General features: G+C 39.6%; 15 protein-coding genes and 4 long non-coding RNA genes across 36 annotated transcripts in view; 7 read left to right on the forward strand and 12 right to left on the reverse strand.

Moving 5' to 3' along the window:
- LOC124880404 (sialoadhesin-like) overlaps nt 1–50445 on the forward strand; it is a 264206-nt gene extending 213761 nt beyond the window's left edge. The window contains exons 13-26 of the mRNA XM_047385499.1: nt 36066–36317; nt 37549–37821; nt 38282–38533; nt 39597–39869; nt 40759–41061; nt 42542–42808; nt 45034–45282; nt 45492–45602; nt 45751–45766; nt 45844–45923; nt 46678–46740; nt 46841–46900; nt 47818–47873; nt 49628–50445. Of these exons, the coding sequence (XP_047241455.1) occupies nt 36066–36317; nt 37549–37821; nt 38282–38533; nt 39597–39869; nt 40759–41061; nt 42542–42808; nt 45034–45282; nt 45492–45602; nt 45751–45766; nt 45844–45923; nt 46678–46740; nt 46841–46900; nt 47818–47840 (2222 nt within the window). The 3' untranslated portion in view covers nt 47841–47873; nt 49628–50445. The remainder of the gene's footprint in view (nt 1–36065; nt 36318–37548; nt 37822–38281; nt 38534–39596; nt 39870–40758; nt 41062–42541; nt 42809–45033; nt 45283–45491; nt 45603–45750; nt 45767–45843; nt 45924–46677; nt 46741–46840; nt 46901–47817; nt 47874–49627) is intronic.
- Nucleotides 8156–9235, reverse strand: LOC124880429. The gene is made up of 3 exons (XR_007041332.1): nt 9221–9235; nt 8909–9082; nt 8156–8586 (listed from the first exon to the last, which is right to left on the reverse strand). It is a non-coding gene; the product is annotated as an uncharacterized LOC124880429 (long non-coding RNA).
- A 3012-nt stretch (nt 50446–53457) lies between the features above and the next one.
- tmem185 (transmembrane protein 185) lies at nt 53458–72570 on the reverse strand. The gene is made up of 7 exons (XM_047385520.1): nt 72378–72570; nt 58851–59027; nt 58353–58560; nt 57921–58004; nt 56560–56736; nt 55843–55966; nt 53458–55661 (listed from the first exon to the last, which is right to left on the reverse strand). The coding sequence occupies exons 1-7, from the start codon at nt 72413–72415 to the stop codon at nt 55411–55413; spliced, it is 1059 nt and encodes a 352-aa protein (XP_047241476.1). The 5' UTR covers nt 72416–72570; the 3' UTR covers nt 53458–55410.
- On the forward strand, nt 72557–110962 carry LOC124880423 (low affinity immunoglobulin gamma Fc region receptor II-a-like). 4 transcript variants are annotated; one of them, XM_047385528.1, is made up of 6 exons: nt 72557–72663; nt 107858–107922; nt 109041–109286; nt 109453–109566; nt 110382–110450; nt 110825–110962. In XM_047385528.1, exons 1-6 carry the CDS (start codon nt 72557–72559, stop codon nt 110875–110877), a joined length of 654 nt encoding a protein of 217 aa, XP_047241484.1. In that variant the 3' UTR covers nt 110878–110962. The 4 variants fall into 4 exon arrangements, with proteins under 4 accessions (XP_047241484.1, XP_047241485.1, XP_047241482.1 ...); XM_047385529.1 differs by lacking the exon at nt 72557–72663 and adding an exon at nt 97066–97092 and having other exon boundaries at nt 107659–107922; XM_047385526.1 differs by lacking the exon at nt 72557–72663 and adding an exon at nt 104430–104523 and having other exon boundaries at nt 107659–107922.
- On the reverse strand, nt 76111–83093 carry LOC124880427 (myelin-oligodendrocyte glycoprotein-like). The gene is made up of 5 exons (XM_047385534.1): nt 82641–83093; nt 82293–82369; nt 79864–80241; nt 79506–79577; nt 76111–77323 (listed from the first exon to the last, which is right to left on the reverse strand). The coding sequence occupies exons 2-5, from the start codon at nt 82351–82353 to the stop codon at nt 77253–77255; spliced, it is 582 nt and encodes a 193-aa protein (XP_047241490.1). The 5' UTR covers nt 82354–82369; nt 82641–83093; the 3' UTR covers nt 76111–77252.
- A 997-nt stretch (nt 110963–111959) lies between the features above and the next one.
- On the reverse strand, nt 111960–112858 carry LOC124880430. Of its 2 annotated transcripts, none has more exons than XR_007041333.1 (3): nt 112796–112858; nt 112204–112324; nt 111960–112101 (listed from the first exon to the last, which is right to left on the reverse strand). It is a non-coding gene; the product is annotated as an uncharacterized LOC124880430 (long non-coding RNA). The 2 variants fall into 2 exon arrangements; XR_007041334.1 differs by having other exon boundaries at nt 112204–112321; nt 112796–112854.
- Nucleotides 112859–115902: 3044 nt separating this feature from the next.
- On the reverse strand, nt 115903–125830 carry LOC124880414 (butyrophilin subfamily 3 member A2-like). Its single transcript, XM_047385513.1, has 6 exons — nt 125634–125830; nt 124845–125183; nt 120855–121071; nt 120642–120706; nt 119373–119486; nt 115903–117648 (listed from the first exon to the last, which is right to left on the reverse strand). Exons 1-6 carry the CDS (start codon nt 125767–125769, stop codon nt 117014–117016), a joined length of 1506 nt encoding a protein of 501 aa, XP_047241469.1. The 5' UTR covers nt 125770–125830; the 3' UTR covers nt 115903–117013.
- Nucleotides 125831–129531: 3701 nt separating this feature from the next.
- LOC124880415 (butyrophilin subfamily 1 member A1-like) lies at nt 129532–143456 on the reverse strand. Its single transcript, XM_047385514.1, has 6 exons — nt 143228–143456; nt 141411–141755; nt 140948–141164; nt 134600–134664; nt 132117–132230; nt 129532–130988 (listed from the first exon to the last, which is right to left on the reverse strand). The coding sequence occupies exons 1-6, from the start codon at nt 143349–143351 to the stop codon at nt 130528–130530; spliced, it is 1326 nt and encodes a 441-aa protein (XP_047241470.1). The 5' UTR covers nt 143352–143456; the 3' UTR covers nt 129532–130527.
- A 982-nt stretch (nt 143457–144438) lies between these two features.
- si:dkey-22i16.9 lies at nt 144439–146335 on the forward strand. 2 transcript variants are annotated; one of them, XM_047385524.1, is made up of 2 exons: nt 144439–145346; nt 145426–146335. In XM_047385524.1, the coding sequence occupies exons 1-2, from the start codon at nt 144657–144659 to the stop codon at nt 145519–145521; spliced, it is 786 nt and encodes a 261-aa protein (XP_047241480.1). In that variant the 5' UTR covers nt 144439–144656; the 3' UTR covers nt 145522–146335. The 2 variants fall into 2 exon arrangements, with proteins under 2 accessions (XP_047241480.1, XP_047241481.1); XM_047385525.1 differs by having other exon boundaries at nt 144440–145346; nt 145429–146335.
- A 2299-nt stretch (nt 146336–148634) lies between these two features.
- On the forward strand, nt 148635–149892 carry LOC124880425. The gene is made up of 2 exons (XM_047385532.1): nt 148635–149328; nt 149418–149892. The coding sequence occupies exons 1-2, from the start codon at nt 148843–148845 to the stop codon at nt 149619–149621; spliced, it is 690 nt and encodes a 229-aa protein (XP_047241488.1). The 5' UTR covers nt 148635–148842; the 3' UTR covers nt 149622–149892.
- A 1392-nt stretch (nt 149893–151284) lies between these two features.
- ankrd46b (ankyrin repeat domain 46b) lies at nt 151285–170632 on the reverse strand. The gene is made up of 4 exons (XM_047385533.1): nt 170511–170632; nt 168111–168453; nt 162640–162798; nt 151285–152378 (listed from the first exon to the last, which is right to left on the reverse strand). Exons 2-4 carry the CDS (start codon nt 168419–168421, stop codon nt 152162–152164), a joined length of 687 nt encoding a protein of 228 aa, XP_047241489.1. The 5' UTR covers nt 168422–168453; nt 170511–170632; the 3' UTR covers nt 151285–152161.
- A 598-nt stretch (nt 170633–171230) lies between these two features.
- Nucleotides 171231–347458, reverse strand: col4a6 (collagen, type IV, alpha 6). Of its 4 annotated transcripts, XM_047385490.1 has the most exons (50): nt 347328–347458; nt 347076–347189; nt 346877–346922; nt 259487–259564; nt 230862–230996; nt 230574–230618; nt 227293–227412; nt 227131–227193; nt 225768–225803; nt 225512–225574; nt 224231–224266; nt 224033–224074; nt 219230–219319; nt 214561–214614; nt 214349–214411; nt 214173–214217; nt 213623–213676; nt 207162–207231; nt 206966–207070; nt 203620–203778; nt 203294–203341; nt 201862–201954; nt 199764–199921; nt 199474–199650; nt 199164–199347; nt 196462–196506; nt 194803–194874; nt 194520–194627; nt 193284–193502; nt 192827–192985; nt 191507–191515; nt 186871–187041; nt 186639–186782; nt 186378–186491; nt 184057–184238; nt 183913–183976; nt 183747–183821; nt 182802–182909; nt 182596–182703; nt 182448–182519; nt 180322–180441; nt 180101–180217; nt 179859–180020; nt 179649–179747; nt 179369–179515; nt 177670–177786; nt 175881–176072; nt 175434–175605; nt 175206–175320; nt 171231–173908 (listed from the first exon to the last, which is right to left on the reverse strand). In XM_047385490.1, exons 2-50 carry the CDS (start codon nt 347084–347086, stop codon nt 173648–173650), a joined length of 5127 nt encoding a protein of 1708 aa, XP_047241446.1. In that variant the 5' UTR covers nt 347087–347189; nt 347328–347458; the 3' UTR covers nt 171231–173647. The 4 variants fall into 4 exon arrangements, with proteins under 4 accessions (XP_047241446.1, XP_047241449.1, XP_047241448.1 ...); XM_047385493.1 differs by lacking the exon at nt 203294–203341; XM_047385492.1 differs by lacking the exon at nt 196462–196506.
- Nucleotides 347459–349108: 1650 nt separating this feature from the next.
- col4a5 (collagen, type IV, alpha 5 (Alport syndrome)) lies at nt 349109–428156 on the forward strand. Of its 4 annotated transcripts, XM_047385495.1 has the most exons (52): nt 349109–349402; nt 387242–387298; nt 389354–389443; nt 392446–392490; nt 392872–392916; nt 393935–393997; nt 394130–394183; nt 394489–394515; nt 395336–395416; nt 395756–395818; nt 395913–395948; nt 396104–396145; nt 396219–396314; nt 396774–396827; nt 396947–397003; nt 399569–399613; nt 399697–399750; nt 399857–399898; nt 401556–401649; nt 402131–402418; nt 402626–402715; nt 403234–403304; nt 404478–404669; nt 404754–404922; nt 405314–405406; nt 405479–405583; nt 405733–405830; nt 407540–407690; nt 407812–407925; nt 409833–409841; nt 410358–410525; nt 411151–411240; nt 411637–411786; nt 411896–411994; nt 412076–412165; nt 413140–413279; nt 413354–413480; nt 413555–413734; nt 413824–413874; nt 413965–414150; nt 417025–417033; nt 420065–420073; nt 421295–421428; nt 421554–421626; nt 421736–421807; nt 421910–422035; nt 423670–423768; nt 424008–424220; nt 424308–424485; nt 424568–424682; nt 426136–426308; nt 426472–428156. In XM_047385495.1, exons 1-52 carry the CDS (start codon nt 349313–349315, stop codon nt 426551–426553), a joined length of 5079 nt encoding a protein of 1692 aa, XP_047241451.1. In that variant the 5' UTR covers nt 349109–349312; the 3' UTR covers nt 426554–428156. The 4 variants fall into 4 exon arrangements, with proteins under 4 accessions (XP_047241451.1, XP_047241452.1, XP_047241453.1 ...); XM_047385496.1 differs by lacking the exon at nt 409833–409841; XM_047385497.1 differs by lacking the exons at nt 417025–417033; nt 420065–420073.
- On the reverse strand, nt 385767–387101 carry LOC124880437. The gene is made up of 3 exons (XR_007041342.1): nt 387034–387101; nt 386911–386955; nt 385767–386826 (listed from the first exon to the last, which is right to left on the reverse strand). It is a non-coding gene; the product is annotated as an uncharacterized LOC124880437 (long non-coding RNA).
- Nucleotides 428157–445030: 16874 nt separating the features above from the next.
- On the reverse strand, nt 445031–469903 carry LOC124880406 (insulin receptor substrate 2-A). The gene is made up of 2 exons (XM_047385502.1): nt 465410–469903; nt 445031–449894 (listed from the first exon to the last, which is right to left on the reverse strand). The coding sequence occupies exons 1-2, from the start codon at nt 469509–469511 to the stop codon at nt 449890–449892; spliced, it is 4107 nt and encodes a 1368-aa protein (XP_047241458.1). The 5' UTR covers nt 469512–469903; the 3' UTR covers nt 445031–449889.
- A 6956-nt stretch (nt 469904–476859) lies between these two features.
- gc2 (guanylyl cyclase 2) lies at nt 476860–500994 on the reverse strand. 3 transcript variants are annotated; one of them, XM_047385504.1, is made up of 25 exons: nt 500799–500994; nt 499037–499718; nt 498789–498917; nt 498493–498672; nt 498183–498300; nt 497110–497411; nt 496879–497010; nt 496673–496776; nt 495663–495781; nt 495378–495462; nt 494928–495024; nt 494654–494776; nt 493904–493984; nt 490874–491050; nt 490625–490781; nt 489636–489785; nt 488190–488338; nt 487916–488079; nt 487451–487643; nt 487190–487364; nt 486823–486921; nt 486316–486410; nt 486139–486224; nt 477816–477839; nt 476860–477678 (listed from the first exon to the last, which is right to left on the reverse strand). In XM_047385504.1, the coding sequence occupies exons 2-25, from the start codon at nt 499463–499465 to the stop codon at nt 477546–477548; spliced, it is 3501 nt and encodes a 1166-aa protein (XP_047241460.1). In that variant the 5' UTR covers nt 499466–499718; nt 500799–500994; the 3' UTR covers nt 476860–477545. The 3 variants fall into 3 exon arrangements, with proteins under 3 accessions (XP_047241460.1, XP_047241459.1, XP_047241461.1); XM_047385505.1 differs by lacking the exon at nt 500799–500994 and adding an exon at nt 480019–480119 and having other exon boundaries at nt 477564–477678; nt 499037–500432; XM_047385503.1 differs by lacking the exon at nt 500799–500994 and having other exon boundaries at nt 499037–500433.
- On the forward strand, nt 491059–491963 carry LOC124880435. Its single transcript, XR_007041340.1, has 2 exons — nt 491059–491667; nt 491773–491963. It is a non-coding gene; the product is annotated as an uncharacterized LOC124880435 (long non-coding RNA).
- Nucleotides 500995–519999: 19005 nt separating the features above from the next.
- Nucleotides 520000–533226, reverse strand: rasl11a (RAS-like, family 11, member A). The gene is made up of 8 exons (XM_047385530.1): nt 532709–533226; nt 528828–528884; nt 528605–528687; nt 526387–526427; nt 526176–526305; nt 524781–524856; nt 522659–522735; nt 520000–520558 (listed from the first exon to the last, which is right to left on the reverse strand). Exons 1-8 carry the CDS (start codon nt 532863–532865, stop codon nt 520412–520414), a joined length of 768 nt encoding a protein of 255 aa, XP_047241486.1. The 5' UTR covers nt 532866–533226; the 3' UTR covers nt 520000–520411.
- A 6381-nt stretch (nt 533227–539607) lies between these two features.
- Nucleotides 539608–568706, forward strand: usp12b (ubiquitin specific peptidase 12b). 5 transcript variants are annotated; one of them, XM_047385515.1, is made up of 11 exons: nt 539654–539792; nt 542639–542785; nt 544725–544805; nt 545065–545148; nt 548838–548967; nt 550362–550621; nt 550759–550835; nt 550942–551025; nt 554185–554382; nt 560149–560227; nt 564459–568706. In XM_047385515.1, exons 2-11 carry the CDS (start codon nt 542705–542707, stop codon nt 564558–564560), a joined length of 1176 nt encoding a protein of 391 aa, XP_047241471.1. In that variant the 5' UTR covers nt 539654–539792; nt 542639–542704; the 3' UTR covers nt 564561–568706. The 5 variants fall into 5 exon arrangements, 4 of the variants coding, with proteins under 4 accessions (XP_047241473.1, XP_047241471.1, XP_047241472.1 ...); XR_007041328.1 differs by lacking the exon at nt 539654–539792 and having other exon boundaries at nt 542660–542785; nt 564459–564622; nt 567888–568706; XM_047385517.1 differs by lacking the exon at nt 542639–542785 and having other exon boundaries at nt 539608–539792.
- The last annotated feature ends 2998 nt before the right edge of the window (nt 568707–571704 follow it).

Here is a 571704-nt window from a genome sequence, read left to right on the forward strand (position 1 = left end):
AGAACACTAACATTTTTTTGAGGCTAAGAACAGCATTGAATGTTTAGTTTCGTTTCCCATTTTTAAAATTTTATTTTGAACTTGGTTTCTGGGTTATTTCAAAAAAATTCTTTCCCTTTTTCCCTTTTTTTTTTTTGCATGTTTGCTTGATTAACCCCATTAAAGCATAGACTTGGGTAAGCCACAGTTTGAACGGTCAAACCTGGGTGCCCATTTTAAGCAAACCCATACACCTGGAAGATACAGGTATGAATCAGACAGCTAGCTGAATAGCTTAGCCTGTTGTGTGCAGCTAATTAAGTTTAGCAATCCTTAATCACTGAACAGCTTAGCCTGTTGTGTGCAGCTAATTAAGTTTAGCAATCCCTAATCACTGAACAGCTTAGCCTGTGGTGTGCAGCTAATTAAGTTTAGCAATCCCTAATCACTGAACAGCTTAGCCTGTTGTGTGCAGCTAATTAATTTAGTAATCGTTAATCACTGAATAGCTTAGCCTGTTTGTGTGCAGCTAATTAATTTAGCAATCGTTAATCACTGAATAGCTTAGCCTGTTGAATTGCTGCTAATTTCTTTAGTGGTGGTTCATAAATAAACAGTTTGTGTGTTTGCATTGTGCATTTTGGGCCAAAGATGGAGGGAACATCCCAGACTGCAGCTGGAGATGTGTGTATGGTGGAGGACCCCATAGGAATGCAGGCACAAGAGGTGATAGGGTCATTGATTCTGTTGTCCCCCGAGGAGCGTAAAGGCCTCAATGATTATGGCATTGAGCAATGTGAAGCCAGGATTCAGGAGTTGCTCCAAGTCATTAAAAACCCACCGAAGGACAGACGGGTCTCAGATGTGTTAGGACAGCTCACTCTGTTGTATCAGCGAAGGTTAATGTTGGAAGTTGACCAGCGCGTTAAACTGCAGTTCGAGCTGAATGATACGTTGCAGACGGTGGATGTCCTTCGAGGGGAAATAACAGAAGTGGGAAGTAGATTGGAAGCAATAGAGGGTAGCCATGCCACCCCGCCCCCCCTGGAAGAATGGGAGTGAACTCTCCGATGATGACTCAGATGGGCCGGGACCAATCCCTGAAAGTGGAATGCGCACCCGCCAGCTTGAGTCCCTTGCTAAAGACATAGATCGTTTCGACCCTAATAAGGCAGAATCAAACATTGATGATTACCTTAGGGAAGTGGAACGCTGTCTTCTAGATTTGTACTGCCCATCAGCACGGGAGAAACTGAAGCTCATCTGGAAGACAACGTCCAGGAGCGTCCATGTTTTCATGGAGAGCCTGACACCCGCAGTCCGAGACCGTTATTCAACCCTTTGCGAAGCTTTAAGGGAGGAATATTCTGTGTACACGGACCGGGCCTCAGCCACACTTGGTGCTTTCACGATCCAGCAAAAGAAAAGCGAAGCACCCAGGGAGTATTACCGGCGCTTGAGAGCCGTTTACTTCCAAGGACGCAATGCGCCAGGCATTGAGGAGGAACAAGCTTTTAAATCCCTGTTCCTCCACAACCTTCATGAAAGTGTGCGATACGAGGTTACTATGTATTGCAGGACCAAGGCCATGAGCATGCAAGAGATCCGCAAATATGCTCAGATGGCGTGGGAAACACGTGCTCGCCCGACCAAGGGATCGGAGAGCGAGGCTAGGGTTTTACAGGTCCAGACTGAAAGAACCAGCCATGCATTAGAAGGTCAGGAAAGGCCTTCAACCAGAACCTATGCGAAGAACAGGTTCAGGGAACAACATAGGTTTGGTCAGCTGGACTGGGGGGGTGGTACTGAATACCAACCACAGTCAAAGTTGCCGGACCACTTCCGGTCGAACAGACGACCTGACCATCACGTGAAGCCTAAAGGTAATGATGTAATGGACACACCCATGCTGCCCGAGATTTCATGCAAAATTGTGTTAAAGGAGATTGGTTCATCTGTAGACAGTCCCACCGAGGCACAGATACCCATTGACCTAGTTCTGCTGAACTTAGTAGAGAAATCCTAAGTCCACCACGACAGACACCTTGCAACATCCACAAACACACCTGGCTTATAGCCTAAATACTGCAATTCGTTTATTCTTTTCTCCCTTTCCACATCTAGATAGTTTAGAGACAGGAGTCCTATTAAAACCCATCATCATCCGGAAGAGCCAATGGTTTAAGCCTAAACCTGTTTTAACCATTCGTTTTAGATTACACACCGCATACCAGCAGGTTAAGCGTTTACAGGTCAGGATTGATTCCCTCACATTCATTCCCTCACGGTTCATAGCACCGCCTTTGCCAACGACACAGCCAGGGTCCAGTGCCTAATAGAAGTTGGATGAATAAGCTATGAACCATGATTTTGTTTGTTCCTTTTATTCTTATATATACATATATATGTACGATATCTGTTATTGTTTCATTTTGTCTCAGGATTACCAAAGCTGATGACCAAAGAATGTAATGATGATGTGAATGTATTGTCCTGTATTTGTCTCATTGAACAATGTAGAAAGGGATGAGTTTAGTCAGAGTTAGTCCTGCCCAGGCTAACCTCTATCCTGCCCAGTCGTAGGTTTTGAGTAACACAGAGACAATTTTGTTTTGTTCTGCTTCGCCACGGATCACTGATTGCTCAGCAAAGGACAGAATGGTCCCAGTAGCTTCAAAGACTGCGATTCATCTCACCCTTTGAACCTATGGGGGAATGTTGGACCACTTGTTTGCTGAGTATTGGATTATCTGCACGTTGTTGGACGTCACTGTGCCCCTCCAATGGCATCGGCCATTTTGTACCCAGGACAGCCCGCTCCTACATATCCCATCGAGCATTGCGACTGATATGACTGGGCGTCCCCAGTCTGACGTCACAGGATGCTATATAGGAGGCGCTCATGTTTGAAAAGTCGCCTTCTGCTGGAAACCAGATCTGGTGATTGAAGAGCGTCACTTTAAGAGAAGAACTCTGTGAAGAGTTTCATTCATTCTCTCTCGTTGGACAACGAACCATTCATAACTGAAGTCTCTGAACTAAGAAGGCCAGAGATTTCACTTTTGCCGATCGAAGACGTGAGTTAACACGTAACTGGAGACACGGAGTTTCGGAGAGATGAATCGCTACCGTGTTTCATTTTCAAGTCAACTTTGATGGTCAGATCATATTTTTCCTTTTTGTCAAGAAGACCGAAGGACAAAGACTGACCGTTCCCCTGAAGTTAATTGTGGACGCACATTAACTTAACCCCACGTTTCCTCGCTCGAATTCCCTCGCTCAGGAAGAAGACGACACAAGTAAAACCCATTTCTTTTTTTTTTATTTCTTTATTAGAAGGCCTGGGCAGGGTCAGAGGTTGTAGAAGCGATCAGAATCGCTGGTTAGGATCTCATGTGTTCTGAATAATATGTGCATGTAACCTTGCTTGTTGAAACTTTGATGTGTTATGTAATATCGGGATCCGCCGTGTCCCCCAGAGCTGTCTGTGTTTACTATCTGAACGCGGGTGCGTTGCAAAACTGGACTGTTAAAACGACCTCATGGTAAAATTCTCCATTTTACCTTTGTCTTCAATCTCACTGTGCTAGCTTGCCGCCAAAAGTTATCAATCCTTTGTGTTCAGGAGTAAAGGGGGAAGTTTTATGATCAGAAGATCATAAAAGACACTCTAAGCTGCGCTCCAACCCCCCACCAGTCATCACCACACCCCCCTTTCATATCCTCTCCTTTCCTCTGTTGTGCCATAAACTGCTGGTTGACTCAATACATACCCACTACCGTTTGTTGATTTTGCTTATTTAGATGTTGTTTACCCCTGTGTGTGTAGAATTTTGCATGTTGAGTAGGTGACAATTAATAAATATTCACATAGATAAAGAGAGAGCGTTTGGTGTTTCATTGTGTGCAAAAAGTGATGTGTCAGTCAAAATAAGGTTCAAGTTCCACACGTTTCGGCAGAAACGGTCGATTAAACAGTGACATCTCCGGCAATAGTTATTAACTATTACGGAGTATTTAACGGTTGTAATTGTCAGAGGCGTTGAGCCACAATTACAACACCAGAAACCTCTTTGGTCTCGATTCGTAAATGAGGATTTATGGTTAAGAAATTGATTTTGTCAGATTATGATTTGTAATTATAATTATTGATCAAGATTATTCAATCAATAATCATACTCCCAACAAGTCTGTTGTAGTGCCATCAAACTCATAACACACATAGATCACCTCATCTTGAATCTTTTGAATAAACATAACATTGCCTTTATTGATGCAGACTTGCTTATACTGATAATAACTCTGTATTACAACCAAATAATATAACACTTTTCCTTTACTGTTTGCAGTGTGTCACAACCTGAGATCGGACGCCATTAACATGAGAACACAAAAAAGTCTATTTTCTGTCTTGTTTCTTGCATTATGAGTTGACCAGTTCAAGGGGGCCGAGTACTTTCACAAGACACTGTATCTGTTACTGCTTGTTTGCTCCTCAAAATATAACAAATAACACTTTGTTAATTTATTTATTAATGTATTATGAATCTACTATACATAAAATCATAGTTTAATTGAAAATACTATCTAGAACTAAAATATGTCATTCCAGTTCAATTCTTCTTTTATCAGTGAGCAAGTTGGAGTGATGTGGAGCCTGCAGACAATTCCCACTGCAGTCTCCCTCATAATGCAAGAAACAAGACAGAAAATGGTATTCAGGTGAACAGGAGTTTGTGTGCAGCTGTAAGGGCTTCTTTAATATTGGGATTTTTATTATTCATTGTGATTTTATTTTATGTCATATTGCATGAACAAGCTGTAAGACATTTTTGTGTGCTCATGTAATGGTCTCTGATCTCAGGTTGTGACACACTGCAAACAGTAAAGGAAAAGTTTAATATTATTTGGTTGTAATACAGAGTTATTATCAGTATAAGCAAGTCTGCATCAATAAAGGCAATGTTATGTTTATTCAAAAGATTCAAGATGAGGTGCTATATGTGTGCTATGAGTTTGATGGCACTACAACATGCTATAGTGAAGTTATTGACCATTTTATACTTATTTTAATGGTAAAAAAATGACATAAAATCTATTTAAGTACATTTTCTTAAAGTAAGAGTTGTAGTATGATTAAGATAAAGTGTGCTATGAGGTTGTTGGCACAACAACAGACTATAGTGAAGTTATTGACCATTTTATACATATTTTACTGAATATTTGGCTATTTAGGCTATAGTCTTTGGGAAATTCCAATTTTTTTTTAGTATTAATTTCCAATCCAAGAAATGTAGTATGAAACACGTGAGATCACTTACACATACAATGATTTTAATGACAATACACCTCTCCTTGGCGACTTTATTGAATATTTCTCCATCATATTTTTCTGGTGTTGCAATTTGCAGACGGTCCCTGCGCATTAGAGGAGCAGCGATCTCTGCATAGAGGCCAATGCAAGTCTCCCAGCGCGGTGTTAGGCTCGTTTTGAGGAAAATATGATTGATGCTCACTGTCTGCCTTGCTGTGGTTGCAGAGAGGTGTTGGTTTTCTAGAGGCAATGTTCCGCTGATGAGTTATTGATCTGGAAAAGCCGAATCTGTGAATATCTTTCTAACTTTACCGAAGTAAGTTGGCGACCAACTTCCTCCAGACTGTCCAATATAGTGGAGTCAACCTCCACATCCATCTCAGCTTGGAGCTGATTGAAATCCTCCATGACCCGTGCAAAACGAAAATGGAGGTAGTCATTTTAATCAATATCATTTGCCAATGACCTTAAATCATTGCCAATGGCTGCAAGAGAACCCTCCATCGTGCCAACCAAAAGAACTTCGGTACCGCAGTCTATTAGCAGCAGGATCTGGATCATACACACAGTTCTAACCAATGGTGCTGAAGACAAATGTTAGAACCACCCACCTCATTAACATACGGAGACAGAAAAGCAGAAATAAATACAGAAATAAATGTAGGAAGAAATAAATAGAAGTAGAAATAAATGAATGTATGAATAAATAAATGTATAAATAATTTTTTTTTATAAATAAATGAATGAATAAATACATAAATGTATAAATACACAAAAAGGAGAAAATAAATGAATAAATAGATAAATAAATACATTTATATGTGTATTTTATTTATGTATTTATTTATTGATACATTTATATGTGTATTTATTTATTTACATATTTATTTTTCCTTTTTGTCATTTTTGGTCCCTCATAGAAATCACCAACACAATCATGTGGAAGACTGTCCACTGTCAAGCATTTTGATGGAAAGTTGAGTAGAAGGAAAAAAATCAGGTGAAATATATTCAAAAGAAACAGAAAAGATTATAGCCTTTATGAAAAGGTCACACTGATGGAGTAATTTATGTAATAAAAGCCCCAGTATTGAATGTGTACACTGTACAATACATAGTCATGCTACTTATGGAAGGCCAAAGTGTTTAAAATTAAATAAATAAATAAAACGTTATGAAATAAGTTTCTACATCAATAAATAGATAACATATAATGTGACAATGAAATTGTGAAATAATTGAATGCATGTTAAATTCTCAGCTCATTATTATGAAATATATTTCACTTTCCATTAAGAGTCAGTTTTGTAATATAAAAAAACTTCATATAAAATTTTTACCTAATAATTGAAATGTCATCTTAACGTTAAAGGTTCTGACCCACATGCAGAAAGACTCAGGAGCCCGTATGCATCTCCCATCGTCCTAGTAAAGAAGAAAGATGGGAGTATTTGTATGTGTGTTGATTATAGAGAGCTAAACAGTAAAATCCGAAAAGATTAATTTCCTCTTCCACGTATAGAGGAGTCATTGGATGTATTGTCTGGTGCCTGCTGGTTTTCGACGCTGGACTTGGCTAGCGGGTATAATCAGGTTCCAGTGGTAGAGGCAGATCTTCCAAAAACTGCTTTTTGAGCTCCATTCGGGCTGTTTGAGTGGAACCGGATGCCTTTGGGCTCTGCAATGGGCTTAGCACAATCCAGCGGTTAATGCAGCGGATATTTGGTGATCAACAGTGCCAGTCAGTTTTGCTATATCTTGATGACATTGTTGGGTTCTCTTCTAACGTGGAGCAACACTTGGAGCGCTTGAAGCTGGTGCTGGGTCGGCTCCAAGATCAGGGCCTTAAAGCAAAACTCAGCAAATGTTTCTTCTTTCAGAAAGAGGTACATTATGTAGGGCACGTGATCTCTGGTAACGGGGTTGCTACAGATCCGAGTAAAACCAAGGCTGTAGCTAACTGGCCAACCCCCACCAAGGTCTCAGAACTGTTGTCTTTTCTTGGCTTTGCCAGTTGCTCTTGTGGAGTCATGCTTTAAAACTGTGAGATCTCGGGGCCTCTTCAACGGCCGTTTAAAAGGGGCCGTCTCCAGAGGTGGATGGGGATTGTTGGGGACTGGGTTCGGGGCGTGGGGGCTGGAGCCGGGCCGGGGTCGCCCGGGTCTGGGCAGTACCGGCGCTGTCTGCCTGCCTCTGCCCCAGGAGGGAAGGGGACCACCTCCTGGGTCCAGTTGCCCCTAGGGGGTACCGGTGCCTGGACCTGGGAGTATAGAGTATGCATGGGGAGTGTGAGTGAGTGTATGACGTCCATTGTTGTTTATCCTTACGTTGGGTGTGAGTGATTTTATGTGTATGCATGAGGGTGGGAGTGGGTGATTGTGACTGTGTGCCAGTTTTTTGTTTTTGCAACAGGTTGGGTCTTGGACTACTCCCTCTCCTGGATCAGCTTCCTCCCCGCCACACCACCTGCCGGTTGTTGGAGTCTCTGCCCGCTGGTGTATTTGTGGTTCTCGGTGTCCGGGGCCGGGTGCTTTGGTGGCTGCTTGCCGGGGCCTGGCCCCCTGGGCTCTGTCTGCTTGGGGGGTGGTGTGTCCCGGGGTCTTGGGCCTCTGGGTCCATGGCTGGATCTGCTCGGGCGTGGACGGCTGAAGCAGCAAATAAACTTCTTTAATCAAGTAATCTCTTCAATCTGCTGGTGCTGTTTGGTATGTGCATCAACTACATACTGAGGTTGTTCTAAGGTTGGTCTGGTTGTGTCAGTAGAGTAGGTAGGGTGGTGTTCTGTAGCCTATATCCACAGCTGAGTGGGTTTCACTAGACAGGTTGGTGCTCAGCAGATGAATGTCAGTCAGTGGCAGAAGGTGGAAGATATTGTTTTAATATTTCTCTATTAGTAGGAAATTCACAAAATAAACAGGAGAATGCCTAAAAATGAGATCCAAACTGTGTTTTGCAAATCTTTATACAACAACTGTGTTTATATACAAAAAAATGCATAACATTGTTCTTATAGATAAAAGCAAAAACAATAACAATGTAGGTGAGAAAGCTCTAAGGTTGAAGAACTGTAAGGCACAACTCATATTTATCACTTCTCTCAACCCGGAGTGTCGGCCAAAACACCACTTAGGCCAGGATTCAGTTCAGGACGGGATTTAAACATGGGATGCAGCAGGCAGAATAATGAAGACACAACACAGGTTCCTTTTAAAAGCTCTGTATTCCAGACTTAATGGAGACAGCATAAAGATATCGGACTCAGCTGGGTAGGTATGAGGGTGTATGTGGTTTTCCTATAAATAAACAAAACACAGAAATTAAGCTCAAGGTGTCCCATTATGTTTCATGTGCATCTCACAACATCATTACACCTTATATAACACAAATAAAGAAATAAGTGCAACACGAAGAAACTCAACATGCGATCAATGATAATAACCAGAATTAAAACAGGTTAACTCCATAATTAACTAATGAATGAATATCCAGTGCAATGGTTTAAATACACACATGTAGCAGTTAGCTCTGACTTAGCAACAGGTGAAAATAACAGCAGATGAATTAATGTCTAACTGCCCATTGAACTTCAGTAAACACTCAAATCTAACAACTTACTTGTCACTGACGTACAAATCTAAAGAGAACAGACATATAATGCTGGTAAAGTCTCTCCCATGACTTAGAACCGTGGCCCTGTTAACCGAACTTGCCCACTAGATGTCAGCAACGCCACCGTGATGACGTCATCATCGCCTCACATGTGGTATCCCTTAAGGGACAAAAAGGGCGCTGAACAGAAACCCACACAATGGAAGCGTTAGCACTTAACACTAAATCTTGAACTGTCTCTGACTTATTCAATACTGAGAGTCTTTTACACAAACAATGCAATATGCATTCAAACTTTATTTCTTTTTGTGAGCCTACACAGAATGTTGGGCATAAACAGAGTAAAATATCTCTGAAGAAGACGAGATGTAAGCAATAATCAACTGCTGTCAGAGCTGCTGCTGTGGTGTGAAGTATCTGTAAAAGGGAAGGAAACACAGAGAGGGTACACTAAGATGTAGAAGCAGGAAACATGTTAGTTTCATATATGTTAGACTTAACTTCTCCTTTTATATTAATATAGTTAAATAAAGTTGAAGCCTTTCTGACAGGCTGTGCTGCAGGTCTGGATGTTAGGATGAGGAACGCTGTGCTCTACATGCTGGGCTTTTTCTGTAAGTAAATCACTGACTTTCTGTTCAGTATTTAAAGAAAACATTTCTTCATGATGACAGGTTACTGTATACCTCTGATGAGATCTGACAGCTTTGAAAACAGAACGCTCAAGTCTTTTTCCTCTTTTTTGTTATCAGCATTGCAAACAGCTGTTATGTGTGCTCGGTTTGAGATGAAGAAACGCTGTGTTAAGAAGCACTAAATTCTTCTTTAACCTGTTTACATTAGTTCCAGAGTGTGAGATTAATTGCAAACATGGTGTATTCATATACTGTTGATTATTTTGGTTACCATGTGGGTGTGTCTTCTGTGGCAGCCATTTGGAGTTCAGCTGAAGAGGAGGCCCGCCTCAAACCCAGCTCTTATACACGAAGTGAGCTGATGAGAGCAGGAGTTTGATTGGTTGAAATTGTGTAGAAAGTCAAAGTAATTTAAAAAAATTATTTGACTTGTGAAATATGTATCTGTACACATACCATGTTTGCTAAATGTTTTATTATTGATAAAAAATTGTTAATGTCTTCAATATCTATGTGAAAATTTACTTGTTTGTTTCTTTTCCCGCTGTGGAAGACGGAGATGATTGACTACAGGTCCTTCTCAAAATATTAGCATATTGTGATAAAGTTCATTATTTTCCATAATGTCATGATGAAAATTTAACATTCATATATTTTAGATTCATTGCACACTAACTGAAATATTTCAGGTATTTATTGTCTTAATACGGATGATTTTGGCATACAGCTCATGAAAACCCAAAATTCCTATCTCACAAAATTAGCATATCATTAAAAGGGTCTCTAAACGAGCTATGAACCTAATCATCTGAATCAACGAGTTAACTCTAAACACCTGCAAAAGATTCCTGAGGCCTTTAAAACTCCCAGCCTGGTTCATCACTCAAAACCCCAATCATGGGTAAGACTGCCGACCTCACTGCTGTCCAGAAGGCCACTATTGACACCCTCAAGCAAGAGGGTAAGACACAGAAAGACATTTCTGAACAAATAGGCTGTTCCCAGAGTGCTGTATCAAGGCACCTCAGTGGGAAGTCTGTGGGAAGGAAAAAGTGTGGCAGAAAACGCTGCACAACGAGAAGAGGTGACCGGACCCTGAGGAAGATTGTGGAGAAGGGCCGATTCCAGACCTTGGGGGACCTGTGGAAGCAGTGGACTGAGTCTGGAGTAGAAACATCCAGAGCCACTGTGCACAGGCGTGTGCAGGAAATGGGCTACAGGTGCCGCATTCCCGAGGTCAAGCCACTTTTGAACCAGAAACAGCGGCAGAAGCGCCTGACCTGGGCTACAGAGAAGCAGCACTGGACTGTTGCTCAGTGGTCCAAAGTACTTTTTTCGGATGAAAGCAAATTCTGCATGTCATTCGGAAATCAAGGTGCCAGAGTCTGGAGGAAGACTGGGAGAAGGAAATGCCAAAATGCCAGAAGTCCAGTGTCAAGTACCCACAGTCAGTGATGGTCTGGGGTGCCGTGTCAGCTGCTGGTGTTGGTCCACTGTGTTTTATCAAGGGCAGGGTCAATGCAGCTAGCTATCAGGAGATTTTGGAGCACTTCATGCTTCCATCTGCTGAAAAGCTTTATGGAGATGAAGATTTCATTTTTCTGCACGACCTGGCACCTGCTCACAGTGCCAAAACCACTGGTAAATGGTTTACTGGCCATGGTATCACTGTGCTCAATTGGCCTGCCAACTCTCCTGACCTGAACCCCATAGAGAATCTGTGGGATATTGTGAAGAGAACGTTGAGAGACCCAAGACCCAACACTCTGGATGAGCTAAAGGCCGCTATCGAAGCATCCTGGGCCTCCATAAGACCTCAGCAGTGCCACAGGCTGATTGCCTCCATGCCACGCCGCATTGAAGCGGTCATTTCTGAAAAAGGATTCCCGACCAAGTATTGAGTGCATAACTGTACATGATTATTTGAAGGTTGACGTTTTTTTGTATTAAAAACACTTTTATTTTATTGGTCGGATGAAATATGCTAATTTTGTGGGATAGGAATTTTGGGTTTTCATGAGCTGTATGCCAAAATCATCCGTATTAAGACAATAAAAGACCTGAAATATTTCAGTTAGTGTGCAATGAATCTAAAATATATGAATGTTAAATTTTCATCATTACATTATGGAAAATAATGAACTTTATCACAATATGCTAATATTTTGAGAAGGACCTGTATTTTGAATTAGGATGGGGTCTGGAGTGTATATAAGAGGTCTGCTGGGTGTAGTAGGGGGACTGACTGAAAGACTGCCATTTTGAGAAGCGTCGTGATGGCCTGAAAATAAAAATAAATTAGCTTTGTTTGCTGTACTGCAAAGCCAGAGTTATGTTTTCTTTTCCACACCAACACCTTTCAGTGTAACAGTGGTGTCAGAAGAGGGATTTCTTTACACCTGTGGAAGACAGAAGATAGCAGGCTAAATGAGAGGAGTAGGTCATGGAAAAGTCCGTGGGATAAAGAAAAGCCCCCTTGTTGACATTGAGGAAAGAGAAGTAGGAACATTTGTGCCAGATCCACCATCTGAAGGATCCATGGCTGGTGAAAATGACTTTGAACTGGTGGTACGGCCAAAGTCAAGTCAAGTTTATTTATATAGCGCTTTTCAGCAACAAGGCACTCAGGGCGCTGTACATAAGAAAAAACATTACAATGATACAGAAAATCAAATAACAGAGGTAATTTGAAAAAAATTAAATATAAAATAAAGAGAATAGAATGATGGATAAGAAAATGAAAGGAATATTGGACTGAAAACATAACTAATAATGTTTAGATAACACAGTCAAAGGCCACTCTAAACAAATAAGTTTTTAATCTTGATTTAAAGCAACTTAGGGTTTGGGCGCTTTTACAGTTTTCTGGGAGTTTATTCCAGATTAGTGGAGCATAAGAACTAAAAGCTGCTTCTCCATGTTAGGTTCTGGTTCTGGGTGTGCAGAGTAGATTTGAGCCAGAAGACTTGAGAGGTCTGGGTGGTTGATACACTGACAACAAATCTGTAATGTATTTTGGTGCTAAGCCATTCAGTGATTTATAGACTAACAGAAGTATTTTAAAGTCTATTCTCTGAGTTACAGGGAGCCAGTTTAAGGACTTTAGAACTGGGGTGATGTGCTCCACTTTCTTAGTTCTAGTGAAGACGCGGGCAGCAGCGTTCTGGATCAGCTGCAGCTGTCTGATCGACTTTTTAGGCAGACCTGTGAAGACACCGTTGCAGTAATCAATTCTACTAACGATGAACGCATGAATTAGTTTTTCAAGGTCCTGCTGAAACATTAGTCCTTTAATCCTGGAGATGTTCTTTATGTGATAGAGATAGATTATTTGTGAGTTTTACATTATTTAGATATCTATAAATTTTATAGCTATTTTTGATATTTGTCTTTCTGACCCATGCTTTAGCAGTGAGCTCTGTTGTTTTCTTTCTTGCGTTATAAAGTAAGTTACAATTAAATCAATGTTTTACATGTAAATTTCTGCATTTGCTGCTAACTTTGCAGTGACAGATCATGTAATATGTTCCTTTTTTTATAATTTAAACAGATGAATGAAAATATGAACATTTATGGTAATCTCTGCCTTAAAATGTAAACCGATCAAGTTTCATCAGTTCCAGGTGTGGCAGAATATTGAACCAATGTAGATACAGGTCCTTCTCAAAATATTAGCATATTGTGATAAAGTTCATTATTTTCCATAATGTCATGATGAAAATTTAACATTCATATATTTTAGATTCATTGCACACTAACTGAAATATTTCAGGTCTTTTATTGTCTTAATACGGATGATTTTGGCATACAGCTCATGAAAACCCAAAATTCCTATCTCACAAAATTAGCATATTTCATCCGACCAATAAAAGAAAAGTGTTTTTAATACAAAAAACGTCAACCTTCAAATAATCATGTACAGTTATGCACTCAATACTTGGTCGGGAATCATTTTGCAGAAATGACTGCTTCAATGCGGCGTGGCATGGAGGCAATCAGCCTGTGGCACTGCTGAGGTCTTATGGAGGCCCAGGATGCTTCGATGGCGGCCTTTAGCTCATCCAGAGTGTTGGGTCTTGAGTCTCTCAACGTTCTCTTCACAATATCCCACAGATTCTCTATGGGGTTCAGGTCAGGAGAGTTGGCAGGCCAATTGAGCACAGTGATACCATGGTCAGTAAACCATTTACCAGTGGTTTCGGCACTGTGAGCAGGTGCCAGGTCGTGCTGAAAAATGAAATCTTCATCTCCATAAAGCTTTTCAGCAGATGGAAGCATGAAGTGCTCCAAAATCTCCTGATAGCTAGCTGCATTGACCCTGCCCTTGATAAAACACAGTGGACCAACACCAGCAGCTAACACGGCACCCCCACACCATCACTGACTGTGGGTACTTGACACTGGACTTCTGGCATTTTGGCATTTCCTTCTCCCAGTCTTCCTCCAGACTCTGGCACCTTGATTTCCGAATGACATGCAGAATTTGCTTTCATCCGAAAAAAGTACTTTGGACCACTGAGCAACAGTCCAGTGCTGCTTCTCTGTAGCCCAGGTCAGGCGCTTCTGCCGCTGTTTCTGGTTCAAAAGTGGCTTGACCTGGGGAACGCGGCACCTGTAGCTCATTTCCTGCACACGCCTGTGCACTGTGGCTCTGGATGTTTCTACTCCAGACTCAGTCCACTGCTTCCGCAGGTCCCCCAAGGTCTGGAATCGGCCCTTCTCCACAATCTTCCTCAGGGTCCGGTCACCTCTTCTCGTTGTGCAGCGTTTTCTGCCACACTTTTTCCTTCCCACAGACTTCCCACTGAGGTGCCTTGATACAGCACTCTGGGAACAGCCTATTCGTTCAGAAATGTCTTTCTGTGTCTTACCCTCTTGCTTGAGGGTGTCAATAGTGGCCTTCTGGACAGCAGTCAGGTCGGCAGTCTTACCCATGATTGGGGTTTTGAGTGATGAACCAGGCTGGGAGTTTTAAAGGCCTCAGGAATCTTTTGCAGGTGTTTAGAGTTAACTCGTTGATTCAGATGATTAGGTTCATAGCTCGTTTAGAGACCCTTTTAATGATATGCTAATTTTGTGAGATAGGAATTTTGGTTTTTTTTGAGCTGTATGCCAAAATCATCCGTATTAAGACAATAAAAGACCTGAAATATTTCAGTTAGTGGGCAATGAATCTAAAATTTATGAATGTTAAATTTTCATCATGACATTATGGAAAATAATTAACTTTATCACAATATGCTAATATTTTGAGAAGGACCTGTATTTATTGTCCTGTTAGCTACAAACAGTCATGATTTGGGGGTTTTTGGTTTTGGGTTTTTCTTTTATTTTGTTCTCACAGTTGAGTTTTGGATCCTTCTTCTGTTCATTGTTTTCCAGGTGGTGCTTTAGTTGTTTGGTTTCTTGTGATTGTTGTGCTTTCTGGTTTATGTTCTGTTATAGCGACATTTGTTAGGTTTGATTATGTCCTTGTAATATTTAGTTCCAGCCATGTTTTGTCCTTGCCACAGTATGCCATAGCAATCAGCTTCATTCGGTCCACCTGCACCATGCAATCAGTCTTCCCGTTTCTCCTGCAGCATGCCCCATATATACTCTGCTGTTCTGTTTGTTCCTCGAGGAAACATTCATTTTAACTGGTCACAGTTCATCTGTCTATGCCAAGTCTGATTACAGCCTTTGCTCCTAGGCTTGTCCATGTCTGCATCTGCCACCTTCAGCCTGCTGTGAGGTTTCTTTTTGTTTTATTTAAAAACCTGGTTACTCACCACGCTGGGTCCACTCCAAGACCGCATCATGACACAAACTGTAGGTATTATTATAGGCGTTGGAACCGGGGGGAAAATATTGGGGGGGGGGGGTGTCCCCCAAAATATTGGAGACAGGCGCATTTGTTCCCCCCCAAAATGATACCAGGGAGTAGAAAAATACTTGATTTTTGAAAACTTTACCTCACGTTTTTATTTTGAAAGCGCAACGCAGCGTGGGGTCACTGACTCGCCCCCTCCCTTAGCTGCTCTGTTTGTGAAGCGGGCAGACGAGGGAGACTGTATGAGGGCCCATTAGGGACATTATTCTGAATTTACTCTTACACACACTACTGAAATACTCTCATACGCACTTCTGAAATGCTCTTATACACTGAAATGTTTTCTAATTATTTTAGTGGAAATGGAATGTGTTTCAGTAGAAATTGAAGGACGTTGCGTTCTAACCCTAAATAAATAATACATTTTATAGTTTTACATTGTAATAATGATATTAAAATCGTCGTCGTCGTCTTCCGCTTATCCGGGACCGGGTCGCGGGGGCAGCAGACTCAGCAGAGACGCCCAGACGTCCCGCTCTCCAGACACCTCCTCCAGCTCCTCCGGGGGGGAGCCCAAGGCGTTCCCAGGCCAGCCGACAGACATAGTCCCTCCAGCGTGTCCTGGACCGTCCCCTGGGCCTCCTCCCAGTGGGACGTGCCTGGAACACCTCCCGAGGAAGGCATCCAGGAGGCATCCGGTATAGATGCCCGAGCCACCTCAACTGGCTCCTCTCGATGTGGAGGAGCAGCGGCTCTACTCCGAGCCCCTCCCGGATGGCCGAGCTCCTCACCTATCTCTAAGGGAGTGCCCGGCCACCCTACGGAGGAAGCTCATTTCAGCCGCTTGTATCCGGGATCTCGTTCTTTCGGTCATGACCCAAAGTTCATGGCCATAGGTGAGGGTAAGAACGTAGACCGTCCGGTAAATTGAGAGCTTCGCTTTTCGGCTCAGCTCTCTCTTCACCACAACGGACCGGCACAGTGCCCCCATTACTGTGGCAGCTGCACCGATCCGTCTGTCGATCTCCCGCTCCATTCTTCCCTCACTCGTGAACAAGACCCCGAGATACTTAAACTCCTCCACTTGAGGCAGGAACTCCCCTTCAACCTGATATTAAAATCTATGTTTAATATAATTTAGCACACCTTTATAATTAAGGATGTAAATACTTAGCACAGAGCTGTGAAGCCGTAAAAACGGAGACCGAGGGTTAAACCCACTATCTCCACTGTAAATAACTGCACATAGTCTTTATTTACCCCTTTAACATATTCCTGATGGCTTATAAGCTTGTTTTCCTTAAAATGTTATTGTTTTATTATCTTTTTATTTTATTCTTGCTTTTAAATCAGCCATTTAAAATGTTCTAATTATTTTTTTTATGTTCATAGATATAAAAAAATATATAACACTGTAAATAAAGTATATTGATAATGACAGATACCATTAAATTTATTGGTAAAACTTTTAACAACTTAAACACTACAATTTTAACATTCTGAACAAGGTTTAAATACATTTATTTGTAGAGCATAATAATAATACATTAGTGGTTGTGTTTTTTGTCTCATTCTATTGTTAATACCTGTTTTTACACATTTACCTTTCTTATTTACCTTGCTTATTCTTCGAGTGAACCTCTTTCATAACTGTCTGCACCCTACCTGTGTGTTACTGCTGTAACAAGTTAATTTATCCATTTTGACATCAATGATGTCAATCTTATCTTAATAATAAATAATAATGATAATAATATATAAAAAGACCAAACATTAACCGTTAAACATCATCTGACTGAATTATATCTGTGTTTAACTTCCAGTTATTGGTGAATCCCAGCGGGAGTTTGAAAACGATGTGCCGGGAGTCAGGCGTTCTCCCCCGGCTGAGGGAGCCTCAGCCGCCCGGTCAGCTGACAGCTGGTGAGGCGAGCCGGCTGTTAGCGCAGCGGGTGCGAACATTTCCGAGCAAGTTGCGGCACCTTTGCAATTTTGCGATATCACGGTAAATGGAGCAGATATTTCAGGTTTACACAACTACATTGTAAAACATTGTAAAAGGTATTTATGTTCCACAGAAAGCGTATTATATCCAACTTTATTCACAGCTTTCTTTCTTGTCTGCCATTAGTTTTTCCGTTTCAACAATCTGCTTGATGAATCATGAGATAGGGTGGCCACAAAGAACACACTGGGCCCATCCTTCATATCTGAGGAAAAGAAGGACGAATATGTTGGTCATAGGGTTGCCAACTCCTTGATAAATAAATAAGGGACACCTCCTGGTAGGGCTATCCAACTCCACTGTCTGCACCTCTACCGGCCTGGTGATTTTTTTCACCCTTTTTCTTTGTGTGAAATGACTTTGACTCGAACCCAAGTTTAATTCGATGCATGTTTTGACTGATACAAATATCCATGGAAAAACAATTATACAGCAATTTATAAAATAATTTATTCTTTTTGCAAAATAAAATTACTAGACAAAAACATATATCCTTCTGAAATAAATAAACCACTATTGGAAAGACCTCGGTCCTGCTTAACTTAAAACAATAAAAAAAAGCATAACAGTATAATACAAAACATTTTTGTAATAGTGCATTTAGTGCAAACAAAAAGTCTGTAGAAAAGTTGAAAACATAAACACTTGTGCCTTAAAGGCCATGACTGTACAGGTGTAGTGAAAAAAATATTGAACTAGTGAACTAAAAACTGCAGTGCTGAATTATGTGGAAACAACCTATTTTTTCCATTTATATTTCATTTGAGCTCTTGCTGCTGCAAGGAGTTGTTTGTTTTTCAGGACTACCGAGTAAAACTCTGAGCAGGACATTTCATTATTTAGACTGACAATTAGCTCACTTCTCATTAATTCTGTAGAACATTTGTTCCTCACATCAGTCCACTTATTTTTCATGATGGAGAAAATATTTTCCACAAACCCACTAGATGAAGGGATGCTGAGGACAAAGGGTACAATAGCCTGGATGTCTTAATACAGATGATTTTGGCATACAGCTCATAAAAACCCAAAATTCCTATCTCACAAAATTAGCATATCATTAAAAGGGTCTCTAAACGAGCTATGAACCTAATCATCTGAATCAACGAGTTAACTCTAAACACCTGCAAAAGATTCCTGAGGCCTTTAAAACTCCCAGCCTGGTTCATCACTCAAAACCCCAATCATGGGTAAGACTGCCGACCTGACTGCTGTCCAGAAGGCCATTATTGACACCCTCAAGCAAGAGGGTAAGACACAGAAAGAAATTTCTGAATGAATAGGCTGTTCCCAGAGTGCTGTATCAAGGCACCTCAGTGGGAAGTCTGTGGGAAGGAAAAAGTGTGGCAGAAAACGCTGCACAACGAGAAGAGGTGACCGGACCCTGAGGAAGATTGTGGAGAAGGGCCGATTCCAGACCTTGGAGGACCTGCGGAAGCAGTGGACTGAGTCTGGAGTAGAAACATCCAGAGCCACCGTGCACAGGCGTGTGCAGGAAATGGGCTACAGGTGCCACATTCCCCAGGTCAAGCCACTTTTGAACCAGAAACAGCGGCAGAAGCGCTTGACCTGGGCTACAGAAAAGCAGCACTGGACTGTTGCTCAGTGGTCCAAAGTACTTTTTTCGGATGAAAGCAAAGTCTGCATGTCATTCGGAAATCAAGGTGCCAGAGTCTGGAGGAAGACTGGGGAGAAGGAAATGCCAAAATGCCAGACGTCCAGTGTCAAGTACCCACAGTCAGTGATGGTCTGGGGTGCCGTGTCAGCTGCTGGTGTTGGTCCACTGTGTTTTATCAAGGGCAGGGTCAATGCAGCTAGCTATCAGGAAATTTTGGAGCACTTCATGCTTCCATCTGCTGAAAAGCTTTATGGAGATGAAGATTTCATTTTTCAGCACGACCTGGTACCTGCTCACAGTGCCAAAACCACTGGTAAATGGTTTACTGACCATGGTATCACTGTGCTCAATTGGCCTGCCAACTCTCCTGACCTGAACCCCATAGAGAATCTGTGGGATATTGTGAAGAGAACGTTGAGAGACTCAAGACCCAACACTCTGGATGAGCTAAAGGCCGCTATCGAAGCATCCTGGGCCTCCATAAGACCTCAGCAGTGCCACAGGCTGATTGCCTCCATGCCACGCCGCATTGAAGCAGTCATTTCTGCAAAAGGATTCCCGACCAAGTATTGAGTGCATAACTGTACATGATTATTTGAAGGTTGACGTTTTTTGTATTAAAAACGCTTTTCTTTTATTGGTCGGATGAAATATGCTAATTTTGTGAGATAGGAATTTTGGGTTTTCATGAGCTGTATGCCAAAATCATCCGTATTAAGACAATAAAAGACCTGAAATATAAAATCACAAAATAAAACTTTCATCTGAACTTTCTCAGTCCATTTATCACTGACTTTAAAGGGTTTTATGGATTTTATCAATGAATTAATAGTATATAATTCTCATTTAAAGCAGAATAACCCTGGTAAAACCTGTTTTAACTTTAGGTTGGTTTTTTATGGGTGTAAGTGGCTCTGTCAGGATGATGTGATATGTAATGTTGAGATAATGGAGATATACTGAAATATTTATCTATTGCTGTACAAAAGCTGAATTTTAATATTTACAGCAATCTATGCAGTAGAAATGAACACAGATCTGAATGATTCAAATCATCACAGAACTCCTGTTGTTGCGTCACAGTGACCCAAGTTCTAGAAGATATTCTGAAACTGAACTTGCCTTCACTGCTGGTCAGAGCTCATTTTAACTGAACAATTGTTACAGTTTACAGGGTTAAAAAAAGCTTTCAGATAAATTAAAAAAGATATTTAAACTCTGTTTTTACTGCATGTTTTTCTAGATTTTCTGTTGTTAATATGCAAAACTGTAAACGCGAGCAGTGTTAGACTTTCAACAAAAACAGTTTTTTGTGGATTTCTGATAAACCTTTTGCATTTAAAGTTGCATGTTATTTTGTGACAAGCAAACTGCTTTATGTGCTCTAAACAGAAAGGTAATGGTAAACAAGTAGTGGCAGATCAGAAAATGGCCACCAACTCTCTGGAAAGGTAAGAGTCCGTCTTTAGGGTTGCATTTTCTGCTCTTAAAAACTGTTTTGACAGGCATTTAAATCTGAAAGAATATAATTTTTAGTATTTGTGTTTTCTGCAAATGCAAACGTTGTATTTTTAAAGAAAGCCCAAACTCTTGATCCAGATTTGATATTAGATGTAAAGGATGAGGTTTGGAAAGGTGATAGGATATAATCGGATGGGTCAGAACTAAAGAAATTGAGTATAAGACATCTGACTATGTTGTTAAAAGATTTTTGGCTAAAATGTATTTTTTTATTTCTTTCTCAGCAGAGTCCCAGAGAACCTTGCTGCCACCACAGCTCCAGTCTCAGTAACACCAATTGAGCCTGGAAAAAAATCAAAAACTAAAGAACACAAAAAATTGATGTTTTACTTTCTTCAAGGTACATTTAAACTAAAATGTAAATTCTCCTTTTAGTTTTCTGTACATTTCAGTCTAAACACTTATTTTATATTTAACTGTTTTTTTTTCTAACTCTGCAGAAAAAAATCTAAAAAGAAGCCAGCTACTTCTCATAATAGGTAAGACACTAGACCCTTTATTCTTTATAAGCCTTTTCATCCACTTCATGGTATTTATTTTCCTATAAAAATCCTCAACATTATCAAACTGTCTTTTAGCATAGTTTACCTCCAGCTGTACATTCAGAATAAAGAAATAACATGCTTCTTTCTTCACCAAAACCACTCCCAGTGATCCAACACCCGAGGTAGAGAACATACCAAGGGGGTGCTGGCCCTTTAAATTCTCGTACTCGTACTCGTACTCGTCGTCTTCCGCTTTATCCGGGACCGGGTCGCAGGGGCAGCAGACTCAGCAGAGACGCCCAGACGTCCCTCTCCCCAGACACCTCGTCCAGCTCCTCCGGGGGGGAGCCCAAGGAGTTCCCAGGCCAGCCGACAGACATAGTCCCTCCAGCGTGTCCTGGACCGTCCCCTGGGCCTCCTCCCAGTGGGACGTGCCTGGAACACCTCCCGAGGAAGGCATCCAGGAGACATCCGGTATAGATGCCCGAGCCACCTCAACTGGCTCCTCTCGATGTGGAGAAGCAGCGGCTCTACTCCGAGCCCCTCCCGGATGGCCGAGCTCCTCACCCTATCTCTAAGGGAGTGCCCGGCCACCCTACGGAGGAAGCTCATTTCAGCCGCTTGTATCCGGGATCTCGTTCTTTCGGTCATGACCCAAAGTTCATGGCCATAGGTGAGGATAGGAACGTAGACCGTCTGGTAAATCGAGAGCTTCGCTTTTCGGCTCAACTCTCTCTTCACCACAACGGACCGGCACAGCGCCCCCATTACTGTGGCAGCCGCACCGATCCGTCTGTCGATCTCCCGCTCCATTCTTCCCTCACTCGTGAACAAGACCCCAAGATACTTAAACTCCTCCACTTGAGGCAGGAACTCCCCTCCAACCTGAAGAGGACAAGCCACCCTTTTCCGGTCGAGAACCATGGCCTCGGACTTGGAGGAGCTGATCTTCATCCCAGCCGCTTCACACTCGGCTGTGAACCGCCCCAGTGCATGCTGTAGGTCTTGGCTAGATGGGGCCAGCAGGACCACGTCATCTGCAAAAAGAAGAGACGAAATCCTCTGGTCCCCAAACCAGACCCCCTCCGGGCCTTGGCTGCGCCTAGAAATCCTGTCCATAAAAGTTATGAACAGGACCTGTGACAAAGGGCAGCCCTGCCGGAGTCCAACATGCACGGGGAACAGGTCCAACTTAGTGCTAGCAATGCGAACCAAACTCCTACTCCGCTTGTACAGAGACCGGATGGCCCCTAGTAAAGAGCCACCGATTCCATACTCCTGGAGCACCCCCCACAGGGCATCACGAGGGACACAGTCGAATGCCTTCTCCAGGTCCACAAAACACATGTGGACCGGTTGGGCAAACTTCCATGAACCCTCGAGTACCCTGTAGAGGGTATAGAGCTGGTCCAGTGTCCCACGGCCGAGACGAAAACCACACTGCTCCTCCTGAAGCCGGGGTTCGACTATCGGCCAGACTCTCCTCTCCAATACCCTGGCGTAGGCCTTTCCAGGGAGGCTGAGGAGTGTGATCCCCCTGTAGTTGGAACACACCCTCCGGTCACCCTTCTTATGAAGGGGGACCACCACCCCAGTCTGCCAATCCAAAGGCACTGTCCCCGTCTGCCACGCAATGTTGTCAACCATGACAGCCCCACAACATCCAAAGACTTGAGGTACTCAGGGCGGATCTCATCCAACCCCGAAGCCTTGCCACCGCGGAGCTTTTTAACCACCTCGGTGACTTCAGCCTGGGTGATGAAAGAGTCCAACCCCGAGTCCCCAGCCTCTGTTTCCACCAGGGAATGCGTGATGGCAGGATTGAGGAGGTCCTCGAAGTACTCCTTCCACCGGTTGTGACAGTTCAGAGGTCATTCTGATTCACCCATCCTGTAAAATACTTTGAGTTTAATGATTTCCCATAAAAGACTGAACAGAGTGATATTTGCTAAACAAACACTGATTTTCTGGTAACAGGAGGTTTGGGGGTTTGTCAGAAAATGTATTAAACCTTTCATTAACAGGCTTTGTTCTCATTGACCCCATTGTTTCTTTCTTGGATCCCATAAAAAGTTAAAGTAGAAAACCTCAGACTCAGGCCACAGATTTACTAACAGCAACAATGGAGAGAGAAGCCTTAAGCTGACTTAAAAATATTAAATAAAGTGGAAACAAGAAGGTATTTGAATTTAACTCTCTGACATGAAGTTAGTCAGTGTTAGTCTTAGGATATTATTCATATGATACTTTTGCTGAAAATAAAATGACATCTTTCTTCATATCTCACAACCTGACACTACTAAATGAAATACACAGAATTAGTTTTTCACTCCATGTACATTTTTAGAGCTTCTCTTCAGAACTATTTAAACCTGATATATTTTCACTTCCTTCACAGTATCTGATCTCATATCTGCCTTTTCACACCTAAGGCCTCATTAATATGTGAGCTGAGATCATTGCTTTTAGACAGAAAGGGGAACTTAAAAATTGGCCTACCAGAGGGTTCCCAAGCACTACTAACCAAACAGTATAACAACAATTTAAAACTTTTCATGTTTTACTGTAATGCTGTAGATTTCATCTTGGTGAATTTCATTTTTAATGTTTCCATAAAAACAAAAACATCTCAAACATGAACACTTGAATTTCCTTTTTTTAACCCCTTGATGGAGCAAGATTTTTACTTATTTACAACAATAAACTAAACTTGTTGTTTTATGTGACTATTTACATGTATTGTAATGCACTTTATTAACTGGTCACCAGCACATGTGCCCATCACTATTAAATCAGGAGTTTTAGCAGTTTGCTGGTTTGGAGCATGGACAATGTGAAACATGTATTGTTCTCTGAAGAGTCCACCTTTACTGTTTTCCCCACATCCGGGAGAGTTACAGTGTGGAGAAGCCCCAAAAAAGCGTACCACCCAGACTGTTGCATGCCCAGAGTGAAGCATGGGGGTGGATCAGTGATGGTTTGGGCTGCCATATCATGGCATTCCCTTGGCCCAATACTTGTGCTAGATGGGCGTGTCACTGCCAAGGACTACTGAACCATTCTTGAGGACCATGTGCATCCAATGGTTCAAACATTGTATCCTGAAGGCGGTGCCGTGTATCAGGATGACAATGCACCAATACACACAGCAAGACTGGTGAAAGATTGGTTTGCTGAACATGAAAGTGAAGTTGAACATCTCCCATGGCCTGCACAGTCACCAGATCTAAATATTATTGAACGACTTTGGGGTGTTTTGGAGGAGCGAGTCAGGAAACGTTTTCCTCCACCAGTATCACGTCGTGACCTGGCCACTATCCTGCAAGAAGAATGGCTTAAAATCCCTCTGACCACTGTGCAGGACTTGTATATGTCATTCCCAAGACGAATTGACGCTGTATTGGCCGCAAAAGGAGGCCCTACACCATCCTAATAAATTATTGTGGTCTAAAACCAGGTGTTTAAGTTTCATTGTCCAACCCCTGTAGGTGTGTGTTAACACAATGATAAGTTAGAAAGACGTCAATGATGACCTGATTGTTTCCCTGCTATGCCACTTCTACAGGCTACTCTACCTGGTTACTCATATTCCCTTTTTGTTTGCTGCTTCTGTCATTTTGTATGTTTTTGTTTTTTAGACTTCCATTAAATCTTCATCTTCAGTATGCGACTGCTGCCATTCTCTGCATTTGGGTCCATTAGCACCACATACCATGACAGAAAGGTGATAAGTTCATTTCTATATAGTTTACAGTCCATCATCCTGGAAACAGGGAAGAATATTTACAACTGGAAAACATTTAGTCCCTATAATCCCAGGGGTACACATTACATTTCTCCAAAGGTCAGGCTGTTCAGTGCTTAAATAAGCTGCAACAAGTTAAAGAGCTCCATCTTAGACTCTACAGTTCTCAGCTTATTAAAGTTCAACCAGACAATGATCCCAAGCACCGCAAAAAAGTTAAAACAGAATGGATGGAGAAGAAAGAATCAAAGCATTGCAGTGGCTGCAATAACAAATGTGGACAAACCTAAAACATGTGAAGCAAGATTATAAAGAAGAGGAGAAAAAAGTCCTCAATATGAGACACTGATAAAGTCTAACTGAAGACACAGCTTAGTAATGTACGTGAGTCTGTATGTTGTTAGTATAACTTAGCATTTGCCTTCTTAAAAACATGGTAAAGATCAAAGGACTCGTTCATTTATTTACTTACTTGTTATTGACCTGTGATGACTAAACTATTAAAATAGAAATAGAGTGTATTGTGCTTATTTCACCACAGCTTCTCATTAGTAGACAGAAAACATCTCAACAGGAACCCAGTGCAGTGATGTCAGTGTTTATTAAAAGACATTCTGATCTCATTCTGAGATAAAACTTTGATCCTGTTTCAGACGGCTCCATTTTTCTACAGAAGCTGCATTTACAACTTGTCTTGTTATTAAAGGACAAATATTTGACCAAAGCAGAACAACACATCATTTTGCCTTAAAGTCAGGATGAGCAACATGTCACTCAGTGTCCTGGGCTTAGTGTGTAAGTAGATCACTTTCTCTGTATGAATGATAAGGAAGGAAAACATCTAAAATGAAAAGAACTGGATGTTTGACTTTTGTCCAAAATAAAACCTGCTTTATGTTTCCTGTCCTGTTGATCTTTGGACCAGTTAGTGGAATCGTTCTCATTATTCTCCTGGTCTTGTTGTGCTGCTACAGACGGTCCAAAGGTGAGACCTTTTCTGCTCACAATGGATCAGATTCAGTTAAATACTTCATTTGCTCAAATGGTTCAAATGTATTCTGTTTTTAACATGAATTAAAAGTCGGACAATTTTCTCTACAAATTCTTTCCTCACAGATCTAAGCGATATCAGGTCAGTGTGAAACATCTGTTCTCTGTTTCTAAACATTCATCAAAAATAATTACTTTCATCAATAATTTTATGTCTCTATTATTTTCAGATTGAATCAATCAGAGAGCAGAAATCAAACCTCAGCTACAAACCATGGAGTGACCCAGACTGACAATCCTGTTTACAGCTCTCTGCTTCATGGTTGGTCTCAGATTAATCATCCTTATGAATAATTGGATGTTTGATCACTTCTTAGATTTCTTTGTTTTTTCTGCTGAGTTAATTTCACAAACAAAGAAAACAAATAATTAAACATAAAACAACTTAATAAGTCACATTCCTACATTAATGCTGTTTGTATTTAATTTTTCTCTTTCTGACTAAACTGGTCCTCAGTTATCAATTTTCATCATTTATTTTTTTTCCACTCATTAGAAAGTTAACCTTAACCTTGCTTTATTGCCTCTAGGTGACACGTCCCTCTATGAGACAATCCAACCCTGCAGAACCTCTGGAAAAGGTAAAGTTGATGTTTTATAGCAGTTAGAGATGCTGGCTGATTTACAGAGACTGATTACAGACCCCTGATGTAAAATGCTGAAATAATTCAGATGCAGATGAATCCCAACATGTTAAATACTCAAACAAAGAACTTCAACACTTCAGAATGAAGAGTGAGTTACTCCAACATTTAGAATACAAGAAATAAAACACAAGTTTAAGAGTTTTTTCTTGGGTCATGACGGTGTCGCATGTTTGTAGACCTTATTCCTCGACTCAGGCCATCATGGGTTTGAGTCCTGGCCTGTTGACCTTTGCTACATGCCACGTCTTTCTCCCTCTCTCCTCCCCTTTCCTGTCAGCTCACTGTCAAAAAATAAAAGCCACTAGTGTGCAAAAACCTTTTTAAAAAATAGATTTTTCTCAACAATAATTTTCTCTTTTTGTGTAATTTCCATTTTATTCATGTGACAATCTTTGCAGAGAGGCCTCATCACCCAGCAGAAGGTTCTGATTACACTAATGTTAAACCAGGTAATTACAGCTCAACATGGAGTTCAGATGGTTAACATCTACATACTGACTCTAGTCATCAGCAGAAAGTGACGATTGTTAGATTCATAGAAAACAGCTGGAAAAACAAGACAGTCAGTGACATTATTTTGTCTTTTGTTTTAAGAAAATGATTCTGCCACATTTATAGGTTCCACTTAAAGTTTTTTTACTACAAAATATCAATGTCCCATCTTTCTTTACTCTGTAACAGCATAAACTGATCCTGACCACGATCACAAAGCTGTTATCTAACAACTGAGATCTGGTTTCTGTTGTAGACTCCAGCTTTTAAAACAGTTACCAACCAGAACAAAGCAGTTCTGTATTCATCTTAATACTTTATTATTCAATATATTTATATTACATTATTAAGGCTGTCATGGTTTTAATAGCTTCATATTTTACCAGTTTTAGTGAATCACTGAAATAGAATCAGATTTAGGATTTTATCTTCAAACATGTTCAACTCTCAAAGGCCTTAACTCATTTTTATTGCTGATAAATATCTGACACAAATCATCTCTCTATTGGCAGGAAAGTGGATTCCAGCAGCAACAGATGCAGCAGTGTAGCTGAATGCTGTGATGGTTTATTCTGCTGTATATTCAATGAGATAAAAGCTGTTACCTTGGATAATCCCACATCTTTATGTGCTTTTATTACAAGTCTGTTAATAAAATGGATTCCAGATATTAGACATCCCTCCTTAGTTTATATTTTAGCAGTGAGCTCTTTTACATGAACTGTTTGTTTGTCAGATTAATGAAATGTTATAAAAACAAACCATATTGATTTTTTGTTTTATTGAATGAAAGTATTGCAGCTTTAAAATGCTAATGATGATTTGATGTTAAATATTATTTACATTTAAATGTGTGGCACATTTTCAGCTTTTTTTACTTAAACCTCTTAGGTGATTATGTTAAAAACTCTAAAGTGATAATCTACAGGCGTTTAAATGAAAATAAGTTAAAATTGAAAAAACATTCTTGTCTAGAGAGTTTGTGTGTTAATGGTGTGTAAAAAGTTCAGAGTGAATAAGCAGGTGTAGAAACTGGCTGCATTTCAGCAGCAAAACCACTTAAATCTTCTGGAGTTGGTTTCAGTGAAGTTCTGCTAACCAGATATAAGCAGGAGACAACTGGATGTAAATATTGTAGTTTGTTGTTGATCAGACTGAGAGGCCCTGGTGTCAGAGCTCACAGTGTTTATTAGCCTGAAGACTAGAAGAATAAACAAATTAAAAAATCCTAAACTTGATTGTTTTGCCATCTCCAAAAATATTGAACTGCTGACTTTTTCATAACCTAACTTTACACTCACCGGCCACTTTATTAGGTAAACCTTGCTAGCATCGGGTTGGACCCCCTTTTGCCTTCAGAACTGCCTTAATCCTTCGTGGCATAGATTGAACAAGGTACTGGAAACATTCCTCAGAGAGTTTGGTCCATATTGACATGATAGCATCATACAGATGCTGCAGATTTGTTGGCTGAACATCCATGATGCAAATCTCCCATTCCACCACATCCCAAAGGTGCTCTATTGGATTGATATCTGGTGACTGTGGAGGCCATTTGAGTTCAGTGAACTCATTGTCATGTTCAAGAAACCAGTCTGAGATGATTCATACTTTATGACATGGCGCGTTATCCTGCTGGAAGTAACCATCAGAAGATGGGTAAACTGTGATCATAAAGGGATGGACATGGTCAGCAATAATTCTTAGATAGGCTGTGGCGTTGACACGATGCTCAATTGGTACTAAGGGGCCCAAAGTGTGCCACGAAAATATCCTCCACATCATTACACCACCACCACCAGCCTGAACCGTCGATACAAGGCAGGATGGATCCATGCTTTCATGTTGTTGACACCAAATTCTGACCCTACCATCCGAATGTCGCAGCAGAAATCGAGACTCATCAGACCAGGCAATGTTTTTCCAATCTTCTATTGTCCAATTTTGGTGAGCCTGTGCGAATTGTAGCCTCGGTTTCCTGTTCTTAGCTGACAGGAGTGGCACCCGGTGTGGTCTTCTGCTGCTGTAGCCCATCCGCCTCAAGGTTCGACGCGTTATGCGTTCAGAGATGCTCTTCTGCATGCCTTGGTTGTAACAAGTGGTTATTTGAGTTACTGTTGCCTTTCTATCAGCTCGAACCAGTCTGGCCATTCTCCTCTGACCTCTGACATCAACAAGGCATTTGTGCCCACAGAACTGCCGCTCACTGGATATTTTCTCTTGTTCAAACCATTCTCTGTAAACCCTAGAAATGGTAGAGCATGAAAATCCCAGTAGATCAGCAGTTTCTGAAATACTCAGACCAGCCCATCTGGTACCAACAACCATGCCACGTTCAAAGTCACTTAAATCACCTTTCTTCCTCATTCTGATGCTCGGTTTGAACTGCAGCAGATCGTCTTCACCATGTCTACATGCCTAAATGCATTGAGTTGCTGCCATGTGATTGGCTGATTAGAAATTTGCGTTTTTTATATATATATATATACCTTAAATTCAGTTTGTTTGTAATGGTCTCATGTTTGGCCATGTACTTTAGGGCTAATGCTAGTAAGTGTGAATTGCTTCTGAAGCACTGTGTTATGTCGTGATTAATCTGGCCAGAGTCACGTGCTCACTGCTTTGTTATTTTGATGCTTCATTCACTAGTTTATAAGGAAGTGAATCACTGGTGAGACTTGTGGTGTCTTGGTGCTGATCCTGTCACTTATATTGTGTTTACAAACGTTAAGGAGTCAAAAGTAGATCACATAATGGTCCCTGTTTAAACCAGGAAGGATTCATCATCAGTATTTCACATAATTTTTTCACTCCAACAACTACATGTTCAAAAAACAACAATAAAATCCTGATATCAGACAGAAGTGCCACATGATAATTAAACAGAAGCTGTTAACTGAACTCTGTAGATTAGACAGTTTTAATGAAGCGATTTATTTTAAGCTATAGATCTAAACTGCTGTTCATACTTTTGACCACAAGATGCCTTTAAAGAGGACTGTGTTGAAACGCTTTGAGTTATCAACTTTTTTAAAACCAGCTTCAGTGCTTCACAAAGCTTCATTTAGTCATCACTACTGGTTCCATCCTATGCCTCAGTTAGTCATTGTTACCAGTCTGGCAGATGTTCTACAAAAACCTCACTTTGCTCATTAAATAAAAAATAAATAAATTATAACCTTCTTTTACTAGTTGATGTCCACAATTGGTCTTGTTTAAGTTTGTGTTGAAGAAAGACTCTGGTCACTTCTTGTCCATGAAGAGTTCACCTCCAGCCTGCTCACTCTTCATTTGTCACTCAAAGCTGGAGATGTCTGGCTACCGGGGTGAAAGTGAACCGGTAAGGTCCGGTACTGCGTACCACTAAAAGATCCCATGCCGGTACGCAGTACCGGGAAGAGGGAGGAACGGCTGTCTGCTATGAAGCCGTCATCCAGAACCAGTTACGGCTGCAAAAATTCACGAGCAAACAAAGAACATCAGATCCGCTACCAAAAGCCAGTCTAAAACATAAATATAGCTTTTTTCCCCCTCATTCCAAATAGTTTCTGAACTGTTCTGCTATGATGGAGTCTCAGTGCTCTAGCTTTGCTTCTCTCCTCTCAGAGTTCGAGGTTTTAATGAACGGCCAGCTTTTAAAACGAGCACCGCTGCGTTTAATGTCTGTCTGCTCGCTGCTAAATACCCCAGTTAAAAGCAAAGGGAGAGAAACTAGTTGTTGTTCATGTTATTTTGATGAATTACAGCAACACAGTTCAGCTCGAAAACACCGCTTATGACCAGAGATTTCACATACACTACACGAGAGCGCATGCGTGCTTACCCCCAAAACAGAACGGTTGCCAAGGAGATTGGTGGGTTCGATTTAATGGACTGGGAGATTTTACACAGGTGGTGCACAGACATACAAAATCTCCCCTTGCATTAGGACAGGACGAACGATAAATCACTTACCATCTATAGACTTTTAAATAAAAACCGCAAAAACAACCGAACTTTCAAATTTTTAATTTAAATGAAATCAAAACTTGACCACAATGCAGAGAACAATAACTTCTTTGTTCAAAGAAAAGATGGAAACTGAAGAAAAGTTATGAATCAGAAAATGGTTTATCATTGTTTCATACATGGAAGTTCTTTAACAATTGAAAAAATAAAATAAAAAAGAATATATATATATATATATTTGAGGGGGGCACTGATGAGAGTGGGCTGTACGGTGGCGCAGTTGGTAGCACTGTTGCCTTGTAGCAAGAAGGTCCTGGGTTTGATTCCCATCTGGGGGTCTTTCTGCATGGAGTTTGCATGTTCTCCATGTGCATGCGTGGGTTCTCACCGGGTACTCCGGCTTCCTCCCACAGTCCAAAGACATGCCTGTTAGGTTAATTGGTCTCTAAATTGCCCTTAGGTGTATGAATGAGTGTGTGCATGGTTGTTTGTGTGTTGCCCTGCGATGGACTGGTGACCTGTCCAGGGTGTACCCCGCCTCTCGCCCATAGACTGCTGGAGATAGGCACCAGCTCCCCTGTGACCCACTATGGAATAAGCGGTAGAAAATGATTGACTGACTGACTGATGAGAGTAACAATTACCACACACACAAATTCAGTGGTGGATGCTGGTCTTTCAAGAAGGGGAAGCTCAATTTCAAGATCGCTAATTCGCTCATTTCGCTGTCATTCAAAAAGGGATTCAGCCTCAGACAAATCATCCAATCATCATGCAGAAGCTGAGCGTCCAGCCAATATAGATAGATAGATAGATGCCCCCCCCCCTACCTCCGCCCCTAAGTACCGGCAAGAATTTAAAACTACTTTCACCCCTGCTGGCTACTGAGGGAATATAACACCTATATGTGTTTTTGATGGAAGGGAAACAGAAAGATGGCTGCAGTTCTGCTGGAAAACCTTGATTAATGATTAATGAGAGCTTTCTAAGAAACTGAAGACCTTCTACAACTTCCTGTAAACCAGGAATTACCTTCAGCCATGAAAGCAGTGATAGAAGAAGGTAGTTTCAGAGCAGTAGACCCAAAATTCAGGATCAAAATTTTGTTTACCATCACAGTAAATTTTAGGCTATGAATGAACAACGTGTGGTTAAAGTATTTAAGCAAATTATTACTAAATCATGTCTACTCTGCAATCCCACATAAACTCAAATCATCTTAGAATAAATCAAATGCAACTTCTAAGGCAAACCTTACAGTTCCTCTTTTTATCTAAAGGGACATGATGATGTAAATGATCTCATCCATCACATTCAGATTAACTTCTAGCAGAACTAAACTGTTAGAAGCAGATACGTGTCACACTATGTGAAGGATGTGTAATTACACCAAGATCTGCACAAAAAACCTGAATACTTAGTGAGTGAAGCTCATTTATGTTTTTTTGTCATACAAAAGTGACAGATTGTGAGATATTCAAGGTTATGCATCATGTGATGTCTGTAGCACTGCAAGACGTATGAGCAGATACTTATTTTAGAAGAAACCAAACTACAAGTTCTATAATAATGAACTTTATGTTTCCACAAAAGAAAACCTAAAATTGAAACAAACTCAAGGGGGGAAACTAAACCTAGAGGTCATGGGGAGAACTAGACTCAGGGAAAAACCAACTGGGTAACAATAACAAAAGGGATCTAAGGTCAAAAGTGAAAAGGAACTAATAAACTAGAATAAATAAACCTAACTAACAATGAACAAGAACAGAAACACTAAACGAGAAACTAAACAAGAAAAACCAAAGATGGAAAAGAGAACTGTACTACTACTACTACTACTAATAATAATAATAATAATAATAATAACCAGAGGAGAAAACCATCCTAAGTAATAAATAAATGAGAAAGCAACCACCAAGGGAACTATGGGCGAGGGGAGAAAGATCTACTAAAACAAGGAGGCAGGAGAGAGAACAAAACTAACATCAGGATAACAGAAGGAATAAACAAACATAACTACTAAACCCAAAGAAATAAGAAACACCTAACTAAAAAAGTAAAGAACACAAAACCCAAAATGACAGATCATGACATCTGCAATATTTGTTAAAAGTTAGGATTTTTTTATATTCACATTATGAATGTTTCACATGAAACAGTTTCAAATGTTTCTGCAGTGGACAAGAAGTAAAACCCACCAACTGCTGCAGTTAAAGCTGCTGCTGTGGTGTGAAGTTTGTGTGAAAGGGAAGGAAACACACAGGCTTTACTTAGAAGTATAAACTATGCTAGTGGCATATATGTGGGGTAGATGTAACTCCTCCTTCATCTTTATAGTTAAAACAAAGTAGAAGCCTTTCTGATGAGCTGTGCAGCAGGTCTGGATGTCAGGATGGAGAACGCTCTGCTTTGCATGCTGGGATTTTTCTGTAAGTACCACAATGACTTTCTGTTCAATGATCAAAAACGATGTTTCTGTATGTTGGATTTATAATTTATCACTGTTTGATCTGTTTCTCTTCCTTAAGACAAGAGATGTGTGTTTTCTATGATTAAATCTTTAAACATGTTTCCTTGGTGTTATTATTATACAAATGCTTTTTGATGTTATTTCTTCTTGATTTTGCATACCTACCTTATTTTATTTTAAAAGAGTTTTACCTGAAAATTCTCTGTCTTGAAATGTATTGGTTATGATTTAGTTTCTGATCAGCTTTTATTTTTCATTGTAGTGCTCAGTAGTCTCATCTATGCACATGCTGATGGTGAGAATCTGTTTTTTTTTCTTTCATTTAATACATTTTATTGTTTTCTACTTACAGACCAACTCTTTATACTTTTTTAAATGTAATGTACCTTTTATATCAGGTTTGTGTTGAAAGAAAAACCCTTATGTACAAAATACAAATATTATATGAGTTTTCTTTTTCCATTTGATCATCTCAGCAGGTCAGAGTGAACCAGGAAATAGATCCACCAATGAGGGTAAAGATTTAATCTCACCAGTAACTGGTACATCCAGTAACAGCAGTTTGGTCTAATAATCAGTGTATTTATTAATGGCTGCCCAGGTTATTCTATTATCACCTGGAATTTCCATGTTTATAAAATGTCTAAAACTGAATGTTTAGATAAGTAGATACTTAAAGAGGAAGAACTTTTGTTCCTCTTTTCAAAGATTCAACTGTTTTATCTCTTCATCTCTGTCTGCTGTCTGTGATATGAAGACGTTAATTAATGTGTGACATTGGAGTAAATTATGCTCTAGAACAAGTCTGATTATTATTTCTTATATTTAAAATAATTATCATGGCATGGAGTAATGCCCTCAGACTGACAGTGTTACGTGAGTCAGACTGTCCTCCATTCATACTGAGAATTTTCTCAGTATTTTTCTGAATTTCTTTTTTTCAGAATTTTCTGTTAATGTGCAGCATGTTTTATATTTATATCTTTTCTCTCCAGCATGAAAAATATATATTTATTGGATCTTAACCTAATGTATGTTTTAAATTCAACTTAGTCTCCAAACAATCACAAGAATGTAATCAACAGAAAATTCTTACTGTAAAAATGTTAAATGTATCCTGATTCATTCTCTTAAACAGGCTGTGCAAACAGTGAAAATAATTCAGCCATAATTAGAATAAGGAACAATAATATGGATGTTTAATAACTGATTACTGAGATAGTTACATATTTAATCAGCAGCATGTTTAAAATCAAGGAAATAAAATGATCCAGATGATGCTAACAGACATCAGATAAACGACTGAATTATAATTCATGGATTTCTAACAGTATCAGGGCGTTGTACAGTGATCCTAGGTAAGCAGCAAGAGGATGACAGATGTGTGCAGAACATTATGACCTGTTTAGATGCTGACTGTGTTTATGTGATTTATGAAGAAGTCTTGTAGACTGAGGTTAAAATCTCTTCCTGATTCTCTCAGTCTGGGTCTGGATGATTCTGGACCTCCTGGCTGATAATTAAACAATCCTGTTTGTTTGGTTCATCATTAATCAGTGGTGAACATAAAGATCATTTTATATTAGAGTCAAGCGTAACATGTTTGACTCAGAGAACATCATGTTTGTATGATCTGTGATCTACAAGTTAGAAACAAGCTGGTTTGTTTCTGATTCTGCTAATTTGTTCTGATGCTGATGGAGTTTTAGCTTCTGAAATAATCTCATTGGACCTAAATTGTAATCATCAGAGCAGGTTTGTGATTTTATCTGGATTAGTGAAACATCCCGCTGGTTATTAGTAATTTTATTATTTATTAAGATATTATTTATTCCTTATTTATTATAAACATGTAGTCATTCTGACCTGTCAGTTTCTTTAAGCATTGAATTATTTCTGTTTGTTTCTAGTAATTGGAGATGTAGTTTATAGTAAACAAAGAAAAAAGCTTTCTTACGCAATATTCTGAAGATTTATTTGTTTATATATTTGCCTCAGCAGCAGATAAACCGAGAGCCTCACTGACAGCAAAGGAAACAATCATACCAGCAGGGGGCAGTGTAGCTCTGAGCTGCTCTGTGTTCAGATCTACTGACTGGAAGTTTGATTGGTTCAGACAGGAGTCAGAGTCTTCTACAGCTCAGCCAATAAGAACCAATGAACCAGGTGGAGTCCTCTTCATCTCAGAGGGAGGTGTTTACAGCTGCAGAGGAAGAAGAGGAGATCCAGTTTTCTACACTGAAACCAGCAATAAAATCTCCATTCAGAAAACTGGTGAGTTTAGTTTCTGTTTATCATAAAAGAAAAAGTGATCTTTGAAATTTTAATTTGATTAATGGTTGTGTAGAAAATGCTAAAATGTGTGTTATTTACAAGAAGTAGAATATTGTATTCGCTGATGATGGTGAACTACATTAGTGAATTAGATATTTACAGCTCATAAAATCCTGCTATAAAATACAATTAATCGGTTTAAGTGCTTTTTCTTATTTCTATTATTGTTTTTTTTAACTCTTACTGTTTACACTTTCATATCAACTCTGATGGATTCAGTTTAATTATTCATTTTTTCTTAAATCCGTTTGAGCATTTGGGCCCCACGAATGATAACTATCTGAAATAGGGGCCAAGTTTTACTTTTCACTATTTTTCTGTTACATTTCTAATCAGATGTTTCTTTATGTAAACAGTTCCCATTAAACCCACTGTGGTCCTGCAACTGTGTTTTAAAATAGTTTCTAACAGGGCATCAGTGACTCTACAACCCAGCTGGTCTCAGATATACAGAGGAGAGAGAGTCACTCTGAGATGTGAGATCCAGGGAGGTGGAGGAGCTCAGTGGACGTATGAATGGAGACCAACCAACAGAAACTCTCCATCATCCAGTAAATACAGGATCATCATAGCTGCCAGTGGCAGATACAGCTGCAGAGGAACAAGAAACTATCTGTTAACACAATGGAGTGATAATCTGTATTTAACTGTTTGTAAGTAGATCATCTATTATAGACATGAAGTGATTATTGACAATATTTCAACAAGTCTCATCTGAACAGTTTACTTTTCCTATCGACATTAAACTCTTTTATGGTATCTAGTCAAACATATTACTTTAAGTTTCCAATGAAAGAACCTAACATCAGATTTTCCTGGTGCCTAAAATTATTCATTGATCGGCTTCTAAGAAAAATAAAATCATTTTTACTACAATCAGCTACAGATGATCAGTTTTCTCACAAAAAACAACATATAAAGGTAATGCTTAAAATTTTAAACATATATTATCTGTAACTGATGATCTTACTGGCAACATATATTGAAATATCTTGAGCAAATTGTACATCTTAAATCAGCCAATGAAAACAACTGACAGACTAAGACCTTTCCTTTTAATGTTGTATTTTAACAAGAGTGTAGTTTCTCTCACTTTCAAATTAAACAGCTTGTCTTAAAGTACAGAAAACATTATAAATACATTTAAACAACTCTCTGTCAGTACACCTTCTCTGATTCTCTGACTAAATCACGATGAAGCTGATTTTCAGCCCAGTTTTCCTGACTGGTGCTGAACAGTTTAGGAGATATTTAAGGTTCAGTATTTCAGTTTAATTATCTTTAATTTGAATATTTTCTTTGTCATTAAACATCAACTAAGATGGATGGGTCTGTCTTATATCAGTGATATATAACACAATTTAACTGTGTTGCAGAATAAGGTGGACAGCAGATATTGTAATGATAAAAAAATCTAAATTCAGAAACTAAAACGAATTTTCATGGTTACAGTTGCCAAAATATGTAAATACTTAATACTTTATTTATTCTCTCACTTAAAATATGACAGCCTGCATATATTAAGTGAGAATAAAAAAATCAAAATATGTAAATACTTAATACTTTATTTATTCTCTCACTTAAAATATGACAGCCTGCATATATTAAGTGAGAATAAAAAAATCAAAATATGTAAATACTTAATACTTTATTTATTCTCTCAATTAAAATATGACTGCCTGCATATATTAAGTGAGAGAATAAAAAAATCAAAATATGTAAATAAACCAAGAACTGTCTTTCAAGTGATAGAAAAATAAAAACAAACATGGTCCATCATTCTAATGGCTCAGGGTAGAATTTCCCCTCCTAAAACAACTCATGTTGTGATTATTTACTGCTGTTTTACATGTTTTTTGTTCTTGTTTTTTTAACTAAACTTAGCAGAAAAACCGAGAGCCTCACTGACAGCAGAGGAAACAATCATACCAGCAGGGGGCAGTGTAGCTCTGAGCTGCTCTGTGTTCAGATCTACTGACTGGAAGTTTGATTGGTTCAGACAGGAGTCAGAGTCTTCTACAGCTCAGCCAATAAGAACCAATGAACCAGGTGGAGTACTCTTCATCTCAGAGGAAGGTGTTTACAGCTGCAGAGGAAGAAGAGGAGATCCAGTTTTCTACACTGAAACCAGCAATAAAATCTCCATTCAGAAAACTGGTGAGTTTAGTTTCTGTTTATCATAAAAGAAAAAGTGATCTTTGAAATTTTAATTTGATTAATGGTTGTGTAGAAAATGCTAAAATGTGTGTTATTTACAAGAAGTAGAATATTGTATTTGCTGATGATGGTGAACTACATTAGTGAATTAGATATTTACAGCTCATAAAATCCTGCTATAAAATACAATTAATCGGTTTAAGTGCTTTTTCTTATTTCTATTATTGTTTTTTTAACTCTTACTGTTTACACTTTCATATCAACTCTGATGGATTCAGTTTAATTATTCATTTTTTCTTAAATCCGTTTGAGCATTTGGGCCCCATGAATGATAACTATCTGAAATAGGGGCCAAGTTTTACTTTTCACTATTTTTCTGTTACATTTCTAATCAGATGTTTCTTTATGTAAACAGTTCCCATTAAACCCACTGTGGTCCTGCAACTGTGTTTTAAAATAGTTTCTAACAGGGCATCAGTGACTCTACAACCCAGCTGGTCTCAGATATACAGAGGAGAGAGAGTCACTCTGAGATGTGAGATCCAGGGAGGTGGAGGAGCTCAGTGGACGTATGAATGGAGACCAAACAACAGAAACTCTCCATCATCCAGTGAATACAGGATCATCATAGCTGCCAGTGGCAGATACAGCTGCAGAGGAACAAGAAACTATCTGTTAACACAATGGAGTGATGATTTCTCTTTAACTGTTTGTAAGTAGATCATCTATTATAGACATGAAGTGATTATTGACAATATTTCAACAAGTCTCATCTGAACAGTTTACTTTTCCTATCGACATTAAACTCTTTTATGGTATTTAGTCAAACATATTACTTTAAGTTTCCAATGAAAGAACCTAACATCAGATTTTCCTGGTGCCTAAAATTATTCATTGATCGGCTTTTAAGAAAAATAAAATCATTTTTACTACAATCAGCTACAGTTGATCAGTTTTCTCACAAAAAACAACATATAAAGGTAATGCTTAAAATTTTAAACATATATTATCTGTAACTGATGATCTTACTGGCAACATATATTTAAATATCTTGAGCAAATTGTACATCTTAAATCAGCCAATGAAAACAGCTGACAGACTAAGACCTTTCCTTTTAATGTTGTATTTTAACAAGAGTGTAGTTTCTCTCACTTTCAAATTAAACAGCTTGTCTTAAAGTACAGAAAACATTATAAATACATTTAAACAACTCTCTGTCAGTACACCTTCTCTGATTCTCTGACTAAATCACGATGAAGCTGATTTTCAGCCCAGTTTTTCTGACTGGTGCTGAACAGTTTAGGAGATATTTAAGGTTCAGTATTTCAGTTTAATTATCTTTAATTTGAATATTTTCTTTGTCATTAAACATCAACTAAGATGGATGGGTCTGTCTTATATCAGTGATATATAACACAATTTAACTGTGTTGCAGAATAAGGTGGACAGCAGATATTGTAATGATAAAAAAATCTAAATTCAGAAACTAAAACGAATTTTCATGGTTACAGTTGCCAAAATATGTAAATACTTAATACTTTATTTATTCTCTCACTTAATATATGCAGGCAGTCATATTTTAAGTGAGAGAATAAAAAAATCAAAATATGTAAATAAACCAAGAACTGTCTTTCAAGTGATAGAAAAATAAAAACAAACATGGTCCATCATTCTAATGGCTCAAGGTAGAATTTCCCCTCCTAAAACAACTCATGTTGTGATTATTTACTGCTGTTTTACATGTTTTTTGTTCTTGTTTTTTTAACTAAACTTAGCAGAAAAACCGAGAGCCTCACTGACAGCAGAGGAAACAATCATACCAGCAGGGGGCAGTGTAGCTCTGAGCTGCTCTGTGTTCAGATCTACTGACTGGAAGTTTGATTGGTTCAGACGGGAGTCAGAGTCTTCTACAGCTCAGCCAATAAGAAGCAATGAACCAGGTGGAGTCCTCTTCATCTCAGAGGGAGGTGTTTACAGCTGCAGAGGAGGAAGAGGAGATCCAGTTTTCTACACTGAAACCAGCAATAAAGTCTCCATTCAGAAAACTGGTGAGTTTAGTTTCTGTTCATCAATGAAAAAGTAACCTTTGAATTTAAACCTCTTCAGTACTTTTGTAGAAAATACAGATTTCTTTAATATTGACAAGAAGCAGAATATTTTATGAACAAATTATCTTAAAAGTAGTACATGAGGTCATTCTGGTATGATATATATTTAATCTGTTTACTGGTGAGTTTAGTTTCTGTTCATTAATAACACAAATAAGCTACTGAGTCATTAAAGTAAATCTAACAGAATAACATGAAGTTTTTATTTATGATGCCTTAAAATGAAACTCGTCTCCTGCTGCTGATAGATTTAAGATAAGTGTTTGATCCTTATTTTTATTTTATTACATCAATAAAGTTGTTCTCACTGAGTAACTCTCATCTCATTTTAATCAAATTCTTATGTTTGGTTTGGAGATTTTGTTTTTCACAGCTTTATTTTATTTAGGATTCATGTTTTCTAATTCTATCAGTCTGTATCTCATAGTGAGAATTTGAATCATAATAACTAAAAGAAAACAGGTTCTCTAGACAACAGAGGAAATAAAATCATATTTTTAGGTTTTGACCATTGAAACTGATTTTTCTTATTCTGCCACTTTAATCAGCTCTGAGGAAACTAAAGCAGAAAAAAGGCTGCATCAGTTACACCTGCTACAAAAAGTGACTACTAACATTTATTTTTTGATGTTTTTATGTATTTCATTTATTATTTATGTATTTTATTACTGATATTTATTTTATTTTGATTAAGCTTTGTAATCACTATACTGTTATCCTTTTGAGGGAATCTCCTGACCAACATTAACAAAGTATTTAATCAAACATTTAATCAAAGTAAAGTTCAGAGATAATAGTGTTGATGTTGCCTAATGCTTGATTTCAACAGAGAAACTTGTTCCTGTCCTCTCTGTGTCTCCATCATGGCTGAGTCCTGGAGCCTCAGTGACTCTGAGCTGTGAGGTTGAACCTCAGTCTGCAGGATGGAGGTTCTTCTGGTATAAAGCTGTTCCTGAATTATCAGTCAGATCTTACAGCTTTGAGCTGCTGCCTAACATCACCAACAGAACTGAACAGAACTCCTACATCGTTCATGAACAAACTCATACAGCAGGATATGTGTGCAGAGCAGGAAGAGGAGAACCAGTGGATTATACTGGTTACAGTGAACCAAAGTTTGTCTGGTCTGAAGGTCAGTTTATTTTTCTCTATGCTATAAATAAACAGAAGCCATGATTTGAGTTTCATTGAGTTATCTTTAATCTGTGACCAGTATCTTTAATCAAGCAAATGTTTGATATTGACTGTTCATGTTAATAATCCACCAAAGAAATGTGGAATAAGCATCAGATTCTTTATAGTTTTTACCAGATAATAAACATGAGTTACTTTAGATTCTTGCTGTGACTTTATTTAAACAGTACATTTTTAAAACAACTCAGACTGATCAATGTCCTTTGCAGTCAAGCTTAAAACAAAATAAATAAAACAATGTGTTTACAGTTAAATCCATTAAAATATATAATAAATATGCATGGAATAATAATAAAACAGACTAAAACCAATAAAAATAGGTATCAACTAAAGTCTCATCCTCTGTTGGAATAAAAAGTTCAGGGAAAATTTGTTTTTATCAGTTATTAAATTGTTTCTGTCGTCTGCAGTGTGTTCATGAATTAGTAAAATCTGAATTTTGCAGCTTTTCTGCAAAGGTGACTTTGTCATTGTAATAAGTAAGGGAAAACTCTGATCTAGCAACAGCATTTATTTCTCCATCCAGTTTGAGAAATCTATCAAGAGTTACACCCAGAACTTAACAACAGAAAACCTGGAAGAAGCCAAACATCCAAGATCTGCAGAACTCTTAAAGGGTTTCAAAGCAAAGGACTATAGACCAAACAGTGCTGGAACTGGAAAGACGTGTAGGCAAAGGAAAAATCACATCACAACAATGCACAGTGACTAATAGACCTTAGGACAAACCTCACTAATCTCCCTGAACAAAGTCCTGTTAACATCACAGTAGCAGACATCCAACATTGAGTCTCAGGTATGAGGAGCTGGACAGCACAAGGCCTGGACACGATCAACGCCTACTGGCTCAAGTAGTCGCTTTCTCTTCATAGCAGCAAACTGAACCAACCAGAGATCATGTGAGACTTCCAAGCTGACAAACCTGTAATGACCAACTAACTGGATGTAGTAATCATTGAAAAGCAGCAGAGGACAGCAATGATCGATGTGGCCGTCCCAAATGATGGAAACTACGGGAAAAAAGAACATAAAGTGGAGGAATACCAAAGGCTCAGGGAAGAGGTAGAGAGAACCTGGCAGATAAAGGCAAGATTAGTGCCCATCGTCATTGGAGCACTCAAGGCAGTGACCTCCACCTGGAGAAATGTGAGACCTCAGGCCAGAAGAGTGCAGTGAACATCAAAGATATTGTGAAGAACCATCAAGCTCCCAGGCCTCTAGTAGAGGACCTGGGTATGAAATGAATAAGATGAAATACTTGGATGATTATGAGGAGGAATCATTAGTTTGATCAACTTGTTGAAATGTTTCCACTGATCTTTATTGTTAAAGAAGCACTAAAAGCAAGGGATTGTTTGTAGTGAGAGATTTTTAAAAGATGTTTCTGTTCTCAGCTCAAATCCTGTGTTGTTTTCCAGATCCTCATCCAGCAGCTTCTCTCTCAGTGAGTCCTGACAGAGTTCAACACTTCAGCTCTGATTCAGTGTCTCTGAGCTGTGAGGGAAAATCTGCTGAATGGAGAGTCTGGAGGTTTACAGAAACAGATCCACTGTCAGTCTGCTCCATCTGGGGGAACATGAGTAGATCTACATGTACCATCAACCCAGACTGGGTTCATAGTGGAGTGTACTGGTGTGAATCTGGATCAGGAGAGTTCAGCAATGCTGTCAACATCACTGTACAGAGTAGGTTATGATTTATTATCTGTCTCTTCTCCTTAATTTTCAACATTTTATGTAAGTTTCAGAACACATCCTGTTGTTACACACATTGCAACCTCTTTTTTTAGTATTTGTCCCTTGATCCTGTTACATTGTGTGCTCTAAATATACTTTATACTAAACAATTTTAGTATAAAAACATTTAGATTTAAATCAATGCCAAATTTGTTGCTCTTATTCTTATTGATTTTTAGTGGTTCTTCTACTTGTAAATGCAGAACTTTAAGCACTGCTTGATTTGTTTCTATAATAACAAGAATTACTTCAGAATGCATGATCATATTAATGGATACCACATTTTCTTATGTGTATTTCCATCAGAGCTACTCTGAACCTCCTTCATTTCTCATTTCAGAGCTTCATATGTATTCATAAATGATTTAGTGTTGGTTTATCCTGGTGGTTTTATCTTCACAGGGAAATATTTATTTTATCTAACCTGAAATCTCAACTACTTGTTCTGTTCATCTTCCTGAGATTCTGCAGGTTTGGTATTGTTCTCTTTAGTGGACGTCAGTCTGAGACTTCTTCTTGCATAACCAGAGTTACTGTTTGTTTCATGTAAGATCCTAGAAATGCCACTAGGTGTTGCTTTTGTTAAGAAATGTGTACGTAAGGTAGGATCTTTACCTCAAGCAACGAGTCTTTGTGTTGCGTGGTCAGAACGACCACACAGCATTTTACCGGTTGTGCTGCGTGTAACGATGGATATATGTTTGGGATATGGACCTGTCAGTATTCAATAAGCAATAAAATATCTGGATATAAAATTTCCAGCTCTAACTGGGATTCAAATCCCAGGACCTTCGTCCTGTAAGACAACAGTGCAGCAAGTTTACATATTTCTGGAAATTTAACTGAGCCAGAAAATATTTTCCTAACGAATGTCCTCCTTAAATTGGACAATATTTGAATCAAAATGACTGGTCATCACAAAAACATTATAAGATTGACATTATCCACAGATTGGTTTTCAGGATGTGGGAATCATGAGGTGCTGATCCTTAAAGACAAACATAAAACTATCATGGACATTGAAAGAAAATATTAAAGTATCAACAACAAAGCAAATATCAGTTTAATATTTTAAGCGTTATGTTCTGCGATCAAACAGGTCTAGATATCCACCAAAGGAGGTAAATGATAAAACATTATTAAAAAGATTCAAGATTCTTTATTTTCATTATGTTACGATAATAAACGTTTGTTGAGACCCAGCTCAAAGATACACATGTAGGTTATAGACACTTAGAAAAAAACACATATGTGCATGAAATGTGGCGTGTTGTATTTGGTATTTACTTAAAGTGTAGCTTGTGTGGAAACAGTCTATAAGGTGGGCAGGTGGTTTGTTTGATTGTCAGCAGGGATGTTTAGTGTCTGACTGCAGGAGGACAATTGCCTTCACTGCTTCTGGGAAGAAACTATTTCTGAGCCTGTTTGTTTTTGCTGTGATGTTCCTGCATCGTGTTCCTGATTGAAGTGGGACAAACACTGCATTGCCCGGGTGGGTTTGGTCTCTAGCAATGTGTCTGGCTCTTTTCTGGACTCGTGCAGCAAAAATCAAGTCCAGATCTGGTAGACAACATCCTACAAGCCCCTGTGCTGTTTTCACCACCCGTGCATTCTCTCCTGTCCTTTGTCTCCTGTGCCGTGCAGCTCCCATACCACACCATCACACTAAGGCACAGGATGCTCTTAATTGTGGCCCTGTAAACGTTTGTGAGCAGTACAGTGGAGAATCCAGTCAGTTTCAGCTTCCTGAGAAAGAAGAGCCATTGTTGGACCTTCTTTACCAGGTGGGAGGTGTTCACAGTCCAGGAGAGGTCAGAGGAAATGTGAATGGCCAGGAACTTTATGTTGTCCAGATGCTCCACCACCTCCCCCTGAATGTAGAGAGGAGCGTGTTCAGTCCTTCTGGACCTCCTGTGATCCACCATGACTTCCTTGGTCTTGCTGGTGTTCAGGATGAGGTTGTTCCTGGAGCACCACTGAGTCAGATTGTGGACCTCCTGTCTGTAGTGGGTCTCATCATGGTTAGATATGAAACCCACCATGGTGGTGTCAAATAAAAAGGCATTTTGTTTTAATATTCTCTAATGTTACAACTGCTTGCATTATCTTGCATTATAAAACCTGTTTTACTGCTAACGTAACATTAAACTTAATATTCTGTCATTGTTTTATAGAACATATTAATGGTCCTATCCTGGTGAGCCCCGTCCATCCTGTGACTGAGGGAGATCCTGTTACTCTGAGCTGCAGAGATAAAGAACTAAAACTACTCTCCAACGTGTTTTTCTATCACAATAACAAACTCCTCCACAATGACAGCAGAGAGGAGCTGAAGATCTCTGCAGTGTCAAAGTCAGATGAAGGTTTCTACAAGTGTAAACATTCAGGAAAGGAGTCACTACAGAGCTGGATGTCAGTTAGAGGTGAGGAGGATGAAAACATTTGATGCTTTTTATTCAGTAAAACCATTTAGTTGTTAGAGAGGAACAAGGTGAACACTGAGGATGTTTATGTGCTGCAGATTTCTCTCTGAATTCAAGTTTGAAACCACATTTATCTGCAGCTCATGAATGATGTCATTAAATCTGCAGATAAATAATATTGATTCATTCTTGATGTCTCCTACCTCCAGTAACTGTGTCCAGTCCTGTCAGCTCTCTTGTGATGTTGATTGTTGGACCATTTATTGGAATAATTCTCATTATTCTCCTGGTCTTGTTGTGGCGCTACAGACGGTCCAAAGGTGAGACTTTTTTCTTCTCTACTGGATCAGATTGTTCATTTAAAAACTCTTTAATTATTCTATTATGGACAATAATTATCTTGATGTGACATAAACTGACAGCAGGATAATTTGATTAATAAAATATGACAAATATGACTTTTCACAGATCTGTTCTGCATCAGGTGAGTAAGTTATATCTTTATTTCTTTTTCCTTGTGTTTTTTTCCTGAACAATTTTCATATATTTCTTATGTTTCAGATCAAAGGCCTCAGAGAGCAACAGTCAGAGCTCCACCACAAACCAGACTGAAAATCGTGAATACAGCTCCTTTCTTCAGGGTCAGAGCTTTATTTATGTTTCTTTTCTTCCAAAATTAGATCATCTAACCTCAGTATTTCTACCATAGGTTGGTATTTGCCTGCTGGTGACCCAGAGTCCAGCCGCAGGGTTCATGCAATAGATGTGTTCAATACATGTTATGTGCAATGCTCATTGTAAGGTGATGTCATTTGAGATGTGAGGTAATCATTATTGTTTGTGTGCTGTCTGCTGTGATCCAAAACCATGAAGGAGTTCAGACCAGTTTCCCACAGAGACAATAAATATTGTTCTGTTCTTCTAAGTAACCAAAGGGAAACATGTTGGGCTGAGTCGTTTTATCTGATTTAAACAGGACATAATAAGATACAAACATCCAATTACTTTCACTTTGTCTATTAATGACTTGTAAGTCATCATCAATAGACAAAGTGAAAGTAATAGTAATTCTATGTAAAATAATTTGACTTCATACATTGATTGCAATTATGAATTTTTGTGGTGTTACTGTATGTCAATGTGCTGCTGCTGTTTAAATCAGAATGATGTCAAAGAGAAATCTCTGTCAGATTTTCAGGGATAAAGAAAATGTGTTTAAAATATTGTTTGTAGTTAAATTTATAACATTTGTGTCTTTTTATTCGCTGTAGGCGATGATCATCTCTATGAAACACATCCTCTGAAGCTGCTGAAGTTTCTTTTCAAGCTATTTTAGTTAAAACCATTGAGTCATTTACAGACAATTAAATAATGAAAACATCTGAAATCTTTCAGCAGCAGATGAACCTGGAGATGTTACATACGGTCTCATTGAAATGAAATCCTTTGGGAAACAGAGTGAGTCCCACATATCTATAATGAACAACATGAGAAAATAACTCATAATAGTTTCATCCTTCATGTCTTTGTGTTGGTGATTATTTGATGATCTTTACAGGGAGACATCCTGGACCAGAGGAGGGCGCTATTTACTCTGAAGTGAAACTAGGAGCTGCAGGTCAGTCGTTATAATGAAATGTGTCCTCCTGTTATTAGACTGCAGGTTATTACAAGTCAGCATGGAGTTCAGATCTTCATCTACCTTAGTTAACATCTAGATACTAACTGTAGACATCAGCAGAAACTGGTAGATCAGACACACAGCTGAGGACTTTAATGGGTCTCTGCTTGATGGGAGATAATTGATAAAGTTTAGTGCTCTGCAGCAGCAGGAGATCAGTGGTTCCCAACCTTCTCAGCCACAAAATAACACAATAAGAGACCTGTTAGCCCAATTATCTGTTAAATATAAGCATTACTAGTAAATTAATTACACAATTACACAAGAAGGTCCTGGGTTCAATTCCCGTCCGGGAGTCTTTCTGCATGGAGTTTGCATGTTCTCCCCGTGCATGTGTGGGTTCTCACCGGGTACTCCGGCTTCCTCCCACAGTCCAAAGACATGCCTGTTAGGTTAATTGGTCTCTCTAAATTGCCCTTAAGTGTATGAATGAGTGTGTGCATGGTTGTTTGTGTGTTGGCCTGCGATGGACTGGCGACCTGTCCAGGGTGTACCCTGCCTCTTGCCCATAGACTGCTGGAGATAGACACCAGCTCCCCCACGAACCACTATGGAATAAGCGGTAGAAAATGACTGACTGTTTATAAACTATTCTTAATCTGATGTAACATTCAGAGCAAAAATACACTTTTCAATTAACATTGTTATTCAAATTTCTGAGGAATATTAAAACTGTTGCTTTATTAACAACCGCTGGTATAAACTGTAATCTAGACTAGAATGATTCAGTTTCTGATGCAGTAGTGAAGGAAATAAAAACATCTCACATTCTGTCTGGATGTCCTGTAATCCATCAGCTGTATATGAAAGAATAAAACTGACAAATAAGTCCTGAGATCTGTTTTCTGTTTCAGGCTCCACTCCGATGTCTGCCTGAAGAGAAAGCCAACAAAAAGAGATAAGGGTAAAGGTCAGCATTTATCTGCAGTTCTTATTGTCCTTAACGTGTATATAGAATAATTTATGGCATTTAGTATGTTGCAGTACAGGTCCTTCTCAAAATATTAGCATATTGTGATAAAGTTAATTATTTTCCATAATGTCATGATGAAAATTTAACATTCATATATTTTAGATTCATTGCACACTAACTGAAATATTTCAGGTCTTTTATTGTCTTAATACAGATGATTTTGGCATACAGCTCATGAAAACCCAAAATTCCTATCTCACAAAATTAGCATATCATTAAAAGGGTCTCTAAACGAGCTATGAACCTAATCATCTGAATCAACGAGTTAACTCTAAACACCTGCAAAAGATTCCTGAGGCCTTTAAAACTCCCAGCCTGGTTCATCACTCAAAACCCCAATCATGGGTAAGACTGCCGACCTGACTGCTGTCCAGAAGGCCACTATTGACACCCTCAAGCAAGAGGGTAAGACACAGAAAGAAATTTCTGAACGAATAGGCTGTTCCCAGAGTGCTGTATCAAGGCACCTCAGTGGGAAGTCTGTGGGAAGGAAAAAGTGTGGCAGAAAACGCTGCACAACGAGAAGAGGTGACCGGACCCTGAGGAAGATTGTGGAGAAGGGCCGATTCCAGACCTTGGGGGACCTGCGGAAGCAGTGGACTGAGTCTGGAGTAGAAACATCCAGAGCCACAGTGCACAGGCGTGTGCAGGAAATGGGCTACAGGTGCCGCATTCCCCAGGTCAAGCCACTTTTGAACCAGAAACCGCGGCAGAAGCGCCTGACCTGGGCTACAGAGAAGCAGCACTGGACTGTTGCTCAGTGGTCCAAAGTACTTTTTTCGGATGAAAGCAAATTCTGCATGTCATTCGGAAATCAAGGTGCCAGAGTCTGGAGGAAGACTGGGGAGAAGGAAATGCCAAAATGCCAGAAGTCCAGTGTCAAGTACCCACAGTCAGTGATGGTCTGGGGTGCCGTGTCAGCTGCTGGTGTTGGTCCACTGTGTTTTATCAAGGGCAGGGTCAATGCAGCTAGCTATCAGGAGATTTTGGAGCACTTCATGCCTCCATCTGCTGAAAAGCTTTATGGAGTTGAAGATTTCATTTTTCAGCACGACCTGGCACCTGCTCACAGTGCCAAAACCACTGGTAAATGGTTTACTGACCATGGCATCACTGTGCTCAATTGGCCTGCCAGCTCTCCTGACCTGAACCCCATAGAGAATATGTGGGATATTGTGAAGAGAACGTTGAGAGACTCAAGACCCAACACTTTGGATGAGCTAAAGGCCGCTATCGAAGCATCCTGGGCCTCCATAAGACCTCAGCAGTGCCACAGGCTGATTGCCTCCATGCCACGCCGCATTGAAGCAGTCATTTCTGCAAAACGATTCCCGACCAAGTATTGAGTGCATAACTGTACATGATTATTTGAAGGTTGACATTTTTTGTATTAAAAACAATTTTCTTTTATTGGTCGGATGAAATATGCTAATTTTGTGATATAGGAATTTTGGGTTTTCATGAGCTGTATGCCAAAATCATCCGTATTAAGACAATAAAAGACCTAAAATATTTCAGTTAGTGTGCAATGAATCTAAAATATATGAATGTTAAATTTTCATCATGACATTATGGAAAATAATGAACTTTATCACAATATGCTAATATTTTGAGAAGGACCTGTATTTAAATGTATGCTTGCTTTAACTGTATTGATTTAACATTTTATACAAATATCTCTTCATTGACAGGAAAGCGGAGTCCTGCAGCAGCGGATGCAGCAGTTTATTCTGAAATCAGATCAGTACCAGCTCTGAGGGACAATGCTGCCATGTAGGCTGCAGGATCTGATGGTTTATTCTGCAATTTATTACATGAGTTACTCTCTTAAGTCCAAAACCCCAGTATTGGGGGGAAGAATTTAACTTTTTTTACTACTTTCATTTCTGTAAGTTCCCTTAGTTAAACATAAACATGTGTGGTATCCACAGAAATGTTAGAATCTTGGCTAAAAGCTGATATAAATTATTTCTACAAACACAGTTAAAACTACAAACAATTGAATCAGAAACTAAACAAATCCCACTAAATGGCTTCACCACAAAACTCAGTCTCAGCTGTTCACCACACGGCTTCTACACACACAACAAAACACGTTCTAAAAATATAAGTGTTACAATCCACCCTGAATTTACTCAAACAGCAGCAAAGGAAGACCAGAATTATCACTTGGGTTTGACAATAATAATTATTCACATGATGGTTATTTAAATGATTTAAATATAGTTGGATCTGAATTTATTGAATCAATTAATTGGACCTGTTCTGTTTATTGCCCTCTGACCTCTGATACTACAATTTCGTTGAATTTTATGCTGTGTGACAAAATGAAACACATACATGTGTAAAATATGTGATATTTTGTATCTGGTTGCTGTGCTCCTCTTGAAAATAGCCAAATATTTACTTATATTTTTAAAAGAACCATATATATATATATATATATATGCTTTGTGAGTTTTACATTTATATTTATTTAAATTTACTCGTCGTCGTCCTCTTCCGCTTATCCGGGACCGGGTTGCGGGGGCACCAGACTCAGCAGAGACGCCCAGACGTCCCTCTCCCCAGACACCTCCTCCAGCTCCTCCAGGGGGAGCCCAAGGCGTTCCCAGGCCAGCCGAGAGACATAATCCCTCCAGCGTGTCCTGGGTCGTCCCCTGGGCCTCCTCCCGGTGGGACGTGCCTGGAACACCTCCCGAGGAAGGCGTCCAGGAGGCATCCGGTATAGATGCCCGAGCCACCTCAACTGGCTCCTCTCTCCTCTCGATGTGGAGGAGCAGCGGCTCTACTGCGGTACAATTTAAATTTAGATATCTATAAATATTTTTTAATAGCTATTTTTGAAATGTTTTTTTTTGTGAGCTCGGCTGTTTTTTTAATTTTCTTGTCACAAAGTAATTTAAAATAAAATACATTTTTAACATGCAGAACTTTTTATGAATTTTTACATCTGCTGCTAACTTTGCAGTGACAGATTATGAAATATGTTCCATTTTTTATTATCTAAACAGAGATAAATGAAAACATGAACATTTATGATAATATTTGCCTAAACATGTAAACAGGTCAAGTTTCATCAGTTCCAGATGTGGCTGAATATTGAACCATTGTAGGTATTTATTGTCCTATAAGCTACTAGCTTTAGGTATTATCCATTATTATATTATTTAGTGTTTAGAGGATGTTGACACTGCGGTTGATCATTGCTTGTGCTTCCTTGTTCTTTCTCTGCAACTTTAGATTCCTCTTTGCATGTGTGATTTTTACAGAAATATTACCAATAAAATATGCTTAAAAAGCAGAAATTAAACATTTGTCTTTCTCATAGTTGCCACTTTATTTAGTTTTGATGCTTACTGATAAAGGCACTCAACTGATTTACTACTGTTAAAAAATAATTGTGGCAGCATTTCTCACAAATCTATAGTATAATAAAATTAGATTACATTATTTATACAAATGGACAAAGTCTTGCCCTAACAGATGTGAACTGGAAATTGATCAATTCCTGTAAGTAATTTGGAGCACAGCCACCCAAGTAATGCGTTCAATTTATTTCCAATTCATTATTTAAAGGTTTGTTATTGTGAATTATGTTTGAAAAATCTTTCCTTATGTGTTCACAGGTTTCCTGCTCATCTTCATATCTTACTGCAGCCACAACAGTTGCAATAAGATATGAAGATTTTCATAACTTATCAGTCACTTCATATTATTCACATATTCTGTCCTTTGATATTATAAAAGTACGTTTATTTAATGTTTAACTTATGTTAACTTAAGTTTTAGAAATTTAAAATGCGGCTCTTACAATGCAAAAATAGTTTAACTGTTTTGCTAGACTACTTAGTAAAAACAGAAGAAACCGTTCTTTATATGTCTTGGTTAATTGATTTGGCAGCTACAATACAGGCAGGGACCAAGTTTAATATGTCAATAATTCCTGCATGAATTTATATGCTTACAGGGCCCCTAGCAAGCAGGGGGCCCAAGTCAGCTGCATACTACCTGTATGGTCTTTGATCAAAGGTTACTCAGTGAGCGTCTATTAAAAAGTGTATGTTTGAAAAATATGATATGTCTTTGTAACATCTTCTTTATCATATTTACAAACAGAAGCCTCACCTTTCAGCTGTGCAGCATGTTGGGCCTCAAATTATTTCCTCCTCTCCAAATGAACATGAAATCTCAAAAAGTAAAATCCACCGCAGAAACGGTAAAACTGAAAAGTAGAGCAGCCTGTTCAATGCTTGATGTGTTCATGTCCTGAAGCATTATTAAGATGGCCACAGTTTTTAAGCTATTCTGCAGAAGACACTCATTAATAAAATAGAAAAGTTACATTCTTTCTGTCTATTTCCTGTCAGTAAATGTATAATAGCATTTTAATTATCATGAAACATCAAATCTTAATCATGATTAATGACATCCTACAGAAAGGCCTGTGCTGCAGTTTCCACCACCTGCCACTAGAGGACAATATTTCAATTCCAGTAAAGTTCGTTTCAGCGCAGGTTGCTAAGAGCTTGTTTAAATTTCTGATTAAGAACACTGAACAAATTTGATTATAATTAAAGAAAAATATCTGGACATATTTTATGTAAAATTGGACAGCACTGCATCAGATGATAATATAGTCCTGATTTTATCAAAATGATGTTCATCGAATAGCTCAAAATAACAGAAAATCATTTAAAAAAGTGTAAAAAAAAAAAAACAAAACTGCAAAAGTTAACTTTGAAATTACTTAAAAATTGCAAAAAAGTTTCATCTGCTAGCAAAACTTCTGTGCAACTAAACCAAAATATCTCAGTTTTCTTACTTCTGTGGACATCTGGAAAAACCTAGATAACAAGAGATTGATTCTTTTGCTGCTATGACATTAAAGCTTAATCTCAAAACAATGAATTCAACATAACAGTGAGACCTGTTGAATCCAACAAGTTTGGAACGGATATTTTTGTTTTATACAGGCAGAAATTAAACTGATTTAAACCACAACTGGATCAGTGGAAGACCAGAAATACAGACCAGGAGCTCCTACTTTATTTTCATAAAAAAGGAGTAAAATGATTTTAAGGGAGAATGATTATCTTCATTTAACTCAAAAATAAATTACAGAAAAGATAGTAAGCTTGTCTAGTGACTGGTCAGTTTTATAGTTACCAGATATAAATTCTTGTCTACTTATAAAATGTTGGCAGAAGGGAAAGATAAAAATGAAGGATGTTAAACACTTTGAAAATCAGGTTGTCTTACAAAAGGTGAGCATGAATAAATCTTTGTTTTCACAAGTAAATGGACAATGATACTTACAATTTGTAGAAATCTTCTCAGATTTTGATTTGAAACATTTAACTAGTTTAAGCAGACATGTCTATGGTGTAGAGAAGTGTGATTGTGAGTTTAACCTTCATGCAAAACGTTTCACTGGCCTATAACTGACGTTTGTGCTTATTATTTAATATGAAAAGTGACCGGACCATCAGCAGAGATGCTACGTTAGACTGATAAAAAATAGGATTATAGGACTGATTTTATTTCAATCTTCTGGTCCCAACCTTCAGGAGCTGTAGTATTTACAAAAACAGAGAAAAACAAAGTATACAAAACATAAGAAGTCCTACAGTGCTTCTCTTGGAACAGGTTAACAAAGTGCCATTTCTGATTTTCTCCTAATGAAAAAAAACAAAACATTTTAATCAGGTTCATTTTTAACAACAATGCTTGCAAACACATTAAAGAACAAGTCACTGTGATCAAACTTTTTCTTTTCTCATACATTGGCCTGTGATGATTAAACGAGAACAGAGAAATTAGCAGACCCTGACCAATGCAAGCTGGTCAGATGCCTAAAAGAACAAGCTTTTTCAGCGAAATAAAGCATCCTGAAGAACTGACAAGTTGTGTTAACAACACTCTTTAGTGTGGATGCTGTTACTGAGGGAGAAGGTTAGCTATTTTCAGCAGCAGCAGAAGCTCGGAGATGCAAGAAACTGAAAACAAACAGAATTTTCTACAATATGAGACTATGGGCTAGTTAGGCTGAGAGAGCAAAATGTTTAGCAGATAACAGGAAGGCTGAACATATTCCAACCTCGTTGTTCTGTTTTCTCATTTTGACCTTTTAACCTCTGTCTGTTCTGGAAAGTGCTGGATTTGGAAATGATATCCCAGAGCATAAGGTAAGGATCTCCCATCTCTGGGATTTACACACAAAGATGAGATTTTCAAGATGCTACCTAGGGAAATATAAGGTCCAGAAAAGAGTTTAAAATATCCACTCCATGATGATTTGGCTTTATTTTAAAATCTTTAAAAAAAAAAAAAGAATAATGCTTTGGCCTTTCCTATGTTATAGTTCTTAAAGAGAAATCTGGTTGGGCTAAAACTGGTTTTGACAGGTCAGAGGTTAAGCCAGAGATCAGAAATCGACCACAAAGTCTGATTGGTGCATCTCTAGTAAAGTTGTTTAGATTAAAATCAAATGGCAACGATATGGAAAGGCACTCTGTCACAATGGACCAAAGTGCTTTCAGAAATGTCAGCTGTAAGACAACTAATGTAGTCAAATCAACAGAATATTTTCAAATGGTGCCGTCCCTGCAGCAACAAACCATCTCTCTGTCATGCTTATTGTTAAACAGCTTTACTGAAAAGCTGTTTTTTAATAATACGAGGGAAAAGGACAGAAAAATCCAGAATGAAAGATGGTTAGTTTATAAAGAACATATTGTGGCTGTTGGAAATGAGTATTTAGTAATAAATTATTAATGGCTGGAAAGAATCTCTGGTGTGATTACAGTGACTTACTCTTGAGTGCACAGAGATGCAAGGATTGCATTTAAACAAACCTGAAAAAACTATTAAATCAAACCCCTTATTTCTTTTATTTAGTCACGCATGGCCAAATAAAAGAGATAGCAGAAACAAATGGGGTACACTGATCCCATAATGAAGCCAGTGTCTTTCCAATGGTCCCCATCACAAACTGATGCAAATGTCATTTTTGACACATGCCCTTTAACCCTGGAGTCAACGTTTCAGAGTCCGATCCACTCTGATCCAACTCTGCTGTACGACTCAGCTTCAAGCAAACTTAAATGTGTTAATTAAAGAGAATCTCAGACATCTATGTAATCAAATACCCCAAAATGTTCATCAGACTGGATATAACAAGGAATAAGCAACACAGTGCGACTTCACCAAGAGGTGAAAAACAGTCAGTTCAACTAATTTCATTTTAGACAGATTTGGGAAGAGTCTTCAAACAGCTGATGAAACCAGTGTGATGAATTTTGAGCCACCGCTACACTGGCTCTGAAGAGCTCCCCTTGCAGGGCGTGCTGTTGCACAGTTTAGGTAATCCTTCAGGTCAGCAGATAAATCTATACACAGTGTCCTCTGCTGTTTTGGCTTTCATAGTTTTAAAACATGAGTCCAGCAGCTGCAGGCACTCCGGCTCTGACGGTTAGTCGGGCATGTCGATGCAGAGTTTTGGTGGAGGGACAAAGTACTTCCCAGGAATCTGTGTGATCACCACTCCGGTTTTCTTGTGGAACATGGGGGCGATCTTTGGCGGCGGCTCAGGAATTGGCAGATCCTCGACCGCCTCTGGGTCCTCGCTGCGTTGGAGGTCATAGGACACGTTACCGTACTCCCTGAGGAAGGGCAGCAGCTCCAGCAGGAAGTGGCAGAAGTCCTTACGGATACCAAACCACCCTGATGAAAGAGCACCGGAGACATTAAAACGACAACAAATTGAAACAAAACAATAAGAGATGAAAATGTTTTGATTTTTTTTAATGCAAGAACAAATATATGTTCCTTAAAACCAATTATAAATGTTGACATAGGAAGGAAAACAGCAGCCGGCATCAGATGTCTGTCCTCTAATACTCACAGTGGTTCCCTCCTTTCTGTCCGAAGGTGGTGGCCATGAGTGTGAGCAGGGAGAGCCACAGGGGGACAAACACACACACGTAGCTCAGACTGTTGTGGCCATCCAGCTTGTGCACCAGAAGGATCTATACAGATAAAGATCAGGGTCAAAATGTATTCAGCTTTCTTTACTCTGATAGGAGATTATCTCCTATCTATGTATACACCAATAAGGCATGACATTATGACCTCTTCCAGGTTAAATTAGAGGGTGGGATCTATTAGGCAGCATCTCTAAACCTGTACCTCCTGTGGGGTGGGGTGTCCTGATATACAACACACCCTTTCATACCTGCCTTTACACTTTTATCAGTTTTGGTTGTTTTTATTATTTATTTAAAGTATGCAAAAGTCTTTCAAGATGTGGATTGGCTAGTAAAGGATCACAAATGTACTTTTTTTAAAGCTATAGATTCACTCACATTCTCTTGGAAAAAGCGATGAGGTTATGTTCATATTTATACCTCAAAGAACTTTTTAAAACTAGAAATGACTATTATATAAAAAAAGAACAACCGCCACAACATCAGCATGTTCGACACCTTACCACACAGGCTTCAACACAGAAAAAACAAACTCTACTGAGCACCACCAGGTCAACACTAGGAAGCTTTGTTATTATCCCGGCTTTCATTTTGTAACCAAATATAGAGAAAATGTTTTTAAAGCGATTCTTCACCTCAAAGGTGAGGAGAGGTACAACGATGGTCATCCAGCTGATTGCCATGGTGATGTGAGTGCGGCGTTGCTCTGCGATGATGTCTATGGAGCGGAGGAAGAGAACTGACCAGATGATGTAGTAGAGGACAACAAGGCACAAGAAGGACATCAGGATCCATAGAGGGACACACACCACCTACAAGACACAAAGGTTAAGATTTTAACCACAAAATCTTCTTTCTTATGATGTTACCTAATAGACAAACACAAGGTTGTACTAAGCAGAGTACATATCTGAATATCAGTAAAAAAAAATGATTCTATTGTGTGAAAGCCTCAGAGGTTTGTTGCAAAACATTAGCAAACTAACAGCATCATGAAAACCAAAAAATACAGCAGACAGGTCACAGATAAAGATGTAGAGAGTTATAAACCAACAGCACAAGCTCTGAAAGTCCACAGAGCATCATCAGAGAAGCAGCTAAGGTGGTTGTGGTGACTAGAAGAGCTACAAGGATCCACGGGTCAGTCAGGAGAATCAGTCAACGGGACAACTGATGGTCAAAGTCTCAATATGTCGCCTTAATGAAACAGTGGTGAAAGGAAAACCAATGCTGGAAAGAAAACGTAAAACAGTTCTGTTTGCAGGTGGCCTAAACCCATGTAGGATATAATAAACCTCGGGTCAGATGAGACCAATGCAACATTTAACTTCTCCTCTATGTAAAATGCTATGTGGCGAAAACCAACACTGCACATTACCCTGAACACACCATCTTTATGTAAAACATGGTGGTGGCAGCATCATGCAGTGGGGATGCTTTTCTTCAGCATGTAAAGGAAAGCTGTTCAGAGTTGATAGGAAGTCTGATGAAGCTAAAACAAAGGAGCAATCATGAAAGAAAACCTGTTGAAGGCTAAAAAAGACTTGAGACTGGGGCTGAGGTTCACCTTTCAGCAAAACATCGACCCTAAACGTACCACCAGACCTAAATCCATCTGAGAATTTATGGAAAGACCTAAAACTGTTTACCACAGCAGCCCATTCAACCTCACTGAGCTTAAGAGGATAAAACAACGGGAGAAAATCCCTCAAACAACGTGTGCCGAGCTTGAAGAGAGATGTTAAGCTATGGGTGTGAATAATTAGGTGTGTAGCGCCTTTTAATGTTGTTGATTTTTTATTTATTTATAAAATTACAAATATGTCACAAAACATGTTTTTACTTCATTATGGGGTATTTTGTGAAGATCGTTTTGTTGTTTCAGAATTAGTCTATAACATAAAGCAGCTGAAATAGTGAAGGAGTGTGAATACTTCCTGGTGGCTCTGGGTGTGTGTTGTGAAACAGGTGCAAACATGTGACTGGTGCTCCTCACCAGCCAAGGCCAGTTGATGATTTTGTCCAGCCTCAGAGCGATGAAGATGAACTGCAGAATATTTACAGAACAAAGCACCTCCAGCTGAGGAGAAACACAGGGAAGAGTCATCAGCAGGTTACGTCAGGTGTTCACCTTAAAGCACAACGCATGAATTTAAATCTGGCCAACCACACTTATTATTCACATTTATATTGTTACTTTGCTTTTTCATCTGGAGCAACATGAAAACATGGAATGTACCCTTTAAATTTAAACACTTGTCAAACTTGAAGTGCGAAGATTAAGTTTCCCAAAGAAACAAATCTATTTTCCTGATTTTGTGCCAAATAAATAGCTGAAACCTTCCAGCCAACCCCAGATAAAATGAGATTGTAGATTTGTGCTTATTTTTTTTGTTTTGCCTGAGCTGTGTGTATTGGAGCCCCTGACCTCAAGGGAGCGATCGTGTCTGAAACCCCAGACGCACGCTGCTACAGAAACGGGCGACACGAAGAAGAGAGGCATAAAGACGAGGAGCCAGAAGTATTTCCCCTTCTCCACGCGGTCGCACACCAACACCTCAAACATCAGCAGCAGGACGTGGAGCCCCACAGCTATCAGCATGGCTTTGAACTCCACACATGTCTCCCCTTCAGCCCTAATGGATGACACACAAAACAAGTTTTATTATGATTATTATTAATACAAGGCTGAATGAATTAATACCCATTGATACTGACACTCAGTAGGGAACATACGTGGAAAGCCAAAACTAGAGTCACAAGTCAACAAGTATTAATGTATTTATATACACTACCTGTACCAGTGATCATTATTTAACTGAATACAAACTTTAAGTTTGTTACAGCAGTAAATCTGTCTGATCAAACAGACGATGCAGATGTAAATAGAAGGTGGACCCGTGTGTGTGTGTGTGTGTGTATATACCTGTACTGAGGGTTGTGTGCCCACACTCCAGTGCCCACAGAGGCCCCGATGATCACCAACAGTTTCCACAGCCATACTGGGGTAAACACGGCCCAGTAGCTCCACTGAATGACCCCATCCAGCCTCAAGGACAGCAACACGGAGAACAGCAGCAGGCAGGAGTAGATCAGGAACTTACTGCAGTGACGACACAAGAAATATTACTGATGAGTGGCATCAGAGGGCAAAAACGACATTTAGATTACAAACAATGGGCTGAAGAAAAGAAAGCTTTCAGATTTATCAAGATCTTTCTGATATAAGCTTTCTGATAAAGAGATACTTAAAAGTTTAATGAACAGGCAGTAATCATTTTTTATCATGGATGCATGTAAAATAAAAAAAAATAAAAAATGTACTTGGGTAGGATTAAAAAACCCCAATGATAACGATAAAGTTTTCCCTCTCCACTGTCGCTACATGCATGATCAGTATGAGGGATTGCTGCAAAGTCAACGCCAGTGACTGTCCACTGTCTCTACATGCTCATCCAGGAGGAGTGAATGCTACAAGTCTCTGACTGGATGCAATCTGCTGGGTTTCCTTAGACAGAAAAACTTTTTTATCCAATTTGAATAAATAACTGAATCTGACTGCACTGTTCAATGGTTAGGATTAATTGGAATGTATGTACCTGACTTTTGTGAAGAGCCTTGAGACGACATGTGTTGTGAATTGGCGCTATATAAATAAAACTGAATTGAATTGATAAATTCAATTTCATGTACAATCAGCCTGCCTTATGATCTCCCAGCATTCATTACTGCAGAAATTATGGTTTGGTGAGGAGTGCTATACAGTACAAAACAACTCTGAGATCAGGACGATCATTTCAAAACGAAGATAAATTATTCTGAATTCTTCATGACAACTACAGAATCGAGGCACGTGACGTCGCCCGGTACGGCGGAGCCGGGGTCCCACCCTGGAGCCAGGCCTGGGGTCGAGACTCATCGGAGAGCGCCTGGTGGCCGGGCTGCTCCTCGCGGGACCCGGCCGGGCCAAGCCCGAACAAGAGACGCAAGACCATCCTCTAGTGGGCCTACCACCTACAGGGGGAACCGTGAGGGACCGGTGCAAAGAGGATTGGGCGGCGGACAAAGGTGGAGACCTCGGCGGCCCGATCCCCGGATGCTTAGGCTGGCTCTTGGGATGTGGAATGTCACCTCGCTGGGGGTCAAGGAGCCTGAGCTGGAGGTCGAGAGATATCGACTAGAAATAGTCGGGCTCGCCTCCACGCACAGCGTGGGCTCTGGAACCCATCTCCTTGAGAGGGGCTGGACTCTCTTCTACTCTGGAGTGGCCCACGGGGAGAGGCGGCGGGCTGGGGTGGGTTTGCCTGTTGCCCCCCAGCTCAGCCGTCTCGTGTTGGGGTTTACCCCAGTGGATGAGAGGGTCGCATCTCTGCGCCTTCGGGATGGGGAGAGGTCTCTGACTAGCATTTCGGCCTACGGGCCGAGTGGTAGTGCGGAGTACCCGGCCTTCTTGGTGCTGGATAGTGCCGCTCCTGGGGAGTCCATTATTCTGCTGGGGGACTTCAACGCCCACGTGGGAAACGACAGTGACACCTGGAGATGCGTGATCGGGAGGAATGGCCTCCCCGATCTGCATCCAAGCGGTGTTTTGTTATTGGACTTCTGTGCTAGTCACGGATTGTCCATAATGAACACCATGTTCAAACATAAGGGTGTCCATCAGTGGACTTGGCACCAGGACGCCCTAGGCAGGAGGTCAATGATCGACTTTGTTGTCGTATCGTCAGACCTTCAGCCGCATGTTTTGGACACTTGGGTGAAGAGAGGGGCTGAGCTGTCCACTGATCACCACCTGGTGGAGTTGGATCCGCTGGAGGAGGAGAAAGCCGGACAGACTTGGCAGGCCCAAGCGCATAGTGAGGGTCTGCTGGGAACGTCTGGCGGACACCTTGGCCAGGGATGTATTCAACTCTCACTTCCGGGAGAGCTTTGACCAGATTCCGAGGGATGTTGGAGACATAGAGTCCGAATGGACCATGTTCTCCACATCTATTGTCAATGCTGCTGCCTGTAGCTGCGGCCGTAAGGTCTGCGGTGCCTGTCGTGGCAGTAATCCCCGAACACGGTGGTGGACACCGGCAGTAAGGGACGCTGTCAAGCTGAAGAAGGAGTCCTATCGGCTGTGGTTGGCTTGTGGGACTCCTGAGGTGGCTGACGGGTACCTTGGGGCCAAGCGTGCCGCGTCCCGGGCGGTGGCAGAGGCAAAAACACGGACCTGGGAGGAGTTCGGTGAGGCCATGGAGAAGGACTACCGGTTGGCCCCAAAGCGATTCTGGCAAACCGTCCGGCGCCTGAGGAGGGGAAGCAGTGCTTCGCCAACACTGTTTATTGTGGGGGTGGGGAGCTGCTGACCTCGACTGGGGACATTATCGGCCGGTGGAAGGAGTACTTCGAGGACCTCCTCAATCCTGCCATCACGCATTCCCTGGTGGAAACAGAGGCTGGGGACTCGGGGTTGGGCTCTTTCATCACCCAGGCTGAAGTCACCGAGGTGGTTAAAAAGCTCCGGCTTCGGGGTTGGATGAGATCCGCCCTGAGTACCTCAAGTCTTTGGATGTTGTGGGGCTGTCATGGTTGACACGCCTCTTCAACATTGCGTGGCGGACGGGAAAAGTGCCTTTGAATTGGCAGACTGGGGTGGTGGTCCCCCTTCAGAAGAAGGGTGACCGGAGGGTTTGTTCCAACTACAGGGGGATCACACTCCTCAGCCTCCCTGATAAGGCCTACGCCAGGGTATTGGAGAAGAGAGTCCGGCCGATAGTCGAACCTCGGCTTCAGGAGGAGCAGTGTGGTTTTCGTCCTGGCCGTGGGACACTGGACCAGCTCTATACCCTCTACAGGGTACTCGAGGCTTCATGGGAGTTTGCCCAACCGGTCCACATGTGTTTTGTGGACCTGGAGAAAGCATTCGACTGTGTCCCTCGTGATGCCCTGTGGGGGGGGCTCCAGGAGTATGGAATCGGGGGCCCTTTATTAGGGGCCATCCGGTCTCTGTACAAGCGGAGCAGGAGTTTGGTCCGCATTGCCGGCACTAAGTCGGACCTGTTCCCGGTGCATGTTGGACTCCGGCAGGGCTGCCCTTTGTCACCGGTCCTGTTTATAACTTTTATGGACAGGATTTCTAGGCGCAGCCAAGGGCCGGAGGGGGTCTGGTTTGGGGACCAGAGGATTTCGTCTCTTCTTTTTGCAGATGACGTGGTCCTGCTGGCCCCATCTAGCCAAGACCTATAGCATGCACTGGGGCGGTTCACAGCTGAGTGTGAAGCGGCTGGGATGAAGATCAGCTCCTCCAAGTCCGAGGCCATGGTTCTCGACCGGAAAAGGGTGGCTTGTCCTCTTCAGGTTGTAGGGGAGTTCCTGCCTCAAGTGGAGGAGTTTAAGTATCTCGGGGTCTTGTTCACGCGTGAGGGAAGAATGGAGCGGGAGATCGACAGACGGATCGGTGCGGCTGCCACAGTAATGGGGGCGCTGTGCCGGTCCATTGTGGTGAAGAGAGAGCTGAGCCGAAAAGCGAAGCTCTCGATTTACCGGTCGGTCTACGTTCCTACCCTCACCTATGGCCATGAACTTTGGGTCATGACCGAAAGAACGAGATCCCGGATACAAGCGGCTGAAATGAGCTTCCTCCGTAGGGTGGCCGGGCACTCCCTTAGAGATAGGGTGAGGAGCTCGGCCATCCGGGAGGGGCTCGGAGTAGAGCCGCTGCTTCTCCACATCGAGAGGAGCCATTTGAGGTGGCCCGGGCATCTATACCGGATGCCTCCTGGATGCCTTCCTCGGAGGTGTTCCAGGCACGTCCCATCGGGAGGAGGCACAGGGGACGGCCCAGGACATGCTGGAGGGACTATGTCTCTCGGCTGGCCTGGGAACGCTTTGGGCTCCCCAACGGAGGAGTTGGAGGAGGTGTCTGGGGAGAGGGACGTCTGGGCGTCTCTGCTGAGTCTGCTGCCCCCGCGACCCGGTCCTGGATAAAGCGGAAGACGATGAGTACGAGTACGATAAATTATTCTGAGGAATAAACAAGTAAATAAACAAGGCCAAAAACTTGGAAAGTCCGTCCAACTGGTCAATTCTATTATTGGCTGAAATATTGCATCCTTTATTCTTGTGGTACAGCACAGGTTTATTGTTTAGCTCATTTGGAAAGTCTTGTCTTGGTGAAAAAGCCTAAAAAACATAACATGAAACTGTCCATGTTGAAAACAAAGTGCTTCTGGTGCTTTATAGCATTTTATTAAAAATTATTTTAACAAGCAAGAGAATTAGTCATGCCAAATTTAGACTTCACTAACAAATATCATTTTCATGTGAGTGACGGTTTCACTGTTTGTTTTTTTTTCTACGTAACTAGTGTTTTTATTCCAGATAACATCTTAAACCCGGTTCACATTTTACAGTTATTTGCCATCTCAGACAGAATCTTTCGTTGTGTAACAACATGAGCTTGAATCGGTGGTCTGTGGTCTTTCAGTATGACAGGCGCACCGACCGCAGGCCTGGCACCCTCCCGACCAAAGACACCCTGCAACAAATATCAAACGGTGGTGTGAGAGGTTCAAATCTGGTGCAATATTTTAAATCACTTGTGTGGGTGGGGGCTTTAGAACCAGACCCAGAACCCGCTGGAGCGACTATATCTCTCTTTCAGATCATCCCATCGTTCCCGTTGGGCTCAGATGAGTAAATAATGAAAATGTTTTGTAAGAATAATAACATTTAACCTAAGTGGCGTTTTTCAGTCAAGGCCAAATACAGGCTTGTAGGCGCCACTCTATTTTTATGATGGACACAGAACAAAATAATCAGAAGAAAAGAATTAATTCATCTCCTCTTTTTTTTTTTTTACTTTTTATTTATTATCCAATAGTCTTATATTAACATGTATACAGATTCATCCTTATCCCAGTTTACATTTTACATCTTATTTGCATCAAATTTATACAATTCTTCCTTTTGGACATTTAACTTACATTAATTATACATATTGTTTAGTTTTGACTCTGCCTCAAATCATCTGGGGACTATCTGCGAAGGGAAAGACTAACAAATACAACTCCTTCGGATAAACAATGGCCCCATTAATAAAGGTTAATATACTTTAACTAGTTATGAACATTTAAATCCACAATAATAACAATGAAAGTCCTAACCTTAGACATGAAAAAGGCTTCATAGTACATAGTAGTAATCGCACTCACTCTATTCCAAAGTACCTTATACTAATGTACAAGCATGTAAGTAACGGTGTCAGGATTCCAGTATGAATCTTTTTATTGGTTTCCATTTTGATTTAAACATCTTCACTTTAAATTGTAGTCTAGTTGTTGTTTTTTCCATAGTATAGATTTTTTAACTCCACTGCATAATGCTGGGAGGATGTGGACTCAGCCAGGCAGATGTAATACATTTCTTCGCAATCAGAAGCAGGACTCTAATTAAGTACCGATTACCTTTGCTTATCCTATCTGAGGAAATTACTCCCAGAATGTATACAGATGGTTCCAAGTCTAAATAAATGCCTAAAATGTTTTTCATATCTGTTTGTACATCTTCCCAGAATTTTACCACTTTTGAACAATCCCAAAATATGAGTAAAGTCTCCCACCCCACCACAATTTCTCCAGCAAAACCGAGAAACCCTACACATCTTAACTTTCCTGTCAAACTCCCTCCATGTCGGGCTATTAGTTAATTTATGTCCTGAGCTAAATGTTTCCTCCCATCCTTCATCTGTTATTGTCATATTGGGCTCCAACTCCCATTTCTCTTTAATCTCTGTATTTTTTTAATATTAGGTTCATATTGTTGGCTTTTGTATAGCTTTGAAATCAGGCCTTTTTTAAGTTTACCTTTTGCTATTGACAGTAAAGTTTCTTCGATCTTTGTCATGTCTATTGCAATTCTCTGCCATTCCTTATGAGTTTGAAGATAGTGCCTGAGTTGGAGCTTTCTATAGAAGTCCGTTTTCTGTATATTAAATTCCCTCTGAATCTATTCAAAAGATTTCATTGTTGGTCCTATAAAAAGCTGTGCTATAAATGTCAAGCCCCCGTTTGACGATCTCTCAAACCCTGCATCCATAGTAGCTGGGATAAAATCGGGATTCTTATCTATTCTTTACCAATTTTTGATATAGAATCAGGTCATTTAAATACCTTTTTCATCCATGACCATATATTAATTGTTTCCTTAATACAACAGTTTTGAATCTTTAGATTTTTTCTAACCGTCTTTGTCGTAAATGGTAGTGTATCTAGAGCTAGGTTTGGGCAGGCCCTTTGTTCCATATCTATCCATATTGTCTCTTTATCCTTCGCCATCTAGAGCTATGGCTCTTAGTTGAGCGTCCCAGACATATTTCCTCAAATCCAGCAGGTCCAACCCTCCATTATTCTTTGAGGATTGAAGTATTTTAAGTTTAATTCTCGCTTTTTTATTTCCCCACACAAACTTTGATATTATTTTATCTATTTCCTTAAAGAAGGAGCTTGGAGTGGCTATTGGAAGGGATTGAAATACAAACAGTAATCTTGGCAAGACATTCATTCTAACTGTTTATAGCTGTCAGCCGAGGGTCAATGGTAAAATCTCCCATCTCTCTAGGTCTTTTACAATTTCCTTCATCAGTTTTCCATAATTTGCTTCAAATAATTGCGAAATCTGAGGTGTGATGGTTACACCCAGATATCTAAACCCTTTATTAGTCCATTTGAACTCCACTTCTTCTTTTAGTCGTGTTGGACATTCACCTGATAACATCATTGCTACTGATTTGCTTTCGTTGGTCATATATCCAAAAATATTTCCGTATTCTCTAAGACTCTCTAGTAGCGCTGGTACTGACCCGTTTGGTTCCGTTAAGAGTACTAATAGATCATCGGCGAACAGTGATATTTTATGTTCCCTCCCTCATCTCTTATTTCGTGGATTTGTTTATTCTGTCTTAATGCTTCTGCCATCGGTTCAATACTGACTGCAAATAATAATGGGCTCAAACAATCACCCTGTCTAACTCTTCTCTTAAGATCAAAAAATTCTGAGCAATGCCCATTAACTCGAATTCGGGATTTTGGATTTTTGTAAATTACTTTCACCCATTCCACAAATTGTTGTAAAAACCCAAAGGCCAGCAATGTCTGATATAGAAAGCTCAATCTTACCCTATCAGAAGCTTTTTGGGCATTCAAACTAATCAGAAGAGAGGGTTGCGGGCTAAGTTTCATCTGTGACACCATATTTAATATCCTTCTAATATTATTTGCTCCCTGCCTGCCAGGTATAAATCCCGTTTGGTCTGGATTGATCAATTTGTTTATATATTTTTGCATTCTTTGCGCTTTTATACTCGTTAAGATTTGTAAGTCATTGCATAATGAGCTCACGGGTCTATATCCTTCACACATATTTGGGTCTTTAGCATCCTTATGTATTACTGATATAATGGCTTCAGACCACGTTTTAGGTGGGTCCCCCATCGTTAGTGCATAATTAAATACCTCTCCTGGCAGTCTGTCTGTCCCTGGAGATTTGTTATTTTTTAGATTTTTAATGACACTCAAAATTTCCTGTGAAGTTATTGGTCGAGTCATTTCCATTGTTTCTTCTTCTGACAGCGTTGGAAGATTAATTCCTTTGAGAAAAAAGGATATTTCTTTTTCTTGGGTTGTTGTGTCTATATCATCATATAATTTTCTATAATACTGTGCAAACGCTTCAGCCATTTCTCTGGGTTGTGTCCTATCCTGCAAACTTGACGGATGTTTTATTTTAGCAACATATCTATTTGTTTGGGCTTTTCTAAAAATGCCAGCAGACGACTCGCCCTATTTCCCATTTCATAATATCTTTGATTTGTAAAGCGTAGTGATCCCTCTGCTTTAACAGTTAATACCTCCTCTAATTTATTTTTGGCCTTTATTAGCTCGCCCATTATATTTTTATCCCCCAATTTATGTTTCATTTCTAGATCTTTGATTTTATTCTCCAATTCCCTTTGTTTTCATTCTAGCCCTTTTTAGTCTGGATGAAATTTCTATCATTTTCCCTCTTATCACCTCTTTCCCTCCTTCCCACAAAATTGTTGGTGAGACTATCATTTATTTTGAAATAATACCCAAGTGCTTCCTTTAATTCTTTTACAATATTTTCATAGGATATAATTGACACAATCATTCTCCAATATCTGAAACACTTTTCATTATGTGTATTTAATGTTAACACAATAGGTGCATGATCACTAATAGTTATACTTTCTATATTACATTTTATTACCTTATGTATTTGTTGCTGAGATATATACAAGTAATCTATTCGAGAGTAACTTTTGTGTGGATGTGAGTAGAATGTATAGTCTCTTTTCTTGAGGTTGATATTTCTCCATGCATCAATAAGACCAAGTTCCTTGGTAATATTATTCATCATTCTAGATCTCTTTGTCTGTGGTCCATAATCTGAAGGGTACCTATCTAATATATTGTTTTGAACCATATCAAAGTCACCCCCCCCATCAGAATTAGTCCTTCTGCATCATTAGTTATTATTTTGACTATTTGATCAAGGAAAGTATCTTTCTCATTTGGGAAATATAAATTTATTAATGAGATTATCATATGTCCTATATGTCCTACCACCATTACATACCTTCCTTCTTTATCCTTAACCTCTTTATTAACTTTAAACAACAACCCTTTTTTGATCAAGATCGCTACTCTCCTTTTTCCAAATGAAGCATAAAATGCCTGACCTACCCACTCCCTTTTCAGTTTTCTGTGTTCGATCTCCGTTAGGTGTGTCTCTTGTAATAAAGCTATCGAGCATTGTTCTTTAATTGAGTCAAAATCTTCTTCCGTTTAATGGGATGATTTAATCCGTGGATGTTATAAGATACAATATTTAGCTTGTTCGTGTTATTATCTCTAAAGTTGTGTTGGACCCGTCACCTTTTTGAAAAGAAAAATACGTTACACACACCATAACCTCAAAGAGAAAGAAAAAACAAAAACAGAGTATAAACACACTTATTAGAACAGGAACTTCCAAACACTGCCTGTAACATGAACATAGGTCTTCCAAGTGTCCCATCATCAGAAAGCTGTGGCCTGCCCTCTAATGGAAAACCACTTAGTGCATTAACAACCTCCTAATAGTTGTCTAAAGTCCTAAAGACTCAACCTCCTCAAAATTCCTCGATACTACTCCTTAAGGAACACATTTTTCTTCTAATCTAATGAATTATGTAACTATTAGCGTTTTTTTTCTTTTCTTTCTTCCCTCTTTTTCAATTCTTCTCTTCCTTCCTTCCCACTCCTTTCCTTACAATTTGTGACAATCAACCTCTCTATAGATACCCGCAATTATGCATACCTACATATAGATGATATTTAAAAGTACCCTTGCGGATGACGTCATCACTTCAGGGGGACCGTCAGGTCCGCCTCTGTCATTCCGGGCTGCCTCCGTTTTACCCTAAGTCCAGTTACCACTGTCGTCTGCGCCACCATCTGGTGAATTTTCTCCAATTTGTCCTCATTCACATTGATGCCCATCTTCTTCAGCATAGGCGCCGTTTCCTCCACTGTGGTGAATGTCTTTGGTTCCCGTGTCCAAAAACACTTGTAGTTTGGCTGGATAGGGAGACCTCGCCTTCACATTCCTCTCCCTCAGCTGCTTGATGATGTCTCTCATCTGCTTCCTTTTCTTTTGGACCTCCATTCTGTAGTCTTGGTTGAAATAGAAAGTTTGTCCCTCATAACAAATCTTCTGTTTCCAGGCTTGTTTTATCACGTGTTCTTTCACCTTATCCTCCAGGAATCGTACAATGATTGCTCTCGGGGGGGACCGAGCTGTCCTTTGGTTTGTTTATTAGTGAGCAAGGGGCGCTTTTGATGCACAAAACCATCCCCTCTGTGAATTGGATCTTGGATTTAATAAATTGCGTTATGAAGCTAATGGTGTCATTTTTTCCCACCCTTTCTGGGATGCCATGAATTCGTATATTTTTGCGCCTCATCCTCAACTCCAAGTCACTACATTACTCTGCAAGTTTGGTAGTCTCCCGGAGTAAAAATGTCGCAGCCTGTTCCATCCCGTCTTCAGTATTTCCCACTCTCTCCTCCATGTGAACTACTCTCTGCTCCAAGGACGATGTTCTGTCCATGAGCTCCTTCATGTTCATTTCTAGCCTCGCGAATGCTCTCGTTTTCTCCTACCGCATCAGCGTGTTCCTTCCGTAATCCCCGTAGCTCGTGAAGAATGGCCGAATCCCGGTCCCTGCTCCACCCCAGGGCTCTGTACCTTCGCTGCTCCGGTGTTCTTTTCCCTTGCGCCTTTCTCTTCCATACTTCTTCCAATCTTAACCATATTTTCCATGGGACCTCTATGTCAGTTTAGGGATAGATATTGCTTATTTTTTTATAACTTTGACTTATTTTAACGCCAATTTTAGTCGTGTTCTTCGGAGTAGTCTTTCTTCCTGCCATTTACAACATGGCGCCACCAGAAGAGTTCCCCATCATCTCTATTTGCACTAATCTAACTAAACTAATCTAGATTATTAAATCTTACGGGGTTTTTTATATATATACAGGTCCTTCTCAAAATATTAGCATATTGTGATAAAGTTCATTATTTTCCATAATGTCATGATGAAAATTTAACATTCATATATTTTAGATTAATTGCACACTAACTGAAATATTTCAGGTGTTTTATTGTCTTAATACGGATGATTTTGGCATACAGCTCATGAAAACCCAAAATTCCTATCTCACAAAATTAGCATATCATTAAAAGGGTCTCTAAACGAGCTATGAACCTAATCATCTGAATCAACGAGTTAACTCTAAACACCTGCAAAAAATTCCTGAGGCCTTTAAAACTCCCAGCCTGGTTCATCACTCAAAACCCCAATCATGGGTAAGACTGCCGACCTGACTGCTGTCCAGAAGGCCACTATTGACACCCTCAAGCAAGAGGGTAAGACACAGAAAGAAATTTCTGAACAAATAGGCTGTTCCCAGAGTGCTGTATCAAGGCACCTCAGTGGGAAGTCTGTGGGAAGGAAAAAGTGTGGCAGAAAACGCTGCACAACGAGAAGAGGTGACCGGACCCTGAGGAAGATTGTGGAGAAGGGCCGATTCCAGACCTTGGGGGACCTGCGGAAGCAGTGGACTGAGTCTGGAGTAGAAACATCCAGAGCCACCGTGCACAGGCGTGTGCAGGAAATGGGCTACAGGTGCCGCATTCCCCAGGTCAAGCCACTTTTGAACCAGAAACAGTGGCAGAAGCGCCTGACCTGGGCTACAGAGAAGCAGCACTGGACTGTTGCTCAGTGGTCCAAAGTACTTTTTTCGGATGAAAGCAAATTCTGCATGTCATTCGGAAATCAAGGTGCCAGAGTCTGGAGGAAGACTGGGGAGAAGGAAATGCCAAAATGCCAGAAGTTCAGTGTCAAGTACCCACAGTCAGTGATGGTCTGGGGTGCCGTGTCAGCTGCTGGTGTTGGTCCACTGTGTTTTATCAAGGGCAGGGTCAATGCAGCTAGCTATCAGGAGATTTTGGAGCACTTCATGCTTCCATCTGCTGAAAAGCTTTATGGAGATGAAGATTTCATTTTTCAGCACGACCTGGCACCTGCTCACAGTGCCAAAACCACTGGTAAATGGTTTACTGACCATGGTATCACTGTGCTCAATTGGCCTGCCAACTCTCCTGACCTGAACCCCATAGAGAATCTGTGGGATATTGTGAAGAGAACGTTGAGAGACTCAAGACCCAACACTCTGGATGAGCTAAAGGCCGCTATCGAAGCATCCTGGGCCTCCATAAGACCTCAGCAGTGCCACAGGCTGATTGCCTCCATGCTACGCCGCATTGAAGCAGTCATTTCTGCCAAAGGATTCCCGACCAAGTATTGAGTGCATAACTGTACATGATTATTTGAAGGTTGACGTTTTTTGTATTAAAAACACTTTTCTTTTATTGGTCGGATGAAATATGCTAATTTTGTGAGATAGGAATTTTGGGTTTTCATGAGCTGTATGCCAAAATCATCCATATTAAGACAATAAAAGACCTGAAATATTTCAGTTAGTGTGCAATGAATCTAAAATATATGAATGTTAAATTTTCATCATTACATTATAGAAAATAATGAACTTTATCACAATATGCTAATGTTTTGAGAAGGACCTGTATATTAGAGGCAGATACTCTTAAAAATACAACTCTTTTCCACTGCTTATTGTAACCTTGTCACTTTGATCAACAATTTATCTCTCCTTTAATTGTTATTTATCAGTTGATTGTCATGTTCAATCCTTTCTAGCTTTGTACAGGCATCTTACTGACAGCAGGTCTGAGGCTGATATTTGTGATTACGCTACAGGCTAAAATGTCTCCACTTACAGCTTTTTATTTGCTAACAATAGTTAGCTATTTTATCAAAAACACAAATACTATTTATCTTTTTTTCCATTTATGAAAATGACATAGCCTGGGCTAATTGTTTGAGTATTTGTTTGGAAATTAGTAGAATGTCAACCTAATAATCTGGAAGATTATGTGTCAATATTTCAAAAATCAACTGAGCACATGGTTAATTAGAATGTGCTCACATATCAAAGTCTGTTTTTCATCAAACAATGGAAATATATTATAAGTTAACTTCAGAACCATGATGTTTAAGCAGAATCTCTTTTTATTTCAATGCAGGATATTCTCTGTCGCTTATTTTTATTGTGAAAATATGTTTTGCAGTAACTTACAAGACCTTCTGGCTGAATTAAAGAACCATTACGAAGAAACTGACTGACAAAGCAAAACATATTTGTTATTTTGAGTCACAGCGTTTCATAGGCGACAATGTTCACACAGGGACATGAATTCCTCCAGAATTTCAGCTTTTAAAGCGGTGAAGAGGTCCAAATGTTTCCCTTAGAATCATGGTCTTGGTATCATTTAAAAGTATTTTAAAAAAAATAACATTCTACAAAGTAGGTATAGCTTCAGTAATGCTTGTTAAATGCATCACACTTGTTTTCTTATTCAGATTACGTTGACATCATAATAATGAAAGACAACAGACATAAAAATGTGCTTATGGAGCTGCCACTGTGGCACAAAAAGCCTCTTTTTCACTTACTGTGAAACTTCCGTCAGCAGGATGGTGCAGGTGTGACACAGAAACTATTTCCTAGATACATAAATAGTTCTTGTTCAACATGTTCTCCAAGCTACAATTACGTTTGACGTTGTTTACATTAGCATGCTAGCAGGGACGCTGTGATTTTGTTTGGACAACTTTATTCGGACTATTTTATGAGCTTACGCTGTCTGATTAAAGGACGCAGTACGTGTTTGAGCCCTAAAAACTCTGATACACGTTTTTAGTGTTTTCCAACGAAGCAGAGCCGAAGCTAAGAGGTAGCCGAAGCTAGCTCGGAGCAAACGTTACCTGGGATTGAAGTCCTGAAAAAGTCCTCTTAGATTCATGGTGACCAGGGCCGCTCGGCTAGCTAGCTACTGTCCGCTTCCTCAGCCCCGGAGGCAACTTCAGCGTCTAATCTGAATGCTACACATTGTAATTTGTGGGGCAGCTCCGATTTAGGGCTCCGGTTCATTACTCAGTGTGTTATGTTTTTTGGTTTTTTTTCCCTCAACTACCAGCTCACAGGATATGACGTTTCGTTTCTTGTTCATGGTGGTTCTGGAGGAAAAAGGAGCATTACTGTCACCATCTGGTAGGTTTTTTGTAAGTTAAGTGTATAAAAACCTCGCGTTTTCATTGATTACATAATATATAGCTCCTGTTTTTAAAACTGATATCAACTGATGTTGTAATACTGTAGGAATCCACCCCACTGTCTGCATTTCATTTTCATTCATATGTTTTGGTACCATATCAGAAGACGCTTGTATGTTAGCTGGATCTCTATGGGAATGTCTGGTCTGCTCTCTGAGTAACTGTGCTGTAAACTTATGAACGATTAACTTTATTTTAAACAACAGATTGATCTTAAAAGACAGGTCTATTCTTCTCGGGAAGCTATTTATGGTCAGAGTTCTACCTGTAAATATTTTTATGGCACATGACAGAGTAACAATATATGTAAAGAGAAAACAAATTTCAAGCAGTTTTCCTTATTGGTAATATAACAAATAAGTACATCTCATGGAGATAATCCTAAACCAAAAGCCCTCACCTCTTACTAGTATTAATCCTTTTTTCATATTCTTTCATGCCGTTAAAACATTTGTGTTTCACTTTTTCTTTCACAGTGACAGTTTAAATCCCACACTTACTCAAGGAAATTACCCTGTTTACTACACAGTGTTTTTTTTAGGGATTGTTTGGCAACTACCTAACATCCTTCACCACCTTTAATTTATACAGGTCCTTCTCAAAATATTAGCATATTGTGATAAAGTTAATTATTTTCCATAATGTCATGATGAAAATTTAACATTCATATATTTTAGATTTATTGCACACTAACTGAAATATTTCAGGTCTTTTATTGTCTTAATACGGATGATTGTGGCATACAGCTCATGAAAACCCAAAATTCCTATCTCACAAAATTAGCATATTTCATCCGATCAATAAAAGAAAAGTGTTTTTAATACAAAAAACGTCAACCTTCAAATGATCATGTACAGTTATGCACTCAATACTTGGTCGGGAATCATTTGGCAGAAATGACTGCTTCAATGCGGCGTGGCATGGAGGCAATCAGCCTTTGGCACTGCTGAGGTCTTATGGAGGCCCAGGATGCTTCGATAGTGGCCTTTAGCTCATCCAGAGTGTTGGGTATTGAGTCTCTCAACGTTCTCTTCACAATATCCCACAGATTCTCTATGGGGTTCAGGTTAGGAGAGTTGGCAGGCCAATTGAGCACAGTGATACCATGGTCAGTAAACCATTTACCAGTGGTTTTGGCACTGTGAGCAGGTGCCAGGTCGTGCTGAAAAATGAAATCTTCATCTCCATAAAGCTTTTCAGCAGATGGAAGCATGAAGTGCTCCAAAATCTCCTGATAGCTAGCTGCATTGACCCTGCCCTTGATAAAACACAGTGGACCAACACCAGCAGCTGACACGGCACCCCAGACCATCACTGACTGTGGGTACTTGACACTGGACTTCTGGCATTTTGGCATTTCCTTCTCCCCAGTGTTCCTCCAGACTCTGGCACCTTGATTTCCGAATGACATGCAGAATTTGCTTTCATCCGAAAAAAGTACTTTGGATCACTGAGCAACAGTCCAGTGCTGCTTCTCTGTAGCCCAGGTCAGGCGCTTCTGCCGCTGTTTCTGGTTCAAAAGTGGCTTGACCTGGGGAATGTGGCACCTGTAGCCCATTTCCTGCACACGCCTGTGCACGGTGGCTCTGGATGTTTCTACTCCAGACTCAGTCCACTGCTTCCGCAGGTCCCCCAAGGTCTGGAATCGGCCCTTCTCCACAATCTTCCTTGGTCACCTCTTCTCGTTGTGCAGTGTTTTCTGCCACACTTTTCCTTCCCACAGACTTCCCACTGAGGTGCCTTGATACAGCACTCTGGGAACAGCCCATTCGTCCAGAAATTTCTTTCTGTGTCTTACCCTCTTGCTTGAGGGTGTCAATAGTGGCCTTCTGGACAGCAGTCAGGTCGGCAGTCTTACCCATGATTTGGGTTTTGAGTGATGAACCAGGCTGGGAGTTTTAAAGGCCTCAGGAATCTTTTGCAGGTGTTTAGAGTTAACTCGTTGATTCAGATGATTAGGTTCATAGCTCGTTTAGAGACCCTTTTAATGATATGCTAATTTTGTGAGATAGGAATTTTGGGTTTTCATGAGCTGTATGCCAAAATCATCTGTATTAAGACAATAAAAGACCTGAAATATTTCAGTTAATGTGCAATGAATCTAAAATATATGAATGTTAAATTTTCATCATGACATTATGGAAAATAATGAACTTTATCACAATATGCTAATATTTTGAGAAGGACCTGTACATGGGCAATCACCCAAAAACATCAGAAATTTTTTCACAAAGTTGGGGAAGGAAAAGTAATAATGTGACACATCTAAAGGTTGCAGGACTCTGGCCCTCGAGGGCTGAAGTTCGAGGCCCTGTGCATTAAGGGAACTCTTTTGGGGGTCTCTTTTATGAAGACACTACCAACCCAGATCTTATTCATTTCCTGTTTATTGTAAACCTTTCAAACTTTCAATTTCTTCAACACTAAGTGCAATATGCTACCTCATGTGCAATACTGGAACAACTTGTAAATATTCTTGTATATTTTTTTTTCCACCTGCACAGTCCTTCTTTTATAGCTTTTTATAACTTTTAAACTTTTTAATATTTATTTTCTTTAATTTGCACTACTTGCCTGCACTGTTTTGTTTTGAAAATTTCGTTGCATCCTTGTGGAGCAATGACAAATAAAGAATTCTGATTCTGATTCTGAAACTGATCTGAGTTTTCTCAGAATATTTTTCTCAGAATCAGTTTTCTAAAATATGGCAATCCCTTCCACTTCACAATTATGGACTGCTTTTTGTTGGTCTGTTACATAAACGTTTGTGGCTGTAATGTGACAAAATGTGAAAAAGTTCGTCTTTAAATAGTGTACTGGTAGTGTACTAGTGTTGGATGTAGAATGTGGCAACTTTTATTAGTTTTCAGAAATATTGAATCAATGTGTTCTTAAATAGTTTAGAAAGTAGACAATTTTCGGGGGTAATTACAGGGGGAAAAAATATCAAAGATTGAAAAACAAGTCAAGTTTATTTATGTAGCGCTTTTCAGCAACAAGGCACTCTAAGTGCTGTACATGAGGAAAAACATTACAATGATACAGAAAATCAAACACAGAAACACAAATCAAATGACAATGATCATCCTTGGGAGTTTACTGGTAAGAGCTGGTTCTAAACCAATCTTTCTAACACAGCTAAATTATGAAAAATACTTATAGCCTAATTTTATCAAAAGGAATTAGAGGAAGGTTGATTAACTCAGCCATTTTTATTTTAAGAAAATAAAACATTCCCACACTTCTAAATTTTTATGTTGAAAAAAAGATGACAGAGGTTCTGTTGCGGAGAATAAGAGCTGCTTATTACGAAGCTATTTACACTGAAACCGCCTTTGTCTTGTGTTCTAAAGGTATGTTAGAAACACAAAAAAATCCTCTCAAGTCTGTATTTTCTCAACTTTTATTAGAAATATTTCATAAACTCAACATGCAGAAGTAGGTCAGTAACAATATTTTAGTACAGGGACTTTTCTAGCAGCACAACAAAGTTGGCCACTTGCTATTAAGGAGATGATATAAAAACAAAGGGTTACTTTAGTTTAAGATACTGAATCATGGCACATACCGTTCTCAGTCTTAATTAACACGTGATGCAAACACCCTGTGATCAAATGCAATCACATGCACAGATCGGCATCTCAAATGAGGAAATGTGGTAACATGCAGCACATTTAAAACAAAACAGAATCAAAGACATTAAATATAGACCTCTAAATGTCAGAAGTCATATGTTTAACCGTTGTGTGTCTGATCTGTTAAGTTCTATCAGAAAGTAGCTACGTAATGCTGGGAGCAGATCTCACCAGCAAAAAGAAAGGGCTTTATTTTCATTTTGCAAAAAAAAAGGCTCATTCAAAACATCTCAGATTCATCAGTTTCTTTGTGCAAACAAAATACTACAGCCTAAATAGTTAAATGGCACATTGTTTTTGTTATAAGGATACTGTTCACTGTTCCCTTGTACCAGTTAGTTCATTTGTACCAAAGAAAGGTTTGGATTTGAATCTATAATTTAGAGAAATGTATGAAAAAGATTGTGCCATTAATCAAGCTTGGAACATCATTCATGAGATGGACATTACAGAAAAATCGGTGACTGATCTTCCAATAAATTATTGTCTATATCGTTTTATCATTTTTAAAAGATAAAATGCCACTATCGCCACGGTCATGACCATGGTCTTGTAACCAGTGGGCTGCCAGTTCACGTCCCCGCTGTCTGTCTCAGTCATTGTGTCCTTGGGCAAGACACTTTACCCGCCTTGCCAACTGATGGTGGTCAGAGGGCTTGGTGGCACCTGTGTATGGCAGCCTCACATCTGTCAGTCTGCCCCAGGGCAGGTGTGGCAGCTCACCACGGTCAGTGGTGGGTGACTGAATGTAGTGTGGCGCTGGGGACTTGATAAAGCGCTATACAAGTACAAGCAATTTACCATTTTTATTGCTAAGAATAGAAAAATAATTTTCCCATTTGACAATTTTTATACTTTGACACCTTGACATAATGAGTTAGTATCCTCCAACTCAAGTGCTGTAGATTAGCAAGATCCAGACAACCATAAGTGGTGTCAAGCTGCTGCAACAGGACAAACCACCTGGCAGGAAAACAAAAAAAAGTGAGGCTATTTTCTGAAAGATAAACACAAACACAACATAAATGGAACTGAGTGACATGTTGGGCAAAAACAGCAGTTCTGACACAAAGTTCAGATCCAGATGATTAGTCGTCATGCATCCGCCACAGTTTAACCATTAGTGGTTAAGTGGTACACGTATTTTCATCAAACCACAGAAGCACAGATGTTACTTGCAGCTACACCCAGTCAGACAACAAATACATCACTTAAAGACAATCATGAAGTCAGATATAGAAGAAGCCTAGCATATGGTTGTTATCACCTTATGTTAAAAGCCACAACAGAAAATGTCTGTTGTTTCGGTTAATAAAGGACACAAATGCAGAGTTGAACTGAAGTCATGCCGAATACATTAAAAAGAAAATAAATAAAATGTACCCAAGTTTGTCCTGCATAAGGAGATCAGACAGGAAGCACAGTGACAGGACCAGGAATGTAATGGTTGTCAAATGGAGAGACGAAGAGTATGACAGAGAGCAGGAAACAAAAGTAACCAGCAAGGAGCAACAAATGAAGAAGCTTAAAAACTAGGGCAGGGGTGGAGAAATAAGCTAACCAGAAGAGCAGTGTGAGGAGATGTGGAGCAGCTGTGGCATAGGAAAGGTAGACCACCTGAAGGAGGAAGACTAATTAACACAGATGAGCTGAACAAAGACGAGAAAACGACAAATCAAGGGGAAAAGATGAACAGTGATCTAAGAGGAATATTACTAAATGTAAAAATAACAATACAATAAAACACAAAAGAATGAAGTAATAATGAAAATAAATACCAATATTGGGTGCAGAGAAATAAACTTAAGAAAGAAAACTAAAAGAACAAAATTAACAGCAAAGAAATGATCAAAATACACAAATAATGGAAAATGAAAACCCAAACACTTCAGGATCGTGACAGAAAATTAGTACATTATGCAACTATCTAAATAACTCTACACCAAACTGATGCAAAAATGATGCATGAAGGTAAAGACCAGCCAGCTTGTTTTTTTATTAGCAGTACATTGAGTTCAGGATTTTGGCAACAAGGTAGAAAAAAGCGAGCACATATGGCCACATAAAAATATACACCAAGCTGTTTATGTTTTTATTCTATATCCTTCATTTCAAGAATTGTTTTTGTTGCCTTTTCTTAAGTGCCAAAACAGAAAATATGCATATTATTTTACTATCTAAAGTTCTCCACACCAAAACAATGCACACATTGCTAATATTACTAACACACAGGAGGATGAAGACTAAACATGTCTTTTTTTTCTCAACTAGCAGAGCAAAGTGTTCATGTTCCTGATAAAATTAAATGTAGTGAGCAGGGGGTTATAAGGCAAGCCCAATGGTGATATAGTGTGCTTATAAGAAGCCATGTGTATTTTTATTCTAGATCATCAACATTGTTCCTACATCATTTAGAGCACCTCATAGAATTCATTAAATACCATTAAATACACTACTATTCCAAATAAGTGCCACCTAGTATTCAGATAGTGTCACACCAGGGTGAAAAAGTGTTTAATACTTTATGGGCTAATTATTTTGCATTTTCATAGTAAAAACGTTTTAATTTTTTTTCTTTTTTTTTTTTTGGCTATATTTCCTTAATAACAAACATACAATAATAGTCTTGAATATATTTTATGAAGGCTTAAACCTCGCTCTCCTCCTCTGTTTCCTTTAATTTGATTTGTGGATCTTGAGCATTTTAAGTACTGCTATATTTTATGGTTCTGGTTAAGATGTTTTTCTTTTCCAGTGGGTGTATATTTTCAAACACTGCAACACACATCTACCTACAGGTACAATAAAAATAACCTTCATGATTTTAGGTAAGTGGGTGGGTGGATGCTATGTTTGTTTGTTTGTTCTTTGTTTGGATTGACAGACATTTCTAACTTTAAAAGGTGTTATTTACACAGCCTACTATGTTAGAGTTCCTTCACCAACTACACTGGTTTGGCTTTCTGTCTCATTTTCTCTGAGGTTTATTTTCTGAAGTAAAAAAAAACCTAGCATTTAGCATTTTATTTTTCCTGTGGAGTGGTATTTGTAATGAAATGTGATTAACTGTTGATTGGGGTTAAAAATAGCTAATTCAGTAACGTTTAGAACTGAAGAGTAATTTCAGGCGGTGGCTTTTTCTCACCGTTAAGATCATTCTGCCTTGTTTGAAGATGGAGTGGTTTCTTTGTGGTAGTTGTTTTAGATGAGTTTTGATCTGAAAGGACAAATAAAATTAATCAATTTCACGCACATGTTATAAACAGTTTCCCATGAAAATGTTTATGAGCTGTGTTATAAACATTTAAATTGTGCATGTCACACAATTCAGCTAAAGTTAGTATCTCAGAAACTCCAGAAAATTGACGGTAGGTGTCACGATCCTGGTGTGTGGTCCTGTTTCTGTGTATGTTTGAGTACAGGAAGTTGTGATCAGAATCAGTCCTTCAGCAACACCATAAGGAATAAGGTGGGTAAAGAACAATCTAATTACTTTAACTCACCAATAATAAGGTGAACAGTAGAAGATTTGATCTGGCCATTTAACTTTGGGATGAAGCATCTGTATTGACCCTCGTCTGCAGCTGTCACGTTGGTGATCCTGAGTGATATGTTGCCTTGTCTTAGACCATCATCAAACAACGCAGTTCTCCCCTTGTAAGAGAAGATCTTCATGTCTGGAACTTCAAGATTGTCTCGGTAAAGATGCACATATCCCATTCCTTTGGGTTGATAGTTGGGGTCAGGCTTGAGGTCAGGTTTTGACCACTCCACCGTCAGGTCCACCACGTCAAACTCCGGCTCCACTTGGCACAGTAGGACGACATCCTCACCTGGAGCAGCTAGAATTGGCTGATGGGAGCCTGTCACCTTATAATGACCTAACAATGAATGACAGAAATGTTATAATGCCGACACAATTTAAAACATTTTCTAAATAATTATACCCTTTAAGGAGTTGCTTTTGGAAATTATTGAGTACTTTTGGGAAAAACCTCTCACTTTTACTTCACTTAATGCGTATCAATGTTCCCTCTACTTGTCCATCAATTTCTAACATCTTACATTAGCAAAAGAAACCCGAAACTATTACATTTCCAGCACTATGCTTTAGTATTGGTGTCATTTTCTTTTCTGTCTTTTTCTGTAAAAACCTGAATATTGTTTTTCTATATTACTCAGTTATTCCATCACACAAGAAACCACAAGACAATCTTTTACTTTCTTTGTTCACTGCAACTGAATTTTCCACCAAACAGCCTGGTTTTGCGCTGAATATGCTGGGAAACTAAGGTTTCACCTACTCTAATGAAAAAGAGAAGCGTTCATAGACATAAAAGTCTAACTGATGTACTCCCCTGGACACTTCAAAGACTTTTCATAAATTTAAGCTTATATCGTACCGCTGATGCTAATTTGATGGACTTGAAGATCAACAAATGTTTCAGAAAGAAAAACTAAAGCCAAACACAACTAATTGGGGCACTCTGAATAAGACATATAGAAAGTATTGTCATCATGCTAGGGTGAGATTTTTAAAATATTCATCACCTAATCGAAACCGTTAAATTTAGAGTAAATACCAACATTTCAAAAAAAAGACTCCGACCCTTGCACACCAAAACTGCACCACACATGTATACATTTCCGCACAAAATTTTAAATTTCCACCTAGGTACGATTGACCTGTGCTCAGAGACCTTTAAAAAGAAAGTACACATCAGCACAGATCTAGTCATCCACATGGGAAAGAAAACAAATGTGTTTTTGATGAGAAAACACCTTTATTTTCCCCTGTCAGTGCCAACATCAGTATTTTAGCGGTAGCTCAATTAACCCAACAGCTGAGCAAGCGTTACAGCAAACTGAGCCAGTAAGTACCTCTGTCAGTTAAACAGCCCATCTAGCAAATAAAAAGGTTTTTAACCTTGTTTTAAAGGGGCTCAGGGTGGCAGCAGTCCTGCTGTGTACAGGGAGCTCCAGATCTTTGGAGAATAAAAAATCTGAAGGCTGCTTCAGCATGTTTTGTTCTGTCTCTTGGAATGGAGAGTGGGTTTGATTCAGATGTTCTTAAAAGGTATTAACATGGGGTTCCATTAGTGCCGAAAATATGTTTATGTGTCTATGCACGTGTCCATGTGTCTATGTAAGCAGTATATGTACTGTGCTTATGTCTATTTGTTAGGTGCTTATGTTAGTCCCATATCTGTACTTCTGCAACCCCACACTGGCGGGGAGTTGGGACTAACATAAGTGCCTAACATACACTTAACAGAGACATAAGCACCCAACATGTACAGCTTACACAGACATAAGCACAGTACATATACAGCGTACATAGATGTGTTACATAGATACGTAAACATATTGTTGGCACTAATGGAACCTCAGAGGTTTTTGAGGGTAAAGATCAAAGATGTAGTTTGGGCTCTGACTAGTAAGTGCTTTGTAGATTTTAGAAGAATTTCAAGTTGAAGTATTTCTTTTCTTATTAAATATTTAAACAACCCTGTCTGTCTTGTACAAAAGTAACCTGGCTGTATGTGTGGCTTTGATTTTCAAAGACGTGATTATGTTTAGAAATCCAGCTAAAATCATCTATTCATTCTTGATTGTGCTACATTTTACAATAATATGAAAATGTAAGAGCTAAGAGGAAAAAAAGGATTGAACACAGTTATAAATTGGTTCTGTCAAATTATCTAAAAAATGAAGTGGACTTAGCATCAGAAGAACTGGGTAAATCTAAGTAGTCACTCTCAGGTAAACTGTTATTTACCCATTAAAGCAGAGTGCGCAAGCAAACTATATATTGCAGTTATGCAGGAAGGTATTTGGGATGTAATTTATACTAACCAGAGTCAAATGGAGAGTAGAAAAAATATTTAAAACGATTAATTAAATGGCTTCGCAACCATAGTTGTAAACTTACCTTTAACTGGAGTTTGGGCGGAAAACAGCGCAAACAAAAGAAAACGGAAGCGCAGCGTCATTTTGCTTCTTGTTCATCTGAAAGAAAACGGAAAGAATAGCTCAGGTTGTCTCTCAGGGATGTTCACTCGGGGATTTATATTTCAGAGGTTTTCCTTTCGGTTAACAGGCGGGGATTTGCAGCGGTAAACCAAGTCATCTGATATTTACCGACAGTTAGTCATAGGAAACTCCGCAATTTACGGTTTATTAGTTGTATTTAAAATAAATTGAATATAAAAGAGAGTGGAGAACCTGGAAACAACAGACCTTTGTCCAAACAAATGAAAGCGTGTCATGTAAGCCTTACCTTACTGTAGGGACAGAGAGGTTAACGAAGTTACGCTTTAACTATGGTTCTGTTTCATTCCTTCCTGACTGCCAGTGGCAGTAAACAAAGTGGTTATGTCTCCTCGCGCTCCGCGCAGGTCGAGATTAAATGTAAACAAAGTCACGCACGTGACAGGTAGCCCACCTGGGCATGCGTCTATAAGTAGCACGTGGAAGGCTACGTTCGGTCTCTGGGATCTTCTCGCAGGGGAAGTGACCAGTGTGACTGGCAGTCATCCAGGAATTCACAGAACCATAGTTACACCGCAACGTCCGTTCAGTTTCATTCCTTCCTGGCTGCCAGTGGCAGTAAACAAAGTGGATGACTTATGCCAGCAATGTCACGAGGAATGCAGTAGTCACCCACCTCTCAGTTAGTAGAAGGGGCCAGAGGCAGGATTGCTGAGGCCAGTGCGGACTCATGTGCCACATTGAGGCGGTAGAAGCGTGCAAACGTGCACGGTGTTACTAGACTGGATAGAGTAGTCACACTCTTCTATTCAATTGTAAGTCTTTTCTGTATTTTTAGGATTTGTTTTGGTCAAAAATTGTGATTTTTCTTCAATAGCTTCCAGATCATGTGACCCGCTGACACAAAATCTGTCTGAAATTGTTCTGCTACACTGGATAGATGAGGCACTCTTTTTTTTAATTCCATTTTAAGTCTTTTTAAATTTTTTAGGAATTTTTTGGTCAAAAATTGTGATTTTCCTCCAATAGCTTCCAGGTCATGTGACCAATTGACACAAAATCAATCATAAATTATTCTACTAAAATGTAACAAAGAGGCACGCTCATTTTTATTTGATTTAACGCATTTTCTATTTTTTATTAATTTCTTTCTTCACAAATCATGTTTTTTACCAATAGCTTTTAGGTCATGTGACCCAGTGGTACAGAACTAGTCAGTCAGTCATTTTCTATACTGTTTATTCCATAGTGGGTCACGGGGAAGCTGGTGCCTATCTCCAGCAGTCTATGGGCGAGAGGCAGAGTACATCCTGGACAGGTCGCCAGTCCATCGCAGGGCAGCACGCTAAAAACCAAGCACACACTCATTCATATACCTAAGGGCAATTTAGAGAGACCAATTAACCTAACAGGCATGTCTTTGGACTGTGGGAGGAAGCCGGAGTACCCAGTGAGAACCCACACATGCACAGGGAGAACATGCAAACTCCATGCAGAAAGACCCCGGGCTGGGATTCGAACCCAGAACCTTCTTGCTGCAAGGCTGGTACAGAACTACTGTTCTACAATTCTATTAGACTGAATAAATTAGACACATTTCTTTTTATCTGATTTAATTGCATTTTCTTTTTTTTTGTTAGTAGCTTTGAGGTACCATGCCTTTCACAAAACTAATGTTAAATCATTCTACTAAACATGACAGATGAGACACAGTCTTAAAGCAATCTAACAGATCTACAGTTTTATTTCCAACATATAATTTACATAATTTCTTTCTAACATTATTGGACAAACTTCACACTTTGCACCTTACTTGCATGATGGGCGTTTCCATCCTTTCTCTGCATTGTCATTATCTGTGTCATTTGTGTCGAGGCACTGGACATGGAGCCATCTATCAGTCATCACACTGGATCTTTTATTATCATTGTAGATACTGATGTCTGTGGGGTGTAAGGATCTCCTGTAGCGGTCTGTCTTACAGCACATCTGAAGAAGCCTCTGACTGAAGACAGTGTGTTGTTGTACGACAGTCTCATGAAGAGGATGCTCAGGGTTCTTCATAATGTTCTTTTTTATGAAGAATCTTTCTTTGCACAATGATCTCCAGAGGTTCCAGAGGAGTCCCCAGAACAGAGCCAGCCTACTTTATTAGCTTGTTGGGCTTTTTTAAGTCCCTGACTTTGATGCTGCTTCCCCAGTAGATGATGGCAGAAGAGATCACACAACAGAATAGAAGATATGTATCTTGCTTCAAACTCTGACGGTCCTAGGCATCCTCAACAAGTACAGTCTGCTCTGTCCCTTCTTGTAGATGGCTTCACAGTTGCATCTCCACTCTAGTCTGTTGTCCAGGTGAACACCGAGGTATTTATACTCCTCCACCACCTCCACTTCTTCTCCCATGATATAAATAGTTTTTGACTTATTCCTGTTTCTCTTAAAATCTACAATCATCTCCTTTGTTTTAGTCACGTTCAAAATGAGACGATTGTTTCCACATCATGCAACAAAGCGGTCCACCACCTTCCTGTACTCAGCTTGTCCATCTCTGATCCACCCCACGACTGCAGAATCATCCAAGTATTTCTGCAGATGACAGGAGTCTGTCTTGTACTGGAAGTCTGAGGTGTACAGAGTGAAAAGGAATGGTGAGAGTACAGTCCCCTGTGGTGCTCCTGTGCTGCTGACTACCTGGTTAGACTCACAACCCTTCAGTCTCACAAACTGTGGTCTGTTTGTCAGGTAGTCTTTGATCCAGGAGATTGTTGAGGCCTCCACTTGAGTCTTCTGGAGTTTCTGACAAAGCAGATCAGGTTGGATTGTATTAAATGCACTGGAGAAATCAAAGAACATGATCCTCACAGTGCTGCTAGCTTTGTCTAGATGACAGTGGGTTTGTTGAAGCAGGTGGAAGCATCCGTATGGACGACTTCCCTCCGCCACGGAAGGGGGCCGAGCGGGACACCCGCCATGATGTAGGACCCGCTCTGCCACTTGGACAGAGACTGTAGGCACCGAGGCACAACCCAAAGCAGTCGGAGCCGGTGAGTACGCCAGGAGGGGTCCAGGCCGACCCCGTTCAGCCACATCTGCAGGGGCCACAATGAAAGAAGCCCCAGAGGCACCACGCTGGACGCAGCAGTGAGCATGCCCACAAGACGCAGCCACTCCACAAACCGTGGAGCCCTGCCAAGACGGAAACTGGGGAGCATGGCCAGGATAGGACAAGCGGTCATGGAACCAGAATCTAGAACCATGCCTAAGAAAATAGTCACCTGGGAGGGGATCAGGCTGCTCTTCTCCAGGTTCAGCCTCAAACCCAGTTGACGTATGTGGGCGAGCACCGTCCGGGTGTCTCGAATCGCCTGATAGCGGGTCGCAGCACAAATGAGCCAGTCGTCCAAATAGGGCAGGATCCGCAGTCCCCGTGCCTGCAGGGGGGGAAAGGGCCGCTTCCACACACTGGGTGAACACCCGAGGAGAAAGGGAAAGACCAAAGGGAAGAACCCAGAACTGGAAGTGCCTCCCGTGAAAGGCAAAGCGGAGGAACTGCCAATGATCCGGAGCAATGGGGACATGAAAATAGGCGTCCTTCAGGTCGATAGCCGTTTCCCAGGGAGATCACTTGCAGGACCTCCCGGGTGGTCAACATATGGAAAGGCAGAACCTTGAGAAAAGTGTTCAGACCCTGGATGTCCAGAATTGGATGAAGACCGCCGGTCTTCTTGGGAACCAGAAAATAAACTGAATAAAAAACCCGCAGGGGGTCCACCGGAACAATCGCACCCTTGGCCAGCAAGGTGCAGCTCTCCCGGTACAGGGCCCGAGCCTTCATCGGGTCGCAGATGACCGCCATCTTGGCTCGGCTGGGGATAGGAGGCCAGTGGCGGTTCTGAAGACGATATCCTTGGGACAGAGTGGACAACACCCACGAGTCCAGGGCGTGAACAGTCCAATAATTGAGCTGGCCCGGGGAGAAAAACCCGACCGCCGGCTCCAGAACATCACCGGCAGGCCCCCTGGTCTGGGGAAACGCCGACCGGAATGAGCAGACCGAACTAGGCGCAAACCCTGGGCCCCACCACGGTCCCCTTGGGCCCTAGTCGGTCTTGGTCTAGGAGCCGTGCTTGTGGACCCCAAGAAAGCGACAGGAGGGGGGAGGGAACCCCGGAACGAGTCCCCGGCTGCCCCAGCAGCAACTGGTCGGCGGGGAGGTCTATGGAGACCCGCCAGCTGCTGCCGTGTTCTTGAGGCCTGGGCTGTACGCTCCAAGGCCTCCAGCACGGCGGAACCAAAGAGTTCATCCGGAACCACAGGGAGAGCCCTCAGCGTTCTCCTGCAAGGCTCGGTCAGGGGCGATTGTGCCAGCCACACCTGGCGCCGAGCATGGACCAATGTAGAGAGCGTGTGTCCAAGCTCACGCGTCATCAGGGCGAAGGCCTGCAGAGAGGCGTCCAACAAGCCCTGAGTTGACTGGTCCAAGGAAACCGACTCCAACGAAGAGGAGAGGCCCAACATCAGATGGGAGAGTGAGTTCCCTATGCGGCCCATCCGGGCACCTGAGTCATAGGCCCTACACAGCAAATCGTCCGTGACACAGCATTGCGGCCATGGAAAGTGGGCATTAGGCCTCAACGCCTCATCGGGAGGAACGATGAGGGAGGCAATGGCAGACTCGACAGGGGGCATGCAGCCCAACCCGAACTTGGGCGCCTCGTGTATGGCAGCCAGGGCCCTGCCACCCGCTGTCGGGCGGGAAAAGGCCCTTGTGTCCGTTCAGCAAGCATGCAGCTCCTGGACGCACTTTGCTGACGGAGGAACAACAAAGGCGGCCTCGGCATCACGGCGCATAAAGAGCCGTTTTAATAGCTGCAGACACCGGTTCCCCCGCACCTCCCAGGGAGGCACAGGAGCCCGAACCTGAGGTCCGGGAGCCCAATTCCGGAAAGGCCTCTCGAAAGAGGGTGCCTGAGGCCGCAACCAAAATAACATCATCCTCGCAATGCGAGGACCCTCCGGCCTGTTCAGGAGGGGAAGACTCACTGCGGCCACTACCCGTCCGGAGAGACTGAAGGAGGGCCTTCATCTGGGCCAGCTCCGTAGAAAGTTGGTCCAGTCTAGAGGACAGTCCCGGGAGCCCGCGCCGCTTGGCTCTCCTCCCAGATGCCAAGGGCACATCCTCAGCAGACCGTTTCGTAGAGGCCGTACCCTGTCTAAGCGTCAACGGATCCTGCTGGACAGAGACCGTCCAGTCAACAGGGTGCTCCACCGAGGACAGCCGGGCCAACCGCACCGCTTGGGGCAGAACGCTGCAATTAGAGCAGGCATGATCTGAAAGCACCTCCCTGAGATGGTCAGACCCCAAGGCAGGAAGGGCACATGTCATGACCGTCCTCTGGCTGTAGGGGAGCCGAACAGGACGCACAACAAAGATTGTCCATGACCCAGTGGACAGATGGGGTCGAACGGGCCGAAAAAATGCCGTCCAGACCCTGTTACAGCAACAAGCCGTAGGACTCAGCACGAGCAGAAATGCCACCGGCTGGTCGGACAAACAGGCAGAAACAAAAGCCAAAAGCGAGCAGTAAACCACTGCCGAAGAAAGTAAATAGACTCAACACGAGCAGAAAACGCCACCGGAGAGTCAGCGTATAAATGAATGAGCGGACTCAGCACGAGCAGGAAACGCTACCGGCGAGTCGGACAATCAGGAATAGCAACGTATAAATGAATGAACGGATTCAACACGAGCAGATAACGCTACCGGCGAGCCGAACAAACTTACCAGAAATCCTGGAAGAAAAGGCAGCTTGCGCAGCCTCTGGAGGGCAGAATCACCCGCAGCTCCGACCACAAACGATCACGAGGCTCCCAGCAGCAAGCAGCAAGAGGAACGAGGAACGAACAAACAAACACAAGTCAACACCTGCATTCATCAACTTGCGCGCGAGAAGAAAGAAGGGACTGGGCTCCCGGTGTCATGTGACTATATAGACTCACATGAGCCAACATGGTCACATGTGACCATGTTGTTATTAATGTCTTGACCTGCACATGTGCAAGAATGATCATTCAGTGCTTGAAGCACCGCCTCTGGCGGTCAGTAGGGATGAAATAGAACCTCAGTAGGTTTTTTTACCTGCGCCGAGTGTGGCGTGTTCTTCGATCTGCAAATAAATCCTCTGATCTCCTCGTATCAGACAGATTTCCAGCTTTCAAGCTCTTCCGGGAATGGCCTGGTGGAGCAAAAGTTTGCCTGCGAGCTTTGTTTCTCCAGATATGCGCCCCCTATACGCTGTCCAGTGACAGGTGGGAAATGGCCCCAAAACGTCATGTCCTCTGGGTTTTACACTCTTGGTGACGTCAGAGCTGCGACGTCTGTTGAGCTGCGCATGTCATAATGTGCGACCAAAATGGATGGTCCCAACACAGGGCAACAGGTCTATAGTCATTGAGGACTGATGGGGAGGTTTCATTGTTACCGGAACAAGACAGGAGGTCTTCCACAACACTGGAACCACTGGCCCAGAAGAAGGGCCGGGCTAAGGTTGAAGAGGTGTTGCAGAATCCCACAGAGCTGCTCTGCACAGCCCTTCAGGACTGTAGGGCTGACACCATCTGGACCTGCAGCCTTCTTATTCTCTCCAGTTGCATCTTCACCTGACTTCTTGAGACACACAAGTGGAAGGGGGAAGCAAAGGGAGCATCAGCATCTTCTGATTTGGTTGAAGGCAAACATGTAGAAGCCAAAGGGTTTAGGGCTGAGGTGAAAGATAAAGCATTTGAGGTGTGACAGGAAAGCTGTGGGTCAAAGGAGGGTGAGATGTCTGTTTGCCTGTGAGCAGGAGAGGAGGATGCTGAGCTTGTTTCTGAACTGAACCTATTGAAGAATGTGTTCAGGTCATTGGCTCTGTCCAGAAATCCATCGGTCTGATCATCCTTCTGCTTAACGCCTGTGATCTTCTTCATCCCTGACCACACATCTCTGATATTGTTCTTCTTCTTGTACACCTCCTTGCTGTGTCTTATCCTGACTTTAAGTTGCTTCTGTACAGGTCCTTCTCAAAAAATTAGCATATAAAGTTCATTATCTTCCATAATGTCATGATGAAAATTTAACATTCATATATTTTAGATTAATTGCACACTAACTGAAATATTTCAGGTCTTTTATTGTCTTAATACGGATGATTATGGCATACAGCTCATGAAAACCCAAAATTCCTATCTCACAAAATTAGCATATCATTAAAAGGGTCTCTAAACGACCTATGAACCTAATCATCTGAATCAACAAGTTAACTCTAAACACCTGCAAAAGATTCCTGGGGCCTTTAAAACTCCCAGCCTGGTTCATCACTCAAAACCCCAATCATGGGTAAGACTGCCGACCTGACTGCTGTCCAGAAGGCCACTATTGACACCCTCAAGCAAGAGGGTAAGACACAGAAAGAAATTTCTGAACAAATAGGCTGTTCCCAGAGTGCTGTATCAAGGCACCTCAGTGGGAAGTCTGTGGGAAGGAAAAAGTGTGGCAGAAAACGCTGCACAACGAGAAGAGGTGACCGGACCCTGAGGAAGATTGTGGAGAAGGGCCGATTCCAGACCTTGGGGGACCTGCGGAAGCAGTGGACTGAGTCTGGAGTTGAAACATCCAGAGCCACTGTGCACAGGCGTGTGCAGGAAATGGGCTACAGGTGCCGCATTCCCCAGGTCAAGCCACTTTTGAACCAGAAACAGCGGCAGAAGCGCCTGACCTGGGCTACAGAGAAGCAGAAGCGCCTGACCTGGGCTACAGAGAAGCAGCACTGGACTGTTGCTCAGTGATCCAAAGTACTTTTTTCGGATGAAAGCAAATTCTGCATGTCATTCGGAAATCAAGGTGCCAGAGTCTGGAGGAAGACTGGGGAGAAGGAAATGCCAAAATGCCAGAAGTCCAGTGTCAAGTACCCATAGTCAGTGATGGTCTGGGGTGCCGTGTCAGCTGCTGGTGTTGATCCACTGTGTTTTATTAAGGGCAGGGTCAATGCAGCTAGCTATCAGGAGATTTTGGAGCACTTCATGCTTCCATCTGCTGAAAAGCTTTATGGAGATGAAGATTTCATTTTTCAGCACGACCTGGCACCTGCTCACAGTGCCAAAACCACTGGTAAATGGTTTATTGACCATGGTATCACTGTGCTCAATTGGCCTGCCAACTCTCCTGACCTGAACCCCATAGAGAATCTGTGGGATATTGTGAAGAGAACGTTGAGAGACTCAAGACCCAACACTCTGGATGAGCTAAAGGCCGCTATCGAAGCATCCTGGGCCTCCATAAGACCTCAGCAGTGCCACAAGCTGATTGCCTCCATGCCACGCTGCATTGAAGCAGTCATTTCTGCCAAAGGATTCCCGACCAAGTATTGAGTGCATAACTGTACATGATTATTTGAAGGTTGACGTTTTTTGTATTAAAAACACTTTTCTTTTATTGGTCGGATGAAATATGCTAATTTTGTGAGATAGGAATTTTGGGTTTTCATGAGCTGTATGCCAAAATCATCCGTATTAAGACAATAAAAGACCTGAAATATTTCAGTTAGTGTGCAATGAATCTAAAATATATGAATGTTAAATTTTCATCATGACATTATGGAAAATAATGAACTTTATCACAATATGCAAATTTTTTGAGAAGGACCTGTATACTCCTCAATAATTCCGTGTCTTCCTCTCTGAAGGCTCTTTTTTTCTTGTTAAGTATGTCCTTCAGGTCATTGGTGATCCAGGGTTTATATCAAACCATATTAATGTTTTAGAAAGGACAAGTCTTTTTGTGGACAATCCATAAGATTTGTTTGAGCCATTATTACATCCTGAAACTGGAGGAAACATATTGACAAAACATTTGCAGCTGTAAAAAACCCAATGGTTCTATAAGTGTGGACTGGGTGGGAGCTAAACACACATGCAGGCCACACTTTTCAGGTTTTGCTTAGTTTAACAGCAGCAAACAAAGTGTTTTTATCATTGTACTTTGTTTTGGTCATCACATAAAACTCCACTAAAATGCATTGTAATTTGTGGTTTCACAGCATTAAAGCAGATAAACATGTAATAAGTATGAATAGTTTTTTTCACTCCAACGTGTGTTGCTTAATAAAGAGAAAATATATTGAAATATGTTGTTGTACATGTTGGGACCCACAGCCATGGATTACTACATGCGGTACAAACGTTTCTGGAACTTTCAAAATAAATCGCATTAACCTACTTCCAGCCAGCCAGGAAAGTGGGATAACAGCGGACTTCCCGTGATGTCACTGGCTGTATAAAAACACCCCCTTTCCAATTAATCGATCTCTTCCACGCCGGTCTCTAGAGGATTGGGACAGGAGACACAACGCGTAATGTCTCTTTGCAGGCAAACAGACATAACTCTTCAAACTGGATCCAAGAGTGTCATAAGATCACGAGGTCATACGCACTAAGTTAAGTACAAATGAATTGCAGTTTGTTTATCCGGTATTCATTCATGAAAAGGGGTAATTAAGGTGCAAGCGTTGCTTGACTTTCTCTCTGAGATCTACAGAAGAAAACTGTGTTCCAGAGAGTTCTCAGCAAGCCAAGTGAAGCAGTTTCCCAAAGGAAGGACAACGGGACGCATCACCGTGGTTACGGCAGTAACTGTGCAGTTTGGTTGGCGGACAGAGCGAGCCGCCCCACCCAACAGCTACGGAGATTAGCTGAAGCTAATCTTTTGTTCACAGAGCTTTCTTCAAACTTCGTCGTTGCCCGGACAACTTTTCTTTGGCGCGGTTCACATACGAGGCTAGGTTTGGGCACAGTAGTAGAAGTAGTTTAGAATGAAATAATGTAAACATTTTTCATTTTATGAAGTTTTGTTTTGTTTTTGTGAAATTCAGCTACTTAGTGCTAGCAGGCTATCTGCTTAGCACGTGCTCAGTTTTGTGTTCTGTGTTTGTGTGTTAAGTTAAGACAAACTTTATTTAAAGGGTGATTTAAACACAGAAGAATGATCATAATGCGCCGTCCGCGCTTATGCATTTTAACCCTTTTATTAATGGTATTTCAAAGGTATGTGTTTGATTCTGGTGCTAAGCTATCTGCTTCTGTTGTTAGCTTTAACTGCTAACAGTTAAGAACACGTGCTTGCCTACTAAGATCATTTACCCAAAAAGGTTGCTAGTTTTCAATCCAGTAAAATATTTTCCTAAACATTGTTTTGCTAAATTTGATAACTAAGTAAACACAATTAAGCCCCATTTCTCCAGAAAGATTTGGTTCTTTTTCAAAATATTTCCTTAAATATTTTACTATTTCCCAAATAACATTTCTTTAAATATTATTTTAATAAATAAAGGCAGCTAATGAGACACCGTTGAGAATTGTTCATCCAGAAGGTTGGTTTTATTCAGCAGATGATTGTTTAAAACATTATTTTATTAAAATAATATTTTATCTGATCTTGCATTGTGAATGGTTGTTTAAAGGTATACCAATTATTGCCTAATTGAGTGAGACTGACTTAACTTCATTTCCAGATTCTTCAAGATAATCCTTGGTTCTCAAACATAAACATTACATGGTAATGTTGCATCACTCTTTTGGTCATGGTTTTCAACCATCTTTGATCAACTTGTTTATATTGTACATAGCACATTAGTCTTTGTTATTCTTTAATTCTGCTTGGTAGTTTAGTTGGATTGTTTTAGCATAGTAAAGAGTTTGTTGATTGAAATATGTTTGACTTTGAGTTGACTTATTTTGTTAATAAATTCTTGTATTTTAAGAAATTGTGTGAATTCATTCCATGTGTGTGCAGAGTTTTGCTGTTCAATAATGTCAGAGCTTGGCTCATCCCTTTTGACTTTGTCCTAATACCATCGCCTTACTGGGCTGGTATTCACAGGACAACCCTTAACAGACCGAAATATTATTTGATAAAATATTAATATTAAATATTAAATAATATATTCATATTCATAATCACAACATACAGCATCACTTGTGGAACAACCTATGGGGTATGAAAACTTCTAGCAGTGCTTTAAGAATAACAACTAGACTAAAAAGTGTGGTGAAACATTCTTAAAATATGTTTTCACACCTCTTAGAGGTTTCCACATTTTAAAGATGTGTCTCTACAATTAGCAGCCTACATCATTAGTAAATGGGAGAAGTTTGAAACCACCAGGACTCTTCCTAGAACTGGACGGTTATCTAAACTATGAGATATGAGTCAGGGAGGTGACCAAGAACCCCATGGTCACTCTATCAGACGTCCAGCATTCCTCTGTGGAGAGAGGAGAACCTTCCAGAAGAACAACCATCTCTGCAGTAACTCACCAATCAGGTCTGAATGGTAGAGTTGCCAGATGAAAGCTACTCCTTAATAAAAGGCACATGGCAGCCTGTCTGGAGTTTGCCAAAAGGCACCTGAAGGACTCTCAGACCATGAGAAACAAAATTATCTGGTCTGATTAGTTTGGACAACACCAGGCACTGCTTATCACCAGGCCAATACCATCCCTACAGTAAAGCATGGTAGTGGCAGCATCATTCTATGGGGATGTTTTTCAAAACAGAAACTGGCAGACTAGTCAGGATAGAGGGAAAGATGAATGCAGCAATGTACAGAGACATCCTGGATGAAAACCCTCTCCAGAGCATTTTTAACCTCAGACCGGAGCGACGGTTCATTTTTCAGCAGGACAACGACCCGAAGCCCACAGCCAAGATCTCAAAGGAGTGGCTTCCGAACCACCCTGTGAATGTCCTGGAGTGGCCCAGCCAGAATCCAGACTTGAATCTGATGGAACATCCGGAGAGATCTGAAAATAGCTGTGCACAGACCTCTCTCATCCAACCTGATAGAGCTTGAGATGTTCTGCAAAGAAGAATGGGCCAAACTGGTGAGCTAAGCTTGTGGCATCATATTCAAAAGGCTGTAACTCCTGCCAAAGGTGGATCAACAAAGTGTTAAGCAAAGGCTGTGAATACTTATGTAAATGTGATTTCTTTTCTATTTTTAATAAGTTTGCAACAATCTCAAACAAGCTTCTTTCAGATTGTCATAATGGGGTGTTGTGTGTAGAATTGTGATGAAAGAGATTAAATTGATACCATTTAGAATAAGACTGTAACATAACTAAATGTGGAAAAAGTGCAGCGCTGTGAATACTTTATGGATGCACTGTATGTAAATTGTTTTAGTGACAAGTACACCTTCTAAAAGAGAGGTATTATTAAAACTCTTCACTAATGGATTACTGGTATATATGCAGATTTGTTGATTTACAGTTATGTTTAACTGAGTGGCTGATGTGTGAGAGTTCTACTTCTTACATTGGTACAATATCACAATAAACAAACATATATATTACCTTTTGTAAACTGTGAGGAGGGAGCTCTGTTCTGTCACCAAACAGAATCATTCCAGCTGTGGAGGGATTTAGGAGGTAATTGGCGTCCACCACTCCCGATGCATGGGCAGACACATTAAACAGCCTTGCAATATTCTGCATAAGCAACATAAGAATTTATAAATATTTAAAGTGGCTAAAACTGTCTTTCCCAGCAAATCTGAACATTTGTTGATATCAGTTTTAGAATGATGAAGTAAATGTTTACAAATATGAGAAACATGAACTTAAAAAATACAATCACACACTTGCCGCTCCTGTCAACTGCTGATGTGGACAAAAGGAGCATAGCTCTGAATGATGGATGAGCATGCTTGACCCCTTTATTTGTGAAGGGACAACGTCCGTGCCCCTCTATTTCCAAAGTAAGGTTAACTCGCAATCAGATATACCAAGAAAGTGGTTCATGCATTGAAGACTTATACAGTAAAGCTGGACCGTTTCAAAAAAGCAGGTGTGATCCGCTAAAATGAATGTTTTGCATTTGACTCTAGCTTGTAAGCTTTGAGAATTACCTTGCAACTGATCACAGTATGCAATATCATCATTTTCTACCGCTTATTCCATAGTGGGTCGCGGGGGAGCTGGTGCCTATCTCCAGCAGTCTATGGGCGAGAGGCAGGGTACACCCTGGACACGTCGCCAGTCCATCGCAGGGCAGTATGCAATATAATCCTGTTTAATCAAAACAATCAATTGTGATTACAAAAATTCTTTAAAAAAAAAGTGTGTCTCATCTATTCAGTCTGGTAGAATGATTTCACATTAGTTTTGTATAATTGGGTCATGTGACCTAAAAGCTACTGAAAAAATCATGATTTGTGATTAAAGAAATTTATAAAAAATAGAAAATGCATTAAAATCAGATATAAAAAGGGTGTGCATCATCTATCCAGTCTAGTAGAACAATTTCAGACAGATTTTGTGTCAATGAGTCACATGACCTGGAAGCTATTGAAGTAAACTGCTAATTGTTGACCAAAGAAAATCCTAAAAAGCATAAAAAGGCTTAAAATGGAATAAAAATGAGTGTGCCTCATTAATGTAATCTAGTAGCATGATTTACCATTGGTTTTGTTTCAGTTGGTCACAAGACAAGGAATTTATTTATTTTTATTTCCCAAGAGTGATTGGTTCGGAAATTTATTGACGGCCCCTAAGTGAACCACCGCGCGTCAGAAGAGGGAGCAACAGAGAGCAACTAGCCGAAATCTGAGTTCCTTAATCGGATCAACCGTGAGCTAGAATATTGAATATCCTACTTCAAATTAACATTACCGCGGCAAGTCAGACTGACTCTATTAATTCATTGCAAGCCAACTACAATGACGATAAAGTGCACAATATCTAACTGCGCAACCGCTATTGCAATTTTATTTATATTGATATTTCTACGTAACCAGTGTATTAGTGTATTGGGAAAAACAGCTCAAGTCGCCAAGCAGAGTGATTCCCAACCCGGGGTACTCGTACCCGTAGTGGTACGTGAGCACAGTGCAGGAGGTACATGGAAACATTTAATATTTTATTTCCAAGATGACGGGTAAATATTGTAGAGACAATTTTTGTTTGTGTGATGCTTTATTATGACCCGGGTGCAAAATACATCAAGTTTTTATCAACCAAAAGAACACAAATGCACAACAAAACTACAGGTGGGAAAGACTAGAGCAGGGGTTTCATTGCTGTTCATCTGCACGACGCTCCGCTACCAGAAGAGAGAAAAGTTAAAGCTGTTTCCACTCAGCCTCCAGATCTATCAAAGGAGTCCCAGAAGTCTCATTAAACTCAGTTATATAAACTGATATAGTGAGCTTGAAAATGATTTTTGTTAAGTGTTCTGCTGCTGACTTTTTTGATTTAAATGTCTGATCATTGGGGACTTTTTCAAAAGAGCTCCAGTTTTTGTTATAACAAAAACAGGTTCATTATTTCTGTTGATTTTGTATTTATTAAGATTACCTATTTACTTTCACAGCAACAGAGGTATTGTTATGTTTAATTTGAGCTGAAAAGTACGATGGCCCTGAACTGCAAACCACATCAACAAGTTACTAAACACAACTACAAATTATAAAACACAACTACATTTCAAAAAAACACATTTCAAAAAACACAACATTAACTAAGCACAACAACAAATTAAAAAACACAACTACAAATCAAAAAACACAACATTTCAAAATATGCCACAACATTTCAAAAAACCCAAACATATTTCGAAAAACTCAACAACATTTCAAAAATGCAACAACATTTCAAAAAAACTAAACATTTTCAAAAAACAACAACATTAACCTACCGGAAAAGGTAGGTACCAGTGGAAGACATATGTTGTGATTATGAATATAAATATATTATTTAATATTAATATTTTAATATTCTATTAAATAATATTTCGGTCTGTTAAGGGTTGTCCTGTGAATACCAGCCGAATAAGTAGTGGTATTAGGACAAAATTGAAAGGGATGAGCCAAGCTCCGACATTATAGAACAGCATAAACTCTGCACACACATGGAATGAATTCACGCAATATCTTAAAATACAAGAATTTATTTACAAGAATAAGTCAACTCAAAGTCAAACATATTTCAATCAACAAACTCTTTACTATGCTAAAACAATTCAACTAAACTACCAAGCAGAATGAAAGATAATGAAGACTAATAGGCTATGTACAATATAAACAAGTTGATTAAAGATGATTGAAAATCATGACCGAAAGAGTGATGCAACATTACCATGCAATGTTTATGTTTGAGAACCAAGGATTATCTTGAAGAATCTGGAAGTGAAGTTAAGTTAGTCTTGGAACCAACTTAGGCAATAATCAGCAAACCTTTAAACAACCATTCACAATACAAGATCAGATTAAATATTATTTTTAATAAAATAATATTTTAAGAATGATTTGCTGAATAAAACCAACCTTCTGGATGACTAATTCTCAATGGTGTTTAATTAGCTGCCTTTATTTATTAAAATAATATTTAAAAAAATAATATTTAGGAAATAGTAAAATGTTTAAGGAAATATTTTGAAAAAGGACCAAATCTTTCTGGAGAAATGGGGCTTAATAGTGTTTACTTAGTTATCAAGTTTAGTAAAATAATGTTTAGGGAAATATTATTTTACTGGATTGAAAACTCACAACCTTTTTGGGTAAATGATCTTTAGTAGGCAGGCATGTGTTCTTATCTGTTAGCGGTTGAAGCTAACAAAATAAGCTTATTATCATCAGAATCAAACACATACCTTTAAAATACCGTTAATAAAAGGGTTAAAATGCATAAACGTGGACGGCGCATTATAGCCAATCTTCTGTGTTTAAAATTGCCCTTTAAATAAAGTTTGTCTTAACTTTGTTTTAAAAACCACAAACACGAACACAGAACACAAACTGAGCACGTGTGCAGAGCAGATAATCTAATTTTTAATATTTAATTTCCCTTTGGGATTAATAAAGTATTTTTGAATTTGAATTGAATTGAATTGAATCTGCTAGCACTAAAATACCTGAGTTTCAACACAAACAAAACCAAACATCATAAAACGAATAAATGTTTAGATTATTTCAATCTAAATTACTTCTATCTCTCTGCCCAAACCTAACCTCTTATGTGCACCGTGCTGAGGAAAAGTTGTCCGGGGCGACAAAGTTTGAAGAAAGCTCTGTGAACAAAGGGTTAGCTGCAGCTAACCTCCGTAGCTATTGGATGGGGCGGCTCGCTCTGTCCACCGACCAAACTGCCCGTTACTTCCGTAACCACGGTGATGCGGTTCTTCTGTCCTTCCTTTAAACTGAGAAAACCTCTCCACTCGGCGTTGTAGAGACAAGGTCTCTGCTGGGAACTCTCTGAAACACAGTTCGCTTTTGTAGACCTCAGAGAGAAAAGTCAAGCCACGCTTGTACGTTAATTACCCCGTTCATGAATGAATACCGAATCCACAAACAGCAATTCATTTGTACTTAACTTAGTCTATATGACCGCGTGATCGTATGACACTCTTGGATCCAGTTTGAAGAGTTATGTCTGTTTGCCTGCAAAGAGACATTAGTGCGCTGTCTCTCATATCCAGATCCCCTCGAGATCGGTGTGGAAGAAGTCAATTTGTTGGAAAGGGGGGCTTTTTATACGTACAATGGTATCATGGGAAGTCCGCTGTCTGGCTGGAAGTAGGTTTATGTGATTTATTTTGAAAGTTCCAGAAAAGTTCGTACTGGACTTTCATGTTGTAATCCATGGCTGTGGGTCTCAACACATGAGACATCGCTGATTGGTCGACCGTGCTGTTGGACGGACCAAAGCACGTTTTGGCACAGTTCTTGTTCCGCCTATATCGAGGATGCATTGATGCATCCTTCTGCTTATTTGGGTAAGATAGGTTTCCCATAATGCACTCACCAGCAGTGGTCAATGGAGAAGGTGAGTGCAGAAATTTATCATTTTTATACCCCTATTGTTTTCTGACAAAAAGTAGTTTCAAGGCGAGAAAGTCGACCTCAAAACTTCATCCATGCAGTCAGTTTACCAAGAGTGAGCCTAGTTTGAAATGTGCTCTGGTATTTTCGGTGCAGCAGAGCTCCGCAGACAGGCCGCAGTGGCTGCAGGCTCAGCAGACGGCTGGAGGGGTTTTCCCCACTAACCGCAGACAGACCTCACCCAGTCACTCTGTGATTTTCTGCTACCTAACATAGGTTATCCTGTGCTCCACCCCACATGGGTTCAGTTCGATTGACACCACCAAATATTTATGGCTTATGAAAAACTTCAAAATCCAGGAAATCCTGTGGGGAAAGGAAGGCTGTGCGGGTCAACTTTAATCTGCAATCTGGCTTTCAAGCCCTGGCTTTAAGTACTTTGTGAAGGCGACTACTGGCTAAAAAGTAATTATCTTCCCATTTCTGAAGTCGGCAAAGCTAAGTATCAATCAAAATTGATCAAAGTTAAACCCTGAACAATTTTCTCCTTTTAAATTCAGAAACAAAATTATTGTTAATTGTTCTTGCCCTTTATTCAATTCACTTCAGTTTATTTATATAGCGCAAATTCAAAAGGCACTTCACAAAAGTCAGGTACATACATTCCAATTAATCCTAACCATTGAACAGTGCAGTCAGATTCAGTTATTTATTCAAATTGGATAAAAAGTTTTTTTATCTAAGGAAACCCAGCAGATTGCATCCAGTCAGTGACTTGCAGCATTCACTCCTCCCGGATGAGCATGTAGAGACAGTGGACAGTCACTGGCGTTGACCTTGCAGCAATCCCTCATACTGAGCATGCATGTAGCGAAAGTGGAGAGGAAAAACTTCATTTTAACAGGAAGAAACTTCCAGCAGAACCAGGCTCAGTGTGAGCGGCCAACTGCCACGACCGACGGGGGGTTTGAGAGAACAAAGCGGAGACACAAAGAGAACAAAGAAGCACTGATCCAGAAGTACTTTCTATGGGACGGAAAAGTAAATGTTAATGGATGTAGCTCCTTTAGTTATTTCACCTAGAAAGAAAGAACAGATAAACTCTGAGACAGTTTTCAAGGTTAGAGTCTGAAAGAGAGCACATAGAGTTAGTCACAGTAAAAGCTCAGTCAATTGCCATGTCTAGGAGAGAGAAAGGGTTAAACACTAAAAGACAGGCCTATGTGGATCATCGGTAGAGGGTGAGCATTCAGTTGTTGCAAGCAGAAGCTTGGACGATGCCCCTCTCCAGAAAGGTGTCACAGGTAGACACAGAGTCAGGCCAGGTGTAGCTTCTAGGAAGAGAAAAGAGAGAGAACATAAAGTCAGTCAGTCATTTTCTACCGCTTATTCCATAGTGGGTCACGGGGTAGCTGGTGCCTATCTCCAGCAGTCTATGGGCGAGAGGCAGGGTACACCCTAGACAGGTCGCCAGTCCATCGCAGGGCAACACACAAACAACCATGCACACACTCATTCATACACCTAAGGGCAATTTAGAGTGACCAATTAACCTAGAACATAAAGTTAAAAGCTAAAATAACAGCGAATAATGCAGAATTAGAGAGTAGTGTGAGAATGTAGCGAAGAGGGTGAAAGTGGTCATTATGTCCTCCAGCAGCCTAAGCCTATAGCAGCATAACTACAGAGATAGCTCAGGATAACCTAAGCCACTCTAACTATAAGCTTTATCAAAAAGGAATGTTTTTAGCCTAGCCTTAAAAGTAGACAGTTTGTCCATCTAGAGCCCACTGATGGCCATTGTTATATTAAAAACCACAACGATTGGGATACCTCTCTCTGTCAGATTGACCATAACCATTGGAAAAGAGAAGGGGTCATACAGGTAACAGAAATGGAGGGTGTGTTTGCACCTCAACCATAACTGAGCCGGTTTAGGCTAAACCTGACTCCCCCTTACTCCATCCAACAGGGAGGGAAGAAGATGGAGGTAAAACATAAGGAAGATAGCTCAGGATAACCTAAGCCACTCTAACTATAAGCTTTATCAAAAACGAAAGTTTTAAGCCTAGCCTTAAAAGTAGACAGGGTGTCTGCCTCACGGACTAAAACTGGGAGCTGCTTCCACAGGAAAGGAGCCTGATAACTAAAGGATCTGCCTCCCATTCTACTTCTAGAAACTCTAGGAACCACCAGTAAACCTGCAGTCTGAGAACGAAGTGCTCTGTTAGGAACATATGGAACAATCAGATCTCTGATGTATGATGGAGCTAGATCATTAAGGGCTTTACATGTGAGGAGGATAATGTTTAATTATATTCTGGATTTAACAGGGAGCCAATGAAGGGAAGCTAAAGTAGGAGAAATATGATCTCTCTTTTTAATTTTTATCAGAACTCTTGCTGCAGCATTTTGAATCAGCTGAAGGCTTTTAACTGCATTTTGTGGACATCCTAATAGTAAAGAATTACAATAGTCCAGCCTTGAAAAAACAAATGCATGGACTAGTTTTTCAGCGTCACTCCTGGATAGGATATTTCTAATTTTGGCAATGTTCCGGAGATGAAAGAAGGAAATCCTAGAAACCTGTTTAATATGGGATTTAAATAACATGTCCTGGTCAAAAATAACACCAAGGTTTTTTACTTTATTACTGGAGGTCAATTTAATGCCATCCAGGTTAAGTGATTGACTAAGCAGTTTCTTTTTTAACGACTCCGGTCCAAAGACGACAACTTCGGTCTTGTCTGAATTTAGAAGCAAAAAATTTAAAGTCATCCAAGATTTTATATCTTCAAGACATGCTTGTAGTCTATCTAACTGGTTGGGCTCATCAGGATTCATGAATAAGTAAAGCTGAGTATCATCAGCGTAACAGTGAAAATTTATCCCATGCTGCCTAATAATTTGACCTATTGGAAGCATATATATAGTAAAGAGAATTGGCCCAAGTACTGAACTCTGTGGTACTCCACATTTAACCCTGGAGGTTAAAGATGACTTATCATTTACATGAACATACAGAAATCTGTCAGACAGATAAGATTTAAACCAGCCTAGCGCTGTTCCCCTGATCCCTACAGCATATTCCAGCCTTTCTAAGAGAATTTTGTGATTGACTGTATCAATTGCAGCACTGAGATCTAACACGACAAGTACAGACACAAGTCCATTATCTGAGGCCATAAGAATATCATTAGTGACTTTCAGTAGAGCTGTTTCAGTGCTATGATGAGCTCTGAAGTCTGACTGAAACTTTTCAAACAGGTCATTGCTGTGTAAATGCCCACACATTTGATTAGCAACTATCTTCTCAAGAATTTTAGATAAGAATGGAAGATTGGATATAGGTCTGTAATTTTTCAAGTCATCTCGATCAAGCGAAGGTTTCTTAAGTAAAGGTTTAATTACAGCTAACTTAAAAGCCTGTGATACATATCCATTTACTAAGGATAGGTTAATCATACCTAAAATGGGGCTGGTAATCAGAGGGAACACTTCCTTAAATACAAGTTGAAGGTTTAGATGAAGCTAATATTTCTGATAACTCAGGAAGCTCCACAGGATCAAAACAGTCCAAACACAGATCAGGTTCTACAGTTATTTCCAATGTTGTCTCACTTGCTGAGGATGAAGTAATCATCTTCGGGAGTATGTCAAAGATTTTCCTTTTAATAGAATCAATTTTATTTTGGAAGAATCCCATAAAGTCATGACTGCTGAGAGCTAAGGGAATGGATGGCTCAACAGAGCTATGACTCTGTGTAAGTTTAGCAACTGTACTAAAGAGAAACCTAGGATTATTCTTGTTCTCTTCAATTAATGATGAGAAATAAGTTGTTCTAGCTTGGTAACGTGTCTTTTTATACAACAGTAGGCTATTTTTCCAGATTAAGTAGGAATCCTCTAGGTGGGTAGAGCGCCATTTTCTCTCAATTTTCTAACATTGTGCTTTAAAGTACGCAGCTCTGAATTAAACCAGGGAGTCAGCCTCCTTCTTTTTCAAGGGGGCTGCATTGTCTAATGCATCACGCAATGATGAAGTAACACTATGAACAAGAGAATCAATTTGTGAAGGGGCAGAAACTGAATTATTGCCTTCCACTGTGCTTTTCTGTGATAATGAGGAAATTAAAAGTGGAACAGATTCTTTAAAGGTTGTTACAGCATCGCCTGATAATGATCTACTATTATGAAATTTTCTTTCAGGTGTGGAGTACTCGGTTAAATTAAACTCAAAGGTTGTTAAGAAATGGTCAGACAAGACAGGGTTATGAGAAAATATTGTTATGTCTTTACACTCAATGCCATATGTCATCACAAGGTCCAGAGAATGAAGACAAAGGTGGGTAGGTTTGTTAATGTTTTGAGCAAAGCCAATTGAGTCTAAGATAGCATTAAAGGCTATATTTCAGCTATCACTTTCAGTGTCAACATGAATGTTAAAATCCCCCACTATAATAACCTTATCTGTATTTAACACTAAATCAGATAAAAGGTCTGAAAACTGATCTAAAAATTGCGAGTAAGGGCCTGGTGGACGGTACAAAACAACAAACAGAAGAGGTTTTAGTGCTTTGCAATTTGGATGAGGAAAACTAAGGATTAAATATTCGAAAGAGTTGCAGTTATTGATTGGTCTGGGACTAATCAATAAATTTGACTGAAAGATGGTTGCTACTCCTCCTCCTCGCCCAGTATTTCAAGGAATGTGAAAATTTAAATAATTAGTAGGAGTTGACTCATTTATAGTAACATAATCCTCTTGCTGCAGCCAGGTTTCTGTGAGGCAAAATAAATCAATCTGATTGTCACAAATCAGGTCACTAACTAGCAACGTCTTTGAAGAGAGAGATCTTATGTTCAGTAAGCCACATTTAATTATTTTATTTTTCTTTTAATCTGAGTTGTGTTTATTTTTATTAGATTTTCCTGATTTCCTCATTTGAGATTATTTTTTAGTCTATTAAATTTTGGCCGTGGGCGAGACACTGGGTAATGGTGGTAATGGTGGGTAGCAGTACAGAAGCTGCAGAGAGGAGCATTAAACTATGACCCTGCTTCCTGGTCTGAACCCAGAGTTCAGACCAGGACATTAAAGTATTGTGTGTACAAGTACACACTATTTTTGACCAGAAATCTTACCCAAAATAACCGCCCCCCAAACACAAACACACGCACATATAAAAGCAAAGACTTTCAGAAACAGTTCACATCCTGTACCGAAGGTGCAACGAGACCTTTAGAGTCTCGGGTTAGTCTGTTGTCAACCAACAGCGAGGAAGCATGGACTTCACATCACTTTGCACTGTTGTTGGTGAGTTCTAGATGTATTATTGACTTTATAGTATTTGCTTATTTTACAAGAGGTGAAGTTTTAGAAAATAGAACTGATGTAAGATTTCTGCTTTATGTTGCTTTATTTAATATTTATAATGTTATGAGTGAAAGCCATAACTAGTGATGATAATCAAACAATTGTTTCTGGCCCTTTAGTTTTTAAATCACCATTATTATTATTATTGACCAGCAGTTTAGGGTTATAACGTGTTATGTTTACAGCTTACATTAACACACTTTCTCACCTTTGCTCAGTCTTGCCTCACTCACCAGAAACTTGTCAACTATGCGAAATGTCAATCTAGGACTGATAGTGAAGCCAAAGCCACAAAGCAACTGAGACCAAAGGGGAGCCCTGCAAGAACGTCTCTTTCACACTCAAAAACTTTGGTCTCACTGAGACCTTGTCATTCTGAGCCACATTATTCAAAATTACTGCAGTTACAAATGTTTCAAATGACGTGATTTTTTAGGGACATTTCTCACATCAAGCCAAAGCAGGCTTCTCCTTTAAAAAAATTTGAAGCTATCACATCCGCTTTTTACATCAAACACCTACTTATTTATTGTAAGCCGCCGTCTACTTTTTACACCCAATACCAGACCCCTTAAACACAACACAGTGAAAACTAGATTTTTCTCATGTTGTGATGGAGGGAAATGCAGGCATGAAACAGGAGTTGAAACATGAAGAAGGTTGTGATATGGGAAGCTGGAAACAAGGCTAACCATCTGTGAGTATACAGTATACAGTACTGTACAAAAGTTTTAGGCAGGTGTGAAAAAATGCTGTAAACAAAGAATGCTTTCAGAAATATAAATGATGATTGCTTATTTTTATTAATTTACAAAATGCTAAGTGAGCGAACCCAAACACACAGCCAAAGTCATTAAGAACTATCTTTGGTGTAAAGAAGAACAAGACTTACTGTAAGTGATGGTATGGCCCCCACAGAGCCCTGATTTCAACATCATGGAGTGTGTCTGGGATTACATGAAGACGTTGAAGGATGCGAGAAAGCTTACATCCACAGAAGATCTGTGGTTAGTTCTAAAAGAAGTTTGGAACAACCTACCAACTGAGTTCCTTCAAAAACTGTGTGCAAGTGGACCTAGAAGAATTGTTGCTGTTTTGAAGGCAAAGGGTGGTCACACCAAATATTTAATTCAGATTTCTCTTTTGTTCATTCACTACATTATGTTGATTGATGAAAATAAATGATATAAAACACTTCCATTTTTGTAAGCATTCTTTCTTTACAGCATTTTTTACATTTGCCTAAAACTTTTGCACAGTACTGTATGTGTACATTTAAAACGATATTCTTTATTTCCACTATTATACAGGTCCTTCTAAAAAAATTAGCATATTGTGATAAAGTTCATTATTTTCTATAATGTAATGATGAAAATTTAACATTCATATATTTTAGATTCATTGCACACTAACTGAAATATTTCAGGTCTTTTATTGTCTTAATACGGATGATTGTGGCATACAGCTCATGAAAACCCAAAATTCCTATCTCACAAAATTTGCATATTTCATCCGACCAATAAAAGAAAAGTGTTTTTAATACAAACGTCAACCTTCAAATAATCATGTACAGTTATGCACTCAATACTTGGTCGGGAATCCTTTTGCAGAAATGACTGCTTCAATGCGGCGTGGCATGGAGGCAATCAACCTGTGGCACTGCTGAGGTCTTATGGAGGCCCAGGATGCTTCGATAGCGGCCTTTAGCTCATCCAGAGTGTTGGGTCTTGAGTCTCTCAACGTTCTCTTCACAATATCCCACAGATTCTCTATGGGGTTCAGGTCAGGAGAGTTGGCAGGCCAATTGAGCACAGTGATACCATGGTCAGTAAACCATTTACCAGTGGTTTTGGCACTGTGAGCAGGTGCCAGGTCGTGCTGAAAAACGAAATCTTCATCTCCATAAAGCTTTTCAGCAGATGGAAGCATGAAGTGCTCCAAAATCTCCTGATAGCTAGCTGCATTGACCCTGCCCTTGATAAAACACAGTGGACCAACACCAGCAGCTGACACGGCACCCCAGACCATCACTGACTGTGGGTACTTGACACTGGACTTCTGGCATTTTGGCATTTCCTTCTCCCCAGTCTTCCTCCAGACTCTGACACCTTGATTTCCGAATGACATGCAGAATTTGCTTTCATCCGAAAAAAGTACTTTGGACCACTGAGCAACAGTCCAGTGCTGCTTCTCTGTAGCCCAGGTCTGGGGAATGCAGCACCTGTAGCCCATTTCCTGCACACGCCTGTGCACGGTGGCTCTGGATGTTTCTACTCCAGACTCAGTCCACTGCTTCCGCAGGTCCCCCAAGGTCTGGAATCGGCCCTTCTCCACAATCTTCCTCAGGGTCCGGTCACCTCTTCTCGTTGTGCAGCGTTTTCTGCCACACTTTTTCCTTCCCACAGACTTCCCACTGAGGTGCCTTGATACAGCACTCTGGGAACAGCCTATTTGTTCAGAAATTTCTTTCTGTGTCTTACCCTCTTGCTTGAGGGTGTCAATAGTGGCCTTCTGGACAGCAGTCAGGTCTGCAGTCTTACCCATGATTGGGGTTTTGAGTGATGAACCAGGCTGGGAGTTTTAAAGGCCTCAGGAATCTTTTGCAGGTGTTTAGAGTTAACTCGTTGATTCAGATGATTAGGTTCATAGCTCGTTTAGAGACCCTTTTAATAATATGCTAATTTTGTGAGATAGGAATTTTGGGTTTTCATGAGCTGTATGCTAAAATCATCTGTATTAAGACAATAAAAGACTTGAAATATTTCAGTTAGTGTGCAATGAATCTAAAATATATGAATGTTAAATTTTCATCATGACATTATGGAAAATAATTAACTTTATCACAATATGCTAATCTTTTGAGAAGGACCTGTATATACCAAAGAAAAAAACTCCTCAATCACAGCAGAGTGTACCGGAGTCAAATTCCTTGTTTGTCTGTACAAACTTGGCAATAAAGCTGATTCTGATTCAATGAGTATAACAAGCCCTGCAGAACCTAGGACGTGGTAACTGAACAGAAGCAACTAAAAACATGGCAAAACTCAGAGACAATTTACTCTCTTTCTCTTTCAGCTGTTGTGAGAATCCTTTCCAACAAGTCACAGTTCTTTCTGCACGATTCAGTTAAGCTGAGCTGTGTGGACAATAAAAACTCTTCTGACTGGAGAATAATGAGAAACACGACGAACATCAAAAACAACGAGTGTTCATCAACCTGGGGAAAGAGAAATGGGTCAAACTGCCTAATCGATGCTGTTTACCTGTTTGACAGTGGACAGTACTGGTGTGAGTCCGGAACCGGAGCATGCAGCGAGGTTATAAATGTTACTGTAACAGGTGGGTGCAGCCAAACTACCACTGGGTATTTTTCTACCAATGAGCGGTTACTGTTTTTGCTCCAGTCACTTGATGGGTGGTTACTCTAGTGGCTGCACCGTCCCATCAAATACATCATTTTCTTTGACTTTGTGGCATGTACAGAAAAACACATTTTGTTAACACCAGCCTAATGGTTAATGTTTTTAACTGTTTATACAAAAAATTCATTGATTTGATACATGAGCTCATGCTTAACATACAAGGCTCAGATTCAATGAAAAAATGGAAGGAATTATTATCTTATTTTCAAGATTTAAGTGTAATGTTTCATTTAAAAAGCAATCCAAAGGAAATGTTTTGTTGTTTTAAGATATTCTCCATCTTGGTTTTTAAGACTGTAATGATCATATTTTACAGTACGCAATGTGACTCTTTGGCTGAATAAAAGGACAGGTCAATTATCCAGCTTTTATATGATTTTCTAAAAAACGACTGAAAAGACCAAACATTACTTCAAAAATTTTAAAATGTAAATATTGTTTTCTGGTTTTGAGTGATCTTTAGAGGTTTTAATGTACATTGAAGGATATATATTATCCCAGAACCTCAGCTTTTAAAATCAGACAGCTGTCTTATTTTTTTAACCTGCTTACATTATTGAATATTTTTTAATGGTCTTTAGATTAAATAAGTTATCTTGATGTACAGTACAATTACTATGAAATGTTCCTAACATTTCTGTTACCATTGACGTCTAAATGAGTATGGATTATGTGATTATTTGAATTAGCTGTATGAATGTATGTATATGCCCATGTCTCTATAACTTAAAACAGAAAAAAAAACGATTTTATTTTTAGAAAAATGTTAGCTATAACATGTTTTATTGGACTTTGGAGTGGTAAGAAAGGGACTTGCTGCTATTTCTACTGTTGCCTAGGCAGGGTGTGTAAATTGTGTGCGTAATTGACAACAATAAAATAAAAACACAGTAGAAACAAAACCACTGCTGTAGAGATGGATTTGTTGGGAAACATTGTTTAATCCAGAAATCGGTTAATCAGAGTGTCTTGCTGTGAGGGAGCCCTGATCAGCTGAAATTGTAAAGGGTTATATATTATTTTTCTGTTACTCAGATGGCCCTGTGATCCTAGAGAATCCTGCCCTTCCTGTAGCAGAGGGGGAAGCTGTGATTCTGCGCTGCATCCATAACAAGGCCTCCTCCTTCAATCTCACTCAGTTTTATAAAGATGGCCTCCTGATTGGGAGCAGCTCGACTGGAACCGTCACCATCCGTGATGTTTCTAGGTCTGATGAAGGCCTCTATAAGTGTAACATTACAGGAGCCGGTGAATCCCCAGAGAGCTGGCTGTCAGTCAGAGGTGAGATGAAACCCACACAAACATTGATGAAGACGGGGATGAATACCAGTAAATCGAAGAGATTGACATGTCTGCTGTGTGCATTTGTGGGTGTCATCCACCCATTCTGTGCTATTTGTAGCATCCAAATCAATCTGTTTTCCCCCTCTGCTTTATGTGTTTGAAGGTAGCAAGCCTGACTCTTTTCACTTTCATCCCACACACTTGTTACTTCCTGTTGTTGCCGTCTGTCTCTTGTTTGCCTCTGCGATGCTGCTATATCTCTGGAGGAATCTAAAAGGTCAGCTCCATTTCCTGTAAATTGATGCCACGGCAATGTTGTTTTTCATTTCTTATGCTTTCATCATGTAAAGAATTGTCTTGTTACTGAAATATGCTACAAATAAACTTGCCTTAATTCAAGTGGCTTTCTATGTAAATTACACTTAACAAAAATGAACGAGAGATAAGGAAAATATTTTTTTTGAATGTTTGCCGGCATGGACAGTAAACTATATTGCCTGCATAACACTAAGACAAAATGCTGTTAAGTAATTTAACTCAACGGTGTTCATTCTTTAAAGAAACAAAAATGCAACATTATGTGTAGATCAATTATGTCATACAAAATAAATTCATATTTATGTATTAAAAGCAATGTTTTTTTTTGGATGATGTTGATGATGAAGCATATACTAACAGCATTTCAGACAAACCACACCATATTCTTTAGAAGAAGGCGGAAAATGTCTTAGACTTCCTGTTGTCATGATTGTGAAACTTCTAAACCTCACTGTTATTAAGAAACTGCATGGGAGTGGAACAAAGCACCAACTGTGAAGGGGATCAAACAAACAAGAAACTCTGCCGGGCAATGCCATCCTTTCCTAATAATAATGAAATGTTTTAAAATCTAAAGAATACCAAAAAAGTCAAAATAAAACACATGACAATAATTGATTTCTTTGGCTTTTCACAGAGCTTTATAAAGCAAATACACAAGTGTGAAATAAATAGACTGCTCAAAAAGAGTGTACTTGTAAAGCCACCAACCATGAATCAAATTTCTGTATTGTACACCAGCTTCTGTTTAATGTAGAAATGTTTGCTCTGTAGCTAAAGTGGACGATGACGTGTCCTACACTGATGTTACCTTCCCACAGAAACTGCCAAAGACAAATGCAGGTAAATGCACTGATTCAAAATAAACAGCGAGTTATTTTTTTCCTTTTTGTTTGGTTGAGGGAACAATACATTACAAGTCTTTGTTTCATTTATATTTCAGTGTGTTTTAGAGAAAACAAAAAAACAAAATAAGTAAAGAGCTCTCAAAAAGTCGTGTGTTATGTGCAGCTGGAAAGACTACAAATTAAAGATGAATCAAACTGTGAAATAAGTGTGTTGTTGTATTCACATTTAAAAGAAATGACATTTTAACAGTATTCAATGATGTATCTGTTAGCTTAGGCAGTAGATTAAACTTTAACTGTAAGTTTCATCCAAACTTGTCTTTCAATTCATAAACTGAAGAATAACTGGAATGAATCTGTCATTTGCAGAGATACCTTCTGAACCAACACTATACTCAACAATCAAACCAGGAGCCTGCTGAAGGGATCCCACCTGCAATGATCACATTTAAACGTCTTGTTAGATTTTTACATATGTTGTCTGATTACTTTGATGTATTTTTCAAGAATTCTTGCTAATCCCATTTATGTAAGCATGTTCGAAAGTCCTTTACACATACAGTACCAATATCTAATTATTGTTTTTGTTTCAAAATCTGGAAAAGACAATATTTTGGCTTTTAAATATCACAAGACATGATGCCATGAGATCTCGCATTGGTTTCAATCTGCCAAACTGGATATCACATTGACATATGAAATTTAAATCACCCTGTGAACTACGTTTTGAGTCAACTTTTGCTCTGCTGCAAACCATTGCATTTTTTTTTTATTATTAAAACAATGCACTTTATGTAACTGAATTCTTTACCAAAATCATGTGGATTCCCTATATCATGTTAGTGTATTTAGAAGTAGGGTTATTATAAACATTATTGTTTCCTTTTGTGTTTAACGATGGATTTTTCTGGCAGAGCAAAAAAAAAAAAAAGCATTTTTTTAATATGCCAATAAGCCTTTGGCTGCGCCCTAGCTCTGGTATGAAGTTTGTTACTAAAATGTGACTGGTTTTATTTGTGCATGAGCTCATAGATGCAGATTATGCAACAAACAAACTAAAATTGACTGATAAACAAAAAAACAACTTGAAGTCACACGAGTCCATCAGACAACCGAAAGTCACATCCAGACAAGGTATAAGAAGAGAAAGGTATAAGACCCACAAATCACTAAGATTGTAAAAAAAAAAATACCACACTAAAATAAATTGCAATTGTTAACCAAATAACAGAGGGCTTTATCAATTTGTACCCCAAAATAAACAGCCCATAAGAATAACTTCCTGTGGCGCCACTTTAAATGACCATATTTTTACATTTTCAGTATTACAGTAGGCAGGCTAATGACAGCAGTGATTATTTGCTAGTGTTTCACAATTTAAGATGTTTATACATTCAAACATGGTGTCATATTGGATAAGGCCGACTTGATCCACATGCAGAAAACACGGAAGACAGAGAAGCGTTTCAGGAACCGCCGGAGCTTCAGATTGTCTTGGCAGGACGGAGGAGGGTGGACAGGGTTCGCTTGGAAGCTGCGGAGGAACCACCAGGGCCAGCGGCTGCAAGGAAGAAACGATCAGGATCCAAGTTATTGTCAGATGAGTTCTTCAGAGGTTCTTTTACTTGGAGCGGGACTTGGGCAACCTGAGACAAATACAAACTATTAATCAAGGTTATCAAAATTCTTCAAAGATACAAAGTTTCTTCAAGGTTCTTTCAAACTAGGAAATGGCCAGGTAATAGTACCACAAAGAGGCAAAACACTCAGGCGTCAAAGTGCTGGCTTGCCACCCTCTTGTAGTCCTCCAGCTGATGACAAGATGCGACACACCTGTCCACCCTGATCCTTCAGCTCCAGCGGTCCCTACTGGTGGAAAAGGGTTAGTAGCAGGCAGATTATGGGGTAAGAATGCTGTCAAAAACAATGTGTATGTAAAGAAGGAAATGTGTGCATATTAGTCAATAGTTGTGCATAAGTAAAATCATATTTTCTCTATAAGAATACAAAATAAAATGTTACAGCTTCAAGAAATTACAAACACAAAGTTCAAGTTTACAGTTGTGGTTTATTCTTTATGAATACAATATGCTATAACAGTTTGTGAATACGATTTATTTTCTTTGAGAATACGAATTTACATCAGCAACTTGGTGTCACGTGATTTCAGGCTCAGAATATAGTGGGTGGAGTTAAACAATGATGTACAGTAGGTGGCAGTATGCACCTCTGAATTTGTTGCGAACCGCCAGCAGAAGAAGAAGAAGCACTAGCGCCAAATAAACGGACCAAGAGCATATATTAACGACATTAAGACATATATAAACTTTTTAACATTACCTGGCTTTGTACCGTAGTTTATTGGTCCGTTTATTTGGCGCTAGTGCTGCTGCTTCTTCTTCTTCTGCTGGCGGTTCGCAACAAATTCAGAGGTGCATACTGCCACCTACTGTACATCATTGTTTAACTCCACCCACTATATTCTGAGCCTGAAATCACGTGACACCAAGTTGCTGATGTAAATTCGTATTCTCAAAGAAAATAAATCGTATTCACAAACTGTTATAGCATATTGTATTCATAAAGAATAAACCACAACTGTAAACTTGAACTTTGTGTTTGTAATTTCTTGAAGCTGTAACATTTTATTTTGTATTCTTATAGAGAAAATATACAATACCTCTTTTGGATTTTACTTATGCACAACTATTGACTAATATGCACACATTTCTGTCTTTACATACACATTGTTTTTGACAGCGTTCTTACCCCATAGCAGATGATAACCAGGATCTGACACATGGTAACAAAAAAGCTGAATGCAGACGAATAAAAAACAGAGGAATCAATAAATACATGTATTTCTAACTTAGGTACACAAATAATTTAGCTAATATAGTTAGAATTTGCCCATCACTGAACTTTTGCATATGTAATATATTATGCTTGATTAAAATGTAAGAAATTTCAATGGCTAGTAACAGGTAACAAAAATCTTTCCTTTTTCTTCTTTTTCTTTTTGAATAAATAACCTGATAACATCTGCCCTCTAGTGATTGAACTCGGCACAACTGCTGAGAGAAAAGCTTTCTTTGACTAAAAATAGTGAAGACTGTAAGGAAACACTTCAACACCTTATGTTCATTAGGTTTGAAAGTGCCAGTGTAATTTATCAGATGTTATTTTCAACACTATACATCTAAATGTTGTTTATTATTTACATTGGTATTATAAATGTCTATTTCTCCACTCTGCAAACACATGTGGTGCAGAAACCTAAACTTTGAGTCTAAGGCAGTAAGCAAACGTTCTCCATCATTGTTTACTCATTAGCTGTATCTATAATGTTTTAGATGATGCAAATGTTTTGCTTTAACAGCCATACTTACTAGAAGCTTACAGTGGTCTCATCCCTCATAGCTCCAGAGCTAATTTTTCACTGCAGCTTGCATGCAAAAGCAAATACACACCATGAGAGAATGGTCTGACTGTCGCTTTCCATTAATTTATATAATTAGAACTCTTCCTTAATGAGTGAAACCTCAGTTCTGTGTTTCCAGGAATGAAAATGTCTTCCACTGAACTGCAGTGAGTCTGGATTCATTTGTTGGTGTAGCCTACCTTACTCTTCATAACAGCTGGACACAGCTTCCTCTCTCTACCTCTTCTGGCTGGGGACTTAAACATATATTACACATACAGTACATACACCCTATAATGTACTGAATACATGGAAGAATCATAATGACTAGTTGGATAAACAGGGTTCTGAAAGTACAAGAATGACAAGTAGGATGAAAAGGTTTCCAAAATGATGGAGAATAATTAATTAGAGACTTTTTAGAATCATCCCGTTTACCATTCTCCTTCCTTTTAGAACCATTTTCATCCTACTTGTCCTTTCTAATTCCTTTTGAGAACCGGTTTCATCCTGTTTATCATTTTCCTTTCTTTTTGTTGCTTTAAAAAAATGCTCACCTTTTGAATTACCTACTTTCACCAGTTCACTTTTATCTTAACCTGAATTTATGTTTTTCATGTTTGTGACAAACTCCAAATTAATCAAGATTTTGTGGTTTTTGACCCAATTAATGTGTTAAAGTGCTAAAAGGTGCTGCATACAAAAAGAAGAAACATAACAAGAATTGTTACATGAGGAAATCAGACAGTAAGTGACCTTACACGGCTCACATAAGTGGAACAATGGATTCTTTGTTTCACATCCTTCTTTTTTTAATATTAAAAGTGAGTACAGTATATAAACATTTTTTGCATAATTATAAATCTGAAGCAAAAGCAGTTTCACACATTGTTCTTAACTTTTTCACTCCATATGTCCTCTCCAAATCAAGCCTAAACAAAAATGTTAAAAGGTTAGCTAAGATGATCAAGCCTATCAAATATTTATTTATATTTAGTCCTCAGTGGAACTTATTCGGACGGCTTTTAGCCTTTCACCTTTCAACAACATTTAGGCCTTGCTTAGATGGAATATGAAGTCAATTTTTCAAAGAGTACTTGATAGTTTTGTTTAACTTTCGTAATTCTCAAAGGGTCATTTTATAAGAAAAAGATCAAGACTGAGGCACATTTGTACCAATACAATTGTATGTTTTTCACCTTTATTACATCTATAATGCAATTGGATCCTCCAAAACCTCTTCTCTTCACGCTAATAATCTGATTCCATAAAAAGGGGCAAAAAATATCTGAACACATTTGCAATTTACAAAAAACCAAGAGATGGACAGAGATCTGTCGAACACAGAATGAAATGTGAGATTATAAAGTCTAAAGTCAATACCGTTTACAGAACAAGCTGTTTAAATAATATTCGGATTTATTTCAAAGCCTGAACATTCTAATAAGTTTTCCAAAACCACTGCTGGCACAAGCACAAAATGATCCAATTTGAGGAGTTGTTCACCAGTCTGGACCTCAGTAATGTGCTGTTTCTCAGCTATTTTCACAGAGTTGAGGCAAAAAAAAAATCTATTTTCCAATAATAACTCTTTAAAAGTCACAAAAAATTAACTGTGTCATCGCAGGCCAAAACGTCCATAATCCCAAAAACAAAAAAATTGTCAAATGAATATTTACATATGTAATATTTTGAATAAAACTAATAAATACATGTAATAAACAAAAAATATAGTAATATTTATAAATGTCTCAGTAGTTAATTAAGTATGCAAATGCCTGTTAAATGTGCTAATCAAATCAAACAGACCATAACATGTGATTGGTTACCAATCACAGTTGCTTAAAAGCAGACCAATGAAATCATTATATAAGTTTTTAGTTAATACTGAGTTAAAAGTTTAATTAGGGTTTGTCAAATTTATTAATGAATGAATGACTTATTTCATTATATTTTAATAAATATAGATACATGTATTTATTTAATGTGCATATTCCAGTTTCATTTAAATGATCACAACTGTAAATCATTTTTGACACATTTATTTATTTTATTGTCATTTTGGGCACTCAATAGAGTATAATGGTGCACTTAGACAAAAATCCAAAACGTTGAGCTCCTTGTAGACAGTGGGGTGCATCTATTGTTTTTCATGAAAGAGAAACGGTAAATATATACACTGAGAAAGAAAAGAAAGTAGTGAATAATAGTTAATACAAAGTATTACATTCATATAAATGTGTTTTAATTTGTTTGCTGCGTCAAACATTTCATTTTAGTGAACTTTTTCCATAAAACATTTACAATAAAAGATTTCAGAAAAACATATATGAAAATTGTTAAAAACCAGAATACTGAAACAATAAAGGGACCACAGAGATGTAACATTTAGACTCACCCATACTCTGAAACTCCCAGCACCAGCAGTATAAAAAAACTTCTTAAGTATACATTTCACAGGAAAAATATTTCCACAAAATCATAGTAGGTTATGAGATTTAGCACATTTTTTAAAAGCTGTTACTGCCACAGCAGAATAACGTTGGCACCACTTATTTACCACTACTGCAAGAAAATACTATTTGCTACTAAAACATTTCTGTACCAAAACTGGTTGTAGTTTGACAAAAACAGAGATGTTTTCCTACTTCAAGATGCCAGGAATTAGTTGTTGAGAACAACTGTAGACCACAAGCAAGAGAAAGGATTCCTGAGGAGGACACAGCTGTGGCTTTAGACTGAATAAAAGTTCTCCCTTGTTCTGATCACAGCTTAACGAGACACTGCGTTTTCAGATTTTCTTTTGAAGCAGTTCACAGTGTTACCAAGCTTGGCTCTTAAAGTTGTGCTAACAGCTATTCAGAGTGGGGCCGAGTACAAACCAGATTTATGTCGTATTATTCGTTATCGTCATTCAGAGTGAAGAAATCCAGTGAGTGATCTACTGCAGGTGAAGATACTGACTGCCTAAATTCTCACCAGACAACCCCACTTTTGAAATTGTCTGCCACATTTTTACATGGTGACCTGTTATGTATCCAATAACCATATGTTGTCGTGCTAAATCTGTGCCAAGCATTCTGTTATCGCAAACATTAAGTCATTTCTCAGAAATCTGTTTGCCTAAGTATTCCATTCTAATGTTTTTGGTTGATCTTCTCAGAGATCAGATACTCTGACTCTTCTTGCAGCTCTGCCAGTACACTGAAGGGGTTGTTAGACATGGTATGCCTCCGTGGAGACTTGACATTACCGGGACGATGACCAGAAAAACTTGAAGAGCGGAGAATATTCTTTTCCTTCGAAGTGGAAGCTGAAGAAGAACTGGAGGAGGCAACACCGTTGTTTGTAAAAGGAGCAGGGGTGCTTTTGTCCTTTTTCAGAGGAACAGGGGTCAGATGTTGTTTGGAAACAGCCGATTTCGAGCCTTTCGTCTTGGATAACTTGTCAGATTTTGGATTGTGGCTGGTCCCTGTGGCTGCTGGTGGTGTGCTACTGTAATCAAGGGGTTGGTTAACTTGTTGAGAGCCATTAAGTGAGGATCTGGGGTCAATAGTAGGTTGGTCCTGCTGTTGAGTACTACTGTATTTGGATTTATGTTCCTCTATTTCTGCCTTTAGCTTGGAGATCATCTCATCTTTTTCAGAAATGTGTAACCCCAGCATGTTGTTTTCTTGTTGTAGCTCAGTGTACCTGACATGTCCTGGCTGATTCCAGTGTACTGTACTGGGATTGACCTCCTGTTTTGGTCGAGGTGATTCCTTACATTGAACTGTAAATAGAAGAAAAAAGGGAAAATCGGTAATACATTCAAGTTACTTATTCAGGGCGACAGTGGCTCAGGTGCTAAGACTTAATCCTGTAACCAGCGGGTTGCCGGTTCAAACCCCTGTTCCATCTGTCTCAGTCACTGGGTCCCTAAGCTAGACTCTTTGCCCCAGAATGCTCCATGGGTGCCGTACAATGGCAGAGAAGGTTTCTGTGCCTCCATCTGCAGTTTCAGCTCAGACGCGAAAGGAGAAACACCTGGCAAAGCACTCTGTGCATGTGTTTAAAAGTGATGTCAGTAGGCTACTCTAAGACTTAGATCCTAGGAGTAGGGAGAACATCCAAACTCCATGCAGAAAGGCCCTGGTCAGGAATCGAACTCAGAACCTTCTTGCTCTAAGGCAGCTGTGCTAATGACTCTGCCACTGTGGAGAATTGCAAGATACACTATATTGCCAAAAAATATGGTGTCATACCACCATTTACACCATTCTGGTGTTCCAATCATTTCCATGGCTGCAGGTGTCTAAAGTTTGTAGTGGAGAAACTTTACTGACCTGCACAGAGTCGTGACCTCAACCTTCTTGAACACCTTTGGGATGAATTAGAGCGGAGGCTGCAGTTCTGTGTTTTCTCATCTAAATATGAACACACTCCTAAACCTGTTGCTGGCAATGGTGGTCCATCAACAAATTGGATCTTATAGATTAAGAATAAGATGTCATCAAAGTTCATGTACATGTAAAAGTAGACAGACAAATACTTTTGGCGATATAGTGTATCTTATGTCATACTCCTCACTGAACATGTTAGTTAGATAAACCTGGTCTTCATCTAGGCTTTCTTGTCACAGTTCTATTAGTTTTTCACTGTTTAATTATGTCTCTGACTGAAGGTATAGACAAGTTTACGTGTGAAGCTAATTCCTCTGAGTGGCATGTTCTTGTCTTGCCTTTATCACTTTCAGGATGTGCCTCCACTATATGTATACTTTATATTATACATATACAGTAGTATACTCATTATATGTATACTTTATATTATACATATACAGTAGTATACTCATTATATGTATACTCCAGGGAATCAGAAAGTCGTGAATTACTAATAGACGTTTCAAGACAATCTGATAAACACAAAATAAAGTATGAATTACATAAACTCCTCAGTAACATTTCTTTTATAGGACTAATTAGGGGTATCACTAATAATAATATTACCTACAGTAGGATAAATCTGCTGAAAGTAAAGGTTGAATGTTTATGCATGTTTTCAATGTGAGATCATGTCGCTGCAATAAAAAGGCGATTTTATTTTCTAGAGCACAGGGGTCAAACTCCAGCCCTCAATGGCCAGTGTCCTGCAACTTTTAGACGTGTCCCTGCTTCAACAGACCTGAATCAAATAATTAGGTCATTACAGGACTCTAAGGAGCTTGACTGCAAACTGAGGAGGCAATTCAATCCTTAAATTCAGGTGTGATGGACCAGGGACACATCTAAAAGTTGCTGGTCACCAGTCCTCTAGGGCTGAAATTTGACAGCCCTTTTCTTGGAGCGGGATTTTTAGGTATGATAGCTCAGACACAGCAAAGATATATTCAATTATAAAAAAGACGTCATTGCATATTGAGAAATTGTGATAAATAAGCATTGTGATGACTAATTCAACATATAAATTGGAGTTGCTGCAGAACGTTTTACAAGTAAAAACAAGCTGCTGACTTACAAGAACATCCATATTTCTTCCATAAGAATACCGCGAGCCAACATAATGCAGGAGCAACCATGGTCACCAGGACGCTGGATATGATGCTGTATTTGCAGGATGCCATACAGTTATCTGAAATGATAACAGAACAAAACAATTAAGACCCCTGATAAAAAATATCTTCAAACAAGATTTCCTGCTTCAGCAAAAATTAGGAAGACAAAAAAATCCTCTCACTAAAAACTGATGAGTTTGCTAATGAATGCTTCTTTGTTACAATATAAAAGAGAAGCATGATGAGGTCTAAGTTAAGATCAGGAAAATAAATCTCAAACTAGAGCAGACAGAAAAAAAAAACAACAATCTTGATTCTTATTTATGCAAAATCTCTGCTTTAATTAAATTGTGACCCTCATGTCCATATTTTTACTGGCCTTTAGTTTATGAGAAATCTAGAATCCAACACAGGTTTTATGGTCTTATTTTTTAGTACATGTAGGACTCAAAACACATTGGTTGTTCCTGCACTAAATAAGTGTTGTTCAGTTGAGAATTAATGAGCGATAGATTTGTGGTTCTGAACTATGCTGTGAAGAAAAGTCTAAAACAATATGTTGTGTCAAGATGTCAAATTGAACCCAGGGTCCTTTGGGAGTCAATCTCACATGTTCAATAAAGAAAATACACCAAAATACACTGTGGGGTTTATAGGAAAAAGTCAATGCCAAGCAATTCACTTAAAACATGTTGCTGACAAATGTAGCTTTATCACAGATAATTACGCCAGTACCCCTTTCATGTGTGAGATCTGACCATACTAAAACTAACCATCTCTCCATCTTTATGGAAAGGTCAATCTGCTCAGGTGCTGATCAGACCCGGCATCAATTTATGCCCTCGGTGATGCTAGTGGACAGTTATAAATACGAAAAACAAGTTCAGTTTAGTTTTTTTTTTATAACTTTTTTATATTTTGAATTAGATCTGTCAGATTTTATGTTTTCAGATTCATAACTGTTTTTTTCATGTTCATATCCGATTCATCTTTGTTGCCAAAATTGTTTTCTCTGCCCACAAACAGCTTTATTATTATTACACATTTAATGCCACTTTTATGAGTTTTGAAGATGAATAGTCATCATTTTTATCTTTTTTTAATTAAAAGACACATTTTTGACCCATTTTTTTGGACGTTTTGTTGGGATGGAGGGCCTGAAAATGTGTCATTTTTCAAAAGGGGGCGCTATAGAGAAGGTTTGAGAACTACTGTTCTGTACATTAGTTTACCTGGAATGTACATTTCTTTATTTCTTCTCTGATTCAGCAGCGGCTGGTGAACACTGCACGTCACTCTGCGATGAGAATATACAAATGTCAGTTTTGCATTTATTCAAACAGTTTAAAAGAGAAACATCAAGATGTGAGTATTACTACAAAAAGCTGGTTTCTCATGTGAAATGCAACCCTTTGGGTTGGCGTGACTAAAGTTAGAAGCTGCACCTGTTAGTGGCAGCCTGCAGTGATCCTCTCCTTGTAACAGTAAAGTATCCGGCTGAATCCTGAGAAATTCGCGGCTCTTCGTCTTCCATCTCATTTCCTTCCTCATCATGAAGCGTTATCTCAGGCGCTGGGTACCAGCCCTCGGCTCTGCACTCCAGAGTCACTCCTCCATTGGCGCTATGAGGAACAAATGTGAGCTCTGGCTCAGACACAGCACCTGAAAAAAAAGATGTATTTAAGATCAGGAGACCAGAAAGAAAGTTATTCATTTACACCATATTTGATATTAGTTAGCATGCTATAATGTGTGAGCTTTGTGAGAGATCTAAATGACTGACAAGGGCCTTTTGCTTCCTACAGTAAATGCTGCGTTCGTTTAAAGAGCGAGGTGTGACTCCCGCGGTTAATTTTACAACTGTGCGTTGTCAAGTCATGATTGTTGTACTGGGACTTCCCCCTGAAGCTGAAACCTGGTATCCTAATAATAGTACTGATTCAGGAAAGATTAACTTACTCCTCTCCAACATCAGAGTTGAATACTTCCTCTTTTTATGATTAAATCTAAATGAGACGGCAAATATATTAGAAATAGCTCTGCGTTATATTAGGAAACAATAAAATGTTAATATTATTGCTAAATATTAGTAAGACTATTTGGGTCATAATTTCCCTGACTGATTTTCTTTCTCACTGTCACAATGTTTCCCCCACTCTCCTTGAACTTGAGCACCTTGATCACTATCATCAAAATCGTGTCTTGTTCAACAAGTCTAAGATATTTTTAGCATGCAGAACTCACATGCCTGATATTTGAAACATTATAGCCTGCTAAATATTGCATCCAAGCTGTCATTTGCTTGATTCTGGGGATGACAACTGCAACTGAATACATTGCTTAGCTCGAGTATAAGTATCTAAAGCTTTATATTTTAGGTAAACCTTTTATACTCACGATAGAAGTGCCTGAACTGGCTTCATTATGCAAGATAAACATATCTTTGCAAAAGTTTTATACCCATTGAACTTTTTCCACATTTTCTCATGTTACAACCACAAATATCTCTGTATTTTATTATGATTTATTGTAAAAGACGAACTCCAAGTAGAGCATAATTGTAAAGTTTAAAGCATTCTACTTATATAAATTCCTGCGGTTTCACCTGTTAGTGTTTAGGGGAGGTCTGCACCAGCTGTGTACATCTAGAGCATACATTTCTCCCTTTCCTGTTTCAACAACAGCTCAAGGTCAGTCAATCTGGATGAAGAACAATAACCTGATGTCTTGCTTCTGACTCCCTATTGGTTATAAGCCTGGACTTTGGGTTATTCAAACATATGAATAATGCTTTGATCTAAACTAGAACACCCCAAATGGCGGACCGGTGTCCAAATTCAGGTCTAAATGAAGTTGACCCTGACTGGTTGTAAGATTCTGACTGAATATTTCTTTTTTTAATATGTATTTTTTTTCTATTTACAATAATCATTTTTTTTACTTCTGCAGTTTTTCACAGGGATTACATCAAGAGCCTGTGGATTTCCTGCCTGTGCAGCGTGAGATTGGGGAGCAGCGATGCGGAAAATCACAAATATGCAAATAAAATACCACAGATACACTGTATCGCCAAAAGAATTTGTCTGTCTACTTTTACATGTACATGAACTTTGATGATGTCCTATTCTTAATCTAAAAGGTCTAATTTGTTGATGGACCCACTGTTGCCAGCAATAGCAACTTTGACTATTCTGTAAACATCTTCCTCAAGGTTTAGGAGTGTGTTCATAGTTAGATGACAAAACCAGATTTGCAGCCTCTGCTCTAATTCATCCTAACGGTGTTCAAGAAGGTTTAAAGGTAGAGGTCAGGACTCTGTGCAGGTTCAGTCAGGTTACTCCACACCAAACTTGAAACACTTGCAGCCATGAAAGTGATTGGAACACCAATTTCATTGATGTGGTGGTGTGACCCCATATTTTTGGCAATAAATTGTAAGTGAAGAAATTTAAAGAGAAGATCTGAGAGTAAATATAAGGGTTTACACTCAGAACTGTCAGCCTCGTACATGTTCTTTCTTCCTATGCTCTCACCGTATAATAAGTGTTCTTGTCCAGCTGGTAGGTCAGTCTCCACCCTAGTCTCAAATATTTTGCAGCCCCTAATGCCCCTTTTCCACTGGCTTGATTTGGCCTTACTAGACTCCACTCGGCTCGCTTGGCAAGCGTTTTCTGTACCGGTACCTACTTTTTTGCTCCCTGCTCCTGAGCAGGTACGACCGGGGCTGAGTCGGGACTACATATGATGTGAACAGACTGCTGTTCACTGATGGACCGTGGGAGGAGGAGAATTGAGAAGGTTTTCATTGAGACAGTGCAGAGAAAAGTTAATAAAACTCCAGAGCAACTACAATAATATCAAGGACCACAGTGGCTGGAGCAGGTCATACATGTAATTTTACCATTTACAGATCACAAACCATGCCTGAAGGCTGACAGAGAAGTAAAAGGACAAATCAGCTTTCTGAATTACAGCAGGCAGAGAGCTTTATTTAATAATATCCTAAATCAGCTGATCACACGTAAAATCAGCTGTTTAGAGGCACAAACATTTCCCCCAAAACACACAAAACAAAACCAACATAAAACCACTAGTTTGGTTCGGACATTTATTGACGGTCCTTAAGCGAACCAGCGTCTGTAGGAGGCAGAGACCAGCTGCCTGTAATCAGACTGTCTGCATCGGACCAAACGGGAGGACGAGTCACTGAATCGGCGGAGCACGAACATGCAATATCCAACCTAATACTAACTTCGAAGGTCAAAAGTCCGCGGTTTTAAGTCCTTGTCCTCGTTATTGCCATGGATAAGACAAAAACTTCTTCATAAAGCCCAAAATTGTAACTTTATACAAACTTTAGAGCTTCACCATCCAGACAGCAGCGTATCTCCGCTCTGCTTCTCCTGCCACACCCCCTCACCTCAGAACCCCTGAGCCTTATTTTAAGTTCTGGCTGGGCTGTGGTCCAGATAATTATCCTAGTGGATCATTTTAGACATAAAAAGATAAACAAGACATTCTTGCATATGCATTAATACAAACGTTATTAGTATTTAGTTTATTTATGTATTTATTTTCTATTTATTTCTTATCATTTCATGCAGATTATTTTAATGTGACAATGTAACACAGTAACGTTAATAGCAGCACAGCGCTCTTCACTCATGGCTGGAGGCGGGGCTTCAGCCACCAGCTTCAGGTGTTGGCAGGTCAGTGGAGCAGAGCCACGTCGGCTACAACGAGCCAGTGGAAAAGACGCATAACAGGTTTTGTTCCAGGTTTGCCCTGTACTCCGTCCATTTTCCCCATCAACTCTGACCAACTGCCCCACAGCATGATGCTGCCGCCGCCGTGTTTCACAGTGGGGATGAATGTGCGCCAGAAAAGTTGACTTATTCTCATCTCACAAGTGCATCTCCTTCCACATGTTTACTGTGTCATCTACATGGGTTCTGGCATTGTTTAAAGCTAAACTTCTCATAACCAGGTCTGTTAAATGCACAACTAACATTCTCCCACCTGAGCTATGAATCTCTGCAGGGCCTCTTGGGTGCCTCTCTAATTTCTCTTCTCAATACTGCTTAGGTGGACAGCCATGTGTTGGTAAGTTTGAAGTTGCACACGTGCCATTTGAAGATGATAGACTGAACAGATGTTAAGAGTTGAAAATATCTGTTTAAACTGCTTTATATAAGAGAAAACATGTACAATGAATTTGCACTAAATAAATAAACCAGATTGCATAAAAAAGCTTCTTCCTGACTCCTCCGGTGTGTTTCACTTTTCCTTGCACCTTACAGTAACGCAATACTTTATGGTGATGTAAAAGTAAAAAATAAGTAGGCTGTAGCTTGAATAGGCAGACCAAGATTAGCTGTGAAACATGGCAGGATATAAAGAACCACCCAGCAGCCACAGAGTTTGCCAGCACCTACCCACCAAGAGGTCCAGCGTTGCTTCAACCTGCAGCTGCTTCCCCACCCTGGTCCTGCACTGGTACCGGCCCTCATCAGACCGCTGCAGCTTGAAAATGGTCTGAGAGATGTTGCCATCCTCCCCTCCATTCACTGTGAGCCTGGTCCGGTTGAGGAAGGCAGGATTCTTCTCCTCCACAGTCTCGGAGCCGTGGCGGTACAGGAGGGTGATGTTCGGAGTGATCCCCTCCTTGGACCACTCCACTGTGAGGAGCTCGCTTTTGCGGTTGGTTCGGCAGGGCAGGCTGATTGTTTGGTTCACATAAGCAACTATTCTCTTGGGTGCAACATCTCCTGAAACTGTTACAAAATGAGGAAACGAGCAAGTAAGTTAGGAAAGTGTTGCGCAACTTTCTATGACTTTCTTCAGTAGTTATTAATGCAGTTGGATTCGCATATTATTAAAGAAATCCCACATTTAGATTTATATATATCTTTTAAAGATAGTAAAATGAACATCGATAACTGCATGGCTATTCTGTAAGCGTAAATTAGGGTATAATTAGTAACAATGCAGATTTGTTTCTGGGCTTTGCGTGTAATTACACGTATTTAACAACTCGCTGAACTGGCCTTAATTTAGCAGCGATTACTGTAAAAAAAAAAGAGCGAAAGCAACAGTTCTGCGGCAACGTCTGACATAGAAAACAAACTCCGACTTTGCTTTATAATGAACTTCAACATATGTGACGAAAATAAAACGCAGTTTAGAAAACAGAACCTCGAACATAACTAACATGGAGGCCAGACCTGGAAAGCAGCACAAGACTGAGGCGACGAGACAGACGAAACCGACAGGAGATGTTCTGGTGTAGGTTCTGCTGGTCTGTGGGATGAAATTTACATCAACTGTAGTCTGTCTGTAAACACGGTGAAGTTTGGTCATTATTACTCGATCGAGCAGGAAAACCTAGAAGAAGCGGCTTCCTACAGTATGTCGCCCACAGTTTCGTTTTAAAATGGGGAGGGAAGTATGTGCACTTCCCGGTTGTAACAATAATATCAATGTTATTATTGTTACTATTATTATTACTGTTGTTATTATTATTATTATTGTGGGTTTTATATTTAAATCCGGCAAGTTCCTCTAAAAGATATTCTGAGCCAAGCTCGTATTTTGCCAAGTTTCCTTCAAATGAACTACTATAAGATCCTTTACAATCTCTAAAAAGTCACTAATTACATTCCTGTTGTGTTTTCGTGTAAATCCTGCTGAGTTGAGTCCTGAAGTCACACTGCAGCAGAGCATGACTGTAGAAAAATGTTCTTCAATGGTTTTAATAGATTGTAACCTACATCTCTTTCACAGCATTACTTCTCTTTTCCGTCCACCAGCAGCTCCGAGCAAATGCAAATACAACTTTTAGTCATAGTCTGCGGCTTTTGATTGCTTCTGGTTTGACTAAATTCGCTCTGTTAGAAACATGCAGCGCTGCTGTCTGCAGTGGCGGTTCATGCATGAATGGCGCCCAGGGCGAGTTTCTTCTTCTGACACCAAAAGTATGTTTTTTTTTTTTGTTTTTTTTTCTCACTGACTGTTACTAAATCTGACTAAACGTTCTAGGTCAGTTAGGAAGAGCATAACTATTTATATTTACTAAACAGAGAGACAGAATGGTTTCTAGAATTTATTTTATTACTTACTTTGAATTTAAATATTTACAAGATGAAAATGATGAAAATGAAGTTGTGACATTTAAGCTTTTTGAGGCCCAGCTTATTTCAAGGCACACCTCAGACACATCTTCCTGGATGACATCATGGAAAAGTCTGCAGAAATCACTTTTATTTTGCCATGGCGGTGCGCCACGATCAATTACATGTAGCGGAAACCCTGACCACTGTGCAGGGTTCACCTATTAAAAAAATCATTTGCAAGGGTAAACCATATGAGAAGACCATCATACCATTTAGAAAGAAGACCAGTTTGAAGTATGAACCTCAGAACAAAGTGAAGACCTTGTGAAAAAGCTGTCTGAAGCTGGTAGGAGTGTCATTATCCACAATGAAACACAACAGCTTTATTTTCTTACAGGGATCGCATGGGGCCCAACAACTTGTTCTGATTGTAGCTTTAATAACTTCATATAAAACCACTGATATAGAGTGCCTATATCATTCTGCCTCTGAGTGAACTATTACAGTTAATAACTTCACAGAACGACGCTTCAAAGAATCCAAACTTTAAATTATGTGGTAATAATCTAAAAGCAAACCAAATATTTTGTTACATTTTTTTGTACATTCTAAAAAGAAATTACTGCCAAATATCAAACCAATATGAAATGTCTGTTGTGCTCTATATGTAGGTTGCATGTTTCAAAAGGACCCCCCCCCCATCCTTTAATTTTTGAAAGCTATTAAGAGAAATGCAAACCAATAATACATATTTTTATTTCATAACAGGAAGTTGTTTGCCACACACTTTAAAAATACACAGACAACCATTTATACTTTAAATGGATCTCATCCAGTGTATCAAATCAAAGCTAAAAAGCAACAATGCATATTCTCATTTTTATGCCAACAAAATTCTATACACCATGAAAATGTATTTTTGTGATATAAACTCTAAAATGACATTAAGCTGATTTGAGCTTAATCCTTAACTAGATCATATTGCTACATCCTGAAGCCCCTGCTAGTTGTGTGTATACAGTGTTGGTATAACAGTTGGGGGACACACAGAAAATGAAACATGTTTCCGTTTTTATTTTCAAATGATGAACTAAACAGTCCCCTTTGATGTTCTTCTGCAGTTGTGTGCTATATATAGATTGTATTATCCATATAGTAAACTACCTTAAACCTATTTTTACCAATTAATAATTTTGGATATACAAATTTTGTTTTTTCTCATACTAATGTTCACATTAACCCCTCCAAAGTCTGTGCATTACTCGCTTATTGTTGCAGGGGGGAATGGTGCCTATTTTCAGCGGGAATCGGGCAAGAGGCGGGTACATCCTGCAAAGGTTGCTAGTCCATCTCAGGGCAACACAGAGACACTCTAGACAAACAACCATGCACACACTCATATCTAAGGTCAATTAAGAATGGTCAGTTAAACTAATAGTTATATTTCTGGACTGTGGAAGAGCAGTACCCAGAGAGAACCTACTCATGCTAGGGGAGAACATGCAAGCTCCATGCAGAAAGACACAGATTTCAACCCAGAACCTTCTTGCTGGAAAGCATCAGTGCTGCCAGCTGTAGCCCACAATAATGTTATTTATTGTCAAAATGCATACCTGGGGTTTAATCATCCAAAAGGTCTTTGGGCTCCCTCTAGAATGACTTCTGTACTTTGAGGAAGAAATAGTGGGGATCTTTTTGGCTGAATCAAGTATCACGTATGTTACTGTGTTCGCCACAGTTTGGCAAATGGGTCCATTCTGGTCCACAATGTTTCCTTCCACCAAGATTCCTGGGATGTTTGGTGGAGTATGCTCTGTCTGGACAGTCTGACAGTGAAAACGCTACGCCTTCGTCTCTGTGGGAATCATTGAGGAAGGTAGCGGGCCAGGAGGTCTTCCATATTCAGTAAAATCATCTTCAAGTTCTTTAGAAGATACGGATAGAGAATTTTTGTAAAATTCATTAGCTGTAAGCCATAATCATCACAATTATCAGAATTAAACAAAGGAACTTTTCAGCTATGTTCCAATTTATTTAGCTGCGCCTGTATAAATGAATTGTGCTTTGATAAGATAAACATTTGGAGAAGTGCCAGAAACATAGGTTTTAAAGGTACTTGGAAACAACACTCACTATCTTTACAAGCAGCCTGAATGTTTCATTGTGTTTTTCAGATTCATTTGCTTGCTTAGTAACAATAAAATTAAAAGCTCACTTTCAAATGGAACTAATGGTTATGATTTTTCCCCTACCCTCAGTACACAGTTTGTGAAAAACATAGACGGTATATGAATGATACTGCAAAAAGACAACATGATGACACATAGTCTGGGCTCGCTGAGAACACTGTTAATTAAAAAATATATATAGTCTGTCCACTGGGGTCAAAGAGAAGAAAAACATTGTTTAGTAAATCAAACCTTTCGACAATAAGTTTTTTTTTACATTTAAGGTTGTAGCATTGTTTTACTGTTGTCTTTTTTTTTTGGAACACATGTAACATTTTTGTTTGCAAATATATTTTTTCAATAAACTTTTTCACATTTTATTTAATTTGGGGGTTGCTGACATATGAGGCACTTTTTCCCAGGGTTAGATCTTTGGCCTCACTGGTAGCTGAATTTATGGCCTAACATATTGTTACTTAAATCCATCTGTAAAATATCAAAGAGAGAGTTCAATGACTTTTGATAGAAAAAGCTTTGTTTATTTTAGTCAGAATATTATAATCTAAAGCTGTTTTCTCACAAAAAAGAGAAATATTTTAAAAACCGGAATTATAAAAACTAGGATTTCTTAAACTTATATATTCTAGAACTGAAAAGTTTTTATTCCCTAAGACTTAAAAATAAATCCCTAAAGTGTTGGGTTTCCTCTTCAGAATGATAGTGTGTCTTAAAATATCAAAAACTACAATTCAGTTTATTCAATTCAATTCAGTTTATTTATATAGCGTCAATTCACAGCATGTCGTCTCAAGGCACTTCACAAAGTCAGGTTCATACATTCCAATTAATTGTAACCATTGAACAGTGCAGTCAGATTCAGAACTACATTTTATTAAATAATACTATGTGAGTGGGAACACTGACGAATAATCATGAGTGGAATAACATCTGTTTAACAAAAGAATGAGGACTAATGCTCTGCATAAAGACATCATAGAAATGTATACTTGGAAAGTAAGGCACTGTAGTCAAAATACAAATATATGTGTATATACACACACATATATATATAAATATACATATATACACGCACATCTGTGTGTATTTTGTAAATAAATACTATGAAAATCAGATTTCTTTTCATTTAAGTTATAAAACGTGATGTAACAGACAATATTTAAATAAGGATATGTACAAAGTATTTAAAAAATAATATAGTCTGCAGAAACAGATGCATACACACAGATCTGAATATTTTCATAATGTTCAGAGAAGTAAAACCCTAGTATTTAAACAGCCCTTTATATAAAACCCCTGAGAAATGTTTTTACTATGATAATGCACAAAAATATGAAAGTATGCATGTTTCTCATGTCCTTTACTTGCTGACTTGTACACATCCTTGCTAAAAAAATAACGTCAAATCGTGTCAACAATCATTAGGAATCTAATGAGTCACTTATTATCACCACGTTAGTTACGTAGGCCACATCCTAGTTTAAACAAAAGCTCTTACACAATTCTAAAATTCACGACAAAAAATAATTACCAATTATTGCACTAGGTTTACTAAACTACTATAGTTGAAAAATACATGATTTCACAGTGTGGTATACCTTCTTAATATAATATAATATAATATAATATAATATAATATTTGATTTTTTCCTCCTACTCACTGGAACTAGAACAATCTAGAGTGTTCTGAGAAGGTTGTGAACTTTGCAGACTGGAACCTGAGGATAAGAAAACTAAAAGAAAAGCACAAATCTTTAAACAGCTGGTTTTCAATAACCGTTTTGTATACTTATATCCCTTCCTTTCCACATCTTAGTTATTCACGGTTTCTCTAACAAGGACTCTGATTCCTCACTTGCATTTGATCGGTAACTTAAAGATCTGTGAAAACTAGGAGCCGCGAGCAGATTAGGTCCCTTGAATGTGGAAGAAGAAGTACTTTTAGGACTGTGTGGACCGAGGGCTTCGTCTTGTCTTGAAACAACCGGACCAGAATATTTCATCTTGGACGTGGCTGATCCGGTTGAGCTGTTGCAACTGGAGTTTTGGGTTGCTTGTTCTGTGCCACTTAGTGAGGTACTGGAGTCATGGACGTGCTGATCTTCCTGTAAGGTACCATTTTGTTTAGATTTGAGCTTTTCTTTGTCTACACTTGAGTTTTGGATTTTCTCATCTTCCTTAGAAATGACTGAACTCAGTTTTTCATCTTTTTTTTCTAAATCTGCTTCAAGATCATCTTCATCCAGATCTCCGCTTCTTGACAGACAGTTTTGTCTCCTCACTGTGAATACAGAAAAGAAAAACATCGGTTAACACTTGCTTTCTAGTACATCATTCCTGAATAAATGTTTTTATACGGGACTTTTTTTTAGTTAAAATCCAGCTCCTTTGCTGATCTTGTCATACCCTTTGGACTATTTTCTATTCTGTCGCTGTACAACAACAAACTTCAATGTGTTGTTTTTTTTGAATTTTATGTTGTAAACTAACATAAAGTAGTGCATTATGAAGTTCAAGGTAAATGATATATGGTTTTCAAACTTCTTACAAATAAAAACTGTGCATGCTTTTGAAAACAGCCCCAGGTTGGTCAACAACCTCCCATTGTATCCCTGACTGTATATTTAGGGTTGTTTTCTTGCTGGAAGATAAAGCTTCACTCCAGTCTCAACTCTTTCGCAGCCTCTAGCAGCTTTTCTTCCAGGATTGCCCTGGACCTGCCCATCAGCTGTGATCAGTTTACCTGTTCCTGATAAATAAAAGTAACCCCACAGCATGATCCTGCCGCCATAATGTATCACATGGTAATAAGTGTTTAAAGGGATCGTTTGTAACAAACATTCAGTTGTGAAAAAATGTTTTAGGGGTATCTGAGTGAAGGGGGATGAATACTAATGCTGATTTTTTTTATTTCTAGAGTAATTTAGATTAGTTCCTAGGAATAAAAGCAGGTTCTTTAAAGCTCAATTTATGACCTTTAAAGATCAGCTTCTTTTCTCTGTTTTCATAATTATGCTGATAGACAATGGGATAAATAGATTTCTCATTTATTAAATGCACATAAAACAGATGCAATGTCTGAGCTTTTTGAAAGCACTAAGTTCCATATTCAAATCTCCTAAACAGTGTGATGATAGTATTTGGGAAAAACAGGCCACAACTGAGTGCAAAAAGATAATCAGAGACATCTGAACATATAGGGACTTTTTCAGAGTTACAACTTTGCTTATAAAACAAACTCATAATGATGACGATTTTGTTAAGATTCATTTTGAGGCCACTATCTCCATGTAACTTCTGCCTTTAAGTAAGGATTTATGTGAAGCTACAGTAAACGACAGGCATTGATGACTAAATGTATCCATAACGCTACTTTACTTCTTCATCTGGCTTGAGTGTGTTTACTTACTGCAAGATTTCTTCTGTATAAAGAAACAGATTCCAAAGGAAACGAAACTTGTCAATAAGAAAATTATGACTCCAGTGATAGTTGCAGTGTGTGCGCAGGACCTCATCCAGTGATCTGAAATTGTTAGTAGAAAACAAATAGAAAATAAAATGTTTTACACAAGCCACCAGGATAGTTGTTACAGGAGAAATGCAAATGACTAAATAATTCAATGTTATTATTACAGGTCCTTCTCAAAATATTAGCATATTGTGATAAAGTTAATTATTTTCCATAATGTCATGATGAAAATTTAACATTCATATATTTTAGATTCATTGCACACTAACTGAAATATTTCAGGTCTTTTATTGTCTTAATACAGATGATTTTGGCATACAGCTCATGAAAACCCAAAATTCCTATCTCACAAAATTAGCATATTTCATCCAACCAATAAAAGAAAAGTGTTTTTAATACAAAAAACATCAACCTTCAAATAATCATGTACAGTTATGCACTCAATACTTGGTCGGGAATCCTTTGGCAGAAATGACTGCTTCAATGCGGCGTGGCATGGAGGCAATCAGCCTGTGGCACTGCTGAGGTCTTATGGAGGCCCAGGATGCTTCGATAGCGGCCTTTAGCTCATCCAGAGTGTTGGGTCTTGAGTCTCTCAACGTTCTCTTCACAATATCCCACAGATTCTCTATGGGGTTCAGGTCAGGAGAGTTGGCAGGCCAATTGAGCACAGTGATACCATGGTCAGTAAACCATTTACCAGTGGTTTCGGCACTGTGAGCAGGTGCCAGGTCGTGCTGAAAAATGATATCTTCATCTCCATAAAGCTTTTCAGCAGATGGAAGCATGAAGTGCTCCAAAATCTCCTGATAGCTAGCTGCATTGACCCTGCCCTTGATAAAACACATTGGACCAACACCAGCAGCTGACACGGCACCCCAGACCATCACTGACTGTGGGTACTTGACACTGGACTTCTGGCATTTTGGCATTTCCTTCTCCCCAGTCTTCCTCCAGACTCTGGCACCTTGATTTCTGAATGACATGCAGAATTTACTTTCATCTGAAAAAAGTACTTTGGACCACTGAGCAACAGTCCAGTGCTGCTTCTCTGTAGCCCAGGTCAGGCGCTTCTGCCGCGGTTTCTGGTTCAAAAGTGGCTTGACCTGGGGAATGCGGCACCTGTAGCCCATTTCCTGCACACGCCTGTGCACGGTGGCTCTGGATGTTTCTACTCCAGACTCAGTCCACTGCTTCCGCAGGTCCCCCAAGGTCTGGAATCGGCCCTTCTCCACAATCTTCCTCAGGGTCCGGTCACCTCTTCTCGTTGTACAGCGTTTTCTGCCAAACTTTTTCCTTCCCACAGACTTCCCACTGAGGTGCCTTGATACAGCACTCTGGGAACAGCCTATTCGTTCAGAAATTTCTTTCTGTGTCTTACCCTCTTGCTTGAGGGTGTCAATAATGGCCTTCTGGACAGCAGTCAGGTCGGCAGTCTTACCCATGATTGGGGTTTTGAGTGATGAACCAGGCTGGGAGTTTTAAAGGCCTCAGGAATCTTTTGCAGGTGTTTAGAGTTAACTCGTTGATTCAGATGATTAGGTTCATAGCTCGTTTAGAGACCCTTTTAATGATATGCTAATTTTGTGAGATAGGAATTTTGGGTTTTCATGAGCTGTATGCAAAAATCATCCGTATTAAGACAATAAAAGACCTGAAATATTTCAGTTAGTGTGCAATGAATCTAAAATATATGAATGTTAAATTTTCATCATGACATTATGGAAAATAATGAACTTTATCACAATATGCTAATATTTTGAGAAGGATATAAAAAAAAAATAAAGACTAAAGGCCAATAATACAAAAAAAATTGTTTTTTATATTATTTAGTTTATAATAGAGTTTTAGCAGTATGTGAACTGTGGAATTTGCTAAAATCACTTTTAATGCAACCAAATCAATTATAGCTTTTTGTAACCTTTAACAATGATTACATGCATGATTAGGCCCTTCAAGCAGGAATCCCATGCATACAAGACTTCTAGGACCATTCAAATGTTCCCAAATCTCCCAAAAATTTGAAAAAGACAATCATGATGCTACTGGGCTTATTGCTTGCCAAGTTAGACTTATTGGGCTGTTTTCCTATCCATCCAATCATAATGCTAACACTAATGCTCCCATTCCAAACAGCCCACAAAACAATACGAATTGCCAAGAATCACCAAATTTTGGGATTTTTAGCTGGATTGTAATACGTTCCTGAATTTGTAACTGATTTTTATTTTATTCTCAGTCGGTTTTCGCAATCCTTAAAGCCATCTGGAACTCATGAAAAACATTTTGAGCCGAACTCCTGAATTTAAAACATCTCAGTTAATTCTTAATAATTTCCCAGTAAATTTTTAGATATCGTAACAGATTCCAAATTGACAAAAAGGCGATAGACTGTTATTAGTTATGAGTGTAATCCAGTATACCTGGGATGTAAATCTCTGTTTTCCTGGTCTGATTCATGTCTGTCTCATGGACTCTGCAGATAACTCTGAAAGACACAGGTGAAGGTTTTACTCTCGTGTCAAAAGTAAAAAAAAAAAAAAAAAAAAGAGAGTAATCATAATATGAGCATATTGTTTTAATATTAATCCAAGACAAGTTTATTTATATAGCACATTTCAGTAGCAAGACAATTCGAAGTGCTGTAGAGGAAAAAAGGAAAAAGACACATTATAGGAAAAGTACATTGCAGTGGCATAAAGGTAATTAAATAATTAAAGAGAATAAAAATGAATAATAAGAAAGATAATTAAAAATACATTTAAAAAACATTTATGATAAAATGATTGATAAGAAAATGAAAGGAAAGTTGGACTGAAAACGTAACTAATAATGTTTAGATAGCACAGTCAAAGGCCACTCTAAACAGTTTTTAATATTGATTACAGTTTTCTGGGAGTTTATTCCAGGTTAGTGGAGCATAAGAACTAAAAGCTGCTTCTCCATGTTAGGTTCTGGTTCTGGGTATGCAAAGTAGATTTGAGCCAGAAGACCTGAGAGGTCTGGGTGGTTGATACACTGACAACAAATCTGTAATGTATTTTGGTGCTAAGCCATTCAATGATTTATAGACTAACAGAAGTATTTTAAACTCTATTCTCTGAGTTACAGGGAGCCAGTTTAAGGACTTTAGAACCGGGGTGATGTGCTCCACTTTCTTAGTTCTAGTGAGGACGCGGACAGCAGCGTTCTGGATCAGCTGCAGCTGTCTGATCGACTTTTTAGGCAGGCCTGTGAAGACACCGTTGCAGTAATCAATTCTACTAAAGATGAACGCATAATTTAGTTTTTCAAGGTCCTGCTGAGACATTAGTCCTTTAATCCTGGAGATGTTCTTTAGGTGATATCTAAGTCATTGGCTGATTCCCTTGTATTAATGTACACCAAGGTTTTAAAAGGTTACAGGAAACATGTTTTGCCAGAGTAACCAGAGTTTTCTTCCCCTGCAAAGAACATCAAGTAATTGTGTGTTGCTCCTCGGTCTCCTGTTGCTGCCCATCGCTAGTCAGCAGGCTGATGGAACGCTACTACAATTGTTTTACACTTACAGGAAAGAAACATTTGCTCTTTTCTAAATTCTGGTTTTGGAAAAAAAACAGCTTTGGAGCCTTATTAAGGTAAGGTTTCATAGTAATTGTTATGATTGACAAAGACACACCTGAGTCACTACAAAAAGCTGTTTTCAAATGGTGATTTCATTTATTAAAAAAGGTAAAAAGCTATGCAACCCAACTTGATCCTATTAGAAAATACAATTGCCCTCTAAACCAACCAAGAAAAAAACTGCTGTAAACTGCTTATTGCCTTTGCAATAACTGGCCCCAAATAAATTTCTGCTCAAGGCCCCATACAACCCTGTACCAGGCCTATTGTTTTACATTCTTGTTTGTAAAGATTGTTACTTCATTTGTTGAGACATGAAAAGGCACACATTTTTAGTGTCAAAAATAGAATCGCCTACAGTCACAAAATATTCATAGTATTCCTGTGGCTACTGGGAACACCCCCGGAAAAGCAAAACAACAGCACCTCCCTGCCCTTAAGCACTGAACGTATTAGTGGAGTTCCAGATAGCTCCTTTGCTATCGGATGTGCTAGCAGGTGGAAGCTCTTACAGGATACCCTTTAAAAAAAGACGGTCCAGAGAGAAGGAGATTGTGAATTTGGGCCATTAGAATCACTTCTCTAATGTGGTAGACCAAAGGGCAGCCATCAAAATTCAGTTAGATCAGATTAGGTTTGATTTGTTTTGGGGGTTTTTCATATTTAAATATTGAAGTGTTTTTGTTGGTACATTTTTATGTCATTAAACTGGTTTATGAGCTGTTATAATGAATGTTTATAGCTAAAGCTGCATCTCCACAGCAACCCAGGCTGTCAGCGGTGCTCATTTAAGCTGTGGTTTACTAAAAATGTACTGTTAGGACATGACATTTATGAGCTAGGATGAATATTTTCTTGTTCTTCACTTCTCACATGGTGGCATCATCCACCTATCCAGACTGAATCCACATGTAGTCATCCGTACCTTTAAGAACTTTCATCATGACAGCAATGTAAGGTGAGGGTTTCTCTACAAGATTCCTGTCACCAAAGAGGACCTCTGAGAAAGACGTCACCACAGCTGCTGTGGCAGAATATGCAGAATTTCTGGTTTTCCATGATATCCTCGTCTTTCTTTCTTGGATAGGTGATCAATGTAGTCTTGGCTTGGTACAGGTAGAAAAATAACATTTTACTACTGTCCACTAGAGGGTGACACAGGAGTGGATTTTCTCTCCTGTCCCATCCCGCTCCCACGGAAAAATGTCTTGTCCCATCCCAATCCCAGGCCAGCATAACGAAAAAAATCATGTCCCGTCCCACTCCTGGTAAATTGACTCCCGCTCCCATTTAGAACGACTCCCACTCCTGTGCCTCTCCCATTTTTGTTTTCTTCATTTAGCCTTTTGATAATTTCTTTCTTTGAAGGACCAGTTATGTCCCTGTTTTTAGTTGTAGTAAAGGCCAGTTAAAGTAAAAAGAATAATAATGAAGAAATAATAAAATATCAAACAAGGAAACAGACCATGTCTATCTTAGCTGAATAAAGAAAATGTACATAATTGTATTTTACTTATTTATTAAGTGATTGTTTCCTTTGAACAATGACATCACTTTTATGTTTCAAGTTGCTGAAACGAAAGACAAATGCACCTAGCAAGAGAACTTGGTGAATAAAAGTGCAAAAAGGTATTACCTTCATAATTTAGAAACTGTACCTCAATGGTTCACAGCCCTGGTCCTCAGGGACCCCTTCCCTGCAAGTTTTAGATGTGTGTCTGCTCCACCTGATTCAAATTCTGACATGACCTCCTATACAGACATCAAGAATGGAGGGTCAAACTGGACAAAATTATACAATAAAATCATCATTAAATAAATAAATGTTGTGAATGTCCCATAAGTGAAGTAAATGTAACATGAAAGAAATGTAACATTAAATATGCCATTAAATTAAAGGTACCATTTATTTATTTAATACATCATTAGAAACAATAAATGTACCATTATATCATGAAATGGACTATTATGCAATTAAATGTTCCACTGAATAATTAAGTATAATTTTAAAGACGACATGACGTAATTAGTGGTACACTTAATATATAATGATGTATTAAATAAATTGTACATTTAATGGTACATTCAATTTTTTTCTATTTCACAACATATTTATTTAATATCTTCCCTTGATGAATCCTTTCTATACGGAGTAGAGGCTGACATTTTTACGGGAGTCCCAAGGGAATCCCGCGGGACGGGAGACAGTATCAGTAAAGATCACGTGATTGGGACGGTACAGGATAAAAAATGAACGGGAGCAGACGGGAGCGGGAGCTAACTAATAGGAGGGAAAATAAACTGGGATCAATTGTCTTTGGAAATGTAAAACTGAGACTTTGTTATAAACTTTACATTTTTTATCCTGTACCGTCCCAATCACGTGATCTTTACTGATACTGTCTCCCGTCCCGCGGGATTCCCTTGGGACTCCCGTAAAAATGTCAGCCTCTACTCCGTATAGAAAGGCTTCATCAAGGGAAGATATTAAATAAATATGTTGTGAAATAGAAAAAAATTGAATGTACCATTAAATGTACAATTTATTTAATACATCATTAAATATTAAGTGTACCACTCACTAATTACGTCATGTCGTCTTTAAAATTATATTTAATTATTCAGTGGCACATTTAATTGCATAATAGTCCATTTTATGATATAATGGTACATTTATTGTTTCTAATGATGTATTAAATAAATAAATGGTACCTTTAATTTAATGGCATATTTAATGTTACATTTCTTTCATGTTACATTTAATTCACTTATGGGACATTCACAACATTTATTTATTTAATGATGATTTTATTGTATAATTTTGTCCAGTTTGACCCTCCATTCTTGATGTCTGTATAGGAGGTCATGTCAGAATTTGAATCAGGTGGAGCAGACACACATCTAAAACTTGCAGGGAAGGGGTCCCTGAGGACCAGGGCTGTGAACCATTGAGGTACAGTTTCTAAATTATGAAGGTAATACCTTTTTGTCCTTTTGTTCAACAAGTACAGTTCTCTTACTAGGTGCATTTTTCTTTCGTTTCAGCAACTTGAAACATAAAAGTGATGTCATTGTTCAAAGGAAACAATCACTTAATAAATAAGTAAAATACAACTATGTACATTTTGTCTTTTCAACTAAGATAGACATGGTCTGTTTCCTTGTTTGATATTTTATTATTTCTTCATTATTATTCTTTTTACTTTAACTGGCCTTTACTACAACTAAAAACAGGGACCTAACTGGTCCTTCAAAGAAAGAAATTGCCAAAAGACTAAATGAAGAAAACAAAAATGGGAGAGTCACAGGAGTGGGAGTCGTTCTAAATGGGAGCGGGAGTCAATTTACCAGGAGTGGGACGGGACATGATTTTTTTCGTTATGCTGGCCTGGGATTGGGATGGGACAAGACATTTTTCTGTGGGAGCGGGATGGGACAGGAGAGAAAATCCACTCCCGTGTCACCCTCTAATACGGAGTCCGCGAGGAGACATGGGGGAATTTTTTCTTTTTTGTGTCCCAACGCAATAGTCTTTGCGTTATTTGGCAATACTTTGTGGGATAGTTTCCAAACCAGATAACTGCAAAAATGAAACAAACACTACACCTGTTTTGAGATTTATTGAGTTTTATTTTGAAATCAGCCTTAAATAAAATTATCTTCAAATCAGACTAAAAGACAGTTTTTATCCACAAGCTGTCAAACAAACTACTGAACAATAATACTGCACGAAACCACATCTGTGACACTTTGTTTGCTTATTACTGCTGCATGATGTGTACTTTGTTTTGTACACCATTAGTGTTTTTGTTTTTATCGTGATTTGAACGGTTCTTCTTGTCCTAAGCATTTAATCGCATTGTTTACTGCGTGTTAACCTGCATATGACAAATAAACCATATCAATGACATATCAGTGCTGTTTGTTTTATGAGCAGTTTATCATCTCAGCTGTTGTTCCAAAATGCCGAACGCATAAGTATTGCGTGGGGACGCAAAAGTAATAAATTTCCCCATGTCCCCTCACAGGCTTCCGTACCTTACCTCTTAAATCTTTAGAGCACATGCAGCAATTTTGTTGGTCAGATGAGACTTGACACATGATGGTACTTTTGGTTTGATGAATGAAGAGATGCAGGGCTGATTTAATCCAGAATCTGTTTTTCAAGTGTCCATTAATCACTGGTGAACTTGATTACGACTAAACACGTTTTACAAGCAGCAGACTGCGTGTTAAAACCGCTACATTCAACTCTCCTGAAGTTCGGTAATATTTGCGACTTTCCTGTCAGCTCTATGAGTTTAATAGATAAGTCTTTACTTCTGACTTTACGTTGCAAATCCAATTTTACCACGTCCAGTTCTCCACCTGCGTTTGCTCCCTCCATTCTGAACGCAGGTGGAAAACATCGATCAGAAGCACTGTTGGCTTGTGGGTCATGTAGTTCGTTTGACTCGCATTATAGTATAGGCTTCTTGGAAAAAAAATACACAATGGCGGCGTCGATCCAAGTTTTTTTTCTTAAAGTTTATAACAAAGTCTCAGTTTTACATTTCCAAGGACAATTGATCCTAGTTTATTTTCCCTCCTATTAGTTAGCTCCCGCTCCCGTTCATTTTTTATCCTGTACCATCCCAATCACGTGATCTTTACTGATGCTGTCTCCCGTCCCGCGAGACTGAAAACAATGAATTGGAGGCTCAGCGTGTCTCTTCTTTTGCTAAAAGTTGTAAGCTTTTAAATAAAAGGGATTTGCCCATTGCTAGATGCTCCAGACCTTTGACCTTCTCTAGAAATCAGATTTGAACATCAAGTTTGAAAAGAGCAGAACTACAAAAAAAGGTGCAAACATCTTTGCAAAAATGACTTGAGAACCAGTGTTAGTGGGAATAATTGTTGAGCATTTCTTTTAAATACAAGAAACTCGAATATGCTTAATAATTATTTGTTAGATTCTTGTGTTAATACAACAATATAGTGAAACTGTGACCTTTCTATTCAAGGTTAGCATGCATTCAGAATCTCTTACCGGCCAATGCATTAATAAACCGGGAAAAAAAAATGTTTTCTTACATTCAACAACCCCTCTTATAATGAGATGAATAAAAGAAAAGACTGTACATGGAGCTACAAAAAGATGTGCGTTTAACACATAAATCTACATTTACCTGTTGATGGGAGTCTGCAAATTGGCCTTCCTGGTAACAGTCAAACATTCTGTTGGGTGAGAAACTCTTGTTGGATTGTTTGCCTTAATCTCCTTCCCTTTGTCATCCTGAAACGTTACTTCAGGCTCCGGGAACCAACACACTGCCTTACACTCCAGGGTCACTCCATCCCCACCAGTGGTGGGAACAACTGCGAGCTTTGGCTCAGAAACAGCAACTGGAAAAACAAGATTTCTTAAGTTTTGGGAATTTAACCAACCCTTAAAGCATTTTTGCCAAACATTAAGGAAGAAAACCTTTTGTGAAATCATACTGGATGTCACTTTTAACAATTAAAACAGGCTCATTATCTGAGCTTTGATCTGCTGTTGCAATACAAAAACTGAGTTTGGCTGAAACTTTGACAATTATTCTTTTTTTTTTAAAGCTCCATCATGCAGCCAAAAATAATACCAAGACTTACCCACTTTAAGCTCCAGCATCGCGTGAACCTGCCACTGCCTCCCCCTGAGGGTCCTGCACTGGTACCTGCCCCGATCAGACAGCCTCAGATTGTAAATGATCTGGGAGATGTTGCCATCTTTCAGTTTGTCAAGAACGAGATTTGTCCTGTAGCGAAAAGCTGAATTCTTCATCCCAAACGTCTCGCAGCCATCCCGATACAGTATGGTGATGTTTTGAGATAATCCCTCTTTGGACCACTCCACCGTGGGGAGTTCCTCGTCAACAGGGATGCTACAGGGCAGCGTGACCGTTTCATTGACATAGGCTGTTATTGTCTGCGGTAAAATATCTGCCGAGATTAACCCTGATAGAAAGAATTACAAAAAAAAAAAAGAAACAATTAAAAGTGACGACAAACTGTTTTTTAGTCTTATATGAAACTCTAGAACACACAGCTGCACCGCTGCCAATAAACTTTAAGGTATTACTCCAACGTATTACTGGATTTAAAAAGCCAGTTCTAGAGACACAGCAAAACATGAGGAAGAAGGTGCTCTGGTCAGATGATGTATATGTACTGTACTTTTATTTAAAAACAATCAACAAAGCACTGGTGGAAGAAAACTTAACACTGCACATAACCCTGAACAAATCATCCTCACTGTGAACCACGGTGGTGGCAGCATTATGCTGCGGGGATGCCTTTCTACCTGTTAGATGCTGCAAACAGCTAGAAAATGGACCAGATGTTTACAGTCCAGGAGTTCAATAACACCAAACATACAACCGGAGCTTTAATGGAGTGGTTTAGAAAGAATAATCATGAGTTGGAATGTCCTAGTCAAAGTCCAGACCTGAAACATACGAAAAATCTGTAACTAAGCAGGAAAATTTTATAATGAGGGCAAATTTGTCCAGAGCACCTTTTCCCACATCACATACTGCACTGTCTCCTACACTGATTCTGACAACAATTATTTGCACTGGATTTTACTCAGGTGTGTAGGGTAAAAGAGGAACCAACCCTTACAGTAAAATACATTGAGGTCAGTTATTCTTACATCAGAAAATGTGGAAAAGTTCTGTTAAATCAATACTTTAGTAATTCACCATAGTTAAGAAGTGCTATAGGCCAGGTGCTCAAATAACAGGAGATGTTCCAGTTTGTAGCCGACTGCTAAGTATCCTATCAATTTATAGTAACTAATGCAAATGTAAAAACAAACATGTTTTTAGCAACTAAATACTGGATTCAAGCAAAACACTCACTTACAGCTTCTATATCACAAGATCAAATTTGCTTAATATAGTTTAGTCCATTAAGAAAAGTCAGAACTTGCATGAAAACTTTATTAACTTATTTATATTTTTAATGAATGTAGACACATCTAATCTGAGCCCAATGAAATGAAAGAGTTCAATATTAACTTGAAAGAGTTTGGCCATTTTTGCAGTTTATTTTTAGTATAAACGAGGCCCACAACGTAAATCACTGTGAACCACTTACTTCCTGTTTGGGTTCCAGCTGCAACCAGATGCTTTTAGAGGTCGCTAATCGAAATAATGCAGCAAGCCTCGACCTTAATTTAACAATGCATTAATATTTTTCATTAGGCCTGATGTTCTCTCGCCCCGATTAGGTCGTATTATCATCGCTTTTAACGCGACGATCAGCCGAGGTGGGCCCAAATGTTTGTTTGAATGGCTGTACGTTAAGTTAAACCCATCCGAATTTCAGGACCTCCTTAAAAATGACGCTATAGGTGTTGCTAAAAGAAACAATATTTCCCAGCTTATTGTTTTTGTTTATAAAGCCATAAAAACGTGTGAGAATACCTGACAGGAACGCAACCAGGAAAAGGAGCTGAGCAGATGCGGCCCAGGAACAGATCGAGCCGCCTTTAAACATAAAGTCCAAAAAAACGCAAACAATCCTTCGGAAAACCTGGAGAACTTTCATGATTTCTTGTCTGGCCACCCGATCCTGCACACTTAGGCGGTCAGTCGACGCTATGTAGTGCGCTGCTGCATCTGGCTGACACCCAAATACGGGCAAGTCACGTCGTCATGTGACGTCATGTTTTTTTGTTTTGTTTTTTAAGAGACGTGTGTAAAAAAAAAAAAAAACGTGTCGGGGAAAGTAAATTAGGTAAAAAATGCTGCTGCTCAAGCAAAAACAGATTTTTAATTTTCTGCATTAATTTTACTTTTCCTTGACCAGATAAGATGAATAAAGATCCCTCCTTCTTACCTGATTTGATAGGGGGAAAAAAAAAAAACAGTTTAGCGTTGCTGCTGCAACAACAGATTGTTTCTGATTTGCACCTCTCTGATTTAGAGAAATAGATTTTAAAATTCGTGAGTATACCGAAAAAAAATCACCCACTGGGTGTGCATGTACTCACACCACCCTGGTCTGTGTATCTTTGCCACTGACAACATATGAAGTTGTGGTTCTGTTTTAGAGGTCTAACTCGTTATTTCAACATGTAAACGTTATTCTGTTGTGACTGCTGTGAAATGTGATCAGGAAATGAGTTTGGGGCACAGCAGATATATCCTGGAACAAGTGCCCCTTGTGGCCTTTGCTCTTTACATGCATCATTAAACCTTCCTTGAAGGCCCAGCAGTCTGTCACACTTCCTTTCTTGGCCCACTTTTGATAGATACTAACCATTTGGGGAAGCTTTGACCCAGTCATCTAGCTATTGTCATGATATATATCATATTGGTATGTTTTTTTCAATTTTTCCACTTCAAACACATTAACTATGAAAACAAAAAGCAAATCTGCTCTCTAATTTATTCCACCCACAAATAAGAGATAATCACTGTTATTCACTTTAACTGTCAGTGGAAGTTTAACGTTTAAAGTTTGGTTTATTGCAAATACACGGCCTTTCTATTGATAAAATGAGATCAGGTTTATACTCAAAGCACCTATATTTATATGTTTTAAATATATGATAGCTGGTTTTTAAAAAGGTAAGAATGAAAACAATAATGTAACTGCAACACAGTAAAATAGCTGCTGAAAAAATCCGTCTGGAAAGTGGTACGTTACCCACTGTAATTAGAGCACATTTTATGGAAATATGAAATATTTCTAAGTTTGGTGATTATTTGTCCGAAAGCTTGCAGTACAGCAACTGGACACCAGATGGGGATGTCTCATTGACGCGGCCCGTAATCTCGTCCCAGACACAGCGGTGATTGGACGCACCCTTAGTGCTGTGTGGCCCAGTCTCTCCGTGTCCTCACAGTCATGTCGTGGTTCGTTCTTTCTATTCCCGTAATCTTTCTTTTCAGTTTTGTCAGAGGCGATCTAACTGCAGCCTTAACAGAGACGGCTAAACTCTCATCGCAGGTGAAGTGTCATCAGGAAGCCGCAACCCTGGTCCGGCTGCTGAGAGATTCCCGCACCGTCCCTGTGGCCGCCGCCTCCGTTAACGGCGTGTTAAAGCCGGTGGGAGAGTACCATAGCCGGCTGGACATCAACTCATCAGGTGTTTTCTTAAAGGATGTCAACTACAATGATAACGGACACTATGAATTCCTCTGCAGCGATACTACTAAGCGCATTATCCGGCTGGAGGTTCTCGTTATCTCTGACATTTCAGCGTCTAAGGGAAACACTGTGAAACTTCCCTGCTTCTCTGTAACTCTGGGTGAACCTGTGGAGTCTGTTCAGTGGGAAACAAAAGGGAAGCCTGTGATACGAGTAAAGCGCTCCAACCAAATGGTTAAATATGGGGAAAGATTCAAAGACCGTGTGTCTTTATCACCTGACTGGTATGTCCTGGGGGATCTGTCGCTGATACTGGAGCGGGCCCAGCTGGAGGATCAAGGGGACTATTTTTGCTATGTCCTCAAAGGCTCCCAAGAGAGAGGAGACCCTGCTGCAGGGAGACTGAAGGTCCACCAGATGCACATTGAAACCTCCACTACCCCGTCTGTGAGTATAGAGCTCATTGCTTTCAGCACCTGTAGAAACTGCTCCCCATCGCGCCTTATAATTGTTCTCTCTTCCTTAGCAGAACACAAAGGACTCCTGCTCTGAACGAAGGGGACCGTGGTGGCTCTTTGCTATCGTTGCAACTCTGGTTGGTGTTACTTGTTTCGGCATTTGACGTTTCTGGAGGTCTGGATCTTGGTCAGGACCGTTTGGGTTTACCCTCTCGCCCAATGACCGATGGATACAGGCACCAACCTACAGGACCAGATCGTGGACAGGAGAATCTGTCTCTATGATGGTTGGATAAGAGGCACTGCTGTTCCTGTGATTAATAGATTTATAAATCTACACTCTTAAGAAAAAGAAAATACACTGTCTTAATTTGAAGAAAAAAAAAACCGCATGTGACAATGTTTAAGTAATTCCCACTTTACACCTATTAAGTTAAAATGTTTTGCTTATTTTATTGTTTGATTCCAGTATCTGTAAATAATACCATCACGAGTTGGTATGGTGCCTTTAACGTGAATTACATAGAATTAGACTAATTTGATAAAGTTTGGCCAGGATTAAGTTGTCAACTTTATTTAGGTGACTAGCTAAATAAAACTTGACATTTCTCTGACAAGTCCATGCAAATTGTTACTTCAGTTGTTTTTAGCGCAAACAATATGAAAACCAATCCTTACAGTTTTTTAAATCATTGTTGTAGTAAAACTTTTTCTATTTTGTAATACCAATCCTTGCAGTGTTGGACGCTTTTCAGTTTTCTCAAGTAAAAATCCGGCTGAGCTCCATCACTTCTTTGATACTAATTGCTTGAGACTAATTACTTAAAATCTGAACAAAATGTAAAAGCTCAGTATCACAAAATGCAATATATCAAATTGAATGTTTGTAATTTAACTGTTTGGAGGGTCTTACTGAGAAAGACCTCCTTCAGAATCCTCCTGTGACCAAAATAAATATTTCATTGGAAAAGCTGAAAACATGTCCGTTTTAATGTCTAAAATTTTCTACTAAAGCTTGTTTTAAGGCTAATTTCAGAATCATTAACTGGGATTTCTTCCATACATTCCAGAATCAAAGAAAGCTTCAAAACATGAATCAAGAATCATATTTTTACTTGTAAAAACATTTTTTACTTTGAAAAACACCAAGAGTAAAAAGTGTTTTTCAGCAGAAGGGAAAATCTTCATATTGCTAGACTATAGTCTTTTTTTCTCTTCCTATTAAAAACAATCAAAATATGCAATACGACAACAGAGCAGCATGGATTAGGACCAAAACTCTACTGCACAGGTTGCCTTTCCACGAAGCTGAGAGAACAGAAACTCCTCCTTCATCAGAACCAGCAGAGGTGTCCAGACCGCAGTACTCAGCGTAATACTTAAAAACAAAACAAAAAAGCGATTCGGTCATTCAAAAGATTGAACCATCACTGTTTCCGAGTTTTGTAACCTACGTTGCTGAGGCTGGCCTGGTTCATTTTTATGCACACGCAGAGCGCAACCACAACACCAAGCTGCAGAGCTATGTTGACTCAGGAGCACATACCAAGCGAGATTTTGGACGGTCTGGGCGGTATTTCTTTTCTTTTCTTTTTTTTTTTAACCGTGTCCTGTCCGGCAGAGAAGAGCTCAGCTTTGTTATCTGAGTGCCAAGAAAAAGCCCAACAGATTTACTTTCACAAATGGAGCATTACAGCTAACGCTTTAAAGCTCTGCTTGATATTCATAAAAAGAAACTGCTTTGGGATTATTTCAATTGTAGGAGACAGGAACGAAAAGGAAAAAAAAACTAAGAAGAACGAAAGAGACAGAGGTGGGGCAAAAAGGAATAGAGGAGAGCAGGAGAAAAGAATGGAGGAGAGAAAGAAGGATGAAGAGATTAAAAGATTCCCACAGGGCAACTCCCAACCAGGACACAGATATCGGACACATACCCCCGACACCAAATGAATCCCCTCCCCCCCAGGGACACACCCCAACAGGTGAGCTCCATCCCTGAAAAGCTGACGAAGCCACACCAACACAGCGCAAGCTCCACACACAGCCCTGCTCCAAGCACCCCCGCCCCCTACCGTGCAGCGAGCCAAGGGTCCTGTGCAACGACGCCTCAGCTTCTGCCTACATGCGCAACCGAGCAAACACAACCAAGCACCGCGCCCACAACGGAAACCCCGACCCCACACCAAGACGGGACAATCTCGCCCGACAAGAGGTCCCTGGCCAAATGCAAGCACACGGGCAGCGTCTCCCACCACGTCCCCCGCAACAAACAAACCACATCACTGCCATTTAGGTTTACCAACTCCTTGATAAATAAATAATGGACACCTCCTGGTAGGGCCGTCCAACCTTCTTTTACACCCTTTTTCTTTGTGTGAAATGACTTTGGAAACTCGAACCCAAGTTTAATTCGATGCATGTTTTTGACAGATACAAATATCAATGGAAAAACAATTATTCAGCAATTTATAAAATAATTTATTCTTTTTGCAAAAATAAAATTACCAGACTAAAATAAATATCCTTCTAAAATAAATAAACCACTCTTGAAAAGACCTCCGTCCTGCTTAACTTAAAACAATATAAAATAGCATAACAGTACAGAACATTTTCGTAATAACTGTACATGAAAGTCCCTCATCATGACCCTGAAGATGCTCAGAGTGAACCTCCACCTCATGTGTTGCTGGGTGAGTAAGTGATTAGCTGTATTTTACAATTAGCCCATTCAGAGTCAGCATTCAGGTATCTTCTCCTGGGTTATACCGCTCTACTTCCACTTGTTCCTGAACACACAACCACCAGGTTCCCACTCTCTGGTTGGCTCCACGGTTGCTCTGAAATGATCCCTGTTTGAGCCGCTCAGTGTAACTTTTCAGGCAATGAAGGAGGCAGGTCGACCTGGAGTAAACTGCTGTTCTGGACTTCTCCAGAATGGAGTCCGTCTCTGCCTGTGTGCGTAGTTACGCATTAGCGGTGCGCAAATAACTATTTTTTGTCTTCTCCTTTTAACTCATTTGTCAGGTTAGGTGGAGCGGGGTAGTGATTATATGGAACACAGTTGAAAAAATCTGATTGTTTTTAAATAAAAATGTGAAGTCCAATAACATTTTGTGGGTGCATCCTTTTAAGACTTCTAAATTTCTTCTATCAAGAAGTCCGGGGCTTTTCAGAAAACAGCCTGGGTTACCGCCCCACGGTCCGCTCCAGGGCGGAGCCGAGGGTATAAAACCGCATGACAGCAGCACTTCTCAGTTATTTCTCGGAGGATCATAATGGCACCGCTACTAAAAGAAGTTATCCTTACATTGACTTTCCTCCATGTCTTCCTGCATGTTGCGGACTGTGTAAAAGTGATCTTAGGAGACCCGTTTATATTTCCTGTAAACTGTGAGCCAGGTGAATCAGGGACACTGCTGCGCGTTTTTAAAGACGACAGTACCTCAGAAGTTGCTACTTGTCACAGTGGGAAGTGGACGGTGAAAATGTACAAAGACCGGATGATGATCAACTCTTCTAAGATCGGTTTCAATCGCACGGTATACAACCACGGAGGAGTCTACGAGCTGGAAATCTCCAAACCTAAAGACCCCGTCCAGCTGGAGGTTGTTGCTGCGTGGAACGTGTCTGTGGCCGAGGATGAGACGGTGATCCTCCCGTGTTCCTTTGAGACCACTGGGAAAACTGGTTTGACCGTTGTTCGGGAGAAAAACGGAAAGCCTCTGTGTGTGAAGAACTCCCCTTCTGATGGCTGCAGCGGGACACCAGACAGACTGTCCATGTCCACGGACTGGTTTACCCACGGAGACCTGTCACTGACGGTAGCAAGGGTTCAGCCTCAGGATCGTGGGGATTACTTCTGCTACGTCCAAGATGAACATCGGAACCATTCTGGAAATCCTGCTGCGGTTAGACTGGCCGTCAGAGAGAAAAAGGCTCATCAGGTCACCACACCTGCAACACCTGTAAATGTGAGTGAACTCTGTGAACCCAGTTTATTGAGAATATCAAAACGTCTGATTTTCTAAATGCACTTTCCTTTCTCTCTCTTTCTCTGCAGCAAACACAAAGTTGCTCCGAACAGACTAAACCCTGGAAGATATCCACCCTGGTTGTCGGTGTTTTCCTGCTGGTCCATGTCGCCCTTGTAGTTATCCGTTATTTTTGGAGTCATTTTAAATCAGGCTGTGATTTTAGAACATTTTACAAGCTGGTAGGAAGCCAGCATACATCCCAACCTAATGAAGCTATAACCACCGTTTAACTATTGAGTAGACCAGGGTTAGTTGTCATACTTTTAACACTTGTCCTTTATTACTTCAAAGCTAATAGGAATATTGTTTATTTTGTAACTATTTGTCAGATTCCATCATCAGTGACTGTATTTTTATATAAAACCATCCGTGGTCTACAGGCCTATTGCTTTTTATTTATCTACCATGTTAATAATTTATACCAGTTTGTAAAAATGCTATAGATTGGATGTGTATTATGTCAGCACTCAGACATCAATAAATATCTTCTATTTACATTTTTTTATTCTCTTTTTGCTTCATTATTAAGGTTGAATGAAAAACGTATAGGTTACCTATTACCAGGTGTGTCACATACATGACCCTCACGGACCGGAACCGATCGGGCCACCAAACAGAGCAGCTCCATGTCAAAATATTACAGTTTAATTGGCAATCAGCGATAAATCAGCTCTGCATATAAATGATCCGCTGAGCAGCTTTAGGAATATAAGTAGCCTGTTACTGACTATAATAACCACGTGTTAACCAGGATATTATTGTTTTAAGTCAGGTTTGCAGCTACAAAAAAGTTAGGACATCCGAACGAGTAGCGGTTTCCACTCAGAGGAATATATGAAAATATAACTACGGTGTAATAACGGTTTTTAGATGCATTTATGATTTAAATAACAGTTTTCATGGACATAACTCATCCTTCCCACTGAGATCAGCAAATAGATGCAGCATCCTGAAACAAACGTGTATTAATTGGAATAAAAAACAGAAAGCAGGTAGTAGAAATATGCTTATTTTAAAACAAAATATGCATATTTGTATTACCACAACTTGCCTTTCTTTTTTCTTTACATATTTTTTAGGTATAAAAAATGATGTACTTACAGATATTACATACTGCTATTTATTTATTTATATTTTTGTTTCCTTTAAAGTTTATATATATAATGTCTGTGGGCGCTTGAAACCGAAGTCAAGTTCCCTGTTTGCACACACAATGTTGGCCATGAATTATGATTATGAATCTGTAAACTTCGCTGATTGTCATGAGTCAACCGCAGAGCCAAGGCTGTGGGTGGGGTGGGAAAGTTTCTGGCGCACAGGTTTGTCACTGAAGGGACAACAAGAAAACGTTGAGGAAAACTATGGTGTGGCAGCATTTCACCTTGATAGTGTGCAGCGGAAGCTGTCTCCTGAGTCAGATACAGAAACAAGCCCGGGAGCGCTTCTCCACAGGGGTTTTGTCCTACCTCTGCGGAATGTGCGGCATTAAAGGGGATGAATGGCTTCTAATTGCCAAAGAAGCGCCGGAAGTCACAACACGTGCGTCGCCTGAGCTGAGTGGGTATATTTCTGAAACCAGCTGCTTCACTGTGAGTGAAACGTGTCCCTTCTCTAAAAAGCATGACTTACTGCTGCAACTCTAACAGCCTTTATGTTTATAGGGTGTGTTGGCAGACTGCCGTTTAATGATCTCTCACAGCGTGTTGCCCGCATTGCATGCTCTTGATTTTATGAAGGGCCTTAGATACATTTTCATACAACATAAAGCGCTGATTTACATCTGGCTCTGATCCAAGAAAGAGGAAAGGCTTGTTTCCATTGACTAAAGCTTAGCAGCATGGTTACTTATGGCTGAACATTTCATTTCTAAGCGTGATTAACACACAGGAAGCATTTTTCTTGATCACTACAGTTGTTCTAGGCTTTATTGTTTTCCACATGAAACTAGGATTTACATCAAATGCTTTATTTACATGGTTAAATCAAAAGAAAACAGTTTAGCAAAAGATGATCTGATAAAATGAATGTAAAACAAAAAAAAAAAAAGCAAGACAACCGATCTGCAACAGATTCCCCCTATTATGGTCACTGCAATGAAGTGGAGGGGAATGCAAAAAAGCTGCATGCTTCGTTAAATGGACCCTTATACCAATAAGTCACACAGTCAAGGTGTTTTTCTGAGCATCAAAACCTTCATACCTTCTACAGGACAGTTCTGGGTCAGTACAGCAAAATGAAAAGAAATCAACGTTAATTAAACAGGTTTCAGTCAAATATGACAACAGAGATGCAGGATTGCAACAAACATTCAGCATAAAAGAATTGAATAGATAATAAATAATTATAACTGGGGAGAACACTGAAAATCTAAGATACAAATACTGATATGTACACAGATTGTAACAGAAAAAGGGCAAGGAAACGAAGGACTGTTGGACAGTCGGTGCATCAAACAAACAGGGTAATATTTTCCAGATGAGTCATCGAACAGGAGATTTTACACAACATTCAAGCTAAACTAATACGTGTTCTCCTGCATCTTTGTGAATTAGTCAACCCATCAAATCTTGCATTAAGTAAAGGCAAATATTAGAGGAAAATAACTGTTTTAGGTAAAAGGGTAAGATGAGGTTAAGATCAGATTTGGGGAGCAAATAAAATCATCACATTCTTTGCTTGGTACAAACTGAGCAGAAAGCAGAACCTTATCTCAACTTTACAACCTTCTTCCCCCGTGCTGATTTTTCTCTACCTTCAACCCTTATTCTCCTCAGTGAACCAACTCCAGCTGGCTGCTGGAGAAAGGCAGCACGCCGCTGACGTAGTAGGCGATGCCGAGGGAGAGGAGGGCGATGACCACCAGCAGCAGCAGGACCCTCCAAAAGCCAAGGTCCTCCACAAACTCCTGCCAGGTGGTGCGGAAGCTGGACAGGACCCCTTCGCTGCTCTGTAGGTTGGGGTTGAGTAGAGAGTGGCTCTCCATCGCACTGAGAAGAGACATGTTGAGTGGATCAAGAACACATGTACAGTTCCTGTCAGGAGTTTACGTACTCTCTCTGAATGCAAATTGCCGCAATTACTGATTTTTTTCAACTGTGGTTTTTCCAAAAGTTTAAGTTTTTTTAGACGGTTTTAGATGGTTTGGTGTTCTACCAGGAGAATCCCAAACACACCATCAACTGTCATTTGAAATGGCTAAAGCAGGCTAACAAGGATGGAAACAACACGGCTCATGCCACAGCTAGTGCAGGCAGTCAGCAGACAGACCATCAAAGCTATGGTGAGACTCACCTGTGAGAAGAAAACTTTGCTTTACAGTTTATTTTTCCTATTCATGCATCCTTGCCGAGTACAAACCCTCTGCTGTCATCTGCAGATTGCTTTAGATACTGAAATTAATTTTTGATCACAATAATTAGTTTCCTGTAATCGCCTTCTTGTAGGAGGAGGTTTGATTTGGTAAAATGACCAAAACAAATGAGGAGGAGCAGAGCCTGCTGTTGGCACAGCTGGTGGAAGAGAATAGAATTACCAGAATGACCATTTAGGCTATGGCTGCTGACATCATCATGCACAACACAGCAAATACTTATTTACCTCATTTACATGTTCCTTCTATGTATAGTGTTAATGAGCCTGCTTCACGATAACAGGACATAGTGTTTTCTGGTGCTGGTTCACTTCCTGTTTTTGAGGGTCGGTGGTCTATGAAAAAATGGCTCTAATATTGTCAACCATATTGTTTAATTTGCCAGCTTTTTCGTTCGCAGATGCGGTGGCAATCGCAGCCGCAGATTCCCGAACAGATAAACTTGACAAGCGGTATAGGTTCTTCCATGAAGATTATATCCACAGCTACCAAGGTAAGAAAAGACGTAGCTTGGCGAGCTAACCACTAGCTACAACATATGAAGTACATTAACATCGTAATAAACAAGTCTAATTTAGTGTGCTAAATTATTCATAATAGTTAACAGAGACATGGTATAGACATTTGAATTATATTTTAACATTCTGATATGTGTTTGCCATTACATTTTGTGAAAGAAAACCTGCTAGATGTTAGTTATGACATGCTAGATGATGTTAGATGTTCAAATTGGGCTTTGCTTCTGCATGCCAATAGTATCAAATATTGTTGAGGGACAGAGCTAGATGCTTCAGGTCCATGAAGAAAAAGGAGGAACTGCACAGATTGCAGGTTTGAAACAGTCAGAAAGCCGGTTGGCTCAGTTTGAGTTCCTGTCCATTTGTGCTTGAAGAACTTTCACAGACTTTCACGTACTCCTGCTTGACTGAGAGCTTACACTAACATCTTCCTGTTCAGTGGTTACTGTTTCTCTTCTGTTGCAGCATAGTCTGTTTAATTCTGCAGCTGTTGGAGCTAGTCTTCAAACTTTATTCTGTGATTTGGCAGTTTTATTTTCCCCTCCTCTGCTCCCTTCCTTCCATGCCAGCGTTCCAGCATTTCTTCCCAAGAATTCTTATCTCTAGTGACCTTTTTGACCCATTTTGTGCTTTTGACTCTGCCTCAGCCCAGTGTTTTGGATCCCTCTCCCCTTTCTGACTGATTCCCTGTGTACCGACCTTGGATTGCTATTAAACTTGTTGACTTTGGAATCTGTCTAAGTTGTCATTTTAGTCCAGAAAAAAATGCTGTAAACAAAGAATGTTTTGAAAAATCAAATGAAATTATTATTTTTTTTTATATTTTCATGAATCAACAAAATGCAGTGAATGAACAAAAGAGAAATCTAAATCAAATCAATATTTGGTGTGACCACCCTTTGCCTTTAAAACAGCATCAATTCTTCTAGGTCCACTTGCACACAGTTTTTAAAGGATTTCTGCTGGTAGGTTGTTCCAAACATCTTGGAGAACTAACCACAGATCTTCTGTGGATGTAGACTTTCTCACATCCTTCTGTCTCTTCATGTAATCCTACATCCAACATCAACTCCATGATGTTGAGATCAGGGCTCTGTGGGAACCATACCATCACTTCCAGTAAGTCTTGTTCTTCTTTACGTTGAAGATAGTTCTTAATGACTTTGGCTGTATGTTTGGGTTCGCTCACTTAGCATTTGGTAAATTGATCAAATGAACAATCATTTATATTTCTGAAAGCATTCTTTGTTTACAGTATTTTTTCACACCTGCTTAAAACTTTTGCATGTACTGTATTTGTTAAAAACACTTAGATCTTATTGGATGTTGAAAAGGCTGAGTTGTTGACTTATTCCTGTAGTTGTGCAGCGGGTGAAGGTTTTTTCTTCTTTACCAGTCTTGCACACTACTCCCAGCTCCAGCTGCCAACTGTTCTATTTCATCCTTACTGACCGCCAGAGGCAGTGCTTCAAGCACTGAATGATCATTCTTGCGCATGCGCAGGTCGGGAAATTAATAACAACATGGTCACATGTGACCTACTGGTGGCTCACGTGAGTCTATATACTCACATGACACCAGGAGCCCGGTCCCTTCTTTCTTCTCGCGCGCAAGTTGATGAATGCAGGTGTTGACTTGTGTTTGTTTGTTCCTCGTTCCTCTTGCTGCTTGCTGCTGGGAGCCTCGTGATCGTTTGCGGTCGGAGCTGCGGATGATTCTGCCCTCCAGAGGCTGCGCAAGCTGCGTTTTCTTCCAGGGTTTCTGGTAAGTTTGTTCGGCTCGCCGGTAGCGTTTTCTGCTCGTGCTGAGTCTAATTACTTTCTTCGGCAGTGATTGCTGCTCGCTTTGATTTGGCTCGCCAGTGGCGTTTTCTGCTCGTTTAGTTTCGGCAGTAGTTTACTGCTCGCTTTTGTTTATTCCTGTTTGTCCGACCAGCCGGTGGCGCTTCTGCTCGTGCTGAGTTCTACGGCTTGTTGCTGTAACAGGGTCTTGACGGCGTTTTTTCTGCCCGTTCGACCCCATCTGTCCACTGGGTCATGGACAATCTTTGTTGTGCGTCCTGTTCGGCTCCCCTACAGCCGGAGGACGGTCATGACATGTGCCCTCCCTGCCTTGGTGTTGACCATCTCAGGGAGGCGCTTTCAGATCATGCCTGCTCTAATTGCAGCGTTCTGCCCCGAGCGGTGCGGTTGGCCCGGCTGTCCTTGATGGAGCAGCCTGTTGACTGGATGGTCTCTGTCCAGCAGGATCCGTTGCCGCTTGGATAGGGTGCGGCCTCCACGAAACGGTCTGCTGAGGATGTTCCCTTGGCGTGTGGGAAGAGAGCCAAGCGGCGAGGGCCCCCGGGACTGTCCTCTAGAGTGGACCAACTATCTACGGAGCTGGCCCAGATGAAGGCCCTCCTTCAGTCTCTCCGGGGGGATGGTGACCGCAGTGAGTCTTCCCCTCCTGAACAGGCCGGGGGGTCCTCGCATTGCGAGGATGATGTTATTTTGGTTGCGGCTTCGGGCACCCTCTTTCGAGAGGCCTTTCCGGAATTGGGCTCCCGGACCTCAGGTTCGGGCTCCGGTGCCTCCCTGGGAGGTGCGGTGGAACCGGTGTCTGCAGCTATTAAAACGGCTCTGGGCCGTTTGCAGCAGGACGTTCCCCTGGTCCAGCCTGCTCCATCTAGCGCCTTCTTTAGGCGCAGTGATGCCGAGGCTGCCTTTGTTGTTCCTCCCTCAGCAGAATACGTCCAGGAGCTGCATGCTGCTGGACGGACACAAAGGCTTTTTCCCGCCCGACAGCGGATGGCAGGACCCTGGCTGCCATGCATGAGGCACCCACGTTCGGGTTGGGCTGCATGCCCCCTGTCGAGTCTGCCATTGCCTCCCTCATCGTTCCTCCCGATGAGGCGTTGAGGACTAATGCCCGTTGCCCACGACCGCAATGCCGTGTCACGGACGATTTGCTGTGTAGGGCCTACGACTCAGGTGCCCGGATGGGCCGCATAGGGAACTCAATCTCCCATCTCATGTTGGGCCTCTCCTCTTCGTTGGAGTCGGTTCCCTTGGACCAGTCAACTCAGGGCTTGTTGGACGCCTCTCTGCAGGCCTTCGCCCTGATGACACGTGAGCTTGGACGCACGCTCTCTACATTGGTCCACGTTCGGCGCTAGGTGTGGCTCGCGCAATCGCCCCTGACCGAGCCTTGCAGGAGAATGCTGAGGGCTCTTCCTGTGGTTCCGGGGGAACTCTTCGGTTCCGCCGCGCTGGAGGCCTTGGAGCGTACAGCCCAGGCCTCAAGAACATGGCAGCAGCTGGCGGGTCTCCATAGACCTCCGCGCCAGCCAGTTGCTGCTGGGGCAGCTAAGGACTCGTTCCGGGGTTCCCTCCCCCCTCCTGTCCCTTTCTTGGGGTCCACAAGCACGGCTCCTAGACCGAGATCGACTAGGGCCCAAGGGGACCATGGTGGGGCCCAGGGTTTGCGCCCAGTTCGGTCTGCTCATCCTGGTCGGCGTTTCCCCAGGCCCTCCCGGGGCCAGGGGGCCCGCAGGTGATGTTCTGGACCCGGCGGTGGGGTTTTTCTCCCCGGACCAGCTCAGTTATTGGGGTGTTCACGCCCCGGACTCGTGGGTGTTGTCCACTCTGTCCCCGGGATACCGTCTTCAGTTCCGCCGCCGGCCTCCTACCCCAGCCGGGCCAAGATGACGGTCAACTGCGACCCGATGAAGGCTCGAGCCCTGGACCGGGAGATCTGCACCTTACTGGCCAAAGGTGCGATTGTTCCGGTGGACCCCTGCGGGATCCCGGGGGTTTTTATTCAGTTTATTTTCTGGTTCCCAAGAAGACCGGTGGTCTTCATCCAATTCTGGACCTCCGGGGTCTGAACACTTTTCTCAAGGTTCTGCCTTTCCATATGTTGACCACCCGGGAGGTTCTGCAGGCGATCTCCCCGGAGACTGGTTCACGGCTATCGACCTGAAGGACGCCTATTTTCATGTCCCCATTGCTCCGGACCATTGGCGTTTTCTCCGCTTTGCCTTTCACGGGAGGCACTTCCAGTTCCGGGTTCTTCCCTTTCTCCTCGGGTGTTCACCCGGTGTGTGGCAGCGGCCCTTTCCCCCCTGCAGGCACGGGGACTGCGGATCCCGCCCTATCTGGATGACTGGCTCATTTGTGCTGCAACTCGCGATCCGAGACACCCGGACGGTGCTCGCCCACATACGTCAGCTGGGTTTGAGGGTGAACCTGGAGAAGAGCAGCCTGACCCCCTCCCAGGTGACTATTTTCTTAGGCATGGTTCTAGATTCTGGTTCCATGACCGCCTATCCTTCTCCTCGTCGCGTTGGCGATATCCTGGCCGTGCTTCCGAGCTTCCGTCTTGGCAGGGCTTCACGGTCTGTGGAGTGGCTGAGTCTTCTGGGCATGCTCACTGCTGCGTCCAGCGTGGTGCCTCTGGGGCTCCTTTCATTGCGGCCCCTGCAGATGTGGCTGAACGGGGTCGGCCTGGACCCCTCCCGGCGTACTCACCGGCTCCGACGGCTTCGGGTTGTGCCTCGGTGCCTACAGTCTCTGTCCCAGTGGCAGAGCGGGTCCTACATCATGGCGGGTGTCCCGCTCGGCCCCCTTCCGTGTCGGAGGGAAGTCGTCCATACGGATGCTTCCTCCAAGGGTTGGGGAGCGATCTGGCAAGACCGTGTGGCTCGGGAGTGGCGGCTTCACCCGGAGGTGGTGGATCGCATTTGGGCCACCTTCGGCAGGGCGGAGGTGGACCCGTTTGCCCCCAGAGATGCAGTTCACTGTCCCCTCTGGTTTTCCCTGATGGACAATGCCAGTCCTCTGGGCTGCGACACACTGGCTCACGAGTGGCCCCGGACCCTTCTCTACGCCTTTCCCCCGTTTCCCCTGATCCCCCAGACGCTTCTGAGGGTTCTTCAGGACAGGCACGAGCTTCTGCTGGTAGCTCCCTTTTGGCCAGGGAAGACCTGGTTTCCTCTGCTGTGCAGGCTCTGCTCCAGCTTGCCGATGCGCCTCCCCTCCAGGAGAGACCTCCTCTCCCAGATGGGCCGGATTCTCCACCCCGATCCAGGCCGCCTGAAACTCTGGCTTTGGCCTCTACAGGTGCAGGCTCTGCCTTCTCCCATTATGGGGCAGGGTTGGACAGACCATGATTGGTGCATGGGCATCGTCCACGCAGGCCGCCTATGGTGCTAAGTGGGCGGTTTTTGCCGGCTGGTGCCGTGGTAGGGGACTGGACCCTATTCGCTGTCCTGTTTCCCATTTGCTGTCCTTCCTCCAGGAGTTGCTGGATCTAGGGCGATCCCCTTCCACCTTGAAGGTGTATGTAGCAGCAATTTCCTGTTGGCATGTTGGGTTTGGTGGTTGCTCTGTTGGCCGGCATGGGGATGTTGCGCTGTTCCTGAAGGGTGCCAGGCGCTTGTGTCCGCCCAGGCGCCCTGTGGCCCCTACGTGGGATATGTCGCTAGTGCTTGCGGCTCTTCAGTCCCCCCCTTTTGAGCCCGTTACGAGGGCGGACCTCAAGTGGCTCTCCCTGAAAACCGCCTTCCTGTTGGCCACAGTTTCTGCCAAACGGGTAGGGGAATTGCATGCTCTGTCTGTGTCTGAACCATGTTGTCGGTGGAACCCGGATGGGTCCGGTGTTACACTGTGGACTAATGCTTCCTTTGTGCCAAAGGTGCCTGCAGTGGCTGGCAGTGTGCTGCCGCTCCGGCTTTCCCGATTTAATCCTGGTGCCCCCTCTGAGCCTCTTTGCCCTGTCCGAGCGCTTGAGGCGTATGTCCGCTCCACAGCACCCATTCGTCGGACTGACTGTCTCTTCGTTTGTTATGCTGGCTCTCGGAAGGGTCAGGCCCTTTCTAGACAGCGGTTGGCACGTTGGATTGTGGAGATGATCTCTGTGGCTTACTCCTTGCAGAATCAGCCCCTGCCGGGCGGCGTGCAATTCCACTCCACTAGGAGCCTCTCCACCTCGTGGGCTGCCATGAGCGGGGTGCCTCTGGAGGCCATTGGTGAAGCTGCTTCCTGGACAGCGCCAAGCACCTTTGCCAGGTTTTACAGGGTGAACGTCGCCACGCCGCATCCCCTGCAGGGAATACTGGAAAACCGCCTTCTGCGTCCTGCTGAGGTTAGTGGTGTTGCTGTGTTCCTTGGGGCCTCCGTGGGATCCCTCGGGACCCTGTTGGTATGCGTCATCCAGTGCTTGAAGCACCGCCTCTGGCGGTCAGTAGGGATGAACTAGAACAAAAGTTACGAATGTAACTACGGTTCTATGAATCCCGGATGACCGCCTGAGCACTCGGTCCCTCAGTCTCCGCGTGCTCGCGAGAAGATTGTCGGGACTGGGCTCCCAGTGTCATGTGACTATATAGACTCACGTGAGCCACCGGTAGGTCACATGTGACCATGTTGTTATTAATTTCTCGACCTGCGCATGCGCAAGAATGATCGTTCAGTGCTTGAAGCACCGCCTCTGGCGGTCATCCGGGATTCATAGAACCGTAGTTACATTCGTAACTTAGTCATTTACAAAGATGCCACAGACCAAGAACAAGGAAAAAATGGAAAAAGAGTGAAACACATTATTGTTTTCTGTTGTAATATCATTTACATTCTCATAACTACATTAAATATAGGTAAGAGTGACCACCTATCCCTCCTTTGATTGTGCTGCGCTGCCATTTAGGCCTCCATCCCTCCTGTATATTATTAGTGCCTTGTGAAATTGGTGAACTTGTTTGGGATAATTAGATATTGTAGGTAATAAATAATGCAGGCTCAACCTCTATCAATTAGCAGTATTAGCAACTTAAGTAAAAATCTTAACTCTCACTAAAATGTCGTTTTGTGTCCTACCAATTCGCTCATCTGTCCCTTTATTATTTCTTTTAGTTTATTTGACATATGTTTCTGTTTATGTCTCGCGAGTGGATCCATCCAGAACCTGCCAGCAAGGTGTTGGTGCGAAAGTGTCAGGATGTGACATTTTGGACGTAGTTTGTGGTTTTGTTTTGCTAGATGTTTCTTGTTTGAGGGTTTGTATTCATGTTTATTGCTTTCTGTTTTCTGACAGTTCTGGTTTCCTTTTGCCTCCCAGTGTGTTTTCCTCTCATCATTAGTTTTCCTCTTTTAGTTATTGATTACTCAGTTTTAGTCCCCTTTACATTCATTGTCCCTCTTAGCTTTGTTTCCTCTAGTTTATCTTTATTCTCCAGTTCCTCCTTTTTATAGGTTAGCTTTAGTTATTCTTTACTTTTATTCTTGTCCTCGTTTCCTCTGCTTCATTCTCAGTTTGTTCTATCAGTGTTGGTTTGCTTGGTCTGTGTTTCTCTTTATTGTTTTTTTTAGTCACTTCATCCTTGCTCAGTCTTTGTATTTATTTCACCTGCTCCTTCTGCCTCCTTGTCTCACCTGTTCTTAGTTCCTTTGATTACCTGCCTTTGTCTCCCTCAGTATATTAGTTGGTTTTGTTTCATTGTCCTTTGCTGGTTCCTTTGTTCACAACTCCCTGCTCGTCTTTGCCTTGAGTACCTGCAAGGTTCATGTAAGTCTTGGATCTGACTCTGTTTAGACCTGCAGTGTTTTTGTTACGTTGAATAAAGCTGAAGACTGCTCTGAAATGCTGCTGCAAAGCTCTTGTCTGCGCTTCGGTCCTCCCCAAAACCTTAATGTGATAGAAAGCCCAAAACGGTGGGAAACAGATGTCTGCAGTCCACACTCTACAGAGGTTACACAGGTATAACTTTTGGGTTGTTAATGTTTTTATGATTGTTATGTTTCCTTTGTCAAAATTTATTGTGATTATGTTACATGTGTTTTTATAGGACCACTTCCTGATCCCGACATCATGGCATAGGAAGAAAAACTACGCCAGCTGGAGTCACAACTCCTCAAAGCTCTCGTTTTAGGCTGTCTCTCAACTTTGAAGCTGGTACCATCCAAATTTGGGCCTGTGCCACACGGCTCACCGATGTCATACCAGTGCCCAGTCCTGCGGTAGCATAATGCTGCACCCCATGGCTCCAGACTTCTCTGCTTTTTCTTTGGTCCTGCAGTCTAACCAACATGTGTTTTGTACGCACACTCCGTCAACTTATGCATCTTCAGTCTCTGCAAGTGTCGCTTCAAATGTCTTATGAAATAGAGGCTGGAACCAGGGAGCTGTCCTGCATGGGTACAGCTACGACAACCAAAGCTTATAGCTAGCCGTTTCTGAACCCTTTCAAAGGCAGACTCCCTCTTAGGTGGTGCAGTGAAATTATTCCAGGGGAAGAGAGATGGAACAGCTCCACATTTTAGGCAGCTGGTGGTGGATCCCCTAACAAAATCCTCCTGAGTGAAGTGCCGACTGCATACAATAGTGCTCCCTGGCTTTATGCAGAATTTCGGACCCTTATTCCTTCTAACCACTTGGATCCACTGCCTCCTTTGGTCTGGGTCTGTTGAAAAGGCGTGGTAACAGAGGTATGGTTGTTTTCTTGCCCCACAAGAGCAACCAGGAACATAAACAACCACGCTACGACTGAGCCATTTTCAGTCACTGTCTAATGCTAAAGCTATCGCCACAGGAAGTTGTTGCGCACCACATCCTGTTTAATACGTGGAAGAGTGAAAAAGGCCTATTGTACTTCATCTTGTCCAGAGTGAGTATTTATGTATATATATATATTTTATTTTATTGTTTTACTTTTTTCAATTGTTTACAAATGTTTTTTTCAAAAGCATTTTACAGTCTGTAAATAATATCTAAATAATTATGTACTATATTGTTTGTAAATCTTTTGCACTCTTTATTGAAGGTTATTCATTATTGTTTCTCTTATTTATTTATCTGTTCTAATATGACCTTTCCAGAGGTTAGCTTTGAACCTGTCCTGTTGTTGAAACTATTTAATTTACCCCTAGAGGAATAATAAAATTAGTCTTATGTCTATATTAATAATTAAAATAATTGTATGATTGTTTATGTGCACATTTATTCGACTGTTTAGGGGGTGGATCCCTGCATGATTGAGTCGTTAGCGTTTTATTAATTCATTGTTGTTCATTGTACAGAGAATATCTCTCCTTTCTCTCCACCATCATCTCTGCTTAAAGCAATCTTAGGCTCACTAAAAGTCCTCCTCACTACTCCTAATTAGGAGCTCTCCTAATGACTAAGGTGCTTCGTGAATAACGTTTATCTTACCGAGGGAAAATTCTAAGAAAAATCTTAGAACTCCAGAAATGTTAAGATTTTTCTTAGAATAACGTCGCCAGGAACAACTTTTAGCCTTAGGATTCTTTGTGAATACGGGCTCAAGGGCAATGAGGGACACGTTAGTGCCTCAAACTGCACCATTAAACTATTCCCCATGCTTACCTCTCACTGTCAGCCATCTGCATGGTCTCCAGTTTAGAGTGGGCCCCTCTGTTGAAGCCTTTCACTTCCTGTTCCTCCAGACCCTCCAGAAGGCGAATAGCGTCCTTGTTGACGCCCCGTCTTTTTGCCAGCACCAGGGGTGTTGACCCATTGTGGTTACTGGAATGAGGAGCAAACAAAACAAAGAACACTGTGACACCAGGAACAAAAGGCGAAGACTGAAACATGCTTTTGATCAGATCTGCAACCTGTACCACAAGCACAAAAACTACAAAACCACATCTGAGTGGCTGTGGCGAAACAGACCAAAAGGTTCGCTAAAATAAACCCTCCTTGAGCAGCACACAGTTTGCAGAAGTCATCTTCAACATTAGGATTAGCACTCGTAGAAGATTGCTTAACATGCACAGGCAGAAATGAACAGCAGGTGAAATGAACAAAAGCAACAAAGAAGAAGTGTTGAGTATCATATCTGCCTGCTACATTAGAACAAACAACTATTTATAAACTGAAACCTTGTTATCCTTTCAGGTGATAAAGTTGGTCCAGTTCAATAGAGCTGCTTCATCCCAGGCAGAGTATTTGCCTCTTACTGAACATAAATGTTGGTTTTACAAACACGAAGAAGCTCATGGAGCCGCTCCTTAAAATAAAGAAATCCTGACACAGATCATTTAAATAAAACCACAAACTAAGAACCACTATTGCTCATTTGAATACACTAACAGCACCTTTACAATGCATTCCACGAGGCCCGTTGGGTAAACGGTAACCAGATCAAAGCTTAGGCTGCTTGTTTACAGTGTGAAATCCATGGATGTGAATGTGTGAAAAGGCATTTGTGTGTAGGGCGACTTATTTTGCTTCTTTTTGATGCTATCTTTAAAAAATGTCCTCAGTCTTCTGTAAAACAGCCAAGTGGAAAATGACTGACTGTCCCTTTTCTACACTGCCAACAAAAAGAGATATGATTCAACCCTCTTAGGGGTCAAAGGTTTCCCACAAGTTTACGTGATGATCTCAAAAAGAATCCACCCCTTCAATTGTTAAAAGGGACTATTATATAAAATACCCAACCAAATACTGCCTACTAATAAAACTACTGATTGAACACACTGATCTGAGATGACAGCTGTGATTCTGGTTACTGTGAGGCTCTACTACTATTACAGGTGCATGAGAATGACAAGAGCAACTTCCAGTTCTTTTATTCATTACTCAGCAGTTTTCTGTGCAGAAATCATCAGATCATTTTGTCTTCTCGAGTTTTACTGCAGACGCTGACATTTCATTTTTGATGCAGTTTCTGCTTTTGCTATTATTCTTGAGAATCTATTAACTAGATCTGTGCTGAATATATACTGAAAATGTATTGCCAGTATGTTTCTTTAATAACAGAAACATAACAACTGATTGCTTAAATCAATTTCTACATATCAGACAGAAAACTCCTATAAAACTATTATTACTCATAATAATCGCTTCTTCATTCTCTATGTATCTGTAACTGTTTATATATATATATATTTGTCAACATCTTTCTATCTTCATCTATCTGTCTCTCTCCATTTTCTATCTGTTTAAAACTTTATTTGTATCTCTCCAACTCTTCATCCTTATCTGTAATGAGACTCTGAATTTTCATATCATGGGTGAGGTGATTCATAACATTCACTGTGTGTCATTTTACAACCATGATGACTGGTTTAGTTTTTGCTCACCAAAGAGTTAGAAATCACTCCTGTTTTTCATATCTTTTTCCAAAAAACGAGGAGTTCTGTAGGTGTAGCTCCAGCTTGAGTTACAGTTCAGCCCAAAACATAAAACATCCCCGGCAGGTTTAGTTTGAAGCAATGTTTGAATTTTACCAACAGCTTTCTCCTGACTAAAAGCAAAATACACATTTAGGAGCAGCCCACCCAGAGTCTGGACTTGAATGAGAAACACAATCTTTGGGAGGAGTTAAAGATTAAGGTGATTGGACAGAGGCCTTCAAATTCTACAGACTTTTTTTTTTTTTTTTTTTACGATGAATTGTAAAAAAATACCAGAAACATCTCATTGTAAGAAATGTTTCAAAACCATAATGGCAGTAAAAGGCTTTTCTGCCTACTATTGTGAAGGGTGTGAGGAACTGTCAGCAGGGCATATTTTGTTCAATATAAAAAAAACAAAAAAAACACGGAATGTAAATTGAGGAATTATGAGTGAAAAATAGTCTTCAGATGCCAGAATCTCTATCTGGGTCCATCTCTAAAAAGCAACAGTAAAATTATAAAATATTTTGTGATGTGACCTTCAGGAACGAATGATTCTTTTGAACGGCTCTTTAACTTGACAGAACTCAAGTCTTATTTAGTGAGAGTCGTTAAGTCTTTTACTACTTTGCTTACTTACAAGGCTTTTTCAATATAATTTCATTTTAATTAAAAAATATAACTTAGGCGACTAAATACAGAGACAGAGAGGGGGATAGGTATGATCATACAGAGCGCATGCTCATCGCTCACTGTCTGTTTTCGTCGACAGGCACGTGTGAGACCTGGCTGCAACGCAGGCTGCATGCAGCGGGAGAGAGGAGGATGGTCACAAGGTGCGTTCAGACCGACCGCAATTTCAGCAAGTTTTTTGCCTCATTCGTGTGCTGTCGCCCGCCTGACTTTCCACCAGCAGTTTGCGTGGCCAATGCTCTACTCGTTCCACTCCCTTCACAGCGTCACCAAATAGGAGGACAACATGGAGCGAGTCACGGTGCTTTTTATGGTAAGAATCCGTCTATTCGGGACCAAGTTCAAGGACCCGTTGTCCTGTGTTGGGGGACGAATCAGCCTACGGGACAGCCACTACAGGCGCTGTAACCCTGCTGCAGAACGCCAGTCCATCTGTCTTCGGTAAGAAAATAAATCTCAACTCAGTAGAAAAACAGCCAAATTGTACTGTCCACATCTTCTAAATACACTCACCGGCCACTTTATTAGATAAACCTTGCTAGTATCGGGTTGGACCGCCTTTTGCCTTCAGAACTGCCTTAATCCTTCGTGGCATAGATTCAACAAGGTACTGGAAACATTCCTCAGAGAGTTTGATCCATATTGACATGATAGCATCACAGATGCTGCAGATTTGTCAGCTGAACATCCATGATGTGAATTTCCCGTTCCACCACATTCCAAAAGGTGCTCTATTGGGATCTGGTAACTGTGGAGGTCATTTGAGTTCAGTGAACTCACCGTCATGTTCAAGAAACCAGTCTGAGATGATTCGTGCTTTCTGACATGGTGCGTTATCCTGCTGGAAGTAACCATCCCCCACACCATTACACCACCAGCAGCCTGAACGTTGATACAAGGCAGTATGGATCCATGCTTTCATGTTGTTGATGCCAAATTCTGACCCTACCATCCGAATGTCGCAGCAGAAATCGCATCACATCCTTTGTGTCCTTCGCATCGCTTCGCTCCTGAGCACGCCTTTACATAGAGTTAACATGTAACTCACTCGCTCCTGTCTCGTCATTCGTGTTTTGGTCTGAACGGCCTACAATGTGCTCCTTGCTTGAGGATGAAACAATGAATGGTGTAACAAAAAGTGGCACACATTATTTGGATAACAGTAAAACGTTTTTTACCATTAGTGTGTTGCTTTAATTGTTATATTTAATGATGGAGTTGGTGATTTTTGTTTCTGCTGAAGCACATTAACTGCACTTTTTCCCTTGTATTTTGTACTTTTTGCTTTCTTTATTTTGGTTCTATATTACAAATAGCATTAAAATGCGATTAATGCACACAACACTTATATAATATTATGACATGTGTTTTTTATATTTATGTTTTGATATTTTATAGCTGATTTTATGAAAATCAATACATAAATATTTTTTGAATCAACAATCGTTGATTCAATTTTACACCTTTTAATAAAAAAAATTAATCTTACTTAATATAGATGATCAACTTTTGTTGTAAATTTAACCCACACATGCCAGGTTTCCTAAAGTTAATATATTTAACAGTACAATAGGAGTAAAACAGCTTGTTCTTCAAAATATGTTTTCAAGCAAGGATAATTTCAATGGCTCTGAGAAATGAATTGATCCTAGGAAGCCAGAAATCCCATCACTAGAAATATTCACCCAAAAGCATCATTTAGTAGCTCAAGAAATGTAGAAATATAACATAAAATGCACAATGTAAGTTAGCATTATGTGTACTTAACTAAATATGCTAAGGCTACAACGTTCCAGTGTTCATTTCATTATGTTTTCTTGTATTTTTATTAAACAGCTCGGTTGTGGTATTTTTGCCGCTTCCTGCAGTATTTTGATTTGTTGGTTGTTTTTCATTAAACCGAATGCAGTTTTTGCAAGGAATACTGTAGCTGAATGAAAATGACCTGTCTGTGATTGGCTGGTGGGGTGGTTCACTTTGCCACTTTGTAAGATTTAAACGCATCAATCACATTGTTTTCTCACGTAAATCTATGCCCTCACATCAGTCTCAGGTTGGTGGAACAAATGCGTGTGGTGGTCACCTGTGGCGTGACGGGTGAATGCGTGTTCGGCCTGACCTCTGCCGAGAGCAGAAAATAGTGGAGGCACGTCCATAGAGGCAGAAATGGCAAAGCATTGTGGAAAATAACATTAATACCAAGATAATTTTGTTTGTTTCATAGAAGGACAATGTAAACAGCTGTTTTATAGAGGACATGCAACCTTGAAAGCCTTTTGCTGTAGTCTACGTTATTTAGAAAGTACATTAGGGATGCAACTAACAATTATTGTGCTATTAGATTAATCTGTTGACTATTTATTTCAATAACCGATTCATAATCGGATAGCGAAAGGTGCTTAATGTGAATGTGAACCAGAAGCTAAAGCTGTTCCTCTTAAGGAGTTCTAGATAGAGCATATTTACATACAAAGGAGGATTTCTTTTAAATGCAAAATGTAGATATTTTTTGTACAGTTTTGGCCTAAATACTGTTTTGAATGGTTTTAGAGTCTGTATACTCCAGTTAACGTTCAATGTATCACTAAATTAGTTGATGGTTATTTCAATAATTAAATAATCACGATTAATCCGATCAATTGTTTCATCCCCAGGAAAAACATCTGATTTAATAATTAACCTCACCGTCTAGTCAGGTTAATTATTATCCGACCGCCCCTCCAATATGACGACATCGGAAACACTGCTGTGAACTGTGATGGTTGTGATCACGATGACAGGAAGTAAAGAAAAGGTTAAAAAAAAGGCTGATTTGTTGCAGCTGGCAACCAGTTAATGTTTGAGGGAAGGAGATTTTGTGGTTTTCACATACGTCTTTCTCAGCTGCACTATAAATATTCCAAATCACTTCTATTTCTAACGAAATTAACTTCACTGCCACCAAACAGAAGAACAAGCTTTTACTGGAAAGAAAATGGCAGATTTCATAAAATACAAGCTCCATTTTGAACACACACTCACCAGATATCAATCTTCAACCCGTTGGACACCAGGAACTGTATAGTATCCACATGGCCGCACAAATGCAGCGCCGTGTTCCCTTGGTAATCTGTCGCAAGCAGATCAGCACCAAACTTGTGCAGCAGACGGCATATTTCCACGTTCCCGCGGGCGGCGGCTAGGTGGAGGCCGGTGCGGCCGCGGTTGTCCCGGATGTTGGGGTCGCACCCCGTCTCTAGGAGCCTCTTGGCGAACGGAAGGTCTCCATCGATGCAGCCCTGCAGCAGAGGCACGCTGGTCTGTGACGAGTCAGTGATGAAGACATATGACATGTCCGAGTGGGTGTCCGAAAATTCCAGCGTACCTGCAATCACAAGGCATATATTTAGAGATTATTGAGCTAAATGCAACTCCAAAATACACTTAATTCATTTGTAAAAAAGACAAAACAATACATGGTGGAAAGATTACTGAAACATGTTCTGAAAAATGTCACAAAGTTTTAGAAACAACAGCATGGGTTGCAGAATGTAAAACAGAAGAGGCATTTCGATGTATTCTTGTGTTATAAAAGCAGTTTTAGCTTTTCATCAAATGCAACTAACCAATCACAACAAAATATGAAATCTCATTAAATTTTGTGACAAATGGTCAAGGCATCTGTTTTCATGCATTCACCTATGATTCCAAAATAGTTTTCATGACCAAATTCAATGCCTTTTCATATTTATATCAAACGTTTACAGTTACTTTAAAAGTAGAGGTTTCCTTTGCACTTCCTGCAGATAACTGAAAAGAGCCGAGGCGGTACATAAAAAGGAATGGAGGGACGTACGGATCCAACATTTTAGCAAAGGAATCCAGAATAAAGTCTGGCAAATCTTACCCAGGTATAAAGACACTTTAAGGCCTGTCTAGACTGTATCCTGTAAATTGTACTACAAGACAAAATGTCAACTACTCACTGAGGGTCTAAAATTAGATAACTGCACGTTATTTAGACTCCAAAGAGTGGGAATAACCTTGTTTGGTTATTAACAGCCTGTATTTCATAAGAGTTGTCAAAGGTGGCAGAAAAAGCCCCTTAAAAAGAAGAAAACAAACACCACAAATTACTGTAAATGGAGCAAATGTTTGCAAGCAAGTCTGTTACCATATAGTACCCATCATCCCTAAACTAAAACAACAAACAAAAAAAGATACTTAAACTTATTCCTCGTATATACACTATAAAGTGCTCTTGGGAAGGCTCACCACTGCTGCTTGTCTTCTCCAGTTGTGGATTATGGCTTTCACTGTGGTTTACTGGCATCCACAAGACTTAGAAATGGCTTTGTAACCCTTTCCAGACTGGTAGAAATCAATGACTTTGCTTTTCTACTGATTCTGAACTATTTTTTAGATTACGTGCTTTTTAAAGTTTTCTTATATATTTTAGCATTTCAGCCGTCAGAGACGTATTTAAATAATTTATTATATCTGCATGTCAGGTAATGATGATCAAAAAACATGGGGGAGGAGGGTTATGTTTCCACATAGCACCAGGTCAGTTTGGACAACCTTTTTTCCCTTAATTAATGACGTCATAATTTTAAAACGGTTTGTTGTATTACTCGGTTTATCTTTGTCTTTATCAATATTACAATTTGTTTGACGATCTGAAACATTGAAGTGTGACAAAAAGGCAAAAGCAGAAGAAATGGGATGGGGGCAAATACTTTTTCATAGCCCTGTATTGACAAAAGTATTGGGTTACATCACAAAACCAGTCTGGCTGCCAGAGGGGAAAATAACTGTGACATTTGAAAAAAAAAAAAGAATCAGTCCAGGTTCCTGCACAGAATTGTGGCTTTCTATCAGTGTTGTGGCTTTATAAATCTATAAGTTATTTATGTCTGTGTTCTTTTCTAGTACTGATGCAACCTTATTAGTTAGTTAGCTGGTTGAATGAATTGAGTTTGAATGTACAAGTTACTGTATGCTCTACAGTTACTTATTTTCTCTGTTATAAGTAGGTCCTGTTGACACGTTTGTTTTCGTATAAAACTGACACACAAATAATGGAATGCCATAGATAGTTATTAACAAAAACACACATTCACGCAGTTCAAATCTGGTTAGTACAGTACTGGAGGGTATAGCTAGCCTAGCTGTTACATAAAAAAGATAAACAAGGGCTAAATACATTTCAGGTGGAAATTATTATTATTGCCTCTAGTATATGTTTGTAATATTTCGCAGTCGTGTTATGAAGTGACAATATACGGAGGACGCCAGCCAGCTGCTCAAAACATTTAGCCAGCGGAGGTTAGCCTAAAGCTACGATTAGCGCATATCTTTATAAAACAACAATACCTCGCATGTGTTGCAAACACGGGCATGAAATAATGTTGAGTCTTTGTTGGATGTCTTCTAACTCACCTGTTAATATGTTTCCAAATTAGTAGAAAATAACTGCACGTCGCTTCCCCTCAAGCTAAGGTTGCTAACAGTGTTGTGATGCTTGATGCGAGCCACAGCTGGATTATTAGAACTGTGTCGCCATCTACTGGTCGGGAGGACGACCTCTTGTAAATACCTACAGACATGTAATAATAATAATAATAATAATAATAATAATAATAATAATAATGAAAAACACTCGTACACAAAAAAAAAAACCAAAAAAAAAAACACATTTGACTGTTTACAGATTACTGATTTATATAGGAACTTCAAACATGAAATTGCTATGTTTTTTAATTTTTTTTTATTTAGGCGACTGTTGCTCAGTGGGAAGAGTAGTTGTCTTGAAAGTTGTGGGTTTGATTACAGTTTCTTCCTTCCTCATATCAATGTGACCCTAGGCAAGGGACTTAACCTTAAATGGTGATGGATGGAGTAATGACTTTTCACATAAGGCCAGGTTGGTTTGTAAAGCATTACTCTCTTATTAATGTCTTATTATCCTCAATTTTAAACCTACATTTTGTACTTCTTCAGGTTTTTCAGGTCTGATATTAAAATGTGTTTGGTAATCTGAAACATTTAGGAGTAACCAAAAATAAAGGCAGAATAAATATGAAAGGGGGTAGAGTTTAGATTTTATGTCTGAATCTACAGTTACAGCAACAACATAAATAATGACGATGCATATCTGAGTCAGTTTTTTACAAATTTATTAGGAAGTAGATGTGAGGGCCAAAAATATGCATAACAATAATAAACCAGTACTTGCGTTTTTTTTGTTGTTGTTCGAGATCCTCTTTGAGGAAAACCGTGTTACTTTTCTTTCAATTCAGTCACTTAAAAGATAATGCTAAATGTGACATTTGGGTCAAAAATACTGTTTAATAATCAGTGGTTAAAACAAACAAACAAAAAAAAAATCCTAAAAGCATTTCTCCATAAAATGTAATGTACAGAACATCAAATTCTCATTATCTCCATCATCCGTTAATAAAACGAGGTGATTGGATTATGACACAGGTAAAGAATAATTACACTCTAGATCACAAAATAACAAATGCTAATGAAGACAACAGAAAATAGTGAAATGTCAGGACTACCAGACGAGAAATGTGCTAGATGCAGTGGTCATAGTGGTTACATGAGCAGAACATTTACAGAACAAAATAACAAAGAACTAATACAGTTTAAAGCCTCTTTATTTGGAAATGCTGCTGCAGGAATAAGATTTTGTGTTGCATTTCATGTTACTGATGAAGCTTTATAAAAGTACCATTTTGGTCACCATAAAATGAAAACCTGATATTAAGACACACTTTGCTTGGCTTGTGACCCTTCTAAATTCACATCAGTGCACTGTCAGCTATTTGTTCTGGTCTACAACTGTTGCACAGTTTCTGTTTGTGTCTTTTAGGGGGGTGAGCACTGCTCTGATTTTTGTTCTGCATGCAGGCAAATAAGAGCAAATGTTGGATTTCATCTTAGCACCAAGGACTCAAACTATGAAATGTAAACATGATGAATGCAACATGAATCTCTGGATATATTGGATTCTTCAACCCTGAACTGTTTGTATCTAGTCTATGCTAAGAGGATAATTTTGATCCAAAAATCCCAAATAAAACCAAAATCAAATCTCACAATATCAGAATCATATTTAAATATGACAAATGTGCAACAGGATCAGGTTTTAAGGGCATAAATGTTCAGAAATTTGTCTTTGCAGCATTTGCAGCTAATTCTGGAAAGGATGAAGACAAAGAAAGCAGCCTGAGACACTGAGTTCAGGTCAAAGGTCCTGTATCATTTTAAAAGCATCCAGTCTGCTTTTCAATACTGTGGAATCCATGTCATTAAGGGTGGGCATATGAGGATGTTAGAAGATGATGGATTAGAACGATCTGCAAAGCAAACAAGTTCTCCACTATTACTCAAGCTGATCAGATTTATTTTCCTCCTTTTCTTTTAGCTTCTTAAGATGGCCTTCACGTAGCAAAAGAGCCCTTCACCTGGGTGTTGTTGATGGTATTTAACTTTGAAATAATTTCTATGTATGCAACACCATTTTGAATTGACTTATTTTAAATATTTCAACATATTTATTTAATAGTGGATGTGTTTGACACATGTTGGCAAAAATATTAAGCAATCTGATTCAAATCTGTTGAAAAAAAAAAAAAGTTATTTGGACTGACTGCTTAATTATGTTAATTTGAGCCCTTCAGCATTTCGTACGTTTGTAGTTTTGGTCGTTTCACCCCCAACCAGTTTCAAGTACAAACTGACTGGGAACCTAATCTGTTACATATTGGTCCTAAAATTGTTGTTTTTATGTGGGGAAATTATAGTAAAATTGCAGTCAGGATTTTACATAAAAATGGTGAAACGATCATTTTGCCATATTGCCCATCTGAACATCTTTTGCAGATATCACCAAAGATGAGGAATGAAGACCTTCCATGCGTTTTCAGTGTTCCATAAACCTTTAAACATCTCTCCAGCTAACATTTAATCTGTACCTGTAAAACATGCAAACTCACCAGCATGTTTCTGTGGGTCCCTCCTTTCTGAAAGCCATGAATGGGTCACAGACTAACAAAGTTTTGAGTAAAATGTGTTCATTTCACTACAAATAGGAGCTTAAAGCAGGATCTCTGTGGCTAACATGTATAGTTCAATGGAGAGTGTAGATTATTCATGATTTCAACTTAGATTAGAGCAACAGGATGTGTCTGAGCTGACTCATTTGAAGGGCATGTCCCACCCTGGGGGTGTGCGAGCTTTATCTAAAAAGGTTGCTGAGAGGCAGCAGCGAATGATTCTGACCAAATACCGTAACGTGAAATCAGACCACAAAAATAAACACAAACATAAGCAATAGCACCATTGTCAGTGTTAATCCAGAGAGGAGCTATCCATCTGGAGCTCTTCTCTATCCACGTCTTCCCTCCAGCTTCTTTCATTGATAAGCCTGCGGCTCCTAAAGGGGATAAAATGGTTCTGAAACTATCAGCATGGAAGAAAAGACAGGTTCTTCTTTTCAGTCAGTCACATGTTCTTGTTCTCCATCAAGTGCTAGTACTGACGTTCCCCCTGTACTCCGCTGACGGCTATAAGATCTTGCTGCAGACCTGGCAGCGGCTGACCCTGGAGCGTTCCTGGCCCCCCTTCATGGTCTCCTGCTGCGGCGGCATTCCGAACTCCAGCCGGGGATCGACCGTGGTGAGCCAGAAGCTGTACTTGTTGGCAAAGTAGTGGCAGGTGCCCTTGGCTCCGTTGCACTCGATGAATGGGGTTGCTCGGAAGTCTTCCAGGCAGGATCCAGGAGACATCAGGGACTGACCGCCGCCCTCAGCGCCGGCTGCTGTGTGCTGTGGTGGGAAGGGAGGGACATCTATAAGCAAAAATAGCTGAAAACACGACATTTCTCATTAGCCTCTGACATACAGCCTGAGGCTTCACCTGTTGATGATATTAGAGGGTATCTACACCCACAGTTTTCCTCTTGTTCGCTCATGGCACCACCAGTTCAACTTCCTTTTGATTATTTATGCTTGATTCCAATAAAACGCTGCAAAACAGTCGAATAAAAATACTAACATTTTACTGGCCTGCAGATGAAGGTATTGAATGTATTGTGCTGCGGGTAAAGCAGCTTATTAATGGCCTTTTTAAACAACCAGACTATATTCGCTCTTTTAAAAGGGAAGGTTATTTCCATTGACAGTTAGCCTCTTAAGTCAAAACCCAGTCTGATGCCTGAATTAGAGGCTAAGGCCCAGCTCACTGAAAGTCACAGCTGCTTGGAGCTGTGTCTGTTGGTGTGCAAGCTGATCGAGAGGGAGGGTTGCCCTCCCTCTCGATCAGCTTTAATACTGTTTCTTTGTAGCTCAGCTGAACAACCTCTGACAGAGTCCTTAGCGCTCCAAGCAGCTGTGTCCGTTGGTGTGCAAGATCACCGACAGACACAGCTGCTTGGAGCGCTTAGGGCTCTTTCCTATCCCTGATCCGTTGCTAAACAAACAATGTAAGTTCTTTTTTTTTTTTGCATTTGCAGCTCTCATCCACAAAGCAAAGGCAGAAGCTATTGGTGAGCCCTAAAACTGTGAGCGTGCAGATCTGCTCCTAGAAAAGCGTCCCTGAGCAGTCTGCCCACGATTAAATGAGGTGTGATGGATGTATTTAGGGTAAAGCCTGCACATATTTTAAATGTTTATGTTAATTGCAGCAAATAGTTTCACATTTTCAAAGATCAGTGGTAAAACATTTCTGGCTTAAACTGAGGCATGGGGATAAAAGCCCTTTCTTTAAACTCTAGAGAATTGTGTTTGTGTTATCTTGTTTTTTGTTTCTTTCTACTTAATTAAATAAGTAGGGAAGACATATTTTATGTAGTTACTAATATATGCCATACTGTATTACCTGTAATAAACTTTTTAGTAATAAATACGTGTTAATTTTGCTAATCGGACAAAACTTCCTTGTTCCTTTTCTTAAAGTAAGTGAGAAGATTGGGAAAAGATTGTGATGTCAGGATGCACTGAGACTGAAATACGTCTAACACGCATGAAATCTGAAAGCATCTCCATGTGCTCTGGAGAACTTTTGTAGGTATCATCCAAGTTTTTCAGTAAAGAAGACTTCTTTTGTCTGTAGTTAATGACCTACCATGAGGAAGGAGTATCCGATCCAAAGACTTCTCCAGCCGGGGGGACAGGTAGGGATGGTTAGATCCTGACTGTGGACCGCCACTGCCTGAGATGGAGCCTCGCACACTGAACATCTGGATGGTTCGGACAAAAAAAGGTGAACGCTTGTAAGTCACATGCTTACATTAAATAGCTGGAATTTAACTTTCCTGTGTTGTAACACATGAACTACGGTAGAGTACAGTACCTGCTGATGTAAGGCCGGATCTGCTCCTCTGCCACAGGCATCATGGGAATGGGTGCTGTTGTGGAGAGCCAGTAGGATTTGTCGTTGCGGCTTGCATAGTAGCAGGTCTCAGATGGGTTACAGTAGAGGAAGGGGATGGTGCTGAACCTGAGGAGGCATGAACCCGGCTGACCTGGAGAGGTATGGAAGGGTCACACAAAGTTACCAGGTTGGTGGATATAAAACCGGAGCTTTCAACACACCAGGAGAATCGGGATTTGTCACAGTGTCACATTCCATGTTTAAAAGAAGAGATCTAGAGATGATTCCTGGCATCAAAACCTTTGTTTTTAAACACATTATTTCATTTGTAGCACCCAATAGATATTTGTAAGCTGAGGAACACAAATGAAGAGCAGCTCATGGTTGTACTCCAAAGTTTTAGTGAGAAAGTGAGCGTTTACACACCAAGGTCTTGGTTGTGTGCCTTTTCCTGTCCCTCCACATACAGCAGACTGTATCCTTCCCACAGTTTGGCCATGCCTTGAGGACACATAGGAACATCGGTGGTCTGGCTGTGCTTCACCAGCGTGTCGCCAACGCTGATGCTGCGGCCGACGCCACCGGGAATACCGGGAGGACCGATGGCTCCGGGCAAACCTAAGGGACAGATATGTGACCAGAGAGTGGTGGGGGGTTTCTTCTAAGCACATGTATTCCTGTTGTTTCTGAGTGGAAGGAGCCAAACAAATCCTTTTAAAGAAAGATGCAGTAAAAAATATGTTGCTCGTACATTTACTTGGATTTTTAATCTATTGTACTCAGAGAAATGTCACGTCTTCTCTTGCCAGCTTCATTTAGTTTGACATTAATAACCTATTCTTGCAAGAGATCCTACTTTTCCTCTGAAAGTCCCTACATCATGTTCTGGCTCAAGGATGCTCGTTAAAACCTGTTTCAGGTGTTGCTTTTCTACTTTCATCCTGTAAACACAGAAAGCCATGGGTACAATTTTGCGTTTTGGTAAAATACATTTTTTAATTAGATTTTTTTTAAAAACAGGTTCAGTCCAGAACTTGTCTTTGTTTTACAGATATAGCACGCTTTAAAAGCATTGCCACCGCTGGTAAATTAATCTTTTATTGCAGTACCACAACATCACACTGAAATATTTAGAAAAAACCAAGATTTATTTTTTAGTACCTTTATCAGGCTAAAAGAATCCCACGGTAAGAAATTACTTGTGTTAACAAATGGTGAACAGGAAACCTTGTTGAAACGGGTGATTTAGTTGCTCAGGTTTCACTCTCGGATATGTTGTTGAACTTTGCACAACACAAGGAGATGTTAAAGTTGAGGATAAAACAAGAAAGAGGAGTTGGCATTGGGAAGTTTGTGACAGCGAGCCGGGTTGAATGAAGGTCTTACTTTAAAAGGTTTGGATGTTGAAACCAAAAATCAAGAAGCTACATCACCTTTGACTTCAGTAACTTTAAGGTTCTGGAACAACTAAGGAATTCAGTTTAAGTTTCTTGTAGTGTGTATTAATGAACAGAAAGTAACCATTGCTGTGCCAGAGCCATGGATAAAAACATGGATAAAACATGGACTCTGAACTGTGCACAAAGATGCTGGTAGAAAACTCTTTGCACCTTTAAATACAGTTTTAAACCTACACAGTCCAGCCCAGGAAGAAGGAGTCACAACTGGTGTCTGACTTGCTGGCAAGCTGGACTAATTCTTTAAACTTGGATCCAGAGTTAACTACGATCTGACATTAAGTATAAGTTAAGTAAAAATCTGTTGTTAGAGTATAGCGATCATTCAAAAGGAAAATAAAGACAACATGTCTTCAGCCTTTCTTTCTGAGCTTCTGCAAAAAGCAACCTGAGTGAGAGACGTCCCAGAAAGGAAGTTGTCTCTCATCACATCGAGTGAAGCGGCTTCAGTCCTCCCTGACGGAGAGCAGACATCAGGACTCGCAGTATCACATGTCTGGTGCAAACTGGAATTACACATGTTCTGCTGGTGCCTTTTCAGAGCACACAGTTGATTGCAGTACCTTTGATTCGGATGAAATTACTCCTCAGGGGCCTCATTAGAGCACAATCTATTATTCCATCATATGTTTTTAGGAGCTGTACATTTTGACTCCTCATGTTGTTCTAATGGGCCTCTCAATGAAAGTGCAAACAGATCAGGTCGAGTCTGTACGCCAAAATGGGCTTTTCTGGCAAAAACAAACAAACCAACTGACCTTGATCTCCAGTGAGTCCTGGGAAACCGGTGAATCCTGGATCCCCAACTGGACCAGCGAAACCAGGTGATCCGGTCGTGCCAAGGTTACCCGCAGAGCCAGCACGACCTTTTGGACCTACAGCAAAAGTATTACTCACATTCACAAAAAAGTACAAATTTTTTCCTTTTAATATGACTCAGTTACTCTCTGATGTAAAGCAGTCTATTTTGCCACACTCACTTGCAAAAGTATTCACACCCCTCCAACTTTTTTACATGTTGTTACCTTACAGCCACAAGCTCTAACTCATCTTCATGAGATTTTGTGTGATAGACCAACACAAAGTAGTGCACAATTGTGTAGTGGATATAGATGAGACCAAAGATGCAAAACACTTTGTCTGGAGTAAAACTAAACTGCACATTACCATTAACACATCATGTCTGCAGTGACACACGGTGGTGGCAGAATTATACTGTGGGAATGCTTCTCTTCAGCAGGGACAAGAATGGGAAAAGAAGGACAGAGCAGCATACAGGACAAAATCATGATACTGGTGCAAAGATTCACCTTCCAGCAGGACAATGAACTTAAAGGCATTGTCAGTGGAACAACAGAATGACCTAGAGTAAAACAAATGTATTTGTTAGAATGGTCCAATCAAAGTCCAGACCAACAGTACTGAGCAAACGTTTTAGGCAGGTGTGAAAAAACGTTGTAATCAAAGAATGCTTTCAAAAATGAAAGTATTAATCATTTATTTTCATGAATCAACAAAACGCAGTGAAAGAACAGAAGAGAAATCTAAATCAAATCAATATTTGGTGTGACCACCCTTTGCCTTCAAAACAGCATCAATTCTTCTAGGTCCACTTGCACACAGTTTTTAAAGGATCTCTGCTGGTAGGTTGTTCCAAACATCTTGGAGAACTAACCACAGATCTTCTGTGGATGTAGGCTTCCTCACATCCTTCTGTCTCTTCATGTAATACCAGACACACTTCATGATGTTGAGATCAGGGCTCTGTGGGGGCCATGCCATCACTTCCAGTAAGTCTTGTTCTTCTTCACGCTGAAGATGGTTCTTAATGACTTTGGCTGTATGTTTGGGTTCGCTCACTTAGCATTTTGTAAATTGATAAAAATCATCATTTATATGTCTGAAAGCATTCTTTGTTTACAGCATTTTTTCACACCTGCCTAAAACTTTTGCACAGTACGGTAAATCCAATTTAGAATCTATGGCAAGCCTAGAAATTTTAACAGAAATTCTCAGTCCAATCTAATTGAGCTATTCTGAAAAGTAGAATGGGTAAGACCTTTAGTCTCATAATGGGCAAAGTTGGTAGAGACATCAAAAGCACTGCAGACATAACTGCAGTTGAAGGAGTTTCTACCAGCTACATTAAAGCATGCAGCACTTTCAATGCACTACTGGATGTTGTTCTATCAGATAAAATCCAAATAGAATAAACTAAAGCTTGTGGATGTAATAGGGATAAAAGGTGAAAAGTGTTTGAGGGGAGTGAATACCTTTGCAAGCCTCTGCAGTCTGAACATCTAGGCATGTCTAAACACTCGGCTGCTAAAATCTGGGTATCTATTAAAATTTCAAAACGTTTTTTACGGAGCACATAAACAAAATGTCAAAAATATTATCTACTGTTTTATCTGTAAAATGTGTCAAAGCAGGGACCTCTCTTTAAGGAGCACTGACCTTGACGTCCGGGGACACCGGGCCGGCCGAAGTCTCCGGAAACACCAGGTCCTCCAGTGTCTCCGGGGAAACCAGGGTCTCCACGAGATGCAATGCCAGAACTACTGGGCACCAAGATTCCAGGAGGACCTTTACGCCCGGGTCGCCCTGAAAAGAAGGGAGGGAGAGGAAAATAAAAAAAAGGGAACAGCAGAAATGATGAATATGATAGGGGTAGCGATACAGAGAGGGGAACATTATCATGCAATGAGGAAACAGTGATTCCGCAGAAACCTCTTACCTGGTGACCCCCGACGCCCGTTGAATCCGGAGAAGCCAGGTTCACCGGGCAATCCTTTCAGACCTGGACCTCCACTCGGTCCGTTCTCACCTTGAGCTCCTAAAAAAATAGAACCTTTTAGATTGGTTGTTCACGATTTTGTTTTGTGGAGGAAAGAAAGAAATGCAGTTGTATTTTAGGACGATGCAGCAGTTTCCATCCCCACTTTACCTTTTATACCAGAAGGGCCAGGGAATCCACGGCTCCCTGGATATCCTGCTTCTCCCTTCTGACCAGGGGATCCTGGGAAACCAGGAAGCCCTGGGTCTCCTGTATCTCCCTGTGCTGTGCCTGGACCAGGTGGTCCAGGAGGACCTGGAGGACCTTGGAAACCTGGAGTGTAAAATAGAATGCTATGAGCTTAAAGGGTGACAGGAGAAAAAAAAATAGCTGGACTAAAGAACTGTGTTTACCGTATTCTCCATCCAATCCAGGAAGTCCGGGGTCTCCTGTAGGCCCAGGGATGTTTGGCTCGGCATTCTTACCAGGAGAGCCGGCTCGTCCAGGGAACCCTGAGAGCCCAAAAGGTCCTAAAACAACAACAACAACAACAAAAATAAAAAAACAAAAGCCATCATTTATCTCTTGTCTTACATTTGATTAACCTTTAGATTTTTCTTGATCTGCAACCCACCTGGCTCTCCTCTCTGTCCCTTTTGCCCAGGGAAGCCTGGTTGTCCAGGGTAGGAAACACCTCTCTCTCCTTTCAGTCCTGGAGCACCAGGGCTGCCAGGGATACCCCGTATAGTTATACCTGGATTCAAATGGATTAGGAATTAAAAAAGTTTCTGTCATGTCTGCAAAGTGGAGCAGTTAGCAGAGCTCTATTGCTGCTTTGTGCAATTTTATCTGTAATTTAGTTGATTATTCCTTGAAGAAATGTATTTTTGTTTATTTATTTTGCTCCATTAGGAAAGGTGTGAACAAGAAAAGCATAGGGTGTACTCACACCAGGTTTGCTTGTTTGGTCTGGACCAAAAGCGGATTTTATTTTATTCTTTTACTGTGGTTCACCTTCACATTCTACTTGCACTCAACAGTAACTTGCAAACAAATCCATGCGTGTGACGATTGCTGCTCCCACTGGACAGAAATGATTAGCATGGGACAGAGCACAGACCACAAATGGAGAAAAACTTGTATGATGCCTATTGTGCTTTCAGGAAACTTTGGCAACGTTTTTTCACTTTAACGCAACCTTGTTCAGGGAAACGCTGTCCTTCATTTTCTCACTAAACATGCTAGTGTTTAGTGTGTCTTTTCTAGCAGCTGGGTTATATGTGCAAATATCAAGGAGGCACAGTGTCCTTTCATTGCTCCAGGTCTGTCCACGGCTCTTTGTTTGTAGCATCCATGCAGTAGCAGAGTTAGCAACACTGAAGGGCAAATTTTCCCCACGATGTCCTGTCGTAAAGTCCATAAAGACATATGTTTTCTGCAGTTGGATTGGATCGAAGCTGGTTTCACACCAGATTTGGTTCGGAAGTGGACAGAGGCCATCTCAAAAAGTGGGTCTCGGGCTAGTCGTGTGATTCGGACCAGGGTTCATATGAGTGTATTCACACCTGCACAAAAGGTTCCCCAAGAGGGGAAACAAACTCTGGTCCGTGTAAAGTGGACCAAATGTGGCAGGTGTGAATACACCAATGGTCACAATCAAACTAAGTAAAATGTAATGAACAGTGGAAAAAAAAAAGAACTATGTCAAAAATGGCAAAACCATAAAGGCGTAGCCTGATGGAACCTTATAAAATCATTATTGGGGGGGTTGGGGGACAAAAGAAAAGACTTGCCCATGGCGCATTTCATGCGAGAGCTGGCACCGATTTTGTAGGCCTTCACATAACATTTCAGTCTTTAAATTCCTTTTTATATTGGGATTATGTAATACAATATTTTGAGGACCTGTTGTTTAGGTTTTTATTATCTGTAAGCCATTAAGAGAAATAAGAATTTGAAATACAAAACTGATTGTTTGAGTTTAATTACTGAAAGAAACAAACCCTCTAATTTACTGAGATGCATATACAGTTAAGCCCACAATTATTCATACCCCTGACAGATTTAAATCATAATTTATTTTTATCCAAGTTTATTTCTGACAAGAAAATGAGACAGGTATCTCCAAAATGATAATAAGAAGTTTACAGTTTTAAAAAATATATATAATTTCTCTGTTTCTATTTACATTTGGTTTTAACAATCAAATGTAGGAAATTATTTATAGCTGTTTCAATAATCAGAGGAAAAATCCCTGATATTTTGATGATTCCTCTTTGGTGATGAGCTCAAAGACTTTGAGGCTGGAAGCCCTCCATTCAAGCACCCTCATCTTTGGCTCCCTCCACAGATTCTCTGTCAGATTCAAGTCGGGAATCTAGCTGGGCTGCCCCAAAATCATAATTTTATTTCTGGTGCACAGACACGCGTTGGTAAGATTAAAGGATTAGCTTAAATCTAAATCTGCCACAGGTATGAGTCATTAAGTGCAGACTGTTTAGTGGAATTTGTGGTTTAAGATAAATAATCCATTGGTACACATCCAAAATTCTCCACGAACTAGCATTTGAGTCCTTCAACAAAGATTTAATCATAAAGTTGTCTAAATGTGGTGTTTTGGTATCATTTCAGGGATGATTTGGAGGTTCAATCCTATTTAAGATGTTTTACAGCATAGGCGTAATAGTATAACTCTAGTGAATATTTACAGAAAATAGCTAAATCATAAGTGGGAGCGGATGTGTTCAACATGGTTCTTGCCTGGGATTCCAGGAAGGCCCTTGGGACCAGCGAGGCCATTAAGTCCATCCAACCCAGGGGCTCCAGATAAACCTGTGAAGAACAACTCATTGTCATGGTCTCTATGAACTGGCTGCATCATAAATCTGAATTCATGTTTTCATCTCACCTTTAAGCCCAGTGCCACCAGGAACTCCAAGCAGACCTGGAAACCCATCTAGTCCTCCCCTCCCAGGGAACCCGGGCTGACCCTTTGGCCCCGGAAAACCAGGTGGGCCTAAGAAGATTGAAAAAATATAATTACTGTATTCTAATGGAAGAAAATATACATTAAATCATCTTTTATCAGCTTTGTCTTTGGGATTAGTCTCTCACCCATTATTCCTGGCCGTCCTGTTTCACCGGGAACACCCTTTTGTCCATTGGAACCTCTGCGTCCTGTGAAGCCGCTGTCGCCAGGGGCACCATCATTGCCTCGAGAGCCTACAGATACATTAGACAAATCAACGCTTTCACGTCTTATTACAGGATAGTTTGGGTGACTTTCCTGATTCATTGTAACCCACCTCAGCTGCTCCATCACTAGAACTGATGTCAGATATTGGTTACACTGCTAGTATAGTGCAGTGGACTAAGTTATGGACTGTTTCTACCAACTGTGACATCATGACCGTCTAAACTTGTTAAAGTATTGTTTCATTATAGCTCAACCAGAACTCTGGCCGGATTTCATCGCCCACCACTGATCCAGAGCTCATTCTCCGCATTCTCACTGTCTTCCTATGATGTCAGGCTTCACTGTGTAACTTTCTGTGTGTAAAGCTGTCAAAAACCAAGTTAAACAACATAATTCAAACAATTCAATGAATTCTTTTTTTTTTTCGCCATCATGTTTGAAGCGGTGATCCATGTTAGGTTTTCTAAAAAAGCCTGAATTGGATCTGAAAAAGGGATTATTGATTATTCAGACTTCTAACTATTTTGATGAATACACATTTATAAGATTACGAGTTTTATAGTATGGAGTTTTATTTTTTCCCATTTTAATATATATTTTATAATTTTTTTCTGCTTACACCTTTTTTTATGTTTTGATGTTTAAGTTTTACATCTTTATATATTTTGAAATTTTTCATATTTAATATTTTAATTATCAGTCAATTCAGTTGTTTTTTTCTTGGTGAAAAACTACACACAGTCTGATTAGTGGTTCATGGTTCATCATTAGTGGTTCATCAGCTAAAGTCGGATATCCAGGAGTACAGGGAACCTCATCAATGTTACAACATTCTGACCTTACAGTGGAAAAGCAAATCTTACCTGGAAATCCTGAATCTCCTGGCTGGCCTTTCCCTCCTGGTCCACCAGGGAAGCCATACGTCTCTCCTGGTGCACCTAATTAAGAAACGGGGAGTCCCAGTTATTTAACAACAGTTGTTATGAGCAGAACTGATGTGAATGAAGAAAGGTCGCCGCTCACGCTCACCTTTGGCTCCGGCTCGACCGAATTCTCCAGGATTCCCAGAGAAACCAGGTGCGCCATCGTCACCCTGAAGAAGTAGGCATAACTTCAGTCCCACCACTTGATCACGCTGTATGCTTGAATGAGTAACTAAAGCGGTTTTCTCACCCTTGGGCCCGCCATGCCGGGGAATCCCATTATTCCTCCCTCTCCCTTTGGTCCAGGGAAGCCTAGTGGGCCGGGCCGCCCTGGATACCCTGGCTGTCCGGCCTGGCCTTTGCTGTCCACGAGGAAACCAGGACGTCCGGGCTGACCTGGACGACCAGGCATACCTGACAGACCCTTGTCACCTATAAATCCAACAAGGAGGGACCCCATTTATGTAAGACGGACACTCAATCAGCTTTAACAAATCTGGTAAACTACTGGTCAGTTTAAAAGAAAGTTACAAAATGGTTTTACAATTATTCACAATCGTTTCATAAACTCTTAACACAACAGCACGCCTACACCATACAATAATTCAAATAGTTAATTTTATTCTCATATGCCCATTCTGTTCATTTCAAAACCCAATAAATCTTTTCCTACACAACCCGGGTTTATCAAATTACGGTAAGCTGACTCAAAACGAAACCATTCTGTCAAAGAATAGCACGCGTTTTCAGTTCACCAGGCACACACAGTCAGTTAAAGTGCAGCGCCTTTTACCAGCCAATACTTTTTCTATTTTACGGCTGCCTGCATACAACACACTCAATCAAAATTAGCTACGTTCAGTTTGGGGCTTGGGAATGTCAGCATCTAGTGTTTACATTCTAAGCCTTCACTGTAAAAACATAACCTGCTGACACCTGTATGGGATAATCCCCACCCACAAGACAGTAACAAGAAAAGAGGGACATCTGGTCATGTGGCTGAAGAGCCTAGACTGCTCAGCCACACAGAAAACTCCTTCATCGGGTTGAGGAAAGACAAGCAGGGTTGGAGGAACAAATCTACCATATTTGGATGAGCTTCACACTTCTGCTTGTGAGTCATGGAAAAAACTTTATTCCAAGTGATCACAAAGATCCTCATGTTTTCTTCCAACTGATCTCTTTCTACTACCAGGTGCTTGTCATCATGAAAACAAATCACAGAAGGAGTCACTCAGTGTTGTAGGTCCTAACCTGGTAAGACTTCTGGGGCCTCTACTATGATGGATTAGTGGATTACTGAGCTAAATTTGGGTTCAGTTTGGAATATTTGGTGTCATGAAGCTGGTTCATTTCTTACCTGGATCTATCACCATGATAACATACGCAAGGAAGCAAACCTTATCTAGAGCAGGTTAGGTTTCCAGTTGATTTGTGAGGCGGTACTTTCTTTGTCTTGAAGTACTGCCTCACAAACCTATCTGCCAAAGAGAGGCGGTGTGCACACACTCCTCCTCCGCTACTTTTTTGCTTCTCCTCACTGAGCTACACTTTTGCCGCTCAGTTTACCTTTGCGAGATATATCTCAGCAGAACTGATCCTTCTGTATGTTAAACAGAGACACATTACTCTAAAATATGTTCCTGTTTAAAGCTGAACATTAAAAACTAACAATAATTGTTTCATCAATGAAATTGTGTCCCTCTATCAAGATCTCATAATTTATCATGAAGACAGAGTGCATCATGCTCTACAAACTGCTACATGTTGTATCTGTATGATTATGTTTTACACTAAACACCTGTATTATTTCTTAATAATGAGTAGAATCACAAATTAACCTCAACACCTTTCGACCTGGACCTTTATGATAGCTCCACTTGCTGGATTGAATCATTTTTATCTCTATAGATCATTTAGAAAACAGGAATTAAAAGGGTTGAGATTGTTGAGTTGTTGCAAAGGTTTTAAGATAATAAATCACATCTTAGACAGATTCTTGCTTTAATAACATTGTTTTTGCAATCTAGATAAGCAGCATTCATTTGCTCATACAACTTTTAAAACAAAATGTTGTAGCTGCCAGATTTCTTCATTCCTCTTCACTGTGATTGATCCTTTTATTGTAGCACCACTTGTTTTACATTAGCACGCACATTTCCAGAGTCAGTAACCCATGGGTTGATTTACTGAGTTGATAACCAGCTTTGTGGTACCACTTAGGCTTGATGTAAAATGCTAGGTTTAGTTCAACCAAATCTCTTTAAGAAAACTGGGATTGATTGAACTTGCTTCATGCTGTAGGACCTGTTCCAATTCAATCTGCTCCTCTCTTTACATCTGCTCATCTCCACAGGCACCAAACCCTCCCTCTGGAAGACTTGTCTTCTACAGTGTTCACACATTATTTGTCCTCTCCTGTTTCTATATTTGTGCAGCGATCAAAATCTGTCCCCAAAGCTCCACTTGTTTGGATAACAAAGACTTCTGGGGCAGGCAGATGTTCTGCTTACTGGTTAAACATTGAGATTATTGTACATCTGTAGAATACAACAGGTATTTTTTTGATACCTCTGGGTCCAGTGAAGCCCTCAAAGCCGGGGGCTCCGGGGTCTCCTGGATCACCTCTTGCCACTAAAGGAGCAGGGCCTGGAGGGCCGGAAGAGCCAGGGTCTCCTCGGACACCTACAAAAAGTAAAGCATGGACATGTTTGAGTATCTACTGCTCTCTGTTGATTGAGGTTCTCCTATTTTGCCATCCAGACATAACAGTTTTACACACTAGTTCCAAGCCAAAGGGTCACCATACCCATCCAGCACTCTGTAGATTACCTTTCGATCCAAACAGTCCAGGATTACCAGGAAATCCACTTCTCCCACGGTCTCCGGGAAATCCTTTTTCACCAGGAAATCCTGGAGACCCGGGAAAACCCGGTGGCCCAGGGAAACCCGTCAGTCCAGGGAAACCTCTTTCACCTGCAAATTAGAATTATAAGTATAATTGTAAGTATGTATGAATCACACAAGTAAGCACTGGACAGCAGATGGATCCTTTTCTTCCTACCCTTTCTTCCTGATGGTCCTGGGATTCCCTGAGTGGTTCCTGGGCCTGGCAGTCCAGGGGGTCCCCTTGGCCCTTGTACTCCAGGAAAGCCAGGACGTCCTGGGGTTCCTTTCATTCCAGCAGGGCCTGGAAACCCAGGATCTCCTCTCTCACCTTTCTGACCAGAATAACCTGACGATGGCGTAGTTGGGTTGGGTTGACAACAGATTAGGTTAGGCTCAACGTTTGTAAATCTAAATAAATTAATAACAACATCAGAATAACATTTAAGTGCAACCTATTCAGATCTGGAACAAATAAATCCATAGAAATAAAAATTAAAAAAAACTTACCTTCTCCAAAATGCATCAACTGACCTCCAACAAAATATTTATTTTTATAAAGAAATACAACAGAAATCAACTGAACAATATGTTTCTCAATAAAAACACTCACTGACAGTGTGACAGAATGCAGAAAACAATGTAATTATTGTTCGCTTACATTGTTTTTATTTTTACTGTCTTTATTATGCCGCAGCCGCACTACGTGCACAGACATAAGCGTGATGGGCCTCATTTGGATACATTCGATATCCAGAGATTTCCAGTGGTTAAGCAGTTATTGGAACAAGTGCACAATTTTTACAGATGCACCGATTGCTCAAGAAGAGACTGGAATTGGACTATTTCTTTAGCTTGACGTTCCGATCCATGGATACAGCGTGACAATAGCGGGCTAGTTCTTGCTAGTAGCAGAATGTCTTCAGCACACCGTTGCTAGCATTTGATTCTTCTGCACTCTTCAGTATGAGTGCTGAAGGATCAGACTCAGCTAGATGTACTATGTCTGTAAGGTGCTTCAGAATAAAATCGGTTTAAGATCAAAACGTTATTTACAGGAAACCCTTTTTTTACTGGACAGCAGCATACAGACTAGGTTTTTTCATTAAAGTACCAGCTGCCACTTTTTTAAAACTTGCAAATAAAGAGGAGAAATAAGTATTTGATTCCCTGCTGATTTTTAACTTTGCACGCTTACATCAAAATGAATCACCTCCTATTTTATAATAGCTTCATTTTAGGGTGGACAGTCAGAATGGAAAAAAAACATAGCATAAAAGGTAAAAATTGATTTGTATGCCGGTGAGTGAACCAAATACTTTATCCTCTACAATCGGAGCAGACTTCTGGCTCTCAATGAAACCCATCTAGAACAGATTACAATAAAATAAAGGTTACTCTGTTTCTTTTATCCCAGCATCTCCATCTCAGAACAATGAGCTGTCAAACAACATCAGGGTGAAGATTATCTGCACAAGGCTGGAATGGACTTCAAAACCATCAGGAAGAACCTTGGGAACAAGGTAACAACTGTTGCTACAGCCTTTGGTCTGCAGCTCCCTGCAAGATCTCTGCCAATCAAAGGTGATCATGATAAATGTGAGGAATTAGACCAAAGCTACATAATAGGAGCGTTTTTTATAGTATTTTTTTGGCACTAGTGTCGGAATAACTATATGTTCCAGGGAACATTTGACACCCTTGGAATAATTTCTGTGTCCACCGACTTTGGTTCAAGAAAGGTAAAGAATTTGTCTCTCCCGCTAATGGAGCTGACACTCTGTAGTTTATTAGGACGAGATTTTCAATGACAAATTTATATCATCATAAATGGAAAATGTAAGGTACAACTCAAAGTCTTTATCTTTCACCAGCCATTTCTTTTGCTTTCATTGTATTATCATAATCAGTAGGGCCACAAACTGGTGACCTTTTACTCAAAAACAGAATTGGGCAATTCATTAAACCTGGCTAAATACGGCTAGGATTTTCAAAGAAACATTTTGTTGCTGGGAATAGACCAAAAAAAAATTTTTAAACCCAAGAAGTTAGGAAACTGAACACCTTTTTATTAAGGCAAACCAGTAAGGCCTTTTTTGGACCAACAATAATTAATTATTTTCTACTTAGTTTCATAAGAATTATGCATGCTCAGTTTAGTGCTAAGTAGGTAAAAAGAAAATAATAAAAATTCAGTTTTCTCCTGGATTAGTGGTTGATTCTGTCTCTTCGCTTTAAAATAAACCTGACAATCTCTCAGACGTGTGCTGTTGCCAACGTGTTTAATCATTGTTTTTCAGCTCATCCTGAATTAGGCAATTCAAATCATTTTTCATCACTGAAAACAAAAGCTATTAGAGAGAAATCTGAATGGGCAGGTTAAACATTTAAAAAAAAAAAAAACCAATTTGAATGAAGGAAAAATACAATCGGTGCATCTGTAGAAACTACCGACTCTGAGTGCAGTTTCGGCCTGAATTAGCAAGGCTCCACCACCTGGATTTTCCAATGCAGAGCAGCCTTCTAACAACTACTGTTTTACATTCTTGAAAAAAACAGAAACCATTTTCTGCACATCTGTAAAGCAACGTTAGTAGGTGTCAGACTAAGCTAATTTGCCATGAGTTTAGATGTGCTGAAAATACCAAGTCTTTTTAAGAGTGTAAAGAAAAAGCTTTTGCACTCAGCTCAGCAGCAATACAGGTAAATAGAGTTTGAGCAAAAAACTCCCTGTAAACAAAGAAACTGAAGGCAATCAAACAACAACAAAAAAAAAAACATCTGGTACTGATTAGATGTAAAACTGAAAGATGTGGGTTAGAACTAGCAGTGAAAAACCCACGCACAGTTCTGTTCTCTTTACATAAACTCATCATGAGAATAAAGGTCAAATTAATTTGATGCTTTTTATTGTTCAAAAGGTTTTCTCAGGTGGAATTATTGTACAAAAAACCTCTATGATTTGTGAATCCATCCATCCATCCATCCATCCATCCATCCATCCATCCATCCATCCATCCATCCATCCATCCATCCATCCATCATCCATCCATCCATCCATCCATCCAACCATCCATCATCCATCCATCCATCCATCCATCCATCCAACCATCCATCCATCCATCCATCCATCCATCCATCATCCATCCATCCATCCAACCATCCATCATCCATCCATCCATCCATCCATCCATCCAACCATCCATCATCCATCCATCCATCCATCCATCCATCCAACCATCCATCCATCCATCCATCCAACCATCCATCCATCCATCCATCCATCCATCCATCCATCCATCCATCCATCCATCCATCCATCCATCCATCCATATCCATCCATATCCATCCATCCATCCATCCATCCATCCATCCATCCATCCATCCATCCAACCATCCATCCATCCATCCATCATCCATCCATCCATCCATCCATCCATCCATCCATATCCATCCATCCATATCCATCCATCCATCCATCCATCCATCCATCCATCCATCCATCCATCCATCCATATCCATCCATCCATATCCATCCATCCATCCATCCATCCATCCATCCATCCATCCATCATCCATCCATCCATCCATCCATCCATCATCCATCCATCCATCCATCCATCCATCCATCCATATCCATCCATCCATCCATCCATCCATATCCATCCATCCATCCATCATCCATCCATCCATCCATCCATCCATCCATCCATCCATCCATCCATATCCATCCATATCCATCCATATCCATCCATCCATCCATCCATCCATCCATCCATCCATATCCATCCATATCCATCCATCCATCCATCCATCCATCCATCCATCCATCCATCCATCCATCCATCCATCCATCCATCCATATCCATCCATCCATCCATATCCATCCATATCCATCCATCCATCCATCCATCCATCCATCCATCCATCCATCCATCCATCCTTCCATCCATATCCATCCATCCATATCCATCCATCCATCCATCCATCCATCCATCCATCCATCAGTCCGAACTGAACAGTCTAAAGCAATAATGACTCATTGATACAATATTTAAGCTCAGGATGAGCTTATTTGAACGTCTCACTGGAACTGCAAAAGCAAGCATGTACTTTAGGGATTGTTTTGTCTCAGAGGCTCTCACAAATAAAATATCCATCTTCAGTCAAACCTTTGGACGGGTCTTTCAGTGGGGTGGGATGAACTCCTTTTCCTTTCGAGACCACAACTTCAAGGTAAGAAAACCTTGGATACAGCAGGCACATAACACTAATGCAAATGTAATCCACTTTAAACCTACACCACATTTTTGTTAGCTCTTACTTCCAGACTCCTTTAAGGAGGTGCAACTGTGAGTTGCAAGAATCTACAACAAACTTCATGTAAACATTAGAGTATTCAAAAACCCATCCAAAAACAGAGATTTAATAGGGAAATATCAAATGCAAAATTAATACACCCAGAATGTCTAGCCCAAAAAAAATATTTCAAAACAGCCTCTTCTTGCAAATGCACAATCCCCCCAAAACAGAGCTTCAAAAAAACAACTAAACTACTTCAAGTATCAATTTACCATCTTTCTCAGTCATTTTTTATTGAAACACCCCAAAATAAATGTCTGAACTTCCTCATTTGTGCAGATGGACATTTGTTTGTTGCATGGTGAGAAAAGAGCTGCAGGCCGGCACTTTGTAGGAAGAAGCGGTTTTAAGGTTTAAGGCATGAGCAGCAGAAGCATGCAGACATTAAAGCAAAGGCTGGAGAGGACAGTGAAAAAGATGGACAATGGAGGGATGGGGAGAGAGTGTCTCACCTGGACAGCCTATTTCGAATGACCCAGCACCAAGAGGGAAAGGGTGGAGAGATGGAGAGGATGCATGGAGATGATGGTGGTTGTGCATGTAGAAAAGGAAGGATAGAAGGAATAAAAAAATGGAACAAGGACAGGTACAAAACAGGTTTGTTGGGTGATGGAGAACTTCAATCCACAAGACAATAACATGCCATCTGATGCAGGATGCAAAAGGAATATGATGGGAAATGAGAAGGATGGACGGACACTGGAAAAACTGGAGGGATGAGAGGTAAAAACATTAGCCAAGACCAAATCATACATTTGACTTCAACTTCCACCTGAAAATTTGAATGTAGTCTCTCCAGGTGCTGTGTAGATATCTTTATATTATGTTTGGGTCATATTTTTCAGTCCGTTCAGTTTTCTCTATTTTCTGTTACGTTTTTTGAACTGTTACGTCACAGTATTTGTCGTGGAACAGCTAAACTGTTAACTGTGTGTGGTGTTTGATTTTGTTTTTTGGTTTAATCACAAATAAATCAGACATAGTAACAGTTGCAATAGCGCTTCCACTTGAAAAATATTCTCTTATATCTTACCTTTACACAGGTACCAAAGGTTTGCACGTAGACCTTATAACTGTGGAGCTATACGTGATTTATTTCAGGTATGTAATTTCAGGCAGAAATTGCTTCTAAAACCTTTAGGCTTAACAGGCTAAACAAGGCCATGGACTTCCAGATGATAAATTTCGCGTATGCGCCATTTTTATTTCTTGCTGCGATTTTGTAGTCAAAGCTTAAGTATGCCTTTGCTACAAGAGGATAAATTAACCAACACAATTCATCCCACCATCCCCCATCATCAGATCTTTTTCAAAGTGCCTGGATAAATTTAATTTTTCATGGAAATCTACCCACATCAGTGGGGAAATTCCTATTTCTCCCACTTCAAGGCTATTGTTTTGATAGCAGTAGCATCGTGCCTTCTGCTAATGTTAGCGCTGTGTGCTGCTTTTAGCTCCTTGAGGACAGAACCATACTGCGTGTTTGAATATTATTAATACATAAACAGTTTTGCATTGTTTTTACTGCTTTTGTCTTGCTTCTGTGCCGCTAGATAAACCATCTCTGTTATCAAACTAGTCAGACGCATCTCAGAACAGGGGTAAAAGAGGGGCCTGTGGAGTTATAATAAGCATTGCAGTTCCACTTTGTATAGACCATAACTGAATGATTTAAGTGTGAAAAGAAAGGACTTAAAAGCATGATATGTCCCCTTTAAAGTAAATTAGGAATTTTGTAAGATAAATCTGATATTAGGCTAATATTGTTTCACCTTGTGGTCCGAAGAATCCTTTGCTGCCAGGAGGTCCGGGTGGACCAGGAATGGATGTGGTCGAGTCACCTGGAAGTCCAGGAAGACCTGGAATACCCGGCTGGCCATCAACACCACGCTCTCCCTTTAGACCGAAAGCACCAGGGCGTCCATCAAAACCTGCAGGTCAAAAAATATGTAGATATTTTTGTACTGTACTCGGTATGTATGTATGAGTCTACTACTGAAACAGTTACAGGACCCTTCACATTTATCATGAACCAACAATAAAGAGCAAACAACTGAAGATGTTAATCCTCGATCTTAACTGATATTCTGCTGGTTACTCACAGTTACTGCTACAACTCCACTGATAAACTTAATCAAGTGAATATTACATTTAAGAATAAATAAAGATATATATTTATGAGTCAGATTTTGCAAAGAAAACATTCCAGCCTCTCCATCTAAGACCCACCAGGTAATCCGGATGCACCTGGACTGCCTGGGAGGCCCTTATCTCCAGGTATCCCAGGAGGGCCATCTTGTCCTTGACTTCCAGGTGTGGCTCCCAGAACTTCTCCAGGTTGGCCTTTGGGTCCAGGAACTCCTGGAATGCCATCTCTACCCCTGGCCCCATCAGAACTTGTTCCGGGAGACCCTGGAACTCCGGGATCCCCTCGGGGACCAGGAAAACCTGCAGGAAGGGTGAAATGGCAGGAACAGCCAGGTGAATACTCTTTCAGAAGAGTTCAAGCGAGTAGCCGACAATTTCTGAATGTAAAATGCAACACTGTTGAATTTTTATTGAAACATTGCAGAGAGGTGGATCGGCCGGTCTACTGGTGGGGTCAGAACCAGCTTTACCCGCTCAAGACAGTGGAAATGATGGTGGACTTCCAGAGAACACCCACCCACACTGTTTGCACAATTCAACCATGTTTTTGTTTTTGGAAAAAACCCTCAAATATACATATTTACAAAAATTTGTATTTTCTTTTCACGTTTCTTAAAATTAAAAATTTCTCATTGTGAGCAAGTGTAACCAAAGACAAATTCCTTGTCTGTGTGCACAAATTTGGCAAATAAAACTGGTTCTGATTCTGAGATCTTAATTTTCGGACTTTTTTCCAAGTAGTTAATCATGTGTAGTTAATTATTTGTTGACTTCACGTTGATGTGTCTTTGGACTGTTAAACGAGTGACTCTAGAAACAACTCTAAAGAGACAGATTAAACAAAAACAGATCAAATCCAGTTTATTAATGTTATTTATTTATACAAATATTTTTAATTGTAGTATGTTAAAGTTTGATCATAGATGAAGAAGCTTGAGTTAAATCATTTGAAGACTTAAACAAAACCAGCTTGTTTCTTGTCAAGGTTGCAAGGACATGATGGGAATTTGTCAAGTCCAAGCTATCTATTTGTGTTCAAGAACAAAAGCTTAGTTTATCCTATAAGCAAGTTCCAACAATCAGCACTTGGAGCTCTTTTTCATTGATTGGTTTAGTGTTGAGTCAGTGTTCGCTTGTTAGTAATAAAACAGGTGCTTCTTCTACTTTCTGCAGTGGACTTCCATAGTATATTTTTCTTTAATAAAAATCTGTACTGGGTTACAAATTTCAACTTATTTTTTGTCTGATTATCTCATGGATCACAGGTCATAGTGGAACCCTAAGGCCAATCTGTCAAGAGACCACTGCACAATTTACCTTGTGGTCCTGGTTGGCCTCCAAAACCGGGTTCTCCCTTCTCTCCCTTGGCTCCATCAAACCCTGAACGTCCAAGGCTTCCTGGGACACCTGGCGAACCTTTGGAGCCTGAAACAGAAAACAAGTTGAGCTCTCATTCTTAGCATTACGCCCAAGCATAAAACAGAAACAGACTCAAACAAAACTGTTTCTTGGGGTGACATGGATGCATTTCCAAAAAACAATAATCTAAGCATTTATCAGATTGATTTATATAATATGAATCACTGTAAAACTCTGTTACCTGGTCGTCCAGGCAACCCAAGAGGACCGGGGTCTCCAGGTTCACCATATATGGTACAAGGTAGCCTTTCGCCTGGTAGTGGTCACATACAGGTTAGTACTCACACTTGAGGCACCTTATTACACAGTTAGAGCAAACACGGTGGAAATCAATATTTTCCTTTTAAATTTCTAGATAAATACACTCTTAAACACCAGACTACAAATGTCATATTTTATATAACAAATAAATTATCTTTAGACATGTTCATTTATAAAAAAATTCATACCTTTTATCAACCAAATTAATAGAGATCACAAGGAGCCGGTGAAGGTTGACTAATAATGACAATCCCCTTACAAATCAACAATCACCCAGTCCGAATCCACATGAAAAACGTCTCTGTCTGCAGTGCTGATGGTTGGTGGCTTCCGTTCATGCTATACTTCACTGAGTTAATTTCAGGTTAACTGTGAGAACTGTGCCTCTAAGTATGAATGTTGTTAGTGGCAAACTGTTGAAGTTAAAGGTGTGGATCAAAAATGAGAAGCTCATAGATAAAGCGTTCTACGTTCGGCCTGGGTGTTGCAGTTTTCTTCTGGTCTGTGCCTACCTTCCCCACCTCTCTGTGATTTTAAAGTGCTTAGCAGAAGCAAAGCATTAATATATGCAACAGGTTTCAGCAGCTTGGATTGGAGAAAAGACAAACAAATGCGACTGTCCAGTGACTGCGACCACCAACACCACTTTAGCCCTCGTTATACCCAAACTTGCCTCCTCATTACCCAATTCTCGAGATTCAGGGATCTCAGACCCTTTCTTGATGCTCTCAGGGAAATGATTTAAAAAGAACTTGCTGGTTATAAGTGGCATAAGACTAGATATCCAGTGTCTGAGATTTGAACATTTTTGGAGCATTTTTGGAAAGGGCCTTCAAGCATTAATTAGAAGAAATTCTGGGTTTCCAAACTAGGAAGAGTCACTTTAATCAAACCGCATGGCCTACAGCCACTTTGGACAAACATTACACCCAATCAGAATGCTTAGTAATATACCCAGGTACATTACTGTTGAAACACTGTATTACCATGATAGCTCTAGAGTAATGGATGCCAATGTCTGATCTGTTATTAGACAGGGAGAAGGTTGAACTTTTCCTGTTCTTTACAAGTTAAATCATTATTTTGTAGTGCTGCATCTTCATGGTTCCAATCATTTGTTAAAGAAAAAACTCTCCTAAGTCATTAATAAACGTAGCTTTTTTTGATAAAAATGTTTTGGTTTAAAAAAAACCTACAGTCAATTTTTTGTGGGTTAATACCACTGAATTAACAAAAGAAAAATGTTTTTTCAATTACATAAGTGTTCAGTAGCCTTTTTTTTAATGTTAGGACATCAAGGTTAAAATTCTATGTATTTATACATTCTTACATTGCAAATACCGTGGGTATTGAAATAGTTTGTATTGCCATCTGGTTTGCTAACTGGTTCTTACATGTTCACCTAATGTTGTCCATTGGAGAGATTAACTTGACTATATGTGAACACGAATAATCCTTCCTGATCCAAATGTAGTTTTCTTCTGGCTCCTTTATGAATCCACCAGTTCCTCCACTAACACTAAACACTCTGTCCCCAGTTTGTTACTTCGACTGGTGGTTGAGGAAGTTAGTTACCCACCCGTTCCCTTTCCGGCGTCATTAACCCCTCCACAGCTGTTTTCACCTGGACAGATACACATGCACAAGGAATGTGAGACAGGTGGAGGGATGGGAGATAGAGAGAAACAGGGATGGAAATATTTTTTATAGAAAGAGGGGCATAAAAGAAGGCAGCATACAAAGCCAGACAGGGTCATATGCTATGGGGTGCCGTTTGTAAAGTTACACAGTCAAAAATTGAGAGCAATATTTTAAGTTATTTAGCCAGCCGTAAGAGAATAAAATTGGGATTCTTTTTTCAAAGTCATATTTTCACCATGTCATTCATTAATTTATAAATGTCACAGTTCCAAACTAAATACTTAATTAGTTAAGTTAAATATTTAGTTTACAAACTAAATATTTAGCTTGCAAATTAAAAAATTTGTTAGCAAGCTAAATATTTACTCCAAATTAAATATTAAGTTTACAAATTAAATTTTTAGTTAACAAACGAAATACTTAGCTCCAAACTAAATATTTAGTTTACAAATTAAATATTTAGTTGGCAAACTAAATCTTTAGCTCACAAACAAAATGTTTTGTTGGCAAACTAAATATTTACTCCAAACTGAATGTTTAGTTAGCAAGCTAAATATTTAGCTCCAAACTACATATTTAGGTCTGAGCAAAATATTTAATTTGCAAATTTAATATTTAGTTTGTAAACTAAATACTTAACTTGCTAATTAAATACTTAGTTTGGGACTCTAAATGTATAATTGAGATGGTGAAAATATTACTTGAAAAATTAACCCCCATTTCTTTTTTATCTAAATAGGCTAAATAACTCAAATTATTGCTGTCAATGTGTGACCGTGCCATTTTACAAACAGCACACCATAATTTGCTTGTGCCAGTAAAGCAATTAATACGTTTTTTTATCAAACAGTTAACGATTATTTCACGGCTTATCCAGGAAAGGCAGAAGCATAGTGAAATGCTTGGTTCAGTTAAAAACAGACTATTATCATCGTCAGCAGAGGAAAGAGAAGGAGGTGGTGTGTTACAGTGACGAATCACTGCATCTGCCCTTTTATTCCCTCATTCTCCCTCGGTTCCTGAGAGTGATAATAACATTAATATTTAAAGCAAAATAAATCCATGTTCAGCATTGGCATCCTGTGGTGGGAGCACTCATTCATACTGCAAATGAAGCCCAGCAGCTTGTGTTGTTTAGTCCCAGAGAGGAAAAACTCAGTATTGCTAGAAACTAATTGTTCTGAGGTTTACATTTTTGGGATATTTAATAATAAAAATTTGACAACTTTAGCCCCATTTAAATTTAAATGAAGCGATTGGGGCCTTGCAAATATATTCATACCCTTTGAACTTTTTTCACATTTTGTCACTGTAAAACCTCAAGCTATGTCATAGGGGTTTTATGTGACAGCACAAAGTAGTGCATAAATGCAAAGTGGAAGGATACTTAGCTTTCACGTATTTTTATAAAACTCTGACTGGTGTGCATATGTATTCAGCATTTATATTCAGCCCTTTACTTTGCTACCCCTAGATAAAATCCAGTGCAACCAACAGCCTTTAGAAGTCATCTAACAATTAAATAGAGTCCTCTTGTGTGTAATTTAATCTTAGTTTGAATACAGATGTTCTGTGATAGCCTCAGACGTTTGCTAGATAACTTTATTGAACAAACAGAAATACGAAGACCAAGGAACAAAACAGGTCAGGAATTACCTTGGGAAGATGCCACAGCAAATCTACCAAAACTTGGCCGCCCACTTCCAATGACAGACCATGCAAGGAGGGTGGCAGAGATTGCTCAGATGGGTGAATATGTGAGGGGATCCAATTGGAGGTTGAACTATTGTGCAAAAATTGAAGTGCAAAACTTTCAGGCTCTAGGTCCAAAGCTGGTAGAGACAAACCTCAAATGAATTGCAGCTGTAATTGCAGCTAAAAGCAGTCCTAGAAAGTACTGACACTGGTAGGATGAACACAAATGCACACCACATGTTTTAGACTTTTATCTGTAAATAACTGAGAAAACCATGTATAATTTGCATTCCACTTAACTTTTGTGATTGTGAGAGGTTTGTGAAACCCAAAGATGACTTTAGATAGGTAAAGGCAAATTGCTACAGTTCTTGAGGCCATTATTTCAGACTACATTTTTGATTGGATTAGAATAACTCAGAACACAAAACGGTCTGGTGGACGGTTCACTAAGTCGGCAATACATCGGGTGCAATTAAAAAAAAACATGTAACCTTTTGCTCACTTCCTCTGAGACTAAAGAAGCACAGCAGTTGTTGTGCATGTCAGTAATCACAGTATTATCATTATGCCTCATTCATTCAACTTAAAAAGCTTGTGGATTATAGAATCTTGACCGCAGATGAGTAAAAGCACATTAATGAAGTAGTTATCAGGAATCTGAAGCATGAAGGGCAGGAAGCAGCTTGGTAGAGAAAACCTAACACAAGCCTCAATGTCTCTTTAGGCCTTGAAGTGGTTCAGTCCTGCAACAACAAAGATTAGGTGCTATTCCTCCCCTTAAAATCTTCTTTAATGATTAAGTATGTTACAAAGAGACTACAGAAGCTGAACAGATGTGCGAACAGTATTTTTGTCCTGTGGGAAGAACATGACATGGAACTGAAATTATCCCACTTTCTCAGCACCTCAGGTACACAGAAGTTTGTCCTTGCCATTACTTACCTTTCGGTCCAGGTGAACCTGGCGGTCCAGGAAACCCAGGTAAGCCAGGCTCCCCAGGTTCTCCACGTAGCCCAGGTGCTCCGCTGTAGCCAAGGCCGGGATCGCCAGGGACGCCAGGTCGACCTTTTGCTCCAGGGAAGCCTGGGAAACCCTTCTCTCCAATTGTGCCAAAACCACCATCACCCTTAAGAAAAATGCAAAAATGAGAAAGACAAAAAAAGAGCAAAAAATTAAAAATGTCCCGAAAGTTAAAGGAAATGAGCAGAAAGTTAATCAGATTTTATTTGTTAAAAAGATGGCTAGTTCTTACCGGGGGTCCTGGCAGTCCAGGGAACCCAGGTAGACCATCTCTGCCAGGATTTCCTGTTTCACCTGTAGGTCCTCTGAGTCCAGGAGCCCCTCGTTCACCCTTCACCCCGAAACCAGAGTAGTATGGTTCCCCCTTCTCTCCTTTACGTCCAAAGAATCCCCTCTCACCTTGGCGACCCTGCAGAAACCACAGGTATCTGTGAAACCTCAAAAAACCAAAACAATTCACTTATTTCCAGAAATTGAAACCAGCAAATATATTTTAATGATAGACTCTGAAACTTTACTTACACCAGGCCCCTGACCACCGTTGAAACCAGATGAACCCAGGTCACCAGGCTCACCTTTACGTCCGACAAAGCCAGGGCTGCCACTGGCTCCTTGACGTCCAGGTAACCCGGGCAGACCTACTTGCACTCCTCCTAAACAGTTACAGTCACCAAAGTCGCCTAGAGGATAAAAGGATTGAGAAATAAAGAGGAACACCATATTAGAAGAAAAAGAAAGATTAATACATATATAGCATTCAGTGGTGGTTCTGATACAAATGGCACCCTGAAAAGAAAAAGATAAATAAAATTAATATATCATAGATAATTAAGTTTGCATTTGTATAAAAATGGTTTCCTATGCATCTGGTTAAATGAATACTAAAATATGGGCAAATATAAGTACAAATTTATCACACTATGTAGTGAAAGTAGTGCACAGATACTGTACGCTACATTGGTCAACAAGGTGATTACACACTGCAAATAAAGCTACAGTTAGCATTGTTTACTCTGTACACCTCAGACTTCCAGTACAAGACAGACTCCTGTCATCTGCAGAAATACTCGGATGATTCTGCAGTCGTGGGGTGGATCAGAGATGGACAAGAAGCTGAGTACAGCAAGGTGGTGGACCGCTTTGTGGCATGGTGTGGAAACAATCATCTCATTTTGAACGTGACTAAAACAAAGGAGATGATTGTAGATTTTAAGAGAAACAGGAATAAGTCAAAAACTATTTCTATCATGGGAGAAGAAGTGGAGGTGGTGGAGGAGTATAAATACCTCGATGTTCACCTGGACAACAGACTAGAGTGGAGATGCAACTGTGAAGCCATCTACAAGAAGGGACAGAGCAGACTGTACTTCTTGAGGAAGCTTAGGTTCTTCACTGTTTGCAGCAAGATGCTGCATATCTTCTATAAGTCTGTTGTGGAAAGTGCGATCTCTTCTACCATCATCTGCTGGGGAAGCAGCATCAGAGCCAGAAACTTAAAAGCTCAACAAGCTGATAAAGAAGGCTGGCTCTGATCTATGGACTCATCTGCAACCTCTGGAGATCATTGTGGAAAGACAGATTCTTCATAAAATGAAGAACATTATGGAGAACCCTGAGCATCTTCTTCATGAGACTGTCCTACAACAACAGTGTCTTCAGTCAGAGGCTTCTTCAGATCTGCTGTAAGACGGAGTGATACATGATGTCCTTCCTGCCCACAGCCATCAGCATCTACAACGGCTCTTTGAGGAAACCTTCCTAATATGAGCTATAACAACATTTAATTTCCCTTTGGGATTAATAAAGTATTTTTGAATTGAATTGAATTGTAATGCTAATATCCAGAGCTAATATTGTGATTTTCACTCATTGAAATGCCAAAAGAAAGCAGTTCCCTCAACATTTTAACTAGTAAAGTTAGGGATGCTGTAAATGATCAGCTGATAACTGGAAATTGACAGTCCTCAGAAACCGCATCAGGTTATTTAGTGTATCAAAATACTCTTCAGTGTGGAGGTTGTTACTCGGGGAAGAAATTTCAAAGTTTTCTGCTTAAAAAAAGTCAAAGGAAGTGCAATAGTCGACCTAATTATAGTTAAAAAAACCCTAAAATGTCAATGGCTTAGTAAGTTTTTCCTTTGTTTCAAAATAAACGTATTAAATAATTAATGTTTTAATGTAGTGCTATCTCCCAGCGTATGCATGGCTAATGACCCTTAATGACAAAAGGCTCCTGTTTGGCTACTATACATCTATTACATATCTAACAAATCACAGTTTTCTGGCAATTTATTACAGCTTAAACAGATTTGGTAGAAAAAAAATGAACATCATGTGATATGATTTTCTGTAATGCCAAAAGAAACAACTCTATAAATTGATGTTATTTTATTTTATGCTAAATATTTTACTGAACAGACAGGTAAACTTTTAGTTCAACCAGAAAGTAGGAAATAATAGTTTTAAACTGATAACTGGAGCATATAGTACTGTAAGAATGGTATCGATAGGTTAGACTTTTATTATGAAAACATTATTTTTACAGAACAGAATGAATTTCGTCAATTATGTTGGAATTTAAGAGAAGAATATTTTCTATTAATAAAGTTTTTATGCATACCTTTATAGCCTTTGAGCCCCTTGCTTCCCGTTAACCCTATTCTTCCAGGTTGCCCTGGTATTCCAGGAGTGCCTTGGGGTCTGTCAGGACGATCTGCAAACACACACAGATACTGACTTAAACAAAAAGGATTTCAGTTTGTTAAATCCTGTCATAAAGCAGCACAAAATCTAACCTCTGTTATGTATATATATTATGCTTTTTAAACTTAAGCTGAACTGCAATGACTGTTGTAAAGGCCAACAATATGAAAATGAACTTTTGCTCTTGGTGGGAACATTTTTCCCCAAGAAACATGCAGTCACATCTAGAAATAAAACAAGACAGTGCAAATGCAACAGAATTTGACAGTGCAAAATCAGGGTTAGTCGGCGCTGCTTTTCTATCAGGTTTGACCTGCTGCTGCGAGATGAGAGGCTTCTGTTTGAAAGCATTGACATGTTTACATTATATTAAAACTTACAGCACCCCTCCATAATATTTATCAGTCACAGTAAGGATGTGCAAAAAGCCTTAATATGTATTTTTTTTGTCATAGTGAACTCATGATGTTTCCTTTCTGTTTACCTCTCTTTACCATCCTGTTCCTTGTCCAGCATTGGTTGCCACAGTTACAGTCGCCTTAAACCTCTTAATTATTGCTCAAACTGTCATTTGAATGGTCAAATGGCATGTTTTCTTTTGTTTCCCATTTTGCAATGTGGCTAAGAGAGGTGGAAAGGAAAAATGAAAACCACAGATTCCAAATTATTGCTTGGATAAACCTAAAAAGGTGAAGTATAAATCACAAAAAAGTGTGACACCTTCAATTTTCGGTGCAAGATTATACTTTTTGCAGCTAAATATTACTTTATTTGATGGCTTTTTACAAGTCTTTACCAGGGGTTGCCATAAATGTCGAGGGTGCAGTAAAACACCAATGCATTTGGCAAGTACAAATTCAATGGTTTTACATTACATTTTAACAGCTGGGAACTGCATGACTCATACCATTGTGCAAGAATTTTATTTTGGTATACAGTCACTTTTAAAAAATCTGAGAAAACATGCAGCCAGATGTTTTCATGTAAACTTATTTACTTTTAGTTTGTTGCAAATCGTTTTAGACCATAATGCCTGATTTCCAAATTAGCTCTCATGGCCTGAACCTTCATGTAAAACCAATGAATTATGTTTACAGCAGGTGATAACTTGTTGCCAAAGACAAGAAAAGCAACTTGGAGTAGAGAGATACTCCTATCCAAGTCTGAAGCTTGTAATAGCCTGCACTCATTTTAATGCTATTCCCTGCAAAAAGTGCAATGCAAAAGTAAAAAAAAAGAAAATCAGCATATTGGCAGTGAAGTATTGCAAGATGAAAGACGTGTTCATTTTTTGTTTAAGGGGCTGAATGTTGCCATGGCGCGCTATTTAGGGTACCTGAGGAACTAACCTGTGGGCCTGACCGGAGGATAGATTTCACAGGGATCCCTGGTCGGGCCTTAGACAACAGCAAATTCAGACAGCTGTTATGGTTTAAAGTTGCTCTTTGTCTTCTCTTGCATTCTTACCAATGAGGTGGCATTTAGTCCGCACAAAAAAGTTGACAGCAACTTATTTCGCACCAATTGCAGATTCATGCATACAAAGAAAAATCTAATATTTAAAACGTAATACAATGAAAACAACTTGACCTGTTAGTAGCTGGATTAATCCTCATTGCAACCTGGAAAGGGTAGGACCAACAACGTATTATCACTTGGCTCTGTGTAGGAATACCTGGGATGACCTGAGGTCCGGGAGGACCGGGGGGACCAGAAGATCCAGGAAGTCCGGGGGCACCTGGGAGTCCCTCAGGGCCATAGGTTGGTACGCCAGGGTTACCCTTCTCTCCTTTAGGGCCCTCAATACCAGGAAAACCAGAAGCTCCCGGGGGACCTGCACGCAAGACATTTAGATGGAAATGTATTTATTCTGAACCAAAGAATGCACACTATCTACAGAGCCTTGTAAGGTTTTTATACACTGAACATTTTCCCATTTGTGATTGCAAAATGACAAATGTGCCACATATTTCACTAAGAGTTCCCAAGTTTGACCAACACAAAACAGTGCATATTTATGAAGATCATGAAAATTCTGTACAATTTTCATAATTTCTTTACAAACAAAAACCTGCAACTCTCCTGATACCTAAAAGGGGCAGACCTTTAGGTATCAAACAGCACCACGAATAACAAGAAACTCAGCAGACAGGAGAAACCCCTGAGAAGTTTTCAGAGTTTTTTTTTCTACATAAAAATCTCCTACTTATCGAGACTCAACTATCCAGAGGTTCCAGTCCTTTGTGTTCACTTTAAAACACTAAAGTGCATTATCAATCAATGGCAAACATTTGTACAGTTGGCAAGTTTTAAATACGTAACCTGACAAACAAGAAATTGGAAGGTAGGAAGATCCTAACAGGAAAAGAATGATTGAAAGTGGCAAAGTAGAAAAAAAGGAAGGGAGGTAGGACACGAGGACACAAGGCAAGAAGAAGAATAAAAAGAAGGTAGTACACTAGGAAGGATAATCCAGAGAAGAAGGGATGGTAGGATTCAAGTAAGAAAAATTAATAAAGGAAGGACAGATAAGGAAGGACAGATTTAAGGAAAGAAAGATGGACACAATGAAGGAAAGAATGACAGAGGCAATAAATGTACATAGGACATAAGGAAAAGGAAAGGAGGACAAGAAAGGATAAATAGAAAGCAAAAAAGGAAGGGAAACAGAGTAGGCACAAGGACGAAAAGAAATGAATGAAGGACAAATAAAGAAGGATACAAGGAAATACAAAAGGAGGACACAAAATGTTGGATGGGTGCGAGGACTTGTTATCACTCATGTAAAAACTTTGTGCTGTAATGCACCTGCAGTCTGCTCTTTGGTATGCAGCTTGTCTCTGAGTGCAGTCCTCCCTCCTGTGTGTGTGAATTATTGTTATCTCCGTGAGAACCAGCCTCCTTTCTGTCTCACACACATGAACTGTCTGTTGAACTGTGCATATAAATAAAGAGATAGGGTGTCAAAAACTTTGTAGTAGCACTGCAAAGTGGGCTACCCTTGTCACAAGTAAAAGTGACTCTGTATCGTTCTTAGATACCTAACACAAAATAACGGACAAAAAAGGAAGAAAAGACAGACACTACGAAATATACAAGGAATGAAGGACGCGGAGAAGGATACAGCTTTTAGACAGTGAAATAGAAAAAGTCTAGAAATTAAAATATTTTTCTACATTCTTATTAGATTTTGTTGATAGTTTTAAAGACCTGGAAAATAGTGGAATTAAATGCCATATGTTTCCATACTTTCCAGACTGTGTAGGAACCCATAGTTTAAAGCATGGTTGGTTAAAAAATAATACAAATGTTGATCAACTCCCAGAGCACTAAAAATGAAAGGAGTTTTGCACATCCGCAAACAATGACTGTCCACCTAAATTGACAGGCAAAGAGAGTGTTACCCTGAGACCAGTCAAGAGACCCATGGTAACTCTGGAAGAGCTGCAGGTATCCACAGATCAAGTGGGAGAATCTGACAACATGACAACCGTTAGTCGGACACTCCGCAAATCTCTCTATGAAAGACTGGCAAGATTGTTTAAGTGCTGAAAGGATGCCAAAAAATGCTGCTGGTTAATCTCTGTTCTCAACAAGGCACTACTCAGAGCTCAGCGGCTCAGGACTGCACGACATCAGCCAGCTTTCAGATTTCTGTCCTAAATTGCCGGACTGGGAAATCCTTTTCAATAGGGGACTTTATTAAGGAGTGTCTCTCCACAGTCGCAGCGTTGATGTGCCTGTCTCAATTAAAAGCTTTCCCCCAAATCAGCCTCTCACAGAACACTGGTACGTCGCATTGAAGATTTGTCTCTTTTCTTTGGCATGTGATAAGAGCACAGACATTTTGGACTTCACACAACTTTTGGTTTTCAATGGGGAGTGAGGTAAAACATGGAAATAATCCAGGAGCTGGTCAGACTTAGCATACTGTGCAGCACAACAAAAAGTGAGGATTTGTTTGCACCTGTTGAGTGAGTACTGGATAAAAATGGGCTGAGCACTAGCTGCCCTAGTTTTCCAGAAACTGTCCAATACAGAGGTAAGATGGCACAATACCACTGAATCCTTCACCAAGAACAACTATGTCAAATCAATTGGCTTGAGGCATGTGGTACGCAATGTTATTGCAATTATAAACTGCAACCGACAGTTAAGGGCTCTTTTGAAGGAGGTTTATTCAGGTTACAAAGATGTACTTTACCACCATGAGGTGAGGTGGCTGAGCCATGGGAAAGTCCTTAAAATATTTATTTAGCTGCGCCATGTCATCACGGAGTTTCTGACAAGCAGGAACAGTGACACTCAAGTTCCTTAAGATGAAAAATCGTTTTGTGATGTGGCTTTTATGGTGGACATCACAGACCTGCTCAACATCCTGAACATTCAGCTGCAAGGAAAGGAACAGATCATCAGTGAGCTGTTAAACCATGTAAAGGCCTTCAGGTCAAAGTCACTTCTTATCAGGAAACCTTTGTTTTAAATGCCTATATATGAATTATTTGCTATAATTTGTGTTTTGTAATTTTCTTTATAAAGAAAATGAGCTTAAATAACTGTATGTATAAAAATAAAAGGACTTTACTTAAAGAAGTATTTGCAGCCCTCTGATAGATTTACATTCTGAACCTCTCAGGGAAAAGGTTTGGGCACCCCCAGTTTAGATGAAAGCATATTCGTGTGTTAGAGTGACCTAACCCTAATTCAAAATTTTTAGCAAGACACTTTTAAAGTGTGTGTTCTCTGTACGTTCCGTCTGAGTTTTAGCTATTTTGCATAGAGGAAAGGGCAAAGATTTCAGTCTCTAAAAGCTGTTTTGGAGTTCTAATGCATAATTGCCCTTCACTATGCAACTATCCCTTACCCTGTGTTGGTCGATCATTAAAAATCCCCCAGAAATGTGAATAAATTCAAGGGCTGTAAATGATTCTGCAATGAAATTTATCTGTAGAATTACTGGATATCCTAATGAACCTCCCATCACTAGACATACAAATTCTCCAAGAGCCTATCATTATTACCTATACGAAATTGGCCTGGAAGGCCTGGAAATCCCACGACTCCTTGAGGTCCCTGGTCACCAGGGACTCCTGGGGCGCCGGCAAAACCTGGATCACCTGGAGGTCCTGCAGCAAATGACAAATAAACTGGCCATCTGACGCATTTGTACAATTTCAAAATCAGGTTTCAAGTCCAGAATAGCAGTGTGTGAGTTACCTTGAACATAAGATTCATAATCATTGATGTAAGCTGGAGGTCCTGGGAGCCCAGTGTCACCTTGGTCTCCCTATGGGATGTTCACATTTGTCAAAAAAAGAACAGAGAATGAAGAAAAAAAAATCTGAGTTTCACTCCGAAAATTTAAAACATATGCTGAGATAGCTGAAGAGTTAGACTTGAAAAATCATTGACACATAAACAGAAAGCTTTTCATGACTGCAGAAAACTATTAAAAAATTGTTTTTTTCTTGTGGGCACAGACGTTTCTGTTAAAGGGTAAAGACAGAAAACAGGCCCCAAAATAAGCTAAACAAGGAGCTATCAGAAGCTTTACTAAAACTTTCATAAGTAATGAAATACCACCTATCAGCTATGAAGTTTAAGATAAACATTAAAATTGTTAGCTATTTCACCTTTAATAAATACATACACCACTTAAAAGAAACACTGTTTTGTTTTAATGACAGTTAATTTAAACTAGCTAACAGTTGTTGGGAAGCTAACCTGGGTCTTGGTTCAGTATGTTTTTGGCATGTTTCAATCAACAGAAACAAACTAAGATGTATAAATATTTTTTGTGTTCTATTCAAGAGTGAACAAAAAAAAACTGTCAGACTATACTTTAATTTCTTAAATATGTTCTAGCATTTCAAAAAGTATCTATTACACAACTGACTGGGAACTTATTATGATTTTCTCAAATAATAAAACCATTAACAATGAAGCACTTAAAATGGTCTATGTTGTTGAGTATGACTGCAGATATTTGATAAGAATGAAAAATGTTTAAATCACCTTGAAGGTGTTTTGATATATAGACAATCCAGTCTACAATTTGTACTTGAATGCACCGTAGAAGAGCACCTGGTGGGGAAACACCTCTCCACGGACAGACGTCTCTTGACACAATAATGGCGTCTGGTGATTTGTCTGCAGCAACTGCCTGGTTGTGTACTACAGACAGCTATGTTTGCACTTAAGCCTATTGTTCACCAAACATATATACATTTGCCTGGATGTCATTTTAGGTGAGTAATTAAGTTCATTGTAAGCTGTATTTGTTTGGTACAAGTTTGCCAAAAATACTGAAGCTATTGTCACACCATTGTTTTTTTATTAACACATATATTGTTAATATATATATATTGCAGGTTTCTAAAAATGTTACGTGGGTTTTAACATGAAGACATTAATTACATTTTGTGAAAGATTAAGTGATGTCATGACTATAAAGTATCTGTGTTGGTTATGATGTGTACTTATTGTGTGTGTACTGAGCTGATGGTGTAAAATGTACAGCACACTAAGGATAGCACTCTTCTTTGCGGAATTGTTTTAATTTAGCTATATTATGGTGTTTTCAAGCATGAATGGCTAGTGTGAAGCTATGGCGCAGGAACACAGTTATTTATACACTCACTGGCCACTTTTTTAGATACACCTGCCCAACTGCTCGTCAACGCAAATTTCTAATCAGCCAATCACATGGCAGCAACTCAGTGCATTTAGGCATGTAGACATTGTCAAGATGATCTACTGCAGTTCAAACTGAGCATCAGAATGGCGGAAGAAAGGGGATTTAAGTGAGGTTGTCGGTGCCAGACGACCTGGTCTGAGTATTTCAGAAACTGCTGATCTACTGGGATTTTCACGCACTACCATCTCTAGGGTTTACAAAGAATGATCCGCAAAAGAGACAATATCCAGTTAGTGGCAGTTCTGTGGGAGCAAATGCCTTGTTGATGCCAGAGGTCAGAGGAGAATGGCCAGACTGGTTCGAGCTGATAGAAAGGCAACAGTAACTCATATAACCACTTGTTACAACCAAGGCATGCAGAAGAGCATCTCTGAACGCACAACACATCGAACCTTGAGGCGGATGGGCTACAGCAGCAGAAGACCACACCGGGTGCCACTCCTGTCAGCTAAGAACAGGAAACTGAGGCCATAATTCACACAGGCTCACCAAAATTGGACAATAGAAGATTGGAAAAACGTTGCCTGGTCTGATGAGTCTCGATTTCTGCTGCGACATTCGGATGGTAGGGTCAGAATTTGGCGTCAACAACATGAAAGCATGGATCCATCCTGCCTTGTATCAATGGTTCAGGCTGGTGGTGGTGGTGTAATGGTGTGGGGGATATTTTCCTGGCACACATTGGGCCCCTTAGTACCAGTTGAGCATCGTGTCAACGCCACAGCCTACCTGAGTATTGTTGCTGACCATGTCCATCCCTTTCTGACCACAGTTTACCCATCTTCTGATGGTTACTTCCAGCAGGATAACGCGCCGTGTTATAAAGCACGAATCATCTCAGACTGGTTTCTTGAACATGACAATGAGTTCACTGTACTCAAATGGCCTCCACAGTCACCAGATCTCAATCCAATAGAGCACCTTTGGGATGTGGTGGAACGGGAGATTTGCATCATGGATGTGCAGCTGACAAATCTGCAGCATCTGTGTGATGCTATCATGTCAATATGGACCAAACTCTCTGAGGAATGTTTCCAGTACCTTGTTGAATCTATGCCACGAAGGATTAAGGCAGTTCTGAAGGCAAAAGGGGGTCCAACCCGATGCTAGCAAGGTTTACCTAATAAAGTTGCCGGTGAGTGTAAGTCCAGACTAGTCCAGACTTTAGTTAGGACATTTCAAAGCATTTCATTTTGTTTTGATTTTTTTTCTCCATTCAGAGGTGAACTTGCTCATTTGCTATGGATCACCTTCCTGCAACATAACTAAAGTAAGCTTGAGTTAAGCTCACAAACTGATGTCTATCAATTGGGTTATCCAGGTCCTGAAGCAGCAAAGCAGCCCCAGACCATCACACTTCCATGACCATGGAAAAGTGTTCCCTTTATAAGATCTTGTACCCTACTTCATGTTGTCAGACAGGTACTACTTAAGGGATTTTTATTTTGTTAATACAGGTCTGACAGTAAACAGACCTGGGTGTGGCTTGGAAGATCGAACTCAGCTTTCCAGATGTGGTTAACTACAGTTAACTCTTGATTTAACATTGAGGTTGATTACATTTACACATAGGGATAGGTTTGGATAGCTTTTTTCCTTTAATCAATGAAAACTCTGGTTGGATTTTGAACAATGTTTTTTATGCACTGAAGTGTAGTGAGAAAAGTAAACACTATAGCATATTTTTATCTCTGACTTGGTGTGAAACCTCAATAAGGAGCAGTGCACCTACAGGTTCTTCTCAAAATATTAGCATATTGAGATAAAGTTCATTATTTTCCATAATGTCATGATGAAAATTTAACATTCATATATTTTAGATTCATTGCACACTAACTGAAATATTTCAGGTCTTTTATAGTCTTAATACGGATGATTGTGGCATACAGCTCATGAAAACCCAAAATTCCTATCTCACAAAATTAGCATATTTCATCCGACCAATAAAAGAAAAGTGTTTTTAATACAAAAAACGTCAACCTTCAAATAATCATGTACAGTTATGCACTCAATACTTGGTCGGGAATCCTTTGGCAGAAATGACTGCTTCAATGCGGCGTGGCATGGAGGCAATCAGCCTGTGGCACTGCTGAGGTCTTATGGAGGCCCAGGATGCTTCGATAGCGGCCTTTAGCTCATCCAGAGTGTTGGGTCTTGAGTCTCTCAACGTTCTCTTCACAATATCCCACAGATTCTCTATGGGGTTCAGGTCAGGAGAGTTGGCAGGCCAATTGAGCACAGTGATACCATGGTCAGTAAACCATTTACCAGTGGTTTTGGCACTGTGAGCAGGTGCCAGGTCGTGCTGAAAAATGAAATCTTCATCTCCATAAAGCTTTTCAGCAGATGGAAGCATGAAGTGCTCCAAAATCTCCTGATAGCTAGCTGCATTGACCCTGCCCTTGATAAAACACAGTGGACCAACACCAGCAGCTGACACGGCACCCAGACCATCACTGACTGTGGGTACTTGACACTGGACTTCTGGCATTTTGGCATTTCCTTCTCCCCAGTCTTCCTCCAGACTCTGGCACCTTGATTTCCGAATGACATGCAGAATTTGCTTTCATCCGAAAAAAGTACTTTGGACCACTGAGCAACAGTCCAGTGCTGCTTCTCTGTAGCCCAGGTCAGGCGCTTCTGCCGCTGTTTCTGGTTCAAAAGTGGCTTGACCTGGGGAATGCGGCACCTGTAGCCCATTTCCTGCACACGCCTGTGCACGGTGGCTCTGTATGTTTCTACTCCAGACTCAGTCCACTGCTTCCGCAGGTCCCCCAAGGTCTGGAATTGGCCCTTCTCCACAATCTTCCTCAGGGTCCGGTCACCTCTTCTCGTTGTGCAGCGTTTTCTGCCACACTTTTTCCTTCCCACAGACTTCCCACTGAGGTGCCTTGATACAGCACTCTGGGAACAGCCTATTCGTTCAGAAATGTCTTTCTGTGTCTTACCCTCTTGCTTGAGGGTGTCAATAGTGGCCTTCTGGACAGCAGTCAGGTCGGCAGTCTTACCCATGATTGGGGTTTTGAGTGATGAACCAGGCTGGGAGTTTTAAAGGCCTCAGGAATCTTTTGCAGGTGTTTAAAGTTAACTCGTTGGTTCAGATGATTAGGTTCATAGCTCGTTTAGAGACCCTTTTAATGATATGCTAATTTTGTGAGATAGGAATTTTGGGTTTTCATGAGCTGTATGCCAAAATCATCCGTATTAAGACAATAAAAGACCTGAAATATTTCAGTTAGTGTGCAATGAATCTAAAATATATGAATGTTAAATTTTCAACATGACATTATGGAAAATAATTAACTTTATCACAATATGCTAATATTTTGAGAAGGAGCTGTATATACAGTACAGACCAAAGGTTTGGACACACCTTCTCATTCAAAGAGTTATCTTTATTTTCATGACTATGAATATTGTAGCTTCACACTGAAGGCATCAAAACTATGAATTAACATATGTGGAATTATATACTGAACAAAAAAGTGTGAAACAACTGAAAATATGTCTTATATTCTAGGTTCTTCAAAGTAGCCACCTTTTGCTTTGATTACTGCTCCACACACTCTTGGCATTCTGTTGATGAGCTTCAAGAGGTAGTCACCTGAAATGGTTTTCCAACAGTCTTGAAGGAGTTCCCAGAGATGCTTAGCACTTGTTGGCCCTTTTGCCTTCACTCTGCGGTCTAGCTCACCCCAAACCATCTCGATTGGGTTCAGGTCCGGTGACTGTGGAGGCCAGAGCATCTGGCGCAGCACCCCATCACTCTCCTTCTTGTTCAAATAGTCCTTACACAGCCTGGAGGTGTGTTTGGGGTCATTGTCCTGTTGAAAAATAAATGATGGTCCAACTAAACGCAAACCGGATGGAATAGCATGCCGCTGCAAGATGCTGTGGTAGCCATGCTGGTTCAGTATGCCTTCAATTTTGAATAAATCCCCAACAGTGTCAACAGCAAAGCACCCCCACACCATCACACCTCCTCCTCCATGCTTCACAGTGGGAACCAGGCATGTAGAGTCCATCCATTCACCTCTTCTTTGCCGCACAAAGACACGGTGGTTGGAACCAAAGATCTCAAACTTGGACTCATCAGACCAAAGCACAGATTTCCACTGGTCTAATGTCCATTCCTTGTGTTCTTTAGCCCAAACAAGTCTCTTCTGCTTGTTGCCTGTCCTCAGCAGTGGTTTCCTAGCAGCTATTTTACCACGAAGGCCTGATTCACACAGTCTCCTCTTAACAGTTGTTCTAGAGATGTGTCTGCTGCTAGAACTCTGTGTGGCATTGACCTGTTCTCTAACCTGAGCTGCTGTTAACCTACGATTTCTGAGGCTAGTGACTCGGATGAACTTATCGTCCACAGCAGAGGTGACTCTTGGTCTTCCTTTCCTGGGGCGGTCCTTTGTGAGCCAGTTTCTTTGTAACACTTGATGGTTTTTGCGACTGCACTTGGGGACACTTTCAAAGTTTTCCCAAATGTTCAGACTGACTGACCTTCATTTCTTAAAGTAATGATGGCCACTCGTTTTTATTTACTTAGCTGCTTTTTTCTTGCCATAATACAAATTCTGACAGTCTATTCAGTAGGACTATCAGCTGTGTACTGTATCCACCTCCTGCACAACACAACTGATGGTCCCAACCCCATTTATAAGGCTTAAAATCCCACTTATTAAACCCGACAGGGCACACCTGTGAAGTGAAAACCATTTCAGGTGACTACCTCTTGAAGCTCATCAACAGAATGCCAAGAGTGTGCAGAGCAGTAATCAAAGCAAAAGGTGGCTACTTTGAAGAACCTAGAATATAAGACATATTTTCAGTTGTTTCACACTTTTTTGTTCAGTATATAATTCCACATGTGTTAATTCGTAGTTTTGATGCCTTCAGTGTGAAGCTACAATATTCATAGTCATGAAAATAAAGACAACTCTTTGAATGAGATGGTGTGTCCAAACTTTGGGTACATTGCTTTCACCTTAGGCCCTGGGTATCCCGGTTGCCCTGGGGAACCTAGTTCTCCTCTGAATCCCTGCAAATCAAGAAAAACCTTTCGTTAGACTTCCACAGTTTAAGACAATGACATGACTGCGTAGGTCATTGAAGTATCCCTATATGCTGTATATATGTTATCCTGTAGACAAACAAGATGCAGACACTGTTATTGTCAAATTAATAAAATACTACAATCAAAGGATTCATAAGTACACCATGATAGCGTACCAGTTATGTGTTTCTTCTTTTTTACTTTATTTAAATGCTTTAAATAAAGGAAAAACTTTGTACTTTGAAAAAAATGACTTTGGGTTGTATGAAACAAGAAAATAAGTTACATGTGACACAACATTTGATGCATAAGTAATAAGTCTTTCAGGAAAATATTTCTTTATGATTATATATAAATGTCGCTTTTAAAAATTTGCATTGTCTCTCGATATTTGTCTTTGAAATTTGATACTAAAAATAAGAATATTTGCAAGGTATATGTGAAAGTATATGAGCCTTCATAAAAGTTTAACAAAGCTTACCTGTGGTCCCGGGAGGCCAGGAGGTCCGGCAAAACCTGTAGGACCCTGTTTGACAAAGGGGCAAGGTCAACCAAAGGATAAAAGCAGAATAAAAGTTCAGATACAATTTAGAGTGTAGACATGTCAAGAAGAAAATACTTTTCTGTATAACAGAAAGTATAGGTAAGGAACCTTACTCTTGGTCCTGGGTATCCAAGAATGCCCTTTTCCCCAAATTCGCCTCTATAACCAAAAGGTCCCTGGAGTTAAATGATATAAAAAAAAACATTATATTTTCTGAGGCCAAAGATTTCCCACATGGTTCTCACAAATGGTAAGGAAACTGATGTTTGTTGTCCTAAAAAGCTTTTTTTAAGTGCATGTACAAAAGTTTTTTGACAATATTTACAGGCTCTCCAGGTCTTCCAGGGTATCCTTCTATTCCCTTTGCGCCAGGATCACCCTGAGAAGAGAAACAGAAAATGTGGTAGGCTTAAAAAAAAGAAATCAGAAGCTATAAAAATAAATTCTCAGGACATACTGAGAATATCCATAGAAAGTTAATGATTTTACCTTTGTCTCATTTCCCTTACCTTTGGTTCTCCACAAAAGACACAAACACGAATAGCACTACTGGATAATTTATTGTTTCAAAAATGTTACTCTGAGATTCTTTACCTTGACTAACGAAGACTAGCAAACAGTTGCTGTCATTGGTTATCGCTCGAGTATCAGGCAGAGTGGGACAGTCCATGTCTTGATAATATTAAGCTTTGAAAAATGAAAAAAACATTTACCATATCTATTTCATTTGGCTCTGGACCAACTCGCCCCTTTGCCTATCCCTCCCTACTTTCATTTTGACCAATAAACAAACAATGTCATATATATTTACTTAAACCATTAGAATTAGTGAATTTTTGAGTATTGAAATGCATTTTCATAAATACTGGCGATAATGTCTCATAAAATTACTTTAATTGATGTGAATTGCAGACTGTAGGAAATCTGTTTAATTTAGCGGGTACAAAACAACCCTCAGATACAAATCGAATTGTCAAGAAACTGTCAAGTCGTCCTGAAGCAAACAGGACGATGTCACAAAAAGGCAGCTACCAAAGAATCAATATTGCAAACGAAATGGCGAAAGTACATAATGACCAATCATGCATTACTGCTTTAGATGTTGCTATAGCAGGAAAATGTTATTAAAAATAAATCTGTCTTACACTATAGGAATAAGAAATATTCCCCTTAAATACAGAACCATGTCGCTCCTGTCAGAGTGTTGGGCAATGGACTCCAGTTCAATTTCCCTATGTTCGTCCCCCTATGTCATACCTACACATAGGTATTTCACACCTTCTCTTTCCATTTTGTGAATGTAAACAACCATTTCAGTCCTACTGCATATTTGTTTATCTCTATCTCTTGGTAAACACCATAAGTAATTTTAATGAATTGTAAAGACAATCACAAGAATGCTTAAATCTCATCTGTATTTTAATGAGGTTTTATATTAATTGTATTTTAGTTATATATTAATTAGGCATTCCACTCAAATGAAACATGACAAACATAGCTGTTGATCAAATCAAAAATGACCATGAGCATTAGGGTCAAATACTAACATTTCTTTGCAGCTGACTAAGGCTAGGTTATAGAAAATTACTTCATTTGTTGTCAAACTGGGTATGAAATGTCCTCATGGCAAATACCAGTTGATGAGTGGTTGATACAAGTAGTCCTGAACCAGATTTCTTTGGGTATAAAAGGACTAAAACTGCAAAAAAAAAAAAAGAAATAGCGAAGGGGCAAACAACCAACAGTAAAGTGTAATTCATTAAACCTCAGCTGAAAAGTCATTAAATAATTTATATTTTATTGAAGAAGCCTCATTTAATACATTTCTAATCTTTCATTTGAGTATATTTATTCTTTAGCAAAAAAAAAGCATCTTAAGAAGCAGTTTTTTGTCCTTAATTACAAAATTATTTGCACTCCTAGCATTTCCAGTAACATGAGCAAACAAATCATTTTATTGTATTTTATGATTTTTAGAATAAAGAGGGCGTAACTTTTAAATTAGTAACCAATGATTTTATTTTTTACTGGGGTCTAAATATTATGTGACCAGGGACCTCTTTTTCCATTGCTACCTTTCAAAATGGAATAGAAAGGAGAACATAGATTTTCTTTTTATGCTGTTGAAAAATGTAGAGACGCTATAAAAAGGTCACAAACAAAATTTAAAAACAGAGCAGCCATTACAACATGTAGATATAGGACCTGATCTTCAAAGATCCCAAATAGCGCGTGCTAATTTGCGTGTACTGTAAATAAATTGCACGTGCAATAAGTGGTCGTGTTGCGTGCAAATTTCAAAGCTTGCGCGTTCAATAGATATTAGGTGCAAAACAGGTGCAGACCTTAACCCAATTTATATCAGAAACTTGTGTGTGCTACTGGCTGGAACAAGAGGGAAAGCAAACAGATCATCTGCTGTGTTGCTAGAAATATGCAGGGATTGTTACGCTGCATCATTAGAAATGATCCAGTTGCTGATTTTTTCCTTTTGTTTCGTTCGGCCTTTGCTTTTCTGGACTGTTACAGTTAGTTAACTTTTGTTTCCATGACGAGATAATTTCTCTTATCTTACTTGACGTAACTCGCATCAAATTGCCAATTCATGTTAACAATATAACAGATAAAACATGTCTGTTAATTAATTTATTACAGGTTTGCCTCGTTTGATCTTTTAATTATTTTTGGAGACTCAACGGGTTCTTTTTTTTTTCTTTTTTTTTTTGAGAGTATATGTTTGAAGAGGTTAGAGTTTATAATAAACAGCCTGAACGTAATATTAGCAACATCAATATAGTTTGTTGTAGGAGTTGGCAATCTGTATATTATAGTTTTGCTAATTTTAAAACATAACGTCATAACTGTCCAGCAACGAATTTAAATCGAATATTTATGTACATAAAAATGTATTATTTTCCTAAGATTTTGTACTGAATTTGTTTTGTTCGTTTTGCCAATATTTTAACGATCTACAACATGTTTAATTGTTTAAATTGTTTTTTGATGACACAAAATACATTTTTACTGTATAAACAAACCCTCCCCTGGCATATGTTCACATTTAAGCAACATTTAAGCAACTTAATCCAGCTCTGATTGCTCTGCAATGACATAACGTTACAGTCAATAAAGCAATGCGTTTAGTTTAGTGACAAGGTTACTGCCATTGTTACCACATGGAAACACTGCCTTTAAATGATCTTTCACTTTCTAAGAAGCGACTTCAGCATCCAGTTTGCAAATGAAGGATTTAATCTGCCTTAAAATTATTTTATTTCTTTCCTATTAAATATATTATCAACATCAAAGCACAGAGGGTCTTTTGCATGATGTGTGATTACAGGTAACAGGCTGTGCGCGCTTGATCATTAATGTTCGTATTTGCCATGATCTTTGTGCGCGTTCAGCAGATGATCTCACTGACAGCGATGTTACGCTGGAATGATCAAGACGCAAGCAAAAAGTGTCTCAATAAGTTTCTATATCAAGGATTTTGTTCGTGATTGGCTCCAAATCAACTTAGATAATCCATTATCACGTGTTCCGCATATTCATGAAGGCAGACGCGCTAAAAAGTTTGCGCACACGCAATCCGAGTACACGCAAACCTTTTGAAGATCAGGCCCATAAATCTGTTATTAATAAATTTATTTAGATTCATAAATAAGTGAAGCTTTATGTGACCATGGTTGCTCACTCTCAGTTGATCCGCACCGGTTTCTGCTTCCTTCTTGTGTCAGAATGTTGCGGAATGAACTTGTGTTCAGGCAAACTGCCACTTTCAACAAACCTGCAATCCGTTGTCTCCTTTGGAAAAAGCCATAAACCCCTCAGCGCCAGGCAAGCCCACTTCGCCCTGCATGGCGTGATCATGGAAGAGAGATGCTGTTTACGTGCCCTGACTGCCAGAGTTCTGATCATTCGGTGGTGGCGAGTGAAGACAGGAAAGCATCTTTTTTGTATGGTGTGTTTAATGGAGGATGGGCTCCATGGGGAGTCACAGAAAAGGATGGGGGTAGCAGAGGGTAGGCTCTGGGGTGGCGAATAATGGCTGGTCTCTGTAGTAACTTTTAATGATTTTGTTTCTTAATTTCAAACTTTTCATGTGGAGTCTCTGGAGACACTTTATTCCCTGTTTTAGGGTTGTAGTACTGTCTAGTCTGAGATAGTTAAAACTCAATTTGATGCATTCAGATTGAAATTAGGTGAAAATGCCTCTTTAACGTAATCAATCCTAGAGGTACCAAGGCCTTAGATTAGATATATTCTGTGTATAAATAACAATATGCTAAAATTAAAATATTTTAAACAAGCATCTTAAGTGCTTTATATAAAGATTTGATATTTGTTTGCTAGGGGTCCTTGTACAGTATTTTACCTTACTTTTTCCTGAATAATCAGTTTATATATATTTAGGGTAAACAGTAATGACATTTTGTTTGGTTAATACTTCTTAGCTGTAACAATGCTTTCTGGCAGCAAATCTTATATTGTTAGAAAGCCTGTTAATTTTCCCCTTAATGTTGCCACAGATGTAAGGAAAATGCATTTGTGGGCCAAGCAGTAGACTTGAGTATGTGAGTTGTACCCATAAAAACTTTGGTTTGACCAAAACAGTTATTGATCCATACTGCTCAGATTTACCCTTTTTCTTTTAATAAGATGCACCTACTTTGTATTCAAGTTTCAAAACATTTTAAGACAATTATTTTATGACTCCACAATTCCACTTTGTAAAAATGTGTGCCAACCACAAATGGAAAGAATACTTCCTGTTTACACCTCTCCCCAAACCTCCTTCTCCTTCTGCTTCTCCCATCCTCGCCTCCATGGCTGTAAAGTTTGCTGCAATCACTGCTCCGCCTTTTTTACCCTGGACAGCCTGCTGACACATCTTAAGTTTCACCTCCTTTATGCTAAGACCCCACCATATCTGTGTGTTTTACTGTGTGTGTCTGTGTGCTGCAACCTCAGCCCTTCCCTTGCTGTGTTACCTTATCTCCTTTGTAGATAGTGACAACTTTTTCGGCGCTTAGCGACCCGTCACCGGGAGAACCACTGGGTCCGGGAAGACCCACATCACCCTGGAGTCCGAAATACATACAACATACGGTTAGCCAATCAGCTGGAATGAGGGCTTTGTGAAGGGGAGGAGAAATTTAGTGGAAGAAGAAAATGAGAAAAAAAGGAGTTGAGGTGAGAAAAGGGAAAGAAAATAGGAGAAATGAAGACAGCAGAGTCTTTACTATTGTTGCTGTTGGTCAGCAATATGTAAAGTAACATATTTGAATGCTTTCCACATTACTTAGAGGGTTATTTAATTTTATGATTCATTTTACAGAAGAGGTTTGCAGACAAAAAAGAACATATTGTTTGTTTTGGAACCAAAACATGTTTTTTCAAGTTTCCCTTTTGAATTTCTTTTTAATACTATTATGGATCATGGCTCCTTAACTGCATCCTAATTTTTGTTTTTAGCTTTGACCATAATTGAATTTATTCTATGACAGGACAGCTTTACACGTCATCTAAGAACTAATTCACACCTTCTAGTCAGCTGTACTGTACACTTGACTGCGAAGCTTGTGTCACACAAATGCCATAATCTGGATCCGACCCCTAAGGTCTGCTAGGGGCCTCTGCAGCGCCCACATTTTTTTGACCTCAATGACTGTCCACGCCAGGAAGGACAATAATACTACCAGTCAGAGGGTGGCACCAAACACACCAGATATACAATACAAAGGGATGAGAAGAGGAAGAAAAAACAATGAAGCTTGTTTTAAAGAAATACAGTGAGGACATGGATATCAAAACTGCAATCTGGAAAGAATTCACTTTATTCTCTTTATTTTTGGTTCTTTTCTTCTTCTCCCCTTCAGAGTAAACAGTGTATAGACCACCCCATTATTGTCCTCTAAGGGGCTGGAGTGAAAACTGTATATTTCAAGTGGAAAACAGATTTTCTCCAAACAGCCAGGGTACATGAACACAGGTACATCAAGGCCTTTAGTCTATCATAAAATGAAAATTCAAGAAACATTTGGCTTATTTTACCTGTCTTGTTGTTTGTTTGACATTCCTAAGATAATCATTTATAATGACTTTTTAGACTCCAATGTGCCTTTTTTCAGTTAAATGCAAAATGCAAACAGTCTGAGTTTTGTTTTTAAATTTCTAACATCCTAACTTTTTTGCATAATGGCTACATTTATACGAGACAAAAAAAATCTACATAAGCAAATAAATAAATCACTTACCAGTAAAAGTCATTCACAAGTTCAGTAAAAATCTTAAATTCTTATAGCTTTAAATTAAATTTAGAATCAACATTAAAAATGTGATTAAATTACATATAGTCCTTTTTTTTTTTTTTTTAGGTCAAAGCAATTTACAGGGGAATAAGCACCATTAAGTACACCAGATGCAGTCGGAGGCAAACGTTCTTGCCAACTAGTTCATGATACTTGAATGCCGTCAACCCATTTTTCCCCTCAAAATCTGCAGGTTTTCCAAAATTCTTCAATGTCGAACATGATTAAGTTCCGAAAATCTTGATCAAGATTGTCTCAGAAACATGTAGTTGCAAAAAGAAAACACTCTTACCACTGAGTTAGTCTAAATGTGTACAGTTTAGGTCAGTGGGCAAGCACAATGGGCATGAACAGCATAAGATAAATCGCTGATTTAGTTAAGCTACTCTGTTTTGAGGATGAAATAAAAAAAGTCAGATGCACAAGTTTTAATTAATAGTGAATTTTCTCTACTCTGAATATTGTCAAAATTATACATTTAGGCTCAAATATATTTGTACACGCCCACTAATATTTGGATAAAGGTCCCAAGAAACCATCAAGGTTCAAGGCTATCATTAGTTGAAACTTGCTGGAACCCCTCTGTCACTGTCCACAATGAAGCAAGATTAACTTTAACGTGAACTGAGATGGTGGTTGGCACCTGCTCCAAAATGAGCACCTTTTAAGCTCGTCAGAAATTTGAAGCTAAAAGTCTTGTGGAGGAAAGTGTTAAAGTTAGACAAGACAAATATTGAGCTACTTGGCAACAACGACAGAAAGTATGTTTGTAGCAGTCATGGTAAGGCTTTTAAACCTAAAAACGATGTAACAACTGGCAAATATAGTAGTGGCAGCATTATGCTTGAGGGTCTGTTTGGCTATAAGCGGTACTGGTACATTGCGTGACAGGGATTATTAAGAGGGAGGACAATCTCCAAGTTGTTCAGCGTCCCATCAAATCAACAGCTGGATGGTTGAAACAGGACATTGATCCCCAACACACAACAGAAATAGTTTTAGTATGGATAAAGCTGGCTCACATTAAGCTACTGGAATGGGCCTAATCACTGTGAGGATTATGAGGGATTGCTGCAAAGTCAACGCCAGTGACTGTCCACTGTCTCTACATGCTCATTCATCCAAGAGGAGTGAATGCTGCAAGTCTCTGACTCAATGCAATCTGCTGGGTTTCCTTAGATAGAAAAACATTTTATCCAATTTGAATAAATAACTGAATCTGACTGTGCTGTTCAATGGTTAGGATTTATTGGAATGTATGTACCTGACTTTTGTGAAGTGCCTTGAGACAACACGTGTTGTGAATTGGCGCTATATAAATAAACTGAATTAAATTGAATGACAAAGTTTAACATTTATAAACTATGTTTAAAGTATTAATGTTTAAATAACAGAGGATCAATTTGCTAATTGTTTTTAGCAAAATTAAAGTAATTATTTTAATTTGTAATGGAGAAAAAAAAGAAATGGGATAGAAAAGAAATGAAGAGAGAAAAGATGAGAGCAAAGATTAAGTGAAAGAGGTGTTTAGAGGTGTTTTTTTCTTTATCTTTAATCATGCAGCTTAAGAAACTTTTCAACACAAAAACACAATTTTTCCTTTGTCAGACAGCACATCTAGCTGTCCTCACTCTCTCTTCATGCCCTTGACTTTATTCAGTGTGTGAGGATTTGCTTGAACATACCATACATGCATTGTGTGAGGAAGATACATGTTAGTAAATGTATGTGGACGACATGGATGGATGAGTAAGTGGGTTTGGAGGGATGGATGAATGGGGAGTGGAGAGGATTCACCACCAAATGCACATGCGTGATCAGGAGGAGTAAATGATTTGATGCAGGAGCGAGGAGCAGTGATTCCAACAGCCAGTTACAGCCCACAGATTATCCTCTGGAGTGACAGCTCGGAAATTTCATCTTGAGCATTCCTTGTATGATGTGCAATTTCACAAAAACTGGATGTTCTGGGTGAGTTCCTTAAAAAATTTAGATAAATAAAATCTCGGAGCTGCCATTCCACGGTAAAGAAAATAAGTGTGAAGCCACCAAAACAACGAGCAACTCTCCAAACGGGAAGAATGGGAAAAATAACAATCTGAATTTTCTTTGTTTTTCCCCTTCATTAAATTTGTTTCCTTCTTCAACTTTCATGGAAGTTGTTTTTGTCTCGGTGGCAACCCAGGTGATTTAAAAGGTGAAAAACCCCCAGACTGAATAAAGCAGAGGTTGATTTGATTTCTTTTTATATCATTAACGATACACACAAACAGTCCGTTCAGTAGGTCAGAGGATGCAGGGCTGCGTAAGACGTGGTGTTAGAAGGGGAAAGAGGTGGATGGAGGAAGTTATGCAGGTTATGAAGCCACCACCGAACATTTTCAGCATGCACAGTGTTCAATGAAGGCATTATCATGAATTCAATCAATTAGACATGCGTACAAACAAGTATCCACACACACACACACACACACACACACACACACACACACACACACACACACACACACACACACACACACACACACACACACACACACACACATATATATATATATCCAAAAATGTGCTACAATCTGAATTCTTAGGCACTGATCTAATCTGAGAAATGTGGAGAGCACAATGTAACACCAAAAGACAAACATAGAATAATTAACTTGTATTCCTGAACTTTTGCCCTGCAACACATTTAAAAAAAAAACTGGGGAGGTATAACTTTTACCAATCTGTAGTGTTGCTTTACCTTTAAACAACAGTAAAATTATGTTCTGGCATTGAGATTAGTAACTGAAGAGCTTTGGTTTGCTTTTTTTCTGGCTTTTTTTCTCTTCATTATGGGAAAGTGTGTTGTGTACTGGCAGGTCCGCCGACAGAGGAAGACAAACAACTCTGTTGTCCCGGGCCTAGAGCAGGGATGGGGGGCGCAGTCAAAACGGAGCAGAGTAAAGCTGGTCTCGCATCATCCTTGTTTTTAGCCAGCTTATTTGGAATGTGTTGCAAGCCGGAAAGGCAGGAACGGATGTTATGTAAATTAACAAACCAATAAAGAAAACCAGCAAATTAGATTTTACTTGTGTTCAGGTATTCTAACAGGCTAAATTTTCTCCATCGTCTCAAGCTTGTAAATTTACATTTTTGGTAGTTTTTAGATACTCCAACGTAAAATCTGAAATCTGAAAGGGTTCTCAGTTTTTTTGAGACTAGGTAGTACAAGCCACTTGGGTTTTAACCACAGAGCTCAATGAAATATTAATTTCTTTTTTTGTGTGCTTGAAAGACCAAGTTTTCCATGTTATCAGCTCAAATTGTAGAACTGCTAATGGTCACTGAATTTACTAGTAAGTAATTCTGTCTGGGCAGAATCGATGCCTTCTTATGATACAACCGGACATTTCCAGATAAGTGTAACTTAGCATGGGTTTCTGCTTAAGAAAACATCTCGTTTTATTTTTTAACATTTTGTACCTTCAGTTAATGTCATACCTTGTCTCCTTTCCCTCCTCGATAAATGTCACCACGGCTGCCCTATAAACAAAACGGGTAAACAATGGGCTTTTGGACAACAATGTGAGAGCCAGAGCCATATAGCTTTTTTATTAGAAAAAGAACATCCTAGTATAACTGTAATCCGTCCTGCCTTAAAACAAATGTCCCTTCACACTGTGCTATTCAATGACTTACCATCGGCCCTTGGGGCCCAGGAGGACCGGGGAGTCCCTACAAGAGACAAAACAATCTGACTCAGTTTCACAGATAAAACAGGATTTTATACATAGACCAACACAAAGGAGTTCAAAAATGTGAAGCTGGTGGAACATGGTACATGTTTTTTTAACGTCTGAATTTGATTTAAATTTGAATTTAGTGCAGTTCAGTCTTTTGGGGTATCTCGCTGCCTTTTTGTACATCTAGAAACTGAAATATTTGCCCATTCTTCTTTGCTAAGTAGCTCAAGCTCAGGCAGATTGTTTGGGGAGTGCATGTGGACATCAGTTTTCTAATATTGCCAATAATTCTCATTCTAACACATGAATATGCTTTAAACTAAACTATTCCGCCCTGCGATGGACTGGCGACCTGTCCAGGGTGTACCTCGGCTCTTGCCCATATACTGCTGGAGATAGGCACCAGCTCCTCTAGCAGGTTTTCTTTCAGGATTAATTTGCATTTAGCTCCATTCATCTTCACAATCAACTCTGACCAGCTGCTCTGTTCCTGCTGAAGAAAAGCATCCCCACAGCATGATGTTAAAAATTAGCTTGTTTGGACTGTGGCAAACTGTAAATGGGGCTTCTTGTGGCTTTTATCTTGCAACCCTTTCATTAAAGACAGATTTGTGGGGTGCATAATAGTTTTTCTGTCATTAGATTGTCCAACCTGAGCTGTGAGATTCAGTTCCTTTGTCCTGAAATGTGGGACAAGACGTTTTAAACGTTTTGTTTGTACTGCTCTTAATGTTATGCACACACTGAAATGATACTGCCACTTTCAATAGACTACATATAAAGCCTTGATTTGATTTGTAGAGTCGTGAGCATTTTGAGCACTGCTGTATTTTATGGATCTGTTTTGTTTTTTGGTTTGTTTTATCCCCCAGTGTGTGTGTGTGTGTGTGTGTGTGTGTAAGTGAACCACATCAAAACAAATCCACCTATGGGTATAAACGGGGCAGCTGGGCCCAGGATAGAGGACGAGGCCCAGGCTGTAGTGTGAAAGCTCAAAAGTTTAAAAGGTTTTTAAACTCTAAACCTAAACTCCTTTAAAACTCAGTTCACATATTCATGACTTTCATTTATTTCTTTGCATGTAGAACTGCTAATTAAACATTACCTTTGTCTTTGACATATTATAAATCTTTGAGCTGTTTTGTAACCATCAATCAGCTATCAGTCACTGAAGCTACACTAAAACCTAATTAATCTGTGATTGCTGTGCCAGTCAAAGACCGACAGGTTTACATACAGGGAATCCGTCAGGTCCTCTTGAACCTTGGAAACCAGATGGACCATCAGGACCTCTATAACCCTGTAGAGAAATAAAAAAAAAAACACACTCATGTCATTTTCCCTTAATTTGCAACTGAGTTAGCTTAAAATCTGTTGCCATCATCTCAGATTTTAAATTTAATTATAACACGTTAAATTGTTTAGCTGTCTTGTTATGTATGAAGGAAATTCAGAAACAGAGTTGTGTAGTGAAAAAGAAAAGCAAGTCTTACAGGTGGACCCATGGGTCCTGGAACACCTGGTAAGCCCTAAATAAGAAAATAAAACAAAAATGACAATGATGTAAACAGATTAAAGGAGCAGCACACAGAAAGTGAGTAATAAAATAGCATAAAAGAGACCTTGTCATTATTTCAGAGAAAAATAAACTGTTTTCTTATGTGTAAGACTCTCTACAACACCACCTACTGGCCAACTGCAGACACAACAGGTTGACTTGTGTGCATCCATTCTCCATTAAAGTTTAACAGTATAATAATGGATCAAGTCACATTTAAAAAATATCTATCTATCTATCTATCTATCTATCTATCTATCTATCTATCTATCTATCTATCTATCTATCTATCTATCTATCTATCTATCTATCTATCTATCTATCTATCTATCTATCTATCTATCTATCTATCTATCTATCTATCTATCTATCTATCTATCTATCTATCTATCTATCTATCTATCTATCTATCTATCTATCTATCTATCTATCTATCTATCTATCTATCTATCTATCTATCTATCTATCTATCTATCTATCTATCTATCCATCCATCCATCCATCCATCCATCCATCCATCCATCCATCCATCCATCCATCCATCCATCCATCCATCCATCCATCCATCCATCCATCCATCCATCCATCCATCCATCCATCCATCCATCCATCTATCTATCTATCTATCTATCTATCTATCTATCTATCTATCTATCTATCTATCTATCTATCTATCTATCTATCTATCTATCTATCTATCTATCTATCTATCTATCTATCTATCTATCTATCTATCTATCTATCTATCTATCTATCTATCTATCTATCTATCTATCTATCGAGAGAGAGATCTACATATATATATAAACTCTGTTTCTGCTAAATTCTAGGAAATCTGTCAACATGATCAGCATTACCTTATTTTTCAGTTTAAAAAAAAATGTTGCAAGAAGAAAATCAAAAACAACAGTGTTGAGTGTATAAAACAAAATTTTAAATTTCCCTTGGCAGGTTTTCTTTCTTCATCAAGTAAAATAAATAAGCCAGTGAGAGGCAATTGTCTTTTAAAGACTTATTAATCTAGAGGAAGACAGACTTTGATGATGAAAAAGTCACAATGCTTAAAACCTTTTCACAGAAAAAAGAGAAATCTCTAAAACAATTTGAAGGATGTAAAGAAAATATGAATTCAGGAACGAAAAGCAAAACTTTTATCACTTAAGGGCTTTAAAGAAAAGCAGATAGGTGAAAGGAACTGCTACCGAATAAAATGTTTAATTATTAGCTTTTGAACTTGCAACTCAGCAGTTCAGTGCGACCACAGAAAAGAATCAGGATGTGTAACCTGGAGACCTTACCGGAATGCCACTGTCTGAGATGTATACGGGCTCTCCTTTCGGACCCTTTGGCCCAGTTGGCCCCTGTTGAAGGTAAGAACATCGGCAGAAGCCACCTGTTATCAAGCTATCATAACTATGGGATCCAAGGAATAAAAAACTGTTGTGAAAACCCCAGCTCACTTGAAATCCAGGGAATCCGGGAGCCCCCGTGCCATAGCCGGGCACACCGGGATCCCCCCTAGTCCCGTTACAGCCATCCTTTCCTGGTAATCCTCGGCTACCCTGCTGACCAGGGTGACCCTACAGGAGGAGAGGAGAGTTTATGTGTACAGGAACTGGAACGAATCATTCATAAATACACAATTCAATTAACCTTTCATCCCAGTGTCATAAACCAGATTTTCTTTTTGCTATTTTCATATCTGAACAGATCCAATCTTCAGTTACTGAGATTCATAAATTAATTGCTCGCAGAGTCCTATTCTTTACATGCTAAGTCTTTGCTGATCTATTTTGTAAGTGTTCTCAACACAAAGTGCACAAGCATTGTCTAAAAGTAAAAAGCAACAACAGAAATTGGCAATTTATCATCCTTTGTTTTGTTGTTGACAGATAATATAAATAAATAAAAAATCATTTGGTCTTTGCTTTGATCTTAATATTTTTTTTAATGCCCTTGATAAGGAACAACTCATGGAATTTAAAACAGGTTTTTCCTAATTCAGTTCAGGGTTAAGATAGGTTAAGCTAGTATCGATCCCAGGGACATAGTTACCACAGCTTGTCAGTTTTGCAAAAGGTTATAGGGCTAATTCCAGACAAACTGGAGTCCATTGATCCAAATTAGGAACGTTTATAATTGTGAAACTTTTAAAAGATTAACAAAGGGACCTAAAATTATTTTACAGACTACACAGGCCTCAGTTAAGTTGTTATTACACTGTTTCTTATCTCGCCATTATTGTTGGTATTTTAAAAAACGTGCCTTACATGAGTCTAAATGTGAAGAAATAAAGAAAGGCATCTCTATGAAGTATGTGTCTAGTTTAATGTGCGCCTATTCTGTACAGAGCATGCATAGTGGGATGAAGGATGTAAAATTATGTGTCAGAATAGGGTGCATTACTTTATTTACTTCTTCCAATCCTGAATGATCTGGAAATAGAAAGTCCTGCACATGAGTGCCCCCAAACAGTCAAATACGTATAACTTGTATTAATCAGAGTGTACGTCAGATGGAGCCACTATGACCATTCAGCATCTCGAGGTGTGAATCTTCATCAGTGTAGACCGAATGTCTGCATAACGTAGCATATTATCGGGTCTTTGCAGCAATATCTGATTTCATGGTACATAATTTACACAATTATATTCTGTAGCAGTGCTGCTTAGGTGGTGTCTACGTGCTGTATACACCAACCATGTGCAGTGCAAGGCGATGCTTAAAGCTCTGCATCCCTGAACGCCTTTGAACTACAAGCATTTTGGCTGTTTATGATCTAAAAAAATAAAATGTAAATTCTGGAACATAATAGATCACGTTTGGAGTAATTACTGACAGGTCTCTCTTGTAAATGATACCTTGGATCTCAGTGAAACAAGCTGTATAAATAAAGGTTAAATAAAATAGATAAAGTTGCTATGAGAAATAAATTATTCAAATTATGTAGTGATATGGAAAACCTTAAACTGTAAATAGGTTGTACTTGCTTTTTGCCATGTTGTATAGTACCATTACAGATCCCATTTATTGCTTTTTTATTATCAATTCTCTACTTTAAGTCAGTTAAAACTATATATTAACTCTATATTCAGGGGTTGGACAATGAAACTGAAACACCTGGTTTTAGACCACAATAGTATGGTGTAGGGCCTCCTTTTGCGGCCAATACAGCATCAATTCATCTTGGGAATGACATATACAAGTCCTGCACAGTGGTCAGAGGGATTTTAAGCCATTCTTCTTGCAGGATAGTGGCCAGGTCACTACGTGATACTAGTGGAGGAAAACGTTTCCTGACTCGCTCCTCCAAAACACCCCAAAGTGGCTCAATAATATTTAGATCTGGTGACTGTTCAGGCCATGGGAGATGTTCAACTTCACTTTCATGTTCATCAAACCAATCTTTCACCAGTCTTGCTGTGTGTATTGGTGCATTGTCATCCTGATACACGGCACCGCCTTCAGGATACAATGTTTGAACCATTGGATGCACATGGTCCTCAAGAATGGTTCGGTAGTCCTTGGCAGTGACGCGCCCATCTAGCACAAGTATTGGGCCAAGGGAATGCCATGATATGGCAGCCCAAACCATCACTGATCCACCCCCATGCTTCACTCTGTCCATGCTTCAGTCTGGTTGGTACGCTTCTTTGGGGCTTCTCCACACCGTAACTCTCCCGGATGTGAGGAAAACAGTAAAGGTGGACTCATCAGAGAACAATACATGTTTCACATTGTCCACAGCCCAAGATTTGCGCTCCTTGCACCATTGAAACCAACGTTTGGCATTGGCATGAGTGACCAAAGGTTTGGCTATAGCAGCCCGGCCGTGTATATTGACCCTGTGGAGCTCCCGACGGACAGTTCTGGTGGAAACAAGAGAGTTGAGGTGCACATTTAATTCTGACATGATTTGGACAGCCGTGGTTTTATGTTTTTTGGATACAATCCGGGTTAGCACCCGAACATCCCTTTCAGACAGCTTCCTCTTGCGTCCACAGTTAATCCTGTTGGATGTGGTTCGTCCTTCTTGGTGGTATGCTGACATTACCCTGGATACCGTGGCTCTTGATACATCACAAAGACTTGCTGTCTTGGTCACAGATGTGCCAGCAAGACGTGCACCAACAATTTGACCTCTTTTGAACTCTGGTATGTCACCCATAATGTTGTGTGCATTTCAATATTTTGAGCAAAACTGTACTCTTACCCTGCTAATTGAACCTTCACACTCTGCTCTTACTGGTGCAATGTACAATCAATGAAGACTGGCTACCAGGCTGGTCCAATTTAGCCTTGAAACCTCCCACACTAAAATGACAGATGTTTCAGTTTCATTGTCCAACCCCTGTTTCTGTCATAAAATAAAATATTAGCATTATTTGGTGGCTTATTTGAAGTCCTTATAATTTTTTATTTTACTAGAGGAGCATGCAGCCAGTCATTTAATGTATGGGAGATTATTAAATAATTTTAGTTCATTATCCTTTATTGTTCTCTGTAAAAAGGTTGATATAAAAAGAAAACCTTAGACACTAACATCTGAAATATGTTGTTCTTACAGTTAAATCTGCTAATATGTGTGGGTTTCTATTGTGTTATTTCTGAGTATAAGAAAATCACTACTGGCTCAAAACATTGAAAGATAAACTGGGAGTACATTGGAGTTTAGTGTACAAAAAACACAATAAAAATATCCTGTCAAAGAAATTAACGTGTTTGTTTCTGATTTACTCACAGGCACTCCATCAGTTCCTCGAAATCCTGGCACTCCCATTGGTCCCTGCATTGGTAAAAAATCACCACATGATGAATGCATAATTAGCTTTAACTGCACACAGGAAAACTGGTGGTGGAGACCTGTGAGTTCATGGACATCCCAAATATGGCAACACAATTATACACAATATTTTTATTCTCATCTTGGTAAAAAAAAGATATTTTTTCAACCTTTAACTTTTTACCTTTTTATTATCTACCATCTGTTGTTGTTGATATAACATAAACACATCACTGATTCACCCACTTTGTCTCCTTTGGCCCCTGATGGTCCTTTAAGTCCAATGTGGCCCTTTTCTCCTTTAGGCCCTTGAGGCCCAACACCCCCAGGAGGCCCTTCTGGTCCAGGTTGTCCAACCTCACCGATAGGCCCAGGACGACCCTGATGACAAAACAGTTGCAATGATGTGTTCAGCTGTCACCTAAACTCAGTAATTTTAAAATTGAGAGCACTTATATCCAAAGCATCACTTAAAATTTCAGACAACAAAAGCTAGAATCAAAAATTAATCCTTGATGGAAGAAAATGGCAGATTAGGCCCATAGTGTTATTAAAAAAAAGTAAAATCATGTAAAAAAAAAAAAAAGTAAAAGTAACAATGAATTCACCTGGTGGCCTGATATGACCTGCGAGGTGAAATTAAAAAAATCTGACTTTCTTCCCAGCATTAAATTTACCATGTGTAAGTGCAACCAGGTTGGGACAGCAACACTCTAAGGTGAACAAGACTGTTACTCAGTGTTAGCTGTTTTCAGACAAAGCAGTGAGAAGCAAATTAAAAGGTGGCTCAGGTGGTATGGCAGCCACATGAATGGGTGGATGACTTACTGTAGTGTACAGCACTTTGGAGAGACTAATGTTTCCAGTTACCAATGTTACTAATGCTGAAAATGCTAATCTTGCTAATCACTAATATAAAATGTCAACTCTATAATCATTTTCTCTTTGTTTTAAAATGATAAAACCCTGTTTAACAGTAGCTGCTCTTTCACACACATGCCGTGTTAACACCTCTGCTGCCACTACAATACAAATACATATTCAGCACTTATGGCAGGAAGGCTTGAGAAAACAATATTTTGAACCTTAAAGCAATGCATAATGTCAAACTATTGTGATTTAAGTTGTGGTTCAATCAAAAGCAGTAACAAAGCTGTAATTCTGAATTTGTCTGTTTTTATTAGATACATAAAAGAAAACTAATGGTGGAGACCTGTGAGCACAACTGAGCCACAAATTTCACACTGACTCCAGTGCATGTGCATGCATGAGATCTTTTGAAGATGTTATCCCGGAAATAAACAAATCACATTAAATTACACTTAAAGCAAATATAGTCAGCATGTCATAATTATGGTTATTAATTCATTAAAATTCCCAATATAATCGTTGTCAGTGTTAAAATGTATTCTGTCTTTCTCCAGGTTCAAAACCATGTTTAGTTTTACACCACTATGTATACATTGGTCAGAACAAACAAAAATAATAAAAGTAAATATTAAAGTGCCTAAAACCCAATGTAAATTCTTTGTTGTCTGATAAATCCAAATTACGATGCATTACACAGTATTAGCCATTAGATGGCAGCATAGACACAGGTTATGAATTAGAGGTCAGGAAGTGGAATACCTTCATTAGGATGCTGGAGTCAATAATTCAGTAAGGTATGCAGATTAACAGGAAAACTCAGACTGCTGAAAGCCTGCCATTAGCTCATGTTTTAAACAATATAACAGAGAGGAGAGGTCTGAGAGAGGGGCAGGGTGTTCTGGGGTCAAAAGAAAGTCAAATTCTAACCCACATAACAATGTTTGGTTATCAGGCAAATTGGGAACTTGATAGGGAGATGTTTAGTTTAACTTTTCAAGAAAAATATGCTCATAATCTCCACTGACAAAGATAACCCACCATATAATATCCAGGAATGTCAATGACTGCTGGCATGTAGATATTTACATGGTACTTACACAGCTAACATGCATGTAAATGCTTGTATAACTGCACAAGCTTGGCGGCGTAAAGTACAACTTTACATCTATGACCAAATTACTGATGTTGTCTTTGAAATCGTCAGTGACACCAGATTCTCCTCTTTTGTCTTGGAGTTAGAGGGCGGAGCTCAGCTTCCAGCCCACGTGGCCCTAGGGCCAGGAAGGGAAGCATAATGACAGGGCTGTGCCAGCTAAAGGAAGCCTGCCAGAGCTGTCTGGCCCAGATTTGACATTCACACCTGGTTTCACCCAGAGAAAATATGCAGCGATTCCAAAGGGAGACACTTTCCCTCACGCCTTACCTTTAAAGTCGCTGGCTTTACTTTGACACTCCCTTGATAGGATGATGTAAAGTCCTTTTTTCATAGCTTTAATTAGTCTCTCTTTATGTTACCCAGATCCGATGGGCTAGTTTCGTAAATATTTTAACAGCCTTCCATGTACTTTCTTTTTTTTTTAACCAAAACTTGAATGTGAAGTTAGACTTTTTACTGGTCTTGTGGTCAACTTGTAAAAAGGCTTTTAGCTTTCAAGGATCTCCCTTTCAAGTCCTGTGTCACTTTTAGATCCCAATCTTTCCGTCTAATCCTGCGGTGGAAAGGTAATTGAACAGAAAAGACTTCTCGGTTTTCAGGATCAAACACTGATTCCTGAAATTATATTCGTGTTAGGCCCCAGAAGAGCTTAGAAGAAAGTAGATCGCTAAATTATTGAAGGGTGACAAAGAATAAATAACATAAACTCAAATTCCCAACATTCCAAGTGTAATTTGAGAACAAAGTATTAGTCTTGTTGGGTTTTATTGTCAACTCAATGCTGAAGTTGAGCTCAGATTGACTAGTATGGCGAAGTGCTTGTTTGGCTCTGTTTCATAATCTAATCTAACACTTTCTACATCTGGTCTGAACTACCCTACATGCAGAAGATGTAGGATAGTTGACAGACACACAAATGTAGGTACTACAGTTTGTGATATATGAAATCTTTATGTTCTATTGTTGGTTATCATTCACTTAGTTATTGTTACTTATTATTCACAAAATGACGTCAATGCTCTACATTAAGCCCTGTATTTTTCAGAAAGCTGGAGTTGTTGTCTTCTAGATAATGGAATAAGGCATAAAGTCAGAAAACTGAAACATTTTTTAAACTAAGTTTTACTTTTTGCGCCCTCAGATAAAATTGGTGAGTTATCAACTTAAACCCTGTACAATGTAAAGACTTAGCTGGATAAAGGGAAGTACCCTCTAAAGCCCCAAGAAATTCAGGTCACTGCTGAAAAAAGTGTCCTCAGAGTCACCCTGATGGGCTTGTTGGAGAACTAGATCAGCATCTCCGCTTTATTTTGATTATTATAAAGAGTTGTCATAAAAAAATATTTCCTCTCTCATAAACTTCTTCTGTTTTTGATTTTTGGCACATTTGAATAAACTTTTTATATCAAACATGAAAAAGCAATTTTCCCCTAAACCCAATGTTTGTGTCTCCCTTTGCACCAAAAACTGCAATTGAGCAAATGTAATAACTGACAAGTATTTTAATATTTTACATCACAGTAGAGGAACTAAATTGCTTTAATTCAGATGAATTGGAGGCTTTTTGGGCCTGTTCAATTTCTTGCCACAACACCTCAATCAGATTTATGTCTCGACCTTACCTAGACTATTCTAAAAACTTCATTTTGTTTTGAGATTTTTTTTAGCCATTCAGAGGTAGACTTGCTGGTGTGCTTTAGATCAATGTCCTACTGCATAGCCCAAGTGCTCCTAAGCCTAGGTGGTGACAAGCTGATGGCCAGTATGATGCTTCGAGGTTTTCTGCTAAAGAGCAGAATTTAGGTTTCGATCAGTTACGGCAGTTAAGTTGACCAGGTCCTGACCGTCACACCATCACTGCCATATTTGGCTGTTCATATGATGGTCTTTTTTTGAAATGCTGTGTTAGTTTTACACCACAGGCCTGTGTTTAGTAAGCAATGGTATTCACCAGGGCCGGTTCTAGGCATACATATATGAGGGGGCAGGCAGAAATGTGAGGGGGGCATAATCATGTGCACACATTATGCATGTTTTCCTTATGGGACTGGGGTAAACTGTGTAGTGTTGTGCTATTTGCCAGTCTGGACTGGTTGTCCCCCCAATTGGGGTTCTTTTGTACATGCTGGGTGGAAAAAAATAGCTTTTGGCGGGTTGTTAAAATTTGGGGTGCTTTTCATAATGTTTGGAGGATTTTTAGAAATTATTCATAGGAAAATTCTATCAAAAATAGTTGTCATTGGTGGCAGAAAAGTAAAAACCTACACATCCCAAAATCTCAAAATGTTGTGTCTTTTTACTCATATCAATAGTTAATTTATTTTGAAAAAGACAATCTGTCAAACTTGACATCATCAATCAGTGATGGTCATTGGTTAATCAGCTATCACTGTAAAATGATATCGGTCAATTGCAAAAGCACATAATGCTGTTATGGGTTCATCTAACATACATTGAGGTGCGGCCTTTACTTTGTTAAGCTTTGACTTGATGTTGAGAGACAGCATCATGCTGAAGGGGTAAAATACAAAAAAATATCCAGAGAGCTAAATTGGTGGATTGCCCCTGTCCCAGATGATGACTCCAAAGCTCGTTGTAATACACAGATCTCAACGCAACTTCACGATTTTAAAGAACATGGTGCACCACATCCCAATTGGATCTGGTGCTGGAGGTGCTCAAGCCAAAAAAAGGGCATCCATTGCCAAATTTATTTGTAAAATTAAAATAAAAAAACAGGACGTATTTATGCTTTCATAGCCTTGTTTTTCTTGGCATTATTCTACAAAATTCGTAAATGAAATAAACCAATGTTCTGCAGTGCATCGGAATCAAAAGTGACTCACTGAATCAGGTGAGAAATCAGTAAACATTATTGGACTGTTTTCTGTTAGAGCTGAAACATTACACTAATAATATACCATTATCAATATCAATATAACTCACCACAGTTTCATGTAGCTCAACTTAAGACCTGCCTTTCATTTCAAATCACAAACGTATTTTTGGTAGTTAATGTTAACATTGGGTCTATTATTATCCTAATAAAATCAAACAGACAGCTAAGTAACATTTTCCTATTTATTCATCCTTTTTGGTTTGCAGCTCTATATTATAGAACATCATATTTAGTCTTTGACATATATTAGTCTGTCATGATAACTACCAAGCAAAATGATTCCTTAACTGTTGAAGTAGAAATGCTTGCATGAAAAGAGCTCCTTCAGTAAAAGAGACTTCTACCTACACAGAACAGAGTTTTGGCTAGCATGCTGTAAATATAAAATATGTATGTTTTTTTTCTATTTTCCACACTTTATTATGAGAGTTACTAGACATTCAGGAAAATGGTTGTAGCCATAGTTTTTCTTTTCTTCCTTGGGCTTTAACATAAAAATAATTAAGTGAAATGGTTTAATTTGTCTTTTTGTATATCCCTCTCTTTCTCTCTTCATTAAACCTGACAAACATCAGTCAACAGCTGGACAAGGCTTTGAAATCACAGATTTTAGTACAAAACGTGTAGGCATTGCAGTCATGCATGGATGCTGACTGGAAGAATGCAAGTGATTTGCACAAGTGTTTTTTACGTGCCGAAATGCCCCATGTAATGTTTTCAGCAGCGCTATGTTGTCAAGCATTGTGGTTAATTTTGCAACAAAACATCTTCTGACATTACCTGTCTAAGGCAGGGCCTTGTGCTAGTGTGATTGGGAACTCCACTGAAAAGTGGAGGGCAGGCTACTTCTAGGCTCATTTGCATGGTAAACGGTGATTGGGTGTTAACTGGAGGACCGGGGTGGGGGCGATGGGGGAGCTCTCTGCTGACAGCAGACAGAAGATCACTTACAGATGACTAAATAGCTCCTGCCTCATGCAGATTTGATTTGAGGGGGCGTTGCACCCTCGTGCCCCTGCGTATAGCCAGCCTTGGGTTTTCACTGTGGAGACGTTAATTTTTTCATCAATGTCCATTGTATAATGTTTTAAATGTATACTTTTTCAGCACCTAGTTTGTTGTTTAAATATGCCAAACTGTCATCTACATTCACAGACTTTTATATGTCTATACAATCTATCAGAAAATAATGGTGGTTTTCGTTTTTTGACACGCTTCAATCAAAAGACCACTCCTGTGTTGTAATGTGTATATATGGTTTAAACCTGATTTACAGATATTATTATTTTCTCGAACACACGTTTAATAGTTCTATCAATGATCAGTCTATCCCATTACTGACTTCCGACATCATCCCCCTCATACCCTGACCAGTTGGCATCACTCTCTGTTTTCATGTTTCAGTTTATAGGCCCAAATCCCTTCCAGCACAAAGGTCACAATGGGGCTCATTTTGGCCTGCTAAGCTCCATGGACTTACAGCGTCCATCTAGCCTAGCTCACTTCCTGATAGAGGAGAGTGCTTGGACAGACAGATTCTGGTCACAGTGCGTGTAAAAACCAGTTGGTGTCTGTGTGTGTGTGTGTTTGCGTTGTCAATGAATGCACATTCACACAGAGAGGAATACACACCCTGAGGGTTTATAATCGAGTTGTATTGTTCCGTGGGCTGGAGGGTGCCAAGAGGAAGATTTTGGTTGTCACACCGAATGCTCTCTAGGGGACGATGATGAACAAAACATGGAGGGAGGGGTTCGCAAAAGTCAAGGGTCTTTGGGTGCACATTTAATCACCAGAGCACACCGAAAACTAAGTAAAGTTTGAGCCAAATAAAACTCACTCATGAAACTCGACAAAACCTCTAATATCCTTTACAAAAAAAAAATATTTTGATGCTGACAACAGGTACAGCTCTAACCAAAATGTCCACATTTCCCACCTCATTTTTCAGTAGTAAATGTCTGCACAATGTGAGCGTGTGAAACCAAAGTCAAATTCCTTGTTTGTGCACACAGCCTTGGCCTATAAAGCTGATTCTGATTCTAAATAGAGGATGAGGTATATCATCTGTGGAGGGTAATGTTTAGGTTGGATGGATTTGTTGTTCTATTCTGATTACACAGTGAACCCAAACACCTCGTAAACTGTTTGTTGTGTATAATGATGAAACAGTAACTCAAGATGACACAGATATGGAAAATTGCCTCTTTATCCCTTTGGGGGTTAAAAAAATGGAATCAGTGGTTCTCTAAGTTGGAAGATTTACAGTTTCCCTGTGTGATCAACCCATCTGGCCGTTTCACACTTCACCTAAATATCAAGAGTTTGATTAGCCTTGGACATAAGTAAACTGCTCAAAACTTCTAAACATTTTTGTTTGCACAGCTTAGGTGGCTGGATGCTCACTGAGTATGGCACAAAGTCTTCAGGGTCATAGGTTTGGCTTCCAACTCAACTAAATGTTTATACACAACCAAGAATACCTGTAGTTCTAATGCAAACAAATGGAAGGGATATATAACACACCTCTTAAGCTAGCTGAAACATGCTGTTTTAAAAATCACGTCGGACACAGCTGGGTTTTTTGTCTCCTAAATCCCTCACAAGAGGAGGCTTTGATGTTAATTAAAAAATGCTGATTAGTTTTTCACAAATACTTTTGGTTTTACAGTTCTGCTTACAATTTAAACACCCAAGAACATGTTTAAAGGTCCTTCAGTCAGGGGTGACTCTGAACAAAAAGCAACATAAAACCCCTTTATTTTTGCAGTAAACCCCCATGTCCGGGAGCATTAGATACCCGACGTTGGGATTTAAAAAAAATGGATTTTGTCTTTGTTTAATCACAAATAAATTAAACATAGTAAGAGTTGCCATAGTGGTTTCGCTGGAACATTATTCTTACAGTTACAGTTGTATATCTTAGTTTACATAGGTACAAAGAGTTTGCATTTAGACTTTTTAGTGGTGGAGCTTTCTTGATTTATCTCAGTTAAGCAATTCCAGGCTGAAATTGCTTCTAAAACCCTTAGAGCTTAACAGGTTATTTATTATGACTTCTGTTTGAAGGAAGAAAATGAAACTCCATGGACGTATTTTTCTGCCATCAAAAGAAACTACAACTCTATGCTGATGATGTGCTTTTGCTTTCACTTGACCAATTCTTATAACCTAATTCCAGTGGATAATGCAGTTTTATCATGTTGTTTTCTTGTAAAATGTAGTTCAACCTGGAAAGACACACAAAGAGAAGACAGGGATGCAATTAGAAATGTTTATTAGTGAATGTTTATTTCTTTGGTGCTCGGACCCCAGTGGAAGGCATGAATGCTGAGAATGACATGAATGAACATCTTAGGGTTAGATTTAGAGATGTCTTCCCCCTGGGATCCGATCCTGGAGGTGGAGTGGAGGCCTGAGGAGATTTGGAAGGAGTTTGGAAGCCAAATGGTGGAGATGAGGTGGAGGAGGGTCAAAGTTCAGCTGCAGAACAGAGGGTTCTATGGATGAAGATCTTTTAAAGCGGCGCCTTGAAGGATGATTGGCCGGGAGAAATACGGACTTGACGCTGATTGGTGGAGCAGAGCTGCATGGAGGAGTAATTAGACGAAGCTGGGGGTGATGGTGAGTCTTACATGTTGAATTTTAGTTTAAACTCCGCTTTAAAAAAGATTAAAGTTTAAAAATCATAAAATTGGCTAATTTCTACAAAAGGGGGATTATGTTCTGTCATCAACAGATGAGGAATCAGTACGAATGTGGCATCTAATCTGGAAGCAGCAACTGAAAAATTTGCATATTTTCTTTGGTCACATTGTTTAAGAGAAAAGATCATAGAATAAAACTGACCTCATGGTGTGCTTGGGTTAAAGCCAACTGCTAGATACATAACAGATTAACCAACTTTAAGATCTTTTTGGTTTCACATTCTGGATGTATTTCTTTCCTGTATCCTCCATCAGAGCACTTCCCACCACTCCTCAGCCCTTATGGTTGCGATGATGGCTGCCATTAAACCAACAACCTGTTCTCTCCTTTCATCCAGGTGCTTTCCCCGACAGTAAAATCCCATTTAGTGGTCATCGGCCGGCGCCAGTCTGCCGCCGATGATGTCATAAAGTTGCAGTGTTTTCTCAGCTGTTGGTCAGCGGCAGTGCAAGAGGGACGATAAAGGGGGAAATCAAATTATGGCACTTCCTTGTTATTTTTTAATTTCAATCCATAGTACGACCCTACACAAGACATTACAATAACTTTTTTCTCAACTAAAACAAAACAAACAAAAACATTTCTCTCTAAGGTTTTAGAAACATTTACATTCAAAACCTGAAATGTTATTTCCTGATTTTAGAAACATTTATTGATTTTATGTCCTATATTATCTACTTCCCTGAAAATCCGCCTGAGGTGATGACTGAGTCCAAACAGAAGATGTAATTGGCATGTATGGCTCCTTAAACCCTTTAAGATTTCCAGGACCAGTTTCCAGATGTGTCTCCAAAAATAACTCAGATACTGATCTGGCTGAAATATTAGTTTCTACATTAGAATATTACAACTAAGTTAGTGCCTTTTATTAATTCATTTTAAAAAGTAAAACTCAAAAGCGAATGAACATCCAAAATTCAGTTGCTCTGAAAAGAATAATTAGAATAAAACATAAGGCATAAAAATATATATTTAAATGCAGAAATATTTGCAGATTGAAAAGCATGTCCATATACTGTGCAATACTTGCACTTACTCAGGTCTCCTATTGCAAAATAATTGCTGCATCGCTGTGGCGTGACAGTTAACTTCCCTTTGGGATAAATGAAGTATTTCTGAATTTTGTTTGAATTAATAGAGATGCTTTCTTCCTGATTTGTTAAAGGGACGGTTGTTTGCAGCAAGGCTTGTCACCAGCAGCTTCAGTAATGGCAGAGGTTACTAAACAAACAATTTTTATTAATTTGTCACAAAAAGTAGTTTTAAGATGTTTTTAATCGAGAAAGTAGACATCAAAACTTAATCTGTGCTGTCAGTTTATCAAGAATGATCCTTTTTCCTGAGTTTTCAGAGCAGCGGAGCTTCGCTTACAAGCTATTCTGGCTGCTAAACCAAGCTAAGCTAACCGGACAGTTGGCAGAGTTTAGCTGGGGGGGCTGTGGTTAATTTTGGAGGGGCCCAGTAAACAGCATTTTTAGCCTTTCAAATGAAGTAAGCATGTTGTTTATTAATACAAAATAAAGAAAAATATATTTAACAGTGACATGTAAGTGTGCATTAGTCACCAGAAAATGCTGAGTAATAATTAATTTATGCAAATCTTTGGTTTGCTCATCGGTTGCATTATAATCATTGTAAATCGTTTAAAACACATTAACTCCAGAAACCTGAAGGCAACTGTACATGAACTTTTCCTGAAGAGACGTGGAAACTCTTTTTTTGCACAAACCTTGAATGCCATCCATTGGTGGAGTGTCTGAGGGCTGTGCCCGAATTCAGGGGCTGCATCCTTCGAAAGACTGGTCAACGTAGGGCGGGTCCTTCCATAACTACAAAAAGTGTGAAGGCTGGAAGTGATCGGCTGGGAATTTGGACGGTCTAGCCTTCACCAGCTGTTGTTTTCACTATCTTTTAATTTTATCTCACTCAATAATCAGCCATTTAAAATGTTTAAAATAACTTTCATTTTCATAGATATAAAAAAGAATACTAAATAAAGTATATTGATGACAAATACCAGTTCATTTATTGGTAAGACTTTTAACAACTTAAACACTAACATAATAACTCTCTGAATCAAGTTTAAATCCATTTATTTGTAGAGCATAACAAATAAACCAAACATTAACATCAGATATAATTTGACTGAATTATATCTGTGTTTAACTTCCACTCGATGACAACCAGTGGGAGTATGAAAACAGAAAATGACCTTATTCATAGCTTCTCTCTCTCCTCTACTTCTGTTTGAACAATCCACTACGACCCACAATGAATCATGGCATAGGGTGGGCCATGAAGGATACACCGGACCCATCCTTCAAATCTGGGGAAAAGAAGAATGCATTGTCGGCCACATTTGGAGGAGCCTTCGAATTTGGACAGCCTTTGTCGCCTATCAACTACGTAACTGTCCTTAAATGAGGCCTTCGAAGGATGCAGCCTCCTAACCCTAAGCCCATTTTGGCATACTACCGAGTCAAAGTGTCTTCTTTACCGCCTTCAATTCCCATTTAATAGCCTAGCACACCCTCTGTTGGTTGTCTTGGGTAATACATTGTACAGTTGCAACTTAATGTATACGGGGGTTGTAATCTGTCTTTGGCAGGCCCCGATACCTGAATGGGTGGCCCGGCCCCCCTGGCCCACCCTTGGAGCCGGGTCTGGCGGTTGGTCTGGGACTTCCCCAATAACCGATGCCTAAACTTGCCCGGCACTTCAGGATTTCCCGCTACCTGTTATCTGCAAGTACCAGAAAATAAAACGGAATATTTTTCGCTGGAAATTTGTAACATTTAAATTATTGTTGGCATTAATTATTAACTATTTTGCCACAGTTCTGTAAGACAAATGTTTAATTGTGGTGCTGATGATCCAAGCCCTTTAAATTTTCCATGTACATAAAAAATACACATTTCCCTAAGATTGTCTTTTGATGTAATCATAACTTAGTGGAGTATGGACTCTTTAATATTTTAAATGTTTCATAGTTTTATGCAGACAGCTCTGCAGGAGGAGAGACAAGAGTTCCAGGTTTGGATGCAGAAGCTCCATGATCCTGTTACCCTCTGCTCTACTCTCTACGCTTCTTCTACTTTCTATAAATATTTGCTTATGATTAGATAGTCAAGGTATCAATTCCCTGTAATTTTGGACTGATTATTAGTTTTTTATTCTAATAAATAACTTTGTTACTAAAATTTGTTCTGTAGATATCTGACATGAGTTTACCTAATGATAATAAAAGAAAAATAAGTGTAAATGAATTATAAAGCAACAATGCAGGTTGGGTAAATGTTAAATGTAAAATAATGATTTAAACTTTTCCTGCTTATGGATCCAGTACAACTTAAGGAATAATGGAAGGAAATAATCAACTGTATAACTCTATACAGTTATAAAATACAGAGTTATATATTATATCTAAGTTGACAGAAAAAAAATAATTTATTAGCTTTTAAAAAGAGTAAAGGAGTAACTGCTGGAATGAAGGTGTATTGCATTGTTTTTTTTACAACTTTCTCATACATTGTTCGGCTGATTTGAAATAATGGTTTGTGGTAATGGAAAAATAACTTATGGGATTCCTCTTACCCGGGTAAAACAAATCCTGAGGCTTTCGATGAAAAAGGGGCTAGTCTCTGTCTGCTGGGCAGCTGACAAATTAGCAGTCTCCCCCACATGAGTGAAGGTCTTAATATGTACAAAACTTAACACCATTTTTTATTGGGCTTGTATATTATTCTAATTGGGGGTTTTCTAATTAGCTGTAGCCAAAATAATCAAAGTAATCAGAAATATGAATCTATTTGTGAATATATATGAGTTTTACGTTTTGAAATTAAATTCCTGAAATGAATTAATTTTTAATAAGAACCTAATGTATAGAAATGCACCTGAATTTATGCAACTATATAAATGTCTGCAGTCAACAAAAGATAAAATGTGTGTGTAAACCTTACTGACTGAAGCAAGCCCAGACATATACACTGATATAGATAACCACTGTTTTGACATACTACATGTGTTTGGGGATGAAGCATAAAGGTGGAGGTTTAGGATCAGTTAAAGAGTAACACAAATAAGCAGGGGCCAGCCAAGGTGTTCTTAGACAGAGGGTCGAAAGATGGTTTCTTGCATTCCTCTGTTATCTCTGTACTGCTGACCCAACACTGTCCAAGACCTGACATTCTTCATCGAAATTCTTTAATTAACCCTGTTCTAAGAGTGAACAGTATTCAAATGATTTTAACTATTAGTCTTCATTTAACGAGTGCTTAAAAACATATAATATGTGCTTTAATCATTTGGAGTACATCTAAAATATATGATTATATTTTTTAAATATATGATTCAATGCTAGACCATGGCCAACCAATTAAATGGATTTTAGTCCGTTCCCTAGTCTAAACCTTGTACAGTTAAAAGGCAGTGCCCTCTTGCATGCAGCCTGGTGAAATACGTGATTACTTTGCCATAATGTAATGTCTCTCAAACATTTTAGGCCGAGCCCCTCAACATTTTCCAGGCGCCCCCCGATCGTAACAAGATGAGAAAAACTTGGGTTAAAAATAATTGTAATTAAACAAAAAAAGATAGAAAATCAAGTTGATCAATACGTTATTATTAGAATTTCCTGATTTTCTTTTATTTTCCCAATTTGTGTCAAGAAACAAATTAACAGCTTTTCATCATTCTGTCCACCTGATTGTGTCCTTTCTTAATGACCAAGACCAAATTTAGTAACTTTACTTTCATAAAATGATTAGTAATTAATAATGAAAAAATAGAAACAACACCTAATTTGGCACTTTCACTGTATCTTTATTAATGCAACCTTAATGCCACTTGGCTCATTGCATGCCAGTGCTTGATGCACAAGGAATTTTTATTTATAGTTGAATTTTAGATATTTACTTATTGTGTTTTTAATCTGATGTTTATGTTTTGAGTGAGTGCACCACTGATGCCTATTTAATTGAATTGTATTTTTGTATACAATGACAATAAACTCTTCAGTTCAATTGAATTCAATTTAAAATGATACAGAACGATAATATTAATTTACTTATATTTAATTATTTTATTTATGATACAATATGACACGACATGAAGTGATATGATATGACTCAGTTTTAACCAAGTAAATCAGATGAATAGTAGCACTGAGGTCACTTTAAGTTTGTACCCACAAAATTGCCTCAGTTGGCTTTGAAACCAATTTTTTACAGGGTTCTTACACTTAATGACAGATTTTTTTAAATCCAAAACTTTCAAGTGAAAAATTAAGGCTTCTGAGATTGATGTCAGTATATAAACCACTTTTAGGCCTCTTGACTGCTGCCATGGTAAATACTGTGAGAAAAACTAAAATAAGAAATAAAAAACTCATGCGATCAAATCTTCTCAATTTGCTTCACGAGAGGACATTGAGGCATGTTCCAATTTTCCAAGATGTGAGTAAATGACCTCCAGCCAGCTGTGTTTAGTTAGGTTGGGATTTTGGATTCCTGGAGAGTTTGAGAATACCCTGCTCCTTATGCGCATTTTTTGTGTTTTGGTGTGTTTGTGTGTCCATCGGCAGCGTGGGACTTTACTCCTCCTGTAAGCTCATCTTTGTGCCCTCTAAGCCAACAGCTCTAAGATAAGAGATGTATAAGGGGCCCTTGATTCATTTCATATCCTACACCCATCAAGTGCTTCCTTTGCTCCTACACTTTAAGGTTTTACACACATTTACGTTTGCCACGTTTGCACACACAGCATCGGATATCCTTCACTCAATTTTATTGCAGTTTTTATTTTAAAGCAATGCACAGCTGCATGTATAATAGCACCTTACTGGTTTTATTTGTCAGAAACTAGCCAGCAGGGCAGGCCACCTCTGCTGAAAAGGAAAAATCTCGTAAATGTTTGTTCGACATGGCGTTAACGATCTGTCTGTGAGCGTATGATGTGCAAATGTGGTAAACAACAATGTTCACTTGAATCTTAAGAAGCGATAAAATCTGTAATGATGGGTTCTACACATTCCTCCGCGTGTTGGCTTTTGCATAAGTGTGTTAAACATTAAATCAATGTACTGCAGCTGTCTGGTTCCTGCAGAAAAGTCAGAGGCAGGGAAAAATTAAAGACCTTAGATCTTGAATTTTTTTTCCTCATAATTTCCTTTTCTTCATTGTGTAATGCAGGTGAACGGAAGAGGCCGGGATTAAGATTAAATGTACAAGAATGCAAATTTGAAGCACAAAATTGAGGAAGTGATTGTCTGTAAGTTTTTGTCACACGATATATCTAAAAGTATGTAAACTCCCCTCTACAATGGATGTATTTTTTTAACTGTCATGATGTAAAGAACTTTTGATTTACTGTCACTCAATGCTAGTTGCATTTATTTGTTATTGTAAAGTTTTGTATGTTTAATTTTTGAATTTACTGGCAAAGCAGCACATGGAAATTAGCGTCAAAATAACATTTTCAGGGATAAATCATCTGGCTTTAAGCCTGACTGACTTGTCTGGACTGCCAGAAACTTTGGACACTCCAAAATATGTTTTTTTTTTCTTCAACAATTATAATACAGTTAAACCCAAAATTATTCACATTCCTGGCTGATTTGTTTATATTTATATATTAATAAGAAAATAGTATATTAGAAATTGTTTATACCCTTCCAAAAAACAAGGTGCCAATCATTATTGACAATACAGCAGTTAAACCTTCCTCATAATTTCTGAACAACTCTTTGCATGTTTTCATTATCTATCTATCTATCTATCTATCTATCTATCTATCTATCTATCTATCTATCTATCTATCTATCTATCTATCTATCTATCTATCTATCTATCTATCTATCTATCTATCTATCTATCTATCTATCTATCTATCTATCTATCTATCTATCTATCTATCTATCTATCTATCTATCTATCTATCTATCTATCTATCTATCTATCTATCTATCTATCTATCTATCTATCTATCTATCTATCTATCTATCTATCTATCTATCTATCTATCTATCTATCTATCTATCTATCTATCTATCTATCTATCTATCTATCTATCTATCTATCTATCTAACTGAAACCAATCTCAGCTAAACACTTACCAATGTGGGAGAATACACTAAAAACCAACCTCAGGTTAATATAAGTTCCCAAACGACCCATGTGAGGGCAGTATAGTGCATTACAATGAGGAAGAGGAGGGACTACTCAGGCTTTCAAACTACATTTTCTGTCTAGTGGTTCAACATTCCCTACAGGTAGAAAGAATAAATAAAAGGAACATCACACAAGCAATTGAAGGAACATTAGAAAAGATATTTTCTGAAGCACACCTGCACACTTAAATGTGCCAGTCTAATTCTGTCATCTTTACATTTGCTCTAACCTTTAACCTGTGATGGGCTAAACGCTGCGTTTTTCACTGGGAAGGGGGTGTAGCTAAGACAAAGGGGTTTCCGTCTATCTAAATAAGGAGATCAGTGTCCACAGAGAAGTTCCAAGCTACAATTTCAGCTCGAACTGAGGGAGGATTTGTTTAGGAGACTCGAAAAGGCTGCCTTACCATTTCTACACTATTTTTTGTGAGAATCTGCTCAGATGAAGCCTAAACAAATCCCCCCAAACATGTTTTAACCTTGTGGAGCTTCAACATCAAAAGGGAGGGAGCGCCCGATAAAATGCCGTACGGGGGCCCACCAGTGTGTATGAGTGTTTCAGTGTGTGTAGGGAAATGAGATGTTTGGGTGACAGGCTACTGCTGATAAGACTGTCCTGTCCTGTCCGACTTTCTGCTCTGTAGGTACATCAGCATACATGCCAGAGATACACACCTATAGAAGTTGGTGGAAGAGCTCAAACCCAAACAAGCTCAAACGTAACAAAAGCAGCACATTATAGAGCAGCATTTGGTGGGTTTCTCAAGAGGGCAGGCTTTTTCGCACGATGAAATCAAGCATCCAGCATTGTGAGTTTGTCAAATGCTCTGGACAGTCCCTTAAATTATTCTTGTTATTACTCTTCTCTGAGGAGTTTGCTCACAGATAAAGAATTAAACGTAAACCCAAAGAACCCAACGTGACAGAGTAAAGGAAACTAAGGAAGATGAAAACATATTAGAAATACATAGTGTTAGTCATTCCATGCCTTTTACAAAGAACAGTGATACTTTAAAATGGAAATGTCAGGTTTGACATTTGTGGACTTAGTTTGTGGTTTTGTGTTTTACTTTTGTTTAGTTGTTTTCTAGTTTGTTTTTGGCATCATGTTTATTAGTTTCTTTTCCTCCCTCTACCTTCTCCTAGTGAGTATTGTGTTCCTCTAACACTTAGTTCCTTATGGTTTTGCTTTCTTCTTATTATTTTTTGTATTATTATTATTATTCACCCTTGGATTCTTATTTAGTATCTCTGTGTTTAGTTATGGTTTGGTATTTGATTTTATTCCAGCTTTAGTTATTGTTTATGTTTGATTTGTTTATTTTGTAATTTAGACTCTTCTTATGGGCTCTTTGTTTATTTCTTAGGTTATTGTTTTTGTTTCTATGTTCCCCACTAGTTTCTCTGTTTACTTTAGTTCATAGTTATTCTAGTTCTTTATTTCCTCCTCTGATTTATTCTCTTGCTTAGTTTGTGTTTTCTGTTTATTTAGTCCTTTCACTTTTCCTCAGCCTTTGTATTTGTTTCATCTGTTCCTTCTGCTTCCCTGCCTCCTTGTCGCACCTGTTCTGAGTTTCCTTGATTACCTGCCTTTGTCTTTCCCCAGTATATTAGTTGGTTTGGTATCTCTGTTCGTTGCTGGTTCCTTGTGTTCGTCACTACCCCTTTCCCTGCTATGATTATGCTTTGTTTATGCTTCGCTTGGAAACCTATGCTACGTTTTGCCATGAGTACCTGCAGTGTTTTGTTACATTTTTGACCTTTTGAGAATAAACTAAGATGCGGCTGCCAAGCTCTTGTCTGCACTTTGGTCCGATCCAAAACCACACCTTGACATTAGGAACCAGCCATCAGGACCAAGCAGACAAAGCTAAAGAGCTGAAGAAGTGGATACGACAGCAGGAGGAGGAATTGAGGAAACTGCATAGTGAAGAGGTGGAGATATAACCTTCACCCTTGTTGCTCCAGGAAATAGAGGAAACCGGATTAAGCCTACCGACGCCAGTATCTCCAGCCCTCATACCGGGTCGGATTCGCTCCTGTTTACCTCCGACAGACTCAGCCACCTCCACCTCCTCACGCCGCCGCCATCATCGCCGCGGTCCCTCCTCATCACCCACAGCCACAGCAGTTCTTCCGGAGTCATCTACACCTGCAGCAACTCCTGCTGCGACAGAGTTTCCCGCTGGGTTCGGTTCCCGACCAGGGTGACATCGTCGCCGCAAAGCAGTCGCCAATAGGGATTTCCGGGTGGGCGCCTCCAACCCTTCCACGGAGGGTCCACCAGCCATGTTTTCCTCGTGGCTGTTTTCCCCTGAGTTGGGTGATGGTCACTCAGCGCCCTCTGCTGTTCTCCAGCCACCAGTGCCTGAGTTGGATTAAAGCTGGGCTGGAGGAAATGAAGAGGAAATTTATGAAGAATCGTTGCTGTGAATTCGTGCTCCATCTAATGTATCACCCAGAGGATCTGGACCTGGTGCACTCATTACTTCAGGCTGAGTTTCTTGCTGAGGGATGGTTAGACGCTCCAGCTCCCGTCTCCACTGGAGGTCCCTTCGACCCTCTTCTCGTGGCTGTTAAGGCAGCCAAGCTACAAGAGCCTCTGTACTCACAGCATGCAGCCAAGCCTCTGTACTCACAGCATGCAGCCAAGCCTCTGTACTCACAGCATGCAGCCAAGCCTCTGTACTCACAGCATGCAGCCAAGCCTCTGGACTCACAGCATGCAGCCAAGCCTCTGGACTCACAACATGCAGCCAAGCCTCTGGACTCACAGCATGCAGCCAAGCCTCTGGAATCGGCTAAGTCTCCTGAGCCCCAACACGCAGCCAAGCTTACTGAGCCTCAGCCGGCCGCCGCCGGATCTACAGCGCCTCCGCATCACGTTCCAGGATTTCCTGAGGGGTCCGAGGACGGACCACCCCCGTCTCAAGTTCCTGAGTTTCCTGAAAGGTCCGAGGACAGATCGCCTCAGACCCAAGCTCCTGACTCACATGAGGGGTTTGAGGACGAACCGCTTCTGACTAGTGGTCCTGAGCTGACTGACTTTTTGCCAGGCGTGACTGACTGTGTTCCTGGCACGACTGACTTTACGACTGACTATGTGGCGCCAGACACACCAAAGCCTGACTTAGAGGCGCTGGACCCGCTACCTGGCTTTGTGACAACTGACTCCATGACGGACTTTTGGCCTTTGACACCAGACTCCTCGACTGACTTTTGGCCTTTGGCACCAGACTTTATGTCCAACCATGTTAGACTAGGCTTACAGCCTGACTACGAAGCGCCTGACCCAAAGCCAGACTACGAGGCGCCAGACACACTACAGCCTGATTCAGGGCCTGACGCTTTGCCTGACCTTTTGCCTTTGTTGCCTGACACACCACAGCCAGACTATGAGACGACCAACTTTTTGACACACCATGCACCTGATGACTCTAAGCTTGGGTCCGAGCCGGACGCCAGGACCAAGTCTTCTAAGTTCTGGCCTGGGTCCAAGCCGGACGCCAGCGCCAAGTCTTCTGGGTTCCAGCCTGGGTCCATGCCGGACGCCAGGGCCAATTCTTCAGGGTTTCTGTCTGGGTCCAAGCCGGACGCCAGGTTCAAGTCTCTGAGGATCTCGCCACGTCGTAGACTGCCTGACTCCTCGCTTCGTGGGTTTGCCTGGCATCTCCATTGCCGGATGCCAGGCAGCCTGCATCCTCGCCGCAGACCTCCAAAGATCTCGCTTCGTGGGTTCCTCTGGGTTCGTGGTCGACCTCCTGACCACCTGCTCCGAGAGTCCTCTGCTCTGCTCAGCCGACCGCCTGGCCGAGGGCCTCCTAGACACCTGCTTTTTCACCGTCAGCCTCCTTGGCGCCTGCTTCCTCGCCGCAGGCCTCCGAGGCGCCTGCCTCTTCGTTGGCTCCTCCGCCGCAGGCCTCCAGATCATCGGCTCCTTCATCGCTGGCGTCGCCGCAGGCCTCGTAGACGCCGGCCTCCTAGACGCCTGCATCTCTGTCGCCGCCGGCCTCCGGATCATCGGCTTCTTCGCTGGCTACGTCGTCGCCGGCCTCCTGATCATCGGCCTCCAGGATTTTTGTTCTCGTTCCAGGGATTATGGACTCGGTTTTATTTTGTTTTTTGGGAGATATTTTGGTTTGGACTCTTGCCCTCCTCCCAAGACCTCCCTCTACGCACCCTGGGTGGGTTGTTTTGTGTTTCGGACTCTTGTCCTCCTTCCAAGGCCTCCCTCCGTGTTGTGGTTTTGTGTTTTACTTTTGTTTAGTTGTTTTCTAGTTTGTTTTTGGCATCATGTTTATTAGTTTATTTTCCTCCCTCTACCTTCTCCTAGTGAGTATTGTGTTCCTCTAACTCTTAGTTCCTTTTGTTGTTGCTTTCTTCTTATTATTTTTTGTATTATTATTATTATTCACCCTTGGATTCTTATTTAGTATCTCTGTGTTTAGTTATGGTTTGGTATTTGTTTTTATTCCAGCTTTAGTTATTATTTACGTTTGGTTTGTTTATTTTGTAATTTAGACTCTTCTTATGGGCTCTTTGTTTATTTCTTAGGTTATTGTTTTTGTTTCTATGTCCTCCTCTAGTTTCTCTGTTTACTTTAGTTCATAGTTATTCTAGTTCTTTATTTCCTCCTCTGATTTATTATCTTGCTTAGTTTGTGTTTTCTGTTTATTTAGTCCTTTCACTCTTCCTCAGTCTTTGTATTTGTTTCACCTGTTCCTTCTGCTTCCCTGCCTCCTTGTCGCACCTGTTCTCAGTTTCCTTGATTACCTGCCTTTGTCTTTCCCCAGTATATTAGTTGGTTTGGTATCTCTGTTCGTTGCTGGTTCCTTGTGTTCGTCACTACCCCTTTCCCTGCTATGATTATGCTTTGTTTATGCTTCGCTTGGAAACCTATGCTACGTTTTGCCATGAGTACCTGCAGTGTTTTGTAAGTTTTTGGATTTTGACTCTGATTTATACCTGCAGTGTTTTGTTACGTATTTGACCTTTTGAGAATAAACTAAGATGCGGCTGCCAAGCTCTTGTCTGCACTTTGGTCCGACCCAAACCCACACCTTGACAGGAACAGCAGTTGAGAATGTCATTTGGTGCTGAGGTGTTGATTGGTGGTCAGAAACCAGGTATAGACTGTTATAAGTTGTCAAAACAGAAAGGAACTAAGGTGTATTTTTTGGCATTTTGTGTTTTGCCCTTAAAATGTTCTCTACTCTCAGAATCATTCACCCTCTAGGGTGGAAATGAGTTGTTGTCCTAAGGAGGAGTGACACGGTTTGGACATTAGATCTAGATGACTCTTGATGTACTGTCAAAATCATCAAATCAAGACCAAAATACCTCTAGGTCAAGATAAGATGGTCAGGACATTAGATCAAGGTCCCTCTTGATCTAATCTCCATACCATTTTATCCAGATCAGCGATGTCAACTTCCAGTCCTCGAAGGCAGATGTTCTGCAACATTTAGATGTGTCCTTGGTCTAACATACCGCAATGAAAATGGCAGAATCACCTTGTCTACAGAGTCCTGGCAATGGCCTAATTATTTGACCCAGGTGTGTTGAAGACAAAAAAACCACACCTAAAAGTTGCAGGAGATCGCCCCGTTGGGACTGGATTTTGAGACCCCTGCTCTAGATCAAGAGGATTTGGTTTTGGCATTACCTCAAGATGCCTCTTGAGATGTCAGATGGGCTATTTCTTTCCATTTCTTTGTTCTTTAAATGTCTTTCACTTTCAGGGTTATTCCCCAACTAGGTTGAAAGTTAGTTGCTGCCACAAGTAAAGGGACATTAGATCAAAATGCCACTTGATTATATGTCCAAACCATCTAATTTGTCTCTGGCATCTTAAGATGAGATGTTTAGATATTAGATAAAAATGCCTCTTCAGGATTTTTCTTTATGGCTAGTGGAGCTAGATAATTCTGAACAAAAAAATATATAATAGTGACAGATTGGAAGGTTTCAGAAATGAACAACTGAAAAGTCACGTTTCAGAAGGACTAGTATAGACTTGTTTAAGTTTATGCAAAATAGATTTTTATTACATTAAGGTAATATCTGGGCAGGTTTTGTGAATAGCGATGATACTGACAAATCTAAATGAAATAACTGAATGAACTAACTAAGTTCTCTGTTGTTCATGTTTGTTGTCTCTTTATTTTTCTATGGAAAGCAAAATGCCTGCTGTGATAGATGGTTTAGAATTTCCAAATTTGTTGTTAGTCATTTTGTGATTGTACAGAAGGAACTACGGTCCTCTCCTTCCTTCCAGGAAGCTGGCTCTTGCAGTGATGACAACACATTTATTTGGGAGTTCTTCCCCAGCAGTCCCCTCTGCCTACATTGTTGCATAAGGTTTAAACACAAACAATTGGGTCAGTGTCACCTTATCTCCTCTCAGTTTGACACAAAAGGCATGTTGCCAGCCTGTCCCCTCTCCTTTTAATCTTCCCTAAACACATTTTTCTTCTTCTGCTTGTCACCGCCTCTACCTGCTTCAGGATTAAAGTAAAGGAATTCAGGGACGGAAAGACGCATTCTTTTATTGCGAGGCCCTTGAGGGGCATTCATCCCTTGTTTCTTATGTTCTCATTCCACCGAGACACACATCCATTATTGCTTTACCTGAATCTGCTGGCAATTTAACATAACACAGATTTCCAGTTTATGGCTCTGCATGCCAAGGCTGCCTAAAACTATGCTTAAGATGGTACAACAATGCCCTGAAGTGTTGGCACAGCCAACCATCAAAACATCTGCAGAGGCGGTGACAAAGTAATGTCTGTTATTCCTTGTTCTAAGGAGTTCTGGACAAGATGGCAGCATCAAACAGTTATGTAATGACAAAAATATCATTAAGGTTTTATAGTAAATTAAAATATACCTTCAAATAAAATGAAACTGGAGTACAATGGCAAAAAAAAACAAAAAAAAAACGTTGATAGCCCTCAAAAATGTATGCTTAGCTCTCTGCTTTTCACCCACAGCTGTACCACCAATAGAAATTGAAGATATATATAAAATTTGCAAATAAAACTATCATTTAGTAATTATCTGATAGCGATGATAGCCACATTATCTGATAGCCACAGAAGAGAAATTAGATTTCCATCGTGTTGTGGGGGGTGGGGAAATTGGGCTAGCTTAGTCATCAATGGGTTCATCATTTTCAGTACTGTGGTTAATTACAGTGCCGTGAAAAGGTATTTCCTCCTTATAGGTTGCTTCCATTTTTGCTTTTTTCTCACACTTATAGGTCATCTTAAAGGTAACTTTTTTACATCAGACAAAGAAAACCTGAGTTAATAAAAATGATTTAAGGTAAAAAAGGAAAGCTATTCAAACCAATCAGGCCATATGTGAGAATATATTACATCGTGTATTAAATATAATTAACCACAGATGTGTAATATAACAAGAAAACACTTGAAAAAACCCTTTCTGACAACATAAAGTAGGCGAAAAGAATTCAGTGGACTGACAAGACAAAAGTAAGCATTTTTTGGAAAACTGAGTTTCAAGTTACATCAGACCTAAAACTAACACAATCCTTACAGAAAATAACACCATACCCAATGTCAAACATGAATGACTTGCTGTAATTAATGGAACCATATATTCTGCTCTCTGATATAAATATGTATTGTTCTAATGCATGATTATATATTTTATATCATTGACTTGACTGTTTGACTTGATTGTTTAAGTTTCTTACCTTAAACCTTAAACAGGTCATTAATTTTTAAAACCTGAATTAAAACAATTCTGCGAAGAAAGAGCAAAATTCCCCCACTGCAGTATAACAAACCCATGGCCAGTTATCACATGGGCCAGGTTAGTTCAGATTGCTTTTTTCCCTAAATATATTAAACAATCTGAAACATTTAAGTGTGACAAAAAGCAAAAACAGAAGAAATCTGTAAGGAGGAAAATACTTTTTTCACAGCACAGTATATAACAACCTCATGTGGCAGCTGTCGTCCTCTGGACTGCAAAGCTCTGCAAAGGCTACACGGTACAACACATTAGCTCGACTGAACTGCTAGCCATTCATGATCTCTACACACAGCTCTGTAGAAAGAAGGCACAGATCAACTCTTACATCTGCTCTGAAAGCCACAAGCCATCCAGATATTAACCTCATAAAAAATGTAAACATTTGTACATATAGCAAAAGGTTTGTTTGGATTGATTCCTCAAAAAACCTTAAAAGCAGGTTATACACTGATTTCATTTATCTTCAGGCTTGGCTAAACTAACAGCAGCAATAAAATGTAAAAATAATTAGCCCAAAAATTATTGTAAGGCGATAACAAAATGATTAAAAATTGGCCCTTGGGGATAAGCAAAACTTCCAAAATCTGATGTAACAGCATTTATGTTTTGTCAGTTCTCCTGTCAAACCCTGATGCATCTCAAACATTAGCAGATGTTTTGGTTAAGGTGCCAAGATGTCCTGCAGACACATCTTTTGCACAATAGAAGACACACAATTTATTTGTGTCTCCTTATAAAAATGATGAGGTTGACTACAATGATAAACCAGAAAGGAATTGACCGATTAACTGCGATCGAGAGAGTATTAGAAAGTGAAATGAACCCTATTGTTTTATTGCACCAAAACATGCATATCAGTAAATGTTATCTCACTTAAACAAAAAAAGTCAAAAACCTGATCCAAAGATGTCATTATTCAGCAGATTAAAAAGGAAATGGAAGGCCGAAGCCTTCTAAGGGCAATGTGGTTTCTATTACTTCAGCTGATTCAACTTATCTGAATTGCTTTTTTACTTTTTGAAGCTGGAAAAAGGATTTTTTAAATCAATTTGGAGGGTATGACATTGATGGCCCTGTCCCAATACCCACACTACACCCTACACCCCTCTATGAAGTGTGTATTTTGAACAAGTGCATGTAGGGGTTGAAGTGCGCAGGTTACAAGACAAGCTGCAAAATTGTAGAATTGGGACAGTGGGGGTTATGTCATCAACATGCACCTCTGCACCGTAACTGCAACATCAAAAAGGGCGGGAACCAGCACTGTTTCCACAGTCTTGCTGCTAAAAAAACTATTTAAAACTGCAACAAGCATTTGTTTTGAGGAGAAGAAAGTGCAGGAAGCGAAGGAGGCTTATACACCAGACTCTCGCCGCGCTAGTGTTTGTTTGAAAGGTAACTTCAGTGTTATGACCTAATGACTGCCCAGACTCACTCTGAACCCAGTGGTATTTTACAATGTTGAGCCTGGAAAACCAGTAAAAAAATATTTAGCGGCATGCTGTCTAAAGTTTATGCAGTTCTTATTATTCTGATTTGATGGCTGGTTACGTTGACGGTTGTGATTGGTTTTTGCTCAGAACGTCACCTGCAGCAGTGAATTGTGGGTAATATACTAGGGTGGATAGAGGGCACAAAGGGGGCGGGGCTATGGACCACTATGCACTCGAACCCATCAACGGGAACGCGCAATTCAGGGACACAAGGGTGGAAGTGCGAGTATTGGGACAGGGCCAATATCTGAAGGAGAAAAAAAACAGCAACTGACACTCTATGTTTTGAGTTTTGGCACTCATCCCTTTTAAGACTAAATCCATAAGGAGCTGATCTGATGTTGACTCAGAAGCTATGTGACATACTGTAGAGACCTTAACCACTTCCAACCTGTAGACGTCAGTGATGTTAACAGCCATGATTAAGAATACACCTACCTTCTCCATGGTCCCACTACAAAAGTAAAACTGAAAAGACACAAATAAGCACCTTAGCCCTGAAGGGACTCCCAACAATAACAGATAAGAATGTAATGTAGCTGCGGCTGTGTCATTTAGGCCCAACAGGAGACCTGAACAGAGCCAGGTAGTGTTACCTGATCATTTACCTGCAGGTACCTGAGAGTAATGTGGCGCTCGTCACTATGTTATTTAGCTAAAATGGTGTACCGTAGGCAGGCAGTAAGTGCAGGCTTCTGTGTCAGACAGTAATTGTTGTTTAGATTTAGCTAAAAAGGGTGGGTGAGCAACAGTGTGAAGCTTACACTTAGTCTGCTTTTAGTCTGGTTTTAGGTGAAGACACACAGAAGTCCCGTGTTTCTCAAGACATCAAAATATTACTCTTTTAAAATGAGAAAAAGCAGGGCAGTAACATGTGCCTACCTCTAATATGGAAAATTAGGGACATTATTTCTTTTTGGCTGCATTTCCTGTTTCCCACTAAAGGTACAAATTAGGAAAACGGGAACAAAGCAATACCTTTTTTTAATATATGTAGTGCTTTTAATTGTATCTATTTTTAGATATTAGAAGATATATAAAAACAGAAAGGATAGAATAGAAATATTCCTCCCTTGTTGCTAGTGAACAACCTGTGGTCAGCAAGTCAATTCAATATTATGCACGAGTTAAGCTCAAAATTATTCATACTCAACCTAGACGTTTCTTTCTGATAGGAAATGATATCTGCATTGCAGAAAGATAACAAGACAACGTACACAAAGCATCATTGTTGACAAAAAATACTTTTCCTTGTTTAATTTACATTTATGCAAAACAATGTGGAGGTCCAGAATTATTCAGGACACTATCTATAATCAATATGAGAGCCTGTAGTGGCCATGACAGCAACCAGTGGTTTTTAGAATTGCTGAACAGCCTTTTTCATGGGCCGCTCGAAACACAACTTTTGTCCATGCACGATTTCATTATCACTTTAGCTGTGTGTTTTGGGTCACTCAAACATCCATTGTTACCCAATAATAAGTTTCTTTGCAGAATACTGTATGTTATTGTTGAGATTCTTGATGCAGTCTTCTTTTTCAGAAAGCCATTTACTTGACTGGGTTGCCTTTCCTATTGACCGGAAAACACCTCCAAACCATCATGTTCCCACCACCATGCTTGACAATGGAGATGGCTACTTAACCAAGGCAAAACACTTCCATTCCAGCTTCATCTGACCACCAATTAGAAGACCAGAAGTCAGTCATTATCCTTGCCCAGATGAGATTTTGCAGAGACCAAGCAGGCTTTTTTGTACCTTATACGGGAATATTGCTTCCTCTGTGGTCTGCCTCCATGGAATCCAGAAAATGCAGCATCTGTTGCACTGTCAGCCCTGAGTTGTTGCCACTGGAAGGAACCACATTATTTGGAGTGATCCTTGGCTTTTCTTCTCACCTCTCGCACCATCAGTCTTTCCAGTTCAAGTGTCAATTTGGACCTCCTACCAAGTTCTTTGAGGTATGGCCAGTGAAAGATATGACCTTGTAGCAGCCACAGGTCCCCACTGAGTTCTAGCCATGACTTGCCACAAACCAACTGCAGAGAGCTGTTTTTGATCTGATGAGTTGATGAAAACAGCTTTTCCCAGCTAGATAATTGGAAGGGTTATTGGAAGCTTTAGAATAGCAAGGGATATTTGGAATGGTACAGAACCTTGAATTTTCCCAAAGACAAGGGTGTGTCTAATTTAGGACATGCTCGTTTATGTAAAATGTAAATAAAATGCTTCTTCTTTTGCTGAAATCTGCAGCACATAATTTACCACACATCTATATCCTTTTATGTCAGAAGAAACATGTTGGGCAAGTTGAAAGATGACTTAAAATTGAAATCTTCAGTGGTATAAATCATTTTGGGATCAAAGGATCTAAGAAATTAGCTCATCCCTTAGGAGTCATTTGGTTTTTCAAACAAGGATTCTGGGATCATTGATGTTGCTATCTACTACAGGTAACAAAACTGTTATAACTTCAGAAAACATCCCCTTCCAAAATTATAAACTAACTCTTTAACTCTAGGAGTTTTAAAAGTATAATTAGTGACATCAAAACCCCCAACGTTTAACTGGAGTACTAAAAAGAGTTAGTTAATAATGGAAAGAAAGCTCCAACTTTTGTTGATTTGTTGATGTAACTTATAAAAAGAAGCTCCTCCACATACAATTTACAGCACTCACCTCAGTGACCCGATGATAGTCATGCATTTTTTGCCAACGTGCGTAAATTTATATTTTAAGGTAGCAACTAAGCCACAAAGCATCCAGAAAATGTTGCTGTTAACTGTCGCTGCAGGTAATGGCCATAAATCAGCAGAGTCGAATGCTCTTAATGCATTTAACAATAAGCAGATTATCTTGCCTTCTGCAAACCTTTTTTTGGAGGTTACTGGTAACAGTTGATGTTAATGGTATAGTAGGACTGACAGGAAAATGAATTCCTGGCCTACAGCTACAAATATTCCTGATTTCATCTGATTCCAGTGCGCAAATAGGAGTTGTGCAAACAAGCATACCACAAGATAATGCAAACCACATTGTTTATGGGCAATGTGTGTATATATATCTGATGAAAATGGATAATAATTGATGCCTGAGGGGTCGTATGTCTGACTTGATGAAGACAAAGTACCTGGAATCAATCAAACTTTAAAATCTAAAATTAAACAAAGCTTTGTTGGTTTGTATTGTTTAAAAAAAATTATTTAATATCCTTCAGGGAAAACGATAAACCAATTAATGCAAGTAAAATCAAGTAACAAATCTGTTCTTGCCATTTAATGTTTCAGTGTACCACAAATATTTGTGACGTTGATGCTTTACACATAGCTCCTTGCAATACATGCATTCAATCTCAAATTTCTACATCTAGAGACATTTTCAACAAGGACTGACATTCATCGTCATCAAGAAATCTGCAGATGTACAGTATTGCAAATACGCCAGGAAATTAATGTTAACCACATAATTAAATTTCTTGTTACTCTGTTATTACCTAGATTGGCAATGAAGACATGAAATATCATTGGCATGTGTATAATTTCATTGTGTTGTATTTATATGTCTGCTGCTGTAATGAAACATCACATTATGAGGTCAATTATCTTATTGGTTTTAAGATTTAAAACCTGCTCAGCAGATGACTAATAAACTAAAGTATTTTAACTTTGACATCGATGTTGATCAGATACTCAGATAGGAAATCAAGTTTTATCTGTGGCAGCATTACGTTCTGTGCTTTTTGTGGGGTGTTCGAGTTAGAAACTGATTTCAACAATCGATCTGTGACTCACCCTGCCGCCTTTCTCTGGGATGCACTTGCACCCTCTGCTGCAGTCCAGGCCTGCACATGGTTCATCAGACTTGCCACCCTGTAAAACAAATGGAGGCAAATCAATGTTGTGGTGTTTGACTTTTCAGTTTCTTCACAAAGTTTCATGATTTTCTGAACACAGAAAAAAAGGATTTCACTAATTCATATTTAGAAACTCTGTATGCATAGTCGACCTGCTGACTGATTAAACACATGGCTCGAGTTATTCCAAGATATGTGTGCTAGCAGGTTTGTTTTTTCACTGTACCTTTGCTTTTATCTTACTTTTCACGTCTAGTAAAAAAAGGCAACAGACCTTTCCTTCTAGTAGCATACTCATCATTACCTACTAATGAGTAGATGAAACAAAAAGCAGCCAGAACCAGAATCAAAAGCATTACGTCTAAGCAAGCCCTAGATGAGAAATTTTCCAACCTAATGGCTGGTGCATCCCTGACAAGGAGAATATGGTTAGGCTTGTTTTTCTGAATGATACCTTAAAAAAATGATTGCCATGCTTTTTGATCATTTGAGTCCAGCAAGATTTAAGACCCAGACTTTTCCACTGATAGAAAATCCCTTTTCAACTAAGCTATACCCATCCTCTTTCTAATATCACTATATATCCTGTATAACATTTAGACAAGCAAGTTAGCAAGACATGTGCCAACCCCCTGTGCAAAACTATTTTGAATCGACAAAAAAAAGAGAGACAAAATGAGAGAACTATTTTCTCTCTAAAAGGAGAGAAAATAGAAAATGATTTAAATCTGATTGACACTTTCAACATTTCAAATGTATCAAAAAAGCACTTAACAGCTGCCGTACAAAAATATCTGCTCAATTTTATTGAGGTTTATTTTAAACATACGATGGAATTTTACATGAACAGAAACAAAGAAACAAATGGAGAAACTGTCAGATGTATTCCCACAAAAAATACACTGTTACTGTTATACATTAGCATTAATATTAGCCTTGAAAGTAAAAGCTTAAGTAAAAGAACTAACAGCGATTGACATTTAAAGCACAATTATAATTTAGAAAAACTTTCTGAAAGTCTATCTACAAAATTTGTATTGTGGTTCATCTAAAAATAAACGACTTGGGTCTTTCTACCAACATCTTCATTTGAATCAAACTGTATAAAAACAAAAAATGTGTTACAAATAAGCTTTAATTTTACTTTTTGTGACCAATGTTGGAGGATCCAGTTAAGCGGAGTATTTAGTAGACTGCAATCTGCTATTTATGTCTGTATATGTATAATCCGAAAAATGAAGCTCTCCATTTACCGGTCGGTCTACGTTCCTACCCTCACCTATGGCCATGAACTTTGGGTCATGACCGAAAGAACGAGATCCCGGATACAAGCGGCTGAAATGAGCTTCCTCCGTAGGGTGGCCGGGCACTCCCTTAGAGATAGGGTGAGGAGCTCGGCCATCCGGGAGGGGCTCGGAGTAGAGCCGCTGCTCCTCCACATCGAGAGGAGCCAATTGAGTTGGCTCGGGCATCTATATCGGATGCCTCCTGGACGCCTTCCTCAGGAGGTGTTCCAGACACGTCCCACCAGGAGGAGGCCCAGGGAACGGCCCAGGACACGCTGGAGGGACTATGTCTCTCAGCTGGCCTGAGAACGCCTTGGGCTCCCCCCGGAGGAGCTGGAGGAGGTGTCTGGGGAGAGGGACGTCTGGGTGTCTCTACTGAGTCTGCTGCCCCTGCAACCCGGTCCCGGATGAAGTGGAAGACGATGAGAGAGACGAGAGAGATGTCACTGCATCCGACATTCTAGACCTATAATTAAATGCCTATTTATAACTTTTTTTGATTACTTTTATTTAGCTAAATCTGCCCAAATTCTTTGAAATCTCGCAATGTATGAAGCTAATGACTTACCACATAAGTAAGAAAAAAGGAAACTTTGACCCACCCCATTTTATGTGTTTAAAAGACACTTATTACCTTTTAAAAGCCATGTGAACTACAGTGCCTTGCAAAAGTACTCGGCCCTCTTGAACTGGTCAACCTCTTGCCACATTTCAGGCTTCAACAGAAAGATATAAAGTTCAAATTTTTTGTGAAGAATCAACAAGTGGGACACAATCATGAAGTGGAATGAAATTTATTGAATGTGTCAAACCTTTTTAACTAATAAAAAACTGAAAAGTGGGGCGTGCAATATTATTCATCCCCTTTACTTTCAGTGCAGCAAACTCACTCCAGAAGTTCAGTGAGGATCTCTGAATGATCCAATGTTGTCCCAAATGATTGATGATGATAAATAGACTCCACCTGTGTGTAATCAAGTCTCCGTATAAATGCACCTGCTCTGTGATAGTCTCAGGGTTCTGTTCAAAGCGCAGAGAGCATCATGAAGACCAAGGAACACACCAGGCAGGTCTGAGATACTGTTGTGGAGACGTTTAAAGCCGGATTTGGATACAAAAAGATTTCCCAAGCTTTAAACATCCCAAGGAGCACTGTGCAAGCAATCATATTGAAATAGAAGGAGTATCAGACTACTGCAAATCTACCAAGACCCAGCCGTCCCTCTAAACTCGAACAAGGAGAAGACTGATCAGAGATGCAGCCAAGAGGTCCATGATCACTCTGGATGAACTGCAGAGATCTACAGCAGAGGTGGGAGAGTCTGTCCATAGGACAACAATCAGTCGTACACTGCACAAATCTGGCCTTTATGGAAGAGTGGCAAGAAGAAAGCCATTTCTCAAAGATATCCATAAAAAGTCTCGTTTAAAGTTTGCCACAAGCCACCTGGGAGACACACCAAACATGTGGAAGAAGGTGCTCTGGTCAGATGAAACAAAATCAAACTGTTTGGCCACAATGCAAAACGATATGTTTGGCGTAAATGCAACACAGCTCATCACCCTGAACACACCATCAACCCTGTCAAACATGGTGGTGGCAGCATCATGGTTTGGGGCTGCTTTTTTGTCAGCAGGAACAGGGAAGATGGTCAAAATTGATGGGAAGATGGATGGGGCCAAATACAGGACCATTCTGGAAGAAAACCTGTTGGAGTCTGCAAGAGACCTGAGACTTGGACGGAGATTTATCTTCCAACAAGACAATGATCCAAAACATAAAGCTAAATCTACAATGGAATGGTTCACAAATAAACGTATCCAGGTGTTGGAATGGCCAAGTCAAAGTCCAGACCTGAATCCAATCGAGAATCTGTGGAAAGAGCTGAAGACTGCTGTTCACGAACGCTCTCCATCCAACCTCACTGAGCTCCAGCTGTTTTGCAAGGAAGAATGGGCAAGAACTTCAGTCTCTCGATGTGCAAAACTGATAGAGACAAACCCCAAGAGACTTGCAGCTGTAATTGCAGCAAAGGGTGGCGCTACAAAGTATTAACGCAAGGGGGCCGAATAATATTGCAAGCCCCACTTTTCAGTTTTTTATTTGTTAAAAAAGTGACACATCCAATAAATTTCATTCCACTTCACGATTGTGTCCCACTTGTTGTTGATTCTTCACAAAAAATTAGAATTTTATATCTTTATGTTTGAAGCCTGAAATGTGGCAAGAGGTTGACCAGTTCAAGGGGGCCGAATGCTTTCGCAAGGCACTGTACAGATTAGCATTAGGTTCAATAGGTGGCATTCCTCATCTGTCTATGAAACATCATGCAAAGGTTTCACACCAGTACAAAAGAAAGACTTTTTTATGAGCCGACTTGTGTTTGAAATAAGCTTACATGCAGAGGCCCCTAAAACTCGAAAAATCCCATGCATCTGTTCACATGTTTGGAGTTTTGGTCTGAGGCCAAAGGGTCATATGGAGGGAAAAAAACTGTCCTTATGGTAATTTTCTGTATGCATGCCTCATGATGTGTAGAAATGTATAAAAGATGTCATATATAAGGAAAATTTTAGCGCTTCCTTGGAATCACACTTGGACATTTTGCCTGACTTTATAATGTTATCAATGGATGAAAGGCGGCTGGTGGGGGAATGACACATAAGGGAGAGATGGGGATGTGGGAGGTGAGGAGGAACAAATTGGTATTAGGTGGGGTCTGATGGAGGTTAGGAGGACAGGGCTGGATGAGGACAGGGTGTGCAGGGCTTATCAGCTCACATGACAGTGGTTTTAGTGCCCATGAGCTTGATAATAGAGGTCAAACAGCTCTTGTTAGAAAGCATCACCTGGTCGACTGGGTTGTGTCAAAGTATAAAAAGGGCCTGGGAAAGTGTGGCCTTCAATCTGAGTTCCTTCAAAGGTATTCATGAAGAATAATGACACAAATGAGGGGGAGCTTTCCATAATAAATAAAATTTCTAGTAGAGACAAGCAATGATTAATTGAGTTAATGGTATGTGTGCTGTTGCATGTCAGTTTGTTAAGATTTCACAGGTTTATACTATAGAAGTGTTCAGTTGTTTCCATCTAGTGGCGGAATCTATGTACTACATTTAGGAGTCTGCCGTTTTTGATGATGTCATGAAAAGCAGACAAGGCAGGAGAATACAAAGCATGGTTTTTCTCTCAGAAACACTTCAACTTCGATTCAGTTGGTCTTTGAAAGCACGGTTGGTATGTATTAAATTTGCAATGGATATTTTGTTGACTAAGAATAATTTGGCCAGTTGTGAAAGCATACTTCTTTTATAAGAACTTTTACAGCCTGGAGCTAAATATTTTCTCTGGAGCAAATTCATTGTACTTTTAAGTACTATATTGTTTGCTACTGTGTATTATTTCTGAAAGTTTGTATGTTCATTTCTCAGTTTTACACCACTCCAACTGTATTCAGTAAAGAGTCAATGTAAGCCCTCTTGTCTGTGTGGTCATTTTGGAGAGGGGTTTATCTGAATGTTGACTCCAACAAGGCGATGGAGGTTGAGGACATGACAGTAAACAACACTTTCTGGCAGACCACCTTCTACATTGGAAAAACTAGTCAACTGGAAAGACCCAGCTCATCAAAAAGTAAGCAAAGCACTTCAGTCTTCATCATGTCAAGGAAAAGCTCCATATCAGGATCTGTTAAAACAAGATCACACATCTCAGGCTCGTTTAAGCGGTCTTCATGTTCGGCAGCCAGCAAAGCAGCTGCAGCATTGGCACGTGCAGAAGCAGAAGCAGCGAAAGCTGAAGCAGCATTTGTTGAGAAAGAGATTAAACTGAGGATACAACAAGCAGAGCTTGAGGCCGCAACACAGCTTCAAAAAACACATTTAGAGGCTTCGTTGGATAAAGTTCGTTCGCAGAGAAAGGCTGCAGCTGCAGAGGCTAAAGCAGAAGTCTTAGAGTCAGCTGAGGAACAGCATAGTGAGACTTTCAGGGAAATAGACGTTTCAAATGAGGATCTAGAATCACGCACAAAGGAATATGTAAAGGGAGCTATCCAAAGTGAAGGCATGCCTAAAATGAAAACCGATTCATGTGATGCAGACCTGCATCCAACCCAACATGGACCTATACATGACTCTGATCACAGAATCTGTGCACCAGAAATGGCATTGCCAGTTCACCCAAAACCAGAACCTACCATAACAACACAGGCTCAGAATCTAACCAAGACAGTGGGATCCAATCACCATTTCACGAAGCAGTCAAGATTAAATGAAAAATCTATGCCAAAAATTGAGCAAAACACAAATTCCTAGGATGATCCAACAGACACTTTCTACAGAAGACTATAGAAACAGGACTGACAACTTGCCTTTGTCACAGAATGCTTGCTACACCAATAATGGTCCGCAAATGAGTCAAGGAGATGAAAGTAAAAGCATGTCAAACCTAGTTAGATTCATTGCACGCAGTGATCTAGTCTCCACAGGTCTCACATAGTTTAATGATTGTCCTGAGTGCTTTAGGGCCTGGAGAGCATCCTTTTTGAGTGCCATCAGAGATTTAAACCTCTCAGCCAATGAACAGCTCGATCTTTTAGTGAAATTGCTAGGGAAAGACTCAGCAGAACATGCTAGACGTATAAGAACAGTGCATGTGAATTACCCTGAATATGGACTCAGGGCAGTATGGGATAGACTAGAGGAGTGTTATGGGGCTTCAGAGGTGGTTGAGAACTCCTTGTTCGAAAGGTTGGAGAGTTTTCCCAAAATCGCTAATAAAGACCATCGCAAATTAAGAGAACTTGGAGATTTGTTAATGGAGATAGAGGCGGTCAAGGTGGATGGTGATCTACTAGGTCTGAGTTACTTAGACACGCCACGTGGTATTAACCCTGCTGTGCAGAAGTTGCCCTTCTATTTACAAGAAAAGTGGCTAACATTAGGATTTCAATATAAAGAGGAACACAGGGTTCTCTATCCTCCATTCAGCTTCTTTATGAACTTTGTGTGTAATCAAGCAAAAATGAGAACTGATCCCAGTTTCATGCTGATGACATTGAATAATGATTCAACTGAGCACCATAGGCAGGTCCTGAGAACTGATGGTCATGAGCCTCTCGCTGTACTGAAGACCGGGGTTTTTACTAAGACAATACCTGGACAGCAATGTGGCTCTGCTCAAACCAGTATTCCATCTGCAAGTAGACCCATCACAACAGACGATCCAGCCAAACAATGAGTATTCAGGGGAATGCTCATTGAAGAAAGAAAGGCAATTCTAAAGAAATATGGAATTTGCCATAAGTGTTGCAAAGCTCTACATTTGGCAAGGAACTGTGAAGAAGAGGTAACCTGTACAGAGTGTGGAAGTAAAAAGCATGTTACAGCCCTACACCCAGGGACTGCACCATGGTCAAACACCCCAGATTCTCCTATATCAGATAACGGCGGGGAGGAAATAAATGACAACAAGGAATTGGCTGTTTCCATGACATGCACCAAAATCTGTGGCAAGGAAATCTCAGGACGTTCCTGTTCTAAAATAAGTCTTGTGAAGGTATTTCCTGCTGGTCGTCCGAATGCTGCAGTTAAGATGTATGCAATATTGGATGATCAAAGTAATAGATCACTTGCACGGTCTGAATTTTTCGATCTGTTAAATATATCAGGGATAGTCACACCATATTTCCCGAAAACCTGTGCAGGAACCATGGAAACAGAAGACAGACAAGCTTGTGGTTTCATGGTCGAGGCAAATGATGGCAGCATTCAGCTCTCTTTACCAACGTTAATCGAGTGCAACGAAATCCCAAATAATTGTTCGGAAATCCCGACACCCGAAGTGGCATTGAACCATAGCCACTTGAAACCCCTTGCAAAGTATATCCCCAAGTTTGAGGAGCAAGCTCCCATTGTGCTCTTATTAGACAGAGACATTATCAGAGTACATAAGGCTAGAAAACAAGTAAATTGCCCAAATAATGCACCATGTGCCCAAAAACTGGATTTGGGTTGGGTGATTGTTAGTGATGTATGCATTGGAGATGTTCATAAGCCATCTGTGGTGTCCTCCTGTTATACCAACATCTTAAAAAATGGACGCCCCTTTCTATTTGAGCCATGTCCAAAGAGTTACACAGTTAAAGAGCGATATTACTGTGATGACCCCATCTCAGTTTCTTCTTTAAACAAAGGCTTCATCACTTGGGGAGGTTCTGATGCTGATGTCTTTCACCAAACAAAGGATGATGATTTGGAGGCTCCTTCAATAGAGGACATTCAATTCCTTACAATCATGGACAGAGAAGTACACCAGGATGAAAAGAACTATTGGGTCGCTCCTCTTCCTTTCAGGACATGGCGACCACAGCTTCCAGACAACCGCTTACAGGCACTTAAGCGACTCCACTCACTGCAGCAAAATTTCATAAAGAAACCTGAGAGGAAACAGCAGTTCTTTGACTTCATGGAAAAGATCTTTACGAATGGGCATGCAGAAGAGGCACCTCCACTGAAACCTGGAGAGGAGCGTTGGTATTTACCTTCCTTTAGGGTTTTTCATCCAAAAAAACCATCTCAAATAAGAGTTGTCTTTGACTCTAGTGCACAGCATAACGGACTTTCCTTAAACCAGGTACTTTTGACAGGGCCTGATCTCAATAATAGCCTTATCGGAGTTCTTCTGAGGTTCAGAAAGGAACCAATAGCCTTTTCAGTTGACATACAGCAAATGTTTTACTGTTTCACGGTGAAACCGGCACTTTTCTCCGGTTTCTCTGGTTCAAGAATAACGACCCTAAAGGAGAGATAAAAGATTACCGTATGAAGGTGCACGTTTTCGGAAATAGCCCTTCCCCTGCAGTAGCTATTTACTGCCTCAGAAGAGCAACAGAGGCCGGTCAAAAGGATTTTGGAGAGGATGCTAAACAGTTTGTTGTCCGTGATTCTATATGGACGATGGCCTGAAATCTCTTCCTTCTCCAGAGGATGCCATCAGTCTTCCGAAAAGGACGCAGGAAATGTTAGCGTGTTCAAATCTCAGGCTACATAAGCTGGCTTCTAACAGTAAAAGGGTTATGGAAGCCTTTCCCTGCGAGGATCATGCTACAAACCTGAAAGACCTGGATCTTGATCCAGATAAGCTGCCTAAGCAACGCAGTTTGGGTTTGCTGTGGGACTTGGATTCAGACAGTTTCACTTAACAAGTTCAAGAGGAGAGAAAAGCATTCACTTGGCGTGTAATCCTCTCCACTGTAAACAGTCTGTATGACCCACTTGGATTTGTGTCTCCTATCACCATTCAGGGTAAAGCACTTCTTCGTGAATTCACCACAGACACCCGGACTGGGATGCTCTCTTTCCCCCAGAAAAGGAGAGGTTGTGGGAGAGCTGGAGAAACACTCTTAAAGAGTTGCAGCATTTTAAGATCCCTAGATCTTACACATATGTGCCACCGTCTGCTGCTAAGCACACGGAACTTTGTGTGTTCTCAGATGCCTCGGAGAGCAGTGGCAGCAGCTGCATATTTAAAGACTGTGGATGGACATGGAAAATGCTACACAGGTTTGATAGCAACTAAAGCAAGACTTGCTCCACGGCCTGGATATACTATACCCAGACTGGAGCTTTGTTCCGCAGTTATGGCAGTGAATTTGTCTGAGGTTATTGTCTCTGAAATTTACATCCATTTCACAACAGTCACCTTTTACACAAATAGCAAAGTTGTTCTGGGTTACATTTACAATGAGAAAAGGAGATTTCATGTGCAGGGGTTGGACAATGAAACTGAAACACCGGTCATTTTATTGTGGGAGGTTTCATGGCTAAATTGGACCAGCGTGGTAGCCAGTCTTCATTGATTGCCCATTGCACCAGTAAGAGCAGAGTGTGAAGGTTCAATTAGCAGGATAAGAGCACAGTTTTGCTCAAAATATTGAAATGCACACAACATTATGGATGACATACCAGAGTTCAAAAGAGGACAAATTGTTGGTGCACGTCTTGCTGGCGTATCTGTGACCAAGACAGCAAGTCTTTGTGATGTATCAAGAGCCACGGTATCCAGGGTAATGTCAGCAAATGTGCACCTCAACTCTCCTGTTTCCACCAGAACTGTCCGTCGGGAGCTCCACAGGGTCAATATACACAGCCGGGCTGCTATAGCCAAACCTTTGGTCACTCATGCCAATGACAAACGTCGGTTTCAATGGTGCAAGGAGCGCAAATCTTGGGGTGCATCACTGCCAAGGACTACCGAACCATTCTTGAGGACCATGTGCATCCAATGGTTCAAACATTGTATCCTGAAGGTGGTGCCATGTATCAGGATGACAATGCACCAATACACACAGCAAGACTGGTGAAAGATTGGTTTGATGAACATGAAAGTGAAGTTGAACATCTCCCATGGCCTGCACAGTCACCAGATCTAAATATTATTGAACGACTTTGGGGTGTTTTGGAGGAGCGAGTCAGGAATCGTTTTCCTCCACCAGTATCACGTAGTGACCTGGCCACTATCCTGCAAGAAGAATGGCTTAAAATCCCTCTGACCACTGTGCAGGACTTGTATATGTCATTGCCAAGACGAATTGACGCTGTATAGGCCGCAAAAGGAGGCCCTACACCATACTAATAAATTATTGTGGTCTAAAACCAGGTGTTTCAGTTTCATTGTCCAACCCCTGTATTTGTTCACAACCAAGTCCAAAGAATCAGATGCAGCACACTGCCACAGCAATGGCAATATGTGCACACGGAGCACAACCCTGCAGACATTGCAACATGACCTGTCTCAGCAGAACTTTTGAGAAACACAATATGGTTCACTGGCCCAGCCTTTTTGTCCAAACCTAAAGACTCATCAGTTGTAGAGCAAACATTTGAGCTTTTGGAGCCAGAACGCAATCCTGAAATAAGGGAAGTGACAACTCTGTTAACAGTGGTGTCTCAGCATCTTGGATCTCATCGTTTCAAGCGCTTTTCATGTTGGGAAACGTTTGTTAAAGCAGTTGGGGCATTAATTCACAATATTCAATGTTTCAAAAAGGAACAGGATTATCTCTCAACTTATTGTAAAGGCTGGTATTTGTGTTCCCCACACTTATCAGTGGATATTCTCAACTGCAGCACTTCAATCATCCTCAAAACTGTTCAGCATGAAGTCTTTGAAGGGTAGCTGGAACTGATAGCTTTGAATCAGAGCATTCCAAAGAGCAGCCCACTATGGTCTCTGCATCCATTCATTGACAAAAAAGGAGTTATAAGGGTCGGAGGTCATCTTCAGGAAGCAAGCTTTGGATCTGAAGAAAAAAGATCTTTGATTCCCCCTGGCCGTCATCATGTCACAGCCCTGATATTTCGTCATTACCATGAAGAGACTCGACATCAAGGGAGGCATTTTACTGAAGGAGCCTTCAGATCTGCAGGTTTTTGGATCCTTGGTTGCAAAAGATGCGTGAGTAAACTCATCTTTGAGTGGATCACATGCAGAAAGCTCAGAGGAAGGTGTGAAGTTCAAGAAATGGCAGATCTCCCAGCCGACAGGCTTAGCATGGAACCGCCATTTTCGAATATCGGCCTAGATGTTTTTGGCCCCTGGCCTGTATCTTCCCGACGAACAAGAGGTGGTCATGCGGAGAGCAAAAGGTGGGCTATTCTATTCACTTGTTTAAGTGTTAGAGCTATCCATATCGCGGTCATTGAATGTCTGGATACCTCCAGTTTCATAAATGGATTGAGAAGGTTCCTGGCAATCCGAGGACCAGTGAAGCACATCCTCTCTGATAGAGGAACTAATTTCATCGGAGCCTCAAAAGTCCTAGGTATCCCATCAAACATTGATGGAGGATCTGTGAAGAGATTTCTTTCAGATCATGACTGTACTTGGACCTTCAACAGCCCACACTCTTCGCATATGGGGGAAAGGATGATTGGTATCACACGCTGCATTTTGGACTCAATGTTTTTTCAGATGGGGTCTTCCAAACTCACACACGAGGTGCTCACAACCTTCATGGCAGAAGTCACCGCCATTGTAAACAACAGACCATTAATTTCTGTCTCCTATGACCCTATGGATCCGTTCATTCTTACACCTGCAACATTGTTAACGCAGAAAGTGGGTCCTTGTCTGGCTCCTGTTGGAGACTTGGACGACAAGGACTTGTCACGACGGCAGTGGCGCAGGGTCCAAAGTCTGTTGGACACATTCTGGGACAGATGGCGCAAGCAGTATTTATCTACTCTGCAACCTCGCAAAAAGTGGACAGCTCAACATAGAAGCTTAAGACCAGGAGATGTTGTACTCCTGAGAGATAATGCAGTGAAACAAAATGTCTGACCTATGGGCATCATTGCTGAGGTGTACCCCAGTAAAGATGGACTTGTTCGGAAAGTTCAGGTTAGAGTGGCAAAAGAAGATGGCGTAAAGTTGTTCTTACGTCCAGTGAGTGAAATAGTTCTACTTATTTCTTCCACGGAGTAAATGTTTGAGAAAGTTGTGAAAGGTGAAACGTTTGTAGTTTCAGACGGGGAGTGTGCTGGTGCATGTCAGTTTGTTGAAATTTCACAGGTTTATACTATAGGTGTTCAGTTGTTGCCATCTAGTGGCAGCATTTATGTACTACATTTAGGAGTCTGTCGTGTGTTTTTCTCTCAGAAACACTGCAACTTCGATTCAGTTGGTCTTTGAAAGCACGGTTGGTATGTATTAAATTTGCAATGGATATTTTGTTGACTAAGAATAATTTGGCCAGTTGTGAAAGCATACTTCTTTTATAAGAACTTTTACAGCCTGGAGCTAAATATTTTCTCTGGAGCAAATTCATTGTGCTTTTAAGTACTGTATTGTTTGCTACTGTGTATTATTTCTGGAAGTTTGTATGTTCATTTCTCGGTTTTACACCACTCCAACTGGCTTCAGTAAAGAGTCAATGTAAGCCCTCTTGTCTGTGTGGTCATTTTGGAGAGGAGTTTATCTGAATGTCGACTCCAACAAGACGATGGAGGTTGAGGACATGACAGTATGATTATGTAAATTATACTACATTTTGTTGGCTTTAAGCCTGCACCTTGGCTGGTTTCTCTGTGAGAAGAATGTCTTAAAGAGAAAGAAGCAAAAACTGAGGGAAAACCAGCAACATGGCACACTGGACAGCAACTAAAAGTCCATGAGCTGGAAAGTAATCAACTTGGTGTTACCAGCATAAAATTAACAAGTTTGGGTAAGGAAGAGATGAATAAAACCAGGTCTTTCCAAAACAAACAAAAACACAAGGAAGACAAACACAATTTCTGAAACGCTAGAGAGGAAAAAGCTTGAAAACTAGATAAGATCTAGCATATGTGAAAGTACATGGTGGTAACCATGGCAACAAATACAAGGAATTCATAAACTATTGCTTCATCTAAAGCTGCAGAAGAAATTAAAATATGTTAACCTGTATATTTTAAAATCAAGGTGTAATGTACATATAGTAATGTATGCTAATGACACTGTATTATAATGGTAAAACCTTTGAAGAAGTTGCTCAAAAGCTAACAGAAGAATATGCAGAACGTTCCCACTTGGTTGAAAAACTCATGTCTAACCTTAGATATTGATAATACTGTTTCAATGTTTTTCATAAATCAACACAAATCTAAAAATTTTCCTGAAATCATCATAGAAGGTCAGAGGCTAAAGAATGTTAGTGAACTCAAATATTTGGGTGTTATGTTAGACCCATGTCTAAGCTTTAGAAAGATATCTAAAAAGTTATTACATACATTAAAATCAATTTATAAAATTTTAGATATATAAAAACTCACTGACCACTGATGTATCAATATGTATCTAAATGCACTGATAATCCCATATTTTATTTACTGTATGGCAAGTTGGTCTCAGGGATGTTAAACTGCTTTAAGGCCCCTGGCTTCATTATATAAACATTCACATAAGATTGATTACAAGAAAACATGTCTGTTTCATCACTGTCATTTTCTAACCAAGTATAATATTCTACGTTTTGAGAACTTAATCATGTACACAAAGAAATGTCTGCTTTTCAAGATTATCCATGGTATAGCTGCTTCTCCTTTAAAAAAAAAATGGATATCTCTTAGCTCTGAAAAAAAACATCAAGTTACTCGTTGAACTGTCAGAAGTGAGTCAAGGGTTCCCAGATGTAGAATGTCTTTTGGCAAGTCGGTGTTCTCAAGTGTGGCAGTACAACAATGGAACATACTGGCAAGAGAACTAACAACATGTAGAAACTTTCACAAGTTTTCACACCTGACGAAACAATGGCTTCTCTCAAACCAAACCTGTTCTCATACTGTGATATGATGTGTGCAAGGGGCGCCTACAGTGGAGTATTGGGAATATAGATCTTATAAATATCTGTATGTGGGATAATATTTTTATAATAGACTGTATTTATCAAATAGCATCAGACTGTCAATATATGTATATATATATATATATATATATATATATATATATATATATATATATATATATATATATATATATATTTAGCTGATCCAGGGACTACAACTGTAAATTACTACTAGAGCTGCGAAGTGGCACAATGCATCTTTCCTTTCTGAGGTTAATGTATATTGTACACTGTCCCTGTTTAGTCTAGTTTAGTTTAGTTATTTCTCTAAACTAAGGTGTCTTGTAAAGTCTAATTATATAAATGTATAGCATATGGCAACTTCAGTTCAACCCCCACGCTAACATTTACTCCATTAGCACCCTTACCCCTTTAATCTACCTACATTAACTTAGTTCTGTAAGGAATTCAAAAAGCACTCAAAGTTGATCAGGTGAGGCTAAAAGCTTTGGTTGATAATTTCTACTATTACAACTCCTGCTTCCTTGAAGGAAGCACATGGGTCAGGTGGAACAAAATGTGTCAAACACCTGGCAATGTGAAAGTGAGTTTAGTACAGAGTAGGAAAGGAAAAGGAGACAAAGAGGGGAATGGTCATCTGTGCTGGTCCTGCTGTCTGCCTTCTGATCCCCTAAATTCCTCTAATTACAACGGCAGAAGTAGGGCAATAGTGAGCAGGGAGTTGAAAGAATGCGTGTGCCACATTAGATTACATTATATTCTAGAATTGCACAGCTCAATGTGGCAGCAGGTTGGAATGGCTCTGTTATTTTCTATTCTGACTACTTCTTTTTAACAACACAAATTCCTCTTGTGGTGGATAAAATTGATATATGATTATTTGGACGATGCTGTGCATCAAACACCTACTTTTGGACATTTGTTATGATGGGCTGAATGGAATTTTCATGTTCTCACCGGGTACTCCGGCTTACTCCAACAGTCTAAAGATATGCCTGTTAGGTTAATTGGTCTCTCTAAATTGCACTTTGGTGTGGTCCAGGGTGTACCATATCTCCCGCCCATAGACTGCTGGAGATAGGCACAGCTTCTCCGTGACCCACTATGGAAGAAGCGGTATAGAAAATGACTGACTGACATTTGTTATGATGTATCACCATGGCAACAGGGTAATTAATATCTAAAAAGTGAAAAAGCATTATGGAGAACCCTGAGCATCCTCTTCATCAGACTGTTATACAATAACAGAGTGTCTTCAGTCAGAGGCTTCTTCAGATCTGCTGTAAGACAGACCACTACAGGAGATCCTTTCTGCCCACAGCCATCATCAGCATCTACAATGGCTCTTTGAAGAAACCTACATAATGAGCTACAACAACATTTAATTTCCATTTAGGATTAATAAAGTATTTTTGAATTGAATTGAGTTGAATTAAACAGGATGATGAATAGAAATTAAAACTTTGGAGCAAAGACAATCTAAAATTAGCAGCGAAAAAAAAAAACTGTTTGGATGCAGAGCAAATAAATCCTCAGAGGAAAAATAAGAACACTATTTATAGGATTGTTACTCACCAAGATGACAAGAAACTACATTTCAGATTTTTCTATTAATTTCAAGGCTTATATTCTGACTTATTTATTATCCATTAAGATCGAGCTGATTCACATTAGGGGCCTTGGTTCAATCCAACATTCTTTGTTCTGGGATATAATCCGGCCTTCACCTGAGAAGGGTGGAGATGGACAGATCCACATTCAGTTTACTCCTGTCCACACCCAGACTTGAAACTAATGGATTAGACTGGGATACAAAACCAGCAACCGATGGAAAATATTTCTTCTCTCTGGATCCATGCTGGAGAGTTAATTACAACATACAAGAGCTATTTTACAACTCAGTCTGGAAGTCCAACGTTTAACTCCAAATTTTCAAGGCAAATCTCTCATTGTAATATAATAATAGTTTAAATCTCATAAACAGCTGAGTAAAACAGCACACACACTGACATGCAAGCACTCATCTCTACATTCTTTAGCAGTGACAAAGACTGAATCAGACACATGAGGACAATGGGCTGAAAAACCGTCCTTTAACAATATGACTGACACTCTATCACCTCTTCACCATATGCGGGCTTGTATGCACACATTTTTGTAGATGCTAAAGCTAAAAGACCAAATTTGTGCACAACTAATAGTGTCTTGTGTTTACAGGTTCTACAGATTCTCCCACCTGAGCTGTGGATCTCTGCAGCTGCTCCACAGTTACCATGAGCCTCTTGGATTCTTCTCTGATTAGTGTTTCCCAGCCTAGGGAAACAGCTGAGTCTCGATGGGTTTCCAGTTTTGCCATAGTCTTTCCATTTTTAGATAATGAATTGAACATAGCTCTGTGAAATGTTCCAAGCTTGGGATATTGTTTTATAACCTAACCCTGCTTTAAGCTTCTCTCCAGCTTTCTTCCTGACCTCCTGTCTGCTGTGCTCTTCACAAAGTTTGTTCAATATTGTTCTCTGCAGAATAGTGCTCTCTAACCAACATCTGAGGCCTTCACAGAACAGTTGAATTTATACTGAGTGTAATTTACACACAGCTGGATATTATTCAATAAGGAAGAAACTTCTAAAGGCAAGCCTTCACACTGGATTATTAAATGGGGCTAAGTACAATTAGCACCACACCTTTTTAGATTTTTATTTGAAAAAGACTACAGGAAATCATATATAATTTTCCTCCCACAGTTATTCAAATATTTTTGTTCGGTCATAAAATCCAAATGCCAATCCCACAACATTGAAGTTTTGCGTTTGATGTGATAAAATGTGAAAAGGTTTAAGAATTATAAATACTTTTGCAAGACAATGTAAGAGGCCAAAGAAACTAGTGAATCTGTTGTTTTAAGTTGGAGATAAAAAAGTCACAAGATTTCAAACAAAATCCAATCATATTTTGCGTACTTTTTCCTTCCAAAATGCAAATAAACACGCTTATTAGCAAAGATCCACATGGATTCCTCCAGTTTTGCACACATCATCACATCTTAGATTCTGTCAACCGGCATTACCCCGTTTAAGCTTTAGGCATTATGTTCCAATCAATCTGTGCTGTTTGCTCATACTTTATTGTCCAAACACTTTCATGTTAACATGTCTAGCTGGGGTGTTTTACAGGCCTGTATAGTACATACGTTCTTAGCTCTCATGATTGAAGATAACGGGCAATGTCTTGACTTGTCCTTTCATTCCTATAGAGCCTGCCCTTGCAACCTGAAAAAGGATCGACCAGGATATGGCATGCATTAGCCCTTCCTCAGCTTTAATGTTGAGAGAACAGGGCTCTATAAGATAAGAGTTTCGTTAAGAGCTTTTCAAGTTTTGTTATGATGGTGATGCGGCGTTTGGAAGGACAGAAAGCAAAAACGATAATAAACTCCCAGTCCATCCTGTAGTGGTAAAGATTTATTATCTTACCTTTTATAAAGAAGACCCAGTTTCTTACTGGGGCATTGTACACTTTTTAGGATATAATTTCTACACAAAAACACAGAACTTCCAAAAATATTAAAATTCTAACTAAAAAAATGCTAAAATTCTAAAACCCATTTTGCAAAATCCTGTAAGTGTTTATAATGTAACTTATGAGAGACATTATGAGCAAAAAAGGGCCTGATGTTATGACTTGTTCAAAAGGAGATTTTAACTATATTTGTCGGTTTTTTGACAAACAGGGAAAACCTTTAAAAATACACAAACAAGACATGCAAATATGCAGGACATAAATCTGCTTTTTCTAGAGTGCTTGTAGCGTTTCCTTTAGGGCATGCTGCCCTTGGCAGTGGGCCATATTGCTTATATAAAAAACTCCCCACTGTACTTTGTATGACCATCATTCATCAGATTTCATGTGTCCTTGGAAGTTTGACAGTGGCAAAAAAAAGTAGTCTTGTTTTAACTAGTGGTGATAAATATAGAACAATGCAGTAAAACTTAGAGCAGACAGAAAGCAAGTTAATGATCTGCCTGAAGCCACTGAACTGGTTATTTGTAATAGCTTTCCAATTTCATTGTCAAATGATCAGTTTCTGTGATAAAATATTTACTAGGTATTTAAAGTTAATTTCTGCCCAAAAGATTGTTTATAGAAAGAAACAAGGTTCATACTCTTAGCTGAAAAGCTACATTTGACCTTGCGTGCTCTATCTGTGAGTGAAAAGTAGGAATGTCTTAACCTACAGCATGTCAATCAGCCTGTCATCACACAGTGTGAACCTATGGGCGAGAGACGTGTATTTCAACAGCTGTCAGCAAAACTATTTTCACACTGACTACTGTCCGTTTTAACAACAAAACATGAATTAGATCTGTTGGACAATAAAGACCGTAGACATTTAGTTAATTTTTGACCCCAGAGATGTTATTACATTACCTACAGACCTGAACGTAATGTTCAGAAATACGACTGTTTCTGTAAAGAAGAAGCCTGAGTTCTTTCCTTTCAATTAAACTCTTCCTCCCACTTTCGTTCTCCTTCCTCCAGCTCCGTCTGTGACCCTAACATCCACCACAGGAGATGAACCAGCTGTGTTTAGGACTCCAGAGCTCTTCATCTGTTTATTCTACACGGCACACATGCGACTGGCTGTTTGTCCGCTTTAAGGACCAACATCGCCGACAGGAACCAGAGCACACATCTGCAGACGTGACATTACTTTACACTTTATACAGACAAATGAGGGCTGATGTGTGTCTATATATGTATATTCAGGAACAATTGCAGATATCAGTATGCGTTAACCTTCACATGCATGCATTGTGGGTGTTCTGCTTTCTTCAACAGGTCACCCATCTGGAGCGGATCATCTATATAATGGCCAGACGGAGGAAACCATTTTAAGTGGATCTAAACAGGTTGTCGCACACAGCCAGCTGAGGTCGCTAACGGCTGGAGGAAAAGTAAATTGCTGTTGCTTCATAAATAAGAGATGTTGATGTGGAAAAATTATCATCATTGGTTTAGATCGTTTAGAAGTGCACTCATCTATCAATTTAATAAAAAAATGATATGCTTTCTTTCTGTGTAGAAGGATTGGAAATGAACTTGAATTTATGCATTTTTCACTGCGTGAACTAAATTCAGAACCAGTTAAAGGTAAACTGGAGCGGTGAAGATTCCAACAAAACTGAGGGACCAACCATACCAAGTTCTTTACTAAGTCTTCACGTCACCAGATCTTTGTCCCTGTATCTGAATCTTTGAAGTAGGGGAAGTTGTGCTGGAACCTTTTGGATCTCTCAAGGTAAAATGGGATATAACACTAACAGAACCTCACAATGGTAGTTATGGTATCAAGTAACTAAAAACATCTGATGTTTCAAAGCAGTATCTTGAACGGGGTTTAGATCAGATCCCAGCTGGCAGAACAATGTCTGAGCAACACAGAGAAAAACATGCTACAATTACATGGAAGTATTTAACGTTTAAATCTCCCTGAGCGTTATTGAACATATCATTCATTTTGTATAGGCTCCTTCGTCCAGACCTGCCCACTTGTATTGTGCAAATTATTTTAATAATTTTGTCAGCTCTCTCTTCAAACCCAGAGCAGTCAGCTATAAGAAGGTCATTTAATATTTTTGTTAAGTGTGTACAGATGGTTAAGACGACAAGAATATTCCAGGTCCATGTCTCAATCCATTTAAAGAAGCAGTCATAATGCCTTGATGGGTAGAAGAAAAATTCTCCACAACAGCACATGAAAAAACAAGCTGAACGTGGAAGTTATCATTTGAAAAACAATTTAGTAAGAATGCAGCCTTTAAATAATGCTGTTACAAGAGACACCTTAGTGTGAGCAGTAGCGGTTTTTAATACGGACTATATGGCTCCCCAGCCAGGGCACCCTTTCAGATGGGGGTGGCACGAGCAGTTGGAAAAAGAAAAAAAGTTAGTCAGTTCTTCTCTGATTAAGATTTTTTTTGCTAATTTATATTTCAGGTCAACTGAGTTTCACAGTTTTACACGAAATCTGTAGTCTTTGACCACCACCTCTAGCTCAACATCTAAACTACTCAGACTCAGACTGATTAGACTTTTGCTTGCTTTTTGGAGTTAAGTTGAGCATGAATTTCATATATCCAAAGATAAACCCACAAATGTGTTCTGTCTCGTAGTAAACCCCTTTTGTGTTGTAGCACCCCCACCCCCACACCCACACACGCACACAAATGCCTGTTTCTGTTTCCTCTGGCTAAACATTCTGGAGTCATGTTGGAACAGAGACGGCACTATTAGCAGAAATAAGACTCTACCAGCCAAGCCTTGTCTTGCTCATGTCATTTTTTCTTTTTTTTCCTTTTTCATAAACTAATTTTCACACCTAAAGGTAACAATTTCAAACAATGTTTTATATCTTTTAGGAACAAACAGTGAACATGGCACATAGATTAAGAGCTGAGGTTCTTGCTAATTCGATTCACATAATTTATGGCCAAGATCGTCTATTCTCATGCCTGGTATTTTAACCCTCAGGCACAGCCAAGTGGAAATACTTCTGCCCTCTTCACATGTTAAGATTATTATCCATCACACAGGTTAGGGGGCTGGTCTGTTCTATTTATTATCCAGGAGGAAAACAATCTTTAAAGGTTATTCAAATAATATTTTTTTTAACAAAATGCCATCACTCTTACTTCTTATTAACTACACTTCATTTTAGGATGTCTGATGAATTAATGCCATGTTTTAAAATGCTTACAATGCATGCTTTATAAAACTCCATGGATCAATCACCGCTATTAAGAGATGCTGGTCACTGAGAAAAGCATGGTACTTTGGTGCAACACTATTCAATAACAATAATTTCCACATTAACTAACTCAGTTAGTAAAGTTAATATATACTTCTGCGGAAGTCAAAAACTTAAATGTAACATTGTTGTATTTCAGATAAATAGTTTTTGTTTTTTCCAGTGGTTACCAAATTCTTATGTTGTTCAGACCAACAACAAAAAACAAGTAGAAATGTGGAAGGTAAATTTTTGCTTCTTGAAGTAAACAAATATTGCTAATAAACCCATTATAAATGAACATAATGAGAAAAAGACAGCTTTACCATTTATGACAAGTATTTCTATTAATTTGTAACAGTTGTAAAAGTATTATAGGCTTATCAACCAGAGTAGCTGTTGTGTAAAATATATTGGACATTAGGCTATTTTAATGATGTGAATGTAATGATTGTAATGTTGCCTTACTCAGATCCAGATCAGATCAAGGAGGTCAGTCAGTCATTGTACAGGAAATTTCCTCTTATATCCAAAACAACAGAAGATTGTAGACAAAAAAAAAACCTTGTCAATTTAGGTTTTATTACTTTATTTGAAAAACGTTTTATTTTTTCACATTGGAAGTAATATCAATGTTGTTAATGTTGATTTCAGTCAGATAATCTAAATACAGATAATCTGTAGAGGGAGCTCAAGATTAGGGTGATGGCAAAGAGGCCTTTCAACCTGCAAGATTTGGAGCTCATCAACAAAGATAAATCATCAATGACAAAGTTGGCTGTATGTGACAGAGACTAAAAACATTGTCTCACAACCAAGCTTCAGTGCAGTAAGATTGCACCACAAATGAGTGCTTAATGTTTCAGTTAATGTTTATTCACAACATTGATTTAGATTGCAGTTCTTCAGGGATGTTTACAGTTAACAGTAGCTGGAGGGTTTATTAATCCAATTATTTATAGGAAGCATTTGAATTGAATAAACTTTACAGTCCAAGCATAGAAAAACATGTAATTACATGTAATCACAAGTTAGTTCACAGGGACAAGTCCCACAATTTGTCCTATTAAAAGACAATTTCTAAAATGTTTATTGATAATTAGCCTTGGTTCCCAGTCCTTTCAGGTGAGATTTTTATTCAACTGTAACTGTGCTCTAAATGTCCACATGATTGATTGATATGATGATTGATAAAGTTACAGCACGCTGCAAAAGAATAAATGCCTCTTAGATGTTTTCCTACTTTGTCATGTTCCAATCCCAAATATAATGTATCTTATCTTTTTATCTTATTCTATATTTAAAATACCAATGCAAAGTCATGTCTATTTATGAATTGAAAGGAAACTCCACCAGTTTTGAACATTTGAAAAATGAAATTTTTGCACATTGTTCTTTGAAAAGTAGCTGATGCTCAGTGAGATTATCAATTCCAAATTAAATTTAGGTCTGGACTTTGACTTGACCATCAAACCACATGAATATACTTTGATCTAAAACATCTCATCGTAGCTCTGTCTGTACGTGTTGGGTAGTTGTCCTCCTGGAAGGTGAACCTCTGTCCCAGTCTTTTGCAACCTTTTACAAATTTTCTTTCAGGATTCTCTTGTGTTTAGCTCCATCCATCTTCACATCTACTCTGACCTGCTTCCCTATCCCTACTGAAGGAAAAACATCCCCACAGCATGATGCTGCCACCCCAATGTTTCACAATCAGGATGGTGTGTTCAGGGCAAGATGAAGCTGTGGCACTGGGTCAGAAAATAGATTCGCTAGCAATATGCAGTCTAATACACAACATCAACTGTTAACAAATAGCTTTTTTTACTCATATTCTTTCCCCAGAATCCCAAGCTCCCCTCAGACTATGGGGTTCTCATCAGTGGCCAGCTTTTATAACACGTACCACTACGTTTAATGTCTTTCCAGTCGTTGCAAAATGTCCCAATTAAAATCAATGGGAGAGTAAATAGTTGTGTTTCATGCTATTTTGTTACATTTTAACCACACAGAACAGCTTGAAAAAACAGGCTTATGAGCCAACAACTGGAGATTTCAGTACGCAAGTGCGCATGTGAGTCTATTTCTGAAACACTAGGAGGGAAAAGCTACCAACGCAGAAGACGAACGCTAATGACACCAAAGGAATCCCAAACATTTTTGTGGTTGGCTGAAACAATAAAAATTTTTTTTTAAATATCTGACGGTTTTTAAAAAAAATCGGAAAAACACGAAAAAACTGTCAAATATTTGAATTGAAATAAAAAAAAATGATAACAATGCAGAGAAAACTAACTTCTTGGTAACTTCTTGTAAAATAGTACCAGCAAGAATTTAAAACTACTTTCACTCTTGGTTCAGAGTGATGTTCAATGTTAGGTTTCAACAATTTCTCTGCCAAAAACATTAAGATTTGCTGTGTCTCCTCCAGGGCTTGTGGTAACAACAAAACTATATTTCATGAGGTTCTTTGCACAGTACCTTTTTTCTTGACAAACTTACATGAAGACCAAATCTGTGGAGTGCACAACTAACAGTTGTAGTGTCAACAGATTCTCCCACCCGTTCTTTGCAGCTCCTTCAGAAGGCAATTAAGTAAAACTTGTTTTATATAGCCCCTTTCAAGACATAGATCATAAAGTGCTGTACAAAAGAAAACTGGAAACATCAAACATCAGTACATTGGAAAAGTTGATCAAAAGCATTTGTAAAAACATAAATTTTTAGCTGCTTTTTTAAGGAGTATAACAGAGTCCACAGACCTCAAACTAAAGAGTCGAGAGAGTTCCAGAGTCCTGCTAAGAAGGCCCTGTCACCTTTAGGTTTCAGCCTCACCTTGGCACAACCAGCAGGCCTTGGTCAAAATGACCTTAGGAACCTGCTAGGGACATACACATGTAAAAGTCCTGAGATGAATGTTGGTTGTTGACCATTCAAAGCCCTATAAGTAAGAACCAAGATTTTGAAGTGTACTCTGGAGAGGAAGGGGGCCAAAGGAGCTGCATAAGCAGCAGTGTGACATGAGAAAATGTCTGTGATTTTGTCAACTGTCTGGCAGCAGCATTTTGTAAAACCTATCACAACAGAATACATGGAAGTTTGTGGCTGGGAGGTGACAAGATGTGAAAATGTTCACTGGGAATGAATATTTTGTAGCTCAGTCAACATGTGTGGCACTCATAAACAGACAAGTCAGAGATTCCCAACTCCCACGACACCCACCCCTTTGAAACACATTAAGCAGCCTTCGCCTGGAGGGGGAGGAGGTATCGTCTGAGCAGGTAAGGAGAGGCAGAGGGAGGTGGGGATTAATGGGAGAGAACAATGGAGGGAAAATGCACCTGAGCATTTAAAAATGTAATGGGACCAGTAAGGCCCAGGTGGGAGGAAAACAGGGTGTAACACTGGACAAGTGAGATTAATGATGGTTTAAAAATAATCCAGAAAAAGGCTGACAAATGTGTGGGAAGAAAGAAAGAAGGAAGGATTAAAAAAAAGCAAAGAAAGATGCGTTGAAACAACATCCAGGTCCAATCCAATCAAACAAGAAAGAGGAACATTCCTCTGAAAATGTTCAGGTACTGGACTAAAGTACTTCAGTACAAAGAAAACCTTGAAGAAAAAGTTCGATGAACTATTGATGAAGGCCACCCTTAAAAAGATTACAAGTAAGTCTGCCTCTTGGAAAGCAGAATATAAAGAAATACAGGTTTAAAGTGGTGTGAGTGTCACTGTAGACCACAGAGGGTGACTGGTAAAGATCATTTAGGGTGATCATTCTCTCTGCCATTATCATTTGATGGTATCAGTTTGGCCCCTCAGGGCAGCTTAACTGCTCTTTGGGTTTTCACATGCCAATTCACCCTGAAGATAAAACATTTTGGGCTGAACTTTGATAACATAAGTTAACAAGTCGCGTTAACTACTGCATTTAAATGACAGCTGCCACGTTAGGAGATAAGATATCAGCTTGTGATGTATGAATGGGTTTCTGTCATTAATTAGTTTTAGGTAAGGTTGCATAATAAAATAGCCTCAAGTGTTATGATGATAGATCAATCTGTGATGCCTATACTATTTAGTTTAAACCATTTAATGTTTGTAGTTTTAGGGTCCTGCTGGAAGGTGAACTCCTGCCCCAGTCTCAACTCTTTTGTTGTCTCTAACATGTTTTCCCCCAGGATTGGCCACAATTTAGCACGATCCATCATCCCATTCATTCGGATGAGCTTCTCTGTCCCTACTGTAGAAAAGCATCCCCAAAGCATGATGCTGCCATCACCATTTCAAACTGTGGGGATGGTGTGTTCAGGGGATGGTGTTTGTTTCTGCATTTTCCTCCTACTTCACAATTAACCCAGAGCTTTTTGTTGGTCTGTCACATAAAATCTCAGCAAATACACTGAAGTTTGTTATTGATAAAAGATATATGAATAGTTTTGCAAGAAGTGTATTGTCCTTTCAACCATGGACGACGGGATGTTGTATCAGTTGATAAAAAACGTAATAAAATGAGAAAAAAACATGAACATAACCTGAGCAATCCATAGGCTTTTTTATATGTTATAAAGGACCCTCAAAAAATAACTGAAATGGTGACATGTTGGGTAGAAACATCTGCACACGTGCACCTGCGGCTAACTCTCAGCATATTCTGCCACAGCGCCAAACAACACCCATTTATTACATATTCTTCCACTGACAACCTATTTTTAGGCTCGGATGTTTCAGTGTGTTAGGAACAGAACATTACTTTCGTGGTGCGAATAGAGAGCTGGTGGTAATCGCTGGCACCTATTGGCTGGAGTGCCAGTCCTGTCTATAATCCTGCTGCATGACAGGTAGCGGGTAAGTGCTCATGGACAGACCTGAGAATTTTAGGTTGTAAATTTACGTACCTCACTTCAATCAGTACTTTTTCAAGTCTAGTTCATGTGTTTGTGTTATATCAGCAACACGCCCCATGTGTGCATTCTGCTGAATTCCACATGCGTGGACCAAATGTACACACAATTCTGGCACTGGAGCCCAACCGACCCATATTTTGTCTCTATTATTGGCATAAGGTGAGCATTAATCACTCCTATGTGTTTTGTCCTGATATTTTCTAACTCCTTCTCTCATTGGATGTCTTTACATTCTGTCCAATGCAATGGCTGCAATTGCTACTGTCAATTAATTTAGTGTGTGGCTGTGATAAAGTCCTAACTTGGGCTAAACACCTAGTTTGAGTTCATTGGTAACTGACCAGGTGAGTAAATGAAGAAGACAAAGGAAAGAAAAAGACTGTTGTTTTCAAAGGTGACAACATTTTTACTCCAGACAGGAAGGGCAGCCAGTCTAAACAGATTAGTTGTCGATCTAACCCTTTCAAATAAGTATGTACTTATGTACTACTGATCCACAGCATCTATTGACTGCTGTGATAGTGCTCTAGTACCACCAACAACCCCAAGTATGATTAAATGGGTACAACAAAGGAAGGATGGATAAAAACTGGGCTTTGGATTGATAAATGTCTGTTGCCATCTTTCTCTCAGTCTTCCACCATAGCGTTATCACAAAACATTTACCTAGTTAGCTATTTAGCAGCCAAGTTACTATGTTTTGTAGCTTTTGTGGAACTCTGGGTGTCACCCAGCCAATCAGTGGAGATCAAGCTCCATCATAATGCACCATCTCAACATTCGATCAACCACCGATGGCCATTGACCAGATGTGTGTAGTTATGAGTGTAGTCATGTAGTCCATTTACTCATTTACATTAACTTAAAAAATATTTGAAGGAACTAGCTGTTCTCAACATACTTTTTCTTTAACTTAAGATATAATAGTTTGTTATTTTCTGCATCTCAAACCACTTCTGGTCACTTTACTGAGTGAAGAACAAGCACATTTTAACCATACAAGCACCAACGCTGATACAGACCCACAGAGTTTATGGTAAAGTATGAATTCTTGAATGTACACAAGCTTGTTCTAATGTTATTTTCTATCTGCTGCAGTTGCTGATGTCCTGTGATTGACTGGCAACCTGTCCAGGATGTACCCCGCCTCTTGCCCAGTAATCGCTGGAGACAGGCACCAGCAACACCCCCAGCCCTGCAAGAAAAATTAAGTATAGACAATGGATAGGTGGATGGATAGATGACCCTGCGGTACTATTTGCATGTCAAGTAAATACGGTGTATCTTAAGACTTGACAGTTTGCACAGTTCAGACAAGCATATATTACCTGCTATAGGTATAGATTCTACTGATTTTGTAGGGAAAAGGTGTGATTTGAACATTTGTTTTTCTTGTGCCATAATTTCAAATTTCTTACAGATGTTAGTTATTTCCAGTTATCTGTCATTGCATTATTTAAAAGTAGCAGAAATTATGGTATTAAAAACCAGTGGAAACAGATTACATCGTACCACGGCATGAACCAAACAATGATATAATGTAAGTGTAGTTTTTGACTTTCAGATATCTGTCAAGTAGAAAAAACTTTGTGGTGAGATGCTATCTACATGTTAAAAAAACAAGAATAAATATCTTAGGTGGTGTTAAAAGTAAAAATTGTTTCATAAAAGCACAAACAAAACTTTTAATTCTTAGATGAAATCGTTGCCTGAGGCAGTAACTCTCCTGATATTTGTCTCATTCCTCTGTTCATTCCTCAGTTTGCCCTGACTTAACCTTCTCTAATTTTTCTGAGTCAGGTCATAATTGCAGAACATGGCAAACGTCTAGTGTGATTAGCCTTCAAATGTGGGTTAAAAGTAAAACAGTCCACCCATCTCTCCAGACAGGTAACATGCAATCATTAAAAGCACACAAAATTTCCCCCTTCTGAGTCACTCCATCCAAGGATGCACTTCATCTTGGCTTTCTTGTACCAACAGTTCCTGCTACTTAAAACAGGTGACTGTTCATTTTGCATTCAAAGCACTCTGCCCACATGGCTACTGTACAGTCGAGTATTTTGAAACCACAGCAGAGATTTGTGTCATCCCTACAAGCCCTTTCAAAGGTGTGTTACCTTTTTTATCAGGCAGAACCCATGATCTCTGCTACCTGAACCTGTAGCCAGAACGTCAGTTCCAGCTTCAACCACAAGGGGTGATGTAGAGGCAAAAACAGCTGGTTAAGTGCATCGTTTCATCTTCATCTGATTCCCAAAGGAGGGGAAATTCCAGCATCTGACCCGAAAGACCAAAACATACACACCTGGAGGAACCTGCGGCAGTGTAAAACGACCACAGAAATTGGTGGGTCCAATAAAGTTAATTTTTGCCCTGAAGAACAGCAGAAATATACATCAGGATCTTTACTGATTTGAGGAAATTGCCTGTTTATGTGGGTTTTCTTTGCTCTAAAATGTTGAAAGGTGTTAACAGTTAGAACACTTTCAATGTTAATAGGATCGAATAGATGATGTGAATGTTACATGACCTGAACAGCAAGTGGGGTCTTCCTTTACCTGTCACCCCCACCCTGCAGCTATCATGTTGTGATTAATTACAGCACCACTGAACTGAACTGTATTCAGTTTCTTGCTCAGGGAAATCTAAGCAGAAAACTCACTGAATGTTTTGGCCCAAAATGAAAAGGCTCTCAGAAGCCCTGAGGCCTTTTTTATAAAAATGAATTACAGATTCCAAGTGTGCTGAAAGCAACACCACAGACGGTGATCTCATACTACAAGTCACTACTCACACATTCATAAAAAGCCTATCTGCTAAATATTTTTGCAGAAAGACTAGGAATTTATTCACATATCCAAAACTGTGTCTGCTCAGCCCAACCAAGCAACAGTGAAATACATGATTTTGTCAAAATGCTTAATATGGGGGAACAGTTAACAAATTCCATGATCCGGTTCATGGTTTCGGAGTCATGGTTTTTGGTCTAGTTAATGGCCGGTTTTCACAACGGTTTATGGTTTGGGGTGACGCTTGAAAGTTAAGTTTCATTGTTTTGGAGACACAGATTTAAGTTCAGGTCATGATTTTGGAGTAATGGTTTTTGGCTTTCAGTTCAGTCAATGTTCAACATTGTTTGCTTGGTTAAGTGCTGTTCGTGGTTTTGGGGTCATGGCTTTCAGTTCATTTTAATGGCTAGGGGATCTTGGCTTTCAGCTTGGTTCATTTCTTGGTATCGGGGTCATGGTTTTTGGTTCAGTTCGGTTCACCACTGACTTAAATTTAGTTTTCTTGTGTTGGACAGCTCTATGACAATTCCTCACTGTGTCTCTATTTAAAGTTTAGGAATTATCCTGTTGATGAAGCATCAATGTAATTAAGTTTTATACTGCGGCTTCTGTACTTTAAACATTTAAATCCTGCCCTTTCTATAACCCTGCCCCTTCTATAACCCTGGTGTATAGCTAGTTGAGCGATCAGGAGATGTTAACATTAGCATAACACTTGTTGCTTAGTGCATGCAAACATTTGCAGTTGTTTTCTATTGTAAATACTTGTACCAAGGTCTCGTTAATTATTAAATACACATTTTTGAAGCTTGCTGTTGCCACAGTGGCAATGACTTAACCAGTCATTTACATCGGGTTCAGTAGCTGCTAGGGGACAAGATAGATACCCTTTTGTCTGACAGTGTAGATTCACCAGTTTCTGACAGAACTAAAATATTATTTTGAGTATGTGCTGAACTGAATGTTAAACCTTCCTTGAAAACCTTTGGTCCTTGCATTTAAGCAGAATGCACTTTGATCCACCTGACTGTTGCCCTCTCCTACTGAGACAGCACTTCAGCAGAAAAAAAGGCAATAAAAAAACAACATAAACTGTTTGAAGAACACAATTTAGAATTACATTTATTTTAAAAACTTCCAAAACTTATCAGGTATAAACATATTTAGTAACTAAGTAGCAACAGGTAACAAATAACAGCAGATGACTAATTTATTGGTATAAAACAGCAAACCATCTTGGTATTGGGCTACTGGATTCAAAATTATACCAAATTTTACACAGATTTAAAAAATGTAAAAGGTTTTTTAGCTTTAGCAAGATAGCATTTACCTCCCTTCTCTAAAATTATATAAACCAGATCAAACACCTCGAAGAAGCACATGTCAGAAAAAAGCGGCAACTCTTCTTAGTCTGGTGTTTTCCACATGACTATAAATGGTAACGGGTTCAGGGTCGAAGCTTGAAATAAGCCGTAAAACCGTGTTCAGACGAAAGCTGCCACCATTCAGCCCTCAATTTGGACAACTCTCATTAACCCAGAGAGTCCTTGAGTTTCTTCCCAAACAGGAAAGGTTGTCTGGCCTGTTTTCATCTTCATTGGGAGACTTTGTTTCTTTTTATTTTTGTTCAACTGCTGGATACAGCTTTGAAATGTACTAAAAATGTTTATAGTGTTTAAGAAGAAATTCAAAATGTTTATCTGGATTTTTATGTTGTTCAAAAAGTTTAAAAATTGTATGTTCCAGTCTTATTAAAAATAAAAATTAATGTTGCCTTCTACAACTGAAAGGAGTAAGAAGCAGCATAATGTATTAGTCCTTTTAAGGACAAACATTTAAATCACTGCACAGGAAAAAACCCTTATACTGTTACCAAGTTCCAAGTATGTCCACAAGTAAGTATCCTGCAGCCAGACAGAAACCCCCAGCTATGGTATAGAAACCCCCCTCAGCTCCTCTCTTTTGAGCTGCTCTCAAAGAGGTTAAAATATCACCCTGACGCTCCTTCTTTTGTGATCCGACCCACCTCTCTTTCTCTTTCTCTGGCGTGCATTTCAATTCATGCCCCGACTCTGTCTCCCTATACGTCTGCGTGAATGTGTTTGCATGAAACTGCGCGTCTCAGAAAGAAAAAGAAAGAGGCCGTGCTGCTCAGAGAACAACAGAGGTACCTACAGACTATGAGAATTTCGATGGAAGGCAGTAAAATAGAATGTGAAAGGGATGGACAGAAAAGGCTTGTAGGAAGGAATGTCATCGAAGCTTGAGGACAAGCCTAAAAGACAATTGATTATCTCTAGAAACGTATTTATTGATAACACTTTTTGCAAATCTGATGTCCTCTAGTCTGAGTTTGAACATTTCTTTAATTGAGATGCTAAAAAAGTTTAGTTCAACTGTCAGATGAGGAATAATTAGAGACAATTTGAAGCTAAAGGCAGAAAAGTTCAGAGTATTATTTATCTCTGACTTTTTGTTGCTTTTCTGAGGGCATCAAACATTTTTTTTTGCACGTGATAAATTATATGTACTATTCTATGCAGAGATGCACTGATTTCATTTTTGGCCAAATCCAGTTGCTGATTTTTGTAATGTTTATAATGTAAATTACAGACATTATATATTCTTTTTTCAAAATTGTTCTTCTTTGAATTTGACTGTGGTCATTAACATTTTTGAAAAAAAAACATGAGTTACAAACACCTAAGTTAAAAAATCAGACTTGCATAACTTGCATTTTATTGTAATTATTTGCCACTGTCTTTTGGAGAAAGAAACACCTAATAGGACAAGACTGTTTAGGTCAGAAAATGAACATATTTTCAAATAGGGAGACAAGCCACAGCTTTAACAGAGTAAGCCATGAAAAGTGCATTAACTGCTGTAAAATATGGAGGTCTGATCATTTTCACAAGGCTGTAAATATACAGTTAATAAAGTACTAAATTAAACCCTGTCAAAGTTAGGAGAATTATAGGATATAATAATAGGATATTATAATCGGAAGAAGTGTACATGGGAGAAAGCATAACCTGGACAAAAACCTAAGGCTTTGACATGATGTGTAAGTACAGGATAAAAAACTGAAAAGAGGATGGAAATATGCTGACTTTTCCCATATCTCACCGCTTCACAATTATTCATCATAACTGTCACCTCCTACCTGAAAAAAAAAGCTACCTCCACAAACATAAAAGAAGCTGGAGTTCCCATTCTTCAGCGTAAAGCTTTCTCAGTTTATGTTGCATGTGTTGTATCTAAAGAAGCAGCTCAGGAGATAAATCTAAGTGGAAGTTGTGGTTGTGGCTAACAGTGATGAAAGTAAAGCACTGATGGTGATGTTTTTAATGTGGTTTTGGAAAACGTTTCCTGTGTCTTGCTGGCTTAAACTCAAAGACTAAGAATGGAAAAGAAGGTTTAAGATGAATGAACTAATGCAGAGAAACACCACCATAAACAAACATAAGCCATCCCTGTGAAGGTCGGAAATACCCCTGATTGATCCAATCATGCTATGGAGAGCTTCTGTATTTTTCTGTATATTTGTTCAACCGATTTCAGAATCAAAGTAACATTGGGATACTTCCATTTGTATTTTCTATACACTTTGGGAATAAAAGCAACTCTTTCTAAACTAACCAAGGTTTCCATTTTTTTGGGGGGGCAAATTGGAATCATCTTTATTGCTCAAGAGTGTGTGCACAAACAAGAAATTGGACTTCTGTTTTCAGCGCTAGATTACCTATAAATATATAAGCTTTATATTAAATAAAATAAGGATAAAGGAGCAGGTCATATATATATATACAGGTCCTTCTCAAAAAATTAGCATATTGTGATAAAGTTCATTATTTTCTATAATGTAATGATGAAAATTTAACATTCATATATATTTTAGACTCATTGCACACTAACTGAAATATTTCAGGTCTTTTATTGTCTTAATACGGATGATTTTGGCATACAGCTCATGAAAACCCAAAATTCCTATCTCACAAAATTAGCATATTTCATCCGACCAATAAAAGAAAAGTGTTTTTAATACAAACAACGTCAACCTTCAAATAATCATGTACAGTTATACACTCAATACTTGGTCGGGAATCCTTTTGCAGAAATGACTGCTTCAATGTGGCGTGGCATGGAGGCAATCAACCTGTGGCACTGCTGAGGTCTTATGGAGGCCCAGGATGCTTCGATAGCGTCCATTAGCTCATCCAGAGTGTTGGGTCTTGAGTCTCTCAACGTTCTCTTCACAATATCCCACAGATTCTCTATGGGGTTCAGGTCAGGAGAGTTGGCAGGCCAATTGAGCACAGTGATACCATGGTCAGTAAACCATTTACCAGTGGTTTTGGCACTGTGAGCAGGTGCCAGGTCGTGCTGAAAAACAAAATCTTCATCTCCATAAAGCTTTTCAGCAGATGGAAGCATGACGTGCTCCAAAATCTCCTGATAGCTAGCTGCATTGACCCTGCCCTTGATAAAACACAGTGGACCAACACCAGCAGCTGACACGGCACCCCAGACCATCACTGACTGTGGGTACTTGACACTGGACTTCTGGCATTTTGGCATTTCCTTCTCCCCAGTCTTCCTCCAGACTCTGGCTCCTTGATTTCCGAACGACATGCAGAATTTGCTTTCATCCGAAAAAAGTACTTTGGACCACTGAGCAACAGTCCAGTGCTGCTTCTCTGTAGCCCAGGTCTGGGGAATGCGGCACCTGTAGCCCATTTCCTGCACACGCCTGTGCACGGTGGCTCTGGATGTTTCTACTCCAGACTCAGTCCACTGCTTCCGCAGGTCCCCCAAGGTCAGGAATCGGCCCTTCTCCACAATCTTCCTCAGGGTCCGGTCACCTCTTCTCGTTGTGCAGCGTTTTCTGCCACACTTTTTCCTTCCCACAGACTTCCCACTGAGGTGCCTTGATACAGCACTCTGGGAACAGCCTATTCATTCAGAAATGTCTTTCTGTGTCTTACCCTCTTGCTTGAGGGTGTCAATAGTGGCCTTCTGGACAGCAGTCAGGTCGGCAGTCTTACCCATGATTGGGGTTTTGAGTGATGAACCAGGCTGGGAGTTTTAAAGGCCTCAGGAATCTTTTGCAGGTGTTTAGAGTTAACTTGTTGATTCAGATGATTAGGTTCATAGCTCGTTTAGAGACCCTTTTATTAATATGCTAATTTTGTGAGATAGGAATTTTGGGTTTTCATGAGCTGTATGCCAAAATCATCTGTATTAAGACAATAAAAGACCTGAAATATTTCAGTTAGTGTGCAATGAATTTAAAATATATGAATGTTAAATTTTCATCATGACATTATGGAAAATAATGAACTTTATCACAATATGCAAATTTTTTGAGAAGGACCTGTATATATATATATATATATATATATATATATATATATATATATAGGGGTTGGACAATGGACAATGAAACTGAAACACCTGTCATTTTAGTGTGGGAGGTGTCATGGCTAAATTGGACCAGCCTGGTAGCCAGTCTCCATTGATTGCACATTGCACCAGTAAGAGCAGAGTGTGAAGGTTCACTTAGCAGGGTAAGAGCACAGTTATGCTCAAAATATTGAAATGCACGCAACATTATGGGTGACATACCAGAGTTCAAAAGAGGACAAATCGTTGGTGCACGTCTTGCTGGCGCATCTGTGACCAAGACAGCAAGTCTTTGTGATGTATCAAGAGCCACGGTATCCATGGTAATGTCAGCATACCACCAAGAAGGACGTACCACATCCAACAGGATTAACTGTGGACGCAAGAGGAAGCTGTCTGAAAGGGATGTTCGGGTGCTAACCCGGATTGTATCCAAAAAACATAAAACCACGGCAGCCCAAATCACGGCAGAATTAAATGTGCACCTCAACTCTCCTGTTTCCACCAGAACTGTCCGTCGGGAGCTCCACAGGGTCAATATACACGGCCGGGCTGCTATAGCCAAACCTTTGGTCACTCATGCCAATGCCAAACGTCGGTTTCAATGGTGCAAGGAGCGCAAATCTTGGGCTGTGGACAATGTGAAACATGTATTGTTCTCTGATGAGTCCACCTTTACTGTTTTCCACACATCCGGGAGAGTTACGGTGTGGAGAAGCCCCAAAGAAGCGTACCACCCAGACTGAAGCATGCCCAGAGTGAAGCATGGGGGTGGATCAGTGATGGTTTGGGCTGCCATATCATGGCATTCCCTTGGCCCAATACTTGTGCTAGATGGGCGCGTCACTGCCAAGGACTACCGAACCATTCTAGATGACCATGTGCATCCAATGGTTCAAACATTGTAGCCTGAAGGCGGTGCTGTGTATCAGGATGACAATGAACCAATACACACAGCAAGACTGGTGAAAGATTGGTTTGATGAACATGAAAGTGAAGTTGAACATCTCCATGGCCTGCACAGTCACCAGATCTAAATGTTATTGAGCCACTTTGGGGTATTTTGGAGGAGCGAGTCAGGAAACGTTTTCCTCCACCAGTATCACGTAGTGACCTGGTCACTATCCTGCAAGAAGAATGGCTTAAAATCCCTCTGACCACTGTGCAGGACTTGTATATGTCATTCCCAAGACGATTTGATGCTGTATTGGCCACAAAAGGAGGCCCTACACCATACTAATAAATTATTGTGGTTGAGCAGTCATGTATTGTTTTGTTGGACACCTCATTTCAGAAGCAACCAACCCTTTATACTCATGCAACAATCTTAGGATGTTAGATTACAGAGTAAAATTCCCTCTTTATCTTATTTTTTAAAAGTTTATGCATTTTTCTTGAAGTTAAATTTCGTTATTTATAGTACCATAAAACTTCAAATCAATATTGTATTATGGAAAAAAACAATGTCGCATGTTTGTTTCGGAACCAAATATCAGTCACATGGTATGCTTTTAAATACATTATTGTGTCTCTATTGCATTTTGAAGTAAACACTATCTACTTTTACACTTGGTTTTTACACTTGTTGATCCTAGATAGTATCATATTTGAATTGTGCCTACAAAGATCAGACTGTTGTGGTTCTGTTTGGAAAGTCTTACTTCAACACGTATCTCAAGTCAGGTCTACTTACAATTGTAATAAATGTCTTATTGTAAATGAGAAAGGAATGACATATCCTCACTGCAACCTGCACAGATTTTCTTTAGCATGCTGCAACAGAGTAACACCAAACAAAAGATGAAATCAGAGTGGCAATGCCCCGGTTCCCTGGAGGCGGGTTAGTGTCTACATACTTTTATTATTAAACAAAACATCCATCTGGATACCACAGACAACAGCCCCCCTGCAGTAATGGAAACGACAACAAAGCTTGTACTTCTATGCATTTTATCTCTGAAAGACTGCAAGATTCATATCTGATGTCTTAAAGCAGTCAAAAACAATGGCTGCCAGCAAGTTATGAAAAGGCAGAGGAAATATGAATGGAAATATTTGGTCTATAAGTCAGTCCAGCAGTTTCCTGTAATACTACTGATCCATGCCCCACTGGTTTCATTCAAGGGTTGAAAGTCCACATTCATTGGGCCCTGAACACAAACCAATGTTCCTGCACACACAAGTGTGGAAAAGAAATTCCTGGTCCAGGCGAAGAGTAAGTGTTATGAATGCTAAGTCCCACTGTAGACCCACTGTGATGCCTGTAAGTGGTTTCTTAGCAGAGTGACTTTCAGCTATCTTCTACTCTTTTATATAAGTAAAAGTTACCATCACCACCCCTCCTCTGTATCTAAGTTCGCTGAAATGAAAGAGGCATGCAACTATTTCTTTTAACAAAACCTCTGGAGCCAGTTGAGGCTGTATATTCGGACAATCCCACCACGGACCACAACTCCGTCTGCCGTATCCATGCCAGGAGCTCAGGAATGTGCCTAGAGATATTTAGGAAACAAGCTTGGATCTAACTGCACTTGGAGACCAATAGAGCTCCTCAAACATGAGATGTGTGTAGCTGTTTGAAAACAGTTGTAAGTCATGTATAGAGATAAACCAGTGGAACATTGAGGCATAATAGACCCTAAATGGCTCGGTTGTTAAATGGTTCCGGCAGATGTAATGAAATGCTGGGAAAGTTGGGTGAATGTAATTTTTATAATTGCCGAGATCCTCATCTTGACCTTACATTGTGCCTTGCACAAGTAGTTCTACCTACTGAGTTGTTTTTACCACTTTTAGTCAGAAACTTGGGATTCTATGTGATAGACAAAAAAAGTAGTGCACAATTGAATTGAATGGAAAATAATACATGATTTTCAACTTTTTAACTAACAGTAAAAAATAGCTCTATCCATCTTCCCTGAAGAAAGAAATTCCTAAAGCATGATGCTGCTACCACCATGTTTTACAGTCGATGATATGTACAGAGTATAGTACATTGTTAGTTACATTTTGCTCTCATTTCACCAGCGCACCTTTTTCCACATTTTTGCTGTTCCCCCTACATGCCTTGTGCCAAACTGTAAAGAGGACTTTCAGTGACTTTTTCAACAACAGCTTGCTTTTTGGCCCTCTACCATAAAGCCTGGATTTGTAACTCCTCTATAGTTACCATGGCTCTATAATAAATTGTTTTTTTGCCTGGTCTGTCAGTTCAGGTGAGCAGCCTTGTTTTTGTTGGCTTCCAGTTGTGTCACACTCTTCCTATTTTCCGATGATGGGTTAAACAGTGCTCTGTTAGATGTTCAAAGCTTGGGATATTGCTTTATAATCTAACCCTGGTATCCACATCCTTTTCACTGACCTGTCTGCTGTGTTGGTCTTTATGATGCTGTTTGTTCATTCATCTTCTCTAACAAACCTCTGAGGCCTTCACAGCTCGGCTGGATTTATACTGAGATTAAATTACACACAGGACTCTACTTACTAATTATCTGACTTCAGTGTAATAGTTCTGAGTACAAAGGCACACTAAATTCTTTAACATTTTGAAAACCCTGAACATATTTCCTTAAACATTACAATTTTGCACTTGTGTTAGCCAACTGATGTCATATGTTGAGGTTTTTGTTGTGGACCAAAGTGCAGATACAGGCGAGGAGTCGGCATGGCGAGGCAGAACAATGATTTATTTAAATCAAAACAAAAGTTAAACTCACAGGTTTGCAGGCAGGATGAAAACAGAGAGTTTAGGAGTCCATGTCAAACAGAGCACAAGAAACGAAGGTAACGTGGCGCAGGGAAGGTGACGCAACAAACCAGCCTTGAACACAAGAACCAAACTAACTAATATACAGAACGAGAACAAAGGTGGGTAATCAAGAAACAGGGAACAGGTGTGGCAAGGAGGCAGAAGGGACATGTGGAAACAATAAACGACACTGACAGTGATAGGCTGCATTGTAGCCACAGCAGCCGTGGGGAGGACTGACAGAAGCAAGGTTGCCAAACAATTGGCAATGCTCTGACTGTAGATTTTTTGGTAAGTAGCTGTTTTCTGGTAATTCCCCCATGTCTTAAGATCAACATACACCTGCCTGGCATGTTGTCTTGTCTTTCCTATTTTGAAGAGTGGCTAAAAGAAATAGTGTTCTGTGTCCCACCCTTTTTATTTACCAAATTAAAACTCCTAGACACTCTGATCAAATCAACCAAAGGAAAAACTGTCAAGATGTTAACTGTACTGGAATCCCACAAATTTACAAGCTTACCTTTTTGTTTTTACAAAACATTGACACTGCAAAATAATATATATTATTCTTCACAATTGTGTTGTCACTGTGATGTAAAGACAGGTTGGGTTCTTGTTACCTAAAGGGGAAAACATGAAACACCAACATATAAAAATGTCCAGAAAGTCGTGCAAACTGTAAAACTTGGAAACATCGAGGCTGAAACCGGTTCTTAACTGTTTAAGTTGTTGTTGTTTAAGCTTCTTTAATCTAGGTATGAAACAGATATCCATCAAAGAAACCTTTCTTTTTTATGTGAGATATGATATCTTATTTACTTTCACTCTTGACAGACATCCAAATGAAGCTGTCTTCAGGAGGCCCATTTTATGGTTGGTCACCAAACATTCAAAAGGGTGAAATTATCTAAATTTGAAAATCTTTATTTTCTTCTCTTTTATTTTTTGAAAGCAAATCAAAGGCTATTAAAGAAATAAATAAGCTACTAATGTTGAATATTTTATAGACTGATGAGTAGGTCAGCGGATGTTAGCTGGCTATATTGTCACAGCAATATAAACCAGACTAGCTAAAGCGATGAACCAAAGTATATTTGACTCCCCTAAATGTGGCTTTAGGCATATTTCAAAAAACAAATTAATCAAATGTCGAGGTGAACTAATTTAGTCAGAAACCACACTGAAACACAGTCTTAATCCAACTCCATTTGTTTTTCTGGCTAATTTCTTCTCACATAGACCTAAATGTTTAGCTATTCCTACAATTCTATCTAAGATACCTGGCTGTATTGATAAAGTAATAGAGTATCTTGTCCTTAGATTAACTGATGAATACATTTACCTAAAATATATTTCCACATGTGCAATTAAGGCAGCACGGTGGCACACGATTTTTTCTGTCGCCTTGAAGGTCCTCAGTTTAATCCAGGCATGGGTTGGTTTTGTACAGAGGTTGCATGGTCTCCCAGTGCATTTGTGAGTTCTCTCTGGGTAGCGTGGCTTCAGTGGATAATCCTAAAGGAAATTATCCAATCAAATAGGAAATAATCAAGCTTGCTTGAACTATTTCTGCAAGATTCAACCACATCAGCACTACTGAAGAAAGTAAGTTTCATATCTTTGTATTTCTTAGTTTAAACTGAATAAAAAGGCAGTGCCACATTTTTAAACAGTAAACACACAAATTTATCCAATTTTCCAAAGTCCATTGCATCCAATTTGTTGTTCAAACTGGATCTAATCCAGACTTTATGACATCTTCTTTTGGGCTCTACACAGGCTTCATCTGTCTGCAACTCCCTCCGCCTTTCTCGACCTTACATTTCATTCCTTCCTTTGATTCCCTGACCCAGAAAGAGAGGGAGGACCTCAGGAGTAAGGGAGGATGGCATTGCAGAAGGAATGAAAGTAGGGTGGACTGGGAAGGCCAGGAATGCTGTGTTATTGGCTGTACAAGGAGTCAAGATAACTGGGATTAATGGTCTGGAGAGAAATTTAGGGAATCTAGTCAGTCAGTCAGTCAGTCATTTTCTACCGCTTATTCCATAGTTGGTCGCAGGGGAGCTGGTGCTTATCTCCAGCAGTCTATGGGCGGGAGGCAGGGTACACCCTGGACAGGTCGCCAGTCCATCGCAGGGCAACACACAAACACACACTCATTCATACACCTAAGGGCAATTTAGAGTGACCAATTAACCTAACAGGCATGTCTTTGGACTGTGGGAGGAAGCCAGAGTACCCGGTGAGAACCCACACATGCACAGGAAGAACATGCAAACTCCATGCAGAAAGACCCCAGGCTGGGAATCGAACCCAGAACCTTCTTGCTGCAAGGTAATAGTGCTACCAACTGCACCACCGTGCAGCCCCCCATTTTGTCCAGTGGAAGCTGACCTTAGAAATATCTTTTATTGTCTCTTACTTGCAAAATTATCTTGGTTTCGGTTGTATTTTATGTTGACAAGCCTCCATCATTTAGGTCTTGTACGGCAGGAGAAAAATATTAAAAATAATTCAAACCTTCAGCTCCGAAATGACTGAAATTACCTAGCATATGTACCAGCCTCAAAACAAGGACATAATAGATTCACAATAAAAGGATAAAATAGGTAAAATGTTTAATGGAAAGATATTTGGAATATATTTTTAGTAGTGTTTTCTTTGTTTTCATAAACTATCAGCATACCATTTCCACAGCAGATTGCAACAATTAACAGAAAAAGTTGTTCCACAATTTTTGACGACCTCTATAAATCCTATAAAACAAATAAACCTGAATCAATTTTACATTTACACTTTACTAAATTGATCATAGTCTTTATCTGTTTGTCATCAAAAATTACTTTCCTTGGGGTTTGAATATGATATGACATAGAGGCCAAGCTTCAAAAAAGGAAAGACAAGGAAACATGTTGAACAATCTGAGGAGAACAACTAGAACTGTGACCAAAACAAGGCCGGAGAAGGAAGCAAGCTCATGTTGCACAACAGGATGTCAAGGGAGTTAAATAAATGTGGAGGGTGATGTAATTAGAAACCTTTAGCAAATTGAGACCTTTTCACAAAGAACTTGAGTAAATTCTCATGTCTTGCTTTCAGCAGACTCTTCCACAGGACTCAGAACATCCACCAAGGATATTATAAAGAGGTGGTTTTCTTTTTTTCAGAGCTGGAATCTGGACAGACAGAAGGGGTGATATCCTGTCTGGATTTTTACCTGGGCTTTTCTTGATGCAGGTGTACTGCCTGTTTGTTTTAACCTCACACCAATACAAAAGGGGTGTTAGAACATATAGAGTAAATTTCCTGTTTGTGTGCATGCCTATGCTTTATAATTTTATCTTTAAAATCCAGTCTATTGAAGTCTTTCGTATTGGTTGTCTTGTATGTCTCCGTGCAGCTTTCCCTGTATTATCAGCATGGTTTCATGGTAGCTTAAATGCACGCGTACCACGCCTGGGCCAAACAGCAACTGAAAATACAGCTGTTGCGTGTTTTATCTTAAAGATCCAAATCCAAGAACGTCCTTGAAGTGATCTGAAAAGTCACCTCTTGTACCCTAGTATGATTGACATTTGAGCTGAAAGCATCATATCTGACCATCTGAGGTCAGCTGCACATTCAAATAAACACAAGCAGATCTTGGCACATACTCTTCAGCTTCTCGATCTCACATCACTTCATCTCTGTGGAGTGTTATGTAGACATGATAACATCTGCCTGGTTGTTCACGCACCATTTACTGTTCTGCACCATTGCAATTTAATGCCATTAGTGGTGAGTGCAAGTATGCATGCTTGGATCTGAATTAGTGCCTCCTTTGCTGAAATTGTACAAACTTGTTGTTTTTTTAGTGCCTTGAAGATGTTGGCTTTCTAAGATCACATACTGGAGCTGTGCACAGGAAGACAGACACATACAGGGGTTGGACAATGAAACTGAAACACCTGTCATTTTAGTGTGGGAGGTTTCATGGCTAAATTGGACCAATGAAATGCACACAACATTATGGGTGACATACCAGAGTTCAAAAGAGGACAAATTGTTGGTGCACGTCTTGCTGGCGCATCTGTGACCAAGACAGCAAGTCTTTGTGACGTATCAAGAGCCACGGTATCCATGGTAATGTCAACATACCACCAAGAAGGACGAACCACATCCAACAGGATTAACTGTGGACGCAAGAGGAAGTTGTCTGAAAGGGATGTTCGGGTGCTAACCCGGATTGTATCCAAAAAACATAAAACCACGGCAGCCCAAACCACGGCAGAATTAAATGTGCACCTCAACTCTCCTGTTTTCACCAGAACTGTCCGTCCGGAGCTCCACAGGGTCAATATACACGGCCGGGCTGCTATAGCCAAACTTTTGGTCACTCATGCCAATGCCAAACGTCGGTTTCAATGGTGCAAGGAGCGCAAATCTTTGGCTGTGGACAATGTGAAACATGTATTGTTCTCTGATGAGTCCACCTTTACTGTTTTCCCCACATCCGGGAGAGTTACGGTGTGGAGAAGCCCCAAAGAAGCGTACCACCCAGACTGAAGCATGGACAGAGTGAAGCATGGGGGTGGATCAGTGATGGTTTGGGCTGCCATATCATGGCATTCCCTTGGCCCAATACTTGTGCTAGATGGGCGCGTCACTGCCAAGGACTACCGAACCATTCTTGAGGACCATGTGCATCCAATGGTTCAAACATTGTATCCTGAAGGCGGTGCCGTGTACCAGGATGACAATGCACCAATACACACAGCAAGACTGGTGAAAGATTGGTTTGATGAACATGAAAGTGAAGTTGAACATCTCCCATGGCCTGCACAGTCACCAGATCTAAATATTATTGAGCCACGTTGGGGTGCTTTGGAGGAGCGAGTCAGGAAACGTTTTCCTCCACCAGTATCACATAGTGACCTAGCCACTATCCTGCAAGAAGAATGGCTTAAAATTCCTCTGACCACTGTGCAGGACTTGTATATGTCATTCCCAAGACGAATTGATGCTGTATTGGCCACAAAAGGAGGCCCTACACCATACTAATAAATTATTGTGGTCTAAAACCAGGTGTTTCAGTTTCATTGTCCAACCCCTGTACATCGTGTTAGCATGGCATCGCCAGGTCAGCACAAATCATTCTAAAAAAGAAGAGGTGGCCATTAGGGTAAAGCTAAAAGCTAAAGCTAAACATGGTCACATTACAACTGTATTTAGCCAAACGGTGAGGTGAATGAAACAACTGAGATCAGAAAAGCAATAAACTAGGCATTCTTCTAATATTATTTTTGTCTGTCTTTGTATCACCTGCAGTGCCTTGTAACAGTATTGCAACTACAGACTTCAGTGAAGTTTATTTTTTTATCCAGTGTACGTTCACAGCCCTCTTTAAAGATCCACCTTGTAAATACAGCTGCAAGTCTGCAAGTATGCCTCTTGGAGCTTTGCACTTCTAGAAAAGTGTGCTTTTTGGATTTTAAATGTAATGACGGACAATGTACTCTGATGCCTCGATGTGTTGCAGTATCTTAATGCTTACCTTTCCACATAAGGCACTTGCAATGAGGGCAATTGGCTTCTTCCAAAGCTTGTTTTGTTGCACTCTACATGTGCAGACAGCATTTGTTCTTCTTCCATAACACTGAACAGGATTAGACTAAGAAAATGGATGCATGGTCTGATTTTTATTTAATACAATGGATTTTTGCTCATATACCTTATTGTAAGAGAACCACTGATTATGTCTTAAGAAAGACAGTGCACTTCTCATCTAACACACTTTTCAGACACAAGGACTAAAAAAAAACTTCACCTATTGTTTCCAATAAGCTCAGCTAGAAAATTAAATGTACCTGCAGGTAATGATGGTATTTTAACTCTCTGTCAGAGGATTGTATGGTGTAGTGTGCATGAAGGCATGTAACATGAAAAGCAGTTGCTCCACTCCCTGAGACACACTCCTTCTACTTCTCTGTCCAAATGCCTGAATAATTGCACCCTCTGTCCGAAGGGGGACATCTGTTGAAATGATGTTAATAGGCCTGTAGCAGGTAATAGATAATGTGCAGGTCTTTGAATGCACACACCGACTGAACTGGGATCAGATCTGATCAGTGTTTTTGGATGAAAGGTGTTTAACACAACGGTACATCTGTACTGCCTGTAAGCCAGATATGTGTTGACAGATAACGGAAAGAGGAGGGAAGCACAGGGAGCAAAAAGGAGAGATGCAGGTTGGGAATGGGATGATTTAAAATGTAACAAGTTCATCTCACCAGCTGAAGAGCAGAAAAAGCTTTTTGAAACCTGGTTGGTTGAAAAGCAGTTTATTTGATCTTGTTGCAATGTACTGTCCTGGGGAAAAAATGAACAATTCATGTAAAGCATGAATGAACTGGATTTAGACTGTTTTAGGAGAAGTATATTTAATTTATATATTATGAACAACACATCTTCTTATGTTACTTAGCATATTTTTTATTGGGTATTCATATCTTATATTTTTAACATTCAAGCAAACAAACTGTTTTAGCAAAGAAAGAAAGAAAAAATTCCCACCTTTACTTTGGTTTGAACAGTTCAATCTGTATCTTGACAGATGTTTGTTGTCTTAACTTATTGTGACTCACACAAAAAGAAGCCTGCTTTTGCAAATAAAGATGTGATAACAAGTTTTAACTTTACATGTTGCATTTTGTTAACCTCTTTTAATTTCTTGAAATGATTAATTGATGATTAATGAATGATTTCAGGTCTGTCCCACATAAAGAGAAAACATTGAAAAAACCAAAAACATTGTAGCATCAAGCTTTCGCCTCTTTGTAGTTGTGCCACTGTGCTGCAAAAGACTTAAATAGGAAATGTGGGCCTTCAGGGTATATATCAATGAAACGCCTCAGGCATTGGTTTACCCCGATGAAACCCGAAGGACATCCCTCATTTCTGGCAGCTGACTGTATGTTGGCATTTTTGGTTAATTGTTGTTTTATTTTCAGTCCTCAGTAGAGATGGCATTGAAGATCTGTTATAAATTATGTAGAAAAGCAAATAAAAAATCCTCATATTTTCTCTTTATTTACAAGAAAGAGGTAACTCGTCCTCTCTGGGGAGGAGGAATTACCTCTTACCCAGGGAGAAATGTTTGATTTAATGGTGAAAGAAAAAATATATATATGGACCAAAAAGCACAGAGTGCATCAATAAATGGGTTAAAGATGTATATTTTCCTGGTCCATTAGTCTTACGATTTTACAAAAAAATTGAGGTCATTAATTTCAATCTGTAATTCAACTTTTCTTTACTTTTCTTTACTTTCCTTTATCAAGCCACTGCAATTTACTTTCTTTTTGTCATGAAGTAAAACACTTTGACTGTCTTGTGGCTGAAATGTGCTATACAAATAAACTTGCCTTGCCTAGTCTCGTCAAAGTGAAATCTGTTTTGTTAGAAAAGTTTTATTTTAAAGAAAGAAAGGAAGCACTTCATGAGTTGCTCCATTGTATAAACAGTCGTCTAATTAACACAAAACCATTATTTTCAAATCGTTTATATGGCAGCATTTTGGGTAGTCGGTAGAAAAATAAACAATGTCGGACTAGTCATTAGCCGTTTATGATGCAATAGTTAGCATCTGCTTTGGAGTTTAGTTTTGGTGCTACATTAAAGGGCTGTTTCAAAGATTTTAATGAGGCTTGAAAAATGGTCCTCTTTGGATCAAAATCTAATATATCTGAACTGATCAACCCCAAAAAGCTAGCTCCACACTGAACAGAGATTCTGTAAGACTTAGTTTGAGATTAATTAAATCTTTTTTTTTTTTTTTTTTGTGAAAACACAAAAAGGCAGCATTGAACAAGCATTGAACAGGCATAAAATCCTTTCTACATGGACAAGTAAACCAATTTGTGATATGTAAATGTTATTTTTTTGAACAAAATAATAAAAGGAGGGAGGGGATCTTACCTTTCCTAAAAATGTTGCTAAAATCCTATTGTCATGAATAAGTGATAGCTGGATGTATTTTTGTCCCACCCATATCATTAAGCATTATTTTCTTTTGATTTGAAACCCCACAATCACATCATGCCCCCCCCCCCTCCCCCACTCTCCCCCCCCCCCCCCCCCCCCCCCCCCCGAGCTTGCTTGCCACTAAAATTTAGTCCCTTTCATCATGCTGTCTAAGCCCTCTGCCCCGCTGCCCTCTAAATGAGCCCTGCTGCTAACAGATGAAGCAAGACAGAGGGAGAAAAGAAAAGAATAGACAGATAGATACTATGAGGGTGGTAGGAGAGGTGGATAGAGAAAGAGAAGGGCGGGGAATTGATCAGCATCGCCCCGGTAATTTACGGCTTGTCATAGTGATGCAAAAGAGTCAATAAATTGAGTTTATGTGGGGTTGTTGACTTGATTGCCCTTCAGTGCACACACACACACGCAAACATAGTGTTTTCATATTCTCATAGGGACCTTCCATTTATTTTTATAGCCTTACCCTGACCCTTACCCTATAATACTATTGGAAATTATTCATATCTTCATCGGTTGAGCTATCATTCATCTTCAAGTCATTGTAGACTATTAAATGGTTTTCACGCTCCTAATTTCAGATGAGATTTATGTCATTATCTGTAAAGCTGAACTTTATTTGGTGAAATGTACTTTTTTTGTTTTTCTTCATTCTAATATATAATTTAAAATTAAGAAGGTAAGTTATCCTCACGTGTTGGGTCAAAGCACTTCAGAATCAGAAGAAGAAACCATGTTAAACCCCCTTCAGCCTCGACAGCAGGCCTTTGGAATGGTAATGCTATTCTCTCTGTTTCCACTCTACGGGTAAAACGCCACTCCACAATGCACTGCTCATCTTCCTCACCACAGTCAATAGGGGGTCTAACACACACCACACAACACAATCAGAGGACTTTGGAGCTACAGAAACATAAACTAAAGTCATAAATAAATATAGATATAAAATAACTTGAGGCTAAATTTGCAGCTTAACAGACCACACACACACATCCACCATCCTGTCTTTTTTACACTTGTTATACTCTCTATCTTTGAGGTTTTAAACAGACGGGTCCCCAGACACTACTTTGCTTCGTGCTAAGGGGCCCCTGGGAAACAATTCAGACCCGGTGATTTTGTAGGTCAGAGAGCGTCTGGTGGCTGTAGAGTGAGCACACTGCTTGACTTGCAGAAAACCTTATATTCAAGTGTTGAACGTTTTAGTGACATAGAAAATATGACTTGTACATTTGTGCTTCTATGCAGTGCATTGAAAAAGTACAAATAACAAAGCTGCTGCAATGCAAGAGAGTAAAACAGAAGCAGGAGTATGCAGTGCCTTCTAATAGTGTTCATACCCCTTACACTTTTTCTCATTTAGTCAACTTACAACCACAGACTTTAAAGCATTTTTATGGGATTTTACATCATAGACTAACACAAATAGTGTCAGATTATGTCATGATGTAGGGTTGTTTGGTTTTTGGTTTCAGGTTTCTTCTTAGATTTTGAATCATGCTTCTGTTATTTTCCTGGTCATGCTTTAGTTTTGTCGTCTTGTTCATGTTTTGTCAAGTTTGGTTTTCGGATCTGGTTATGCTTTAGCTTCATGTTTTTCTAGTTTGTTTATTAGAGTCTCTGTTTTTGCCACAGCCACGTTTTGTTCTGTCTGTCAATTAAGTTTATTCGGCTCACCTGTCCAAGTTAATCTGTCCCCTTGCTCCACCTGGTTTTCACTTGATATATTCACACCTGCTCTGTTTGTCTTCGCGGAAACATCTTTCATTCTCATGCTCATGTCTTGTTCTAAAACCAAGTCTTGTCTTTTTGATCTTGCCATGCCTGTCTTGCCTGCCCGTTTGTTTTGTTCCTGCCTCCTGCTAAGTTTGAGTTTTCGTAATTAAAACTTTTTTTTCACTTCAAATCACGCTGCCTGCTTGCCGGCATTGTGGGGTCCAATATCAAGACAGAACCGTGACAGATTAAGAGAAATAATGTGGATTCAAAGTTTTTTTTTTTTTTACAAATGAAAAGTGCCGGGTGCATATGTTTTCAGCACCCTTTACTCAGATACCACTAAATAAAATCCACCGTGAACACTTGCTTTAGAATGTCACCAAATTAGTTAATCTGTGTGTTATTTTATTTCAGCATAAACACAGCTACTGCATGAAAGCCTCAGAGGTTTGTCAAAAAATATTAGTAAACAAACAGCATCGTGAAGATCAAGGAACACAGTAGAGAGGTCAGAGTAACCTCTTTGGAGCTGCAGAGATTTGCAGCAAAGATGAGAAAATCGGTTGACAGGCCAACTATTTGCAGTTAAAGCAACTCTTAAACGGGTTAGACAAAAGAAACATGTAAGACACAAACAAGCCTGGAAGACCCAACAAGCATGTAGAAAAATGTCCTATGGTCAGATGAGACGAAATCTAAACCTTTTTTTGCCGGTGTGCAAAACACAAGTTGTGACAAAAAACTACAGCTGTATAACGCCCTGAAATTACCATCCCCATGGTGCAATGTGGTGGTGGCATCACAAGGATGCTTTTGTTGACCAGGGACAGGTTAGCTGGTCACAACTGATGGAGAAACAGATGGACCTAAAAACATAACAATCCTGGAGACTGGGTTCACTTTCCAGCAAGAAAATGATCTGAAACAATCAGCCAGAGCTCCAACTGAATGATTTAGAACAATTTATAATTATGTGTTACAATGGCCCAAAGTTCAGTAAATATAAAGGCAGCACACTTTTCACAGATTAGTTTTAAACTTAGACATCATATTTCAGCTCAGATAAAATCTTTCTTCCAGTCGAACATAATTGCCAGTGATTATTAGCTTTATTTTTGATGCTCTTGGATGCTAAATAGATCACAAGCTAGGCAGCCTTAGCATAAGCATGGCAGGTTAGGTTTCAGGTATACATTAGCTTAACTTTATGTAGCTGGCTGTATGAATGGTGGCATTGTGGAACTAAGAGCAGAGTGGGACATTGTGCTTAGTGAATGAGGCAGAAAAGAGTTAACTGGCTCGCTTTTAAAGCTGAGCCTGGTACCTCCGACCCATTAGGTGTCAGGTTACGATAATCTTTGCATATTTTAATCCAGACTCCGCTTTAAAAGCTTTGTGAGGCCAACTTTATAAATCTGAAACACGTTGGTTAGAAGATTAACAAAGCAGGCTCTGAAACAGGTCACTGGTTCACTTGTTTGATTTACCAAAAGGCTGCGGGTACACATTTCACTTATTTTTATGGTCCTAGGTTATTTGGAACCCTTAATAAAATGGAAATTAGAAAATAATTCTAGTTTCTAAGATGTCAAATAATGCCCATATACACAAACTACACACAAGGGAAAAGCATAATAGTATACTTTGAGTGCTGACAACCAGTGAGAGAGCAAAGGTGTGTAAATCTGTATGTTTTATGTCTTAAGAGCTCCCTGCCATAGGTCCTTAAAGACCACCCAGGTAGGAAGAGGATCAGTAAGTGTGTATGAGCAGGAGACACAAATCCAAACTTAAAGGCTGTCTTTAAATCATTCGCACTGGTTAGAAGGAATCCCATCAGTGCATTCAGACAAGGGTCTTGTTATTTCATCACAAAGCCCAGGTCATTGATCTCTTGCCATACCCAAAATCTCCTCACTCAAAAGTACAAACACAAACAACATTCATAAACTTCTGACTTCCAAATAAGAGCTCGGAGTTTCCTCAATCTGAGTAAGTCTATATACGCTAGTATCCCAGGTTTAAGCCTTCTCGTTATTGTCAAGAGACACACACGGTAAAGTAGTAAACCCTATGGACCAAAGAGTACCACCAGAATGTCACAACCTACATCCATAAAATCAGCTAATACCGGTAGCTTTTGGCTATATCTATCAGCAGGATTTATGGTAGCTACTGTTTGACAGCCTGGCATGATGGCAAAATGGTTTGTTGACTAAAACCTCTTGAAACATGGTTCTAGAACCATTTAATTCCCAGTAAGTTATCCATGTATTTGACCATTCCATATCAGTTTATTTCCCCTGGTAGTAACCTTTTGCTTGTAAAAGCTGAAATCATTATTTAATTTAACTCCATATTATGTTCTATTCTTGTTTGGCACCAGCTGGCTCTCATAAAACATGACAGGTCATAACTCCTGATGAAAATAACTGTGAGCTAGAATACCCTAGTTATTGGAGACATAAAAACGCATTTCTTTACCAAACACAATACAAACAATTATTAGCTGTCTAATGGGGTGTATAAAGAGTCCCCAAGGCAGGTAAAATTAAAGCATAACTTGTGTAAAACATCCTTTGGAAAATGGTTCCATTTTATGCCCCCCAAACATGCTATGAAAAAAACAAAAACTACAAAACTAAAAAATAACGAAGGGATAAAAAAACAGCAAAATATTTTTGCGTTTGAAGACATCTCGTATTCTGATGTTATGGAAACATTCCCTAAAACTCTTTGAAAAATGGTAGTCATGAATGCCCACAGCAGCATAAGTGCCAAGTTAAACTTGCCTTTTCTATCTATTGTGTTCTTGCAAGATAACAACTGCCTAAAAGGTGAATCGCTGATTGTTACAACATCTTTTGTGGAACACCTGTAAGGTCCTCATTGGTCTGTCTGACATGAGTTAACTGAGAGCTTTTTGGAAAACATTCCAGCGATGTGCATTTTTGAGTTGAGCTCATCTGAAAAGTAGTTAAGTGTGGTGTTACAATTTGTCAATATTCACATATTTTGGAATTGCCAGCAAGTTGAACAATTGCCATTTAGCAACTTCTTGCAGCATATCTTTCTGCAGATAATCCCCCCTTTCAGATGTGTCATATTGAATTGTTGAATATTCATTCCCAGCAACATTGTGCACCAAAATGCTGAGGAAAACAGGATTTCTCAACCTTGTCAAGTTGGAAAAAGGTTTTTGAATTCACTAAGCCTGACTCCATGTAAATACTGCCAGGAAAACAGGCAATGAAATAGTTGTGTATTCAGCTGTGAAGAGGGAATAATGTCTGTTGCCAGGCAAACATTCTTAGAAATTGGCTACACATTTTATGATCCCAGAAGTCAGACTTGACATCTAGTTACAAGGACATGTACCTTTCTATAAATACTGATAAACACCTTAAACGTAGAAGGATGTTTAAGGAATCAAAAAGGCATGGTGCTTTCTGACAGGTTTCCTTGACAGTGTGTGAGAAGAACTTCCCAAACCACCTTTGATTTTATGAGGAAGTCTCATTTGACTTCCTACTATAATCTTGCCAGTGATACTTTTTATGCCCATTATTCAGTCAGCTCATTCTACATGCTGCCCAAAACTGGGAATGAAGCTTTCAAAAAAGCAAAAAGGTGCAGCTTGGGAACAAGAAACAACTTTGACAAAGTATTTTTAGGTCCAGAGACTAACAGCTTGTTGTGGAATATGCAGACCAATATAAAAACCAATGCTGCCTACTACAAACAGAAGTCCCGAAAACGTGCATGAGTGTGCATAAGGACTGCAACAACATTCCTAATACCTTTCTAGAACATGTTGACGGTGCACAGTGATGCAATGCAGAGCAAATGGTCCAAATTACTGACAGCACAATTTGAACAAGAATTCATACGCCCATTTATGTGTGTTCTTAGATGTCCAAACAATACAAGCACATATGAGCAAACAGACCTAAGACCTGCTGTACGCAGCCATGACTTTTTCAGACAAATCCCTAAAACACATGTAACTAGGTAACCATGCACATATAACAAACCCTTAGAGGTAGAATCTTGCAGTAAAAAATCACAGAAGACTATATGCCTACGTTAGTTAAGCACAATAAGTTATATTGAAATTGCAGCAAAAGAAGAGGTGGAAGGAGCACTTGAAGAAAAGGTAGATAAAGTTATGTGATTGTAATCTCACTTTACATATCTTTGTGGTGTTGTAGGACTTGTGTAAACATGTGATGACAGTGGGGGCTGTGCTGAGTGAGGTGAATAAAAAACCTATATATTAGTGAGTGTGTACTACTTGTCAAAGTCTGGCTAGAACCTACAGAAAGTACAGAAATTCCTGTCGAGGCTGGCCTTTCTATATTTGCAGGCTTATCCTCCATAGAAAAGAACCTGAGCAGCTTAAGATCACAACCTAGGGGTGAAGGAAAGGGGGCAAAATGAAGAAAGAGGAGGAAAAAACGAGAGAAGGCAAACACAAAAGAGAGACAAAGGTATAGACGGAGACATGGTTGAAAGCTACAGTATTTATGTTAAAAAATGATTACCAAAAACAATCCAAAACTAAATATAAAGTTTTATAACAGGCATTTAAGGCAAGCTAGAAGTCCATCTTTTTGTGCGTGTTGGAGACACTTCTGAAAACTGAGTTTCATGCAATTTATATCTCTACGTTTAATGCACGCATCAGTTTGATATAAAACAAAATATTTTCCTGCATCCCAGATGTAAACAAGTAAATACAAGAAGAAAAATAAGTCAAAAGGCATTTCATTTCTTTGGAAGGGGATAAAAAATTGCTATTGGTGACGAGTCAAAGGAAGAGAGTTTTAAATTTTAGAAATTGGTCTAGTAGCTATGTTTTTTTGTTCAGCCAAATGAATAGGTTAGCATCTTTCCTGTTTTATCCCATCTTATCCTATGATATCCTGTCCTGTTCTATCCTAACAAAGCCTAGCCTAGCTTTTATAGCCTATCCTACGCTAGCCCATTCTGTCTTGTTCTATAATATGCAGGTCTAAGCTGCCCTAACCTCGGGGCTTCTGTCCTGTCCCATTCTTTAATTCTTAGCTATGGAGTTATGTTGTGGCATTTCAATTTGGCCTTAATTTTCTTACAATAAATGAATATAGAAAACCTAACCACTGCAGAGCTAATAAAAGGAAAGTTAGGGCGAGAGCCTGTTGTCATGTGGTCTTTCTGGAAAGAAAACCTCACAGCAAATTTGGGTAAGTCCTTTTTAGAAAGTCACTGAGATGATGAGATTTTTCTTCAATTCAACATGTGAACTCCAGAATCCCCTAAATGGTTTTTTCCACACACTATAATGCAACTATGCTGTGAGACAGCCAAGACACAAATATAACCAAACACACTGTCTACATGGAGTCTAAACAGCACAGTCTTTTGGTACTGTAACAGGAAGCTTATTTCAAAAAGCTAGTGAGAAACCAAATATTTTGTTTAAACCCAAACTTCCTTTCCTGCATGTAGGTAACAAGAAGAGTCAGAGTAAGGGCTTTTGTATGTAAAGATGACGTTAGAGAGGTGAGGTGAAGGTTGTGTGAGATGGATATGCATAGATAAAGCACTACATTTAAATCCTGGGATTAGTATAAACTAATCTAGATATCTACAAGTTTTTAACAAACAACAACATAGTAAAAATTTGGAGACACAAAGAAGGTAACTGCCCTCGTGCAAGGCAGATCATTCACAGCAATCCAATTTTAAGCCAACATAATAACTAACCTTTGGCAAGTTACAGCTATTAATAAACACCCAGGTTCAGGGTATTCGCAATGGGTAATGAACAGCTAAAATGAGAACAGTTGTGGCTGAACTACAGGTCCTTCTCAAAATATTAGCATATTGTGATAAAGTTCATTATTTTCCATAATGTCATGATGAAAATTTAACATTCATATATTTTAGATTCATTGCACACTAACTGAAATATTTCAGGTCTTTTATTGTCTTAATACGGATGATTGTGGCATACAGCTCATGATAACCCAAAATTCCTATCTCACAAAATTAGCATATTTCATCCGACCAATAAAAGAAAAGTGTTTTTAATACAAAAAACGTCAACCTTCAAATAATCATGTACAGTTATGCACTCAATACTTGGTCGGGAATCCTTTGGCAGAAATGACTGCTTCAATGCAGCGTGGCATGGAGGCAATCAACCTGTGGCACTGCTGAGGTCTTATGGAGGCCCTGGATGCTTCGATAGCGGCCTTTAGCTCATCCAGAGTGTTGGGTCTTGAGTCTCTCAACGTTCTCTTCACAATATCCCACAGATTCTCTATGGGGTTCAGGTCAGGAGAGTTGGCAGGCCAATTGAGCACAGTGATACCATGGTCAGTAAACCATTTACCAGTGGTTTTGGCACTGTGAGCAGGTGCCAGGTCGTGCTGAAAAATGAAATCTTCATCTCCATAAAGCTTTTCAGCAGATGGAAGCATGAAGTGCTCCAAAATCTCCTGATAGCTAGCTGCATTGATCCTGCCCTTGATAAAACACAGTGGACCAACACCAGCAGCTGACACGGCACCCCAGACCATCACTGACTGTGGGTACTTGACACTGGACTTCTGGCATTTTGGCATTTCCTTCTCCCCAGTCTTCCTCCAGACTCTGGCACCTTGATTTCCGAATGACATGCAGAATTTGCTTTCATCCGAAAAAAGTACTTTGGACCACTGAGCAACAGTCCAGTGCTGCTTCTCTGTAGCCCAGGTCAGGCGCTTCTGCCGCTGTTTCTGGTTCAAAAGTGGCTTGACCTGGGGAATGCGGCACCTGTAGCCCATTTCCTGCACACGCCTGTGCACGGTGGCTCTGGATGTTTCTACTCCAGACTCAGTCCACTGCTTCCGCAGGTCCCCCAAGGTCTGGAATCGGCCCTTCTCCACAATCTTCCTCAGGGTCCGGTCACCTCTTCTCGTTGTGCAGCGTTTTCTACCACACTTTTTCCTTCCCACAGACTTCCCACTGAGGTGCCTTGATACAGCACTCTGGGAACAGCCTATTCGTTCAGAAATTTCTTTCTCGGGAATCTTTTGCAGGTGTTTAGAATTAACTCGTTGATTCAGATGATTAGGTCCATAGCTTGTTTAGAGACCCTTTTAATGATATGCTAATTTTGTGAGATAGGAATTTTGGGTTTTCATGAGCTGTATGCCAAAATCATCCGTATGAAGACAATAAAAGACCTGAAATATTTCAGTTAGTGTGCAATGAATCTAAAATATATGAATGTTAAATTTTCATCATTACATTATGGAAAATAATTAACTTTATCACAATATGCTAATATTTTGAGAAGGACCTGTATATCAGTGGAGTTTAAACAGATTTTGGCTCTAATTTTTTCAGTACTTGCTCCCATATGTTTTATTGTAAACTGCAATGACAAACAAGCCAAATTAGCATTCTAATGATCTCGTACCTTTCAAATACTAAGCAAGATATAGCTTCATTTACCTATTTGAATTAAAGCTCTAGCGCTAGAAAAGGCCATACTTTTAATAAACGTAAAAACATTTAAAAAACCAGGGGCAAATGTGCGTTACAATCACACAATCTTTTTGTTTGCATAAAAGAAGTCGGGCACAAATGCTTTCAACCTTGTGATCAGAGAAAACATCCTGTCTCGTTCAGTTGGAAAAAAAACATTCTTTACTGATAGGAGCAAATACTCCAAGAGGCGCGTAGGCATGCTGGATCATCCATCCATCACATCATAAAGCGACCATCGTTCAACACAAAAAGGTTTACCACTACAGCTAATTCTTCCATTCCATCAATCTTTAATTGTCTGTTCAAGCCTCCCATCAGTGAGAGACAAACACAACCAGGGTTATCAATCTCGATTTGTCTTCCTGCCTTCATTTGGTTCTTCCCAGCTGTTTCTAACAGGGGCTACATTAACAATTTTTTTTTCTGCTTTATTTTGCAGCTTGGTTGCTGGTGTGTTTTAGTTTGCATGTGCTTCTTTTGCTGTGAAAAAGTGCATCATGGGCCTGACTTTCCTAAATTTAATGGCACTGTTGTGCGACGTGAGATTCCGGTTATAGAGAGTTACTTCCTACACCCTGCACAATCATGCTGAGCATTCAAATTATCAAATTAGCACCTTTCCCAATAAGCACACACACTGTAGACATGATTTATACAAACTAGGCACGGGGTAGTGAGAGTTCACTGGTATGATTAAAATGTTCAAAACTTCTGGGGTTTCACAGTAATTATACAAAAATGTAAAAACAAATTGAATGGCATAGTCTAACTTCATTTATTTCAAACAGGACTGCAGTAAGCACTTCTACTGCTGCTAAAAATATAATAATTAATTCTTTATAATAATGCTATTTTTAACATTTGTTCATTGTTGTTTCATTCTGATACACACTTAAGATAAAAAAAACTTGATAGATTTAGCTGTAGCTTTCAAGTGTTTTTAAGATTCAGAGACACACAAACAAGCTGATATTAGTCGTGCCACCTGCTCAGGTAGAAAGTCTGCAGTCAGCTGCTAAACAAACATGCTTTTTGTAGCTTGCCAACTGAAATATCGCAGATATTTGTCATTTTAATGTGTTTTCAGTAGACCAGTTCATGGTGTTGTTGACGTTTACTGGTTTGTGTTTGTTTTCATGTAAAGCAGGTAACAGATATCAGATCTGGTTTTATTGCCAGGTGTGAACAGTTGTACTAAGGGCTGTCGTCTTGTACATGAATCATTTTGTCTCCATCTCTAAGTTAGAAAATTTGGACAGGGTAATTTGAGGTAGCTTTATATAACTATTTGGACGAATCACACGTCACAACAAAGCTGTCCCGACTTCACGCATTAAACCACCTATTCTTGGTTCTTACTCTGAAACATCCAAAGAGCCAAGCTTAAGGGGGTGACAGTGAAGTGACAGTCGCAGATAGGGACATGGGTGCTGATTACATAAATCTGATAAACACAGGCTAAAGGAGGAGGATCTATTTTTGGAGTGGTGACGAACCACTTGCTGTAATAGACGCTCTTGGATTAAAATAACCAAGGCTGAATGATGGCTGGCTCCAAGGGAAAGAGGAGGATCAGATTCTCTACCTATCTGTCTGAGTCATCCACAGAAAAAGGGGGTACAGTGGAGGTGGGATGGGTGGCTGAAAATATACATCTGAGGAATATATTAGTCTGTTTGTATGGTGCTTACTAGAAGAGGAAAGGTTGAGACAAGTGATTAAACACTAACACAACTTTGAAACCTTTCCCATTTTATTCTTCTAAAAAACCTGAAATGCTTATCGCATAAGGAGCATAGCAGTGTGTTGCCTAAAATACATTTTGGCAAACAATGTCAAAGCCAGAGGCTCTCCTCTGTCTGGGATCCTGCATGATGAAATTATCTTGTCTGCAACAAGGAACTCTATCATCTGTATAACTCCCAAAAAGAGAATACAGTAATACAATATTACAACATTTGCCTAATTTAGTAGAATTAATACAGAAATATTAGGCACTGGGTCAATTGCAAGAGGATGCCTGCCAAGATCTTAAAGAAGAGCTGCCTGGATGGTCTAGAATCAGAGATGAGCTAATACTTCCTGGTGTCTCCCTAGCAGCTGAGTTGGCTTGGGTCAGATGTGATGACAGATAGGATAAGGGTTGGGTAAGCTGGAACAGACATCTGATAACTTATTTGACCACATTGTAGTGGTCCTAACAGCACAACATGTCTTTAGTTGGAAAATAAAGAAGGGAGAATACAGTTAAGCTAAAACTATACTGAAATCCTTGGAGGTGAGGATTTAAAAGTTTCTTTTTTATTCAACCATTTAGTTTGAATGGAAATGACACAGGCATGTCCCAAAAGACAATAAGACAAATATCAAGGTGTAAGATTTTATAATCTTATAAAAAATCTGCATATTGAAAATTGTGTGAGGAGTAAAAATGAATAATCAGAAGAATTGTCCAAAAGCCATGGACCGCCCACTCAGTGGATTGGAAATTAGAAGATACAATCCCTCCATAAAAACAATAGGTAATGCAGTCATAGCCCCTATGCATGATTACTGCACAGGACTCCACTGCTGAAGAAAAACCATACTGTTGCTGATAAAAAGTTTCCTGCCAAACATTTGAACAAATCAGTAAAATACAGTGGAAATTTTGTCTGGTTGGATAAGACCGTAGCAGAACTATTTGAAAGTCAGTCCACACATCATGTTTGGAGGAGGCCCAGCACTGCAAATCGCCCAAGAACCACTACAGTAGCGGCGAACTTTAGAGATGAGCATATTGTGGTGTGGAGATGTCTGAAAGAAGGATTATTCTGAAAACTTTTGTGAGATATTCTTCATAAGAGTTGGAAGATGAAACAACGGTGGACATTTCAGTAGGACAATAATCTCACTCAAACAGTCAAGAAAACTCTCAACTGGTGTCTGAGTTAGAAAATAAAGTTGCTAGAAAGTTCCTGACAAACACCTGACTTCAATCCAACTAAAATTTCTTGATAGGAACTGAGAATCAGAGTGTATTAACGAGGGCCCCTAAATCTTCATTAACCAAATGTTGATGCTTAGGCCCTGTGTAGTTCCACTTAATTACTCTTACCTTAATTTATTGACTTATTTGTTCTGAATTCTTTGTGTGTGGTTTACTTGGGTTTTAACATCTGGTGAAAATTCCATGTAAAAAGTCTCAATAACTCTAATTGTTGCCGCTGTATGAAGGCTGCAGAGCCTCGTTGCACCGTGTTTGCAGTTATGTTTACACTTCCACTTCTACAATTAGGTCTTGCCCGTATTCTTTTCCACCTCGTCTCTTTTGTGTTTTCCTAGATAAATTTCAGTTTTGGGTCTATGGCAGCCTTTCGCTTCCACCCCCATGAACTGTAATGGTTGTGTGTCTGCTCCTAAAAAGAAAGGGGGGTGAGATTCTTCCGACATCTTTTGTTGATGGCAAGAAAGGTTCAGTTAAGCAGCGGAACATTCACCTGGTCGGGGCATGGAGAAAAAGACACCTCATTTTATTTGAAAAGCTGAGGAATGCAAGCAGCATGTTTGCAGTCCTCAGGGTATGTCAATCCACAAGCTACTTGGCAGTTTGAAGTGACTGGCAGGGACAGACAGACTGACTGACGGATGGATGGACAAGGGTTGGGAATGAATGACGGTTGAGCTTAAAGAAAAAAGAGAAAGAAAGGATCTCCTTCCTCCAGTGGCCTGCAAACGGCACCATCGACTCCCAAACCTTTTCACTCTTTCCTTTAGTACTCTTTACGCTCCTCTCATCACAAACCAAGGCAGTTGTTAATTCAAGGCCTCAGGCAATGAGGAAGATGAAAACTGTTACCTCGGTTACCTCTAAGCCATGATGAATGAGATTTGGAGTGTATTTGTGACAGGAAAGACAGAGAAGACCAAAAGACTGGGTCATTCTGGACAATGAATAACCAGAATATAACTTTAATTTGGACCAATAAAATCTGTAAATAATGGTAAGTTGCTTATAAAAATTATAAAATAATTTACTTGTTTGAAATATTTTTTTTGGTTTGGATTTTTCTGTAGCATAAATTGCTAATTACATCTTGCTTACTTTCCAGATTGCGTTGCTTCTGCTGCTGTTTGTACCTGCTTGTGATTTTTGTCTTAATCTAAATGTGTTCTGATTTAACAGCGTAACATAAATATATAATATTTGAGCACAAACACTATGCTTTATATTTCAAAGAGAGAAAGAAAGAAAGGTTCTCAGAGCCTTTGGAAGAGAGCCAGGCCCACAGCATCAGATGATCCCACTTCTCAATATGTATGAGATTCTTATCTATGTATTCAACCTTTATTTAATGCCAGACCTGGCTGGAGTGTTCGTTACCAAAAATCTCAAAAAGCTGATATAAACCACAGGGTTCCAGTTTAATTCCCAGAAGCAGTAAGAAAACAAACAGGTTTTTTGTCTGAACTATGTTTTTATTTGTAATAGAAAATACTTTATTCTGGCTTACCAAAAGGTGGCATGTAGATAAAATTGAATGGTTGTTATGATGAGTTAGTAACCCATAATGCCACATTTCTGCAGTAGTCTAACTGAGCTTTGTAGATTTTCTTTTTAATTTCCCATCCTCCTCTACTGTCCTCACTGCCTTACTCAATTGAATGATCTCTTGTCTTTCCCGTTTAAAGATGGGCTAACACAAATACTCCTCTGCGTCATGTCATATTTCGACCCCCCGGTAAACAGGAAGTCGTGTTAGTTTGTGTTAACCTCAACCAGTCTCAGTATTAATATATCATTATAGTGACTGGTCAGTTTTCAGAGCCATGGTCTTGAGTGCGGTTATAAAATGAATTGTATTTGAAATGTAACTTTTTTTTTTCAGTGAAAGTGCTGTTAATAAGGGTTCATTATGAAGAGAAAAATAACAACTATTTTTGAACTCATGCTTTAAAAGCTATTTTTTTATTAAAATTGTTCTATGCCAAAATGACAATACATATATATTACCATATACTTTAAAGGTTTGAGAACCAAATATGCCACCTTTGTTCGAAAAAGGATTGACATTCTTACAATTAAATCTTTCTTTTAACAAAACTGTAGAGCATTTATTTAGGCACAATGTGTTCCTCCAAGCTTGATGTGCTTCCTATGAAAGAAAAAGAACCAAAATAAAGAAAGAAATCTAACATGTCCTCAACCTTGAAAGAGCTTTTGAAATGCCTTTTGTGTGAAATCAACGCTCCAACAAAACACCTGGTTGGAGATAAATGATGTTACAATCTTCATCACCCCCCAGCTGACTCCAATCCAACTGTGTTTGTATAGTTCTGTTTGCAAAGCCATCCATCACAGCATATCTAACAGCATTCCACAGACATAAAGCTTACAGCATTGTAAAACTCAGATAAACATACACAATTCCTGCAGTCTTTGAAAGGACATCCGTGACAGTCGTTTTCACAGAAAAATCTCCATAGCAACATTAATATGTCCAGAAACATTGACATTTAAAGTGGATGTAAAAATATATATAAATATGTTCATACACAAAACCCTATCCTTCTTAGTTTGCCCTTTGTATTTGTTTTCAAAACGTAAGATTGTTTCAGATCAGGCTCCATAATTGGAGGTGAGAAACAGTGCATTTAAAGACATTAAAGCGTGTGGTGTAGAGGTAGAGCGTCCACTCCATATAAAGAGGCTACGAGTCGTCGAGGCAGCCGACTATTCGATTCCCTACCCTGGGACCATTGCTGCATGTCTTCCTTCATTCTCTCTCGACTCATTTTCTGTGTATATTATGTGAAATAAAGGCCACTAGTGCCACAAAAAAACATTACTTCAAGGGATACTTTAAGTGCTTATAAGAAGCCAAAATATTATTCTTACACAAAACAGTAATCAGAATGCTTCAAGTGTGTTAAATCAGTGAGAACTTCTCACCGAAGTGTACAGCCAGCGACTAATCTTGGTCTTGGGCCAAATTAAAACTGATTTCTTTCATCTAGGTAGTTAGGTAGTTTTTACATGGAAGCCAGTCATGAGTTTTCAATTAGATTCTAAGTGAAATCTGTTGCAAAATTAAAAGAGGAGCCAGTGTGAGTAGTAAAAGTAATTTAGTGTAAACATTCTGATTATATAGTGGTTTAAGCAAGTGTTAGTTTTTGTTCTCTACATTACGTTGCTTTGGTTGTAGATATCTACTCTTGCTGGATTTGCTCAACATGTTCTGTATTGCAACAGATTTTAGATTTGTTTTAGATGGATCGTTATAACTCAGACCAACAATTTCAGTAAAAAGTTTAATATTAACGATATTTGTGGCTGGTTACTTGAACACTCTTCTTGGCAGAATTAAAAAAAGTAATTTAAATGGGACCTAAATTTTAGCATAGTCCACACATTTTCAATGGGATTAAGACAGCATTGTTACTGGCTGACCCAATCAATCTCCAGTATTATCTGTGATCACAAACGATGTCCTCAAGTCAGCAGTTCCCATAACCCAACAAACTGTATGTGGGCTGAAAGTTAACACATCAGGACACAAATGCGCAAGCATAAACCAGTGGACCGACACACACACACATTCCCACGATGATCGAGCTCTAAACGTTGGCCGGGATGTGTGAAGGCTGGACATAAAAAGCCACAGCAATGTCACAGCCACTTGTCAAGGAAGAGAACAGCCGAACGACACGGCGATACTGATACAGAGTGAGAACAGGGCGTCAGTGGGCATTATACAAAATGTGTTCAAGACACAATGGCAGCTAGTGGGAACTTCTTTAACATCTGCTAGGCCTACTAGGCCTGAGACCGGGAGGGGTTGGCATGGCTACCATGTACATAGTGCTGATGTGAAGTCAGGCTAACAAGAACTCGGAGAGGTGACAAGGTCTTAAACTGTATGCATTTTAGCAAAAGCTTGTGCAACATGCTTCAGGTTTCACATTCAGACACTGTAGTCTTAAACAAATGCCTTACTGATAAAGCGAACTTGCAAACACAGTCTATAGGAAGTGTTCACACACTGTGATAGGAAGCCTCAGGCAGGTATTTGGAGCAGGTTTTACCCCAAAAGCCACACAGTTATTCTGCAGTGCAATTCCCTGTCCTGTGATCCATGCAGTCCACAAGGGTTTTCTCATTTGTCTCAGTGGGTTAAACATAAACCACAAAATGTCATTTGATGCCTGCTGGAGCATTCAGAGACAGAGTGCGTCCCGTAAACAACAAAGAAAAGCTGAACATGGTGAATGGAAATAAAAATCTCACTTCAAGCACGCAAAAAACACACTTCACTATTAGTTTCCACAATGCTGTTAGTTATTAAGTAAAGATAAGGCCAAGGTGGAAAAGCTACATATGAAAAAAATTGTACACCCAACAGTCCAATGGCTTATAGAACAGAAGTTGTTTTCTCCATGACTTTGTCAGCCTCTCACATTATTATACAAAACCAGCCAAAATCAGCACCTTTTCGCCACCATGCTTCACATTTAATATAAGGTGTTTGTGCTGATATAATATGTTTGGTTTTCTCCAAACATGATGCAGATCATGAACTAACACCTCTACTTTGGCCCAGTCTGTTCTAAACATATTGTTTCAGATGTTTAGTGGTTTACTCAGACACAGCTTTGCAAGCCTACATCATGCTGTCATATTTTGTTCAGAGAGAACAAGGTTCCTCCTGCAACTCATCCAAACAAGCCATACTCTCTGTAAAGCTACTGTCATGAACATTTAACACACATTTCTTTGATCACAGCATACTCCGACCTCAGGATGCCCACTCTTGGGAGTATTGAAACTGTTTTAAATGTTTTATATCTTCCTCATGGCACAATGATTTTTATTGACTCTTATTGCCTTATAATCATTCCTAGCTACTACACATTATCAACAAATCCTGACCCAAAGTTACAGCTGGTTCTCTAAGGTCATTGGTGATGTCTTTCTGTCTTGACATTGTGTTAACACATACTGCAGAACAGGAAAGTGCCAAAATTCCTGCTTTTATAGAGGTACTCTCATTTTCTGATGATTAATTAATGAAGTGAATGTGATAATTTGCTGCTGGCTGCTAATTACATTCTTGAGAAGCAGCAAGAAGGCACTTTATTTTTCACAAAGGCACCTCCATTTTGCCTTTGACCTTCTTGTACACTTAAGTATAAATTTAAATAATTCTGAACCCATTAAAGAACAGATAATTTTATGATGTCCTGATATGTAAAAATTGGAAAAATTTGCTCGTAACAATGACAGCAAGTCAGACTCTGCAACAGCACCCTGAATAATGCTCGTTTTCAACAAGATTAAGCACTCATAAAGCTGAGCAAAAAAAAAAAAACGTTAGGAGTTGAATTTAATAGATTTGGACCCATAGGCTTTCATTTTGAAATCTTCCGGAAGTTTTATTGCAGTCACACCAAAGCCCCCAAAACACCAGGGACCTCCCAGAAACCATAGAACTAAGATGTTCATATTTGTTTCTTGAGAATGAGAATATTATTAAATTTGATTTGACAGTTTAAACATTGATAAACCAAAAGATTTTAAATTGTTTAACATTTGACTTCAGCATTTAAAGCAATTGGTGAGTTTACTTTGTAAAAGTGCAAAGAATAATCTTCATTGTATGATAGATCAGTTACTATAGTTACAATATGGTTCTACAACTTAATAATTTCTTTGTATTTGAGCTCAGATTGTTCACAAATAATAACCAGTTATCTATAATTGCTTTTTAGCTCAGCCAATTAGACCTGGCCCCTTCTCCCAGATTCCACCAAATCTGTCTTGAAAGGCTGTTGATGGTGTTCCTAACAGGAAGAGGGGCTTAAAATCAAATTCTGCTCAAGGCCCCATACAACCTGGTCCAGCCTTGACACTCTCCACCTGTAGTAGTTACACATTAATTTGACCAATCAATTTCTTTAAAAGCCTTACTTTAAGTGTGATGTGGAATGTGCTGATAAAACCAGTCATACCTTGTGTTGTACCTTGCCTTAAAACCTGACATTAAAAACCTTTGGGACCCTGCGTACAGTTAGAAAAAAATATGACTGTGATCTTGGTAGAATGAATACGTTAATGCGCAACACAGGATGGATCATATACATAAAAATTGGTTTCAACTGAAAAATATTCACTGAAAAATTTAAAGAGTATAGAACCAGAGCCTCTGTAACAAGTCACCAATATTGTGCTGCCATTTTGTAATACAAAAAATGGAAAAGGAAGTCCTTGCTGGAAAAAATTTTGAATATAGAATAGTGCTTTTTTTAAAGGTTTAAAAAGTACATTGCCAAACCTGATTTTATTCTTTGCTGCTGGAGGTTGTTTCCTCGCTAAACTAGAAGGTAGTTTTACTTCTTGAAATCAACCCTGAGACGGATGAACTTGTGGGTCTGGCCTACACATATAGCATGTATGAACTACATCTGTGCTGCTTTAAAGCTGTTTAGTAAACATGTATGTGTACACAAGGCAGCAGAGTTTACAGAAACTCTGTAGCTTAAAGCAATTTATGGGGACACACATGTAAGATGTGACAGTGTGTACACAAACATTTGCAGACACAGCTTGATGGATTGCACGCAACAGTTGGCTTCAGGAGGCTGAAAGATGTCACGAATATACAGAAACTGCAGAGAACACCATGTCCTGGATGAGCATGGAGGGCAACAAAAAGGAAGAGGAGATCTGCTATCCTGACTGTGGCCAAAATTTGAAATTGGTAAAGTGATCTTTATGGAGTTCTCAACACCTAAAACTCCCCTATAAGTCAGAGAGGACTCAAGTCAGAGACATACGTTACACTAAAGTGTGGATTCTCACATAAAGCACACACCAAACACTTGGGATGAGCAGATGTATTGTGCAACAAAGGTTTTTTTTTCTCATTATTTAAAGAACTGAAGGGACTTAACTGGTCTTTATAGAGCTGACATACAGTATGGTTTCCAAATCTACAGGAAATCTGCCTGAACAAGCCACCAAATCCTCACAGCGGAAAACCCTGAAACACTTGTTTGGGGGTGTCAGAGGCAACATAACCCTATAGGAGGAGGTATTTTCAATCAAAACACACTAATCTAATATAGATTTACTAGTCATGAAATACTCTTGTGATCTGCAACAGTTCAGTTATCATATAAACAAGATCCACCAAGGGACAAAGCTTATTAATTAACTAGTATCATATGTTCAGGTTTATGGGGATACTGCAGACCTAACAAGAGGCAATGAAGAGACTCAGGAGTTCCTCATGAACCCTGTAAAGTAGATTGTGAGGATCAAACATCTTAAAGCTGTTTCTACTCATCTCTATGGAGTACAGATGCAGCAAGAAATCAGCTGCTGACCGGAATTGGCTACTTCTCAGCTTGGCCAGCCGGTTCGGGAACTCAAGAATATTTTTCTGATCAGTGAATGCATGATGTTTAATAGCTACCAGATATCTCTGACAACAACACTCTTTAGTGTGGAAGATGTTATTTAAGGAAGATGAATCCAAGTTGCTTAATTTGTGTAACCGAGAGATGTTAAAGGATAAAGTGATAAAGTATGTCCCTATACCCCTACCAAACTTAGATTTAAGGATATTTTAATTTAGCAAAGCAAAAACCACAAACCCTTAAAACACACAGGGTTAATGAAGGATACTCCATTTTATCCACAAACACCCACCCTCCTAGCTTGCCTCTGTGCTTCTGCTTGACCTTTGACCTTATCAATGAAGGAAAGGAATGTTCCATGGCCATTCAACATTAGGAAATGAGACCTCCGGCGAGTAAATGTACAACTATGACTTCATTGGTCATTGATGGGCATTAACCCACTTCATTAAAGGATATGTTCCCCACTTTTATCCCCTAAAAAAATAGTCAAGTGTTAATAGTCAAGTGGAGCAGCTATGTTGTATAGTTCCATAACCCAACAAACTCAAACAATGTTCTCTACCCATATATAGTGACAGAGTTGAAATAAGACCTAGACAACAATCTTCTAGTATAAATAGGTTTAATGGGAACCATTAAGATGAAAACAAGAAAGCATTGCATTAAGATGGTTGCAAACAGTGATTTAGTTAGAGATACAAAATTTCAGATCATCCTTTTGCTGTTTCATTGCAATATTTTTACCTCTCCCATCTGACTGTCTCACTGAGGCCCTGTTCAAATGGAGACACAAATGGCACCGTGTCAAAAACAATTTAGAAAATTGTGTGTCCACACGAGTTCACACAGCCCCACTGAAAATGCTGTAGTATGTATGCCGGGCCCATTGTTGGCGCTGTGACATTGCCACAGAAACACACCAAAAACAGTGGAAAAAAAGCTATGTCCTCATTTCAGGAAAGGTGCGTTTCACTTGTACACATGGAAGCATGAACTAGCGTTTTGAAATCTTTCCATCTGGGATTTGGTATAAAAAAGTTAGCATTTTTGGTCTTCCAAAATGCCGGATCCGTGTAGATGCAAAGCCTAAATAAATATGACAAAATAACTTTGCAGATACACTGAAACTCGTCTTTGTGTACACAGGGCTTTAGTCTTTCAGTTGTATACAGTTGTTCTACACCTTCCAACTTCCTATTTCCTTCTATGTTGTCATGTTAAAGGGACACATAGAGGAAACTTCCTACATGAGGTGGCTGCCTACAAAATCATCTAATTGAAAATCATAGTTTAACAAAGTTCAGGTTATAGCAGTGCTTTGGTTCTGCAAAATGGGATATGGGCCATATGTTATGTTATATTCAAATGATAATATATCTAGACTCCAAGCTGAGGTAGGGCCTTGGAAAATTGGAAATTCCCTTTGTGTAGTAACATGCCCGTGTTTTACTTTTAGCTATGAGGTCATTGTTACTTAAACCATCCTTGGCTGTTCATACCATCAATTAGCTTTACCTTCATTATCCAATATTAAATAAAATCCAAATCCTACTTTAGCATTTAATATACTCTACTGTATTTAGGTTATTACGGACAGATTAACTGTAAGACTGAATTGTCCTTTGAAACTAATAAAGGAATCTGAATCCAAATCTTCTACATTTGGTCTCAGGGATTATTTCTCCTTTACAGACTTTTAAAAACAGTAGTAAACAAGACTTTGACTTTTGAAATTGGCTTTTCAGTCTCATGTGTCATGTAATGAAAAAAACAATTTCCTAGTGTGTTTCCTTGTGCCTAAAAGCTGAAAAAAATGTTGAAAGTTGAATAGAAAGGTCAGAATTGTCAGTGGGAAAGCTGGAGATTTCTCATCAACTCTAACCTTAAAAGTGAACATAGGTGTCTATTAAAACTCAGGGATGGTCACAGTTAAAAAAAAATTATGTTTATTTGAACTTCTGTTCATTTATATGTTATTGAATCAATCGCAGAGAAATTATCATACAAGATCTTTTAGTGAATAAGTTGCAACAGTGTTTCTTTGTACAAAATGTAGAGAAACACATTGCTTTCGTAGATTGTTCTACCAATGGTAGTTACCCTGTTCCTCGAACTAATCACTTAGCAAATGCCACGCAAAATCAAACATAGATTTTGAAGATGGTTAAGTTTAGTAACTTAACAAGTAACTACGTACCTAAATAAATAAGTAAATAAGTAATTAACTCATTAAATAAAAATCAAATAACTATACAAAGAAGTATAAGTATAAGTAAGAAAAAAGAAGCTATACAAGTAATTAAACAAGTATCTCAGGAAATAATGCAGTACATAAGTGAAAAAGTACATCTGTGAGTAAGAAAATAGGTAAATAAATATCGTTATTGTCCACTGTTATGTTAAGTCAGCAGAATTTTGAGATCTATTTTCAGTTTCATTCATTCCCACAACTGGACTGTAATTCATTAACAGTGACGGCAAATAACTTTTGTCTACTATATTTCAATCCTGTATTATCATACGCTGGAATGACAGGAAAAAGTACATTTTATAGCAGTTACAAGAATAGATAAAAAAGATTTTTAACTAAAATAGGAGAAGCTGATACTGAACAGATACTGATATTTTCTGATATGTCAAAATCAAGGTTTCTAACTAATTTTTCTTGCTGGAGAATCCTAAGTATAGTAGATTTTAGGTCATATCTTGTTTCATTATCTTTGGTATTTAACCCGTATTTAGTGTAAACTCGCATATACAATTAATAAGTTTATATAATAACACTCTTCCTAAATTTAAAATTTTTCAAAATTGATCTTCATAGACTTTGTAAGACTGCAATATTTGTTAACATATATGGTTATTGAAAGAGCCATTAGCAGCAATAAATGTTACTCTGATTAAATGTTTTTCTTGCTCTGTACCCTTACTGTATGCCTCCTCCATAGCTGGCTTGTTCGAATGAGAACAGGGCGACAGAGAAGAAGAACGAGTGAGGAGGTAAGATGAAGAAGAGAAGAAGCGCAGACAGGTGCGTGACGTTTTCCAGGAGTCGTAGGGTGTTGGGGGTGAGACGTGATGGTCGAGAGGAATGGAGGATGGAAAAGGGAGGAGTCCTAGTAGCCATGGTGATGACATGGAATGTGCATGTGTGCCGCCCTGGCGGAGGTTTACTGGCTTTCATCCCTCACCGGCCGGTGGGATGTATGCCCAGGCCTGTCCTCGTGCCGTCTGACACAGATTCCATTGTATTAAATGTCATCTTGTGGGATCAGGAATGCATGAACATATAGATGGAAAAAAACGCTGCAGTCATCTGCAGGGGGGCTTTGGACAAACCAGGAACTGAATGTTAATTGTTGAGTGCAGCTAATCTGATAATTATTGTCTTAGTGTAATATAAAGTATCAGCAAAATGGTTAGAAAATGGCAAATGTTATACAATATGCTGTTAATAAGCTGACTCTGTTTTCATATTACTATAGATAGTTCCACGCCTTATACGGGCTAAAGGGATAAATATACTGTATGTAGAAATCATCGCCTACTGCAGTCAACATTGTTTAGGGAATTTCTGCATCTAGAAAAGAAAAAATATATAAAGACTTAGGCAAACAGTGGAGTTTATGTAAAGTTTACTTTTGATAAGGAGTTCCTAAGCCTGAGCTGTGTGAGAGATTTAACATTTACCATAACAGCCTCGACAGCTGCCATTCAACCTCAGTATTGCCTCATCTGCTCCCAGCACAGAAATAATGCTAAGCACTATCTCATTCATTTTGTTTGCACCTGCAGGTATATGTCTGTGTCATTCAGTATTTAGGAGCATTCGAGACCTTTATGTTCAAACCAGCAGGCCCCCCGAGCCATGAATCTTTTAGCAATGTCAAACGGCTAATAAGAATTGCTGCAGGCAGTGCTTAGTCAAGCCCTCAGTGATGTTAAATGATGAGAAAATCACATAAGGTAAATTGCTGCATGCCACACCCACATACTTTGTGCAATGAAGGGAAGTATGTTGTTGTGTCCGTTGATTTGCACAATATCTGCATGCAGTTTAACTCAAAAGAAACTGTGAAAGGGAACGTACCACCTGCTCTCATAAAAAAAAATAATTATAATAAATAAATTTGACATGCCAGCATTAAAATGGTCCACACACCAAATGTATAGGCTGGTGTGCTGACTAACCAATCACATCAACTTAACCAGGTATATAAATTATAAGACTGGCTATAAATGATGTAAACTAATTATATCAGGGCACACAGTATGATCCTTCTGAAGCTCAGACAGGCTGTAGCAGCAGCTATTTATCTTGATGTGAGTTTCTTCATAGCAATAATTATACTTATCTTGTTATCTAACGTGATAGCCTCAGCAAAACAAGATGTGTTTCTTGTGATTACAGATTGATTATTGTGTGATAATCGCAGGTTACCTCCCCAACCGAACTTCTTCAGATAGTCCAGGAAACTGGGTTTTGACCAACCGGCCAGAATGGGTGAACTTGGGTGCCTCAGGGTCAACCTGGAAAGCTCTAAATTGAGTGTGAGCTGAGAATGATGAGGAGAGGCAGAAGAGGACTAGAGCTCTGATAGCTGATGAGAGTTCCTGGAGGGAGGACAGCAGTCCTTTAACACTTTAACCTAGCTCTTGTACTGTCTTCCTTACTCCTCCAAACTGGTGACCTCAACGTGATCTGCCACAATATATCATTTTTTTAATCTTTCACTTATTTTTACATGTATTACATCATACATTATTTTCATTTCGTAGTTTAAAACTTTTACACATTTTTATGTTCTTAGTTATCTGTTGCAGTGAATGTGTACTTTTTTCCACCGAGCTCCATGAGAGCATGCCAACTTAGCATAGTCGCTAAAATAACACTAATGTTAGGTCTTTGTGTTTATTTGCCACATTGCTTTATAAATTCAATGTATTAGAGTAGTGAATATAAATCCATAATAATTTATGTTTATCTATGACCTGCTTGAAGTTTACTTTTTAAGTTGCCTAATAAAAACATGCTAATTTGACAGAAATCCCTAATGCTAATGTTATGTATTGGTGTTAGCTTTACTAATTTCTTTTTAGATTTAATGCATATCAGAACAATAAAAATAAATTAAAATGTAGGTAAAAGCTCTTTATACAGGGAAAGTAAAGATAAAAAGTTGTGTTTTTCTGAATAGCTTGAAGTGTGCTTTATAAGTAGCTTAATGAAGGCATGCTAATATAGACTTGTTGCTAGGATAATGCTAATGTTAGTGTTTCCCAGCCAAACCGCTATATTGATTCAGTGTATATCAAGACAGTGAAAGTTTACAAAATTTTAAATTAAAAACCATAGGCAAAGTTCTTTGCGTTTTTATTATCCTCCTGCTAATTAATTTAGAAGGTTGCTAGGATAATGTTAATATTAGGAATTTATGTTTGTTAAACACATTCCTTCAGTAATTATAGTATATGAAAATAGTGAAAGTAACAAAATTTACATTGAAAACTATTTAAGATGTTTGGGATAAAGGTATGGTTTTGGTTTTCTCTGAACTTCTTTTGGTGCCTGTTTTGTGACATGCTAATTTACAGAAATTCTTAGTATCAAGCTAATGCTAGGTATTTGTTTGTTTTCCAAACTTCTTCATATATTTAATGTGTTTCAGAATAGTGAAACTAAATCTAATTTAAGGCAAAACTTCTTTAAACGTGATTCAGTAAAGATATTGGCTATGTTTTTTTCCTCCTAAACAGTTTGCTAAGTAGCTTCATAATAGCTTGCTAATTTAGAAAAAGTTGCTTGGATAATGCTGGAGTTTCTGTCCCTTAGATTTATTGAGTATCAAGACAGTAAAAAATAATCAGATTAAAGGTAAAACTCCCATAAATATAAATATGGTTTAAGACGTGGAGATTTTATTTCTTTCTGAACTGCCTCAGGTGTACATTTTTAAGTTGCTTCATGACGGCATGATATTTTATTGCTAATTTGTGTTAGCTAAACTGAGCTTTGCATTAATTCAATATTACTAAGAGTTCATTTTTAAATATGGTAGAGTGATGTGTAGAAAAAGCCCAAGCTGTTGTTTACAGAACACTATGTTTTAGATTTCACATTTTTCCAAGTTTGATTAAATCTTTCATTTATTCATGGCAAAATGCAGAGAAAAACAACATCAATGTATGTGCTAATGGCATGTTTGTATTCTCTGTATCCTATCAACAGCTGAAGTGAATTTCAGCTCAGTCAGTGAGCAATCTATTTTAGGATTGAGCAGAATCAGCTACACTAAATAATTATGTAGGACAACTGTGCCCTGTTGACAAACACCCAGTTACACTGCAGTTACAGGACCTACTACCAGCAAAAAACACTACAACGCCTTTGCCGTGGACAACAAATATAAGACGTTTCTGATGCAATTTTCAGATGACAATCAAGAGTTTATATTTCCTCCGGAAGCTACCACGTTCTGCAACATAGGCCTGGCACAATGATCAGCTGTTCTTCCTCATTAGTGGCCTTCTAGGGCCACTTGGCAGCGAGGCACAGAGCCAGAGGACAAGTTGAGGCCCCTCAATTCATAACGAATGGAGTTAAAGCTAAGAGCATGGAGCGGCGGGCGAAGGTAAGGGAACGGTGCCAGGTGGTTCGATGCTGCAGGGCAGCTGACTCAGGGCTCAGGGCTTTACACATTTCTAAATCTTTTAGTTACTTAAGGCTTAAAAGTTAATTTTATTTGTAAAAATTATTTCAAAACACTTTAATCAAGAAGCCTTTGGCGAAATGTGTCTTACGTTTGCTTAGAGTCCCACAGCCAAGCGTAAGTTAGCACACTAGAAAATGGGCCAGGGTTAGCGAGTGCCAGAAGCACTTCAAGGCAGCCCGCCGAGGCGGTTTTATGGACAAGAGCCACAGGACAGCATGACCCCAGTCCCTGAAAATATCCCCCTGCAGGGACTTTAAACAGCAACCACTATACTCCCACATAAACAAGACTCTATTGCTCCAAGAGTTCCGCTCATGAAATACCTGAAGAGTCATTAAAGGGATGCAGATAAGTTCACAGAGGGACTTGACGTTTTCGCATGTTGCAGGCTTCACAGAGCAACAGAGAAGATGCAGAACAGTAAAGATGGATGGCTGCAGTTCTCAGATGACGGATGGTCTTCAATAAGGGTTCATCTGCAGGGCATGGCTAAACAGCTTTATAACCAGCTACAATCCACACTAAATTACATTTGACGTGTTTGGTATTTTGCCTTCTGGGTAGGCCTACAAGAAAATTGGATCAATCGTGTGATTTATGGCAGCTGTAGGACAACAGTGAATGACCAAATCTATCAAGTGATGCTCAGGCAATAACAAAAAGGCTTGTTTTTGGCCTAGCCATTCTGATGTCATCTTATTTGTTGAAACTAAAACAATTGCCACATTTTGCCACATTACAGCCACAAACATTCAGGTTTTTTACTAGGATGTTTTGTATTAAACCAACACAAAGTTGTGCATAGTTGTGAAGTTGAAGAAAAAAGATACATGTCTTTCAAAATTTTTGCAAACAAAACTATGTAAATAAAATCAAGTGTAACCTATTGCCTTTAAAGGTCACCTAATTAGTAGACCTCTTGTGTGTAATTTATCCTTGGTATAAATTCATATGTTCTGTGAAGGCCTCAGCGGTTTGTTAGAGGACATTATTGAACAAACAGCATCATGGTAACTCTGGAGGAGCAGCAGAGATCAACAGCTCAGTTGGGAGAATCTATTAGCATGACAACCATTGACCATGCAATCTTCAAATCAGGCTTTTATTAAAAACAATACCAAACAAAAGCAATAGTCAAAAGAAGCCATAAGAAGTACAATTGCAGCCATTAACAAACCATGTAGGGGATACAGCAAAAATATGGAGGGAGCTTTGATCAGGTGTGACCAAAGTGAAACCTTTTGGCCTACATGCAAAGCATTATTTGTGAACACATCACACCTCAATGAATGCAACATCATGCTTATGTTGGGACCCACAGCCATGAGTTACAACAGGAAATGCGGTATGGACTTTTCTGGAACTTTCACAATAAATTCCATTCATCTACTTCCGGCATAACTTAGGAATTGGGGGTAACAGCGAACGTCCCATGATGCCACTGTCCACATAAAACCCCCACTTCCCCCACAAGTCTTTCTCTACTATCCGGACCTTGTGCGAGGCTGGCCGGTGAGGCAAGCGCGCTAATGTCTCTTTGCTGGCAAAAAGACAAACTCTTCAAACTGGATCCAAGGGTGTCATATGATCATCGATCTTATGCACTAAGTTAAGTACTGATGAATTACTGTTGAAAGAATCTGGTATTCATTCATAAAAAAGGGGTAAATTAAGGTATAAGCATTACTTACATTCTCTCTGAGGCCCGCAGAAGCAAACTGTCCCAGAGAAGTCCCCAGTAGAGATGCTGTCTCTACAAGCCGAGTGAAGCGGTTTTCCCTGCCTGAGAGAAGGACAACAGGAGCCGCATCACCGTGGTTACGGTAACGTGCAGTTTGGCCGGCCGACAGAACAGCCGCCACTCCCCACAGCCAAGGAGGTTAGCTGTAGCTAACTGTTTAAAGTCTGTGGACGTTTCTTCAAACTTCGCCGCCTTGGACAACGTTCCTCACCACAGTTCATGAGGTTAAGTGTTTGGGCAGAATAATATAGAAGAGATTTAGATTGAAATGATCTAAACATTTTCCATTTTATGAAGTTTGGTTTTGTGTTCTTTGTTTGTATGTTTTTAAAGTTAAGACAAACTTTACTTGAAGGGTGATTTTAAACACAGAAGATTGATCATAACGCGCCGTCCGCGCTTATGCATTTAACCCTTTTATTGACGGTATTTTTAAAGGTGTGTGTTTGATTCTGGTGCTAAGCTATCAGCTTCCATTGTTAGCTTCAACTGCTAACAGGTAAGGACACGTGCTTGCTGCCAAATAATATTTACCCAGAAAAGTTCGTTTTCAATCCAGTAAATAATGTGTCCCTAACATCATTTTACTCAATTTGATAACTAAGTAAACACCATTAAGCCCCATTTCTCTATGGCGGTAAATTTGTCTCACTATTATTCAATCAAACAAAAAACTAATCTCAATCAAAAAAATTAATTGTGGTCAAAACTTTTGCAATATTCAATCAAAAAAAAAAAACTGATCTCAATCAAAAAATATTAAGTTGTGATCAAAACTTTCAGTGTTGTAACGATTTTTTTTTTAATGGAATATTTTATTTTGGGGAGAAAAATAAATTGTTTGAAAAAACTTTTTTTGATTAAAATGACAAATTTTTTTTCTCACAAAGAGAAAAAAGTTATTTGCAAAACATAAACTTTTATTTGCGCATGTCAAAAATCTTTGGTTATGAGTCTCGCTCTTTTGGTTTTGACACTCTCTGTTTTTGGTTGAACTCAACGAATTTTGAGTTGTGGAAACATGAACATCCTGGGCGGGACCTAAAGACGAACGCTGTAAGACGTTTCCCTATTGGTTAGCGCTGACTAAAGCAGCAGACTCTGATACCCCGCATCTCTGAACTTCTGCTTGAACTGCAGGGCTTGCAGCGTCGCTTCAGTGAGGAGACATCAACTCTACAGAAGAAAACTGCGGTCAGGGGAGCCGACAGTCAGAAATACGCGGTCCCGCCAGCCGACACTAGCTCTCTCTTAAAGATTAGCTTCGCACATACAAGGTGCATTACGGTAATGGAGCAGAAAGGACGCCGATCCTGGCAACGGTTGAGAAAATAAGAGGAAAACAGAAAAGTAACCTACAGAATATTTATATTTATTACATTTTTACAACTTTCACATTCATTTTTTATGTAAAAGAATAAATATTTAATATTTTACTGTACAGTTTTGGAGAAATATCTTGTCAAAATACCTCAAAATGCTTAACCAGTGTCTGCTTTTGCCTAACTTTGAGGAATTTATTTCTCCAAAACCATGAGAGGTGACAACACAATCTCTTCAGATTATATTAGAGGGTTATCTATACTATAAACAGAATTAATATTTAATTAGAGGTGGGAGGGATCAGAGTCTGCTGCTTTAGTCAGCGCTAACCAATAGGGAAACGTCTTACATCGTTCGTCTTTAGGCCCCGCCCAGGATGTTCATGTTTCCAGAACTCAAAATTCTTTGAGTTCATCCAAAAACAGACAGCGTCAAAACCAAAAGAGCGAGTCGTAACCAAAGATTTTTGACATGCGCAAATAAAAGTTTATGTTTTGCAAATAACTTTTTTCTCTTCGTGAGAAAAAATGAGTCATTTTAATCAAAAAACGTTTTATCAAACATTTCTTTTCTCCCCAAAATAAAATAATATATTTGATCACAACTTAATATTTTTTGATTGAGATTAGTTTTTTGTTTGATTGAATAATAGTGAGACAAACTTACATCCATATTTCTCCAGAAAGATTTGGCTCTTTTCCAAAATATTCCCTTAATAATATTTATTTAAATATTATTTTAATAAATAAAGGCAGCTAATTAGACACCGTTGAGAATTAGTCATCCAGAAGGTTGGTTTTATTCAGCAGATCATTATTTAAAACATTATTTTATTAAAATAATATTTTATCTGATCTTGCATTGTGAATGGTTGTCTAAAGGTTTGCTGATTATTGCCTAAGTTGGTTTCAAGACTAACTTAACTTCATTTCCAGATTCTTCAAGATAATCCTTGGTTCTCAAACATAAACATTGCATGGTAATGTTGTATCACTCTTTTGGTCATGATTCTCAACCATCTTTAATCAACTTGTTTATATTGTACATTAGTCTTCGTTATTCTTTAATTCTGCTTGGTAGTTTAGTTGGATTGTTTTAGCATAGTAAAGAGTTTGTTAATTGAAATATGTTTGACTTTGAGTTGACTTATTTTTGTTAATAAATTCTTGTATTTTAAGAAATTGTTTGAATTCATTCTGTTTGTGTGCAGAGTTGATGCTGTTCAATAATGTTAGAGCTCGTCTCATACCTTTTTATTTTGTCCTAATACCATCGCCTTACTGGGCTGGTATTCACAGGACAATCCTTAACAGACCGAAATATTGTTTGATAAAATATTAAATATTAAATAATATTCTCAGATTCATAATCCTAACACTTAGTAGGATCATAGAAGCTAGGCAGAGTTGATGGGAAGACAGAAGGAACTAAATACAGGGCAATTCTGGAAGAAAACCTGTTAGAGGCTGCAAATGCCTTGAAACTGGGGGAGAGGTTCACCTTCCAGTATAAGAATGACCCCAAACATACAGTTTCAGAATGAGCCAGTCAAAGTCTAGGCTTGGCCATTGTGAGAATCTGTGTCAAGACTTGAAAACTGATGTTTGCAGGCACTCAATCCAACCTTACTGAGATTAACCTATTTTGTAAAGTAAACTGCACAGACAATTCCCTGTTCAAAGTTAATAGAGAAATAAACCAAAAGACTTGTTGCTGTGATTGCATCTAAAGGTGTTTTCTACAAAAAATTGCCGTAATGGAGCTGAAAACAAGTGCATACCACACTTTTCAGATTAGTGTTTGTAAAACAAACAAATAAAAAAGAAAACATGCATAATTTTCTCTCCACTTCATAACTGTGCACATTTTGTGTTGGTCCAATAAAGTGCCCATAGTTTCATTTAAGCTTATGCAGCTCAGAGTGGTGAGAAGACTTTATCTTTTCCAAAAAATGTAAGGGAAATGTATTTTCTGCAAAAATATATAACAAATATTTATAGGAGATCCTCTAAAAGGAGCATGTTAAAGTACTTTGATGAAGTCTGTATGTACAGCAATAAGCTGAGACACCTCCCAAGCTCAACGCTTTGTTTTCCTGAAAACAAATGACATAATCATGCCAGCTGCTTCAGTCAAGTTATTACAAAACAAGAGAAGATAAAAACCCAGAGAATTATGGCAGAAAAGATTTTTCAAAAGCCCCAAAGAAAAGTTGATCCTGTGCATTAAAGCTGCGTAGCAGAGAACATAAGGCCGACCCAATTACCCAGCTCACAAAGAGGAGTGAGAGAATGATGACTCTGAGTGGTGGAAAAACAGAGCGGAAGTATTTGTAATTACAGGAACAGGTTGAGACACAGTGAGGTGGTAATAGCACACAATAAATGAAGCATCTGATGTACCAATGATAGAGTTCCTATCTCAGTCAGCTGCAGCTGGGGTTTGCAGTAACTATTTGGGAAGAGGTCTGGTTGGTATAATAGGGGGAATCTCCAGATTAAATTCCATGAATTTTATTCATTAAAGTTGCCTGTAAGTAACTAGGAAAAAGCTCCTACTTTCCACCCAAATACACTGTTTAAATTTCTAGACTTGGCTGTTGCATTTACATTTATAAAATAGAGTAATTTTGTCATATTGACACCAAAGACTTTTTTTTCTTTTATCAGAGTTGTATGACCAACACAAAGTAGTGCACAATTGTGATGCAAAAGGAAAAGGATACATGATTTTCAACATGTCTCCAATGTGATGCATCTGAGTACAGCACGCATTTGTTTTCACCCCGTCTTATTCTGATACCTATAAATAAAATGCAGCATAACCAACTGCCACATGATGACCCTCTGGTCAGATGAGAAGTGGTGGTAGAAGCATGCTGTGGCACTGTCAATGCCACACTTTTCATATTTTTATTTGTATTAATCTTGAGGGCCATGCATATTTTTTGTTCCACTTTACAATTATGCATCACTTTGTGTTGGTCTATCACACCAAATCTCATTGAAATGCATTTAAGTGTATGGTTATGATGTGAAAAACTGTTTGCAGACCACTAGATGTTAAACCTAAATAACAGAATACTAGGATCTAATTCATTTGGAGTACTGAAACAGTAGTTTTGGTGGAACCTTCAGCAGACAAATTCATAATAATTAGCTTTTTCCACAGATACAGTATGCTAATTGTAATTTGTCGATTTTAATTAGAAAACCTGCATCACAGGCATTTTTGACATGTTTCTAAGTCTAATGTTACAACTAAATTGTCTCAAAATGCTAAAAATGGGCAATTACCTTTTCAGATCTGTTTGGTGTTATGATGAGTTTGGTTACATTTTAAGTAATTCCAATTCAGCAGATGGGATATAAAGACTGTCTTTTTCTATGTGTCTCTGTCTGATTCAACAGAGAACCAAAGCCATGCTCTTCCTCTTTAAATGAGCTCAATTTAAATTGACACTACCATGCTAAAGGTAAAGTTAAACAGCATAGTAGATCTATGCGCACGTCAGTTTTGGTTTGGTTTGGACACTGGACACATATTTTAGACCAGTCCAAAAGGACAAATAATGAACCTTCACATAGGCTTGGTTTCATAATAAACTGTGTTAAAGACGTGATTTTTTACAACACTAAAGCATATGAATGCCTTTAAAAACTGCAGAGAATTAAAGAGAAGAAGGGTTTCTGTTCATTTTTAATGCCAAAGTAGGGATTGCATGTAAACATCAAAGCAAATTAAGTAATGTAAACCATCATGTTGCCATGATATGTGTTTCACATTTATAAATAGGCACTTTAGTCACTGACATATGCTGGCAATGAAGAAAAATGAAAAACCACCTCTCATTTTAGGAATGTGTATCACAGCTATGTTATTCTAAACCAAGAAAAAACAACATAGCTGCGTTGATAGCTTATAATAGTGTTTAACTGAGAGGTATTTCCATACCGTATCACCGCATTTCATTCTGAAGTCTGAGATGTTTTGTTGGGTTTTGAGCAGTGCATTTCCACAATGTACAGAATTTGCTTTTTACAAAAAGTAAAGCTGGAACTTGGGCTGCTTGATTTTTGAAACATATTCATTTATTTTTGCCCAAGGACGACAGTGTTCATTGATGAACATTTTGAATAAGACAAATGTAAATGTATCCAATTCCAGACTTAAATCTGATTCAGGTTAATCAGATTTAAGTCTGGACTTCGAATAGGCCAATCCAAAAACGTTTTTTTTTTTGAGTAATTTAGAGGTGGACTTGACGATGTGCTTTGATTACTGTCTTGTTGTAAAACTCCAGTGGTCTTGAGCTTAAGGTCATAAACTGATGGCCGGACATTTTCCCTCAGAGATGTCTGGTAGAGCCCAGAATTCGTGATTCCATCAAATACGGAAGGTTCTCCAGGACCTAAAGCAGCAAACCAGCCCCACACCATTACACTACCACTACCATGTTTGATTGTTGGTTTATGCGCTCTTTCTGAAATGTTGTCAAATTACGCCACATGTAACATGACACACTCCAAATCAGAAGTTCAACTTTTGTCTTATCTATCCCCACAATTTTTCCCAGAAACACTCATTTTCCCCAGCAGTTGTTTTCGCTTCCACTCTCCCATGGATGCCAATTTGTCTTTTTCTTACTTTTAAAACATGAACACTAGCCTTAACTGAGGTCAGTGAGGTCTGAAAGGCTTTAGATGGGTTCTTGGTTATTTGGTGACCTTCTGGATGAGTTGTTGATATAATGCTTCTCTTCTGTTCTTGAATTTCTTTAGAGCAGAGAATGGTGTTTTCCTTTTTGAGATACTTCAGCCTACTTCATGTTGTCAGAAAGGTTCTCTTGATTCTATAGATCAGGATGTAATCAAGGCTTGGTGTGGTTAGTGAGCTTTAAACAAGAAATGTGGCTAATCAGGATTTAATAATTTGAGCAATTATTTATTCATTCTGGGGCCAGGTTGGTTTGGATGGCTTTTTTCTCTTCATAAATGAAATCATCATGGATCTATTGCTCAGATCTTTTTTGTGTGATGTGATTTCAGAGAAAAACATGTCTTTTTTACATCTTTGACGATGTGTGTGAAATTTTAAATATAAACTTAACTTAGGAGCATGCTAGACGCTCCATGAGGAGCCACATGTGGAACTAACAATGGACATCAACGAAGTCGAAAGAAACCTTGACGTCAAGACAATAAAGCGAGAAATGGAAGCATAAAGATAGATCCAAGAGAAACCCCTGCAAACAAAACATTTGAAATGTTATCCTTCTCAAGTGCAAACAAGCCTGCTGACGGGGAGGATGGAGGGTGGGTGGAGGGTGTTAAGCTGAAAGTACATGGCACGTCGAACAAGGCAAGGCAGCACTCTAACTGAGCACTGTCAGAGCTTTGCAAACACGAACAGAATGATAGACCAGCAGAAGGTAGACTATTATGGTAAAGTAGAAGTCAAATATTACATGGTTTTTGAAGTTTTACAAATAATGTGAAAAGTATGGCATGGATTTGTATTCAGCCCCAGGGGAATACTTTGTAGAACCTTCTTTTTCTGCAATTATAATTGCAAGTCTTTTGGAATATGTCTATTAGCATTGCATGGAGAATAAGATGTTTAACACATAAAACTACTTTGATCTAAACCACTCTGTTGGTGTCTCACTAGAAGGTGAACTTCCTCCCCATTCTTAAGCGTTCCCAGTCTACAGGTTTTCTTACAGGATTTTCCTGCATTTAGGTCCATCTATCTTCCCATTAACTCTGAGTAGCTTGCCTGGCTCAGCTGAAGAAACGCATCCCCACAGCATGATGCTGCCACCACCATTGATCCCTTCTCCCAGCCTGACAGTTAAGATGAGCAGTCATGTATTGGTAGGTTTCCATTTTCAGATGATGGATGTACCAGAGAGACATTAAACGCTTGTTTTACAACCTTACCCTGCTGACCTACCTGATGTGTTTCTTGGTCTTCATGATGCTGTTTGTTCACTAATATTTTCTAACGAACCATCACAATGATGCACTAGTTGTGTAGGTTTATCACATACAATCCTAATAAAATAAAATGAAATCAAGTTTGTGATTTTTAAAGTGACAGAATGTGACCAAATTAAAGGGACAACAATACGTTTGCAAGGCAATGTGTTTAAATCATAGTTTTCAATAAATGATTTCAATCAGAATATAGTGTACCAACTGAGTTTACCAACCTTTCATTTTATGGTTAAAATTGTACATCAGGATGGACTCTGTCTGCATACACTGGTGTAGCATTATAAAAGCTGATAAGCTAGTGTTTTCACTAGAATTGCTTCATACCAGGGGTATTTCCCCACGTAAACCCAAGCTCAAGATGTTTTTTATCACCTTGCACTGACACATCCATAGATAAAGGATTTTAAAAAGAAGCGGAAACAAGCTCCACTGCTTGTGCGAACCACACAGGTTGCAGAGTCTTAGTTGTGTGTGTGGAAGAAGAACAACAGAGGCTTTTCAAAAGTATGTTAAAGCTGCTATATGTGGTTTATACGTATTGGCAATCCTTTCTCTGAGTAAAGAACGAAGACAACTAGGGTATAAATTAGATATGAATTAATATTTATTTTGGGTCATACTGAAACTGAGATGGTATACAAAAAAATTACACAAAGGGAGCAATGAAAATGATCCGAACAAGTAGAAGAGCCAGACTGTAAACTGAGACAGAGCAGCAGCATCCAGTCAATTCAAACATGCAGTTCGTCCCTCAGTCCGGATTTTCCAGTCGGTTCTTTATCTCATCTCAAAACACCACCAGAATTTTTTCATAAGCTTGTTTAATCGCCTTCTGACCCACATCCTTAATATTCACCCTTGTTTTAAAAAAAAGCCCTCAGAGAACGCAAACTCCAGAACAGTCTCTGATATTTCTGCAACTTCTAACCCTACATATAACAGCCACACCAACAAACGTATTGCAGTACATTTCTGTTTTAACAGCAAGAGATGTTTTATAGCACCGTGCATTAAATCTAAAGCAAAGAAACACTGAACATCCTCTCGTCTGGCTTTTTAACTTTGTGAAACCTACAAATCCTCAGCCTTCAACCATACACAACAACACAAAATCCTAATAATTCAACAAAAAGTTTATCAAATGTTCTCCATTATATGACTATTATAAAGCACATATTTTAGTGCTACTGAAAGGAAGTGAATTTTTAACAACTTGAAAACTACTAATTAACAATTAACCTTGTCCAAACTTTATGAATTATCATTACCGTTGAGAAAGTAATACAAAGTTTTTGAATAAACTAAAGGACAGCGACACAAAAGCTCTGGGGTCAGCAACCTAATTTCCTGCACAAATCAACTGGTAAAGGACTGGCTGACTTATACAGACAGAAAGCCCAAAAAGTGACCAGAGAAGCATAGAGCTTGGGGGGGGGGGGGGGGGGGGGGGGGGGTTTATGGCTAATGAGCGCAGGGGGCCATGAAGAAATGGAATAAGAGAATGGGGGTTGTGTGGGAGACCCACAGATCAACCCCTAAATTAACACCCCTCCCTCAGTGGAATGTTCCAGCTTTGAGCACCTGCAAGGAGTGGGAGACAAGTCTCACCAAGCTCCAGAGGAATCCGGGGGGGAAAGAAAAGGACAAAACGGTTTTGGGATATTTAATGTCCAAAGGTGTACCGAAAGATTACATTTACAGTATTAGGTTCCTACTTCTTCTGGATCTAGAAGCATCATATATCATCTGGGGGTGGGGTAGGGGGTGTCTACATTTCAAGATGTGTAAAAAACCTTGAAATAAATTATTTTTGTTGCCAGAATTTATCCTAATTTAATCTAATCTTTAATTAGATTGAGTAGCGGAAACATTTCTAAACAAATAATTGTGTACCAAAAAAATTATTGGTACTTTTTTGGCAAACTCCTATAAAATAAATGTAACAAAATGATTTTATGTAATTTACACTTTTTCAAAAGGATCAGAATGTTTTAAATTAAAATATGTCACAATGGCCTACTTCTCTCAGCCACTCTTCAAAAGAGGAATAAGAAGAACACATATGTTTTAGATTTGTAGTCAAATAAATATATATTTATACCTTATAAATTCACAAAGCGTTTACTTCCCTTGCTGCCCAGCGCGACTGCCCTTATGGCCTCTGTCACAAATTGTAACAGTGTGCAATTGTGATAATGTACAGACTGACATTGGGATGGCTGTTACGATTTGATTTATTCTCCACCTCTACTTCCTTCTTATGCTCAATATATGTGGTTTTATGCTCTTATCTTTAACAAACACGTGAAATTTTGTTTTAATTTTTTGAGCTTTCTTCTTTTGTCCATATTTAACTACTTTGTTTTTGCTTGATATACACTTTAGTTGGTTTGTAGGCCTGAATATGACTATTTGATAATGAGATGATAGTGATAATGAAAAACTTAAATGTGCAAACATGAAATTTGCCTTATCAGGATGGTGTTATATTGGATAAAAAATAAATGTTGACCTACAGAATGTTTTAGGTAAACTACCTGCAAAAATCTAAAATTTTAATTGAAGGCTTTGCAATACTCTAGACTTGATAAATATCAATTCTAAAACCTACACGACAAAAGAAACAGAAACAAATAGGTCCACCTTTTCCCCATAATTTCTTTATACTTGTGGTTCTAATTACTTGTTACTTGTTCTGACTCTCTTTACTTTTTCACCCCTATCTCCCCGCCCATAATGACTCCACTCTCCAAGTCATTCCTCCTCATCTGCATGTGATGTTTTCCCTGCACCAACATCTGTGTCAGCCCAATAGGCCCACTGAAGCACCAACACATTCCCACATCTGTGTGTTAAAAGACACATTTCGGTTAAAAAACAAAATTTCAATGTGTCTTTACTTCCTCTTGAAACAAAAACATATTTAGCAAACAGGCTCCAATGAAGAAAGAAAAGGTTATATCATTGTTCTAAAAATCTGAAGGGTATCTGTGTTAATAAATGGTTAGTTTTACGGTATGGAAGCTTTTGGCTGACTTTGTTATAATATGGTTAACTTGCAGGATGCTGCAGATTGAAAGTTACCACCAATGCAAGCACATGCTAACACACAAGCTAACACAAACACACTAAATTGAGTCCTCACCACACAACTCTGAATACATTTGTGGGTACGATATTTTTCCCTCAGCTTGAAAAAAATAAAATAATCAAACCTTGGTGCTAAAAACGCCATGACACCAGTAGGTGGAGATTTTACTGCCACAACAAATCAAACTATAATGGAGGAACACTGTTGACCTTTTTGAACTATTCCCTATTCCCCCTTTAGAAATTATTCCTTTAACCAAACAAAGTCCCCATCAGGACTTATCCTGCCAGACGTAACGACCAGTACATGCCATAGAAAGCAATGTCATATTTAACACAGTATATAAAGCAAAAGTAAAAAAAATAATACAGCTGAACATCTCTGTACTCATTATATAGTCTTGTTATCCTACACAGTCAGAAGGTAATTTATTTGGTTTAATTCTGAAAACTAGTCCTTTAGAAAACTAATTTTGTACTGCACTTCATAGTTCACTCTATGGACACGCTAACCATGGAGCACATCCTGTTATAAAGACATCTGTGGTGGGCTACTTTCTATGTCCTTTGCTTACTCACATCATAATTTAATCTCTTGGCCATGTTTAACGGGAACTCTTAACATATGAAAGCTATACATGAAAAAATAGAAAAACCAAGTCATCCAAGTTGTGCTGGTTTCAGTTCCGACAGGGAAACCCACTCTTACATACTCTGGATGTCAGTGAACGTCTCTTTTGTGGTCTGTTTCAAGTCGGCTAAGAATTGTCTCCGCGTAGCTCGGAAAAATACATCAAAAATTTAACTTTTATAGCCCACATTGTAAGTCGGGTTTGGTAAGGACATTTGATGAACAACTCTTTAACAACATTTAGATATCAATGGACATTTATTTAAGAGCTCTTTCGCTTTCAAACGCATTGTAACTCTAATTTATGCGATTGCAATGTCATCAGAGGCGCATTGATATTTAAACGAGCTTTTGTGTTCATAATTATCTCCTAGTTTTGATGACACCTGACAGACATTTCCTCAACTCTTAGTAAACCTCAGATTTGTTTTTTGTTTCAAACCACAAACTTTGGGTTTGACCGCAGCTTCATTCACAAAGGACACAACTTAAATGCCTGGCCTCAGACCACCCAAGTAATGTATCATCAAATGCCCCCACCCATCCATTCAGAGAGGTGGTACTAGGGGGTGGAGAGGTAAATTCTAAGTCATAGCAGCTCCATCAGCTGATTTCCATAGAAACTGATGCTAACAGCTTTAGCTGACTATCCTGACTTTCAACTGAAAAACATGTCTCTTTTGATTTGATTCAATCTTTTCTTTTTAAGTATGAAATCCAAAGTATAGAGCAAGTTATTAATACCAAATAAATATGATTTTAAACTTTTTTTGGCATGAATGCAACCTACAAAAAGCATAACTGACTAATTTATTTGGGTTTTAACCAAAGTTAGCCACATGTTAATTTAAATATGTACAGTATATAGTAGATGATAGAAGCCTTTTATTTAATATTTTACTTCTGTAGGCAAAAATTCCTATAAATAGGCAATTCTATGATATAGAATATATTTGACAAGTGATTGAAAAGCTATTATGGGATTTTAGGAGCAAATATCAGATAATACATTTAAAGCACATATCAGCTTAATCTATAGTATTTTGCTATAATATCCATAACATGTTACAACCAAAAAGTGTAATGTCATTTATTAGAATTTTGTGAGGTAGACGAAAGTACTGCATCACTGTAAAGTGGAAAGAAAACCAAACATGATTGTCAATATTTTTTGACATAAAATCTGAAGAGATCAACCTTGTTCTGCAGTAACAGCAGCAACTGTTTTGGATGTCGTACATTCTTACTTGGAGTTAGGCCTAAACTTTGACTGGACCACTCTAATACATGAATATACTTCAATCTAAAGCAATCTATTGTTGCTACCGCTTTCTTTAAAGTTGTTCTGCAAAATCAACGTTTTCTTCCAGTGTTGTCCTGTATTTAGCTCCATCAATTGTCCCATTAGCTCTAACTGGCTTCCCTGCTCCTGCGGATGAAAGGCGTCCCCACAGAAAGAAGCTGCCACCATGTTGTTTCACTGCGAGGATGAGTGTTTAGGGTGATGTGCAGTTTTCTACTTCACAAAACAATGTGCATGATAAGTGTGGTCTCATCTGACCAGAGCACCTCATTCCACGTTTGCTAATTTCCCTTGTGTTAAACCTTGAATTGGGCTGACTTTGGCCTTATTTCAACAATTAATTTTTTCTTGCCACTTTATTAATACAGATTTATGGAGTGCATGACTAATACATTGCACTCTCAGTAGATTCTTCCACCTGAGCTGTAGACCTCTGCAGCTCTTCCAGATTCATCGTTGGCCTTTTGGCTGCTTCTCTGATTAAGGCTCTACTTTCTCAGTCAGTCCGTTTAGGTGCTCGGCCATATATATATATTGTATAATAAATAATAAGATAAAAGTACATACAGAAGGACTGTGTTTTATCAATAGATTGCTTCTGAAGGCAATTAGAGTGACCACTAGATTATATTAAAGTGTACTGGAATAGAGGGAGCTGAATACAGGCTTTAGTTCCTTGTTTCAGTTTTCTTTATCTAAAACAGTTTTGAAAAACATGCATGGTTTTTCCTTTGTTGTGCACTACTCTGTGTTGATCTACAACTGAAAAAACATTGATGTTTTTAACTGTGGTACGATAAAATATAAATGTAAAACGCTTCTGAAAGGCAATAAGTAAATGTGAACAGCCTTTTTATTGTTAAAAGTATCGGTTCCGGCACTATTCTTTTCCTATCTTCTAACATTTATTGTATAGCTGTCATTATTGTTATTTCAGACCACACACCTGTTGATTCCCCCAAGGATGTCCCGACCCCTGCTTTGAGAACCACTGATATAGAAAAGAGATTTCCAGGACCCAATGAGAACCAATAGGAGCGTCAGAAATGTTTGATCTGAGCTGCAGAGCTAAAAGGTGTGGCTTAGACAGGCCTGTTACGCCAACGATTGCCTAAATATATATTAGCAGGGCGGAGTTTAAATTGCAAATGACTGTGAGCGGGTCCACTCAAGTATCAGCTGTATTATCAGCGCCTAAGGCTGCATTTAAATGCTGACTTCTGTCCAAAGCTTTAAATGACACAAATAAGACAGGGTTTGGCGCAGATACAATCGATCTTATAGTAGCATGACCAAAAGAAGCGCCGTATAACAATAATTTAAGTTGTGAAGAAAGTCTAAAGAAACGTTTCTAGTTAAACAACATCAGGACAGGCATGACACTGGAACGGGCGATGCGCGCTCAAATTGGTTGCTGGAATCGTGATTTTTAAGCATATAGCGGTGAAACATATTTTAGATGATCTATAAGAGCAGTGGTTTAAACAAAAATCATCTACAGCCAACAGCATGATCAGAATCTGCTGTATGAGCGGCTCATAAAGCATGCGGAGTCGCTTCACCTGCAGGACGCTGATAGCCTATAAATAATTGGGACTTACTCCGTGCGTAGATCCAAGCGCACAAGCGACAGTCAGCACAAAGATCCTGCAGAAGGCACAAACATGTTGTTTTACTTTATTAGAGTTGGTTTTTGTTTTTATTCTGGCAGATAACCTGCAGGATCGCAGCTCCGCAAACTGCATGCGGATACATTGTTTCGGAGGGAGACTTTTGCAAAAAGAAGAAATGATTTCTTACGGGAAACTCATTTTGTTATCCGCCTGGTAGCTGCAGACTAGATCCCCCTCTCTTCACCAGCAGGAAGCACCTCAAACGCGCTCATCGGCTTCTCCAAAACCTCCACTCTGTCATCTATAAGGAGATAGGCAGAGACAAAGTAGTCCCCCCGCTTAAAGTAAGCCCAAAACTTCCGCCTACAGAGTACAATGCAAAGATTTAACCAAATACATCACGGAAACTTGGCGAATAGAAGAGGTTTGTCCAACTCACCGAAGATAAAGCGTTGCAAAGGCTGCTCCGCTCTCCGAGCTGCTGCGCTCTCAGCTCATCGGCGAAAAGCAACAGAGGGGCAGAGGAGGGGCCACACATCCAGACCCACACACTCTCACTCACTCACACACACACGCACACACACATGCTCGCGCCTCCAAAACCTAGTGAGAAATCAAAGACTTTCTCATCCATCAGAGGTGGTTCTCCATGGTGCCAAGTCCTGCTTTTATCCCATCAAACTGCCAAGTTTCTTTTGATCCACATGGTGACTTGAAATTCACGTAAGCTTCTCTCTGTTATCATAATTTAATTGTAAAACACCATGCTTTAAAAATAAAACCCAATCGTGGGAGCCAGGTCTGTTTATTCTTGTTTGCAGTCTCCACATAGTCATGGGGAGTTACTCAAGTTGCAAACAGTCCTCTTTTAGCTCTTCAGTGTTCTATTTTGGTTCATCTTGACCCGAGCCTTCAACACTGTTTTTAACAACCTGTTAATGTATCTTTTATATCAATGACGTCGTCCTCCTGCTTCAACCTGCCACTGGAGAAGGTAAGGCTGTAAGGCAGGTATATTATTTATTGATTTTGACAATTTTGTACTAGCAACACAGTATCCGCCTGCTCATGCCGATTTACATCTCCATTTGCAACGGACCACCCAAACTCCGTGTTAAAATGTGAAGTGATTTAAACTCTCTCTTGTCTTAGACAACAAAGATTATATGTGAGATTCCTCAAGGCTACATTCTCGGGTCACTTTTATCCAATATGTACATGCTCCCCCCTACAACACATCTTACCATACATATGCCGATGACATAGTTTTTTTGGTCACCAAATGATCACAGTCCATAATCACTGAGTCAATGTGTCATACCATCAGGGAGTGAATGAAACACAAAATTCCTTCAAATTAATACCTAAAGGATAGAAGCTAAAAACTACATCTTTAGTACAATTAGTTCGTCATACTGGCTGTATCAAGTAAAAATGTAGCTAAATATATACACATAAAAATGCAATACAATGCAAGACTGCAAAATCATAATATATCAAATATAACACAAAAAAACTAAAGCTATTGTTTCAAACAACATTTTCTATTATTTTCCTTTCTATTCTCCTGGATTCTATTCTATTATGTTTCATTTCAAAATCATCTTGGCATCTTGCAACATTGCAACCAAAAAAATGTTATGAACATTAATCTTGAATTTGGATTTGCGTAACTTTTTTTAAAATTACGAGACAACCAAAGCAATCAATCTTGCAGACAAGCGGGTAATTTTATGGAGTTCCCAATGATTCCACTGAATCTAAAGCACGCAGACATGGAACCTCAATAGTGCAACGATCCTGAAACGTTCAGCTCACCTGTCACTCTTGTCACTACCATCCACCTGCAAAGAATCAAAAGTGTGAAACGTGACCTTTAAAAACCCCACAGGAATGCAACATGTGCAGACTTACAGACAATTTAAAGAAGGGCAAATGGCAAAACATTTTTTGGGCGCAAAGCAGTATTCATCCGCGCACGTCTCACATGAAGTTAGTTTGATTTCATTTCAGTTAATTTAAAGAAAGTTAAAGGGAACACAGAATGAACGGAGTTGAAAGTAAGTTTTACACCAAATTTGATATGTTTCGCACTCTTGGCGCTTTCTGGTGCAAAGAGAACAAATCATTGCGCTCAGTGTCGGACTCGCGTATATCCGGGGTGGGCAAGTTTGCACTGCAAGTCGAGGGGAGGGAAATAGAGGGGTGACTGCAGAGGCGCACTGTGCAAGAGCCAGGATCACTAGCCAGGATCACTCTGTGAGCGCAACAACAACTACTGCAGCCACAGGAGTGCCTTTCTGCTCCTAAGTCGGGTTCCGTGAGCAAGTGTGCAGGAGTTGGCGCACAGAGACATGACACGCAAATAAAGAAACGAGTCCTTGAGTGGTAACGCAGGTGGATCACTGTTTTGTTCTTCTGAAGATGAATAGAGACTTGAAGCGCCAGCGACAGCTCGGCTGGGCTGTGATTTTGCTCGTACTGTGCGCCGCTTTAGAACTCTCCGACTCTGCGGTAAGTGCGCTTTCTTGCACAGATTTATCATTACTATGATTCCGTTTGGGCCAAAGCAACCCCATCCACACGCATGATAAGACCGGCCGCGCTCCCCGAGCCGGCGCCGGGACAACACTGGTTCTTCAAGCTAGTCTAGATAAAGTTTTGAAATAGAGAGACTGCTAACAAGTGCTGCAATAGTAATGATGTTCATATGTCAGTAATAACCATGCAGTCAACGTGTTTGCGCTCCTTCCCAGGCGTTTCTTGCAATTTTTGTTCCCGTGAGCACATTCTAGCTTTGTAGCTTTCATGGCAGGACGGGGGTTCGTGTCCGGCTGCATGCTCTATGCGAACAGGAGAGGAGGCAACCTGCAGCAACATGCCAGCCAAGGAGCTTTTCACCTTATTCCCACTTCTGCAGCTTGCATGGTATAATGCGCGGTGTGAAAGATTCAGGCGAAATATAAAGCATCCAAGTGGCGGATTGTTCCTTTCTTCTAGTGAAAATATGATCCCAGGCATTCCTGCTCTCAGTGATAACATCGTCTGCAAAAGCAGCTTGTTGTATGTGGTTCTAGCCATGTTATCACTCCAAGTAGAAGACTGTATAGGTAACAAAAAAGATAACATTTTTATTGATGGATTTTTGCTCCTTAAGCCCTCAAATGTTTAGGGGTAGTTCAGCTTATTTCAGGGGCGGCTCCAGAAAGTTTTGAAAGGGGCAACCAGATAGGTACCACTGAAATGGTGGCATGAATTCAGAAGTCCTATTGATCAAGTTCCTGGTTGGAAAAGAAAGAACGCCCCTTGAAGTCTGACATCCCACTGAGAAAGTCAGGCCCCAGTTCAGTATCCAAGATGGCTGCCATCCATTTAAAAAATAGCAAAGCTGTAGCTATAAAAATGTATGCAATTTTCATTTCAATAAACTTAATTTGTGGGCTTTTTGTTTTTGTGTTTGAATGCAACAAAACAATGAAATGCAGTTAATAGGAGAAAGCACCAAAATGAGTAGCAAACTGTGCCGATTTTCTGACTTTCACACACAAATCTGAGCTCTAACTTCCCAGATAAATCAAAAGCACCAGTAAGAAGTTGAAGTAAATTTTCTCCTTGCTTTATTCATAGTAATATTATAAAGAATACTACAACCGCTTAGCCAAGTGGGGCATCTGTGACGGAGCAAGCGCATTTGCAGGGTTGGCCACTGCCCTCCCCTGAGCCCCCCTTGGAGGTGCCCCTGTCCTAGATACCAAAAAATGTGACTGGCCCTGTCATTTTTAAAATGACAAGGGGCTGAAATCTCTCCTTACACATAAGTTGGATTCAGAAAAGAAAAACTTCAGGATGAGTTTGTGCATGTTTGTGTTTACCCATAGTTTATGCCAGCCTCACCCTACATATCCACTCAGCTTTTACCAGATGCAGCTGTTATCTGTTGAAACCCTGCAGACAAAATCAATGCACGTGTCTCATGTAATATCCCAGCAGCTCTCTCTTTACATGCTGAATATTCAGAAGTCATTAATAATTCAGAGTCTCTTCTGGATCATGATCCCGCCCATGCCACAGCCCTGTCCAATCAGGCTCGTTCCCATTCATGCTGCTTCTTGTGGTTTTAAAACTCATCCCGGAGACGTGTGTTGCATCCTCACGTTTAAAGCATCTGTATCCTCGTTTGTAGGACATGCACTGCATGATGAGGCCCTACACACCTAGCAGAATTCATTTGTTGTCGATGCTTGATCCTTTTTTCATTTTGTAATTAATCACAACTTGTTTTGTACTTAGGCAGTGAGCCACCAATTAATTTAATCAACTATTTAAGAGACTGTGCAGTCACATCAGTTACTTCACTTTTTTAAAAACAAATAGCATTTTGTTTAAAACTCTCTTTTAAATATTATTTTTATTTTTAATTCCAATCATGATTCTACAAAGCATTCTTGATCTCTGAAGATGACGTAGGCTATTCTGATTGGACAGAATAGTACTTTACTTCTTCCTCTGATCCATTCGAAATGACTTACCATTGTGTGCGAAATATTCTCCTGCCCAGGATAGAATTGACAGAAATGATTAAATTATCTTTAAATTATCAGTAGTCTAAATAGTTATGAGATTTTGCTTTGTCAAACTGCATTTGTTCATCTTTCCTATGAGTTCAAGTCCTCTTGGGGCCCACCCTGCCAGAAGGAGGCCCCAAGCAGCTAGACAGCAACTTTTAGGTTCTAAGCAAAAATAACATAAACTAAATTACAAGAAAGGGTGAGATCTGCTTTAAGTGTACAGTATTATGCAAAAGGTTTCGTAAAAGTAAGCAGAATTCATTGTAAAGCATTACCCATTTGTTAGCCTTGGTATAAAGGAGGGTTCAGTTTGTTTCATGAAAGTGGGAAAAGTTATTCAGCTGACATTAATTGCTTTACTTTGATGCAATAACGTATCTCGGAAAAGAAATAAATCAAATACCATCTAAAATAAAGTTTTTGCTTGCTTAGTGACTCTTTGGCATCCAGTCATCCTCCAGCTGTGTTACATCTGCAAATACGCCTTAAAACAGTGAGGTGAAAACAAAAAAGATAAACATTTGGGTGGTTATTGCAGTTAAAAGATAAATCATGCTGGCTGTTGTTTCTGTTATGACAGAGGTGCAAAGGCTGAACTGTGGATTCACAAGATTGTGGATTGTGAGGAGGATGATGTTAAAGTAAAGGGGAACAAGAAAACCTGTCAGAGCTGAAAGTGAAAGTGCATTGCTGAACATGGGAACAGATGTTTGAGCTTCATGCTTTCTCATTATCTTTATCAGTGAGTTTATTTTCCTCAGAGTAAATATAAAAGCAGACCTTGAATTCAGTTTGAGTGTGAATGAAGGAAAAAAATGACCTTACACTGGTTGAGATGTTGGAAGGAGTCTGACTTCCAGCTTTTCCCAGTGGTCTCATTGAGTCCCTCTAGTGGTGACTGTATATAAGGCTATCCCTTTGTTAATGTTCATTAAACTCTGTTGCTCAATGAATAGTTAATTGCTCAATTACTTTTTGATATATCTAATTCAGAAAAAAATGGCCTAAAAATTTTTTTTTCATTTTCAAGAGGACGCTGGTGTTTTTCTTAAAGTCTAAATAGCAGAAACCGATGTTTTTCTGCAGATTTCTACAACAAATCCATGAAAAATGCACAAACACACACGTTTTTCTCCATTTCAAACTTAAACGTTGTAATAAATAGAGAGTGTCACGCATCATTTGTGCTCTGAGAATTAAAGCCTACTCCGAGACAAATCTCCATTCTGCCAGGTGAGCGAGTTCAGCTGTAATGTATACCCCAAGGTTTTTCCTTTGAACCGGTCATGCCCTGCACCCACAAACACACACCTAATTTAAAGCTCGTTTACTTGACTGTGTGCGTGCACGCACACATTCTGTTATGGGTTCCCTTACCTTTACACGTGACCTGGAGCCTAGGTATGGGAGAAGGAAGGGTTTAATGTGTGAGGTGAGGGTATGGGGTAAGAACGCTGTCAAAAACAATGTGTATGTAAAGAGGGAAATGTGTGCATATTAGTCGATAGTTGTGCATAAGTAAAATCCAAAAGAGGTTTTGTATATTTTCTTTATAAGAATACAAAATAAAATGTTACAGCTTCAAGAAATTACAAACACGAAGTTCAAGTTTACAGTTGTGGTTTGTTCTTTATGAATACAATATGCTATAACCGTTTGTGAATACGATTTCTTTTCTATGAGAATACGAATCTACAGCACTCGTACATCACGTTACACCAAGTCACGTGATCTCAGGCTGGTTAGTGGAGCACAGAGTTAGGCCTTGGATGACGGAAAAGGGTAATGGGAGAGGATTCAGTCTAAAAGGAATATTAGGAACAGAGGGGAGATAGAGGAGAATAAATAATATTATAAATAAAGCATTGTTCTTATTTTTATGAAATACAAAACTAAAATATAGAATATAGTGGGTGGAGTTATACAATGATGTACAGTAGGTGGCGGTATGCACCTCTGAGTTTGTTGCGTACCGCCAGCAGAAGAGGAAGAAGCAGCAGCTGCACTATAGCGCTAAGATGACGGACCAAGAGCATATATTAACGACATTAAAACATATATAAAGCAAGAAACTACGGTACAAAGCCAGGTAATGTTAAAAAGTTTATATATGTCTTAATGTTGTTAATATATGCTCTTGGTCCTTCTTCTTCTTCTGCTGGCGGTACGCAACAAACTCAGAGGTGTATACCGCCACTTACTGTACATCATTGTATAACTCCACCCACTATATTCTATGTTTTAGTTTTGTATTTCATAAAAATAAGAACAATGCTTTATTTATAATATTCTTTATTCCCCTCTATCTCCCCTCTGTTCCTAATATTCCTTTTAGACTGAATCATCTCCCATTACCCTTTTCCGTCATCCAAGGCCTAACTCTGTGCTCCACTAACCAGCCTGAGATTACGTGACTTGGTGTCACGTGATGTACGAGTGCTGTAGATTCGTATTCTCATAGAAAAGAAATCGTATTCACAAACGGTTATAGCATGTTGTATTCATGAAGAATAAACCACAACTGTAAACTTGAACTTTGTGTTTGTAATTTCTTGAAGCTGTAACATTTTATTTTGTATTCTTATGGAGAAAATATACAATACCTCTTTTGGATTTTACTTATGCAAAACTATTGACTAATATGCACACATTTCCCTCTTTACATACACATTGTTTTTGATAGCGTTCTTACCCCATCGGAGGGAGGTTAGTCATAACATCCCTAGATTTGTCTGTGACGTGCAGATAACACAACAGAGCGTACCTTCCAGTGTGATACAAAAAAATCTGTGTCTTTTCTCTTTATTGTGTCTCTAGTTTGTTTGTTTTTTTCTTGATTTATGCTTTTGTCTCTTGGTAACACTTCTTTTTCTTTCTGCCTTCAAATCCACCTCCATCTATCTAGTTTATTCATGACCTTTATGTTCATACTTTGGAAAAGTATCGTGGACTTCTAATGGTTATCTTTTATTTCATGTGATTTCTAGAAATCTCACAATCTGTTAGTTAGGCCTGTCCGCGTTTTGTGGCTCTGCATTAATGGATCACCAAATGACATCTTGAACATGGCATGAGTGTGCAGCAAGCATAAACTATCTCCTCAGATCAACAGGGTTCTTGTTTTATGTTCCTGGGGTTCAATATTGGGTTTTCTTGATTATTTTAGCTATAGAAACATACAAAAATGTTCAATTATAGGTATTTTAATAGCATGCACTGAGCGTGAAAGTCAGCTATCTCAAATACCTCATAACACACATTTTAAATCATTTTGAGAGCAAGGTTGAAATTCAAAATTATTCTTAAGGACTAATCACATTTAATGTCAGTGTTACCTAAAACAACAGAGCCATCAGGTAAAAAACCTAAAGAGGTTTATAGAATAAACCCAAGTTAGCTTTTGCTAAATAAAGTTAAAGTTTTAAAGGAAAGGGGCTTTATTGATAATAATACTGGTACATTATTTCATTATTTGACTTGTAAAGTAATTTTAGGAGGCTTTCAACTCGATGTTAGCTTGTGAATTAGCTGTATTACTTATTACTTTAGCAAGCCTGAATAAGTTCAAAACAGACATGCTAACTCTTGCTAGCTTGTTGTTAGTGTTTTCTTCAGAACTATATTTCCTTTAAGAGTTGTGGGTGGTGCTCCTCTGGTAGCCACACCGCCATTGTCTAGGTTTTTGAGTACTAGAAAAAGTCCCAATTAGCAAAGTTTGTCAGGTTTTGGAGAGTTCATCCTTTAAGCTTTGGAAAATGCCCTCAGCATTATGTTAAAACATATTGAAACAACTGCAACAGTTTGCTGCTTAATATTGAGGGTTTTTAAAAGTGTGACATTTTAAAACAGAGTTGATGTTAAAATCAATAAAACTTTTTTTGATCCACTCTGATTTTGAATCAGTCAGATTTTTGAACAGATCTTCACAATTGTGTAAAATCTAGACAAATGAATATAATAAACCAAATTTAAGCATTGCTAGCTTTAAAGTTCTAAATGAAAGGTTAACACTAAATGGACAGGATGTAAATATTTCATTTCATTTTTTGCTTTGTGACTTTGGAAGACTGACAAATCAGATGTTAGCTGTTTTTTTAGCCAGTAGGCATTTATATTTTTTAATAGATGCTCCAAGTTGTAAAAGACCTAAACAAGTAAAAAGAATAAAACTATGTGGGTCAGCAGTTAACTGTTATCTCTTTGAAGTAAGTAACTTTTTGTGCAGTGTATTGGCACTTTATTCAATTCAATTCAGTTTATTTATATAGTGCCAATTCACAACACATGTCGTCTCAAGGCACTTCACAACAGTCAGGTACATACATTCCAATAAATCCTAACAATTGAACAGTGCAATCGGAGTTAGCTTTTTATTCAAATTGGATAAAAAGTTTTTCTGTCTAAGGAAACCCAGCAGATTGCATCCAGTCAGTGACTTACATCATTCACTCCTCCCAGATGAGCATGTAGAGACAGTGGACAGTCTCTGGCGTTGACTTTGCAGTAATCCCTCATACTGAGCATGCATGTAGCGACAGTGGAGAGGAAAAACTCTCTTTTAACAGGAAGAAACCTCCAGCAGAACCAGGCTCAGTGTGAGCGGCCATCTGCCACCACCGACTGGAGGTTTGAGAGAACTGAGCAGAGACACAAAATGAACACAGAAGCACTGATCCAGGAGTACTTTCTATGGGAAGGAAAAGTAAATGTTAATGGATGTAGCTCCTTTAGTGGTTTCATCTAGAAAAAAAGAACAGATAACCTCTAAGCCAGTTTTCAAGGTTATAGTCTGAAAGAGAGCACATATAATTAGTCACAGTAAAAGCTCAGTCAATCGCCATGTCTAGGAGAGAGAAAGGGTTAAACACTGAAAGACAGGGCCATGTGGATCATCAGTAGAGGGTGAGCATTAAGTTGTTGCCAGCAGAAGCTCGAATGATTCCCCTCTCCAGAAAGGTGTCGCAAGTAGACACTGTCAGGCCAGGTGTAGCTTCTAGGAAGAGAAAAGAGAGAACAAAGTTAAAAGCTGAAATAACACCAATAATGCAAAATTGGAGAGTAGTGTGAGAATGTAGCACAGAGGGTGAAAGTGGTCATTATGTCCTCCAGCAGCCTAAGCCTACAGCAGCATAACTACAGAGATAGCTCAGGATAACCTAAGCCACTCTAACTATAAGCTTTATCAAAAAGGAAAGTTTTAAGCCTAGCCTTAAAAGTAGACTGGGTGTCTGCCTCAAGGACTAAAACTGGGAGCTGGTTCCACAAGAGAGGAGCCTGATAACTAAAGGATCTGCCTCCAATTCTACTTCTAGAGACTCTAGGAACCACCAGTAAACCTGCAGTCTGAGAACGAAGTGCTCTGTTAGGAACGTATGGAACAATCAAATCTCTGATGTATGATGGAGCTAGATCATTAAGGGCTTTATATGTGAGGAGGAGAATTTTAAATTCTATTCTGGATTTAACAGGGAGCCAATGAAGGGAAGCTAAAATAGGAGATATATAATCACTCTTTTAAATTTTCATCAGAACTCTTCCTGCAGCATTTTGGATCAGCTGAAGTCTTTTAACTGCATTTTTTGACATCCTAATAGTAAAGAATTACAATAGTCCAGCCTTGAAGTAACAAATGCATGGACTAGTCTTTCAGCGTCACTCCTGGATAGGATATTTCTAACTTTGGCAATGTTCCGGAGGTGAAAGAAGGAAATCCTAGAAACCTGTTTAATATGGGATTTAGATGACATGTCCTGGTCAAAAACAGACGACAACTTCTGTCTTGTCTGAATTTATAATTTTTAAATTTAAAGTCATCCAAGTTTTTATATCTTCAAGACATGCTTGTAGTCTATCTAACTGGTTGGGCTCATCAGGATTTATGAATAAGTAATGCTGAGTATCATCAGTGTAACAGTGAAAATGTATTCTATGCTGTGGTAATTTTACCTATTGGAAGCATATATATAGTAAAGAGAATTGGCCCAAGTGCTGAACCCTGTGGTACTCCACAATTAACCCTGGAGTTTAAAGATGATTTATCATTTACATGAACAAACTGGAATCTGTCAGACAAATAAGATATAAATCAGCCTATCGCTGTTGCCCTGATCCCTACAGCATATTCCAGCCTTTTTAAGAGAATATTATGGTCGACTGTATCAAATGCAGCACTGGGATCTAACAGGACAAGTACAGACACAAGTCCATTATCTGAGGCCATAAGAATATCATTAGTGACTTTCAGTAGAGCTGTTTCAGTGCTATGATTAGCTCTGAAACCTGACTGAAACTCTTCAAACAGGTCATTGTTGTGTAAATGCTCACACATTTAATTAGCGAATTTTAGATAAGAACGGAAGATTGGATATAGGTCTGTAATTTATTAAGTCATCTCGATCAAGCGAAGGTTTCTTAAGCAAAGGCTTAATTACAGCTACCTTAAAAGCTTGTGGTACATATCCATTTACTAAGGATAGATTAATCATATCTTTATCTTTTTTTTTTGCTTTATAAATTGATGTTAGCTAGTTTCTTTGCCTTATTATGTGTAGCGAGCCTTCAGGAGGTTTCTTTTTCATCAACAGATATGCTAAGTTTTGCTAAGTTGCTAGTGTTTATTTTAATATAGTGTTATTTTCAAAAGGATTGATGGGTGATATTTCTCTGTCACAGGTTTTGTTTACAAGGTAAACGGTTTTGGGGTTGTCTCTACTTTGCGCTCTAGAGAAAATGACCAGAAAAGTCTTCAGAGTGTCCTTGACATCTCATTAAAACCTATTAAAAGTATGTAGCTAAATGTTCATGGTTTTGAAAGTGTAACTGGGGGTGTTGGCAGCGTTGTTTAAAATTAGAGTTAGCTATTTTATATACATAAGACTCCGATTTTAAATCAAAAAGCTATAGATATTTTGAAGATCAAATCTGATGGATTCTCAAGTAATGCTATGAAATTTAAAATCACCACCAGCTAACCCAATAGAGAGACACAATGCTTTTTTAAAAACAAGATGCAGAGTCGAGAAATATCGAAACAAATAAATAGAACACACCCATTTAGACGTTACTGAAAGTAGTTCTAGTTGTATATTAAATATGCCTATTATACACACTACATGCTTCAATATAGAAAGAGCGGTGGATGGCAGAGGTAGTCAGGCTAGAATTGCTCTTGTTTTCTTACTGTTGGATAAATGGTTACTATGTTGCTCATTTGATCTTTTCAAACATTGGTAATGGACAAGAACTTTGAGCAAACAGCTGTTAGCAAGGTTTTTTTGGCCATAAATATATGGTGTGTTCAATGTTTTATTTGTCAAAAGTCTTAAAATCTGTTTTTTTTTTGTATAAGAAATTGTTGCAGCTTCATTTGTGAATCTGAAAATAAGCTGTAAGTATTAAATGAAGAAGAAAAAGATGATAAAAAAATTACCTTTAATTTAAAATAACAGCAATAAATACAACTAAGTAACATGAGAGTTTGAATTCAACTTTTAAGGAAATAACAAAAATCAGTGTAATGTCAAAACTTTGTCAAGAAAAACATAAATATTATCGAAAATATTTTACCATGAGTCCACAGTTTTCTACTTCCGACTGAGCAAACAAGTGATCATGTATATATAAGTGAGTGCTTGAATTGGATTATGCACAGCATCATAAACCCTTTTAAAACTGCGCTACACTTTACGGGACTTTGCATAATCCAGCAGTCTTGCTGGCTTCATGAGATGAACTCATGGGCCGGATAAGGCGGTGGAGCCACCATTTGACGACGACAGCCCTAGAAGGGCTAAGACTCACACTGTGGTGTCAATGAGCTGCAGATGCCATCAGTATTAGCAGGTGGACAAAAGAGAGCTAAAACTAACACCAAATGTTTAGTTAGCTAATTATTCCAACCAAGTATATACCCCTCTCCTTCCTTCTCTGCTTTTAGCCTCTTACTAACATCCATTCAATAGAGTAATTGGCTATTATTTCTTGTATATCTGAGCCGTCTTCATTGTACGTTTTGTTGTGTTTTGTTAAATGATAATTCCTTGCAATCTTGTTCTGTTCCATGTCTCTTTCTTTTAGCTCTTTCCTCCCTGATGTCATCTCTCCTATTCAATGTTAGGATGGTAAACATAAACATTTTTTTCTTCGAGATTTTTTTACTTACTCCATCTTACAGTGTTTGGTCTGGAGATTTGAAGGTCAGGTTTATTGTTTACTTTATATTGATCATGAACAGGTCAGATAGTTGTCACTTCTTGCTCACCCCAAGAAAGGTGACAAGAGTTCAGTAAATGAACTCTGGACGTCTGTCTCTTTCAGACCAAATAATGTATGCTCTTCATCATGGTTACTTAGAAGTTGGAGGTGGGAGAATTTTAGACCTTTAAGGGCTATTCTACAGTTCTACTGTTCTTCAGTTAGTCAAAATATATTTGCTCCATTGCATAGGTTCAATAGGGATGACTCTTGTCACTTGTTGAATCAGTTTTTTTGTATCGTTTTGAAGTAACTTTAACCTTAAGAGCTATTGTTCATGGTTCTAGCTTTTTGTTACACATAGCACCAGACAATACCAGCATTTCACTCATATGTTCTGCACCTGCGTTTCAGATGGCTCTGTTGTGACGTGATAGTATCTTCTTCTTGATAGTACCTAAAAAGACTAAGGGAGGAAAAAGTATGTATCTACTATGAATTAGTGCCTTATTTCACATAAGGGTGGGCTGGTGACTAGTATTAAGATTCAACCTTGAAGTCTTTCAATGAAATACCAGAGAAAGTGCCAGACTCACCTGCATTTTCTCCTGCTTAGATGTGACAATCAAAATAACAATGAATACATATTATGGATAACATTATAATAACTCTAATAACCTATATGTTGTATTTCTGTAACTGTTCCTTTTCTGTTTTGAACAAAAGCAAGATCATACTAGTTATCATACTGTAAGGAATTCATGCAGATTTACTAGCCTTCAAAAACATAGTTGAAGTAAATTAAATGTCAGACTTTTTAAGACCGTTATGATCAACATTTATGACTTACATAACTTATAAAACATAACCTAGTATTTATGCTTAACACACTTCATAACTTAAGTAACTTAGAATTTGTCCATTTATGATGGTGATTTATGGTTCTAACATGTAAGAACAACTTTGGTTGATTTACTTAAAATTTTACACATTATACATTAAGCCAGAAGATGGTTACTGACAATAGGTTTTAGTTAGAACTCCATAATAATAGGAAACATTGCGTTTGGGATGTATTTGTATATTGTAATGATGATACTGGTTGCGGTTGAGCCAAATTTATTTCACTCTCTTCTCTTTCAAGCCGTTGTTATGATGTCCCCATCACACTAAAGAAAACCTATCCAACTGGCCAAACATATTATTGACATCCCAAGGATCAGTATGTGGAACCTAAAATATAATCTTACCAAATATTTGCATCCAGTCTTTGACTCAGCATGTTATGCCTATAATAAAAACTCATATTTAAGACTTTTTAAGGCTTAAAATTAAGATGATTAAATTTAGGTTTTTATAACTCTTCAGAAAACCTGTAAAATGTACTCGTACTCGTACTCGTCGTCTTCCGCTTTATCCAGGACCGGGTCGCGGGGGCAGCAGACTCAGCAGAGATGCCCAGACGTCCCTCTCTCCAGACACCTCCTCCAGCTCCTCCAGGGGGAGCCCAAGGCGTTCCCAGGCCAGCCGACAGACATAGTCCCTCCAGCGTGTCCTGGGCCGTCCCTGGGCCTCCTCCCGGTGGGACGTGCCTGGAACACCTCCCGAGGAAGGCGTCCAGGAGGCATCCGGTATAGATGCCCAAGCCACCTCAACTGGCTCCTCTCGATGTGGAGGAGTAGCGGCTCTACTCCGAGCCCCTCCCGGATGGCCGAGCTCCACACCCTATCTCTAAGAGAGTGCCCGGCCACCCTGCGGAGGAAGCTCATTTCCGCCACTTGTATCTGGGATCTTGTTCTTTCGGTCATGACCCAAAGTTCATGGCCATAGGTGAGGGTAGGAACATAGACCGACCGGTAAATCGAGAGCTTTGCTTTTTGGCTCAGCTCTCTCTTCACCACAACGGACCGGCACAGCGCCCCCATTACTGTGGCAGCCGCAACGATCTGTCTGTCGATCTCCCGCTCCATTCTTCCCTCACTCGTGAACAAGACCCCGAGATACTTAAACTCCTCCACTTGAGGCAGGAACTCCCCTCCAACCTGAATAGGACAAGCCACCCTTTTCCGGTCGATAACCATTGCCTCGGACTTGGAGGAGCCGATCTTCATCCCAGCCGCTTCACACTCGGCTGCGAACCGCCCCAGTGCATGCTGTAGGTCTTGGCTAGAGGGGGCCAGCAGGACCACGTCATCTGCAAAAAGAAGAGACGAAATCCACTGGTCCCCGAACCAGACCCCCTCCGGCCCTTGGCTGCGCCTAGAAATCCTGCCCATAAAAGTTATGAACAGGACCGGTGACAAAGGGCAGCCCTGCCGGAGTCCAACATGCACCGGGAACAGGTCCGACTTAGTGCCGGCAATGCGAACCAAACTCCCGCTCTGCTTGTACAGGGACCGGATGGCCCCTAGTAAAGGGCCCCCGATTCCATACTCCTGGAGCACCCCCCACAGGGCATCACGAGGGACACAGTCGAATGCTTTCTCCAGGTCCACAAAACACATGTGGACCGGTTGGGCAAACTCCCATGAACCCTCGAGTACCCTCTACAGGGTACTCGAGGGTTCTGTAAAATGTAACCACATTTAATATTGCTCAATGATTAATACCCATTTTCTGCCATATCATTTTTCTCTCCTAAGCAGAACATTTGGCTGAACATTTTTCCGGACACGTTTAAGCATTGCTTCCTGCAGTTCCAAACACAGAGAGATCAGGGTTTCCTCCCAGAAATCATGTAGTTTGGAGGGACGATGGAGGAATAAACTGTTCTCAGCTTGACTGACACTGTAGTCATAAGGGCAACTGTATCTCTGTCTGTATCTGTCACATCTTGTTCTTCTCGTCCAACACTTATTCCCCAGCAAGCTTCTTCTGTGACAGTAGACACATACAGAGAAAAATGCCGTGGCACTACAGGAGAGTAAATATTTTTACATTTATATGTGTTTTAGCCTAAGAAAAATTATTTTGGCCTACACTGGATCAGTGCACCTGACTTTTTTCTTTGACCAACTGTTCTGTTGTTTTGTTGATCTAATAGAAGAGTCAGAGAAGTATATTTGTAACTGAACACTGTAGAGACATGTACTTCCTGTCAAAATCAGATTAAAGGTTTAGTTTTAATTCTGAAATATGAGTCCTTGTGTGTTTGTGTGCAGCTCTGATCCATGGGCTGACTGACAAATCCACCTACAGAGTCAGTCACAAGACATGCTGTTCTCCTTAGCTCCACGCTCTGCTCTCTTCTGATGTCTTGTTTTTCCATTTTCTTTTCAATGTTTTTCTCAATAAAATTCGGACCTTTGGTGCCTTGAGCACTGCTGCGGGTCAAACTGAAATGAGATATATGAAAGGAACAACCAATAAAGCCTTAGTATTGTCACAGAATGATCAACATGTGAAATATTTGAATGAAACAAGCTGTGTTTGAGCATGAAGGCGAAATGCATGTTATATTTGCCCTGTAAGCAGGAAAAGCTGTTGTTTGCATACTTTCTCATGGAAAGAATAAGGGTTTTAATCTGTCTGTCTACAATCAGTGACTTGTCTTGATCTGCAGATGTCTACTCCTTGCTTCTGCTGCTTACACCTAGGCCAAATATACAAAGTGTATACCTTCCCTTGAAACAGAATTAAGCTATTATCAAATATTTATTAGCAGAAGATCAACAGGATGATGGGCTTTTCCTTTGCATCACTCAGCACTTCTTTATTACTGTTTGTTAAGCACCCTAACTTGTGTTACATCGTTGAGCTCTGTGCCTTCAGGCAGGTCTTTCTTACTGCTTAGTTGTCTATTTAAAGTTTTGTGAATGAATATAAAACTCAGCTTGAGTTGAGAACGTTGAGAGGAAGGAAAAACTGTGGTAAGGAAACGGGTAATCACAACCTTGAGAGGGATGTAAAGCAAAACCCATTCAAAGGTTTGGAGAGGACCAAATAGGCATGGACTGCATCTGGTGTCAGAGCTTCAAAAGCCACAATTAAATATATAGACGTGCACAATCGCACAGTGGTAAAGTCGTCTTTTAAGATTAAATTATATTTTGCATTGCATTTTAAAATCAAGGTCCCAGGGTCTGGGTAAAAAGTGAAGGGGCATAGAATCCAAGTTGCTAGAGGATCATTTTGAAGCTTCCACAGTCAATGTTGACTTGGGCATGTCAACTGCTTGTGTTGGTCCACTGTGTTTAATCAAGTCCAAAGTCAGCGCAGCCGTCTACCAGGACATTTGAGACCCCTGACATATATACCAATGGTAATGCTGATACATAGTGGATTCCTACTTTTTACTCTTAATAATAGAAAAAAAAAAAAAAGTTTGCTGATGTTGAAGCTAGTTATACATAAATTGCCAGTTAATAGTTGTGTGATATTTAGGAACTGATACTCATGAGACCAATCAAACTCCCTAATGCATCGCTCTTTGTATTTACACTTTGGGTTTAATGTGGGATGTGGATGGGTACCATAACGCTTAATAATATATTTTTTTAATCGTGGGGTTTGCCCACTAAACAAGAGTTTTTTAAATGTGCTGATACTGATAAATTGCTGATACTCTTTTATCACTCAACACGCCTGACACTTTTCCTTACTTATTCCAACCTCCTTGGACCCATTTCTTCACCTCTTTTCCACACTCACCTTTGCTCTGGACTGTTGACAAATCTCCACAAATCTCCCTTGCTAAAAAAAGGCAGCCTGAGTGTACACGTTACAATTCCTGAGTAATACGGTTCAGAACTTTCGATGTATTAGTTCACAATATGATCCATCTCTCACTAAATAGGATGGAATCTTCTGCCTGCCTCCATTGCTTCACCTCACTAATTCAGTGTGTCTCACATGAACTCAGATACTGATGACGCACTCCGATAACTAACAATACACAGAGTAATGGGTGCCCAACTGCTGTTTTCAGTGTGCAGAGGTGCAAAAAGTTGTTTTGACAACTTTGTTTTCAGTGCAGAAAGACTAGAACAGGGATGTGCGGAATGGTATCTGGTTCTCTCTATTCTGCTCCTGTTTTCCCCTCCCTCGTTTGTAGCGCTCTGCATCCCACACTCCTTTCATGTGAACACCTGTTTCTGTCATCTGATGAGAAAGTCTCAGGGCTTCCCTGAAAGTCACATGGACAAAGTATTTGCTTCTTTGCATGCTTCAGGCACCATATTAACTTCTACATCCCTTTTAAAGAAACAAAAACATCCATGTTATTTCTAATCAAATAAATGCAAAGGGGGTGTGATGATATTTTGCTGTCTCCAACTTGATGGACATTTCATATCCTGTTTCTTTTTAATATAACTTTTTATCACTGAGGGGCATTAAAATGAAAGGCAACAACGAAGTATACAAATATTTTAATGAGCTAGTAAATCAAAACAGTAATATAAAGCTGCGGTCTTAGATCAAGTTCCGGCTGATCTTGCTGATCAGATTAAGAGTTAATGTTAGATGTCAGGGTTTGGGGCCTGAGAACAACGTGTGCAGTCGTATGTTCCTCAGTCAAATGCTGATTTGTTAGCAAAGCTAAGCCTTAAATACCATTTTTCTTTTAGCTTTCTATTAGTTTTCACCAATAACTGTCAAGTTTTTAAAAAGCTATAATTTCGAAACTGTTTCAAAGTTCATTTAAAGTCCTTTTGATAGAATGTCAGAGAAAGTGCCAGAGTTAAAATCACAGCCCCCTTTCAATTGTTTGTCATAATAAATGTAGCTTTTGAAAATAATACGTGTTAAACATACTTTTTATCAGGCCTAAATTTCTGTATTAAAAATGTGTTTTTTTATTGGTCATCATCATCATTTATTTATAAAGCGCTTTACAAACAAAAGTCAACCAAAGTGCTGTACAGGTAAATAAGCAATAAAATACAAGGTTGACAATATAAGTAATAAAATCAGCAATAAAAGGCATAGAAGTAAAAAGGACTAGCTTAATGATTGTGCTCTGTGGAATTAAAAGCCAGTTTAAAAAGCTAAGTGTTTAAAAGAGATTTAAAATCATCTAAAGTTCTAGTAGACCTCACAGAAAGAGCTTGATGATGGTCTGATGTAATCTTAAATGTTGTGTTTTCATTAGCTGTAGGCAGAAAATCAGAATTATTAATAGGAATAAAGGCTTGAAAACATCTGTCTGTGTGTAATTAATCAATATAATATGATTCACTTAGTGAATTAAGTAACCGAACAAAATTTACTTTCCAATAATAGTCTTATTTATCGAATATGGCTGTGTATAAAGAGGACATAAAAATGCAGAAACATAAAAAGAAATGAAACAGAAATGTATAGCATGACCGAATTGCTTTTACAAATATTATCACTACTTCTAAACCAATATCCCATAATGATTATTACACTTGATCAAAAATATAGAATAAACATGTACTAAATTGGATAGCAGTTTTTGGAATATTATGCCTTTTTGCAACTTTCTCTTTACAGAGCAAAACAAGTATACCGATCTTACATGAGCTGTTTAATTAGTTGGGCTATCTGCTTAGGTAGGCACCCTACGATGGGGCTTCTTTACATGCTTGCTCCTGCTAACTTATCGGCAATTATTTAGTTACCTTAATGAGAGTAATGACTGGCACCTCTTTAGTTTCCAGTCGATGGCTGCATGTTTTGTCAAGCAAAACTATTTCTAAACAGACTCAATTGCCTTTCTTTTTAGTGAATCAAAAGTATAGTAGCCTTCTTTCAAACAGCTGACCAGCAGTGTGCTGCAACAGGTGGGAGAGAGGCAATTCTCTGTTACTCTGTTCTTCACACCAGTAAAGGAAACTCCAATCACTTTCAAATCAATGTATTCAGTTCAGTTTAGTTTATTTATAAAGTTCCAATTTACAACTCGTCGTCTCAAGGCACTTTACAATAAAAGTCGATTCAATTGAATCATACAGACAGATTCGAAGTCAATCACATACATAAAAGGCATGCAGGTGGCGACAATGGAAAGGAACATTCTTTAACAGGAAGAAACCTCCAACAGAACCAGTCTCAGTGTGAGTGGTCATCTGCCACTATCAAGCATAGACACAAAAAACAAATCTGAAGCACTGATCCAGGAGTACTTCCTATGGTAAAGAAAAGTAAAAGTTGATGGCAGTAGCTCCTCAGCAAAGCCCACAGAAAAGCAGATAAGCTCTAAGCCAATTTTCAAGTCTACAGGATGAAAGAGAGCATGTACAGCTAGTCGCAGTAAAACCTCAGCCAATAGCTACGTCTAGGAGAGATACAGGGTTAAACACTAAAAGACAGGGCCAAGTTAATCAATTATAGAAGGAGACTATCAAATTGTTGGCATCAGTAGCACATCCCCTGACCCCTCCAGGAAGGTGTAACAGCTAAACACAGTGCAAGGCCAGATGTAGCTTCTATGAAGAGAAAAATCTGATAGCAATTAACACAAAATTGGAGAGTAGCAGGATAATTTCGCACAGTAAGAAAGAGTGGTCATTATGTCCTCCAGCAGTCAAAGCCTATAGCAATATGAATATAGCTATGCTAAAGGCTTAGGCTTATACACTTTCTTTGTCATTACTTAAAGCACTTTTATACATAGGAACAATATGATCAGCGGTTTTGGAACTATACATTTTGAAAGATAATTGGACCAGTCCATGCCTTTTTTGCAATATATGTACAATTTATGCATTTTAGGATATTTTCATTTCCTTTCAATTTTGTTTCCACCTTTAAATATTGTTTGAAACTTTCCTTTGAATTTCTGCATAAGGGCCGTAGTTGGACTTTACTCTTTGATCCATTTAAGTTGTTACAGTTAAGTTCAGCGAGAGAGGTCTGCTGCATCATGATCCTCAGAGCGACAGAAGTGCAAACGTGCATGTCTGCATTGCTCAGGTGGTCACAGTTAATCCTGGGTCAGTGTGCCAACTGGTATGCAGCTAAGCCTTCAGCATGCACTCGGAGGATATTGTTCACCGTGTTGCTGTGTGCGTGTATGTGTGTCTGAGAATTTTTCACATTGCTGAGTGACACAGCAGCAGTAGCAGTAGCAGCATCCACCTGATCTGCTGCTTGTTTATGCATTTATTTAGGTGCTAATCTTTTTCACTTATGCTGCTGTTTTAAGGGTGTTCTTTGGTATTTTACTACAGGCTTCATGTTTTTATGCTTTAGGTTAGGTTATGACCATTATTTTTCATGATCATTATCATGCATGTCACTTCTTGTGTCTCCAATGTGGTAAATTGACTGTATTCTACCTTATGCAAAGGCTGTCATTTAAGCTTACATAAATAAAAAATTTTCTCATATAAAAGTGAAACTCCTTTTCAATTTTTACGCTTTCTAAGTATATAATTGGGTTTTTCCATCTATGCCACCAACACATTGCAGTTTGTAGACGTGATGTTTCTCTTTGTCCCTTTGTGCGTCTGTGTTATTGTGGTCCCGTGTGTTTATGTCAACACTGAATTCATGGCATTCCTCATCTTCTCTGGACAAACCCCTCTGGTCACAATAAAACAAGATATGAGACATCTGTCAGATTAGAGAGAAGGGTGAAAAAATTGGAGGAAACTTTAAAAGACCTATGTAGTAAGACAGTGATATAGCCAGGAAGATTTTTAAATGAGGACAAAAAAAGCAAAACAACCATAAGATAGATTAATGATCAAGTTTGTTACAGACAATCTCATAATGCATAATGGATGGATGGATGGATGGATGGATGGATGGATGGATGGATGGATGGATGGATGGTTGGATGGATGGATGGATGTTGGATGGATGGATGGTTGGATGGATGGATGGATGGATGGATGGATGGATGGATGGATGGATGGATGGTTGGATGGATGGATGGTTGGATGGATGGTTGGATGGATGGATGGATGGATGGATGGATGGTGAATAATGGATGAATGTTTTGAAGAATAGATAGAATAGATTGACTGATATACAATATAAATGAAAACAACACTTGCGATCATTATTTGGAAAATAACACGGGTTGGGGTTAACTGATATATAGGAATCTGCATATTCATCATGATGACAGTAAAATAGAGAATAACATCTAGAAATACAAATATTTTTTCATACTGGTTTAATTTTTCCATACTTTTCCAGACTGAATAGGAAACATAAAGAAGCATTCTGAAGAAATGCCTAATTCTTGCTGAGGGCTTTTTTGATATAACTTTAAACTATTTTTCAAATACATCTTTCACATTTTCTTTCTTTTAACTCCTACTCAAGTGCCAGTCACGCATATATAAAAAGCTCTAGGATATTTTGCAGTGTCTACCTGCTGGACTCAGATGTGTCTGTTCTCATTAGCAGCTGCTTCATAGAGGATATGGAAGAAAGCTGGAGGCAAAGCTGAATGAACCTGCAGCGACCTGCCGCCTCAAGATCCCATCAGACACTTTTGTCTGTGGAACAAGAATGAGCTTGTTGGTGTTGGAGAAGGATCCAAATCTAAATCAAACTGCTGCCAAATGGCACAGACACCATATGATGCACAAGCTTCATACTCAGTTCTATGTTTTATTTACTTATAAATATTCAGTTTTTAAAATTATAAATGAGCTTTAAAAACAAAAGTGTCAGTTTATCTCTTAATAGTTACTAATAAGATCTATAAAGTTACAAAAGTCTTTATCATGTGCATCAGTTCCACTATTATTAGTCTTCAGGAAGAGAAATCAATTATGATTAATCAACTTCTTTCTTCTCAAGTGTTTTAGTTTCCCAACCAAAACACAAAAAAGTCTGTCTTGGTGTAAGAGTAATAAAATTAAGAAACATTTTACACGTTAAATAATAATGCTGCTAACATTTTTGCTGAAGGTTATCTTGTAACCTTGATCAATATGTTTACAATAATTGTACTACAACATTTTCATACCGTTACATCCACATCTGCAACCTCCAGGGGTTTGCAACCTATGGCTTCAGAGCTGCATGTGGCTCTTTTGACTCAAAAATGCTAAAGAATTGAGCAGTAGTAAAAATGCTAGCTTTACCATTTTTTTTTAAGTGAAGTATATTCTCAGTTAGAGTCAACAAGATACAGTAAACTATCACGACTAACAGCACTATCTACCACCAAATCCAAAACGCTGCTGACTTCTTTAGCAACATGACAGAAGTTAAGTTAGCCATTTCTGCTCGCTCCTTTTCAGAATCAGGCAGATGCTCAGCAGCTACTTCCTAGAGGCTTGACCTCAGCCATAGGAGAGAAGCCGCCCCCTCTGTCTCAGTCCCGGCCTGTTTGTATTTACATTTCCAGCTACATGTTGAGGAGGAAAAAACAATACAGAGAAAGTATAACGTAAAAAAGAAAGAGGGAAATAAATGGTCTCAGGGAAATCTATTGGGTAAAAAAATAAAACAGGGATATCTCACAGGGGAAAATATACCAGTGCTTAAGAAATAAAAGCAGAGTAAAATAATTTGAAAAATAATATATTTTGGAGGAAAAAACGTGTTAATATTTTTGAGTGGTAATAAATATAAAAGAAGTAAAAGTGGTAGGAAAAATACAACAGCAAGAAATTCACTTGTATTAGATAAACAAAGGAAAAATATAAAGAAAAAGAAAAATAGAATTAGGAAATTAGTGGTTTAAATAAAAATAATGGAAAAAAAGAAATTATATATATTTATATCTCATCAATTGATTGAATAAATCTCTTCTTTTTATTGTTTTGTTGCATTTAATGGCACACTAATTTATAATCTTGCTACGTTTTGGCACAGTAATTATTCTATTGAGTCATTTATTTATTTCTGTATTTATTCTTAATTATGGTAGTATTGGTCCTCCATATTTGCCATCACCCTAATCTTTAGCCCTCTCCATCAGATTCAAGTCAGGACTCCAAAACATTGATATCACTTCCAGTCAGAAGAAATATGTTGTCAAAATGAACACAAAACATACAATGAGCTGCTATTCTAGGCCTACAATGTTTTTTATAGACTGGCAGTGTTTTAATGATGTAAAATTATTATCGTGAGCACTAGCGGAAAAAATCAGAGCCGGGCCGGGGGCGGAGCACATAACCTTTTAATAAAGCTCATCATAACATCATTTTACAACATATACAAACCTGCAACAGCGGGGCTTACAAGCTTCGGCCACCCAGAAAAAAAATGTCATTTTGAAGTCCATGAAAGACATGAAATATAACACACTGAGAGAACAACAAAAACATTAGGCTACATGGTAATTAATGATAAAACAACACAAATTCAAAGCAGTTCAACACCACGGACAGCATCGGATCATTTTGACACCCACTTTATCTATTTCAAATCAGTATATTTTAGGTTTAGTAAAACTGGCACAGTGGCCATATGTTCACGAACAAAATTTCAATATGAAGTACTTTAGGCCTACTAACCACTATTTGAAGGGCCTACTACGAGCCTTGTGCTCTGCGAACTCCTCCACGATGCTCTGTATGTCCATTTTCTTTGCTCTCTCATTCGCTATGGACAGCATGGCAAGTCCACTCAGTCTCTCCTCTCCCACTGTGCTCCTCAAGTGGTTTTTAATTAGTTTTAACTTGGAGAATGGGCTGCACGGTGGCGCAGTTGGTAGCACTGTTGCCTTGCAGCAAGAAGGTCCTGGGTTTGACTCCCAGCCGGAGATCTTTCTGCATGGAGTTTGCATGTTCTCCCCGTGCATGCGTGGGTTCTCACCGGGTACTCCGGCTTCCTCCCACAGTCCAAAGACATGCCTGTTAGGTTAATTGGTCACTATAAATTGCCCTTAGGTGTATGAATGAGTGTGTGCTTGGTTGTTTGTGTGTTGCCCTGCGATGGACTGACGACCTGTCCAGGGTGTACCCCGCCTTTTGCCCATAGACTGCTGGAGATAGGCACCAGCTCCCCCGTGACCCACTATGGAATAAGAGGTAGAAAATGACTGACTGACTGGAGAATGAGAGGTTGCAACGGTGACAAGACCTCACTGAATGTAGTAGTTACTGCTGGGTGGTTGACAAAGAGTATTTTTGCCAGATCCGCAACTGATTTTGCTTTGTTATCTGGTCCCAAAAAGAGATTCTAAAACAAAGCAGCTGGCCAGGGAAGCTGGGTCCTGACTGTCCTGACTGTTGTGCTCACTAAGCCGCCGGGCAGCTTGGTGTAACTCCTCATCTCCTGCTTGCAGCAGTGTGTTGGGGTGAATTGCCTCAAACATTTTCACAGTTCTGTTAAAGCTGTTGAATCTTAGGGACCGTTGCTGGATGATCATATCAAGACAGGCATTGAAAACATACACCCGAAAGTTGTTCTCTGCGTCAGTGAAGCGGATGTCTTCAGAAAGTTCATCAAACGCTTAACTTTTCTGGCCCTAGTTGCTTCAAACTGTGTTTGACTTCCCCAACAGCAAAAAGCGCATCATGTCGAGATGACCAGCAAGTGGGAAAGAGGCGTTTTATTGTGACAGTTCTGCTCTCTGGCGTCATTAATTCACTGAGGAGCACCCATCGTTTGATACTGTGTCCAAAAAAGTTGTACAGGTTCTCTACAGTGTCATAGAACTGCTTCACTCCAGGGACATTTTTAACAGAGTCATTGAGAGCAAGGTTGAGGTTATGAGCAGCGCAATGAACATAACCAGCAAGGGGCTCCCTCTCTGTTATTCTTGCCTGTACGTCTGAATACACACCACTCATATTCGCGCCCCATCACAGCCCTGTCTGCGGCATTTAGACAGATCTAATCCATTTTTCTCTATAGAGCCCAGGATTTGGTTTTCAGGCTCAGACGCTGATGAGCCCACAGTTGCTTCAAAACCCAAAAACACTTCATTGATCTGTATATCTGTTGGAATATTCGCGTCATTCTTAACAACAGTTATGTAATGGTACACCAGGCTCAGCCGGTCTATCTTTGACACATCTTGCATTGTGTCCATGATAATGGAATAAAACGGGGCTTGGTTTATTTAATTAATTATGACATCTTTCACACGTTGAGACAGGATGTAAATAATCTCATCTTGAATGTGGTGACTTTTCACTGACCCTTCTGGTTGGTTAATTAGCTCTTTCAAAACAGGGTCGTAGCGAGCTAATAACTCGATTATTGACAAAAAGTTGCCAGCATTTCCCTGACCTACAACTTCCCTGTGGCTCCTGAATGCCAGGTTGCATGAAGCCAGAGTAAGAGTGACATTTACAATGCGCTCCAGGTCCTGTCTCCAAAACAAGGCTGCATTACGCACATTCCTCTCCATTTCAGCGTCTGTTGTGCTGTTGAGTTTCCACTGCTCATAGACCATGCAGCAAGATGTATTTGTGTGGATTCATGCTTCTCAACTTTGGCAGAAAGATGTTTCCAGTCTCTTATTCCGTTTACCCGTGCATTGTTGTAATACGCGGCATTTTGGTTGGCAAAATGCCAGCAAGGCTCACAGTAACACCAGTCTAATTTGGGGGAATAGCACATCCAGCTGCGGGGAAGTTTCATCCCAACTTACTGGTAGAGGTGTAATAACTTTCAGAAAAACACTGATTGTCTTTATCAGTAGGAAATGGACCTTTGGGTCTGCATGGGCCCATCTTAAGGGTATATCTTTTAATGTAGGCGTCCTGGATGTTTTCAGCAAAATTGGCCCGATCAATCAGAAAACATTCCAGATGAGAGTAGTCACCTGTAGCAGGAGCAGACTTGCTGCTGCTTTCATTGTCAGTGTCCAGCGCCGGTGAGGAGGGGGGCTGCTGGTCAGGCACCAGGTCTGGATCCACCCTGGAGCAGCCAGAAACTGCTGAGTCCCTGACATCACCGCTATACCGCCAAGAGAGAACAATGGGATATAAGCTAGGTGGGCTGGGCTGAGCTACTAAGGTTTACAGTCACCAACAGTCTACAACTAACTCACACATTGTGAAAAGTGATTGTTAGAATGGCTACCTGTAATTAACCAGGCTCCCTGGCTGTGCTGGCCGTTTTGGCGGGCCTGAATGCTGCCAACAAAAAAGTCGAGTTCATCTCCAGGACACTGAACAAAATATGTGTCCAGTTTTTGTAACTTGACTTTTCCTTTCTCTCTTTTTTCCTTTTCTTTTCGCTTTGCTGCTCCACTTTTATGCTTGTATGAAGTGCCACTCATGTTAACTTAGTCGGTAAAAATGCTCCACCCAGTTTACAATCTGTTGCCTAGTGACCGATGATGACGTTGGTGGACAGTTGGTGATGAGTTTTACCCAAAATACACTTGGAGAAAATTTTGGTGATCCACTTGAAAATTTGCATGTCATAAAGTTAAATGTAAGAGTGAAAATAAAGCCAGTCATGCAGAACAACATTATATTCAATATTTTACACCTACTACATCGCTAAAGTCAGTCGGTCTTGTAAAGCTTTTAGAAACCATCACCCAGTCCTGACTGTGGCATCCTTTAAAACCCCCATGTAGATTTGAACGTTTTAAAGTAAATTATTCCTTTGGGCATGTACTGTGCTCATTTGGATACAACCAGGAGAGGACCCTCCTTCTCCGACGGTCGTTGGACATGATAGAGGTCTGGTTGCTTGAAATTTAATGCTCCCTCCCATCCGGGCCCCCTGTAGGCCAACGTCGGGGGCGTGCTGTCCTCCGAACCCCCCCTGAAGCCCTGCCCCTGATTGTGAGGCTGTAGCTCCAATTTTCAATTCCCTAAAGTCAAGAACCAATTTCCATTTTCTTCTTAAATCTTGCAAAGAAATAATAATAAAATTTGCAGAGAAGATATCAAATGTAATGGTTTTGAAATACAGGTCTTTTAAAACAAGTTGTGTAAGGAAACTGTAAGTCTGTTAAACGGTCGGTTAAACAAGACCAAAAGAAATGCAAATGAAGTAGCAGAAATGCTCAATACACCAAATGGATTAAAAACAATCTGTGTTTTTAAAAGTACGTGAATACACTTAATACTGGTAATACCTTAAATAAAAGCACAGGTACCACATAATGCAGCATCGTACAGGTGCAGACAGGCACTGCCACTCTGTCATACCAGTGAGTGGGAAAAGGAAAAGAATAAAATCTAGCATTTCTCAGTGTCAGCCACACACCCGTCACGCGTGATCCTCCTTGGGAGATTCTGCCATGCTTTGTCTACAGCAGAGGCTCCTGCCTCAATATTTAGGTTAGACAGTAACTAATCCAAACAGTGAGACACCATCAGTGTGATTTTCAGAATAGAGCAGTTCTGAAGTCTTTAGTATAGTTCACACACATATAAACTACATTTATTTTCTTGTAATCTGTTAGAATTGTGTTATGCTGAACAATTCTGAGCTAAGAGCTACATCTGTGTAAATGAAATGTTTGTAATTTTTTTTTTTTACAAAGACCAATAGCTTCAATGATATCTGGGTTATTTTAAAGTTTATATAAAAAACTGAGAATAAGTAAAGTTTTCTTCTAGTGTACTTGATCTACCTCATCTGTCACCAAACCATTCTCTCAGCATTCCTCTTCCCATCCTGTGTCTCCTGCCTTCCTTCTCTCAGTATTCCCCACCCCCCAGGCTACACATTTTCAGGTATTCTGCTGTCGCTCCCATCACTTTCTTGCTACCCTTAGCTACTACACACCACGCCAGATGGTGATGGATGTTGAGCATTAAAAGGAAAAACGAGCAGGGCATGTTTGAACCTGAGCTTTGCAGGGCAGGGCAGGGCTTGGGTGGGACATTTTGCTCCCTAAACCCTTTCAAGATCCACAGGAGATTTTCCTGAAGATAACCTGAAAGACTGTGGGTTTACGGGATGTGTTATGAATAGGTGTCAAATTTTAATTTTAAGTCAGACGCTCTTGTAATATTTAAAAATTGTGTTGATCAATAGTTTTTCAGCTTTCCTAAGATCTTTGACAGTTTCTTTCTGAGTTTTGGTGTCTTTTTCACAAATTTTTAACACTTGGACCCAGCTAGAATAGCACTGATGTGAGGGCTAAAAATAAGAAAACTGTAAGTCTGAACAAATTATCTATATTCATACTTGTGTCATGTTTTCTGCTTATAGATCTTTTTTTGTTATGAATGTTCCAATCAGGATTTTGTTTACAATACCGGACTTCTCTAAGAATAGCGATTGGCTTAAACCGTGTCCCAGACTGATAGTTCATTAAAAACACTTCCTTGTATAGGCTTAAAAAGTGCCGTAAAATAACACACCACATTGTAGCGGCTTTGCATGGCCTACATTAGGTTTGTCATTGTGCCCCACCAAACTGCCACCAATTACACTGAAGATGCTGTAGTAAGATATATTTGACTCAGCACATTCAGCAACATTCTTCATTAAACCCAAATTGATGGCATGACTATTTAATCTGACATAATTAATAAGCATAAAGTAAATAAATAAAATGAGATGGAGGTGATTTCAAAGCAACCGTAACACATCTCATACTGAAACAGCAGCACTCTGTGAATTTCACACCCTTCATCACAATAAACATGCACTATTCAGAATGAGAGCTCATCAAAGGCAGCACACATCTCTCAGACATGTTGTGCTACAAATGTTCTTTTGTTTTCCTAATGTTTAATCTCCATAACATCTTTTTTATATGCAAGCACACTTGGCAAGAAGAGAAACACTATGATAGCAGTTTTACGAAAAAAGTGGTTCTCCTGCTGGATAAACATTGAAAAACGATAAAGTTTTGTACATAGTGTCACACGGAAAGCAGTCTGAACACAGCAGGTCACATGACAAACAGACAGGAAGCTGTAGCACTCAGTTCAAATTCTTTCACCAGCAAAGGCAATCCAAAGGTGAAAACCCCTAAGATGTTTAGGGATAAATCCAGATCTGCTGGCTGCATAAAATAAAGTGCAAAGCCTTTAATGCGATTTTGCAAGCCATGCACACGAAAACAGGCTATGATTTACTAGACAAATAGTTGCCACACGGCTTGCTAGAGCTGACGTAAAATCTGACTGACGTACGCTAATTGAAAGGATTAGGTTTTAAGTTCAGTCAGGGATTCCGATAATGATCCTGTAAAAAAATGCCATGATCAAAACATTGATACTTTGGGATCTGGAATGGTACGCGCCTACATTCTGTCATTATTGTTGATATAATCTGTAATTGTTTGAAATAAGCTCACTCAATATTCCTGCAGGCCTACTGAAAGTCTCCCAAAGCCTTTTTTGGACTTCCTCTGATTTTGTTCCCTCATTTAAAGAATACTATAATAATAGAATCTGGCAGCATAAGAGAGATGCATCACCTTTCGGCAGATTTGCTGTATGGCAGGTTTTTAGACATATTTTTAACAAACTGCGTAGATATTCAACTTAATATAGTTTGTGTGAAGTTGTCTGTTGTCTAAAGACATAGAGTTTAAGAGTCTATTTGACCAAATAACTGGTAAGACCAAGTTAAGTGGCTCAAAAAAGAAAACAAAAAAGTTATTTTGACAATAGTCAGAAAGTGGACTCTGGAAAAGCAGCCAAATTCCAAAGGAAAACACTGAAAGAACTTCAGAATGACAGGAAAACTATTGATAAAGACCACCTTAAAAGAATATAAGGAAGTCTTACTTTATATTAAGAACTGCTATTCGGTTTTGTTACAGAGCAAACAGCTGTCACACAAGGTAACTCCAGGAGTGCCCCCAGCTCTGATTTTATGTCCATCTAAAGATCTGCCTGGATTAAATCCTAGCATATGAGAGACGTTTCTAGAAATTTCCAAATGCTCACTGCAAAGTATGCACTTGTTAGAAAACCTGTTTTGAATTTGGGTCTGAGAACAACTTGCAGTTAAGGGTCTAACGGGATGGTGCCTGAGTGTCAAGAGACCTTAAAGGCTCCATTTGTATCTGCTCTCCTTTCTTGCACATCCTCACATTTGTTGATGCAGGTTTAGTTTACGCTTGAATGGAAGATGGAGGAAAATGCAATAAGAGGTGAAAGAGTGCAGCGGAGGGTGAGGCGTGTTTTTACAGATGTACGCAAGCAGAGTGGGTGGGGAGGGACTGTTTGTTTTTGTATCATTGATCACTGCAGGTAACTTTAAAATCCAAATCCTGTGGTGACTGGTCTTTCTGCAAAGATTTTTCACCTCTAGCTTGCTTCATGTTTGCACAATCTGTTGATGCAAGATTGGAGATATTACTGTTGCTTTATTCATAATACACGGCTTAAATGTCAGTCAAGAAAATAAAAATTGCACATTTTAGTCATCAGAGGGCACTGACAAGCTGTTTTACTTTGCTTTTTAAAACGTCCCATCAGAGTTACATTCTTTTAGTGGATTTGTTCATCAGAATAAAACGTAAGCAAATAAACCTACATTTATTAATGTACCATTATATGTGCAAATATGCAAATAAGATTGTTTGCCGTTAAACAGCTTTCATCACATTTATTGCCTCAAAAGGTGTAAAAAAACTGAATAGGAAAACATATCACAAAATCTCACACTAAATATTTGAGTAAAACCTTTATAAATAAAATTCCTCGTTCAAAATATTTTTGTTTCATTAAATGATGTGCCCCTTTGATAATTTCTATAAATTCAATGGAACCAAAGCATTTTTGTAATTTAGATGCTTTTTTTTTAGTTGTGCATTAGGTCTCTGAATGTTTTATTCCTAATGATTGATTTCCTGATTCCCTAAATATGATGTGACTCAGAGGTCCATTTCCCTTTGCCATCCTTAAAAATGGGGAGAACAAGAGAACATGCCATGCAAGTACTGCATATTTGTACTGATCTTCATAAGTCAGGAAATCTAGTCACATCAACCTACCCTTATCTAAAGGCAGAACAATAATTGAAAAGTTTGAAATTGAATTGTGTCAAACAAGGCTTGAGGAGAACCCAAATGTGTCTTGCCACCAAACACAGAGTGGCAAAGGGGTAAAATAAGCTAATTGTTGCAGAACTGCAGCTAAGAGTGATGTCTTGGGGTCGCTATGGATTTATAACAACCGTTAGACACCGTCAACATGCCAACCAGTCATTTGGGGGGCATGCCATGAAAAAGCCCTTTCTGTCATCAAACGTCCAAACATGTGGAGGTTTCTAACCTCTCCTTTGACTTTTACTGGAATCATGCGCTTTAATCAGAGTTAAATATGATTGAGATGTTGGGGAACCATCGCTCCTGTTGGCTCCTGAAACAAAAGATGAGTGAAAGTAGCTCATGCCTACTGTTAAATATGGTGGAGTGATCTTGTTGGCCTGCTTCTCTTCCAAAGGCCCTGGGAACCTTGTTAAAGTGCCCGGAATCACAAACTCCTTAAAATTATAGGAATCTTAAAAAAAAGAAATCTGATTCACTCTGATAGACGACTGAAAAGCGGTCGTTAATGGGTCTTACAGTGGGATAATGATCCTAACAGTAGAGGAGCTAACCTGAAGAATTGGGCACTTTGTGATACAAACATACATTTTGGTACAGTAAGAGCCAAAGGCATCCCCGAAAGACGTAGATATGGAGCTTTCCTGGATTTAAAACATAGCAGCCATTTTTAGAAATGAGATGTGGATCAATGCAGCTCCTCCAAAATTTCTATAGGCCTCTTGGACACTTCTGTTTCACTGAATGTACATGTCATGGTACGTCCGTAGGTTTTCCATACTCTTTCAATTTTCAAATGATAAATTAAATAGTGCTCCATGAAATGGTTGAAGCTTGTTTTTAAAACCTAAATCTGCTTTAAACTTGTCCATATGTTTCTCATGACCTGAGGCTTTCATTCAACAGCTGCAGGTAAATCTACACACAGATAGACTTCTAAAGGCAATTAGTTGCACTGCACACTATTAGGGGTATCAGAGTAAAGGGGCTAAATAGAAACATTTAAATGTTTTTTAGTTTTCAAAAATCATGTATGATTTTTCTTCCACTTTATAAATATGGTGTACTTTCTGTTGGTCAATCAGTCCAAATAAATACATTAGTTTATGGTTGCAACATTACAAAATGTGGAAAATTGAAAAGATACATGGATACTTTTGCTAGGTTTTGTGTGCAAGCCAGGACCTGGACTAATTATCTGTTTTTCTTTTTTTTTTTATTAATACAGTTTTTAATCAAAACATTTTTCTGTTTGTACTGTAGATATCTGAAAAGTGTGCCTGATGATAATAAAAGAAAAATAGGTGTGTTAATGAGTGTTTTGTACATATTGCAAATGAATCAAGCAGTTGTAAAGCAAAAACTCTGGCCAGATGCAGAATAGTAAAAAATGTAATGGAAAATAAAGATGAACTTTTCCTGCTTATGGATCCAGTGCAATTTAAGGAATAATGGATGGGATTAATTAACTGTATAATTTCAAAGTTGCTCATCATCTGCTGTTATTTATCAGTTGAAACAAAACAGGTATTATTATTTAAGAGTCTTTTAAAGGGAGCAAAGGAGTAATGCCATCTGACGGTGTTATTGTCATTGGGCTGATTAAAATAAATGGTGTGTGGCTTCTCTAAGCAATGGAAAAAGAAAGCACCCAAATCCCCATAATCCCTTTTACACGGGTAAAACAAAACCCGAGACTTTTAATCCCAGGGCTTTCGGTGGAAAAGGGGCTATTGTTTTTTAAATCCCTTCAAGTGCAGTGTGGAAAATATTGTGGTATTTCTTTAAAGATGGAAAGTATTCTTGACTGTTTTTTATTCTATTTATTTGTACTTTGTGTTCATAGTATGTGCAAATTGTTCTCTAACAACTTGTATGTATTATGAACTTAAGCCCGTGGTAACCACTGCACTTTAACTTGGAAAAAAGTATGCCACAAACACATTATCTTTATCATCTTAATGTCAATCAATCCAATGGAAATCTCTTTTCAGTTTGATGCAAACTTTAGGCGTTAAAGACAGGCTGCCATTTGCCTCTAATTTTGTGACTTTATTTTCTACCCAAGCATACAATCTGTGAATGTTATTTAGGCTTTCCACAAGCAATGTAAAATGGGACAATATGGTCTGTGAAAGCCACTTGTTTACATAGAGAGCCCAGTGTAAAAGTTTAACAGGTAGACTGCAGAGATGTTCTGGTGGTGTCGTTTGTTGAATGTGAAAGAAAGAATCTTGTCGCACATTTTCCTACCTTTTCACTTCACAAAGCCTGAAGAAAATGGTTGGATCTTTGAAGGATTTGATCCAGATGGGATTTGGAATAATTACTGCAGTATGTCTTAGACCTACTTAAAAACTCATAGATTTCCTCTTAAATCCCTCATTTATCCTCTTTTCCCTCAGTTTGGACCAATGTATTTTCACCATGTTTGTTGTTAATTCTGTGCATTTTCAGAGTTGCTCATCAGAAGACTTTGATTTAACATCAGAGTTATTAAATCAAAGTAAGAATATGCAGACATCAAGTGAGTTGGAGACACTCAGACATGAAATCTTCCTGGTGAATGACACAGTTGTGATCACATCCATAGGTTTAGCAAATTTCAGATTTTATTTACATTGTTTTAACTCCCTTTGCTTCTCTGATGCTCTATGGTACAGCTATCTCTCTACACGTGCCTTTCTATTCATGCACGTGTTTGTTCATGCTAGCGCAGTGTCTATACCTGCCTAATTATCAGTCTTTGATAAGTAAGGGGAAATCGAGTCTTGCCAATGTAATCCTCAGGTAAAAGCCTTCCGCTCTTCTCCTCATCATCATTCTTCTTCGTCTAATTATCTCAGCCAATGCACATCTTTCTTTTAATTGCAGCAAGCTGTGAAAACACTTCCTTTGTCATTTCTGGAAGATAAACTCAGCCCTCAAAATTCTGTCTTCCACCTGTATAAAGGGAAACAGTCTTTACTATTGCCATGCTTTGGTCCATACCTTGGTTTTGAAGTCCCAGTTTGGTCGGTACCTCACTGTTGAGGTGTTGGTAGTGTGGTGCATACCTCAGAGTCAAGGTCATGGTTTTGGTCTGTGGCTCTGTGCTGAGGACACTGTTTGGATCTTACCTCTGATTTCATAGTTGGTGTGTACCTTGGGTTTGAGGTCATGGTGTGACCCATTATTCAGTGTCAAGCTCAACGATCAGCTCAGTTTATGGTATTGAGGTCAAGGTTGGGTCCCTACCTACAGATGTGGAATTCACGGTTCAAGCCCCGCCTTCTTGTTGCATTCCCTGTTCTGTCTATTCCTTGATTTTGAGGTCACAACAGAAGAAAAAAAACTAACCAAAAATCAAATGCCTAATTCAAAATAACTTCTGCTCAAATACTGAAATGTATACACCTGCCACTCACCTGGCGGCATGCCACATGTTAGGACACCATCAAATAGCATTCAATTAAGAACATAGTGACCTTTTTTAGTATCTTGTAGAATTATTAAATCCCTCTTGGTGCATTTCCCTGTGTTACACTCATTTAGGTGTGTTAAGTGTGAGATTATATGATGTAATGAATTGCCAAATATCAAACAGTCCCCCCATAACTACCGCTGGATCACTGAAAGGTAGAAACGTTTGACCAATGCTGATTTGGATCAAGCAGGTGAGTCTTCAAGTTTCTGCATATTTTCATTGTAAGCCATTCTTGCATTGACGTTAATGTGGACATTATTAGAGAGTATTTTCATCTACCAATTTTCTATCGTTGCTCCTAAAACAAATATATAAAAAACTGTGTGTGTGTCCTAACCTGAATGATGGCCAGCAGCTGACAATCTGGTACAAATACCTGTACTGTCACACCCTAGTTTCTACAATAAGACACTGGCAAGTAATTCATAAAGGAATCTTGAATGTTGGAATTCTACATTTTTAGCTTTCAGGAATGGATTCAAGCTGATTTCAACCCATGTCTGCAATTCATATAGGTTTCATATAGGTTTCATATAGGTTTCATATAGGTTTCATATAGGTTTGCTGGGCACGAAAACCTCCAGAAATCATTTAGGGATTTGCCTGGTTTACTGAAAGATTTTTTTTTCATATACACAGATGCACGTGTGCCATTTGAAATGGGGAAGGGGATTGAAGGATTTTTGTACATTCAAACAAGGCAACTTTTATTAAAAAAGTTTGTGAACCTCTGTCCTACGGTATGCAGATTTATCTCCGCTCAATACTGTCAGGTCAAATTGCTAAAAATGCTGTGATGGAGGTGGGAAGACATCAGAGAAGGCAGTTAAAGGAGAGATTTAGTGGAGCAAATTTCTGCAGCTCACTGACCTTTCAAAGTGGATTACATTCTCAGTGCTAAGAGGGTGGAGATATAGAGCAAAAACCATGGAGAGCTAGAGAGAAATTTTTAATATTTAAACTTCTATTTACATCCAGACTGTCAAAGAACTTATGTAAACTCTCAAATTTATGTGAAGATCTGAACCATGTACCCAATTGTACAGTTACAGATATTTTGATCATGCTTGTCTCACCAGCTTAGCTTAAAATGTCACCTGGTGCAATAAATTTCTTCAAACTTGGAGGTTTGTTTCTGCAGTGTGTAGTCCACTGGCCCCACCGTCCTATTTTCAATGACCTGCAGCTCTTGCTTTGGTATTTTACATGTAGATTAACCTCTTTTGTGTCTTTTGAACACATTTAACATATACAAGGCATATGTAGACATAGGTTTTAGCTGCATGAGACCTTTTTCTTGTAGCGTGGGTTCCCTCTCCGGCTTCCTACCACAGTTCAAAAACATGACTCTTAGTTTAACTGGTCTCTCTACATTGCCATTAGGTGTAAATGAGTGTGTGCCTGGTCGTTTGTCCTGTGTGTGTCTGTGTTGCCCTGCGATGGACTGGCGACCTGTCCAGGGTGTACTCATAGACTGCTGGAGATAGGCACCAGCTTCCCCGCGACCCACTATGGAAGAAGCGCTAGAAAATAACTGACTGACTGACAGTTTCAAGTATACAGGTACAGGTGTGAATGGTTTTACAAAACAGAATACACAAATAAAACACAAATTATAACTCATAATAATTAGAATCACAACTTATGTCAATATATATATATATGCATATATATATATATATATATATATATATATATACATACACACATTACATAGATTATTGCAACATGGTGTCTTGTAAGCCTAACTACTAGGCTCAAAGGCCTTTGTTTGTAGTCTAAACTATATTGGTAACAAATGGAATAAACCAATTCATTATTACTCTAGTCCTGTATTTTAATCACTTACGATGTGGAGATCAAGTTAGAAAAAGGCAACTTAAGATAATAAAAGTCACTAGCTAAAGGTAAAAACTTCTATCTTCTATTACGTGCTAAGAGAAAATATCCAGAACAACAAGCCTAATTAACAAATTATCCTTGTAGAATAGTCCTCAATATTACTCACATTACTCCGGACCCCTAGTGGCGAGCCTAAAAACTGCATTACTGGCCTGCCTTCAGAGCATTAACATTACCAGACATTCTGTACATTTACATTGTCATAAAATGCTAAATTAAGGTAAATAGACAAGATTATGTCTGCTAGGGTTGCATTAAAAGTCATAAAACCAAACACTGTTACAATAACATGCAAAGTTGATCACAAGTACATTAAGAACAATATAAATAAGATGGCATAACTTGATTTGCTTGCCAAGGGTGCAAAATATCTACAATAATGTAAACAGTGGGTCTCTCACAGGTGGAATGCAGCTAGCTGGAGTCAGCATAAGAGCTAAACTACCACATGTATGCAAGGTGGAAATAAAAATATAGATTGTTTGTATCTGTTTCAAAGCAATCATATTAGACCCAGCAACATAACTGACATACACCAGCAGACTTTCAGATGGAAAAGACTAAACAAATTATTTCAACTCACAAACTGGATCGGAACCTGCTGCAGCCCTCTGCAGTGCATGACGAACTATGCTTTATACAGATTACTGGGTTCACCCTACTCACCGTCTTATACATGTTACTGGGCCAACAGCTCAAACAACGATAATTTAAAGAAACAGAATAGTGGTTTATTACACTACAAGTAGTCCAAAGACATGCCTGTTAGGTTAATTGGTAACTCTAAATTGCCCTTAGGTGAATGAATGAGTGTGTGCATGGTTGTTTGTGTGTTGCCCTGCGATGGACTGGCGACCTGTCCAGGGTGTACCCTGCCTCTTGCCCATAGACTGCTGGAGATAGACACCAGCTCCCACGTGACCCACTAAGGAATAAGCGGTAGAAAATGACTGACTGACAATCTTCCCTTTTTTTACTTGTGGTTAAGCTTGTAGCTCACAATAGTTATTTAGATTTTTGTCTTTCATGGTAGCCAAAGCTACAGTTAAACTTCATCTATAAGTGCAAAACCAAACAGCCACCCAAGACAAGAATAGTGGTAGCAAAGTTAACGGGTTGAATTTTAATTTAATTCAGGAAGCGAATATTAATTTGGTGATTTTCAGAGGATGAATGTGCTTCCTGTTCTAATGGCCACACCTCAAAATGATGTTTTGTTCGGAAAATACTGATTTATTTATGTTTTATACATACTTCCAACAGTTTAAGGTTCTGTAGCTCTCAAATATTGTGGTATTTTTCCTTTACATAGAAAACCATATGTGAGCAGACTGTTGTAAAACCTAACTTTGGAGTTGGTTTGGCTTAAGAGGTGGAGCAGTTGTCTTCTAGTTGAAACGTTTGAGGGTTGACCTCACATGCATTAATTAGGTAAACGAGAATAGATACTATGTAATTAACACAAACCACAGTCAGTGTAGGTTTAATGGAAGCAATCTTTATGGCATTAGTAGATTAATGTTAAAACTGTAAATTTAGAAACTAAGTTTCTAAACTGTTTTTGATCTTTGGACATACAAGAAAACCCTGTCAAGCTTTCCTGGTTAAGTGATAGAAAAGAAAAAAGGGATAGGAATTAAATCGATAGAGATGAAGAGCTGCCAGCCTCGGCGTGGGATAGCAGACAGCATTGAGTTGAAGCAGACCAGATGCTAATATGGAGATCCAAGGCTTGTAAAAACATTGCTTCAGAGATAGCTTGAACACACACTCAGACACACAGACACAGAAACGCATACTTGACATCCCCAGAACCCTTGACAGTAACATGTTAAAATCTAAGATAGGAATCAAACCGTCACCCCTGACTGTCCCTGAACAGCACGAAAGGACAGATAAGCTGCTTAATCCATGAGACAGACAGAAAAAAATGCACAGTAAAAGATAATTGACCTTCATTGTGTGGAACACCTGGTTCACAATATAACATGTAAACATCTACAGTTCCATGAATATTCTCCTTGCAGATTTACTCGGTTGGTTCTTTTTTTTTAAATCACATTTAGATGTTTCAGATCATAAAACAAATTTCACTATTAGACAAAGTAAGTAAAAAGAAGTTTTCAAATGTTGAATTTAGTTATAGAGAAAAAAGCGATAAAAAACAATCTGGCATATTGTTAAATCATGAATTAACTGTGATTAATCCCATTTTTTTGGTTACATTTTACTGGCCTGACCAAGCCCTGATTGCTCCCATGCCTGTAAAACCAGGAAAATTGCCTAAATAGAACCTGTCCGGCAACTTGAAGTCGGCAAAAAGACTTTCTAAGGAAATTGAAGAATAGATGAAAAACTAATTAATTGACATCGCTCAGTCTGAAAAGGGTTACAAAGCAATTTCTAAGACTTTGAGTCTCAAAGTTACCTAAATGACAGCCAGTATGCACTAATGGAGAAAATCTACCTAACCTACCAAAATTACTCAGGTCCCCTCTGGTAATAATCTAAGGCACCTTAATGTTACAGGTCTTCATCAGAAAAATATAATTTGTCAAAATTTCAAAGAAATTATTATTGCTAAATGGCATCTTTCAGCTGTTTTCTTTCTGTCAAACTAACTTAAACCTAAATGTATCTTATGGTTGGTTTTGTCTTCAACAAATAGTTTGATTTCCAGGCAAATAATCAGTCAAGCTTTGCCATAAAGGGTACCTACAACTGTGAACTACATATCAAGACATGAGAGAGTTTTACAACTGCAGCTTCTGTGATTTGAAAGTCAAGGAGTAGTAGAATATACAATCAGGCATATTCAGGTCTTCTTGCCAATGCAAACCATGGACACAGACGTGGATATAACGCAGGCTGGCAGACACAGAGGAATGCCAACTTGTCTGTCCTCTCCCTTTTTCTCTGTTGTGCCCCCGTTGCCTCCCTGACTTTCTCACATCCCGGCTGCTTGGCATGCGTGCAGCTGATGCCCATCTGGCATGTACTGTGTCAACAGAGCATGGGAAAAGTTAATCAGCAGCTTGGCAACTCCCTATACTTTCTCAGCTTTCCTTTCATACCTACTTACGACAGTTTTCTTACGTCTCCACCTTCTGTCCCTTGGGAAAAGCAGCTGAAAATAAAGGAGGATTTATTTGTTGTTTGTTTCTGCTGAGATAAGCATGATGTTTTCACCATGCATCAAACAAACCTGGGAAGTGCTTTGTGGGAAGAAATCCTGCCAGCAAAAATGAACCATTGTGATGAAAGAGTGCCCTCTAGCGGCATGATTGGAGCAGTAATTTGAAACATGCAAACTTGGACCCTCATGCTCTTCTTAGAAGATACATCACTTTATTTCACTGTTAATTAATTCACTTGATTAAGCGAAGCTCTGTTTTTTTTTTTTTTTTTTGCAGGCTTGCCATGGATGTGGAAGTTCCAAGTGTGATTGCAGTGGAGTAAAAGGAGACAAGGTACAAAAATTATGTACTATGGTTACTGTTATTTATAAAACATATTATGCATTGCAAAGGTATTTGCATATCTAGAACTTGTTTTGGCACTCATTTGGCACAATCCAACCACAAATTTGGGGTTGTTCTGTGAATGGTCAACACAAAATAGTGCATAATTGTAAACTGGAGGGTAAATAAAACTTTTTTTATTTTTATTTCTACTAAAACAAATAAAAAAAAGTGTGGCAGGCATTTGTTTTCAGCCTCACAGTGAGTCAAGGCTTTGTAAAACCACATTTATATCATAATGTATGAAATTATTTCAGGAAAAAGACAGGAATATTGATCTACCTAGTTAAGTAGTAGTAGGGTTTGTTAATCAGTGTCAGCTGTTTTGGTGTTAATGAAATTACCAGCAGCTGCACTGAAGAGGCAACAATGGAGACCACAGAGATTTTTCCCTTCACATTTTGTTGACTTGTTTCCATTAGTTTTGCATTGACCAGGGTCGGTGTCACTACTGGTAGCATGAGGCAATACCTGGACCCTACAGAGGTTGCACAGGCAGTCCAACTCTACCAGGATGGCACATAAATACGTGCCAAAGCCCAAAGGTTTGCTGTGTCTCCCACACACACAGTCTCAAGGTAATGGAGGAGCTTCCAGGAGACAGACAGTTACTTAACCCAACAGCAGGATCGGTATCTGCTTCTTTGTGCAGGGAGGAGCAGGATAAGCACTGACAGGCCCTACAAAGTGACCTCCAGCGGGCCACTGGCTTCTCTGAACAAATCATCCTCTAGTAGGCGTTGGGCTCACTGCCTGGCACCATGGAGCCTGACTGGCATTTGCCAGAGAACACTGGAATTGGCAGGTTCAGGAGTGGCATCCTGTTCTTTTCACAGATGAGAGCAGGTTCTCTCTGAGCTCATGTGGCAGATGTGAAAGGGTCTGGAGAGGCTGCGGTGAACATTATGCTGCCTGCCACATTGTTCAGCATGATCGGTTTGATGGTGGGTCAGTGTTGGTCTGGGGAGGCATGTCCATGGAGGGATCCACCGACCAGACAAGATAAACATAACATCCTGACTGCCATTAAATCTATTATTAGACCCTTCACAGATGCAGTGATTCCTGGGTTCCTACTGGTGCATGATAACACCCAGCCTCATGTGGCAAGAGTATGTAAGCAGTTCCTGGAGGCTTCCTGTTATCTTCTAAATTTGGCTTTAGATTATTTTCCTCTTTCTCCATTCTGATGAAATGTCCCCTTAGCGGGGTACAAATTAACATCCTGTGGCAGATGGCTCCTTTTCAAAACAACCAAAATTGCAAAAGTCCAAATGGTGAAGGAGCACCCTGGCTGGAACCTTTATGTTGTGGCAGCCTGGAGGAACATACTCCATAAAAAATCTTTTTAGACAGCTTCTTATACCTTTACAGCTTCCTCTGACTTCATTTTAATACCTGACTGACAATAAAAACAACTAACGTTGGGTTGCTCCCCTAAGTAACAGCCACTATTATAAAGAGAGAAGTTTAGGTATGGTGGGTTCACCAGTTGGAAAAAAGATTGGATTTTTGAGCTTCTGTCTAGCCAGTATCAGATTAACAGCTGATTTGACTGTGCAGCACTGGTGAAAAAGTAAAAACTCAAAAGACTTTAAGAATTACTAAAGAACTATTGATTAATTAAATAACATTTTTAAGTAAGTCTGGCTCCTTGGAAGTATAAGGATTTTGTAACTGAAATATCTACATGGAGATCTGCTTTAATCATTCTTATAAGAATAGGATCACATTTACAAAAGCGCATCTCGATATATTCTGAAACATATGGATCTTTCCTGATGACTAGCCTCACTTCAAGCTCATCAAGACTTTCAGCAATATGTAAATAAATCAAGATCTGCTCCTTGACAAGCTCAGCCCAGTTGTTCAGACTAATACCCTGAGATAACCAGCATGAAGACTTTGTAGAGATGTGTCTTCCTAATTAAAGCAACACAAATGTAATCAAGATATTTATTTGGTAAACTTTTGAATTAACTATGTCTGTGTGGTGGCTTGCAGGGAGAGAGGGGTTTCCCTGGTCTTACCGGACAGCCAGGGGTCCCAGGGTTTCCTGGACCCGAGGGACCAATCGGATCCAGAGGAGAGAAGGTGAGTTTGGAAGCATGATCAGCTGATACGAGAAACAGGACAGGCAGAGAATAGGAGCTTCAGGAATTTCAGATCACAGACAGACAGAACTCAAAATATTTTGAATGGGAGTTTGGGAAAGAGACTGCGCATAGAGTTAGCAAGAGCCTTAAGATTCAAGAGTGATGAGTTTCATCATCTCAGTGGGCCCTGAGCCTTTGACTTCAGGCAAAACACCACAAATCATGTTAGCTGCCAGAAATATGGTTGGAATTTGGTCATAATAGGAAAGGGTTCACTTCTTGTTTTATGAGTGTGTGTTGACTTGTATCTGGGTATTTATGCAAGTTTATATTTTGTCAAATATAAACAAATTGATATATGTATAGATATTGATTTAATTATTTCTATAAATAATAACTACTACTAAAGGGGGGTATTGAATATGTCTAAATTCATCCTACGTGTTTTTGAGCATGTAAATCTGTTGAATATAGCGGTCCCTTTTTATCATTTTATTATGTTTTTATAGACTTTTATTTGCATGTTTGAAATAAATAATCATTCCAAATAGCCAAACAGCTTTTGAATAATTGCTAAAAATGTTTAAAAAAGAAGTGGAAATATATTAATATTAATATAATTAGTTTGTGCTTTGTATGTTCTTTGTGAAGAAAAATATTTTGACAGTGATTCTGTGATTTTTTTTTAACAGTGATTAAAAGATTTGTGACCCTTTTTTTTTTTAGAAAACAAGAATGTTTCAGAGACTTTATTATTATTTTTTTAAAGATTTATTTTGTGGCACAAGTGGTTTTGGTATTTCAACGTATGCAGACAGGAAGTGGGGTGAAGAGAGGGGGGAAGACATTCAAACACGTTGCCCGGGACGGCTAGGGATAAAGCCTCTGTTTTTGGGTTGCGCGCTCTACCATCCCGCCACCCGTCACGCACCAACTTTTTTATCATTCAAATGTAACATTAGGTCTGAATTTTTTTCAAATAGTACCTGTTTCTCAAAGAAAATGTCAAGGCAAATTCTCCTTGCTCAATTGTAAACAAGTCCAAGTTCCTAACTACAGGTCCTTCTCAAAATATTAGCATATTGTGATAAAGTTCATTATTTTCCATAATGTCATGATGAAAATTTAACATTCATATATTTTAGATTCATTGCACACTAACTGAAATATTTCAAGGTCTTTTATTGTCTTAATACGGATGATTTTGTCATACAGCTCATGAAAACCCAAAATTCCTATCTCACAAAATTAGCATATCATTAAAAGGGTCTCTAAACGAGCTATAAACCTAATCATCTGAATCAACGAGTTAACTCTAAACACCTGCAAAAGATTCCTGAGGCCTTTAAAACTCCCAGCCTGGTTCATCACTCAAAACCCCAATCATGGGTAAGACTGCCGACCTGACTGCTGTCCAGAAGGCCACTATTGACACCCTCAAGCAAGAGGGTAAGACACAGAAAGAAATTTCTGAACGAATAGGCTGTTCCCAGAGTGCTGTATCAAGGCACCTCAGTGGGAAGTCTGTGGGAAGGAAAAAGTGTGGCAGAAAATGCTGCACAACGAGAAGAGGTGACCGGACCCTGAGGAAGATTGTGGAGAAGAGGCTGATTCCAGACCTTGGGGGACCTGCGGAAGCAGTGGACTGAGTCTGGAGTAGAAACATCCAGAGCCACCGTGCACAGGCGTGTGCAGGAAATGGGCTACAGGTGCCACATTCCCCAGGTCAAGCCACTTTTGAACCAGAAACAGCGGCAGAAGCGCCTGACCTGGGCTACAGAGAAGCAGCACTGGACTGTTGCTCAGTGGTCCAAAGTACTTTTTTCGGATGAAAGCAAATTCTGCATGTCATTCGGAAATCAAGGTGCCAGAGTCTGGAGGAAGACTGGGGAGAAGGAAATGCCAAAATGCCAGAAGTCCAGTGTCAAGTACCCACAGTCAGTGATGGTCTGGGGTGCCGTGTCAGCTGCTGGTGTTGGTCCACTGTGTTTTATCAAGGGCAGGGTCAATGCAGCTAGCTATCAGGAGATTTTGGAGCACTTCATGCTTCCATCTGCTGAAAAGCTTTATGGAGATGAAGATTTCATTTTTCAGCACGACCTGGCACCTGCTCACAGTGCCAAAACCACTGGTAAATGGTTTACTGACCATGGTATCACTGTGCTCAATTGGCCTGCCAACTCTCCTGACCTGAACCCCATAGAGAATCTGTGGGATATTGTGAAGAGAACGTTGAGAGACTCAAGACCCAACACTCTGGATGAGCTAAAGGCCGCTATCGAAGCATCCTGGGCCTCCATAAGACCTCAGCAGTGCCACAGGCTGATTGCCTCCATGCCACGCCGCATTGAAGCAGTCATTTCTGAAAAAGGATTCCCGACCTAGTATTGAGTGCATAACTGTACATGATTATTTGAAGGTTGACGTTTTTTGTATTAAAAATACTTTTCTTTTATTGGTCGGATGAAATATGCTAATTTTGTGAGATAGGAATTTTGGGTTTTCATGAGCTGTATGCCACAATCATCCATATTAAGACAATAAAAGACCTGAAATATTTCAGTTAGTGTGCAATGAATCTAAAATATATGAATGTTAAATTTTCATCATGACATTATGGAAAATAATTAACTTTATCACAATATGCTAATATTTTGAGAAGGACCTGTACATGAGAATAGACTATAATTTCTACACTGTTGCTGGTGACATGGCTGACATAAAATCTCAGGTGGTACACCAAGAAAAGGTATGTGGGTTTGAGTTTACTCAGCGTTTGGATCGAGATATTTCTGGTACAAAGGTTTGAGAAAATGTTCTTCATAATCAGATTTCTTAATCTTATTCCTCTTCTTCACCCCTTTTCACCTTGAATCCCGAAGCACTGTTTTGAATTGTTATCCAGTTTTTAATTAGTAATCCAAGAATATTCATACAAATGCTATATTAATTAATAATGCTCTTTGTTTTGTTTTTTGTGTGTATTGCTCTGCTTCATAGGGAAGTGATGGACCTCAGGGACTAACTGGTCCAAAAGGAATAAGAGTACGTAGATCAACTTTATTTAAAAAATAATTTCACCTTAATCTATACTATACAAATGTAGAGTTAGTGTCTACATCTTTTATTTCAGAAAATAAACAAATTTCTGTTATTGTATTGATTGGTTTTTGTTTAACTTAAACACATGAGAAAAGGATAAAATTTGATAATTTTTTATTTTCTTGTGTCATGATTCTTTAGGAGGATTTTTTAAAATGTATCTCATCCATTGATCTTCAGTTGTAATATCCTATTATGGACACCAGATGTCCTCACTTTGCGTTATTTCAAACAGTGTTGGATGACGAGAGAATTTTTATGTTGTGTTTTTGTATTTTTTAATACAGAACATTTGAATGACTTTTCTTGTTTGTTTTCCAACAGGGGCCAACTGGATTACCTGGATTTCCAGGAACGCCAGGACTTCCAGTAAGTTTAATATTATCTGAAACCACAATTTTTGTCAAATCCAGCCCAAGTGTGCAACTCATCTGTGTCAGGTGTTGAGGTAGGAAAACTGGCCGTCAGTTAACTCTTACATTACTCCTCACCATTTAAGTATCTTTGGTGAAAAGTATGTTACAGCCTCAACATTCAAGTATCCCCGCTAAAATTTATCTTGTCTCAATCAACAAATATTTTTACGCAATATATCATTTCGTTACCGTAATACATTATTTCAACCAACAAATATTTTACCCAAAACTGATCAAGACTGTAAATTTAGGATAAAACAGATATCTATTGCACAACACCACCTACACTATTAGCAGGCAAAAGGAGAATAAATATAGATCTCCTTACCTTTTATTTTGGGTCGACCCTGTGGTGTTGTAGAACGACGTCTGCCTCGTAGTCAATTAATTATCCTTTAGTTAGTGCCAAATCTGGGTCACGGCACCAATTGTTGAGGTAGGAAAACTTTACTGGCCGTCAGTTAACTCTTACATTACTCCTCACCTCTCCCCGACTCTTTTTATTTGGCACCCAAAGGACAATCCTCAGTCAGAGATCAGTTGTACGCTTCCACAAGTTATTAAAACCAATCTGAATTCAGAGAGGGGACACGCACTTACACTGGTACCTGGAAACGTCTGTGTGTTGTTCGTTTTGGAGGGGCCACAATACCTTTATATACCCTTCACTGCTATGCAGCACACATACACAATCATCCTGTCTGTAAATATCTCCCCAGCAACAATATAACCTCATGTCCTGTCTGGCTCCCACCTTGTCTCCTTCCCCAATTTATGACCTTGCCCTCTCTGTGCCCTGTTCTCCCCTGTCTTCTTCTCCCCCATCGGTGATTCCTTGTCCTTCACTAATTTATGACTTTGGACTCTATGCTTCACTCCCTAAGCTTGACCCCTTCTGCTCTATGTACACATGTCAGTTACACACATAGATGGTTTATATTACACACATAAATAGTTTATATTCTACACAGGGTCTGCCAGGACAGGACGGTCCCCCTGGCCCAAGAGGAGTGCCGGGCTGTAATGGGACAAAGGTACCCAAACCAAAGCCTTTCAAAACATAAACAATTCTGTTTTTTAATGTGTTGTGCAATGCTTATTTTATTGTGTTTTATTATGCCCTTTAGAAGAAACCTTGATTTTTATTTTTTGTTCTTTATGTTCAGGGGGATCCTGGTTTTCCAGGAACTCCAGGAATACCTGGACAACAAGGACGTCTAGTGAGTCTTTAATGAAACAACTAACCTTTGACAAGTGAATGTTGGAAAAATAACTCCTTACCTTTTATCAAGAAAGTTCTGGTGTATCACATACTGACCAAGAAAAACAAAAAAGTGACACTGTTTTCCTTGTATCTAACTCTTACTCATCATGGCTGCTGCAAGGATTCAGGGTAATGAGGGCTATAATAATCAGGCTAGTTGCGTCGTGAAAACTTGCCTTTTGACACTTTCAGTCTTTTAATCCATCAGAACTCTATTTGATCAGATTCTTACTTTTTTCTTGTCTGTCTCCTACTTTATAGGGTCCACCTGGTCTCCCAGGACCAAAGGTAGGTATAATACCACCTTATTGTTTATTTGGCATCTTTGAACAAGCTTTATATTTTATGACAATAGTCCATTTTGCATCCAATAAGACGTTGTCTAATAAATGATACATTAAGGTTTTTTTTTTTATTGTTTACAGTTTGCTTTACTGTATAGCTATAAATGTCACCGAGCGAAACCCACTTTTTTGTCATGTTTTATATAGTTTATATGCTTCATTGAGACATATTTCTCTTTTATCTGTTCGGTTTTTTGAGGCTGTTTTTCTGTAGATGGGCTCTGCCCCTTAGGTTAAGTGAAAGGAAGGCTTTATGATCGACCATACCAAGACATTTTAGAGAATTTCAAGTCGCCCCTTCCTGCTTTAACATGACTGCACACCAGTGTACAAAGCAAGGTCTAAAAAGACTTGGATGATCTAATTTGGTATGGAATAACTTGACTGACCTGAGCTCCATGCAATAAAGTGGTGACTATGAGCCAGACCGTCTTGTCCGGCATCACTGTCTGACCTCACAAATGAACTGATCAAAAACTTCCCATAAAGACACTCATAACCCTTGTACCAAGCCTTCCCGGAAGAGTTAAAGCTGTTATACGTAGCTTGGTTGGCCATCATCATGTAAAACCCAATGTATGAACTATGAGATGTCGCCCAAGTTCATATATGTGTGTCAAGGCAAGTGACCCACTAGCTTTGATAATATAGTGTATATTCAGCTCTTATGGAAATTGCGGATTTTATGGTGTATTGTATGTGCAGCGTTGAAATTCTTAATGATGAAAGATGGTTTGTGTACAAATGTTCTTCCTCCTCCTCAGGGAGACCCTGGTGATGTGATTTCCACTAACCGTTTTGGAGTAAAAGGAGAAGTTGGATTGCCTGGATTGCCGGGAGCTCCGGTGAGGAAACTGTTCTTAACTTCTATGTTGTACTATCATCAAGCTAAATAAAAACCCACTGATTTCAAGGCCACTCATTTAAAATGTAAAAAACAAGATTCCTCTTTAACTAACCTTTATATAGACGTTTCGATCATTCAAATGCATACAAATCTGATACATTTCATTATATGATAGGTATTTAGTTATGTTTAGAAAAAGTATCCATCAGATCTGTAAATCTCTCAAGCATTTATAACTTCTGCCAAATTTCCAAGGTTGAAGGAGAATGCCTTGGATGTTGTCAGTGTGTCTTTGATAAATAAGGAATATAAGTTTTTGTTGTCTATGTTTACACAGGGGCTTTCTGGACCTACAGGTTTACAAGGCCCGATCGGCCCTCCGGGACCCAGAGGCTATCCGGTAAAAGATGATTACCGCTATGCAATATTTTAAATTAAGAACACTAGACAGAGGATTCTGAGCTAAACTAGAAATGTTTGCTGTATTCTTCCAGGGTACTGATGGTCAACCAGGTCCTCCTGGACCTAAGGTGAAATCTTTAACTTTTTTAATCATCTGTTTTTTTAAGGATATGAGTAAACAAGGAAAATATTATTAAACATAATATTTCCTGCTTATATCTGATGTGCTGACTGTTCTTGATCTATAGTTCAGGTCTAAGCTCTCTTCAAATTTTGTCAACAGGGTAACATGGGTTTGAACTTCGAAGGACCTAAAGGAGAAAAGGTAAAACACACCCAATAACACTTTTCGATTTGCCTTTCTATTGCACTCACTTATAGGGCTTTGCTCTTTACAGGGCGACCCAGGCTTGCAAGGACCTCCCGGTCCTCCAGGAACAGGACAGGGGGAGCAGAGCAGACCCCCACCATCAGAGATTCAGAGAGGGGACAAGGTGCTGTAATTTTAATAGACTACACCGCCTCCATTCCTGCATACAAAGAATGATCAGACACGTAAAATCAGAATACAGTAAAGGAATGTAATGAAGTTGTAGAATGTTTACATTAAACCTTGTTGGTACTAAAATACTGTATCAATTATACAAAGTCTCCAGTGTTCATCACAACAGTCTGTCTATTTGTCCAGCTGTGTCAGGGATGGACAAACAATTTGGCACAAACTTCAATTTTTACTGTCACCAAACGGTGGCAGCAGAGAGCACACAACACATTTATCTATGCAGTAACCGAGGCAATTAATGGACATCTTCCAAAGGGCATATTTAACCAGAATATTGTAAAAGGGTGTTAATAGAAACATTAAAAGTTCTTGTTATTGGCAGTAAAATAATTTCAAAACTGTTAAACTATAAACTAGAAGAACTGTTTTTTTCTCACTGTTATCTCTTAAGGGTGACCCTGGACCTCCAGGCCCGCAAGGTGACCCTGGCTTTCCAGGTCCACCTGTAAGTATCTGTTGCCTTCTCACGTCCAATTTCAATTGCTTAGATATACCCTGCAATGACCAGGTAAAAAAAACTGTTTTCAACTAACTAATTTTGATTGCCTATTGCTGTAATCCTAGGGTCCCTCTGGTGGACAGAAAGGAGAAAAAGGAGAACCAGGAGAAGCAGGCAAACGAGTGAGTATCACAAAATAAATTGATCGTAACTCCTAGATGTTTAGCCCCTAGCCATGAGATACTCACCAGGTGTCAGGTACACCTTGATAGTTCTGTGTTGGACCCCTTTTGCCTTCAGATTTGCTTTGATTCTTCATGGCGTAGATTCAACAAAGTAATGGAAACATTCCTCAGTGATTTTGGTCCATATTGACATGGTAGCATCACACAGTTTTTGTTAGTTTGTCGGCTGGACATCCACAGTGTGAATCTCCTATATCACCACATCCCAAGGTGCTCCACTTAGCTGAGATCTGGTGGCCTCCACAGTCACCAGATCTGACAATGCAGTGAAGTCATTGTCATGTTGAACAGACCAGAAAAGAATTAAGATGATTTGAGCTTTGCGATCTGCCGACAGTAGCCATCAGAAAATATCACAGTGTGGTCATAAAAGGATGAGCATGGTCAGCAACGATACCCAGGTAGACTATCACAATGCTTAACTGGTACAAAGGGAACCCAAATTGTGCTAAGAAAATATTTCCTATACCATTTTACTTCGATACCATTACACCACCATGAGCCTAAACTGTTGATCCATCCATCCATCCATCCATCCATCCATCCATTCCATTGTCTATCCGATGTCGGGTCGTGGGGACAGCAGCCTAAGCAGAGAGACCCAGACTTCCTTCTCCCCAGCTCGTCCAGGGGAATCTCGAGGCGTTCCCAGGCCAGCCGAGAAACATTGTCCCTCCAGCGTGTCCTCCTCTGGGCCTCCTCCCAGTGGGGCTTGCCCGGAACACCTCACCAGAGAGGTGTCCAGGAGACATCCTAACCAGATGCCCAAGCCACCTCAACTGGCTCCTCTCGACGTGGAGAAGCAGCGGCTCTACTCTGCGTCTCTCCCAGATGACCAAGCTTCTCACCCTATCTCTAAGGGAGAGCCCAGACACCCTGTGGAGGAAACTCGTTTCGGCCACTTGTATCGGTGATCTTGTTCTTTCAGTTTCTACCCTCATCCATGACCATGGTGAGGGTAGGAACGTAGATTGATCAGTAAATCGAGAGCTTCACTTTTTGACTCAGCTCTCTCTTCACCATGACAGACCGGTACAGTGCCCACATCACTGCTGATGCAGCACCAATCCATCTATCGATCTCCCACTCCATTTTTCCCTCATTCGTCAATAAGACTCCAAGATACTTGAACTCCTCCACTTGAGGCAGGACCTCCCCCCCAACCCAGAGAAGGCACTCTACCCAAGACCATGGCCTCGGACTTGAAGGCAATGATTCGTATCCCGGCCACTTCACACTCAGCTGCAAACTGCTCCAGTGAGAGCTGTAGATCACAAGCTGATGAAGCCAATAGGACCGCATCATCCGCAAAAAGCAAAGACACAATCCTAAGACCACCAAAACGGATCCCTTCAACACATTGGCTGCGCCTACAAATTCTTTCCACAAAAGTTATGAACAGAATCGGTGACAAAGAACAACCTTGGTGGAGTCCATCCCTCACCTGAAACGAGTCTGACTTACTGCCGGCAATGTGGACCAAGCTTTGACACCGGTCATAAAGGGCCTGGTACCCCATACTCCTGGAGTATCCCCCACAGGATTCCCTGAGGGAGACGGGCGAAGGCCTTCTCCAAGTCCACAAAGCACATGTAGACTGGTTGGGCAAACTCCCTTGCACCTCCAGGACCCTGCGGGTGAAGAGCTGGTCCAGAGTTCCACGGCCAGAACGAAAACCACACTGCTCTTCCTAAATCAAGGTTTCGACTATCCGACGGACCTTCCTCTCCAGAACCCCCGAATAGACCTTACCAGGGAGACTTAAGAGTGTGACTCCCCTATAGTTGGAACACACTCTATGGTCCCCTCTTTTGAATAGGGGGACCACCACCCTGGTCTGCCAATCCAGTGGAACTGCCCTCGATGTCCACACGATGCTGCAGAGTCGCGTAAGCCAACACAACCCTACAACATCCAGGGCCTTAAGGAACTCTGGGCGAATCTCATCCACCCCAGTGGCCTTACGACTGAGGAGCTTTTTAATCACCTCGGTGACCTCACCACCAGAGAGCCAGGAGAGCCTGCCCCAAGGTTCCCAGGCTCCGCTTCCTCAGTGGAAGACGTGCCGGTGGGATTGAGGAGGTCTTCAAAATACTCTGCCCACCGACGCACAACGTCCTGAGTTGAGGTCAACAGCACACCCTGCCCACTTAAACAGTGTTAACTCCAACTACACAGGCGTACGTAATAAAGTAACTGGTGTAGCTTGTAAGCAGCTTGTAAATCTTTTTACTGTAATTTCTCAAAAATTCAGAAAACGTTATCCTTTTTTCTGTATCCAATCGAGAAAATTTCTTCAAGTGACTTCCAGCATCAGAGTTTGCACAGGTCATTGCATTGCTGTTGATTGCTAGTCTTGACTATAATAATAGTAAGACTATACCTATAAATTTTTTATAAGAGGACACCAATTTCCAGAAAGTGACCATGCATTTTTAGCACTGCATTGTTTCTCTTCTGTTTTTAGTACACAAATCTATAGTCGTTTTCATATTTTCACAGGGAAAACCCGGCAAAGACGGAGACCCAGGTCCTCCCGGATTTCTTGTGAGTTGCTACAAAGATATAACCAAAATCCACAAGAGTACATAATTTCTAAAAATGTGCCAATTACATTCTATCACTATTAGGGAACCAAAGGAGTGTCTGGTTCTCCAGGTGTTCCAGGCAGGGATGGAGAGAGAGTATGTTTCCTCCAGGAGTTTTGTTCATTGTCCATCTTCAAGTGTAATCACATGTTCAGGGGGGATGTTTGAAACTGCCTTAATTACACTCGCTACCTGTTTACAGGGACTAAAAGGTGATCGAGGATTCCCGGGACCCCCAGGATTGGTATGTATCTGACGTTTATGTGACACGATTCTGTTTGGTCCAGAAACATCTTGTTTTCTGTATGAATTTGCTCCTGTTTTATTTGTATTTGGTTTGTTGTATTGCTTGCAAAGTAGATACAGAAAATCAGTCACTGAATGTCTGAAATTTGCAAGAAAAAGTACACAGGAGAGATTTAGCATCAATACTTTATGCTACATGCTACGTTTACATCTTCTCGTCATGGACATTCATTTGGCCTTTTATTGATTTATTTGAACCATTTTTTTTAAGTTAACCACACTCATTATGTATTGAGATGCATCTGTCATATTTCTGACCACTCTTCTTGGCAAAACTGAAAGAGTTTAAACTGGTTGGTGTCCTGGGACAGACCCGGCTTTTAAGCATCTTTCACAAATTATTAGTAAGGTTTGAGGTCAGCATCATTCCAGAAGCCTAATGTTCCCCTACTTTGATGCGTGCCTGGGATCATTAGTTTGATGGAACTCCCAATCTTAAAGTTTTTGGCTATGATTTGCAGTTGAAGAAATTTGGGTCCTCCTACTTCAATATTTTGTCTACACTGTGCAATGCAGCGGTACCACGGGCAACAAAATTAACCCTTAGCCTGTAGGTGATGATTTTGAAGCATGAGCTTCTTTCTTGGTTGGCACCTTCTAAATTCATGTTGGTCTATAACTTTCTTCACTATGGACAGTGACAGTGGTGTTCCAGCTGTTCCTAGTTTGTGGCAGGCTTCAGACATGGGAGTTCCTGTGTTATTCCTGAACATCAAGAGAAAAAATATTATGCACTACTCTTCGACCAGGTTTTTTTCCATAGACACTAAAACTGCAATGATCAAACCTCTAAACCTTTAAAATAGACAAATCTAGATAATCACAGGACTGAGACTGCATTGTTAAAAGTTTGGAATGATATACATTTTATCAGCTATGCATCTAGAACTTCTATCTTGGTTTTACTCATTCTCAGTGCTTTGTTTGACACAGCTCATTATAACATACTCATTTATAAACTAGAAAAATAGGTGGTATTGTCTCAATCGCTTTTTAAAAAGGTCCAGATCTTATTTGTCAGACCAGGACTACTTTGTGTAATTTAGAAATTATAAACCTGGGACAACAAAAGTCAGTTTTGGTGTTCCTTAAAGGGTCCATTCTTGGACCACTTTCATTTAATATCTCTGTAATCCCCCTAGCTCAGATTATGGCGTACTACCATATGTCACCACATGACCACAACCCATTATAGTCACGTTTTGTTAATTACAATTTGTATTTGCAACAGATTCTTACTTTTCTTTTTGATTTACTTGTTAGTGTGTTTAAACGAAAAAGAAAAAAACATACACAATGTTTATGAAAGTGCAAAGAAAACAACAGCAATAGTAAAGTGTAAAACTTTCAAGGCCATTAAGACTGACAAGAACCAAGAGAAATTCCTGAAGGCTTTAGTCTTCAAATAAAATAACCATAACAAAGATTATTTTAGAAAATAGCTTTCAAATTAAACTTTGTAATACCTGAAAAATATACAGAAAACTATATGTATATAAATACAGTATTACATTGTTTATTAGAGACTAAGCAAGAATTGTGTTAGTTCTGTCTCCTCTGTCTTCTTCTCCTTATTCTTCTATTTGTTCCACTAGGTAATTGGGTCCGCACCTAATGGTGGTATTGGTCCAAAAGGTGAACCTGGGCTTCCTGGAAATTCTGGAACTAAAGGAGAACGAGGACCACAAGGTTAACCTAAAACATATAAACACAGGCATAAAACAGATTATGTAAATATTTTTGCCTGTACTTAATAGTTAGCTGTTTTGCACACTCAATGAAACATTACTAGCTAAGATTTTAGCACTATGGCAAGATGCTACCATATTTTTGATAGAAAAGAGCAATATAACCCATATTCACTTGCTGGCAAAATGATTATTCTAAGTACTTCACACAAACACACTAAATCTAATCTGGAGTATCTTTGAGGTTGGTGAAGAGACTGATAAATGGTGAAAATAATTCCCTGAAGCTTAGAAGGACTTATTGTTGATAAGCTACATGACAAATTCTTAAAATATGTCTAAAGTTCAGACGATGTAATTTCAGCAAATGATCAAAAAAAGAGAAGCACAAATAATAATCTGTTTCTGCTAAAAAGAAATCAGTCAAATTAAAGTACTTTCCTCAGTTTTAATGTCTATATTGGTCCTTCTGTCTTTTTCAGGTCTAATGGGGCCTGCGGGAGCTCCAGGAATTCCAGGCATAGGTGGCAGCGGCCCTCCTGGAGCTCCAGGTTCCTTAGGAGCCAAAGGTCAAAAGGGAGACCCCGGCACTCCTTCGATTGCTTTGCCCGGTCCCCCAGGACGTCCAGGACCCCCTGGGGTTTCTGGTCTACAAGGGCCCCCAGGACCTCCTGGATATTCCATTCCAATTGAAGACTGCCTACCTGGGCAGCCAGGAACTCCTGGGATCCAGGGTGAGACAGGGTTCCCTGGAGAGCAGGGCCAGAAAGGTAAGAAAGTAAAGAAATGATGTGCATTAATATATCTATGACTGTTATATATGCAATAAACAGCTACGTGGAAAACTAGGACCCCCCATTAACTTACAAATTCAGTTCTTGGGTACTTCTTTGAGTTCTCAATTATAACCATAATGTGGTCCATAAGAAATCTACAGCTCTGCACAGAAAATGCTGATGACAGTGACACTATTTCAGGTGAGAAGGGAGAGACGTGTGTGAACTGTATCGAAAGAACATATCCTATTCCCGGCCCTCCAGGGCCTCCAGGACCGCCGGGATTTCAAGGTAACATCGCTAGATTGTGTTTCACATTTAGACGTCTTTATTTCTGAAAGCCTCGGTTGTTGCTACTGGCATTGCAGTTGATTTAAAATTTAAAAGCTGTACATTTACAACCAACATGTTCGACGTTGTATTTATACGTATATTGATTTAACTGTTTCTCTTGTCACTTCACCACAAACTGAACTGTAAGTTAATATTTAGTTAGTTTGTTAATATTTAGAGCACATATTCATCTTATTATTAAGTAAATAAGTAAAATCACATTGAAAATCAAATTATACCAATTTATGGTTGTGAGTAAAATGGTGATTATAGTCAAATCAAAAGACGTTTGCTGGTATCAGTATATCAGCTGTGTGCATTAATAAATGAACTACCTGCAGTCAAAAGCAATCAGGATCAATTTAATTGTTTGTTGTGTGTTCTGTAACTTAACCAGAGGTTAAAACTGTATTATTGGAACTCTTGTGGTTCCAGAAAACCATTTTATAAGGTTTTATTTTGCCATTTTTTATCAGGCCCTACTGGCCAGCAAGGTATCAAGGGAGACAAAGGTTTTCCAGGACAACAAGGCCTTGTTGGACCCCCTGTGAGTAGTTTTTTTCAAGCACCACTTCAAAACCAGATGGATATTTTGATGCTTAGGTGTCAAAGGGTTAAGGGAAAAAAATCTATCCAAACTAACATGGCCCTATGTAAAAAATAATCAATTGTTATTAAATAATGGCATAGCTTACCTAACTGCATTTTTGTTTTATTTCACTAGCCAGCCCCAGGCTTTACTTCCAAACCTGTAGGAAGTAACCTGTAGGATCAAGAAGCTGTTTGACATCATGAAGTATGCTAAAAGATCTCAAAAACAATCACGCTGCGTCCCGAACTAAAGCAATTCTAGAACAGATAAGAAATACAGACCACTGCTGACCCCAAGACCACAAAGGCATCTTTTACATTTACCAGTAAAAATGTCTGGATGGAACAAGGAAACAGGAACGAAAGTGGGCGGACATTTAAACATGGTGATGATGGTATGATAGTCAGGGGCAACTTTGCTTCCTCAGAACCTGGGCATCTCATTATTTATGAAAACACGAATCTTCAAGGAGAATGTCAATCCATAATTTCATTATGCAGCAGAACAATGATCTGGAGCACAGCAGCAAGTTCACCAAGGAGAGCTCAAATAATTGAGTTGGTGGGGCGAAACCTTAAACAGGCTGTTCATAGTTTTTCAAAACCCTCCAGTGTGCGTGAACAACAATTCAGCAAAGAATTAGGCCAGAATTCCTCCACAGCAGTGTAAAAACTGATGGCAGAATGCTGCATTAGGCTCAGGGCAATTGTTGCTGCCAAGGGTGGCATGACCATGTTTAGGTTTGGGGGTCAAATGCTTTTTCACATAGGGCCAGGATGGTTTGGATTTAATTGTGACACTAAGGAAAACAGTGAGGAAGGTATTTGTTTCACGGCACTGAGACACATTAAACACAAAAGAGATTTTGTTCAGTATTATTGTTTATGATAATTATTGTTGTTGCTGTTGAAAATTTGCAGTCAATGGTAAAGCAAAAACCAAGAGCAAAAGAGTTTTGAGCTTCTACATCCGTGAAAGTGGAATAATTTGAAGTTGAAGGTTAATAAGAGACTGAATATTTCAAATCTGAGCTGGACTTATTGGAACAACCCCCCGATATAATCAACATAACTTGAATGTTTCATTGCCATCCCAATAGCACAACTTGAACTTTTATTTCATTTGTAGGGTATCCCTGGTCCTCAAGGTGGTCCAGGCTTCCCTGGAGAGAAGGGAGAGCCAGGAGAAGCACTCACACTCACCGGTGTAAGAGGAGAGAAGGGTGACACTGGTTTCCCCGGACCACCCGGTCTCCCTGGTCTGGATGGTCGACCCGGTCGTGACGGACAGCCTGGGACTCCTGGTCCCAAGGGAGCTCCTGTGGGTGACTTCCCAAGATTCTGTCCCTCTCTTCATCCATTGGAAATTGCTTAACTCATACGTGTTTGCACCTGTGGCCTGCAGGGCTCGCTACTCGTGAAAGGAGAACGAGGTCCGCCTGGTGAGACAGGTCCCTCCGGCATTCCGGGAGACAGAGGTCCCCCAGGTCCACCTGGCTTTGGAATTCCAGGTCCAAAAGGAGAGAGAGGTTTTCAAGGCATCTCGGGAAGACCTGGCGTTGCCGGGGCACCAGGTAAAATGAACATACATTGATTCAGATATGAAATGGTTTTGCTTTGTTTATTGTTGACCTAAATACACACTGGTCATCCCTCCAAAAAATAGCCACCCCCAGCATTTAATTAGGCAGCCAAACTGGCTTGGGTTGGAAGACACTTTGGAGTGGTTTTAAAAGGCAACAAGGTATTCAACAGGAACTGTGGGAAACTTTACACTTGGCTAATAGGTGAAGTGATTGTTTAGAGAAGTTAAAGCAGCTCTTGACAGGAACAAATGTTGTAAAACTGCACCATGGTAGTAGCTGGTCGGTTTACATGACTTATCTAACGTTGGATGTTAACTTTATTTTTAGGATCAGGAAATTGTTTACATTTGAAATCATTAATGTTTACCTCAATTTGTAGGTCTTAGAGGGGAGCCAGGTCCAACTATCACAGAGAAAGGTCAGCCCGGACCCAGAGGACAGGATGGCGAGCGAGGACAGCCTGGTCTACAAGGTAGCCTGTCACACCTGTGAAACAAAGTATTTGTTTTTGTCACAAATAACAGCAATAACGCACCCTTATCAGGTTCCCCGGGTCAGCCTGGACAGCCTGGCTTCCCAGGTTTGGCTGGACCAAAGGGTGATCCTGGACTACCAGGCATTGGACTCCCAGGTCCTCCAGGAGCTAAAGGTAAAGGCTTACCTACCTATCAGACCTACACGTTTTTACCTATAATTCTTGTACCTCATAGATCTGCTCATGTCAATCTTTATATTTACTTATCTTCTTTTTCTGGGTACTAGTTATAAATGTTAACAACTTTCACTTCTCTCCGCCAGGATTCCCAGGTATTCCAGGTCAGCCAGGAGCACCTGGAAATGTAGGCAGACCAGGAATAGATGGACTTGCTGGGCAGTCAGGGTTTCCTGGACCAAAGGTGGGTAGATAGAGTATGGCTAGTACACAGATACTTAATTATCTACACTGCTCAAAAAAAATAAAGGGAACACTTAAACAACACAATATAACTCCAAGTAAATCAAACTTCTGTGAAATCAAACTGTCCACTTAGGAAGCAACACTGATTGACAATCAATTTCACTGTTGTTGTGCAAATTAAATAGACAACAGGAGGAAATCTTTGGTGATTAGCAAGACACTCAATAAAGGAGTGGTTCTGCAGGTGGGGACCACAGACCACTTCTCAGTATCGATGCTTTCTGGCTGATGTTTTGGTCACTTTTGAATGTTGGTGGTGCTTTCACACTCGTGGTAGCATGAGACGGACTCTACAACCCACACAAGAGGCTCAGGTAGTGCAGCTCATACAGGATGGCAAATCAATGCCAGCTGTGGCAAGAAGGTTTGCTGTGTCTGTCAGCGTAGTGTCCAGAACCTGGAGGCGCTACCAGGAGACAGGCCAGTACACCAGGAGACGTGGAGGAGGCCGTAGGAGGGTAACAACCCAGCAGCAGGACCGCTACCTCCACCTTTGTGCAAGGAGGAACAGGAGGAGCACTGCCAGAGCCCTGCAAAATGACCTCCAGCAGGCTACAAATGTGCATGTGTCTGCACAAACGGTTAGAAACCGACTCCATGAGGATGGTATGAGGGTCCGACGTCCATAAATGGGGGTTGTGCTCACAGCCCAACACCGTGCAGGACACTTGGCATTTGCCAGAGAACACCAGGATTGGCGAATTCTCCACTGGCGCCCTGTGCTCTTCACAGATGAAAGCAGGTTCACAATGAGCACATGTGACAGACGTGACAGAGTCTGGAGACACTGTGGAGAGCGATCTGCTGCCTGCAACATCCTTCAGCATGACCGGTTTGGCAGTGGGTCAGTAATGGTGTGGGGTGGCATTTCTTTGGAGGTCCACACAGCCCTCCATGTGCTCGCCAGAGGTAGCCTGACTGCCATTAGGTACCGAGATGAGATCCTCAGACCCCTTGTGAGACCATAAGCTGGTGCGGTTGGTCCTGGGTTCCTCCTAATGCAGGACAATGCTAGACCTCATGTGGCTGGAGTGTGTCAGCAGTTCCTGCAAGATGAAGACATTGAAGCTATGGACTGGACCGCCCGTTCCCCAGACCTGAATCTGATTGAGCACATCTGGGACATCATGTCTCGCTCCATCCACCAACGTCATGTTGCACCACAGACTGTCCAGGTGTTGGTGGATGCTTTAGTCCAGGTCTGGGAGGAGATCCCTCAGGAGACCATCCACCGTCTCATCAGGAGCATGACCAGGCATTGTAGGCAGGTCATACAGGTACGTGGAGGCCACACACAATACTGAACCTCATTTTGACTTGTTTTAAGGACATTACATCAAAGTTGGATCAGCCTGTAGTGTGTTTTTCCTCTTTAATTTTGTGTGTGACTCCAAATCCAGGCCTCTATTGGTTAATAAATGTGATTTCCATTGATGATTTTTGTGTGATTTTGATGTCAACACATTCAACTTTGTACAGAACAAAGTATTCAATGAGAATATTTCATTCATTCTGATCTAGGATGTGTTATTTGAGTGTTTGAGCCTTTAGTTTTTTGAGCAGTGTATCTAATGATTGATAGGCAATGAAACTATCTCTAATTTTAAACAGCAATTAACCTTTGCTCCCTATCTGTGCATGTTAAAGGGCGAGCCAGGCTTTGGACTTCCTGGTCCTCCTGGTCAACCTGGACTAGCAGGACCTAAGGGTTTCACTGGACCAAAAGGAGATTCTGGTTTCCCTGGCAGCCCAGGCGGACCAGGGCGACCTGGATTTGATGGACTGCCAGGACCTAAAGGTATAGTGTATAATGTGTAAATAAATTACTGTATGTATCTTGTATTATTAACAGCTTAAGATGACAGTTAAAAAAGATGACAGCTTTTCTGACAGCTAGCCACTTGTTTATCCTTGTTTAGGGGATCCTGGCACACCTGGTCTACCCGGAGCTCCTGGGCTCCCTGGAAGCTCCACAAGTGGAACACAGGGTCGTCCAGGCCCTCCTGGACCTCCAGGCCCAATGGGACCACCAGGTGAGACACACAAAATTGGATTGGGTTGGGTTTCCATTAAAGTTTTCTTCAACTACAAACGTTATAGCAAAATGGCCTTGAAAAAAATCCAGAATGTAAATTATGGTATTTTTAATCATTGTGTACATAATTGTACATGTTTTATGAAATTACACACTAGTTGGCTTTTTTTTGGCATGGCTGGCTCTGTCCCTAGCCTTTACTGAAATACACACGTTCCACATGAGCACCTTAAAAAAAACACTTCGCTTGGGATTGTCCTGTTGATATACGAGTACAAGTCACCACTTTGTGTGTGTTGGTGATCAGAGCATGTGCCTTTATTTAGAGAGTTTTAATACCAGTATATAAGTGGTAACTCTACTATTAAGTTGGCTCAGTGTCTTTGTTTGGGAAAATGTTTCCATGTCTTCACCTTGCACCTTATTTTGTCACCTTTCGTTCCCCATTTTGCCGCCCGTTGTCGAGAAACCTTCATGTTTGTCACGTCTCTTGCCGTTTATTTGGTTCAAAACTGTCTCATGCAATTGCAGTTTGCGCAAGTCAGTGTCACAGAGATGCACCTTTCATGCCTGACCACGCTTAACATCACAAACAAGAACTAACAGCACAGTGTCAGTGTACCCGCATTTGCACCAGCACAACCTTTTACCTCTTTTCACCACCCCCTCATTTTTAATGTACAGCAACCTTTAACACTAAACAGAAAGTTCTGTTAGATAGCTCTCATTAGGCAATTGTGACCAGACAGTCTGTGCTAATACAGGTTTTTGTGCTTATAGTTTAGGTCTAAAGTTTATATATGTTCTTCAATGGCCTGAATGTCATTAATTCTGGCGTTTTCATTGGGAATTGTTCATTTTTTGGTGTTGACTGGTGCAACATAGAACACAATTTTAAAAAAATGTAAAGAATACGAATTCGGTGCACACGTATCAATTTATTGTGGATTTTTTGTAATCCACAAAGGGTGAAAATTCTACACAGAGGCTAAAATAGATACATACACCCACGCTTAATAGCTGCATTAGTGTTTCTTATCAAGTTGCAGAGAAAACAGACATATTTTGCTTCCACTAATAAGGTTCTCATGTTATTTTGGATTAATATTTGACCATTTTTCTTGGAATAACTGGTAGAGCTCATTTATGGCACAGGCACAGTGTTTAGTCCACAAATTCCCAATATGGTTGGGGGTGTGGCCTTTCCAGAAGCTTACAAATAGCCTGTTTTATGCATTCCAAAACCTGCTTTGTTTGGAATCATTCTGTTGGAACACCCATTCATTTCTAGATTAAACCTATCTAGCTGTTGGGTGATCCCAAACAAACAAAAAAACCTGTTTTAGAATGGACAAAGCATTGTAGGTCTAGGTTATGGGATCACTTCAACTTTCAACCCAATTGGAAAATTCTGGAATATGCTTAAAAGCTTGGTCCATTCCAGGAACTCTACTAGTTTTTTATAAGAACAACGGAAAAATACCCAGCTAGAATTACACCTGAAATGTTTTGATGACATCAAAACGTGTATGGTCCTAGTGCAACTTGTTAACCAAATATCAGTGTGGCTATTTGTTTATATTTGAGGCTGTATGTATATTTTTTATTCTGCATGTGGATTATTCACCCAAAATCAGTTCATGTGTTCAGTATGTTTTATATTGTAGAATTATTCAACACCAACAAATGAATGGTTTAAATACAATTTAAACCTAAAATGAATGTGACATTCATGCTGATGATAAGTAGTGATTAAATTATGACTGGAACTGTATGTGAACTGTTAGAAATCCAGCAACTCTCACGTTTTAATGCATTGGATGCATTAAACTTTGCTCTTCTTATCTCACTTGTTCTGCACTTTGAAACGCGCCCCTTCCTTACCTGCGACGCTTTGATGCCAAGGCGAGAAAGGTATTGTAAGCAAACTCTGGTCCAGCTGATGGCATTAAAATGTGACATATTTACTGTTTTGACAGTTTCAAACATAGTTTCTTGCATCTTTCCTTCAATTGCCGTTTGTCAGGCTCATACTGTGCGAAAATCTGTTTCACATCTTTTGCACATTTTTAACTATTAGCCAGCAGCTTATTCTGCCAGTGGTTCCTGGGCCTATTTTCTTAATTTTGTGATCTCGATCAGACAGGGTTGAAGCTTTGTAACATTGACTTATTGATTTCAATACTGTTGATAGCTGTAGATGACTTCAGTAGTTAGTTTGAATTATGATTAGGTCTTTAGAAGAATTTTAAATTAGTGATTTTTACCATATGCATAACATTAGTCTCCTGTATGGTTTTACTTCAGTATCTGAAGTCTAGAAAGAGAAGTGCATGGTGACTTTGGTGAAAATAATTAGCTTGTCTTCAATTCACACAAGTGGTGGAAATTCAGATGTTTCCATGCTGATTTAAATGGTCATCCTTACAGGATACCAAGGAGCAAACGGCGCAAAAGGAGACCCAGGTCCACCAGGCTTAGACATCCCAGGTCTGCCAGGTGACAAAGGAAATCCTGGTTTTCCAGGTCCCCCTGGTCCAATAGGAATCCCAGGACCCCCTGGAGGACCTGGAAGGGATGGCGCACCTGGATTATCAGGTAAAAAAACCATAGCCTTGAATTAGGTAATAGTATTCTTTAGTCTACAGCATGCACCATGTTGCAATGAACCATTTAGATGACCTGAGGTCAAAATCTTCAAATTTTCTGTTGATCTTATGATCTGATCAATTGGTCAAATGATGAAAAATCAGACTTTTTTCCTGTTTAATAAATGCATCAATACTAAGTGGTCTGCAATCGCATAAAGATTGTGCTCTTTGATTAATTTGTTTTGAGTTTTGTAAAAATCTGATAAAAAGTTAGGGACAATAGGACAGTGCCTTGTATAAAAGCGTGGATCAAGCAGTTGCAGTTTATTGCAAATAGGTTTTTATAAGCAAAATTAAAAACATTAGTTAACAGTTTTCATTCTTTTTTGATCAGAAAGCAAAATGTTTGATTTAGCATTAGTTTTTGTGTATGTAGCTAAGCTGCCAGCTTTATTATCAGAACGCTAGCTAGCACACTGCTTAGTACTTAATAATCAGTATATAAAAAAATTATAGCTGTCAGAAATATTAGTTTTCATTTAATTTATAGTCATATATTGTCTGTTTCAGTATGTTTTTTTTTTTTGTTTACCACTAACATACGTCATCTGCTGTCTGTTGGGGCACTGCAGGTCCAAAAGGCGACATGGGTCCAATGGGACCTCCAGGACCATCAGGGGGACCTGGCTCTCCAGGGAGGTCTGGCGTACAAGGAAATAAAGGTATTTACTAACACTCTAGCTTGTATTTTAAACTCGTGTCTCCAATCCTAAATAGCATGTAATATACAAAACAAGTATAAGTGTAACAAGGTCTAGTAATATTAAACTGCCACAACATCGTGACTCGTGAAAATGAAGTCTGTCTCATGAAGCGCTGTCCAGGTGCTGTTAGCATGTGACTTTTTTTGGTGACGATTTAAAACTGACACCCGGTGACATGGTTACATTTGCACTATAGAAGTTCCAACTAGATTTGACTCAGAGCCATAGGGAAGGGCAACAAAGGTCAAATGCTTTTTAATTCTGACTATCCCCTGATGTGCTGTTGTTAAAAAAAATTGAAAGACAAAAATATTTTGAAGCAATCTTTCAGGGTTTCATCTTACTATGCCGCAGGTGAACCAGGAGTTCCAGGTGCAGATGGCCTTCCAGGTGCTTTTGGTCCTACCGGAGATAAGGGAGAGAGAGGTTTCCCGGGACCCCCAGGAATCCCTGGGCCAGTAAATTTAAATGAAAAAGGAATCAAAGGAGATGCTGGACAACAAGGTACAGCTGACATTCAGCATTCAAACATCACCTCAGTTAAGATGCCATCTTTAAACGTCCAGCAAACTCGCTATATAGATGCATTCATAATGAATTCCTTTGTGTTCAGGTTTACCAGGCTCTCCCGGACCAAAAGGCATTGAAGGTCTTCCTGGTGAGCCCGGAACACCTGGACTAGATGGACGCCCTGGAATTCCTGGACCTCCAGGTAAGGAGTTACAGCATGGATGGATGGATGGATGGATGCCTATGTGTTTAGTTCATAATTCGGTGTCTTTATTTTGTGCAGGGCTTAAGGGCGAACCTGGTATCCCAGGGAGTCCTGGTGGTTCTGGACCTCCAGGTCTGAAAGGCAGCATGGGAGATATGGGAGTTCCAGGTGGGTGAGCCTGTTTATTGTCTGATCTTTACTTTCCAGTTGCAAGTACTTTCTGTTTTTTCTCAAGTTGGTGTTAAAGAATTACATTTTTCCATAGTTATGGGGAAAAGCACATACATCCTCTTTTATTTGTACAAATTTGTGTATTAGGATATAACCAAAAAGGACTCAGTCTTTACCAGGTTCTGAAATGGTTTGAATATAACCCCAAGTTTAATGAGTGAGGCAGCCTGTTATAACCTTGTCAGACCCTCATATCAGCCTTTAATTTTAATGGTAATGGAAGACCTTATGCTTTAAGAAAATGAAGCTCCGTAATTACCTTCCTTCCCATTTAACACTTTAGCATACACATTATGATCACAGTATAAATTGGGCTGCTGCTGATTTTTGGTGAAAAGAAATTCCACCATTTCTCATTGCAGATGTTGCAGCAAAGATCCAATATTATCATTACTTAATTACGCCCTGTTATGCATGTACTTTACATACCTTATAGGTTCAATGTTTGGAACTGGCAAGGAAATTCAGGTCATCACTTGGTGTCTGATTATTTCAGTTAATAATTATTTGTCCACTAGGTGGTGGTCTTCCGGTTTTGACATTTAATTCCCAGGTGGGCAGTTGATCCTTTATTATAAACATAAATAAATAAATAAAACAAGAGACATCAAAGAAAAGTAAAACAGCCCAGTCCTAACACAACAGAACACTGTGAATTTCAACCCATTGATTTCCAGTATTGATTAACTTTTTACAATGGAAGTGCATCAAAAGCAACACACTTCAAAGACAGGACAAGACTTGGTGTTTCTTTCAGCCTTTACATTGTGTTAACACTCATGTGGGCTTCAGATCAGCAAACTTAAATAATTTTACAATTGTCAAACTTACAATTTAGTGCCCAACGTGTTCTTCACTTGAATATTGAATCCATCCATGCAAGTGTTACTCTTTCTTTAATAACATTACAGGACCGCCAGGGTTGAAAGGTACATTAGGTTTTCCGGGTAGGCCAGGATCCTCAGGTCAGCCAGGAATCCCTGGCCCCTCGGGACAAAAAGGTGAACCAGGTTCTGCTGGCGTTGGACCACCAGGGTTACCAGGACCAAAGGTAACAGAAATATGCACATTTAGTCATATTCAGTGTTCAGTTTGGTTTAACAAATCGTGCTTTTTCTCTTAAAGGGAGATGCAGGTCAACCAGGATTCCCAGGAAGTCCTGGAACCAAAGGAAATCCCGGAGCACCTGGTCTTCCTGGTTTACCAGGCTTACCAGGGGATAAAGGAGATGTAGGCCTTGCAGGTTTCCAAGGTGAGTAATTTTATTTTAATATTTCAGTAAAACTTTTATATAATCGAACAGACTGACTTAACCTCTCTTTTTAGGTCCCCCTGGTATGCCTGGTCCAAAGGGTCTTGATGGTGGGCCTGGTGCCCCAGGTGTCCCAGGAGCTCCAGGTAGACAAGGAGAGCCTGGTCGAACAGGACTACCTGGACCAGTTGGAGAGAAGGGTCAGCCGGGAAGAGATGGGATCCCAGGACCAGCCGGAATCAAAGGAGAGCCAGGTAAGTGGCAGCTCATAACAATGTAGATTCTGGCTAAACATCCTTTGGATATGCTCAGAATGATTCAGGTAATTGTTTGTCTACTCCAGGAATCTCTGGCTTTGGTGTTCCTGGTCCTCCTGGGGTTCAAGGTCTGCCAGGTAAGTTATTCCCATCATGCTGTATTTAAACACTTTATATCATATCTGTGTTCTCTGCAATCACTCTTCTGTCTGTTACTTCCTGTAAAGGTGAGAAGGGAGACACAGGTCTTCCCGGTCCAGTTGGCAACCCAGGTTTTCCCGGCCCTAAAGGGGACGTCGGTTTTCAAGGTTTACCAGGTCCTCCAGGTGTCAATGGCCCTCCAGGACCTCCGGGACAGTCAATCCAGGGCCCTAAAGGGTTTCAAGGACCTCCCGGACCACCTGGAAGAGCAGGTAAAGAGCTTGGGTGGTATTTGTCACCAGATGGTCAGTTGGAGGATCCTGCCTGGTTTTCTGTCTTAGAGAAGAAACCAATGAAGTTAATCATCTCAACATATATCTTAAAATACCTAAAAGAGAAAAAAACATTGTGTGCTTGGTTTTGTATTCCACAAAAGGAATACATAACCAGACTGACTGACTGACTGAGTATTTTATACACAGTGATGACTGAACCAACTTAGAAAATATGTTTGTTTGTATGTAATGTTTGTATTCCACCCTGAGAAAACCAGGCAGGAGCTCCATGCTGAATCTGAAAGCTGTCATCACCATGTTTGCTGATTTGCATGGGTCACTGTTTCACCAATCAGCACCACCGGCCAAAGAGCCATGATCACTGGGTTTTCAACTACACCGACCCCAAATTGACACCAGAACATGCTGGGCTTCTCTTTCTTTCACACCAGTCACAGTTTTTACTGAGGTTTCCCTTTTTACCAAAACGCTATGTTGTCTTTTTCACATTGTTGTGTCTGCGTCACAGGCAATTTGTTTCCTGTATCCAATTCATCCACCCACATGTTTCCTCACCCACTTTCCATCCTCTCCTGATCCCATCTTGGGGCCTAGTGTAAACTTTTCATTTCTCCACAGAACTGAACTACCTTATGAATGATATTGTGTATGTCTGTCTTTTCACAGCCTGCCTGTGTGTCTGGTTTCTGTAGATCATTTGTAAAGTAAAACCTGGTGTTAATCAGCTAAGCCACAGACAAAATCAAAACACTCCCAGGACAGTTTTATTCTGGGTCAGACAGACATTCCTTCATTTATTGTATCACAATTAATGTATCCCAGCAAAACATGGGAGTTCACCGATTGTTCTGCAAATGATCTGAATCGGACGATTTCTTTCTTGTCTGGTGTGATCATTGCCAGTAGATCTGCCTGTCAAACATCAGATTACTAGCATGAAGTTAGCTGTTTGTCATATATGTTATCTATTATTGCTACTTTTCCATCTGAAGAGTGTATAGAGGATCTATCAATGAACTGTTTGCCTGTGGAGGTGTGCTCCACCTCTAAGGGGAACAGTCCTCCAAAGAAATATTTCAAGTGACGTTTTGTGAAGTAATAATCAGTAATAGTTGCAACAATAGCAGATTTTAGCAATGTAAACAGTAAACTCAGAATGGCAAAGTTTATAGCGATGGTAATACTATTCTATATTACTGTTTCTTAGCCCTTTTCGTAGCCCAACAATGCCAATTTTGCTATGTAAAACAACATTGCATCGGTCTGCTCAGTCAGCTGATTGTAAGGCTGTCAGGATAATATCCAAACAAGTACAAGATTTGGAAAAAAGCATAGGAACATAATTTTGATGCAATACAATAGATGTTTACCCCACTGTCAGCAAACATGAAGGTCACATTTAATCATCGCATAAACCATCATAACTTTAACATAGACCTTCGACTAAAAACAGTGGCAAATGTAACATCAGTCTTTGGTCAAAGTTTGGAAAGATAATATCCACTAACTGTGCTGTAAACATAAACATTTTCAGCTGAAGTTGATTGAATTTGGAAAATTCACCCAAACCACGTTGACTAGCTGTTAGCCTTCTACTGATTTCTTTCTAAAAACTCCTCACTGTGACATGACATTAGTTTACAATGAATAAGGGAACTACTACTGATTAAAATGTTACCAAACCAAATTTCATAAGTGTCAAAATATCTCTTAAATCTGAACAGGTTTAAATGGCTATCTAGAATGATCCGGCAGCAGAAAGAATAAGGTTTTTATAAATATTGCCATTTTAAAAAGTGAGCAAACATATGTTTAAAATAATGTCAATTATTGTGTCGTCTTTCAGTCTACCAATAGGCCTTATTTTATTCAATTATTCTTAAGATGTTAGCAGTTTATTTTAAATCCTTGCTGTCTCTGTGTCCTGTTATCAGCTCCACGTTTATGGTTTTTGGAGGGGAAGAAAGGGTTAAAAAGTTAAGCTATGGTCTAATTTACAAAGAAGATCTACATCTTTAAATTTCAGAGACATGATGCTGGTTTGAAGAAAGAATTTTATTTTTTTATTATTAGAAATGTTTTACTATGGTCACAATATACATTGTAATTTAGCCACATATACATATTCTGGTGTTATTACTTTAAGGAGGATTCAGAGTTGGCGAATAAGAGATTTCCATATACCTCAAGCAGCAATCGGTGCATCGCATCATTAAACCTAGAAACGGAATAATACTACTTTTGAGTTTGTGTCTGGCTTTGCTGTTCTGACTGGGTTTTGCCCCACCAATCACGTCATCTGCATGGAGACTGTTTGTCCCATCACCAACACCGAACCTCACACAGTGCTGGATAGAGTGGACAAACCCGAAAAACACTCCGAAGAACGAAGTGTAATAATTTCACATTCAATTCACATTTAAAATGTACAGGGAATTAACTGTAGATCGCTCCCACTGACTTCTTCACATGACAATGTAACATAAGAAATGCTAAATGCTTTGCTGAAGTCACTATAAGGTCTATTTTGACGTGTCTACACACCAGTATGGGATGGAATGAGCTATTGAGCGTTTCGCTTTTAATGACATCATCAGCAATTAAAGTTTGCTACCAAAGATATCATTGATGTTTGTCGGTTTGTATGAAATTTAGTACTCGACAGACATAAAGCTATGAAATCATTTCCACCAAACTCCGTCACTGTGTGAGGCCAGAAGGAAATAAAATGTATCAGTATGAAAACATGATGCTATGAAATCTTACTCCATGTTTCCTCTGGCTTGGCCCCGCCCACCACGGTGTGGCCCTCGCCTCTCCACGTGACAACTCTTACGTCCGGCCTCGCAGGCCCCTCAGGTTTGATGAACTGCATCCAGTTTTTTTTGCACGTCTCCTGCATCATCACTTGAGTTTAATCTCACTTTCTGATCCACTGTGATGGAAACAAATCAACTGAAAACTCTCCGAGTCTTCTTTTACTTTCTCCCTAATCACTCCTTTCTCTCACTTTTCATGCACTCTGATGGTTGGATAGTCCACGTTTAACAAGTAAGCATGTTTAGAAAAAAATGAAAGTGAACATACATTGAAAATGTCCTATATAAGTAGAGTGCTGCACTATGTTACCCAGATCATAGATGGGGGCTGTCAGATTAAATCAAGTTTGAAGCATTGAATCATTTATCACAAACACTCACCATTTAACTAACTCACCAAATAATTTACATCACTCTTCTTTATTGTGTTCTTTATTGTGATTTCTGTATAATTCAAATGGTTTCTGGATTCAATATTTACTACATCATAATGTAAACATAATGTGTTTATCTTAAGTTATTTTGAAAAGAGTGCCCTCCAGAACCTCAAGTTTTCTCTTGCACTCTCAATCCTGGACTATATGAAACCTCATAAACCACAGATCCAAGTCACCAGAACCATATAGTTCCATATAATTATTAACCATGTAATTTACTGCAGCTTTAACATTTTTTTGACCTAAATTCTTATCATGTGATTAAGATAAGGGATATGTTTCAGAAATAAGCTGGAATGCGGAAGCACATTTAGACATACTGTGCCTGTCCAAAAATAAAATCGCCACCTGGATTAAACTAAGCAAATAGGTATGAGCCTCCTAATGGATAATTACTGCGTGGGTGATTATGTTTCAGCTGGCAACAAGTTATTTAACCCCAACTGGTGCAATGAATTACTTCTCATTAAACAACCTTGTGGAAAAACACATCCTGTGGTCGTGGAAAAGATGTCAGTCTGTTTCAGAAAGGTCAAATTATTGTCATGCATCAAGCAGAGAAAACATCTAAGGAGATTGCAGAAACTACCAGAATTGGGTTAAGAACTGTCCAACACATTATTAAAAACTGGAAGAATAGTGGGGACCCTTCGAGGAAGAAATGTGGCTGGAAAAAAATCCTGAATGATCGTGATCGGTGATCAATTAAACGTTTGGTGAAATCATATCAGAGAAAAACAGTAGAACTCTGGGCTCTGTTTAACAGTGAAATTAAGAGCATTTCCACACATAATGTGAAGAGAACTCAAGGGATTGGGACTGAACAGCTGTGTAGCCTTAAGAAAACCACCAATCAGTGAAGCTAACCAGGAAAAAAGGCTTCAATTTGCTGGGGAGCATAAAGATTGGACTCTGGAACAATGGAAGAAGGTCATATAGTCTGATGAGTCCAGATTTATCCTGTTCCAGAGTGATGGAGGCATCAGGGTAAGAAGAGAGGCAGATGAAGTGATGCACCCATCATGCCTAGTGCCTACTGTACAAGCCTGTGGAGGCAGTGCTGTGATCTGAGGTTGCTGCAGTTGGTCAGGTCTGGGTTCAGTTGATCAGGTCTGGGTTCAGTTGATCAGGTCTGGGTTCAGTTGGTCAGGTCTGGGTTCAGTTGATCAGGTCTGGGTTCAGCAACAGTATGTGTTCAAAGAATGAGGTCAGCTGACTACCTGAATATACTGAATGACCAGGTTATTCCATCAATTTATCTTTTCTTCTCTGATGGTACGGGCATATTCCAAGATGACAATGCCAGGATTCATCAGGCTTGAATTGAGAAAGAGTGATTCAAGGAGACATCATTCTCACACATGGATTGGCCTCCACAGAGTCCAGACTTTAACCCCATTGAGAACCTTTGGGATGTGCTGGAGAAGGCTTTGTGCAGCGGTCAGACTCTACCATCATCAATGCAAGATCTTGGTGAAAAATGAATGCAACACTGGATGGAAATAAATCTTGTGACATTGCAGAAGCTTATCGAAACAATGCCACAGTGAATGTGTGTCATAATCAAAGCTAAAGGCGGTCCAACGAAATATTAGAGCGTGACCTTTTTTTTGGTGGCGACTTTTGTTTTGGCCAGGCAGAGTACTTGGAGCTGCATTTAGGCACAATGCTTAAACCTGACAGTGTACTTTGAAAGGATAAAGACCCACAAAGAGACAAAGCTAAAAAAAGAAACAAATTTTTTATAATCTCTGTCAGATATAGAAACTTCATACCTCTGTGCATCAGCTTCTCACAGACCTCATATATTGCCGACTGCAAGCAAATGTGACTCCAATAACTCCAATATCCACCAACAAAATCAACGTTATTTTCACTTGATAAGGTGTCAGAATCTGTCATATTAGCTAAGAGTTAACTGGTCCAAACAGGCATCAGAACTACAGGGAAATAGAGTAAATTAAAGAAAATCATATGGAAGATTTGAGCACCCCTATAATAATTTAGCTTCATAATTCATCAAAACATTTAACAACCAAGATACTTAAATGGATAAACTAAGGTTAAGTAAACTGCTTACAGAAACAAAATGTAGTTATGTGTGGGTGAAATGACAATGTGTAGATATAAATATGTAATAATCTGCTGATGAGCAACTGATGCTCATCTTGGAAGTAAAAAGTGGAAAGCAAGTTTATTTGGCAAGTTTATTTGTTTATAATAAAAAGCATCCTTAAATACCTTAAATACAGTATCTCTAATTACAAGCCCTCAAAGAATTTAAAGCCAGGTTATATCAAATATGAAAAACAAACAACAAAAAAGATAAACATTTGTAAATGTATAATAAATACTGAATAAATTAATATTGAGTACAAACTATGTAATATTGTTTAATGAGTATTGTAGTCACAGGAAATTGTGCCAGAATAAGCCGTTGGGAAATACTTGGTAATAAAACAACCTTTAAACATAAGGCACTAATTTAAAGAAACATATTAATAGTACTAGGATTATTACTTCCTATATGCTCTTGCTGTTAATGTTTTTTCCTGTCTAAACTTCCTCTTCTTCTTTTTTTGCCCGGCGACATCATCCTGGTATTGGTTTACATGGGAATTCTGGGAATCCTAGGTCCTCCAGGTTAGACTCAATAGGTTCTTGGTTTTGATCAAACATTGTCAGGCTGAGCTATAACTCAGCTTCTGTGTGGAACATTAATGGAAGCAGCTGCATGGTCGCTTCGATGGTTAGGCCTGGTGCCTAAAAGGATATTCTCAGAGTTTTCACCATGCATTGCAGCTTGTTCTAACCGACTAAAAAACCTTGTTTTATAATGAGATACATCACTGTGATGGTCCTTTCACCCTGCTTCGCACCAGTTGACTGCTGAGGGATCACCACGCTAAAGATGGATGGATGGATGGGTTTTACTGATGTTATATATTGTTCCTTTTTTTCTACAGGACATCTACACCAAATGGACATCTCCAGCAGGGCTATGAAACATATAAATATTGTGATACCTTTACCAGATTATCTTTAACTGATAAGTTTTGTTCCTATGTTGTAAAACCTTTTGACGTAATAATTACACCAAAATATGGTTTTGTCATTTTGATTATAGGAACACATTGTTTTGACAGTAAGACTGTCTAATGTATGTGTATGGAATTAGAGACAAATGCTCAACTAGTTGCAAATTAAATACCGTTTTTGATTTAAACATGCCAGATTGTAACTAAAACTGATTTACATGTGTATTCCCTAGGAAGGTTGACGTTAAAAAACAAACAAAAGACATGACCATGTATACTGAGTATATGAATGAAATTGTTCTGTTGTTTATTATGGTTTTCAGAGATGAAATTTCATTTTTTGCAATCTACAGCATAATAGTGTGACGTAAAATAAAAGGTCCATTACAGTTTCTGTAAGTAAGAGAGGGATGTTCAGGGAAGCCAAAAACAGCTTTATTTAAACTATATATAACCATATATATATATATATATATATATGTAAACCATATATATATATATGTAAACCATATATATACCACACACATTCCCCACTGCCACAGAGTATATACAATTGCCTTTCAAATTGCTGCAGTAATAATATGAAAATAACATTATTTAATTTCATGTTACGCTAGATGTTGCGCTGATGATTAACTCACCTTGAAATGCCAGACGCTTGAAATAGCTCCAACAGAAGTGAAGTCTGACCAATTTTAGGACTATTTTGGTCAATACAGTGATTTTAATCCTGTTGTAAATAAAATGACACATGCGTGTGATGTCATATTGTGTTGTTTCTCTCAGATAAAGAACATTTCTGACCTCTTATCCTGTGCATCTGCAGGTTCACCTGGGCCAGAGGGTTCCCGCGGGCTCCCGGGAAGCGGTGGTGTTAAGGGAGAGAAGGGTTATCCCGGAACTCCCGGTCAGCCTGGCCTTCCTGGTCAGAAGGGAGATCTTGGTTTTCCAGGAGCGCCGGTAAGATCCAGTTGTTGGAATAACTACATTATTTTTCCCAACTGGTGAAAAAATAAAAGACATTAATATGATTTTTTTTTTTTTAAAGTGTTGAAAATTTTACAAATCTTTTTTTTTTGTATAAGGGCTCAGCTGGTGGTCCTGGTGGTCCTGGTATGAAGGGAGACATAGGATTTCCAGGTGTTTCCGGCTTCCCAGGTTAGGTTACAATAATTGATTTTTGGCTTCTTTCTGCTGTACAAAGCTGTGAAAGCTTTCAGAGTTAATTGTAAATAACAAGAATCGTCTTTCATTTCTTCTCTGTCAGGACAAAAGGGAGAGCCAGGACTGCCTGGTCCAAGTGGCCTTCCTGGAGATCTTGGTGCAGACGGGATCCCTGGTGGGTGAACACACAGTTTCAGCTCAAGCAAACAGCGACCTGAGCTACACACAATTTGAATATTAAAGCTAATAAGTCATCTTCTGAATTATTTCTACACAGGCCCTCCTGGAGATCCTGCTCCAAGTTCAGAAGTAAATGTGAAAGGCGAGAGAGGGCCTCCTGGTCCACGGGGAAGCCCGGGTCCTCCAGGGTTACCAGGTCCTTCTGGACCCCCTGGACCCTTAGGTGGGTGAAGATGATTTAATTCAGTTTGACTGTCGTTACATCATGTTGGATGTATGGGTCACTCCTTGAATTGTTTTAAACCAGCAAGGGAGTGTTGGTATAGACAGGAAGCATGAACTCAAGAAGCTGCATACTAAATGTTGATTTAGGGGAACGTGCTATCCATGTGATTCAGGTTTTCTAGCTACACCCAGACCTGATTACTCTCAGACCTGTATATACCTATATGAAGAAATGGTCAAAGTAGAACCTGACTGGCAACTTGAAGTAGGCTAAAATATCTCAAAATGCAACACATCATGCCCCAATCTAAAGAGATTTAAGAACAGAAGAAAACCAGTCATTGTCAGTCTTGAAGGATAAAATAGTCATTTCTAAAGCTTTGTTACACCAGGGAACCCAGATAAGGGTCATTATCCAGAGAGCAGAAACAACATGGACAAGTGATGATATTGACTGACTGAATTGTGCTCTCTGTCAGAAAATACTGCAGGAGATTGTCCATCTTTTTCTTTGTGACTTCAAGCTCAAATCCACTTGGTTTCTGCAGCAGCGCAGTGATCTGAAGCAAGCCAGCAAGTCAAATTCTAAATATTCCAACAAAGAAAACAAACGTTTAGAATGGATTAGTCAAAGCCTGGTTCTAAACAGGCCCTTGATGCTCAAAGACCCTTCATTATGGCTGTAATAAAATAATTCTGCAAGGAAGATTGAGCCAAAACTCCACAGTGATGTATAAGACAAGTGAAAATGCTTGATTGCAGTTGTCGATGTCAAAGTTCCCACAACCAGTTATTCGGTTCAGAGGGCGATTACGTTTTCTCAATGGGCCTCGCTGGATTGGATAGCTTATTCCATTAATAAATGAAATCATTTGAAGAGGGAATTTTGTATCAGGTTATGTTAGATTTTGTATCATGTTTGTAATATTTTTGTCTGATATTTAATTTTGTTTGAGGATCAGAAACAATAAAGTGTGACAAAAAAGCAAAAGCCACAGAGGTGTGTAAGGGGGGAAATACTTGCTGATGAGTGATTATCAAATGCACTTCAGACCGCGAAAAATGGTGAAATTAGAATTGCTAAATAACCCTTTGGTTTAGTGCTTATAAGGGGTCTTTTTAAGCTAAATATGTCAGGTCACCAGGGGCTACTAAGAACTACTTCCTTTGTTACTTCAAAATAGGACTCTCAAACATCTATCCATCTATTTTCTACAACCGCTTCTTCTATAGTGGGTCGCAGGGAAGCTGGTGCCTATCTCCAGCACTCTACAGACGAGAGGCGGGGTACACCCTGGACAGGTCGCCAGTCCAGCTCAGGGCAACACAGACACACACAGGGCTAACAATCACCCACACACCTAAGGGCAATTTAGAGAGACCGATTAACCTAACAGTCATGTTTTTGAACTATGGGAGGAAGTCGGAGTACCCAGAGAGAACCCACACATGCACAGGGAGAACATGCAAACTCCATGCAGAAAGATCCCAGGACAGGAGTCAAACTGAGGCCCTTCTTGCTGCTAAACTAGGCACCCTTCATTTTTACAAGAAATATTGTGCTGTTCCATTATTGCAAGATCTTGTGCCAGAACGTTTCGTTACAACCCTACTAATGGCTCTTTCTTCTAGGTCCACCCGGTACACCAGGAGATCCAGGTGCATCTGGTCCTCCAGGCTTCAACGGCCCACCTGGCAGGAAAGGAGAAACTGGATTTGTAGGACGGCCTGGTGAGTAATGTAAATTGCTGCTCAAAAGAAGAAAACAAGTCAATTTAATTTTTTATATTTTATTTTTATGATTTTGTTTTCATTTGACTGAACACAATACACATGGAAATTACATACAATGTAATTTAATAATATTTCTGATTACTGATTAGAGACACAGCTCTTTCTGATCATTTTGTTCCAGCTGTTGCAGATTTTTTTCTGGTTTCATTTGATTTATCTAATGTCTCCTCTCCCAGGTCAAAAGGGCAACCCTGGCCCACCTGGTTCAGATGGTCCACAGGGTCCGCCTGGTATTCCAGGGTCAGTGTCAGCAGCCCATGGCTTCCTCGTTACCCGACACAGCCAGACTGAAGTAGCACCAGACTGTCCTCTGGGAACTAGCCCCATCTACGACGGATATTCTCTGTTATACGTGCAGGGCAACGAGAGGGCACACGGCCAGGACCTTGGTAAGAAGCAGTTTTATTTGATTAAACTTGAATTCTTCTCCAAAGTTTGACCAGAAACAAACCTCTGATTTAATGCTTGTAATGCAGGCACAGCCGGCAGCTGTCTGCGCAGATTCAGCCCCATGCCTTTTATGTTCTGCAACATCAACAACGTCTGCAACTTTGCTGCCCGTAACGACTACTCCTACTGGCTGTCCACTCCGAAACCCATGCCTATGTCCATGGAGGCTGTGACTGGGGAGAACATCAAGCCTTACATCAGCAGGTAGAGATGGAAGGTCCGGTGCTGTTAAATTTCAAAGGATGGATTTATGTTTAGTGAATATGTGTCTATGTATAATTTTTAGGTGTTCTGTGTGTGAAGCTCCAGCCATGGTGATTGCAGTCCACAGCCAGACCATCCAGGTCCCCCTTTGCCCTGCAAACTGGAATCTCCTGTGGATTGGTTACTCCTTCATGATGGTAAGAGGATGTGTGGATGCACACATGCTTTGGTTTTGAATTACCTGGTTTAAAAACAGGACAGTAAATGTGTTACAAGGTGTTGTAATAGTACCATAGTCCAATATTTCACGTCTAATTAAAGTCTGTCTCAAACATCTAGTTGCTGTGAGTATGTGACTTAAGTAAACTTTTGCTGTTATTACAAGACCCAGATATAAAGGTGTTCGTTTTATGCTTGACACTCTGTTATCTCTCATTTTTAAGCAAGAAAAGTAGGACTTCACTTTCATCGGGTTGGCCAACCGCACTCAGTTACCTAGCATTGAAGGAGCCCCCAGCAGATTCAAAGTGTTTAACTTGCAATATTTGTAGGTACTCTGTAAAAAACAGGGAAAACCATGTTCAATCTGTGCAAATACCACGTCTCGCTAACTGTAAGCCATTAATGAAACCGAAGTTAGCATCTGCTTCACAGCTTCCTATCAGCGTTAAAAGGCAGTAAAGGGACATTTCATGTTATTTCAAAGAGTCTTGACTACATTTTATCTTCTGTGGTTCAAGCTATGATAGACCCAAACAGATTTTAGCCAAATCCAATTTCTGTTTAAGAACTATAATGGTAAAAGTGGAGTCGTGACACAATAAAACAAATCGAATTAATTAGAAACATTGTAATTAATTCATTTTGTTTTTATCATATAGCAATATTTGACACAATAAGAAAATGTTTTTATTTCTAGTAAATTTTGGTTAATAACTGAACCAAGAAATCGACATATACAATTTGTATTATGAAGTTTTACAGCAAATTCTACCGTGATTAATTATTTGTTTTAGAATCAGAGGTATCCCTGATATGGCTTGCTGTTGTACCAAAAACAGCTCAGTATGAACCAACCAGAATGGCACACTAATACTAAAAATAACTAACCGTGGGTCTTCTTACCTCAGAAACAACGTCCAGCAAAAGTGTTGTTGCTGCAGTCTGGTAGTGCTTAAGTGTGGTGTGTTCACTGATTGTTAAAAAGATTGGATTTATGAGTTTCTGACCAGCCAGGATGACACCACTGAGGGCCAATGCAGCTGAAAATCAGCTGATTCTGTTCCCTGACTAATCATCTCCTCTCTTGAGCTGCATCATTACAGTCATAGTAATTGTGTATCCTAAATATTTTGGATTCACATTTTCAAGTTTCTTTTCAGAAAATTCTGATGGAAAAGATAAATCCAGTTCCTAATAGTCATACTTTTACTGTTGCAGTTTAATAGGCATGTTTTGTGTTTGATTTCAGATCCATAACGAATTCCCGTAAAGCTAATCTATGGTTACGACTAAATTTGTGACATCAGCTCTCATTTAGTCAGCTAACTTTAGAGGTTTGAGAATACGTCTGTAGACGTTTTAAGTCAACCCAGTTATTGTCTACATGTCTTAAACGAACACATAAAACTCTGTTCCTCTCCTTCCCAGCACACTAGTGCAGGCGCTGAGGGCTCCGGTCAGGCACTGGCCTCCCCCGGTTCCTGCCTGGAGGAGTTCCGCAGCACCCCCTTCATAGAGTGCCACGGCAGAGGATCATGTAACTACTTCAGCAACTCCTACAGCTTCTGGCTGGCTACAGTGGAGCTTTCTGACATGTTCAGGTCAGTTTAGGCAAACTCCACTTTTGATGATTACAGGAAAATTAACAGTTCCGCCTTCTTTCTGAGGTGTGCCCTGCTACAAATTTAGACAGCGTTTGAAGAAACAATCTTTTAATTTTTTCACAACTTCTCACATTTGTCATCTTTCCCAACCACCTCACAGGAAGCCCCAGTCAGAGACTTTAAAGGCGGGTAACCTGCATACACGTGTCAGCCGCTGTGTGGTGTGCATGAAGAGAACGTAATATCACGTGGCAGCGGACAGAGCCGCCACTGCCAGCAGGGACGCCCTATCCACACCTAAACACATCTGGATAAACGACAGGGGTTCCAGTCAACCGTTGACATGGCAACAAGATGGATTTCCAATGACTTTCGAGAATAAAGAAAAAAACAATCTAAAATTGAAACGATGGTGCTACTGTGCGACACAGCTTACAAGAGTTAAAAACCGACATGAATATTCTTACATTTAGTCTTTGTTTTTCTTAAGAAGTACCTCAAAATGAAAGCAGACAAATATCCGCTTGATGGTGCCATAATGGATGTATGACAGCAAAAGTGCATTTTTTCAGTCTTTTTTCCCTATTTAATGACTGTGTTTTTTTGTTTTGTTTTTTTCTTTCTTAGAAAAATCACTGTTGAAGTCTTGGTGCAACAAAAATATGTTTCCCTACATATATTTCTTTCTACTTTTATAGCCTTACTAATGAGGCGCAGATGGTCTCCAACAGTTACCAAATCAGCACTTTGACTTTGGATTATCCAGGATGAGAGATGCACTGAAGAGCTTTCCTTCACTGAGACCGACTGGCTTTTACCCCCCCAAAAAAAAACGACCTATTTCCTCTCTGTCTGTCATCATTCTGTGGTTTCACATCCCATTTCATGGAACTAACCCTGCTGTATCCCACCTGTTAACCATCAGCCTTCACCTTCTTGCTCTTCATTTTATTTTTGTAAGTAATAAAATGTGTATATTGTGTAAAACACCTTTTGTTTTGTTTTAAAGCATATTAGGGCTGAAGTTGTACCAGCTGTTTGTTGCGACTATTTTTCCAGGTTGTTTTTAGCTCACACACTCACAAGCACACACACATTTACTTTTATTGCTCACTGAGATATTGTACAAAGTAAGGCTTTTTATGAATGGAACAGTATTTTATATATAATAAATTTATATTTGAAAAAAACAACATACAGATATTGTATTTTTGGGGGCTGTGGGGAAATTTTAAACCTGCTTTAACCTCAGAATGGCCAAAAGACAAAGAACATTACTTAACCAACAGCCATTTCTCACAAAATAAACCTGTTGGTTAGAATCCTTACCAATCCCCAATCATTCTTATCTTCTGGTTTCAGTTTGCAAGATGAGTAAATGCTGGTTCAATTAAATGGTGTTGTTTTTAGGTGGTGTAATGTTACAAATGAATTGTGAAAAACCATTTAAACTAGTTAATTAGAAAATGCTACATGTTCTCTAACATTTTCCAGGTGCTGGGCCTATCTGTGAAAAGAGCTCCATAGATTTAGGTTCAACAAAAATGTCTGAACCCACTTAACGTTGGCTTGAATTTAAACCTTAAAACACAGGTTTAAGTGTCTGCAACATTTAAATGCGCCTCTCTTATCAGGTGGAAGCACTCCTGATGTAACTCGGCAGGAGAGAAATATTTTCCTGTGATTTTATTGTTATTTGTTTTCATAACTGCTTTTATGAATTCTAATTTTGTCAACCTCGGGTTCGATTAAAGATGTGTATTTGTTTTCTTTTCCGTTTTGTTATTTTACTCAGAAGTTGTTATAAACTTTTAAAACTGAAATAAATACTATGGCTAAAGTCTTGTCTTTTGTAAATGTAAGCTTATTAACATGGAAGAATAGTTTGACAGAGCTGCTGTTAATTTTTACAAATATGATATATATGTAATATATGGTCATTTTAGTAGTATCCTAATTTTACTTGATTCTATACCAAGAAAAGGTTTAGAACTAATAACACAAGTCCATCACAGAAACATCTGAACCAGCTCACAATCCCACCATCAGTTGCCTTTTCCTATATATTTGGCTCTGGTCAGTGGGAGAAAACCAGAATACCTTGGAAAATCCTAAGAATTTACCAAAGTTCTTGAAACAAATCTACCGTAGTAATGTACTGAAGTACTCGGAGAAAACTCAGGTCTTCACCAGAGAACCAAGAACAAAACACAGGCTCATCATTGAGGATCACCCTAACAGGCCCTGTCCCCTCAATGTTGGTGAGGTTTCTGGAGAACACCGTAGGAGACTGGATTCCTAGACAGTCCATTTAGACAACTGCATGTAGAGTCTGCCTCAAAGCTGCAAACTTCATTCATTCGCAGCAGCTGAGTTCTTTTTCAGAGGATGAGAATAGGCGTGTGGAGTTACCAAAGTGTCTGGTAGTGTATCACCTATTTTCTGATAAAGTTCTCAAAAAACACATTGAAGGACTTTGTATTATACTATGTATTGCTTAAAATTAATATTTTGAGTTTTTCATGTTTTGGCACAGGACACCATCACCCCTTTAAGTCTTGGTTCCTGGTTTTTAAAATTAGTCAACAGTCTCACAATGATCCACTGCAGCTGGTTCTGGAATCCCAAAATCTGAAGGTATTTTATTTAATTTTCCTAATGTCTTAACTGAGTGGTGAAAGTAGAATGAAATTTAAGGTTCAGAATACCATAAGGAGACAGAACAAGTTTTGGATCATATCATCTCTACATCAATACACAATGGGCCCCTTAGCGTTAACTCTACAGGGGCCCAACTGGAAAATAGGATTGTCAAAGGTGAAAGAGCTGGTGTAGTTGATAAAATCAGATTTGTTTCTGATATTTAATCAGATTTTAGAAGTTAGTCATCAAATACTACAAAATACCCAGCAGATGGCAGCATTACCAAAAGTACAAAATGGTGCAATGTCTCTTTCACTAAGCAGAATCAATGCAGGACAGCATTATTTACTGCAAGCTCTTAGGAATAAAAACATATATACAGAGGACCCCTGACCAAACAAAATTAATACATTTTCAACAACAAGCTGATTATGACGGAAGAGATGATGTGTACTTTTTAATTCATTGCATGTACTTTTGGCTTTTCATTACGTTATCCATTTAATTAAATTCCATTAGTTGCAACAACCCAATATTAATAATTAAAGCTGAAATATTCACGTTAATGGCTGATTTAAAAATAAATCAGTCATCAAATGCAATGTAAAGGAGGGGAAAATGTCCTGTGTCCTATTTGTGCTGTTCCCAAACCCATATAAATGCAGAGGCTTGCTTCAGGAAGAACATCTGGCTAAAAAAACCTTTGCCACATCTATCATATGAGTCAAGAACATGATCTCCATACCGGATTGGTCGAGGCCCGGGTTAACAATGACCACCATTGGTGTTGGTGACCAACAAGGTATCAGTAGAAATTGGGCTACTGTCGGTCAGCAAAGAAAAACATTAAGAAGAGGAGGAACATGTAAGCAGGCAGAGAGAACAGAGGAAAGGCAAGAGTCTAGGACTGAGAGTATGGACATTGAATGCCGAGACAATGACAGGAAAAGCTAGAGATGACATGATGCAGAGGAGGATGGTGGACCTGCTGTGTGTTCAGGAGACAAGGAGGAAAGGTAGCAAGGCAAGAAGCTCAGGAGCAGGGTTCGAGCTGGGGTGGATGGGAAGAGAAATTGTAAAGGAGTCATCTTGAAGGAGGAGTCTGTCAGGAATGTTCTGGAGGTGAAAAGTGTCTGATAGGGTGATGAGTCTGAAGCTAGAAATTGAAGATGTGAGGTTGAATGTTTTTAGTGGTTATGCCCCACAGGTGGGATGTGAGATAGAAGAGAAGGAGACATTTTGGAGTGAGTTAGGTGGAGTGATGCAGAAAATCCCCAGAGGTGAGAGAGTGGTGATTGGTGCAGATCTCAATTGACACGCTGGAGCACAGATGATAAGGAAGTGATCGGCAGGTTTGGTATCCAGAACAGGATGCAAAAGGAGAGATGGTGAGAGACATTGCAATGAGGATGTAAATGGCTGTAGTAAATACTTTTTTCTAGAAGAGGCAGGAACACAGGGAGAATTACAAGAGAGGAGGTAGGAGCACACAGGTGGTTTACATCTTGTTTAGATGACGAAATCTGAAGGAACTCAGTGACTGCAAGGTTGTGGTAGGTGAGAATGTTGTCAGGCAGCTTGGATGCTGGTGTGTAAAGTGACTGATGCTGAGGAAGATGAAGAGGACAAAGGCAGAGCAGATGACAAAGTGGTGGGAACTGAAAAACGAAGTTGTCTGGCTTTCAGGGAGGAGTTGAGACAGGCTTTAGGTGGCCAGAAGGTGTTTCCAGGTGATGATGATGATTTTGATTTGGACAGGGACAGTGCACAACAATACATTGACCTAAAAACGGGAAATATGCATGGTGCCAGGTTATAGCAAAAGATACTAATTTCCACCTGTAGTCCCCTGACTGGTTGATGTTAATCAAAACTGTTTTCCATATAAATGTATATGAGAGAAGAACCAGTGAACATCGAAACTAATACAACACAATAATAACATTCATCACCCCTCAAATACGCCAATTATTAAAGACTTCCATGGATTCCCCATTTCTCTATCACACACTTGCACCTATACAATAAACACACCTATTTGTTCACACACATACACTTACGCACTAACATACATATATTTTCCAAATAAACCAATTATACTTTCATTCACACACATTCGTCACTAATGAGTGCAAACTTGTTTTGATAAAAGCCATTTCTTTGTCAAATGTGCAAACATTGATGTACTTGTTTTAATCTTGTTTGGGAAGGTTGATCAAGAATCAAAATGGAAATGTATTGACAGATGAAACAAGTCTAATAGGAAGATGAAGAAGTACATTGAACAGTTGATATATAAGGAAAGTTAGGGAGAACAAAGAGCAAAAAATAGGGACCATTGTGGTTCAAGAAGTAGCAAAGATCGGTAAGGTTGAGGTAGGGGCGTATTAAAAAGGAAGAGTGGAAAGGCAGTTGATCCTGATTATTTACCTGTTGAGGTATAGATGTGTCTAGGAGAGGCAGCAGAGTTTTTGACTAGGCTGCTCAATGAGATCTTAGCCTTAGAAATTGAGAAAAAGTGTGCTGTGCCAATTTAAAAAAAAAACATGGGGAAATGTGCAGAGTTCTGGTAAATACAGAGGAATAAAGCTGAGTCATATAGTGAAGTTATGGGAAAGAGTAGAGGAAGCTAGACTGAGATCAGAAATGAGCACCTGTGAGCAGCAGTATGGTTTCATGCCCAGAAAAATTACAACAGATGCAACATTTATGTTGATAATGTTGATAGAGAAGTACAGAGAAGGTCAGAGGGAGTTGTATTGTGTTTTTGTAGATCTAGAGAAAGCATATGACAGGGTGCTGAGGGAGGAGCTGTGGTATTGTATGAGGAAGTCTGGAGTAGCAGAGAAGTACGTTAGAGTGGTTCAGGCTTTCTTTAGTAATCTGCTTTCAGATTCATTGCAGAGAGGAACAGAGATTCTTTCTAGGTGTTTTTCCGGCTCTGTTTCTTCAGACCTGTAAGCTGTGTAAAGCTGCAGCTGGTTCCTGATAATACAGGTCCTTCTCAAAATATCAGCAAATTGTGATAAAGTTCATTATTTTCCATAATGTCATGATGAAAATTTAACATTCATATATTTTAGATTCATTGCACACTAACTGAAATATTTCAGGTCTTTTATTATCTTAATACGGATGATTTTGGCATACAGCTCATGAAAACCCAAATTCCTATCTCACAAAATTAGCATATCATTAAAAGGGTTCTAAACGAGCTATGAACCTAATCATCTGAATCAACGAGTTAACTCTAAACACCTGCAAAAGATTCCTGAGGCCTTTAAAACTCCCAGCCTGGTTCATCACTCAAAACCCCAATCATGGGTAAGACTGCCGACCTGACTGCTGTCCAGAAGGCCACTATTGACACCCTCAAGCAAGAGGGTAAGACACAGAAAGACATTTCTGAACGAATAGGCTGTTCCCAGAGTGCTGTATCAAGGCACCTCAGTAGGAAGTCTGTGGGAAGGAAAAAGTGTGGCAGAAAACGCTGCACAACGAGAAGAGGTGACCGGACCCTGAGGAAGATTGTGGAGAAGGGCCGATTCCAGATCTTGGGAGACCTGCGGAAGCAGTGGACTGAGTCTGGAGTAGAAACATCCAGAGCCACCGTGCACAGGCGTGTGCAGGAAATGGGCTACAGGTGCCGCATTCCCCAGGTCAAGCCACTTTGAACCAGAAACAGCAGCAGAAGCGCCTGACCTGGGCTACAGAGAAGCAGCACTGGACTGTTGCTCAGTGGTCCAAAGTACTTTTTTCGGATGAAAGCAAATTCTGCATGTCATTCGGAAATCAAGGTGCCAGAGTCTGGAGGAAGACTGGGGAGAAAGAAATGCCAAAATGCCAGAAGTCCAGTGTCAAGTACCCACAGTCAGTGATGGTCTGGGGTGCCGTGTCAGCTGCTGGTGTTGGTCCACTGTGTTTTATCAAGGGCAGGGTCAATGCAGCTAGCTATCAGGAGATTTTGGAGCACTTCATGCTTCCATCTGCTGAAAAGCTTTATGGAGATGAAGATTTCATTTTTCAGCACGACCTGGCACCTGCTCACAGTGCCAAAACCACTGGTAAATGGTTTACTGACCATGGTATCACTGTGCTCAATTGGCCTGCCAACTCTCCTGACCTGAACCCCATAGAGAATCTGTGGGATATTGTGAAGAGAACGTTGAGAGACTCAAGACCCAACACTCTGGATGAGCTAAAGGCCGCTATCGAAGCATCCTGAGCCTCCATAAGACCTCAGCAGTGCCACAGGCTGATTGCCTCCATGCCACGCCGCTATTGAAGCAGTCATTTCTGCAAAAGGATTCCCGACCAAGTATTGAATGCATAACTGTAGATGATTATTTGAAGGTTGACGTTTTTTGTATTAAAAACACTTTTCTTTTATTGGTCGGATGAAATATGCTAATTTTGTGAGATAGGTATTTTGGGTTTTCATGAGCTGTATGCCAAAATCATCCGTATTAAGACAATAAAAGACCTGAAATATTTCAGTTAGTGTGCAATGAATCTAAAATATACGAATGTTAAATTTTCATCATGACATTATGGAAAATAATGAACTTTATCACAATATGCTAATATTTTGAGAAGGACCTGTACATGCTGATCTTTTTGTTAAGCATGCCATCTTGGCTTCGGCTCTATGTGCTTAAAGGTAAGAATGTGGCACACATTCAAATTCAAAAGGATGACATTGCCTAGAATGTCCCTAGTGTTCAACACAGGGGCAATTCCATTGACAAAACCTTTCTATATTAACTGGTTTTAAAGAACCAGTTAACATAAGGCTCTGATGATCCGTCGTGACTGAGATATTTCAGCCAAAGCATCAGATGGAGTGCCAAAGTTTACATCTAGTGTCCTGCAAAAGAGTTCATACCCCTTCAACCTTCTCCTGCTCTGTCTTGTTACAACCAAAAGTTTAATCTGTTTTAATTGGATATTATTGTCATACACACAAGGTAATGCCTAGTCGTGAAGTGGAAGGAAAATAATATATGGTGTTTGAACGTTTTAGAAATAAAAATCTAAAAAAAGCGTGGCATGAGTTTGTATGATCGCCCCTAAGTCAGTACATGAGTTTCTCTCTACCATCCTTGCATTTCTAGACACTGAAATGTTTGCTCATTTTTGTTGCAAAATAGCTTAAGCTCAGTCAACAGATGGAAAACATCAATTTTCTGTCCTTCCTTTTGGACTTTGACTGGGCCATTCCAACATATGAATATGCAGCCATCTAAATCATTCCAGTACATCTATATCTGTATGCTTATGGTTGTTGTCTTGCTGGGAGGTGAACCTCCACCCAAGTCTGTTGGAGCCTCTAACAGGGTTTCTTCAAGACTTTCCCTGTGGGTGGCTCCACCCTTACTGTCGCTGATGAAGAAATGCCTCACCACACAGGATACTGCAACAAATGTAATGTGCAGTGTTATTTTACTTCACACACAGCATTTTGCATGAAATCCAAAAAGTTACAATTTGGTCTGTGTTCCCTAACTATTGTCATGTGGGAAAGTGCAGGCTTGACCTCTTATGGGTTTTATTCAACTGTGGCTTTCTTGATCACTCCTCCATAAAAAACAGATTTTTAGAGTGCATGAAAAACAGTTGTCCTGATGACAGGTTATCCCACCTGTGCTGCAAATCCCTGCTGCTTCTCCAGAGTTACCATGGATCTCTTGGCTGCTTCTCCTTGCTCGGCCTGTCAACTGAGGTGGATGGGTATGTAGGTTTACAGATGTGCAATACTCTTTTTCTATTTTCAGATTATGGATTGGCCAGTCACTGCATGGTGGTGCAGTTGGTAGCACTGTTGCTTTGCAGCGAGAAGGTCCCGGGTTCAACTTCCAGCCTGGGGTCTTTCTGCATGGAGTTTGCATGTTCTCCCCATGTGGGTTTTCTCCGGGTACACTGGCTTCCTCCCAAAGCTAAAAAACATGACGGCTAATTGGTCTCTTTAAATTGCCCTTAGGTGTGAATGGGTGTGCTCATGGTTGTTTGTCCTGTGTGTCACTGTGTTGCCCTACGAAGGACTGGCGTCCTGTCCAGGGTGTAACCCGTCTATCTCCCATAGACCGCAGGAGATAGGCACCAGCTCCCCCGTGACCCTGTACAGAAGAACCGGGTATAGAAAATGGATGGATTGAACACTGCCATGCATAATTATTTTCTCCACTTTACATCCCTGTACAATGCATTGGTCTATCCCATTAAATCCCACTAAAATACATTAAGATTTATGGGTTTTAAAGTGACAAAGAAACCTTATTTATGCTTATTGAGAACAATAAACAAAAATGCATTATAAAGAATAAAAAAAAAAATGGGAGCATGGCTTATTTTTGCAAAGCTGCACCTAAATGGACAACAACGCTTCTGGAACTGTAACCTTTAGAAAGAAATGATCAAACTCAAGATATTCGCCCATAATGCATTCTGTCTGATGAAAACTAAACAAAGCACATCTGCATAAACAACCGTCGAGCAGAGTGGTGGAAGGTAAATAATTTTGGCTTGGTATTCTTGACCAATTTTGGGGCATCTGTGTGAGAAATGAAGCTTAGTCAAAACTTAATCATGCAACAAGGCATTGATCCCAAACACATCAGAAAACAAATAATTACAGTGTTGCGATGGTTCATTCAGTTAAGTCTGGATCTTTAAATCCTGTGTTTGGACCATAGGATATCAGCTTTTAAATCAAAGTTCAGCAAGGTAAAGAAGCCTGGGTTAATTCAGGGTTTGATGGTACCATGAAGGTACCAGTAATAAGACTACAAATACTTAAAACTTGCAGAAAAGGGCAGCGTGTATTTGAATCCTTTACTATGGTGTCTCGACTATGAAGGTTGTTGCTTACAACGTCACAAAATCGCTCAAACCGCATGAATACTACTGTATGACACTGCAAGTCACAACACTAACAAATCTATTGACAAGATGTTATGGGAAGCACAAATTATGGTTGCAGTGTACAGAACAATAGTGAATTATGGTTTTAATTTTTGGTTTTAATATTAAAGTTAAAGAATGAAGAATTTCAATTATGAAACATTTATGATGTTACAGGGAACTTCTGATTATGCTTGTAGAAACCAGAGATCCTTTGGGAATTATGACTTCTATTCTGGTGATCTGGGTGGTTCCTGCAAAACCCTGTCTGTGCTACATAAATAGAAAACTTTCCTGGATGAGAAGAAGGAGGCGGGGATGGAGCTGGCCTGGAGATGGATGTAGTTGATCATCAGAGCGGTCGTGCCCCCTGGGGTGTATGGAAACGGAGATGCAGTCAGGTGATGGGTCTTCTGTCATCTGGTAAACCATCTGTCTTGTGTGTGTGTGTTTTGTGTGTGTGTGTATGTGTGTGGGGGGGGGGCTTGTATAGCCAAAGTTATAGGGACCAAAACTTGACAGTAGACCTACATTGTCTGAACAAATTAGCATTGTGAGGACATTTTGCCAAGTCCTTACAATGCACATCAGGTTAATGTGGTATGAATTGAGTTTAGGTTAAGTTTAGGTTAGGTACGTACCTGCGACCTTAGGTTTAGGGTTAGGTTCAGGGATAGGGCATAGAAAGCAATACAAAATGAATAGAAGTGTGTGTGTGCGTGTTGGAGAAGGGGAAAGGGGGGCTTCCAGGGACTGTGGATAAACTTCATGATGAAGGTGCTAATAGATGAAAAGGTCATTACAAAAGTCTAATCATCATCCTTGTCAACTGGGGGCAGAACTTTGGCCCACATCATACAACGAAGCACATTTACACACGTTCGATGTTGTTTTGAAACTCTAGCACCAGACTCATTTGGCTCACCAGTTTGTCTGTCACTAATGACACTACACCATGACACATGCTGCGTGGGCCACTGGCTGTCATTATCCTCGCACCCAGGTCGTATCCCCCCGTAGCTCCAGGGCTTGCTGCTGATGTCTGTCCATCAGCAAAGGAGCAGGGGTCGCTCTGACCCGGGCTGCAGAGTGCTTAGCTGGGTGGATACCATGCAGGACCTTATCTGAAGGATTAGGGTTACATTAGAAAGCGTAAGGTCACAGTGTCAGCTCCTGAACCTTTGTTACACACAAGCACACACTCAGTGATGTGAAGGAGTATATGAACTGTGTTATTAGAGGATGTTTTGTCCATACTCAAAAGTTTGCAGCTAAGGGAGACCAGAAAGCCATCTTTCTCATGAGGTGGATTAGCTATAACTATTAAAATTAGAAATTGTAAATGGTCTGAACTTGTATAGCGCTTTGTCTTGTCCCTAGAGACCCCAGGGCACAGTAAGCTGACAGGAATTGGGTGGAGTGAGGGTGAAGAAATGCAGCAAAGGTCGCCTAGGCCAGGAGTCAAACCCGTGACGGGCTGCTTTGAGGACCGAAGCCTCCAAACAAGGGTCATAGGTTCCACCCCAACAACCCTGCCGCACCCCCAAAATCAGCTTTTATGTGTATTTGGGATCATTGTCTTGTGGGAACACCCATTTATGTCCAAGTTTCAACAGGCTCACTGTTGATTTGAAATGAAGATAAAGTATTTGGAGGCAGCAAACATTCACTATTCCATGAACATTCTGCAATGCACCAATGCCAGCTATTACCGTAACAGACCTCACCTTGGCTCCTCCAAATTACGTCTTAACATTGTGGTCCAACAGTTTAATTTTTGTGTCCCCTGAACATAAAACTTTCCTCCAAATGTGGCTTGTCTGTGTGGGCACCTACTAATTGATTTTGGAGCAGGGGCTTCTTGGTCTACGTCATGTTGATGCTAAAATCCTTTTGTTGTAGACAACGGTTTTCAGCGGTTTCCAGTTCTTGGCATGTTTAAGACTTGGTGGTTCCTGGTCTTCATTGGTTATTCACTATTTGTTTTTTAATTCAGGCCTTTGATCAATTGATTACCAATATAACCTTTATGTTTTAAATTAAGTTTCATTTTAAATTGGTTGATTTTTTACATCTCTGCTCTAACTACCAATCAGTGCATTTCTATAAATCTCTGACCTCTTCACATCTGCCCTGTTAGAAAGGGATATTTTTTTTGTCTTTCTGATTTTGATGAATGGCAGAAAAATGGGAAATGATGTTTTATGGAATAAAAGTTTCTAGTCACTGATCAACTTAAAAAATATATAAATTTATTTTAAAGCATTAGTGATGACAGTAATCATAATCAGTTCTTACAGGATTTGTTCCCTTTACTAAAGAAAGGTACTTAAATTATAGGTTGAATTTTTCTATATTTGTCATTGTGAGGTTATGCTGCTATATGTGAAAGATGATTTTGTTTTGAGGCTTCTTACAAACATATTGTTACCAGGGGTCCCATTTATTGAAGGTGCTGTGCATGTATGCATAGTTAGAGATATGGTCAGTTTTTCAGTGTGTGTCAGTGAAACAGGATTAGGACTCAAGATAGGCCTACTTATTGGCCTACTGTACAAGAGGACAACAGAAAATGTAAGTGCAACACCAGCCTGTTGATTGTGGAGAACCAGAACTCTTCCCCAAGCCGACCAGCCTCGGAGGACTTTGGCTTGTTTTGACAGTTGGACTTTGGGATGTTAGGTCAGTCTCCTGAATTGTATCAACAGTGTTTGTCTTTGTCGAAAATCTCCTTTATATGCAAAAAGGTGCCTAAGGAATGAGGAAACACTCGCTTCTGTGCTGTTTTCATTAACAGGCCGCATGGGTCAAAGGTTCTCTATGCAGCAAAACACCTGAATGGTTTAGTTATCTTTGTTTGGGAATGAGGAAGTTAAAAAGCCTGCAGTCATGTGATCATAACTATGTAGGCATGTGAACCCCCGTCATTAGGTAATTCATTATCAAATGATGATGTTGCTGTCAAATGGTAAAGCTTAAACTAAAACCATTTTAGATATGGGAACATTAAAGTGAGCTCAGAAAAAAACTCACACCTCATAAAATGTAGTGATTAAAAAAGAAGCACACATTTGGCAAATGTCCTAAAGTTTCAGAACTCTACCTAAGTGTGTTTTGGTTTTTGTTGGCGTTTTGAGACACAATACATTTCCTGAAAGGTCTGCCAAGTTTCTGGAGTATAGCTGAAAACTGTTAGAGCAGATAAAGCACACAGTGCAGGGGTCAGCAGCTAAGATCAGCTGTGGGCCAGTGTTTTTCCACATTACATAACTGGGGGCCTCACAGTGGACAGGCAGGTGTCACTTGTACATGGGGAAAATCTATATTTCCATCTCTGGCAGAGATCCAACACAGCGTATATTTAGTCTTTGCTTGTTGCTTCATCATATTGTTCATATGATGAGTTATTGTTGAACAGGCTGAGATTCAATGATATTTGCTAAAACATCTTAAATTAAAAAAAGGCTTTTTAGAATAAGCATATGGGTCGATAAAAAGGTTATGTGTCAAAAATTTAAAGGCCTCTTTGTTTTTACATATCACATATTCAGAGATAAAGGAAATAATCTATTAAATATGTGTTGTGATATACAGGTCCTTCTCAAAATATTAGCATATTGTGATAAAGTTCATTATTTTCCATAATGTCATGATGAAAATTTAACATTCATATATTTTAGATTCATTGCACACTAACTGAAATATTTCAGGTCTTTTATTGTCTTAATACGGATGATTTTGGCATACAGCTCATGAAAACCCAAAATTCCTATCTCACAAAATTAGCATATCATTAAAAGGGTCTCTAAACGAGCTATGAACCTAATCATCTGAATCAACGAGTTAACTCTAAACACCTGCAAAAGATTCCTGAGGCCTTTAAAACTCCCAGCCTGGTTCATCACTCAAAACCCCAATCATGGGTAAGACTGCCGACCTGACTGCTGTCCAGAAGGCCACTATTGACACCCTCAAGCAAGAGGGTAAGACACAGAAAGAAATTTCTGAATGAATAGGCTGTTCCCAGAGTGCTGTATCAAGGCACCTCAGTAGGAAGTCTGTGGGAAGGAAAAAGTGTGGCAGAAAACGCTGCACAACGAGAAGAGGTGACCGGACCCTGAGGAAGATTGTGGAGAAGGGCCGATTCCAGACCTTGGGGGACCTGCGGAAGCAGTGGACTGAATCTGTAGTAGAAACATCCAGAGCCACCGTGCACAGGCGTGTGCAGGAAATGGGCTACAGGTGCCACATTCCCCAGGTCAAGCCACTTTTGAACCAGAAACAGCAGCAGAAGCGCCTGACCTGGGCTACAGAGAAGCAGCACTGGACTGTTGCTCAGTGGTCCAAAGCACTTTTTTCGGATGAAAGCAAATTCTGCATGTCATTCGGAAATCAAGGTGCCAGAGTCTGGAGGAAGACTGGGGAGAAGGAAATGCCAAAATGCCAGAAGTCCAGTGTCAAGTACCCACAGTCAGTGATGGTCTGGGGTGCCGTGTCAGCTGCTGGTGTTGGTCCACTGTGTTTTATCAAGGGCAGGGTCAATGCAGCTAGCTATCAGGAGATTTTGGAGCACTTCATGCTTCCATCTGCTGAAAAGCTTTATGGAGATGAAGATTTCATTTTTCAGCACGACCTGGCACCTGCTCACAGTGACAAAACCACTGGTAAATGGTTTACTGACCATGGTATCACTGTGCTCAATTGGCCTGCCAACTCTCCTGACCTGAACCCCATAGAGAATCTGTGGGATATTGTGAAGAGAACGTTGAGAGACTCAAGACCCAACACTCTGGATGAGCTAAAGGCCTCTATCGAAGCATCCTGGGCCTCCATAAGACCTCAGCAGTGCCACAGGCTGATTGCCTCCATGCCACGCCGCATTGAAGCAGTCATTTCTGAAAAAGGATTCCCGACCAAGTATTGAGTGTATAACTGTACATGATTATTTCAAAGTTGACGTTTTTTGTATTAAAAACACTTTTCTTTTATTGGTCGGATGAAATATGCTAATTTTGTGAGATAGGTATTTTGGGTTTTCATGAGCTGTATGCCACAATCATCCATATTAAGACAATAAAAGACCTGAAATATTTCAGTTAGTGTGCAATGAATCTAAAATATATTAATGTTAAATTTTCATCATGACATTATGGAAAATAATGAACTTTATCACAATATGCTAATATTTTGAGAAGGACCTGTACTGTATATTTGCACCCTTTACAGATTTCTTCTACATATTGTCGCCTTAGAACTCTCCCATAGATGCCATTTTTCCCAGGTTCTTTCTTACTGGACAGTCATGAACACTGACCTTAACTTAATTTCTTTTTGGATCAGGGTTTACTGATTTGGATTGCACGGTGTCGCAGCCGGTAGCACGGTTGTCTTGCAGCAAGAAGGTCCTAGGTTTGAATCCTGGTCTGTAGTCTTTCTGCATGGAGTTTGCATGTTCTTCCCATGCATGCGTGGGTTCTCTCTGGGTACTCCAGCCTTTTCCCACAGTCCAGAAACATGCTAGGTGAACTGGTCTCTCTAAATTGCCCTTAGGTATGAGTGTGCATATACATGGTTGTGTGCCCTGTGATGGACTGTGACCTGCTCAGGGGCTACCTTGCCTCTTGCCCAATCATCCCTGGAGAAAGGTGCAATGGTGTTTTTATTAACCACAGTGACAGAGTGATATTGCTTGGATAAATGCTAGCTGGTCACTGTACAGCTGAAAGTAAATACAGGAAGACGGTTACATCACTATTATAGTTTTAAAAAGTCCACTTACAAGAATTAAAGAATGATCTTCAGGTTGTACAGCCTTTATGTACATTTAACATCATTCATTTTATTTATCAACATTTATAAATTCCTGTTTTTCCTTTGATCATTGTGTTGAACATATTGCTTTTATAGATCATGGGCGCTGTTTTAGATCATCTGCAGGGACTACCAATAAAAACTCACCTGTTGGCCAACTAGGGTATATTCAGTCAATGCACGCTGCCTAAAAAGTAATTTCATTAAGTTTGAATGAAATGAATTTGTTTCTTATTAAAATATTCCTGAAGGTGATCTCATATGCATGCGCACAAATATTTGCAGTTCTGCAAAATCCACTATATAATCTGATGTTGCTAAGTAACAAACATATACAGGTGGAAAATAATAAAAACATAACAGCAATGATAACTAATAATATAGGTGCAATGATAACAATACTAATCCTACTTTTAATACAGCTACTACAAACAAAAATTACCATTGTCATGGTAACTGCAGAGGGTGCACCCAATATAAGGTTTTTTTTTAAATGCAAATATTTTATTTCTGATCATCAGGCTCTGTATTTTGTCCACCTAATGTAGTAGAATATTAATCATCAGTTTTGATAAAGACCCTTTGAGACTCGAACCAAAATAAACTGAATCTGACTGAAAACATGTCAGGTTGTTACTCTTAAAGCAACTGCTGGGCTGTATTAGCAGCATGACGAGATTAACCTTAATCTGCTGCTAGTTAACAATTAATCTTTGTCACGATATTAAAAAGAACATGCTTCCTGAATGGAATCAATACACTCCCTGAAGCCTTTCGCAAAGCATTGCAACGGTCCTGAGGTCATAAAACTGTGAAACTTGTTTTAATCCGCTTTAGTGACGCTATCTGAGAGCATATTCGGTGAGATTATGTAAGGGTTTCAGCAGCCCTATAATGTATTAGGACAATGCAAAGAAATGAAATGTTTTTTTTGTGAGAATAAAAATGAGATCAGATACTGCATTGCATTGTAGCAGTTTTACTCTGGAGCAAGACTAACTACGGTTGAAACCAAATCTTTACACTGTATAAAAACATACTTCTTTTTTCACTGTCAGAAATAATCAGACTAAACATTTCCAGTTTTTGGTCATTAAGTATTACTAAAATCGTTTCTATTTGACAAATATTAAAATAATGGAATGTTTCATTACTTGCTTCTGACGTTTACATACATTTCCTTGTGTATGGGTCAAACATCTTGGATATCTGTCCACAAACGGCTCAAAATAAATTACTTTTTTGGCCCATTTCTGACAGAACCGGTATAACCGTGCTGGGATTGTAGGCTGCCTTACTCACACAAATCTGTCCATGGGACTGAGATCAGAGCTTTGTGATGGCATCTCCAAAACTTGGACTGTGTGGTTCTTAAGCAGCGTTGTATCTAATTTGGGAGTATGCTAGAGGTCATTGTCTGTTTAGAAGACCTATTTGTGTCCAAGCTTTAACTTCCTGTCTGATGTCTTGAGATAATTTCTCTATAATGCTTTTTTACATGATGTCATCTATACTGAGAATTGTACCAGCCCCTCCTTTAGCGAAACACCCTCAGAAAATGAAGCTGCCACTCCAGTACCTCACTGGACGTTGTTGTCACCCATGCAATCATCCCTGTTCCTCTCTATGTAACAATCGCCATTATAGACAAATAATTTTAATTTCTTCAGACCATAGTTGTGTCTCCCAAAATTAAGGTATCTATTCTTCAATGCAACTGTAATTTGGTTGTCTATGTTGCTTTTGGTATAGTGACTTCTTCCTTGTTTTGTTCTGAGGTTGATAAGCACATTTCGGGCCCAAATGTGTTCATCTCTGGGACGAGGAACACGACTCCTTCCTGAATTATATGATAGCTGGACATTTCCAAGGTGCCGTTTATAAATCTGGGTTTCTGCACGATTGAAAGTTACATTTCAGACCATCTTGATTCCAAATTCAGAAAAAATAATGTAGCTTTATAACATATAGATGATTTTTATACTTACCATTTTTCTAGCTCTAGCCTCCAGGGCTTTTCCACCAAGGTTACATATTCAGTACCTTCTTACAGTAAACTGTAAGCTTCATAACAGGTAGATGATGGGTTTTAGCCAACTACTGAAATGTCCCAGAATATACAGGCACATCAGAAAAAAATTTGAATTTTTAGAAAAAGTTCAATATTTTTTTGAAAGTCAATACAGAAAGTGAATCTCATATTCGTTACGTATGGAGTGAATTATTTCAAGCCTTTATTTCCGGACAATGTTTTACAAATAATGAAAACCCAAAGAAATTGAAAGTATTTTGCTTGACAATCCTCTCTAAGCTGTGGTCATCCCTATTGCCGACGCACCTTTTCCTACTACACTTTTCCTTCCACTTAACTTTCTATGAATATGTTTGGATACAGCACTCTGAACAACCAGCTTCTTTAGCAATGACCTTTTGTGGCCTGCCCTCCCTGGGGAGGGTGTCTGTGATGGTCTTCTGGACATCTGTCAGGTCAGCAGTCGTCCCCATGATTGTGTAGCCTAATAACCCAGACTCGGAGCCCATTTAGAGGTTCAGGAAACCTTTTCTGGTGGCTTTAGTTCATTAGCTGAGTAGGGTGTGACCACACAATTTATATCATAGTAATATTTAACTTTTCACACTACCTAATTTTCCAAGACATTAAATTTTGATTGAGTTTTGATTATCTGTATACCATATTCATCAAAATTACAATAAAGGTTTAAATATTTCACTTTATGTGTAATGAATTTATATATTAGTTTCACTTTCTGAAAGTGACCTGTTTCACGATATTCTAACTTTTTTAATGTACCTGTATTCTTTTTGACAGGACTATTTGCTGCCATGAAGTAGGGGCTTGTAGTTTTGTTGCAGCATAGTAACAGCTAAATATCTGAGACAGAACTACAAATCGCAGGACAGTGAATGTCCTCAGCTCACTTAACTGGGCCAAGCAACAAATGAAAGTACAATTATAAGACTTAACATCTAATGAAAGACCAAGTATGGTTTTTGAGACCTTTTATAGCATAAAATTGTTAACTTTAGATTTTCTTTTATGACCCTACAGAAACCATATGCAATTATTGTAGAATGTGAACGTCCAGGGGTCTGGAAACTGTACCAGAGGATGAACCAGACTCGTGCATCTTCCTGATATTTTGTTCGACTCGATTATTATTCCATATAATCACAAAAGGAAGCTGTATACTTCAAGTGTTTCCATGGCACATATGTGCCTCCATTTAACTCAATAGTTGTGAATTAATCAAGAAATCCAAAGCCTAACATCATTGTATTTGAATATCTAGTTTCAGCTGTAGCTACATCTGTCACGACAGTCACACAAAAAGGTCTGAGACGAGTAAGATTACATGAACACATTTTTATTGCAATAGCTCTATCGAAAGCAAAAAACTTTTGATAAATATAAACACTATGCCGATGCTCAAATCGCGTTCGAGTACCCCTCGTGCCCCCCTTTCCCTCCACGAGGAAACAAAAGGGAGAAGGAAAGACAGGAAAAACAAAAAGAAAACAAAATGGGATGGGGCATCTGCTGAGGTGCCAATCAAAACATAAAAAAAGCAACAACTTTGCTTATTTACACAAGGAGGATTTCCATTTCCAACACAGATTCCTTCTCCCCCCGTTACATGGGACGTACGCCGCTGAAAAGTAATGCACATACGAAGGATACACACCTCCTCTCTCTTTCCTGTAAAGCTAATAAACAACAGCATTCCACTCGGGAAAACAAGAACACAAGCAGCAGGGAAGAGCGGGACTTGCTTCTTCTTCTTGGCTTCCACCAAACCCCCTTTCCAAGAATCAAAAGCATTCAGAGGTGGTTGGGAAAGGAACAAAAAAGGCGGGGCAACGATAATCATCTTGATCCTCGTGTTTCCCTCCCACTTGTAACTGTACTACACAGCAGCAAATAAACTGATTTATAGTTACAAAAAATAAACATTAGGCAGGTTGGTTTTATACAAATAACTGCAAAATGCCTACGCAATTAAAAAAAAACCCAAAAAAAAACACTCATTGTTCTGTTTTCCAAAAAAATACGATTTCTTTTTCACTTTCTGTAAACTAGAATACGAAAGAAATCAAAAGATTTGAGAAAAATCAAACTAAAGTTTGCATAATAATAATAATAATAATGTTAATAATGCATTACATTATGTCATATCTGCAAGGATATCTCCGCATTTTCGTATCCATTTAAAAACATCGACATTTGAGGTTGTGTTGTTGCCAAAAAATAAACAGAACCTTTCTGTATATTGGGAGATATAAGAGAAATTTTAATAAGGGGGTAAAGAAGTTCAACATGAAGGCAATCCAACATGGACATTTCTGAATAAATTAAGAGGGATTAATCCAAAAATCCCCACAAAACTCTAACACCAACAGTTTTTTTTCCTTTTTTTTCCCCACCATAGCACTAAAACCCAAACGCAATACGTCGCTTTAACATAGTAAGTACACAAAAAAACATTTTTGCAAACATAAAAAAAAAAGAAAAGAAGAAAAACCATCTCGTTTGTCTCTGGCTGACAGATGCGATGTCAAGATGAAATCTTTGTTCGATCAAGGAGGGACGAATGAAAAAGACCTCCAGTTGTTCGATAATATAAACATAAGACACCTCACAGGCTTAAAAACAGCACTTATGGAGGTTACTCTCCAGATTCCAAATCCCCTTTACCTCCACATACATGGAAAAAAATGTATCTGTTACCCCCTCACATTACAAATGTACCTCTTAAAAACCTGTTTCCTTCTTGGTTTTTGTCAACACTGGAACTTAAAAGGAGGAGATAGATTGGTGGAGAGAATGAGACTATTGGGATCAGGTTTAGCCACTTATTTTGTTATGACAAAATATGGTACCTCTTCCTAAACTGAATTCCTTCTAGCTCTGTTCTGAAAATTAAAAACAAAAAAAAAGGGGGGGAAAGAAAGATATGGGCTACTAAAATAATTAAATACAAATCAGGGGACAACAATAAGCATCTCTAAAAGAGAGAAGCACGACCAGAAATGGTAAACCCTGATGTAGTGAGAATGTGTGTGAGGAGGCAGCAAGGCGGTGTCCAGTGTGTCCCGCCTGCTGCACCAGGGCCTGCAGCTCGGGTTACTGGAACCGTCCTTTGACGTCACGCCCAGCCTCTGACGAACATCCATGTGTAAAAATCCTGACTGGCCGAAATCAAGAGCCTGTGAGAAAGAGTCGCCCTCGTCATTCAGTTGTGTTTTACGCCTGTGCATCCAGCTGAAAGCGCCTGTGCCCGCCATTCAAAGTGAGCCACACTTACATGAACATCAACGTCAAATGACGTCTATCTATTTCAGTCTAAAGCGTCCTTTTCACAGAAAACTGAGCTAAACCACCAAGCAGCAGAGGGGGGAAATAACACAGGAGCCTCCTGATACACATTTATTCATCCCTAATTTACAGAATAAAGTACCTCAAACCACATCTGATCTTCTTTTTTTTTCAGGGTAACGTCAGATTTTATTATTTCTCTAATGCCTGTAGTTGTTTTCACACTGATACTCTATATAAAAATTTTTTTTATGGTTCTTAAAACTGATCAAGCGTTAAGTGAGGACCCAGCTAAACTACGCTTCACTTTTATTTTAAACAAATTTCAAAGCAATGCTAGGCTAAAAGGATATCCCACAATAATTGAGACTCATGTTTTGAGTCATTTGTGCAGAAATTTCATTTTTTGTTTGCCGGAAACCGAGTCAGGACCAAGCAAGAGACCCATAAACTGCTGAACTGTTGTAGTTCCTAGCCCAGAAGGCCACAGCGGGCATGTGCAAAGTGGAACCCTATCCTGTCGTTTGTAATCATCTCCAGATATTTAGTCCACAAGCAGGTTTTCAAAAGTCTCCTCTTTGAAAAGCTTTATTAAAAAAAACTGTTTTTGTCACCAAAACAGCAAACATTAGGGTATTTTCAGCTTTGCAAAAAAAAAAAAAAACAGGGTTAGTGTTTCAAAGCCCTGGAAGATTTGGGTCTGAATATTAATCTCAATATTAAAAACATGTCTCTTCTGACTGGAAGTAATATTAACACTTCGGAATCCAGACTGGAATCTGCGAGCTAAAGATTAGGGTGATGGCAAGGAGGCCTTCCAAGCTTGGAACTTATCACCATATATAAATTGTCACAAGCAAAAACCTAGTGTAGCAATTGTAGGAAATGAAGCAAAATAAAAAAGCAAATTAGATTTTTTTTATGAAACCAAGTTTTTCTTACTTTCAAAAACAAACTTTTAGCTTGAATAAAAATTATAAATCTCAATCTGCCAGGTGTATGAATAATTTTGGCTCAGCTGTATATAAGTGGTAATTAGCCACATAACAAACTTAGAGATTATATTTGCAAACAAAAACTAATACCAAGTATATTTCAGAATGTGACTGAACACAATTCCTGTGTACTATTTAGCAGCACACCTGCACTTAATGTAACTGGTGTAGTAAAAATTGATAATGGGAAAGCTCATCTTTGACCAGTACGTGTGTTTGTGACGGTCTGACATCATATTCTGATTTATTGACAGAAAGACTGCTGAATATTGAAATACGTTTTATCTTCATGTCAATAAATGTCAGATAACATTTTTAAAAGGGATAGTTAAGGTTGAAGTAATTGTCTGTTAAGTTACAACCAGTTAGCAGGTTAACTGCAGTAGATAACTCTTTTAGAGTAAAATATAAGATGAATTGGCCCTGGTAAAGACAAGTACAGGAGGGGCTCAGACCAAAGCAGATTTCAATCCTCTGAAAACAACTCCAATATTAAAAATATTGCAGCGGTTTATGTGAATGCCGTTTTCTAGCAGATTAGATTGTTTTTACGTTTGCACTGGGTGGTTAGTTAGCAGAGGTCATTGATTATTTATGCACAAATGGAGACCGGAGGTGGTGTGCCAAACATGTGTCAAACATGATGATGGCTCAGAAGGGTAACAATATAGTGTTTATAGAAACCACCAGAGTGGATCAAAGTGTTTTTAAGACAGCAGAAATTATCTGTCGCACTCAAACTAGCTGTTAGCATCAGCCTTCAAGACCAACTTATCTGGTATGCACTAAATACTGCGCTGTCCCTTTAAGTCCGCACCAACCATCCCTAGTTTACTGCTGAGACATGAAACTTGCACTAGAAATGTAGTTACAGAACGTTTAGGTGTGCTTCATAAAGAGTAATATTGGACTTTATGGTGAAAGTACTGATCAAATTCTGGGTTGCGATGCTGTTCGATGGCACACGTTTAAACATTTTAAAAATAGAAGACCTAATTTTGCCCAAGCAACATTGCCAGGTGGTCTCAAATGTCTTAAATATGACAAAGATTTCTGAAAATTGGCCGGTAGCTTGGGGGTTTTCCTGCAATATTTTCCCACTCTGCTGCGTACCTTCAGTCTAGGAAGCAAAGCATGAAATGTACCGGGACATCTGTACCTGCTGTAACGAAATAAATAATGTGCAGTCAGTAAAATAAATACTGTAACGCTGTATGTTTTCCTCACTGTAGTAACAAAGATACTGGCGCAGTATTGCAGCAGATTTGGGAGCCGTGTTGTACCTGGGAACGAGGATGCTCTCTGTGTGTGAAGCTAAATTTGACGCAGTCACAAGCTTTGTACCAAACAAATGAGTTGAAGTAATGTTAAAAAATATATCTCTATAACGGTTTCCTACAAAAAAAAAATCTAAATTAAATAATCTTGAGGATGGATAATGCATCGGGTACAAAAATTAGTGGAAAATGATGAAAAAATATTTCAAGTTTCCATGTTTGTACCATAATGCCTTTGCTGTTAACTCTAAATTTCCCTTTTTTATAGAATACCTCAGAAAGAGAGAGAGAAAAAAGGAAAGCTACCTGTGCTTGTGCCAGCTGAAGTTCACTGACCGCTGCCTGCAGAATAATAGTGTTGAACTAAAAGGGGAATGATTAACAGGACAGGATATGCATAAAAACAAAAACATCAAAAAAGAACAACCCGCAAGCGTTGTTTGTCATGTCGTCTGCAACCAGATGACAGCAGCTTCTCAGTGTGACTGAAGGTCGAAGGTCACTGTTGGAGGAGGGGAGAGAGGGGCCAAATTTAAAGGCAGAGTCAAGTGCCCCCAAGACTGGAGATGATGAGGAGCAGGAGGAAGAGGAGGAGGCACACGGTGGACCTCTGTCGCTCAGTCTGTGAAAACAGGGAAAAAAGGAAAGGTTGTTTGTTAGGAACCAACATGTATAATGAAACAATTGTCATGTGTCATTCTGGTATGCATGCATTTCACTCAGATTTTATGACAGACCAGCACAAAGTAGTGCAGAATTTGGAAGTGGAAGGAAAATGATGTTTAGCTTTCCTTTACTTTACAAACAAAAAACTGAAAAATGTGGCGCACAACTTTAACACTGACTAGCTTCCCCGTCCCTGCAGAGGAAACGCATCCCCTCAGCATGATGCTGCCATCTCCTGATTTTACTGCTGGGATGGAAAGTTCAGGGTGATGCGCAGTATTAGTTTTCTGCCACACATACTGTTCGCCGTGTCCCCCACATGGTTTGTGGCAAACTACATGAGACTTTTTCAGCATAAATTAAGAGGTATTAATCTGAAAATCCCCACGAAGGTCTAACACTAATAGCTTCTTTCTTTTTTTGTCCCACCATAGCATTTGAACACGTTAGCCTAGAAAGTCCACTTAAAACAATGTGCAGAAAAAAAATAATATTCGGTGAAAGGAATCTGCAAGTTCAAGTTTTACGTCAGGAAAACTCGGTACCAAAAACCTCCTGATGCATTTTATTTAATAGAGGATTTAATAGGTTGTGTAATCTTAATACATAAACCTGGATTTAGCATTACTGCAGATTAATGAGCTAATTACTCAATAATTGTATTAATAAGAAAACGGGTTAATAAAAACAAGAAGCACTCCTAAAAGTGTTGCTCACTGAGTCCAATCTAACAGAAAACCAGAATGTGGCGGCGTTACTGAAAGCGAAGTTGGACAGGCACCATTCGTTTTTTCTGACATTTTGAAGCACATCAAAGAGGGTATAACTATGAGAAAAAAAGCTTCAATTACAGTAAAATAGAGAGTTCACTGACAGACTAACAGAAGTTTGCTAAATAAGTGTAGGTGGGAGACTTTGGATTCTGTTTGCTGCCAGCACACACACACACACACACACACACACACACACACACACACACACACACACACACACACACACGTCAAGAACATAACAGTTTGTTTCCTGCCCTGCTATCAAGGCCGAGCCCCGGTTGTCAGGTCAGCTGCAGCGGTCGGCCTGGAGGCCCTGAATGACCTGCGCCATGGCCGCCGTCCAGCTGTGCTATTCCACTGAGAGCAGCGCTTTGTCTGACAACAATGTGAGCACCGCGACACAATGCAGAAGCTTTGACAGGGGGGCACTAGTGGAATGCTGTTCCTCTGTTTGTCAGCCACGAGGATGGACAGGAGGGCCATGGTCCAGAAGAGGAGGAGTGAGTGGCGCAAACTATGAACAACAAGGTTTAATCAAAGCTTAAAAGGTACTGGTAAGAAAACACATCTGGGACTGGACAACAGTAGAGACAGAGATCCAGAGGACTGGTCAACTGACGACCTCAGACAGATTCTGAAAATGTTTCCGCGTACAGCTGTAACACCAGAAAAACAACCATGCAGAATATGACCGGTTAATATTTGAACCTGCAAGGCTTTAGCAACAGAATGCTAACTACTGATGTGAATCATGTACATGCGTCCGAGCAGCAGTAAGCAGCAAAGTTATTTTTATGCTTTTTTGTGGGTTTAAGGGCCAGTTCGGATTTTTTGAAGTGAGGTTCTGTTAAGTCTTTATTGGTAATAGTTCCTGTTGTAGAATAAAGACGTCAAATGACCGTGAGTTTGTTGAAAAATTAAGTACATCCTTGGAGTGGTCGAAGCTAACAAGCTATCAAGGCATATGGTGCGTCATTAAAACTGTTCGTGAGTCTTTCGAGACTATTTTCAAACATCTACGAGATCTGCAGAGCTTGGATGTACTGGTAAGCCTCAGCTAACCTGGTGGATTGATACAGCCGGCAGGCTCAACCAAGGTAACTTCACCTAGAAACGCAGATGCCGTTTGACTCAACAAACCAGCAAGTAGCAACAATTTGTCGTGAAAACGTCATCGGATAATATCTGCCAACTTTTCCCACTGATGTAGACATTTTAGTTTGGATTGTTTTAAATTGCCTGAATCTGACTAGCTGTTAAGCTTCCACCACTCCCAATCATTTATTTACTTTCCAACAAGCTCACCATGATATGGTTTTAAAAATCCAAACTAACCTTTAATTGTTATATGGGCCCATTGGTACTGCTGTAACCAGAACGAGTCCTACTGAACAGCTACAGGGGTTGGACAATGAAAGTGAAACACCTGGTTTTAGACCACAATAATTTATTAGTATGGTGTAGGGCCTCCTTTTGCGGCCAATACACCGTCAATTCGTCTTGGGAATGACATATACAAGTCCTGCAGAGTGGTCAGAGGGATTTTAAGCCATTCTTCTTGCAGGATAGCGGCCAGGTCACTACGTGATACTGGTGGAGGAAAACGTTTCCTGACTCACTCCTCCAAAACACCCCAAAGTGGCTCAATAATATTTAGATCTGGTGACTGTGCAGGCCATGGGAGATGTTCAACTTTCAAACCAATCTTTCACCAGTCTTGCTGTGTGTATTGATGCATTGTCATCCTGATACACGGCACCGCCTTCAGGATACAATGTTTGAACCATTGGATGCACATGGTCCTCAAGAATGGTTCGGTAGTCCTTGGCAGTGACGCGCCCATCTAGCACAAGTATTGGGCCAAGGGAATGCCATGATATGGCAGCCCAAACCATCACTGATCCACCCCCATGCTTCACTCTGGGCATGCAACAGTCTGGGTGGTACGCTTCTTTGGGGCTTCTCCATACCGTAACTCTCCCGGATGTGGAGAAAACAGTAAAGGTGGACTCATCAGAGAACAATACATGTTTCACATTGTCCACAGCCCAAGATTTGCGCTCCTTACACCATTGAAACCGACGATTGGCATTGGCATGAGTGACCAAAGCAAAACCAAGAGCAAAACTGTGCTCTTACCCTGCTAATTGAACCTTCACACTCTGCTCTTACTGGTGCAATGTACAATCAATGAAGACTGGCTACCAGGCTGGTCCAATTTAGTCATGAAACCTCCCACACTAAAATGACAGGTGTTGCAGTTTCATTGTCCAACCCCTGTACATTTTAATGCTGAAAATGTTTTATGGTTTTGATTTCTCCTCTTATATGTCCTGCTTTTACTCATAAAATATTAACTATCAAAACCGTTCAAGACAGAATGTTGTGATAATTGTTTGGTCGATATCGCCCAGCTCTAGTCTGTACACTCTATGGTGGACCGGTCTCTTTGTGCTACACTAATTGTAGTCCCCCTCCTGAACAGAAGGCGTCGCTATAGAGCAACTAATACAGCTTGACAAGAGTGTTTTTACAGGGAGAACACCCACCATAAACACACATTTGTTTACAGCTAGCAATAGGTTCCCTTGCAGAGGTTTTATTGATGGTTTTTAAAAACTATATCGTCTTGTTCAGGGTACTTAAAAAATAAAAACAATATATTTTGTGTGTGACTAGATTGAACTGAATTAAGGAGAATGGTCAACACTGATTGCTGCCTGTTTGAGTCACCTAATTTGAACAACACAGTAATTAGAGTTTAAACTATAACTGCAACAAAAGCATCTGACATAATGCTATATCAGTCTAACTTCAAAAAGTTTTAATCGCATTAATTGCGACTGTGAAAAAGCAAGGGAGAGCAAGGCTTTCTGCAGGTAACAGGAAGGTTTGGCATATTACAGAAAAGGTTCTCTGTTAAATGTGTTTGAGCTTTCGATCTCTGTCATGGGAAAACTTTGGACTCTTTAGCCTCAGATCCCTTTTTTAATGCTAGTCATGCTAAGATATGACGCTAAAGACAGTTTAAAATGTGAACTGTAATCATTATTCCTTGGTGCTAAAATGTTAATAAAAACCCTGTTCTACAGTGACTCCTCTCCAACACACAACCTGTGTGACATCTCATCTGCTCCTAATAAATAATTAATAAGACAAAGATCGGGAATTGGCCACTTAATTCTGACTGCACCTCTTTAAATTAGAAACTAAAATCTGTGCTTCTATAGTATTTTATTCCAAATAAGTACAACAGATCTATGCAGTTAGTTGTTTAGTAATATTTCCCCTGGTTATTTTTCCATTGTTTCATATTTTATAACAGAACAGAACAAGAATATGAATGTGAACTATAAAATAGAAAATGTTCAGCTTTCTGTGGGCTGCAGGGTTTTTTAGTAGAGGCCCACAGGCTATTTGGACAACCAGTGATGGAAGAGTGTACTTACTCACTAACCTGTTGTCTGTTTTCTTAACATTCAGAATCTTTATATATTTACATAGCAAATAACAAGCTTTAGCTAAACAGTGCTTAATTATAGTTGTGACAATAAAACAAAGTTGACTCTGAACGTGGGTGTGTGTGAGGCAGCCAGAGAGAGGCTGAGAGAACGTCTGAGGTCTCTGGGTTTTCTTTGCAGTCCAGACATGGACTTTGATCATAACAGAGCTTTCAGGACAGAGGCCAGGCCGACCTAAGTTGACCTCGCTCAAATGTGCATACACTCCCAAACATGCCACAGAATTGGGTTGTAAAAACACTGTTCACCAAACACCTGCATTAACCATGGGCTGCTGGTGCTGTTGCAACACATGCAGGTGGCTCAGCTCTCCCTCTTTCTGTCTCAGCCCCTCTGCACTCGCTGACCCCACCGCCTCTCGCCTGTTTGTTCCTAAAAATCCATTCACTCAGATTGGACAGACAAAAGGCATCATGGGAGTAAGCCTCGAGCCAGGGTAATGTGTTTAGCTGACATGGGTTGGCGCGGCAGCTGAAGTGATGGTCTTTCAAGAGGAGAACAGGGACGAGGGAGTTGATCTGCCATGTTCAAGTAAAATAAATAATAAAAAAAAATGAAGAAAATACTTTTTATAAAATGTAAAAAAACAAATGCGCCCTCCTATGAGAGATTAGGATATCACATATCACACCAAGTCATTAGAATGCCTTTATTCAGCATTTGGAAGGTTTTCCCTGTTTAACTTCACATATTTATTTTGGTGTGCCCATGATGCATTAAGATTAGAGCGAACAACATGGTAGAACCCCAAAAGCTGTGTGAGGTCTTCAGAAAGAAGACTGTAGCAGTTTGGTCTGTTGAGGTAATAAAAAAATGTGAATACAGCCAGTCCACTCTAAGTAAAATACCGTATTTTCCACACTATAGGGCGCACTTAAAAACCTTTAATTTTTTCAAAAAATGACAGTGCGCCTTGTAATCCGGAGCGCCTTATATATGGATCAATTGGTTAATTGGTTGATCTATACTGGTTGTACACGGCGCTCTGTCAAAATGTTTCAGTACGACTGGTAAACTACAAAGCCGCACCGCTTGCAGCATTACGGCTACCGTAGTCAGGGGCGTCGCCGAAGTAATAGCGGTAAACACCTGTACTGTGCTTACTCCTAGTCCAACACCACTTGTGTGTGTATAACGTTTGAATGTACTAACGTTTAATTTAGTGCATCAAACTGTTTCTTTTACGTGTTTACTGAATCAGGGAAAAGTTCCCTTTCACGTTTTAACTAATGTTTGATTTCAACTTCAACTTCATAGACTCCAATGCATTCCTAACGTGCGGTTGGCTCTATTCAATAGAATTCTATGTAGAGGAGACCTTACCATGAGAGTGAATGGAGTTATTAGAACGCTGGTTTATAGTGTATTAATAAAGTTTGACTGACTTATCTGACTGTTTTGTTGACATTCTCTTTAGCTCCATCTAGTGGATGCATAACGCAACCCCAGTCAAACGTTTGACTGCAGTAGCTTCTATTCTATGCGCCTTATAATCCGGTGCGCCCTATATATGAAAAAAGTTCTAAAATAGGCCATTCATTGAAGGTGCGCCTTATAGTGCGGAAAATACGGTAGTCTAAAACTGAATTATTTGGGACATCTGAACAGAGGACCCGTTTGACAAAAACCAAATACAGCATTACTAGTAAAGCACCTACAGTAATACCAACTGAAATGTATGGAGCTAGAAGTGTCATGGTTTGGGGATGCTCTGCTGCAGCAGGACCTAGCTAGCTCACCGAAGAATCCACCATGAACTACCCAGAGTTTCTGAGGATGTTTAAGAAAAATGTGAGACCATATGTGAAAAAATGAAAGAAATTTGAAGCAGAACTGAACCCTGTAACTTGACATGGTACCAAAACCAATAAATCCTCTGAAGACCTTTTAAGGATTACACAATGAAAATTCCTGGGCCCAGTCAAAGCCCAGATCTGGGTCTCGTTGAGATGATGTGGGGTGACTTGAAAGAAGCCGTACATGCGAGAAACATCTCATTGGTGAAAGTGAGGAGTAGGGACAACTTTCCTCAGACCGATGTCGGACTCTAGGAGACGGATGAGTTATCATTATTGGTAAGACTGCCTATCAAAGGTAGGCTTTCCTAACTTTCTCCTTAGATAGAGAACACATTTTTGTTGAGATCTTTTGCTTAGTGGGAAAAAACTATTTGGGGTGTTGACCTGTAATTAAATTGCTTTCTTTTCCCAAAAATAAAACCAACAAAGCTCTGTTTCTGATCTGGAATCAGCAGGTGATCTCAGTTTGTAAGAGGCAAAGCCTTTAAAACAAGGCCTATAAATGCAGCGTGTAAAAACGGTGGTGACTTCACCTTTTTGCTCGTCATAACACATACTTTCTAACTTCTCAGTTTTTTGCATTTTATGTTCTTTTGCTTTTATGGTGGAAAACTACTCCGGTGACTCATTATACAAAAAGCCATCCAGTAAATCTAACATCTGCGGTAGTTTATAAGAAGAATCCTCTAATCTGTTAATAAACATCCAAACATGTCTTTAAAACAAGGTGTCGTTGCTTATTAGACATGAGAGTCACATTTAACTGCAGAAATTTATTTTAAGTGAATATTTGAAACTCAGAAGCAAGGCATGCGAGGTTCCTGCAGGGAAGGCACTAAAAACAGGATTTTAATGATTAGTCAGTAAGCAATAGCCTGCAAAATAATGCACCAGTAACACAAAGTATTAGTGTCGAGTCAAGTCAAGTTTGTTTATATAGCGCTTTTCAGCAACAAGGCACTCAAGGTGCTGTAAAGTGTCAGTAAAGTATCCACTGTATTTACCCCACTAATCATTCTCATACTTCAACGTTTAAGCTGCTAATTTTTAACCCGTCAAACTGAGGAAGTTCAGAGTTCGCCAAAGGCAGAAAATGACAGCAAACAACAAAATCCACGAGGTAAAACCTCCTAAATACACATTAGCACACATGCTCAGGGTTTGTTTAAGAAAGCTCTCACCCGTCACATTACCATAAGTCCAAAGGCAGTCTGGTGAAATTCTGCTTTGTCATTGCAGCGGGTTTAAAAGGAAAATGAGTTTCAGTAACTTCCAGAAAGGCTTTAGTGATAAAAAAAAAAACCCAAAACAAAAACACATTTGAGGAGACTAATGAAATCTAATCTCAGACTAACCACAGACTCATGGAGGCAGCCTATCATGTAGCCCAGAGTTTAGATCTATTTACAATGATACAGAAAAGAGAAAGTACACCCCTATACATCTCAGGCTGTAATGAAAATGACTTGGGTCTAAAGACGTTCTAACGTGATTGAAATCTTATTTCAAGGGAACCAAAATAGTCAAAATGGAAAAGATTTGTGTAGAAAAGCTGAGTTCATGCTTCAATGGGATTAACTTAACTTAAGCAGGACCCCAGTATAAAAGCAAGGGTTTTGGCAGTGTGCTGGTTTTCGAGCCGAACTGTATAAAACTAAACCAACATGGAAAGACATCAGGAAAGATCCTAGAGAAGGAGCCGTTTCTGCACATTAATCAAATCTATTTCCAAACCATTTGAAATCAGTCACTGTACAGCAAGAACGATGGAAAACTTAAACCAGCTGCTAATCTTCTCGCTGCCAGCAAACTCACTGCAAGGTCAGAGCGTGCAGGACTCATAGGAATCTCAGACTCTGAAGGTCCCATTAACCAAGTTAAAGTCCTTGACAGTACAGTGAGAATAATACAGAACAAGTGGGACACGTGGAAGTGTTATCCACAGAAAACATCTCCTCCCTAAACAGTATTTAGCAGCACACAAACTTTGCAAACTCACATCATAATAGACACCATGTCTCTGAGACAACGTTCTTACAGACAAGTTACATCAAACTGAAGATGTCTGGTCATACTGCACAGAATAATATTTGGCAAAAAATATATAAAATGCAGCTGTGTGATGTTTGGAAAAACACCTCATACCAAGTATGAAGCAAAGTGGTGGAGAGGTGATGATGTGGGCTTGTGTTGCAGCCACAGGACCTGGGCCTCTTACAGTTACTGGGTTGGCCACAAACTCCTGTATATACCAAAGGATTAAGGGGTCAGATGATAGACTACCGGTCTGGCTGAATCTACAGGAAAACGACCGGAAACACATCAGCAAATCTACAACAGAATGGCTTTCCAGTTAAAGTCCAGACCTCAACCCTAAACTGAAACGCTGTGATGGGAGCTGTGCACGAACCAAGTAAAAGATAGGCTGTACAGTTTCGATGCAAAAGCGATAATATGACTTATTAAATCCTAAAACAAAAAGTTAAATATTTCTCGCACACTGTAACAAGTAGCAATAATGCCTTACATTACCAGAAACTGGAAAAAACAACATTTAGTATTTTGGCATGGGAATCAGTTGCTGATACTTGTTTGGCTGTGGTGAAAAGCTTACTAGATCCCCTGAGGCAAAAACTCTTCACAAAGAACCGCTCACGGCTGACATTTAAAACTATGAGAAACAACATTAAATTCTCTAATACTCCAGGAATTTGGCAACCAATGGGAATCCGGCTAGACCCAACACGCCCAAAAGTTTAAAGATCAAATCCCTTTTTAACCAAATACACCCCCACATTGTCTGGTCTCTACATTCCCATGCTCCTTCGTGGAACACCCATTAAACAGGTATAAAAATAATAAAAATTCGCAATTTGGACAGCTTCAGAAAGCCGCAAAAACTTTCCTGACAGTCAGATTGATAGCTTAAAACCAATATTGCTTTGTGTGCAAAACTCGTGGTTAATAACTCTAACATCTGTCCGCTAACATGTCAGGCTATTTAGGAGGTAGAGAAACTGCTGCGTGCAACACACACACACACTGTTTAAAGTGTACAAGATGGGGGGGGTCCTGTTACGAGCAGCACATGCTTCAGACGGGCCCATAAATTTATGTCACTCTCAAAATAGAGATGTAAATATAGAGGGGCCTTGCCATAGAGGTGGGAATGAGGATGGAAAAGGGCAGCCTTGTACCATCTTCTGGCACATCTTACTGCCCAGCTGGCTTCCCTGCGCGATAAGCCTCCCCCACGCCCTTTACCACCTCACAGGCATTCGTCCTGGGTCGTGAAGGGAGGATAAGTGGGTCGGAGTAGGTCCCTCCTGAGAAGATCACCGACACCTCATCCCTTTAACCTTTTGTCATCTCACTGGACGGGGGGTCTCTGACTGTACTCTAAGGGCTGTGCAGTAATAACTAGAATTACTTCTAATGTCTCCTAAACATCCACCACTGCATCCATCGTTGCGCAATGGAGGGTTTCTGAGGGCTTTATTTACAACCAAACAGAAATCAACTCAACTACCTGAAATTCACTAACGTTTGCCAATACAGTGTCTCTATCCAGCTGTTTAAAGGCAGTCCTACAGGGTTGGTGTGCTCTCTGTCCCCGTCAAAAACAATGTCCAGTACTATCAAAACATGGGCTTCCCTCCATCTTCAATAATCTTAATAATAGCACACCTGTTCTTTTTATTTTGGCCCAAATTTGTGAACTAATCCCATTTGAATTTCATTAGTTACTCAAGCCTACAACTGGATTTTGAAATGTACCACCCTGATAACAAGTTCCCCGGCCCGTTTGTCCGATTAATGTCTACATCAACAAAGTAGCAAAAAAACGTAGTATGCTCATTAGATTTCTTATATATGGGATTATTCTCTCTTTTCCTTGTCAGTTCCCCCTCACTGGTGGATGTTTCCCTCCTGTGACAAACTCCCTCTATCGATCTGGACACATTGTTGTAGTTAAAGATTGGCAGTGATTATTAATTATTTTTACCAGCACTGATCAGTGAAAATTAAGGAATATAAATATCTCTGGTTAGCAAAATAAGCAGCAGCACACGCCTCCATACCCAAAGCCTCGTTTCCATTAAAGGACTTTTCATCTGCTGGGTGAGTAAACGTTTATCCGGCCCGAGTCTTCAACCTAAACCTGTTGACATGGTCAAGTACAAGCCAAAAAACAAAAAAACATCTAAGGAACTATCCAAAATAATTTCTTGAGACTAGACCGCTGCCAACACCTGTCTTTGGTTAATGTAAAAGATAAAATCAAATGCAAATATGTTTCCTTTTGTTTACAATAAACTTCTGTTCATTGCACACCGCTACATATAAACTTGTAAACAATGACATCAACACTTTGCCACCTTCAGCATGACAAAAAGAAATGCCTTTACACAAAAAAGTATTCAGAATGCTGTGAATGTCAAATACGATGAGAATGAACTGGAAACGAACTAAAATCTGTCTCATTTTAGGCATCAAATGAGCCCAAGCTTAGAGTATGTCAGAAACTACTAAACTGGGGATTTTCACGGAAAAAACCATCTCAGATTAACAGAGAATGATGTGAAAAGGAAAACCATCCAGTGGCAGTAAAAAAAAAAAAAAAAAGCCTCAATGTAAGAACAAAGAACAGACTGATCTGAGCTGCAACTTTCAGATGGTAGAGTCCGATATTGGCATAAGAATCATAGGAACCTGACCCATCTTGCCTCATAGCAATAGTCCAGGCTGCTGGTTGTAGGGACATTTTCTTGGCACACTTTGGCCTCCTTAACAGCAACTGAGCATAATTTAAAAGACCCCCGTCTCCTTCAGTACTATTACTTACAATGTCCTTTATGATTAGTGTTTCTAAAATTTACCCATCTGCTCTCTGATGCAAACGTTATTCAAATCTGCATCCATGTCATTACTATAGTAAAATTTATCAGGCAAAGCAAACGTATGTTTACTCACTTACCGCTTCTAATTATAGACTTTTTACGCTTATAGCTCACACCTTTCTAAACCTCAACTTCAATAAAGACATAAAATTTGTGCTTTCTTTAATACATTCCAAACAACATTTCCAACATTCAGCCAGAAAGCTTCTGCCAGCTGGGTAGAAAAACAGCATTCACCTCGCTCCCCTCACTCCCAGGCTCCTCTGGGTTAAGAATCCAGGTGTGCCTCAAAGAGTTCAGCTCTTCTTCTTGAGAAGAAGCAGCAGCGCATTCCTGAATGATGATGATGCGTTTCCTCTCGGCACCGTTGTGTGTCTTAACACGCCGCCGCTGCAATTACAGCGTCGCATCAAAGGCTGCCTGCCTTGACTCAGTGCAAACAAACGCACATCGACCTGGATGCAGGGAACAGGCTGTACACACACCGACACACACACAAGACTCTCTATGCTTCATGAGCAGGAACTGAACAAACTACATTCACTAACAAGCAGAGATAAACAAACTGGTCTGAACTTACAAAAAATAAATCTAAATCTCACAAACATTTAAGCACACAGTAAACAAAGACAAGCAAACTGTCTGGAAATGTATTCATATTCCTTGAACTTGTACACATTTTGCCACAACACAACTACAATCTAACTAATAACTTATTAATCTGACACACACAGCTGACATCTGAAGAGACAAGTACAAAGCTGAACCTTTTACCCTTTATACAAAACTAACACTGTACAACACCCTGAACTCACCATCCCCACCATGCAACACGGCGGTGGCAGCATCATTCTCTAGGGTTGCTTTTCAGCATGGACAGGGTGAAGACGAATGGAGGGCCAACCAGGAACAAGCCCTTAAGAGTCTGCAAAAGACTTGAGTCTGGGGTGGAGGTTCATCTTCAAGGAAGCCAACAACCCTAAGCATACAGCCAGAGCTAGATTGTATTAAGTTAAGTCAACACATTTCCATTAGTTTAAAATAGGCCAGTCTAAAAACAGCTAAAAACCGACGTCCACAGATGCTCTTCATCCAATCCGACAGAAGAAAACGACAATAATTTCAGTCCCTATTCGTGCAAAGCTGGTAGAGCTTTCTGCAGCAGCGCTGTGACATGACAAAACAAGCCTAAATACTACACTGCATATAGAGAACACAACAGGCAAATGTTCACCGTGTGTGGAGGCTTCACAGCAAGTTAGAAATGAAAAGCTCCACGGATGAGATTGTAATGACCAAAGTCGTCCAATCTGGAGCAGCAAAAATGACCGAGGCTGCAGACAGACGTGTTGACCATCAGGAGTCCGTGATTTACACATGACACACACAGCTTGTTTCTCCACCACATGTCATGGGGCATGCACTCAGTTACCTGTTCTGGTATGCAACATACACTCCTTGAATCAAATCCAAGAAAAGAAAGGACCTGCCCAGTTACACAGAAAAAAAAACACAAGACTTCGGCCATTTAAAGCTAATTACTGCATTTTTATTGAAGCAGACATGACTAAGGAAGTTCTAAATAACCGAGACAAAAAACCCAAACAGGAGCACTGTGTTTTTTTTTCACCTGAATGATAATCCAAACAGCCGACTGTCAACTCATGGATGTCTGTAGGCAGCGTATTTTCCAGGAATCCTTTTAAAACTAAAAGAAAAATGGTCTTTGTCAAAAAACCATTGCAATTCAGTAATGCTATATGAAACATATGTAGTGTAGAATATAGTGGCACAGCGCTGCCTCTCCTCCACATGTCGCTGCACATATTCCACATTTTATGTGGTATTATAAATGATACTGTGAAACCATTAGAAAATATAAAAAATTATTTGTAAAACATTTCAAGCGGCACAAATAAATATGCTTGACCAACTATTTCCGACAACCTATCAAAGACAATTAGAAGCAAAATATCCCCTTTTTATAACATAAAACTGCATCAGTGTGGAAAATGTTTGGTTTGAATCTTCTTCAAATTAAGGCCTTAAATATGTTAATATCAAAGATTAGCCCTCCAGCAGAGAGGAGAAACCAAGTCAGAGATCCTAAACACACAAACAATGTTGCAAACCAGAGATCGTCAATATATGTGGAAGAAAAGGGCACGACGAAACATTTTTAATATTTAGATGCAGGGGAAAAAAAAAACCTCACAGAATAACCTTCAATAAAATATATCGGGTTTACAATATTTAAACCCCATTTAAAACAAATAAATGAAATGTATTGCTTTTATTTGACACAAAAAAGGAAGAAATAAGCTCACTCCTGATTATTTTAGCTGTAATGAACACTCACTACATTTACCGCTGGTTAATATTTGTGCTGTTTGCGCGGGCTTCGAGCACAGTGTTTTTTTGAAACACCTTAAGTTGTCTTATGTTAGCGAGGAAAAAATGTCATTTCAACCAGCTGAGTGGCGGCTAACAGCAACAGGTGGGAGAGGGACGACACTACCTTAGTCTACATGCTCCACAGCACAATAAAACCCCTTATATAGACTTTAAACCACAGGAATAATTTTGCGGGTTTGAAACTGCACCTTTTTAAAACCGTATTACAATGTTATTCTGTTTATTTATATAGCTCAAATTCTGAATATCTCATCTCAAGGTACTTTACAGATCCACCTTCTATCCGATCTCCATTCGGCCCAAGCTCAGTTTACATCAACACATTTTATTCTAGTAATCTAATCATATAGCCACATTCAGACCTCAGTAATCCAAATTATAAGATGCACCAATTAATCAGCCAGAAATGGCGACTACTGTTAGTCAGCTCTGATTGGTGAAAAATCCGATTGTTTTGATATTCATTACATGCATCAAAACTAAGAACTTCCACCATTTTTAATCTATAAAAAACAACATCATTTACAAGCATGTTGTCTGATGAAGTTTGTTTCGAGTTATCCCTGTGACGCCATCTCCGATAAACAGAAGACAGTGAATGAATGGATTCATTTTTTGAGTTTAGTGAAAATCAGATAAAGCGCAGGGACATAAATAGGAATCATCTTCTCTAATTCCTTTGCTCTCTGACAGATTTAAAAATCTGAAAAATTTTCTTGAACAAAGAATCTACAGCAGATTTTTTTAACCGGACCAAACAACGGGGGGGCAGTATTTCGCTGATCAAAAAAACCCCAAAAAACAGGAAGAAGAGTCTGTCTCATCTGGGTTTCTGTTGCTACTTTGGTGTTCAAATGTAGGCATTCGTCTGCTTCCACGTAGTCCCACAAGACATTTTCAAACTCTTTCATCTTCGGATTTGCTCTCTTTGTTTTTTCTCTTCTACTGTTGATCTACCCAAATGGGCTGCTCTTAACATCCTCTCTTCCTGCTTCTGGCAGGCTGGCCTGGCTCACATTCACACCACAAGCGAACCGCTCCAGGGTTCTAAAAAACCCTGCCGAGACCCGCAGTTGTAACTGTGCCAGGGTATGGTTCTCTTGCCCGTTTCAGGGCCGGGATGGGTTCACAACGGCGCGAGCTGCTCCAGAAACCGGACCCTGGCACGGTACACAGCGTTCCAACAATTTGGCGTGAAAGCACAGTTAGCTTCAAAGAAAAAAATATCTGATTTTGTCAAGATCAGAATTTGCATAAAATTAACCTGATCAGTGCAGTTCCAAACAGAAATGTCAACATTTTAGTTGAAAACAATTTGATTAATTTTATTACCATCTAAGAATTCTGACAGAAAATAAGAATGGCGGATCTACAGCTGCAGTTATATTAAGCTTTCTGCTATTTATCACCTGTGATAAAGGCAAGTGTTTTAAAAAATGTCTCAAATGACAGGCTTAAAGCAGACAAAAGGCTTTAAACAGAAAACCAACGACACACACACACACAAACTCTGCATACATGCTGACACAAACAAAAACAACATGTGCACAGATGAGAACACACAGACGCCGCCAGCCAAGGCCTTTTTTAGGGCGACTCAATCCGCAGCTGACCCAAGATAAACCTCTGCTCATTCAGAAAACAAGCCGTCTACCAGTCTGTTGGCAGACGACGCAGAAAAACTGGGCCTAAAAGATGAACCAGACATTTGTGCCACTTCCTGAAACAGCGCCGCTCCAGACTAGACTTCAGTTCCCCAGACAGAAGCCTTCAAAGACAACAGCTGGCTGCTTCAAGTGCCATAAAAAGAAGATCTCTTGATTCAAAATAGAATATACACTTTGAAGAGCTGCAACTTGATGTAAAAGGGACTAAAAACAGCACACAGTTATTTTGGACCCACAACAATTATTTGAAGAAAAGTCTCACAAAAACAAAGCAACATACTTCAAATTGTGGCTAATACCTGTGAAAACTCTATATCTTTCCATTTAAAAAGAGAGAGAGGCTGAGACAAACTGGGCCCCAATCAGCAGTAATGGCAGCACTAGGTCAAACTCACCCTTGGTTGCTGTGGTGACTCCATCCGATTTGGTGAAGTCTATGCTGGCGTAGGCTCCGTTTTCTGGCAGAGGTACCAACCCAGGTGGCGCCACTGGTGCGCTCCTTCCGCTGCCGTTGCTACTGGCTCCCGGCGCCATCGATCCCGCATTGCTCCCGTCTTCCCTCAGCTCCAAGGCAATGTAGTTGAGGCCATTCTGGTAGCCAACAGACACGTCCCTGCACATTCTATTGGTGGCAGCCCCTGAGGAGACAGATGCTGGGATGTTCCCAGAGATTGTGTCCATTTCTGCGTTTCTCGCCTGGGCATGGTGAGCTGGTGAATCTCCTACGCCCTCGACAGACATCCACACGCTGTCAAAAGATGCTGAGCTGGCCCATCTGGAGGTCTGTCCCTCCGTTTGGTGGGATCCGTTGCTGTTTGGGGCCATGGGGTTAGACAGAGAGGGATGGGTGGCTGAGGATGAAGGAGTTGAATTGGAGGAGGAGCTGGACGAGAATGTCTCCGAGCTGTGTCTTCTCCTGCCTTGGGGGTCTGCTCGCACCACCTTCGGCTCCGGCTGCTGGGCTGAAGTAGAATGAGGAGGAGAAACGGATGAGGAGGAAGTGGAGGGGGGTTGACCAAAGCGTCCCTCTATGACGCAGAGATGCTGCAGCATTACTGTGGGGCTTTGAGTCCTCTCACCTCTATTGAGGTTAAACGACATGTCCGTGTAATCATCTCCTACTGTCCTCCAGTGACCCCCTGAACCGGTGACCGCTGAGCTGTTTACCAGAGGTCGAATGTAGCTGGGGAGGTTCCAAGGAGCGACGAGGCTAGGCCTGGGCGACTGGTTTTTACCCCGACACTCAGCAGCATCATGCTGTTCTGCCCCGACCTCAACACTCATGTAGTCTTGGGACTGAGGGGGTGAACACCGATCATCACTGGATAACAGAGAAGACGCTTCGTCTTGAGCGGAGAGTGGATAGGGAGGGGGCTGCTGTTGGTGAGGGAAGTGTTCTCCAAATTCAATATTTATATACTCTCCAGGACTTGAGGGCCCTTCACGTGAGACGCCAATGGCTGGGACTGAGCTTGTAGCACATGTGGGCGCTGTGGAGGGCTCGCTGACCCGCAGCGGACCGTGGAAACTCCTCCTGCCTAAGGGAAGGCGGGTGGGCCTCACAACCCGTCGCTCAGCCATTGCTGCAGTTGTATGGTGAGCTCCATAGGGCGGAGGTGGGTGGGAGGGAGTGGAGGTGTTACTACCTCCTCCTATCCTTTTTTCTGGTACCGACACTGAGGCAGTTGCAAATGATGAATATATTGGCTGAGCAGGAGAACTCATAGGTACATATTCCCCATCCACTTTCTCATCCCTCTCTCTGTTGGGGGCCTTATAAGAGCGAGGGAGGGAGAAATACGGACTATAAGATTTGAGGGGACCCTCGGGTGTTCCTGGTGTGTAATATACACTGCTGTCTTCACTTGGGAGCTTGCGACCACTGCAGTAGGACATGTCCATATATTTTCCATTTTCAGGTTTCTCAGCTATGTTGTTGCTTCCTCCAACACCAGCAGCCCTGGAACTACTAGGGGAGGCCTGCAGAGGAGATGGAGAGTTGCCACAGCCTCCTGGGAGCATCATCATGTAGCCATGAGACTCCGTGGAAGATTGTGATTGGAGCTGTGGGTGGTGGTGGGCTGAACGTGTACCTAAAGCTGGGCTGTGGAACTGGGATGAATGGGAGATCTGATAGGAATAAGAGGAGGGTTGCATAGGCATGTAGTCAGGAGGAGTGTCCCGCGGCGACACGGCCACACCACACATCATGGGCATATAGCCGCTGTCTTCCTTGGCAGAAGAGGAGGAAGAGAGAGGGGGGCGTTCGGCTCTGACCTCCATCCTTGAGAGCGTGGAGGGCCGGCTCTGCTGGCTGTGCTCAGAGCAGGAACTGTAGTCAGAGCGGAGCGAGGAAGAGGAGGAGGATGGCCCGCCACGGAGCAGCCCACTCCCAAATGGTACCACTACATCTGACCCCTCATCCAGTGAGAGGTTAGTCTGGGTCATTTTCTGATAAGTGGCCACCCCAGAAGCTCCTGTTGCACCAGCAGTGGTCCTGGAGAAGGAGTGCGTCCTCCTCCTCAGTGATGAGGAAGAAAAGCGCTCATCCTCTGTTGTTGAGGTGCTCTCATCACGCGGTGTCTCACATCCACTGTTGTTTCCAGAACCCAAGCTGGTGCCAAAAACTTCCCGGTTCCAGCCCATGGCCATATAATCATTGAGACAGTTTTCCTCTCTAATTGGCGGGGTGTTGCCCAGAGAGTCGGGGGTGTTACTCCTCACCCGGAAGTACCGGAAATCGCCGGGGCTGGAGCCGTACTCATCGGAGGAGTTAAAGCCACCATCAGAAGGGGAGCCGCATATTGATGTACTTGAGGGGCGGGTGAGCGTATCAGAGACGGAGCCATGGCCGCTACTGGAGGAAACACTGACTGGACTGGTGGTTGAGGGGAAGTGGGAGACGGGAAGTGAGGCTGATCGGGCATGACAGGTGGATGGGATAGCTCTGACATAGCGGTTGCTGCTGGTGCTCGTGCCAGCGTTTCCTGTGGCAACACCGCTCCAGCTGCTGCCACTCCCACCACCATCCTGACGACCATGTGGAGCACGGACTGTGTTAAGGTGGACCAGGCTTCCTGTGGCAGAGCGGAACGGCCGATTCATCGTCCCCTCACCTTCACTGGACGTGCGGAAGCGATAGCCGCTCGCCCCAGAACTTTTACTAGAGGGTGGCGTGCCTACCACCGACTCCGTCCTTGACCGGCGTTGCAGCCCTGTCTGACTCGGAGGCAGGTTACCCAGATGCCGCCGCGTGGTGATGAATGACATGGGGTTGGAGCCTGAAGATTGGCTTTTGCTCCTTGGCCGGAATTCTGCAAAAGCTTTCAGGGCTTTCATTGTTTCTAGGATGGTCTCATGCATGTTCTGGGCCACGACTGAGTCATCCACCTGCATCCATATTTCCCCGGGCCCGATGGAGGAGGAGCGGCCCACCTCTATGAAGAAGAAGCTCTCAGAGTGTCCACAGCGCCTGATGTTCATCAGCTGGAGGTTAACGCAGGGGGTTTCAGAGTTCAATTTAACGAGGTGAATGGTTTTAGTGGACAGGCATAGCCGGTAAACACCTGTGAGGTTTTTAGTTTGACCCAGTCCTTTAGGTTTTACATTAACCTGCCAAACCTCTTTAAACACAGTCCCGGGGCTGACTGTACCATATCCATCATCTAAATCATCAGAGTCCAGGTGGCCCCTCTTCCCCTCGCTCATCAACTCACTGATGGCCACGTACCAGTCCTCCTGCTCCAGCTCGTTTTCAGCCACAATAGCGAAGTACTCGTCCTTAGTGTAGAGAGCAATGAGGTGTTTGTTTTTGGAGTCCGCTCTTTTGTTCACCGTGAAGCACTGGTAGAGGTAAATAACCCTCTTCGGAGGCGAAGCGGCCACCGCTCCTCCGCTCGCAGCGGCGGTCCGCAGACTGTTCCTGAATTTCTTCTCGCTGTCGTAGTACTCCAGACGACTCGGCCCCAGGTGGCTGGCAGCCCGGAGCACAAAAAAACGTTTGTGTCCGTGTTTCTGCTTCCTCAGATAGCCGCACTTTCGAATATCATCCACGACTTCCGAGCTGTTAGCGACGGTCACAGCGGCGTAGACTTGGCTGCTGCCGCCGCTAGCTGCAGGGTCCTCGGCTGTGTGTACCTGGCTGACAGAAGAGCAGGAGGAGGAGGCTTTTCTGCCCGGGGACTCGGTGGTGTTTTCCCCGGAAAGAGGCTGCTGTGGAGCCAGCTGGTAGTGATGGTGCTGCAGTTGATCCTTAGGGGAGTCGAGGCTGAGGTTTTGTTGGTGGTGAAGGTGACTGGTCGGCGGCAAATGTTGGTTAAAACGAGAGCCTCCACCTCCTCCTCCGCCGCCTATATTAATTAACGGGGAAGGGGGTTCCCCGACTGAGCAGTCTCCGTTTGTGTTGGCGGCCGCGGGATTTGCCCCCACGCTCCTCTGCTGAGTCTCCACCAACAACATAGCCGCTTTACCCCCCTGGTAATTCGTGAAGTTAGCCATCGCAATCAAAGGTCACTTTAGTAGCAGGCTAATCCGACTAGACTCAGACCCCATTCTTGTTTTTGGAGACGAAGCTCCCGGGTCCGGCTAGGCCAGCTAACGGGGACTCTTACAGCTCAGATATGCAAGCCTCACACACCGGCTTTGTTACTCCGCCTCAACAAAACAAGTCTCTCTGCCTCTTAGCGGCGACGAATACAGTCCACTGCGGGCCACGAAATAAAGCTTACCGCGTAGAACATGTCCACGTTCAGCCGTGCTTCTGTAACCGGGAGGATCCAGCTAGCTCGGTTAGCAATCCGTTCCCTTCTACTCCTGTACACATCTCTACGGGCCACAGCACAAACAACACATGACCCTCTGCGTCAGCCAGCAAGCGGGAGGAACAAAGAGTCACATACCGACTCTGATTGGCCCATCGCTTTGACTGACACGTTTTGACAGGCGTCTGGACCAATCGCTGCGAGAAATTAGCATTTTGCGTCAACTGAAGTTTATAAATAGGCGGTGACTTTGCAGGATCATCTTAAGACTGCTACAGGACAGCCTCCAAAGAGGGATCTCAGATCTGAAGAAACAGAATATTATTTCTGTCCCAGTACCACATAGGGTTCTAATGCACGTTTGGATTTATTTTAATAAGAAATGTTCTTGAAACAAACACCTGCAGCCTGTTTAAAATTGAATCACACTGTATTGAAGGAGCATACAATTAAATATAATACAAAATGCACACAGGTACAAGATACAGGAACAAGGATGCACACAACAATGGCATTAAAAATGCAAAACTAAGTATATAATAATATTTTTTGTGATGAGAAAACGGCAGAGATACATTTAAACAGTTTAAAATCATAGCAATTCTAAAATATGCAACATTTTTTGACCATAACAGAAACTAATGAAGATAAAACATGTAATTACATTTCTGTTTATGAATTTATTTATTTGCTGACCTCAGGTTTTCTGGAAAGCTGTTTTAGTTTTTACTCTAGGTACGAGCAGAAGCAGTGATACGATCAAGGTCATACTAGTAGATCATGAAACCATCAAAAATAATGTTCCTGCTGGCATCTGAGAATAAATCAAATACTTAATAGCTTTCAGGGTGTCAGTCAGTTTGGTTACAATAGCTCTAGCTCCATCCTAAAACACAAACTTTATTCATAAGTCCTAAAACTAATTTGACTTTGACAACCCATAAGCCTTTGATTGATATGTTTAATATTTCTGCTTTTTAAGTTTTTGCACACCATTTCTATTGTGTATATGTGTCACTGGCAAATTTCCTGCAGAAGGCAGGTGCTATAACCTCACTTCAGCTACATTTTCTCAGTAATATTACGTCTTCATGTAACCTCAGATTAGCTATTTATCACTAAATGCTTACTGAGAGAGCTGACATGTTTGAGGAAGCATACTCGAAGAGGAGTACTCCCTGCCCCACCCAGGGGAGGTATCAGTGTTCTTCCACACTGCGGAGAATGCCACGCTCAGCTTTCCTGGCTTCTGCCACGCATTTCATACAACCATTCACTTTAACCTTTTCCCTCAAGCACCTTCCAGGCTAATGAGTGGGATCATGTGTTGTGCAGGTGACCCTGGTGGGAATCATACCCCTAACTCCATGCAGGACCACCTGTCAAGCTCGGAATAATTTGTCCTTGTGCTTGACGAAGACCTAAAATGTCATTTATAGCTATTCTATGCGTAAAAGGACTATAAGGGAATATCCATTCTTTTTCAAATAATAAAAGGTAATGACAGCATGTCACTACTGCACTCGGGCCTCTGTACTAGTTCTGTTCCTTTTAAAGTACACGTATCTATTGAAATATCTTGTGGTGAACTTGCACAGAAAACTTCTTTGTGTAGACCAGACAAACAGCAGATTGAAGGGAACCTAGGTTTTACTACGTTCCTTCTTACAGTTGTGAGTTTAGAACAGGGATTGTGTGTTTGATGTTGGTGTTCAGAGTTTATATTTGTTGGTTCATATAGCATTGAGAAGTAAATAACTGATATTATTGTAAACAAATGAATAATTTGTCTGAATTCTTTAATTCCTATTAAATAAATTCCACCACACAGTAAAATAAGCACAAAGATGTAGGGATACATAATGGGTTGAAGAAAGTATAAATATAAAATATACTTCAACTAAGAATTATGAGACAACATCCAGGGGTGTAACAATAGGTATAATCATGAATTACATGCTTTTTATTCATACTTACGTTTATTTACCTATGATTTAATTAAGTAAAAAGAGGAACACAAACATATCAAAAGAGCAAAGATGCCAAGCAAAGTATGACTACGTTACTTTTACTGCAGGTAAAGCAGACATTTTCATCAATTAGAAACTGAACATTTAAATCAAACCTGATTCAAAGATCTAACCTTTATCAAAAGTGTATCTGTTTCTCAAGAGACCATAGCCTAGAATGTTTTTTAAGTGTCCTAGTGTAAAGCAGTTTTTGTCTGAGAAAGGGCAAATATAAGTGTTTGCGCTCAGAACATTTAAATTAGCCAGGACATCCAGGATTGTGCTTTCAGTGCTCATGGACCACAGATTGGACCACTGTTTTTTGTGTAAAATTAATTTTAGATTTATAATTATTCAGATGTTAGTACTTTCGAGTCATTTTTCTTATGTCAAGAAAGGTTTAAATAGATGTTTCCTGACACCTTTAGCCGAGCATTTAAAAAACAGTAAGCAGTAATCAGAGCTCTGCTTTTCTAAGCTTTTTCTTTCCTACTTGTAAGAAACTATAATGTATCTTCTACAGATATAACATTGTGTTCACATAGAGCTGGAGCTGCTACTCACTACTCCTAGTTATGTGCTACAACATATACTTTCTTTATCATGATTAATTAATAAAACTGTCCCATATGGCACCAAACTACATTAGACATTAGATACAGTAAGACAACTTTAGCTGGTAATAACTTGGATAAGGCAACATGCAATTACAGCTCAAAATGTTAGAATGTCATGAAAACGTCAGTTTCCCTTTGTCTTCAGAACGACTTCAGAAAGTGAAACTTATATATTATAAGTGAATTGCTGAAAGTCTCTATTTCTTATCATTTTGAGGATTTTGCGTTACAGACAATGAAACACCAAATCCAGTGTCTCAAAAAATTTGAATATTTCAATAATTATTGGCTCTCAACTCCTCCTCCAGACTCCAGGACCTTGATTTCCAAATAAAATGCAAACTTTACTTTAACCTGAAAATAGGACTTTGGACCGTTGAGCAACAGACCAGTTCTTTTTCTTCTTAGCCCAGGTAAGATTCAGAAGTGGCTTGACACAAGGAATGTGACATTTGTAGCGGCTCTTGATGTGCTGACTCCAGCCACAGTCCACTCCTGTGTGAAGCTCCTCAAAATTCTTTGAAGATTTTGCTTGACAATCCTCTCAACGCTGCGGTTATACCTGTTGCTGGCGTACCTTTTCCTATCACACTTTTTCCTTCCACTAAACTTTCTACATAAGCATGGGAGAAATGCAGCTTGTGCTGTTCAGTTTGCCTCCAAAAATAAATATCTAACATTTATATTTTTAAGTCTAAAATTCCCATGAAGTTATGAAATTTGCATTTTAGAGCCATAACGAACATCTACAGCTATTTTCAGTAGAGACTGGTAAGATATGTCAAATATGCAACTAACAGGGCTACTCTGTTATATAAATATTTTTATTTTTACTGGAAGCCAGTGGTTGCAAAGGTTAATGAATTTACAGTCAATGTTTATGTTAATGGCATTTACCTAAATGGTGAAATGTTGAACAAGGCTTGATATTTTTCGGTGCTTATATTGCTTGACAACAAATTATCTGGTGTAGATCTCCATCTTCCCTTGTTTCCCTCTTCAGTTTAATAAATTCTGTAAAACAGAATTTAATTTCTATTGCCTCTGAGATTTTCAAACTGATGACTCTAGTACACAAAATAATCGCTTACCCAGAGTTACATCATTAATAATATGCTCTCTCATTTTCCAGATTTTTGTTCTGAACCCTTGACCTTGTAGACATTTTGAAAGTTGTTTGGTTGTGTTTCATGAAACACTGATCTATTGAAATTCATTATGTGAGGAGGATTTGTTATTAAGTGGAGTGGAATTTTTTTATTTTAATTATTTAAGATTTTAAAGCAATTAGAATAAATATATAACTAAGCTTGAGTTTTACTGAGAAATCTAGTCCAAGTGAACTACTTCCATCCTCCTGCTCTTGATTGACAGTTACCACAACACTGCTCCCTCTGCTGGTCTGAACTGTACTTTGCAGTTGATTTTCTGCACCTATTGTGCTTGAAACAAAGAAGCGGAGTCAACAAAGCAGAGACACACACATACAGGGAGTACAAAAGGAGAGCATACTTCCCTTTGTTACAGACTCATGATGTTGTTTCAGAATAAGCACTTAGTTGCGACACTGCTACTGTTGACATTGCATCAGCAGATAAGTGGACGCAGACAGACAGTTCCTCAAATGAGAACAGAGATTGTTAAAATCTCCTGTTTTTTACAAAAACAAATGTAAAAAAAGGTTCAGTTCTGCATGATTTTATTTGTTTTTTTATTTCTAATTGTCAAATATGCAGGAATAGTTGTGCCATAGTTGTTGTAGTGGTGATAGAAAATATTTAAGTCCTGCTATAGCATTTTGGTGAAAAATTTGTAGATTTCTTGCAAATGAACCCATAATTATTCTGAATAATCTCTGTTGATGCTTTTCCAGGATGTAAACATGCCCGGGCTACAGGGGCTGGTTGATGTGTATGAAAAACAATGAACAGTTCTGTTTTAAAGGCATACAGTTATCAGGTGGATGATTGTCATATTCATTTTGATGCAGTTGAACAATTCCTTTTTTAGGGTAGACTGACAGTGTAATCAGTGGAATATTTTAAAATGTATTTATATGAGTGATATGTTTCACCACCCTGGGCACTATTCTGCATGAGGGCAGCACAAGCACACCCATAAAAATCTATTTAATGCCTCCCAAATGTACAGCGTTGTTATGTGATTAACTCTCCAACTCTAAATAAAAGGTCTGTTTCGCAGATTTGAAGGATTCTTGACCTCATTTGATCAGCTCTAGTTCAAAATGTGAAAACTTTACAGTGGTCAACCCTGGACTGGATAATACCACGCTGAACAGTTTTTTTTTTTTTTGAGATCGCAGTTTAGGATTTGTGCAACATTTTTTTTAGAAGTAAAAGTTTAAAATAAAAGCTTTTCTAAAGCTTGTTAGTGTAAAAATGGCTAAGTAATGATAGCCTAAAACTGGACTGTAATATTCTGCAAAGTTCACAGATGTTAAAAGTTGTTTTGATTTGTGAAAGCATCACTCTATTCAGGAAAATAAAAAAATGCTCCTCATCTAAAGTATCATTAATGCAAGAACCCTAAATACAACACTGGAATAATAAAAATAGAAAAAATTGTTTGTAATCATAAAACACTGGGAAAAAAATCAACACAAATACATAATTAAAAGCCTGATTTAACTGCTATTATCAACTTTTTAATGAGAATGAATTTGTTTTTACAGGGAAAAAAACCCTTTGTCCCACTATTAATACACTCAAAAATCTACAGATATTTTGCATCATTAATGTTTTTTTTATGTAATTCTTTATTCTAGCAAAGGCACACAGTTATTGATATCCACCCTTCTGATGATAACCAGTAAACTGATAATTAGGTAAGTGAAAAAAATATTTACTTAATATTGTAGATGTAAGTTTTCATGAAGCTTAGATGTCCTAAACCCTTTTGTGTTCCTGCTTATTTTATGTCACTATGAAATAACTCATCCTGACATTCATTCCCCTCCCGCTCAAAACATCTGCAGCTCCTCTGACATATATGTAACATCTGCCTGTGGGAGCAAATATTAGCTTTACATCGGCAAAAACTGACTGTTTAGATTTTATTCAAATGCTGATATTTTCTAAACAAAATTAAATGTATATCAGATATTTTTCTTTGCAAATTTAACCTAAAGCTCCAGATAAATGTGTTTATTTCATGAAGGCATATTCAATATATTTGTCACACATTTTCTTTCATTTTCCTGGGGAAACGTAAATATTTTAGTCCTTTTAGCCAATGAATCCTCATTCCAATAAAATAACTGGACTTCAAGTAACTACATTCAAGACATGGCTTTAATGTAGAGGGACAAAAGCCAACATGTGAAGAGTTGCTGTAATATCCCTGAATATGCATGTACTTAAAATACATTTCATGTACAGAAAGGAATTCAGGAAGCTGGCCTTCAGTTACTGGATTTTGAACAGACATTTACACACATGAACAATAATGTGGATCAGGAGGGATAATCCTCCAGGACACCATCTGCAAATACAAAACTCTGTTCAGTGTCAATGAAGCCACAAGAGGGTGCTCTGTGTCTCTTTAAGAATGTAAATCAGCTCATATGGTTAATTTATGTGTAAATCTATCTATCTATCTATCTATCTATCTATCTATCTATCTATCTATCTATCTATCTATCTATCTATCTATCTATCTATCTATCTATCTATCTATCTATCTATCTATCTATCTATCTATCTATCTATCTATCTATCTATCTATCTATCTATCTATCTATCTATCTATCTATCTATCTATCTATCTATCTATCTATCTATCTATCATTACAAAAGGCCTTTATTTATGTTGATTATGATGATTTTCCATTTAAAACTAATGAAAACCTGACGTTTAAGATTAGAATATTACATCAGACCAATAAAAGAGAAACATTTTAACAGAAATGCGGGCTTCATGAAAAGTATTTTTATTACCTGCTTAGACTGTGTTGTTTGCAAAAGGTAAACAACAAGCCTTGTCGGAACAAACCCTGAGAGACTCCTCTGAGTCACTGTAGCGACATTAACAATATCAACACTGCCGTGGTTTTCACCTTCAACTATCACCCTGTAATCTCAAGAATGTAATTATTACACCGCATTACACAGCATTTACATTCCAAAACTGACACAACTCAATAATCAACATTTGAATCTATGACTAATTATGGAAAATTTCAAGGCTTTCTTAATAAAAAAAAAAAACATTATTAACCTTCATAAAACTGTTTTCTCAGTCGATGTAACAGAAACTTTCACATGTGCTGTCAGGCATTCAGATACAACCTAGCAAGGTCGCAGCCTCCTCATGTGGGATGAGTTTGCTTTGACTCGATCTATGGTCCCACAAGGCCATTTGAAGCGACCTCCAACAAGACAGTTCTGTAGGGGATCAGATCCGACGTGTGTGTGCCTCGGTCAATGAACCATGCAGCTTCTTTTTGTTTTGATTTTTTATTACAGTTGTGATATCACATTCATTTTCACCACTGTGTGATTTGATCTTTCATTCATAGGTCTAAAATTAACATTCAAAACCTTTAAAATAGCACAGGTAATTTTCTTGTGATCTTTCCAGTTTGAAATTTTTTATTTATTAGAAATCAAGCAGTTTTTAAATTTAGAAGCACTTCAAAACAAATTTATTAACACAGTAAAGACTCAGTCGGTCTTAAAAGCCTACTCATGTTCATGTGCTCCATAAAGTGCTGTTCAAGCCTAAACCTTTTGGGTTTTACTAATTTATTTAAACACTAAACAAGACAGAGCACCACAGAGCTTCCTCCTTATAATTGTCCCTCCAAAAGTGGAGCCAAGGTGATGGAAATGAACAAGAGAGATTAGCTGCGTTCCTCTGCTGCTGACCGACACTTTCTGCAGATCCCGTCTTTGCCGACTCACCACTTGTCAGCCTCCATAGATCATTCCACATTCAGACCTCATCTCCTCAGCTGGAGCCACTAATACTCAGGGATGTACACACAAACGGTCTGACCCCTGTTAATCCCAACTAACACTTTTACTAACCTCCTTATCTCTCAGGGGAGGAGGCTCAGCTGCAGAGAGTTCTGCATGGAGGCATCACTGAAGCTTTCTCTCTTGAGTTGTCTCCAAAGTCAGTCCCTCAGTGGTGCGTCAGCATGACGTTGTGGTCGTCTTCGGGCACATAGAGCTGCGTCACAACGCGGATGAGCGAGATCTTTTTTACTGCCTTGTGAAACACCTGCTTCATGTCCCTTGATTCATCCAAAGACATTCTGAGAGAGAGAAAGAAAGGAAGTGAGAAGCAGAGGATGGACGGAGAAAATTAATGTGGGATGGAAGAAGGAAACTGTTTAGATCATAACAAATTAAAGGCATAGTTCTACATTTTTAGGTAAAATGTTGTATTTACTTTGAAGCATCGCAAGATCTGCACCTAAAAAAAGAAAAAGAGAGAGATAGAGAAAAGAACAATGAGCTGAGCTTGCAGTCTTCTGTCTTACAAACATTCAAAAACAATCAAGCTAAAAGCATTTTTTTCTTTAGTAGAAAGTGTTTTTTTTTTTAACAAACAACACACAAATGCACAGTAAAAATGTACAGAGATTCAAAACATTAATATGTGTAAAAATCTAGAACCATGTCTTTAATCAGAAAAACATGAGGAGGATAAAAAAGTGTAAGATCAAGCCCAAGAGTGAACAATTCCGGTCCTCACAGACTAATGGCATGCAGGTTTTAGTTTTTATCCTGCTTGAGCATTAGATTTTATCAGACTCCTGGAGAACTAGGTAACATGTTGAAGAGATAACTCTGTTGGAGAGTTACAACATGCATGCCTCCAACCCAGCATGACCGGAACTGCCAACTTCTGGTTTAGTGACTATCATCTACAGAGACTACTTCTAGAGCATAAAGAATCATGCAACAAACACCATAATGGGTCTAATGTGTCATTACAAGGGCAACCCTTAAAAGAAGAAGGTAAATATTGAGGGAGAATTTAATTTTCACACTCTGTGCACTCTTTAAATTCAAACAAAGGATCACACACAAAAAAAGGGAAAACACCACAAAGGACATCTGAGTACATCACCATGAAGACTTAACTGCCTCTTAGAAAAGAAACTTCCCAGCTCTTAGCTTGTCATGTTGCACATAGGATACAACAAACTTGGAACAGAAGTATAGAATTTAGAAACTAGAGATCAGATATAAAAACATCTGACTTAATATCCATAAAAGCATATCTTTAATCGAGTCATTACTGTTGTACCTGCAGGAGGCAGCAGTTAGAGCCATCGCTGTTTAGAGAATCAGGAAGACGTTCTCATAGGAAAACCAAGATAACAGATCGTCAGACATGGGCCAGTTTCCGAAGATTTCAGCTAACCCTGTCAAACCTGTAAATCTTACAGTAAGTGAATACTTTTAAGTAAGCTTTAAGCGAGTCACTTTATTCTAAATTTGTCACGTTTGCATCAGATGTTTATTCACACTGGAGACTGTCTTCCAATAGATTAGCATTCTTTTGCTACTCAATATGTGTGAAGTATTGTAACAAAATGGACAATGTGAAGCATACCGATGCAATGTATCTATCTGATGTGAAACGTAATGGAAAGTGTTAATGGCTAAGAACTTTTAAAAGTTTAAATTAGTTTAGGTAGCTGGAAATCCCGCTTAAACCAGCCTGAATCTGCAGAGCCATTAACTTGACTGGTCCATGCATATTTTTCACTGATTCCTTAAACTGAAATTGTTCTAATTGCTCTCTACTACAGACTAAGAGTGACTGATCAAAACGACATCCGACAAACTTAATTAAAAAAAACAAAAAACGAACAATTATTTTAAAAACACATCATGACCTTTCCGGTCAACCCACTCACCATCATCGCATGAAAAGCTTATTTTGAAAGGATGTTCACTTTCTGAGAGTTTTGAAGAGAGTGTGAAGAATATTTAGTACTATGAAAACAATTCAGAGTTTTAGTTTACAACTGTTTAGACCAAAACAACTTCTCTAGTGATAGCAGCGACATGGTGAGCAGTTTAAAAGACTTGTAAAGTAGAAGAACTGAGTTTTGTTATGAACAAAAAAGAAGAGTGTTTCTTTTAATCTCACGGACATAGTTCCCTCAATCTTCACATGAACTGTCTTTAGATGTCATGGCTTTTAATTGCATCCAATATCATCTTGATACAACCCAGGTTAAAGTCTAATAAGAAATCTTCTCACCAGCTTCAGAGAGAAATTATAGCCAGGCATACCAGGCAGTAACTGTGCAATGGCAAACTAGATGGCAAACAAAATGTTGATCTTTCTACCACTTAAAGGGGAAAGAGGTGAATGTTTGAAAGTATTCTAAATTTCCAGCGGTTATTAAAAATACTGAATGATTGATTTATCCAATAAGCAAATTATATGAGCCATCGTGTCAGGAACAAATTAGCCAAGGTTGTTTTCAAACTTGGAATGGGTTGTCCATCAATCCAAACAAATCGTGGCAACACCTTAAGACAGTTCATCCCCCAAACTATGTTTGCCAAAGGACGTCACATTGCAAACCAAGCCAGTAATGTTATACATTTTTTATAATGCATAACATTACCTCAGTTTTTCTTCTTTGCAAGTTGTTCCTGCTGTTGTTTCTCGGCTTTCCGTTTCTTGTACTGGGCTATCTCGGCCATCTGCAGCCCATGGGCCCTTTGCCTGTTGAGACGAAGCGAACACCATGATAACAGCACACACACACACAGGTTCTGCGGTCCTGCAATGGAATATTTCTCTCCAAAGAACAGCAGTTTCATAGTTTTTTTTAGCCACTCCAGAGGTCCACAGTTTTTTCAAAGGAAATGACTTTAAGGTAGGTTACTTGGAGACTGATTTTATAAGAAAGTTTGATCATGACATATTTTACAAGGTTTGAAATAAAGTGTTGTCTTTATTGGTATTACTTCACAAAACACCCAGATTCCTCACTGACAGTTAACACCATCCTTTTATGACAACCTAAAGCTATGCCCATAAGTTCATAGCATCAGGAAATGGATAAGAAGAATGTCATAGGTTCAGCGGGTCCCAGGTTATCCTTTCCAGTCTATTACAGATTGTTTTTAGGTCCGCCAACAGTGCCTGCTGAATAAAACGTTAAAGCCTAAAAGCCATCCCCATCACTGCTTTGCATCTCTGAAGTTTTGTCATGTAATCTGATTTAAACACTTGCTAGTTGTATGCTAATGTCAGTTGAGAGCCCATTTTCTAGTGTACTCTGAATGAACTTACTCCTGGAAAGATGGCTAAAGACCTACCTTGGAAACATCTCTCAATTCCTCCATTTTACCTGCTGTCCATGAGCCAGTCACCCCCACCAGAACACTCAGGCAATTCACCTCTTTATCCCCTGCACTGTCTGCATCCTCCCTTTTGACTGCTAACTTTAAATAGCAAGCCTTGTTTACCATCAGTTACTCTTACATATCCTTGACTTACACTTGACAAGCTAGTAATCTTCTTCTCCTTCCTTCAGTGGCTGTAGTCAGTGAACGTACCTTCATCATTGTCCTCCGGTTCATTCCTTGTTTACTGTATTTCTTATGTGAACTCAAATTATCTTTTCAGCAAGCTGTTCTGGCCAGCTCCTTGAGTATGTTTGAGCACCCCATGAACATGCTCAGATGATTAGCATAGGAACAACAACCACCCACCAACACCTTAACCAATTATGTCTAGTAACTCATGTGCTACACTAAGTTTCCTGTCAAGTCATCCATGCCCAGCTGCCCTACCGCCCTGATCTGAGCCTCAACCAAGTTTTTGTGGTGGTCTCCTCATTCAGTGACCTTTAATGTTTAATGTCCCAATACCTTCTCTGGGAGGAAGAAGTGACCTTTCCTTAGGCAACCAAAGGCAAAGCAGTCTAGTGTGTGACTTCACTATTGATAGGTTTTTGTCAGGTTTAATTATTTTATCTCGGTTCAAAATTGAGGTGCGGAGAGTTTCTATTGCAGGTTATTTTTATTTAACTACCCAGTCAAGCTTGACAAACATTATAGCTCTTAGACCAGCTTCCACCCCCTCGATTATTTTTCTGTTGCATGCCATAATACCGCTGCTTTCCTAACAAGCAATATCACTAACTGACAAACTGTTTAACACACTTTATTTTTCTTTTTTTTAGTATAATCCAATTTTTCATTTTAAACAGAATATTCTTTTTAAACTTGAGTCCTTGGGTACAGTAGGACAAGCGTGACTTTGTGTGCTCAGGTCTTCAGTGTTGCTGGTACTGGTGTCTGTCTCTACTCTGTTCTGCTGCTGTGAGTCTCTGAATTTGTCAGTCCACCTTGACTGAATTTGTCCACCTTGATTTTACACTTACATAAACATCAATGTCCGGGCTGGTGATAAACTGTTTTGCAGTGGTGCACTCCTGTAGATCATCAGACTTTTGTTATAGTCCTCATTTCCATCATGTGCTTTTTGTCATCAAGCTTTTGAGTATTTTCACTGAGCTTTCTGCGAGTCCATTTGACCTAGAGTGTTATGCTCAAATCCCCACTCTTTAGGAAATCAGTGCTAGAAAACTCTGTCCGATTATCTGAAAATGAGTCTTTTGGTTTGCAGCTCTGCTCTGAACATCCAGTTGTCATGGATTATTGCTGGGCAGTTTCGTTTGTGTGCAGGCCATTCTTTCAGTATGGCTTCTTGTTGTATTGTGAAGGTCTCATCTGCCTCTGTCACTTGCCTGATCTGCTCTGTTTTTTCAGCTGTAACAGCAAGTGCTGATACAACCATGTCCACATAGGCCTGGATGTTGGCATTTTTCTCTTCATTTGGATTTTCCTTCTTGTCAACAGCTCAGGACTTTATTTCTGTTGCAAACATGTACTTTTCTGGTGTGTAGCTCAACCTTACATCATATTTCTGCAGTCTGATCAGCATGCGCTGTACCCTGATTCGTCATTGAAAGGTTTTAAAATTAAGGAAACCAATGGTTTGTGATCCATTTCCACTTCAAGAGCTTGGCCATAAACATACTGATGAAATCTTTTACAGGCATACAAAACAGTTCTTTCTTGATTTGTGCGTACTGAGTTTCAGCTGATACCAATGATCTTGATGCGTGAGCTAAAGGTTGCCAGTTGTCATCATCAAGTTGCCGTAGTACCGAACCTAAATCATACTGTGACACATCTACTGATGTTCGTGTGCTTTTCTCAAGATCATAGAACTTCAGCACAGGTTCTTTTGTTCGGTAATTTCTTCAGATGTTCATGTTACCAAATCCATTCATTCTTCTTTTCTAGTAGACATCCGAGCGGTGCAGACTTTGTTGACAGCTGTGGTATAAACTTTGCAAGGTAAGTAACCATACCTAGAAATTTTCAGACGTCCTCTTTGTTCTTTGGTTTCTCCATATTCTTAATAGCTGCCATTTTCTTTGGGTCATGCTTTTTTCCATTCTACATTTTCCACAAGTCAGTGACTTTTACTCCAAAAAGGCACTTGTCCTTGTTTACTTTTATGTTTACTTGTCATGTCAAATCCAACACATCTCAACCTTTCATCTTGTTCTTAAGTGGATCCCCATATGACAATGTCACCCATCATTGTCTGTACTATTGGAATGTGCTCATAGGCATTAACAGGATTCCATATTGTAGATGCAAAAATCTGAACCTACCTTGTGGTGTGTTGAAAGTGCAAAGCTTTGAGCTTTCCTAATCAAGCTTAATTTGCCAGAAACCTGAGACATTTGGCTTCAGCATATTGAGGGTAACTTGAAATGTTCCAGCTGATGGCTTTGTTCAGATCTTTATGTGACATTCCTCCTCACAGTACTTTCCGAGCAGTCAGACCCCGACAGTACAGCTCATCTATGTCCCACTTTTTTGTACCTCAACCTTTAACTAAAAAAAAAAGAAACCGTGATGATATAAAATGAGAGCTTCTAGCCCTAAATTGGCTCTGTTGAGTGCAGGCAAAGGTTGGATGGAGGGTGGCAAATAATTGTATGGACAAATCAAGAAAACCTCACCTGTCTTTAGGCTGCGAAACATCTTAACTCCAGGCAGGCTAGATGGGTGATAATATTCGGAAGATTGAACTTCCTCGATACTTAATTTCCAGGCTAAATAAATGTAAGCGGATGTGCTTTCTCACCAGGCCTCCTTGAAAGAGAAGGAGTTACCCATTCCAGATCATTCGAGCTGTACAACAGACAGAACTTGTTCCCTCCACCATTAACCTTTGTGTTATAAATGGGATCCATCCCTCATTATTGTTTTGCCATTCAATTAAATTCAATTCAAAAATACTTTATTAATCCCAAAGGGAAATTAAATGTTGTAGCTCATATTATGAAGGTTTCTTCAAAGAGCCGTTGTAGATGCTGATGGCTGTTGGCAGGAAGGATCTCCTGTAGCGCTCCGTCTTACAGCAGATCTGAAGAAGCCTCTGACTGAAGACACTCTGTTGTTGTAGGACAGTCTCATGAAAAGGATGCTCAGGGTTCTTCATAATGTTCTTCATTTTATGAAGAATCCATCTTTCCACAATGATCTCCAGAGGTTCCAGAGGAGTCCCCAGAACAGAGGCAGCCTTCTTTATCAGCTTGTTGAGCTTTTTTTAAGTCCCTGGCTCTGATGCTGCTTCCCCAGCAGATGATGGTAGAAGAGATCACACTTTCCACAACAGACTTATAGAAGATATGCAGCATCTTACTGCAAACACTGAAAGACCTAAGCTTCCACGAGAAGTACAGTTTGCTCTGTCAATTCTTGTAGATGGCTTCACAGTTGCATCTCCACTCCAGTCTGTTGTCCAGGTGAACACCGAGGTATATATACTCCACCACCTCCACCTTTTCTCCCATGGTGGAAACAGTGTTTGACCTATTCCTGTTTCTTCTTCAAATCTACAATCATCTCTTTTGTTTTATTCACGATCAAGATGAGATGATTGTTTCCACACCATGCCACAAAGAGGTCCACCAGCCAACTGTACTCAGCTTTCTGTCCATCTCTGACATCCCTGGGGGATTTAAAAACATTGTCCAATCAAGCATTCATTTTGATGGCCCACCACTGGAAAAATATCTCTGTGAATTAGTTCTAGTGTGTCCTGTCTGTGCAAGCAAGAAGAGCATGCAGTTTCTCAAAAATGTATTATAACTCTTAAAGGTTGAGAGTTAGCCTTGGTAGCATATAGGTCTAGATTTTATGACTTGCCTTCCCCTCTTGGATGAGCCTCCTACATCACTGAGCAGTCCATTTTCTAAAGCAGTTCACAAACGTAATTTGGCCAGTGCTCAAATGTTTCTCAGACTTGTGCTCAGACTTCATGGCATTGTGTTTTCTGACTATGCGAAGCTTTCTATAATAACCTTGATGCCAAAACTGAGTTATCAATAAGTTTTCCCCCAAACAAATGGCCAAACTGAGCAGCTTTGTAATATTTTTGAATCCTGCTTTCTGGAGCTCACAATGACATCTTGACATCCACTGCTACCAGGCTAATGCATTTTTAAAGAGTGTCCTCTCAAATGTTCTGTTATGCCCACCCAGATAAGACTGATCGATTGCCTGGATATATTGATTGAGGGGCATAGGGGTGTTTGGAGTTGATGCAATGTCTTATTCTGTAGTCCAGATGAACAACTTTCTGTATTCATTCTTGCTCTGACCTTCTCATTTGGAACAATGGGTACAGCAATGTCTTTCTTCTCCTCTTGGTAGAGCTTCAGTCTCAGTTTCTACCCATCATAGCCATTTCCCATTTTGTCATTATACTGGAGTATTTTGGACCAGTCTTGAACAGTCCTTTACATTGTGCTGTAGTTGTAAACAGTGGCTTACTTTGATTAATCACATTTTCTCCTTTGTGCTTACTCTTGAAAAGATGACCAAAGCACTGCCTTGGGAGCTTTTTGTATCACCAGTAAACCAGTAATTTCTCCTTGTTTTTGACAAGTTGGTAATCTCAGTCGGAACGCTCACCTGATCTGTAACCAACTCCCCAAAGGTCCCAATCCCCTGGTCTTTGTGAATCCCACCGCCTGATCAGAAAACCAAAATGATGGTAGACTTTGTTCATCACCATTTATCTTTAGATACCCTCCACTTTCCTGTGACAAAATGTTAGTTCTCATGTCTTTCCAATAATGGCTTGAGTTGGAACTCAACTCCAGTGTTGTCCTCAAACCAAGATGTTTAGCTTAAATGCAACCACATACTAGAAGCAAAGAAGAAGCAAAAAGGTATGTGAGTAGGAAAACCCTTTTTAGGAATCGGAACCATTGGTAGTGTGGCTGGTTTTCTTATGTATTGTACATTATTTCTGCATTTTCTACATTTCTAATAAGGTTCCTTTGGCCTGCAGAGGACTCATTCTGAGATTCACAAAATATCCGTTAAAAATTGCATCTTCCTTATCTGTTTGCAAAACTGTAGACTGAATGATAAACTCTAGTGAGCTCTCAGATGGAAAGAACAAATTCATGCGAGGACCAGTACATGAGTGGCTTATTTTCAACTTAAATGAAGAACCATTTAGTTTACGTTTAGGTAAAAACCAAAGATAAGAATTTTTCAAAACCAGTGCAGGACTGAGAACTCGGAGAGAACTTGGACAAGGGTGGACAAATACTAGCTATATACAAAGAGCCACAAGAACAGCAGAAAGGCAAACGTGGTAGGGGAGTGGGGCGCTACAGGAGTCTCATCCCTACCCTGACTTGAGTTCTGGAGGAACTGGCAGAGGTTTGGTGAACCCATCTCTCCCTGTAAGCCAATATGTTTCCTCAATTCCTTTTCCCTGTAGAAGAGGTAGAGACAAATATTACCAGTTTGGTCATGCTGCTAGTCAAAAAGGTGAAATCATCTTTTTATTTGTTGAGGATTTGTACTTTAACTTCTGTACGGCCCCTCAACTGAAGCTTGTAGCCAAGATTGAGTTCCTGCAGGACCTTTACAGTACTCTGATGGACATGAATCCTGTAGGCTTTTGCACAAAACAAAATATGTAATTAATATCAAAATTATCAAGGTTGTCTAGCACAAAAAAGTAGAATAAAGACAATAACTGTAAAGTAAAAGGCTTTCCACATTGTCAGAAAATCTAGACAGATTGTCAACTTTTAACAAAATTGCAAATGAAGACTTGGTATCTGTAGTTTATGCTGAATTTCACGAGATTACAGTAAACAAACTACTTTGTGAATTTATTGACTAATAACACAAATCAAAAGAAATATGCAGCTGTCTGATGACATTTCTTTGTCTTTTTACTTTTTTAAATCAAGAAAGACTTTGTTTCTGCACAGAAAAACACTTGACTAACGCACCAGGAAATATGTGCCAGTTTGTCTGATAATTTTATCCACAAACTTGCTCTGTGGTTTCTATGAACTTACGCATCCCACTGGACTCCATTCGAGAAGCAGTGGTCACCGTGTCTCCAAACAAACAGTAGCGAGGCATAGTGAGACCCACCACGCCTGCTACACACGGACCTGCAACACATCACAGATTCAAAGTCAAGTTTCTGCCATTGATGACGATATTGCATAGACTTACATCCAAACTTACAATAATTGTACATTAAGATGTAAAGAAAAGATAAAATCACTGTCTTTTGTGTTTTTCCAGACTGAATATAGATTATGACTGACCAACCTTAGATAGCCGTAAAAAGAGGTCAGTTGATGTCCAGTGTAGTTGGATGTCATTCCCAAGTCTGAAAGGCAGCTAAACACCATAAAATATAAGCTCCATTCTTACCTGTGTGGAGTCCTATACGTATTCTAACAGGAACGTCTGGCATGTGCCTCATTTTGAAGGTTCCCACAGCACTGAGGATGTCCAGAGACATATTGGCAATTTCTGAAGCATGGCGGTTATCATTGGGAACCGGAACACCAGATGCCACCATGTAGGCATCGCCAATAGTCTCCACCTTGAGATAAACATAAGAAAATGAGTGACATTTTCAGCCACTTACAATGACCTCTTTAGACACAAGCATAACTAGAAAACCATCACCTTGTAGACATCATGGTTTCCTATTATAGCGTCAAACAGCGTGTAAAGATCGTTGAGAAGGTCAACCACCTCAATAGGTTCACTGTTGGCTGAGATGGTGGTGAAGCCAACGATGTCGCTAAAATAGAGTGACACGTTCTCGAAATGTTCTGGCTCCACTACCGCTCCCACCATCAAAGCCTCTGCCACTGACCTGGCGGAAAGAAAACCCATAAAATAAAACATTTTTTGCATTGCCAGGGCCAAACTAAAAGTGTGCTTTGCATGCAGAATTAGGAAATCTAATGCAAAAAATTCTAATTTTAAACACTGTTCTGCCAGATCCACCAATATAACTTTGACAGTATAATGCTAACTCCCTTCTTATCCTGTATTTTACCTTAAACAAAATAAAATTAATTATCACTGTTGTGCATTCGACATGTGTTTATTTGTTAATTTGTATGTGTGTGTCTGGTAGCCTACGTGGGGAGCATCTGTGTTAGCAGCTTCTCTGTCTTCTGCTTTTCTATCTCCAGCTCCTCTGTTCGCTCTCTGATCAGCTCCTCCAGGTTAGAAGAGTACTGCTCAAGCATCCTCAGCATTGAGTCTATGATGTTGGTCTTCTTTCCTTTATTGATGTTTTTGAACTGAAAGCACCAAAGTGGATAAATGTTAATAAAAAAGTGCACTTTAAAGTAGATTTTGCTAGAATTAAAATGACAATATTCAGTACAATTTGATTAGAAAAAGGAATGACCTGGTCAAATATATTGTCAAAGGTCGGCCTCTTGTCTGGTTGTTCTGTCCAGCATTGTTTCATCAACTGGATGCACTCCATAGGAGCATAATCCGGACTGACCACTGGACGGCACAGAGGAGGCGGCTTGCGCAGCTTTTCTAATATGTCTGAGAACATAAAACAGGAGCTTAAGTCTAATTTCTGCAGGTAGTATGTTTAGATTAGCTGGGATTTCCTCCCATCAAAATTGTGCTAACATCTGATCAGCAGACTTGTGTCAAATAAGTGTTAGAGAAAGTTTGTTTATTAAATTGTACAATTGTCTGAAGGACTTTTGAAGAGAATGAAATCTTGATTGAATCTTATTGTGATTTGAGGGAAAGCACTATTTTTTTACATTAACATTTTTACATTTGATGCTCATAAACTGTCTGTACATTTTCTTAACAAAGCATAACTGTCAATGTGTTGTTTATTATACATGGTCCATTGGAAATACCAAGGAGCCCCAATGCCAGAGTCTCACATACATTTTTTATTAGCTGATTAATCATAATCTTTAAAAAGTTAAAGAACAGAGCAAACAAAGATAATAAAAAAATTCTGATAAAACTAACAGTATCTTGTTGTTTTTATTTTTTATTAGCAAATTGAATTTACTAAAATCTAAATACACAGTTTATACAACTTTTTTTTTGCTCTGAGTACTCATGCCACCCCATGGTTTGTGCCACCCAGGGTGGTGAACCGTATAGGGTTGCCACTAATGAGAGGGTGCAGAATTTGACAACGTAATGGTAACTTGTACCTTGGAAAACTTTATAGGTTTTGATAGGTGTTGTTGCCACCTTTGGGGGTCACAGGCTACACAGTGGTGCAGTTAGTAGCACTGTTGACTTGCAGCAAGAAGGTCCTGGGTTCAATTCCCAGCCTTGGGTCTTTTTGCATGGGGTACTTTCTACAAGTTCTCCTGGTACATATGTGGGTTCTCTCTGGGTACTCTGGCTTCCTCCCACAGTCCAAAAACATGACTGTTAAGTTAATTGGTCTTTAAATTTCCCTTAGATTTAAATGAGTGTGTGCATTATTGTTTGTCCTGTGTGTCTCTGTGTTGTCCTGCGATGGACTGGGGACCTGTCCAGGGTGTACCCTGCCTCTCGCCTGTGGACTGCCGGAGATAGGCACCAGCTCCCCCGCGACCCAGTGTGGAAGAAAATGTATAGAAAATGACCGGATTATATTTTTTGCGCATTTAAAACCATATTTTAAACAATTTCCTTGTTTTAGAGATCTGACTGACAAATTGATTAACCTGTTAAGAAGATTTATATCTGACACTGCCAGTGATGTAAAAATGTTTTTAGGACAGCATGGACTTTTAAAAGACACCCATCTGAAATGCCTTGCGGCTGCCAATAACAGCTGTATTGTTGAACAACCAACTTTGAAAATAAGTTGCCTTGCCTGCGTCAGAAAGGTCTAGCATGCAGAACGGAGGCCCTCTGATCACCACCTCCTGCATGATGATGGCAAAGCTGTAAACGTCACCAGGGAGAGTCCCGTGGAGTACTGGCTGACTGGTTCTCAGGATCTCAGGAGCTGTCCACAACAACTCTGCAACAAAAAGTGACTTAATTGTCTCCTGTTACAATTGCTTGAGAAATACTCTGCTGCAGTGATAACACAGGTTCCACTCTGTGAACCCTACTGATCTTGACTTTGGAACTATAGTAAAGCTGCACAGTGCTTATTTAAAAACACCAATTAGCACCCACCTTGGAAACATTTCTTTCAACTGGTAACGGGACAAACTGACCCATTACCAGTTTCAGTAAATGACAGAAGGTCAAATTATTTTTTTTCAGCTTTTAACCTCTGTCTGTCTTGTGGGCATGTTGGATTTGAAAACAATTGCCAACTTAAAAAAAACAATTGACTACTTTCTTACATACATGGTGTGACATCGCCGCCCTTTCTAATATAAATAATGAGCAAATGTTCACAGTAGGAAGCTAAAAATTGTTTTTACATGCTGGTTCATTTCTTAAAGAAAAAGCAGAATTGGTGCAATGAAGCTGAAGTTGGCCTACGATTGTAGCTTCTGATATGGGAAACGGCTAAAGGGCAATTCCACCTCATCTTTCACTACCCAGAGCATCTTTAATCGGCCCTAGTTTAAAAACTACAATACCTAGACTCTTCAAACCTGGAAGGAAGGAAAGGCTGGTGAGACTGCTGTACACCTACATATTTATTTTGAATTACACTATGCAGTCTTGCCTGGAGCAATAATGTCAGGGGCTGTATTTGCTATAGTGACTTTGTTAGGGTCAATAATGCATTTTGTGATCTAATAAATTAACCTTCCAAAATGTAAGTATATTGTCTCAATCCTGGAATAACAAGAAGTGATAGCAGGGGTGAAAACTATAAAAAGGCTTTTTATCTGTTACCTTCTGGGCGTGCCTCAACGAGGGGGAACCTTTGTGACTCCAGAACTTCATTGTAGCCATAGTCTGTCACCTTAAGGACAAAACGTCCGTCCACCACGCAGTTACGAGACTTGAGACGGGTGTGACACACTCCACGATGATGAAGGTACTTCATACCCTTTAAAGGGAAAAATATCAAAGTGTGTTCCGTTTCATCAACATCTGTATTTGAAATGTATCTCCCACCTAAATTCTCATGTGGCCATTTACCTTAATTAGGTCCAACAGAAGAGAAGATTTAAACATCCAGTCAAGTTTGACGTCGTCATTCAGCAGCAGGTCCTCCAGGCTTCCTCTGGAGCAGAACTCGGTGACAATGGCAAACACACCGCAGTCATGAAAGAAGCCCAGGAAAGGGTTAATATTCTCATGACGCATGTCTTTCATCTGCAGGAAAAGGTAGTGGGATCAGGATCTGGGTTTTTGTTGGTGTTTGTGTTTTTGTGCTTGCTACATGTGCTCATTCTCAGGTGGTGCTGGAGCTCTCAGGTGTGCTGGGTGACAGGTGCGACTTATTCCACTGATTACTCTGAGGAGTACTTAAGCAGGAGGCTGCCAGCACTTTGATGCCAGAGTGTTTTGCCACCAGTGGTACAAGCTTGAGCCAAACATTAAGCCAATGCTTTGTACTTCAACCTTGTGTCATTTTATTTTTGCTCCTTTGCAGATTTTGAACGCCTAAGCTTTGGATCTATGTCACTAAGTTTGACAATGTTTCTGGAAGTTATTCTGGATGATCAAGCCTGCCTACGTCTTGTGGATTTCTATCCTATCATCTGTCTTCGTTTGGATTTCGCATCAAGCTGGCAGTTTTCCTGCTCCTGTCCTCTCCTGGACCAAGCCGTAAGTGTAACCTGTCCACCCTCCAACGTAAACCTCCGCACACCAAACTCATTACTGTCTGCTCCGAGCTCATACCGAACAGTACCCAGGAGACCTTCTATGGATTCGTCCTCACTAAGCCTGGATCCTGAATCTCTCTACCCCTGGCGACCTGACCACAGGTATCTAGTAAGCCGTACTCACGATCATTTAGGTTTAATGTTCTTAGTTACGTTTACTTTCTGTTTCCTCGTATTTACCCAATCTCTTCCCCTCTCTCCTTACAGTGTTTTTTTGACCATTTCGTTCCTGATTATCACCATCAAAATAACCTTTTATTCATTCTGTTCTCCGGAGTGCTCTGTATGTGGGTCAGATCAATTGTTAACATAATGACAAGCGGTACCAAAGCACAAACTTACTCATCTAGTTTCACAAAACATTAGGATTTAATATTAAAAAAAGAATTTTGTAGTAAGAGGACACAGGTTTTACTTCTTTCTATGATAAATAAAGATTAGATTAACTAAAAAAACAAAAACAAAACAAGTTTAATTTCCAAGTTTGGATCACTTTTTTTGACAACTGGAGTAAATATGCATAGGGCTCCAATTTTGAAATTGGGGAATACTTTCATTTACAGGTCCTTCTCAAAATATTAGCATATTGTGATAAAGTTCATTATTTTCCATAATGTAATGATGAAAATTTAACATTCATATATTTTAGATTCATTGCACACTAACTGAAATATTTCAGGTCTTTTATTGTCTTAATACGGATGATTTTGGCATACAGCTCATGAAAACCCAAAATTCCTATCTCACAAAATTAGCATATCATTAAAAGGGTCTCTAAACGAGCTATGAACCTAATCATCTGAATCAACGAGTTAACTCTAAACACCTGCAAAAGATTCCTGAGGCCTTTAAAACTCCCAGCCTGGTTCATCACTCAAAACCCCAATCATAGGTAAGACTGCCGACCTGACTGCTGTCCAGAAGGCCACTATTGACACCCTCAAGCAAGAAGGTAAGACACAGAAAGAAATTTCTGAATGAATAGGCTGTTCCCAGAGTGCTGTATCAAGGCACCTCAGTGGGAAGGAAAAAGTGTGGCAGAAAACGCTGCACAACGAGAAGAGGTGACTGGACCCTGAGGAAGATTGTGGAGAAGGGCTGATTCCAGACCTTGGGGGACCTGTGGAAGCAGTGGACTGAGTCTGGAGTAGAAACATCCAGAGCCACCATGCACAGGCGTGTGCAGGAAATGGGCTACAGGTGCCGCATTCCCCAGGTCAAGACACTTTTGAACCAGAAACAGCGGCAGAAGCGCCTGACCTGGGCTACAGAGAAGCAGCAATGGACTGTTGCTCAGTGGTCCAAAGTACTTTTTTCGGATGAAAGCAAATTCTGCATGTCATTCGGAAATCAAGGTGCCAGAGTCTGGAGGAAGACTGGGGAGAAGGAAATGCCAAAATGCCAGATGTCCAGTGTCAAGTACCCACAGTCAGTGATGGTCTGGGGTGCCGTGTCAGCTGCTGGTGTTGGTCCACTGTGTTTTATCAAGGGCAGGGTCAATGCAGCTAGCTATCAGGAGATTTTGGAGCACTTCATGCTTCCATCTGCTCAAAAGCTTTATGGAGATGAAGATTTCATTTTTCAGCACGACCTGGCACCTGCTCACAGTGCCAAAACCACTGGTAAATGGTTTACTGACCATGGTATCACTGTGCTCAATTGGCCTGCCAACTCTCCTGACCTGAACCCCATAGAGAATCTGTGGGATATTGTGAAGAGAACGTTGAGAGACTCAAGACCCAACACTCTGGATGAGCTAAAGGCCGCTATCAAAGCATCCTGGGCCTCCATAAGACCTCAGCAGTGCCACGGGCTGATTGCCTCCATGCCACGCCGCATTGAAGCAGTCATTTCTGCCAAAGGATTCCCGACCAAGTATTGAGTGCATAACTGTACATGTTTATTTGAAGGTTGACGTTTTTTGTATTAAAAAAACTTATTTTATTGGTCGGATGAAATATGCTAATTTTGTGAGATAGGAATTTTGGGTTTTCATGAGCTGTATGCCAAAATCATCCGTATTAAGACAATAAAAGACCTGAAATATTTCAGTTAGTGTGCAATGAATCTAAAATATATGAATGTTAAATTTTCATCATGACATTATGGAAAATAATGAACTTTATCACAATATGCTAATATTTTGAGAAGGACCTGTATAGCATGTAAAACAGAAGAATGCAGTTTATCATGGTAGTCAACACTTAAATCACCCAGGCCCAGTTGTTGCAGCCCTTCTAGCAAAGAAATTATGATCTAAATGTCATGTACAGTTTTCTGCTTATGGAAAAAAACCCACAAAGCATGCTCTTTAGTATATCTCAATAGTTTCACGTACCAGTTCAAAGAGATCACTGGTTTTAGGGTTGATGTTGCCAAACTTGCCATCAGGCAATCTCTTCAGCCATGCCCAGTCCCCCTGGTCAGAAGAAAGATCATTCAATTAAAACCTCTGTTTAATTTTCAGTTGTAGCAAAGTCACACATTGTGTTTATTCTTTCCATCTATGTACTTGGATTACATTTAGATGATACAGACCCATTTCCCTTTGCTACTCTTAAAAATGGGAAAGAAAAGAGAACATAACACTTAAGTAAAGGTAGCTGTGTGTCCTCATACGTCAGGAAACAAGAAAAAGGCTTCTTATCTAAAGGTGTCGGTATATACAATAAGGGTGATATTTAAAAATTTTTAAATAACAGGAACTCTGCGGAAAAAGGGCTGGAATATGGTGGAGGATCTATGGTGCTGTGGGCCTTTTTATTTTTTCCAGCAAAGATTATGGAAACGGTTTTAGTTTGCATAACATTTTTATGATTGGACAGGTGGTCCCTGCCTGAAAATTATTTTTATTTTTTTTAAAATATATTGTATATTAAACTTTTATCCCATTTCTTTTTCAAATAATATCTGGCTATTTGGTAACTTTCTGGAAGCACCCTTTGCCTCTTGCTTTCATATCACTGACTGGTGAGTCTCAAATCTGTTATTTGTTTGCATGTTTATCACACTAAATTTACCACATTTTTACATTTGCAACTGAAAGCAATTAAATAATGTTAATCTAGAAACAATCTAAAAATCTGACCTCAAAAATGACGACATTTGAATTTTCGTATGTGGCTGGAGACTGGGAGGAGGCGGGTGTGTTGAGGCTGCGCTCAGATGTGCTCCGGCCACCGCTGGTCCTGCTGTCATCTAGACTTAGCTTCTGTAGACAGAAAATCATTTTCAGTTTAGACAAGTTTCAGGAGTGACATTGTTCCAGTGCATGGGTTTGTTGTAGTCCAAAAACATTTAATTCACTTGCATTTTTTTTAGATTTGTGATCAAAAAAAGTTTCACGCAACACAATGGCCGACCTTGTTACTAAGTGATGGGTTGATAAATGTGACATCTTGGAGAGTGAGCAGGATCTTGTTGGGACCCCTGACCATTCGAATCTGATTGACGCGTCGCCTGAGTGGAAGTCAAGAAAACTTATTAAATAATGTTCTGTTGTTTTTGGCTATAAAAGAATACAGTCAGGGGAACACACAAATAACCAAGCACACACCTAAGGGCAATTTAAAGAGACCAGTTAACCTAACAGGCATGTCTTTGGACTGTGGGTGGAAGCCAGAGTATCCAGAGAGAACCCACACATCCACAGGGTGAACATGCAGAAAGACCCCTGGTTGGGAGTCATACCCAGGACCTTCTTGCTGTAAGGTAACAGTGCTACCAACTGCGCCACTATGCAGCACATTCAAAGAAGACATTTATGTATAATTCCTAAAACTTTAGTCTAATAGTTGTTGGTGATTTCATACCTGATGCAGTACAGGAGAGCCACTGCAAAGACAGAAGCAGCAATAGAGCCAAAGAACATACTGAAGGTCAAGAACAGATCCACTCCTGGAAAAGACAAGAGAAAAGAAGAGGTTGATCTATAAGGCTATCCAAAAAATATTTTTAATTTTCCAAAGAACCTCTGAAAAATTTATTGGAGCTGTGCAGTAATTAAAAGCCAGATCAATAAACTAGAACCTACATGTACTAGGTATATAGACTTTCATATATTGCACACAGTGAATAAATGTTTTAGGGTTCCTCACCTCTTGAGCAGATGACTCCAGGAGTAAACCAGCAGACAGCATCCCTCCTGGGCCCAAAGCCTTGTGGGAAGTGAATGTCTCGACCCAGGAAGTGAACCATGCCGATCTCCATGTCGATCCTACCATTAATTAGTGAGATTGGTGGTTGGATGGGAGAGGGTGCAGAAAGATGCCATGTTCTGCATTTTAACATTGGATTTACTGGACTAAAGGAAATAATCCCATTTCACAGCTGTTGCTTGGTCAAAACTGGAAATAATGTAAATAATAAAAAAGCTCATTTACTATTTGACTACTTTGCATGGATAGACACTTTAAATTATGCTTCTGATAGTGGATAGAATGAAAGCAATGAAACTTGTATTATTTACAGAATAGACTACATACACCATATTGCCAACAGGTATTGGGCCACTAATTTATCTCAAAGGTTTTCTATTAGCTTGAGTTCAGCACTTTGTGCAGGCTCACTCTTTCATGACCTTATGGACCTCGCTTTGTGCACTTGTGTGCAGTTCATGTTGTGTCAAACATTTCTTGCTGACATTCAAACTAAGGGGCCAAGGCTAAAAACCCTGAAAAAGAAGAGCCACACCATAACCCCCTCTGCACCAAACTTTACATTTGACACAGTGCAGTCAAGCAAGTGATTTTCATTCCATCTTGATGGAGAAAACTCCTTGATCCAGTTTTCATTAGCTGTTGGCATCCTTCTCTACCACTGATTAAAATCTCATCTCCTCAGATTACATACCAACGCATAAACAGCACCAGGTTTGCATTTTAGCTCCTGCTCCTGTACTGCAGTTGAAATGGTTTTAACAGGGGTTTTCCTGTTTGGCAGCTGTAAGAAATAATGTTAATCTTTTGCAAATAGGCTTTTGCTGAATAGAATTTCTGGTACATGACACATTTTGATGTGTGCATGCTGAAACCTTACAAAATGTTAAACCTTACAATGTTTATTGTTATTAGAAATAATTAAACACTTTATCTCAGCTCAGACGTACTTGTACGTTGGTATCAGATTCAAGGTAGACCCGTCTGTGTCCAGGATGAGGTAGTTCAGCTGAACAGCTCCAGAGCTGCTGGTTTTGATACGGTGGCTAAAGCCCTGCAAATAAACGGAATGTGCATCTACACCTTTGAAAGCACTTTTTTCATGCAGAGATTAGAAACGAATAGAGGAATTAATGTTTCACTGGCCTCTCTGTACCTGGAAATCCAAATTATGTACATGTTGTGCAAGGTTTCCTCCAGACATCCATGCTCCAGACTCACGAGCACGATGCACTGCGTGAGCCATGAACAGAATCGAGTTGTAGATGGTACCAAACAGAGGAGACACCTGAACCATAAAGATTTCAGAGATGTCAGCTTTTGTTCGGAAGGTAAACAAACCCTTTGAAGCCTCTTTTTAATCCATAGTTTTTGGTCAAAATTGTACCTGTTGGGGTGTTAGTGTTCTTGCCACCTCTCCTCTTTCAATAGCCTCTCTGTATGCATCATAGAATGACACCTGGGGAGAGTCGATGGTGATAGTCAACATGGCATCGTAGGCTCGTACAAGTTTGCTGTTGTTCTTCACAGCAGGGTAGGTTGCATTAAGGTACGGCAGGCTGTAGAGCAAAGTGTCATAGGGTACGAACACCAAGGAGCCATCGATCATTTGCATGTCGTAGGCTGTTTCCAAGAGGAGCTTCTGGGCCGAGCCGCCAATGAGTACTGAGTGCATGCAGAGGATCACAGCTAGGGCAGAAAGGGACAACCAGCCTCAGAATCTCTCTGTCTGAAATTTATTTTGTAAGATTAGAAGTGTGACCAACATTAATATGTGGAATATATGAAACACAATAAAACTGTTAGAATGTACTTCAGAGTTAAAACCTTAAAGAACATATTTGTTTATATTTTGGTGCTGGGGAACCAGTTGTTCCCACTGATTGTTATCCTCAATCAGTGCATGGCTAACTCATATAAAAATATTTTGGTTACAAAGCCGTTCAGAGAAAGTCCTGCACATCATGGTAACCCTGAACCCAGAAATTGAAATGTCCGCCGCATTGCTGCAAGAATTTTAGTTCATTCAGCTGTTTGTAGATGTACATATTAACTAAATTTAAATCCTTGGATAGGGTTCTGGTTTGGTAGGTGTCCAAGCTGCAAGCCTCAGACAAATTTTCTGCACACTTCATTACGGCTCTCTGGAAATGCCATATAGACCCTAATTCCATGAGGTCACATTGCGCTGGAGAGTTTCATTACTTTTTCTTGGGGATTGAGCTTAGTGTTTTGTTCGAAACAGCCTTGTGGTAACTTTCCGTGTTTTACATTTTTTTACATACATCTCAGCTACAGACATGGGAATGAATATAACTTAAGTGAGGCACAAGCTGGAAAAGGTGCAAATATGTAATTTGCTTTTTAAATTGTGCAGGATCATTGAAGCCATTGAGCAGAAGTTTATTCCCAGTCCAATGATCATCCCAAACTCTTGTCAATAAGAAACATCAGTTTTACCTTTTATTTCTTTCATCTTGCGGACTTTGGCCAGAATTCGCCTAATGCCATGAGGTGTGTTTTCCATAAAACTGACAAATCTGACGGGCATCCCATAGCTCCTTAAAGAGTCTGCGACCTAGACATGACATTACATGTGCTTGATGAAAATATATAAATTTAAACAACACAAACGCATCATAAATATGTCTGTATATATTGGTAAAAAGTAAACAAGTTTGGTTTTGACTCTTATAATGTTTTCTTTATTTACATACCACAAGCTCATATTCTTGGATCTTTTTCAGTGAAAAATGACAAATATTCTAACCTTGGTTGCTGTATCCACCCAGATGTCTTCAGAAGAAGAGATAATGCCAATGTGAGCCCACCTGAAATAGCTCATGACACTGTGTAGCACGGCGGTGGGTCTTGCCATAGATCGGGCAAATGCTGGATGGCTCCGAACATCATCCAACTCATAGCCAACACAAGCCCAAGGAAATATTGCCTTGCAGACGAGAGTAGAGAAGAAAATATGAAAGCTTGCACTTCCTTAAGAATTATCCTGGCTAATAGAAGGTAGAAGCATACACATTAACTTCCATGGTCAACGTTTATGCCTACTTTGTTCCAGCCTTTACTTAGCATCGAAGCAGCATCACAGTATCCAGGGTTGGCCGGTCCAATGTACCCAGAAGCCTTGGTGTGGAAACCCACAAACGCCTCCAGTGCTCTGGAGGTTTCACAAGGCTCCTAAAGAGAAATACTAAATCAGCCCTTCGGTATCCAAACCTAAGGTGATGCAACAAGACAGCCAGGGGAACCTTAAACCTAAAAACATTTGGTTATTAAAGAATTAATTCTCATTCGACCTGCAACACAACGTAGCCAAACGTAGCAGCGTAGGACAGCATGGGGTGTCTGTTGATGCGATTGATCGCCAGCTGCGCCGCTACATTTGGAAATGCCTTGGCGAAGAGGGGGTCACACCCCCACGGTCCCACCACTCCGACCTGAAACCAGGCCGCATGTGCTTGACAGGGTAGTATGCTCAGGGCAGCTAGAAGGGCGAAGAGGGTCCTCAGGAGACCGTTGACGTGTAGTCTGAGAGAAGGGTGGAAATTTAAAGCTCGTGGAAGAAGAGAGCAGTGGCCTGGAAGTGATAAAGATAATGTTGGGTTTGAAGGAGATGGAGTGGCTGTGTGGTAATGGCAGAACAGGGTGACATCGGGAGGTGGAGGTATCGTCTCCTGATTCCATTTCAGAGGTACAGAGATGAAGGCACGTTGCAGTTGAAGCATCTCAAGTCTTCCAGTCTCTAGAGTTCAGTAGAATCTGGATAGAGAAAGTCTCCCCTGAAATAAGGAATTTAAAAAAACTTATTGTAGAGATCTGGTCAAACGTTTACATCCACTCGGGCACAGCGCTGATGGTGTAGGGGTTAAAGCGCGTGACCATATACAGAGGCTACAGTCCTCGAAGCGGCTGTCCCGGGTTCGAGTCCTGGACCCGGCGACATTTGTCGAATGTCTCCCCCTCTTTCCTGTCGGCGTACTGTCAAAAAATAAAAATAAAGGCCACTAGTACCGAAAAAATAATTGAAAGACCGGTTATGATTAAAAAAGAAAAAAAAGTTTACATCCACTCATCAATTTTGGGTTTTTTATTATTTATTTCAGCTATTATTTTTCCAAGATGAAATGAATAGATAGATAGTTGGATGTCTTGCATTGCCATGACTTTTAAGCATAGTTCACACATTATTAACAGGGCTAAAATTTAGGGTTTTGGAAAAGGCTATTAGGTGATTTTATCCTCCAAACCTTTTTTGGATGAGTTTGAAATCATTGTCTGGTTGGAGTTGAAAATTGAAAAATCTTAAGGTGGTCCTCGTTTTTTTTTTCATTACACCCACTTTGTGCCATGCACAGTACCATTGGTACAAAAACCCAGAGCATGATGCTAGTACCACTGTGATTTATAGTTGGTACAATGTTCTTGGGTTTGAAAGCCTTATCCAGATTCCACTAAACAGAATTCCTTATTATTGTTACAAAAAAGCTCATCATTTGTTTTATCTGACCCAAACATTTTTCTGCAGAAGCCTTTGGTTTGTTCATGTGGGCAGTTGTAAATCCACCTTGGGGCAGTGGCTTAAATCAGAAAAATCCCTAAATTAATATGACATTCAGAAACATGAGGGCTGTATATAAACTTCTAACCTGTATATGTTGAATCTCTTATGTGACTTTTATAGAACAGAGTTAATGCCTCAATGTCCTTTTAATATTGCTGCTTTTAGTTTTATTTGCTTTTACTCACTTTTTTTCTTCAGTTGCAACTTTAAAATGTAATGTGCATTATAAATTTAATCAATTTAATGAATTATTATTATTATTATTATTATATAGGTTATTTTATTGATGGCTATGCAATAAAACCTTTCAGGAAACAAGTTGTGCTTGCCTGCAGGTACTGGATGTCTCAATGAAATCTAGTTATATGCTAAATTCAAATGAAGCAAACAGCTCTGTAATAAGTGTTATTTAAATTTTGGGTAGATAGTTGTAAAGTTTTTCTAAACTACTGCATTTCTAACTACTGCGTTGCATGAATACATGTAAGATTTCCTACCATGCACTGAAGAGATGGACTGCTGTTTTGTCTCTCCGAGGCAAATCTGATCCCAATGTCCAAAGTAAGAACTGATTTAATTGTTTCTTCTTTTTAGACAGAAAATAGCTTTAAAAAATGAGTCCAGTAAACACTAATCTAACATAATTAACTTAACAGGTTCTCTACATTTTGACCACCCAAGCCTGTAAGTCTGTACGAGATGACCTGCACTGAGTCCATGACCTGTCCTGTCAGATTATGTCAAATCCAATCAGAATCTTTGGACGTATAAAATGCAGATAGACTTTGTGAGACCAAGTTGCAGCCAACCACACGGTTTACCATTGGATTAGAAGTCTAGACAACAACCTTGAGACAACAAAAACCCTCACATAATAAATGACAAGGTGCTGAGAAGCATCACAGGGCCAAGTTGGTATATGTGGTGGAATATAAGAAAGATGTGAGAATCGATCTAATCATTGGCTAAACACAGGTATGGAGCAAATAAATAAGAAGAGAAATCAAGAGTAGTAGAAAAAACACATACAGTATCTCTTAACAAAAATAGGAAATAAAACTGAACAAAGTTCAAACACCAAACTCAGCTCTACAGTAGTTTTCCAGCTTTGGTCCTTAAAACTCAGTGTCCTGCATGTGTTAACGGCCGTTGTTCTTCGACGTTTCATGATTTCATTTAATGGTACATTGAAAGGCTTCTTCAGATCTACGACAATCTAAGTAGGTAAAGTGTTTTATTTGAATCAGGTGAACTAGAGCAAGAAAATATGCAGAACCGTTGTTCCCTGTAGAGCTAAAATGGGCCTTTGCATAATTTTAAACATGTAACTAAAAACCACAAACTGAATGAGTCTTTAACAACACATACAAACTTGTACAAAGCCTGGGTCAAACCATATTGGAAAGTTAAAAAAAACTCAGAAACACCAAAGCAAATGTTCTGTGCAACTAGGTGCAGAGATGTTTGTGGATATTTGGTGCTTTGTCTCCATGTGAGCAGACTAACCATGACTTGAGCACATGGCTGTGATGAATGCAGAACCATATGGGGTTCAACTCTCAGGACTTTACTGTTTTATTCTAAATGGGGCTGGTTCATATGTTTTATTGGATGTTACTAAAAAAGATCAATTAAAATGCTACACAAGTATATTTTTAGGCATCCACAATACTCCCACTATATTTTTACCCATGAATTGAAAATATAATTTCGTCCAATTGCTTTTACTGTGAACCAAAAACAATAAATTATTCATTTCCTTAGTACTATATCTTAGATCAGATTCTAGCTGCACTTTTTAATCTGCTATGTTTTTGAGATTAGAATATTAAGAAATTTCCAGCTTCCAAAATTTTTCATTTTTTGCAGAATCCAGCTGCATTGATTTTTTTTTACGGTATATTCCTATGAATCATGATAGGAAAATAAATAAATGAATTCTGATTAAAAAGGTCCTATGAAATAATGATTGTGTCTTGTATCTTGCATTCAAACTACAATTTGTGAAGAAAAAGAAATAATAGGACAGAGAAAGAAAGAAAAATGTGAATAGGTTCTTTCATCCTGTTTTTACTGCATCTCTCTCAAAAGCACTGACCTCCTCTGAAAGCTAGAGGGCAGTATGATCCAGAAACAGCTACCAGCCACATTGGTGGATGTTTCCAGGAAAACGTACTAGTCTAATCAAAACTGGAGCTATCTTGGGATAAGATTTTGCCTTCGATCTTTGGCATCTAGTCCCAATGAGTTCCACTACTTGGTGTTTAAAACAAAAGCACAGTTTGTCTGGTGACGTCTCCAGGGCCTTTTGCTGATACTTTACCTTTTTCTCCTTCTTGGCTCTTCTTCCCAACTTGAGCCATTAAAAATTCAAACAATTTAGACGATTATTAAGAATTAGGTAAGCTCATAAAATATTTATTTTTGTTTTATAATTAGGTTTGCAGCATAGACCCAACCCTAATCCTTGCAAAAGAAGTAAGGCAGCTTTTCAGCAGCTGTTTGCATAATAAAGTTACATCACCTCAACCTGAACCAAGACAAATCAGTCCAGATGTGAAGTCTTGAACTGCCAGATGAACTCTGTAGCTCTCTTTCTGTAATGCACACATTTAAACACATGCTGCTCCTTTGAATGGCCTAAAACTGTATATTTGCAGCTATTGTTGAGACAGTGCCTTGCAAATCTATTTATGACCTTTTCCACATCTGGTCATGTTCCAGCCACAAATGTTGGTGCATTTTACTGGGATTTAATGTGATACACTAACTCAGAACAATAGATTGTTTATGAAGTGGAAGGAAAATTATTCATGGCTTTCAACAATAATTAAACAATAATACACATCTGACCAGGGTGCTTTGCATACATATTCCCCTTTACTGTGATGCTGTGTTAGATTATAAAACAATATTTCAGAGAGCTCTGTTCAAGCTGCATGTGGATAAGTCTAAATGAATGTATAAAAAATGTGGTTGTTGGGTGTATTGACCCACACAATTCATTACACCATCCCCAACCATCATAACCTCTTCGAAGTGCCTAGTGAAATTTTATTTTTCCTTCTGTCTCTAGAAAGGACAGACACAGCGAAGCGGTAAACTGCAAATGATGCTAAATGACGACAAACTTTATTTTAGACATTAATTTATTGTGTGTTGATATGACATCCTAGCCATAGTTTTGATAGCAGTAGCATCGTGCCTTCTGCTTATGTTAGCGCTGTGTGCTGCTTTTAGCTCCTTGAGGACTTGACTGTTATGCCTGTTTTAAATAGTATTATTACAACAATTGCTTTGCATTGTTTTTGTCATTTTTGTCTTGTTTCTATGCCACTTGATAACTGTATTTCTGCTATCAAACTACAAAAAGGGTGGAGTGAAACACTCTTTGACCTTGAGGGAGGCAAGGTACGAAGTCCCTCAGTAGCATTTAAAGAGACGGCACCAAAACAATTTGCTCTCAGATGCACCTCAGAACAGGTAAAAGAGGAGCCTGTGGAGCTACAATAACAAGGAGTTCAGACCAAAGTATTGCAGTTCCACTTTATATAGACCACAACTGAATGATTTAAGTGGTAAAAGGATTTTAGGTATTTAAAAGCATGATATGTCCCCTTTAAGGGAATACTTAATCTCCACAATAAAAAATAAAGTTGTCATTTGTGGGGATGCATTTCTTTAGCGGAGACATATAAGCTGGTCATAATTAATACAGAGCAATCCTGGAAGAAACCCTCATAGAGGCTGCAAATGACCTGCGGATGGGGTGGAGCTTCACCTTCCAGCAGGAAAGAAATACCCTAAACATACAGGTCCTTCTCAAAATATTAGCATATTGTGATAAAGTTCATTATTTTCCATAATGTCATGATGAAAATTTAACATTCATATATGTTAGATTCATTGCACACTAACTGAAATATTTCAGGTCTTTTATTGTCTTAATACAGATGATTGTGGCATACAGCTCATGAAAACCCAAAATTTCTATCTCACAAAATTAGCATATTTCATCCGACCAATAAAAGAAAAGTGTTTTTAATACAAAAAACGTCAACCTTCAAATAATCATGTACAGTTATGCACTCAATACTTGGTCGGGAATCCTTTGGCAGAAATGACTGCTTCAATGCGGCGTGGCATGGAGGCAATCAACCTGTGGCACTGCTGAGGTCTTATGGAGGCCCAGGATGCTTCGATAGCGGCCTTTAGCTCATCCAGAGTGTTGGGTCTTGAGTCTCTCAACGTTCTCTTCACAATATCCCACAGATTCTCTATGGGGTTCAGGTCAGGAGAGTTGGCAGGCCAATTGAGCACAGTGATACCATGGTCAGTAAACCATTTACCAGTGGTTTTGGCACTGTGAGCAGGTGCCAGGTCGTGCTGAAAAATGAAATCTTCATCTCCATAAAGCTTTTCAGCAGATGGAAGCATGAAGTGCTCCACAATTTCCTAATAGCTAGCTGCATTGACCCTGCCCTTGATAAAACACAGTGGACCAACACCAGCAGCTGACACGGCACCCCAGACCATCACTGACTGTGGGTACTTGACACTGGACTTCTGGCATTTTGGCATTTCCTTCTCCCCAGTCTTCCTCCAGACTCTGGCACCTTGATTTCCGAATGACATGCAGAATTTGCTTTGATCCGAAAAAAGTACTTTGGACCACTGAGCAACAGTCCAGTGCTGCTTCTCTGTAGCCCAGGTCTGGGGAATGCGGCACCTGTAGCCCATTTCCTGCACACGCCTGTGCACGGTGGCTCTGGATGTTTCTACTCTAGACTCAGTCCACTGCTTCCGCAGGTCCCCCAAGGTCTGGAATCGGCCCTTCTCCACAATCTTCCTCAGGGTCCGGTCACCTCTTCTCGTTGTGCAGCATTTTCTGCCACACTTTTTCCTTCCCACAGACTTCCCACTGAGGTGCCTTGATACAGCACTCTGGGAACAGCCTATTCGTTCAGAAATTTCTTTCTGTGTCTTACCCTCTTGCTTGAGGGTGTCAATAGTGGCCTTCTGGACAGCAGTCAGGTCGGCAGTCTTACCCTATGATTGGGGTTTTGAGTGATGAACCAGGCTGGGAGTTTTAAAGGCCTCAGGAATCTTTTGCAGGTGTTTAGAGTTAACTCGTTGATTCAGATGATTAGGTTCATAGCTCGTTTAGAGACCCTTTTAATGATATGCTAATTTTGTGAGATAGGAATTTTGGGTTTTCATGAGCTGTATGCCAAAATCATCCGTATTAAGACAATAAAAGACCTGAAATATTTCAGTTAGTGTGCAATGAATCTAAAATATATGAATGTTAAATTTTCATCATGACATTATGGAAAATAATGAACTTTATCACAATATGCTAATATTTTGAGAAGGACCTGTACAGCCAGAGCTGCAGTGGAATCGTTTAGAACACACCGTATTTATGGGCTGGAATAGTCTAGACCTAAATCCAATGAGAATCTGTGGCAAGATTTAAAAATTGATCTTCAGAGATGCCCTCCATCAGGTCTGAATGAGCTTTAGCTATTTCCTTCCACTTCACAGTTAAGTGCTACTTGATCCATCACAAAAATTACAATAAAATAAATTGAAGTATGCAGGTGTCATGTAACAAAATGTGGGAAAGTTCAAGCATTATGAGTACTTAACGCCTGCTATTTGGATTACTCAGATGGTTACATCATCATTGCTTCAAAGCCAAAAACTTAAAGAGGAATTATTCATGATGTTTTAGGTTTTCATACATTCTTGTGGCAATACTGTTTTAGGCTACTAAAATACATCTTACATTTTTCACACTAATATACAAAAATACTGGGTAATATGTAGGTATTGCTTCATTATTGGGAGTCAGTCAAATATGTTCATAAGTAGAAATAATGAATGCCTATGTAGCCTCTTATAGAATTGTGCATGATTATACAGGATGCAACAAATAGTTGAGTTTAAGGTAAATCTCTGCTACGCATGGTGTTCATAAACTCCCCTGAAGCCGAGTTCAACCACAGGTTCCTGTACGATACAAATGCTCTTACAATATTTCCAAGTGATGACAGCCTCTGCCATTAGCAACTCTTTGAATTGATCGGGAGCTCCCTGTTCCATGACTCCTTATGAAACAGCCACTTACCGTTCGCTGATGGAGGACCTGTCATTGCGAAGACACACCGGCGCTGGAGAGACTCCGCGAGACATCAAAACAGTACGAGGCAAGTTCTCAAATTCCATTGGCCACGCCGTATGCGTCAAGGCCTCTAATTCCGATGGAAGACAGCTGCTGGAGGCTGTTTTAGGATAGCAGTGATAGCGAGATGAACTTGAAAAATAAACCATGTTTGTGTTTTAGCCCTTTAAGAGACAGTCCCAAGGAAAACCCTGAAAATAACAAAGGGCTTGACTTTCTCTCTTTATCTGACCAACAGAAATTCCCCTTGTTATACTCATTAAACAAAAATTATCCCAACACAAATGTGCATTCTGACTGGAGATGTTAGAACGTTCGGACACCCTACCCCCCTTATAGCTGGTCTCACTACCTATGAACTAAAATACTTATTTTTTAAAGTTTTTTTTCACAGATGGTTACAAGTTTACCTTGCTTTCATCGGTGCAGTGAACATTGTTCCAGAAGTCCTGGTGTTTATCTCTGATCGTATAGACCTGTGCTTTCACTTTAGCAGTTTTAAGAGGCTGCTGTAGATCCTTAGATCAAAGTGAATGGTTTAAACATTAGTGAATAGGCTTTGAATAATGATGCAGAAGGTTTACATTAACATTTGCTCTAAAAGTGGGCATCTAGAACAGTCAGTCATTTTCTACTGCTTATTTCATAGTGGGTCACGGGGAAGCTGGTGCCTATCTCCAGCAGTCTATGGGTGAGAGGCAGGGTACACCCTGGACAGGTTGCCAGTCCATCACAGGGCAACACACATACACAAATTCATTCATACACCTAAGGGCAATTTAGAGTGACCAATTAACCTAACTGGCATGTCTTTGGACTGTGGGAGGAAGCCAGAGTACCTGGTGAGAACCCATGCATGCACGGGGAGAACATGCAAACTCCATGCAGAAAGACCCCTGGCCAGGAATCGAACCCAGGACCTTCTTGCTGCAAGGCAACAGTGCTACCAATTGCACCACCGTGCAGCCCTGCATCTAGAACATTTATTCATTAATTATCATTTTTAGAGCTTCACAAGTTATTCACCGATTTAAATTCAATCAATTGTGCCTTTGGTGCCATGTTTTTCTTGGGCCACCCCAATTCAGACTGCAGGACTGAGCTTCAGTGTGGAAGCATCTTTTTGTGGTGTCATTTTTCCAACCTCCCTCATATATTTTTACCCATCTCCCTAAGAAAGTGTTGGATAAATCAGCAGGCCCAAATTCCTGCTGCTTTCCATCTCAGTCAGTTTATTTTGGAGCAACAGAAAGCCAGATGTGTGTCAGGGGAATGACCTTACTCGAAAGGACCAAATTTATTAGTGACCCAGTCCCAAAACGAGGTTGTGAAACACACCCATCTCTAGGGCCTCAGGAGAACTTTTCCATGATCTAACACAAACACACAAGCACATGGTTTGTATGTCTCACTGCCAGTTGTGTAATTGTTGACTTTGTTTGGCTTGTTAAGCTGTTCGTACATCAGATAGCGACTGTGAGGTGGGAGGACAAGTGGCCTCCGAGGTCACAGAAAACAGATAAGAACACAGACACAAAGTTACTGTGGTTTTTGTTTGTGACTGTAACTAAAGATTCTCTGCGACATCCCACAAATCCTACAGCTACTTTATGGAAAACACAGAAATAAAGCATTCACATATTTTTCAGCAGGGTGCCTTGAGAATTTTTTTAAATTGGTGACCAGAGACCATACACAGAACCGCTTTATTTTACCATTTGATAGGTGTGGACATTCCTCTTGGGGGTGCCACTTCATATTAGGGACAAAACAGATTAATCAGCTAAATGGTTTTAAGCAAACCTCTAGCTGGACTTTGTAAATAATTCTTGGCATTCCTCCGTGGAAGACCTGAAAGACCGGCCAAAAAATTTTATATTTTTCCTCTTTTAGGAGATGTTTAACAAATCTAATCAAATTAGCTTTTTCTCATAAACTCCTGGAATGTCTTTTTTAATATATGTCTTTTATGTGAATTTTTTGTTTTACAAAATTAAATAAAGTAAAATCATGTTTGGTTTTTAAGGAGGAATGTAATAATTGCTTTTGCTTAATTCATAATAAATTTGAATTTTTAAATGTGAGAAAGTTTTGGGTTCACTTTAGAAAAACCTAAACAAAACTCTCCTGTTCTTCAGGTGTGACCAAAATAAAAGATAAAATCAAAGAGAACAAGAAAAAAATTAAAAAGGAAAAGAAAAAAAATTAAGCTTTGAAAGATTTTCATCCAAAAACGTTTTTCACACGCTCATTGATTATAGTCATAATTAAAGTAAATATGTTTACTGTTATTTGAAAATCTTTTTTTTACTTGCCTTTCCAGACCTTCATAGCCTCTGTTCCGATTGTCCAGATGAAGTTGCGCTAAGACATAAAATTTTAGAGTTTATTACATATTTTTAAAGACCCTCGCACACAAAACCATCAGTGAAAGTAGAAATGTCCACAGAACAGCAGATCATTTATTCGCTCAATACCAAAACATGCAGAAACTATTGCAAACAGGTGAAAATCAGGACACAAAATTAAAAACAAATGAAAAAAAACTATGGCCCCAGATTTTTGGGCCTTTTTTTATGTTATTTGGTTCTTTTTTTTTTTCTGCTCAAATATGATTAGTACATAAGAGACTTTACTTTATATTTACAGGCATTAATCAAAGATGTGTAAAATAAATTTAATTTCTGACATCTAAAAACAATAACAAGGAAAGGTCTGATCATAGTAGATGTGCCATGGATGAAACATCACTTGAAGTTGAAGTTGGAACAAGATAATTCATTAAGTAATAAAGTAGCTCCATTTCCTGGTACAAATCTGAACAGTTCACAACACCCTTAAAATAAGAGTTGAGCTCTTTTTTGGCAAGTTCTTTTCATATTTTGGTTATATAGGAATCTGTAAGAGTAAAAAGGTGAATGTAAAAGTGTTTGTTTTGAGTATTTTACAGTACAGACCAAAAGTTTGGACACACCTCATTCAAAGAGTTGTCTTTATTTTCATGACTATGAATATTGTAGCTTCACACTGAAGGCATCAAAACTATGAATTAACACATATGGAATTATATACTGAACAAAAAAGTGTGAAACAACTGAAAATATGTCTTATTTTCTAGGTTCTTCAAAGTAGCCACCTTTTGCTTTGATTACTGCTCCACACACTCTTGGTATTCTGTTGATGAGCTTCAAGAAGTAGTCACCTGAAATTGTTTTCACTTCACAGGTGTGCCCTGTCAGGTTTAATAAGTGGGATTTCAAGCCTTATAAATGGGGTTGGGACCATCAGTTGTGTTGTGCAGGAGGTGGATACAGTACACAGCTTATAGTCATACAGAATAGACTGTTAGAATTTGTATTATGGCAAGAAAAAAGCAGCTAAGTAAAGAAAAACGAGTGGCCATCATTACTTTAAGAAATTAAGGTCAGTCAGTCCAAACAATTAGGAAAACATTGAAAGTGTCCCCAAGTGCAGTCGCAAAAACCATCAAGCGCTACAAAGAAACTGGCTCACATGAGAACCGCCCCAGGAAAGGAAGACCAAGAGTCACCTCTGCTGCGGACGATAAGTTCATCCGAGTCACCAGCCTCAGAAATTGCAGGTTAACAGCAGCTCAGATTAGAGAACAGGTCGATGCCACACAGAGTTCTAGCAGCAGACACATCTCTAGAACAACTGTTAAGAGGAGACTGTTTGAATCAGGCCTAGGAAACCACTGCTGAGGACAGACAACAAGCAGAAGAGACTTGTTTGGGCTAAAGAACACAAGGAATGGACATTAGACCAGTGGAAATCTGTGATTTGGTCTGATGATTCCAAGTTTGAGATCATTGGGTCCAAACACCATGTCTTTATGCGGCGCAGAAGAGGTGAACGGATGGGCTCTACATGCCTGGTTCCCACCGTGAAGCATGGAGGAGGAGGTGTGATGGTGTGGGGTTGCTTTGCTGGTGACACTGTTGGGGATTTATTCAAAATTGAAGGCATACTGAACCAGCATGGCTACCACAGCATCTTGCAGCGGCATGCTATTCCATCCAGTTTGCTTTTAGTTGGACCATCATTTATTTTTCAAAAAAACAACGACTCCAAACACACCTCCAGGCTGTGTAAGGTTTATTTGACCAAGAAGGAGAGTGATGGGGTGCTGCGCCAGATGACCTGGCCTCCACAGTCACCGGACCTGAACCCAATTGAGATGGTTTGGGGTGAACTGGACCGCAGAGTGAAGGCAAAAGGGCCAACAAGTGCTAAGCATCTCTGGGAACTCCTTCAAGACTCTTGGAAAACCATTTCACCTCTTGAAGTTCATCAACAGAATACCAAGAGTGTGCAGAGCAGTAATCAAAGCAAAAGGTGGCTACTTTGAAGAACCTAGAATATAAGACATATTTTCAGTTGTTTCACACTTTCTTGTTCAGTATATAATTCCACATGTGTTAATTCATAGTTTTGATGCCTTCAGTGTGAAGCTACAATATTCATAGTCATGAAAATAAAGAAAACTCTTTGAATGAGAAGTCACCTTTGTTTGCGGTTTTCAAACGAATATAACAAATGACAAACAAAGTCATTGACATCTATCAGTCAGCAAAGGGTTGCAAAGCAATTCCTAAAGCTTTGGGGATCCCACAAAATCACTCTAAGAGTAAATCAACTTGTCATCCAGGAAGTCACAAAACAATAGCTAAGGTGCTGCAGGTCTCACTTGCCATAGCTAAGGTCATTGTTCATGATTCAACAATAAGAAAGACTGCGGGAAGAAATGGCATCCGCTGTAGAGTTTCAAGGTGAAAAACCACTGCTGAGCAAGAAGTACACAAGCTTGTTTCACATGTCCCAAAAAACATCCTGATGGTCCCCAAGACTTTTGCGGTAATTTACACCTATATTTTAAAGCAAAACCTTCCATATTGGTTGTTCTTTATGTATTATTCAGTTTACAATCTTTCTAGATTCTGCAATAACTTTGCTTTCTTTTATTTATTTATTTTTTTAATAAAAAAATGTTTAAACAAACAAAAAAATAAATAAATAAATAGTAAATAAATAAAAACCTTTGCTCTCTTTTAAAATTATAAGTACCTTAGAAACAAGATACAAGTCATGGTAGATGTCAAAAATCTGAAAAATTGATATATTTTTTAAATACTTGGACCCGAGTTGTCCAGCATAGGTGTAATAATTTTTAGAGAGAGAGCTAAAGAAGCAGTGATATGCCAGGTTCTGAAGTCAGTGCTGAACGTACTGCTTAGTTTCATGAAACGATGTTTGAAGCAGAAATGAGAAGGAAAGTCGTTTTGAAGAAGGGAAATGGGAGGCTAAATGAGCTGCCCACTGGGAGCTTCGCAGCCAGGAATAGAAACAACAGACCTCAAATATTGTTCATCCATGAACTTTGTACCAGTATTGGTATAGCATTACACAAAACAGTACAAGAGCCTGACAAAGGCAAAACTGAAATATTTCTTTAATCTTTTTAAAACTCTTATGGGAATAATGTCTTAAGAGCCTGTAGCCAACCCCCTCCAAGAGTTTCCAATGGCCCCCTTCCCCCACATTGGAAACCAGTGGTTTTCCAGGTCAAACTTAGTGATTTTGGTTGTCTGCTGGGAAATTTCCTGTTTACAGTTAACAATCATCAGGGGATTGTTTCTCAGGTTGGAAAAGGTTAACAAATCTCTAAAGATCTCTGATTAACTGTGCACAGAGAGGAAGGAAATACAACACTCTATGCCCTGCCTAGGTTTTAGACCAGCAAAAATTCTTCCAAGAGCAAGAAGTTCAACTGTTCATAAATCATCATCGTCTTCTTATCAAGATTCTTATTGTTCGTTTGGTCTCTTTCCTTAGTTTGATCACTTTCAATGTGTTGTTTCATTTCTGTTCTTCTGTTTTCAACCTCTGGTGCTACACCTCTCTCTTTGAAAAGTGCAGTACAAATAAAGTTTGATCAGTTTGATTGGTGAGTACAGCCATTCTATGAACGCCTCAGAGGTTTGTTAGAGGACACTGGTGAACAAACAGCATCATGAAGACCAAGAAACACATCAGAAAGGCCAGGAAGAGAGTTGTGAGTTAGGATATACAACTAAATACCCAGCTTTAAACATCTCACAGTTAAGTTCAATCTATCATCTAAAAATGGAAAACATACGACCCAACTGTCCTGATGCACTCAGTGTTTCATTAAAATGTGTTTATTCTACCTCCTAAAGTAACGTTTAGATGAACCCACACAGATTTGAACGATATAGCTTTTATGGACTTGATTTTATCATAAAGAAAAATAGCAGTCCTGACCACTGACATGGTTTTTCTGTATGGAAACATGAGCTGATAACATTTCTCTTTGTTTTTATTGTTTTTTTAGTTTCACTGTCGTCTCTCTAATGTTGTATCTCTTAAATGCCTGTCATTTCCATCTGCTTTTATTATTATTTACAATACTGAGCAATAATCTCTTATTTCTTTGTATTTTGCCTCTAAAGATCCAGACTTTAGCAACCTTTAGATAAACAGCAACACTTTGAGTTTGAGGAGAGGAATCAAGTCGCACATAAGTTACAAAAACTGATGACTTTTTAAGATCATTGTTTTGTTCGTTATGCCTCACAATCAACTGAATGGTCACCCCACCAGTATTCCACCATTGATCCACCTCAAGAGGTAATGGGTCAATGGTGGAAACCATTAAAACCAGTAACCACTATAAACTGTAAGGGGTAACACAGGATCGTGGGACAAGTGTGACGTAGAGGTATGAAACTGAGCGAAGGCGGCTGCAGAAGTCCGCAGTACGCAGGGAAAGCAGACACACCATATGACCTTCCAAACTCCATCTGATCTGAAAAATACATGGCTTAGCAGAAAGATGTAGACAATAACATGCTGAGGGTAAATACAACTGCATCTGTATTTAAAGGACTGTATTCATTTGAGAAGCCCGCATGAAGACATAAAGCTCAGTCCACATCTTCACATCTTACACGTTGCTCATGTGAATGCTGAAAGTTGTTAGCCACACCCCTTTGGTTCCACAAACAACGGCATGCAGTGAAAGCACACAGGGCCTGTGATCTGATCTACTTGATTGTTGTGAAAGGACAAAGTGACCCATAAAGGGGTTAAGTGTTTGTTGAGAAACTGATCTAATAGGGCCTGAAGGGTTCAGACTTGACTTAAATTCATGGTCTGCGATTCAAATCCCATAAACAAACTTCATCGTATGTAAGCAGGTTGGTATGTAAGCTACAGACCCCAGCTGTGAGAGCTGATGTGGTGCTGTGCATATTTTACTGTGAAAGGGTTCCCTTAATTAATGATGTTAGGGGACCGAGTACCTACAGCAGGGTTACAAATGTTCCTACTGAAGCTAGTAATTTAAAACAATTTTTTCATGTTTGCTCCAACTTAATAATATGATCACACATTATGCCCATCTAACTGATTGCTATATTAAATGACTTTGTATTGTTTCAGAACTAAATAAACTCAACTTACCTAATAAAAATTAAAAAGGATTAGAAATTTCAAAGTAAAACCATTTCATTTCATTTCTGTTCATTCAGAAATTCAAATTTGTCTTTTCTTTACTTGGTAAACTATGCCTTGCACACTATGTTGTAATTCATAGCATACCTTGGCACATGTCTATGGTTTATAATTAAATAAAATATCATTAAACTTATTCCCAATAATTTGAAAAATCCTCCAACTAAGAGTGAGGAGAAGAAAACCCTACAAACTTCATGTAGTGCAGTAGTAAAGGAGCATGTAATGTAAACTCAGGGATTAACAGACATTAAACAATCAAAATGTACAGTTTTCACAACAGCCTCCTAGGAGTTGAAGATGTGCTGGTTTCCTCTACACAGAGGAAAAGAAGAAAATAACTGGAAAGAAAGAAAGAATAAAGTGTTCTCACCAGAATATCAACGCAGTTTTTGTAAATTATCCTCCCTGGGAAAACAGCAGATCTTTCCTCCCTGCATTTATTTGAAACATGGCATGCAGTCGATGGAAAAAAAAAATATTTTAGTTATTAAAAGCTTGAGATCTGACTAGCACTTTGTTAAAAAGTACTTGTAAACATCTCTGGGGGTGACCCAAAGGGATACCCGTTTCATCGTGTTCCTCATCAGCCTTCATAAGTGTGATAGGAAAACTTTCAGATAAAGAGGCCAGTTTTATAAACATTTTTTGCCAACCTCTGTGTTTAGTCTGAGCTTGCATGTGTTGTAATTACTGGAACGCGTTTATTTTAGAGTTAGACTGATGTATTTCAAAACTTAAAAAAAAAATGGTTTTTCACTTATTTTTTCTTTTCTTTGAACTTAATTTTGCCTCTACTTTTGCAGCTGCTGAGCAACGGCATAGATACCTAAATAAAATTTTTGATTAAAAAAAACAGAAAGTAAAAGTAATGTGCAGTGAAAGCAAGCAATAAGTGTTGGGATAACCCATCATCACTTATCAACGGCCTATCTCCAACTAAAAGCAAGGTAATGTAAATATGTGGGTGTTCTCCTCTGGTGACCACCATAGACAAAACCTATTGTCAGTGGCAGCACATTGTAGAACATAACCCAGCTGTGTGTGAGGAAATATGCATACATCTGGTCCCGCTCTGTTATCTATAAAAGGTCGCATCTGGGTTTAACTTATCACCCTCAGACTATGAAGAGAGGGAACACAGAAAAACAGGGACAGTAGCAAGAAACTTTGGAAAGCATGGTAACAGTTTTTTTTTTTTATCTGGAACTTTCCTGCTTCATTATTTATTCTTGAATTATTAACGATTATAACAATGTTGTCTATGACATACATTTCTTGATACTTCATTTAGAAACACAGACACCCACACAGAGTGAGAGAACAGCAGTGATTGTGCTGAGAGTCTCTAGAGGCCACAGTTTCATTCTCATGACAATGATTTAGAAATGTATTTTTTCACCTTGAGATATCTGAAAATCACAGTAAGAATTCTATGTCAGTCACAAGTAGGGACCTGAAACTGAAGTTTATTTAAAAAAAAATAAAAAATCTATGCAGTAGAGGAGGACTTAAACAAAAATGTCATAAACACGTGGAGAATTTATTGGATGTTTTAAGCTCAGTTGGCTAGCCTGCAGTCTGATGTTTACACACATGACATTCGAGTTCCTTAGCATACCAGCTGTACTTTACAAAAAAGCAGTACCCTAATAATAGTTTGGGACACACTCCTTTAGTTTCTACTCTACCTTTCCAAAAACCAAAATTTTGTCTTGCAAACAATAAGTTGGGGTCATGCTTGGTGTGAGACTGCTTCATGTAGCCAGAAGAAGCTTCACATCACCAGTTTTTTAAAAGACTTTAGAACTGTGGGAGTAAGGTAATGAAACCATAACTTTTTATAAGAAAGATATACATTAAGACTGGTAGCCAATTCATGCTTAGTAGCTACCTACTGCAAGTTTGCACTAACATTGCAAAACTTCACAGTGGCATGGTGTAAAATACCTCTTTTCCATTCACGGTTCTATCATTGCACAGGTACACTCAACTTGATCTTGCTCTGCTCAGCGCGAAAGCTGCTGTTTCCATTAACCGTTACTGTTTTATGGCTCGGTGTGAGCCTACCAAACATGAGATAAGTTTTAAGTACAAACTGGGAAAGTATAATAAACACCCACCATTGCACACCATGTCCTCTAACTGCCACAGCTTTCTGTCTGGCCTGCTCCGGCCTGTGTGGTCCTTCATTTTTTTGTAGTTCTTCAGTTTTTTGAGCTTCTCCCGGGACTTCGGTGTGCGTTAAAATCTGTGGCTTGTCATCCTCTCTGCATACAGCTGACATCTCTCATAGTTAATCCGTTAACTTCGGTCTGTTCTTGTCAAATGTTGGCCCTGCTAAACCCTGATGGGACCTGCTGGCGAGCAAGCACCAAGAAAGCCAGTACCATGCCAGAAAAGCCAGTAATGGAAACAGTCCCAAAATGGGTGGAGCCAGCCAAACTACAGCCTATGGAGAAGGTGCAATAGTGAGAGTGTTTTGGCATATGTGGTTATTGACTTTGACTGTTGATTTTTTATGTTTTGTATTAGATCTATCTTGACTTTGGACCTGGCATCATGTTTCTGTTTTTACTCTGTGCAGTGCATTGCAAAAGAACTATTAACCCTTAAAATATTTAACATTTTGTCCTGTAACGACCTCAAAACTTAAATATATGCATATAGATTTTAGATAACAAACCAATACAAAGTAGTGCATGGCTGTAAAGGCGAATGAAAATTATAGCTGTAATTGTATCTTAACAGCACTACTTCTGTTGGTCTGCCAAATAAAATCCCAATAAAATACACCGATGTTTGTGGATGTAATGTGACAGAATAAAAAAAGGGTAAAATATTGTGAATAACTGTGCAATGCACTGTCTTGTTATGAATTTTAGAGCTGGACATCTAATATATATCGATGTCATTTAGTTCTCCAAGCTTTTCTTACATTTGAAACAGATCCAAGTATAGCTCAGGCTGACCTTACCAAAAAAAGGCAACACTTAGCAGAGGCTCACTTTAGTGACTCTAACCTCATGAATGTCACATTAGGTCTCCATCTATCACATAAACTCCTGGCTGAAGTCAGAGTTGGAGCAGATGAAGTGGCCTTGAGGGAAAAGTGCAAAGGTTTCCTCTTTATCAGTGTGTGTGTGTGTACGTGTGTATCAATTGAAAACAAGTTATCAAATTATTCAAAAGATTGAAAAGAAAATCTTATTTTCTGGTACTTTTTTAGATATTAGTAGAATATTTCCAACATCTTAGCAAGTATTTCTTACTTGAACTTCCACATACCTTAAAATGTTCACATTAAAAAAACAATGACTTATGATCTGGGGAGGAAGGTCGTCACAGTGTGACTGTTTAAAAATATTCAGATCCCTACAGTTTGAGTAAGACAAGAGCACAAGCACAACTCTGGGGTCTGCATTCATCTAATGGCACCTATAGAATAGGACGAGTGGTCTGAAAGGGGTTTTTCTAGAATTTGATGGAGTCCTGCTACTTCTAAAGGTCAGAGAGCGAAAGGGTTAGAGTTGGGGTCAGCAAACATTTTAAACTGTGTGTGTGTGTGTGTGTGTGTGTGTGTGTGTGTGTGGTGCAGAAGACTGGTAGCTCAGTGACCCACAAAGAAATCCAAGATGCCGAGGAATTTGTGTTTACTGGGAATTCTGTGAGCGTTTCAGCAACACAGGAGGTCATGAGAACAGCGGAAAACACGAACACACACAAATCACAAAAAACATACACCGTTTCTTTAAAGCATCATCCTCAAACAGAGCAGGCTGTGTTTCATTGGGGTAATGCCAACAACTTATTCATTCTAAGGGATTGTGAACCACAGATGGGATGACAAATATCGGAGTTACTTTCTATACACAACTTTTTAAAAGCTGAAGAACATACTCCAACTGCCACTAAAAATGTAGTTTTAATAGGAACAAACTTCAATGGAAAAAGTTGTTTGCATGAGTGTGTGAATCCTTTGGAAAAAAATATGATTTCACTACTCCTCCTGGGACAGGAGGACAATGCCAAAAATGGCATTGTTGTAATTTATACAATATCATAGTTTCCAGAACAAATAGAGACAGAAAAGGGTGTAACTCAATGTTGATTAAAAGTGGTGAAATCAGCTTGTGATTTTCAGTTTTTAGAAGTAATAAATGCACAAGTTTAATTATGCAAACAAGTCTGCAGGTAAAAGCCAAGGAATGACACTGAAACTGTTTTGACAGAGTGAATCCTCATCAGCCATTAAAATGACCACACCAATTAATTAAAATTATCTTGTGATAATTAAATGTATATTAAGGACAATGGGAAAATATCAAAACTGTATACACCACTGGTATTTTCTTTATTTTGGACTTTGTGTTTTGCAACAATAGATTTGGTTTTAATATCAGCAAATATTAATAATTATGATAATTATTATTAACAAAGCTTGAATATTTAAATTTTATCCGATTTACACCAAAGGAGTTGTAGAGGTCACCTGTTGCATGAGCTCCTGCATGTTCTACATAGGTCAACAGTCTGTTTTTTCCTCTACACGTCTGGACTAATGAGAAGGGTTGCAAGACAGAAGCATTTTCTTCCAAAGAAAACATTCACGCCTGCCTAAACTTTTCTAAAAACTCAAGGAATTGTTATAGTCTGAAATCCTACTTCAACATTTTGGCCACAATTTCAAAAGGTGTTTGACAGAAAAACATTGAGCATTACCAAAAGAACACCCATGCCCACAGTGAAACACGGTGGTGGCAGCTTTATACTGTGGGGTCATGTTTCTGTAGATAGAAGTGGGGGTTTTGATCAAGGTGGACGAGATAATCAACTCTCCCAAATACTAGATAGTTTTGAGACAAAACATTTACGTATCTGCTAGAAGAAACATGAATTTTATTTTTAACTTACATTCAAATCAACAAAAGAATGACTTCACCAGAGGAAGATTAAATGTTTGAAATGGCCTAGCCAGAGTCCAGACCTGATTCTGACCATGTGTGTGGTCACCTGAGGACGGCTCTGGACAAGATTTGGAGAACTTGATGCCAAGTAAGACGTGGCAAGCTAATCGACATCAACAAAGAAGACTGAAGACTGAACCTGAATCAATAGATGCTTCAGCAAAGCACTAGTTTATGTGTGTGCACGCTTATGCATCAATTTCTTATTTTTTTATCGGGTGGAAATCCTTTTAAAACGATTTATCACAGTTTGGTTTTTCTACCATCTCAAAACCCTGACATTTGAACACTTTTGAACTCCACCTTACAACTGATTTTCCACACTTCAGGTGATGAATCACATCTAAATACACAATTGACTGTTGTGTCTTAGGCTTAGGTCAGTCGAAAACAGAATAATTAGAATCTAGCTAAAATAATTCATTTGAGTAAAATATCTTAAATTTTTAAGTTTTGCTGGTTTTGTTAAGAAAGCAACTTTTAAAAGTTAATTTATTTAAGTTAATTGTTACACTTACATCGTTTTACTATGAAATATTACATAATATCTACCGGAATAAAATGTGTGCAAACTGTTTAATCAATTTTAATAGTTAAATACTACCAGCCTGTTTTATCAGTGGATGTTGTAAATTTTATTTGTTAATATTATTCTATAAATGTGACACAGAGGCATCTTTAAAGACAAGGAATTTGCACTTTGATTTGGAATAAAAAGATTTCCGTCCTCTGTCAAAGGCCCGTGTTTGTCTCAGTCTATAGCCGTGAACTCCTGCATTTTGAGGTCATTTCCTGTTTTTGTTCAAAATCCTTAACAGGGATTGAGGAGGACATTTTTTCTTTATGTGATTAAATGTCAGCATTGTCCTAAAGATTTATTTCTGTTTAAAAGAAGAGATCATATTTGGAGTTTCCTTTGATAAAGCATAGCCAGTGGAAATGGAAATTAAAGAGCAAAGCTCATAAATATAACATAAGAATAACTCTGAATTAAATTCTTAAAGTTTTTATTGCTTGGGTTAAAAACTTGTCATTTTCACTCTCTTGAAAACAAGAAAAGAATGGTCTAACCAACCCTCCTTGAGATGTGTCTTTGTTAATCCCAGTGAAGAGGTTCTGCTGACCAGGAGTCTCCTCCAGAGGAGCCGGACTGCCAAGAAGCTAAGCTCAGTATCTGTCCCTCTGATGAGAGACTCCCTGTGCTCTTTGAAAGGCTTTGATCCCCTCAGAGCGCCTCGGCAGTTTTCATGTTCCGCTTCAGGCGGCAAACCTGGAGGTCACGGCTCTTCATTATCTCCTCTTGTGATTTTTCTTCAACATTTTAATTTCCAAAGAAGACTTTGATATTGCCTCCTACGTGGAGGCTGCTTGTGCGTTATGCTATGTCCCCATCCATTTCAGATCAGATAGTTGTAGCGGACTTTACTTTGGAGGAGAGGACCTGTCTGAACCTCCTCTTCAACTCCTGCATGTTGGGAGACTTGGGTCTGGCCAGGTGAAGGCCTCCCCTCCTTTTTTCCCCATTCCCTCCTCCTAATGCTCGGATCACCTGGTGCACAGAAGACAAATTTAGGTGTTTAAGAGTTTTTTTTTTAGTTTATGCGAAATGTCATATTATATTGTTTAAGTGAATACTGTATTATAAAGTGTACTGATGCTGGTTTGTGCCTGTGTTTACTGGACAAACACAGTAAAAGCAGTAAATACAGAACTAAAAACATCTGAAGGCAAAGTTTGGTTCATTCTATTTATTTATTTACGTACCGTCTCTCCTAATGGTAGCATAGTATGTAAGTTACCCCCTTCAACAATCTAATTAAATAATGTAGTATGTGGACCCTACAAACATTATTGGGAAAACTTTTTTAACAACTTTATATGCAATCCTTGACATTTGATCACTTTACCACCACAAAGTTTGTTTTATTGAGATTTTATGTAATGGACCAACAGAAAGTAGTGCATACTTTTTTTTTTTTTCAAAATATCTGAAAAAATGCTGTGGATAGGAACATGGCTCCCATTGCTATGATACCCCTAAATAAAATCCAGTGCTACTAATTCCCCTTAAAGCTCCAGTAATCATTAATGAGAGTCCAAATGTGAGCACTTTATTTCTTGGTTTAAATCCAGGTGCTCTGTGAAGGCCTCAGAGGATTGGTGACAATATCAGAACCTCTCATAAAGCATAAATGGGAAGAAGTGGCACAACTGCAAACCTACTGAGAGACATCGCCGTCCACTTAAACTAACTGGCCTGACAAGGGAAGCATCAATCGGACAAGCAGCCCAAAAAAAATAAATAAATAAAACGGTAACTCTGGAAGAGCTGCAGAGATATTTCGGAGAATCTGTCGACAGGACAACTACTACCTCTTCTATCCACAAATCTGTCATTTATAATTGTGTTTTGCCACAAAACATGTAGGAGAAACAGAAAACATGTGAAAGGAGCTGGTAAGATCAAATGGGATTAAATTTGAACTTTTCTGGCAAATGTGTGTTTAAAAAAAAATCTGACATTGCAAATTACCAAAAACACAACACTGGCACAGGGAAACATGGTGGTGGCAGCATCATGATGTGGATAATCTGTTTTTCAGCAGGGACAGGGAAGGTGGTTGGAGTTTGTGAGAAGATGGATAGAGCTAAATACAGGACAGTTCTGGAAGAAAACCTGTTAGAGCTGCTTGAGACTGGGTCTGAAGAATCACCATCCAGCAGGACAAATACCCGAAACATACAGCCAGAGCTACAACTACAGAGTTAAGATTAAAGCATATTCATGTGCCCAGTGATAGTTGAGCCCTATATCCAATTAAGAATCTGTGGCAAGATGATTTGCGAAATATCCCTGGCTGCATCATTTTTTGTGGATGTTTCTCGTGGTCATAAAACAATTGATATGAACACGGATGGAGCTAAATTCAGAGCAATCCTGAAGAAAACATGTTAACATCTATTAAAAGGCTTTAAAGGCTTACTTTATGATTTTTCTTCGTAAATATCTTGAAAAGAATGTTTCATCTGGCAGCTGTTTTACATTTATGAAGTACTTTGTGTTGCTCTATTACAAAAAAATCCAAATAACATACACTGAAGTTTGTGCTTTTTACCTGTAAAAAGTTCAAGGATTATGGATGCTTTTGTAAAGCACTGTAAGTTACCCTATTTTGTTGATTTCACAGAAATCCTAATTACTGAAACATCCACATGTTGATTTCATGTTGTGTAGCTTGTTATTTGTAGCTGATGGATTTGTGATTCTGCTATTGAATTTGTATTTGGAAGTATCTGAAAATGTGGATAATTTTTTTTTTTATGGGGGGAGGTTGAGCTCAAAAACCAAAACTGCAAATTCAGTAATCCTCCCGGAGGGACACAACTGTTAGTATACTAGAGAAACAAATTACATCCAGCAGTCCTTGTTGGTTTCCCTTTAAGGCCAAAAAGATAAACATGTGGTATTTCCGTTTTTTAGGGTCACTCAGCTATCAAAACTCCCACAGAGCATGAAATTCCTTACAAGGACAGTGGATATAAAATTATCAACACCACGGGAGCTACATAAGATGCTGTCATCAGGACAACTGCTCAGTAAATACAAATTAAACACTTCCGACAACCAAAAGGAAAGATAAGGCCCCACCTCTTGACAGAGATGGAGGAAGGCGCCATGGACTCCCTCGTGGTTCTCTCTGGCCGAGGCCTCGAAGTAAACACCTCCTGTGATCAGAGACATGGTTCAGATCAGGTCCGCTCTAATCATCCTGATAATAGTCAGCATTTCCCTCTCATCGAACAACATGCAGGCCACAGTTTATCAAGGCAACAAATCTGTAAGCCAGTTCAACTACAATGCATATTGCTCAGTATTTTAACAGTGTGAAAACCCCCAGCTGTTGGAGGTGGTGGGTGTGACCAATGCTCAACCCTAATTAATCTATCTAGAAACTGGCTGCTGATTTTTTTATTTTACTTATTTTTCCAGACTAGATGAACTAGAACTAATGTAATTCTTGGATTAGGGTTCAGAATAAGAACAAGACAGGAAGTGAGGGAACAATTATCTTCTGTGAACCATGAACATCAAATAGCTTTCGAGATATTTCATTGGATAACAAGTAAACATTAACCTTGCAGACAGTCACAGAGGGTCAAAACAAAAAGAATCACCAAAGAAAGCAGGAATTAATAACAGAGCAATGCATTCAAAACATTCTGCTTTGCATAAATATACAGTACAGACCAAAAGTTTGGACACACCTTCTCATTCAAAGAGTTTTCTTTATTTTCATGACTATGACTATTGTAGCTTCACACTGAAGGCATCAAAACTATGAATTAACACACGTGGAATTATATACTGAACAAAAAAGTGTGAAACAACTGAAAATATGTCTTATATTCTAGGTTCTTCAAAGTAGCCACCTTTTGCTTTGATTACTGCTACGCACACTCCTGGCATTCCCCAAACCATCTCGATTGGGTTCAGGTCTGGTGACTGTGGAGGCCAGGTCATGTGGCGCAGCAACCCATCACTTTCCTTCTTGGTCAAATAGCCCTTAAACAGCCTGGAGGTGTGTTTGGGGTAATTGTCCTGTTGAAAAATAAATGATGGTCCAACTAAACGCAAACCGGATGGAATAGCATGCCGTTGCAAGATGCTGTGAGTTTGAGCTTTGACCAGATTCCGAGGGATGTTGGAGACATAGAGTCCGAGTGGACCATGTTCTCCGCATCTATTGTCAATGCTGCCGCCCATAGCTGCGGCCGTAAGATGTACGGTGCCTGTTGCGGCGGCAATCCCCGAACCCGGTGGTGGACACCGGCAGTAAGGGACGCTGTCAAGCTGAAGAAGGAGTCCTATCGGCTGTGGTTGGCTTGTGGGACTCCTGAGGCGGCTGACGGGTACCGTGGGGCCAAGCGTGCTGCGGCCCGGGCGGTGGCAGAGGCAAAAATTCGGACCTGGGAGGAGTTCGGTGAGGCCATGGAGAAGGACTACTGGTTGGAGTTTAAGTATCTCGGGGTCTTGTTCACGAGTGAGGGAAGAATGGAGCGGGAGATCGACAGACGGATTGGTGCAGCTGCCACAGTAATGGGGGCGCTGTGCCGGTCCGTTGTGGTGAAGAGAGAGCTGAGCCCAAAAGCGAAGCTCTCGATTTACCGGTCGGTCTACATTCCTACCCTCACCTATGGCCATGAACTTTGGGTCATGACCAAAAGAACGAGATCCCGGATACAAGCGGCTGAAATGAGCTTCCTCCGTAGGGTAGCCGGGCTCTCCCTTAGAGATAGGGTGAGGAGCTCGACCATCCGGGAGGGGCTCGGAGTAGAGCCGCTGCTCCTCCACATCGAGAGGAGCCAGTTGAGGTGGTGTGGGCATCTATACCAGATGCCTGCTGGACGCCTTCCTCGGGAGGTGTTCCAGGCTCGTCCCACCGGGAGGAGGCCCAGGGGACGGCCCAGGACACACTGGAGGGACTATGTCTCTCGGCTGGCCTGGGAACGCCTTGGGCTCCCCCCGGAGGAGCTGGAGGAGGTGTCTGGGGAGAGGGACGTCTGGACGTCTCTGCTGAGTCTGCTGCCCCCGCGACCCGGTCCCGGATAAAGCGGAAGATGACGAATATGAGTACATTGACCCCAGTAAAACTCAGATATCTCAAATGTGGTTTTAAGCAGTACCACCTATATACAAGATTTAACCCAAACACCTGCTGTGTTGTGTGGTACTGAATTCAAATCATTACTAGTGAAAGCAGGGGGGATACCTAGTGAAGTAGCTAACGTGTCGCCTTCTTCTGCAGGCACTTGTCGGGCTCGGAGCAGGTCACTCTTGTTGCCAACCTGCAGCAGGGAACAGATTAGGTTACGTAGATTAGATTATAGGATTATTGTTGGTAGGTTTATTTTCTGCCCTGCACTGAAATCAATACTGCTGTGCTGGTAATTAAGCAAAAAGAGATATTTTAAAGGCATATTGAGTTTATGTATACATGTTGAACCATTCCACATTTTGCCACATTACAACCACAAACCTTAATGTATATTTTTTTAATTTTAAGTGATAGACCAACACAAAACTGTGCACAATTGTCAAGGGGAAAAAAATGAGACAGTTTTTGTCTTTTACAAATTTTATTATTTTTAGCCTCCCGCCTGACTCCATACTCTGTGAAACCACCTTTTGCTTTCTTTTAGCAATTGCTTTCCACTTGTTACGCTTCCATAAAGCTTAGGTTTGTAGATTGTACAACTAACAGTTATCCTGTCGACAAATTCTTCCAACTCAGCTGTGGATCTCCGCAGCTCCTCCAGAGTTACCATGGGTCTCTTGTTTGCTTCCCTGACTGATGCGGTTCTTGTCCGGCCTGTCAGTTTAAGACAGCCATGTCTTGGTAGGTTTGCGGTGCGCTTTCTATTTTTAGATAAAGGAGGAACAGATCTCTGTGAGATGTTCAACTATAGGGGTTTAGTTTTATATCACAACCCTGCTTTAAACTTCTCCACAACTTTCTCCCTGACCTGTCTATACTGTGTTCCTTGGTTTCATGGAGCTAATTTTTCAACAATGTTCTCTAACAAGCCTTCACAGAAAAGCTGGATTTATACTGAGATTAAATTACACAGGTGGACTTAATAATATTTGGTTTTCACTGGTAATCCTTCTGATAAAACTAAAAATCAATGAAAAAGTAATGAAATACTAATAATAATTGGCTTTTGCTGGTAATCCTTCTGAGAAATCTGAAAATCTATGAAAAGTAATGAAATCACACATTTAGGTAAAGTAAGATAGGAGGGGAAAAAAAATCATATTTCAGACTCTATTCTGAGCAGAATAATTGACGTTGTACATCAGAGTGTCGGGGCTACATGCACGATGTTGAAAATCATATATCCCTTTCCTTCCCCTTCACAACTATGCAATGATTTGTTTTTATGTGTAACCTTATATGCCCAATAAAAACACATAGAATCTTATGGCTATAATGTGACAAAATGTTAAAACTGTTAAAAGGGTATTAATACTTTTGCGAGTTACTGCGACAGCCAACCATTCAAAAAGATGGCTGACAGAAGATCCGTCAAGTAGACCATCAAAGTCAAAATGATCTTTGCAGTAATATTCATGGTTATTCACATGAATGGACACCTGTCCTTACCAAGATAACTGGTATGTTTCCAGATGGGTGTATACGCCTGATGTGCTGGTACAGAGGCTGAATGGTTCGGTAGCTACTGATGTCTGTAATGGAGAAAACCAGCACATACCCGTCCGCCCAGTAGATGGACCTGAAAAAGGGAAAATACTAAAAGAAATTAGCTGAGAACAATTTAATAATAAAAGTAATAATGATATAGTTTTAGCCTGACCTGTTGATCTGCTCCTGGCAGTACAGGCCTTCAGCATCGTCCTGCCCAACACAATGAATGAAGAAAAATGGGTAGTAGAGATTGTGAACCCATGATTTATTAGCTGTTGTATAGATACATTCTGTAACTGCTCCTTGAATGGAAACATACAAAACACTACTGAATGTGTTTATTAAGTGTAATGAAGCATATACTAAAGATCACAACTTCAAATGTATTTCTCTTTTTGCCTGCTCAGTTGGTCCATTCTACCAGAAGGCTCACCCACCCTCTCTGCACTCATTAAACTATTCTGTTATCGGGTAACTTTCACTCCTTTTTCAAAATTCTTTAAGACATAGATACTCTCTGTATCTTTTCATTCTTTCTATTAAGAAGCTTCAAAACAAGTGAGTTCACACCCGAAACAAGAATGACTCAAAAACAACTTTTTACTTAAACTCACTTATGATTCAATAATTTAGGCTAAAGTTCCTAAGAAGCAAATGCAGCATAATTACATTTAATCCTAAACTAGAATTTGAATTGCACATCAGTCACATTCCACAAAATGTGGTCTTATAATTGCTGAAATCACATTAAACAGAATGAGCATCTTTCTCCAAGATCAGAACAGACTGTGCTAAGACGTTAGGCCAAGTGCATTCGCTCAAGAGATAAAAATTAAACATGTATCTTAAAATATCAAAGTCACTATCTTTGACCCATTATCCATGTAGATACAGCTGCTGTGAATTTGCCAAGTCAACTCATTAAACGTCAGAGCCTGTGTGTACAGAATCAGTCGTGCTATCTAGAAAGAACATTCCAGTGAAGATAATTTTCTGTCAGCCAGTCAGCAAATTAGTTCAATTCTGCAGGTCTTGCAATAGACACGTTAGAATCATTGACTCAAATCTTTTCGTATCCTACACACTCAACCCTGAATTACCTCTTAATAACCCAGGATTTTTAGACAATGTATGGACCAAACTTGTGGAAACAATGAAATGTTGTAAAACTAATTATTATAAGTTTTATCAAAAATGTAATCCAAGGCAAATGTAAGAAAAAAAGCTGCAACCTTATATGCAGAAGTCTCAAAGATGTACACAGTGGAGTTGGTACAGTTCTTATAGCTTCCAGCTGTAAAAGCAAGATGGAAAGCAGTAGTTTGAATTCCACTCACTGTTGTGGATCTATTTCATAAAGTCCAAAACCAAGGTTCCTAAACTGTGACCCGAGAACCGCTGGTGTTACTTGTCTTTGTGGCGTTCTGGTTGCAATTCCAAAAATGGTGGGATTTGCTGTTTGTTTTGTTGCTTCGGTTAGCAATAGAACCTAATAACAATATATGTTTCTGCTTCACGCATTCAAACATAAAGAGACTATGTTGACAAACAGATATTTTACAACAGTGTGTGTGCCACTGGTTTTCATGAGCTACAAACCGTCAGAGATGCTTAGTTTGTGATTTACACCTTTCACTATGTACTATATGCACTCAGCCGACTTCATAGTCCGTTGTGGTTGTTTTTCTGACTGGAAACTCAGAAAATCTTTCATCTGAGTACAAAGATAATGCACCATCTTTACAAGCGGAATGTCCAATCAAACCTGCAGTGCGGATGAGTAGCAATCGAACTTGTTTTCTTTTCTTTATTGACTGAAAACATCAAAGCTCTGTTGTGTTACTGTTAGGAATGTGTATCAGTTTTGGAAACCCTAGTATTTACTGACATCATTGTGTTTCAGAGCCACTGAATATGCATGTATATTTTTTAATGCCATTGTTTCAGATATGTAATTACAACCTTATAGAATCTACACAAACTAGAAAGACTAGGTCGGTTATATCCCTCAGCTATTTCATTCCTGCTCAGATCTGACTCCAAAAGGACGTTTATGCAGGATGTTTCACCTTAAAGCTCTTCTAAACACATTTGTCAGGAGTGGTTAAAGAAAAACAGAGCTGTAGGCTTGTAAATAAAAAGCATATTTATGCACAGCAGCAGAGGCCAACATGTTTTATGAAGAATTTAGAAGAAAAACTGGAAGAATCTAAAACGTTCATCCCAATAAAGGTCTTTCTTTGGTCGTTTTCCTGTCAGCTTTCTTTATGCTACTTTCTAAGAAAGTGATGGTTTTCAAGGGAAGATAGTAGCCTTCTAAAGAACAAAAATTGTTACAAACTGAAACAAATGTGCACAAGTCAAAACCGACAGTTCATTTAAATTACCTGAAGAGAAACACAGGGTGTGTCCTGAATTTGGAGCGACACTTCCTCCCCATCCATGGTGACCTTTCTGGAGTAGAGCGCTCCTGCAGAGACAAAGAGATCCAGGTGGAGGGATGAATGTGAAGGGATGACAGGATCAATCGTGGAGGGTGGGGGGGGGGGGGGGTCACTCTCTGCGACAGTGTGTGGGAAGCAATGGCAGTCAGATGAATGGAAAACTCACCTGTGTTTGCTTCATAATCTCCAATGAACCTCTTAGTCAGAAACCTGACAATTAAAGCTGAAAATGAAACACAATTTGTCAGTCAGTGATGCAAAGATAAGGGAGAAGTAACATGATGAAACACTGGATAACATTTAGAGACACTGCTGGGTTGTTGCATCTCTCTAGACTCTACTTTTACCAAATCCTTGAAGAATGTATCTTCTTCCTGCAACATATTTTGGAGCTATAAGGGTCAAATTTCAGTGAGGGGAAAAAACCCAGGCCTATAGTGTGTGAATAGAAAGATCAAGGCGCCAATACTCAGAACCTAATGTACTGGTAAATGATTATCTCCTTTCCTGCTGAAAGGGCTGCCAGAGAGGGTTGGCACCTGGAGTGAGCAAAACACAAAGCAATCCAGTTCATGCAGAACCTCATGTCAAAACAAGATGTGGATATCCAGATGACTGGGTCCTTAGAGAGGATTAGAGACAAATGAGCATGAGTTGTGATTTCAGCATTAAATCTGTAAGGCTTTGCATTGCTTTAAGGAGGCAAAAGTAAGCTTACAAAACACTGTAATTTTACATAGATAAAACATATGCAGTTTTTCTTTGTGAAGGCAGTTCTTTGTAGTTTTTCAGAGTTGAGATCTAAATAAAGTCAGACTTGAATGTATTTTCTGATTAACATGGTGCTGTGAAAAAGTATTCATGCCCCTTGAACTATTTGATATTTCGTCACATAAAAGCCACAAACTTCAATGTATTTTACTGGTATTCTGTATGACAAACCAACATGATGTAATGTAAGCGGTAACATTTCAAAAAATCCAACCCTTTAGAGTATATTTGTTCAGTGGGGAAAAAAATACACCATAAAGGACAGTTAATTTAAAAATAAAGAAACCACCCCTGCAAGTCCTACAAAACAAATGTAACAGATCACACTGAGCCTGGTTCTGCCGGAGATTTCTTCCTGTTAAAAGGGAATTTTCCTTTCCACTGTTGCTACATGCATGCTCAGTATGAGAGATTGCTGCAGAGTCAACAACACAATGAAAGCCATTGTCCACCGTTGCTACATGCTCATCCAGGAGGAGTGAATGCTGAAATTCAGTGACTTGATGGGATCTCCTGCGTTTCCTTCAATAACAAACCATTTAACCAATTTAAATAATAAACTGCATTTGACTTCATTGTTTGATAATTAGGATCACTTAGCATGTATGTACTTAACTGTATGATTAGATAGAACTGACTTTGTAAAGTGCCTGGAGCCAACATGTGTTGTGAATTGGTGCTATATACAGTAAATAAACTGAACTGAATTTGCAGATAACCAAGTTTGATAACTCTCCAAGATGTGTACATTCCTTGCTCAATGGACATGCAGTGTGCATTACTCACTGTTGTTTTCCCAGCTGAGGGCTTTAGTTTATCTAGTGTGTATTTCCATCTTTTCTCTTCATTTTGTCCATTAGAACCACAAACTTCATCATGTTTATACAATATAATATATGATTTTCAAAATTGTTTTTCAAATAAAAATCTAAAATGTCTAGCAAGAATTTGCCCCCATCAGTCCTCCTCAATCTGATACCCAGAGTAAAAATGGGGAAGAAGTTGCTCTGGTCAGTGGAGGCCAATTTTGAATATTTAGGCCAACATGTATTCTAGGGCCGCAGGATATCAGAAACGTATGCGATGGCAATAATATAGGTAAATATTGCAATGACAATGTCAGTTGCGATACCTGCCTATTTTCCTTTTTCTTCTTTCTCTCATCTGTACTTCCTACACTCTGAATGCACATATGACCGGTGTGAGCACCTGCTGCTGCGAGATTCTGTCCAACTGGCTGTTCTGTTTTACTCTGTTTCAGTTTCTAACATAAAACCCTAAGTAAATACTGGGGTTGGACAATGAAACTGAAACACCTGTCATTTTAGTGTGGGAGGTTTCATGGCTAAATTGGACCAGCCTGGTAGCCAGTCTTCATTGATTGAACATTGCACCAGTAAGAGCAGAGTGTGAAGGTTCAATTAGCAGGGTAAGAGCACAGTTTTGCTCAAAATATTGAAATGCACACAACATTATGGGTGACATACCAGAGTTCAAAAGAGGTCAAATTGTTGGTGCACGTCTTGCTGGCGCATCTGTGACCAAGACAGCAAGTCTTTGTGATGTATCAAGAGCCACGGTATCCAGGGTAATGTCAACATACCACCAAGAAGGACGAACCACATCCAACAGGATTAACTGTGGACGCAAGAGGAAGCTGTCTGAAAGGGATGTTCAGGTGCTAACCCGGATTGTATCCAAAAAACATAAAACCACGGCTGCCCAAATCACGGCAGAATTAAATGTGCACCTCAACTCTCCTGTTTCCACCAGAACTGTCCGTCGGGAGCTCCACAGGGTCAATATACACGGCCGGGCTGCCAAAGCCATACCTTTGGTTACTCATGCCAATGCCAAACGTCAGTTTCAATGGTGCAAGGAGCGCAAATCTTGGGCTGTGGACAATGTGAAACATGTATTGTTCTCTGATGAGTTCACCTTTACTGTTTTCCCCACATCTGGGAGAGTTACGGTGTGGAGAAGCCCCAAAGAAGCGTACCACCCAGACTGTTGCATGCCCAGAGTGAAGACTGGGGGTGGATCAGTGATGGTTTGGGCTGATATATCATGGCATTCCCTTGGCCCAATACTTGGGCTAGATGGGCGCATCACTGCCAAGGACTACCGAACCATTCTTGAGGACCATGTGCATCCAATGGTTCAAACATTGTATCCTGAAGGTGGTGCCGTGTATCAGGATGACAATGCACCAATACACACAGCAAGACTGGTGAAAGATTGGTTTGATGAACATGAAAGTGAAGTTGAACATCTCCCATGGCCTGAACAGTCACCAGATCTAAATATTATTGAGCCACTTTGGGGTGTTTTGGAGGAGCGAGTCAGGAAACGTTTTCCTCCACCAGTATCACGTAGTGACCTGGCCACTATCCTGCAAGAAGAATGGCTTAAAATCCCTCTGACCACTGTGCAGGACTTGTATATGTTATTCCCAAGACGAATTGACGCTGTATTGGCCGCAAAAGGAGGCCCTACACCATACTAATAAATTATTGTGGTCTAAAACCAGGTGTTTCAGTTTCATTGTCCAACCCCTGTACATCGAAGTTTATGGCTGTGACATTAGAAATCGGGAAAAAGTAGAAATATATTTACCTACTGGAACTTGTATTATGATAAATGAGCTTCCTTATAACATGTATTATGTCCCTTTCCTGCCCCTGTATAATTCTAAACGCTAAAGCTAGCTTATGTTTATAATAAACCAGTAGATTTGTCTGAGTTTTCAGGTTAAGAGTTTGTGCTCTAACCCAGTGATCTTTATAAAAGATGGTGCTCTGTTCATCACAAAAGATGTATAAAAGAAATATTAATACCGAAATTATAAAACGGTTCAAACTTTTCATTTTTATAAAGAATGTTCTGTGGAAATCATAGAAAGGATGATGTTTGTCGCGCTACAGCCGCCTGCTTTATTTTTTTATTACCCCCACAGTTCATGATTTACATTAATTAAAGCCTAATTCTGCTGTAATGTATTATTTTAATCTTGAGGAAATCGGCGCTGTTTGCTGCCCCCTGTCGTCAAAGGATTGTAACACTTCATTTATTTCCCTTCCACTTAATATTTCAAAAGCTAATTGTTTCCCATTACATCAAAGCGTGCTAAACTACAACGACGTGTTGGTCCTAAAAAAAAACTCCAAGCCATATTTTCCCCACTATTATCATTTCACACCATGCAGCTAATCCGAGCTGATCTCTTTTTTAAATGTGTTTTTGTCGTTGTTGATTAATTACATCCCAAAGCCCTACCGGTTTTCCCGACGTTGCTGGCGCCCAGCACCACAATCTTCACCGTCTTGTTGGGTAAACAGTCCAGCAGGGGATACTCCGGTATGGGGACCAGCAGAAAGTTGCCAGACCCGCTGCTGTTCATGTTTCCCGGGGCTGGGTCGCCAGACAGCCGCATTTAGCTCCCCTCTGCCCTCAGAACAGCTCCGATCTTTCTGGGGGAAATTATATCAGATCCTTTCAACCCGAGGAGAAATTCTCTCCGTGTTATTTCCCTGCAGGCAAGTCGGGTTTGGACTGAAAAACTGTAGGGGAAAAAAAAAAAAAAAAACACAGTTTGCAACTGATCAGCACAGTTTACCCAAATTCTCAGTTATTATCCAAGTCTTCCAACAGTGTTTTTCTCCCGAGGAAAATGGACTTTTAGCTCCACATTAGATACATATTAAACGCGTTACTGATCCATTTTATATGGCAAAAACGACCCGGTTCCCGGAGATTTCAGATGCCTCTGGCTCTGGACAGAGAGCAAAAGGAGTGATGAGAGGGAGGGATGTAGACTTTGATCCGTCCCCTCAAATATTCCCGGGAGACCAGTGGGAATTCAGCATAACTTCCCAGCCTGGACATCTTAATGCTTTATAAATTATGAGAGTACCAGCGTTAAATCAAAAAATACGTTCAAACAAAGACGTGGATGTAGATCACTGTTTCTGTAAGCTTTTACTGAAGTACGGAAGTCTGTTAATGTCCACTGTAGAGGGAGGAATTTTTCATTTTCTTTTAAGTCTTTGTTTATATCATTTGCATGTTTATTAATGTCAGTGCTTGTTTATCTTTTAGTTGTTTTTTTTGTTGTTTTTTTTAATATATAATATACTACTGCTTGGATATAAGTCCTGTCATGTCCGTTTGAGAGAAATAATAGTTCTACAGTTTTGAGTTTAAAAACGTAGAGGTTTACTTATGTCTGCGATTATTGGGAATATTTGGTATTTTAAATATCAAATATTAGAATTTGAAAAAAATTACTATCTAAAGCAACCAAAACAATCTCAATTTGCTGCATAGATAGATAGATAGATAGATAGATAGATAGATAGATAGATAGATAGATAGATAGATAGATAGATAGATAGATAGATAGATAGATAGATAGATAGATAGATAGATAGATAGATAGATAGATAGATAGATAGATAGATAGATAGATAGATAGATAGATAGATAGATAGATAGATAGATAGATAGATAGATAGATAGATAGATATTTTTTATGTGACTTGATCCATTATTATACTGTTAAACTTTAATGGAGAATGGATGCACACAAGTCAACCTGTGGTGTCTGCAGTTGGCCAGTAGGTGGTGTTGTAGAGAGTCTTACACATAAGAAAACAGTTTATTTTTCAGTAACTGAATTATTTAAGTAAAACATATATAAATTAATTCCCCACAGACTGATGTTTTCAAGCCTTTATTTCTGTTAATTAGGATTTTCTGCTTGCAGCTAATAAAAACGTGACATTTGAGATTAGAATATTACATCAAACCAATAAAAAAATTTTTATTTTTGATATAGAAACATGGGCTTAAGGAAGAATGTGTATAATACCTTTTTAATGGTTGTTATTTTCAAAGGGTGCTTTTAATCTGACAAAGGAACCTCAGCTGAACCCATATTCTAATTTGTTGAATATGACTGAATATATACTTTGACATCTCCTAAAACAGGCTTCCTTAAAAAAACAAAAAAACACAAATGCAACATTATTTGTTTCATTTTGTTATTGTCTTGTTTGTTGTTTTGACTTCTCTCGGTATATATTTTATCATTTGCTTTTTGGGATATTTTGGAGTATTTTCTAATTCAGTTTAACAGAACAAAACTAGATGTCAATGTTATTTCAAGTTTACTTGTCACTGTCTCTGTTTAGCCCCAGAAAGATCAGTCAAAAGTGTCCTGTTTTGGCCTATATGTCCTGTTGAAATGTAACCTGAAAAACAACACTGAACTAAATATCAGATGTTAAAAGTGATGTTGGTCTTTGGTCATGGAAAGACCTGAAGAAAATATTTACTGGTTATACAGGTAGTTGCAGGTTTTGAGCTACGCAATATGGCTCACTGCCCAGGATAGCATTCTAAAAGGGGGCTGCTTAGGTGTCAGCACTCTAAGAAAGTATGGCTCTACATCAGGGCTGGTTAATAAGACATTGTAGTTGCTATCTGATTTGAAGCTTCTGATTCAGTGCTGAAGGGATACTTCACCATTCTTTTTAGTAATCTGGGCTGCGTTTGATCATCTCTTGTTAAAGATTTGAAATATTTAGACTAATCAAATTATTGCATATTGGAAAAAACATTGCCTAGAACTGTCAGCTGTTATTAACCCTTTTTCTGACTGAAGTAAACATCCCTACACAGATAACATCCCAGCTTTTGGACCCTTGAGCCAATGCATCACGATAAATGGTTTAGATCTATCCAAATCTGAAATTGTACACATGGATTATTTCCAGCTGGAACTATTCAACCTGCCTTCACGTCAACTTTGACCTCGGCTCTGGCGAGTTGTCATCGTGATTCATTGATTGAATGAATCAAACTTAAGAAAAAACAGCAAAGTAGCGAAGTGTTTTTGGTATTGGAATACTATTTTCGAAAGTAAAAAGGTACTCAGCTAATTAAGAGATTGGAGAGATAAAACTGTTATTGTCATTATAAACTGACTCTAAAATAGTCGGCGCCCTGTTACGAAACGATCCAACACTTATGAGCGAGTAAGTTGCGACAATTCCGGACAATGTGATTTTTGTGAAAATTAAGACACTATCTGTTATTTATTTTTTCATTTTACATATTGTAAAACATTTTTGGACAGACAGACATAATTTCATTAGGACTAAAACCGGAAAAAAATTTACAACCTTAAAATAAATTACTTTGGAAACAGTGAGGAAGAGAAAGATTTCACTTGAGGTATGTCCTGGGGAAATACCTCATAAATAAGAAAAAAATGGATGGACCCCAAACCAAAAATTGAACTGTTTTTAAAAGAAATATTTAATTACAAGGAAACAATACAGGACTCAAAAGCAAGAAAAAAAGCACGGAAAAACGAACGACATTCTTAAAAGGTTTAAAATAGACACACACAAAAAATCCCTGGATTAACAGACTGCATTTATGTGTATTTATTGCATTTGTGTATATTCTTGTAATATTCTTTTTTGTTAATAAAAAAAAAAGGTACTCCCTCCAACCTCCGGGAGTGGACGGCAGGAAACTGAAGTACCACAGAGAAAAGCTGCAACTAACTAGAACGGAAACATTACTATTGTATTTTCAAAATAAAACAACAAAGATCATCAGCTTTTGAAGGTGGTTTGTTGTTAGCCATATGCAACAAAATATTTATTGATTAATTAGGAGGGTGTAATGTTTATGCAAATATTTAAATTTAAACAGATTTATTGGCAGACTTGCCAACTACTCTATTAATTAGTCTTTTAGGGCCAGTTTTTATATGGATGGCACATGTAACTGGAGCTATGCAACATTCCCTCCTGCTTCAAACGCTCCACCATCATCCCAGTCCCCAAGCACTACACTATCACACCTGGAGTCTATGGTCATGAAATCCATTGACTTCAGAACTGCATTAATCCTTCGTGGCATAGATTCAACAAGGTACTGGAAATATTCATCAGAGAATTTGGTCCATATTGACATGATAGCATCACACAGATGCTGCAGATTTGTCGGCTGCACATCCATGATGATTGACACGATGCTCAATTGGTACTAAGGGGCCAAAGTGTGCCAAGAAAATATCCCCCACATCATTACACCACCACCACCAGCCTGAACCGTTGATACAAGGCAGGATGGATCCATGCTTTCATGTTGTTGATGTCAAATTCTGACCCTACCATCCGAATGTCGCAGCAGAAATTGAGACTCATCAGACCAGGCAACGTTTTTCCAACCTTCTATTGTCCAATTTTGGTGAGCCTGTGTCAATTGTAGCCTCAGTTTCCTGTTCTTAGCTGACAGGAGTGGCACCCGGTGTGGTCTTCTGCTGCTGTAGCCCATCGGCCTCAAGGTTTGACGTGTTGTGCATTCAGAGATGCTCTTCTTCATGCCTTGGTTGTAACAAGTGGTTATTTGAGTTACTGTTGCCTTTCTATTAGCTGGAACCAGTCTGGCCATTCTCCTCTGACCTCTGACATCAACAAGGCATTTGCGCCCACAGAACTGCCGCTCACTGGATATTTCCCTTGTTCAAACCATTCTCTGTAAACCCTAGAGATGGTAGAGCATGAAAATCCCAGTAGATCAGCAGTTTCTGAAATACTCAACCCAGCCCGTCTGGTACCAACAACCATGCCACGTTTAAAGTCACTTAAATCACCTTTCTTCCTCATTCTGATGCTCGGTTTGAACTGCAGCAGATCGTCTTCACCATGTCTACATGCCTAAATGCATTGAGTTTTTGCCATGTGATTGGGTGATTAGAGATTTGCGTTAGCGAGCAGTTGGACAGGTGTACCTAATAAAGAGGCCAGTGAGTGTAGACAGATTGCCACACTGGTCATCTTCTACACTGTCATTAATCAGTTTGTCCTGTGTTCGTCTATCACTGCTTGGTTTGGCTCATCCACAAAAGAGGACAGGTTCAGACTGCAACTAACAATCAGGTCTGCAGAGTGGATCATCAGGACTGACCTGCCCCTTATCAAGGACTTGTACAGTTTTTGGGTCAGGAAAAGGGGGTCTAACATCTCTGTCAACCCCACACCCTGTACACAAATTGTTTAGACTTTTACTCTTAGGTTGGAGCTACAGAGCGCTATTTGCAAAAACCAGCTGCCACAGAGACAATTTCTTCCACCAGGCTGTCTCTATAATGAACACAACAAACACCTCAGCCTGAGTAGTCAGCTACTTCGCTGTGAAACAAAATAAGCACATTGCACTACCACAACCTGCCTTTCTTTTTTCCTTGTATAAAAAATGGGGTGAACATTAACACACATGTACATACTGATACTTTATCTCTATCTTTATTTCCTCTAACGTTTTTTGAATAGGTAATATTGGTACGATGTGAGTGCTGGAAACCAAAGTCCTTGTTTGTAAACACAAACTTGTTGATTCTGATACTGCTTATTCTAATTCGATTCAATTCAATTCAATTCAAAGATACTTTATTAATCTCCAAGGGAAATTAAACGCTGTTGTAGCTCATTATGAAGGTTTCTCCAAAGAGCCGTTGTAGATGCTGATGTCTGTGGGGAGGAAGGATCTCCTGTAGCAGTCTGTCAAACAGCAGATCTGAAGAAGCCTCTGACTGAAGACACTGTTGTTGTAGGACAGTCTCATGAAGAGGATGCTCAGGGTTCTTCATAATGTTCTTCATTTTATGAAGAATCTTTCTTTGCACAATGATCTCCAGAGGTTCTACAGGAGTCCCCATAATAAAGCCAGCCTTCTTTATCAGCTTGTTGAGATTTTTTTGAGTGCCTGGCTCTGCTGCTGCTTCCCCAGCAGATTATGGCAGAAGAGATCACACTCGACACAACAGACTTATAGAAGATATGCAGCATCTTGCTGCAAACATCGAAGGTCCTAAGCTTCCTCAAGAAATACAGTCTGCTCTGTCCCAGTCTGTTGTCCAGGTGAATACCGAGGTATTTGTACTCCTCCACCACCTCCACCTCTTCTCCCATGATGGAAATAGTTTTTGACTTATTCCTGTTTCTGTTCAAATCTATAATCATCTCCTTTGTTTTATTCACGTTCAAAATGAGATGATTGTTTCTACATCGTGCCATAAAGCGGTCCACCAGCTCCCTGTACTCAGCTTCTTTTCTATCTCTGATCCACCCCACGACTGCATCTGAGTATTTCTGCAGATGACAGGAGTCTGTCTTGTACTGGAAGTCTGAGGTGTACAGAGAGTGAGAGTACAGTCCCCTGTGGTGCTCCTGTGCTGCTGACTACCTGGTTAGACACACAACCCTTCAGTCTCACAAACTGTGGTCTGTTTGTCACGTAGTATTTGATCCAGGAGATTGTTGCGGCCTTCATGTCTTGTGGTGTTTCTGACAAAGCAAATCAGGTTAACTTGTGTTAAATGCATTGGAGAAATCAAAGAACAAGATCCTCACGGTGCTGCTGGCTTTGTTCAGATGACAGTGGGTTTGTTGAAGCAGGTGTATGATGGCATCTTCAACTCCAACTCCACAGCGATAAGCAAACTCAAGAGGGTCCTGATATTGTTTGCTTACTCAGGTGGGCCAACAGGAGTGTCTCAGAGCTACTCCAACCTGTTGCCACCTTGAGCAGCACAATTCTTGTTAAGGATCAATCTGACAGATTTTTGATTTATCACCTGGTGCTCATTTGATCCCCTTGCTAATGCTTCCATGGGCAACTACCATTATAGCCCATATATTTGATATAAAACAAGCCATAAATATAAAATGTATATCCCCTCTCTGGATGTAAACCTGCTTAGCACAGATAATATTTGAGTACCAATTATTATTAACACAGTGGCCATAAACAATTATGGGAACAAGACCTCAAAATGCCTTGCAAAAAGCAACAATACTAATGTGTATACTACTACTACTACTACTACTACTACTACTAATCATAATACTACCACAACTACTACAACTACTATAACTACTACTGCTACAACAACAACAACTACTACTACTACAACTAAAAATAATAATATACTGATAATAATTATTGTTGATATTATTATTAAGCAATAAAAAACATTTGGAGCATAACACAACACATTTCTGAATACGTATTGAGTAAACATCAATACTGCTATTTCCTTTTCCTGAGTTAATGCGATATAAATTATTGTGAAAGGGCATACCGGAAGTTCTCGCTGTCATTCCGTTCCTCTTCACTTTGACGGCACTGATAGGGGCAGCAGGCAGGCTCGGCTCGCCCTCCCGGAACTCTGCAGCCCCAGCGGCTCTGATTATTTTAACACCGGGGTTCGGTCCAACATGGCGGCATACGGATGGAAATACTGATGACAGTCCGAAAGATCGCCTCGATTTGTACGATGGTAAGGAGGTCAGAGCGGGTTGTTAGGCCGGGTAACGTCCGCTGCCCGGTCTGCTGAGCCCTGGTCTCATGCTCATAGTTAGCTGTCCTGGTGCTGCTGCTAGCCTGTTCTTTAGCCTCACAGGACAACATGATAAAAACACACAGTGTTTCCAGAAAGTTGGTCAGGTCAGGGCAGCTTTGCAGCCGCGAACACGCTGCAGTATGGAGAGTTAACGGGACCGTGTTGTGCCCACATCGGGTATGCGTGACGGATACTAAGCAGCTTCATCCTGGTTGTGGTTTGTTGGGCTGATTAAATGGACGGAAAACAGCTAGCTTAGCCTGCTAGCCTTTGGAGTTCTATTCCGGGCTGAAGTTGTTGTCAGATAAAATGAAACTTTTGGTTCCTGCTGTCAGAGCTGCGCCTTTTTTTTTTTTTTTTTTTTTCTCCAAATAGAAATGTCAGTGAGACTACTGAGGAACTGAGCTGTAAAACACCCCAAGGCTGCTGACACTGCTCTGAGTTTATATGTCAAAAAATGTAATATGATGATACAGGATAGAGCCTGAATGAGTCAGTAAAACCCTTAGAAGGTAGTTTATTTGTGCTCAAATAAAACAACAGGGAGCTGATTTTAGTGAAGATAAAAGCAAACAAATATTGAGAAATGTTTTAAGACCCCATAGAGTTCTGATGCCAGGATCCCAGGCAGCACATTCCTCAAAGACTTGGAAACTCTCCACAGTATGTTTACAAGCTGTTTGATAGACATGGGCCTGCTAAAATGTTGCTGTTTAAAAACTCCTAAAAGTTTACGTTTTTATTCTATGCTTTAAAATGGACATAGTAGTTGTTTTTAAGTGCTTATCAGGCATGAACTAGAGTAATAAAACTAATAACACTCCAATATTAGCTGGTTAACTAGTCAGGCTATCTGCTCAGGTAGCCAGCCTGCAGACGCCTGTTTGAACAGACATGCTGCTCGTGGCCTACCCACTCCAGTCATAAAACGGCTTTACCTTCATACCCGATTTTAGTTGTTAGGTAATGACTTTCCAGGTGTTTTTCTTGGCCAGGCGGAAATATTGCCAAAGAGCAAAATTTGTCCTATCTATTAAGGTAGACGCTGAAAAACTCCAGCTGGTAAGCTGTGTTCGGCATCGCTGGTAAACTGCCGAATGCAGGCTAGCTATGTAAAAAGCCTGACTGATTAGCTTCCCGATATCAACTTGTTATACTTTTGTTACTCTTAAAAACATAGCTGTGGTATAATGTTGCGCACAAATAAGGATTTTTACTTTAAAAAGGACATTAAATTTAGCAAGTGTGTTTTCTAAGTTTTATGCTTAAGTCTGTGTAAATAAAAATAAACATATGGATGTATAGATAACACTTATAACTGCAATAATACACTCAGTGTTGTAATAACTGCTGTTCTTCTATGTTCAATCCAAACAATTTAATTACGTTAAACATTTCTGTTGTTGTTTTTGTAAATATAAATACTGTTTTCTCTCAATGTCATCACACCATTAGAATCTCATACTGGTCCATGCCTACTAGCAGCTTTGTATGGGCTGTTTAGGTGAACGACAGCAGCGTGTTTGGCAGGTCCTGCAGGGAGCTTCATGTCCAGAAGGTCAGAAACCAGCCACACTGCTTTCGCTCCTTCTAGACGTGACGGCGCCTAACTTCGACGTTGCTCAGCCCGAAGGTTTAAGCTTGCGTTTCACGGACCTCTTCCTGTAAACACATTAAGCGTTGAGGCCAGCAAAGCTTAGCAGCTGCTTCTAGACGTACACAAGCCGAGCCCAGCGATGGTAGCCTCACCAGCTGCTGGCCGGGAGGCGTCTTGGTGTTCCAGAAAATTAATTTGGCTGCCGGAAACCGGGGAAGTGGACCTGGGTAATTAGAAGTGGGAAATGTTGAAATCAAATGCTGGAGTTCTTGATTAAATATCCTTGTGACAGTAACAGGGCAAGGTTAGCACATTTGTTTTACATGTTTGGGGAATGCAAAATGCTGCGGTTAGATTATCACAATTATAAGGAAGACTTTGTCTATATTTTATATTTATAACAGAAAAGCAACACTTATTCATACCGCTGCTAAAATAATAGAACATATTGATTATTACTAGTATTTGAAACAATATTTATTGTTTTAATTATTATATATAGACCTAGAAAAGAATATAGATTAAACACCCACCAAATTTAGTAGTTTTAAAGTGTTGAACAGATCTTTGCACCCAGCAAAGTATTTCTCTTTATTGGAAGTAGGAGGAAAGTGTAGGGGCCTTTTTCAGCCACCCTGCTAGCAGTGTGCAGGAATAGGTTGGAGGAGGAACAGCGTTGCATTGCTCTATGCGTTTCATCTCAAGCAGCTTCAAATCTATAAAAAAGGTTGGTTAAAAAAAAGAAAAAAAGTCCCACCTATTCAGCAGCTGCGGTTGAGTGGTAGACTGTTTCTCACGCTTAAGACCGTTTTAAACATCGCTGAACACCTTGATGTTGTTGCTGGGAAAAAAACTACATGACTAGAGAATAATCATTTACTTTTAGTTATACAGCATTTTGACCTTTGCACTTTAATTTTACAGGTTAGTTTAAACCGAGACCCCTTTCAGTGCATTCACTAAACCGAACATTTCCATTTGTTAATTTGTCTTAAGAATAAGTTGAAACGGTGCGTCGTGGGTTTGAGACCTTTTATTTACTGTCATTTCTTAACACCCGAGGATAGTGACTAATTTCTAAGCTGTCACGTTAAATCAGCAATGACTGTTAATAATTGATGTCTTTGTGTGTTTTCAGCTCCTATTTTCACCAACCCGTTTCATCCTTTTTCTCTCTGCCTCTCAGACACCAGAGAGCAGTTTAGTGCGTCTTGTTTCCAACCCGGCGCTGTTTGGAGGCGGCGCCCGTTAGATGAATAAGCTCGGGCCCAGTCGGCCCGTCAGCCTCTTGCTGACTTTACACGGACTGCAGTGTGACGAAGAGCTCAGCGCTGTAGGTTTTCAACCCCTCAGGGAGAAGCTGCATCATCATCACTAGCGTCATCATTGCCTTCGTTTTCTAAGTCTGCTCCCATCAAAATACGCCTGGAAGAGCGTTTTGTGCAGCGGGAAAAACTCGGGGTGATGTCATTCGATAGATTTGTACACACTGTTTTGTTCTGCTTCCTTTTTTTGTCGTTGAACAATATATGCAGAGGTTTTGTTTGTTATATAACGTATATGCCGAGACTTTGGAATGATCTCAAGGGTTTATTCTTTTTACTTGTGTTTTCCGTAAAGTCACTGTCTGTGTTCCTATTGTGGCATCAAATTAATTTCCTCACTGCTAAATCATTGGAGCAAAACTAAAAGGAAAAAGTTGACCCAAAGTCATCATCACCATGGTTTGAACGGATATAATTGAGCTTTTTAGAATGATGACACTTTTACCTCCTGAAGCATTTTAAAGGTTTCCATTAGTGGTGGATCTTTTCACTAACACACGTTACTGACGATAAACAGCTTGGTAATGAAGAATAGATTTTCACTTCATGATTTCGCCAGATAAATTTGTTTTTAAAAGTGCGCTAAAGAAAACAAAACTGCTAATCCTGCTTTGTTTGTATTTGGGCTGATGACATCACAAGAGGCAGATAGATCAGGCTGAACTACTGGCATTAATAAAGATTGTAGATGACAGGTTTTAAAGGAGATTCTGGAGCATTTGAGTTGCTTTTGGAAACGGGTTCGACGTTCCGGGTTTTAGCCAGAGCTGGTCTCCCCTGAGGCATGATGGATACATCAGTGAATGTTGAAGGTGATGCAAGTTGATGGTAGCAGTGAATTTAAGTGGTGTACGTTTATGTTCCTATTTGAATTTTTATGATTAATTTCCACGCTTATTCAACAACTGAAATATGAGTAAATGCTCTATTCTGCTTATATCATCTTAGATAGTTAAACAATTTGTCAGTACAGTGGAGCTGCAGCCTCTGTCTTTCTGGTCGCTAAGAGATTGATTTTGTTTTTCTTTCTTACCTCCTTTTAGTGTTGACTGGAATGATGGTGGCGGTGTAGGCTGTACCACAGGTGCTTGTATGGTGAGGCATATTGTTTGGATGGCTGTTTCCCTAGTGATGATGCCACAATTGTGTAGAAAACATAATCAAAAATCCTCCTAATGGGATACATCGACCAGACCAGATAGCTTTTCTAAATAACTGGACTGAAAATAATTGTTGAAGAACTTTGTTAAGGAAATCGAACCAAAATTGTCTGCAGGGTTTTGGACAAATCACTTTTATGTATTTTATTCCTTCCAAATTTTCCTGAAACATGCCATCCCATGTTCTCACCATCGGGTCCAGCTTTTTGCTGCCACCATCCTGAATCACAAGTAAAAAACCTATGGAGGAGAAAATAACTAATCAGTTGCTTTATGCCTTATGTCATGTCGTCAGAGACGTGCTTGTGGAAGCTAGTTTTTGTTGTCTTTGCGAAATAAAGATTTACCCCAAAATAATAGCAACACAAATCATAAACTGACCAAAACATGCTGTTTTTATAGTTAATGAACTCTATCTAAAGTGAGTTTTATTAGCAGCTTTTAGAGAAGTACAAAGATTTCTGAACCAGATTATAAAAAAAGATGTTTTCCATTGCATATCATATGTTGAGACGGGCTTGTTTTCTCATTGTTCTTTTATGCAAAGACATGAAGGAAAATAATGTGACTATATGGGTTGTTCCATTGGAGAATATAGGCTGGTTTTCCAATTCCAGCGGAGCAAAAAAAACAAATACAACTGGAAGTTTTTATTTGTGTTTGGAGAACTGGGGAATTTAAATAAGGAATGGAAAAACGTGTCCAGTCTTTGGTTACTCATTTTTAGTGCTGTGATAAGAAACATTTTAGTAAAACATTAATTCTGCTTTTTCCCCCACTTCTCCAGGGCGCCAATGCCTCTGCCTTGGAAAAGGAGATTGGACCAGAGCAGTTTCCTGTTAATGAACACTACTTTGGATTGGTCAATGTAAGTGTATCTGTACACAGCTCACTACAAGCACAACGTGCTTTTATATTTCAAGTACGAAATAAATAAAGATCCCTAGCTAATGATGTGCATGCACAGCTCCAAATGGCTCTGACTCTTTCATGATTCACACTTTAACTTAAAATAAATCTGGATGATTATTTATTCATGAAGTGACAGTTGGTGTTCATTTGGGTTAAATGGATGCTAATAAAACATGCGCACTTTGTCGTCTCTGTGGTTCCTTCCCCTCTTCTAGTTCGGCAACACCTGCTACTGTAACTCTGTGCTGCAGGCCCTGTATTTCTGCCGACCGTTCAGGGAGAAGGTGCTGGCATACAAGGTGAGTGTTGAATAGAAAACCCACACTAGTGACCACGTGGGTTTAATTTAGGCGCTTATCTCGAAGCGGCCAGTAGGCAGCCAGAAATCACTCGTGTCAGAAGGTTTTATGACAAGTTTCTGAAAACGGTGTCCAAAATAGCTGATGAAGATAGATTTTGTGAAATATAAATTAATGTTGTGAAATGCCTTCAAGTACAATTCATCTGATGCTAAATTGAGTGGCAGAAACAATACTATTTCTTCGCTTTGCCACATGCACTACCTGTCAAAAGGTTTAGATGCACTTTCTCACTTAATGGGTGTCTTTATTTTCATGACTATTTACATTGTAGATTCTCACCAAAGGCAAAACTATGAATGAGCACATATTGAATTATATAGTAAACAAAAAGTGTGAAATAACTAAACATTTTTTATATTTTAGATTGTTCTCTTTATGGTTTGTTTTTGTGGTTTGTAGTTCTCTTTTGTTTTTTTATTTTTCCAGAATTGTTGATCATATAATTGTCTGTGAACACAGACTCTGAGCGGTCAAATAAGCTGAATGAGTCAGAAAACGGGGTCAAATCCCCTGGCATCTCTTCTATTTCAAGCGCTCGGCATGCCGATGTGAGGGAATCTTCCATCAGTGTATACATTGCGGCTGCAGTGCAGAGCATGAGATCAAGTCATTCTAACAGACCATTGCAGCAATATTTTTGTACTTTGAATCCTCTATCTAGTACAAATAAATCAGTGGCAGAATCAAATATTTAGGAATAAGATGTTGGGACAATTAACTTAGAGCCTTAAATGTACTATAGAAATGCAAGGGCGATACACTAAGCTCTTGCTCTCGGTGGAAGACACGCGTTTTCTCTCCCTCCCTGCTGATCCCTGCTTCTGCTTTTTGTCTGTATTTTTCTCAGAGCCTCACTTTGCATATCCTCCAAACTTGTAAATTATGGATTTGGTCAGCTGGACTCTCAACGTAATTGAACAAATTTTTTTCTTTTCAACGGGAAGACAGGGTAAAGGAGACCCTCTTGTCCAGACGGGACGTTTTTCTCTGGAAACACAATGGATTTTTGGCAGCAGTGGAAGATTGTGTGCCTGACTACGATGTCGGTCGAGGACATAGAAAATGTGTACATATTTGGACTTTTGATAATAGGATTTCTGCTTTTTGGAGTTGGTGGTTACCTGGCTTATCGATTGATTCGCAAAACGTGGGCGGCTGTTCAAAGCTTTCCAAAGCTTCCTGCGATGTTAGATGGAGTCTGTAGAGCGATCAACACTCTGAAATGTTAAGAGAGCAGAATCACAAGCTGGACACGATTCTTGAACAGAATTGCAGCTTGGCAGCGGTTGGACTCAGAGGTTAAAGGATATAATCTTGGAGAAGTTGTACGCTCGAGAACTGCGGAAAATACCAGAAATTTGGCTATTTAGATTCGCAATTGAGACATACCAGTAAAACTCTTAAGGTGGTTGGAAATTGCCTGAACCACAACATTTATTGTTTTTCTAAATCTGGCACCTCAATGTGGCCTTGGCAACTTCTGCTAACTGGCTATCAATAAAATATCTCCTGGATGTTATATAAACACGACGCTCTTCCCCTGCCCTCCCCTACCAGCTGTGTGCTGATAGGACTATGCGGCCGATTGATAAAACTTCCACCTCTCTTCTCAAGGACAATGGCGCTTCTATCAGTGTTGACAGTCTAATTCTTGCAGACACACTCAGACTTATACATTCACACCCTCAGGAGTCCACCGTACCCTTGCTGAATCTTTACTTATGTGTGTGTTGCTTACCCCTGCTGAGGATTTTTGTACTATTTCAGACTGAATTCTGCTAAGAATAGAGTCTGAAATATGATTTTTTTTCCCTCCTATCTTACTTTACCTAAATGTGTGATTTCATTATTTTTCATAGATTTTCAGATTTCTCAGAAGGATTACCAGCAAAAGCCAATTATTATTAGTATTTCATTACTTTTTCTTAATTTTGAGTTTTATCAGAAGGATTACCAGTGAAAACCAAATATTATTAGTAATTTGGACTTTAGCTGCTCTTACACCAATGACCCAGCTTTCTTAATTAGACTACAATGGACTGTTATTACTTAGTTCAACTTCAGTCACAGTAAAAGCAATATATCATTAGCACCTGAAAATGTGGATTAAAGCTGTTTTGTACCAGTGACTCAGCTTCCTTAGTTAGAATTCAGTGGAATGATGAGACTATTAGGTTTCCCAGAAGGACTCATAGATTCTTAGATTTCTTAGACACAGAAAAACAAATCAAATAATACTACAATCCTTCTATCTGTGTTTATTTTCTTTGTGATTTTATTGTAATTGTATGTACAGCGCTTAGTGTCTCGTTACTGAAAAGTGGTATATAAATAAACTTACCTTACCTTACAATCATGTAACTGGAGTAGAAGGATTTTATCAAGATGCTGATTAGAGAAAGGCCATTTTTGTGAATATTTGCGTTTCTTGAAGTATTGTGTATTGGCCACACCTGAGCTTAATTGTCCAAAATATAAGTAGCCCATCTTTGAGCAGAACAGAGTTCCTGTAGCTGTACAGGTAGTCAAAGTGTAACGTCAATGAATCAGCCCCGTTGCCTTTACCAACAGATCCATAGAGACAGAAAAGGAAAAAGCTTTGACGGCAGAAACGTAGTGTGTGTGACAACAAGCAGAAGAAGAAAATCAGGAGATAAAAAGGATACTCGCATTATGTTGGATTCCTGGTTGAAGATTTAGACTTCTGCATTATCGCCACCTCTTGGCCTGGAGTGTGAACGTTCATAACGATGAAGGCTGAGGTAGGGATGCTAGTCAGTTATCCCTATTTCATACCTGTGCAGTTGTGGTCAATTTGTACCTGACTTTAGTTTGGATCTAAAATGAAGCCATCTGACACCGAAAGTTTCATATTGACCATTTCCTCATTTGATTTCTTACTTTCCAGGGGGACAATCTCTGTCGGCCTTGACAACCAATGATTTAAAGCAATTTTCAGCAATCTACTCATAGCCTGCCTGACGAAAATGTGGTTGTATGTCTGCAAAATGTGGTTCTGATTTAAACAAGGATTCACAGTCAAGATTCAGCTGACCCAAATTACTAAACTACAAAGAATAAATAAACAAAGGTTCCTGTTTGCAGTATAAATACAGGTGATAGATGGTAAAATTGTTAAGACTCTTATTCTGCCAGCTGCAGCATGAAAAAGAGTTTAATAAAAGGACATATGTGATGGAAAAACAGTAATTTTTCCAAGTTGGTTAACAAAAAAATTGCTTAAAAGTAGATAGTAAGAACAAACACTCATACTAGTATTTCTACAGCTGCCAGAAAAGGTAAAACAATTTACCAGTTGTTACAGTTTTTTCCATTTCCTTTTTTTATTGAAAAGAACAGGACATTTTTGCATGTAACTGCTAATTTAATGTGGATATTATTACAAATAAATCAATCAATTATCAATTATGTCCATGGGTATAAAATGGTTTGTTTACTGGTAGGAAAGCAGGTAGAAATGAAATGTTAACAATTGGGTTTGGAACTAACCAAAAAACGAGATGAAAACAAACATAGAACCCATGTTACACATTTTGTTAAAAACATAATTAGAGCTTGTTGAAATCTTTGTGGAGCAGCAGAGTGACTCGAGCTGTTCCTCTCAGGTGCAGCCTCGGCGGAAGGAGTCCCTCCTCACCTGCCTTGCAGACCTGTTCAACAGCATTGCCACCCAGAAGAAGAAAGTCGGAGTCATCCCTCCCAAGAAATTCATATCTCGGCTAAGGAAGGAAAATGGTAGGGGGTTCGAGATGCACAATGAGTAGAATAATTCTGGAACAGATTTGCAAGAATGTGCAGCTGCCGCTGATGTCAGAGCTCAAGGCATCCTGTAGTCTCACAGGGAAGCATTTATCACTTCACCAAGACATTTAAGTCATTGAAACAAACTTCCTTTCATGGTGGAGCAGCACAGCTGAGAGTGCTGATGGAAGCAGCGGGCTTAGAAAAGGGAAGAAGATGGTAAAGACGGGGATGTGGAGAAGTTAATCACACAGCTGAGGAAGTAATATTTTCTCTGAAGTCTTGGAGCAGGAAGCAAATGAAAGGAACGACACACGTTGCCAGAACATACTGATGTCATTTGTCTCATAAGCTTTACTTTGGTTTGAAGGCATCTGTCCTCTTATTTGTGTTCTTACAAAGGTATTCATACATCTTCAGCTTTTCCACATCTTGTCTTCATTCCAACCACAAGCTTCAATGTATGAAATCGTGATTTTTTTTTATTTTTTATGTGAAGTGGAAGAAAAAGATTACATGGGATTTAATGTGGTAGACCACCACAAAGTAGTTCACAATTGTGATGTGAAAAGACCGACATGTTTGGTGTGCGTTGACCAACTGCACACGTAGAGACGGAAAGTTTGGCCCATTCTGTTTTGTAGAACAGCTAAAGCTCAGTGGAAGACTGGCTAAGCTGAAGGAGTAGTCGTTTTTGAAATCAGACAGTTGATGGTTGAATGCCAGCTTCCTCCTGCCAAATGTCCATGTGCCTCTAGGCAAGGCACTTAACCCCAAGTTACCTACTGATCTGTAGTGTGTGTGCACCCCCAGTCTCTCTTGTAGCCTTTAGCAGGTTTGCTTCCAGGATTGCTCAGCGTTCAGCTCCATCCATTTTCCCACCAACAATGATCTTCTTCCATGTCTCTCCCTGGCCGGTTTGATTCCGTTTAATTTTGGTCTGGTCTGGCTGGAGCACCTTCTCCCAGACTCTGTGTCCCCTACACGGCTTCTGGCAAACCTGGCATGGCAGGTACAACTAACAGTTGTCCTGTCAAGACATTTTCCCACCTGAGCGGTAGACCTCGGCAGCTCCCCCCGAGTTGCCATGACCCTGCTTCTCTGATTAATGCTCTCATTGCCTGGCTTGCAAGTTTAGATGGTAGGTTTGCAGTTGTACCACTTTATTCCAACAGCTGGGACTCCATCACACACACGGGTGGATTTTGTTCTGCTAATTTGGGGACTTCTGAAGGCAGTTCAGATAACTGGAATTTTATTTGTGGTGTCAGAATAAGGAGGGGAGAGAGGGAGAGATTCAAATGCACACTTTTCAGATGATATATGTGGTTGTAATATGCTAAAATCTCAATGTTTCTCCTTGACATGTCCACATCTCTCCCTCTCAGAGTTGTTCGACAACTACATGCAGCAGGACGCCCACGAATTCCTCAACTACCTCCTCAACACTATCGCAGACCTCCTCCAGGAGGAGAAGAGCCAGGAGCGGCAGCAGAACGGAAAACTGCTGCAGAACGGAAGTGGAGGAGGCAGTGATGGAGGAGGAGGAGGAGAAGGCGAAGGTGGAAAGGAGACACAGCAGACATGGGTCCACGAGATCTTCCAAGGAACGCTGACCAATGAGACACGCTGCCTCAACTGTGAAGCTGTGAGTGGCGGCACGCTTGCTGCTTACGTTTGTGGTCCAAAGGACAGCAGGCGTGTTACTGAAACTGTTCTTATTTTTGTGGCGCTTGGTTGGTTGGCAATTGACCTGTTCTGTTTTTCCCTCACGACGTGCTGCAGGTGAGCAGTAAAGACGAGGACTTCCTGGATCTATCGGTGGATGTGGAGCAGAACACTTCAATCACACACTGTCTCAGGTTGTCATGACAGAAATGTCTTCAACGCCTTCTTTATTAAAAAGATCTTGCAATGAGGTTTAATGGATAAGTTCTCCTTTAAAGCTTTTATGTCTGTGCTCAACAGAGGCTTCAGCAACACAGAGACATTATGCAGCGAGTATAAATATTACTGTGAGCAATGTCGCAGCAAACAGGAGGGCCAGAAAAGGTAGGTGGCATCATCATCATCTTGGGCCCTGTCCCAATACTCGCACTTCCACCCTTGTGTCCCTGAATTGCGCGTTCCCATTGATGGGTTCGAGTGCGTAGTGTGTCCCAATTCTCCAGAGTGGTCCTTAGCCCCGCCCCCTTTGTGCCCCACATCCGCCCTTCGGCGAAGCCCGCATCGAAGCGGACTTCGCCAAAGTATATTACCCACAATTCACTGCTGCAGATGACGTTCTGAGCAAAAACCAATCATAACCATCAACGTAACCAGCCATCAAATCAGAATAATAAGAACTGCGTAAACTTTAGACAGCAAGCCGACAAATATATTTATATTTTTTACTGGTTTTCCAGGCTCAACATTGTAAGAAACCACTGGGTTCAGAGTGAGTCTGGGCAGTCAGTAGGTCATAACACTGAAGTTACCTTTCAAACAAACACTGGCGCGGCGAGAGTCTGGTGTATAAGCCTCCTTCGCTTCCTGCACTTTCTTCTCCTCAAAACAATTGCTTGTTGCAGTTTTAAATAGTTTTTTTTAGCAGCAAGACTGAAAACAGCGCTGGTTCACGCCCTTTTTGATGTTGCAGTTACGGTGCAGAGGTGCATGTTGATGACATAACCCCTACTGTCCCAATTCTCCAATTTTGCACACTTGTAACCTGCGCACTTCAACCCTTACATGCACTTGTACAAAGTACACACTTCATAGAGAGGTGTAGGGTGTAGTGTGGGTATTGGGACAGGGCATTGGTTTTCTATTTAGCTTCGTTTATATTTTGCCACTTTTTGTTCAGTTTTTTTATTTTTATTTCTGTCTTTTAATGTTCGTGCAGCAGAAGACACACAAATAAATCTAGTGGGGTTCTTCTGGATTTGAGAAAATGTACCAAATTATTTTTAGAAGACTTGTGAAATTACAACATATCATCATAGAGCAAGGCGTGGCGGTGGCGCAGAGGTAAAACGCGTGACCGATGCTGCATGTCTTCCCCGTCTCTCCGCCTCTTTCCTGTGACCTTACAGTCAAAACAATAAGGGAAACAAAGGCCACTAGTTCTGCAAATAAGCTTTACAAAAAGAGCAATTAAATCAGTGATGCCTGTAACCTGATAATGGTATGAAACAATGTCAAACATGCACAAGATCTGGTTCAAAAGACCTTGAAATACACCACAATCTCAAGAACTGATGATGAAGTCATGTAATCTGTCTGCAGCCCCCACTGCGTTCTTGCAGAGCAGCATCGGAGTGTTTTTCTTAAAGCTGTAACACTTTTTTTTTTTAAATGATCAAACTCTGTTTAGTCTTTGTTCCATTAGAGATCACCCCTGAAACCACATCTGAGGTCACCACAGCAGCTTGGTGGGGCCTTCCTGTTACATTCTGAGAATTTGTTCACTGGTGTACACATGCCAAAACCCGTCTGACACTGCGTCATCTGAGCTGCTCTCTGACTTCCCGTTACGCGAACAGCGCTGCTACATTTTTAGCTTTCTGTGATGAGAAACTGTTCAGTGCATCTTCCCGAGTGCTACTGCGTTGTGTTTTTTTTATACCTGAGTGCCTGCTAAGTGCACCAAGGAGCATCCATTAGACAGAAAGGGCTATTAACAGAGACTGCACGTTGCATTAACATGATGCAGAAAGAGCACCAGTGGTGCAGCTGAATAAGGAGGAAGGAAAAGCATCTAAAACAGTCTGCATTATTCTGGTTGTTCATTATGGTTATTTAGCTCTGACATTTTTGCCTTGAACTGATAACTTTCACAGCCTTTTTAGGTTCTTCATGTTTTTCCTGAAGTTACCTTTCTCCCACGTTTGAAGGAGATCTTTCAGCTTCAAAGTTGTTCTTCCTCTCTAAAACCTCCTGTTTCGACTGGAAATCGAGTTTAGAAAAATACTCCCAGTTTTGAGAAGTAATGTTCCGTTCTGTCAGACAAAATTTAAATAAGAGTACGGTTACAGCAATTGTCAGTGAAAACACCCCTGACCACCCGTAGCTGTGGAGTATGTAGCAACGTGCTGTTAGGGGTCTGTGCCAAAGGGGCTCAGCACTGCCCCCTATCATTGCGGCACGGTACTTTTTGCCACACCCTGTCCATTAGAAGATTAAATATGTCACACATTCATTAAATATATTAGACAGTGGAATATCTGCATGTTTGGTACATGTGTAATCCAGCATGTATGTTGGCAATATAAAGAGAGACAACAGTGGGTATGCACCAACTGTCTGCATCAGTCATTGTGTGTGGCACAGCGCCACCAGTGGTGAGGCACAGCTATTCACTGCCTCTCCTTGCCTTTCTTCCATGTATTTGAATAGGTAATGTGTAAATTCAGCGATTTTGACCTTAAAAATGTTGAAATCATACAGAAAACAAGTTTATTGAACAGTTTGTTTTTGTCTTGTCATTGCTAGTATTTTGCTTCTCATGACCAGACGGTGCCTGCCCCTGACTGCACGTCACTGGTTTAGGGTCATTGTCTTACATAAAGGTGAACATCCAACGCAGGCTCAAGACGTCTGCTGCATCCAACAGGTTGTCTTCTTAGACTGCTCTGTATGACCAGATTTGTGGAGTGTGTGACTAATGGTTGACCTGTCAACAGATTCTTCCGACTGAGTTGTGGATCTCTGCAACTCCTCCAGAGTTACCACTGGACTGTTGACTTCTAACCTAACCCAGCTTTAAACTTCTCCACAGCGTTCTCTCTGACCTGCTTTTCCTTGGTCTTCATGGTGCTATTTGTTCACTAATGTTCTTTAACAAACCTCAGAGGCCTTCACAAAACATCTGTTTTTATTCTGCCATTAAATTACACACAAGTTGACTCTATTTACTAATAGTAACACTTCATATTGCAATTGGTTTTACTATGTTTTAATTTGAGCCTTCTGAGTAAAAGGGGTTATAGAGAAAAAATACGTTAGACACTTTTCTGATTTTATTTGTTAAAAAATATGTATCATATTCCTTCCTCTTAACAATGTTCTACTTTGTGCTGGTCTATCACAAAATGCAGCTGTGGTTCAAACGTGACAAAATGTGAAACCGTATGAATAGTTAAACAGCTGTACTGCACTGTAAAATCTTTTGTCCATCAATTGACTTTGGCACATAAATATAAATTATATTTGTTTCATTTTGTTCCTCAGGATGAGGGTTAAAAAGCTGCCCATGATCCTTGCCCTCCACCTGAAGCGCTTTAAGTACATGGACCAGCTCCACCGCTACACCAAGCTGTCCTATCGGGTCGTCTTCCCTCTGGAGCTCCGCCTTTTTAATACGTCAGGGGACGCCACCAACCCCGACCGCATGTACGACCTGGTCGCTGTTGTCGTGCACTGTGGCAGGTAGGTTTAAATTAGATTAAATTGGGATTTTTGCATTTTAGTTTGATGTGAAGTAACTTTGGAAATACAAATTTTCTGCTTAGCCGAAAATGTGTTATGGGTAAAACTACGGTCCTGGATGTGATTTTTGCACCTGTTGGAATGGGTTTAGCCACTTTGAAACTCAGTAAAGAAAGCTTTGAATGCAGTTTAGGTCATTATTAGTGCATTTTTGCAAACAGCATTTAAACATGGCCCCCTTCCAAGCTGTTAAAGAGCGGAGTCAAACAGTTGAAGACATTGTTTGCTTGACTCTCCAGAGCCCTGGCCCAAGTACTGCAGCCAAAAGCAGTTTTAAGCAAAGTTAGATTTAGATTTAGTTAGATTTAAAATATTTTTGTATGCTTTCTATAATGGAAACAGTAGGTTTCTATTTTCCACTACAACTACGCCAGAATCCACTTTATTGGCCCAAATAACTCCTCCCAAATAAGGAGTTAGACTTTTGTTCCATGTTACATTTAAATTTAAATATGTCCTGATTTATGATTGATGAGAAATGGTATTCTTGGAACAGGATATGGATGTTGAGTATTGGGGCCGTATCAGTGTTAATAAGATGAACAATACACAAGTTGCCAAGAAAAAGAGGAGATATTTGCTATGCTAACAATACTTTTTATAAAAACTAAGAAGTCTTTTTTTCCACACAGTGTAAAGGTTTCTTCTTTTAAAAAATTTCAAAAGGAAAATATCATGCTTTTAAATCCTTCCTTTCCACACCTAAATCGCTCAGTTGTGGTCTACATAAAGTAGAGCTGCAATGCTTTGGTCTGAGCTCCTTGTTATTGTAGCTCCACAGGCTCCTCTTTTATCCCTGTTCTGAGGTGCGTCTCAGAGCAACTAGTCTCTTTAAATGCTGTTGAGGTACTTTACACCCCGACCCCTCCAGGTCAAAGAACGCTCCACTTTGACCCGTTCGGACATTTTTTAGTTATCTAGTGCCGCAGAAACAAGACAAAAAGGGGAAAAACAATGCAAAACTGTCTGTGTAATAATAATATTCAAAATATGCAGTACGGTTCTGTCCTCAAGGAGCTAAAAGGAGCACACAGCAACATAAGCAGAAGGCATGATGCTACTGCTATCAGAACAATGGACAGGAAATAATGTCTAAAAATAAATAATTTGTTGTATAAAGTATTTATCATCTTTCGTTGTCCGATGAGCTAACCCCTCCCTCCTACTTCCCCATGTCTAAAAGGATTGCTCAACCAGCTCTCCATCTAACGGGTCCGGATTTCCCTAAACCTGAAAGGTCTTACTAAGCAGGTTTACTGAAAGTTCTGTTTAAGCTGGTGTCGGGAAATGACTCGCCTAGCCTCTGACAGCCTTCATCCAAAAGTCTCGCCCTTCTTCAACTGGAGGTCCGGGCGACCGAGTAGCCTCTCGCAGTCATCCACACCTTCGACAGTCACTTTTGTTCACGGCTGCTCATTCCCTAATTTACAACTGGCTCTTGGTATATGGGCTAGGTTAATTTTAGTGGCTCGGAACGAGCCCCAAGGTGCTGTTTTAACAAACTTGACTAAGGCAACCCATAAAAACCTCCTAAAATATCTTAGAACCAGGCAACAAGACTTTTTACCATCAATGAAAAACCAACAATACGATGACTCAAATAATTGAATGTCCATGATTTAACTAGAATTTTATATGCTTTATTTAATTAGTAACGCTTTTGCAGGGGTCAGTAACAACTTAAATTCGGCAACACAAAATAATTTCAATAATAGAAATGAATCAATCAATTCAACCCGTCTTTCCCTGATGCTGAAACTAGTGGGTTTGGAGAGTCTTTGAAGACGGAGGCTCATCCGTGCACCTGATGGAGATGTTTCTTCTGGTAACAACAAGTGGTTTCTTGACAGGAATACGACTTAGTCTTCAGTTTTCTTCCTTTAAGTGGCAGGCACTGATGCTCCAGGCTTTGATGATTAAACAGGATCTTTGTTGTTATTTGTCTCTGAAGACAGTAGTTTCCAGAGGCTGAAGAGTTGAAGGAAACCCGGAGACATAAATGAAGTTGATTCAGGACTTCCAGAAGCCTGAAACTTAGAGCAATCAGCCTTTCACCGATCAAGTTCACTTCTGTTGTCTGGATAAAAAGGCTTTTGATGAAATCAGATTCTTAATCTTGAGGCACAGTCCTTTCTGGGCTCACGGGTTGATCCTCTTTTTTAATGCAGTCGATCAGTTGGGCTGTGTCTCTGTTCCTTTTCCTCTTCGTCGTCTTCCGCTTTATCCGGGACCGGGTCGCGGGGGCAGCAGACTCAGCAGAGACGCCCAGACGTCTTTCTCTCCAGACACCTCCTCCAGCTCCTCCAGGGGGAGCACAAGGCATTCCCAGGCCAGCCGAGAGACATAGTCCCTCCAGCGTGTCCTGGGCCGTCCCCTGGGCCTCCTTCCGGTGGGACGTGCCTGGAACACCTCCCGAGGAAGGCGTCCAGGAGGCATCCGATATAGATGCCCGAGCCACCTCAACTGGCTCCTCTCGATGTGGAGGAGCAGTGGCTCTACTCCGAGCTCCTCCCAGATGGCCGAGCTCCTCACCCTATCTCTAAGGGAGTGCCCGGCCACCCTACGGAGGAAGCCACTTGTATCCGGGATCTCGTTCTTTCGGTCATGACCCAAAGTTCATGGCCATAGGTGAGGGTAGGAACGTAGACCGACCGGTAAATTGAGAGCTTCGCTTTTGGGCTCAGCTCTCTCTTCACCACAACGGACCGGCACAGCGCCCCCCATTACTGGGGCAGCCGCACCGATCCGTCTGTCGATCTCCCGCTCCATTCTTCCCTCACTCGTGAACAAGACCCCGAGATACTTAAACTCCTCCACTTGAGGCAGGAACTCCACTCCAACCTGAAGAGGACAAGCCACCCTTTTCTGGTTGAGAGCCATGGCCTCGGACTTGGAGGAGCTGATCTTCATCCCAGCTGCTTCACACTCGGCTGTGAACCGCCACAGCGCATGCTGTAGGTCTTGGCTAGAGGGGGCCAACAGGACCACGTCATCTGCAAAAAGAAGAGACGAAATCCACTGGTCCCCAAACCAGACCCCCTCCGGCCCTTGGCTGCGTCTAGAAATCCTGTCCATAAAAGTTATGAACAGGACTGTGTTCCTTTTCCATCCAAGCTTATTTTCTCCGTCTGATCTTGTTCGCTGGTCTTCTGCGAGGAAATAACCCCGTTTCTGCTCTCAGCATTGTTTTTATAGCGCTTGATGCCTTCACCGGTCAGGCCCTTATTAGGCTTCTTAGTTATTACGCAACCTATTCAGCTCAGCTTCTTGATTATTGCTCAATACTTTAGTCATGGTCACTGTGACCCACTGATTCTGTTTCTCATCCTTGGAGATGCTAATAATAGCCACGCTGGTCTGTAGTCGCATCCTCCCGTCGCTGTCAGCATGCAGCTGGCTCTCGCCACTCCTTGTCATCCTCCAGTTTTTTCCCTAATCTGCTCAGTTTTAAACTTTACACAGTATTACACATTTCATTCTCCAGCTTTCAGCATTCACTTTAATACACCGTTGCAAAACCATCACTTCATTCTTTGTATTCATGCTTTACAAATGATTAATGTTATATTTCTTTCATATATAGCTGATTGAGAATGTCAAACCTTAATGTTTTTCCTCTAATTCTCAGTCCTTAACCACATTTCAATCATACATCTTTTAACTTGTTAATCAAAGACTACTAATTTTATTCAATACATGTGAAAGAATATAAAATCATCATCACTTGTTTATATTTTTGCAAAAGATAAGACAGATAACATGTAGCAGATAATATGTGGCTCCACACAGGCCTCTCCAGTCTCTCAGCTCCAGAATATGAGAACAAGCTTGTTTCACTCCTCACTGCTTCAACTGTGTGTTTTAATAATTATTGCATGGATTACATATAAGGATATTTATTGTAACTTTTATGGAGTTAACTGTGAGCAGTTACTAAATGGTGCATGGATTACATGGAAAGATCTTACCTTATTTTGACACATCATTATAATCGACATCATCGTCATTTTAGCTTTATTTGTTGCTTACTGCCTTGCTGTGTCCGTTGTTTCCACAGACGGAAGGAACTGACCTCTTAATCAGATGAAGTCTTTCAGCAAATCCTTCTTGATACTGGTGGAGGCTACTGAAGGAATCGCCCTTTAAGTGGGGAAATAAGAATTTCCACACTGATGTGGGTAGATTAACATGAAAAATTAAATTTAACTAGACACTTTAATGCTGGTTAAAGACTAAATTTAGCTTTTCTGCACTCCTGCAAATTTAAAGTACACACAACAAAATGTATGTAAGGGCTAAAAAAGTGGATTGTCTATGGTATGTCCCCTTTAAAGTCTCTTTAAACAGTTTAGAATAATTAAACCTCGTTAAATAATGTGTTTTTTTTGTGTTGAACTAGATGATCAAAAGTTGTCAAAAAGGAACAGTGGTATTGCCTTTTTGGTGTTTTCACGAATAGATTGCTCGTCTTAAAAATTATAAACTAATGCATAGAATGTAAGCAATATAAACTCGGTTTATATTGCTCGGTTAAAACCTGTTTCTGTCAGGTTGTTGCTAAACGGTGTCATATTAAGTTATTTCTCAAGACACACTTTATATGAGCAATATTGTGACATTTTATATAAAGTCACTTTTTTGGCCAGGTTTTCCAGTGTTGTGTAAAATTTTTAACTTCTGATACCCATTTTTACCCTATTCAGATTTGTCTGTATGACCTATAATATATGAAGTTATAGTTAAATATTTTTCGGCCCTTCCCGCAATGAGTGGTTCTTATTTATTTTTTATAGAAGCTGAGGTGATGTCACACTGCGAGTGAGACAGCAGTTGTTGTGAAATTTACTTTTCAAATATTTCAAAATAAAGACTAATTGGTTGTGAAGTTGATATTTTAAAGTCCTTTTAGCGTCTTATATTAACATAAGTACTAGTAGCTTTACTAGAACATGAGTCTCTGTGTGTATTCTTAGGGATTGTAGATCCTTACCTTAACATTAAGATTTACAACAGACATCCAACATCTCCCATGATCGAGGTTGGAAGCCTCAGAAGGACAAAACAGAGCAACCTTCCTGTATTCAGTTCAGCCTTCATGTTATCTACTGAAAGTCTTGCTCTCTCTCAGCCTAAACAAACTGTAGAAAAGCATCTTACATCTTTCCTTCTTCCTGTGACCTCATTTTACCCACCTTAGTCAGACTGAAAACAGCAAAGTTTGACTTTTCTTCACTTAGCAACAGCATCTACAGTGAAGAGTGTAATGCCAATCAAGCTGAGACTCCTGCTGTTCCAGTCTCCAGACAATTTTCTCTGTGCATCTTTATTTTTGAAATCAGAAAATCTTGCTTCCTGTCAGCTTGCTAGGCTTGTGTTGCTTACTTTTGGCTTCAAAAGTGTAGTGGTACTTGATGTAAACTGAGACATAAGAAAAATATATCATAAGTTACTCGGTCATCAGTGCAGATGTTCCTTTAAGAATGTAGACATTAAATATAAACACAAAGATTAGCCTGCTGCAGTTTGTAGCAACTTGTTAACCACATTCAGCAGGGATTTTAAGCCAATCTCTCTGGTTTTTCTTTAATTTTAGAGATGGTGTTCTAAACTTTATTTGCTTTATCATTTGAAAAGAAAAGCCACATATTACATCTGTTTGAAATATATTTTTATGCGTTGGCTGTCTTTTCTGTTTCTGTACTGCAGCGGTCCCAATCGTGGACACTACATCACTATTGTCAAGAGCCACGGCTTCTGGCTGCTGTTTGATGACGACATTGTAGAGGTAAGAGGAGACGTTTCCATTCAGTTTCAGCCACAGCCAGTCGTAATAGCCCCATACTGTGCAACCTGGGCAGAAACATGGACTATTTAACAATTCAGTGGTCTGTGTAAACACACTTGGAGCTTGAATGACCTCAGTGTTTTGTCTGTTTTTCATTCACTAGTCAGTTTGCTCATTGAGTTCACTTTAAACTTTCTTATGTAGCCATTACTGAGGTGAACTGGTGAAATGTTGGCTACAACCTTATAATTCACTATTATAAAGGAGTGATTTTTAATTAAAGTGATTACTTTTTCTTGCATTCAAAATAGTGGCATAGTTTTAAATGGGAGGGACTAAATAAATACTTTAAAAAGGGTCAAAATAATTAAGTGCAGAAACCGATGTTGAAAGAAAACAAAATTAAATAAAAAGCGAACAAAGAAACAAAATTAGAGTCTTGGCGTCCCTCAGGGGTGTGTGCACAGCCGTCCAAACTTTCTCTTATGTGGGCCAAAAACAATGTATATTTAAGCTAAAATTACAAAACATTATATTGTTTTTTTGTTTTTTTTACCTGCTCAACAATAAATTAATCATGTAGTATTTCAATACACCCCTGCTATAAAGAATAACATGCAATTAAATAGTGGACTAATGGTGGTACAGGCTTAAAAAGGCACAGTCAGTGGTCGATGTGGACTCCAGTAGAATACGCAACTCATCCTAAAATCTATCAGTGACTAACAAAGATGGGTCAAAATCAAAGCTGTTAGAGTAGCTGTTAAAATATGTTAAAGTATGAGTTCTCCCTTTCTGGAGTTGTTTGTAGTGACTGAAGTAATGAAATTTATCATTTTAATTTGAATCATGATCAGGATTTACTACGAACAAGAAACAAAATAAGAGAAAAGAAGGCAGAAGATCTCTATTATTTAGCATTAAAGATCATGGCGTCCCTCTCAGACAGTTTTCCCCAATCCTTGTTTTTCTTAGTCGACACACAGCTCTGTTCCTTTTCTTTGTAAAGGAAACATCAATCATCAGCCATGACATTTGTAGCTTGATGAAATCTTGCTGGTCAGGTTGACCTGGATTCAGCTTTTTTTTTAAATTAAATCTCAAGTTTCTATCAATGTTGGAGCCAGATTTTTTTTAAATAGAAACAGAAATGCAGGCCTTCTGATTGTCTTTATAAAGATATATTTATTACTTTAATTAATTTAATTCAGATTCATTCAGCACCTGCATCAGAACATTTTAAGGAGTTTCTTTGGGTTTTTTTTAGATTTAAAGTGCCTTGCAAAAATATTTATATCCTAGAACTCTCTGTCACATCTGTATGTTTTCTCACGTTACCAATGTACCGCGGCAGGAGAACTTATGGTGGAAGAATCTATTTTAAGCCTTTATGTAAGGCTGTGACGTGTAGACGCACACACTCGGAGCAGGATGGGGGAGAACACAGAAACGTCCGTGTTCCCTTGCTAGTTTTATCGGAGGGATGGGGGCAGATCCCCCTTCCTCCGACAGTCAAGTTAATCTTTTTCAGGTTTAATGTGCGAGTAGGACCTGATTCCCCAAAACGCCTTGGGGAAATGTATGTTTTCTGACATCTGGTCAGAGGACACCAGATTAAAGACTGGTTTGGGCCAGTGATTTATATTATGCTTGTTGCCATGTCTGTAAAAAGATAATAGATATCACCTGGATGGAGATGAATGCTGCCAGGTCCCATCTGGAGTCCAGTAGCCACCAATCAAGAATCCACAGATGACGTAGTGAGCAGTTACCAACTACCATGTGAGCAGACGTGCAACTCTGTGCCCCACTTCAGTGCTGAGGTGCTGTGGTGCCTGGAAACAGCAACTAAACACCAGGCATACAACTCCGATGAGGGGATAGGGGAGCTTTACTAGATTTTACTTACTGATTCAGAGATCGTAAAATCCTTTGCGTGTGGTCAGGACAAGACGAGCTGAGTCCAGAGTTACTGTGTTCTTTTTTAAGAGATTATGCCAAACTGAAAGGAGGTAGACTCTGATTCTCTCTCCCTCTGTTTGAATTGTGCCTGTGGGAAATGTTGAATTCCTCTAATAAAACTTCTTCTGTTTTTCGTTTGTCATTATGTCTTCATTGACATAGTGTGTGCCCTCCCTACACATAATGAAATAACTTTTTGCCTTGGGTTACTGTTTAAATAACAAATAATTGTTTTTATTGAGGCAAAAAGGTCAGCATATATCCAGTAACCTCAGCATTACTACATTTGACATTAATCCCTTACTTTATAGTTACTCCCAACTGAGATTGGAAAGGTTGCCACTACAGTTGCAGCAAAAAGTCATGTTTAATAAAAAAAAAATTAGGAGTGTATTAAAAAAGGTATTGGATTCAACTTAAGAGTTTCTGTAAATGCGCTGTATAAACGAGCCAGTCTTTGAATGGTCCTGACAGGGACGAAGGCAGGATTTCAAAATAAAATATAGCTCCTTATTCTCTCTGTCATTTTCATGTTAAACACACGGGGATCAGGAGAAAGTGAACAAACGAACTCAAACTGAATATCAGAGACTGTAAAGAGTCTCAGTGTTCAGACTTTATTCATTTGCTATGGGTCCTTATTCAACTGTTAAACGTCTGATTAACTGTTAAACCATAAGAAATGTGTATTCACTTCAGAATATTGCAGATTAATGACCATCTTATTTTTCGGACGTGTTTGCAAAGCAAATTTTATTGCACTTTTTGTTCATATAGTAGCACGTTTAAAGTCCAAAATACACAACTTTTGAATTCTTTACTGAATTTTGCCCAAAACAGTGCAATAAATCCTGATTAAGAATTTTAATAGTTGCCCAGCACTAATATATAGATGGATGAAGACAGATAGATAAATGAAGCTAGACCGATGGAGAGAAACTGATAAAAATGGAACAATAAAGATATAAATACATACATGGAGCAATACATAGAGGAGTGTTTGTGCAATAGCTGTTAAATCATAAATATTTCTGTTATATGGATTGCTGTTATTAATAGGAACATGAAAAGTATGACTGTAACTGTTTGTGTCGGCACAACCCCTCGGTATTTAACATTTTTCTGAAGAAATGGGGCCAAATTTTTAGTTTTTGTGAAACCAACTTTTCTTCTCCGGGGCAGAAACCAGAACGGACCAGAACCTAAGTATAATGGAGTTCATTTTGATCGCTGTTTCCAATGTAAATCTCATCATTTTTTTCTGAGTTTGTGCTTGCATCCACTTGTCTGATGTCCGCCCCGATGTTGATGAATGAGCTGTGAGACTTCGCCGACTGCATGTGAGCTTTGACTGTTCAGATGTGACGCTGGGACCCATGCTACGCAGAGCAAGTTAAATGCTAATGTGAATGAGTTACAACAAATGCTGTGAAACCCTTTTGGTCTGGGGTAGAGCTTCAGTTCAGCGCTCGGTTCGGCTGAATCCCCCTGCAGAAACAGTTCAAAGCATCGGTAATCTGCTTTATTAAAGGTCTGGGACACGTCACTGTCCAGTTTGAGTATAGAGTGAATATCACAGAGGGAAGCACTCTTAAGGGACTGCTGTTAGAAACTGATCCCATCAGCACCAGCGGTATTTTTCCACTACATGGAAGGAGGTCCACTCAGACATCTGGTCTGAGTGGGCCTTTGAAGCTACTTTTCCTTCACAATCAATTCTGAAGCATAAGTGAGACCTTTAGTGTAGATCATAGACAGACCAACCAAACACATATCATAGGATCTGCCAAAGTCCCTATGATATGTAAAAAAAACAATCACTTGACCACAGATATGGAGCTTTGGTTAGAAAAGACCTTTCCTCGGTTTCTTAGTTTGATGTTAATGATCACGATCAGCCCAGAATGAGTGGCTGTGTGTTACCAGGAGAAGGAGAGGAGAGGAGAGGAGAGGCTGTGTGAGAAGATACGTTCTCTACTGATAAGAGTCACAGATTGTGATTGAATTAGTCAGTTAGTCCCCGGTGCTTGGGACAAATATGCAATAAAGTCCAGCTGCCTCGTTTAATAGCGGCATAGTGTAACAAACTGTTCTGCTTCCAGCTGATGTGCAAAGGGTTTGGACATTATCCGTTTTTGCTGCCATAAAGCCTTCCTGTGTGAAAGTCAAATATTTTCCCAGAGATGTTAGAGGGCTCCTTTCTGAACATCTGGGGAACAACCTGAGAGCCCTGAATGTGTCTAACTAACCCAGTGATCCTCTCTTTCAGAAAATTGATGCACAGGCGATCGAGGAGTTCTACGGCCTGACGTCTGACATTTCCAAGAACTCCGAGTCGGGATACATCCTGTTCTACCAGTCCAGAGACTGAAGCAGGCAGCGGTGAATCCCCAGCAGACTGTCCAGTTGGCAGACAGCCGCCAGCTGCCTCCAGTACGCTCACACAAGTAATCCGGGCTTTATTCCCTGCAGGCGGAGCTTTGACCCTGGAGCACCACTGGGGACGGGTTGAGGCGCGTGCCGGTTGCATGCCAGCCTCCAGGATTCCAAATCCTTTGAGACCACACTGCAACAAGCACCTTAATATACAAAAAAAAGCCCACTCTCCGACACTCGCTTTGCACTGTGGCACCAGGATGGGAACCGTCCTGCTTTCCAATGAGGCTGATGTGATCGTGTGTGTGTTATTAAAGGCAGAGGCTACAGATGAAGTAGCCTCAATTTCACAGCATTTTCTGCCTGCATATTATACCTTGCTACATTAGTTTCCCCTACAGTGGTGGGAAAGCTTGAATACAGCCTTTCTGTGTTCACCAGCCAAGAGGTGACGATCCGACAGCACTGTAAGATGTCCGGCCAGTCACCTCTGACCCTCTGACATCTCATGTAGGGTTGGAGGCTGAATGTGTAAGCTGAGCACTGTGTGAAGGAGCAGTTTTGTAGTGTTTGTAAAGGGTGATTTGGTGCCAGCAGCGTACAGCACTAAAGTCAGAGTATCTGAAGCAAGGCAGCCACTGGAGGGGTGGGAATACATCTCCATCTGATGAACACAGCTCCATTTTTATTATGAAAGAACAAAAAAATCTACCTGTATTTTAAATATTCAAACAAGTGAAGTAAACCGACCAAATATTCAGTTTGCAGTATCTATAATTTATCCTTGTCAGTGTTTTATCAGTTTAATATTGTTTTTCTGCTTGTTCCTGGTTTTAGGAACAGAACAATGTTTTTTTAATGAAGCTGCAGTTTTTCTTTTTGGTTTTGAGTATCAAGACTAGTGATGAGTCTTACAGTAGCAACCTCTGAAAGCTATCCTGTTGAAGTGGACTGAGGCTCAAAGGTTGGTTATGAAGTGGAGCCATTAGGAGCCGTGTCTGGTGCCATAGTGGAGAAAAACGTACGAAAGGAGACTGAAGGAAGAGCAAGTTTAGAAAACACAGGCTGACTTTTTTTTCTTGATCAAGTTCTAGAATATCCAGTTTCAATCTATTTATAGAAAGCGACGGACAGAAAGACCGATGCTTCTCACCACGGTCAGTTCTAGATGTCAGCTTTAGCCAGATTCTGTTGGATATCCGCTCAAGCGTTGCTTGACCAGCTGCAGCTCTGGGCATCAGACGGATCTCTTCCTTGACACCTCGCGGTCAGAAATGGTAGCTCCCAGTGAGGCTGCAGCAGAGCACATCTTCCCTTTTTTTTTTTTTTTGTCTCTACAGTTTGATCCAGCTGACTTTCCTCATGATCTCCTTCTCCAAACCATTCTATTATAAATGTCCGTGTGGTTTAAACTCCTCTCCATGAGGTGAAAGGTCTCTAGGGAACTTTCCCTCCACCCACACGTTGCTCTGTGCTGTCAGTCAGCTGTGTACATGAGCTGGATGATGCCATAACCTTTTTTCCTCTTTGTAAAAGAGAAGATGCTGGTCATTCCATCAGGAAGCCATCTGCCACAGGATGTTTTCGGGCCCTGTGTGCATTTTTAGGGGAGTTTCATACCCAATTTTAAGTAATTTTCTATAATCAACTTATATTCTATAAGAAATGTGTTTATGTAACATAACTATCAACTAATTTGAGCTAGAATTCAAATTTATTCTGACATATTTAAATTGTTAACGTGGCATTGGCACAGTCAGCTGGCTCTAAACGGGGAATTACAAACAAAATGCATAAAAAAGGAATGTATTCTAAAGGTCTTAGAAAATAACATAAATAAGTGACCCCTGAGCGAAAAGACAAAGCTAGCTATTCAAACATTTTTTTGTTCATGAAATACACAATATCATGACTTGCTGTACCAAAAGGAGTGCCACCTTTGACTCTTTTAATGTAACTTTATTTGGAAACACTTGCTGGCAACAAGCCACAGGAATTAGTGTGTCTGTTGGAATATTAAACACCCATCTGTGTTACAGATCAAACATTAGAAATGAGGGAAAACCCGGTTTCTTCAGGGCTATAAAAAGGTTTGATGGTGTCGACCTTTAGATATATGTTTAGATCTTCCATCAGTGCGTTCCTCTGTGTAGTCCTACCCTGCAGGGAAAAGGACCTTTCCGTCATATCCTTGGTTTTGGGGAAGCGTTTTCTAGCCCAGAATAGGAGACTAGGCTCATTTGTTGGCTTCTCTTGAGGAAGCTCTGTGATTTTTACCAACCACTTCATAACATGAATGTTACACCACATTTCCATTCAGCTCTTCTACTGATAAGAGTATTTAAAGCAGTCTAGGTACTGCTCAGGCACATAGCTTCCCCCAATAGGTCAGTGGTAGACATTGAACGTCGTTCAAATTGCAAACCTCATATATTTACTTGTATTTGATCAGTGGCAGACAATGCACCTCTTCCAACAGAGGTTTTCATTCATCACTAACATGTCTGCGTTTTTCCAGCTACCTGTTACAATGTCAAGCACATTAACCGGCGCGCTCGGCCCACTCCCTCTTCATAAGGGAGGTCCAGGTGCTGGAGCGTTAATGGAAACCTGCCATCTTTAGAATCTAAGATGTTTATAAGTCCACGTTTTACTTCTGAATGTTCTCACTTCCTCTGACATGGCAGGCATAATGAAGGTGTTTGGACGTGCCTACTTTTGCCAACCTTTAATCACAAAAGGTTTTAAAATCACCCCCTCAAGCACGTCTTTCAAAGGTTAGAGACCTGAAAAGACAACACTACTTCCTCTCCATGCCTCTGCTGCTCTTAAACGTACTGAAGAAGGTTGTGGTAAAACGTTTGGGTGGGGGGTAGTTGCTTCGTTTTTCACCAGTTCCAACAAATTTGCGGACTTCTGGCAGTACAGTTAATCTTAAAATGAAGACTTTAAGGAGAAACTCTGGACTGACTTTCACACATACCCGGTGAGGTTCCTGTTCGGCTTTCTGAAAGCTGAACCAAAAAGCACAAAAGCGCGACTGGGAGAAAAGTTCACAGATTGAGTTGATTGTTATGAATTGTTTTCAAACGTAATTTCTGACGAGGCTTTTATTTTTTTATTTAAACCATATTTGTAATATTATTATTATGAATGTATGTTAACTTTAGTTTTTAATGTTTTTTTTTTTTTTTTATACAATTTGCTGATTTTCTCCAGTCTACTTTTGGGAGTTTAATTTGAGATGTTGATGTGTACATAAATACAGATATTAATATTATGACTGGGATATAAATAGGTGCTTGCTTAAAATATTCGGCAGGCTGGCTGGCTTGAGAAGCGAGGGTCAGCGTTAAGTGTGGAGAAGAAGGCCCGGTGCTAAGAGAGGAACAGCTCTGGGAGCCGACGACTCGCCGCACTGAAAAACACCTAAACAACCAAAGGATCTCCTTTTTCCGAAATGTGTTGGAATGTATTTGTTGGAAGGAAAATCTGTTCTGAACAACATAAAAGATTCTGGAAAAAAAAAGAAGTGTTTATTTTTATTTTATTTAAAAGGTATTGAGGTCACACTTTAAGACACATGCTAAATGGAATCGCTACATTGGAGAGTGTATAGTTTAGTTTTGGAGCAAAAAAGACAACATTTTTTCAAGTATTTTGATGTATTTAAACCGATCCATTATCCCTGCTATGCAATAAATAGACCCAGCAACGTGGTCTAAGAAGTATTCCCACAGCATGATGCCTGCACCATCATGTTTTCGCTTCACTTGACATGTTCATCCTAACAAATCAACTTTCTGGGCTGTTTTTCTGAGCAATCTCTAAGATTACCAATTTATTTAGTAATCTAAAACAAGCATGTACAACATTTTAAATTGGGACCACTTGTTTGACTCATGTTTATTCACAGGGTGAATGACCTCTGCTGCTGTTATATTGAACACAGCCTTGCAGTAATGATTTATTTGTACGCAATCAGCAGCAGCATGTCATGCTGTTGGGTCTCTTTGGTTTTCTTTTGCTGTACTTAACCTGATTTCTACCAAAGCAGGGAGATTGATCTGTTGAAGTTGGACTGCTGTTGGTTTTAACAGAGTTGTATCTCAGTAAAATTAAATGACACTTATCAAGTGGACATGGTTTTCCAACTTGTTCCTTTGCTGCAGATTTTCCTGTCCGCATGAATTTTCTGAGACAGATTCCCTTATGAAAAACCATTTTTTCTTTATTAGTCAGGGTACAACTTTCAGATAAGCTGTGCAGGATGGAGCCTTCCCACACACTTCAGAATTTCCACGATGCATTTCCAACTCGGTTGAGATCCAGACTTTTTGTTGGCGATGGCGAAGTCATTAAGCTGATCCGCCTTTCCTTGAGAGGTTTTACCACATACCATCCTGAGAATGGACTTCCTCATCACCAAACCTACTCTGGATTGAATTAAATATCCACCTGTATTTACTGCAGAGCCACTTCCTCCATGTGTCCTTGATCAATGTGCTAGATTTACTCAGGCCACCGTCTTTACAGTGCCTTGCAAAAGTATGCATACATTTTCACATTTTGCCGTATTGCTACGTTTACCTTCAGTGAATTTTATTGGGATTTTCTGTTATATACCAACACAATGCTGTGCCTAATTGTGAAGCAGAAGGAAAATGACATACGTCATTTTACAAATAAAATACTAGAGTTTGTCATGTTGTTGCATTCAGTCCCTTTTACTCTGACACCCATAAGTAAAATGCAGTGCAACCAATTGCCAGAAGTAACCTAATTGACTAGTCTGCCTGTGTGTAATTTCAGAGGTTTTTCAAATGTTTTACTAATACAAAACTGAAGTGAGGTGTAGGTTTGACCAAATGTTCAACTAATAGATGTTCCTAGGTTTTACTCCAGCCTCATTGTTAAGGTATTATTTTAATTAGGTTGTAAAGATGTTTAAAAACCATTAAATTAATATTTTATTGTAGTAGCGTATTCTCACTGTGGAAATCACCATTGCCTGATTTAAGGATATTCCCATAAACAACTAACTAAAGCATTTTACAAATTTCTTCATTTACTTTATCTAGTTAGAGCGTCTATGAAATTTGAATTCGCAATCCATAACTTGCTGTTTCCCTGGGGTATATATACTTGTATAACATGGCAGAAAGGCCTCATTCTCATAGCCATTCTTCAAAATGGGAAAGAAAAGGGAACACAGCAGTTAAAGATGTGTGTTGATATTCAAAAGTCAGTCACTACAAGAAAATCACGTACATTTACACATTTGTAAAGTCAGATATAATAATTAAGTGAAATAACTACTGGAACTGATTGCGGCTTTGCAGCTGATGATTAATGTTTCAGGTTTTTGTTAATATTATTCAGTGGATTAAAACCCATGTTAAGATGTAAGGTTTTTGTAACGTAAAAATGAGGCCGTGATGGATCATTTTCAGACTTTCCTCACCTTTAATGTGACATTTATTCTGTACAACTCTGCAGAAAACCGGGTTAGAGGAAAAGCTAAAGAAACCTGGTGCAAATGTAGGAACATTCTTAAATTTGTTGGAAGCACCTTTTGATTCAATTCCAGGTAGCGGTCTTCTTAGGTAGGAGTCTGTCAGCATCACCTATCTTTACTTGACAACATTAGACCAATCTACCTTCCAGAAGTCCTCCAAATCTCTTAGATTGTGAGTGCATCTCTTGTCCACAAACCTCTTCAGGTGACCCCACAGATTTTCTGTCAGATTTAGTTCTGAAGTCTGAAAGCAATTATTTTTGTTATTTTTCAATGTATTTAAGAGTAGAAAACTAAAATCCCCCTTTAGCCTTATCATTTTAAACACTTGAAGGTTTCGGGTCAAACGTTTTGGTATTTAGAACCATTCATGATTTCAACCATCTTTACCAAAAGTAATGTTTCATCTGAAGAACGAATGAACCCCAGATCATGATACTGCCACCACTGTTGTTGCTGTGTTCTTTTTGGTTATGTGTCGTGTTGTTTTTATGCCAAACTTACATTTCAAAGTCGTGACCAAAACATTCCACTTGGGACCATAGCACATTGTTCCAGAAGTTTACGGACATTCATAGTTAGGAGTCAACGTTTTCTTTGGAAGGAAAGAGTTAAATGGACACAATCAGTCATCCACCCATTCATACACATTCACACACTGACAGCGGTAGGCTACATTATAGCTACAGCTGCCCTGAGGCACACTGACAGACGCCATACAATCGGTGCCACCGAACCCTCTGACCACCATCAGCAGGCAAGGCGGGTGCCTGACTGATACCTTTGTTGAATGCGATCCTCCTCCACCTCTCTGCAAATACAACTTTAGCTGTAGAATCCAAATGAGGACACATTGTGTAAATCTAACTAGAACAGCTGAACTTTATTTCTGACTAGTTTCAAAGAACACATCAACATGATGTAGTAGCCAAGAAGACTGAATGGTGAAACTACACCAGAAGCTAGTTCAACAAGTATTAATTTAAGGGTGTTCGCACTTAAAGCACATTATTGCAGGTTTTTATTTGTCACAGTTTTCCTTTTGAAATTTTTGTTTTGTACATAATATATTATAAATTACAATAAAGTGAAAAAGCTTGTGTAACGATAATCACAAAAAACGTGTATATTTTACAGAGGTGTGTGCAGTTTTATGTATCCCCAATAGACTCTGATGGATCACTTTAGGGTTTAGACTATACATCTGGCCTTATGTTTGTTATGAAAGGATTCAGAAAGCGTGTTTTACAGCCATATGAAATTTCAATGTGGGATTATCTTTCATGTTGCTATCAAGTTTCTAATCAATCAGGTGGAAAGGTAAAATTATGGCTTAAAAAATCCACAACTTAGTTTATTCAAAGAGCAATGATGAGGCGGTTTTTTCTGTGTTTTTCAGTAGACAAGAGCTTTCATCTGACAGATATGTCTGACTGAAGCACTAGTGCCTTAAAATCACAGCCCAGCAATTAAATGGGAGCTGCTGAGGTCCAAAGCTTAAAAACTTTCTGCCTGCGTGTTAAATGTGAGATCATCGTTTTTCTGGAAGGTGTTTTTTGAAATCTTTCTTCTTACTCATATTATGGCATCTCACGTTTGTTTCTCGGCCAAAACCAAAAGA

This window comes from Girardinichthys multiradiatus, chromosome 14 (assembly GCF_021462225.1).
Source record: "Girardinichthys multiradiatus isolate DD_20200921_A chromosome 14, DD_fGirMul_XY1, whole genome shotgun sequence".
In the NCBI taxonomy this organism is placed as follows: Eukaryota; Metazoa; Chordata; class Actinopteri; order Cyprinodontiformes; family Goodeidae; genus Girardinichthys; species Girardinichthys multiradiatus.

What these genes read in the sequence shown, in the direction of transcription:
- LOC124880415 (XM_047385514.1), bottom strand. Translation starts at nt 143,351, where the DNA reads ATGAAAGTTCTCCAGGTTTTCCGAAGGATTGTTTGCGTTTTTTTGGAC. An exon ending in TTGCAGACTCCCATCAACAG is followed by an intron (nt 134,665 to 140,947) that starts GTAAATGTAGAT and finishes TGTGTCTTTCAG; the next exon opens with AGTTATCTGCAGAGTCCATG. An exon ending in TATACAGAAGAAATCTTGCA is followed by an intron (nt 130,989 to 132,116) that starts GTAAGTAAACAC and finishes CTGTATTCACAG; the next exon opens with TGAGGAGACAAAACTGTCTG.
- col4a5 (XM_047385495.1), top strand. Translation starts at nt 349,313, where the DNA reads ATGAATAGAGACTTGAAGCGCCAGCGACAGCTCGGCTGGGCTGTGATT. An exon ending in CGGGACCCAGAGGCTATCCG is followed by an intron (nt 395,819 to 395,912) that starts GTAAAAGATGAT and finishes GTATTCTTCCAG; the next exon opens with GGTACTGATGGTCAACCAGG. An exon ending in TGGACTGCCAGGACCTAAAG is followed by an intron (nt 407,691 to 407,811) that starts GTATAGTGTATA and finishes ATCCTTGTTTAG; the next exon opens with GGGATCCTGGCACACCTGGT.
- LOC124880427 (XM_047385534.1), bottom strand. Translation starts at nt 82,353, where the DNA reads ATGACGCTGCGCTTCCGTTTTCTTTTGTTTGCGCTGTTTTCCGCCCAA. An exon ending in CGCCCAAACTCCAGTTAAAG is followed by an intron (nt 80,242 to 82,292) that starts GTAAGTTTACAA and finishes ATTCATTGTTAG; the next exon opens with GTCATTATAAGGTGACAGGC. An exon ending in AAGGCAGAATGATCTTAACG is followed by an intron (nt 77,324 to 79,505) that starts GTGAGAAAAAGC and finishes TTTTCCTGCCAG; the next exon opens with GTGGTTTGTCCTGTTGCAGC.
- col4a6 (XM_047385490.1), bottom strand. An exon ending in CTGGACTGCCAGGACCCCCG is followed by an intron (nt 199,348 to 199,473) that starts GTAAGAACTAGC and finishes ATTTTTCTTAAG; the next exon opens with GGTGATGGTGGTTTTGGCAC. An exon ending in AGGTGCATCCGGATTACCTG is followed by an intron (nt 192,986 to 193,283) that starts GTGGGTCTTAGA and finishes TTTGACCTGCAG; the next exon opens with GTTTTGATGGACGCCCTGGT.
- tmem185 (XM_047385520.1), bottom strand. Translation starts at nt 72,415, where the DNA reads ATGAATCTAAGAGGACTTTTTCAGGACTTCAATCCCAG. An exon ending in GCACACAACCCTCAGTACAG is followed by an intron (nt 58,561 to 58,850) that starts GTATATACACAC and finishes GTCATCCATTAG; the next exon opens with GGCTGAAGGGGAGACATGTG. An exon ending in ACAGAAAGGAGGGAACCACT is followed by an intron (nt 55,662 to 55,842) that starts GTGAGTATTAGA and finishes CTCTTTCATCAG; the next exon opens with GGTGGTTTGGTATCCGTAAG.
- LOC124880414 (XM_047385513.1), bottom strand. Translation starts at nt 125,769, where the DNA reads ATGACCAAACTTCACCGTGTTTACAGACAGACTACAGTTGATGTAAAT. An exon ending in TAAAGAAATGTACATTCCAG is followed by an intron (nt 119,487 to 120,641) that starts GTAAACTAATGT and finishes TTATCATTTCAG; the next exon opens with ATAACTGTATGGCATCCTGC. An exon ending in GAAGAAATATGGATGTTCTT is followed by an intron (nt 117,649 to 119,372) that starts GTAAGTCAGCAG and finishes TTCTATTTACAG; the next exon opens with TTCAATGTAAGGAATCACCT.
- LOC124880423 (XM_047385526.1), top strand. Translation starts at nt 104,493, where the DNA reads ATGGACTTCACATCACTTTGCACTGTTGTTG. An exon ending in TATAAATGTTACTGTAACAG is followed by an intron (nt 107,923 to 109,040) that starts GTGGGTGCAGCC and finishes TCTGTTACTCAG; the next exon opens with ATGGCCCTGTGATCCTAGAG. An exon ending in GAGCTGGCTGTCAGTCAGAG is followed by an intron (nt 109,287 to 109,452) that starts GTGAGATGAAAC and finishes ATGTGTTTGAAG; the next exon opens with GTAGCAAGCCTGACTCTTTT.
- si:dkey-22i16.9 (XM_047385524.1), top strand. Translation starts at nt 144,657, where the DNA reads ATGTCGTGGTTCGTTCTTTCTATTCCCGTAATCTTTCTTTTCAGTTTT. An exon ending in AAACCTCCACTACCCCGTCT is followed by an intron (nt 145,347 to 145,425) that starts GTGAGTATAGAG and finishes TCTCTTCCTTAG; the next exon opens with CAGAACACAAAGGACTCCTG.
- LOC124880406 (XM_047385502.1), bottom strand. Translation starts at nt 469,511, where the DNA reads ATGGCTAACTTCACGAATTACCAGGGGGGTAAAGCGGCTATGTTGTTG.
- rasl11a (XM_047385530.1), bottom strand. Translation starts at nt 532,865, where the DNA reads ATGCGGCTGTCTGGCGACCCAGCCCCGGGAAACATGAACAGCAGCGGG. An exon ending in AGATTATGAAGCAAACACAG is followed by an intron (nt 528,688 to 528,827) that starts GTGAGTTTTCCA and finishes TTGTCTCTGCAG; the next exon opens with GAGCGCTCTACTCCAGAAAG. An exon ending in TGCCAGGAGCAGATCAACAG is followed by an intron (nt 526,306 to 526,386) that starts GTCAGGCTAAAA and finishes TCCCTTTTTCAG; the next exon opens with GTCCATCTACTGGGCGGACG.
- gc2 (XM_047385504.1), bottom strand. Translation starts at nt 499,465, where the DNA reads ATGCTTCAACTGCAACGTGCCTTCATCTCTGTACCTCTGAAATGGAAT. An exon ending in CCAGTGATCTCTTTGAACTG is followed by an intron (nt 491,051 to 493,903) that starts GTACGTGAAACT and finishes CTTTTCCTGCAG; the next exon opens with ATGAAAGACATGCGTCATGA. An exon ending in AATGGAGTCCAGTGGGATGC is followed by an intron (nt 486,411 to 486,822) that starts GTAAGTTCATAG and finishes TTTGTGCAAAAG; the next exon opens with CCTACAGGATTCATGTCCAT.
- usp12b (XM_047385515.1), top strand. Translation starts at nt 542,705, where the DNA reads ATGAATAAGCTCGGGCCCAGTCGGCCCGTCAGCCTCTTGCTGACTTTA. An exon ending in ACTACTTTGGATTGGTCAAT is followed by an intron (nt 544,806 to 545,064) that starts GTAAGTGTATCT and finishes CCCCTCTTCTAG; the next exon opens with TTCGGCAACACCTGCTACTG. An exon ending in AAACAGGAGGGCCAGAAAAG is followed by an intron (nt 551,026 to 554,184) that starts GTAGGTGGCATC and finishes TTTGTTCCTCAG; the next exon opens with GATGAGGGTTAAAAAGCTGC.
- LOC124880425 (XM_047385532.1), top strand. Translation starts at nt 148,843, where the DNA reads ATGTACAAAGACCGGATGATGATCAACTCTTCTAAGATCGGTTTCAAT. An exon ending in CACCTGCAACACCTGTAAAT is followed by an intron (nt 149,329 to 149,417) that starts GTGAGTGAACTC and finishes CTTTCTCTGCAG; the next exon opens with CAAACACAAAGTTGCTCCGA.
- ankrd46b (XM_047385533.1), bottom strand. Translation starts at nt 168,421, where the DNA reads ATGTCATATGTCTTCATCACTGACTCGTCACAGACCAGCGTGCCTCTG. An exon ending in GGGTTGAAGATTGATATCTG is followed by an intron (nt 162,799 to 168,110) that starts GTGAGTGTGTGT and finishes TCCTCATTCCAG; the next exon opens with TAACCACAATGGGTCAACAC. An exon ending in CAGATGGCTGACAGTGAGAG is followed by an intron (nt 152,379 to 162,639) that starts GTAAGCATGGGG and finishes GTCTCTTCTCAG; the next exon opens with TGCGATGGAGAGCCACTCTC.